The sequence below is a fragment of the Manis pentadactyla genome, chromosome 12, assembly GCF_030020395.1.
Source record: "Manis pentadactyla isolate mManPen7 chromosome 12, mManPen7.hap1, whole genome shotgun sequence".
NCBI classification, from domain to species: Eukaryota; Metazoa; Chordata; class Mammalia; order Pholidota; family Manidae; genus Manis; species Manis pentadactyla.
The window spans coordinates 37,266,023-37,812,260 of record NC_080030.1 but is presented as its reverse complement, the minus strand read 5'-3'; the positions used below and the strand labels follow the sequence as shown (position 1 = coordinate 37,812,260).

The window sequence follows — 546,238 nt, the reverse complement described above, 5'->3', positions numbered from 1 at the left end:
TCCACCCCTGGAGATGAGGAAGGAGCCGTATTTCCAGATGCTGTTGCCAATACATCAATGGGAAGAGAGTGAAGTTTCTAAAAGGAAATGAGAAGGGCCAGGGATTTTTGCTGCTGTTGTTGAGATCTTCTGCTTTCAGCAAGAATGCACCCCATCGCCCCTCCGGGAACCTGACCAGGTCCTATGCAGCGAGATGCCATCTTCTCCTTGGCTGAACACAAGGTCATCCTGAGTAATATATGTTTGTGTGGATCTTCGACTTATCTGTTTCTTCCTGCTCAGTAGGTCAGAGACGGTGAATGCATCAGGGCCTTGCTTTTAATTTTTTATCTTTGGACTGTGTGGTCACAGGACTGGGAGTTTGAAACCCCTGCAAGAGCCCAAGACCCACCTTAGAAACTGATTTTTCATCATTTTGATGTGAATGTTACTTTCTTGAGTTTTGGTGGCTGAAGCAAATGTGGTCACTGGGGGTGAGAAGATCAATGTTGGTTTCACCAGGAGCTTGACTTGTGGTCTTGGCCACATGGACCCTGTTTCCAATGAGGAGGGTCCTCTCTCCCCCTTCCTTTCCTATTTTCTTCCTGCTTTCTCTCTACCCCTTCTCCTTCCCTTCCCTCTTATCCTGTGTTTACTAAGGGCTTATTATGGGCTTACTCCTCAACCTGAAGACCTATGCGAGGGTGGATGCTCTTCCCTGGCTTGTGGAGACGTGTCTCTCTAAGGTCTCTCCTAACTGTGTCTTAAACCCAGCCCTCTACCCCTTGCTCCTTCGGCAGTAGCTGGAATATTGAGAAGTTAAAGCAAATGTATTCTGGTGAAGAATACAGATTCTACCTTCAACTCATTATTAGCAGACATATCAGAGATGTCAAATTTGGACAATTCCCATGGGAACATCTTTGTGAGAAATATTTGGAAAGACATAGGCAAAACTGGGACGTGAGTTAATTTGTTAGGCCAGAGCCCTGACGTGCAGGCTGAAGGGCTGTTACCTCTAGCTCTGGATAAGGCTGAACAATGCAGGGCCCCACCTCTGCATTCTTGGCAGCTCAGGTGGGGCCTCCACGTCACTCACTGTATTGCACCGAAGTCGCCCTCTTAAACAGGGAGTTGGTAGACTTGATAATGTGCTGTTTCCACAGATATTTTACTACAATGAGTTGTAATAAAAATGTATGATGAGAATCAGGGCTGGCTCATGAGCAAACTCAGAGCAAAAGCTTTCCTTAGTCACTATCTTTTGAAACAAGAGGTCTTATTGTAGCTTTGCATGAGATTTACTACACTTGAGTTTTCTTAATTTGTAACCTCAATCCCAACGGAAGGATCTCTAATAGCTGCAGCCACTGTGGACTGAAGGGAGACAGAAGATTACTTTTCTCATGAAAGGTAGCAAAATAAACATTTTTATAGTACTTTATCATGTTCAAGTGAGGTGTTTTTCCTTTCTGCCCCAAGTCACTGAATAATATGTCAAGTAGTTGGGTCTCTGTACTGGTGTTTCAGGATTGTTACAGTTGTGCTTTTGTGGGTATCGAGCAGGAAAGTGAGCCCAGGAAAGGTGGCAGTGCTGATGGTCCATGACTGGTAACCACCCGAGTTTTCCAGGTGAGGGCCTCTACCCTTTGGGCTTCACTCAGAGTAGGAGAGGCCATCAGCCCCTACAACAGGGACATTTGACAACAACCAGCAGCAGTGGAAAAAAATTAACACATTCCATTAACCTGGGTTGGCAGAGGAAAGGGACCGTGCAGAGTCGGGCCTACGTTGGAAGGCCTGTCAAAACCAAGCTTTCTTTCACACCCAGTTCTGTCAACTTGCTCTTTCCAGACAGCTGGCCTGTGCATCCTGGATGCCAGGGTCTGTGGCAGGAGCCTTGCATTCCAGGCAGCTGCCATATGTGGCCGGAGCAGTGCTGCCAAGCTGCAGGGCTGGGCCCCCACCCTAAGCTCGGGGCTCCAGGGGCAGCGTGAGGATGAGTTTTTGCAGCATTTCCAGTTGATGAGCAGGTAGTTGTGCAAACGTGCAGAGCCTCCTCAGTTTGCCTAGTTTAGCTTCTTAGGAAAGTCCATTAAGAGAGGCCTTTATAACAGGGACAGTTGTCATTAAGAACATTTATATGATCTCTTGCCTGTTTTTTGCTATTGTTTTGTTTATTTAGTAAGTGATCATGCCTCACCAAACGCTGAAGAGGCAAAGGGCTTTTGTAAAAAATAAAAATTAAGGACCCAAATCACTGCACTAATACTTGGACAGATAAGTTGACTTCTATGTGCTTCTCAACGGCTAATTTTTTCCAAAGCTGAGTTACCTGCCATCAGCCTCCTTCATTACTACAGATTAACGTCACTGCTTGCAAGAGGTGCTCACTTTCCTGCTTGGTACCCACAAAAGCGCAGCTGTAACAATCCTGAAACACCAGTACAGAGACCCAACTACCTGACATATTATTCAGTGACTTCGGGCAGAAAGGAAAAAGACCTCACTGGAACATGATAAAATAAAAATATGCATTTTACTACACATTTAACTATTGGAGAAATAATTATACATTTTACCTGGCTGATTTTTACTTGTACTTAATGATTTTACCTTTAAAGAAGATATATGAAAATGAGGTGAGAATATACAACATTCTCCATGAACCAAACCTAAGAGATTAAATTTTGCCCCAAGTGAAATAGCTAAATTCAGTGGATTTTAATTACTTTTGTCCCCATGGGCTTCTTTTCCCCTTAATTTCTTGTTTTCCCCTTAGGTTACAATGATTAATTTGCAAGTTGAGTCCCATACTATCCACGAAACTAAGCAGCATATATGACAGGCAGGGTAATCAGGTGCCACCTTCTGACTGAGTGGGCTAAGAAAGGGTTTTTCCAGCGTCAGCTTGTCGGCATGCTGGAATGAGGATCACCTGCAGTCACACCTCAGCTCTGCTGGGCCTCTGGCAGGGGCTCCCTCACTCTCTGTGAACCCGTGATTCTAATGGAATCATCAGAATCCATGTTTCTTGTAAAGGCAGGCTGCTAGGCATCTTGTGAGGCAGGACCCATGCACTTTTTTTCATTCCCAGGTTGTTCAGAAGTCATATTTTCTTGACTGAAAATAACAGCAGCTCATGAACACATTTTTACAAGGCAGCAATAACTTACCAGAATATATTTTTTTTCTTGAATGAATCCCAAGGCCTTGGAAATCACCCCTCCCAGCCCACCACATTTTCTTTATATTGCTTTCTCTAATAGCTCTTTTGGCACTGAAATTCTAAACCTAAAGCTTAACACTCAACCAGCATAAGCAACATTCTTAAGGAAAGCCGCCTTAATGTTGGCTTACACATGGAATGGAAATGGCTTGTGTTATCCATCCTTTAAAAAATTTCTAGTGCTCAGCCTCCATGAAATGGATTGCTTATGGGGAGATAATGTCTGTTCTATTCCTTTTTAAGTCTGTGAAAAATGTCATCCTGGTTAATAGGGTGATTAAAACTCTTTATGCTCCAGGAGATAAATGTGATTATGTTTGTCATACTCTACCCAAGATAAAGACAGCAAAGAAGGCGAACTTGAAATTCCATAACATTTTCTCTCTTCCATATCCAGGAACATTCAGAACTCAATACACAGATGGTACTTCACATAAAGAATAACATTATCTGTTAAACATTTTTCCTTCCCATTAACCAATTTAACAATATGCCTCTGGTATAAAAGGAATAGACAATTGACTAAATCTGATATCTGAGTTCTGACAGTAGAAAAACACCACTGTGGTCATACTGCTTGTCTCCCTTTCAACTTCCTTCTTTGTTGCTTCATTTTTGTTTTTAAAATGCAACTGGAGTCCATGCTTGATATCTGTTCGAGGGAACCTGGCCCCATCAACCTTCTCTCACCAGGTGATTCATGATCATTCTTATGGGAGAATCATGACATCCCTCAGGACAACAGATATATATGGAAAAAGTTCTGTAAACATTAGGCATGCCACACAAATGTGTATCCACACAATCATGCCTTCAGGCCTCCTGTGCACCAGGCCCTGTGTGAACAGAGTGCACACCCATTCCCTTGGACTCAGCCTAGTAACATGGACAACATCCTCCTCGGTTGGCTCCTGCCTCTCCTGACATCATTTCATTCAAAGGCTAGAAATCTTTGCTTAGCAGAGACTTACTTAAATGCGAAAGGCAGGTAAAGAGTTTTTGCTATACCATATACTCTGATAAATTCCACAATCCTTTCTTTTTTGTCTTGGATTTTTAACAGAATCCCAGATGTTGATTACACCTGTTTAATTAATTTAACAATACAGCAATTTTACAGGCTAACATGGTTTGGAGAAAAATGTTATATTAGGCACTTGACATTTCATTTAAAAATTTTCCTTAGAACTAAAAGGTTTCATTATAACAGGTAAGTTTCAAATATACTTTATTAAACTGGATTGCTGGAGACTGAGCAATTATAAAGAAATTGCACAACTGATACTCAACCAGAGGTTATTTTTGTGGACATATTAAGATATTTTTCTTTAATATCCAGTAAAAAAATTGCATGTAGACATTATTGTCTGTTTTCTCTAAGAGAACATGGAGGACAGGGAAAGGTGGGGTGCGTATTTAAGAATTTACCAGTAGTAGTTTCATCAGGGAGGCAGTACTATATACCTAATATTGAGACTCAATACTCAGATAGCTTTCCGGTTAAAAATATTTTTTAAGATAGATGATATTTGGGTTATTTTTACACTGACAACTGAAACAAAACTACAAATTCTGTCAATGTTTAGGGACTCAGAACCAACTTCTCAAAAAAAGTACATTTTATACTCATATTATTATTTCAGCATGATTGTACCTTTTCAAGTTATCATAATCTGTTGCTAGTTCCTGTCTACATATAGCAATTTACAGGGCCTTAAAGGGAGGTCATCAGGGAAATAACAAGCAGATGCAAATCAGACTGCATTCAGGACACAGAGCCACACCTACTACCTGACGTACAGGATTGACTCAATCACCTGTCATTTTGAATCTGCCTAATAGGAGCAAGTCTTCTAAGTTCTGACAATCACATACAAGTAATGCTGTTGAAACTAATTTCATCAGACATACTGAGGTGCTATGGCTATTAGGAATCCGTTTATAAAGACTTTCCATCATAAGTTATTATAAATTTTTTTCAGATTCAAAACTTGGTTTACTGTTATAGTCATAAACAGAAGTATTTCCCCCAGGATCTTGTCTACATAGAAAAATTATCCATATAGTTATCTTTAAATAGTCTTCCTAACTTTGAGGAAACTCTACCCTCCCCGTAAAGCACACACACATAAGCCCACATCAATTGAGGTGAAGCACAGTCTCCTATGAGGACACCCAGCAGCATCCATCCTGTGGTTCAGTCAACAATCTGCACAATCTGCTCCTGAGGAGAAATCAAGAGAGTCCCTCTGCCATTGTAGCATCTCATTTGGATTTCAATGCTTCCTCCCACTCAACAGCTGATTCAGAGTTCTTGGGAATTGCTGGAAATACTGACTGCATTTTACTTCGGAAGTCTTTCATCTGAACAAAGAAAAAAAAATCAGTCATCCAATGTTAAAAGGAGAGGAGAAGAGCCAAAGCAATCAGGGATGGACGCCACTGCTAACGGGACGATACTTCAGAGCTGGTGAGGACAGAACAAAGAAAGAGCAGGAAAAGGTAAAGACTGTGTTTAGCTACCTCAAAAGATTACATGCACCTCTTTTCTTCTCCCAAGTGTACATCTTTTGGGTCTTAAATAAAACACTCTGAGTCTGGAAGGCAACATGCTCTAAATTCTCAAACTTCAATCTTTATTCCTTACCAGAAGAACAGTATATTTGTTGGCTTTCATATATAAAGATACAGCTGAGAATGAAATTTTTGTCTCTCGGAGTGAATGAATATATTGAGACTATTCAAAGTTAGAATGTTGGAGCCAGAAGGAAGGAGTGGAGAGAAGAAACTCCTTCCCCACAGGAAAGAAGAGTGGAGAAAACAATAATGAGTCAATGAATGGCAGATAAACTAGAATGTTTTTCTGTGCCAGTGTTGAGAAATCAGTGCAGAGATTTTACCTGCCGAGGTAGATTTGGAATCTTAGGAGTCAGGGACTGGAGGATCTTAATACATAGTGTCAACCAGAAGCTTGGCCCCACCTAAGGTGTTGTACCACCCTATGGGAAGGGGACACTAATTTATGGGAATTAGGTAATCTTTACAGTAGACAGTACTGGCTACACACTCATTGGTTCATTCTTTTTAGTCTGTATGGTCCTGTTATGAGTTACTATTTCAGAAGCACTACAGCATCACAATTTTCTCATCAGCCATACACAAGTCATTTCTTATGAGTGGTTATTTTGAGAGTCAGCTAATACTATTTTATGTTGATGCTCATTTATTTCAATTTGAAGCTGAATCCTTACCTTGTTGCCAGATTTGGGGAGTGCATTTTGTTTGGGGCTTGTAAATTCTCAGACACTTACTCCAGTCATTGTGACACTGCTATTGGCAGGAGAGACTCTGGTTATCAGGTAGACCTCTGTTCAAATCCTAGCTCCACTCCTTGAGAAAGCTGCTTACCCTTTTCTAGGCAGTAGTTTCCATGTGTGTACAGTGGAAACAATTATCTGCTGACAGGGTTGTGAGGAGTGAGATGATGCCGATGAAGCACAGCACCTAACACTGGGTGCTCAATATGTATTAGCTACAGTCATTACAGCACCAAAATATGTGTTGTGTTCGAAGAACAAAGCTTGTATGAACATTATGGTATGTTTGTTAAAAGCATTACTTTATGATATATATCATTTTGGTTTAAATATTTTTGACACTGGAAGATACTAAGGTTACCCATTACATTAGTCTGTAGGAGTTCCACGTCAACCATCTCAACGTTTGGATCCCAACACCAATCTTGAAGACACACGTGCATGGCATATGTGTCTCTCCAACCCCCTCTTCCCTGTAGCTCTCTAGTTTGCACTGTGTTGAACCCTTCATTAGAGATTTTCAACTAGAGGCAGTACTGCATCCCTGGGGACCAGAAATGTAGTTCCAAATAGCAGGTTTCAAATAGCGTGTCATGACAACTTGGTTGTCACAATCACAGGGGACTACTATTTGCATTTGATGGGGGAGGGTGGGCACGGATTCTAAATGTCGAGAACAACCCACAATAATTTATTCAAAACATCTAGAATGACCCACATGATTTGTCCAAAATACCAACAGTGTCCCTGTTGAGGAGCCTTGCATAGACTTTCTCAGCTGATCAGGCCAGTTTGCAGTGTGCTCTCTGGTGCCTTCCCTTCACCTTTGTGAATGAACATGTAACAACTAAGCCTAATGCGTGTTTCACATGGGGAGTCAGAAATCCAGGACATGAAAAGAATCATTTATCATCCCACCTCCTCAGGATACGGAACGTGGTCTGTAGCTGAGAAGTGAGAGGGTGGGAGACACAGAGGAGCCTGGGAAGGACAGGAAAGGTGGCCGCTCTGCTTCAGCATGGGGGGGCTGTTCCCACTTCCTCCTCTTGGCCCGACTTTTTTCTTTCCTCTCATTTCCCAAGTATTGCATTCTTTACTTGTTCCTAGGGTCATAAGCAACTGAACCATTAGCAGGACTCATAGCTGAAATAGCCAACTAGGAAGAGGCAGGCTCCGGAGCGATGTGAAGGAAGGGAGGCAAGTGGGAGAAAGAACACTTTCACCTTCTTTAATTTTACAGCTGTGAAAATAGAAGAGTCTACAACAGTCTACGTTTAAGTTACAAAAAGGGCCTCAAATTGCTCTAAACAATAGTGTTCCATAGAAGGTTTTTAAGCTTGTACAATTTATATGGATAGTAAATGAAAACCTTCAGTTTTGTTTACTGTATCATTTGTGATATGTAATTCAGAGGTGTGGGTCTTACCAGTGATACCCCATCACAGGCCAACAGAACATCACCCTGCTTAAAAATTGAGTTGAGAACCTTTAAGCAAATTTGGTTATAAAATAAATATACTGAATTCCACAGTAACAATCATAGCTATTGCCCTAGAACCACGCCCCTACCCTTCTGTCCCAAGAGTGTGAAGATGAGGCATGTTGAACACTTCTGTCTCTATCCAGCAACTCAGTTTTACTCTGAAGCACTTTCCAAACTCTAGGGATCTCTTTCCTGCAGTCTCTGTCTTCTCTTTCCTCTGCCCAGGGAGAGGGCTCCCCTGGTTTTGGGTCACAGGGCCAAAGCAGGACCCTTGAGGTACCTACCCTTCTAAGCAGGACACCTGGGTACTGCACAACTCCAGGGGCTGCTCTCCACAGAGACAACACACAGATGGCACTCCCTAACAACGAGCCCACTGCTCCAAGAACCTCATCCTTAAGTCCCAATGTCTGTGTCTAACAGTGCCAGGCTGTAGTAGTATCAGAAAGTCCTACCATTTTAGGCAGCAGTTCTTAAACCAAGTGTCATGACAACTGGGAAATGTATTACAAGTACTTTTTCATTGATATGGACATTCTGAAGATTGGACGTGATTGACCTTTTAGCTATGAGAAGAGATACAAGATTATTTCTCTTATAACGTTACTCTCATTCACAATGCAACAGCTTTTTGAGGGGACATATAGCCAGTATGCCAGGAGTGAAACATGGATGCTGCTGCATGTTTACCTCAAATGTCTTAGCAGAGAAAAAAACAACAAGAAAACTTCTGGTCTAATATATGGTGTGCTGAATACTTACTTAAAAGGTCAGGATATCCCCCTCCCAATTTAATTAGAGAAAACCCTTAGAGCATCTATTCTAAAAAATAGGCAGTTATTGGAATTCAAATCCAAGTTTTAAAATATCTTTGCCTTTGACTAGCTCATTTAGCTTCAATTAACTCCCATAGGACTGCTGCCAACCTCAGAGCTAGAGCTAGAATGGTGAGAAAGCTCTCCGATATGTCAACAATTACAGCGCCAATGGAATTCTGAAGAACCTGGAAATTCAGCTTCCTCATAAAACAGAATGAGACTATAAATGTTGTCTGAACAGGAATAATAATGCCTGCCACTTGAGATCACCTATGTGCCAGGCACTGTACCAAGCACTAGGCTATTTATTTAGTCTTTGTAATTCTATGTGGCAGAAATGAGGACCACCATTTACATATGAGAAACCAGAGGTCAGAGAGATTAACCCATCCACGGTGACGTGGTCTGTAGTACAAATGCCTGACTGATGTGCCTTCCCCATAGCCACTCTGGTTCTGTGACCTACAAAGCATGGTACCTCTATAACATCTACTCATGCACCAGCTTTCACTAAAAATGACTTTAAAAGCACAAAATATATTCTTGCAATGGCAACCATTTTATTTAGAATGGTATGGCAGATTATTACCAATGTTCACTAATAGCCAGGACTCATCTACCTCTGGATACAGGTTGAGTTATACTTCTTCACCCTTGTGAAGTCAGGTAACCATGTGACTAGTTCTGGCTAATGAAATGTGAGCAAAAGCAATGTGCATCACTTTCAGGGTGAAGCATTTAACTGCAGGCTTCTTTCCTTTCTAAGGCAGTCACAGAAGCCGATGTTGCTACAATGGTACCTCAAGGTCAAAGCTACCTGAAGTATGAAGCCAGCTTCTGGAGGACAGCTTCCCTAGAGTAAAGTAAACCTATGGTGAATTTTACAAGAGAAATAAACCTTTGTTATTTTAAGCCACACATTTGGAGATTGGTTTTTCACTGGAGAATAACTCAGTCTATCCTGATAGAGATTGTGAAGAAAATTACAGGACATAAGGATGCTCTGATCCCCTTCAATATTATGTTAAATTTGGCTGAAACATAGCTGAATAAAAAGCCAAGGGTTGGACAAAGAGGAAGAACTCTGTGTAGTTAAGCTTAAAAAGCTCTTAGAACCACCTTTCTTCCCACTTTCAGCATATCAGTTAGTCCCAGTATATGACACTGCTCCCTGGGTAATCAGGACACTTCTAGATGTTTCCAATGAAATGGGATGGGAGCTCTGACCAGCATGGTTAAGGGTCATTTTCCGTGTGGATCACTGTCCTACATCAATTTGGTAAGATTCAATAAGCAGGACTGGCTTAAATTAGAGAGCAGATGCTGGTATTTTTCAATTTTGATTAGGCCTGTTGATATCCACATGGATCCTGAGATACATTTGAATGTATTATTTAATATTCAATTGCATTAGGAAGGCCAATATAAATAAAAATATCTCAGCTCATTTTCTAAGTTATTAGTAATATCATTTAGGTAAAAGTCAGTTATCTTCACTTTCTTCTAAACTCTCACTGTAACACATGCATAAACTCTAGAACCTGTAGTAAAGTTAATTTAGGTATAAAAAGTGATGTGTAACTTTTTAAGAAATACAATCCCTGAAGTAGTCATTAAAGTGGCCAATTTTTATTAACAGCAGGGCAGAATTCAAAAGCAAAAGCTTTCTGTTAACGTAAATGAAACAGCAACAGGGATGACCCCGGAACACCATAGGACGAGGGCCCACTATCTACTGCAAAGACAGCCCTGTAAGAACGACTTCGAGGACACTTCTTGATTTAATGCTAAAAGGTCAGGTTCTCAGACGCAGTCCTAAGATGATTTCAGTCAGGCTTTATTTTCAGTTACTGCAAAATTCTGGGATATTTCCTTTTTCTACCAAATAAATGACAGTAACTGCCACCTCTGTCAGTCTCTTTCTAAAAGCTTTATATTTTACTGTTTTAAACGCTTTATAACAGCTACCAACCGGATCACTATTATTTTCGTATTTCAACCTAATGATCCGGCTTCACTGCCCTGCATACAAGAGCACGTGTGCATATCCAAGTGTGAGCGCATGCACACACACCCAGGATCTACTTGTAGCTCCATTTTATAGGGCCCAGGGACATAGACAGCTGATGGCTCCATTGCATACAGAACTTCTGTGTGGGCAGTTATTTTTACATTGTAGGGGTTACAACTTTTGGAATAGTATATAATTAAACAGGCATTAAGGCAGCCAGAACAACAATTAACATGTACTGAATGAAAAATTTAATTTCTATGACAATAAATACCTACATTCTACATGCTTTTGGACTAAATGGCAACTACACACACACACACACACACACACACACACACACACATGTATCAAACACTGTGTGTGTGTGTGCTTGTATCAGGCAACTACTGGTACATAAGTGGTACAAAGACACTTTGATGCAGTCACTTAGGAATTGTTAAAAAAAAAAAAAAAATCATCCAGCATCTGGATGCTAAATTCAAGAGCTGGGGGCTAAATAAACAAGGTAGTTACTCTATCCTCTTCTGTTTCCAACTTTTAGGAACTCAAGTTTATTAAAGAATTTGACATACACAACCCCATAACTATAATCTCTTCTTCAATAATTTCAGAATGGTCGTTTTAAACAACTTTAAAGTTTGAGCTCCTTCTGAATTTCCCAAAGTGTTTCTGCACTCTTCTTCAGGCGAGCCTCTTCTTCAGGGGTCAGCTTCACTTTTATAAGGTCTGTAACACCGCTCTCTCCCAAGATACACGGCACACTGAGGAATACGTCTTCATTTATTCCGTAGAGACCCTTAATCATGGTGGAAACAGGATGCACTCTCCTAAGATTCTTTAAAATACTTTCTGTTAAATCAGCTACGGATAGCCCAATGGCCCAAGAAGTATAACCTTTCGCTTTAATAATCTCATAGGCGCTGACAATCACGTCTTTATGGACATTTCCCCACCGCTCGGGATCTTTATCAGTTCCTATATCTGGGTTCAGATCCTTCAGAGGGACACCAGCGATGTTCACTCCACTCCACACAGGAACACTTGAGTCTCCATGCTCTCCAAGGATCCACCCATGGCAGTTTTCAGAATGGATACCAAGCCTTTGCCCAATCAAGAAACGGAAGCGGGCAGTGTCCAGATTACAACCGCTTCCAATGACACGGTTCTTAGGAAATTCACTCAACTTCCAGGCTACGTAAGTTAAGATATCCACAGGATTGGAAACGACAATCAGTTTGCAGCGAGGACTGTACTGGATAATACTGGAAATCATTGATTTAAAGATGGTTACATTTCGCTGGACTAAATTAAGGCGCGTTTCTCCTTTCTCCTGGCGTGCGCCTGCTGTAATAATCACTACGGCGGAGTTGGCAGTGACGAGGTAGTCTTTGCCGGCGACAACATTTGGCATCCTGATGAAAGGACTGCCATGCTGCAGATCCATAGTCTCGCCCTTCAGTTTGCCTTCATCAACATCCACAAGGGCAAGCTCATCACTCAGGCCTTTTAACAGGACGCTGATGGCGCAGGCCATGCCAACCGACCCAGTGCCTATAATGGAGACCTTGTGGTGGTGAACGGCCTCCTCAGACGTGACGTTCTTCACGAGTTCGCACCTCACACTCACCATCGTGGCCACGGGGCTGCTGGGCTGGGCGCCCTCGGCAGAGGTGGCTGCCGGCTGCTGGGAACACGGTGCCCTCGCCACGCACAGGAAGTTCGCTCTTGCAGCACCCACGCTCCGGCTGGCCCGCAGGGATCCCACCGCCCAGCTCATGGCCACTCACTCAAGAGATGCAGGAAGAGAATGGAGGAAGCGGGCAGATGAGCTTTGAGGCGCGAAGAAACAGAGGGCAACCGCTGGGCGTCTCCTCAGTCTGCTACTGCGGCTGCGCATGGCCAGGACCTCGGGAGGCCCCCAAGGCCCACCAGGGCGGCTGCGCAGGGCAGGCCCCGCTCACATGGCCTCACCAGGGATTCCGCCAAGTACTCCTCACCCCTCCTCCGGGTGGGGTAGAAATGAATTATGGAGTTGAAGTTTACGTCTGATGAAATATATACCCTAATATACCAATAACTACAGAAGTCCAACTGAAAGTAGTGGCACTTTCTCCCCACTTGTAAACAGCACTGGACCATGTAATGATCCTCAAAGCTCTCCTCTCATTCTGAAAGCAATATGGTGACCCTAATGGGGCTCTTGGTACATACCCCTTTCACAGCAAAAGAAAAGATTTCAGTTTCAGAATGCTGAATCTTGACCAAATGAGTATTTTATATTCAGGACTTGAAAAGGTACTCTAATTTTTATTGACACTGAAATGCAGTCTACGAAGAGAGGAACAATAAGCAAAGGAGCTGGTAAAGGGTGGGAAAGTGTGGCAATTACTGAAGTTCCTGCAATGCGGTTTTAGTGTAACTTGGGACTTGCACAGGGACTCGACACCCTGTTTAGATGGTACAGTCACAAGCTCCATGACACAAAATGTAAGAGCAACACATACATCAGTCCTCTCCATGCTGGTGATCAGGTAACCATTTGTCAAATTGAAAACTGGAATTTTAAAAATGATTATTGGTGGATAATATCTTAAAGGGATCGTATTAAAAGATGAACTTTTGACAGCTATCACTTCTTTTGTCCAAGTCACAACTGAAAGTTTTAACCTAATCCCTGTCCCCACCTTCTTCCTATACTGATTCCTTTGACCAGTCATTTTCCAAGGTAAGTGTTCTTGAGGATGAAATTCAAGCACATAAACACTCTTAGACAGATAGCTTCTTTCTATAGTAATTTTCTTTCTAGAGTGTGAACCTCTTCAGAAATACAATCTCTATGACAGCTGCCTCTTCAGTTTTTCTCTTTAGTCACAAGTAAATCAATTTTGAGAAAAATAACCCTCTCCAAAATAAAAATGCCTAAAAAATACCTTTTTATTTATACTAAGTCTTCAGATAAGTAAAGAACTAAGAAAGACAAAGAGATGTCCATGAGCTCCAGACCTTTATTCAGGTCTATTCAAAGATGTGGAAAGCCCAATTGAACTGGACATCTCCCTAGAGACCTTCTATCTTAGGTGTCCATTAATCATTCTGAATGGAAAACCTAATACCAATTATCTATTCAAAATGCAATATAATATTATAGTTGATATCAGGATTATTCCATAACACTTTTGCTCACAACACTCAGAAAATGATGACCAGCAAATTTCTGGACCAGGAATGGTTGCAACTAAGTCATTCTATTCCTTCCATTTGGACTCTCACCTCCAGGTCCCTCTGCCCTTCTCCCATTTAGGAGTCCAGTTCAAATATTCTACCCTCTCCTAAGTCTTCTACAAGCAGAATTGACTTTTAAAAAACTCTGTGCTACTAGGGTACTGTGCACCTCTCTATTATAGGATTTATCACACACAAATATAATTTTTTATGAATTTGTTACTCCAAAGGGATCACTTTTTGTTTATCAGAATATTCCTAGATGCCCTCACAAAAAAAATATATATATATATATATATATATATATATATATAAACACACTTCCAATTGTAAAATAAATAAGTAACCGGGATGTAATATATAGCATAAGGAATATAATCAAAATATTGTAACAACTTGGTATGGTGATAGCTGGTACCTAGAATTATCATGTATATAAATGTTGAATCACTGTGTTGTACACCTGAAACTAATGTAATGTAATACTGTGTGTCAACTACCCTTCAATAAAAAAAATAAAAAATTTTTAAAAATTAAAAAAAAAAGAATATTCCTATCCTCTAGAACAGAGCTTGATACATAATATTTGTAAAAGAATGAGTAAATAACTATAGAATTCAGTTAAGCAAAGCTAAAGTGCTAGAACATTTCTTAGCAAGGTTGATGCACACATTTCAGAAAGCTATTGATAAGCTAAACGATTTCTCAAGTGTTTTCAAAGACAATACCTACCATTATCAAGTTAGATAAAAAAAAAATCTCTACAGTGCTACAAGGTACAATCATATTATAACAAATACGTAATGGCAGAGAAAATATTTTCATCCTTTAAAACAATTAAAAGTTTTTGTTCTTTAGAAAGCTTTTAAAAAATAAACCACATGAAACCCTTGGTTTGAAAAAAAGGTGCAATGAAAACAGTGTTCATTAATAACAGAAGCTACAAACTCACCAGTTTGCAAGTACAGCGTCATATAAACAATTATTTTAAAGTCTTCTCTGATTTAAAATCATAAAATGCAAATTGGAATTTTAAAACAAATTAGTGGGCTGTGATTCTATTGCTTACAGACACTAAAATCTACATAATTTTGAAATCTTTGTGGGGGTCTTTACAAATCCCAGCACCTGAATGTATTCCCTTTGTCAGCAATTCTGGTGATGCTGAGAGAAGGGCAAAGGCAGGGCCACAAGCTTTGTTGTGTAGAAAAAGGGTAAAAGGTCAATTCAAAAAGCAACACCGTGACAAACTTCCTATTTATGGCATTCAAATATTATATAAATTGGCAGGTTTTTATAGTAAGTTATCCAAATCTCACTTTTGGTCTTTAAAGACAACAGCTTACATATACTTTTTGAGGCACTACAAAAGAGCTGCATGTATTAATCATTCAAAAGGAAAAAAGAAATATTTTACTGAGGCACAAAACATGAAAAACAAAGAAATTAAAATTCCTAAGTATGTGTTTAACCATCCCAAATCATATCTAAAAATTCAGCAAGTTTAATTCTATGGCCATAGACTGTAACTGTGTAGGTGTTGTTCTATTAATTCAACCATTTACTCTCTCTGCTTGGATTAAGTAACAAATAATACTGTAGTCCCCAGAACTGCTTTATTCATCTAAAAAAAATGACATTAAGAATATGTTTGTGTATGGAAGTTACTTTTATAATCTCAAAACAGATTAATCCATGTTGTAAAGGTTAAAAACTGATTTGTCTTAAGACTCCATATAGGCAAAACAGCACAGGAGGAAAAGGAAGGAGTTTCCTGGGCAAGATTAGCAAGCACCAGGCTCAGAGGCTGAAGATCGCGGCCTCTCAGCATGGCTGGAACTCTGAGGGTGACAAAGGCCTATGCGAGAAACAGCTGGGCTCTCAAGTGTACCACCGCTGACATTCTGGACCAGATCATTCTTTGCAGGGGCCTGTGCTGTGCGCTGTGGGAGATTAAGCCGCACCCCCGCCTCTGTCCACTGGAGGCCAGTAGCACCTCTGCAGTTATGACAAGTGAACATGTCTCCAGACACTGCCAGAGAGCTTTCTTCTGGTGGAAGAGGAAATCAAACTGCCCCCATTGAGAACCAATGAGTTAAAGAATAAGTAGGGGACAGATCACAGAGGGACTCGAACCATTTCAAGGAACTTGTACTTTATTTTCACTGAAATGGCAGAAGCAGTGTGATCAGATTTCACCCAACAGGTGTTTACTAAATACCTCCTCTGTGCTAAGCCCTGTCACAGGTGCTGAGGATACAGCACAACAATGGACAAGACAAATGAGGTATCTTTACATTCTTTTTGTGAAGACAGATAAAACAAGAAAATGGTCAATACAATTTCATTTTGCAATAGTGCTGCAAAGAAAAGAAAGCAGGATTATGTCAGAGAGGACCTGGGTGGTGGGAGTAAAGACGCTACTGTATTTTAGACCAGGTGGTCTGGGGAAGTTTCTCTGAAGAGGTGAAGTGAATTTGGGTTGGAATTCTGGATGCCAACACAGAGCAACATGATGTCCTGGGGAAGGAGATTTCACCCACAAAGCTAGAAAGCCCTCAGCAGGAACAAGCCTGGTGTGTTGAAGGTACCAGGCCAGCGGGGCATGGTGGCACCAGGCAGGGTTAGATTAGGGTGGGGGGGTGACTACTGTGGTTCAAGATGAGGTCAGTGAGGTGGGCAGGGCTACATCCTGGGAGACTTTTTCAACTGGAGCCACTGAAGAGTTTTAAAAAAGGGAGCGATGTGATCTGACTTACATCTTAAAATATCTCCTCTGGCTGCCATGTGGAGAAAAAATTCTAGGGCAAGTAAAGGAGAGGCTGGGATTCTAGAAAGGAACTACTTCAGCCCGCTAGGCCAAAGATGAATGCCGGGCCAAGCCATGTCTGGCAGCAGAGCTAAGAAGCAGGACGTGCTCCTGGACTAGATGGAGGCAAGGAGGGGAAGTGAGAGGACCTAAGATGGTTCTGCTGGGTGCTGGCTTGAACAACGGGGGGCTGGGGTGGCACTGACCGAAATAGGAGAGGCTGAGGGAGGAGCAGGCTGGGAGCATGTGAGGAAGCCAGGAGTTCTGCAGGACGTGGGTCGCTGGTGTGCCTCTGAGACGTGCAAGTGAAGGTGCGCAACATGCAGCTGCGAGGCAAACATGAAGGTTAGGCTGGGGCTGGGTTTTTGGACACGACCGTATTGTAAATTGCTTTAAAATGCAGGGACTGGAATGAGAGCACCAAGGGACCTAGGACAGGTGGAGGACAAAGAGTCTGAGGTCACTGGACACTCAGAGTTCTGCCAAGGGAAAAGCTGGCCACAGAGATGGGCAAAATGGCCAGGGAGGTAGAAGGTGTCTCAGAAGCCACAAGGTGGTGTTTCATGGAGGGGAGATTGTTCAATTGTGTCAAATGTTGCTGAGAGGTCAAATAACAAGGATAAAGTCAAGACTTTGATCTGGCAACTAGAGGGCACTGACCACCAGACACCAGTTTCAGGGGGTGCGGGAAAGAAGCTAGATTGAGGAGAGAAAGGGGAGGAAGAGGAGACCATGACCACAGAAAACCCTTCCAGAAAACCTTTTCTGTAAAGGGAAACAAATGGGCTGGTGACTGGAGGAGGATGAGGACTATCAAGAGAGAGTTTTTAGAGGTGGGAAAAACTATAGCACGTCTTTACATGGTGCACCAGAGAGAAAAACTGACAATCAGCAAAGGCTGAGAATAATTACAGCAGCAAGGTCCTTGGGAAGACACCAGGGGTGGGACTGGATACCCAAGTGGCAGGCACAGGCCTCTGGAAGCAGCAGGGACATTTCACGTGATCATCTTGAGGCAGGAAGTTGCCCCCAACTACTGTGGCTGTGGGAGTGGGGGGCGGGAAGCAAGACTTGGTGACTGATTAGAAACAGGGATGAGAAAGAGTGTGGTCTTGAATAGAACCCAGCTTTTCTTTCTGGGCAGCTCTGAGGATGCTGCAGCCATCCACTGTGAGGGACCCAGGAGTAGGTAGTGGGTTGCACTAAATGACCGTTCAGGTGCGACATACAAGCATCAGTATCAAGTGGGCCCAGAAGCAAGGAGCTCCACAGTCTGGGCCGGAGATGCAGACCTGGCCGCCTTCTGCATATGGAAGAACACACGGGAGTGGATGGAACCCGTGAGGGAAAAAATACAGGGCAAAGGAAGGAGCCTAAGTCTAACTGTGTAAAATAAGGGCAGCAGCATTTCCGAAGTAAATGAGATAGTGGGAAGCCAAAAATAAGCCAGTTGAGGATTGAGAAAGATTACAAAGAGAACAGAGAACTATAAAAGCCCAGGATCTGTAAGCATAGAGGCAAATAGCTGATATATCTGAGTCATCAAGAAGAAGTGAAATTGTGTTCAGCATAATTTACATTGTGGAAAGATATATAGCATATTTAGGAAAAGTATTTCTTCTTATAATTGTTAGAAATATTCCAGTCATGAAAATTAATTTTGAGAGAACACTTCATTTTCTGATATACTGGTAAATGGGTAATAATATATGTATCAACATATACATATATTTTTTCATAGAGTTTTAGATATTTATAAATGACTAACCAATAATGGTACCTTTTAAAACAAAGCTTAAGGGCAGCAGACTCACAGACTCCAAGAAGGGACTAACAGTTATCAAAGGGGAGGGGTGAAGGGAGGTGTGTGGGGAGGGAGAAGGGGATTGAGGGGCATTATGATTGGCGCACATGGTGTGGGGTTGTCACGGGGAAGACAGTGTAGCACAGAGAAGTAGTGACTCTGTGGCATCTTACTATGCTGCAATGACTGCAGTGGGGTGTGGGGGGGACTTGATAATATGGGTGAATGTAGTAACCACAGTGTTGCTCATGTGAAATCTTCATAAGAATATATATCAGTGATACCTTAATAAAATAAAATTTAAAAAGAATCATTAAAGGTAAGACAGTAAATAACTAAAAAAAAAAAAACAAAACAAAACACAGAAAAACAAAAAACAAACCTGAATCATTTCCAGAAGGGGAAAGCATACACTAAAAGGTCTTCATGATGCTTTAGAGAGATCTGCTCATGTGAGTCCAATTTTCTATGCTCAGTATAGGAAATAAGGGGGAAGAAAAAGGAAACCCAGGTGAAATCAGGATGCCTTTGCCCCAGCGGATGCGGCTGAGAACATTCTTGAGGTGATTACACATGATCTGTGTCAGGCCTTGAAACAAGAGTGCTTTCATGGCAGAGCTTACCTTCCTGAGCAACTGCTACACATTCTGCCTTTATAAAATGCTTTGGGGCCATTTTGCTTATAAAAGGAAATCGGTGGGTTTTTTTTTATATCATTAATCTACAATTACATGAAGAACATTATGTAGAGTCCCCCCATCACCAAGTCCCCCCCACATACCCCATTACAGTCACTGTTCATCAGCATAGTAAGATGCTATAGAATCTATCACTTGTCTTGTGTTGTACAACCCTCCCTGTGCCCCCCACTACATTATGTCTGCTAATAGTCATGCCCCCTGCTTTTTTTCCCCCTTATCCCTTCCTTCCCACCCATCCTCCCCAGTCCCTTTTCCTTTGGTAACTGTTAGTCAATTCTTGGGCTCTGTGAGTCTGCTGCTGTCTTGTTCCTTCAGTTTTTTTCTTTGTTCTTATACTCCACAGATGAGTGAAATCATTTGATACTTGTCTTTTTCCACCTGGCTTATTTCACTGAGCAAAATACCCTCTAGCTCCATCCATGTTGTTGCAAATGGCAGGGTTTGTTTTCTTCTTATGGCTGAATAACATTCCATTGTGTATATGCACCACATCTTCTTTATCCATTCATCTACTGATGGACACTTAGGTTGCTTCCAATTCTTGGCTATTGTAAATAGTGCTGTGATAAACATAGGGGTGCATATGTCTTTTTCAAACTGGGTTGCTGCATTCTTAGGGTAAATTCCTAGGAGTGGAATTCCTGGGTCAAATGGTATTTCTATTTTGAGTTTTTTGAGGAACTTCCATACTGCTTTCCACAATGGTTGAACTAATTTACATTCCCACCAGCAGTGTAGGAGGGTTCCCCTATTGGTGGGTTTTTTTAAGAGGTATCTTGGTAATATGCCAAAAAAGCTGATCTTCCCCCACCTTGGCTTAAAAATAAAAGTCAATCGGTCATTATCCTCCATTTTAAACTGAGCAAGACCCTGTAATTCAGTCTTTCTGCCACCAAATTGCTCCTCCACGTTTCATCGGGTGCGTCTCACTACCGGGATGCCAAACCCACTAGGGCTGCAATGGAACGGGAAATAAGGTCTATAGAGATGTCCTTGTCACCTCAGACCTGAATTTAACCAATGCACAGTGCCACTTCCAATTAATTTAAAAAGGATTTCAGGAAATTATTTCTCAATGCCTAAGCTGTTGAAGGCCAGAGAATTTGACAGATAGAACTATCTCTGCAAGATCAAGAGACTCTCTGTTCCGGGTGTTCTAATAAGGTATTATCAGGAAGTGGAAGCAACGCTGGCTCTGCTGACAAATGGTAATCAGAATAAAAAACTGGAGCTTGCTTCTTGGGGGCTGAAGCTGGTACAGACGTTTGGAAGCAATGAAATTAGATTAGGCAAGGATGCAGAAGGGAAATGTTTTGGCTTCTTTACAGACTTCCTGCAGATCATGAAAAAGTGGCTATCATTCAACAATTTGCCAGGACTTAGATTTATTTTTAATCTTTGACCAAACCTATAAGAAATATACAGCAAAAAAATCTATTTTCTTCTTAGATATCTTAGAAATTAAAAACTTCTAAGCTTTTCCACAGTTTTATTTAAAGATGGGGTTCAAGCATTCACCTACAATGTTGCTTCATTTGAACAGTGAGAGAATTAATATACTTAATATGAGATACACCAGAATGTTGGTAAAAGTAAAACTAGCAAAAAGTCAAAGGAAAGAGATCTGACTATAATTTGCAAAAGTTCTTAAGGCTGGTCATAAGGTAATTAAGAAATGAGTCTACATATTAACATAAAAAGTATACCTAGCAGTAGCTACAAAAAAAGAGTTGAGAAAATTAATTTTATCACAGTGCATCCACTATTGCCCTAGAGAAAATGTATAATAGTACTTACTGAAAGGCTATGTCTTATATTAGGGAAATCAAATGCCAATTTTAGAGAAATATTTAAAATGTATGTTTTATTTACATGTTTTACCTTTTGTTTTTTTAAAGAAAAGGAGGCCTGGGCTCCTGAGAAAGAAGCAACCTACATAAGCAGATGAGGAGCCAAGCCTAGTGCTGGAGAGTTTGCAAGACTCCAATCGCAGATTATTTCCATAAATGCCTTTATGGCAGTAGGACTTAAGAGAGTTGCACAGGAAAAAAGAGATTATTTTCCATCTATCAGACTGGCAAAAATTTCAGAGTAATAGAAGCTACTAAGGGCAAGGGTGCTAGGAAACTTGCATATATTATTTATAACTTCTAAATTGTATGAACTTCCCCTTTAGCAACAGACTTTTAAATTACATTTTAAAAATACCTTTTGATTCAACAATAACATCTTCTGTCTTTAGGACAAGTTTCTTGACCAAGAAAAGCACAAAAAGATGTATGCCTACAGAGGTTCACTATGGTGTTTAATAGTGAAAAATTACAATCTAAATGCTATTGGCAGGAGACTGATTAAATAAATTACAATGCACAATAGAGTACCAAGTAGCCATTAAAAGTGATAGAGATTTATATACTCTGCTATGCAGTTTCTATGACTATTCAGTGAAATAAGGTTCCAGAGTAGTACAGTGAAACATTTATATACCATGACATGAATATCCTTATTCAAGAAGGTCTGAAAGGATGTTTCTATTGTAGTGATTACAACTCAGTGAGATTTCTGGTGATTTTGTTTCCTTTTCTGTACTTTTCTACATGATTCTTCTTAAAACAAATGAGTACATATTTTTATTTTAAAAAAGCTATCTTTGTTTAAAAAAATATAGGTCGTATATGTATTTTTCTTTAAAAATAAGCACCAATATATGTAAATAAAAACAAATACTTCTTACCCTATGGTAAAAAATAAACAAAGCAAAAAACTCCCTTCATTAGTAAATTTTGAAATTTAAATCTCTAGACAATTTAAAGTATTTCACAATTAACTAAGAACATTTTCATTCATGGTTGTATTACCATTGAGTTTTTAGCTCCTCTGAGAGCAACTATTGTAATTATCTGTAAATTCTAACCATACCAAATACCATGAATATATTGAATACAAGCCACAGTAAACGTTAGCAATCAGTGATTCTGACCAGTACTTTGAAACAACTTCACCTCAAACAAATACTGAACAGGGATGCACAGGCATAAGAAGCTATAAAGTGCCTAATCGTACCAATCAGGGGTTATTTACACATTTAACATTTTCCTTCTAAGGGAAGAGAAAAAGATAAGTTTCCCACCAGCAATGTAGGAGGGTTCCCTTATTGGTGGGGTTTTTAAGAGGTATCTTAAAAAAAAGGGAAGAGAAAAAGATAAGATCGTCTAACCATAAATATGCTCAACCTTTTCAGAAATTCTTTAAGTTTCAATACCTAGTACAAATAATAAAAGGAAAGAAAGTTAAGTCACATGTGTATGCTTGAGTAACACGTAAATAACTGCAGGTAGCATGGTTTTTTCTTTGGTAACTGGGGAACTACAATTGGTATCACTAGAGATCCTTATTTACTCACTGAAGAGCATTTAGTTCAACTAATTTCTGAACTTAAAATGTCTGCCCTAATAAAACAACCTAATCATACAGGCCCAATTCTGCACTCACCTGGCCTGAACGTGTCAGTCCCCCAGGATCATGGACACAGCTGCATTAGGGAACCATAAACCCAGTGTAAATGTTCAGTCTTTTCATAATTAAGTTACTGTGATAAAATTAATGTTGCCTCAGCCATAATCAGATGATAAAATACCATAATTCAGAGTAATTGATAAAGCCATCCTGAGCAATCGGATCTTGCTTGTTGGCCCATGGGCTGGTCAGCAGGGCAGAGCTGGTGAGACAGGCCAGGCTAAACCACTCCTGACTTCTTCCTGGGTCAGGGAGGGTCACAGCTTAAATCCTGGGTTCATCTGTTAAGGTCTGTTGACAAGATAGCTTCCACTAGCTCTCCTTTCCTGGAACTTCTGATTAAATGACATACCATTGTATAACATACAAATTTATATTTATATCTTATGTATTACACATGTTCTATGTGAATTGAAATTCCATAATAATTATGAGTAAACAAAGAATAAAACCAAAACATTTCTAAGAAACTGAAGAGCTTGGCTTTATGCATTTTCAACATGTTCTCCTTTAGGCCAGCAGATGTAGCTGTGATGAAAGTAGAGAATGTAAGCTGCTCTTAAGTCAGCCATTAGATGGCACCCTTTTTTTGAACAGGGTTTATACTGGAACATCAATACAATTCAACATAGCCACCAATAATTATTTGACACTAGAACTGATTTTGATTTACTTGCATTTATCTAGGATGATAATCTCAATTATTATTATTGAGTGCACAGACCTGGACTATTTCTGTTCAACATCTTCTGATTAAGACTGTTTTCCTTAGTCATAGAAAGATAAGTGCCACAAAGAAGCAATAAATAGTAATAAAAGTTCATCACTGATAAACCTCACAGTTATCATCCAAACTTTCTAAATGCAGGAACTTTTTATATGCAAAGCTGAAACAGGCCTCAGAGCAGGGCCATGTAATATGAATTTTCTTACGAAGTCTTAAAATCCCTAAGTCCTCCACAATAACAGTGTACTGGGGTGCCATGTCTTAGCACAGTTCGAGATTCAGGGTAGGCCCATAAGGAAAAACTCTGAAATGTCCTAAATTAAGTGACATAAGGGCTGGAGAATGATTCAGAAAGACAAGGGAAGGTCATCAGTCAATAACCTTGGACCAAAGCTAACCAGAAACTCCACGTTCCCAGACAAAGTCATTTCAACAATCATCTAGAAGATCCCCAGGACCATGGCATCCCCCAGTGATGACCAGTGTCGGACCGTCATCAACAGCCAATCCACAAACCTTCTCTAAGGACTAACCACCCATCCCAAGACTGTCCCTGCTTTGCACTAGTCCACCTTCCCTGTTTGTAGCCAATGTGAATTTTAAAAACTTTCTTTCCTTGAGACCCCTCAAAAATGCCTGTTCCATGAGCCTGGCAGACAAATTGTTTCTGTTAACTGGCCTTGCTGCTGCTGAAGCAGAAACTTCCTGTCCCAGGACTTAGTCCTTTATCTGGCTAATGTCAAGGAATCCTTGTATTGCAGAGATCTCTGTCTTTATAGTGTTTGATTTGTCACCCACAAATGTCTTTTGAATGAACAAATTAATAAACACTACTGCTTTTAAAAGATGGGTTCTTGAAAAATTATCAGTGGTTTCTGAGAATTCTCAGGCACGGAGATCACTTGATATGCCTAATGACCTGTTGGTAGGAAGAGAATGTATTTGCATTTTCTCTTTTTAGTTAAAAACTTGAAGGTAAAGTATAAAAGGATTCCAAGTGTTCTTATATTTAACAGTGCCAACAGAAAATAATATTTCTCCCCCAAATATTTTATTTAGACAATCATCCTCTTATCAGTGCCATAAAACAAAGTTCACATTCTAGAACCTAAAATAGATGGTCTAGTACATGAAGCCCAAGTTCTTTAAGTGTATAATTTAATTTAAATAACAATTTTGTTGGTCTATGCAAATTTGGGTTGATTCATTCTGACTCTTTTAAATCAAAGACGATTCATATTTTCAAATAACTTTAAAACTTCACTACTCACTTTATGACCTACATTACTAAACTCCAGAAATCCACGTATCATTTCTATGCAGTCAATGTAAAGTGTTAAAAGACCCTTATAGAACTAAAACCTTCTTTATAGAAACCAAAAGCTTAATGACTTTATATAACTAATGTATTTCATCTCCACCAAGCAGATTTCATTTACAGTTAGAAAGTTTTGTGACTCCTAGGTAGCTGTGCTTCATTTTTAGCATAAATTAATAAAAATAAAATCCAGCACTATTTTTAAAAGTAACATTATTGTTAAAGCAATACATACTTAAGAAACATACAGAAAAGTAGAATAAAAAATTCACCTACATACCCATTATTTCATTCACTTATTTCTACCAGACATATTTCTTTCTAGTTTTTTCTATTTTTTTTCCAAAAATTGTTTTATGAGGGAAGAATGGCCAATCCCATAAAAGACTATGTCAATCATGGTGTTGGGGGAAATGAGGTCCACCTTGAAGATACCCAGTAAAACCTCTCACTTACCAAGAACTGTGTGGACGGCATCATAATCAAAACCCAATTTACTATAACTCCTTCCCCTCAACCTGGCCCCTTCTACATACTCCATTATTTCCCATCTTAGCTAGGGGAGGTAACACTGGAAAAAATCTAGGTGCTAAAGACTATCAGACTTCGGTTCAAACCTTGACTCTTGTCGATTACAAGCTTTGCGATCTTGGGTGAGATCTGACTCTGACTCTCAATGTCCTCATTTATAAAATGGGGGATATTAAAATCGATTTCAGTTATTATGAAGATTAAATAATCTGCTATGTCTAAGATGTCTGGTACAACACCTGAAGTGGAAGAAGAGATTTTTTATTGGTCAAAAGCAAAATTGAGGTAACAACAGTCATCAAAACTCCTCAGGCGTGGGTTTCTAACTTTTCCAGGCAGTACCTACTTTACCATTATGGTGACTAGCCAGCAAAGCTACTTTAGAAATAAAGGTTAGTCAGACTAGGAGAAGAGCAACATCTATTTGTCTAACAGTTTATTTTGAGTGGAAGTAGAATAGTGCCTCTGTTTAGTTATGATTAAACCAAATGTGAAAAACTCAGTAATGTCTATAATACCCATTACTCCCTCCTCCCTTGCATCTATTCCCCCACCTTGCAATTCCCCCTGCCTACTGAAGCACTCCCGTTGGCATACAAACATGCCGTTAATTCTCCCAACTTAAAAAAAAAAAGAAAAACAGCAACAACTCTCTTGACCCCACTCCCCCTTCTAGCTATGAGTCCATTTCTTTCTTTACAGCAAAACTCCAGACACCTATACATACTGCCTTCACTCTCTGCTCCATTCTCTTTTGGATGGACTCACTCAGGCCTTACCCACCAATGATGGCCACACTGCTAACTCAGCTAACTATCAGTTCCCATCTCAGTGACTACCCCCAGCATACACTTCCTCAAAATGTTTTCTTCACCTGGCACCCAAATCACCATCTCCTGGTTCTCCTTACTTCTTCTGTACATAAGTGTCTTTTGCTACTTTCTCCTCACTCCCCAACCTCTAAACTTAGGTGGGGTCCAAGAGCTCCTTCCACAGACCTCTTTTCTTTCTATATTCACTGGCCCGGGGAGCTCTCTGGTCTTGTGGCTTTAAATACTATCTATATACTGATAGTCTCAAATGTAGACCTTGTACCTCTCCCCTGAATTCCAAACTTTGTGTCTAACAGGTTACTCACTCTCCACTTGGCTATCTAACAGATACCTCAAACTTACAAGTCCCAGACGGAGCTCCTGACATTATCTCCTGGGGCTCCTCTCACACTGATCCCCACCCTTTTTTCAGTTGCTCAGACCAAAAAGCCTTGGAGATCCTTGACTTCACTTTTCCAACTCTCACATCCAATCCATAACAAATCCTTGTTGACTCTACCTTCAGAATATATCCAGAACCTCTTTTCATCAATTCCATTGCTGCCTCCTATTCCAAACCACCATTAACTCTCACCTGCCTTGAACTGCCTGATCCACAGACCCTCTACCAGTAGGTTTAAAAAAAAAAGCTAATCAGTCCAAATATACAGGCATTTTTTTTTTAGCTTGGGGTATAAATTACACACACACACACACATACTTCAAGGATTTTTTCTAATAATGTGTAAATTATTAATAATTCAATTTTAAAATGTTTTAATATTTTATAAGGATATTTATATATATGGATGTCAAACAGCATAGAAAATGTTTCAAATTAACTAATTTTACTGAACAGGTAGCTAATGCCAATTTATATAGAACAAAAATATGCTATGCATTAGTCATTACTTAATTATATTAGATGTTTTGCCACTTTCAAATATTTAAATTATTTATATGATTTAGTAGTAATGAGAAATTACCTAGTTATTGGTAAAAATTTCATCACATTCTATGTCATCACTTCCCAAGACAGTGAACAAACTATCCAAATTTGAAAATAGAAGATTTAGCCATGAGAAGTAGAATGAACATTCCAGATACCAATTACAGGACTGTAGTTACTTACACTGTGAACTCCTAAAGCTTTCCAGACTGCAAAGCTGATCACACCAACCCCACACCATGCATAAAGTGAGCCCCAACCCAAGGCTCGCAAGGCAAGGGAAGACCCGCTCTCTGGTAAGGCAGCTGTGGCCAAAATTCCCTGCAATAAAGACAAAAATGTTCGGGTAAAAGTCGTTTCAGAAAATAAATATTTGGCAAGTGTTTGAAATTAATGACTCTCTGTGTAAGTACATAATACTGGGAAACCAGACCAACCAAGCTCAAATATCAAGTATGCTACTTAATAAACTACATGACTGAAGCTACAACTTCCCTGATGGACAGATACTGAGCCCGCAATGCACTGTGCCAGGAGCTGTCCTAGGTACTGGAGAGACAAAGGGAAACAGCAACTTCGTCCTGATTCACTTGGGGAGGGCGGGGTAGGGAGGATAGGGGTACAAAGACACATAAAAGTTAATTATGATCTAAATGTAAAGTGTAACTACAGAACTATACATACATGGCATTACGGGCCCAGAGAAGGACACCTAATCTAACATGCAGGAAGAGGAAACTTTAAGGAGGGGTCCCTGGAAGAGGTGTACTAAATCCAAATTTGAGAAAAGATGTCTGATATGTCAGTGTGAGTACTTCTAAATATATGTGCAAAATGCCCGGGACACAGAAATTCAGCTTATGGAGGCTATTAATGACAATTAGAAAATAAACAGTGTTTATGACTCTTCTGTGTTTCAAGTCATAATATTAAGGTAAAAATCTACAACTATAGTATGAACAACTCCCAGATTATCAGCACATGAATTTGACTAGAGAAGAATAAGAATGCAATGAATGGATGCTTCAAAAAGGAATAAGCATCACTGAAAGCAATGAGGCAGGGTGGTGGCAGGAGTAAGGTGGCCATTAAAAGACAAAGATTCTGGGAGGAACTGTGTGCTTGATTTCTAAGGTCTTTCCCAATTTTATGCTTGGGTAATGTAAAATGTAAATTGGCAGTGTGGTTTTTTTCTTTAATTTAACTCTGAACTAATGCAGAGAGAGATTAAGTAACTGGCTCAAGGTTTCACAGCTTGTAGAAGCTGAGAACGCAGTCTGGCTTTACACCAAGGGAATTTGCCATTCCAGTATTTACCATATCCAACCATAAATACAACACAATATGAAATACAAATGAAGTATCTTTTTAAACAGAAATTAAAATAAAAGCCATCATTACATGAGATAATACAAATATATACACTACTGGAAGCAGAGAGAGTGACAATACCTAAAGGCCTACTTGAATTTTAAATTACCAAATAACCAATTTGGGACACTCATTTAATTTTCACAGTTTGATCCCACTATGAAATGTAACTTACCTTTTTTGTTTTGTTTTGTTTTGTTTTAAGGTATCTATAGAATTTAGGAAATATAATAATTATTTTTCCCTGTCTGCTAAAATACACTACACATTGACAAAACAAAAATGCTCAGAAATTACAATAAAGAATTTAACTTTCTTAGAAGTTGAATCCTATTTTTTCTGATTGTAAATCACTGTGGAAATTTTGTTATGTAAGAAAAAGCAGAAGGATGAATGAAAAAAAATCTATGTTATTATCCAGCCAACCAGGGTAAACATTTTGCCATATTCTCCCTCTTGCGTTGTTTGTGGACATTTTAAAAACATTTAACACCATTAAAAACTTTATAGTCATTATCTTATAAAGTCAAGAACTCAAATATTTTTCATGGTTACACTGAACTAACATACCTTAGCTATTTGTTATTATGTATACTAATTTCAATAATTTTTATATTAGAAATTTCTTTGTGCCTAAATGTTTTCCTGCATTTCTGAATAACTCTTCAGGAAAAATTCCTCAAAGTGGAATTTTATAAGTTGATACATACTGCAAAGTGTTTGTTCAAAAGGCTGTCCCTAAGATACAGTGCGGTTTCACGAGGACCATTTCAAAAGTTTATGCCATGCCAAACGTTTGTCTTTTGAATTGTATAGGTGTGTTATCTACCCAAATTTTTATTTGCATGTTCTCTTTATGTATTAGTGTTCTTTACCTCTTGTACCAATCATACGTGCTGACGTGCTGTCATATTTCCTAAGTATGGGTTAATTCCTTTTATCTTGTTTTTGTTTGTTTTTGGTCATAAATGCATTCTAACACTTATAAGCTTACTAAAACACCCCCCATTCAAAAGTCAGTCATTTCTCTTTTCTTTTAGCTGCATTTTTGTTCTTAAATTGTTTGTTCTTTTTACCCCTAATTTCTTAGCTCATCTGGTATTTACAGTATTTTGATTCTGATGGAAGCTGATGACTAAAGGGAGATTACTTCAAAACTGCCTAGCAACTGCCCCAGCACCACTCTATTAAATTCCTCACCTCCCAATTTATTTGAGAAACTTACATATAGAGGTTCCTGTCTAAGCTATTTTTGCACTATTATCTATTTTTTATGCCAGAACCAGAGACTTAATTATAGTATCATAAAATCTTAATATCCAGAAAGTACATCATACTCATTACTTTTTACAAAATTTTCTTTGCTGTTTTTGCCTATTAACTCTTCCAGAAAAACCTTAGAACATTCTGTCACTTCTAATCACCATTCATTGGCATTTTCATTAAATGATATCATACTAATATACTAATCTGGTAAGAGATAGCACATTTATAACATCCTGTCTTCCATCTGGAAATACATTTCCACAATTCAAGTCTTTTTTTTTTAGAATAATTTTCTTCATATTGCTTAATCCATTTGATAAAGCTTTTTTAACTGCGTTTATTTGTGATTGTGAATGCTACTGATCACACAGCAATGCTTTATCTTATCCCTACACCTAGCACCATGCCTAGCCCTAGTAGATACTCAGTATTTGCTGAATTACATTTTAAAAAGATACACCTTAGACCTAATCAGATTTTCAAGAGATATTTTTAGCCATTTTCTATGATAAAGAAAATGTATCTTTTCATGTTGGTATAATTTCAGAATGGTTCCCTAGATACCACAGATCTCATGTAAATGCACTGACTTCCAATTGGCCTAAATTTTCATTCAGAAGCAGTACCATTAACCAAATATTACTAATCCACATCCAATTTAAGTACTTTGGCCTAAATTTTATTTTAGAAACATAAAAATTCCTTATTTCCCTAGGAGGGGCAGAGATTACATATGTATTATATATGTACACATATTTTTAAAAGCCAGCTGAGCCTGCACCTTCCTTTTTCTGTTTACTCAAAGAAGAACAAAGAAAAATGAATGTTCATTAGCATTTACTATTGCTTTTCAACTCCCAGTTTTCTACCACAAAACTCAAGTAAGACAATGTGAGTAAGACATAAAAGGAATGATGACCATTTCCTTGAAATAACAGCAGTGTAGGCAGTCCCCAACTAAAAGCTGATTATTTTAAAGTCCTGTTGGGTTGCAATCTGAATCTGTATTAAAATTAATACCCAGCTTTCCAGGATAGTGGATGGCAATCTATTTAAATAAAAATTTCCTAAAAATAGTATTTATATCCTAGAAGCAATGAAGATGGAGAGATTGCCATGGTGAATGAGTTGCTTAATTCATCTGTGCCTCAGTTCAGTGGGGAGAACAGTACAGTAAGAAAGCTGTGATTGGGGTTAAGTGAGCCCTAGCCCTTATAGCAGCAGCTAGTACATGATAAACACTCAAATGTTAGATATTATTACCATTATTAATGTTAGAGAAAACTGACAGGCAATGACTTTGAAGTACAATGCCTAAGTGTTATTCTTAAATTAGTGCTGGCTTGCTTGCTTAATGTGGATTCATGAACTGCTCTGGAACCTTTGGGCTCCTCTATAAACCACTTTACGTCTCAGAGTCTAGATCAGTGGTAAAGCCCTAACTCAAGTGTTTCTCCAAAGGGGAGGCAGAATTCTACACATTTAGAGTCCCAGAACAATGGCTCTCAAACTTTCTGGTCTCAGAATCCATTTATACTTGGATCCCAAAGATTTCCGATTATGTGGATTATATTTATCAATATTTAATGCATTAGAAATTTAAATTCTGAGTTGTACTTACTAACTCATTTTAAAATAATGAACTCATTAAAGATTAATATAAATCTATCTATTTTTATGAAAAATATCTTACAAAACAAAAATTGAGTGCAAAGAGGCACTGTTTTACAGTTTTATAAATCTTTTAAATGTCTGGCTTAATAAAAGACAGCTGGTTTTTCAGATATGCTTCTATATTCAATATGTTACACTGTATTTTTTGGTGCAATATGAATAAAATCCGGCCTCATACAGATATATGGTTGGAAAAGAGAAAGAGTATTTTTATAGCCTTCCTTCTTTGATACTATACCAAAACTTGACAAAATAGCTTCTTAAAGGTTAGCTGCAATATGGAACCTGAAGTCATATCAATGAATTTTTTATACTTGATATGTTAAAACCCACTAGTCTATTTTGCAGCTTGAATGGACCTTAACCACTGTATCACCATTCAGAAAACTGATTTACCATGTTATAAAGATCTTTGAAATATTGACACCATTATTAAATGTTAAATAATCACATCATTAATATTACCACCAATCTCACTGGAAAACCTTTAAGTACTGAGCAACTGTCAAACTCACCTGGCACACACAAGTTTTCTAAAATCTAATTTTCACTTGAAAGCTCAAAATTTATCATTAGCAACAAATACTGACAATTGTTTGCTTGAAGAGACAGCTCATTTTGTTCATTTTGAAGAAAATGTCTACCAAATACCCACTTTTGAATAACTAGTTTGTCAGTTGTTCTTCAAGTAAGAATGGTATTCCATGAAAAGCAGTGGCCAGTTCAGCATGCAACTCACACTTTTCCTGGAGAAAAGCATCTTACTTTGGTATAAAGCAGAAGTGCTTTATGCATACTTCCCACTTGTTCACACAGAACATTAAAGAGGTATAGTCAAGGGACAAGATTTAATAAAATTAATAATTTTACTGCCTGGATGAGGACATTCTTATGCAATGATGGCTTTTTTTTTTTTTTAACTACAGGTGCATGGTAATGGAGGACAAAATGACGGTCAGTTCAGTTTGGTGCCACAGTCTTGACTACACCATGGCATCAGCAAATTTACACCCCACTGCTTCTACACTACTGGCCCCAAATGTCTTAGTATTAGTATGAAAATAGTTTTGACTCTACAGATCCCCCAAAGAGTATAAAAGATCCCCAGAGGTCTGTGGTCCACAGTTTGAAAATTATCATGTTAGACCACAAAGGGCAAATGTGGTGCTCAAATCCCAGAACCATAAAATAGAATGCCAAGTTGTGAACATGTGTATGTGCTTTTTATTTCTGAAAGGGAATCCTTAGGTTTCATCAGATTCTCAAAAAGATCTGTGACCCAAAAGTTAACATGGTAAAATGGGCTTAGAAATGAACCCAAATTCCACCGTTAAAGCAGCACTACCAGTCAAATTTTACTGATTTCTGCCAAAACATTTATTTCTGCTCTGAAAATATTCTCTAATAAAGGGGTAAAGTAACCATGAAGTTCATGCCAGAAGTTTAGGAACCTCCATATAAGCCCTTGAGTATTCACAGAGGGATCTAAATGCACTTTAAATGTGGTCTCTTTTCATTACAGTATATATAAGGCTTAAGTACGATTACTAGATTATTAAATGTAAGTAGGAAGGGAATTTGGTTTATGACTGTTCACATAACACTGTTCTTCCAAAATAAACATCAAATTCTAATTATAGTTATTTGTGTAGTATTTATTATCTGTCTCTAGCTTCCTGAGAGGCAGATATGTTTAATTTTTCTATTTCTTGTACCTAACTAGCACACTGCCTGACATATAAAAGCTCTCAAGTTAACACTGGCTGAAGCAATGAAGCAATAAACCATATGGGGTGGGGAAGGCAGAGACAGGGTAATACATGAGAAAAGGTAATCTGCAACTAAATATAAAAAAAATATTTCATCAACTTGGGAAATGAGGTACACATGACCACAGCAGAATTATTGCTCAATCTTGCTCATGGAGTAAGGGTTTTCTGCCTTAAGTAGGTTATAATCATTCAACCAAAATTTACTGAGTAACTAATATGTGGTAGGCACTTTTCTAGGAAATGGGGCTACAGCAGTGCACAAGCATGTATGGATGGTCTCTGGGTTCAGGGAGCTGACCTGTTTTTCACTGGTCTAAGATGCACTTTATTTCAATATTTTAACATCTCTGAGATAGAAATGCCTCTTGCAATCAGTGTTCTGTAAAGTTTCACTGGCATCATTTTTTTAGTGGTACATAAAATACTAGGGCCTCTTACAATAACTAATAGTAAATTACCTAGATTTAGCTTTAAAGTCATGTTGTGAATACAAAACGTACTGGATGAGCTTTCAAAGTCTTGTTCTACTAAAATTTGAGAAAGCAGATAACGAAATGCTCCTTTTAAGTGAAAATAAAGACCACTGATTAATTTGTACACTTCTTCAATCTATGAAGTGTATGTATATAGGTTTGCTTCTTAGAACAGTATGAAAGGCCATCAACATTTTCTTTACTTTCCCTATGCAAAGCAGCTGCCATTTATTTGTAAACAGTAACAATGCTATGAATGGATTTCGGTGTCACATACCTTATTGAACCATTCAGGGCTTTTCTTTTTAGCCAATGATAACGTCGTAACAAATCCAGCTAGCATTCCTGCTGCAGCAACGCTACCAAGGAAAATTCCACCTGCAAAGAATTTCAGGGAAAGGGCGCGGAGGGTGGGGAGGGTAAAGGGGAAGTTAAAAGATGTTGTACACAAATAAGTTTCAGATACTATTTAAATTACATGTTAAATCATTTTTGGAATTCGAGAAACGATAGCTAAGCCGCTCTTGCCAATGATAGGCGACGGCGGCTGTGACACCTGCGTAACCTCACGACCTCTGGTTCCCGAGGTCATTCTGAGGTGGTTCCCAAGGGCAGAGAATGGGTAGAGGTTTCCTGCTCTTCCCCAAGACAGCGGCGGGAAGTTTCTCCCGGGGAGTTAGAAGAGGGAGGCGGTGGAGGTGGGCGGCGGCCCCGACCCAGGGGAGACTCGGCCCGCACACCCACTGCCCCAAGCCCGAGCCACAAACCCCCCGGGCCAAGCTCTCGGGCACCCCAGGCGCAGGTGTCCCACGGCGGGGTGTGGGGCAACGCCCGCTCCAGCGCAGGCCAGGGCCCCGGCCAGCTCGCCGCGCCGCACCACACCTTTCACCAGGAAAAGCCGGTCTTCAGCGGAGACCGGGGCCTCCAGCTGAGAGGAGGGATCCGCGCTCCCAGGGCCGGCTGCCTCCATGCTGGCACGCCTCCACCGCCGCTTCCGGCGCCGACTGGGCCCGGGTGGAAGCGAGGGCGGGGCGGGGAGGAAGGTTCCGCTGCCACCGGCCCTTGTGCGAGCTGAATACAGGTCCGGGGAAGGGCCGCAGCCCCAGCCCCTGCCTCCTCTCCCGCCCTCGGGCTGGTGGGAGGTGACGGCTGCACGCGTGTCCCCAGCTCAGCCCCGAGGCCGGTGTCCGCCCAGGCTGTCCTCCAGGGAGGATTGCTCGCCTACTCCAAGGTGATGACAGCCGCACTGTAGTGTCTGTTTGAAACAATGCTCAGCCTCGACTCTAGGAGGCAGTGCGGGGTCGCAGATTGCTCCAGCAGCCAGGTGCCAGACTGGTTCGAGACCCCGGACGCAGCGCGGGGTCGTGATCCTCCTTACACTATGTCCAGGGATTCGGCCGCGCTAACATTTCACGATTCTGAAAAGCAGGCTTCAGTCTTTTCTCTGTAGTTTACTGGAAACTGTTGAAACAGTCGTTACTTTAGGTGTAAGTGATAGGTTTTATACCTGGAAGAAAGTCTGCCTACCAGCTCTGCAGTGACGTGCCTCCTTCCTCACGGTTTGATTGATCAGCCAGTCGAGGGGAGTGGATGGCTATCAGGCTGAGTATTAGTACTATCAAGTGAATGATAACGCCAGGGGGAAGGGCTGAGGACCCACTGTATGGGTTTGCTAGCGCTGACCTACAAAGCTGCCCTAGAGCTGTTCCTGCTGGAAAGGCTGGCTCCAGCAGACAGGTCAGGCCTTCAATCTGGGGTTCTGATTTGCAAAGGTGATGGATTCTGTAAATGGTCATTGAATGAAAGAGGCTGGTAGTCACAGAAAACCTTTTCAGCCTTTCAAACACAACCAATGACAACCTCTTTGGAAATGAGGCAGTCTGTCATTTGTTCATTCTGAACACACACACAAAGCCATGAACTTCTTGAGGATGGGGATGGAAATCTTTATTCATGCTTATATCCCCCCCACTCTCAAGGTATTATGTGGTTGTGCATAATAAATACATCCTGGATGAATGAGTAAATGAATGTATCAGTTAAGTGCAATTAATAGCTCAAACCTAGGCTAGGTTCTAAATCACTTCTTAGCTATGAGAACTTGGTTGGGTTATTTAAGCTCTCTATGCCTCAGTTTCCTCATCTGTAAAATAAAGAAACTGCTAGTACCTACCTCTTTGCATTGCTGTGAAAATTAAATGAAGCAGTGTAAATAAAGAAATTAGTATAGTGTCCCTGTTAGCTCTAGTTATTGGTTATTGTCCCCTTCAATTCCAGTAGCTGTTTTGCAGCATTGCCCCTGGAGATTTTAAAAATTATAGATGCCCAGGCCTAGTGCTTAAGATTATGGCTGTGAAGGTCCAGGCAGGACAGTTTAAAAACTTGGGGGTTAGGCGGCTCCTGATGATCAGCCAGGTTGAGGACTACTCTTCAAATTTCTGTGTGCATAAAATCACACAGAATTTCTCTAAACTTTGGATTCCTTGGAAGTACAGTGCCAGAGTCTGAAAGGGCCCTTTAAACTGGTTAATCCTGTGCTAAGTTGTTGAAGGACTTCAGGACTTACCTTTTTCCTTCCCCTCTTGCTTAATGGTGACCCTAGAAGCTAACGCTTAGTGAGTGCTTTCTTTAGGTCTGGCATTGCACTAAGTGCTTCAAATATATTATCTCATTTAATCTGCTCCATAAATTGAGAGAGACTAACTAATTTGCTCAATCCACACAGCTGTTAAGTAGCAGAGCTAGCATTTAAAATCACCTGTGCTTTTAAAAGCAGCAAAAGCAAAAATAAAATAAAGGGGGCTGTAATGTATTAAAAAGCTTCTGCAAAGTCAAAGAAAGCACCACCAAAATGTAAAACAACCTACTGAATGGGGGAAAATATCTGCAAATCATGTATCTGATAAAGAGGCTAATATAAAAAACACATGAGGGACTCATACAACTCAATAGCAAAATAACAATCTGATTAAAAACTGGGCAGCAGATATGAATAGACATTTTTCCAGAGAAGACATACAGATGGCCAACAGATACATGAAAAGATCTTAACATCACTAATCATCATGGAAATACACATCAGAACAATGATACGTCACTTCACACCTGTTCAAAAGGATACCATCAAAAAAGATAAATGTTGCCAAGTGTTGGCAAGGATGTGGAGAAAAGGGAACCCTTATGTACTACTGGTGGGAATGTAAATTAGTGCAGCCACTGTGGAAAGCAGTATGGAGGTTCAACAAGTTAAAAATAGAACTACCATATGATCCAGCAACCCCACTTCTGGATATTTACTCAAAACAAAAACTAACTTGAAAAAATATATGCATTCATTCATTGCAGTATTATTTACTATAGCCAAGATAGAGAAACAACCTAATTGTCCATCAATGGATGAATGGATAAATAAATTGTGGTATATATATATTATATATTATCCATTAACATATAATATATATGTTATTCAGCCATAAAAAAGAATGAAAAAGATAAATGTTGTAGGATTTGTCTTATATGTGGAATCTAAAAAAACAAAACAAACAAAAAATGTGCTTGTGGATATGGAGAACAGATTGGTGGTTGCTGGAGGTGGGGGAATGGGAGAAATAGGTGAAGGGGGTCAAAGGTAAAAAGAAAAATAATAAAAGCATATCTGTTCAAGGTCTTATCTACTGGCCAGAAATCCTCAAGCTTGAACTTAATAACTGGAATCACCGGGAAGGGCCTTACCCCAGAGCTTTCTATTCAGCAGGGCTCAGGGTGGGGTTACAACTTGCACACCTAACACACTTCTAGTGGTGTGGATGATGCTGGTTCACTTGGAGAGCATCTTCTCTCTGCCTTCCCCTTACAGGTTAATCCTCCTAAACCCACACCACTCACTTTAATACTTGGAATTCTGTTCTCCCAAAACTGTTTAGAGAGGAAAAGTTCAGGCTCTTACTCTCTCCTTCTTGACTGTCCTAAAAAAGTACAGAAACTCTTTATTTTAAGGACAATATTACTAGTTATTGTGAGGAACTGAAGAGAGATAATACATCTAGATAACACATTAAATCTAGAGATGTTATGGTGTCTGGTACTCTGGGGCCTGTTTCCATTCTGAGAGTGACTACAAACCCAGCTGGACCCCTGTCTGCTTTTCTTTGAGAGGATGTGGCTCACAAAATCTCCTTCTTTCTAACTCCCCAAAGTAAAAGACAACTTCCCTTCTTCCTGCAAGTAAGCTCACTTTCCCAGTATACTGAGGGCAAGAGACAATGAAAGCCAGCCAGTGGGTGATCTTTGCCTTAGATGAGCAATGTGAATTTTGAAGTAGATTCACACCCTGGCGAGGAGGGGCTGAGGGCTCCCACCACCAGGCAAGCTGGTTTGGATGGGGGATTACAACTTCATTCTGCACTGGTCCCAGGTTCGTGCAACTTGCTCTGTCCCAGGTTCTGGAAAATGGTGATTCCAGGATCTGGGAAGCCTTCATGGAGCAAGGATGAGGAGTCACCAGCCATAACATTAGAACCACATTCCAGGCATCCCTAATTCGAACCCTTAAAGAAAACAAATTTTGAAGACATTGTTACTCAAGTTGTTATATTTCTACAGTGCACACATTCAGGCACTTCACAGACAATCTGATTAACTAGCCTTTTCTAGGAACCCTCAAATCCCATCTAGACTGGTTTCTATGTGAATGCATGATCCAAGCTCCAAACAGGTGCCTCGCAAACATTTGGAACACAATCTGCAAGATAGGGACTCTGGTTCTACAACAGCAAAACAGAACATCACCATGTGTGGAAACCAATGCTGAGAAAGTTGAGGAACTCTGGTGCTCCATGCAATGTCAGCAGGATTGTCATTTCAGTGGAAACGTAATTCTCTTTTAGGAAAATAGAATAGAAATGTCTTGCAAGCAAAGAGGCTGCTAGGAAAGCACGTTCATCTGAGACAGACTCTGTTGCTATTTTGGTGTTTGTTTCAGTCAGCCAAAGTCCATACCAGCAATGCATCTGACCACATTCTTATTTCAAACACTTCAGCCCTCGTAGATACCATTTCAAATTTTGACAGCTAGAAACCTGTTAGCATTACAGTTACCAGAATTTGGGTAGCTGTAGCTCTGGCTAGTTCCAAATACTGAATAGCTTTTTTTCCATGTGTTTTTAAAACACTTCTTGGGGGCTTTAATTTCTCCCTGTTTAAAGTCTGAAGCTGAATTCTTTTTAAAGTCTGGTAAGGATCACATATTGGTCATCCTTCTCACTGCTGCTTGATGTAAGATAGTTGTCAAAAATAGAGTGCAGAGATCTCTACAAGTTGTCTCATCAAATGTGAATACAGAAGAAAAGATCTGCTGGGCTTTACACTGAATAATTAACAGAGGTTACCTTGAGGGAAATGGGGAGATGAAGCTTTCTAATTCTATTTCTACTTTCTGTCTTAACAAGTAAACTTCTGACCAAAGTAAGATTTTTATGTATTTCTTTAATGTTTGAAAAAAAATTAAACAAGGAGATTGTATTACTTTTGTGTAAAAGAAGAAAAAAAAACAAAATAAATATATCATGGTGTTTAAATGGTGGATTTTTCTGTTTAAACAGAATATTGTGTAGGTTTCCAGAGTAACTTAGCCGACTCTCTATCAGGCTTTTCAGTGACAACACTTGGAAAAAGCAAACAAGAGTGAGAAGCATATTCATAAGGAGAGGCTCTGGAGTGGCTAAGAAACCATGCAAATTTGTGTCCCCCAGTTACTGTTATCAGAGCCTCTTGACTTCTTCCCAATGTCTGCTCTGGATTCCCAGACTTAAAACCACTTTGAAGTGCACTTCAATCAATACAGAGCAATGTAAGTGGTAGGTATGGTAATAATTCCTCTTCAGTGAGTTGAACCTAGACTTCCAAAGCCTGAATCTCATTACTCAGTTCCAGCGTCTCATTACTTATGTCTTAGAACTATATTCTATAACCCTCCCAGGCTGAACAATGTAAGTCTGTCTTCATCACAGTCAATGAATGTTGCCACTGTATGTTCCTTCCTTTCATTTTTTTCTTTATTGTAGAGAGTATCTTTCCCATCTCCCTCTACCAGTTGAATTGTTACTATTAATTATACCCCAGAAATCTTTTTGAAAGCTGTAATATTTAATAAGCCACAGGCATGTCCTTATAAAAGAATGATGCATCTAATTTCCTTTAACTGCATTATTCTGTCTTCTTGTGATGATTAAACAGGATCACATATGTTCAAGCATTTTGTAAATTGTCAAGTATTCTGGCAATAAAAAGCATTATTATCTTCAACCCCGTGTGTGTTGCATCATAAAAAAAAACCCTTCACATTGCCAACAGTAAATTTGTTTCCATCTATGCACTATCATTTTGCCCATTTTTCATCCACAGGCACATACGTTTCATTCACATTTACTAGTAAGATCTGTGATATCAACTGCTTGTATCATTAATGCTTACAATTTACTATCTTTATATCAATGAAAAACTTATTTTTATTCATTATCCTTTCCTATTCTGATCTATTAAATATTACAAACTACAACATGATTAAAAAACGGGTTGTATCACATGTATGATGTGAAACAGTGACAACATAAAGTAATGAAAGCTTTCCTGACCAAATCCTGTATTTGGACTGATTTTAGTTTCCATTCATTCAGCAAGTTTTAACTGAATACCTATTATGGCTTTAGGCAATGGGTTTACTTGGTGAAGTAAAGAGGCACAGCCCTTGGCTTGTTGGAGATTATAGTTCCATGACCCTTAATTTTCTAAGTGAGAATTTCATCAAGCATTCTTTTGCTACAAGTTTTATGGCTGATGATCTCTAACTGTATTTCTTCTACTTTCTACCTTAATAAGTAAAATATGAACTAAAGCACCATTTTTATTTCTTGTTTATGTAATTTTCAGTTCTTCCAGTCACCCCTCTGGATATCAACTATTACTGTACATGTGGCTATGGAGGAACTGGGAGATTGGTCTGCATCTGTGTTGAACCTGGACTATTGGGTCTCAGAATTCAGAAGTGGTCTGTGGGGAGGGGGCTAGTTCACATAAGTGGTCTTGGCAACTGAGGCCCCAGGGAGTGACAGAATCATGCAGGCTTGTCCTGGGGGACAAAGCACAAGCCTAAGTAGTCATGGCAAAAGAGACCTGCAGTCCAGGTATTCTAGCTGTGAGATGAAGTGGAAGGATTTCCAAATAATTAACATGGCATCTCGGAATCCAGGGCAGAGGAGAGAGTTCAGAATTTCAATCTGGAAGGCTAGCAGCACCAAGAGATTTGCCCACAGATAACAGCATCCTGACCCTGGGCAGATCTGAGGACTTAGAGATGGTAACTGGCAATTACAAGGCACAGACCCATTTAAAACAGCAAGGGTAATAAACAGAGACAATGGGCAGGTGCCCCGCTCTGATGGTTGGAGTAAGTGGGACTCTGGTGCTGGGTCAGTAAGGAGAGTTGAGAGTCCCACTGTCTATAAATAGGGTCTGATTCAGGTCAGAATGAAGGGCAGGTCTGCAGGTGGGAACTGGTTGAGCTCCAGAAGGGTAGAAGGCTGGAGGACAGGGAGAAGAGCAGACAGGGCCCCTGCCTTTAGTTGTGCCAATTTTTTATTTGCATGAGGGCCTCCATCTGGGAGGACAGGGGCTGGAATCCAGGCTGCATTCTGCTCAGCAAGCCTTGTGCCATGGTGCAGAAAAGGGGCACCTTTTCTGGTTCACAAAAAGGCACCACCTGGGCCAGTATTGGCTTTGGTAACATATTTGGAAATGTGATATTCAGAGGCTAGAAACTAAGTTAAAACATACTAACTGATGGGAGTTTAATCTCATACTTCAAGTGTATTAAGGCAGAAAAAAAAGGATCATGAACAGATTCCAAAGTATCCAGGCCGGAATCTCAGAAACAAGTGTGTGGTTAGATAAATGCTAACATGTATAGATTCAAAATGCCTTTAGAATTTAGAGGATAAGTCAAAAAATGTTGCTTCTGAAGAGTGCATGCTCAAACTACTTGAATTTACATTATTTGAAAAAAATATATACATGGCCTTTGGTCAATTTTTGTAATTCTGGCTCACCAACTATTGCTGTTTGCAAAAGAAATGTCAACAGTTACTTCTCACTGGAAGCACACAGTTGACCCTTGAACAGGGGCAAGGTGTGCCAACTCCTCATACAATAAAGAATCCATGTGCAATTTTGAGTCCCCTGAAACTTAATGAATAGCCTACTGTTGACTGTTTATGATAATATAAAGTCAATTAACACATATTTTGTATATTATATGTATTATATACTGTATTCCTACAATATAGTAAGCTGGAGAAAAGAAAATGTTTTTTCAAATTGACACAAATCTACAAAAAATTTTCCAACATATTTACATCAGAAACTTCATGTATAAGTGGACCTGCACAGTTCAAACCCGTGTTGTTCAAGGGTTGACTATATTTCCATTTTAGTAACACATTTTACTGAGATTTGACCCTTTTGATTTACTTTTGCATATAAAAGTAATAAACTCTTAGAATGTGACTACAATGTGTTAAAATATTTCATCAAGTAGTAAATTACATGACATTTACAGGTAGTATTTTATTTAGGTCAACTGAATAGGTCCCAATGTTCTTTTTAAAACATTCAAAGCATTTGATGGTTTCACTGCTGAGTGCACTATAAATAAATACAACCTCAAATTCCAGACAATGAAAATGTGCTGGCAGATACATCAAAGCTACTGCCATTGGCGATGCCTCTTTCAAGATAGAAAGAGCCTGGGCTAGTTGTTGAAAGCCAGGGTCTAGTTCCCATCCCTGCCAGGAATGGGGGATGACTGCCTCCACACCTCTTAATATGGGTGTCATTTTCCTCCTCTGTAAAATGAGGGAAGGATTGAAGAGATCAGACTCTTTAAAGTATGCTTCATGGCAAACCAATTCCAGAAGCTGTTAGGTATTACATAGGAGGAAGAAAATGTTTTGTGATCAAATGCGTTTGGCAAACAAATTATAACAGGCTTCTTTGCTTTAGGAACTCAAAGTTTTCAAGAGAGTGACACAGTGAACAGTGGTTCTGTAAATTATTTGACCACAGAACCTGTTTGGGACATCTTGTGTGCTTTAGACTATAGTTTGAGAAATATTGCACTAGTTGGCTATCAGGATTGTTTCTACTCCCCCAAACTCCATGATTCTAGTTAAGTTTGGAAAAATGAGAGGCCATTTCTAAGAGGACAGAGCATAATCTCTGTTCTTCCTCTTGCAGTTCAGGCCAGATGTAAAATTTAATGTCTCCATTCTGAAGTCAATCTGAACCCCAAGGGTGGTCAGAATAGTGAAGACCAGACTCCACTGAGGAGGCTAAGATTTAATTCTGCTTAAGCCAAAAATAATATCTCTTTCCCATGCCAAATTTAGAGCTATTTTTCACTTTCTACAAAAGAAGGAAGAGAGCTATTTGTTTGGGGGGAAAACCAAAATGGTTATGAGCAATCTACTTCATTCCATCAATTAGGAAGAAGAATGCAGTCCCCAAAGCACATTCTGAATTGGTATAGTTGAGAAACCAAAATAGACTGACTGACAGTAGAATTAAGTTTACTATTTCAAGCCCTGCTATATATTTATCCTTATTTGGTTGCTTTTCACAGAGTTGCATGGCTATGGAAATGGGAGTGAACTAGGGAGGCCATGTAGCAGATTATCTTGTAACAACAAAAAATTTCACTCAAACTCTCTGAATTACAGATTCAGCAACAGGTCCATCTTGACTCCTGATCATAGACCAACCCACTGGCTTAGGCACATCCTACCTCACCCATAATTTCTCTTAAAGGAACTCAGTGTGCTGTGGTTACGGGGCAGTATTTCCTGGAGGAAATCTGTGATGTGTTTGTATGCCAATCATTTCCTCAGCTTCTTAGAAAAGTGGCTATCGGCAGCTCTACTTGCAGAGATTTCAGTGTTTCATGTGCAGGGTAGGAGAGATTTGGCTTAAGGCACTTCCTCTAAAGGACCATTTAGTTGGCAGGGATGCTGAAACAGGGAAGGTAGGTGTGTGTCTGCCCATGAGAGTGTGTCTGCTCAGCTCCATCACTTCTAGGCATTTTGAGGAGCATCTTTAGAGAGCAAGGCAGGGGTAGGGACTGTGACCTGGATGGTGGGAAATCTTAACCATGGTACCTAAGAAAAACTAGTTGAGGACAAGTGCTTAGAATGTCCCTGGAAACATGAAAAAGTAGACTAGGTAGATTTTGTCTCTATACATAAGAACCTTTAAAAAATTTGATATGTCCCCTAATGTAATTAGGAACCTTGAATTATACTGTTTCCTATCACTGAGACTTTCTGAGCAGAAGTTGGATTGATTCTGATAGTGATGATGTAGAAGAAATTTCTGCCCTAGTGCAAGTTAGAGTTTCCAAGAAGACTTAAAGCAGAGCCCTGCCAACTCAGTTCTGCTGTCTCTGAAACTTGGTTTTTTTTTCAGTAGAGCAATAGCAGATTTATCTCTTGGGGAAGAATCACATTAATCAGGCTCATGAATCCAAATGCCAGTTTAATACTGTGTAATGAAAAATAGAGTAAGAACCATAACAGGAGGCCAGAGAATAATCGGAAAGCTGCATGTGACACCCCTCCTTCAGGCTCTGGCAGATTAACTAGACAAATAACAAGGAAGGAAAACTTTTAGAGTGAATTGAGGGTTCAGTAAGGTGATCAGCTACAAAATCAATCTTACACAGATATTTAGCTTTCCTATATATTAGCTATAACTGATTAAAAATACAAAACAGAGAAAAAAGGTCCTACTATGTGATGATCACAAAACTTTACTGACACCTGAAAGAGGGCTTGACACACCATACAATCGCTTCAGAAAGATTAATGGTACAAGTTGTCGATGCTTCTCAGCTTAAAAGTTTAATGCAATTCCTGTTGACCTCCAAATAGGATCTTTTTAAACACTTGATAGAATAATTCAAAATTCATCTGAATAATAAACATTCAAAAAGGTCAAGAAGTTTTTGAAAAAGCAATATCATGAGGGGGGACTTACCCTGTGATGTTAAAATGTATGATAAGTGACATTAACGTATCAGCCATAGGGTTTACGGGAATAGCTAACTAGATCCACGGAACAGAATAGTAAGGACCAACATGGACTTAGGTGTATCTCACAGCTTAGCAAAGAGTTAAGGTATTTCAAATTAGTGAAGACAGTCCAACAATGATTTGGGGACAATTGGTTAATCATCTGGAAATAAAGTTTGATTTCGACATCATGTTAAAATGAAATCATAAAAGCAATGAAAACACAAAGAGCTATCTACTGAAATACATCCTTGAGTTGGGGAAGAACTTTTTAAGCATGAAACCAAAAAAAATAAATACAGATTTCCCTCAACTTACAGTGGGGCTGTCTCCTGATATATCTACCAGAAGTTGAAAATATTATAAGTTGAAAATTCATTTAATACACCTAACCTACCCAACATCACAGTTTAACCTCACCTACCTTAAACATTGGGAATACTTACACTAGCCTACAGCTGGGCAAAATCATCTAACACAAAGCCTCTTGCCTAATAAAGTGCTGAGTATCTCATGTAATTTATCGAATACAGTGCTGAAAGTGGAAAACAGAATGGTTGTGTGCGTACAGGATGGTTCTAAGTGTATCATTTGTTTACCTTTGTGATTGCATAGCTGATTGGGAGCTCGCTGCTGCCACCACTCATCTCAAGAGAGGATCATACCACATATCACTAGCCCAGCAAAATATCAAAATTCAAAGTTTGAAGTACAGTTTGTACCTATGCACATTGCTTTGGCATTATCATAAAGTCACAAAATTGTAAGTCAAACCATGGTAAGGCAGGGACAGTCTGTATAGACTGATTTGACTATACAAATTTAAAACTGCTCTATGGCAGACAATATAAATTTGTTCACCTAATCCCATCTCTCCTTCACCCTCTTCTGCCCTTCACTTGCTGCTGGGAGAGGCCATGTGACCAGTTCAGCCAATGGCCATAAGCAAGAGTCAGAGGTGTTTTCTCTTTCTCCACCCTTTCTCCTTCTTCCTGGAACATAGATCTGATTGCTAGAGGTGCAGCAGCTATTTAGTGACCACAAGACGAGAAGCAGGAGGTGGCCAAGAGAGGGCAGGGAGTGAGACAAATTCATGCTAAAGTCAAAATCACTCCTAAATGAGTCTGAGCTTAAGGCAAAACACCACACTGCAATAAAAGATGAATAACAAGCTGCGAAAAATAGTTGCAATACATATCAAAAATTTAATATCCCTATTAATATAAAGATATTGGTAATCAATAAGAGATAGATGCCCCAATAAAAAATGGGCAAGGAATATGAATAGGGAGATAAACCAAAATTCAAATGTCTAATAAATTCATGAGAAAATGTTCCTTTTCACTAGAAATCAGAAAAATAAAATTAAATAATAACTTAATGAGTTTTCACCTACTAAAATTGGCAAACACTGGAACAATTATAATATTTTCTGGAAAGTGACCTGGGAAAATGTATCAAAAGTCTTGGGAGTCTGTGCAGAGAAATGGTTAATGAAGTACAAAGATTTGCTACAAGGATGTCTCCTGCAGTGCTGTTGGTAATGATAAAATGTTGGAAATGACAGAAATGGGCAATAATAGCTCTTTGGTTAAATAAATTATAGGATTGTCCACCTTAAAAGAATATGTATCCATTAATCTGTTGTAGTATAAGTTATATTTGTTGACATACAGAGATGTTCATTATTTACTATTAAATGAAGAGCAAGTTGAAAAACACCTCAGTAAGGATGAAACATTTCTATTTTTGTTAATATGTGTATTTGTGTATTTATGTGTATGAAAAATGGCATAGAAGAAATATATTAAGGCATTAATGTCATCCCTGGGCTTGGTCCATATTTTCTGATTATTTCTGTAATAAACCTGTATTGTCTTTGAAATAAAAAATCATCACTATAAAAATATTTCTTGGTGAGCACAGAATTGAAACGCAGGAAATTAGAAGAATGGGTTATTTAATGGTGTCTGGCTGAGCTCAGTTGCAGTGTTTGTCTCACTGTAATGACATTAGAACATTTTGAGTTATTCAAGCATGTTTCTCTGCAGGGTAATTCACTGAGCACAGTTGTCTGTTTCTCTGATTCTCTTTCTGCTGGCCTCTTCTGACTAACATATTTTTTGCTTTAGATAGTTTAATATACTCAGTTGAGCTAAAGCCAAGACTTACAGTCCTTTTGCTTTTAGTGACTTTACATTTCTCTGTTCTAATCCAGTACAAGTAATTTAAAGTTGAATTCTCTCAGAGTAATATTATTTCCCTGATTTCCAAGATATTTTGGGAGAGATGAAGGTATGCCTCTAAGTACTGGCTGAAGGGTAAGTGTTGGATTCCTACAGAAAGATAATTAGTACTGTGCCTTAGAGGGAGGGGGCAGTGAGAAGGCAAATGAGCAATAACAAAATAATCTTTTGATAGGTTGATTCTGTAAACTCCTGTGCTCACCTCTAACTTGACATTTTTCATGTTCTGAGTACATCAAGCCACGTACTGTACAAGCAAGGATTGTATTTCCCTTACTGTATCTCTCAGTCTCATTTCCAAGTAAAACCAAAAATGACTATTTCCCTTAAGGCAATATCATCATGACCTTGCAAAAGCTACATGTGCCAGTTGGCAATTCCTCAGAATTTCTTTCCTAATGATGGGAAATATTTTATTAAAGTAAGAGCATGACTGATAGAGAAGTACGTTGCATGAAAAAATATTGAAATTTATTATAATTATGATGAAGCAAATTAGCTGAAAGAGACCCTGTGAGAGCTCTTCAGAGCACAAAGTTAGGGAAGGTGAGGAATGGATCAGAGGGCACAGTGAAGAGTGACCAGCTCAATCCCTGAAGGAACGTTTGGTTCTTTGACAAGCGATAACACAGGGAGGACAAGTTTGGCAATGCTTAGCTATGCTTTCTCTAGGTTCATCTATGTATGCTTTCACAGATGTATTAATTTTTAATGGATACTAAAAAAAAATCAAGCCCAGTAAAGTCTCAGAGAAATGTGCTGTTATGAGCTGAATATTTGTGTCCCTCCAAAATTCATATGTTGAACCCCCTAGCCCCCAGTGTGAGTATTTGGAGGTGAGACCTTTGGGATGTAACTAGGTTTAGTTGAGGTCATGAGGGTGGGGCTGTCAGAATGACGTTAGGGTCCTTATTAAGAAGAAGAGACCAGAACTCCTTCTCTTTCTCTGCCATGTGAGGACGCAGTGAGATGGTGGCTGTCTGCAAGCTGGGAAGAGAGCTTTCTGCAGAACCTGACCATGCTAACCCTCTGATCCTGGGCTTCCAGCCTGCAGAACTGTGAGAAATAAGTTCCTGTTGTTTAAGCCACTCAGTCTGTGGCTTTCTATTATTGAAGCCTGAGGTGGCTAAGACACATACCTAAAAGTAAAAATGCATATATTGAAAACAGGTTATTATTTATCAAGCACAAGCTTGGTACCAATGCTTTACCTGAATGGGCTCATTTAATCCCCACACCCATCAGGTAGGTACTATCATTTCCATTTGATGTAGGAGGACACTGCTGTCCAAGGAAATGTTCATCTCTTGCTCCAGCTCACATAGCTCGTCAGGACTGAAGCTTTCTGTCTCTGCACAGCAGACTGCTGGTGCCCGTGGCAGGTGCTATGGTACCGTGCAAATGCCCAAGGTTTGAGGGCGTCAGCTGGGGGCCTCCCTCACAGAGGGCAGCGTGGGTCTGAGAGAGCCCCTGAAGGTCTGGTGGTTGGCTTGCTTATCTGGTTCCTCTCCCTGGATGACGGTAGGAACTTGGTGGATCTTGTTCATCACTACATCCTCACGTCCAGGCACACGGTGTGTGCTCAGTAACGTTTGTGAAGTGAATACATGACTGGAACCCTTTGGACTCAGTGTTTGTAACACACTTTCCTTCACTCAGTCACTTTATGTGCACCTGCATCAAGGAGAAGCCTGAGTGCTTTTAGATCAGTAGTTTGGAGGTGCATTTAAACTCAGAGAAAGGTTGCCGCTTCTTGTCTGGATCCCCAAGGTCAGCAGCTCGAGAAGGTTCGTTCTGCCAGGTGCTGTGAAGGAGCCCGTGGGGTGCAGCGGGCAGCGTCATGAGCATGGTGACAGATCCAGACAGTGGCACAGCTGCACAGCACATGTGCAGAGCCAATCAGATGTCACTTAGATGCTCTAAGAGTTGTGGCCTGGCCATCCAGGAAGATAAAAAGAATTCAAATTCCAGCAGGTCCTGAGGGGCGCAAGAAGGCTAACTAAAATCTGCATAGCAATGCAGGTTTCCATCAGGCCCCATCAGGCAGGCAGTAATGTTGAAAGAAGTTCTGGGAGATTAGGTCATGCTACCACTTGAACCCAGGATGCAAGGCCTTCAAGATTAACACTCTCCGAAGGTGAGGACTTGGAGTCCCCTGTTGTCTGACCACAGGGATGGCTCACGGGTCCACCAGGCTGCAAGCAGCATTGCCCGAGACAAAGGCAGGCTCCTTTTGGATCCAGCTGCCTGGCCAGTAGGTGAGTCCCACAACTTGCAAAAAAAAACACAGGTTTTTTTGGGGATGGTGAAATTGTTTCCAGAGGGGAAAACTGTATTTCCAGCCCTAGGAGAGTTTAGAATTAGGCTTGGGGCTGTTGAAGTAAATCAAATCATAATATTCATACTGTGTGTAGTTCAGGAATACCTTTGAAATGTTGAGGAAATCTCAGTGTACTTGAATTTCACTCTTTGTAATAACAGAACTGGCTATATTAAAACAAAGATAGGCTAGCCTTGTGATTCCAATTTAAAATGTTTAATTAAGTAATTGATTTTAGACTTGTGATTTAAATTAAGTACAAAAATTTGATTAACTCTACGAACAATATTGGAATGCTTAAGTGAACTTGAGAATCACAGTGTTTATAGGTTTAATTTATTAGATTTATTACAGTTGTTTAAGCACTTGGAAAGGCTTTGCTGCTTAGGATAGGCATTTGAAATAATGCAAAAGAAAATGGAATATATTAAATTTTTAACTTCACTTTAACATATTTGAGAGAATTTAATTAACCAAGATGTAAATGAGAGTGATTGTTTAAGGGACTGTAGTCTATTCAACTTGATATAACTGGTCATTAATGAAATAAAAAGTGAAATTACTTATTCTTGTTTTACTAGACGTACAAATAGACAAAGATTTAAATACGAGTAATTTAAACTTGGAGGCCTAAGAGAAACTTGGTTTGGAAATCTAGCATACTTTCTTCCTTTCCATTTGCCTAAACCTTTGCCCAAGATGGTCAGGGGACCCTGTGGTTTGTGAGATTAGTAGAGGGGCTGCCTACACAGTCTTGAGGACAAGCAGTGAGATGTGCTCCCACCTCTCCAGAAGGGATCAGAGACTTACACTGCTTACAGGGTCAAGAGGTGATCTGGCTTTGCCTCCAGGGCAGGTGTACCACAGGAAAATCACACACACTCTTCCTAAAAGAGAGGTCCTCAGAGACAGGGGCTGGCATTGGATGGGGCCAGACCACACTTGACAGAGCCCAGGACACCTCCCACCCCAAACTCCCCCACTTCATGCCTTTGCCCAGATCAGAACTCTGTCCTAGTGTAGCATTAGCCATTACTATTTCTCCAGTGTTCTACGGACACCATTACTACAGAGCTTTTTACTACAGAGCTTTGCCTCGAGTTCATGTGGTGGCTAGTCTAAAGGAATACTCATTCTTATTTTAAAGACAATGAGCATTACTCACATTTCAATATTACATAGATTTGGGGCCTGATGGAATATGACAGAAGGTACACTTATCTGGCTGGCAGGCATTAGAAATGGCATGTCTGTTACATTTTGAGCCAAGGAAGTAAGCATTCCCCAAAGAAAAGAGTCAGTCCTAGGAGAATGACACCAGGGCTGGAACTCAGTCATCCTGTCGTGTCTCCACCTACAATCACACCTAGAGACATAAATTACAAGCAGTATCTCTTAATAAAGACCCACCACAAGACAGAGAGGGACAAGCATGACATCAGTGTGGTAGGTGCCCAGTGAGAACCTGTTGACTTGCACCGACACACAAGCATTACATCTGGTGTCTCAGAGTCAGCTATGATGAAACAAGCATAATGCTCTCCATACTAGGATTTTAGTTAAGCTGAGCAAAGGTAAAAACCGCAGTTATGTGGATTCCGATTAAAGGGAACAGAGACGGAGTAAAAGAAGCTTTCCTCTACAGACAGTATAATTTATTCCAGACCAATTATGTAAACAAAATTGGAATGGTATAATTAATATGCATATGAACGCACTTTTCAAAACACATTTGTGTACTTTAGAAGTACCACCTTCATGTAATTGATATGGAATGTATCTGTAATTTTCAAAGGCAATCTAATGATTTCCAGTTGTTGGCTTAATTTCTTTAAAATGTACTTGACAATTAAAAAAAATAAAGCATCTATTAGTAAGACCACTTTTTTCCTAACTTAAGTTGATGTGTCTCCTACAACTCACAAGATTTTGATTAAGACAGAATGGAAGATCTGTTTCGGACAAGGGAAATACTATTAAAGACGCTGAAATATGTTTGCACCTCTTCTGGGAAAGTTCCCTATTTCCGCAGGTTAAGATAGAAGCATCTTTTCCACATTCCCAAAGTGCAGCGTGCACATCTTTAACACAGAGAATATTAGTCATTGGTCATATTTTGGGGCATGCCTGGTACGTTGGATAAAATGATGAACGTTATATATAAACAATCTTAGAGACTCTAGATGGTGACTACTTTCCTACAGAGAGGACTGAATTTTATTTTGGTGAGGTGATCACCTCGATACAATCAGGTATTGAATGATTGGAGCGGAATCTCAGGCTTTGGAAGGGCTCATCTATCTCTGAGTTATCCTGCCCTTACTCATAGGCTATGGTCCTGTATGAGTCCCAGTTGAAAATTTGAAGTGTATGCCAGGACTCCCCTTTTTTGGAGGGTCTTGAACTCCAAGTGTTGTCTTCGTAGCACCGTAGACCACTAAGATCCCTCGTGACCCTTTTAGTGTGAGAAGCTGTCCATGTGTGGCTGCTTGGTTTCTCCCTCTTGGACTGTGTCTGCTTAGTTTAGGAACAGGCCAATGTCTAGAAAGGAAATTGCACATGGAAGGTGGGGCTCACTTCTCTAGGATACTGGGTGCTCAAGTCCTTTCAGTAGCTCTGAATTCTACTTTTCATCTCCCTAACCCAGTGAGACTCCTGCAGCACTACATCATTTATGTCTGCCTGTCTGCCTGCCTCCGTGTGTGTGTGTGTGTCCCTCTCTCTTACCTCTATAGCTCAGCAAATTCTCTGGGGAAAGTAGCATTGATGACTATGTGGCTCACCTCAATGCATTTTCTTTCTGTCTAGGTTCTTGACCCTTTAAGTCCTGCTTTGGTTACTCTGCATTGTTTCGCAGCTGTTACATTTATATTATAAGATATAAATATACTTATAAAAACTTCTGGGAGATTTACTGTGATACAAGCTCTTTATTCATAGGTGCAAGTGTAAGTTTCCCATTCCTTAATGTTTAAAGAAGAATGATATGTTGTTCGAAATATGTGCTGTGCAAAGGGAAAGTTCTTTGTCTCCCATACAAGCATGGAAGGCTTCTTGTGAGGCTTATGTGTCTTCTGAGTCCCACAGCTTTATTTGACATTTGACCTCAAACAGATTTGGAGAGTTCTGACAATTCAGTCACAGCATCTGTAATTTTCCATTAGTCCCTGAGGGCCTGAAGTTCCTCAAACTGATGTCTGGGGAGCAGAATGGTTTTCTTTGGCTGCTTAGCAGCTGGGAGTGTGGCTATGGCAGCATTAGATGATTCTCCAAGTGTGGGCAGGGATTAACCTTGAAGAATCCACTGGGACAGAGTATGGGTTCATGTCATCCCAAGTTCAGCAAGGGAAACTGTCTTAAGTAAATAATTCCCTGTTAAGATACGGCATTGCCATATCTAGGGACACTGTTTCCATAGGAAACAATAATAAAAATAGCCTTGTATTTAAACTGAGAAGAAATGACATTTTAGGTATGCAGATTTTAAAATAATATGAACTAACAGAGGAGATATTTGAAGATTCAGCTATTTTTGGTTTTATAAGCATGTGTCTTTCCAATGGGTTTCAGCCTTGGGCAAGTTCACTATGGATTTAATAAGACCAAAGAAATGACAGTAGAATGTTCTTAGGGTGAACGGGTTATACCCAACTTTATTCCCACAGTGGCAGGTCAGTCACTAGAATTCCATCCACTCAGAGCGAGTCTGCATGCAGCAAGCCGGTCTCTGCCTCCTGGCCTCTCTACCCACACAGCCATCTCAGTCTCTGTCCTCGGTGCTGCCACCACTCCAGTCTTGTCTCTGATCTCCTGCAGTCTTAGCTGTGCGACAGTGTCACCCAGAGCACTGGGCGGAGCTCTTCATATAGAGTCAATAACAACGTATTGTCCACGTGTGTGTAGTGAGCTAGCCAACCAGGTCAGGCAAGAATCCTGGCCACAGGAATCTTCACTTTATCCACAGCATCCTTGCATCCTTTAGATGTCATTAGCTACAACTACAGAGAGGATCATACCTCCAGTGTTCATTGAATGAATTCTGGGGAGGTTGGAAGTAAGGATTGTGAGTGGGTAATGGTTCATCTCACTCTTAGGAACAATTGAGGTTGCAATTAATTTAGTATCTCATTTTATAGTCATGATTCTAGAGATGAGGTTTCTTTTTCCAGTTATATAATCTAAACTGTTCTTAAAACTAAGCTCCTCTTCTGAGGAGATGGAGAAGAGGTAGCTCCTCATGTGCTGCATGTGCTGGAAAGGGCTATGAAACATCTTCAGCCTTTTCTCCAGGTCAAAATGTGAAACTAGCATTGCAACAAAATGTTTTCATTTTCTGTGAATTGAGAGCTTTCTTACTTAATTTGTTGAGGTTTCTTTCAACTGAGAGTGTTTACCAACCATCATGAGCTTTTCTTCTCCTAAGAAATACTTTGTTTTCTTTAAGGGCAAATGACTCTTGCAACTTTTCAATGTCCTTGGCTTGTTTTCTATAGGTATCCAGAAATTACCCTCTGCTTACAGAACCTATCTACAAACATGTTCTCTCCCTTCCAATTACTAAATTACAATCTGATTGTGAGCAGTGTGAAAAGTGTTGTTAACATTTAAAAAACTGATTTATTTTAACAATTACTTGCTGCTTTCTGGTGTAGCAACTCAGCTAATTAGAGACTGAATTAGAGGAAGCATGCTCAGCTCTGGGAAAGAGGGCCAGAGAGAGAGAGAGAGTGCTGGAAGGATGTCCAGACAAATGCACATTCCCATCAGTGCTCAGCTCACAGATGTGAAACTGCCTTCTCAGTCCCTCTATCCTCCAGCTTTAAAGAGAGAGAGAATTTTAGAATTTACACAACACAACAATTAAAGGTGAATTTAAATAACATCTCCATTGTAGGACAGAGCTGCACCCAGGAGTGCTTTCAGGGTGAATTCTGGTCACCCCAGACAATGCCTCCCAGAAAAGCTGGTCCTCACAGCACTCAGAGACACCTAGAGTAGGGAAAATGGAAGTTACCATGGCCAGGACCTGCACCTGACCCTAATCTACTTGGCCATTGCTCCTGTGCAATGCTCACAGGTGCATGTTTGCACACTATGGCAGTGAGCCATAGTTGCCTGTGTTGCTATATAAGGAACTCCACCCAGTGCTCTTCAGGGGACTCCACAGAGGTGGAGAGGCCCAGAGGCAGAGATGGAGACAGACTGCTAGCTTGCCAGATGCAGACATGATTCTAGTGCTTGACCTGCCATCACGAGAATAAAGCTTGGTATAAACCCTTTTACTCTCAACGTTGCTGTTATTGGTGTAAGATAAATTCTAACCAAAATAAGCAGGCGACAAGAGGTAACAAAGGGCCAGGCAGTTTATTTGAACGCAATCCCCGGGTGATGTTCCTTGGTCTGAAACACAGGGCAGGCAGCAAGTTTTTAAAGAACGCAGGGGGAGGGAGAGCAAAGGTGTACAGTGACATTAGATTTGGCTCACCTAGGGTATGTGGGGGTCTCTCACTGGCCCTCACCCCTTCCCCTAGTGCCTCCAGCCTTACAATTAGGTCTCAGCGAATCCAGAGTGAACTTGCCCAGGGCTGAAATCCCCCTTGGGTGAGACACCTAGCCAAAGGAAAGTGGCTATTTTCCTTTACTGAAGGCACTTGTAACCATGTTATCCTTGCCACAGCTGTTTAGTGGTTAAAGCCTGCTTGGTATCTGAGCATCTGGGCATAACCAGCTCTGTCTGCTATTGCTAAGGAATTTTGGTGCACTGAAGGCAATAAAGTTGATGGAAATAAAAAGATGGGGATTCTCATGATGCCTTGCTATTTAGAGACAGCTTGAAAAGAGCTGGAAAGGAAAACAGAAAGAAAGGAAGGACAAAAGAAAAAAGAAAGAAAGAAATGAAGAAAGGATACAAAAAACAAGATGTTGTGATTTTTATGGTAAAAGGAATCTCCATTTATTAAAATTCTTTCTACCCTTCAAACTCAGAGTTTAAAACAACTTCCTTTCAGAAATCTGGTTTCCCAGCTGCGGAGTGAACACCCAGACCCTCTCCTAGAGCATCTGTATACTGCTCTTAGTCACTGTTGACTCGGTTCACGCCTAACTGTGGTGCCATTTCCTCAGTGGGAGAGAAAATGTGTAAAGTTTGTGTCCTCTGTAGTAGCCAGGAGATGACCTTAAATCAAGTAGTTTGTGTGATCTTAAGCAAATGACACAACTTTTCTAAACCTCAGTTTCCTTGTCTATAAAAAGGGGATAGTAATAGTGCCTACCTATAACTCTGGGGGGAAAATAAGTTCCCAGCCTGGGGCAAATTACCTTTGGAGTGGAAATCAGTCAAAGGGAGAAATAACATGGGAGAAACCGTTTATTGCTTACAAGCAGTCATCCACTTCTGCTCACCCATGTCTCTGGTGACCCAGCTACAAAAAGGGACCCCACCCAACCTCTTTGGTTCAGATGTGCCCCTGTTGCCCCCTGTAATCACCTATTGATATGGAGATGGACTACTCTCCACCCTTTGGAAACACGTATTGATACGGAGATGCACTAAAGCCAGTGAGAGATTCTGGAAATATTACAATTTTGACCCACACCACCTTACCGAGATTGTGTAAAAATCAAATAAAACAATTGAAGCGAAGTGTGCAGTATGCTGTTTGGCACATGATACTCAAATACCTATGTTGGTAAATGCATATGTTTAATCCCATAACTCTGATGACATGCCATCCCAGAGCTGTCTGGCTGAGATGGTTGCTGGCACACTTTCTAAACACATGCCCTCTCCTCTCTCCTGTTTATATTCATTTAGTTTTTGTTGTGCCTTCATCCCAAGGGAACCTGGGTTAGAGGTGGGGAATCTAGACAACAAAGCATGTTCCTTAGAAATGAGTTGATAAACGCTTGTGTGTCACATAATGGAACCTTTCTAATAACAAATTATGCTGGTTGTTACTTTGTTGTTCTAAAGGGGCTACTAAGTGATTTCACTGTCAAGGCCTTTGGTTTATAGAATATCTTTCCCATTAAGCAAAGACTACAGGCTAATTGCCAGATTACATTGGGATGGGTCCCAAAACATCTTTAGGTAGCGTGCAGAGTACAGCGGCTTGGCGCATGTTGCTCAGGTACTCTTTGCTGGTTTCCTAGGATACCTGGCTCCTCAACATCCCCAGGTTTGTATCCAAGTTATTTCTCGTACGATGGTGACAGTCTGCTTCTGCCCCTGAAGGTCTGAAATGCTCTTCACTATTCACGGCTCTTCTTCCTTCCTTCCTTCCTCACTGCCCACTCTTTCCCCAAACCCTTACCAACTGGCCTTGCTGTTCCTTCAAACTGCTCTCAGGGGACAGCCTGACCTCCTAGTTTCCAAATGCAACTTTCTCCTCCCAGACTCCATGTAGCTCTTCTGTGTAGTGATTAACACTGGCGAGCGCCCTGTTCCTTCTGCAACCTTACCCTCTGTTGGCTTCTTAGGAGCTACATGCTGGTTTTTCTCCTCTCTGCCTGACTCTTTTTTGTTGCCTTTCCTTACTCGCACCTTCTATCCCTTAATTATCAGCATTCCCCAAGGTTCTGCCCTGAGCTACATTCTTCTCTTGCTCTACATATTTATTCCCACTTGAATCCATCCAGCCACATGCTTATTAAAATAATAGACCAATGCAGAAAAACCTAATGGGGAAAGTAAAAAAAAAAAATCACACAGAATATCAGAGATAACATTTGTTATCTTTCTGCCTAACCTTATGCCATGTAGTTGCATGATTTTATAAAACTCAATCATCCTACACATGTGTTTGATAACCTGCTTTTTAAAAATCCATAGTGAAGTTTGAATATTGTAGGTTGACACAGGATATTTACAATCATTTTAAGTGTACCAAGGAGTTCATTTTCTAGGACTGCTATAACAAAGTACCACAGCTGGGTGGCTTAAACAATAAGAATTTATTTTCTCTCAAGTCTGGAGGCTAGAAGCCTGTGATCGAGGTGTCAGCAGGGTTGGTCTCCTTGGAGGCCTCTTTCCTCGGCTTGCCGATGGCTCCTCTTCCTTCCCAGGGAAAGTATGTCTGTGAAAATTGGTAGGGGCCCACTGTCTTGGTCTCCAAAAGCACTCACATTCTGAAGTTCTGGGAATTGGGACTTCAACCGATTAATTTTGGAAGGAGGAATACACTTCAGCCCACAACACATACCTTTAAAAGTAATTCTTCATTAATGCCATTTCCCCCCAAAATATTTAAACAATGGCATGATAGTTGCCTTTTGTCCTTGGCTTTGGAATTCTCTCTTCATCCCTTTGACTGAAGATGAGTAGAGTTTCAGTAAAGGTCCAAACCAAATGCCAGCTTCCCCATTAAACTAGCCCACAGTTGGTTATTACTTCCTTTTTTCACGGCCTATGCTCTGTTGTATGCACCATCTCCATGGAGATTATGTGCCCTTGGGAATGTCCTACTTTACCTTTTGGTCACTACACTTAATGTCAAAGCCTTGTTCTCATGCTTCTCTGGAAGCCTGCCTGGGCCATGCCTACGACACTGCAGATGGATAGATGAGGATTAAGGTCATCAACTTATTCAACTTTACCTTGGGTACCTGATGCTTTTAAGGTCCAAACCTTACATTTTTCAGATCATTTAGACCTTTTGTCTCCTTCTTTTCTTCTTAGTTCCTTCCTTCCATAGCCTTTTCTTCAGGCTGCAAGAGATTTTTTCAAAACTTGCCTCAAGCCCACTGAGCATCTATGTTGATCTAGTTAGATCCATTTCACTGTTAAGAAATCAAAGCTAGGATGGAGCCAAGATGGTGGTGTGAGTAGAGCAGTGGAAATCTCCTCCCAAAACCATATTTATTTATGAAAATATAACAAAGACAACTCTTCCTATAATAGAGACCAGAGGACACAGGAAAACATCCAGACCACATCCACACCTGTGAGAACCCAACGCCTCATGAAGGGAGTAAAATACAAGCCCCAGCCCGGCGGGACCCGAGCGCCCCTCCCCCCAGCTCCCGGCGGGAGAAGAATAGGCAGAGCGGGAGGGAGACGGAGCCCAGGACTGCTAAACACCAGCCCCAGCCATCCGGACAAGAGCGCAGACACAGTGCATGTGCAGGGTCCTGGATACTAGGGAAATAGGGCTGCAGGACCGGTGAGCAGGTGCCTGAGGCCGGCGCTGGAGAACAAAGAAAAGTGAGGGCTTTTTTTTTTTTTTTTTTTTCCTTTTCTTTGTTTTTTTTTTGGCAAGTGCTTTATGGAAGTCTTAAAGGGACAGGGACCCCAAAACCGGACGGAAGGGCCCTGAGACACTTAGTCCAGAGGCAGGGAAACTGGGGATCTCTGGGCACTCTAACCCCCTGGGCAGCAGGGAGCACGGAGGCCCCTCATGGAGATAAATAGCCTCCCGGCGGCTCCCCTGCCAACATGGCTCCACCATGTTGGAGCAGCGGCCCAAGACAGGCCACGCCCACAGCAACAGCGGAGATAAACTCCATAGCAGCCGGGCAGGATTCAGAAGCCCTGTCTGCGTGCAGCTGCGCAGCACAAGCCACTAGAGGTCGCTGTTCTCCCAGGAGAGGAGGGCCACAAACCAACAAAAAGGGAAGTTCTTCCAGTCGTCACTCATCCCAGCTCTGCAAACTATTTCTATCACCACGAAAAGGCAAAATTACAGGCAAACCAAGATCACAGAGACAACACCAGAGAAGGAGGCAGACCTAACCAGTCTTCCTGAAAAAGAATTCAAAATAAAAATCATAAACATGCTGACGGAGATGCAGAGAAATATGCAAGAGCTAAGGGATGACGTCTGGAGGGAGATCACAGATGCCAGAAAGGAGATTACAGAAGTGAAACACACTCTGGAAGGATTTATAATTAGAATGGATAAGATGCAAGAGGCCATTGAAGGAACAGAAACCAGAGAACAGGAACACATAGAAGCTGACATAGAGAGAGACAAAAGGATCTCCAGGAATGAAACAATATTAAGAGAACTGTGTGACCAATCCAAAAGGAACAATATCCGTATTATAGGGGTACCAGAAGAAGAAGAGAGAGGAAAAGGGATAGAAAGTGTCTTTGAAGAAATAATTGCTGAAAACTTCCCCAAACTGGGGGAGGAAATAATCGAACAGACCACAGAAATACACAGAACTCCCAACAGAAAGGATCCAAGGAGGACAACACCAAGACACATAATAATTAAAATGGCAAAGATCAAGGACAAGGAAAGAGTTTTAAAGGCAGCTAGAGAGAAAAAGGTCACCTATAAAGGAAAACCCATCAGGCTATCGTCAGACTTCTCGACAGAAACCTTACAGGACAGAAGAGAATGGCATGATATATTGAATGCAATGAAACAGAAGGGCCTTGAACCAAGGATACTGTATCCAGCACAATTATCATTTAAATATGATGGAGGGATTAAACAATTCCCAGACAAGCAAAAGTTGAGGGAATTTGCCTCCCACAAACCACCTCTACAGGGCATCTTACGGGGACTGCTCTAGATGGGAGCACTCCTAAAAAGAGAACAGAACAAAACACCCAACATATGAAGAATGGAGGAGGAGGAACAAGAAGGGAAAGAAGAAAAGAATCTCCAGACGGTGCATATAAGAGCTCAATAAGTGAGCTAAGTTAGGCAGTAAGATACTAAAGAGGCTAAACTTGAACCTTTGGTAACCACGAATTTAAAGCCTGCAATGGCAATAAGTACATATCTTTCAATAGTCACCCTAATGTAAATGGACTTAATGCACCAATCAAAAGACACAGAGTAATAGAATGGATAAAAAAGCAAGACCCATCTATATGCTGCTTACAAGAAACTCACCTCAAACCCAAAGACATGCACAGACTAAAAGTCAAGGGATGGAAAAACATATTTCAAGCAAACAACAGCGAGAAGAAAGCAGGGTTTGCAGTACTAATATGAGACAAAATAGACTTCAAACCGAAGAAAGTAACAAGAGATAAAGAAGGACACTACATAATGATAAAGGGCTCAGTCCAACAAGAGGATATAACCATTCTAAATATGTATGCACCCAACACAGGAGCACCAGCATATGTGAAACAAATACTAACAGAACTAAAGGGGGAAATAGACTGCAATGCATTCATTCTAGGAGACTTCAATACACCACTCACCCCAAAGGATAGGTCCACCGGGCAGAAAATAAGTAAGGACATGGAGGCATTGAACAACACAGTAGAACAGATGGAACTAATAGACATCTATAGAACTCTACATCCAAAAGCAACAGGATATACATTTTTCTCAAGGGAACATGGAACATTCTCCAGAATAGACCACATACTAGCCAAGAAAAAGAGCCTCAGTAAATTCCAATATATTGAAATTCTACCAACCAACTTTTCAGACCACAAAGGTATAAAACTAGAAATAAATTCTACGAAGAAAACAAAAAGGCTCACAAACACATGGAGGCTTAACAACATGCTCCTAAATAATCAATGGATCAACGAACAAATCAAAATAGAGATCAAAGAACATATAGAAACAAATGACAACAACAACACAAAGCCCCAACTTCTGTGGGACACAGTGAAAGCAGTCTTAAGAGGAAAGTATATAGCAATCCAGGCACACTTGAAGAAGGAAGAACAATCCCAAATGAATAGTCTAACATCACAATTACAGAAACAGGAAAAAGAAGAACAAATGAGGCCTAAAGTCAGCAGAAGGAGGGACATAATAAAGATCAGAGAAGAAATAAACAAAATTGAGAAGAATAAAACAATAGCAAAAATCAACGAAACCAAGAGCTGGTTGTTGAGAAAATAAACAAAATAGATAAACCTCTAGCCAAACTTATTAAGAGAAAAAGAGAATCAACACAAATCAACAGAATCAGAAATGAGAATGGAAAAATCACGACAGACCCACAGAAATACAAAGAATTATTAAAGACTACTATGAAAACCTATATGCCAACAAGCTGGAAAACCTAGAAGAAATGGACAACTTCTTAGAAAAATACAACCTTCCAAGACTGACCAAGGAAGAAACACAAAAGTTAAACAAACCAATTACGAGCAAAGAAATTGAAACGGAAATCAAAAAACTACCCAAGAACAAAACCCCTGGGCCGGACAGATTTACCTCGGAATTTTATCAGACATACAGAGAAGACATAATACCTATTCTCCTTAAAGTTTTCTAAAAAATAGAAGAGGAGGGAGTACTCCCAAACTCACTCTATGAAGCCAACATCACCCTAATACCAAAACCAGGCAAAGACCCCACCAAAAAAGAAAATTACATACCAATATCCCTGATGAATGTAGATGCAAATATACTCAATAAAATATTAGCAAACCGAATTCAAAAATATATCAAAAGGATCGTACACCATGACCAAGTGGGATTCATCCCAGAGATGCACGGATGGTACAACATTCGAAAATCCATCAACATCATCCACCACATCAACAAAAAGAAAGACAAAAACCACATGATCATCTCCATAGATGCTGAAAAAGCATTTGACAAAGTTCAACATCCATTCATGATAAAAACTCTCAGCAAAATGGGTATAGAGGGCAAGTACCTCAACATAATAAAGGCCATCTATGATAAACCCACAGCCAACATTATACTGAACAGCGAGAAGCTGAAAGCATTTCCTCTGAGATCGGGAACTAGACAGGGATGCCCACTCTCTCCACTGTTATTTAACATGGTACTGGAGGTCTAGCCATGGCAATCAGACAAAACAAAGAAATACAAGGAATCCAGATTGGTAAAGAAGAAGTTAAACTGTCACTATTTGCAGATAACATGATATTGTACATAAAAAACCCCAAAGACTCCACTCCAAAACTACTAGAACTGATATTGGAATACAGCAAAGTTGCAGGATACAAAATTAAAACACAGAAATCTGTGGCTTTCCTATACACTAACAATGAACCAACAGAAAGAGAAATCAGGAAAACAACTCCATTCACAATTACATCAAAAAGAATGAAATACCTAGGAATAAACCTAACCAAAGAAGTGAAAGGGCTATACCCTGAAAACTACCAGTCACTCTTAAGAGAAATTAAAGGGGACACTAACAAATGGAAACTCATCCCATGCTCGTGGCTAGGAAGAATTAATATCATCAAAATGGCCGTCCTGCCCAAAGCAATATACAGATTTGAGGCAATCCCTATCAAATTACCAGCAACATTCTTCAATGAACTGGAACAAATAGTTCAAAAATTCATATGGAAACACCAAAGACCCCGAATAGCCAAAGCAATCCTGAGAAAGAAGAATAAAGTAGGGGGGATCTCACTCCCCAACTTCAAGCTCTACTACAAAGCCATAGTAATCTAGATAATTTGGTACTGGCACAAAACAGAGCCACAGACCAGTGGAACAGATTAGAGACTCCAGACATTAACCCAAACATATATGGTCAATTAATATTTGATAAAGGAGCCATGGACATACAATGGCGAAATGACAGTCTCTTCAACGGATGGTGCTGGCAAAACTGGACAGCTACATGTAGGAGAATGAAACTGGACCATTGTCTAACTCCGTACACAAAAGTAAATTCAAAATGGATCAAAGACCTGAATGTAAGTCATGAAACCATAAAACTCTTAGAAAAAAACATAGGCAAAAACCTTTTAGACATAAGCATGAGTGACCTCTTCTTGAACATATCTCCCCGGGCAAGGAAAACAACAGCAAAAATGAGTAAGTGGGACTATATTAAGCTGAAAAGCTTCTGTACAGCAAAAGACACCATCAATAGAACAAAAATGTACCCTACAGTTTGGGAGAATATATTTGTAAATGACAGATCCGATAAAGGCTTGACGTCCAAAATATATAAAGAGCTCACCCACCTCAACAAACAATCCACTTAAAAAATGGGCAGAGGAACTGAACAGACAGTTCTCCAAAAAAGAAATACAGATGGCCAACAGACACATGAAAAGATGTTCCACATCGCTAATTATCAGAGAAATGCAAATTAAAACTACAATGAGATATCACCTCACACCAGTAAGGATGGCTGCCATCCAAAAGACAAACAACAACACATGTTGGCGAGGCTGTGGAGAAAGGGGAACCCTCCTACACTGCTGGTGGGAATGTAAGTTAGTTCAACCATTGTGGAAAGCAGTATGGAGGTTCCTCAAAATGCTCAAAATAAACTTACCATTTGACCCAGGAATTCCACTCCTAGGAATTTACCCTAAGAGTGCAGCACTCAAGTTAGAAAAAGACAGATGCACCCCTATGTTTATCACAGCACTATTTACAATAGCCAAGAACTGGAAGCAACCTAAGTGTCCATCAGTAGATGAATGGATAAAGAAGATGTGGTACATATACACAATGGAATATTACTCAGCCATAAGAAGAAAACAAATCCTACCATTTGCAACAACATGGATGGAGCTAGAGGGTATTATGTTCAGTGAAATAAGCCAAGCAGAGAAAGAGAAATACCAAATGATGTCACTCATATGTGGAGTATAAGGACAAAGATAAAACTGAAGGAACAAAACAGCAGCAGAATCACAGAACCCAACAATGGACTAACAGGTACCAAACGGAAAGGGACTGGGGAGGATGGGTGGGTAGGGAGGGATAAGGGGGTGGAGAAGAAAGGGGGTATGATGATTAGCATGCATAATGGGGGTTTGGGAGAAAGGGGAGGGCTGTACAACACAGAGAAGAGAAGTAGTGATTCTACAACATTTTGCTATGCTGATGGACAGTGACTGTAAAGGGGTTTGTGGTGGGGGACCTGGTATAGGGGAGAGCCTAGTAAACATAATATTCTTCATGTAATTGTAGATTAATGATAACAAAAAAAAAGAAAAGAAAAGGGGGATTACTCCCTGATAGGATAAAACTAACTGTAAATCAATGATTAATACATGCTTTAAATATCCTTTATTTTGATCATTTAAAGGGTGTCAGATGATCAGCTATGGAAATACATTTTTCTGATAATATTCCTTTCTCCTAAAAAAAAAAAAGCAGTTCCTGTGTGGTGATCTCCAATAAGTTCTTCACAATGGTATAAAGGGCATATCAAAGTGTGGACAAAGGGTTTGTTTGTGTTTATACAGAGGATCAAAGCCTAATTTGGCTACCCAGAAAATGAATTAAGATATGATATGAAGAAGAACTTCCAACATCAACATTCTCTAGAAGAGTCATTCCAGAAGATGATCATCAAAAAACTTCAACAAAGATCCTGGCGCTGTTGCAGTTGTAGCTGCATTCATCCCACCGGTTCCTGGACTTGCCATTGGAATGAAGAAGGAGATATCTAAGCTGGCCTGTGCATACAGTAAAACAACAAATTTGACTGGATCTATACTGTCAGAACTCAACCAAGAATTAGGAGAAGTGCAAGTTGCAGTGCTCCAAAAGCTTGAGACTACAGACTATCTACTGTTAAAAGAACATATGGGATGTGAACAGTTCCCAGGAATGTGTTGTTTTAATTTGTCTGATTTTTCTCAAACTATTCAAATTCAGTTAGACAATATCCATCATATCACTGATAAGTTTTCACAAATGCCTTTGGTGTAGGGTGCCTAACTGGTTTTTTTGGTTTCACTGGATATGGCTGGTAATTGTAGGTCTGCTTTGGTTATATAGCTGTATTCCTATTATGTTAATGTGTGCACGCAATTTAATTAGTAGTTTAAAACCTATACATGCTTATGTTACACTACAAGAAGATATGTCAAAGAAACGATCAATCTTCCCATGTTTTCTTCCGTCTGCTACTTCTATAGCTTCTCTTCTTCCTTCATAATTGCAACTCTTGAGTAGAATTGTGCCTCATAACGAAATTACCGAGTATCATAATTCTTCCAAGTGGTAAAGATACCTCAAGAAAAATGCTGGGCATAAAAGCCACAGGGCATAAATCTGCAAAGAGGTAAAAAGCTAACCTTTCCAAACAATATGGCTTCTCTCTCACTTACCAACTTTACATTTCCCTGTATGGCCCCGGAAGATGACTGGTTAGCCAGAGACGGGTAAGATTCCTCAAGGGAGGAACAACCTAAGACAGGCACAGTCGCAGGGGGCCATCTGGTGAGAAAATGGGGAGCAGCAGAGGTGAGGCTTAGAACCTTCCCCCTCATGTTCTGAGAGAAATCTTTGGCATACATGGATGTTTATTGCCCTCATCTAGCTCGGATTAACACATAGTCTACAGGCACACACCTGATCATCTACATTTGCTCTCTTACAACACTAAACTATGTTTTCTACCTTTATCTTGCATCTACCTACCACTTCAGCATTTTATTTAAAACAATAATAATAATAATAATAATAAAGGAGAAATGTGGGACTCACATATAAATCAAGTATAAAAATCAAATGAATATTCACATTCTACCTGATTGTTTATAGTTCATAATGCGTGATCAAAACCGAAAGTTTCTGTGATGACTGCCCTTGCACTGTTCACCATGTAAGAACTTATTCACTATGTAAGAACTTATTCACTATGTAAGAACTTGTTCATTATGCTTCAGAAGATTGGAGACTGTTGAGAATTAGGCTTGGGGTTGATTAATGATTGTGCATTGAGTCCCCTATACAGAATTTTATTGTTGTTAACAACCATTTGATCAATAAATATGAGAGATGCCCTCTCAAAAAAAAAAAATTAAATGTATGGTGTATAGGACATTCTTCAAAATAATCAGTAGAAGGTAAGGATGAAACGAGGCTGGGGCTCATTATACTTTGGTATACATTTTGAGTTTTCTATAATAAAAAGTTTTTTATCTTAAAAAAAAAAATGGCATCATGGTATTTAACCAGAACCACAAGCCCAAACCATCCCTTGGTGCAGTTACCTCTGCCCACAAAGTCTCTGAGGCTTGCACAGGGCCAGCCAGGGCTGTGAGTCCAGACTGTGGGGCAGGACATGTAGTGATTCAGGCTGAAAAGTGTGCTTTTGCCTTTTTGACCTCAAACAAAAACAGATCAGGCCTGTTCCATTTATATCTACCCTGAAGTCTAAATTTCATTTCAGTTGAGCATTTCTATGATAGAAAACAATGAAAATAAAAATAAAAATAAAAATATGCCTCTTAGTGACAAGGGAAAAGGAATGAGAGAGATAAAGTCATTGGTCCCAAAACTTGGAATGAAGCCAGCTCAGGCCCCTGTCCCAGGCCTGGTTCCTGAATCAGAGCATTTCTGGCTGTTCCTGTTCCTGTATCAGGGCAGATCCTTATCTGTTAGGACTGAGGTCCCATATGAAACCTGAAATTGGACTGGTCCAATTCTGGACACCTCCTTTTGAGGTGGGGTAACTTGGCCTTGGATCCCAACTCCTTCTAAGAGAATGACCGAAGAGACGATTACAAAAGGAGCAGAGGAAAGCCTTGCATGCCTTTCCTTGGAAGCCAACAAATATCTTCCTTGCTGGTTCATTATAAAGACTCAGTGCAATAATGCATGGAAAGCACAGATAACAATGCTGAAAATAGACACAGCTATAATAAATAAGCGAAGGCAGAAATAAAAAAAAAATAAAAAAATAAAAAAGAATCCAAAGCTAAGAAAGCAGAACTTTTTTTTTTAACCCACTTTCCCTTTTGCCAGAAGGACAGTAAATATTTATCAAGAAGAGCTGATTGAGATCAAGGACCATGGTAAGTTTACTGTGGTGATGGTTTTATAGGTAGACAGAGCCATCTTGGGGGCCTGACAATATTAATGTGTAATTTACCATTTACCCTATTTACATTTTCCTAGTAAATTAGACATGCCTTTTTTCTTTCCCAGATATTCCTTCTAACCTGTGTTTGATAGCTCCCATATTTTGCCTAAACCTCCATGTCCAGTCCTGCTAGTAAAGTGTTACTCTGCATTTCAGTATGTGGATGCTGACTTTTTTTTATCAATAGAGGGCAAAGTTAGAAAGAGACTCACTAATTACAGAATAGGAAATGTCAAAAGGGAAATCCTTTTACATTTGGTGGTTTCCAGAGGATAGATGTTTATCTACGAAAATATATTACTTGGAAATTCTTTACTTCACTTCTAAACAAATTGGGGTATGGAAGTGAAAAAATAATCCTCTTCTGCCAAAAAATATTAAGAAATATTGCAGGAACACAAAAAAGTTTAGATAAAAACATAATAACCATATAATAATCTCCCCTGTAGCAACTACACAGCTCAAGCTCCTGATCCTCTTTTCCTTCTTTCTTCCTTCCTACCCTTGTAAATGGAAAAATACCCTGAATTTTCTGTTTACTGTCCCTTTGGATTTTTTTAAATTTTAGAGTATATGTATATAACCATAAGCAATATATTTATTGTAATTCATATAAAAGATATCATATATAACCTTCAGGAAATTTCTCTTTTCATTCAACATCACATTTTTTTTTGAAATTTATATGTTTATTCTTAGACTTCTGACTATTCCATCTCACTCTGTATAATATTCTATTGTATGAATAGTCCACAGTTTATGCATCTAGTCTCTTACTAATGGACATACAGGTTGTTTCAAGTTTTAATTATTTTTACTATTAAAAAAACAATGCTTCAGTGACTGCTCTGTACCTGTCTTCTTAACAGCAATAAAGGCCAAGGTAGAGGCAGTATATGAGGGTTCTGTTGTTTCACCTCCTCACCAGCATTTGGTATTGTTTCAAGTGTGGTTTCTTATCATCATTAACATTTACTATTAATATTATGCTAGGCAATGGGGAGGGAAGGGGAGGACACTAATCTAAACCTAGATTGTTCTATTCATCTTTAAATAGAAGTATTAAGAGATTCAAGTATTTAATTATAGGTTTTCACAAGAAAAGGAACCTTGGCCAGGGATTTTATTTGAATGAGCATGGAATAAAAAAAATAAATTCATTTTCTGTATTAAAGGGTGCTCAACAAACTTTCTTCTCTTATTTATCCATGGAGGGATTGTAACCAAGTTGGGTGTGGTAGCAAAATGACAATTTGAGTAAGTCTGCACTGCCCCCTCTGCATTTCAATGTAACTACCAACTTCTATCCTTAAGCTGGAGATGGCAAACTGCTGACACACAGGGAATGAACTGTCCTGCAACTGTGCCAGTATCTGGAGAGGAAGCCAGCATAAGGCTCTTGTCTGGATGAGAGAGTCTGAAGACCAGAGCTGAAGAACTTTGGCCATATGCTGAATTGTGAATGCAAGGGCAAGACTCCACTGGGCCTGAAGGTCTTACAGCGCTGAGAGGCATAGTAATTCCAACCATCCAGAGTGGAAAGACCTCAATGAACATTCTTGGCACTCAATATGCCAAAAAGTCAACATTCTAAGGATAGGGTTACTCTAACCCTAGAATGAAGACTACTCTAGACCCACATTACAAAGCTTAAAAGCAAACATTGAGAGGCTCAATTTGCTCTGTCAATCAATTAATTGTCTGAAAGAAAAAAAAAATCTCAAGTAAAATAAAAAAAGCCATACTCTCAACAATGTTGCATTTACAATGTACAGCAACAATAAAATCTTACTAGACATTTGAAGAGGCAAGAAAAACATGACACATGAACAAGAAAAAAAAACAATGAATAAAAATCAACCATGAGATACTTCAGATGTTGGAATTAGCAAACAAGGACTTTAAAAGAGTATATTCAAGTATGTTAAAGAACTTACAGGAAAATATGATCATAATAAATCAACAGATGGACAAAGCTCAGTAAGAAAGGAAAACTAAAAAGAAACCAAATGGAAATTCAAGAACTGAAAAATAAAATATCTGAAACAAAAATTCATTGGCCAGGTTTAATGGCAAACTGGAGATGGCATAACAAAGGGTTGGTGATCTTGAAGACAAATCAACAGAAGTTATCTGATCTGAAGAACACACAGAAAGAAGCCTTAAAAAAAATACATAGAGCCTCATTAACTGTGGGGTAATATCAAACAGTTTAACATATGTAGAACTAGAATCTCAGAATGGGAGGAGAGAAAGAAAATGGGGTGGTATACATATGTTTGAAACAATAGTAACCAAAAATTTCCCTAATTTTATGAAGAATGTAAACTAATATATCTAAGGAGCTTTTAAACTTAAGCAATATAAATAAAAAGAAAACAATACCTGGGCATATCACAGACAAATTGAAAAACAAATACAGAGTCTTGAGAGTAGCACTTTTTATGATATATCACATATTGAGGAACAACAGCACAAATGACAGCTTTCTTCTCATCAGAAACAATGGATAACAGAGACAATGGAATAACATTAAAAATTCTGAGGATAAAACAGCTATTGATCCAGAATTAAATCCAATCAAAATATCTTAGAAAATCAAAGTAAACTAAGGTAATTTCAGGTAAAGGAAATCTTTCTTTAGGCTGAGAGAAATTGACAATAGGTGAAATTTGGATCAACAGAAAAAATAGAGGATCAGAAATATTAAGCATGTGGCTGAATATAAAAGGCTGTTTTTTTCTTTTTAATGTTCTGAAGTGACATATGATTATTAAAGCAAAAAGTTGATCTACGATATTTTTTGTCACTTGTAATACATGTAAGTTGCAATATATGACATCAATTGCACAAAACCAGAGGGAAATAGAACTATACTATTTAAAGATTTAAAACCATACTCTAATGAACTCTGTGACAAGTAAAGTATGAATATTTTAAGCCCTAGAGAAACCATTAAAAAAAAAAAAGAGGCAAAGAGGTTTAGCTGAAAAGCTGGTAGAGAGACTAAAATGGGATGTGAAAAACATTTTTTTGATAAAACCAAAAGGCAGGAAAGAAGTAACAAATAATCAAAATATCAGATCAGACAAATAGAAAACAAATGGTAGACTTAGATCCAATCACATCAATAATTACATCAAATGTAGATGTACTAAACACTCGCTTTAAAAACAGATTATCAGACTAGATAAAAAAGCAAGAACTAACTACATACTGTTTGAAATAACTATCCTTGTGTTGAGTATCAGAAAGGTAGAAAGTCAAATAATGGAAAAAGATACACCATTGCAAACAGTACACATAAGAAAGGTGGGCTGGCTAAAAATAGTAGACAAAATTCACTTCAACAAGAAGTGTAATCAGATAAATTAACATTTGTAACAATAAACTGATTAATTCATTGGGAATACATAATAATTAAACAATCATAAATGTGTATGCTCATAATGGCAGGACTTCAAAAACATGAAGCAAAAACTGATATGACAAAAGGGAAAATAGACAAATCCATATCATAGTTGGATATGTCAGTAACTGATAGAACATTTAGAGACGAAATTAGTAAGGATATAAAAGATTTGACAAAATTATCAACCACCTTGACTTAATTGATATTTAAAGGACACCATATCCAAGAATTGCGGAAACACATTCTTTGCCGGTGTGCCTGGAACCATGACAGACTGACCTTATGCTTGAAAATAAAACAAGTTGCAAAAAATTTAAAAGGATTAAAATCTTACATAGTATGTTCTCAGACCACACAATAATTTGATTAGAAATAAACAATTATAAATATGTAGCAATGAAACAATTTCTCAATAAGCCAGATTTCTCAACAAACTCACTTCTCAATAAAGCATGTATGAAAAAAGAAATCATAATGAAAATTAGAAAATACTTTCAACTTTGACAATGAAGATACAACATATTAAAAAAAGTGGGATACAGCTAAGATGGTCCTTAGATTTTCCTTAGAGGGAAATTTATAGTTTTAAACAATTATATTAGAAAAGAAAAAAATTAAAATCAATATAAGATTCCAATTTAGGAATCTAGAAAAAGATGAGCAAATCAGACTCAAAGTTAATTGAAAGAACATAATAATAAAGATAAGAGCAGATACAAATTAAAGAAAACCAACAGCTCAAGTTAATAAGGCAAAAAGTTGGTTTTCTGAAAAAATAAAATTGATAAACCCCTAGCAAGACTGAGAAAATTGCCAATATCTAAAGTAAATGATTTTATATATATTAAATGGTTGATAGAAGTATATTATGAACAGCTTTATGCCAATGTATTGAACAACTTAAATAACATAAAATAATTATTGAAAAAACTAATTTAACCAAAAGGACCCAAGACAGAATAGAGAATAAGAATAGTCCCATATCTTTTGAAGAAATTGAACTCATTATCATAAACTTTCTCTCAAATAGGAATCCAGGACCAAAGGAACTGACTGATGAATTCTATGAAACATTTAAGAAAGAAAGAATACTAACCCTAAAAAATCCTTTCAGGAAAAAAAAAGTGAACAATTCCCATCTTGTTTTATGAGGTCAGGAGAATCCTGAACCAAAACCTGACTAAGACATAACCCAAAAAAAAAAAAATCATTAACCAATTACTCTTATGAACATAGATACAGTTTTTTCCCCTACAAAATATTATTAATTTAAATACAGCAATATATGAAAAGGATAATACATTTTCAACAAGTGAGGATTATCTTAGAAATATAGATTTGTTTAGCATTCAATTATCAATGAACCATCATATCAGCAGAATAAAGGAGAAAACTAATCATCTCAATAGGTACAGAGAGAACATCTTGTAAAATTTAGCATCCATATATATAAATACCCTCAGCAAACTATAAGTAAAAGACCTCCTCAATTTGATAAAGGACATCTGTGAAAATCCTAAAGATAACATCATACTTAAAGATGAAATATTTGATGCCTTCCCCAAGGTTTGAACAATTCAAGGATGTCCACTCTTTTTTTTTAATTGTCTAAAATTAAAAAGGGCTGTAAATAATTACTTAACTCTAGTTTGCTGCTTTACTTTTCATGGTGGCATGGGTTAGCAATTCTGAAACCTTTTTTGTATTCTCAGCCTGAGGAAATGAATAAATATATTGAAGATAATGGGAGTAAGGAGCTAGAAATATGGAAAGTAAGAAGCATGCAATACAGCCTGTAGTTTTTTTTAATAGAAATTGCATGAATCAGTTTGAAAACATGGTTTTTCACATTTAGAAAAATAAATATATGTGTTTATGTTTTTATAGAGATAGAAATAGATAAAGATATACTAACATGTATATATTTTTCTCTCTAAAGGAACTAGGCCCCCTTGGAAAATGATATATTGCAGAACTGGGACAGGAAGAGCACAGGATGAACCTGGAACATTGGATTGAGTCAGTAGGAAAGCAAGGAATGTTTCAGTCACATCAAATTACACTGTTATACCTTGAAGGAGCTTTCACTCACCAAATCTGGAGCAATCTGAATATAAAAATAACTATCAATAATAACAGATTATAACCCATTGACTAATATAAGTATCTATGCGGCCATACTGGTATAAATAAACCAGTGAATAGGTACATAAATGGGGACAAAGGGAAAGTTCTTCCTAACCATAAAATATCAAGAAAGTGGGGAGAAGAAGAAAGGCAGGGAGGAAGGGAGAGAAAGAAAGGGAAGAAGGAAATAGGAAGGGGGATGATGAATGCAAACATTAGTGGGTAAGAGTTTGATGGACAACAAAATACTTATGTTCTTTCTTATTAATTAAAAAGAAAAATAATAACTTTATATTGGGAAAACCTAGTGGAACCATCCTACCCTAATGACTGAGATGAACATTACCCAGTACTGAGACAAACCAACACTGTTTGCCCTGATGCTGAAAAAGACAAGAGATCATTTCACTGACACTACTATCAAACACACATAACCTGATTTTTTTCAGCATATTTAATGAGCTAAATAGAAAGATTGAAAAATAATAACAGCTTATTAAAAAAAATTTTTTGACCTACATTGTTCCAGAAAAGATGTGAGATAAAGTGTAAGTTACTGTGTTACGTCTTGAAATAATTTTAAACCAAGAAATAAATCTGTACTAGAACAAATTAAAATGTCTCCTAAGATGAAATAATATTATAGGAACAATAGAAACTTGTAAAAATCAAAACTTCTAGAAAATATAGTTGCACTCTTTATTCTATTGAATCATCTATAATTAAGAATACCCCCGATATTTTTACAGCCAAAATAGGAATAATCTTCAGGTTTTACCAGTATATTGTTATGGAGATGTTTGTGGGAGATCAAGGACAGGCATTTTTTTCTGAATTAACAATCTGGCTAATGACCCCTGGAAGAGATCCAAGTGAGTAAGTAGACACTCTCCTAAATATTTCAACTTCCTTGTGAAAGAAAATGATATATGTAGTGAAAGTTGCTGAAAAAGGGGAAAATAATAAGAATATAATTAATACTTGCATATGAATGTAGTATTTACAAGGCAGCTTCACATAATTTTTGATCTTACAACCAACCTTTGATGTAGGTAGTTTTCAATTATTCATTCATTTCAATGAAGTTTTTATTTCCCAGAAATGCCAAGGATGCCAAGAAAAGTTTGTTCTTGGATTTGGTTTCCATGTATTCAGAAAATAAATAGAAGTCAAGCAAGTTGTTTCATTGACGAGCTTTAGTTTAGAAATAGCATTAGACATTTCTCAAAATCCACTCTTTACATAGGAGATAAGAAATTTCTGGAAGCCACTTTGCCTTCTTTTGGAATTCTTTCTAAGCAGCATTTTTAGTTGAGAGACGTGTTTGTTTCACTCGCATTCCTTTAAGAAGCAAAGGGGTGTTGAACGTCCGTGTGTAGGTGTTCTGAACACCAACCTGGGCTCTCGCCACTGGGAGCAAATTTACAGAACTCCGACCTTTACTCTCCTGGGCCCCCCTGCAGGCATTTCATTTTAGGAGTGGTAGAATTTTTTCCCATCGCCCACAGGAAGCTTCTCCTTTTACCATTGTGTTTACTGTTCAGTTGCATGTTTTATAATCAGCAAAATGTTTGGGAACCTTTGTCCTTATTTATAATTTTCACTTCTTTAAAACTGAGTGCGAACTTTCTTGCTTCTCAGTTAAAAAGTGTGTGTATTTTGGCTGTGAGTTTTTGCTTGGGCTTGAGGTACGTTCCAGCTTTCGCCAGCACCTGTAGCTGGAAGCAGTGTGGACATGCTTCTTTGAAATTGTGTGAGGAACCTTGGTCCAGAAGCAGCAGCAGGCCTGACGGAGACAAGTATCTTGTCATTCCAGTTACGTTACCTGTGTGCACCTTCCTGAAACCTGGTGAGAGCCCTACCCTGGGTTTGACTGTGAAGAAGTGCCAGACAAACCCAAATTGACTGACCTTGCACAAAATGAATGGCCTATACTCTTCTAAAATGTTAAGATCAAGAAACAAAAAGAAAGAAAGGGGTGGAGGTGTTCCATAGGGAAAGAGACTCAAGAGACTTAATGCCTAAGGGCCATGTATGATCCTGACCTGAATCCTGACCTGGGAAAATAACCCTAAAGGACATTATTAGGACAACTGATGAACTTGGAATATGGACTGTATGTACATGTGTGTATGTATTTGCCCAGAATTACATACTAGGTTGTTAACATTAGTTACTTGGGAAAGAGTTGGGGTTGGGGATGCAAAGGAATAATACTACACTTCAAAAAAAAAAAACATGTAAGATGAAAACAGCACACAATACAATTTCATTTTTGTTAAATGATAAAGAAATATGTGTATGTACATATTTTATGCATACAGTGACTTACATAAAGATGGTCAACAAAATGTTAATGGTTACTTAAGGTGATGGGAATTTGAGCAACAGTTGCATTTTCCATATTTATGTGCAGTAAATTTTTTCTTTTTTTGTAATATTTTCTTCTATGCACATGTATTATTTTTATAAAACTCTAAAAAGTAATTTTTCTGTGTTAAAGAGACAAGGAAAAGTCATTTGGAGAAAATTACAAGAAAAATTCAGATTAAATTTTTTTCTGCCTTATCCATTTTTTTCTTGTAGTGCTGAGTTTATTACTTTAAACATCTTACATGTTTTGACACAAGATGTTCCCAGATGTGCTGAGCACATGTAAAAATGGGAGCAAACTCTTCCAGTTGGGAGGAATTGGGGCATCTGCTTTTCTTTTGTATGCTATGGGAGCTTCCTGCCATCCTAGAGCTCTCTGAAGAAATCCCTTTCTGGAGATTTCAAAGTTCTCCCTCCAGGACCATGTCCCTTTGGCCTCTGCGTGCTTTGACCACACTGGGTGCACATTCATCCTGGCTGCAAAAGATATATACATCATATAATGTCCTGGGATCTGAATGTCTTTCCGTTTCACCATGGATAAGACCATACTTCCTCTTGGCTGCCTGTAGGCAGTCTTAGAATTACTGAGGTGGGTTTGTGGAATGCTTTGAACTGCTCAGATGAAAGGCATGAAGCTCTAATTTTGTTAACGTAACTCCTGTTGTCAGTGAACCAAATCAGATACTAACAAGGAAAGGCCCCTGGAATGAAAGATACCAACAATCAACTGGAGGGCCAGCATGGTGCTCTAAATGCTCAGGCTATGAGAGTGTTAGGAGGGTGATCAGATGTAAGGAAGATAGAGTTTATGCTCCCAGGAGGAGCTCTCGAATGATACCAGATGGGCTGGTGGCTAAAGTTTAGCATTTTCAGCCCTCAGGTGGCATACCTGTGAGGCAGGCCCTGCACCGCTTCCCAGTTAGCTGAGCTTCAGTTACCCACAGAGGTAACTTACTTCATAATGATGCTTTATAAGCTTCTCCCGTCCCCTATCGGACTTCCTCATATCCTTGAGGGTTTTCTGGAATCCCCTCCCAAGTAAACTATTTGCACTTGAAACCTTGTTGATTCTACTGCAACTAAAAACATCGTGAGTTTCCCCACCATTTCCTGAGATCCTAACCCCTTTTGTTCTGCCTTTCCAAACTGCCCAGTCCCAGAGTCCCACTTTGCTATAGTCTAAGTCTCAGAGGTTCTCTCTCCTCTGAGGTCAAGATACTCAGTTAGTCATACACAATATACTCTTTCCATTGGCTAGTGAACTGGAGTCAAAAAACTGGGATCAGACATAGATGTTGGCCATGAATCCTGACTCTAATACTCATTAGCAGCATCCTGCAAATCACGTGACTTCTCTGCTCTTCACTTCCCTCCTCTGAAATAAAGATAATGATCCTTCCCTTGTTGGTTTGTCCTCTGGATTTAATGAACTAAATGAATCAAGAACCAGGACATTGCCTAGTTCAAGAAGATACTCCAGAAAGGAGAATTATTTTTATAGTATTTTCTTTCATTATTTACTTTCTCATGAGTGTCATCTTTCCTGAACTAGATTGTAGTTTCTTTGCCATATTCAACTTCTTTATCACATTGCCTTCCACACAACCGGCACTAATTAATTATCATTGGTTTTCTAAAGCTTTAAATCAGAGGATGCACTCTTTCAATTCAATATTCATTTATAGATTCTTTGTTATTGTGAAGCATTCTCAAGGAATTTTTAGCAGGTGACTCCTTTTCTGGACCTCAATTTACTCATGTCCAAAACAAATGTTTTGGTCTCTAATTTTAGAGGCACTGAAGTCCTAGCTTTAAAGTTTGGAATCTATATATTAATTGACGGCAAAGTACTGCATGTTACTCTTCTTTCTGATCCCTCAACACTTAATACAATGATGGTCACAGATTAAATGACTTCCCAGTGCTTGTAAAGTCCAGATGCCTCACTGGTACTGTCACTTACAAGTGTTACCTCTTACCATGCACCTGTCCCTCATTCCATTCCAGCCACTCTGTCTTTTCTTTGTTCCCCTATAATTTTCTAGGCTTGGTCTGCCTTAAGGACTTCACACTTGCTGTTTTTCTCCTTTGGTTCTCTTCAAATGTCTTCTCCTTGGAGGCCTCTTTCCCCAACTCCCTGCCTACACACCACATCCCATTAGCCTGCTTTGTTTCTATGTTCTTGTAATCACTCTCTGGAATGGTCTTATCATTTAGTCACTTACGTGCTTTCATTGTTTGCATTTTATTTGCATTTGTTGTTTGTTCTTTCCACCTATCTCTCTAGTCCCCAGATATAAACATCTACCTCAATCCTTTTATATCCTTGCCAGAAAAATAGTACTTAAAAACAGAGCACAAACTAGTCACTAAATAAATAATCGGGAAATGAATGAATGAACTCCTTCACATCTTATAGTTTTTGGTGGTGAGCTAAAATCCATGGCTGTCATGCTAGGTTCTAGTGAACTTCTGTAGGTATGCACCCTAAATCAATTAATTGCCATAGGTTGAGTAAACATGGAGTGAATGAAATAAGGAATTCATAGGAAGACAACTGCAAACAATCACATCAGCTTACCTAGAAGCTTACTTGCAATGGAAAATTTAGATATAATTTAAAAAGAAGTAATTTATTTTTATTATGGAATATTTCACACATAAACATAAGCTTAGATATAGTAGGTAAGAACAGCCTAATGGGCCCTCTTGTACACTCTGTTGGACAGATTCTAGGGTGGCCCCCATCATCCTCAAATACATACCTTTGTATAATTCCCTTCCAGGTGTGTGTGAAACCTGTGATTTGTTTTCTAACCAGTAGAATATGGCACTTTGTTACTTTGTTATACAAAATTCCATGTTGGTAACAGTGAAAGGAAAGGAGCGACACACAGCAGCAATTCACCGGAGAATTCTGCTTTATTAGGGAAAGGTGCTGGGTTATATAGGAAGGGGCATGGGGTGATTGTGGTATCACTTCTACGGGGCTGGTGGCTATTGGCTAGGTGCTGGGATTAGGGGGGCGAGGGGTGATTGGGGTTCAGGTGGCGACGGCGGAAACTGAGGATCCGGAAGAGAAGCAGGAATTTCGCCATCTTATGGGAGGGGGCCCTTCATTCCCCCCTTTCTCCTCTATGGGGTTGTGGATGTTGCTTCCTCTCTGACTGCTTCCTGCTGAACGGGGGCGGAGAAGGGAGTGAGGGCTTGAGGACCGGGAGGAAAGGGTTGATAGGACTCCCCACAGTAAGGACGAGTAGATGTGGACTTCTTCAGGTTGGAAATCAATGAAGGTTCCCTGTAACCATAGGTTGAGGACTTGTTGATTCTAATGGTGCCAAGAGGATACGGGTGCCAGAAGCCAGGCGTCCGCGGCCATTGTTTCCAGGAACAGTTTCCAGCAGAGAGAGGGGTCCATCTCAGCGTGTGGTGAGGAGGTTATGTGAGGGTGAGGGATCTTCTGTGGTTAAAAGCTGGTAGTTCCTGAGTAAAAGCTGGTTGAAAGTTTGATTAGAGATTTTACCAACTTGGGATTTGATAAACTTTACAAGGCAAGAAGAGACAGGCGAGGAGAATGATTATTATAGGGCCTGCAATGGGCCAAAGCCAGGTAAGGAAGGGGTTTGTTAGTATTGAAGAGAATGGGTTGGAGGAGTAATACTGTGGGTACCGGGAGTTACCCATGTAGTGAATGGCGCAAGACCAGTAGGGACATCCCTGTAGGTGTCTGGCCATCGCCTGCAACAGGCTTGTTTTCGGTCATAGAGGAAGCAGAGGTAGGGAGAATAAAGGTAGCTGCTAGTGAGCACTTCGGTGGAGGGAGGAAAGTGGAGGTATAAAGGCTCAGAGCAGCCTTTCAGAGGGCAGTCTGATGTGGCAATGAGGGCAGTAATTTTTGTCTGATGCTGTGTGTAAGTCTGTCTGACTTTGAATCGCCATACAAAGGAGGCTGGGGTGGCGGGGAAGACAATAGGAATGAGGAAAAAAAGCGAGAGAGAGCGAGGGAGCAGTAAAGGAGGAAAAAGTCATGATTCGGGTATGGATGGCAAAGGGGGTGAACGGGATTTTGGAGGAAAGAGGACAGTAAGGTCAGGAGTCTGGAGGGAGGGAGAGTCTGTAAACTTTTGTAGGTTAAGAGATCCTTTAGGTGATGTGGGGACAGAATGGTAAGGGGTGCCCCGAATGTCAGTTTATGAGCTTCCTTCTGCAAGAGCTGTCCAGCGGCTAATGCCCGTAGGCAGGGGGCCCATCCCCGAACTGTGGGGTCTAATTGCTTGGAAAGATAAGCTACTGGGGCAAAGGATAGGCCATAATGTTGGCCTAGGACTCCTAGAGCTTGACTGGACCTCTCATGAATATATAATGAGAAGGGCTTTGACAAATCAGGAAGATGGAGAGCCGGGGCTTTCACAAGGGCTCCACGGAGCTTAATGAAGGAGTGTCGGGGTGAGGAGGATAATGGTTCTTCAGGGGGGCCCTTGCTGAGGTCGTATAGGGGTCTTGCCAACAGGGAGAAGTTAGGGATCCACGCTCTAAAATACCCAGCCATGCCTAGAAAGGAAAGGATTTCTGTCTTGGTTTTGGGAACGGGCAGGTCAGAGAGGAGCCATTTTCTGTCTAAGGTAATGGACTTTCTTTGTTGAGATAAAAGAAATCCGAGGTAAGTGACAGAAGGGGAAGAGATTTGAGCTTTGACAGGGGATACCCGGTAACCTCTGGAAGCTAGAAGGTTAAGTAGGGAGGCAGTGTCAAGTTGAGACTGTTCCCACGAGGGACTGCAAAGCAGAAGATCGTCCACGTATTGTAATAAGGTGGACTCGGAAGCTTTGTGGCAAAACTGTCCAAGTGAGTTGTTCAGAATGTCTTGTGTATGGGTCCGTCCAGGTGAAGGCGAAAAAATCTTAGGAGGAGGGGTCCAGAGGGATAGAAAAAAATGCGTCCTTGAGATCTAGGACTGAGAAGTGGGAGGCCGAGGCAGGGATCTGTGATAAAAGGGTGTATGGATTTGGGACTAAGGGATGGGTAGGGACGATGGCCATGTTGATGAGGCGAAGGTCTTGGATGAGGCGGAAAGATCCGTTGGTTTTTTTTAACAGCTAATATGGGGGTATCAAATGGGGAGTGAGTGGGTCTGAGGTAATTTTTGTTTAAAAGATCTTGAATGATGGTTGGAGGCCTATGAGGGCTGAAGTGGTTAGGGGGTATTGGGCCTGACAGATATACTGAGAGGAGTCATGTAATTTGATAGAGGCAGGAGGACATAGAGCCACGGAGGGGCTTGTAATATCCCAAACTTTGGGATTTACAGGGTGTATGAGGGCAGAACTGGAGCTTTCATTCGGTAGAGGGGGGTCGTTGGCTATGAGGGCCATTAGAAAGGGAGTACTGGGGGCTGTGGGAGTGGATACAGTTATGGAAACATGGAGAGAAAGGATGTCCCGTCCTAGTAAAGGGATGGGACACTGGGGCATAACCAGGAAGGAGTGGGAGAAAGGTATGGGATTGTCTTGGATTGTGCATAAAAGGGGGTGGGGGTTTAATGGGAAAATCTGTTTACCTCCTACCCCGACTATAGGAGTAATGGCAGGCGTGGTAGGGCCCCGGTATTCCCGCAAGACTGAGAAGGTGGCTCCTGTATCTAGGAGGAAGGAGATGGGGTGACCGTCTACTATTAAAGTAACCCTGGGCTCCTGTTTGGTGATGGAAATGGTCGGGCGAGAAGCCCCCGGGCCCCGTCAATCTTCTGCCAGCCCCACTACGGCGGGCTTAGGATGGGGGTTGTTGGTCCAGCCTCCCCTTCGGGTGGCTGGGCAATCAGACCCCCAGTGGCCCTTTTTGTGGCATCTGGGGCATGGGGTGGTAGGAGATCTGTTGGAGGGGCACGCCCTTGACCAATGTCCCTCTTTTTCACACTTGAAACAAGCTCCTGTGGGGGGCTTGTTTGTAGAAGGGCGCCCAGGTTGTGGTTTTATCAGCTGGGCCAACATTTGGAAATTGGCCTGAGCAGCCTTTTGTTTACGGCATTCTTTCTCCTCCTCCCGGTTATGGAAGACTTTAAAGGCCACTGTTAGGATCTCAGTCTGTGGGGTAGCGGGGCCCTGTTCTAACTTTTTGAGTTTAGCTTTAATGTCGGGGTAGCTTTGAGCTAGGAAGTATGTCATAAGGACATGTCTTCCGTCAGGCGTTTCTGGGTCCAGGCTGGTAACTGTAATAGGGCTTGAGTGAGTCTGTCTAAGAACTCGGAGGGAGTCTCCTCACTCCTTTGAATTATGTCTTGGAGCTTTTGAAAATTGACTACTTTACGAGTTGTGTTTTTCAGACCTGCTATTAAGCAGCAGGCGAAGATATCTCGAGAGTGGAGACCGACGGCGGTGTTATAATCTCAGTGTGGGTCTTGTTCGGAGACAGCGGTGGGGCCAGGGGGATAGGTGGGGTCAGTCCTGTGGGTTTCAGTGGCGTGCGTTTGGGTTTAGTCCCAAACTCGTCTACACTCTTCAGGAAGGAGGGTATTGGCCAGGAGCATGAAAATGTCATGATGTGTGAGGTTGTATGATTGGAGGGTCCATTGAAACTCCCTGATATATATCGTGGGATCAGTGGAAAAGGAACCTAGGCGTTTCTCAAGTTGCGCTAAATCTCCTAAGGAGAAAGGGATGTGAACGCGCACGATGCCTTCGGATCCTGCTACATCCCGGAGGGGGGGCGATAATTTTGGGAGGCCCTCTGGACCGAGTCTGAGGGGGACTGAAGGGTTCAGGCTCAGTCTGTGGGGGAGAAACAGGTGATGGGGGCAAAGACGGAGGAGGCTCCTGGGACTTAGAGGGGGGCTGAAAGGCTCAGGCTTGATCTGCAGGGGGGTGAGGTGGGGGAGGAGATGGTGGTGGAGGAAGGGGGAGGGGCTGTTGTAGGAGAGGAGGGGGAAGGGAGTGAACCGGAGGCTTCTGTGGGGGAGAGACGGCTTGCAGGCTAGGAGAACTTGGGGGGAGGCGGGGGGAGGGGGAGGCGGCGGCGGCGAGGGAGGCAGGAGGAGGAGGCGGAAAGCTTCGGTACAGGGAATCTCCTTCCAGTTTTTCAGGCGCTGGCAGTAGTTAAAGGATCACGAGTGATGTTAGGATCAAGAGCTCCCCCTGCGGGCCATTGGTTGTTATTGTCTAGGGGGTATGTCGGCCAATCTTGGGAGCAGTATTTGCGGAGAAGTTTTGGTTTTATATCAGGCGTCAGAGAGAGGGTGGCTAGATGCTTGAGCAGGCATTCAAGAGGTGAACTTTCAGGGAGGGATTAGGAGGCTCCCATGGCTAAAGGACAGAGAAGGAGACAAACAGGGGAAGACGAACGGAGACCCTCGGACTGGGAGCAGACGGCAAGGAGACAAAGGGCGTCCCCGATGATCCTTGGTGGTCTGCGGAAACTCGTATACGAGTCGGTTTCTTAGGAAGTGTGGGTCGTCTCCCAGACTTCTCTAAGAAGGCAGAGTGCCGGAGTCCGAGGTACCTAGTACTAGGAATTTTCGGCGGAAGGAATTTTCGGCGGAAGGAATTTTCGGCGGAAGGAACGGAAGGGGGGGGAGGGAGCGTTCTCATCCGCAAAGTAGTCACCTCGTTTATGGCTGTTGGAGGAGGGGCCTGAGGGTCCGCCCCAGCTGTGAAGGCCTAAGGTGGGAGAGTTCCCTCCTCGTCGGGGAAGAGCGGCCCACTCCGGGGGGAAAACTTACCCAAAGGCTAAGGAGGAGTGGTGAGTGTGAGGAGCCAGCGCTGGAAAAAGAGGACAAGGACAAGCTGCTGCTGGTGTCGGGGGGAAGACGGGGCCCAGTTGGAGTGTCCCGTCTCCCGGGTTTCGGCACCAATGAAAGGAAGGGAGCGACACACAGCAGCAATTCACCGGAGAATTCCGCTTTATTAGGGAAAGGTGCTGGGTTATATAGGAAGGGGCATGGGGTGATTGTGGTGTCACTTCTACGGGGCTGGTGGCTATTGGCTAGGTGCTGGGATTAGGGGGGCGAGGGGTGATTGGGGTTCAGGTGGTGCCGGCGGAAACTGAGGACCCGGAAGAGAAGCAGGAATTTCACCATCTTATGGGTGGGGGCCCTTCAAAGAGACCTGCTCTAGGGACTCTGCTGGCTTGAAGAAATAAGTGCCCATGATGGGAAAGGCCATGTGACAATGCCAATTGTCCATGTGACAATGTCCTCATAGACACTGCGGGCAATCTCCAGTTGACTGCCAGCAAAAAGCCAGGGTCTTTAGTCTTACAGCTGCAAGGAACCTAAGAGAACATGGAGACATTCTTTTCCAGTTGAGCCGTTGATGAGAACACAGACTAGGCAATACTTTGATGGCCAACCTAAGCAGTGGATCCCAGGTACCTGGACGCCTGACATACAAAAACTATGAGATAACAAATCTGTGTTGTTTTAAGATGCTAAATTTGTTATAATTTGCTGGATTAGATAAGTAATACAGATATATCACTTAATGTCAAAAGTTTCAACAGTTTGCCAGTATAGTTTCATTCATACCCTCATGTGTTTTGAGGATGGGCAGGAGGGAGTATTTTAAAACATTAAGTAATTTTAGTATGTATGTCTAACAGAGGAGGTTTTAAAAAAGTATAAGCATGATGCCAGAAAAATTAACAAGAATAGGAATGGGAGCCTTTAAAAAAAATCATCAAGTCAAGGGATCTAGTATACTAATTGGACACTTGCAATAAATTTAAAAACATTCCATTGATCCCATGAGCTAAAGGTTAAGAGCATATGAGAGCTTTCACTTGAAATGTGAGGCTTGCCAGTTTTCTCTTTAAAAATAATGCAGCTATAAAGTACTTAATTGTTCCTATAATGTGCCCCTCTGTATTTGATAGCTAAAAGCATTCAAACTCAATTCTAACTGTGTATTTAAGATCCTACTCATTTCCCTAACCTGCTTTGGAATGGACCCTTGTAAATTCCATTTTTGATAGATAACTCCTTATAATTTCATGTCATATTGTAACTGCCATCCCCACTTTTTCCTTACTATATACAGGAAATTCTTCTCTACTGGCCCCAGTTCTTTTTCTCTCTTGGATAGACCAGCCCCCATCACATTGAAATTGCTCTCTGAGGCAGCGCTTTGTAAGGAAGTTCTCAGGGGTCTGGGTTCAGTCCGTTTCTACCATCGTAGCACTTTGTGACCTCTGACAAGTAGTTAAGCGATCTCTAAGCTGGATACAATCGTGCCTCGCAGGGTTAGTAACCTCGTAGTGAGGATTAGATAAAAGAACGTGTGTAACGTGTAGCGTGCCCAGTGCAGGGAAGGGACAATCACTCCCCTCCATTCCCTTTGTTAGTTCCCATCTCCAACCACAGAGCCCCAGAACGCCTAGCACCGCGCCTCGCCCGCCTCGTCGCGAGGGATGCAGGGATTTGCAGTTTTTTGGTCCCCGAGTCGGGTTTCCGCTTGGAGCGGAAAGGCGAGAGGAAAAACTACACATCCCAGTGGGCAGTGAAAGGAAAGTGGGGCTCGGAAAACCGAGCGTCTCCACCAGCTGCCTTCGCTTTCCGCAGCCCACCAGCTGAGCCCACCGCGGGAGGGCGCGGCGCACACATGGCTCCACAGGGCTGTCGGGCGGGGCCGGGGCTGGCGGTCCTTGTGCTGCCGTTGGAGCTCGCAGGGGAGAGGAGAGAAATAAAGCGAGCAAATAGCGCTCGTCGCGAAGTGGGAAAGAAAGGGTCGGTCGGGGAGGCAGCAAGCCAAGCAGAGCCCGGCCGCCACAGGCATGTCCTCCGGGAGTAAGGAAGGGGACCCAGGCCTTTCCACTCTCCCCTCCTCCCCCCGCGGGGAGCCTGGAACCCGGCCGGGCCCGGAGATCTCCGCCTGCAGCTCCCGTCCCGGTGTCCGGCCCGCCTCGCGCCGTCCCTCCCCATCCTGGCGCCGCGGGAACAGTAGAGTCCCCGCAACTAAGCCGAGCCGGGGCCGGTCGCCTCTCCGCGCCGCTTCCTCAGGTCCCCGGGAGTCGCAAGAGTGGGCTTGCGTGTTGCTGCGTGAATGTGTGTGTGCCGAGGCGGCGGCCGCTGCCGGGGCTAAACCCAGAGAAGCCGGGAGGAGGGCAGGACGCCCGGGAGCGCTTGCCGACGGTCCTCGGGCGCTGCCAGATGAGCCCAGCGCCTCTGCGGGGGGCCTGGGGTCGGGCCCCGCGGGGCTGGGCCGGGCTTCGCCCGCGAGGGGGAGGAGCCGGGGGAGGAGCCAGCGGGCTGGCGAGGCGCGGGCCACCGCCCACCGGGCCGGGAGGAGGCGGGCCGCTCCGAGCGCGGCGCGCGCGCCGGGGCTGGGGCTTGCAAACAAGTGTCTGTGGCGCTCGCCCCGCGGCCCTGAGACGCGCTCCGCCGCCCACTGGCGGCCCTCCTTGGGGCGGGCCTGGCTCCTATGGGGCGGGAGGGGCGAGGAAGCCCCTGGCCGCGCAGCCCGCGAGCCGCCGCCGCGTCCCTCGGCCCGGGTGGCCCGGCAGCCGCGCGCGGGGGCCGCGGACTGGGCTCGGCTGCCAGGCGCGCTGGCGGGGTCGCCGTGCGAGCAGCGCCCGGGCTGTCGCCGAGCCCGCTCCTGACAGAATAACGTGCTTGGTTTCCCCACCCCTGGGAGGGGTTGCCGGTGTCGCGAGGTGCCTCCCAGTTTCCACCGCTCTCTCCTGGGGAGGATCCGCTGCCGGGAGGAAGGATTAGAATAAACCTGGCCGAGGCGCTCAAGTGGCTCCCGAGGAAGCCGGCACCGGGGCCGCTGCCTCGCGTCCCCTCGGGGCGCAGCGCTCGCGGGTCGGCGGGCCGGAGCCGAGGCGCGGCCGGCGGGTCGGGGGCGGCGGGACCGAGCGAGCCGCCGGGCGAGGGAGCGGGCGCGTGGCGAGCCCGGAGCGGGCCGTGCGGCCCCCTGCGCCCCGAGGGGCCCCGGCGCCCCGGCGCGCGGACTGGAAGCGACCGAGGACAGTCGCCGCGGGCGAGCCCCGTCCCTCCAGGAAGGGGATCCGGCTATGACAGCTGGGCTCCCCCGAGGGTTAACCTGGGTGTCCTCGCCGAAGTTGTCGCCGAGCCGGGAGCCCGCGTAGGGGCCGCAGCGCCGCGGCTCGGGGGGCTGCCGGGCGGCCGGCGGCGGTCGTGGCTCGGCGGGGCCCGCGCGGCCGGGGGGCTCCTGGGGGCGTGCGCCCCCCGCCGGCTGCCCTCGTGGATGCCTCCCGGCGGCGGCGGGCCCATGAAAGACTGCGAGTACAGTCAGATCAGCACCCACAGCTCCTCCCCCATGGAGTCGCCCCACAAGAAGAAGAAAATCGCGGCCCGGAGGAAATGGGAGGTTTTCCCGGGAAGAAACAAGTTCTTCTGCAACGGGAGGATCATGATGGCCCGGCAGACGGGCGTCTTCTACCTGACGCTCGTCCTCATCCTGGTCACTAGCGGACTCTTCTTCGCCTTCGAGTAAGTGGCGGCGAAAGCTTCGCGACGCCTGGGTCCCCTCGCCCTCCAGACCCCTGCCCCTCCTCTCTCTACTTTAGTTTTCTAGAAGCCTTATCTGCTGTACATTGTTATATAATGCAAACCCGCGCGCTCTCTTTTTATTTTAAAGGTCCATTTGCTTTTCGGTCCCCGGGGTTAATGCAGTCCTGGGCCGGGCTCTGGGAGTAGAGAGGGGCGAGGGGACACCTGTCAGGTGTGGAGGCCTCGTTGCTCCCAGGGTAAGGTGGCACCTCACAGGTGACCGGTTCCTGGCGCTCTCCCTACTGAGTTTGCAGACTAGTAAACCAGCCCAGATGTGGCTTTCTGTGGGAAGCGGGGGTGAGGCAGATTGTTCCGGCGGCGATAAGTAGAACCGACTTCCTTTCTTGCTTACAAGCTGTAGAGCATCTTGTTAATAAGCCCACTTCACTAAATCTTCTGTATACCATCGCCGAATAAGGAAGAATCTTGGTTATTTTAGGCCACCCCTTGTAGCCTGGGAGGATAATTTCATTTTTCATTCTCCTTAGATGTTCACTCTTGATCAACAATTTCTGATTTCCCACGAGGTTTTTAAACTCTTCACTTTGAAAAATGTTTCAATAAAATATGTTCCAAACAGACACATTCCCCTCCCCTCCCAATATCCGGGAACAGGTGGAAGGAGAGTTTAGGCCTGTTCAGGAAGAGCATGACGCTGCCCAGTAACTTCAGATTCCAGAAACAATACTTTGGAACTTTTGGGCTTTTATTTGGATAAAGTGTATGCAAGTCTTCGTCGTTTTCAGGAAAATCAGATTGGACAGAGGCAACTACCCTCCGGCCAACTAATGAAAGATCTTCTTATTTATTAATAGATTAGATAAAGTAGTTTAACTACATGCCAGAATCAATTTCAATTGCTCCTATTGGGTTCAACATTTGCAATGCAGTTTCCTATGTAATTCCTGGTATCTTAATGCTCAATAAAAGTTGTAGCTACTTTAAGTTCCCTACTCCCCAGTCCCCAATTTTTTAAAAAACCATTATATTTATTGAGGGCTCTTTGCATTTCCTATGCCCTAGTTATTATGGCATATGATACTCTTCCAGTCTCCATCTTCTTCTTTTGGATAGGCTTAATTAGAATCTTCTGTGTTTATTTACTTTTGACTCTGATAAATATTAATAGGCTATGATTTTGTGCCTGGCTTTTGATATTCCAAATGCTGTCTCAATCAGAAATGGATGACCACGTGACAGTGTTAACACTTCGCTTAAAGCTCTCCCACTCTGAGGGGAAGCATTTTGTATCTGAACATTGGGCTATGATGAACAATTTTAACAGGATTGAGTTAGAACAGGTGAGGAGAGAGATCTTGGAGGTAAGCTACTCACCTCCCCAGTCCACTTCTGACTATGTAAATTTTCTCTCCCTGAACCTTAACTTTTGTGCATGTTTGAGACTAGTTGGTGGAGTCTGTTGGGGCACCTGAGGATGGGATGGGAAGGATGCCTGGGCTTTTGGGGTGGCAGTAGAAGTGCTCTGTTCCTCCTGCTGTTGCTCCCCTTGTCCCGTTCCAGAGCCAGTCCCTGTCCTTGCAGACCTGGGAATCTGGGTAGTTTGCATCCTGAGTCATAATACAGGTGCTGGCATGATGCTGCTGGGGAGTTGAACAGAAATGCTGTCCTTCTAATGGTGGCTTTCCTTATAGGTGGTCCTTTAGATAGTATTCACTATGTTCCTAATGTTAAAAGAAGTTTTGAACAGTTCAATATTGGCATTTTTGCTCTTTTTAGCAATTTTAAGAGAAAATAGATTAATTTTGAGATTTTGTGACAGAGCTTTAGCCCCAAGTGTGTTTCATGTAGGATGATGAATATTTCGTTTTCTATATACACCCAAATTCCCACTGTATGGGCAGGGATCCCCTGCAGTTATTGCTTACCATCTTTTGTTTTCTTCATTCAAGCTTCTGAGACCACCATAAATTTGCTTTCATTTCTTGATCTCTGTGTGTGCTTCTTCCTAGAGTTCCCCAAAATCCTCACTAGAAGGTCGTTAGGGAACTTTCTCTGCATCAGTGTTGTGTTAGCTGATGGCTGTAGGAATAAACGTGCATTGGGATTTTATTAGCTACCGCTGGTAGCTTCATATTTAGATTAGGGTGTGTGTGTGTGTGTGTGTGTGTGTGGTCCTGGTCTCCATGAGTGTTGCTTCAATTAGGCAATTTGAAATTTCAAGAAAATAGGCCTATCCTAGCATAATGTCTCACCATGATCACAGGGCTGTTCAAACTATAGAATATTATAGTTTGGCTAAAAATATTTGTCACTGTGTTGCTTTTAAGTTTTTTATCACTGTTAATGACAGAGAAAAATTAAATGACTTTGGCCAAATTAATTTGATAGACCCAGAGAACCAATTAGTTACATGCATGGGAAATGAAATACCACCAGGCTAAAAAAAAAGAAGATAAGTGAACTTGGCAGTTTTGCCTGTCCCCTGCCTGCCTGCCTTCTGCCCTTCCTTTAGTTATTTACTGGGTACATACTACGGGATTGCCTATTTTGATTAATTCATGTCTAGGTAATTTTAATATTAGTCAAATTCATTTTCAAACATTAGAGTCCATGTTTCCCCATACAGTTACACAAAGGCAAATGCACAATTTAAAAAGACACATAACTTCTAAAGTTAGTTTTAGACCTTTTCCTTCAGCTTTTCCCACCTCATCTCTCATTCCTGATCTTGAACAAATGACAAGGAAGTTTGTACAAAAGAAATGGACTTACGGGATCGCAGCAACAGGTGTTGATACTGTCTTCAACCCTGGGGGAAAGGCAGGATAGCAGTTACTATTCCCACAATGAAGATGAAGTGACTGAGGCTTTGAAGAGGTTAAATGATCATCTAAGGTCATGCCCTGACTAGTGGCGGTGCTTCTGATTGCAAAGCCAGTGCCCTTTGCAACCACTGTGCTGCTCTTCCTTCCAAGTATGGATTAGTGGCTAAAGGCATGGATTTGGAAGGACAGATCCCAAGGTTCTTACCAGAAGTATGACCCTGGGCAAATTGTTTGACTTTTCTAAGCCTCAGTTTCCCAATCCGTTAAGTGGGATTAATAATATCTACCTTTAAATGTTGTGAAGATTAAATTAAAAAGTATACTTAGTTCAACATCTGATACATAGTAAGTGCTCAATAAACATTACATTATTATTAGAGCAAAATTTTAAAAGAAGCCTCCGAAGGACTGTGGTCACCCTTTTCTAAGAGACTTTGGAGTATGTAGATTAATAAACAAGTGTGACAGTGGTAGCCTATTAGGGCCGAAAAATGCAGAACTGTGTAGGCTCTGGTTAAAATGAAGACCTTTGTATGAGCCTGAGGAGAGGCTTCACACTTGCGCCTTCAAGTGGGAGTCCTGCAGAAACCTCTGGGCACTGCCCTTGTCCAGACCCCGGACAAGCCTATAACAAGTGGGGACTGGATTTCATTTCCATTTTTGGAGCTACCATCAGCAATGTAAAGACAGTAAAGAAAGCTACTAGCAGCAACCTGATGCAATTTTCTACTCCTTTTCAAGAAAGGTGGGGCTATTTTGGCTTCTTGGCATGTTTTATTCAACATATGGTGTACTGATGCACAGTGGCAGCATTTCATAACTGCTGAAGAGGGCCAAGGGGAAGCTGGTCGCAGTGCCTTGGAGACATCTCTCAGCTCCTTGCGGTTCCTGAGGGGCTGGCTCATCAGGGCTCCCCACGGTGTCCTCATTCTCACCCCCCAGGATTGCAATTTGAAAAGTTCAGGGAACATTACAATTTCTTTCTCTCTGAAGTGCACTCGCATAGAGCCTGCTTTTGTTTAGAATTGAAAATCTGAAAATAGAAAGTTTTTGGTCCTGAAATGTTGACATTTCACAGTCTCTTAATCACAGGGGCAGAAGGATGAATTAGAAGCCACATGAGGTTGGTGTTTTCAGGAGCATCCCGTGAGGGGAGGCACGGTCTGCTCAGACCTTGGATTTGACCGCCTCCAGTTCTGTGCTGACGCCGAGTGGGGAGATGTTGCTGAGACTGAAGTACTTGAGGCTGAGAGCATCTTAATGATGAGTTTTCTTTTCCTCCCCCTCCCTTTACTCTCTCCCTTCTTCCCTCCGTTTCTTCCTTTTCCTCCTTCTAATTTCTTTGGCTAATCCCCTCTGAAATAATTGATGAATAATTGGTAGTCAGTGGAACTAGTCATGTTTGCCTTGAAGATGTAACAAGGGACTGTCTCCTGTACAAAAGTGCTCTTTCCAATAGTAATTTCTCCCTTATACATTGGAAATACTTTGTTACCTAGTAGAAGATACTGCCCTTATGACATGTAAGGGCCCTGTATTTTCTCAACTGTCCTGTTCAGAACTGCTTCAAGTTCTCTACCATCTCAGAAAATACCTGGAAAGTGTCCCATCTTCTGGCCAGATGCTGGCCATGCTGTGGATGGTAGAACACCATGGGGTTGGTAGTAGATGACCATCAGGACTTTATATCCAGCATTCCCTCTTAGCATAGTAGATGCCATCAAGGATACTTCATAATAACCCACTATGGCGCTACAAGAATTTTAGATGGCTTCAAAACCTTATTAAGGACTCTTGGTATGAGTGTACTAACCCATTCTTTTGTGAGCATGATGAACAGGTGTTAGTTCCATGAGTCTAGGGACTCCATTTGTTTTGTTCACTGATGTATCCTCAGAACCTTGAATAGTACCCTGTACATAGCAGGCTCTCCCTAAATATTTATTGCTTAATGAAATAGTGGTAATAATGAAACATTCTGAAAAACGACATCCTTGTGCTTCAGGGTTTCATTTTGTAAAGTTGTGAACATTAATAAAATTTATAATAATGTCTCATAGGATATATTTGCCATAGAAATTTTAATTATTCAATGTAATTCTTCTGATTTCAGAATCAAGCATCATCCTTTTTCAAATGTGTTAATTGAAGCAGAGGAAACAAGATTTTCTTAGTTACTTAGAAGCCTAGTGATAGAACTGGCGAACCAAGAAGTCATTACAGTTTTTCGTTATTTTTAAACTAAATGCTTTTAAGTAAACAAGGTACTCTGTGATACATATGAATGTTACCCAACAACCACCAACTAAAATAATTTCACATTTCATAGGTTTTTGACTTTGGATGCTTGAATTTATATAATAAAACTCTCATACTATTGACTGCTTATGTTTTATTGTAATCTCTCTCAGCTAGTGGGAAATGATACCAAATTATGCAGAAAGGACTCCTGAAGGTTCCTATAATAGGATGATGATAGTTAATTATTTAATGGGCCATATCTACATAACCTGGAGATTTTCTTTTGCAGTACAATGTTACACATAATTTATTCATGGCAGAGTTATTGTGTCTTAGCATGAGAATTTAAATGTTTCAAGAAAGTGTGTTCAGTCTTTCGTGTTCTTTTGTAGCTGAGGCTGTTAGGAAAGGGAAGACAGTGGTGGTCAATAGATTCTTATGATTAATTATATCCAGGAATTTGAATCTGATGAAATGTCTGTTGATTCAGGTAAGGCTTGGGGATCATCTTAATGCTTTTGTTTAATTCTTCACTAAATATAAAACTTGGTCCCAATTCAAATTACTCCTCAACTCCAGAACCACACCAATACCAGGTCTTTTGAATCTACTCATATCCTCTGTTTCAGTTCTGTCCCATCTCTCTGCCCATCCCTGAGGTCACCACCACCTGTGCTTAGTCATTTTTAATGCCTTGACATTTTTTCCCCCAAGGTTTTTGAATGTATGCATTCCCAAACAATAGGTTGTTTAGTTTGTCTTCTTTTTCTATGTGAAAAAGAAAATTTTCTTATATATGTTTAAAAAAAGATACCTTCTACTGAAAACACCATCTCTCTCCCTTCCCTTCCCCCACTCTAAACCATTGAAGGGTAAGTTGCAGGCCTCGTGTCCATTTATGTCCAAATTTTTCAATGTGTAATTGTTAAGAAAAAGGACATTCTCTTATATAAAACACAGTAATATCAATTTCAGGAAATTTAACATGGTTATAACAATCCACATTCAAATTTTGCCATTTGTCCCAATATTGTTGGCTTTAAGTTTATCATCTTGGTATTCATTTTCTATTTATCTAAAATTGTTTCTCTTGTCTTCCTTGCATTCTTCTGGTGATTTGCATATTTTTAACATTCCATTTTATTTTCTTCAAAAAGAATTTAGGCTACATGTCATTTTTTTTTTTTGGTTGCTTAAGAGATTAGAACATGCATCTTTACCCTATTATAGTCTACCTCCAAATAGTGGTATTGTGTATATCACAAAGAATATAAAAATCCTAAAACTTTATAATTCTGCTTACTTCTTCCATACTTTGCCATATTATAAATAGTCATATGTTATATATTTTATTGTCATATATATTTGCTGTAAACCCAGTAATGGTAGTATTTTAAAGCAGTCATAGTTATTTAAAAGAAACACACACACACACACATATATGTACATAAAATGAAGATACTTTAAAACAAAACATATACACAAATATAAAATCTAAAACATATATACATTAATACATGTGTGAAATAGAGCTATTTGAAACAGAATTTTATTTATCTTTACATATTTACCATTTATGGTATTCTTCATTTTTTCCGTCTTGTCATTTCCCTTTGGCCTAAAGTTTTTCTTTTAGCATTTCTTGGTGCAGTCTGCTGGTGACAAGTTCTTTTAATTTTTGCTTTTTCTGAAAATGTTTATTGTCTTCATTTTTAAAGAATAAAGTATATTTTCACTGGATATAGAATTCTAGTTTTACAGTTTTTTTCTATCAGAACTTTGAAGATATTGGCGTGTTGTTTTCTGGCCTTTTTCTTTCTAATGAGACATTAGCTCTTTTTATCATTTTCCCTGTATAAAATAAGTGATTTTTTTTCAGCTGATTTTCTCTTGATCTTTTGTTTCTTATTTTCAACAGCTGAATGATGACAGGCCATCAAAAAACAGGTGTGGTTTTTATATTTACCCTGTTTGGGGTTTACTAAAGCTTCTTGGATCTGTGCATTGATGTCTTTCATCCGTTTTGGAATTTTTGATCCATTATTTCATCAAATCCAAATTTCTTCAGTTATTTCTTTTGTTCCCTTCCCTCTCTTTTCCTAGAACTCCATTTATTTATATATAATTACCATTTTATATAATCCCATACATACCGGATACTTTACTCCAGGATTTTATTTATTTATTTATCTATTTATTTACTTTTACTCTTTTTTTTTCTTCCCTGTGTTTTGGTTTGAATAATTCCTATTGGTCTGCCTTGAGGTTTACTGATCCTTTCCTCTGCTGTGTCTTATTTATGTCAAGCCATCTTTGATATCTTATATTTTATTTTGAGCATCTCTACATTTTAAAAAATAGTTTTTCATATAGTTAAAAAATTACTTCCATTATTCTGAACTTCTGTTCATGTTCCTATTTTCCACTGGACCCTTTATCACATTTTTTGTATTTATTTTAAAGTCCTTGCCTAATGATTCCAACATCTACATCATCTCTGGGTCTGCTTCTTTTGGCTATTCTTTTGACTATGGACTATATTTTTCTCTCTTCTTTGTGTACCTTATACTTTTTCACTGCATCCCAGATACTGTATGTAAAAGAATTGTAGAGGCTGCAGTAATTTAAAAGGGCGTGCCTTTTTTTGAGGCCACTAGTGTGTGGGCTGAGTCAATCTAATTTGTTATTGAAATGGGTGTAAGCTTTGGCAAAGCTTTAGTGAGATTTATTTCTTCACTGACTTCAAATGTTTTGAGGACAGAATCAGGACATTCCCTTTAGTAGGGGTTGGGGACTGAACCCTAGAAAAACTGGATGTTTTGTGGTTTATAGCCCAGCACCGTCTTACCCAACTATGGAAGATTTTTGTTTTTCAGTCAGATTGCCAGCAGTTTGGTTTACTGGGGAGGTCTCTTTACTTTAAGCCCTGCTCCCACTTCTTCTCAGCATGTCTCTCTCTCTGTCCCACTATTTCAACTTTTGGAGGGCTGCTACAGGGCCTTGGGTGAAGGCCTAAAGTGCCCAAGGGGGATTTTCTCAGTTTTTATGCCCTGAACCTACCTTACCGGTTGGGAACATCCCATAGGCATCAGAGCAGGAGTCTTGTCAGCTTTCCTGCCCACTCTCAGCCTTTGGTGTGCTCTTGCTGTGTTTTGGTGAAGATCTATGAGAAAGAGGTGGCTGGTGGTGCAGACTTACTCTGTGGCTGAAGCTCCTTGAGATTTTAATCCATATGATCGTTCTCCATATGTGGTCATTAAACCTAGTTAACCATTTACCTGGTTTCTCATTACTGCTGCTATGGTGGAGTCCTGTTTTCCTGATACTTTGCTAGGAATGAAAGCAGCTGTTGGCCTTTTCTTCTCCTGGGCTCAACACATTCAGGCTTCCTTGCATCCTCAGCTTCCTGATGCATTTAAAAAACTGTGCTTTTGTAGCTAATCTGGTTTGTTCCCATTGTCAGAGTGGGAGTGATTGCTCTTAGAATTTTCAGCTTGTGTTTTTTTTAACTTAATATTGTGTTTCTTAGATTCATTGATATTGCATATATATGTAATTATTTTTATTGCTCTGATATTTGATTTGTGTAAATATGCTCAATTTATTCCTCATAATGTCTAATCTTTCTTTCTTTGATTTTTCACTGATTCTTGTTATTTACTCTCATTTTATACAGTAGAATATGAAAGGTTGCCTCTTCATAGGTTTTGATTTCTTAAGTGTGTCCTGGCAGTGACTATGACATCCAGACCCGAAGGCTTAGCCTGGGTAGCTGACAGATTAACCTGGAATTCAATCAGTTATGCTTTTACATAATGGTACAATAGTTATCAAAATGATAAATCTCAACTATCAACTAATCCTTGAAGTTATGTACAATAAAGAGCAAGGTTTAAAGAATATATGTCTCTGTGATGAGTGAGGTATTTTATCACAAATCTTCATCTGCTATTTTAATTCCATGCTAGCTAGTGTTTCATTTATTTAAAAAAAAAGCTCTAAATTTTTATCCCCCCCCTTATACTAGTTTGGGTTTGGAGTCTCTTCTCTGATCTCATGCCAGGCTTAGATACAACCCCTCAGAGTCCTTGTAATTAAGATACTGTTAGCAACCTCTTCTCATGTAACTGTCTTTATTGGAAGTACTGATGTAAGTTCTGACTGAACGAGCCAGCCCTCAGCCCTTGCAGGCACTTCAGTCTCCCTGTGTTCTACGTAAAAGAGAAACTCTCTTCCTCAGCCATGAGCTGTCCCGGAGTATAGAGAAAGGCAACAACACTGTGTGTGTGCGTTTCCCTTTCCCCGACTCCATCCCTCCAATCTGTAGAAGCTGTCCCATCCTTAATTTAGGCCTATTTTTGTCTCTCCCTCCTTGGTCCTTCACAGCTGAACGCTGACATGCCAGCAGAGTAGACCTCCTGGGCCACCTCTAGAGATTTTTGAGGTAGACTTGCTTTCAACTGTAAGACCTTTTTGTTTTAGAACATTTCAAGCACATCTGGACAGAACACACCATTTAAAAATAGAAACTCAACAATTTCCATACATCTTCAAACTAGGTTTTAAAACTGCTGACCTTGAAGTCCATGGGAATGGGTCTTGCTGTTGAGAGCCATCAGAATGTGACAGGGCTGGGGAAGGTGGCTGATAGGGGAAGGTGTCGCCTCTCAGGTTGGATGTGCTTTGCCTTGACATAGTCTTAGCAGCAGAGCAATGGCTGTCTAACTTACTTGGGGAAGAATTTGAGTTCCATAAGTCGGCTGTCTTTTGTTGGTTTTCAGATGCTTCTTATGATACAGAAAAACAGCTCATTTTAACACAAAACACTGGGGTCTCTTAGAGGCATCAGTTCTACTTGCTGACATGAGAAATTTTTAGATCTCTTCATACAGAGTAGAAATAAAATGGGCCGCCACGATGTGTGTTCCTGGCTGCTTTGACAAAATGCAGTGTTCTTTTCTTCAGTTTTCTGTTTTCCCCTTTCTTGCAACAGTGTAAGAGATTGTGACTACTTTCTTCTCACTTGAAACTTTTTCTTCCTTTAGCTTTTAGGATGTTCTACTTATCTTTAGTTGTTTTTTTCTCCTGTATCCAGCTGTTCTTTCCTCTTTGCCCTTCATGAACTTTGTTCATTCCCCTTCTGCCTTTCTTACTTTCTCAAGCAAGTTTGAATTATCACGGTGATCACTCTTACCTTTTCCAGAGTGGCTGTCACCTCTCTCTCCCTCCTGCCTGCTTAGAGCGCCTGACTGTGGTCTTCATTTGCTCGAGCCTGTGGGCGTCTCTTACCCAGGTGTCCTCGGAAGCCCAGGAAGAAGTCACTGAAGCCTGCATTGCTAGGGCTCCAGCACTCTCAGCGAAAGGCAGCCCTCTCATAGTCCCCAGCTAGGCATCCTGGAAGCTCTGCTGTTTACCATTTCTTGAATACTTAGGTTATTGCACTCTACAGTCCTTTTCTTTAAAGTCTCTCTGGCTGTATTCTTCCTCTCTATTTCCATACTTAATGTGGCAGTTTTCAACCGTAGTCATAAAATCTTTAGCCCTCTTCCCATAAAAAGATGGAGTGTTACTCCTGTCTCCTTGACTACAGGCCAGCCTTAGTGACTCAGGCTGAAGTAGAACATGGCAGAAGTGACACTGTGATTTCAGAGGTTAAGGTAGGAAATGTGATAAAGCTCCCAATGGGTGCTCTCTAGCCCTCTCTTCTTTGGGGCATGCAGCTTTGGAGCCCTAAGCTGTCAGGTAAGAAGTTTAGCTACATAATATAGAGCCCCCACCTCCATACCCCACCATGATGCAAAGACCATGAAGCCCCTATAATATAGAGACCAAGCAGAGAGAGTCTAGACCACATAGAGATGCCCGTGGATCCCCAGCTGGTCCAGCCCCCAGCTGTTTGAGTCTTCCTGGCCCAAAGGCCAGACATGTGAATGAGGGAGGCATCATATGACTCCATGCCCCCACCTCCCTCAGGCTTTGAGCCACCTCAGTGGAAGCCAAGTGGAGTGGACATGAGGTGTTCTTGCCACATTTGGTCACATTGCAGATTCATGAACAAAATGACGTTATTTTTAAGTCACTGTATTTTGGGAAGGTTTATTAGATTGGAAAATTTAACTATCAGAAATTATCAACTGAAGTGTTGAGAGTAGTTTGGAGTATGCAGCAATTAATGTGTGACTAACAACACTGAAGTTGTAGTGCTGAAGTTTGAGAATTAAAAAAAAAAATTATGGTAGAGTCAAGGCTGGCTCTTCTCACCACTTCCACTCGTGTGTCCTTGGCTGGGAGAGAAGGGTTTGCAGTTGGATAATGCATCTTCAGTTATGCCGAATACCAGGTGTTCCTTGGGAGAACTCTCCTTCACAGGTCTTGGTGGGAAGGTGGTTTGAGCCAGTGGTCTAGGCCCTCCTGACCCCACGCCTGCACTACAGTCCCAGCTTCCTTTCTGCAGTGTTCTTCCATGCTGTGTTTATTATAGCGATACACTCACACACCCATTGTGTGGAAAAGTAAATGCACACAAAACTGTTAAAATCTGGTGTTCCAGCCCTTTGTGTTTTTTTCACAATTAAGAGTGATAGGTGAGAATCTCTGTTCTCTAAGATCTCTGTGTAGAGCAATCCTGTCTGTTGATTTTGGAGAGGGTTGAATGTGAAAACATGGCCCTGTAGGGACTCTGTTTGATGCTATTGTGTACTAGGATGACCACTCCTCCCTGGGTACTGAGAGGGCCAGGGGCCTGGCCCACCTGCCTGCCATGCTTTTGACCCACTGAAGCCTTTCCAATAATAGCCTGTGGTGGCCTCGTGCCTGCAGAGCCATGTTGCCCCAGAAGTGGGCAAATAGACAACTAATGACCCCTAGTGATCTGATCTTTCACATGGGCCTCAATTGATATAATCAACACAATTTGTTATTTTGAATGGTACTATTTTGGGGTCTTTTAATGCTTTGGATTTCCCATATATACATTCTTGATGGCAGATAAGGGCATTTTTTTAAACATATAAGCCAGAGTTGAGTTAAATTCTGCAGCTATATATAGCCTATTTGTCTTTCTAACCAGGGAGAATTCTTTACCCAGATTATCTCACACTTACTGATATAAATTTTCCTGCTTCTCTTTAAGATAGCAACCCATGCAAATTAAATTCCAGAGTGGTCCCAATGCACACATTCAAATGGTGCTTACTACTCTATTTAGGAGACATAGTGAGTTTGTGTTTACATTGCTAGTCCATTAGCTATAAGACTATTTCAAAAGATATGCTCTTGTCTCTTTAAGTAAAAAAAAAAATTAAGGTAGGAAGTATTTTTAAGCTGTATGCCTTTATTTAGCTAGAAACTATTAACGTTATTTTTTTAATTTAAAAGTTGAAGTGATAATAAAGGACTTTAAAATGGCAATAAAGATTCCCACTCATTTATTTTTTATTAAGGTATCATTGATATACAATCTTATGAAGGTTTCACATGAGCAACATTGTGGTTACTACATTCACCCATATTATCAAGTCCCCCCAACATACCCTATTGCAGTCACTGTCCATCAACGTAGTAAGAGGCTATAGTCACTACTTGTCTTCTGTGCTATACTGCCTTCCCTATGCCCCCCCTACATTATGTGTGCCTTAATCCCCTTCTCCCTCCCCATCCTTCTTTCCCTTTGTTAACCACTAGTCCCTTGGAGTCTGTGAGTCTGCTGATGTTTTGTTCCTTCAGTTTTTCTTTGTTGTTATACTCCACAAATGAGTAAAATCATTTGGTGCTTGTCTTTCTCTGCCTGGCTTATTTCACTGAGCTTAATACCCTCTAGCTCCATCCATGCTGTTGCAAATGGTAGGGTCTGTTTTCTTCTTATGACTGAATAATATTCCATTGTGTATATGTACCACATCTTCTTTATCCATTCATCTTTGATGGACACTTAGGTTGCTTCCATGTCTTGGCTATTGTAAATAGAGTTGCAATAAACATAGGGATGCATATGTCTTTTTGAATCTGTAATTTTTTTTCTTCAGGTAAATCCCTAGGAGTGGAATTCCTAGGTCAAATGGTATTTCTATTTTTGGTTTTTTGAGGAACCTGCATACTGCTTTCCACAGTGGTTGAATTAATTTACATTTCCACCAGCAGTGTAGGAGCATTCCCCTCTCTCTGCATCCTCGCCAATATTTGTTGTTCCCTGTCTTTTGGATCTTAGCCATCCTAACTGGTGTGAGGTGATACCTCATTTCAGTTTTAATTTGCATTTCCCTGATGATTAGCAATATGGAGCATCTTTTCATGTGCCTGTTCAGATCCTCTGCTCATTTTTTTAAAATTCTTTTTTATTTTGGTATCATTAATCTACAATTACATGAGGAACATTATGTTTAGTAGGCTTCCCCCTTCACCAAATCCCCTCCACAAACCCCATTACCCTCTGCCCATTTTTTGATTGGGTTATTTGCTTTTTGGGTGTTAAGGCATGGGAGTTCTTTATCTATTTTGGATGTTAACCCAATTCCCATTCATTATAACTGTAACAATAAATGAGTCCCACTGATTTATAACTGAACTCTTTGCATTACAATGAGGTAAGAAAAAATCGATCAGAAAAATGTCTCCTAGAACACAAGATTAATATTCTTTTCCACTCTAAAGAGGATGTGAAATTTGGTTCTTGAACGTCTTATGGGTTTGTTTCCTGAATGGGGGCCCAGATCCAGCCTAAAAGGGAAGAGTCAAAGTATGGAAATAACTGAAGAATTGTTTCCTTTCTCCTCATTCTTTCTTTTCCCTGTGTTAGACCCCTTCTGGGTCATCTGCAGAATTCTAAAGAATTCAGAATGAGATGAGATAGAACATCTCAGGGACTGTCACCTGGTTAACATCACAGGTAGGGTCCCCAGGGAAGCCGAGTCTGGAAAGAAGTTTGCCTGTAGAACATTTACCAGGGAGCACCCTCTGATAACACCTGTGGGGGAGTGAAGGGTGCATGCAGCCGGGGGCAGATGAGTCACTGTAGTGTCCTGGCCATGGCAGCAGCAGCGGCCTTCATTCCCCTGTAGGCACCAGCAATTGACTTGGGCTGCCCTAGGCCAGGGTGTGGCAGCTCTCTACAGCTGTATGCAGTTCCCTGAGAGGGACCTGGTTGAAAGCTGGCAGATGCCAACTACCCAGCAATTGGGGGAACGAATTCTTTAGGCCTGAAGGATAGGGTGGGAGCAGGAAGGCATTCCCTGTCTGGCTTACCATAGCGTCCACCAGAGTTAACAACGACTGAGTGTTACAGAAGGGTCAGCTGCCCAGTGGGAAGACCAAGGCTGTGTGGGCACAAACCGAGTGCGGGGGAAAGAGGGAAGCCAGCCTGCAGGCAACAGATGGGATCAGGGTGGCCCCAGCAGTTGTCTGGTACAGTTTGGAGACTGGGAGTGTGTCATAGAGGGCAGGGTCTCCGGCCCAGGACTGAGGTTCAGCAAGAAGCTTTGTTCACAAGGGGTTGGGTGGGGCCTGAGGCTACAGCTCCAGGGGTTGCAGAACAGGGCCTCAGGTGCAGGGAACTGGGCAAGATCAGGCTGGGGATGTGGCTGTAGGACCGGACAGTGTCAAGGCAGAGCAGCAGCTGCTTGGGAGAGTCCCTGATGGCTGGACTCTTGCTGCTCTGTCCCCTCTGGGTCTTAGGGCCTGCAGACCTGCCTTTGTGGGGGAAGAGGGATGATGAGGCTGGAAACCAGGCCGAACCTGATGGAACTGCATTTCTTCCTCAGTGCCTGATAGCCCTGTCTCCCTAAAGAAGATTTTCAAATACGTCATTTTTGTCCTACCCTCTCTCCACCTAAGACAGAATAATGGGAGTAATTAGTAGTGCTCTAGAAAAAAGCTTAAAGAAGTACTCTCTCTTTGAGTCAGGAAGACTGTGGAGATGTTTTATAGGAGCTCAGGAGATTGTATCAAATTGAACTATTTCTTTTTTTATTTTAGAGCAAAATTATTTGGTTAGAGGAAGGCCTTCTGTAGTCGTAATGACTCCTGTGCCGGTAAGGCTGCTCTGCGTCTGTGCTGACTAGCACAGGAGCACAGAAAGCTCTGATTACATGTCTGTGCAATAATCATAAAGTGCAGGTTTGGCAAATAGCTTGCTTATCATCACAATATCACTGTCAATTAGGTTAATTCAGTCTCCAAAGAAAAATGGGTTTACACGAAGCATCTGTTCCAATACATTGATCAAAATAATTAAGACATATGTGAACCTGTGTGATATTCTGGAGGGAACCTAACACGACTGTTTTCCACTTTGCTCAGGCCTTGCTTTCCTGATCACAGCAGCACTTAGACAAATAGCTGAAGTTACCCTCTAAACAGGGGACTCATTTCCATGCCTTCAGGCCACCTGTTTTTTTTCTAACACTTTTCCCACATCTTTCTTCATGAATTTTTTACTCTTATGTTTGCCAATATTTCTTGGTCTCTTTACTCAAGAAATATTTGTTGAATATATATTATATGCCAACCACAAGGTGCCATGTATTGGAGATACAATATATAAATATAAATATAAAGTATAAATATATATATATATGTTTTTATGACACCTCACTCCTACATAATTTGAGGTGCTGTGGGCTGTTTTCAGGGCCAAGGCTAGTATTTTCTGAGTCTCTGAATGAGCACTATGCCATGGGATAAAAAATAATGGTGTTGTGTGTGGGGGACTTGGTGAAGGGGGGAGCCTAGTAAACATAATGTCCTTCATGTAATTGTAGATGAATGATACCAAAATAAAGGAAGGAAGGAAGGAAGGAAAAAAAAATAATGGTGTTGCATCATCTGCCATATATAGTCATACATATGTGCCCTTTCTTCAGATAGGCTTAGGTCTCTTCTCATAATTCGTGCCTTTTTCCCTCTTAAGATTCTTGTTTCAAAGGCACAAAAGCAGTTGTTACTGTCACTCACATGAAGAAAACAGACCCTCAGAAGCTAATGGGTTTGTAGAGAAGAAAGATGTAGAACCAGAATCTCTTGTCTTCCATGCACTTTCCACTTCTGGGGCTGGGCTGGAGGACATCCAGACAAATTGCTCTCCCACGTGTACATTCCTTCGCATGTCACAGCTTTTTGGAGGCCATGCCTGATATTCCCTGGCCTCCAGGGACCCCTTTCCAGGGACAAGGCTGTCTGGATGGGCTTGATCGATGCTGCACACCGTGCCAATGGTAGGCAAAGCCCAGGGTGGGCCCCATGAATACTGGTCAGATTACTTTGAAAAGGTACAAGGATGATGACATTTGATGTGGGAAGAATTTTGTTCAGAATCAATTGTGTTGTTACCATCAAGGCTGGATTAAAGCCTTTCAAAAGCCATGAACGCTAAGATGTTTATGTGCCCAACCCCATGCCCCATTGCCAAATGTAATTTATATACTACAACAGAACAACTTTTCCCAATTGCAAAATTTTGAATAAGCTCACTGAAGCTGAATTATCTCATTTTTCATGCCCTTGCCCTGCTGATGTCCTAAAACATTGTATAGTTTGCCTTGAGTTAATTCGTGGAGGTCTCACTCTAGAGAGTTGGTGGGATAGAGCCCAAGTGCCATCCACAGCCCCGGGCCCTTGCCTGTGTTCACCCGGTGCCAGAAACCCTGCTGTCACCACTGTGCTCTGTACCTGGAAGATGGCACTGGGGATAAAGACTGCACAGCTTTCTATGCACCCAGCACCTACAGCAACATCTTTTTCAAATTTCAGAGAGTGACCTACACCAAAGAGTATATCACTGAGATCCAGAACATGCTCATATGGACATACACGCTGTCACACGTACACACAAATGACATGAAAACTTCACCACCAAGCATCAGTTCTCTAACCATATGCAGTGAATTCTATTGAATTTAACTCTCTTGTTTTATTCCAGAATTTCTCACTTAGAAAATACTTTTGACCCACTACATTGATTTCATGACCCACACCTATGAGCTGAGAAGCCCTGCACCATGGCCTAATACCACAGACCTGCTGTTGCTCACAGTGCCAGGTCCCTGCTCCTGCCTTCACCCCTGCTGTGTCAGCTATGCAGACTCCTTCCCCCACTTCCAAACATACTCCTATGAGATGCACACACCCCTGCCTTTCCTGGTCTTACCAAGCGCGTATGTTTGATGAAGCGGGTGGGGACCTGGCTGCGATCCCGCAGTACCCTCTCCCCGGGGCTCTGGTGCTCCTCGCTGTGTACCACAGCTCATGGGGCTTGCCTTTCTCATCAGCTGGCTGTGAGCTCACCGAGCTGTGGCCTGGCCTACTGCTCTTGGGCTCCTGTGTATCTGGTACTTGTGTGTGTGTCACACAGTAGGCACTTAATCAGTGCTTCTGGAACTGCATTAAAACCATGATACCCGTGAGGGGAAGGGCCAGCCAAAACCTGCTTTTCAAGCCATGTGTATTTAACTCCCAGGTTCCCATGTGCTCAGTGTTTGCATTAGCCTCCTTCATTATTTATCGGTCAGATGCTCAAGACTAAAGAGGCACTGAAATAACCATTATCAGTAGCCCAATGTTTAGACCTAGAGGTCAGAGACATTTGAAACATGGGTGTTTCAAATAATGGACTTAAAAAAATTTCTCTTAGAAGCACAAAAATATGTAAAAACAGTGCTTTTCAAAATAATGCTTTTTTTCATGATTAGTGTTGACTCTAGTCAATCTCTTGGCAAACAGTATTCTAGAATTTTGCTAGCTGTCTACAAGAATCCTTTTCTTTCACTTTTGGTGCTATAATGGTCAACTGGTAAAAATTCCCCCATTTTACAGATGAGGAAATGGAGGCCCAGGAAGCTAAGTGACTTATGCGAGGGGACACAGGGGCAGGAGAGCAAGGCAGGGTGCGGGTGCACACCTCCTGATGGCCCGTCAGGGCCCTCCCCACCGTGCATCCCTTCTTCATGTAAGGCAAGGCAAGGCGGGTAGCAAGAGGGAGTGTGATGTTGTCTGTTCTCTTAGCTGTCAACAAAACTTGTCTGCCATGTGACATTCTTTTGATAATTTCTTCTTTTAAGCTTATATTTCTTCCATGGGAAAAGTGACAAGTGGGCTGCTGTTTCATCCCTCATTTGAAGATACTAATATCCTCAGGCTGGTTATGAATATATACCTCTCTTACCTTCTGAACTGGACTTGTTGCATTATACAATAAAAAATTATGCTAATCTTCACCTGAGTTCACAGATTTGGCTCTATTTTAGAGCACCTGCTTTCATTAAAGATCTTAGCACATATGAGGACATGCAAATAGAATTCTTAATAAAGCACTCTTGGATGGGAAAGGAGTTTTTAACAAAATTTCTTTGTTTTGTCCCTTTTCAGCAAATACCATTTTGGTGTGTCACAGGATGTAATGAAAGTAAATAACCTACGTGATGAACCAAAGAATATACTTTGTGCAATTTATGGTCATTTAGTCAGGTTAAAATGGAATAATCATGGGTATTCCTTTATTTCTTTTTCTTCCATTTTTGACCTGCATCCAACCTCTGCACCCAGGAGAGGGAAAGACAGTGACTTCTTTCTTCCCTGCACCACGAACCCACAACTCCTTGGAGCAGAACTGCATTTTTATTCCCTTCCCTAGGGTTTATAAATGGTGTGGGGCTGACCTGTGAATTCTGCCTTCGTTTTCAGATTATTTCTATGGGAAAAAACGCATTTCCAGTTTCAAACAACCAACACATGAATTAAATTTGGGGCCACTGCTTCACTAAGAAAGAAAGCTCATTTCTTTGGAGCTGATTAGCTAAGCACAGCTCATTAGCTTAGCTTAGTTTAGCAAGTATGATCTCATTAGCTAATGTGACACCATAACATACACACTGTCAGCCACCAGAGTTGAGAATGAAAGGCGGCCAAGGAAGGCCCCGTGTCCATTACAGGGGGCAGAAATCTCCGACTTGGGCTCCTGCTGGACCAGCAAGAGCATGCACCTTCCTAGGTGCTGGGCACAGATAGCACAGAGCAGGCACATGAGCATGAGGACATTTCCCAGTGAGGCCTGTCTGTAAGTGCCAGATGCCTGCTAAGGACTCTCATGCCGTATCTCACTTAATCCTCATACAACCTGGATAGTAGGTACTGTTATCAGTCTCATTTTACAGATGAGAAAACAGATTAAGTCATAGGTCATTAGAGCCTGTTGTCCATAAAAATAGTATTTGCTGACAGTGGTGGATTTTCTGAAAGGATTTGCTGACAATGAGCATTTTCTTAAAAAGTTTATATCCTTTTATACTAATTAGTAGGGCCTGATTCAGTATTCCTTGCTTTGCTGAGACTCCCCAGTGCTAACAGAAGCCTTTGTGTACTTGTGAGTTGCTTTATGGATTGTCCCTCCTCATTTCCCTTAAAAGCAGCTCTCTGATCCTCATTTTTCTCCTCTAAAAATGGGGTAATAGTAGCTTCCAGCTGCTTTCATCTTTCCTTGTAGTGGTTTAAGGAAAAAATGTACCTGGAGCTCTTAGCACTGTGCTTGGCTCATAGACGCTAACTGGCAGTTGGACCCTTGTCCTTGGTTAGATAACTTGTTTTTAAATAAGCTCTTAATTTTAACATATTTCAGATTTACAGAAAAATTGTGATAATAGTGTTTGGTAACTTTTTCGTTTGCTTGTTCATATTTCAGCTCTTCCTCATGTGATCTTTAGCCATCAATAGATTTTCTCATCAGGAGTTAAGAGGTAATGAATGAATTCGTTATGCACTACTAACATTTTGGAAAAAAAGATATTCAATAAATTAGAAGCAATAGGTGAAAAAAATAATTCTCCTAAGTAATTCTTACATGCATGCCTTCTTTGTGGTGGAGTTCAGCCTTGGTGTGCAAGGGACAGTGAAGCTGAATCCCCTATTTTATTTATTTTCCAAGATTATTAAAATAATATATTCTAAGTAGCTCAGGAATATATTATTTTAGGGTCTGAATCCAGGAATGTGAAACAAGGAAAGAAATCCATCTGGGAAAATTTTTGCATCACCAAGGTTCAGTGCAAAACCTCCCCTGAGAAGACTCAAAAAATTTATTTTTCTTTATGTTCACTCCTCTTTTGGAGTATGGAAATTTGGTTGGTAAACCTCACCAATAGTCTGTATTATTGATGATGATTAAGAAAGTATGTTGTGTTAATAACAACAATGCATATTTGCATAAGGAACTGAATTTTGAGCAACAAATTACCCAACTACAAATGACTTTTTATTACAGCCTAGCAATGCTTTCATTTTACACATGAGGCTCTAGTTCAGTCCTTAGACATCATGATTGACCTTAAAATAAAGCACTGTACAGACAAAGAAATTTTGTCATGATTTTGTAATAATTCATCATTATAGCAAAGGGCGTACACTGCCACATGAAGATTAAGTCTTAAAGGGGATCTCAATTGAGACTTCTGGAATAATTAGCCCCTCCCCAACCCTGACCACCCCAATCTTCTCCTTTTTGTGTCCTGTTCTGATGGGATGATGCCACCCTTGTTGTCATTTGTTGAATTAAGCCTTATCCTTTGGAGGGCATGCTCTTTTAAATATTAATTCCCAATGAGAGAGGTAATACATTAAGTTTGTATTGTACCAGCTCCAGAGTGTGCGTTAGCTTATCATTTTCTCACCAGACCTGAGGCTTTAAACAAGAAGCTGCTTTTGGGAACATTGAGGGATGGTGTAGAGATTGGGATCCAGAAGGGATGGACACTGACAGGTCCTGATAGAAAGGAGATTGGTAGGATTCTAGAGTCAAAGAGACCCATGTGTCTGGTCATTCCTGACCCTGTGATGGGTCTGCAGGTATTTCTATAAATGGGGTCATGGTTATAATGTTGCATCTGTGATACTGACAAACGAGGTTGTTGAATTAATATACCTTTGGTTGAATGGGATTTCAGAAAAATTTTGCTGCAAGAGTTGGATGGAATTTGGCCTTGCTGGGATAGTAGAGGGCATATTTTCAGACTCCAAAGGAATAGCTATCTGAGCCAGGGGTTCCCCAGCAGAGCCCTGATTGCTCCATCACTAACTTATATGGCGTCTTTCTGTAAATTTGAGAAATTCATTCCTTCTTCAAGAGGGTTTATTTATGGCTATCAGAAAATTATAATTGTGTAAATATTTTTATGAAAACAAAGACATTTCTCTCTGCTGGAAAAGCATCCAAATAGATATAGTTCTATGATGTTAACAGTATAAATAGTGCCCCTTAATTGTAAAGTCCCTGGTCAGTACACTAATTGTGCAGCTGAACATGTAGTACTGCTTCATTTTTTTCTCTAGCTCCTCTCAACAGTTCTGCACCAATGCTGAGTCCCCACTGAACTTACTGCCTGACGGCAGAAGAGCCTGGCATCTGGAGGTCAGAAAGGGAGGCAGGAAGAGGAGATGGTCCTGCTTGTTGGATATCTGGGCATGAAGCATAATGTACACATTGGCTTTTTCTTTTAGCACAATTCTCAACCTTGGATTAAAAATACTATGAATATATATCCAGACTACATCAATGTAACAGGCACCATTATGGACCAGGAATTTTGATGTCTATCACCAGTCCATACAACAAATGGCCCTACAAGGTAGGCAGTCTTGGTGGCCCAGCATGGGTCAGGATCTAGCCTATAACTGCCCATCTAGTAAGTGGCAGAACTAGGATGTGGACTTAGACCGCAGGGCTACAGAGCTGCCCTCATTGTGGACCTCAGCCCCCAGCAGCTCCTCAAATCTGTGCAGCGCCACCTCTGGGCCTGGGGTGGGGCCATGTTTCCCCTTTCTTTTCCATATTGCTGGTGTATACAGGCAGCAGCCAGATGTGGTCTCTGAACAGAGAACCCTCTGCCTGTAGGCTCCATTGGGAAAAAGGTTCTTGTCCTTTTATATTATTCCTAGGTTTTGCTGGCCTGGACTCTCATTGTTAACTCAGAATTTACTGGGTGCAAGAAAACTTCCCAGAAATCCCCTAGGAGGAAAACTCTTAGTGTTCTTCCCATTATGAATTAAATTACCCAAATAATTGTTTTTGATTGCCCAAACCAAGTCAGTTTTCATCTGAGAAGACACAGTAACCATCTTAGCCCTAAAGTAAAAGCAAAAAAATGGCAGGTTTGAAAATTCCTGTTGGTTCTTTGGCCACATGACTGTGATGAATTGGTGTGCCTTTATGGAGAGGAAAGTGCTTATGTGTTCATTTTGATTACACTTTGATGGGACAGACACTTCTTATTTGCCTATCCTCATGGTCCATATTTATTTTGGGTTGATTAGGATGGCATGTGAACTGAGAACTAAATAAACTTTGATTGGTTGGGTCACCTGGCTAAATAAACTTGTCATTTACTTCTCAGAAATCAAATAATCAGGAAGCAGGTTGTTTTTATGCGAGTCCTCTATGCTCTTGTAAGTACTGCTGTGTTGCTAAGAAATTTGAAACTCTTTGCTTAAGAAATGATTAAGGCCAAATATAGAAATAGGCCCAAGAAGGAGTCAGATAAATTAACGATGATAGATCTTCAAGAAGTCATTCTGTTGGCAGGACATCATATGTGGGGTATATCTCTGTTGTATACATCAGTCTAGCTAGGATTTGGTTTTGCCGAAAATAATAGACAACTCCCAAATAATAGAGGTTTAATCAAGATGATGGTATCTTCCCCCACATAAGATGTCAGAGGTCAGCAGTGCAGGCTGGCATGGTGGTTCTGTCCCACAGGTCTTCAGAGACCCAGGCCCTCCCATATCCTTTCCCTGTTCCCTGGGATATGACCCTTGTTCTTGTCGTCAAGGTGGCAGCCAAAGCCCTGGTTATTGCATCTGAGTTCCAGGCACCAGGATGGAAAAGAGAAGGGGCAAAGAGGCCACGGTAGCTGCCTCCGTAAGAGCTGCCGTGTGGTGTCCCACTGCCCCCTATTTGCCAGGTCCAGGTCCTACCTTGCTACAAAGGCAACCGGGAAATGAGTCTGTGCATCTGCCCGCGTGGCTAAGCCTATCACTAGGAAGAAGAGCAGACAGATATTGAGGAACAACTAGCACTTTCTGCCTGTCTGTCCCGGGGAAGAGAGTGTGTTGAATCCGCATAAGGAGCGGGGGTGTCCCAATCTGAGGCTGCACTGGGTGGGACTCGGGGTGGGCCTCTGCGGCATTAATGTGACAGCCCATCAGGTATTTGGTTTTGGACGCTCTCTGTGGGTCTGCCTTTCCAGGCAGGGCAACAGCAGATTCCCCCACACCGTGGCTCTTCTGGGGAAACAGTGTTCTCCGAGGTGACCTTTTCTCTTCTGGCAATGTGTTGGATATGGAGCCTGCCTGCTCTGAGGTGCTGTGCAAATGTGTTCTTTGGTGGATGCTTCTTGGACCCCACCCACCAGTCAGGCACTGGAGTGTAGTGGGGACAGTCTGCCCGCGTGGGGCTAGCACTCTGGGGCGCTTCCTTGGCTCAGTGAGCTGTCAGGGTGAATGAACTGCCCTCAGCCTTTTCATTTCTTCCTTCCTGACCTTCCCGTTCTGCCTTCTGGTAGAGGTGAAGGTGTTCCAGAGGCTTCCCCTCCCTGAGGGCGCTATGCCGGGAGGAGAGGTCTGTCTTCCCCTCTGTGGCAGCTGCTCTAAGAGGCCCTCATGCCTGCTGAAAGCGGGCCTGACTTGTCAGCACTTCCCAAGCTGCACATCGCTGCTGGTGTCTGTTTGTGCCGGGAGCCCGCCCATACCTAGTGGCATTGGTTCTACATTTCCCTTTTGGGACCCTCATGTCCCAAAGGCCCGCCAAACTGCAGTCAGAAAATAAATGCGCTTACTTTGTCACTGCCATCCAGTGGAGGTGGGGACGCAGTGAGGACGGAATACACTGCTCTGGTGCTACCGGGGCACAGGGAACACCTGTCCAGGGAAACGGGCTCAATTTATTGTAGTGCACTTGATTTGAAAAAGTGATTTCCGAATGAAAAAGTAAGAATTTATGTATAAAAGCTTGCAGACCTTTGAATCAGAATAATTTTGAGAAAAAGGAAGCTCATCACAAACTCAGCTGTCAGGCTCCTTAAGAAGAGAAGGCTCTGAAGCCACAGCTAGTGTGACTTTATAAGGATGTAGTCATGTCAGGCTAATCTAGGTCTCTGGAAGCCCTTTTGGATGTGGCAGGTGAAGGAAGTGATGGACGTAATGTTACTTGTCTTAAGTGAGACACTAGATTCCATCTTTAATATCCCAGTCATCCATTAGCTGGGAGAAACAGCCCAGGCCAATGGCTCTACACTACAGTTGATAAGGATTCCCTGGGAAGCTTTTTAAAATGCCATCATTTGGGTCTCACTTTAGATCTAGTGAATCAGAGTCCTGGGGCTTAGTTTGGGACAAAGAGAATAGTAATAAAACCCAGGAGATGCTATTTATTAAAAGCTGTCAAAGAGCAAAAAAGCCAATGTCAAAAGGTTATGTACCGTATGATGCCATTTATGTAACATTCTTGAAATGATGACATTGTAGAGATGGGGAGCAGACAAGTGGGTGCCCAGGGTCAGGGACAGGGAGGGAAGGTGTGGCCATAAAAGGCATCATGAGGAGCTCCTTTGTGTCGCTGGGACAGTTCTTGATCTTGATTAATCTAAACATGGGATAAGATGTCATAAAACTCCAAAGATAAAATCAAGTAAATGAATGCATGCAAAAAAGTGGTGCAGTCTGAGTAAGGTCTGTGGTCTTGTTCTTTGCACTGTGTCAACCAACTTCCTTTAGTTACATAAGGTGTCACTATTGGGGTAAGTTGGGTGATGGGTGCTTTCTTACATAGAAAACAAGATCTGTGAAAAGAAAGTTAAGGTTTAGGAAAATAACGGCAAGGAGGGAAGAGAGAAGTGAAAAGATTGAATCTTCTCTGGACTGTTTTTATAACTTCTTGTGAGCCTGTAATTACTCCAAAGTAAAAAGGTACAAAGAACTTTCCAGGAGCCTCTTTTGTGCCACCACTGGCTTCGAGCACAGTCACTGGGTGTGTGTGTGCATTTGGTACCTATCAGTGGGACAGCGTGAGCCTGGGGAGGGGAGTAGGGAGATGGGGTTTGGATCTGCAGTTCCTTGAGCATTTTTTCAGGGACTGTGTAATGGACCACACTTAGTCATGGGAATTGCTGTGGTGGGAAGTGATCCTTGCCTTCAAAACTCAGGTGAAAGTGTTGCTACAATGGAAGTGAGGCTGGCAAGCTGGAGAATGAAGACACCAGAGTTCAGCCGGGGAGGGAAGAGAGCCCAGCAAGATCACACACAGGAATCAGAGCAAAATAACATGTCAACGTTAGGACATGAAGTTCTGGGAGTAAGTTTGAAGGACAGCACCAGTGAGCACAAGACTTGGAAAATAAGATATATAGAGAAGAAAAAGGTAACATATTTAACAGCTTCCAAATATGTGTGTTTTAGAGAGCCAGTGGGGCTAGCTGTTTGGGATCGCCAGCAAAGTGAGTGAAAGTTAGCTGGCATTTCTGAGTGACAGATTGAAATGAGACTCAGGAAGTATCTGGGGTGAGGGTGAAAGGGAATGAGAGAGAGCATCCCTGTCTGCAAAAGGGCGTACAATGCCAGGACTAGTGCCTGGTGCAGGAGGAGGCCTGCTTACTATTTTTAAAAGCAGTGTCCCCCCGGGGCCCTCCTGGGGTCATCTCCTGGTTCTCTCTGCCTGCCAGGTTAAGACTTCATTTTTATGGCATCAAACATCTGAAGGGCAACTTGCTAAAGTACAGAGGTGTTGTTCATGAGATGCCACCAAAGATTTCTCTGTAGAGAGAACTGATGACCAGTGAATGACTCTTCTCATCGCATCACCTGGCAACTTACAGGACTGTGGCTTCCCTGTTTCATCGGTACTCAGCGGTGTGATATTATAGCCTTAGGCAGTTTGCCTCAGGAAGGGGAATTTCTCATTTCATAGTTTAAAAATTACCTGAAATAGCAGACAATGTTCTTTCAGAATGATTTTTTTCCTTTTTTAGGTATCTGTCTTTTAGAGCATTTTTTTAAGTCAGAAGGCAGCCAAAAATTTCTCACATTCAGATACTTAGTGGGAAGAATGTGTGGGTGCTGGGAAGCTTGCTGCACTGCATTTTCTAAAATGTCATTTTCTGTCTAAAGCACATCTCTTGGAACCTCAAAACTCTTCTTTACCCACAAATTATTCTCTTCTTCAGCAGTTTCATGCCTGTACTCAGGGCTCCATCAGTGGTGGCTTCTCACAGGCACTCCACTTGCTATAGTTACAAGTTTGCTGTCTGTTAAGTGCCACTGTATGCCTTCCTCTTCAGAAACCCAAGCAAGTGATGGCAGTGTGGAATGGCACCACGAAGGTCACCCCCAGCACATTTCTTTCTGTACTTATTTACTATTCATAGAAGTTAATGCATCACTCACGTTGCAGTGCGAACACACAGACTGGGGTCCACTGTGACCTGTGACTCCCTGCCAGTCACTGGGAACCCGCCCTGACTCCATGCCTGCCTCAAGAATGTAGTTGGTGTTTCCCGTACACAAATGTGGCACTAAGTAAAAGGTGCAAAATCAACAAGAGATTTTGTATTCTAGGTTCCTTCATAAACAATACATTAATGGATTCACTCATTAATCCCACAATATGCATTTGGCATCACTGGACTCAGTGTTGGAAATCAACTGGCAACCAACACAGACAAGGTCTGGGCACTCACGGGCTGATAGCTTGAGGGTGGTGTCAGTCTGGGACCTTGGAGAAACAGATGAAAAGGGGTCAACTGTGCAAGGATTTTATTAGGGGAAATGCCCAAGCAGGGGAGAAAGTAGGGAGGAAGCCAGAAACTCAGGGAGAGTCTGCCCTCCAGTGAAGGTGAGAGGGAGGGAAGTTTGTGTAGAAGCATACAGAGCAGTTGAGGGAGGTTTGACAAAGCCCCTGGGGCGACTGGAGTCAGAGTCAGAGGATGGGGGCCCCAGGGCCCCAGGGTCCCAGAAGAGGGTCTGTTAGTATTCTCGCTGCATTCGGTCATTGACCAGGGTGGGCCCCTGGGAGCCGTGGCCTCCGGCATGCACACACCTAGGTGGGGCCCCAAGGGCAACGGCTAGGGCTGTCCTCGTCCATTACGTTCCCTGCGGTGTTGGGTGTGGGAGGCGCTTGCTCAAGGCTGTCACAGGTGTGGGGATGGGCAAAGATATTTACCAGAAAATCATATGAAAAGTGCAAAATTGGAGCTGTGATGAGCTCTAATAAAAGCCAAGTGCTGTGATAGGAGAGTGTAGTGGAGCTGTGGAATCTGCCTGAAGGGGCGGGCTGGGGTGGCTTCCCCTGGGGAGCTGAGTTCTGAAAGGTGAGGAGGAGTTAAAAAGGCGAAGTGGGGAGGAGGGGAGAGCTTTCCTTGGCGCTTTGGAGGAACTGAAAGAAGGTGGGCTTGCAGGCCTTTGGGATGAGCAGCAGGCACAAGGAATGATTACCAAAGTGCTCTGAAATGCTTGTTCTAGTTTAAGTGCAGGGAGCTGGAGGGGCAGGACTGGAGGTGGGGCGAGAATCAGGAGGCTGTTGAGGAAGACCAGGTGGTGCCCGGAGCAGGCGTGCCAGAGGAGCTGGAGAGGTGAGGATGGAGGTGAGCTGTGTTGGAAAACATAGCTTCCTGTGCTCAGATGGGGTGTGTGGATGGGGTGAAGGAGAGCAGGGGTCCCGGATGACTGCCGTGTCCCTGGGTTGCAGTGCTGAGTGGGTGGTGGTAGGAGAGGGAGGGAGAGGAAAGAGAGCGTGCGTTTGGACCCGCTGAGTTTGAGGTGCCTTGTCCAACCCTGTAAGTTGTCCGTGTGTTAGTCTGAGGGTAGTGACTGCATCTTGGGAGAAGTTTAAAACGAGGGAGCGGCCTGGGATGTGAAGAGGTGTCACAGTGAGACCAAGCCGAGGGGGAGGAGGAGAACTAGGAGGTCTGTCGGCAGGGACAAGGGAAGGGAATGTTTCAAGGCAGGGATGCCAACAGAATTGAATTGAATGCTGAAGAGGACTTCCAGGCTTGGTGACATGGAAGTCATCGGGTACCTTAACAAGGGCTGTTTTGGTGGAATGATGGTGGGGACACTGGATTGGAGTGGGCTGAGGAATGAGTGGGAGGCAGGAAGAAACCAACTCTGAAAGTCTGGCTATGAAGGGAAGAATAGAAATAGGTCAGCAGCTGGAACCGGGGTATGAGGCCAGGAGGCTTACAAAATAGTAGAGACAAGTAAATTCACAATGGTCCCGTTGATTCTAAGAGTAAGAGTTGGTTCATTTGCAGGGGTCCTGAGAGGGCAGGAGGGGTGGGATCCAAAGCCCAGGTGGGTGGCTTGGCCTTGGGAGGAGGGACACTTCTCCACGTGGCCTGCAGGAGACTCAGAGGAAGGCAGAGTCCAGACGCGGCCATCCAGAATGTAGCCAACAGTGGTCAGAAGGTTCACTTTAAAATTTCCATGACGTTCTCCTCTGTCCCCTCTGACACAGTACATTTACCTTGGATTTTGGCTTGGATAATGATAACAGTGCTTATGTTTAGAACCACAGGCCCCACTGCGTGTGAGGAAATCATCCTGTGTTCTTTCGGGGGACTTCCATAAATAAACAGTAATTCCTGAGGCATTTTACATTTGTTGATGATGCATTAGATAAAAGTAAACTCTGTAGCTGTACCTTTAAATACTAAATGTGAGCAGCATTTACCAAGGAAGGGGGAAGCAAGAAAAAGGAGAAAAAAAGGAAAGTGGTCAACCATTTCAGGTGCTTGACTAGAGCAGAGAGCAGGAACACTGAGTACGAGCACCCATCTCCCCCGTTACTGTTGTACCCACCAGGTGAGTAGAGCCCACGGGTGGGCGTCACTGTTTGATTTTAAGTGAACCTGGGGTCAAGGCTGAATTTCCCTCTCATCTGCTAGAAACTTCTATGGTAAATGAGTCCTCATGGCACACAGTGGTGGCCAGGAGCCATTGTCTGCCTTTGGCAAGGGCCTCCTTGGTAGAAGCTGAGCCAGTGCTCTTGTTTGCCTGGGCTGGCTCGATTGCATGAGGAAGAGTCACCACCTGGGCTAGAAGCTTCCAGCTGCCTTGATCAGCCCATTGATTTCTAAGAATGGAAGACCTGGGTTCATTGGCATGACAGAACTCTGAGCTGTGCTTGTTGGCCTTCTTTCAAAAGTACGGGAGAAGGTCTAGAGGTTATGTGATCTGGGACGGCAGGTACTGTGCATGGAATACTGAGTGTTTGGCTTGTTCCTCTCAGAATAAGATCTAAAGCAACTTCAGACACTCAGTTTTATGAAACCAGAATAGGTTCATGGAGAATGTTCTGGGTTCTAGTCCTAGCTCTGCTGCTGTCCAGCTGTGTGCCAGGGGCCAGCTCCCCTTCCCCCTCTGGGCTTTATTCTCTTCATCTGTAAAAATTACCGAGTGGCCTTTAAGCTTTCCTCTGGCCCTGATGATCTGAGAATCCATAAAATTGGGCTGGCTAAGAACCGTGATTATTAGAACAGTTCCTCATGGTGCCAGTTCTTCTCTGCTCACCTTTAAAATAAAACCAAAATGAATATTCCAGATTGGTTCATGCTCTGCTGAGGAGGGAGGGACTCTCATGGGTAGTGTGGGTACCGTAGTGTGAGATCACCTGGAGGACAGTGTGTGATGATGAGATGCCGACCATCTCCACGGTCTGTGGCTGCAGCCTGAGATTTCTGTTCAGGCTGAGTGACCCATGAGATGTATCTGTGCAGGATCCTTCTACCCATGCCCCTGATGGACACGTGGAGCCCTGTTCATAGTCTCTGTGATGTTAGAGGACACTCAGTATCCATACCATTCGGCTGAGTTCAAGTGACTACCTTAGGAAATTCTCTCACAGCTTCTTTCTATTTTTAATGTCCTATTACGGAAGACTCATTCCTAGACCCTATAAAGCCAGTGAAAGAAAAGCAAATCCTGCTCTGAGCCACATGCAAAGTGGGATGCATGGCCCAGAAAATGTGGGCCTCTTTGCAGGTTTGCGCTTTTTCACAAATCTCCTCTAACTGCCTGATTGAGTCCTGAATTCTTTCCATTATTTCTGTCTGTCAGAACCACAGCTTTTCTAGATGTTTTAATAATATAGGATTGGTTTCTCATATCTCTTAATACCTTTGGTTTGTTCTCCAGTTACAAAGACTCTTATGGGGATTCAGGGACATTGAATGGGCCAGACTTCATAGAGAGGATGATAGGAGAATGTCAGCAGAGAAGGTGGGGTGCCAGGTTGGCCCCACTTACTATCAAGGGAACTGTATCAATAATATTTTGGCCCCAGCTTTTCAATCAATGAATTAGTGCTTTTTTTTTTCAAGTTGCTTCTATGTTTTGGGCTGTGCTGAGCTCTAAATAGCTATTAAGTAATATTAGTGAGTGATATTGTCATAATTTATTGATACCGTCTTTTTGCCAGTTTATCAGAGGGCTTTGCAAGGGATGATATGAAAGTATTTTTAAAAATCACCATTCTCAGATGAATTGCCAGAAGCAGAAAGGACAGGGTAGTATTATCTGAAGAATGTGTAGACCCATCCGGCATGTTTATTGAATAAAGAGTGATAATTGGGTAATATTAGGTTTTCTCTTGTTGTTTTTTAGAAATGTGCTTCATGAGAGAAAAGCTTATTACAAAGAACTGTCAGTAATATGTCCATTTAAAAAAATCCTGAAATGTTCTAGAAGGATGGATTAAAAGTTGGTGGCAAAAACAACACCAGGGGAGGTATAATTTTCTAACCTGAAAAAATACCCAGGACAACACATTTGCTCAGTGCTTCTGATGACTGCCAGGCCGGGAAGTGGTCCTGATCCTCAGGGAGCTTGTGTCTGTGAGCTATGCTGTGGCTGTAGGGTCTGAAATTTCAGGCTTGCCAAAGGATGACACTGTGGTAAAAAAGAAGTGCGTTTTGCCCTTTCTTTGCACTGTTCCCCATTCCTCTTCCCCTCATTAACATTCAAAGCAGTCTTGTTTCCTTGGGAGAATTTTTTTTCCTTTGCATATGTTTAGGCACACATTTTCAATTTTTAAAACCTGTTTATCTGCTTGGATCACTCAAAAATATGCAAGGAGTCTGGTCAGGCCTTTGGACAGTGAACCTATATAAAGCTGTCAAGTAGGTCACACTTGCGTATCAGGTACATGCTGCCTGCCTTTCTCAGTCATGGAAATAATTGATCCAGAAGGACCCAAGAGAAGTTTTAAGAATTGTTCCTTCTATTTTCAAAGATCCTATAAGTTAAATAACTTCACATGGATGGGTGAGAGTGAGAGGACAGGGGAGAGTTTGGGGGGAAGGAGCTCTCAAATTAGCTTCTTTGAGGCCCGTGCATTAATTCCTTGAATAATGCTAGAACTCTGGTTGTTGCCCGCCAAGATTTTGACCACAAAACCAATGAAAGAAAAAGCAAATCCTGCTCTGAGCCACATGCAAAGTGGGATGCCTGGTCCAGAAAATGTGGGTCTCTTTGCAGTCAGTCGCCTTTCCCCTCTGCACAGCTCCCCAAAGCCCACAGAAGCCACGCTGCTTCAGAAGGCTTAGGCTAGAACCATACAAACAGATACACGTGCGAGAGGCAGTATGTTAGGCAGAATTTAGGACTGTCAGTATGGATGGGCAGTAACTCATTTGCTTACCATGTGGCCAGCACTGTTTGTTTAAGGAATCTTCAGACTGAACTTCATGTTTATGTGATGGTATTTCTGGCTGACATGAGGTAGTGGAGCCCAACTGTGTTAAAGAACAAGACTATACAGAATAACTTATTCATTGAGCTCTATTATCATCATCATCATTACCTTTACTGCTACCACTACCAACTGTTAACAATGAGTGATTACCTCCGTTTGGTAAATGAGGACGCCCCTACTCGTGGTCACAAAGGAGCTCATGCAAACTTACTTGGGCTTGTGCGGGGCTGAATCAGGATCCCATGGCAGATTTCTCTCTCCAAAATGTCAGACACTGGGCCAAGTTCCAGGGACACAACAGGGAGCAAAACAAGTCCTCTCCCCGACAGAGCAGTGTTGGGGTAGAGGAGGGAGATGGGGATGCAGACAAATGAATAATGCAGTGAGAGAGAGCTCAAACAGGGACAGGGGCAGGGGAGACGGCCCTGGAAAGGGGTGACATGGAGGGAAGGCAGGTCATCAAATTCTGGAAACTGGGGGTATGGAGTCAAAAGAGGCGAGAGAAATTCTCATGACCCAAGAGGCTAATGAGAAAGCCCTGGGCCCCAAAGTTCCCTACAAGGTGGAGACCACAGCGCCTGACAGCACAGCCTCTCTGGGGTGTCACTCCCCACCGGGACATGACAACTTTTTGGTAGTAAGTTGAACCACTGTTTGATTTTAATGACAATACTTGGACATAATTCCAAACTGGTATCAGTGATGAATGAATGTGGTTATTAATGCCTCAGATATAAGTTGGGTTCCAAAAGTAAATCTGGAAAATCAAATAAAACCTGAATTTTCTTCAAGTTATTCTTAAAGTATTAAGTTTCAGGGAGGTTAACTGTGGTGTGGATCATGGGAAAAGTTTTATTTGACTTTGGAGTACTTCTGTGTGCATTTGGACTATATCTTTTAAGTATTATGTTACTTAGGCTATATGAAATTTTTGTTTGAAGTTCCTGAATTCATCCTGACAATGGGTAGCTAGAAAGATTATAGTTTTACAGAGAAGAGAGCAAAAGGGCTAAAGAGCCAGCATTTTTCTGTGGCCAACCTGCAAATATGTATGTGAAATCTGATTTGGTTTAATTTCTAGGCAGTACTTTTTTATTTTATTATATTATTTTTTATTTTGGTATCATTAATCTATAATTACATGAAGAACATTATGTTTACTAGGCTCCCCCCTTCACCAAGTCCCCCCAACATACCCCTTCACAGTCACTGTCCATCAGCGTAGTAAGATGCTATAAAATCACTACTTGTCTTCACTGTGTTGCACAGCCCTCCCCGTGCCCCCCTCCCACACTATACATGCTAATTGTAATGCCCCCTTTCTTTTTCCCCACCCTTGTCCCTCCCTTCCCACCCATCCTCCCCAGTCCCTTTCCCTTTGGTAACTATTAGTCCATTCTTGGGTTCTGTGATTCTGCTGCTGTTTTGTTCCTTCAGTTTTCCTTTGTTCTTATACTCCACATATGAGTGAAATCATTTGGTACTTGTCTTTCTCTGCCTGGCTCATTTCACTGAGCATAATACCCTCTAGCTCCATCCATGTTGTTGCAAATGGTAGGATCTGTTTTTTTCTTATGGCTGAGTAATATTCCATGTGTATATGTACCACATCTTCTTTATCCATTCATCTACTGATGGACATTTAGGTTGCTTCCATATCTTGGTTATTGTAAATAGTGCAGCAATAAACATAGGGGTGCATCTTTCTCTTTCAAACTGGAGTGCTACATTCTTAGGGTAAATTCCTAGAAGTGGAATTCCTGGGTCAAATGGTATTTCTATTTTGAGCATTCTGAGGAACCTTCATACTGCTTTCCACAATGGTTGAACTAATTTACATTCCCACCAGCAGTGTAGGAGGGTTCCCCTTTCTCCACAACGTCGCCAACATTTGTTGTTGTCTGTCTTTTCAATGATGGCGATCCTTACTAGTATGAGGTGATATCTCATTGTGGTTTTAATTTGCATTTCTCTGATGATTAGCGATGTGGAGCATCTTTTCATGTGTCTGTTGGCAATCTGGATTTCTTCTTTAGAGAACTGTCTTATTTGCTTTTTGTTTGTTGAGGTGTGTGAGCTCTTTATATATTTTGGATGTCAATCCTTTATTGGATCTGTCATTTATGAATATATTCTCCCATACTGTAGGATACCTTTTTGTTCTATTGATGGTGTCCTTTGCTGTACAGAAGCTTTTTAGCTTGATATAGTCCCACTTGTTCATTTTTGCCTTTGTTTCCCTTGCCCGGGGAGATATGTTCATGAAGAAGTCACTCATGTTTATGTCCATGAGATTTTTGCCTATGTTTTTTTCTAAGAGTTTTATGGTTTCATGACTTACATTCAGGTCTTTGATCCATTTGGAGTTTACTTTTGTGTATGGGGTTAGACAGTGATCCAGTTTCATTCTCCTACATGTAGCTGTCCAGTTTTGTCAGCACCATCTGCTTAAGAGACTGTCATTTCCCCATTGTATGTCCATGGCTCCTTTATTGTATATTAATTCCTCTGCCCATTTTTTAAATTGGATTATTTGCTTTTTGTTTGTTAAGGTGTGTGAGCTCTTTATATATTTTGGATGTCAACCCTTTATCGGATCTGTCATTTATGAATATATTCTCCCATACTGTAAGATGACAGTACTTTTTTTATATGTATATTTCCCATTTAAATTTCTATGAATGGTCTGACTGAGCCTTTTGATCTTTTTGAAAATACTTTTTCATTTTGATTTAAGAAATTACAAGAGTTGTACACGCCATGTTAAAAAATTAAACAGTATAGAGGCTATTAAATGAAAATTAGTTCACCTCCCATTTACTGCTCTTCCCCCAATTGTAACCATTAGCAGTCTTATAGTGTCCTTCCAGAAACATCTATGTAAGTGTGTGTGTATATATGCACATGCATAAAGGCATATGTGTGTCTGTATATTATGGAAATGGGATCACACCATATATGTTGTCTGTACCTTGTTTTTATCCGCTAACCATATACCTTGGAAATCTTTCCATATTACCTTACATAGAGCTCCCCTCACCCTTTTTAGGGGAAACAAAACATTCTGTGGTATGGGTGGGCCATAATTTACTTTGCCAGGGTGGACTTTAAGGTTTCCAAGTTTTAACTATTATTAACTAGGCTGTGGTAACAGCAAACTGTTGGCATATAGATGTGACTTTATCTGTAGGACTGTATCAGATGACTTCAGCTGCAAGTTATGGGAAATGATGACTTGCATTGGCTTAATATGATAAAGACATTTATTATCTCCACAAGAAGCAGCCCAGGGCCAGGCAGGGTCCAGGATGTGTTGGTTCATCAGCTCAGTGATGTCTCAAGGATGCAGGCTCTGTCGTCTTCACTGTCCACGTGGACACAGGATGGCTGCACTGATTCCAGGGGGCACAACCTGGTATCATCTAGAGGAAACGTGAGACCACGGCTTCCAGCATGTCCTTGCCAGGAGTAAGGAAGCCTTTCCAGAAGATGCTCTAGCCTGTCCCATTACCCATTCTTAAACCACTCGTGGGCCAGGGCTGGAATGTGTGCTGAGAGGTCCACTTTCATACTTGCTAAAGGAATGAAGCCCTATGAGTGGAATTACTGGGTCAGCAGTTTTCAAGCTAAACTTTAAAGTTTACAGCATATTCCCAGATTGCATTATGATGATGTAGCACCAGCTTATATTTCTGTAGGCATGAATGGGGACCATGAGAGAGAAGCAGTTGTTCAAGAAGCGATTTTTAGAGCTGAGTATGTTGCACTTTGCTTCTTGTACTGTGTCTGTGAAATGAGGCATGTTTTTATTTAACTGTTTGTTTTCAGGTGTGTGTGTGCCCTTTAGCTAGAAAGGATGACCAAAGCAGTGGGGGAAAATGATAGGTTTGAAGATGTGGGACTGGAAATATGGGTGGACAAAACCTGTTTCTATTTGAGGGCAGAAAGAGGCCTTGTTATTAAATTGCTTCATGGCTTCATGTGCTTTTACTGCACAATGAGAAGTAGATAACCACGTCCTGCTCTCCTCCACTCCCCCCACCTCCCAGCAGAGAAACAGCTTAGTATTCCAGAAACATCTGAGTGAGCAAGTGTATGGACAGAACTTCTCCAGAGGTCTATTTCCAAATACCTCCCCGGGTGTGTGTTTCCTTGTTAGTCAGAACCCCACCCACGGGCCATGATAAGAGCTACCCAAATGAGTTGTGGTCCTGGGAGAACCTTCAGTGATCAGATGATTCCACTGGACTATTGATGAGTTTGCATAATTGAACTATAAAATGCTAGAAAGTCATATGTACTGTAGTCCTTGTGCCAAATTTAAAGTGTTCTCATGGGCTTGGAGGCCAGTTTGTGGAGCAGCAGTCTTGGAATAGGGCTGGAAATTCAAATATTTCTCTGCTGTAGAGTTGTTGGCTCCCCATGCAGGAAAAAAATAAGGTGCTTTAATTTTTTGGCTTCTTCGTTATGGGGTTGTCCCTCCAGTAACTTTGGCTGTGATGATAGTGTAATACATTTGCTATAACTGATCAACTGATTAACCTATATTGATACATTATTTTTACAAAGGTCCATAGTGTGTATCAGGGTTCACTCTGTGTTGTGTGGTTCTGTGGACTGTGACAAATGCATAATGTCAAGTACCAACCATTACAGTAGCCTTGTTATTGCTGCTGTCATTGCCCAGAATGGAAATTAAGAGGACTTTATACCAAGAACCTGGAGTCTAAAAGTTTCCTATAAACCAAGAAACAGGCAAACTGTCAGCTCAGGGAACTGAATTACTGGAATGTTATGTGCTTTGAGAGCCTTGATTAAAAGAATAATAATAACTAATATTTGGACTGTGTGTTTGACATAAATATCTCATCTGAAAATTCATTCATTCAGCATTTATTGAACCCCTTCTAGCTTTCAAGAGCCTAGGGACACCCCTGGGGGGCAGGTAGTTTATCCTCACTGGGAAGGTGAGGGAACTGATGGGAGCCAGGAGTAAGTTGCACCCTGCATCTGGTTCTCAGGACCGAGCCTGGTGGGCCACCAACAGCCATGCTGCAAGAGCATTTTCCAAGTCTCTGGGGCTCTCCCACAGATACGGTTCATTCAGCTTTCTTAATTAAAGGGATAGCAGTAGCACAGGAAGGTGGATTGAGATGCTAGCAAACTCTTCATGTTGTTAAGATAAATGACAGTCTAAGTGTCAGAGAAGCAATGCAAACTAGATTTTTCCTCTGCCAGATGTTTCCTCTGCCTGTCCAGTGAATGTTCCAGATACATATATTTTTAAACCCCATCTCTATTTCTGGATTCTGTACTCCATTCCACCCATCCCAGATTTAAGTGAATCCTACCCACCAGTTTACTCTGAGTGAGCTAAACTCAGCCTGTGGTGTGGTGTTATCCAGGGAGGCAATTAGCTCTGATTATATGGTGGGAAGATGATCCGTGGAAGGTTACTAGTCTTAATAAAACCCAAGTTAATTGAAAACTTTTCATGGCTCATTAATATTTGAACATACTCTGAGTTCCATTTTCTTGTAATATTTTAAAAATCGTATGTTTTTAAGTTTTTCTCCCCCCCACAATCAGGAAGGGCAGAGTGAGCCCTATTCATAATAACCAGGAGGAGGAAAAGATAGTGTGTGTAAGGCATTTGCAGAGACCTATGCTTTTTTGTATTTTTTTGTACTTTTTTATTTTGTATTTTCCACATTTCCTTGCAAAACAGAGTGGCACTTTCCACAATATGACTGCCAGGATGGACTTTTGTATGCGGGGGCACGGATCTGTGTAGTTATATTATAGGAAAAACAGCTTAAACATGTGCACTTGCTTCCCATCTTTTTAAAAGCAGTCAGTGCACTCTTTCTTAGGCATTCTACTTTTCAGTTGATAAGGAAATGTTTTCCAGGGCCAAACAACTAGACTGTGAGAATTTGTGTTTGTCGGGAGACACACACATACCTTCCCTCAAGGCAGCTGGTACTTGAGTGGGTAGGATTTATTGCCTTTGACATTCCTTGGCTTAATAAGGGCCCCAAAATGGCATTGACCTTGAATTCTAATGACTTTTCATGTGACTTTTAGGACTTTTTTAAATCTAAAAAATGGGTTAAATGAAGCCCACTGACAAACATGGTTTCTGATGCACTGAAGCTGATACTTAAGTTTCTTTATTTTTAATTAGGCTTTTTACTTTAAATGCAGGAGAACTTTTGAAATTCTATTTTCTCTTATGTAGAATTTCTGATAATTCATCTAGGGGCTGGGAAGACCCAGACTTTTCTTTTTTTCATAGACAGTGTAAATGAAATAGGATCAATATGACCCAGAATGACATGTATGAAATATTTAAAAGAGCAAACTACTTTTAAAACTCCTGAAGCTTGTTTGCCTTGTGAAATTGAAAATAATAAGCCTGATTGTATTTTTCTCCAGTTTTACTGGGAAATAATTGACATGTGATTGTATTTTTTTTAATGTCATAATTAAATCTTCCCTTTTATTTAATCAAAATTGTGAGGCTTTCCTAAGTATTGCAGGATTTCCTAGGTATGAATTTTTAAGCAAATATAACATCTAGGGCAGATTGGAATAGGGTATTCTAACCTCCAGATACTCAAAGTCTAAAGAAACTTTAAAACATTTACTTATATTTGAAGTTCTTTATCATTAAGCTAGAGGCAAAGTCTCTATTTTGTAAATCAAGAGAATGTGTCCCAATTTGCAGGTTAACCCCTGAGAAATATAGTAGAGTCAGTCTAAAAACTCTCGCTACTGGAAGTGCCATCTGTGAGCTTGTAGGATGGCATCACCCGGGGGTTTGTTAGCAATGCAGACTCTCAGGCCTCGCCCTCCATCTGCAGACTCAGAATCTGTTCTTAAGGCCCCCTAGGTTATTTGGTGCAGGGGACGTTACCGAGCCCCGGTTCAGGCACCTCCTTAGTGCTGTGTGTAGACCCTGCAGAGAGCCCTACCACACAGATATTTGAGGTAAGCTGCATCTAAACTGCTGCCACCCGAAGTGTTGGCATATTTCACCTGAGTTTTAACAGACACATGCCTTGTACGAAAAACACACACTTCTTTTTCATATCAAGCAACACATTCACTGAAATAATTTCTGTAGATGTTTGAGAGGCAACCTTGTGTGATATATTTAAACACACTTTGTTCTGTTTGAAAATGTGTTGGACAGAGCTCTGAGTGGGGTAAAAGGCAAATCTTAAAGGGGACTGCCAGGAGAGGGGGGATTCTGCTGAACAGTAAGGATTTATTTGTTTATTAAATAGGAAGGACAAAGATACTGTGGAGATGTAGTCCAGCCCCAGCCAAAGTAAATATTGAGTCTGATTAGCTCAAACTGAAACATAATCACCACCCTATTTCTTTCTAACACAATTTTGAATTACAAGAGTTAAAAAAAAAAAGCACAGAGAGGGAAAGAACAGGGGTCAGGCTTCCCAAGGCTGAAATAATCTGTCCAGCAAAGGTCTGTGCTGAACACCTAATTAACAGAGCCAGAAAGCAAAACTGCTGCTTCATTTTGCTGTGAACAGCTAGTTAGAAGGCCTTTCTGGAGGGCCTCGTTAAATCTGCTGCTGGGTTTGTGGCCCAGACACACTGCCCCAAGCAGTGATTTTAGTAAAGAGGGGAAACATTCACAGGAGATTTGGTTAATTATTAAATATACAAACCTGAAACCAGGAGTCATCATTGGATGACATCTCTTTCATCTCCAAGTCCAGTCAATCACCATGGCCTATGGCTTTCACCGGGTGTCTCGCGAATACACCCCTTTCTCTGCTCCAGCCCAGCTTTCTTCAGCTCTCACTTGGGACCACTGCAAAGTCCGGCTCCATGTCCCCACTCTCCAGCCTCCATCCACCTTCTCTCTTTAATGGAAAACCACAGGATAATTGGAGGGACAGTTTGATAAAAACTCTAAAATAAGATTGTTCTGAATTTTTTAAAAATCCCGTTATTTTTATTGGGATTGCATTATGTTTATAGATTAGAAGGCTGGTTGTGGTTCCTAGGTATCCAAAATACTGATGGTTATGTTGTTGAATTTTCCTGTCCATAGACTTTTTAAACCTTTTGGGTCCTCCAGGTTAATTTAAATTCTGTTTTATGGTTTTTGTCTAATTCTTTTACTTTTATTCTTGAGAATTTCTCTGTGTTGTTCCTATTGTTAATCAAGGTCTTCAAATACCTCTTCTTCTTTTTACTAAAGTATCATTAATATACAATCTTATGTTGGTTTCATATGTACATCACAAGGTTCAACAGTCCCCATGCTCAACTGATATTGTGACTGTGAACTATTGGGCTCCTTTATCCCCTCCCTCTCCCCCTTGGTAACCACTAGTCCCTTCTCAGTGTCTATGAGTCTACTGCTGTTTTGTTCCTTCTGTTTGGCTTTGTTTTTATACTACACAAACAAGTGAAATCATATGGTATTTTGTCTTTCTCCACCTGGCTTATTTCACTGAGCAAATACCTTCTAGATCCATCCATGTTGTTGCAAGTGACAGGATTTCTTTTCTTTTATGGATGAATAATATTCCATTTGTATATGTACCACATCTTTATCTATTCATTTATTAATGGACACTTACGTTGCTTCCATATCTTGGCAATTGCAAATAGTGCGGTAATAAACATAGGGGTGCATGTATCTTTTTGAATGAGGGATTTTGTTTTCTTTGGCTAACATCTTCTTAATGGTTATTGTTTGTATGCAAGCAAGCTATATTTCTACAGAGGAATTTTCTCCCACCATCTTACTGGATTTAAATTCTTTTATGGTTTGAATAGTTTCTTAGTGGATTCATTTGGGGTTTTTAGTTTTATGAGAATATCATATGCAAACAGTTATAATTTTTACCTTTTTTTCCTGATTTTTAAATCTCTAGTTTCTTTTTCTCACTCAACTATGTTGGACAGCTCCTCAAAGAACCACAGTAGTGGACATTTTGTCTTATTCCTGAGTAGTGAAATGCTACTATTGTTCCCATTCTAACTACTGAGTTTTAGATTGAGATATATTTTATCATGTTAGGGAAGTATCCATCATTACTTCATTAATGAAGCAGTTTTACATAGGGACCTTTTAAAAATTCAGATCTGATCTTGTCACTCCTCTGCTAACCATTGCTCTGAAGAGGGAGCTGTTCTCATATGCATCCTGAAGCCCTGGGTCATCTGGCCCCAGGTCCTCATCAGCCTCATCCAACCAGATGCTCCATTTTGAGCATCCCTGGCCCCAGAAACACTAGCTGCCTTCTAGAGCATGCCACACGCCTTCCAAACTTAGGACCCAGGACACCTGTTCTTCTGTCTGCAATGCTCATCACTCTGCCTCCTCCCCACCCCAAATCTATTTGCCTAAACACCTCCAACTGCCTTCCCAAGCTCATCTCAGCAGTCACTCACTCATGGGGGGTTCCCTGAGTCCCTGACCAGTATGGATCCTCACCTAGTGTCCTGCCTTCTTCTTAGAGAGCCAGGCAGAGTCAGGTCATGAGGTGCCATGGTAACCAGGGGTAGGAAGTCCAAAGGAGGCCATCAAGCTGGTTCATGTTCAAGTGGTGAGAGCCAGGCATCAGGTGATGCTCCTCAGAGTGGGAAGGAGGGAGAAGACATGCGAGACATCATGGAGGGGTAAAAGCCGTGTGGCTTGACCACTGAGTGGAGGTAGGGTGGATGGTAGACGAAGTCTAGGTTCCCCAAGGGCTCTTCTTGTGTGATTCAAGGGTGTCCTTGGCTCTTAGAATTCAAAAAATGGAGAATCCAAAAAAGGGAGCAGGTTTGAGGAAAGAAGGGGTGAATCTTGTTTCGGACATCCATTCAACAATCATTTGTGGAAAATGAAGAGGATGGGGACCTAGAAACTGTGTGAAGAGAGAGTTTGAAGAAGCAGGGAATGGATGCTAGAGTCAGATCCTGCCGAGGGGGTGAGTGAGAAAAGGGATGAAGTGGGTTACTGTGTTTGGTGATTTGGAGACCACTGGAACGCTTAGCGAGAGCATTGCCAGTGGAGATGGGAACATAACAATAGTGGGTTTAAGATTAAAAGCCGGGGGTTGAGGGGTAGGAAGTGGTAGCATCTGCTTCAGACTTTGTGTTCATAGAATGGGAAGGAGGAGAACATGGGGAAAGAGCTTTCTAGAGGGAAAGGTAGGAAAAAAATGGGCGAGAAAGGGAATGAATGAGAGCAAGGGCCCCAGGGAGGGAAGGAGGACACATGGACAGAATGTGGGAGAGCATCAGCTCTGGACCAGGAGGGCCAGCCTGACCCTGAGATGGGGACGGGAGAGAAGCGAGAGGTCGGGGAAGGGCAGTTGACGGTGTTCTCACCTAACAGCCTTGATTTTCTCCACGTTGTCAGAGGCTAGTGAGAAGAGATTTGAGGGCTGGGGGTTCAAGCTTTGCATGTCACCTGGTGAAGTGGAAGGGCACCTGTCTACAGAGGTGTGGCAGGATTCCTGGGCCCCTAGGATTGGAGACTGTCTATGTTTTGGGGACTCCTTGCTCTTTGATTTTCCCCAGCAGGGGATAGGAGCATGGAGTTGGTGTGTAGATGGGATGGTGGCTTGACTCATTCGGGGTGGAAGGGTTAGCAGAGAAAATGCAGGACTAGGAGGCTGAAAGCTAAAGACAGTGGTGTGAGAGAGACCAAAGTGACCACCATGGGGCCCAGGCTGGCAGAGGGAAGCAGGGAGAGCAAGGGTCCACGGGCACGGGATGCGTGCGCATGGAGCTGTGAGAGTGAGAGGGCTGCACGGGGTGCATTTCAGGGACAGCAGATGTGCCAGGGCTATTCATCCTGCAGGAGTAAGTCAGAAACATGATAGGAAATCGACCCATCTTCCGTTACAATGTGGAAACTTGTTTTTAATCAAGATCCTCATTATGACAGTATGGCCCCTAAGGACCATGCACGGTGGGCTCTAGGCTTCATCTTTTCTCAGTAATAGTATCATGGACGAATCTAATAGAACACTCCTGGGGGCACTGGGCTTAGAGGAGCACTGACCCCTTCCTGGAGCAGGGTGGGGCGGGCTCTGCCGGAAGGGTGCACTGCTTCCAACCTCAATATCTTCTGCCAGAAAAACTGTTGAGAAGACAAAGGCCTCTGCAAGGGCAATGTTCCGAGGTGGCCAGATGCTGAAACAGCCCCGGTGATGGTCGCTTTGGCCCCTTGTTGGGCAGCACCACCGCTGCTGGGAGGGGAAGGGGCTGCCTGCCTGCCACTGAAGACGTGGCCCACTGCCCCTACAGCCTTTGGCCTAGCCAGGTCTTCTGCTGTAGGCTGGATCTGCTAGAGAGCAAGAATTGGATTTGCAAAGCAAGGTTATGTTTTTCTAAGCTAGTCATCTGTGAATTGATATCAGTCTAAAATTAGTCAGTGAAAAGATAAGCTTTAATATATGTCATTAGGTGGAATGATAAGTAATTGAGGGTGAAATTTCCCATTAAAAAAAAAAATCTCTGCGCACATCAGGCAGTCTTACATAAAAAGAGTGCTGTGACGTTCTTAGCTGCTCATTGCAGCATGTGCTCTGAGGCCAGCGTCCAGGGGCGCCCGGGTGTACTTGGGGGGTGAGGAGTGGGGGCAGGCCCAGGCCTATTTAGCGGGTCACCTTCAGCACAGGCTTGCCAAGGACCAGGACAATGTTCGGCATATTCAGTGTGACCTTCCTATATGTGCTGCGAGCCCTGAAGTTCACTGTGGCAGTTTTAGTTATTTGGTGTTCCGTTCAGACGCTGTGCTATTTCGTCTCCTTACTTTGGGGTGCTCTGAACAGTCAGAGGTCTCGGCTCCCAGCCCTCGCATTCCAGGCATGGTTGCTACTCCCTCACTGTGAGCCTCTGCTATGATCTCACTCGAGTGACATTTACAGTCATATACCTGGTTGATAGGAATAGTGAATCATGGTTTTCCACATTTGGTACCCTTAATTCCTTCCCTTCAAGGGGTGATGAGATGGTGTGTGTGCTGTGCTTAGAGTGTGGTGGGGGAGGGGGAGTGAGTTATCATAGAAATGACTGGAATCCAAATGGGAGTCTGAGTCATTTCAGCCTACGTGGATGGTGGTGGGTAGGGGAGAGGAACGGTCTGGAGCTGACTAATGCCTCAAGGAAGTTTCTAAGGATTGTCCTCCTTGGATCTGTCTAAGGAGCATATTGGAACAGGTATTAAGACTTCTAGGTCACCATTTTCCCAACTGAGAGGTATAATCCATTAAGGGGTCATGAGATCAATCGAATAGTTGCTGGTTAGAATTAAGAGTAGAACAGAATAGAAAAGAATAGAAAATAGAGTAAAATACAGTAAAAAATAGAATAGAATAGGATAGAAAAGGAAAGAAGAAAAGAGAAAATAGAGTACATTTCCTTTGATGTGAGGGTAAGTATTGTTTCATAAAATTTGGTCTTGGTTGTGTGTGTGTTTAGACTGTGATGTAAAAGTGCATTTTATTGCTGTGGGTAATGGTCCCAAAAGTGTGAAAATCACTGCTCTAGATAGATGGTGAGTATTTAATCAGCTCTTTGGATAAAGATTGAGGATTATTTACTCATTCTTGTATCCCTTGCCTCCAGCAGTATCTAGCATAGATTGGGTGCTTGAGAGCTATGTGTGGAAGGAAGGAAGGAAGGAGGCTCTGATGTGGCAGGGCTGGAATAGGGCAGATCTGGGGACTGCACTTCATTCCTCAACATCATCCCAGGATCTCAGCAACCACCACTCTTCTCCTTCCTTTTCAAAACAACTTCCTGAGTTGATCTGGAATGTGACTCAGTGAAGACTCCCCTAAAGATGGATAGAAGCAGCTGGCTGCAACCCCAAAGCCAAGGATCAGAATAGCAGAGAATCATTAGGGGTAAGAGAGAATTCGAAAAGCTCTCACCCAGGGTCTGTGTATTCTCAGCTCAAGAGATCTTGGTAGGGTAACACAGCACATTACTTTCCTATTGCTGTTGCAACAAAGTACCACAAATTTAGTGGTTTAAAACAGCACAGATGTTTTAATGTCGTGCAGTTATAGAGTTCAGAAGTCCGAAACGGGTCTTACTGGGCTAGAACGGAGATGCAGGCAGTCTGCATTCCTCCAGGAACCTGAGGGAGGGTGTGTTGCCTTGCCCTGGCCAGTGTTCAGAGGGTGCCACGTCCTTGACCTCTGGCCCCATCCATCTCTTTTACAGCCAGAAACATCAGACTGAGATCTTCTCATGCTCCCTTCTGTCTGGTTCTCTCTTCCAATCTTCTCTCCTGTTTTAAGGACACTTGAGTTACCTTGGGCACACTGGGATAATCCAGAATTATGTCCCTATCTTCAGGTCCGATGATTAGCAACTCTGATTCCATCGTCACCCTTCATTCCTCATTGTCATGAAATCTAACGTGTTCACAGGTTCTGGGGATTTGGACGTGGACGTCTTCTGGGGGCCATTTGTGCCTCCCACGTAGGGTTCATTCTAAGATTGTCGGTCACTGGTGGCCCCTGCCAAGGCTTTTGCATTTGTGTGGAGTAGAGTTAGGCTGGGCATGTGTGCTGTGAGCATCTCATGGATGTGACAAATAGTTCCATTCATACAGAGGTGGATGGTTCTCCCTGGAGAGAGCCCCATCTGACAGCTGGTTGGTTGGGTCCACTGTGCAACCAGGTTGCGATGTGCTCTTGTGTGGTGCTGTTGCAGAGCTGTTGTGGTGCTCTGATCTACTTAATGAAGTTGTCTGTAAATAGCAGCTGTCTTCCTCCGGCTCACCTACTCCCATCTGCCAGGTTGTGGATGGAACACAGGGTGAAGGAGCGTGAGCTTGGGTGGTACTAGCTGAGCGCCTACATCAGGATCTGTGCAACATTATTTGAATTTAATCTTCAGAACAGCTCTCTGAGGCAGGTGCTGATACTACCCCTATTTAGAGATGAGGCAGCCAAGGCTCTGGGGTAATTACCCAGCAAATGACTCAGCTTGTCTGAGTGGCAGGGCTGGATTTCAGCCCAGAAGTTCCCTTCTCAGGAACCATACGGAGAGGGGAGATCAGTGCCAGGCTCCTGCACCAGACAGGACCTTTTCTTGTTGGGCCAGATGTAAGCTCAGATTTCCCACATCCATGGCAGGATTATGGTACCAGAATCTACACCCAATGTGAGGGAACACGTCAGCGATGGGAAAGATCCCAGGGGCAATTTTGCTGTTATCACGGGGCTGTAGCACCTCACACCTCACCTCCCAAGACACAATTCAGTTTTGGTGACTGAGGAAATTCAGTGGGGATTAGGGAGCAAGTTCCTACCTTATTGCTGGTGTGGGTCATGTTGAAATCTCCTAACTGTTGAGGATACCCAGGGTTACTTCAACTCTGTAGGAAATTTAGTCTGAACTGGCGGTCACAATAAACCAAACCAGGTACTCAACATTTTCACTTTGGCTTTTTAAAGAAATGTGCTTCAAGTTTTTTTCCCTTGTACTGTTGAAATGCTCAGCTGGTAACAATCTACTCATAGAAGGCTGTGGGAAGAAGGAGAGCTCACTTGTAGTTTCTTTGTATTTGTGGTGAAATTTGTGTAAGATGCTGTTTGAGGCTTCTTGTGTTATGTATATTTGGTTTTTAAGATTAATGGAAATCTTTTCAGGCAAACAAAAGAACTTCATCTTACTCATCTTTATATCTCCACAACTTGACAGAGTAGATGCTTGACAAATGTGTTGAGTGAATAATCACATTATTCATTACTTTATTAATAAAGTATCATTTGAGTAAGAGACTGTGTGGGACAAAAGGGAAGAGGCTGGAGCCCTTACTTCAAGGAGCTTCCTGTCTAGCAGCTGTATTTGCCCACTGCTTTTCTAAGGGTGTTAGTAGTTGCATAGAGGGTATAAAGTTTAGGAAGAGTTCATAAGTCAACTGAGATTTGCCTGAATCTCTGCTTTCCTGAGCAGTTAATTTTCTTGTCTGGTAGCCTTCCAATAGGAGGTGGTTTCTTAGATAATTTCCATCTAAATTTAATTTAAAATTTGACTTTCTGTGAGAAAGAATAAAAGGTGTTAAGACTGCATGGAGGCAGACCTGTTGTGTACTGAAAATCAAATTAGAGCTATTTCCACATGATTTTATGAATGGCAAAAAGGCTTTCATGCCACTTAAGCCACTGACATGAGCCAACTGCCTCAGCCTATGGTGACTAAAATGATATAGAAAAATGTGGTAGGAAAAGCAGCTTTTCCACCCTTCTTGAAGTTGCCATATACTCTTGACATTTAAGCATGTGCAATTTTTTAAGACCATTTTTGTGTTTTTGAATCCAGATGGCTGTTCCAAAAGGAGCACTGTCCCTGCTGATCAAGTGGGAAGTCAGGAAAAAAGTTTCCTTCTGCATTGAAATCCACTTTGGAGGGCAATTCTGCTGTTGTCACGGGGCTGTAGCACCTCACCTCCCAAGACACTGTCTGTCTGTTTCTAATGATGATTTTATATGACCTATAGTCACTTTTCTCTGAAAACCTTGTCATGTTCCTTAGCAGATGGCAAGTTTGCATTTGGGCATGAAATTTGGCACACTGCTGGCACGATCACTCTGTTTCTTGAGACTTATTTGGGTAATAGGAATTTATAATTGAATTAAGTTGGCCCTTATAACTAATTATTTTAATTTTACATGGGCACAGGTTTGCAAGCTAAACACCAAATACCACTGACTTCCCTGTTAATGAAGGGAGGATGGTTTTCTTTGAATAATTACAGGCCCTTCTTGGACCATGCTTTTTACTTACCTAAATGCAGAAATTCATAGATATTCTCTAAGGAAGGAAAATTGCAGAAGTACTGACTAAGGCCAAACCAGAGAGTCTGGGCTCTGAGAGGCTGTGGGGTGAGATTGATGTTGGGGAATGACTGTTTAACTGCAGACTCCTGGCCAATCCACTTGCCCTCCGTGGGACTGTTTCTCCTGGTTACAGTGCAGGGAGTGGGTCAGAGCTCCAGGGTCTCTAACAGCTCTAAAGGTTCTCTGACTGCATGGCTGTGTGACTTGGAAGGGCAGGTTTTGGTAACAGCAACACGACAGAGTGGCATGTGCAAATACGTGCACAGATGCACCCGCTCATAATTTAGAGCACAGCTGGTGGCCCTCAGTGACCTTGACAAGTGTCCTTTTCCAATGGAGACATTAACACACTGTGACACGACATGTGCTGTGAAAATGGAGGATGTTTGATGTCTTCCAGTTGGCTAGTTTACATCTTCCCAGAGGGAGCACTGGGCTTTGGGTAAAGGCAATAGCAGTGACTTGGAAAAACGAGACCCACTCTCCTCCACACATACACTTTGTTCCTGGTAATCATATCAGTATGTGACTTAGCCAAGTGTATGTGTAATAATATATAGCTGTGAGCCTGTGTGATACCAGAGACGATGCCTTGGGATGTGGTTTTTGACACTGCCAGGAGATACACTAAAGAATGTTAGAAAATTCCACCTCTGGGATTATACAACCTCCAACAACAAAAAGAAAACAGGAGAGGAAAGCAGTATCATTTCTAATACAGAATTAATTGCTGATAATTTTTAAATAAGAGAGGCTAGCTTACAAAATACCATTTATAAATTATATATTTGCATGCAATCGTTCCATTATATTTTGAGTTCAGGGTCATGGTGCTTTCTGATGTTCTGACTAGACTGAGGCCACAGGAGTGCAGAGCCAGGGCATGACCAGTCTCTCCTGTGGGGGCCCCCAGCCAGGTGAGAACCCCTAGGGAGCTGAGCCCTGCTTACACCTGCCCCCTTGTTTCATATTAGCCCAAACCATGGTTCCTCTTGCAAGACTACTAAGTGCCCTTAAACCTTGTATTTGGGTCACTGAAAACACACTTCTGTGAATCATTTAGGCCACAGTAATAGCTGCCATAGGGCTTCCTTTTCCTATCCTCTGGGTACTTTCCAAAGGGATCTTTCACCCGATTATATTTTGTGTATCAAATTTTTGTAAGTATGGTTTGGGCCACATGAAGATGCACACTCAACAAGCCTTATATTATAGGGAGGAGCCGGGTTTAAAAAAAGGGCAGCTCTGGTCCCCTTGGAGCCCAAAGAGCTATTTGCTTAATGAAACTGGGCCTGCTCCGTGGTGGAGAGCATCCTTGTATGACATGTTTCATAAAAGCCTGTCGGGCTGCCTGTAGTGTTGGGAGAGGGGACCTGCTCAGGTTTCCATTCCTGAATGGCCAGCAAAGCCTTTAGAGAAGGAGCTTCCTGGGCTTCTCCCTCAGCTTATTGGATTTGACTTTTAAACAAAGACATAATGCAAGATTTCACGCCATCCTGGAGCACAGAGGGTCTCCACCATTGTGCTTGTAGAAGTTTGTGTCCACACGGGAAGGAACTGCCACATCAGGGCCTTGGGGTGTCACACAGGTCTATCCCACTTAATCCTCATACTCATCTTAAGATCCGTCTGTATGACGTGGGGACACTGAGGCTTTCAGGCGAATTAATCTGGCAGCAGGCAGTGGATAGGCGTGGAGGCAGAGGCCCTGCAGGGGGTGGGAGCGTGCGTCAGTCCATACTGGGGTACCTCAGGGGAGCAGTCATGAGGACTCCAACTACCAGTTGTGGGAAGAATGTAGTGGTGGGTACAGGTGCCAGAGGCCTCATGGAGGCTGACTTTAGGACTTGGTGATCCACTAAAGGTGAGGGTGGATATTTGAATCTGAGTCACTAGGGGGGAGCAATGATGCTCTTCACAGATAGAGGGGAGCCAGGTGGGTTTGCTTTGGAAAGACGAGGAGTCAGCTTGGGTTGTGTTGTTTCCACAGTGCCTCAGGAATTTCCAGATGTAGAAGTTGCAGGAGTTAGGAGAGGCATTCTAGAACTCTGGTGAGAGGATGGGTAGGTGAGTCCCCAGGGAATTCAACTGCACAGGGCCATCTGAAGGGAGTGTGTGTGTGTGGAGGGGTGCTGTGGACAGGCCTAAGCCCCCTGGATGGGGCTGCAGTGGCAGGTGGCAGGGACAGGGGAGCAGAGGAGGTTTCATCTGCAGAGGGAGGTTGATAACGAGACTCAGTAGCCACTGAGAAAGGGCAGGGAGCTGTGGTTGTGTGTGTGACATGGTGATAACAGCCAGCCTTGCTTGCACGGTGCTGCTCTGTAACCACAGGTCTTCCTAATGTGGTTAGAACTGAAGCTTCCAAAAGCTTCCAGGCCTGAAAGAGGGCTGGTGGGCCTGGGTGCTGCATGCAGAGCCCCACCAAGTGCCTTCTGCTAAAGGGTCATTGTGTTCTAGTCACAGGAAGCTTTACACTGGACAGCAGCTTTTCATTCTCAGGAGTCACCTGTCACCTACGGAGACAATACGGAACAACAAATTAGGTTAATGGGTGTGTCCTTCCTTAAGGAGGCCATGTCCCCTCAAGAGGATACCTAGATTCTCTTTATAGTGGCATCAGACAAATGAGCCATGCACACTGAACTATGCTCATGGGTGTCCAGGCAGGCTTTCATTCCATTCTTGCCCCAACCTTGAATGGGTAGTCTTTGCAGTGAGATTTAGGTTCTCAATTATTTTAAAAGGAAGTGTGAGTCCTTTTCCCAGAAAAATGCCCACATGTGCCTATGTGCCACTCTTGGGTCATTCAGTTCATGGGTCTTGAGGACCCCAGGTTAGGTGCCCTTCCTCTGAAGGCTAAGCCTCAGCATTTTCCTGATACTGATAAAGGGCCTTTGTCGTCAGGGTGAAATACATTCAAATAGGTATTAGTGAAGCCTGCTAGCTCTTCTGGGCAGCTATGCTGATTGCTGTGGGATAAAAATCTGTATATTTAAAATTGGAAGAAATAGTCCTGTGAGTGCTTTGGTTCATTCTTTCCATATGAAATTGTGGGGTCATGATGGTCAGATTTTTGCACAAGACAGGAAAGCACAAGTTGGTTAAATTTATAGACCTTAGTGTTTCTGGGATGGGGAGTAAAACAAAAAATATATCCAGGTGGACTTTCTTTTTATTTTATAATTTATTCAATTTTCTAAATAGGGATTAAACTAATTAAAAATTATATGTACTGTCATGTAGTTTTTTTATTGGAGTAAATATATATATCATAAAATTGACCATTTTAACCATTTGTCAGTATAAAGTACAGTGAAATTAAGGCTCTCCTGTAGTTGTAATTAGTCTTATTGTGAAAATTTTCTGGATTTTCAAAAAGAAATGGGAAAGTAGAAAAGAGTATAAGAAAATATTTACCTGGAAAAAATACTCTTCTTGAACTGAATGTTAAGGTGTCACAAATTTGGGCTCTTGTAGGCAAGAGAAGGCAAGCATTTTAGGTAATTATGCCTATGGAACATTTTCATAGATTCTTGAAATAGGATTATTTTTAAAATGAAGTTATTATTCCCATTTTGCTGGAGGAATAAGGGAATCTCTAAGGTGGCCAAATTAAGAGAATTTTAGAGATTGTAGGATTAAAATCTGGACTTTGAGTTGCATTTGGAAATATGAAAATCAGCTAGACTCTTGAAAACAAATGTCAGGTGTCAACAAATCTGTAGTTTTCATCAACTGATGTTAACAGATTATCTTCACACCTATCTAACAGTACAGCACAAAGCTAAAATCCCATGTGGGTTTGCAAATGTGAGGATCTCCATAGTAACATCTATATTAACCTTTACCTTTTCACACTGTTAGTAAAAGATGCTTGTGCCTTTGCAAAAGGACTTTCTCAGGGAATAAAAAGTTATTTTTCCTTCTCTGTACCACAGGGTATTCCTTCCTCATCCTAGGCATTGGTTTTGAAATCCAAAAGTCTGGGTGTCATAGCAGCAGCAGCCAAAATATTAGGGTTGGTATCAGGAAGTTAGAATTCTATTTCTAATAGCCGTCTGAGCCAAAGCAATGGAATTTATGGATGCGTTTGGCTGTGGGGGATAGTAGGAAAAGCTTTGGACAAATATATTTTATAAGTAAAAAATTCAGGGTATTGTCCAGACTCTGGTGAGTTCCAAGAGCTGAATTCATCTAGAATTGAGAATCCATGCTGAGTTAGCCACTTCACTGCTTGAAGAATCATATTGCCAAACAAAGAGTCTTTATTGCAGTGAATGCGAGGATCACGAAGTGACTTGTCTTTAATACCCTGTCACTTAGGGTTGGCACAGTTCCCCAGCCAAAGAAACTATAATTTTCACCATCTAAGGTAGCCATTTGCATCTCTTATTTCCTGCTAAATATTTCCTTTCTTCATTCTCAAAATATCTTTGGGCCCTTAGAAAATGGCAACTACAATTGCAGAGAGTTAGAAATTATTTTTATTTTTAAGAATGTAGAAGATATGGGAAGTTTTCTAAAGAATCGAGGAGGACAGATATTAAGAACCCTCTTACTACAGAGAAAAGGAGGAAGTCCTGGACTCACCTCTTAACTTTATTTGGGAATGCGCCAAATTAGATACATCAGCCATCTGTATGCAGGCACTAAGAAATGCCCGGGTCCTGAGGCTTAACCACTGGGACCCAGGAAGAGTTGAAGGTGTCCACCTGAGCATTTCCGTAGGAGAGTCATGCAGTTTTCCCACTCAGAAAATGCTCCTCACTGGACTGAGGCTTCTGGAAGGAATGGGAAAGTGAAAACAGGGGCCTTTGCTAGTCCGGTTAAGGAGATGTTTTAGACGATAAAGGCATGTGGATAGAGGGGCCCTATGAGACTCCCTGTCACTCTGAGAGTTCTGTAATGTTGCCCCGTGGATTTACTGAGCATGTACACCCCCATACACTGCGTTTGAAAAAATCTGTTATTTCATTTCTTGAGGGGTCTTTGCTTATGCTTCAGATCTGCACGCAGGAAGGGCTACCAGAGCTGTAACCTGTATCAGAATAAGGGAGCCAGTGCCCTCACCATTTCCTCCCTATTTCCTTTCCAGTCCTGCTCCACAGGTGCTGGGGGGGTGAGGGTGGGCAGGTAAGAGTGTAGCCTCTAGAATTACCCTCTGAGGATTCACTGTGTGACCAGGGCAAGTTATCTGACTTCTATAAGCCTTAGTTTCCTTATCTGTGCAATGGGGGTGATAATGTTATTTACTTCCTAAAATGATCATTTCCTAAAATGATACTTATGTATTAAAAAAAGATAAAGCTTACATAAGATGTTAACCATGGTGGTGAGAGGACTGGGTGAAGGTTACAGGGACCTCTCTGTACTATTTTTGCAACTATTTGGCAACTATTTTTGAATCTGTAATTATTTCAAAATAAAACGTTAAGAGGAAAAAAACATGCAAAGAACTTAGCATCTTCTTGGCCTACACATGCTAAAAACTTTACTGAATATGGATGCACTCTGCTGTTTTATATGTACTAACTCATTTCATCCTCCCCTCTGAGGGAGGTCCTCGGGTTATCCCATTTTATAGATAGGAAATCCACGTCAATGAAAGAGTAAGTCATTCAGCCGCTGTCACCCCGTCTGTGGCAGAGCAGGTGGTCTGCCGCGGAGCCCCGCCTGAACTGCCAGCCATGTGCCTCTCCTAGTGAGCGCTCGGGGAGGTGGACTCTGATGAGAGAGGCCTCACTTGCTGGGACCACAGGTGCCTCTTTGATTTGTAATTCTTTTAGGGGAAGAGAGCCTTTCACATGTCCTAGAATGTGAATGTGCACTAACGGCTAGTGTTATTTAATACATTTTTAGTAACCTAGATGAGTAAAGGTGACACTGTTTATAACACACATAACACCAAATTTGGAATTGTTAATATCTTGAAAGATGGGAATAGAGTTCAAAGTGGCCTGAAAAACTGTGTATGAGAAGCTATCCATCAAAACAGCAGAGGCTTGTTGGAGATGGTGCAAACACAGCTCCTGCCTGGGGACAGACTGTCAGGGGCCTAGACAGAAGTGCTCTGAGATCTGGGCGCCTTTCTGGATGCCGAGTGAAGCAGTGTGGTGTTTCCTTGACACAAGCTTGCTTCAGGATATTAAAACAGCAGAGCCTGGCCAGATCAGGGAGTTGTCTTCCCTCTGGCCATGGCTCAGACCCTTATCAGAATGCTGTGTTCAGTTTTGATAGGCAGTTATAAAAGTAGCATGACATTGAGAAAAGAGCAAAGCGCCGGAGGCTGAAAGGCCAGGGGGTGACTGTGGATCTGCTCTCATTCTAGGTGTGTGACGTTGTCTTCTTTTTCAATTAATGGCTCAAGTCTTTCTTTAAAGAACATCTCGCTGGCAACACTACCTCCTGAGTTAGTCATCCTGAAGTTTATGCTGAGAAAGAAACTGCTTGTATCTAGAAGCTGTCATCAGGCAGCTGAATCTGTGAAGAACGGGGCTTTTCTTAAAGGGCCATCTCTAATAGCCCCTGAGGCATTCCTGGCTGCCTGTGGTCATGGTCAGGTCTGCCATTATTACTGTCCCTGCTTTATAATGAGGAAAGGGAGCCTCAGGTACACCGTGGGACTTTTTCCTGCTTCCCCATGTTGCCTTGCTGGTGACTGAACCCTGAAACACACTTATTCCCAACTCCAAAGAGCGGTGGCCTTTAGTGATTCATTCTGCTCCACTTTGTGTGCAGGTGACTCAACATTACTCTCTGCCCTCATCATCAGTGCTTCTGACGGGCTGCCCCACTCCCCCAGTCCACCTCCACCCTGTGCTCAACACAGCAACGAGAGAGATTTCTTAAAACAGAGGTCGGAGCACATAGCTTCTCGGCTCAAAACCATCAGAGCCCTTGCAGTGGTTGGGCAGGCTCTGTGTGAACTGCCCATCTGACCTGCCCATGCAGCCTGAGCTCCCTGCCCCCATTTGTATAGCCACCCTGCCTGCCTACCTGCTCTGCTAATACCTGGCCAGTGTCTCACGTGGTGTGGGCGCTTGCTATTCCCTTTGTTGGAAATTCTTTTCCCCCCTGATGTACGCGTGGCTTATGCCCTTTCTTCCCCCAGGTGCTAGTCAGATGTTGCCTTCTGTTGTGTCCACCCCTGCCCCCGCCCCCACCCCGGCCACTCTGCCTCAAGCAGAAATCCCTGTACACTTCATATCCTTCTTCCCTACTTTGTTTTTAATCCCTTCTCCTGATCACTGTCTGATAAGTTTTACTTTTTTATCTTGTTTATCACCTCTATCTTTCCATTAAAATGTATGCTTCTTGAGGGCAGAATTTTTAAATGTTTTATTCTCTACTGAATCTTCAGTATAACAAATGGGGCCTAGGTAGAGTAGGTGCTTAATAAATATTTGTGAGTGAATGAACAATTAGTACTATTGTTCACGATTTGTGTTAAGTCCTTGAAGGCAGCTATGTGGAGCATCAGTGATATGCGCCCACTTGTGTGTCTTTTGCAGAACTCCACACAGCACCTGGCACACAGTGTATCCTCAGTAAATATTTGGTACCTCACCCTGCAAATAGGATAGAGAAGCTCCTGTTGTGGAAACTGAACTGTTTTCAGGGAGGGAAGTAGGTCCTGTGACTTTTCTGGTTCTGGGGTCTTGGACCATTTCATTGCTAACCAGTGTTACACCTAATAGTTCCTTGGATTTCTGTTTCTGCCGCTTTTTTTGTGTTGATGATAGTTTGGTTTCTGCAAGTAAGTCATTAGGGGAAGTTGAAAAGAGGAGCCCAGCACACCTTTTAGGAGGGGGAGGTCAAGGCAAAGACAGAATATAGCTGTAGCATTTTGTCTGGAAGGATAGCATGTGGCTTGGATCTTTCTAGGCTTTGCAAATCCTGCCTTCTGTCCCAGCAGGTTTCTGATATTTGAGAAGAGAGCTCTTCAGCTGGAAGTTGTTTCTAGGCAGACACCAAATACTTTGTTCTTATTTCCAAATTTTTGTTAATTTGGTTATTTGTTCTCTGAAGCTGTAGCCTCCTCATCTCTTACTGCTTCTGCAAGTATTAGATTGGCAGATGTGTTGCGTGGGAGTAAGGAAGGAAAATTTCCTATGTTAATTTCTCTCTGACAAGCACATGTGCAAATCTAGACATAGCCTCTTGTACAAAAAAGTGAAGAATAAAACAAGAACAAAGAAAAAGTCCCCATTCTTCCGTGTGTATGTATTATTTCTATACAGAAAAAAATTTCTTGTTTTGTGGAAACCTGTAGTCAAAACATGTATAGACTTCATTTCCCTCTTCCTCATATGTAAGAGTTCATTTAGAAATAAGGTCGTATATCTCAACTACAGTTCTTTATTTATTAATGTAGACATTGGGAGAAGTAAAATTACTAAATGAGAAGTAAAATGAAATAGCTCTACTTGATGACCGTGAGTACAGAACTAATAATAGTCAATAATATATATTAAATTCTTATGTAATGCCAGGATCTGTGTCGGAAGTTTATGTGCTTTTCTTACTTATTCCTAATGACAAACCAGTGAGGTAGGTGCTCTTACAGATGCAGAAAGTGAGGCTTAAAGAGGTGTTTGCTCAAAGTCATGCAGCCACTAAGTGGTACAACTACATATGTAAAGCTGGCAGTCTGGTTTCAGAGGCTGTGTTGTTATTGTACTAAACTGTCTCTCCAGGAAGTAAAGACTTTTAGTGATGTAAAAGGTATTCTGTGTTCAGCACCTCCCCTCCTCCCTGGCCTGTTCTAGCACCCTGCACACCTAAATGCACATAGGAATAGTACCATTTGCTTTGCAAAAAATGAAAATAACCTTTAACTACAGTGAAATATACATAGCTTATGGCAAAATAACAGCCTAGCACAGTTCCTGGCATACAGTTGGTGCCTAGTAAATACATATGGAATGAATTTTTACATGAACAAAGTTTGATAATGGATGAATACCAGAATGTCTATATTAAACTAGAAAGGAAGTTTAGGTAATTCAGTTCTACTTAGCACAGATTGACCCAAACACTCCAGCAGTGCATCCATAGAAAGAATATTTTATATGCAAATGTGCCTCCATTATAGATAATTATTAGTCCAGATGACCGTCCAGTTTTCTGTGAGATTAAAAATAGCTCCAGTGTGTTGAGCATCACTGCTGGTCCCCTGAGCCCTTTCAGTGAGCCCAGCAGGACCACATCTCTGCGTGTGCAGGAGGCTGACAAGCAAACCCGCTGGTCATGTGACTCGGATGACTTAGGGCTAAGTATCAGTCAGCTTCACTACAGTAATGCATTGTTCCAGAAATAAACAAATGTTTATTTCTTGCTAATATAACCCAGCACTGCTCTTCAGGCTACAGGGCCCTGCCTGGTTTTTCTCATTCCAGGACAGCCTTTGCCCAGACATGCTATTCTATGGCAGATGGTGGAAGACACCATACTAAACCACAATGTTGAATTTAAAGCTTTTCTGATGGGGCAGTGTCACATTTGTTCACATTTTCTTGGCCAAAACAAGTCCCATCCCCAGTGTGGACATTGGGGTCAGAGGTATATTCTGGCTACCAGGACACATTGCAGGTTCTGTGCCAAAGGGCATGGGTGTGCCTGGGGATGGGGGTGGCCAGAGGTGTGAGTCTGCTGGCAGTTGGCACCTTGTCTTGGCCTGTGTCAGGGGGAAGTCTGCACTGATGTCACCACTGCGGTTTAGACATTTGATCTTAGTTTGTAAATACACTCTGTGCGACTAAGTCCGCAATTCCTTGCTCTCACTGCCAGTGCTTGAACTCTTTGGGAATGGCTTTAGGAACCATAGAAAACAGCAAAGTGGTTGATTCTCCAGTCTCTGTGCACGAGGCTCTGAGAACTGTCATGATGAGAAACATGACCATGACTTTGAGAGTACTTGGGACCCATGTTTTTGGATAAGTGTGTTCTCACACCAGGCTGAGGCAACATATGGCCCTGGACTGAGAGAGAGGCCAGAGCCTGGGTAAGGGGAGGCAGCAGTGGGTTGACCGGAATTTCAGTGGGTGCTTGCCTGGAGGGAGGTGGGTGTCTGCAGAGCAGAGCCCATAGCTGTGACTTAGGACCCCTGTGTCACAGTCAGGGTACTAGAGTTAATCAGGCCACAGGATTCCAGGGAGGGTGGGAAGTAAATCCCTGGAAACCGAAGCTCTGATATGGGTCTGGGATGCAAATTTCTTTGGGAATGAAGCCATAAGGCACATTTCTATTTAACCTCAGATAAATGTTTCAGAGATATCTGGAGCCAACTTCTTATTTTTAAAAATGTAAATGCCATTATTTATTCATTTATTCAATAGACACCACATTCACAATGTTCCAAATTCAAAAGGATGAAAGAATGTTCAGTGACAGTCTCCTCTGTCCTTGGCTCCCAGCTTCCTTCAGTTCCACACATGAGGCCTTTATTCATTTTTTTTCGTGTATCTGTCATTCCGGAGACCTTTCAGGCACACACATAAGACATATTCTTTGTTACTGGGAAAACTCCCTACAGAACACAAATTACATTAGAAGTTAATTGTGCCACAGATTTTCCTTTGAATCTTCAACAGGTGCTACATTTGAATCTGTTTCTCAGTACAAAGGTTTTATTACTCAATATATTATAGGGAAAGTATTTTGTGTCCACTATAAATGTCTTTGCTCCCAAGCTGAATAATGTAAGAAGTCAAAGTTTCTAAAGAGAGGTAGTACAGATCCAAGTACTGAGTATTTTAAGGTTTGCTTCACTCTTGCCTTATGATACAAACCTTTTTTCCTTGTGGTACCTCAGCTTTATTAGCTGTAAAATCCGTATAGTGCTGCTTATTCTCCAGCCTCAGAACAGGAGAAGCAGTGCTCTGTTAGAGGCATCTGTAATATTCAGAAAGTTATTTGAAAACTTCTGCATGCTACACTCATTACTGAGGTGGGAACGATGCCTGTTACTAAAACACAGGTTTGGTGGGAGACAGGTAGTGGATGAGTAATGGATTACAAGAGCCTTCTTTCCCCCAGCTTTGCTTAACCTCTCATAGGGTTTCTGAGCCCCTTTCTCTTAGTGCGCCTGTTTGTCCGCGGCAAAGTAAATATTATTTCCATTAACTAAAGAGAAAAAAATGTTTGCAGTACATCATTTCCCTGGCGTTTGGCCGAGGGCTCTCTCATCCTGATGTAGAAAGCATTCCCTGGAGGGCTGTGAACACTATGCTTTTGTTGCCCCTGCAGAAGCTCAAGTCCCCCGAGCCTGTAGACCTTCCAGGCTAGGCCTCCTGGGGAATAATTCAGAGCCCCTCTGGCTTTTACTGAGCAGGTGAACTCGTAGAAGCATCCTCTGCTTCTGGCAGTGCTCCTGGTGGGTATTTTTTTTTTTTTTTAAGTAACAGTTCTAAGGCTTTTTTCGAGGAAGATGTATCCACAACTTGGTCAAAGAACATCATTGGGCACAGAAAGTGAGGTAGTCATTTCCTCTGTTGCTAGTTTGGAGCCAGTTTAAGTAATTGTCCAAAGGTCACTTGGGTTAGGGTCTCACCGCCAGAGGGAAGGGGTTCTCTGTATCAGCGCCTGCACGGCCCTGCCCGCACACTCGCGCTGTCCACTCAGCTCCAGGCCCTTGGATCCCAACCTTGGAGCTCTTTGTGGGAGAGGAACCCGCACTGTAAAGAAACTAGAGGGTGGACTTTTAGTAAGACCAAAACCAGCAGTCAGGGACTCACCAGAGCTGTTCTTCACTGACCCAAATTATCTGCTCTCAGTGGTGGGAAACCCATCTGTGTAGAGAGGATTAACACACATCCAGCTTTAGCATGAAAGATTGAGAGACTTCTCGAGCCCAGCAAGGTAAGATGAATTATCTTCATGTCGATTCTCATGGCTCCTGTTGATCTAATAACATTCTGGCCAGAATGCTTGTGTTAGAATGCCAGTTCTGCCTCTTACTTGCTGTGTGACTTTGCACAGCACCTTGACCTCTCTGGCCTCAGTTTCCCTTGTCTGTAAAGTAGAGCTATCTGTCTTTTAGGGTTATGGTTGAGATTAAATGTCTTAACATAGACAAAGTTTTTAGAACAGTGCTTGGCATACTGTAAACACTCAAATCAATGAATGAATGCATCTTACTTTATTTTTCAGAGTCAGTTAACATTTGTAAATGTCTTCTGTGTGTCAAGCTTTGCACTTAGTCTTTATATAATATTTCACTTATTCCTCACAATGATGTTATGAACTTTGTATTTCATAAGTTAGGAAAATGTGGACTAGGAAGTTAAGTCAGGTAAGTGGGAGAATGGAAGTTTTAATTTAAGTCTGTCTAACTCTAAAGTCCATGCTTCTAAAATATTATTATGGATAGTCTACATCCACAATGAAACCCACCATTGGTGAGCATAACCTAGCTAATGGCAGAAATCCAGGGTACAATTTCAATATCCACCTTTTGTAGCCAATGGGACATTAGCTTGTGGGCACCAGGAAACAATGGAAGAGACTTGGAGATGGCTCTTATCTAAATTCAGGGAAGTCCGTAAACATTTTCCTGCCGCACTTGGTGAAGACATTCTGTGGGCAGCCTTCGGTAAAAAAGGCCTATACAGGCCATCGTGTCCTCACTGAGAGGCTGGGCAGAGGGCTCTTCCAGAGGGTGGGACCAAAGCAGGTGGAGGAGGGGCTGGTGGTCAGAGGAGGGTCTGGCGGAAGGTCAATATAAAGACTGGGGCAAAGTCCCAGAGAGAACGTGGGCCAGAAGTTGGGATCAAGGCAGAGGGAACAAGGACCCCAGGGGCAAGAGGCCATAGTGGGAGCTAGAGCTGAGGTCAGGAATTCTGAGCAGGTTGACATTGGTGGGAGCTGGGTCAGGGATAGGGGGACACTGCCAGTGACTCCCAACAAAGGGTTTTAGCACTGCACATGCTTACAGTTTATGTATATCTAAAACCATTGAAAGTAATAGTGCCAAATTATTGGAGATAAATTAATATGACCCAAAGGAATAGAGGGATCCTTAAAGTTAATTTCACCTCTGCCTTCTACCAGCTTCTTGCAGCCTTTTTTTTAAATTTTTTTTTATTAATAATTATTTTTTATTGAAGGGTAGTTGACGCACAGTATTACATTACATTAGTTTCAAGTGTACAACACAGTGGTAGAACATTTATATACATAATTCTAGGTTCCAGCTATCACCCTACCAAGCTGTTACAATATCTTGACTATATTCCTTATGCTATACATTACATCCCGGTTACTTATTTATTTTACCATTGGAAGTCTGTCCTTTTTTTATTTTTATTTTTATTTTTTGTGAGGGCATCTCTCATATTTATTGATCAAATGGTTGTTAACGACAATAAAATTCTGTATAGGGGAGTCAATGCTCAATGCACAATCATTAATCCACCCCAAGCCTAATTTTCGTCAGTCTCCAATCTTCTGAGGCATAACAAACAAGTTCTTACATGTAGAACAAATTCTTACATAATGAATAAGTTACATAGTGAACAGTACAAGGGCAGTCATCACAGAAACTTTCGGTTTTGCTCATGCATTATGAACTCTAAACAGTCAGTTCAAATATGAATACTCATTTGGTTTTTATACTTGATTTATATGTGGATACCACATTTCTCTCTTTATTATTATTATTTTTAATAAAATGCTGAAGTGGTAGGTAGATACAAGATAAAGGTAGAAAACATAGTTTAGTGTTGTAAGAGAGCAAATGTAGATGATCAGGTGTGTGCCTGTAGACTATGTGTTAATCCAAGCTAGACCAGGGCCATAAAACATCCACGAATGCAGAAGATTTCTCTCAGAACAGTGGGGGTGGGGTTCTAAGCCTCACCTCTGTTGATCCCCAATTTCTCACCTGATGGCCCCCCTGCAACTGTGCCTGTCTTAGGTTGTTCCTCCCTTGAGGAATCTTACCCGTCTCTGGCTAACCAGTCATCTTCCGGGGCCATACAGGGAAATGTAAAGTTGGTGAGTGAGAGAGAAGCCTTATTGTTTGAAATGGTTAGCTTTTTACTTCTTTGCATATTTATGCCCTGTGGCTTCTATGCCCAGCATTTGTCTTGAGGTATCTTTACCACTTGGAGGAGTTATGATACTCGGTAAATTTGATATGAGGCACGAATTCTATTTAAGGGTTGTAATTAGGAAGGAAGAAGAAAAGCTATAGAAGTAGCAGACGGAAGAAAACATGGGAAGATTGATTATTTCTTTGACATATCTTCTTGTAGAGTAACTTCAGCATATATAGGTTTTAAGCTACTACTTAAATTGCGCACACACATTAACATAATAGGAGTATAGTTACATAACCAAAGCATTTCTGTAATTACCAGCCATCTCCAGTGAAACCAAGGAAACCAGTTAGGCACCTTAGGCATTTGTGAAAACTTATCTATGATATGGTGGATATTGTCCAACTGAACTTGAACAGTCTGAGAGAAATCAGACAAATTAAAACAACCTATTCCTGGGGACTGTTCACATGCCATATGTTCTTTTAACAGTAAATAGTCTGTAGTTGTAAGAGTTTGGAGCGCTACAATTTGCACTTCTCCAAATTCTTGGTTGAGTTCCAACAGTATAGATCCAGTCAAATTTGTTGTTTTACTGTATGCACAGGCCAGCTTAGATATCTCCTTCCTCATTCCCATGGCAAGTCCAGGAACTGGTGGGATGAGTGCATCTACAGCTGTAGCAGTGCGTGGATCTTTGTTGGGGTTTTTTGATGATCATCTTCTGGCATGAGTCTTCCAGAGAGTGCAGATGTTGGAAGTTCTTTTTCATATCGTATCTTAGTTCATTTTCGGGGTAGCCCAATTAGGCTTTGATCCTCTGTATAAACACAAACAGACCCTTTGCCTACACTTTTATATGCCCTTTATACCCTTGTGTAGAACTCGTTGGAGGTTAACACACAGGAACTGCCCTTTTTTTTTTTTTTTGCTTTGTTTTTGGTATCACTAATCTACACTTACATGACGAATATTATGTTTACTAGGCTCTCCCCTATACCAGGTCTCCCCTATAAACCCCTTTACAGTCACTGTCCATCAGCATAGCAAAATGTTGTAGAATCACTACTTGCCTTCTCTGTGTTGTACAGCCCTCCCTTTTCTCCTACCCCCCCATGTATGTTAATCTTAATACCCCCCTACTTCTCTCCCCCTTATCCCTCCCTACCCACCCATCCTCCCCAGTCCCTTTCCCTTTGGTACCTGTTAGTCCATTCTTGAGTTCTGTGATTCTGCTGCTGTTTTGTTCCTTCAGTTTTTCCTTTGTTCTTATATTCCACAGATAAGTGAAATCATTTGGTATTTCTCTTTCTCCGCTTGGCTTGTTTCACTGAGCATAATACCCTCCAGCTCCATCCATGTTGCTGCAAATGATTGGATTTGCCCTTTTCTTATGGCTGAGTAGTATTCCATTGTGTATATGTACCACATCTTCTTTATCCATTCATCTATTGATGGACATTTAGGTTGCTTCCAATTCTTGGCTATTGTAAATAGTGCTGCAATAAACATAGGGGTGCATCTGTCTTTCTCAAACTTGATTGCTGCGTTCTTAGGGTAAATTCCTAGGAGTGGAATTCCTGGGTCAAATGGTAAGTCTGTTTTGAGCATTTTGATGTACCTCCATACTGCTTTCCACAATGGTTGAACTAGTTTACATTCCCACCAGCAGTGTAGGAGGGTTCCCCTTTCTCCACAGCCTCGCCAACATTTGTTGTTGTTTGTCTTTTGGATGGCAGCCATCCTTACTGGTGTGAGGTGATACCTCATTGTAGTTTTAATTTGCATTTCTCTGATAATTAGCGATGTGGAGCATCTTTTCATGTGTCTGTTGGCCATCTGTATTTCTTTTTTTGGAGAACTGTCTGTTCAGTTCCTCTGCCCATTTTTTAATTGGGTTATTTGTTTTTTGTTTGTTGAGGCGTGTGAGCTCCTTATATATTCTGGACGTCAAGCCTTTATCGGATGTGTCATTTTCAAATATATTCTCCCATACTGTAGGGATCCTTCTTGTTCTATTGATGGTGTCTTTTGCTGTACAGAAGCTTTTCAGCTTAATATAGTCCCACTTACTCATTTTTGCTGTTGTTTTCCTTGCCCGGGGAGATATGTTCAAGAAGAGGTCACTCATGTTTATGTCTAAGAGGTTTTCGCCTATGTTTTCTTCCAAGAGTTTAATGGTTTCATGGCTTACATTCAGGTCTTTGATCCATTTTGAGTTTACTTTTGTATATGGGGTTAGACAATGGTCCAGTTTCATTCTCCTACATGTAGCTGTCCAGTTTTGCCAGCACCACCTGTTGAAGAGACTGTCATTTCGCCATTGTATGTCCATGGCTCCTTTATCAAATATTAATTGACCATATATGTCTGGGTTAATGTCTGGATTGTCTAGTCTGTTCCATTGGTCTGTGGCTCTGTTCTTGTGCCAGTACCAAATTGTCTTGATTACTATGGCTTTATAGTAGAGCTTGAAGTTGGGGAGTGAGATCCCCCCTACTTTATTCTTCTTTCTCAGGATTGCTTTGCCTATTCGGGGTCTTTGGTGTTTCCATATGAATTTTTGAATTATTTGTTCCAGTTCATTGAAGAATGTTGCTGGTAGTTTCATAGGGATTGCATCAAATCTGTATATTGCTTTGGGCAGGATGGCCATTTTAACGATATTAATTCTTCCTAGCCACGAGCATGGGATGAGTTTCCATCTGTTAGTGTCCCCTTTAATTTCTCTTAAGAGTGACTTGTAGTTTTCAGAGTATAGGTCTTTCACTTCTTTGGTTAGGTTTATTCCTAGGTATTTTATTTTTTTTGATGCAATTGTGAATGGAGTTGTTTTCCTGATTTCTCTTTCTGTTGGTTCATTGTTAGTATATAGGAAAGCCACAGATTTCTGTGTGTTGATTTTGTATCCTGCAACTTTGCTGTATTCCGATATCAGTTCTAGTAGTTTTGGGGTGGAGTCTTTAGGGTTTTTTATGTACAGTATCATGTCATCTGCAAATAGTGACAGTTTAACTTCTTCTTTACCAATCTGGATTCCTTGTATTTCTTTATTTTGTCTGATTGCCGTGGCTAGGACCTCCAGTACTATGTTAAATAACAGTGGAGAGAGTGGGCATCCCTGTCTAGTTCCCGATCTCAGCGGAAATGCTTTCAGCTTCTCGCTGTTCAATATAATGTTGGCTGTGGGTTTATCATAGATGGCCTTTATTATGTTGAGGTACTTGCACTCTATTCCCATTTTGCTGAGAGTTTTTAAAATGAATGGATGTTGAACTTTGTCAAATGCTTTTTCAGCATCTATGGAGATGATCATGTGGTTTTTGTCTTTCTTTTTGTTGTTGTGGTGGATGATGTTGATGGACTTTCGAATGTTGTACCATCCTTGCATCCCTGGGATGAATCCCACTTGGTCATGGTGTATGATCCTTTTGATGTATTTTTGAATTCGGTTTGCTAATATTTTGTTGAGTATTTTTGCATCTACGTTCATCAGGGATATTGGTCTGTAGTTTTCTTTTTTGGTGGGGTCTTTGCCTGGTTTTGGTATCAGGGTGATGTTAGCTTCATAGAATGAGTTTGGGAGTATCCCCTCCTCCTCTATTTTTTGCAAAACTTTAAGGAGAATGGGTATTATGTCTTCCCTGTATGTCTGATAAAATTCCGAGGTAAATCCATCTGGCACGGGGGTTTTGTTCTTTGGTAGTTTTTTGATTACCACTTCAATTTCGTTGCTGGTAATTGGTCTGTTTAGATTTTCTGTTTCTTCCTGGGTCAATCTTGGAAGGTTATATTTTTCTAGGAAGTTGTCCATTTCTCCTAGGTTTCCCAGCTTGTTAGCATATAGGTTTTCATAGTATTCTCCAATAATTCTTTGCATTTCCGTGGGGTCCGTCGTGATTTTTCCTTTCTCGTTTCTGATACTGTTGATTTGTGTTGACTCTCTTTTCTTCTTAATAAGTCTGGCTAGAGGCTTATCTATTTTGTTTATTTTCTCGAAGAACCAGCTCTTGGTTTCATTGATTTTTGCTATTGTTTTATTCTTCTCAATTTTATTTATTTCTTCTCTGATCTTTATTATGTCCCTCCTTCTGCTGACCTTAGGCCTCATCTGTTCTTCTTTTTCCAATTTTGATAATTGTGACATTAGACCATTCATTTGGGATTGCTCTTCCTTTTTTAAATATGCTTGGATTGCTATATACTTTCCTCTTAAGACTGCTTTTGCTGTGTCCCACAGAAGTTGGGGCTTAGTGTTGTTGTTGTCATTTGTTTCCATATATTGCTGGATCTCCATTTTGATTTGGTCATTGATCCATTGATTATTTAGGAGCGTGTTGTTAAGCCTCCATGTGTTTGTGAGCCTCTTTGCTTTCTTTGTACAGTTTATTTCTAGTTTTATGCCTTTGTGGTCTGAAAAGTTGGTTGGTAGGATTTCAATCTTTTGGAATTTTCTGAGGCTCTTTTTGTGGCCTAGTATGTGGTCTATTCTGGAGAATGTTCCATGTGCACTTGAGAAGAATGTATATCCCCCTGCTTTTGGATGTAGAGTTCTATAGATGTCTATTAGGTCCATCTGCTCTACTGTGTTGTTCAGTGCTTCCGTGTCTTTACTTATTTTCTGCCCAGTGGATCTATCCTTTGGGGTGAGTGGTGTGTTGAAGTCTCCTAGAATGAATGCATTACAGTCTATATCCCCCTTTAGTTCTGTTAGTATTTGTTTCACATATGCTGGTGCTCCTGTGTTGGGTGCGTATATATTTAGAATGGTTATATCCTCTTGTTGGACTCAGCCCTTTATCATTATGTAGTGTCCTTCTTTATCTCTTGTTACTTTCTTTGTTTTGAAGTCTATTTTGTCTGATATTAGTACTGCAACCCCTGCTTTCTTCTCACTGTTGTTTGCTTGAAATATGTTTTTCCATCCCTTGACTTTTAGTCTATACATGTCTTTGGGTTTGAGGTGAGTTTCTTGTAAGCAGCATATAGATGGGTCTTGCTTTTTTATCCATTCTGTTACTCTGTGTCTTTTGATTGGTGCATTCAACCCATTAACATTTAGGGTGACTATTGAAAGATATGTACTTATTGCCATTGCAGGCTTTAAATTCGTGGTTACCAAAGGTTCAAGGTTAGCCTCTTTAGTATCTTACTGCCTAACTTAGCTCGCTTATTGAGCTGTTATATACACTATCTGGAGATTCTTTTCTTCTCTCCCTTCTTGTTCCTCCTCCTCGATTCTTCATATGTTGGGTGTTTTGTGCTGTGCTCTTTCTAGGAGTGCTCCCATCTAGAGCAGTCCCTGTAAGATGTTCTGTAGAGGTGGTTTGTGGAAAGCAAATTCCCTCAGCTTTTGTTTGTCTGGGAATTGTTTAATCCCACCGTCATATTTGAATGATAGTCGTGCTGGATACAGTATCCTTGGTTCAAGGCTCTTCTGTTTCATTGTATTAAATATATCATGCCATTCTCTTCTGGCCTGTAGGGTTTCTGTTGAGAAATCTGACGTTAGCCTGATGGGTTTCCCTTTATAGGTGACCTTTTTCTCTCTAGCTGCCTTTAACACTCTTTCCTTGTCCTTGATCTTTGCCATTTTAATTATTATGTGTCTTGGTGTTGCCCTTCTTGGATCCTTTCTGTTGGGGGTTCTGTGTATTTCCGTGGTCTGTTTGATTACTTCCTCCCCCAGTGTGGGGAAGTTTTCAGCAATTATTTCTTCTAAGATACTTTCCATCTCTTTTCCTCTCTCTTCTTCTGGGACCCCTATAATACGGATATTGTTCCTTTTGGATTGGTCACACAGTTCTCTTAATATTGTTTCATTCCTGGAGATCCTTTTGTCTCTCTCTATGTCAGCTTCTATGCGTTCCTGTTCTCTGATTTCAGTTCCTTCAATGGCCTCTTGCATTCTATCCATTCTGCTTATAAACCCTTCCAGAGTTTGTTTCATTTCTGCGATCTCCTTTCTGGCATCTGTGATCTCCCTCCGGACTTCATCCCATTTCTCTTGCGTATTTCTCTGCATCTCTGTCAGCATGTTTATGATTCTTATTTTGAATTCTTTTTCAGGGTGACTGGTTAGGTCTGTCTCCTTCTCTGGTGTTGTCTCTGTGAATTTTGCCTGTAGCTTTGCCTTTTCATGGTGATAGGAATAGTCTGAACTGGGACGAGTGACGGCTGGTAGGACTTCCTTTCTTGTTGGTTTGTGGCCCTCCTCTCCTGGGAGAACAGCGGCCTCTAGTGGCTTGTGCTGGGCAGCTGCGCGCAGACAGGGTTTCTGCTTCCTGCCCGGCTGCTATGGAGTTAATCTCCGCTGTTGCTGTGGGCGTGGCCTGGCTCGGGCAGCTACTCCAAAATGGTGGATTCGCGTTGGAGCAGGAGCGGCTGGGAGGCTATTTATCTCCGTAAGGGGCCTCCCTGCTCCCTGCAGCCCAGGGGTTAGGGTGCCCAGAGATCCCGGATTCCCTACCTCTGGATTAAATGACCCGCCCTGCCCCTTTAAGACTTCCAAAAAGCACCTGCCAAAACAAAACAACGCCCACCAAAAAAAAAAGAAAAAAAAAATTTTTTTAATTAAAAAAAAAAAAAAAAAAAGTGGTCATTCGTTTTTCTTTATTCTGCGGTGCCAGCCTCAGGCCTCTGCTCACCGGTCTTTCTGCCCTGTTTCCCTAGTATTGGGGTCCCTATCCCTTTAAGACTTCCAAAAAGTGCTCGCCAAAACAAAACAGCAAAAAAGCAAAAAAAAAAAATGGTCGCGCGCTTTTCTTATGCCCTCTGTCGCCCAGCCTCCAGTGCCTGCTCACTGTTCTTGCTGCCCTGTTTTCCTAGTATCGAGCGCCCTGCACTCTGGCCCGGATGGCTGGGGCTGGGTGTTCGGCAGTCCTGGGCTCCGTCTCCCTCCCGCTCTGCCTGCTCTTCTCCCGCTGGGAGCTGGGGGGGAGGGGCGCTCGGCTCCCGCGGGGCCGGGGCTTGTATCTTACCCCCTTCGCGAGGCGCTGGGTTCTCTCAGGTGCGGATGTGGTCTGGATATTGTCCTGTGTCCTCTGGTCTTTATTCTAGGAAGGGTTGTATTTGTTATATTTTCATAGATATATGTTGTTTTGGGAGGAGATTTCCGCTGCTCTACTCACGCCGCCATCTTCTGCCCCCAAGATCTTCTTGCATCCTTTTTGATGAGGTGACAGCCATCATAGTTTTTTAAAAATAAACAAAACCAAATTGAACTAGAAATAGATGAAACCTTGGTTCATATTTCTTGCCCCTGTCTTCTTCCTGTTATATCTCCATTTAATGCGATTGCCTGACCAACACAGTTTCTATTTTTAAAGCACCAGAGGATGCTTTCGGGCTTGGGTTAGAGGCCAGCACTGGTGTGTCCCGGGCACAGCACCTCACTTTGGCCCAGTGTGCCCTTACAGTGAATCACAAGCCTCCTGCCATCCTGGGATGGCGAACAGCCACACAGGTACAGGGCACCATGCGTGCGTGCAAATGGAGAGAAGTGTTTTTAAGCCTCACATTCTGTAGGAATTATTTGGGAAATCTATTAAAATAGAGTCTGGTCTGAAAGTGAAACGTCCCCTTCCACTTTTTTTTAATGCCAGGCCTTTCCTTAATGCTGTTTTTTTTTTTTTAAAACTATTCTTAGATGCAGAAAAATAAATGACTGAGGCAAGATGGTTTTAGTTTGGAAAAAGCCTGAGAGAGAGAGGAGGTTGGTGTGGGGTGGGAACTTAGGATGTAAAACTAAACACTTCCAGATTTCTAGAGTTTAATAGTTAAGACACTAAGACATCAAACTTAACACCCTTCTCCCAGCAGTGGCTCCAGTCTGAAGCCACTGCTGGGGCCAGTGCCTTTTTCCACCAGCTCAGACTGTGCACAGCCCCAAAGAGTTGAGTCTGTGTGTGGTATGGCATGCACTGGGGCGACTGCAGGTGTGAGGGATTAGCTGTTGTTTTAATTTGGTTGGACTTCTCTGTTTATAACCTCATTCCAAAAAGAATGTGAAGTGACCATACTTCCCTTTTATTTCCTGTAACCAAGTCTGTATTTGGTAAGATTTATTATGTTAGGGGCACTTGGTGTCTGTCTCAGTCCTTACAAGATCAGATATTTTATTGTCTAGATACCATCTCCAGAAACTCATCTTTCATTACCTAGTGCACACACCGTGTTCACATGCTGCTTTGCAGCTTTTCAGTTTGTCACCCTTGAGCCTCCCCAACAGAGCCAAGTCCTATCATTCCTAAAAGCCCCACTCAGTGCCTGGCTCATCCCAAATGTTTTTCTTGATCCATCAGTTGGTATATATACCTTCCTTTTCTAACTCTATGACATATTTTCTGTACCACATAGTGACATGCTTTACCAGAATTATGTACTGATGCATTTATGTATCTGTGTGTGTGTGTGTGTATGTATACAGACACACATAGATATATGCATTTATAAATATATGTTGTCTGAATATAATACTGCTTCATCTGCTGAGTATGGGCAAGAAAAGACACTATTCTAGGCTTTAGGAGACCTTTCTGTTGCTGTGTTCTTCCCACGGGTTTAGGAGTCCAAGTCCAAATGGATGCACCTCCTCCTTCTTGTAGGTGGTGCTTTGGGTACCCCAGGCCTAGAATTCCTTGTCCAAGTGAGCTTGAGCCCACTTAGTGAGGCCGTGCAGGCTCTTCCCCACGCTGCAAGGGGCTGTGCGTGGGCTGGAGTCGCTGTTGGGGGAGGGGCTGAGTGAGCAATGCTTGGGCTACAGTTTGGGCTGTCCTCAGGGAATGGAGCCCAGGGGAAGGGAGGTGAGGAGGGTCAGGGCTGGGGTTGTGTGGGGGTGCCTAGGAGTCTGAAAACCCTAAATTAGAACTTGGCCTTCCAGGTCCTTATGGAGAACATTTGTCAAGGAAGAAGGATAAACCCCTTTCATTTAAGTTTTTACCTTGATTTGCGACATTTACATATTTAGGTATCTGGTGATTGGGCCTCCTCTGTACTTTTATCCTACACACCACAAATGTTGGGGCTTTTCTCCCCAGTGAAACTGTGAGTTTTTGTCAGCAGCGTTTAAAAACTACTTTTGATTTACCTGTTCTCATGGTGCTTCCAGCTGCCTTTGAGTCACTGAAAGGATGCATTTGGGATTATTTCAGAGGGACACTTAGTTCTCCCATGAAGCTTATCCCCCACCAAATGAATATTTTTCCTCCCTAGAGTGTGTGTGTGGGGGAATAAAATTCACTGTATCTATTAAATGACTAAATTGAATATAGCCATCTCACAAATAATCATAAAAAATAACTTTGTTCAGTATTCAGTTCATTTCAACAAATGCTATATTTTTCTCTCAATTGCATTCACCTCTGCTTACATTTCTTGATCCTACTCTTCTTCCCTCTTATTACCATCTTCTGTTGTTAATTTCCCAGAAATCATTATTAAGGATGCTGAGCATGTAGCCACACATAGGTCCCTACTCATATTCTAGCTGTATGCTTGGAACAATGAGAGAAACTTAAAAAATGTTCAGATTTAATGGCTGCAACTACAAGTGCAATGGCAGACTTCATCTTTTACTTTCTTTTTTTTTTTTAATGATCCTTTATTGAAAATTTTTCCTTTATAGTATTTAAGTCGCTGGGCATTCTACTGCACCACTGTTGATCTCGTCATGAGGGTGACAGCCATCAACATTGCAGCCCACAGACTAGGCAGTCCCCAGAATCTCTTTGATGGTTCCAGAAAGTTCTCCAGCTAAAGATCAGTGCTGCATCTGTCAGGCAATGTTTACAATCTCATCAAAAGTGATATTTCTGTTGTGCTTAATATTTTTCTGCTTCTTTCTGTCTCTTGTCGGCTCCTTGAAGGCTTTGATGATCAGGGCAGGGGCAGAGGCGCCACCCCGATCTGGGCCTGTCTGTTCTGAATGATCAGCTTCACTGTGGTCCTTAGACCCTTCCAATCACTGGTTGCCATGGCAGTGTCATCACCAGCCTTTCTGGGAGACAGATCCAGGGGGCTGATCTTGGGGCAAGAGCAGACGTGGCATTGACTTCACCACTGGTGCACCCCAGGTATACAACTTTGATCTTGCTAGGGTGTCGAACTTAGGTGGCTGGTGTCGGATGAACCCAGATTCGGGACGACTGAAGAAAGTTGCACCTTGGCCTCCTCCGAGCCAAAAGCTGAAAAACAGACTTCAGTTCTTAAAGAGACTATTTTCCTATTATCTTAAATGAAGACCTTTTAACATTTAAAAATAATAAAAATGAAAGTGCTTTCATTTATAATTGCCCCCATTTATTTCTCAGAAAGGAGACACTATTATCCCCATTCTTTAAAAGAGAACATTTAGTCTCAGAAGTTTAGTGACTTGCCCAAGGTCACACAGCTATGATGCAGAAGGGTCAGGCCAAGAGTGAAAGCCATCTGATGTTGAGTACAGGCCTCTTTGTATATGCTTGACCCCTCCCAGGCACCCAGGACCACCATGTTATCATACACAGTCACAATTTTTGTCAGTCATGGAAAGATAAATTTCCTGTGGAATGAGGTCAGGTTTGTGATGCAATAGGGAGCTTCAAACCATGAAAGATTTTGGTTCTTCAAATACATTCGAAAGTTCACCACCAAACATTAGTTTACCTGAATGTTAGATTAAAAATGAATACAAGGAGTATATATTGCATATTTTATGAGTATTATTCAATTTCCTTTTAAGCCCACTGAAAAAAAATCAGATTTGTTCAGGTATAATTTACATAAAATTTACCTATTTTAAGTGTACAGTTGGATAAGGTGGACAAATATGTGTCATGCAAACATCTCCACAGTTATAGTAAAGAAATTCTACCACGTTCTATCACCTTTAGTGCCCCTTTGAAGTCAATACCCTTCTCCTGGGATCACAGATCTACTGTCATTACCATATTTTGCCTTATCTATAATGTCACATAAGTGGCATCATACCACAGGTAGTATTTTGTGTCTAGCTTCTTTGACTTCCCTTGAACCCATTTTTACTTTTAATTTTTTTTACTTTCACTCATTTAGTCCACAGGGCACATAGGCTTTACTCTTCAAGTGGAATCAGACATGCCATATTCCCTCTGACTTATTGTTGTTGGGAAAATTCAGTCAAAGAGGTAGGCCCCTCAGGCAAACAGCCACTTTGGATTTTTTTCCCCACCACACATTGATGGGCTCTAATGTCGGACAGATTTATGGTTTGAATCACAGCTCTTGCACTTTCTAACCATGTGATTTTGAGCAGGTTTAATTTCTCTGAGCCCTGGCGGTCTCCTCTCAGAAGTTGGGATAATAATAGTATATACCTCATAGGAGTGTGTTGAGGACTAAATGAGATTTTACATGTAAAGCATTTAGCAATATCTGGCATATCATTAGAATTAATAAGTGTTATGATTCTTTAGGTATGGCCATTGAGTCTGTTTTTTATCTAATCAGAGGCCTGGACTAGGGATTGATAAGGAAAGATTTAGGAAATTACCCATTTATGATATTTCTCAAGCCCAATCAATTTGCAGATTTTTCGAAAACAGATCATGAGCCTTATCTGATGGTGCTTTTAAGATACATGGTAACAACTCCAGTAAATATTTATAAATGTTGCCAAATAAGTGTATTTGAAGAGAAATAGTTCCCAGTCCATGAAATCTATCAAGTTAAGTAATAAAGAAAGAAGTAAATCACCAAATTTTTTCGTGAACTTCAGAAATTCCTGAACACTCAATGTTCTTCTCCTTTTATTTTTGTATAGAATATTTTCTTGGAAAAGGGTGTGAAACTAACCAGCCCTTGAGCAGATTAACCTTCTTACTTCAAAAGATAAGTAAACACCAAACCAGTTTCTAAAAAAGTCTATCTTTGCTGCAAATCTATGCCTTTTGACAATTGGATTTCAGCACCACTCACATCTGTGAACTGGATTCAGGTCAGCTAAGGCAGGTGTGCAAATAGCAATAAAGTAGAAGGCAGCGTAAATATTACCAAGCAGATTCTTAAGTCAAATTTCTACAAGGCACATATCCATGTTCAGCATTTTATTTCACCCTGATTTTAACTTCTTACAATATTATGCATCTCTACATGAAAAACATGTTAGTGTTTTTATGTAGTAGTTATTGTCCACCATGGGAGAGACTTTGATGTCACAAACATGGTCTCATGTTTGAGGTAGACAGTGTCCTTCTTTGAGGGTAGGATCTAACTCCTGTCAAGGTAAACTGTTGAGATGGATGAACAGAATGCCTACACCACCCTTTTGATTTCCAGTGAAATCAATTAGCCTTTGCTCTGCTCTTAACCTTCATCAGAACTTCCACACACTAATCCTTGGTGCATCGTCCTGCGATAAGTCTAGCACAAATCAGTATCAGAATAACAATTTTCGAGATATTTGGAGAAGTGGCAAATGGAAGAACAATGGTCTTGTCTATTTTCTATGTCATGTGTTTTTGTCTAGGACAGGGAAAGAAGTCTATACCTGCTCCTTAGCAATGAGAGCAGAGTCATTCTATGAGTTGGAATGTGTGCCTGGCACACAGTAGGCCCTCTCTTTAATAGGCATTAATTTAATGATTGTGTATTCACTCAATAAGCATTTAACAGAAATGAGTGTGTGAATGATGTAATTATCTACTGCTGGACCTCAGTAAAAAGAAGAGAGCACTTGGTTCAGATCAACCAAACTCATTCTTTAGGGAAGAAGCATTTCACAGAAGTTAAAAAACAAAAATCCCCATGCTCAGATTATTTTTTGGAAGCTTTGTTTCTCAAATAGTAATTATTGAAGAGGGCGTATACTTTTGATGGGAAGCAAAAAAACAAGACAAGGGAACAGAAAGTGCCGACGAGGTCCCCAGGGATGACGAGGTCCCGAGGGACAAGGTGCTGTAGAGGTGGCAGAGAATGCTGCCAACATTGGGTCCTGGGAGCTCTGATGAGTGGTCCAGAAACTGGGGCTGGCCCTGTGGTGCTGGCCCGACTTAACACAGTATTGATGCCTGGTCAGCGAGTTCTGAGGCTGAGCTCATTATGCCCCATTAGCCCCTCTCCACCCAAACCTAACCTTGGACTGGACAGATCCAGTCCCCGACTTTACCTTCTGTTTTCCAAACTGCCTACCACCTGTACTAATTTCTTAATGTGCTTAGTATTTTTCTGCAAACAGACTCCCTTGAAAGGACTCAAGTTTGTTCATGAAGCACTTACACCATCTGCTTTATGAGTCACCCTTTGGGAGACCCTGGTCTACCCATTTACAGCCTGAAATATACCACCTTTGCTTAAACTCCTCTGTCTCCAAGCAGTAACATCGCTGAAGTAGGATGTGTTTTTGGGTGGGGGGCTTGGGGGAAGAGTGTATGTGTAATATATGTTGTGGTATGGAAATTGCCTAACACAATTATGGATTATTTTCTTAAGATTCATGCTTATTTTAAAATATAGTACCCTCATGTACTGTCAATTCTATCATGTCAGCCTTTCCTTTTGATAGAGCTTTTGATACCTTAATTTTCTGGATTATCAAGGAAATTGGGGCTTAGATTTTATAACCTAAATTAAAAAGAAAGATGTTTGACAAATCTCATGAAGCTCACTAAAATACAGGAAGTGCTCCTTTTAATAAAGATATTACAGTTGGTCCTCTGGGAAGTAATAAACACGACAGTCTTGTTTTCCCACCCTCCCCCCACTACCTGTTACATTTAGTGTTTTTACAGAATAGAAATCTCGTGTCCTACAAAGCTGCCTTTACGAGCTGGATTTATTTAGGATAACAGTAGGTGTTATAGATCTTGGTATCTCCGGGTTCCAGGGGCATTTTCTTCAGATAGGCTTTCCAAAGGGATCTCTACTTTTCATCTGTGTTCTTTAGATTCAGAAGACATTCTGTCTGTGTGTTGATCTTTTATTTTTAAGCTTTATGAAATCTGAATGACAGGGTATCAATACATAGAAACCTTGACGATCCTAAGTTCACTCTTCTCAGACCCCACAGAATAAAGCTTTAAATTCTCATGAACTGTTGGCTTCTTCCAGTCTCTCATGCCACTCTACAGAGAAACTTGAACCATCAAAAGGCTTTAATTCTAAGGCACATTTTCACACAAACTTGAGAGTTTCGTATTTTATTATTTTGTTCTGTACTAAAAAGGATCCTCTAATAATTGGACTCCTGGGCTTAGATTGACTGGCTGTTCTAGATTCAACTTTATTCGTCGGTAGGTATTTATTGAACATCTGCTGTGTCCCAGACACAGTGTTAGGTGTAGAGATGCAGCATCCTTCTTTCATAGACTGGGTTTCTGACCAGCTGGTTCATCTGAACTTCTATTAGATTTCTTTCATTCCAAGGCCATTGTTTTTCTTTTGTTTTTACCATGGATGACTCCACACATATACTTATTTCCTGTGGCCAATGTATTCTTTTCAATTCTGGCTCTGCAAATAGCCCTGCTTATTGGTAGCTGTTGTTCCAAACTTTATGCTTATCTCAAGGGCTTTCAGTATGGGGTGCATAAACCTGGGTTGAGATTTGTTGTAAGCAATAGGAACATGTCATTTGCTTAGGCAAAACAGGCGTTTTTCTGTCTCTCACAAGCTAGGACTGATGTGGCAGTGCTATCCCTCAGAGTCCTTGAGGCCATAGACTCCTTTTTGTGGCTAGCTGCAGCTGTCCTACATTCCTAAGATTACTTCATAGCCCAAGATGGCTGCTTCCATGCCAGCCATCATATCTGCATTTCAGCCATCAAAAGATGAAGGGACAAAGAAACAAGGCTAAAAGATATGCAGCAGACATTCTTTAAGCACTGTCTACTTATTTTTTCCTGCCATGTGTTCAGTCTTTGCTACTTGTGAGTATACTTTCCTTCTAACATCAAAGAGTAATTCTCTGTCATCTCTCTGAATACTTTATGGCAATGCATCAAGCTCTTTAATTCCAGAAGATCCCTGGCTATGAAATGTGTTAACTATAAAAGAAAGAGGAAAAATGCAATATAATATTACTGATTTTTAAAATGTTTCTAGAATGTATCTATAAAATGAACTAACAAAATTAAATAGTGATTAATACTCCCATTTTCCTTCCAGCATATTAGAAAGCCTCTAAAAATGTTGATGGTTTTCCCCATATTAACAAGAGTTATTTGATGGCACCTTTTCTTTCTTTCTTTTTGTTATTAAAGTATCATTGATATACAATCTTTTGTTGGTTTCAGATGTACAACACCATGGTTCAACTTTTACCCGTACCATCAAGTGTTGGCACTTTTTCTTTTGTTAATGTTGTATTTGATTCTGACATCCTGTTTAAATGCTCTCTGAGCCACAGCATGAGCAGGATATTGATTTCAGTGGAACCAGAAAGCATCTTTTTGAGTGCCTTTGACAGCTCTGGGAATGATTATGTTGCTTGGGGCTGAAAACAGGCCTCAGTTTAGGTGTCACTCCTTCTACCAATCCTAGTTATGGCAAACTGAAGAGCTTAGTCCATGCCTGTTTCCTAGCTGCACATCTGTGGCCTAATGTTTCCTGGGAGGTACTGACAGGCCATGATAAAAGACAGTAAAAAGCTTTTAGAAGGGAGCTGAGCTAGGCATTTCCTATGGTATTGTTTTCTTCTAAAGTTCTCGAAGCATTTCCCAGTCTGGGTTGGCTGGATACAAAAGGACCACAGGGTTTCTGATGGCCACCGTAGGCAGACAGTCTTGATCTTCCCAAAGATGCACCATCCACATGGATAGCAGAAGCGTGCCATACATTCCTCAGAAAGGACATAGTGGTCATTCATTGTTGTCTTAGGGGAGAAGGACTCAGGAACAACAAAGGACAAAAGCCCAGGCAGAAAGCATGGGGTATGGAAGGTCTGTGTGGCATGGCATTGATGTTCCTGTTGTCCTCCAGCCCCAAATGCAGCAGGTAAATTACACATGAAATCCCCACCAGGATTTTTGTGGAGCCTGATTTTCCACAAAGGCCTTTGCTGAAATCTGGAGCCCTGGTCATGCTGGCTTTTGTTTGTTTGTGTTTTGTTTTCTAGCTCCCAGAGGTGCAGCAGTGTTCTGCTGGTTGGGGAGTGAGAGCTCGCCGCTGCTTCCTGGCTTGCACGCTGTTCCTTTCTGCAGGACTTGGGCCATGTAGGGACCATTGTAATTTTCTCCATGAGGAACAGAATATAATCTTTCTTAAAAGTCAGCTGGGGATACAAGAGGCTGTTGTTAGAAAGAAAATGACCGTGGAACACAGCGTTTTCCCTCAGATAAAGCAGTTAGTTTTAGATGGGGAATTAGAGAAACACGTTGGCCCATTGTGTGTCTGAGCAGTGCTCTCCCCGACACTTATCTCAGTGTCAAATGACATTCTTTGATAGCTGTTACATCCCTGTCACACCCCCTTAATCTGACTCTCTGGAGACAGAGCAGAATTAACTCCAGGCACCAGAAAAAGAACAGAGGAAATGGAAGTTTAGCTTTTTTGGCGATGGCGTGGTTTCATTAGAGTTCATCAGTGTTTGCAGATTGCTGCCTCTGTTGTGGAAACACATGCTCTCCTGCTTTAGGACGAGAGTGGCTGCTGGTGGGTGGTTTTCCTGATTCCTGCTTCCCTGGGAAGCTGCGCAGGCTTGTGACCCCAGATTCTCATTGGAGGTGCTGGGTTAGGGCTTAAGCAAAGACAGTTCTAAAAGTGTTCTGTCTTGTTAGCCTTTTGATTCTGTAATCAGTCTCTAGGGCCTAAAAATACTCTCTAGATATTTTCAGTTAATTTGCTTTAACGCAGGTGCATGTTTGTGGTTCAGACAGCCCTCTCCTTGCTCATCCTGTGAAATAGCAGTGGGGCAGGGGGTTGTCAGGGGCCAGGCTAGGAGCCCCTCCTCTCCCCTGCTGGGCCGGGTAACTGTGGAAGTCCCCTACCCCATGGAGACTGGTTTTGCCAAGTGGGAAAAACAGCAGCTTCCTGGCAGCACCCAGAGTAGTTAGGGGCATGCCTGCATAATGTGTCTGAGAACACTTCTAAAACTGTGAAGAATTCAATAAAGGCAGAGAGCATTGTCATCCCTCCCCTCAACAATTTGTACTTCTTACAAATACAGATGTGGGCAGAGAAAGGAATTCATCCGTGTCAGCCAACTCTTATAACCACTTTTTTTTTTAATTTGGGAAAAAAGAAGGAGGAGGGTTTAAGAAGAGTTTTACAATTATTTGGAGAGGTCATGTAGCCATTTTGGCTCTGCCCACCCCTACTTTAAATTACCGTGAAATAATGTTATTGATGCCAGAGTTCTTGTTTGCGGAGCCGAAGAATGAGCTTCACAAACAGTCAAGGCAGGAGAGCAAGGTACAGGCTTTTATTTAGAGATAAAGTGAAAGGACAGAGCTCCGGGCTCACGCCAGGAGGGGACAAGAGAGTCCATGGTTGGTGCGTTGTCTAGGGGGTTTTATAGGCAGTTGAGGATTTTTCAAGAACATGAAAAAACTTAGGGGCGGGGACTTGTTAAGTGGTTCCTGAATATTAAAAATTAACTTAACTGTAAGGAATTTCCTGCCTTGATTTCTCTCTGGGACACCGGTGCCAGGGTCCGAGAGCATATCAAAAGGCTGCCTGCCCAGCCCCCAAGGTGGGCTGAGGTATTGTCTACTTGCTAAAGAATCTTGCCTCTTGAACTTCCTGGGTGTTAAAATGCAATCTTATTTTCAAGATGGAATTCTTCCTGCCTTTTACCTGCGGTCTACAGCTGGGTCTGCATGCTAAGTTAGTTGCTCAGTTTGCAGAATTACCTCATCAGATCTGAAGGAGGAAAGACAAGCACATAGGCCTGGGCCTTTTAGTATGCTAAAGTGAATCTTACACATGGTTACAAATGATTAGCATAATAAAACATGTGCTACTCTTCTTTATCTGGGGAACATTAACTGATTTCACTGAAGAATGATTCTAGAGCTCAATGTTTAACATAGAGTTTTAGCAGGGGGGGTTTCCTTGCATGTAGTTACATTGCTCTGACTGCAAATATCCTGCCCTGCCCCCTCCGGAGGCTCTCACTCTACTCTGACTATTTCCACAGTCCCTGTCTCATTATCATTAGTAATTCTGTTATTACACATGTTGGTAGAAAGACTGAGTCATCACTGACACTTCATTGGTGCCCAAGCTGGCCACAGATCGGGACTCAGTGGTTGCGTTTCTGTCACCTCAGTGTTAGACCCCCGGGCTTCCCTTGTTTGGCCACAGTAAACATAAATGGAGTCCGGAGCCATTCTTGGAGCTCAGAGCAGGAACATTAGTCAGTGTCTTAAAATCTGTTTTGTGGATTGGGTTGGGCAAGGTCATTTGGAAATGATATTTTCTGTAATTGGAATAGGAAATTGGCAATTTGCTCTAAAGATTCTGGAGAACTGGCCTATATGCTTTAAAGTGGATAGTAAAGCCTGCACTGTTCTCCCTTTAGGCCATTGGCAGCAAATAAAATACATGGAAATCAAGCAAAGAATCACACTATGTACTGGAATCTTGACCCGTCATTTAAGTGCTATATATATCTGCTTTTTTTTTATAAGCCTAAACTTAGAGAAATGTGATTTTTCTATCAAGCAGATGATGTTCATGTCAAAGATGTTGCTGGAAGTGAATTGCCCTTGGCACTAGGGTCTCTTTGGGATCTGACTTGCAGATTCTGCATAGATTCTTGGTTTTAGTTGTTCTGAGGGGGGTCTCATCAATTGGTCTCTGTCTGGTGCCTCCCACTCCCTTCCAACCTAATGCAACGTTGAAAGAGGGTCCCCCAGCAATGGAACCTCAACTAGCGACCAGCCTGCTGAGATTTTTATAGCTGTGGGCCTGGGGTTATCTCTGTCTGGGTGACAAAGAGGAGCAAATTGGGACCAATTAAAACACAAGACCAAAGAAACAAAAGACAGTCATGAACACATCTGCTAAGACTGGTTTTGCAGCAAAGGTGTGTGAACTGCTGATGTCTGTCCCCCCAACCCCCACCCTGTATGCTTGGACCTGTTGTTCCTCTTCTGCAGTCAGTAATTCTGAAATTCAGGTTGATATTTATTTATGTTTAAGCCTAGAGGAATGTTTTTGTGGGGGGATAGAAGGGAGGATCATTCAGGTAATTTTATGTGATTGCTAACAAAAGTCTTTTCACTTCTTCATAGTTCCCATGGTGATTTTTTTCACCCAGCATACCATTGATCTTGTGACTTTTAATTAGACTCTAAGTAGTCCCTAGGAACAGAGTTTTGTGATTCTTTAGTTTCTTCTTGTATTTAATGTTTGTTGATTGTTAGTCAACATAAAATGGTAGAAAATCTATTCTGTTGATAATCTGCTTTAACATTGCTTGATACCATAATGGGAATATAAGGGTGTCATGAGAGCAAAATAAATTAGTAGTAAATGATCTTGCTTTTTTTCCTTTTGAAAATGTCAATTCAGTATTCCTTCGGGATTACCTCGTATAAAGTCCTGGTTTTTAGAATTCACAGAAGTGGATAGACTAGTTTGTAGGCCTTAGCCTGAGCCTGAGGGTAGCAGGTTTCATGCAAGGGGTCAAGAATTTAGTATTATCTGTAAACAATAAGTATATACCTTATGTATATCTGTGTGCTATTACACTTTTTCAGGTGCATGTAGATCCTGTGGTGATTAACCGAACAAATCCAATTTAAAAGCATTACTGAATTCATGAGAAGTCTTCTATAATTATGTATTTTTGCAATAACTGAAAGATCTAAAATACAACTTCTACCATATGGGGAGGCACATAATTTTTTTTAACTTTAAAAAATAGCTCCTATCCTTGAAATGGACAGAAACCACTATTCTGAACTATTTATCAGAGTAGTGTTGATCCATATGTAAACCCAGAGATACCTAGGACAAAGGTATTTCTCCAGAGGTGTCTATGAAAGAACTTTCTGGAAAGCAAATTGTCAATGTTTATTATAATGTAAAAAAATCTGTAGCTGTATCTCCTGCCTACTCTAAGTGACAGCAGTCCACATTACTGTTTGATGGTGGTACTAACCTTATAAACAGAATAAATTAATCTCTCCTGGCTTTTCTTTATACCCACTTACCTATCAGCCTTCATGATTTTCCCAAATGTTAGGAGGGAGATGGATTCCTTGTTTCTGATGGCTGGAAGTTTGGAAACTTTGTTGAAGGGTTGGTATGAGTTACAGAAGAACAAGACACCCTCTGTTCTGTGACAGTGAAGCTTGGCCAAGCTTTAACTATGGCTACGTGTCACTCAGTGAATAAATGCTGCCTATCAACTGTCATGGGAAGCCCTGGGGTTTCTGGGGGCACTTGGAGCAGAAGAACTGGAGAGAGCCTTGGAATCTCCAGAGTGAGTGAGCCTGGGAACCTGGCAGGGGGAGGCATCCTGTGCATCCTCAGCCCTGTGCAGGGGTGCCTATGAGATGGGCGCAGTCAGTGGACAGAGCCTGCACTTTGTTCCTCTGAGTTGATCTGTCCACACAGAGCTGTAGTGTCTTTTATAAGATGTCTCCCTGTGTCTACTTCTGCAAAGACCACTGTTAATATATAGCAGTTTTTCAATTCCTACACTGAGGAGTTTTGAAGAAGCTTGCTGCTTGAGGAATAAAAACACATACGCTGACTTAGAAAGGAATCATTAGATGTCATCTATTCCAATTTCTCACCGCCTGTGGGACTTCTGTAGAAAAGCTTCCTAGAAATCTGGAATCAAGAGTTCTGGATCAACTGAAATCAAGAGTGCCAGTTCTTATTCGTACACTTGAGTTACACCAAGGCAGAAAATAATATGACTAAGCCTGGTCCTGTGTGTAAACATTCTATTTGCTTAGGACTCGGGATGCCTTGGGAAAAATGAATGAGGAAGGGTTTCAAGGAGAGTGGCAGATGTGCACACTGGAGCAGAGCATTTGTCATGTGCCTTCTGGCCACAGCCTTTGGTCATGACCTTTCTCCCTGTTAGCAGAGGTTGGTGACAATAGGAGGTAGGTAAATAATTCCTGTATCTATTTTTTCTTGTTTGGATAATGAATAAAATGTGCATGAGCTCCAGAAGGCTCCTTTTCCTCACTGCTTGCCAGAGTGACTGGCTTGGTAAGAAACAAAACAAGGGCTGGCTAAGATGCTCATGCAATTTGTAGTGGAGGATCTGGTGTCCCAGCTGTGTACTTTTGCTTCTAGAGTTCGAAATGACACACATTCCAGGGGCCTGGGAAATTCCCAGGTGGCCACCACCATAAACACTATGTCATTGACCCTCATTAAACTGTGGCAAGGGTTCCAGGCTTCTAACCTTGGATGGTATAAGGGGGAAAGGAGTCTCTGTGGGGAAAGATGCCTTTAAAAGGCAATCCACTTGTGGGCAGAGTTTCTGGTGCCTCTGAATATATTTGATATAAATTTCACTTCCTCCTTATTGAATAATGGCTTTTACTAAAAATAGCTTTAAAAGGGACATCAGGATACAGCTGTAGCAAGACACAGGAATCAGGCTGGTCGCTGTGGATTCTGAAACTTTGCTTTCCTGAACTCATTGTGTGTGCAGTTTATTACCAGCCCAAGCCCCAAGGCTCATGTCATTCCCCAAGGCAAAGGCATGTGAGCTGGTAAAAAGCATGCTCCCTAGGCATGCCTCCTCATCCATAGTTATTTCTATAATGGCAGCTATATTTTAGGCGGGGGCCTTTGAATTAGAAGCCCCCAGCCCCACCTGTACAGATACATTCTCCTTTGGCCATGAAATACAAATGAGGGAGGGCATCTGTTGTAGTTTGGAAATGTGCATCCCAATGGCAGTGCTTATCTAAGGTCTAAGGGCAGGGCAGAGAAATGCTGACCACACTGGACACTTCCCCACTGTGAGAGATGGATGATGGGGCAGAGGCAGAAGAACAGGGAGGGATGGTGGTGGGCGGAACAAGCAGGTACTTGGCCAAACACCTAGTGACCTCTCTTCTACCCTGTAAAGAGGAGGCCAAGAAGTGCAGTTCTAGCACTTTCCAGCCAGCCACTGTGGACATTGCCACAGTTGGGGCTTTCAGAGTTAGCAATCTGTCACCCTTGGGAGTCACCCACTGGCACACCAACCCCCGCCAGATGTAGAGCAGCCTGGGTCTTGAGGTCCTCCTACGTGAAGAGTCTGCCACTCATCTAGGATAATTTTCAGGCTTTAGAAAAATTTTTGAAAAGCCCTGTTATGTCAGATCTGGCATGTGATGTGATTCCAAGGGAAGCTTTGGGGGTGGCATTGGGCAGCTTCATTTCCCTTTGTACAGCTCCCATGTTCATGGCAGCATGTTCACAGCTGCCAAGATGTGGAAACAACCTAAGAGTGCCTCGATGGATAAATGAGTTAAAAAAATGTGGTTTATACATACAAGGGACTATTATTCAGCCTTAAAAAAGAAGGAAATCCTGCCATTTACAACAACATGGATGAACCTGGAGGACATTGTGCTGGTGAAATAAGCCAGCCACAGAAGGACAATTACTGCATGATATGCTTCAATGAATAATCTAAAGAGTTAAACTTACAGAAGCAGAGAGTTGAATGGAGGTTTTCAGGGGCTGGGAGGAAAGGGAGATGGGGAGCTGCTGGTCAGTGGGCATAAAGTTTCATTAGTGCAAGATGAGTAAATTCTTGAGGTCTGTGCAGCCTAAGTTAACGATACTGTATTGGACACCTTGAAATTTGCTAAGAGGGTAGATCTCATGTTAAGTGTTCTTACCACAATTTAAAAAAATTAGAGCAAAACTTAAAAAATATATAAAACTCACTCTGGATCCATGATTTTAAATCTCTGAGCTGACTTAGTTTCTGCCTCTTCAGTTTCCTTTGTCATGAGTTTCATGGTTTTTCTAACACCATGTAAAGTTAGTTCTTCCTATTTATCTTAAATTTATCCCCTTCAGTCCAAAGTGGTCTCCTCTGCTCTGTGATTTCAGAGTTGCTGGGCATGCCCTGTTCACCTTTCTATGCTTTCCCTGACCCATTTTCTTTTTCTTTTTTGAGAGGGCATCTCTCATATTTATTGATCAAATGGATGTTAACAACAATAAAATTCTGTATAGGAGACTCAATGCACAATCATTAATCCACCCCAAGCCTAATTCTCAATAGTCTCCAATCTTCTGAAGCATAACAAACAAATTCTTACATGGTGAACAAGTTCTTACATAGTGAATAAGTTCTTACATGGTGAAGAGTGCAAGGGCAGTCATATCACAGAAACTTTTGGTTTTGATCACGCATCATGAACTATAAACAATCAAGTCAGATATGATTATTCGTTTGATTTTTATACTTGATTTATATGTGAATCCCACATTTCTCCCTTATTATTATTATTATTATTTTTTAATAAAATACTGAAGTGGTAGGTAGATGCAAGATAAAGGTAGAAAACATAATTTAGTGCTATAAGAGGGCAAATGTAGATGATCAGGTCTGTGCCTATAGACTAAGTATTAATCCAAGCTAGACAAGGGCAACAAAACATCCACGGATGCAGAAGATTTCTCTCAAAACGGGGGGTGATGTTCTAAGCCTCACCTCTGTTGATCCCCAATTTCTCACCTGATGACCCCCCTGCGACTGTGCCTGTCTTAGGTTGTTCCTCCCTTGAGGAATCTTACCCGTCTCTGGCTAACCAGTCATCTTCCATCCCTGACCCATTTTCTAGTGGCTTTCACCATAGGTTCCCACAGGTGATCTCTAATGTTATCTGTACAGTAGTGTATGGAGAATTTCAATCACAAAATTCCCTCAAAGCCATAAGCCTTTATTATATTCTGACTTAGAAGAAACAACTTATTTTTCTTTGTCTTTGCTATTGCTCTGTCTTCTACTACATCAGGGCAAAAAGCAGAGCGGCGTCTTGTTCTCAGAGGTTTTACTGGCAAGGTATAGATTTCCAGGACTTGCTTTTCTTTTTTTTTTATTAAGGTGTCATTGATATACAATCTTATGAAGGTTTCACAAAAGCAACATTGTGGTTTCAACATTCACCCGTATTATCAAGGCCCTCACCCCCACCTCATTGCAATCACTGGCCATCAGCATAGTAAGATACTGTAGAGTCATTACTTGTCTTCCCCATGTCCCAGGACTTCCTTATAAACATCTGGCTCTTTTAGGTTAGGGAAAGAAATTTCATATTCTCTGGCTTCTGAAGATCTCTTCTAGAACTTCATTGGAAGATTAAGCATTTCCTTGATTTGCTGTGCTTTATAAATGTCAGAAACAAAAATGATTGTGCTTACAACTCTCCTCCCTAGATGTCTGCCCTCTTCTCTCTAATCTGTCCCTAGATCGAGTGGGAGAAGAAAATGGGGCACCAACTTTGAAGTGTTGGCACAGTCCCCTCCAGCACTGCCCTGCTTGGCAGGGTCTCTTCCCTCCCCTTCATGTGAATTCTAGCTGGAGACCCACAGTGAACTTCAGGATCTGTGCTCTACAGCCTAGCTTTGCTTGCTGTTGTGTTAGAAAATGGTCTCATCTGATTACTAATGAAATTTCCTGAAAAGCCCATAAAGACAATTGATTCTGGGTAGCAGTGTCGAGATTCTTGCATCAGCTGAGTTCAAGTAGATAGGTGCACATTATGTGATAGAACGCTCATCAGATTAGTCATTAGATGTGCAGACGTGCACAAGAACATGTGAAAGGGCTGGAAACTAGATTCTTCTGTGGAAAACGCTTGGTTTGGAAAGTGGATACCTAAGAAAATAAGAAAAAATGTCACAGTCTGCTGTTTCTGCTGTCTCTTCAGTGTTAGACATATGGCATGACTAGGGGTGTTGAACTTAAGAATTGTTTCTTGAGCCTATAGTCTTGCTCTTACACATTTGTGTATTGATAGTAATGTTCTATTAAATGCACCCCTCCCCAGCACCTTACCAGAAAGAACAGTTATTTAGCTGAGAAGGAGAATCATCCCATATTCCAGTGATCCATCCAGCATCCTTCCAGGTGAAGATGGCATTTTGGACTGAAATGCTTTTACTTGTAAACTAATTCTTAAGCCAAGCAGATTTGATAGGGCTATGTCCCATTTGCCACCCCTGATAGCTTTTATTGATTAGATCTAAAAAATAACACTAACAATAAACCTTTTTAAATCATAGTAAGCAAAGATTTTTAAAAAGCAATACTAGCAATTCAGTCCATGCTTAACTATTTCATTGTTACAGCCAGAAATACATGGTAAAAAATCCTTCTTTAACCTGGGAGTTCTAGAGATTGATTAGCATTGTTCTCTGCTCTTGAGAAGACTGAGGCCTGGAATATTCAGTTTGTATGTGTATTTTAAATACATGTACTTTTGTAACTTTATTATTAATTTTATGCTGAGTAATTCCTTTCACTGTAGGACTTTAAAACAATTCATTTGTTTACCTTTTCTACTCTTGTGACTACATATAATTCATTCAGACCAGAAATTGTTAAATTGTTCTTCTGATAAGATACTTCACTTCTTGGTTTTGTGCATATTAGGCATCCAATGAATATTTGACTGATTTAATAATGACTTCTTCTATGCTTCAAATCACACCTGTAATTTATGGAGTAGAAGTTAGGGTAAATGTATGTGAAACTATCATTTGTCTAAATTCACTATTTTTTCCCTTTACTGTAAATGAAAAATACCCACATTCTGTTTTCCTGACTATTCCAATGATCTATTATTGTTCAGTAAACCACCCCAAAATTCAGTGTCTCAAGACCAATTTTGTCATATTATCTCATGGTTCTTTGGGTAGGATTGGCTTGGCTGGGCAGCTGTGGGTTAAGATCTATCATGCACTGTTGGTCTGACGTGTGGACTGGAAGCCCAGCAGTTTTTCACATGCACGTGCGTGTGTGGGAGTATGACCGGAAGAGTGGGGGGCTGACCCAGTTTCTCTGTCTTTCCATGTGGCTAGCTTTGGGTCTCTCCCAGTACCGTTACTGTGGGCAGTCAGACTCCAGGGGCAGCATTCCACGCATCCACGGCTGAAACTGCAAGACCTCTTATGAGCTGGCCTCGGAACTCCTATAGGAGCGCTTATGTCGCAGCTTTTTGACCAAGCAAGTCACTAAGACCAGCCCAGATTCAAGGGGAAGGCAATTCCATTTTGTCTCAGTTTCAAGAGCAGCCAAGAATTTGCCTCAAAAGACAAAGTACATTTTCAGAATGATTGTCTAAGTTTGAGGTGAAGCAGATGGAAGGAGGCCTTGCCCTTTCGTGATACCATTTTGCTAAAGTCATGGGAGGATTTTGCCCATTTTCCTGTTTTGTGGAGAGGATGAACCTTGGAGGAGACTTGAGTCATAGTAAAAACAATAGGTACCATTTACTGAGGACCTGCCATGTGCTGAGCACATTCTCACTCATTTAATTAACCCAGCATCCTATGAAGTAGATATTTTTATTTCCATTTAATAGATGAGAAATCCGAGGCTCGGATGAGTCTAAGGAGCCAAGGTCATTTGACCAGTGAGTGACAGAGCTTGTATCTGAGCCCTGGGCAAAGGCTCCAAAGTCAGGGCTCTGTTCTCCTGAGGTGGTATTTCTTGATGGGAAGAGGTCTTAATATGAATGACAGAACCACATCTGTCTGGGGCAGGATGGTCAAAGGCACAGTAGTTTGATAGGTGAGTCTGGCCACAGGGTCTAGCCCCTTGCAGTGGGACCAACGGCAGCTCCCACATACCCAGCACTCTCTCCTGTGGGGCTTGTGGGGCCTGTCCTCTCTCCACCCAGTCCTCAGGGCCCCTTCCTTTCCTTTGTCCTGCCCCCCAGTACAGCCCACCAAAGTGCTGCCCTCCCTACGGGCAGCTGGTGAACCCGTACCTGCAAGGCTGTGAATGACTGGGTTTTACACTGTGTCACTCAAAGGAATGTCCTTCCCAGTAGGCATTTCAAGACAGTGTTTTGGGGGTAGGTGTGGCCTAGATACACCTAAATCACCTTGTGAAGGAAGCTTCCTGTGGTGGGAGAAGCATCTTCACTGATGAAAATGTGTTACAAAGGTGTAGACATTCATTGACTCCAAGTATGTTCAAATAAGCAGGGATGAAAACAGATTGGAAGAGAAAATGCCAAGAAAGTTGCATTAGCATTATGGAATTATGAGTGTTCTTCAGTGTTATTTACATGGTTTTAAAAATTATTATTTTACAGAGAGAAAAACTAAAGAAAATATCCTAAATGCATTTTTTGATACACTGAAAAATTACTAAGAAAATTTGAAGTTAGATACATTAATACCATGGTAGACCTAGATAAAGATAGTACATACATTATCTCCAGTTCATAAACCCAGGGGAAGGAATTGGGCCAAGGATAAAGAAAATGTTTTTAGAAAGCAAAAATAATAGACAGTCATCTTTGGGCAGTAAAGTATATGTGCATACATATTATGATTCCTTCCAAGTGTGGGTAGGGCTGGTGAATTTTTGCAACCTGAAAAATTCTTTAGGAATAGAAAGCCCTTCAGCTCGTGCCTGGAGGAGGGCTGCTTTAGCAGTCAGTCACTGGCCTTCGGTGGTTCCTGGCAGGCTGCCCCATCAGCCTCCCCCAGTGGTCTTTTTCATTTCGCTAATTCTTGGGTCTCTTCCAGCACCAGGCACAGGGTAGCTCCATGGTCCTCAGACTCCCCCAGGACCTAATTTAAAGCTCAGGTTCATGTATCCCCACCCCCAGGAGTGTGATTCCAGAGCTCTGGAGTGGGGTCTAGGGATCTGCTGTATGCCCCCCTGAGGGCTTCCGACAAACGCATTGAGCTTAGTGCCCAGGAAGGCCTCAAGATGTGATCATCAGATGTACAACAAACAAGACATATGAGGAATTTAGCTTTAAATATGGTTGTTTGGTCTATAATTCTCGCCTTTTCCTGGTGATGTCTGTGTATTCTGGCCTTCTGGGGACCCCCCCTTTCCCAACCTGCTTTTCCTCGGGGCTCCATGAAGTGGAATTTACATTGCACAACTGGCTTCCACAGAGGGATTCCAGCATATGTTCAGAAGTGGGTTTGCGTTGGTTAATGCCATCTTATATGACAAGGAAGAGATTATCACAGGAGGAGCTCTCTAAAATCAAGAGTTTAAGGTCTTGAAATATCTCGGGAAAGTGGCTGCCTTTGTGTAGAAAACAGAACCTATTTTGCTGAGCACCGTGGTTGTAAAGCACCTGGGGAGAAAGATGGTCTTGGAAGATGGAGAAGAGGAATGAAACAAAATGATAACTGGTTCAGCCTTTGAGCCCCACTCCCTGCCCCCAGCCGGCACTGCCTTGTTTCATAGCCAGATACGGGAGAGCTGATCTTGAAGATGCTCAGAGGCCCCGTGTGTCTGCTCCTCATTCATAAAAAGGGCATCAGGGCAGAGCCTCCCTCATGGCTCATCCTCAGGGTCAATGAAATGCTGTAGGTGAGGCACTCAGACAGGGCTGCTGTTTGTCTGGTGGGAGAATGCAGGTGGCGGTCCTGCGGGTGGGGTCAGCCTCCTCCTGGGTGTAGGGAGAGCACGTCCGTCACCGCCTGCTGCTTCTGCCACCAGCAAGGGGACTTCGGGCAGGACACCCCTGTCTGTAGCTGGGTGGAGGGTGGGGGATGGGAGGAGGTGCAGGTTTCTCAGTGCTGTGGCAGAGCCATCTGATTACTGGTGGCCCCAGGGTGGCTGAGGGTCCAGCTTGGGGACGGAAGTGTGTGCCCTGAGGCTGCTGACCCCTCAGTGGGGAATCAGTATAGGTCTGGAAACCACCAGGCCCTCAACAGGGCATGTGAGCACCAACGTGGGGCCCTGGCAGGCCTTACAGAGATGTCAGTGGCCTGGAGGACTGCTTTGGGGAGTAGAAAATGTAATTTTAATGCCAGAAAGCACATTTACTATGGGAATTTTTAAAAAGTCAGTCTAGAGTTGATTTTCTTCTTTGGTCATTTTTGCTTCTTTGCTAGATGGTACTTTTCTATAAAAGGCCATTGGAAACGCTTTCTAGCAATAGCATATTTCACAAACTGACTGCAGAAAGTGATGAAGAGTCTAATTGGAGAGGTACTTACATGGTCCTTACTGGTGTAAACAAAGGGCGCCTCTGCTCTTAGGAACTTTTCACATTTTCCCAGCGTTTATTGAACCAAGTGCAGACAAGTGCCCAGTTTGTACCTGACAGGGTTGATTGGAGGTGCTGTGCTGGGACCATGTAACACGAGGTGTCAATTTTCTGAATGAGATTAATATTTTGTAGACACTATATTCTGAAAAGCAGAGATACTGAGATGGTTGGCGCTTTTTTGTTGTTGTTATCATTAATCTACAATTACATGAAGAACATTATGTTTACTAGGCTCTTCCCTACCCCAAGTTGGTTGGCACTTTTGAAAACCTATGGCTCATTTTAAGGACTGTATTCACTGTGGATTTAAATATATTTCCATTAACTCACAAATATAGAAATTACCCAAAACCATTTGTGTTTTTTTCCCCTTGGTCTAAATGGGGAGAAGTTTCTTATATTTTTTCAATACATTATTTTTCTGTTAAACTTATCCTTATCATAAAAGACTTACTTAGCTAAATGGTCCTTAGTAGGCTTACATTAGCAAAGATGGATTACAATAAAGATAAAACTCTAAATATTTGAAGTTTTCCTCTATTTCAGGCCTATATAGAACCATAGCATAGCTCTGCATCACATAAGGGTAATGTTTGCTTACATTTAGGAAGCTGTACACTGCCTTTTGCTTCTAAGATCTTTGTCATTTATTTATGCTGCTGGAATAAGAAAATAAGAAAAGCTTTTCCCACTCTTTTCATTAATATATTAGGGTTTTATCATATTGTCGTACAAAGGACGTTAACTTTCTTTTGACATATGCAAAATAATTAGCAGTTTCCTGTAGTGTTTTGATGTAGTGATTTTTATCCTAGTAGACTTTAATTAAATACCCTTTGCTGTTCAGTTAATGCATCTGCCTATTTAAATCAATTTGACGTTAACACAGAGCTACTAGTAATTCAGAGCGACATCCTGGATTAATAAGAAAGTCCTAATTTAGGGGCATATCATAGGAGAACTTTGTATTAAACATGTGCTCCATAGTTTGCAATATAGTAAAGTCTTCAGTAACCTCTACTTGGAAGCAATCATGATTAAGAAAAGTTGGACAAGCATAGAGTTTTGTATTATTATGTATTATTCAATGGCATATATGTAAGTTATGAAGCAAAGTAATAGAATGAACACTCATACATCCACCATTTAATCTGAGAACTAGAATCTAACCAAACTGCTGTGCATCTCTACCACACCCTCACAATCTCATACTGTTTCGTTTCTCCAGAGTTAACCACAATACTAACTTCATATTTTTTTAAAAAGAAGGCAATTGTAGATTCAGATTTGAGTATTCTATTTTCACATTTCACTCTCCTTACTTCCAAATCATTTTGCTGAAAGTGACTTTCCATGAAGTGGATGATACGTGCTTTGGTCAGACTGGTTTTTACTAGCCTTGTGCACATACAAGATGGCCAAAGAGTGGTACCTGGACTATTTCTAGAGAGATTCCAGGACGGACACGATTAGGCCAGGCTATATAGTGATGTTCCCATTTACTAACACTGTTGTTAGTAACTCTGAGTATCAGAACCACTAAAGTTTATCTTTGTATTGCTAATACTTAGAATAGTGTCTGGGACTTAGTAAATGCTCAGCAAGTGTCTATTATATTTAATAATTTAATAGATGCTCATAGAAAAAATTTAGGTGAAAGACCACTTCAATACCATTTCGTTTAAGACCAGCTGGAGTATGGGAAGTCAAATATAAATATATATTATTTTTAAACCATGTATTATGAAGGATGTAGCAAGTGAGTTAGATCCACGAGGCAGCCCAGTGGCACCAGGAGGTGGTCTTTGGGAGGCCTAATGGGTCTAATGCCAGCCAACTGCCTTGAGTTGGAAACCTCCCCTTCCATAGGCTGGTGGAACATGACCCCTCTATAATCCATCTGTCAGAAATACGGCATGGTGTTCTGGGGGTTAAGTCCTGGCTCAGCCACTAACCAAGCTGTGTGGTCTTGGGCAAGTTACTTAACCTCGCTGTGCCCATTTCTTCTTATGGTAAATGGGGATATAGTACCTACCTCCTAGGGGTGTTCTGAGGATTAAATGAGTACAGATATGTGAAGCTCTTAGAACTGTGATTGACACATCCTAAGTACAGTATAAAAATTCGCTATTACCTAAATATTTTTTTACTGTGATCTTATTTTTAGTGGGCTATCACCAGCCTTTGGGAAACTGGTTCCTCATTCACCCACCAGCAGGGGGATGGAGGGCTTCTTCCTCTTAGGTAGTCCCTGGTTGCCTCTCTCAGGGATCTGGGTTGCCCTCTGCTGGGACTCAGGGTTTGGAGTTTGCTTCCCTCTTCCCTTGCCGTTCCTGCGTTTCACTCAGGCTCTCCACAGAAGAATCTCTTAGAGTTTAGAAGGTCTTAGCCATTGCTTTTGCTGAAGGTTTTTGAGCTCACAAGAAGTTGGTTTTCTTTCTTGAAGGTATAAACAGAAGTGGCAAGGGAATGTTTACCTTTGAACCTGAGCATGTTGTTATGAGGGCAGATGTATCAAGGGGAGAATTCACTTGGCCCCAGATATGTTTTTGGTAGGGTTGCCCCGGGCATGCCTAACAGGGCGCTTCATTGCCAGCCCAGAGAAGAGCAGGAATCTCAGCAGTGGTGCCACGATGGAGTAATTTTCTGTGACATCAACAGGAATCTGATAAAGCAGAGCTTTCCACCTCCATGAGTCTAAATGGACAGGCCCTTATCAAGTTCCACTGTGCTCAGGGAAGGAGGAGGGAAAGGGAGAAGCAGTCAGTGTTCTTGAGGGGACAAGGGGGTTTGATGGCTGGCAGCTGTGGGAGGGCTGCCTGGACAGGGCAGCCTGGTGACGGGGCAGAAAGCACTGCACCACGGCAGTGGGAAGGCCACATGCCCTGCCCCACCGAGCTGAGGCTGCACTGCCTCCTAGAGCCCGGGGTGTAGACATCAGAGAGAGGACAGTTGGGGGAGTGGGGTGTCTGCAGCTCCTGGCTCCTACAATGTCACTTTGCGATCTGGAAGAAGCGTGTTGTAGCTCATGCTTCAGGAAGTGGGGGTCGGTCTGAGGATTCCTTCTCTGCCTCTGTCACAGGTTGCTGTTAAGAGCAAGTGAATTATTTAAAAAGGGATGGGATGCTGGTTCTGTGGAGACAGGAGAGGTCCTGGGGAAGGGTAGAATTTTTGTCACTGCCTCTCCATGCTTTCCAGGGGGCTGCACATGGTGGTGCTAGACAGCAGGCAGACTCCTGGTCGGGTTAGGACTGATTTGAAATTCCTGGCAGATAGTTGGTGACCTCACTTATGGCCGCGCCAGGCTGGCCGCTCGCACTGTTTCCTGAGGCTCACCACTGCTGTAATTGAATGCTCTTGCAGGGCCCTGGGAGGAAAAAGCTTTAAAGAAAGCCCCCTCTGGGGGTGCATGTGCTCTCTTGTGCACATCAGAGCTCCTCAGACTGTAACTAGCACCTGCTCCATACTTCTGACTCTGTTAGCAGCTCAGATGCAGATGTTGCGTGTTCAAACAGGCTTCCCCATCACTTTTAGGAGATAAAATAGATACTTTTCACATTACATGAAAAAAGGTGTGAATATTGCATTTTCTTTCTTCTTCAGGCTTGGAAATAAAAATTGTAGTTTAAAAAAAAATTTTGTTTTGCATTGTTTATCTTTCTAAGTTATTCTGTTGTAAGAGATAGAGAATCACAAAGTTGAAATAGGTTGATGAACAACCCTTACAGTGGATGTTCAACCTCGAGCATTATTGTCTATCTTAGCCTGATTTTCTGTTTAGCTTATTTATCTGTAGCTCTGAAAATCTGTGTGTACTTACATGTTTCAGAACTCCCACTAATTTTTTTCCTATAAAACATGGAAAGATAGTTGATACTTTTATTGTGTTTTCTCTAAATAATCTCTGAAAATGTAAGGCAATAATTTCTGTAGATAAGCAACTTATGTCTCTTAAGGTAGTTATTTTTATCTTATTTTTCTGTCCTTTTCTTTGAAAATCTACACAGAAGATGGGCAGTTAACTAGAGAGGGGAGTGGTTGTGAGTGAACTGATTCCACACATACCCGGTGTCATTGAGGGCAGGCCCCCACCTGCCTTCCTGGCCTCAGCTCCTGCTCCCCCCACAGACCACCTGCTGTTCTTGTCACTAAGTGTGGTCAACACTGACACCTTACCACCTTCGTTCATATTGTTCCTAGACTTGGAATCATTCACACACTACTTTCCTTCCTGTTCCTGCCAAAACCCGACCACTGGCCCCTGTGGGAATTTATCTGTAGTAATTATACCTAACACAAATTGTCACTTCCTCCAGGAAGCCCTCACTGCTCACTCCAACTGGGAGTGAGTGAACTTGACCCATTCTTGATACTCCTTTTTTTAGCACCATTCCTGACGTGTTGTTAGGACCTGATGATTGGAATTGTTATCAGTTGCTCTCAATCTCTCTCTCTCTCTCTCTTTCATTAGATTATAAGATCTAGAGGTACATGGCTTGGTCCTGAGAGAGATGTCCTTGATTCAAGAGTGGGACCAGGACTGGGCATACCCAGGGCCGGTGTCCAAACTAGGAGGTCCCAAGGGAGTTGCTGCTAGTTTATAATCTAAAGTATAAGTACCCGAGCCTGCAGCAATCCCAGAGCCAGGCATGCAGAGCCCAAAGTTGGTAGGGTGCAGGCCCAACCAGGCTGTGGCTGGCAGCCACATTCAGACAGATTGTGAGAAAGAAGCTGTGCCAGGGCTCTGGAGGATCTGGGGCATCCCCAGCAGGTGTCATGTCCATGGCTTTTTGCTTGGGATAACTCAAGAGTACTGTAGGTTCCCCTCCATACCGAACAATGTACCCCTGTGCCCTCTCTGCGGGCAACTCATGGCAGGACTGTCCCCTCCCTCCGCCTGAGTAAGAAGGAGCTGCCTTAACTGAGGCTTCAGCTTCTAGCTCTTTCCCGTCTTAGCAAGCTGGACTTTCAAGAGCCAAGTGTCCTATTTCTTCCCCTGACTCCATAGCCTCTAGCAATTCCCCATAACCATAGGGACTCAGTCAGGATGGGTCCAGGTGTTACATTTGTTCTGAGGTGCGTCTTAGCTTCTGGAAGGCGACTGCTCACCACCATGACACCTTCTGCTGCCGTTCCAGCTCTGAACCACCTGGTCGAGGCGGGAACAACTTCACTCCTTTGGCCTCTCTGCTGTTGGTTGAGCTATGCACTGGTTTTCATCTGTCATGAAGTCTAGCTGGGGTGCAGGTATAAGTAGAATAAGATACGGACCCTTGCATCCCCTGAACACAGTCCAGCAGGCTTAGCTGCTGTTGGGGGTCATCTCTGCTCCCTCTTGGGTGCCATCCTGAAGGGGGCCATGCAGACGATCCTCTCTGTGAGCCCGTGCTCTGAGGGCAGGAGGATGACCCTGGCAGGCTCTACAAGCCAAAGGGCAGAGTGAGTGCATGTGTTAGGGGTACTGCCCCTATGGATGGCCGCTGGGCCAGAGAGTCTCTGGAGCATTTCCTATTACCCCTGGAGCATTCTAGGGCTCCTAACAGGGGGCAGAGGAACCATATCTGCCCTGTGTTTTTGTATGAAATGAAACATGGTTAGCAGCAGTTCCTATGTACACACAGGGTAGGAGGCTGAGGGTGGCAATCAATTTTACTAAAAGTGTGACTCCTGGATGCAGTCCCAAAAGACTGAGAGCCTTTAATAGGCCAAAAACCGTGTGAGGTTCCAGAGTCCCTGCCATGTGGTGCCCCATTCTGGTCAGGGAGACGGCCACTGAATGGCTAAAGAAGAAAGGCTGTAAGTATAACTCGGGATAAGAGTCACTGAGAAACGCAACACAGAACTGTGAGAGAACATCCAGGGGCCTTGGGTTCCAGAGGCCCCGAAGCCCTCTGTAAAGAGGTGACGTATTTAAAGTGGGACGAAAAGAGAAGGACCTGAGTGTGGAGCTGGGGGGATGGTGTTGTGAGCAGAGGGGACTGCATGCCTCTAGGACGTGCAGAAGGGAAAGGGCAGAGGGCTGGGGTGGCCTTGTGGGGAGACAGCAGGGTAGGAATCAGAGGCCCAGCCAGGTAAGGTCTTGTGGGCTGTGGTGGGGAGTTTAGAGTTAATTTTAAGTAGAACAGAAAGCCATTCAATGGTTTTGAAAGAATCATTCTGGCTACTGTGTGGAGAACAAATTTCCAGGTGGGAGCCCAGGATATTTTCCACTTTCCTTTCCTGTTTCACCCCTGAGCCTGTTCTGCTTTGCTGACCTCTGAGGAGGGAGCCTCACTGGCCTGCGTGTCCTGTGGCCCCAGGTGGTTGGGCCAAGGGAAGCACCTCAGTAGTCTGCAGGTAGGGAGGGGAGCACTCAGGGGATCCATTCCTGTGTCCTCTCCCTACGGCAGCGCTTTGTTAAGAGCTGAACCTGGGCACACGGCCATAGCCCTGGTCCGGAGGCCTCCCCTCGCCTGAGCGCCTCTCACCTCCTGCCCTTCCAGCCCAGGGGTAATGACGGCTTCTTCCTCTTGCTAGCTGTGGGGCATGTCACCTCTAGTTGGTTTCCCTTAATTCTGACTGTATATCAGTTAAGAGCCCTTTATTTAACTCTCTCCAGTCATGCCTTTTTGATGGTCCGCCTTGTGATCCCGACCAACATCCAGGGCAAGAGGGGCGAAAGGAGATCAAGCAGGAGGTGGCTGCCACAGTCCAGGTGGAGCTCTTGGCAGCTTGGACCAGGGTAGCACTGGAGATGCAGGGAGAGAAGGTGGGTCTGGGATACACTTCAAAGGCTGGTTATGGCTTGCTGGGTAATGACGGTGGCCACCTGCACAAGTGGCTCTCTGTCCAGGACAGGCGGTGGGACTTGGAGACTTTTTTTGGTTCCCTGACCTTGAGTTCCAGCAGAGCCATCTCCTCTTCTCCCGCTGAATCATGACGTGTGTTACTCTGTTGTTCTGCTTCTCTGCCCTTGAGCTTGGTGCCACTGTTCCTTCAAGTATCATGTATTTCTTCTCGTCCTTGAGGCTGTTTGTTACATTGGTGTATCTCTTTCAACATGGTATTATTTTGATTGTGCTATTCAAGTTGCCTTTAATTTATCTCATGGTTTAGAAATAAGAGTGGTGGAAAGAGCCATGTCTGTAAGTTCTGCATAAGGTTTGTGCAGCTTGTCCGAGTTAGAAGCGGCCATAGCATGGTGTTCTCCTGCCTTTACAGTTTCCCCTTGCAGACACGGGTTATTCCCAGTAACTGTCATCATTATAGTTGAACTAGTCTAATGAACATTGCTCATTTATTGGAGCCCTGTAAGAGCAAGGATCTATCTGTCTTATTCATTGCTTCAATGCCAGCCCTTACAACTGTGCCTGACACATGATAGGGGCTCAGTAAGTATTAAAAGACTACGTGTAAAAATGTGTTGGCCACACAGCCTCCTAAGGAGGTTGACCTACTATTTTTCATAACGCTCACATCTGTTCCACAGACTCTGAGGAAGCTTTCTTCATACAGAGGGTGCTGCATAGGGAGGGCAGCATGAAGGGAGGCCATGGAAACTGTATTTAATAATGACTACTACTTTTCCTCTGCCCTAGAACCAGGGTCCGTGAATTAGACTTTAGTCTATGTGTGGACAGAGAAGATCTGGGTTCAGAGAATGGATCTCAATGAATTGATTAAGCAAGACAAGCTTTTTTTTCCATAACTTGATCAATTCTTGGCACATGACATTCCCATCAATGCTACTTTACATAGAGAACACCCTAGAAAAAGTGATCTCATGATAGTCTTCAAATTATGGGAGTTGGAGTTTTCTGGGAAACTTTTTTTTCTGGGAGTTTATATGTAAATATAAACTTGGCCTCTGATAGTAGCCAATTGGAAATGCTTGGTTCAAATGCCTAAAGTAGAGGGACAACACCTACAAGGGGGTAGAACATTCTAATGTCTGTATTTCATTTGCTCTTTCTCCCATAAAATAATCAGCCTTACACTCGAGCTAATCAACACCCTCTTCACAGCCCCACAGCACCGTGGCTTAATTGGCCTGAATTGTTGCTCTCACTGTGAACAGTTTGCTCTATTCTCAAGTCTGGATTTGATGACTCTAATTATCCTCAAAGTGCATCCAGGCAAGAAGAGACAGCGTGTGAGGGAAAGGCCTCAGCCAGGCTGCCATCAGCATGCTGATTGCATGTACAAGCAGATTCTTCTCTCTGGGCAGTGTTTCCCATGTGACTCTCTTGCAGGGCATTCCAAACTGTCCTGAAATGCAGTGTGTTGCACAGAAGCAAAGCCAACCCTGCCATCTCAGCCCTTCTTTAATCAGCTCATCTTTAGAAATACTGGTTTTCTACCTGCTCATGTTCTGTAGGGGTTTCTGTGGAAGCCTTGTTCTTTGCAGGAGGTTTTCCCTGACCAAACAGCAGTTTTGACATACAGTTTCTGACTGGGAGCCTTGGGCACTGCATTAATTGTTCATGAAGTTCATCTTCATAAGAGAACTGCCCTTAAAATTGGGTGAAATATGTTCTTCAATATTTTTTTAATCCAGCAATTTGCTTTCTTTTTTACAAAATGACAGTGGGATAATGTCAGAGTGCATGCAGGCTGACTGTAATAATAATAATGATTAGGGGCCTTGGCTGAAACATACAGTACAATCCTTTAAACCATCTCATGATCATTACCAGCTAATTCCTAGAAGCCTTTCTGCTGTAATGGTGATTATTATTGCTCCTGCTGAAATTACATGTAAGAGGAGCGGGTCAGGAAGTCAGAGTGTGGTGAAGCCCTCTGCACCCTGTTTTGTCAGACTTCTGCACCCTTCTACACCCCGTTTTACTCCGTGCTGTGTGTGTGCCCATTTGGTCCACAGAGCAGGCCAGGCTTTGTTATTTTGGAAGACTCTAAGATGCATGACTTAGTGCTCTCTTCAGTTACTTCTCCTTGTGATATTCTAAAACTTTCTGTGTAATGCAAAATACAAAGGCGTCCAAGGGCCTTTGGACACATCCACAGACATAATCGAACAAAACTAACCAGAAACGCTCCCTTTGAAAATTTCCCATAACATTATATAAAGATGGTGAAGCTGATAGAAGTGAGAGGATTTGGTTCATTTAAAAATAATGTAAATGTTGGAATCATAGACTCTCAGACCTAGAAATGGCCCAATACCCGGCAGATGATGGACGTCAGTAGTGCTGGGGTTTGGGGCTGGGGCTGACCGGTGACACCCTAAAGCATTGTAGCAGGACCTGTAATCTGCTTTCTGTGGGGGCTTCCCTTACTGCCAAACTCTCCCGGCCCCTCAGGGAGGTAGTTTTGTTTGTAGAAAGGTTTCCAGGAGGAAGTAGAGGAGCAAGAAAGTTTGGAATATAACTTCCCTTTTCCTGCTGGTAGCTTTCCTTTTATTTAAAATTTTCCTTTCTGAGCCTTTGCCAAAAAGTTATTTCTTTAGATAGTTCTCATTTGTTTATGTGGTTGGGTTTTTGTTTTTGTTTTTCTGCTTTTCTGGCCCTCCCTGGCCTGTCCTAGCCCAGAAAGCATGCTTTTCCCACATTGATTCTGTGTCTCTGGCGGTGACATGCAGCACGCCAGTGACTGAATCTTAACATGACTAAACCTTTTTACAAATTACAATTTAAAATCTACACCTGTTTCTGATTTTTTTTTTCTCATTTTAGCACTTAGTGACTGTATTTGTGTTCCAGACAGTGGTATTTATTCTTTGATGCTGTCATTTACAGGCCTTGGGTCTGTGTGACCAGCTTCTAGTGTGCTCTTGATGAACAAAACTCCCAGGGTAAGAGTCATCACATCATGACATACAATGGCAGCACTAAGCTTATACCCCTTCGCCAGGCCACACAGTGATGCTTAGGGCTACGTGACTACTCCATGTCCTGTTAAACTTGCCAGGCAAAGCAGCTTCTACCTGTATTATCTTGGGCAACTAACAAACTCTAATTGACAAATCTGCACATAAAATGCAGGCAGCGGACAAGTGAGTGTGTGTATCCCTTCCAGCTCTGCAATTCTGCAATTCTTATTCTTGCTCCTGTGTGTGTGTGTTTTTAATTCAACAAGTGAGATCTTGAGTCACTTGTATGATTTTCTATCCTCACTTCAACAAGCACATAGAGACTATCTACGGAGTGCTAGAAACTTCCAGAGGTGGAAAATACCGATTATGCTCTCAAGGAACACAGTCCAGTGTGGGAGATAGGAAGGAAACAAACCTTGGAGTGAAGTGGCTAGTCAGCCTGCAGACAGCAGCATGCGCCCGCCGCCCTGGGGGTTCACAGGGAGCTGGAGGGAAACCCTTCCTAGAGGAGGTCACACTGGAGGGACGTCTTGAAATAGAAATGTGATTTAGTGGGGTAGAGAAGTAGGGCAGGGGTGGAAAGGAGTGGGGAGGCTCATGGACGGGGTATATAGAGGGGCAAAAACCAGAGGAAGCGTGAGTGCTGGGGACCGTCCTTAATGGCAGTGGCTGCTGTTTACTGCATGCCTCCACCGAGTTAAATAGTTACTGTTAGCATCATTTTTCCGGTGAAGACATTGAGACTTAGAAAGTTAAGTAACTTCCTGAAGGACACATAAGTAGTGATTAAAAGAGCAAAATTTGAACTTGGGTTTTGTGAGACCAAACCGCAAACTCTTGCCTCCATACAAACTTCCCTCTGTCTCTGTCTTTCTATCTCTGTCTCTCTGTCTCTCTCTGATAGGGGATGCAGAAACACGCCTTTGCCCCCTGGCCTGGCTGCCTTGCTGGGGAGTGAGTTTCATTCTGGAGGTGGTGGTGTGGAGCTCAGAAGAATTTCAGGCAGGAGGGTGACATAATTAGGCAGAGAGGGTGACGAGAAAACGGCGACTGCTCCAGGCCAGCTGGTTCCTTCTGCTGGGGGGGACTCAGCTCCAGCGCAGCACTGGGGAGGGCATGAGTGGCCTTTGGGGTCCCTTCCACCTGGTATTCTGTCTCTTTTCCAACATTAGCTTTGCTTGTGACCTGAGACCTCAGTTTCTTTGCAAAACTGTGAGAATTAAAGAAAATCCCAAGTAAAGAAAAAAGTAATATCAACTTCTAGCTATGGATCCTTTACGACATGCCTTTGCTGAGCATTCCGCCACTAGATCCTCATAAGAACCCTGTGAGGTAGAAACAATTAGCATCCCCAAAGTGTAGATGCTGACTTGCCCCAGGCCACACAGGTTGTAAAAGGTCACCCAGGATTAAACCACAGATCAGAGCGTTGAACCTCTATGCTTACTGCCTTTTAGAAACACGGGGCCTGGTGCATGGTTGACAGCCAGAGCTTTTATCAATACGATTATCATTGTTTATTATTGTTAATTATTATTAACAAGGGTCTGAGAGCCAGGCAGGACCTGTAGGAAGATGGTGGAACCCAGCCTAACAGCTTCACCACTGCCAGCCGAGGTTTTTCCTCTTTCCCCGGGCCCTCTCCCACCCCAGGCACCAGAGCTGCTCTCTCCACCCGACCCCAGCTCTCAGGCTCTTTCAGACTTTTCCTCTGCCCGCCCTGGGTTAGGGCTGCATGCTGCAGGTCTGTCCCCTGTTTCCTGGTAGGAGTGGATTCCTCCCAGTTGCCATAGGCATGGATCTGGGGATCTGCATCATCCCATTCCAGGGGAAAGGCAGCCAGGCCCCACCCTGCACCTCCCCTCCCACCTTTTAGGGTTCCTCAACACCCAATTCTCTTTCCAGTCACACCTCGCTTGGCATTTGGCAGCTGACTTGCCTTTTATCTTCTGGGAAGAGGAGTGTGAAAGAAGGTTTGGTTTGGAGAAAAATGTTTGCTGACCTCTACTCCTCTGTGGTAGGATTTCAGGCCTGGGACTCTCCCACCATACAGCCCGTGGATCAGGTTCCTCCTGGACTTCAACTCAAGGATTTCAGGCATATGCTTTGGGGAGGGTCTTTGCATCTGAAACCCACTTCCCCTGGGGTGTTGGTTCTAGGAGAGGGTGTGGAACTTATGTGTTTAATAGGTGCTGTCATCATGTAGAGAAAGCCAGAAAGTTTAGCCCAAAACTCATGGTGTCTGTATAGCATCATCCCCTTTTTAGTATTTAAGAGCTTAGTTTTCCAATGCCAAGTGATTCTTTCATTACAGTGTGCAGCCTGGCTTTGCAGACAAGCACATTCTCCTTGGCCCCCATTCTCTCAAGGGTCCCGAGTCATTAACTGTCATTTCAGCATTCACTCCCAGGGTTACCTTCTCAGGTAGAACATGACCATCCACAAGGACCTGGTGAAATGTCTCTGGGGTTCTTTGAGTATGTGGACTGTGCTTTAAAAATAGCACTAACGTTTGCCTGTACAGGCTCGGCAGCCTCTCCCCTTTCCAGGAGTTGGCATTCTGAGCCTTGGTGTGGAGGCACCTTCATGTGGTTAGTGCATCAGCAGCAATCACACCACCTATTGAATTTCCACAGCCTGCGGACACGTGCTTCGTGAGCCTGAGAAGGAGCTGTTACTCATTTTTAATGGATTTACAAGATAACCTGACACTATGCTCCGTTTGTTTACTGTCGAAGTTTGTGGTGTTTTGTGTGAGTCAATGGGCTTGTTGTCAGCAGAACTCTGTCCTGAGTTGTAAAAATGCTTACAAACGGAGGCTGGACGCAGCCTGCCTCATCCGATTGGCGACTGTTTCTGAAAATTTAGACGGAATCTCAGATTGCTCATTTTCGTTGGATTCTTGCTCTCTCAAGGAAGAATATTTAGAGTGGAAATTTTTAGCGAATGAACCCATTGCTGGAGACTTTAACGTCAACCTGATACATGAAACAAACTCAGGTGTAACTGCTTTTTTTCTGTCAAAGTTGCTGCAGCATGAATTGAACTGCACCAAAGGAAATTCCCTGACAAGAAGTGTTGGTTTTTGAAATTTGCAAGAAAAAATGGACACTTTTTAAAATACCTTTTTTCTTTTTTTCCTTTTCAACTGTTTTCATTGAATGGTTCAAACAGATCATAACGTTTTTCTCAAGGCTTAGCCATTTAAAATTTTAAAATCATTTTCAGGGTAGAATGTGAATCGGGTTGAGGCATTCTAACATTGATGCTCTCTGGAATTTGAAATAGGAGATAGTGGTTGTTCTTCGGGAGGGGCAGAGTTTAGTCTGAACAGTGAAACCGGACCCAGATGCTGCCTGACTGAGCCAGACTCCACCGGGCGCGCTGTAGTAAGCCTCAAAAGGTTTGGGGTAGAGCAAGACCTTGCGTTTTTTAAGGCAATATGGGTTTCAAAGCATTGTCATGATTTTTCTTCAGTCTTTAGAACCTCCTTGTGAGGTCAACAAAGCAGGTGTTTTTCTTTGTTTCCATATGTGCTGAATCACGGGCTCACAGGCTAAATGGCTCGCTTAAGCCCCCAGGATTGGTGAGTCAAAACTTGGGCGTACTAGTCCTCTTTTCACATCCATTCAACAAATATTCATGGAGCATTTTACATGCTGGGAACTGACCTGTAAAGAATGTGGGCTTGTCTAAAATTGGGCCTGGTCGTCTAAATGCCCCATGAAGCTTGCCAGATCCGAGGCACTTCCTAGCACTTTCATTGTTTGGGCATCTTCATACACTCAGCAGGTATTTATTGATCTTAAGAGGGACAAGACACCCGTGATTCATCCCTCATGGGGCTCACAGTCTCATGAGAAATGGAGACCAAGAACAAGTGAGCCAACACAATGACCAATGATGAGGAAGGAAACCCACAGGGCACTGAGATATGGAGAGAATAACATTTGGGTGTGGGATGGGGAACTGCCCTCTGATAATCCATATTATCAGAGGAGGAGAAGGGGAGAAGGGGCTGGCCAAATTCATGGCTGAGATGGCCTGAGGTAGGAGCCGGCATAGCCGGGGCTGAGATCAAAGGCAGCAGGGCCTGGGGATGAGCTAGGAGGCTGGGCAGAAGCAGCACAGCCTGTAGAGCGGAGGACCAGATCTTCCTCCTGGTAGGATGGAAGTCACTGACAGATTTTTATGGGGACTGATGGGATCAGATGTGTTGGTTTGAAAGCTCACTGTGGCCACCCAGTGAGGAGTGGGTTGGATAGGCAGAGTGGTCCGGAGGCCAGTTAGGAACCCACTGCAGTAATGGAGAGGTGGTGCTCACCTGCCTGGGCACCAGCCGGGGAGATGACCAGGAGTGACAGGTCTGGGAGGTAGAGCCTTCCTACTGACGTTATGGGGGTGGGATGAGGGTGAAAGGGAGGGGTCAAGGGTGATGGCTGTGTTTCTGGAGGGAGAAATGGGGATGGTTATGCCATTTATTGAAACAGATCTTTGTTGGGGGGGAGGAAGCAGAGATAAAGATGTATGAGGGTCTCAAAAATTATTTTTGGTGTCTTTAAACAGATATAATCCTTGTTGATTTACAGTTTTCCCATTCTGTTTTTTTTTTTTAATTTTTCTGAGTAGTTTAACATATGGTTTTAGTTTCATTCTTTTTTTTTTTTTTTTACATGGTGAACAAATTCTTACATAGTAAGTTCTTACATGGTGAACAGTACAAGGGCAGTCATCACAGAAACTCTCAGTTTTGATCACACATTATGAACTATAAACAATTAGGTCAGATATGAATATTCATTTGATTTTTATGCTTGATTTATATGTGAATCCCACATTTCTCCCTTATTATTATTATTTTTAATAAAATGCTGAAGTGGTAGGTAGATGCAAGATAAAGGTAGAAAACATAGTTCAGTGTTGTAAGAAAGCAAATGTAGATGATCAGGTGTGTGCCTATAGGCTAAGTATTAATCCAAGCTAGACAAGGGCAACAAAACATCCAAGGATGCAGAAGATTTCTCTCAAAATGGGGGGTGAGGTTCTAAGCCTCACCTCTGTTGATCCCCAATTTCTCACCTGATGGCCCCCCTGTGACTGTGCCTGTCTTAGGTTGTTCCTCCTTTGAGGAATCTTACCCGTCTCTGGCTAACCAGTCATCTTCCGGGGCCATACAGGGAAATGTAAAGTTGGTAAGTGAGAGAGAAGCAATATTGTTTGAAAAGGTTAGCTTTTTACTTCTTTGCAGATTTATGCCCTGTGGGTTTTATGCCCAGCATTTGTCTTGAGGTATCTTTACCACTTGGAAGAATTATGATACTCGGTAAATTCGATATGAGGCACGAATTATATTTAAGGGTTGTAATTAGGAAGGAAGAAGAAAAGCTATAGAAGTAGCAGACAGAAGAAAACATGGGAAGATTGGTTATTTCTTTGACATATCTTCTTGTAGTGTAACGTAAGCATGTATAAGTTTTAAACTACTAATTAAATTGCGCACACACATTAACATAATAGGAATACAGTTACATAACAAAAGCAGACCTACAATTACCAGCCATCTCCAGTGAAACCAAGAAAACCAGTTAGGCACCCTAAGCATTTGTGAAAACTTATCTATGATATGATGGATATTGTCTAACTGAATTTGAATAGTTTGAAAAAAATCAGACAAATTAAAACAACACATTCCTGGGAACTGTTCACATCCCATATGTTCTTTTAACAGTAGATAGTCTATAGTCTCAAGCTTTTGGAGCACTGCAACTTGCACTTCTCCTAATTCTTGGTTGAGTTCCAACAGTATAGATTCAGTCAAATTTGTTATTATACTGTATGCACAGGCCAGCTTAGATATCTCCTTCTTCATTCCAATGGCAATTCCAGGAACCAGTGGGATGAATGCAGCTACAACTGCAACAGCGCCAGGATCTTTGTTGATGTTTTTTGATGATCATCTTCTAGAATGACTCTTCCAGAATATGTTGATGTTGGAACTTCTTCTTCATATCGTATCTTAGTTCGTTTTCTGGGTAGCCAAATTAGGCTTTGATCCTCTGTATAAACACAAACAGACCCTTTGCCCACACTTTGATATGCCCTTTATACCATTGTGAAGAAATTATTGGAGGTCACCACACAGGAACTGCTTTTTTTTTTTTTTTAAGAGAAAGGAATGTTATCAGAAAAATGCACTTCCATAGCTGATCATCTGACACACTTTAAATGAGCAAATTAAGGATATTTAAAGCATTCATTAATTGTTGATTTACAGTTAGCTTTATCCTATCAGGGAGTAATCCCCCTTTCTTTTTTTTTTTTTGTTATCATTAATCTACAATTACATGAACAATATTATGTTTACTAGGCTCTCCCCTATGCCAGGACCCCCTAAAAACCCCTTTACAGTCACTGTCCATCAGCATAGCAAAATGCTGTGGAATCACTACTTGTCTTCTCTGTGTTGTACAGCCCTACCCTTTCTCCCACCCCCTCCCTTTATGCATGCTAATCTTAATACCCCCCTTTGTCTCCCCCCCTTATCCCTCCCTACCCACCCATCCTCCCCAGTCCCTTTCCCTTTGGTACCTGTTAGTCCATTCTTGGGTTCTGTGATTCTGCTGCTGTTTTGTTCCTTCAGTTTTTCCTTTGTTCTTACACTCCACAGATGAGTGAAATCATTTGGTATTTCTCTTTCTCCGCTTGGCTTATTTCACTGAGCATAAAACCCTCTAGCTCCATCCATGTTGTTGCAAATGGTAGGATTTGTTTTCTTCTTATGGCTGAGTAATATTCCATTGTGTATATGTACCACATCTTTATCCAATCATCTACTGATGGACACTTAGGTTGCTTCCAGTTCTTGGCTATTGTAAATAGTGCTGCGATAAACACAGGGGTGCATCTGTCTTTTTCTAACTTGAGTGGTGCACTCTTAGGGTAAATTCCTAGGAGTGGAATTCCTGGGTCAAATGGTAAGTTTATTTTGAGCATTTTGAGGAACCTCCATACTGCTTTCCACAAAGGTTTAACTAACTTACATTCCCACCAGCAGTGTAGGAGGGTTCCCCTTTCTCCACAGCCTCGCCAACATGTGTTGTTGTTTGTCTTTTGGATGGCAGCCATCCTTACTGGTGTGAGGTGATATCTCATTGTAGTTTTAATTTGCATTTCTCTGATAATTAGCGATGTGGAACATCTTTTCATGTGTCTGTTGGCCATCTGTATTTCTTTTTTGGAGAACTGTCTGTTCAGTTCCTCTGCCCATTTTTTAAGTGGATTGTTTGTTTTTTGTTTGTTGAGGTGGGTGAGCTCTTTATATATTTTGGACGTCAAGCCTTTATCAGATCTGTCATTTTCAAATATATTCTCCCAAACTGTAGGGTACATTTTTGTTCTATTGATGGTGTCTTTTGCTGTACAGAAGCTTTTCAGCTTAATATAGTCCCACTTGTTCATTTTTGCTGTTGTTTTCCTTGCCCGGGGAGATATGTTCAAGAAGAGGTCACTCATGCTTATGTCTAAAAGGTTTTTGCCTATGTTTTTTTCTAAGAGTTTTATGGTTTCATGACTTACATTCAGGTCTTTGATCCATTTTGAATTTACTTTTGTGTGTGGGATTTGACAATCGTCCAGTTTCATTCTCCTACATGTAGCTGTCCAGTTTTGCCAGCACCATCTGTTGAAGAGACTGTCATTTCGCCATTGTATGTCCATGGCTCCTTTATCAAATATTAATTGACCATATATGTTTGGGTTAATGTCTGGAGTCTCTAATCTGTTCCACTGGTCTGTGGCTCTGTTTTGTGCCAGTACCAAATTATCTAGATTACTATGGCTTTGTAGCAGAGCTTGAAGTTGGGGAGTGAGATCCCCCCTACTTTATTCTTCTTTCTCAGAATTGCTTTGGCTATTCAGAGTCTTTGGTGTTTCCATATGAATTTTTGAATTATTTGTTCCAGTTCATTGAAGAATTTTGCTGGTAATTTGATAGGGATTGCATCAAATCTGTATATTGCTTTGGGCAGGATGGCCATTTTGACGATATTAATTCTTCCTAGCCACGAGCATGGGATGAGTTTCCATTTGTTAGTATCCCCTTTAATTTCTCTTAAGAGTGACTTGTAGTTTTCAGGGTATAGGTCTTTCACTTCTTTGGTTAGGTTTATTCCTAGGTATTTTATTCTTTTTGATGCAGTTGTGAATGGAATTGTTTTCCTGATTTCTCTTTCTATTGGTTCATTGTTAGTGTATAGGAAAGCTACAGATTTCTGTGTGTTAATTTTGTATCCTGCAACTTTGCTGTATTCCGATATCAGTTCTAGTAGTTTTGGAGTGGAGTCTTTAGGGTTTTTAATGTACAATATCATATCATCTGCAAATAGTGACAGTTTAGCTTCTTCTTTACCAATCTGGATTCCTTGTATTTCTTTGTTTTGTCTGATTGCCATGGCTAGGACCTCCAGTACTATGTTAAATAACAGTGGGGAGAGTGGGCATCCCTGTCTAGTTCCCGATCTCAGAGGAAAAGCTTTCAGCTTTTCGCTGTTCAGTATAATGTTGGCTGTGGGTTTATCATAGATGGCGTTTATTATGTTGAGGTACTTGCCCTCTATTCCCATTTTGCTGAGAGTTTTTATCATGAATGGATGTTGAATTTTGTCAAATGCTTTTTCAGCATCTATGGAGATGATCATGTGGTTTTTGTCTTTCTTTTTGTTGATGTGGTGGATGATGTTGATGGATTTTCAAATGTTGTACCATCCTTGCATCCCTGGGATGAGTCCCACTTGGTCGTGGTGTATGATCCTTTTGATATATTTTTGAATTCGGTTTGCTAATATTTTATTGAGTATTTTTGCATCTACATTCATCAGGGATATTGGTCTGTAATTTTCTTTTTTGGTGGGGTCTTTGCCTGGTTTTGGTATTAGGGTGATGTTGGCTTCATAGAATGAGTTTGGGAGTACTCCCTCCTCTTTTATTTTTTAGAAAACTTTAAGGAGAATAGGTATTATGTCTTCTCTGTATGTCTGATAAAATTCGAGGTAAATCCGTCTGGCCTGGGGTTTTTGTTCTTGGGTAGTTTTTTTATTACCATTTCAATTTCTTTGCTTGTAATTGGTTTGTTTAACTTTTGTGTTTCTTCCTTGGTCAGTCTTGGAAGGTTGTATTTTTCTAGGAAGTTGTCCATTTCTCCTAGGTTTTCCAGCTTGTTGGCATATAGGTTTTCATAGTAGTCTTTAATAATTCTTTGTATTTCTGTGGAGTTTGTCGTGATTTTTCCGTTCTCATTTCTGATTCTGTTGATTTGTGTTGATTCTCTTTTTCTCTTAATAAGTTTGGCTAGAGGCTTATCTATTTTGTTTATTTTCTCAAGAACCAGCTCTTGGTCTCATTGATTTTTGCTATTGTTTTATTCTTCTCAATTTTGTTTATTTCTTCTCTGATCTTTATTATGTCCCTCCTTCTGCTGACTTTAGGCCTCATTTGTTCTTCTTTTTCCAGTTTCTATAATTGTGATGTTAGACTATTCATTTGGGATTGTTCTTCCTTCTTCAAGTGTGCCTGGATCACTATATACTTTCCTCTTAAGACTGCTTTGGCTGCGTCCCACAGAAGTTGGGGCTTTGTGTTGTTGTTGTCATTTGTTTCCATATATTACTTGATCTCTATTTTAATTTGTTCGTTGATCCATTGATTATTTAGGAGCGTGTTGTTAAGCCTCCATGTGTTTGTGAGCCTTTTTGTTTTCTTTGTAGATTTTATTTCTAGTTTTATACCTTTGTGGTCTGAAAAGTTGGTTGGTAGAATTTCAATTTTTTGGAATTTACTGAGGCTCCTTTTGTGGGCTAGTATGTGGTCTATTCTGGAGAATGTTCCATGTTCCCTTGAGAAGAATGTATATCCTGTTGCTTTTGGATGTAGAGTTCTATAGATGTCTATTAGGTCCATCTGCTCTACTGTGTTGTTCAGTGCTTCCGTGTCCTTACTTATTTTCTGCCCGGTGGATCTATCCTTTGGGGTGAGTGGTGTGTTGAAGTCTCCTAGAATGAATGCATTGCAGTCTATTTCCCCCTTTAGTTCTGTTAGTATTTGTTTCACATATGCTGGTGCTCCTGTGTTGGGTGCATACATATTTAGAATGGTTATATCCTCTTGTTGGACTGAGCCCTTTATCATTATGTAGTGTCCTTCTTTATCTCTTGTTACTTTCTTTGTTTTGAAGTCTATTTTGTCTGATATTAGTACTGCAACCCCTGCTTTCTTCTCGCTGTTGTTTGCTTGAAATATGTTTTTCCATCCCTTGAGTTTTAGTCTGTACATGTCTTTGGGTTTGAGGTGAGTTTCTTGTAAGCAGCATATAGATGGGTCTTGCTTTTTTATCCATTCTATTACTCTGTGTCTTTTGATTGGTGCGTTAAGTCCATTTACATTTACATTTAGGGTGACTATTGAGAGATATGTACTTACTGCCATTGCAGGCTTTAAATTCGTGGTTACCAAAGGTTCAAGGTTAGCCTCCTTAGTATCTTACTGCCTAACTTAGCTTGCTTATTGAGGTGTTATATACACTGTCTGGAGATTCTTTTCTTCTCTCCCTTGTTATTCCTCCTCTTCCTTTCTTCATATGTTGGGTGTTTTGTGCTGTGCTCTTTCTAGGAGTGCTCCCAGCTAGAGCAGTCCCTGTAAGATGCCCTGTAGAGGTGGTTTGTGGGAAGCAAATTCCATCAGCTTTTGCTTGTCTGGGAATTGTGTAATCCCACCATCGTATTTAAATGATAGTCGTGCTGGATACAGTATCCTTGGTTCAAGGCCTTTCTGTTTCACTGTATTAAATATATCATGCCATTCTCTTCTGGCCTGTAGCGTTTCTGTCGAGAAGTCTGATGTTAACTTGATGGGTTTTCCTTTATAGGTGACCTTTTTCTCTCTAGCTGCCTTTAAAACTCTTTCCTTGTCCTTGATCTTTGCCATTTTAATTATTATGTGTCTTGGTGTTGTCCTTCTTGGATCCTTTCTGTTGGGGGTTCTGTGTATTTCCGTGGTCAGTTCGATTATTTCCTCCCCCAGTTCGGGGAAGTTTTCAGCAATTATTTCTTCCAAGATACTTTCCATCCCTTTTCCTCTCTCTTCTTCTTCTGGTACCCCTATAATACGGATATTGTTCCTTTTTGATTGGTCGCGCAGTTCTCTTAATATTGTTTCATTCCTGGAGATCCTTTTATCTCTCTATGTCAGCTTCTATGCGTTCCTGTTCTCTGGTTTCTGTTCCTTCAATGGCCTCTTGCATCTTATCCATTCTAATTATAAATCCTTCCAGAGTGTGTTTCACTTCTGTAATCTCCTTTCTGGCATCTGTGATCTCCCTCCGGACTTCATCCCATTGCTCTTGCATTTTTGTCTGCATCTCCATCAGCATGTTTATGATTTTTATTTTGAATTCTTTTTCAGGAAGACTGGTTAGGTCTGTCTCCTTCTCTGGTGTCGCCTCTGTGATGTTGTTTTGCCTGTAATTTTGCTTTTTCATGGTGATAGAAATAGTTTGCAGAGCTGGGCGAGTGACGGCTGGAAGAACTTCCCTTCTTGTTGGTTTGTGGCCCTCCTCTCCTGGGAGAACAGCGGCCTCTAGTGGCTTGTGCTGGGCAGCTGCACGCAGACAGGGCTTCTGCTTCCTGCCCGGCTGCTATGGAGTTAATCTCCGCTGTTGCTGTGGGCGTGGCCTGGCTCTGGTGGCTACTCCAAAATGGTGGAGTCGCGTTGGAGCAGGAGCTGCTGGGAGGCTATTTATCTCCGTGAGGGGCCTCCGTGCTCCCTGCTGCCCAGGAGGTTAGAGTGCGCAGAGATCCCCAGATTCCCTACCTCTGGACTATGTTCCGCTCTGCCACTTTAAGACTTCCAAAAAGCACTCGCCAAAACAAAACAACAACAACAAAAATTAAATAAATAATAAATAAATATATAAATAGAATAAACCGCCCACTTTTCTTTGTCCTCAGGCACCGGCCTCAGGCACCCGCTCACCGGTCTTGCTGCCCTGTTTCCCTAGTATTGGGGTCCCTGTCCCTTTAAGGCTTCCAAAAAGAACTCGCCAAAAAAAAAAAATGGCCACTCACGTTTCTTTGTTCTCCTTCACCAGCCTCAGGCACCCGCTCACAGGTCTGGCTGCCCTGTTACCCTAGTATCCAGGGCCCCCCGCACATGCACTGTGTCTGCACTCTGGTCCGGATGGCTGGGGCTGGGTGTTCGGCAGTCCTGGGCTCCGTCTCCCTCCCGCTCTGCCTGTTCTTCTCCCGCTGGGAGCTGGGGGGAGGGGCGCTCGGGTCCCGCAGGGCCGGGGCTTGTATCTTACCCCCTTCGCGAGGCGCTGGGTTCTCGCAGGTGCGGATGTGGTCTGGATATTGTCCTGTGTCCTCTGGTCTCTATTCTAGGAAGAGTTGTCTTTGTTATATTTTTATAGATATATGTGGTTTTGGGAGGATATTTCTGCTGCTCTACTCACGCCGCCATCTTGGCTCTGCCTCCTCTCCATTCTGTTTTAAATGCTTGAATCTGCATTAGGAAAATTACCTCTGTATTTTATCCACTTACTATTTGAAAAGTACTTAACCAAACATGTGTTCCACAGCTAGATGGCCAGCACTACCCAAAGCCCCAAGGTCTGGGCGATGAAGAAGGAATAGATGTGATTCTTGGCCTTAGGGAATTTTTAATCTAAATAAAAAGACAAGGTGTATCTCTCCGAAGTCATAAGAAATTACCACTTGTAGTTATCTAGAAAATTCTAAAGGCAGCATGTAATCAAATGCATAATGTAGCATGAATTATATATAAGATGTTGAGAGAACATGCATACGGCATGGTTTGGGGCCCATTCAGTAAGTCAAGAAGGGTCTCATGGAGCAGTTGAGTCATGAGCTAGACCTTGAGGGGAGAGTTGGCTATTGCCTTGTATGCAGGACAAGAAAGATAAGACACAGGTGAGGCCATGTATAAGGGAGGGAAAGTGCATGAATAAAGCCACAAAAGAAAGGAACACACAAAAGTGAGGGTATTATGATAAAATAATAGTAATAACTACCAGTTATTGAATGCCTATAAATACCAAGCACTTTGGTGGGAGCTTTACAAAAATTACTTTGTTTAAATCTTAAAGTAATACTACACATGTCCCTGTATTACATATAAGGACAACAAGGCTTAGAGAAATAAATTATCCAGGGTCATTCAACCAATGATTCATACACGGGTTCCAGCCTTACTCTTTCATGATTTCATTGCTTCCTGATGAGAAGGGTTGCTGGGGTGGACAGTGCAGGCGGAGGTGATTCTCAGTGCCCTTGCACAAGCAAGGGGCTGCTCTGTCCCCAGAGCTCCCTTAAGAGCTAGTTTGAGAAGATACAAGTTTGGAGTTGATTCAGTGAGCAATATGAAAACCACCAGTTTCTTAAGCAGAATAATAAGATAATGATCATGTGACAAATGATATCCACATAGATAAACTGGTAGAAATACAGGTGGGGTGATCACACAGGTGGATTCAAAGGTTTTGAACACAGCCAGCCTCATTCTTTAACGTCAAAACACTCTCAAAAAAGTTAAGAGCAAGACAAGGACGTTTCTGTGAGCACTGTCCCTTAAAATTCTTCTGGGAAAAATATCCAATTCAATTAGATAAAAAAATAAAATAAAGGATGTGACATAGTGGAAAGACAGAGGCAAAATTATCATTATTTGCAGAAGATGTAATTGCTTATCTTTTTTCAGGAAGAGAAAGATACCATCATTGCACAGATTATTATAATTTTTATTATGGAAGTTCTTTAAGGCACATCATCTCTGGAATCTCTTAGCAGATATCTGTCACATTGAGCAGAGAGAAAAAGAATCTTACTGAAACAGATCTCAGTACTTAATTCATCCTCCCTCTTGCCCTACTATTTCTTTTGCATATAAAAATTACAATAAAATTAAAATAAAAAATAGAAAATTCAGGTAAAGGTGGTAATGTATCCAAAGAGTAGTTCCAAAATATCTGTTAACTTCAACGTGGGACTTCATTAATAAATTAAAGCTACCCATTGCTTTTATCTGTGTTTACTTCACTTTGACTTCAGTGCTGTCATGCACAGATAGCTGAGCACATTTTGACCCCATATGCTTAATTAATTTGATTCATATGAGTTCTTAATAGCTCTGGTAAAGTGGAACTGTGTTTGACATTGTTTTTGTTTGTGGTTAGATGATGTATTCAGTTCTGAAAACTTGAAAAAAAATCAGGAAAGGCTGATAACCTGCCCAGTTTTAATCCCATTTGTCTTCCACAGCTCATAAAATTCTTGTAAACTTGCTAAACTTCCACTGGGGATCAGAGAAGACTTTTGGTGTGTGGGCACTGCTCTGCTGTCCTTTGCCTTAGTGAGCATTTGGTCTGAACTCATCAGTTCAGACCCACCTCACCAAGAGGGTTTAGTGACTGACATTCCCTGAGGATGTCTTTAAGGAAGGCTCACCAGGTGACAGTGGCATGAAGGCTGTGTGCCATGTCACATGATATATTGTTTTGCTTTTTGGATCATCCTAAGCATATAAGGGACCACCTGCTTATAATTATGGTATAATATAATATTTAAGAAATTTGTTTGAATTTTGTAGCTTAGGTCTACAGCTTTAGGAGACCAATAAATTCATTCATTCATTCATTCATTCAAGAAATATTTAGTGAGGATTGGGTAGTGTTCTAGGACACTGTTCCAGCAATGAACAAAAAAAATTCCCTGCCTTCTATCAGTGTATATTCTGGTAGGGGTAACAGACAATAAGCAAATCCACAAATACATGTGTAATGGAATATCACATGAAGATAAAGAAGGGTAAGGTGCTAGATTGTGACTTGGGGAGACTGGCTGAAACAGCTAGAAAGAGGGGACATTGAGCAGAAGTATAAAAGAAGTGAGGGATTGTGACATTTGAATATCTGAGGGAAGGGCATTGTAGGGAGAGGGAACAGCTGGTGCAAAGGCCCTGAAGCAGGATGAAATCGGCATATTTGAGGCATGGTAAGGTCCCTGCGACTGAAGTGCACCGACCAAGAGGGAAAGTGCTAGGAGATGAGGTCAGAGAGATAACTAGGGGCCAGATTAGACAGGGTCTTATAAGCCATGGCCAGGATATTAGCTTTTGTTCTTAGTATAATAGGAGGTCACTTTTAAATAATCACTCTAGCAGGTATATGGAGAGTAGAGTGTAGGGGAGAATGAGAGAAAATGGGGAAATGCAAAAGTTACTGTTTAGATTCCAGATGAGAGATTGTGGTGGATCTGGCTGAGGCCAGTGATGGAGGACCTAGGAAGCAATTGGAATAAGGAAGATAATCATGATGATGTAATTTGATGGATTTGGGGTGTGGTTCTCAGGGGAACAAATCTGCTCTCATTCTCCAGGTAGAGATGCCCTGGGCCACAGTCACTAACCCTCTACCCCCACCCATCACTCCAGAGTGAATGCCATCCATGGCAGCTGAGTCCATGGCCCCTTCACAAAGCTGAAGAATGATCAAAGCCTTGAATGGATTTCATAATTTCAAATAAAAGTTTAGATCTTAAATGTGATAAGTTTTTGGTGAAGGATATAGGTAAGATTTTGCTTGCTTTGCATCACCTTTTTTAAAACCTTTCCTTAGTAACCTTTCAAAACCACAGCAGTTGTTCCTTAGGAAAATTAAGTAAATGGCAATTTCCAGGAAGAAGACCCATTATTGTGGCTCATTACAAAGTTCATTATTTAGGGTATTGGAAAGATTGGGTTTAATTTACAGTTTCTTCCACAGGATAAAAATCCTAGACAGAATCAGGACAGTTAATGGCAAAAAGGAGGCAAATAACGAACATTCAGATTTTTTGCTCCACAGTTCTGGCATTTGAAATTTTAAATAATTTTCTTGTAGAAACAATACTCAGTGTTGGGTGGACGCATTTTGGATTTCCTGTTTCCTTGCTTTTTGTTCTGTTATTATTCCTTCCTTCCTCTAAGGCTGTTTATCACATTTTTCCCCTGCAAAAAAATAATTCAACATACTTTATATGGTTTCCAAATTTTTCTGAGACAACTGTGTATTGCTTTAGGGTACTTTGTAAAACAATTATGCAAAATTGCAATAGTGTGATTTTTTTGGTGTCAACAAGTTTGTGATCTTTTTCTGAATAAGCAGTCATCCCAGGAGTCTGCTCTACTCTAAATTAGCTTGTATCATTGAATATTTTCTTGTTCCTTAAGTTTACATTTATAGCCTGTGATTATGTATCTCATTGCACTGAAATTTAAACTTTCATGTTAAAACCGTGTCACCTCTTGTTTTTTAATTATGAACACACAGAGTTATTAAAGAGAGCATTTGTGTTCAGAGTGCTCCTGCATTTCTAAAGCTAATATTGTTTTATTTTGAAACGCAAAGACAAGACCAGCACCCAGGTGACTGGCTTCCTCGTGTGAAGATTTAGGGTTTTACTCGCTCATGGAACTGGTAGCTTTGCCTGTAGAAAGGGTCAGTGGTGGGCTTTATGATAACTCCAATTTGATAACAGGATTTTTGTTCTTCCACTGACACATTAGCTGCTCAGATTCTCCTTTATTGATAAGAATATAATTCAATGTTTTACTTCTCCCAAAGAAGAAAATTTTCCAGAATCTTTAGGGCCTAAGACTTTCTGGTCTGGGCTGCAAGGGAGTCTAAGGCTAAAGCTCAGCTTTGACCACCACTGGCCACCATGAACACTGAGCGTTCATTCACTTATTCAACATCATTTGTTAGCAATAGTGGCTGCCATTTATTAACCACTTAGTATGTATTGTTATAATCCGTCCAGCAGTTTTGCAACACTGTTCTTTTAACAAAGAAAGAAATTGAGATTCAGATACAGCTCTCCAGGGGGCCCACAAGAGTTACCAGCAGGAACCAATGTTCGTACAGGTGGAAAGGAGGCTGGCTGCCAGTTGGAAGACAGCGTAACACTTTCCATTAGGGTTGTACCCTCTAGAAGGCAAGACCAAGAAAGTAATTATATGAATCAGGAAGAAGACAACTCTATATATGCAAATGCACCATGCCTGAATATGAGCTGACTATTTCATATAGGAGAGAGAGGGGATAGGCTAGCAATCAGACTTTGGTGGCATTAGTCAGCTGGTTGAGGCAATACCTTGAGTGGAATTTAGTAATGACTTTTCTGAATGATTTAGGGGGTTCAGAGCCTGAGTTGGTAATAAATTTGTGCTCAGCAATCCCAGATTTCTGAATATTATCCCTGCTACCTGACCCCCACCTCTCATCACTCATCCATCCACTACCATGGTGACAGTAAGGGGATCTCAGTTTCATCCACAAGCTTCCACCTTTTGCTCTTGGCCCTACTCTCTGCAGGTGTCAGGAACAGGTCAATTTCTTTGTTACAAGAAAGCAATTCATGGCTCTTAGGTTTCCTTGTTTTGGTTTGTTTTTAAACCATATAACCTATATCAGGATGCCTTTGGTTGAAGTAACAGAAAGGCACGTCCAGATTGGCTTAAGCAACAAGGAAATTTATTGTGTTACATAAATTGGCAGCCAGAGATAGAGTGGGTCAGCAATGGTTCATCTGGCCATTCAGCAGTGTGATCAAGGTTGTTCCCATCTGTCTGCTCTGCCTTCTGCACACACAGCTTCATTCTATGACTGCTTCTCCTCCTGAGCATAGGATGACTGCTGCACATGGACCCACCTGCTTCCTCTTTCAAGATTAGTGTTGCATAGATCCTGGATTCCCATTGCTGCTTGTAAGAGTAAGGAAGGACTTTTCCAGAAGCCTCCAGTAGTCCTCTTTTTGTATCTACATTTCCATTCCTAAACCACTTACTGGCAAGAAAGGTGGGATTCCCTTAGATCATGCTTGCCTGCCTTTTGAGCTGAGCTCAGATCCCCAAGCCACCGACTGCCGCTTAGTGGGGCAAAGTTGAATGATTACAGAGTCAACAGCAATGCCCATTAGACAAGGATTCAGAGCTACTGGCGTTTCCTGATGTGTCTTATTTTTCATCTTCCTAAGTGGGCTGATGAATAGTAGTTTGATAGTCAGTGCTACAAAATGAATTTCCTAACATTATTAGGAGCTAGGTGGAAGACAACCTAAAATCATGACAACATACTCAGCCTCATTAGTAATTGGGGAAACGTAAATTAGGATCACAATGACATACTATTTTACTGTCACTAAATAGGCAAAAATTAAGAAGACTGACAATATGGAGTGTTGGCAATGATGCTTGTGAAGAAACAGGACCTCTCATATACTGCTGGTGGGTATGTAATTTGGTACCACCACTTATCTGGTGAAGCAGCACACGCATGTACACTTTGACTTAAGTCATTTCATAGGTATACATTCTAGAAAAAAGTTTGCAATTTTTCAAGAGACTTGTTTGAGAACGTTCATGATAATAGTGTTCATAATAGCAAAAAACTGGAAGCAGTCTAAATGTCCCAGAGCAGGAGAACTAGTAAGTGCTCTGGGGCATATTCACACCACGATGACCACAAAACAGTGAGAAGGAAGAAACCAGAGCCACACGCAACAATACAGATGTGTCTTAAAAACGTGATATCTAATAGAAGAAGTGAGTTGCCCAAAACTATACATAGTAAAAGGCCATGTTTAAAAACTCAACAGCAAGCACTTCTAAGGAACATATTGTTACTTATGTCCATAGGTGGTAAGACTATGTTTAAATGCAAGGGTGGTTATCTAGGGAAAGGTAATTTGGAAGGTGGGACCCAAGATACAGAGTTACTTCCAGTAGTAGTGGTGATAAGACCTGATCTTTAGTTGGATGATAGCACTGCCAGGGAGTGGGGTGGGGCCGGGGGGTGGGGTGGGGCGTTTGTTTTTTTTGTGGCTTTATAACCTTCCATCTATCCATCTACCTTGTGTACATCAAATTATCACATAATTTTTAAGTTTAGGCTTACTGAGCTCTTAAGCAAGTGTGATTGATTGCAGAGAGCAACAAAGTAACATGATTCGTCTGATGAATCAATTGATATTCCATGAGAGAACAAATCATCATGTGGTTGGGGGAACCAGTAATCTATTTAGTAATCTGGGCTGTAATCTATTTAGACCTCTAAAAAAATCTTTGATTAAAGGCTCTATCATAAATTATCGAAACCCTGACATCATTGTGGGTTGGGGAAATATTTACTCACAGAGATGGAGGCAGGAGTCAGTAGTAAAAAATAAGTAAATAAATGTTTTAAAAAGAGGTATACGCTTTTGTTTTCTGTAATGATCAGTCAATATTTGCCTTATGGCCCATTTGTAATGAATGATTTGGAAGAAGAATGCACAAGAGGAGAATCCCTCAGTCAGAGGGAAAGCGGATGGTAGCCAGGTGGTGAAGTGCTGAGCAAGTGAGGTTTAAGCTCAAGATCAGGGCCTATTTGACTCAGAAATTCAGCAGACAAGCTTCCGTGTAGACAGCACACCTGTTCAGTGATTTGCACTTCTTGTTAAATTCCCCTCTAGGATGGGTAAGATTCCTCAAGGGAGGAACAACCTAAGACAGGCACAGTCGCAGGGGGGCCATCAGGTGAGAAATTGGGGATCAACAGAGGTGAGGCTTAGAACCTCACCGCCCCCTGTTCTGAGAGAAATCTTCTGCATACGTGGATGTTTTATTGCCCTTGTCTAGCTTGGATTAACACTTAGTCTACAGGCACACACCTGATCATCTACATTTGCTCTCTTACAACACTAAACTATGTTTTCTACCTTTATCTTATATCTACCTACCACTTTAGCATTTTATTAAAAATAATAATAATAAAGAGAGAAATGTGGTAACCACATATAAATCAACTATAAAAATCAAATGAGTATTCATATTTGAACTGTTTATAGTTCATAATGCATGAGCAAAACCAAAAGCTTCTGTGATGACTGCCCTTGTACTGTTCACCATGTAACTTATTCACTATGTAAGAATTTGTTCTCCATGTAAGAACTTGTTCATTATGCTTCAGAAGATTGGAGACTGACGAAAATTAGGCTTGGGGTGGATTAATGATTGAGCATTGACCCCCCTATACAGAATTTTATTGTTGTTAACAACCATTTGATCAATAAATATGAGAGATGCCCTCACACACACACACACACACACAAAATATATATATATATATATATATATATATATATATATATATATATATATACACACACACTTCCAATTGTAAAATAAATAAGTGACCGGGATGTAATGTATAGCATAAGGAATATAGTCAAAATATTGTAACAACTTGGTATGGTGATAGCTGGTACCTAGAATTATCATGTGTATAAATGTTGAATCACTGTGTTGTACACCTGAAACTAATGTAATACTGTGTGTCAACTACCCTTCAATAAAAAATAATTATCTAAAAAAAAAAAAACCCAATCGTATCCATTTAAAAAAATCAACAAATGTCAAAGAATAAGTATTATCCATTTAAGTTAGACATAAAGAATAAGACAAAAAAAAAAAGATAAATGAAAATAAATAAATAAATAAATAAATAAATTCCCCTCTGGGCTTGATGCTTGGTGGGAAAACACTGTAGCTCCTGCGGTTAAGGGCTTTTGCTAACTTGCCTATAATAGAATCCCTTAATGTTTAAAGAACAAGTTTTATTTCTGGTGTTATTGTTATCACTTGATTCAGCACAATCTTTTAACCTCCCTGTGGAACTTTCATGTCTCACTCCAAATGTAAAGCCTGGGCTGAGCCTAGGTGTTCAAGTCACTGTCTAACCAGAGGGACTGCACTGGACAATTGTGATTTTGTTATTTCCCCACTGGTTAAATGTAATATGATACCTGAGGTCTCGTTCAGATCCAGCATTCTGTGACTCTGGGAATCTCTTTGTAAATAACCATGTGTCCTCCCCACCTGTTCCAGGGTGGGCCTGAGACCAGCATCACCTGCCCTCTTGTTTGCACTCTTATTGGTGTTTAGATAATGCACACCTTGGTAACTCCCTACAAAGTTTATTTCTCTGTTGTCTTAGTTATATTACAGGCACCTCCCCTTGAGTATATTAGAGAACCTAGAGGGTGTGTGAAAAGCCCATTAACTTTAATGAGCCTTCACATGCTTACCTGTACAAAACTTATCAATAGGTAAGTATTACAGGTTCCAGAGGAAGTGTTAGTGTGAGCTATTGTCTACAGCTAAAGGAAAACAACCCCTCCGGGTAATGGGTAGTAGAAACTACCGTGCTTACACAAAGCTTCCTAAACATCTGAGTCCTTAGGCCCAGGGTGAACAAGTCCATCAAAAAGGGACAGCTAGGGCCACAGAGGTCTGGTTTTCCCTGAGTTTTCTGCTCTTAAAAGGTCCTCATTCCTCAGTGAGTGTCCTCAGTCCTGCACACTTGGGGTACTAACATACACAGGGCACTTATCTGTTGTGTTAGTTTTCTGTTGCATTCTCTTTTCCCAACCCCAGGATAGGCCATGTGTTATTTGACTCCTTGACACTTGACAGTATGGCCACTGCCCTCTTCTAGAAATTTCTCCTCTTGGCTTTCTGCTGAGGCTGTTTTGAGTTCTCTCCCTATGTTCTGACTCTTCTATCTTATAGTCGCTTTTCTGATTTTTCTTTCTTGGCCTGCCTTCAGAAGTTTGCTGTTTCCAGGGTCCTGCCGCTGGCTTCTCTGCAGTCTGCAGGAGAAGCAAACGCAGATGCTTAGTGGGGGAGGAGGAGGGTCTCCAGGGATAATGGGCCATGCAGACTGCAGTGGGCAAGACACTGTGTGTCACCTGCCATGTGATGCAGTGCCCTGCTGGGCAGCTACATCCATCTGTGGGCCAGACACAGCCACGGCCCCAAGTTTGCAGCAACATCTGTCCTCCTTGGAAACCAGTGGCATTTCAGTGGCTTCAGCTTCCACACCTGGGCTGCTTGCTAAAATACCCATGTTGTTGACATTTCTTTTCAAACTTTCTCTTTTTGTAGTATATTACAAAAATAAGTGCTATAAATAAGGCATTTGTTCATTAAAATTTACAGTAAATTTACTTTGTTCAGTAAAATAAAATTTGTTCATTAAAAGTTTTTGGTTTAAAAATAAACTCCACCCCCTCCAGCCCATCTCCTCCTTAGTGCCAAGGCCTCTTACCTCTCTTGATGTTGTGTTGTCTAAATCTCCTGTAAGGTTCAGATTTTTGTGTGTGTGAGTTCCAGAGCCACAGTGTGGGGGCAAAAAGGCTGGATTACTTACCTCACATTTCCACCTGGATGGTGGTTCTGATTATTGCTGGGTACAGACAGAATTTAAAGGTGTGAAACAGGAAAAAGAACCATGCTGTGCCAGGTATTTACCTCAATTTAGTTGTTACCTAATGTCATTGATAGAATATAGCTGATCATTCTGCTTGGAATAGAATGGTGGTGTGGAATGAAACAATGGTGGCAAGAGAGTACACGAGAAGACAGTTTTTCTATAATATTTCCACTTGCAAGTATTGTAAATGCTTATCATGTTTAATTTCCATGTTTGTTTAATGCATGTCATGAGCATTGTTTTCATTTCTTTATGTACTGGGAATTTCTAAAGGACCCATGTGTTTGTGTTTAAGTGTAGCACCTACCACAATGTCATAAGCCAATGATATTTTAATAATGCTTATTCTGTTGATCATATGCATGTTAGCTGGTAGAAAGGGTGTTTATTATGCCTTCTAGCGGTTTTGATCTATAGAAACAGATGTATAGACATCTTGCTATAGATAGGGAAGCAATGAACCAGAATGTTTCAGAGAGTAATAATAACCTACATTGAGTAAAATAGGGACAGGCTCTATCGTAAGTGCATTATGTGTATTAAATAATACACATATAATAATATGCAGCTCCCTCCTGCAGTAGGCCTGCATTCATTTTAGAGTTGAGAAAACTCATGCAGAGGGAGATTAGGGATAACTTGCTGAAGGTCACATAGCAAGTAAGCATGGAGCTAGGATTGTAATACTGTCACCCTAACCCAAGGTCCATGCCTCCAGCTCCCTGGCCACCTCATGTGGGCTCCCTCCGGGCTGACTTGCCCACCCCAGAGCCCTCTCCTTAGCTCATGGCCACAGGAATGTCAGCAGCTCTGCTCCTGATTTGGTCATTTCCTCCCTTAGGATTTTTGTGATTCATCTTTCAAAGGTAGTACAGTATTTCTGCACTATATAGAACATAGTCTGTGCTTCATAACACATGAGTGCATGTGCATCTCACACACACACACACACACACACACACAGTATGGGCTTCTTTTGGGGAGGGGAACAATAATAAATTGCTTATTTGGAAGTGGGTAAACTTTGTTGGAACAGATAAAAATATATCTCTTTCAGTATCTGTATTTTCTAATTTCTACATTCATCAGAATCTAGGATTCAATACACTAAGTCTTCTTAAAATGTCCTGAGCGTCCTTATTGAGGATTTAACGTATTTTACTTTTTCAAGTTATATTTTTCTGAACCTCAGGAAAGCCTGTTTCTTTTTTTTTTTTTTGAGAGGGCATCTCTCATATTTATTGATCAAATGGTTGTTAACAGTTAACAACAATAAAATTCTGTACAGGGGACTCAATGCACAATCATTAACCCACCCCAAGCCTAATTCTCATCAGTCTCTGATCTTCTGAAACGCAACGAACAAGTTCTTACATGGTGAACAAATTCTTACATATTGAATAAGTTCTTACATGGTGAACAGTACAAGGGCAGTCATCACAGAAACTTTCAGTTTTGATCACGCATTATGAACTACAAACAATCAGGTCAGATATGAATATTCGTTTGGTTTTTATACTTGATTTATATGTGAATCCCACATTTCTCCCTTATTATTATTATTATTATTATTGTTATTTTTAATAAAATGCTGAAGTGGTAGGTAGATGCAAGATAAAGGTAGAAAACATAGTTTAGTGCTGTAAGAAAGCAAATTTAGATGATCAGGTGTGTGCCTATAGGCTAAGTATTAATCCAAGCTAGACAAGGGCAACAAAACATCCACGTATGCAGAAGATTTCTCTCAAAACAGGGGGGGTGAGGTTCTAAGCCTCACCTCTGTTGATCCCCAATTTCTCACCTGATGGCCCCCCTGCGACTGTGCCTGTCTTAGGTTGTTCCCTGTTTCTTTTTTATATAATTAATATCTTATTATTACCAATGACAGAAAGTTCAAAAAAACCTGGAAAAGAAACAAAATCCTAGTATTTAGGATGTGTGTAACTGTCCTATCAGTGCTCGGAAGTACTTTATACAGAACTTCACTAAACAATGTACCCACTTCTCAGTAAACATACAATTGGGGCTACTATTTTTAAGGAAATTCTTAGCTGAGGACACCCAGAGAAGTGGCCCAGTTTGTTTGGTACATCTTGCTGTTAAGCACAGATTGCTCTTAATAGCTTACTGTTCTCTGTAAGATGAAAACGAAATTGACTGTCAGCACTATTTTCCTTCTCTTAGTGTCATTAGTTTCCATAAATGTGCAGTAAAATCTCAGGAGTTGCCACTGATGTGCCTGTAGAAAAGATGTTCCACAGCTATGAATGTGGTAGTGGCCACTGAGACCTGCCAGTAAGGCCAGCATTGGTCCTTTAAAGAGTTGGGGTCAGATCTGATGGTACTTCAGCTATTTCTGAACATTTCACACCATCACTAAGCTCTTTTTGCTCCTGATTTCAGCCTGTGTCCCATTTAGGATTCTGTCAACAGAAACACAGACTCAGAGCTCTTTTTACCTTTTGCTATTTTTTGTTTACATTGTACTGGGCACCTCATGGAATGCCATATGTACATTTACCTTATCCAATCCTCATTATTATTATCATATTACAGCATTTGTATATTATGTACCATTTATCATTATTTATAATATTATTACATGGTTATTACTGCTTTTGTTTTACAAATTAAGAAACTGAGGTTCAGAGGGTTTAGGTAACTTGCCCAAGTCACACAGTTAGTATTGGAATCAGAGATCAGAATCTAGGCCTTTTCTGATATGAAGATGAGGCCCTTACCATGGCTCTGGAAAGGAGCTTAGAAACATTGATTTCCAGCCCCTCGTTTAACGGATGAGCACCGCAGCTCAGAGAAGTGAGTGGCATGCCCAGGGCCGCACCTCTGTGGGACGCCTTCACCGCCTCTTCCCGCTGGCCCCCGGGTGTCACAGTCCTCGCTTTCAGGTCTCAGGCCGCAGCAGCTGGTCACTTACCCATCTTGCTCAATGAGCCTGCTTCACCAGAATTGGCTCTGTCTGTAGAAATAAAATGATTTGAGTTTTCATTAGCAAGTGTGAAAAATGTAGATTCAGAGAATAAAAGAAACATATTGGAGGCAAGTGGTATGAATTCTGGGCACTCAGATTCCTTCTGGGAGGAGCAACCAGCCAGCCCAGGGCCAGCACTGACTCCCTCTGTCTGCCCTTGTCAGGCTTCAGTGTAGAACTGCTGCCCATGGGCGCCTGTTTCCTACGTGCCCTCTCCTCTGTAGGGATCTCTATTTCCGTGTTCAGAACACAGGTAGGATGTGAATTTTCCTCTTTCCACACTCATAGTCACCTTCAGTGGTGCCCAACATAGCTCTGCAAAGAGCAGACCCCGGTCACCCCTGGGGCTACCAGGCTTTGGGCTTCCTCTAAGGGCACAGGAATGGAAGACTGTGCTTTAGTGGACCATAGAGCAGAACATGCTCTGATGAGATTGTTGCTGTTGTTTAATATTCTGGTCTCCCCAAGAAGTCAAGCAGAAAGGGTCTCTGGGACCCCCAGCGTCTGTGAATACATTTTGGGTTTAGCTCCCTGCATCAAAGTGTGGTGTGGAAGCAGATAACTCTTCTGCCGAAAGATCAGGTTAGCAGTAGCCTCACACAAGGTCTCCATGCCCACATCATCCACCCCGTCTTGTGTGGAGGCATTTCATCTTCTCACAGTATCGCAAGAAGGGCGAGTGCAGTACAGTGATATATTTTGAGAGAGAAAGACCACATTCATGTACCTTTTATTACAACATACTGTTATAATCATTCTATTTTGTTGGCTGTTGTTAACCTCTTACTATACCTACTTTATGAATTAAACTTTATCACAAGGATGTATGTATTGGAAAAAGCAGTAAATGTAGGGGTCAGTACTATCTGGGGATTCAGGCATCCACTGCAGGTGTTGGAATGTACCCTCACTGATGAGGGGAGCCACTGTACTTTCGTTTCTGTGTTTATTAGTGGGCAGTGGGACAGAGAGGACTGAGTTACAACGTGTCACATCCCTCAAAGGAACCCTTAAGGCAAGAGACAGACCTGTGACTCTGGCTGTTTGAGCCCTGAAGCCTCTGGACCACAGGAAGGCTTCGTTGGCCTCTCCCTGCAGGCGGGGGGAGCAGCCACCTACGACACAGGCACAGAAAACACGTGCTGAGCAACCCGTCCCCGGAGCACGTGTCTGCATCTGGGGCTCAGGAGAGATGTGCGGGATGACGTCTCCACAGTCTGAGATCTGGTTCTTGGCAGGCCCAGGGACTCAGTTTTGTCCCAGTGTTTTCAGTACAGGCCTCACAGGTGTCTGCAGTCTTAAAAGGCTGCCAGTCTGTTTAGTGTGGCCATTCGATAGTCACCAGCATACTCCTCTCACCTCTGCAGTATGTCCTGGGCTCAGGAAATGGAGTCTGTGGTTGCAAGGCAGTTGGTGAGCGGGGGATGAGAATGAAGGGAGAGGTGACCTTAACTGAGATGTCATCTGGGAGTGGCGAGGCCTGAGGAATCACCCACCATCAAGTGTATCTCTAGTGACCAGAATACTTCTGCCTTCCTGATGGAGCTCCTCTCAGACTGACACTATGAACATCTCCCTCTCCAAACATTTCTCACTGCCTTTGGAGCAGAGCACAGTGCCGCTGACTCTGTTCTGGCTCCCAGGATCATCATCACAGTTAGGCCTTCTCCTCTGAGCTTATGCGAAAACATGCACAACGAACTGGGAACATCCCAAGTCTCTTCAGCTGCACATTTCACACAGTCTCTTGTGTTACTTCCAAAGTTGCCCCAGTACCAACTGCATATATATATATATATATGCTTTTTAAGTAAGCATTTTAACATTTTACTGAAATATAATATACATACAGAAAAGTGTACAAATGATGAGTATGGCTTGATAAATTTTCACAAGGTTATTGGCATCACAGAGCCCGTACTGAGAGCAAGAACTAGAACACTGAGCATCCCGTGAATCCCCTTCATGTCCCCCTTTAAGCCTCAAGAGAATCTGCCATCCTGCCCTCTAACACCAAGGTTCCATTTTGCCTGTTTTTGAGTTTTATGTGCATGAAACTTAATGTACTTTTTTTGCTCAGTATTGTACTTGTAAGATATGTCTGTGATGTGGCATGCAGCAAGCAGTACATTGTTATCATTGCTGTATAATATTCCATGATAATAATATATAGCTCACTCATACATTCTGCTGTTGACATTTGGTTGTTTTCAGTTTGGGCTTTTATAAATAGTGTTAACTATGAACAGCTCATATATGTCAACAGGGTGAATCAACTGTATTTAGAATCTAAGTTTGCTCTCTTAAGGTAATTTCATCCCAGAGTCCTGGGAGTGTCACTCCCTTGTGCAGCCTACAGCACCTGGAGGGCTCTTTCTGCCATACCATGCCACCTTTTGTGGACCTGGGCAATGTTCTGCCAGACTATAAATCCACATGCTAAGTAATCCCTAATTAGTTAGTTGAACAACTGTTTTGTTGAGGGAATGGAACCTAAAATGTTAGGCTGCCATGAAAGACAGAAATTAGAGTTGCTTATTTCACTTCTCCCGTTGCAGTACCCCATGATGCTACAGTGACTGCAAGAAAGACGCATTGGGGGAAAGAAGGTCAGGTCTGAGATGCAGTCAGAGGCTTAAAGGACTGGCAAATGGGGACCCTCTTTGGTCCTTCCTGGGGGTGTGTTAGTCACAAGACATAATGAAATGCATTAAGTTAGTAAACATCAAAGCCATTCCAGGTTAACTGCTGTCTTCCAGAAGAAACCTATTCCCATGGTACCCATCACATCTGTAGTACACGGATGTCACCGCCTGGCAGGGCTTGTGGGGAGGAGTGGCGACAGAGGGTTCCCCCTTTTTCCTCTCAGAAGGCTCCAGCAGTGTAGGGGGTGAGGGCTGAGTGTGCCGAGTGGAGGGTAACAGGGTGCAGTCCCGGGCACCTGGTGACAGCATTGAAGTGAACTTCACACTGGATCTTTGCTTCCTTGAGCACGACTTCACTGAATGCTTCCTCAGAAACTGTCTTCTCCACAAACACTTCTCCAAAAGTGGGGAACTGTTTTTCCTAGTGGGATTGGCAGCTTTCTAAATAGCATGATGGGGGAAGGGTGCACCCCAAAGAGCCATCTACCTTAAAGTATCTCTGAGCATTCAACTGTCAATGTCTGAAAACTTCTGTCAGCTGCATCCAAACCAGTGACTTCGGATCCTGAGCTGAGACATCACCAGCCAGAACAAAGGGTCAGCTGGCAGCTCTCTGCCCTGGACTGAGCCCTTCGTCCACATGGCTGCTTGTGATCTTAGTACTTACTGCACGTCAGAAACAGCGCCAGCATTTGCTCTTCCTTTTTTGTTTTTCAAAATGATTTTTTGCTAAGTGTTGCTATAGGCAATCCCTATGTTCTTCATCAAAGCCCCTTCATTAGCCGCAGCTTGAGATGGTAACTGAGGATGGGCCAGATGGCAAAGTCGTCATAGGATTGCCTACGTGTGCATGTGCCTGTGATCATGTGTGTCTGTGTACATGTTGTACGCATGTGTATGAAAGCATGAAGGTGGAGGAAATGTGTGTGTGTGCACTTTTGTACATGTGTGTGCACGCCAAGAGCTCATGGGTGTGGACACACAGTCTGGCAGGAAGAGGGGAGGGACGGTGACCCTGTTGGCTTCTTCACGCACAGCAGGCTGCTTGCAGCTTTGTTTATTTTCCCAGTGTTTGAGGTTCCCTTCTCTGTGTGGGAGGGCTGCTAGAACAAAGCCCACCCACCTGCTATTGCTTTTCTTTCCTTTTTTATCTCCATGGCAGCCCTGAGTCTAGTGTGCTTCTGTGTTAAAGAATTAGCTCCTGCTGGATCTTCCTTAAGCCAAGCTGATGGCTTTCCCCCTAGTTACATTTGGCATTCAAACAGTGGTGCCGAACAAAAGTCACCCAGGGCCTAGAAGGGCCGTGTGTGTGGCCGTCGGGCTCCTTGGGCAGCAGGAAGTGGTGGGCGTATGTCACAGACAACTCGAGACAACAGGCTGTCGCTGGGCTCAGTGCTTATAGAGTAAAGGCCTGCAAAGCCGCAGTGAGGAAGAGTTCACAGAGGACATAAAAGGAATTAGAATTATGCCAGTTGCTCGAGAACCCACCTCTGTGTGTGAGTGACAGCAGAGCGCCCTGGCCCGCCAGCTGGCACAGCTCTGCAGACCTGTTCGCAGGCTCTCCCACCGTCCCTGCCAACCCCAGGTCCACTCCTGAAACCTTTGCCCACTCTCAGTCTTGTCACACGTGTCTCCTAGAATTGTTAGGAACCACCTCAAAATTTATCTCCTGGAGCCTTGGATTTAAGCCAGAGAGGCCTTGAGTATGGACCCTCCTACCCCGTACTGGCCTTGGTGATGATTTGCACAGTGAATTCCAGGCACATGCCCTGTGGCCAGCGTGGCCTCACACTGTGCGACTTAGGGCCCTACCTTCACATGGGACCCACCAGAGGAGGAATGCGGCAAGCCCCCCAGCGCAGTGCTGGTGTGAGTTAGTGACGCCCTCGGCGTTGCTAACTGGGCCTGGAAGTTGCTCCTGGTACTCTGGTTAGGCCCCCAGCACCTGGCATCTCCTCTCGTCTCATCTCGACTACCATGTTCTGTTGGCCAACTCGTGATGAACTTGTGCTGGTCAGCAGGCCCTTTAGCCATCTTGCAGACATGGGCGGAGGTGGGGTTGTTTGGGGAGCCAAATTCAGCAAAGCAGCGACCAAGTTTCAATTCTATTTTTTATATTGCATTTTCCAATCTTGATATTAAAAATTATAATAATGTCTTTAATTCAAACTAGAAGCTAGGAGACAAACTTTGATGTTTTTATTCCTTTATTTATTTTTGCTTTGAAACAATCATAGGGAATACTTACCTGATTTTAATAAACGACAAGATAAGTAGGGCATTACACGGAAAAAAAGAGCTGCTTTCCTTATTTGAGTCCTGATTATCAGTAAGTGTATGCTGGGTGGCTTCTCTTCCTTGTCCACCTGGATGAGCTTGTGGGAAGGGAGGAACTAAGTGAGATACTTTTCTAAAAGGCACTGGCTTGGTTGTTCTAGAACACTGATTGCCCCCCATGGATTCTGGATGCCAGTTAAACTGGCCCACTGAAGGTTCAGGGCCATGCGTGTCCTGCATGAGAGGCAGTATGGGCTTTGCAGCCAGGGGCCTTGCGTTCTTGTCTTAGCTCTGGCCCCTGGGAGCTATGGCCTGGGCAAGTCCCTGCCCCTCCCAGCTACTCCTCTGTACAAGGAAAGGGTTCAGGCCGGCGCCCACAGAGTGCCCATGGGGGCCTGTCCTGGGGATGAAAAGCTAACCAGCCTGTCTCTGCCCCCAAGGAACTCACAGAGTCCTGATGAGAGAGAAGTGAGGTAGGCTAGAGTAACTTTGTCAAAAGTCAGAAAACCAAAGAAACTTAGGAGCGCAGGGAAGGTAGGTGCTGATGGTGAGATCCCTGCCTGGGCCGTTGGCCACAGCCGCACCTCACACCGCCCCTCCCCAGGGAGCAGTCCCGGAGCAGCCGGGATTCCTCCGCTGGTGACTGATCTGGTCCAGCCTCTCGGGCCGCAGTGAGCAACACTGGCTCTAGGAGCTCTAAGGCCACATAATGAAAGGAGAAGCAGTTGAAATGATTGCGTTAACCTAATTTACCTGAAAATTACTAGGGTACATTGAAAAATGCATTTAAGAAATGGCTCTCCCACCATTTTTTTTTTTGAGAGGACATCTCTCATATTTATTGATCAAATGGTTGTTAACAACAATAAAATTCTGTGTAGGGGATTCAATGCATCATTAATCAACCCCAAGCCTAATTCTCAACAGTCTCCAATATTCTGAAGCATAACGAACAAGTTCTTACATGGTGAACAAGTTCTTACATAGTAAGTTCTTACATGGTGAACAGTGCAAGGGCAGTCATCACAGAAACTTTCGGTTTTGATCACATTATGAACTATAAACAATCAGGTCAATTATGATTATTTGTTTGATTTTTATACTTGATTTATATGTGAATCCCACATTTCTCCCTTATTATTATTATTATTATTATTATTGTTTTTAATAAAATGCTGAAGTGGTAGGTAGATGCAAGATAAAGGTAGAAAACATAGTTTAGTGCTGTAAGAGGGCAAATGTAGATGATCAGGTGTGTGCCTATAGACTAAGTATTAATCCAAGCTAGACACGGGCAACAAAACATCCAAGGATGCAGAAGATTTCTCTCAAAACAGGGGGGGTGAGGTTCTAAGCCTCCCCTCTGTTGATCCCCAATTTCTCTCCTGATGGCCCCCCTGCGACTGTGCCTGTCTTAGGTTGTTCCTCCCTTGATCTCCCACCATTTTTTAAAGCTGGGCTGCACAAGGATACCCAACTCTGGTATGAGGTGGTTATGGATTTGCCCTTTCCACTTTCTGCTTAGGTGACCTTGACAAATTGCTGAGCAACTGTTTCATCATCCGTTTCCATAACTCTTCCTAGGATTGTTGTGGAAGTGAAATGCAGACTTCGTTTCAGGTCCCTGGACTTATTCATTCACTATGTCGGTTCTGGCCTTTATAAATACAAATATGATGTCAAAAGCCAAACAGATAAAAATGACTTTCACAACTAAAAGTGAGAAATTCTACCATCAGATAGTGTTTGGACTTAATATATAATCTCAAATTAAATTCAAATGTTAGTGAGAAACTGATCATCTGCATTTGCGAACAGGAATGGTCTTGACAACAAGCCCCTGGTTTTTGTACCAACTCTTTCCTTAAGTGTGGGGCATGTGATCTTGCTTATGGGCCCTGTTTTTTCTCCATTTTCTGTTCCTGTGATCTTAGAGAAATAACTAACATAGGAAATACAGTCTGGGAAAAAGGAAATTCAGTATAATTTTGGGGGGTATGGATTTGAAGGAAAGTATTTCTTTTCTGGTCTTCAAAAAGCTACCAAAACCATTTTTTACAAATATTTTATTATTTAAAAGGTAATGTGAAGGTAATTTTTATTATTTTTAGAAGTCTACTAACTAAACTGTTTTTTTCTTTTCTTCCCTTCTGTTTCTTTTTCTTCCCCCACCCTATCCTGCTTTCCTTCTTTCTAAACAGAAAAGGTTTAAGAAGGAAGAGGCCCTGAACTGTCAGGCTCTGGGCACTAGTTCTAGACTGCCTCCTATGAAGGCTGCATTGATCTCTACCCTCCCAGCAGCAGGAGAGAGGGCTATTCTCCCTCTCTCTCTCTCTGTCTCTCTGTCTCTGTCTGTCTCTCTCTGTCTCTCTTTCTCTCTGTCTGTCTGTCTGTCTGTCTCTCTCTCTCAGCCTTAGGAACATTTGTCAATGCAGCTCTAACTCTACTAGGGGTATTTTGAATTCGCCTTTCTTTGATTGCTAGGGAGGTTGATGGCCATTTTAATTTCTTCTTCTGTGTTAAGGTCCCTTACTGCCCTTTTGGGGGCTATCTGCTTCTCTCTATATTATGGTTCATGTAATGTGTGATGTGTAATCCAAAAATGCCTTTCTCAGTTCATCCCCATCAACAATGTATTAACGGAAAACCCCAGGGCTTTGGCCTGTGCTGTGCTCTTATCTTCAGCCTTCATTGCTACTGACATGTTTTTTCTTCTTGTGTCATCAGGAGGGCTCCAGCGGGAGGCTGGGAGCAGGGCTATCAGACATGTCCACTCAGCTGCTGTGCAAGACCCACCACAGAGACTTTTGGCTTGCTTTTTTTTTTTTTAATGCCACTTACACAATAATATCAAACCACAGGAACATAAAAGTTGGCATAGCCAGATTCCGGAAAGAATGTTCTTTAAACTCATTAAAAAACAAAGACTCACTGGTAAATGTTTCTCTTACTATTTTGTATAAAAGATGGACATATTTTCTTAGGAAATAAAAAGGGGAAATCTAGCTGTTTAGAGGTATCTAGCGTAGGATTAAAGAAATGCAGTGGATAAATAAATATAAGAGAATCTTTAGGGAATACCAGAATGTTTATTTGTGCTATCTTTATTAGCTTCATTTCTATTTATTTGCAGTTTTTAAATACGTAGCAGTTTTCCAGCTCCCTAGTTTAATTTTAAGGTCTTTTCTGTAGCATATGGTTGTACATAAACATATGCCTTCTCTTTCCATTTTAATTCCTTATGTACCTTTTTTTACATATTAAGAAGTCAGATTTTCTTGGTCATTGTTTCTGTAAAACTTTCACATCACCTTGAACATAATCATTTGGGCCCTGGGGAGGTAACCCAAGTTTCAATTAATCAGTGATAGAGCCCAGACTACTAATTTGTAAGTTTTTTTTACATCCACAAGGATCCCTCTATACCATTTAGCCAGTCAGAGGAGATCAAACATAGAAAGTACATTCAGGATTTATTCTATTCAGACTGTTCTATTCACTAGCAGAAGAAGAAATTTCCATTTTATTTGGCATATTAATTTCCAAATGGAGTTTGTCCCTGATAGAACTGTGTGTATTCGAGACCTATTGCTGAATAACAAATTGCCCCAGAATTTAATAGCTTAAAACAACAAACATTTATTTTCTCATAGTTTCTGGGTTAGAATTCCAGTGCAGCTTAGCAGTGTCCCCTGGAACAGGGTGTCCCACAGGGTTGCAGTCAAGTTGGAGGACGGGGCTACAGCCATCTCAAGGCTTGCCTGGGGAGGATCTGCTTCTAGGCTCACTCACGGGCCTGTCGGCCAGAAGCTACCCCGTGAGCCTGGCCACACGAGCCTCTCCAGGGGACAGTGCACAGCACGACCTGTCGGAGGGAAGCCTCTGAGAGAACCAGCAAGAGAGCAGGAGGAAGTGAACCGGAGGGAGGCCACAATCCGTGTAAACTCATCTTGGAAGTGCTAGCCTATTACTCTTGCAGTTTTCTAGAAGTCACTAGGGCAGGCCCCCAGTCAAACTGAGTGTGAATACCAGGGGGCAGGGATTCCTGGAGCAGTCCAGGCTGCCTGCCATACTGTGGCACTTTTTTCCCATGGTGTTTCAGAGATTTGGATTCTGAACATCAGAAGGCATAAGCGTACTGCCCTGTTGGAGTCCCCTGATGGCGCTTCCTGAAGCCAAGCCTGCAGGGCAGCTGCTGCCGTCCTGGGCCCCCTTTCCCGCCACACCCCTGTCTTTCCCAGAGCTCCCCGGAGGTGGCTCCCTCCTCCTCTCTGGGAGCGGGTGGGGCACTGAGGTGCCAATTGGCAGATTGGTATCTGCTAATCACTTTTCTGCTTAAATTCTTCTTGGAGCTTTGAAGCCAAACTTCCCCCTAGCCCCATGGGCTCTGACACAAATGCAGAAATCTCATAGGCTCTTACTTTAAACCACAAGGAAGTCAATGGGGCTAACCCAAAACAAGGAACACTGGGGAAGTGTGGAAAATTACCAGAAATCCACACAGTACAAAACAGGCTTTCCTAGGAGGAAGGGAACAACATTTAGGGGATGCCTAATATATACCCAGAACTTATCAGTTCTCAAACCAACACTACAGTGGGGTTGTCATTACCTATGATTTACATAATTCCAGTTTAAAACACAAGGTAACTAAGACTGCAGTAAGTAACTTTCTCCAACTTAGAGAGTAAATGCCCAGTTTAAAATCTGAAGCCACTTGCTCTGATTCCAATGACCAAGGCCTTCCCCCAATACCACTGAATTTTCATGTGGCCCTGGACCCACCCCGCAGTTCTAGCATGGAAGTGAGTTAGGAATTGACACTGTTAGTCTACTGGTCTTGCTAAGGCAGGGCTGGGGATAGGATGGTACCCCTCATTAGTCACTTCCAGAACCTTCTTCAACTCTTGCATTTGCCTTGGGCTATTTTTCTTCCCACAGAGGAGTTGTCTCAGCATTAGGAGACTTGCCCACCCTCAGGCTCATGGAAGGGGAAGAGGCTTCATTACCTGCCTCTACATTTGTGCCAGCTTCAAAGTGGCCCCTTTTCTTCCTGTCTACTTCAGACTGTGTGACCATCTTTGACTGAACCCATGCATATGCACCAAGGATTGGCTGAGGAGGCTGGTTTTGCTCATAAGACCTATGGGCAGAGCTGATAGCCAAATTATTTGACAACTGCTAGAGCAGAGACCTGGAGGCCTCCAGCCTGGGCAGACATTAGGCTTATTTGCTGGGTCATGGAGAGGCCCAAGGGGTATAGGGGGAGGGACTAGGCAGCTCACAGTGGTTAGGGGACATCTGAGACACCTGGGGCAGCATCTTTAGCAGCCAGCCCAGGAGTATACTTCTGTGTAGGTACATGGCTACATACCTCCCTTCATAAGAGCAGTAGTTGATAATTCTTTTGGGGTCACAAACAGCTTGGAGAATCTGTGCATCTTCTCCCCTCAGACTGTGAAGCTCATGACGTTCAGATTAAGACATGGCCTAAGGTAAGGCCCAGCATCGTCTCCCATTGCTGGGAGCCTGTGGAGACCTCAGCTGAGCCTCCCAACGGCTGTGCTACCTAACAGCAGGCTGGCTGCCTCAGTCCCCCCACCTCCTCGCAGACTGTGGCTCCCCCTGTCCGCTCTGAATGAGAGGCTGGGTCCTCAGCTCATTTGGAGAATAGCAGTTGATAGTCCTTGGCTCAGTCTACCCATTTTCCTAGGTTCTGACCCAGATGTCATATTCAAGAAGTCTTTGCAAAGTATGCTGTTACATTTAGACAACATTAAAACCCCACCATCTTGCATGGTACACATTCCACCAATGGAAGAAGAGGCAAAACCCAAACTGATGGAAACTTCCAGTTATAAAGTCTGCAAGTACTGTCCAGAAAAAGCATGACAGCTGTGAAGTTTTGCCACTGAGCACATAGGCACAGCTAGAGTATTCTAAAGCCTTTTTTTTTTTTTTGGTGGCATCTGTTTTTTGACATTAAGTCTCACAAGTGCTAAAGACATGAAGTGGTGTTCTTGAAGCAGTGGCATGGTAGTCCTCTCAGGCAGGTTTCTCTGGAACTGTAAAAGACCATCCTCAGAACCTGACAGGTCTCTGGGACTCCACTAATTCTACTGACTAAACCACCTGGACAACGTGTGGCACAAGCCCTAGATAAATGAGGGATTGATCCTTGCAAGGTGCTTTTCTTATCTTTTTCCTTCTCCATTGTTTCTTTCTCCAGCTTCCCAGTTCACCCTCCAGCTTTGCCACCTGCCTGGAAAAATTCAAGGGATGTGCGGTAGCCACTTAATTTAGAGTACCTTTCATGGCAGTAATATCTTCCAAAAATTCCAGCGGGATAGCCAAGCATGGTTTGCCCAAATCCCTGTTGATCTCTCATCAAATATGTTTTCCCAGATGTTGCTCCACCATATCCCTTAAGGTTGTTTCCTTGATTTTCTCCAGAATTAATGGGCATTATTTTGCCTTTTGACCTCTTCTTTTTTTTTTTTTTTTTTTTTTAGATAATTATTTTTTATTGAAGGGTAGCTGACACACAGTATTACATTACATTAGTTTCAGGTGTACAACACAGTGATTCAACATTTATATACATGATAATTCTAAGTACCAGCTATCACCATACCAAGTTGTTACAATATTTTGACTATATTCCTTATGCTATACATTACATCCCGGTTACTTATTTATTTTACATTTTTGACCTCTTCTTTTTAAAAATTAATTAATACTCATGTTTGCCACCAGGCAGTCTTCAGAAACCTGTTCTATTTAAAAATAACTGAAAAGATTTTTATCTCAGAAGTGTGTGGCTTAAAAGAAAACTCAAGTGAAGAGACAATAGGAAAGCTTAACCACAGAAGACTATACGTGCAAAGTGCAATTGTATGAATGGGGTGGCTGAGGCATTAATTAGGCAATAGCACATGGTATTTTTCAGTTTTTTTCCAATGAGTTCTAAGAGTTTCATACAAAATACAGGTATATCATTGTACTTAGTCCCATTTAGAAAAACAGACTTGTGGGTGTTTCCTGGCACCTTCTACCTGTGTTCATCTGAGGTTCATTGTCTCACCTGCTTGACAGGTGTAAATATCAGAGCAGTGTATTCAGTTCCACACTGACTTCTTACAAGTGGGGGGCATTAGACATTCTGCATCCCTCCCTCTTCTCACAGGAAGCAAGTTACTCCAAGGGCATAAACTGGAAATTTTAAGAAGCTTCTCTTTTTTTCACAAGTGTATTATTTTTAACATTATACCCATTAGAATCCTCCCCAATATTGGAGCAAAACTATCCAGCACTCTTTGTGTAATAAGGCTGTTTTTAAATAGCAGGAGCTGAAATAAATAAGTAAATAACAGGAGCAATCTTCCCCATTCGTTGTCAAAGCCTGGCTAACAGCGACTCATGATGCAAGTGCTTTTCTATGTAGAAACTGTGGAGTTGGTTATTTATCCATTGGAGTTGGGAAGCAGAGCACAAGAGAAATGTTCCTGATCTTGGAGCACTGGGGTGAGAGCCCCTCATCAGTCTTCACTAAAGCTCAGGCGATGTCCCGAGCAGTTTAACATCCTGTGTGTCCCTGGAGGGGCAGAAACCAAAATGGGGCCTGCTTCCCTTGCCCCGTGTCCTCCCGCAGTGGTGGCTGTGGCCCTCCAGCCCTCCCAGCTGCCCCACGCCTTGCCTTGGAAGGAGCAGCCATGTCCCACTGCTCTGCCCCACATTCTGGGCTCCAGCCCTTGCTCACAACAGGCAGGATCCTGTGCTTAGCTGGTTTTTTGGCAGGTCCACCAATCGTTTCCTGTCCTACCCATCTGCTGGAGATCCATCATTGAGAGGTGCCGTCAGCATGACCCCTGAGCCTGACTTCTCCACAAACATGGCGAGGCAGCTTTAAGCTAAATCAAGTTTCAGGTTTTTGGGGCGTTCTTAATTACATATAATAAGGGTAATTGAGATCCTTATAAAAGGTGAAGACAGTTGCCACTGTGTCTGTATTCTACCAAGGAAATACAGAGGGTGCAATTCACATCTGCAGACCTCAGGTGGTGGAATTGGGAGGTTGCGCCCTGGGCACGTGGGCTTTGAGGACAGCCACTCTGACTTGAATTGATTCTTGAACTTACTGGCTGTAAATTTACTAGTGTACCTGTTCGGGCTTAGTTTCCTCATCTGAACAATGGTCTCAATAAGACCAAGGTCATAGACTTTTGTAGAGAGTATATGAAATATGATATGTGAAACTGCTTTACATGTAGGTACCTGATCAAAAAAATGTAAATTTTCATCTTCTGCACTATCCCTGTCTAGCTGCCTGTTAACTTTAAAAACTGTGTGACCACACCTGTGTGTCCAGCAAGAGCGGACCTTCCCTTTGTATCAGTCTGTTCTGACCTTGCCCTCTAATAGTCTGGATGATTACATGGTAGGATCCCTCCCACCACTTGGGAAGAGAAATGCCTTTACAATTTTTTAGCACAAGGGCACATTAGAAAAGAGTAAAATAGTCCATACCATGGGCTGTGTTGCGGTGGGGAAAAAGGAGTAAGGTAATCTGTTAATGAACACCAAATGCTGCCCCTTTAGACCAGGAAAATATAAATCAGTGCCCCCCAACAGCAACCCAATAGCCACATACACATTTCTGAAGGTGCCCTTACCCAGTGGCTCCCAACAGCAACCCAGTAACCATATGCGCATCTCTGAAGGTGTCCTTACCCAGTGGCCCCCAACTTGGTGCCAGAGGGTTCGTGGACTTATTAATCTGCTCACCTTACTTTGCTCTTATTTCTCTCCTTTTGGGAAATGGAACATTTTTTAATTAAATTCACATATGGCCTTTTTCTTCTTGAGTCAAAAGCACCATATTTCCATTTTATATAAGTATCACATACTATTTTTCAAAGTATGTGTCTCTACTATTGAAAATGCCATCGTTTTGTGAGTTTATGAGTGAAATAACTTAGCCATCTACACTCACATGTACCTCTGTCTAAATGACTGGCTATTTCTAACCTGTATTTATCCTCTATTACCTACTTCTAAGAGGCTTATGATGATGGGTGTGTTAAAAATCAAATCTTCAATTCCTAGGGAATGCAATCTCAGGGAAACATTATAAAAGAAAATTTACTTGGTAATTCTTCTTCCTTTCAAAAGGAAGAAGGTGGCTGTTTGTCCCCCACGAATAGGGGGAAATTAACCAAGACACTTGGGTGAGGAGAGCTTCAGCAGAGTAGGAGGCTGCTGTTGGTGGAAATGGGGAATCCACTGAAATGTCTACTCATCTCCATACATGGTTTCTTTACTTGTTTCAACTGCATGACGATCTTTGCTGCAAAATGCCTTGCAGTTCACCAGGTAGACCAGATCTCTCAGGTCTGCTCTGATGACTATTCAATTCAATTCAGCAAGCATCTACAGAGTGTCTACTCTGCAGCAGGAAGTGTCTGGGCACTGGGGATACAGCAGCGACTAAACAGCCTGCAAAGACCCCTGACCACTGGGCTCGCCTTTGCCACAGAGTCCAGTCCAGGTGGGTCCAATAAGGCTCCACCTTATCGCTTGTCAGTCAGCCCCAGAAGGCTTGGACACAGTAAATACCGCCTAGGGGTCTGTACCATCGTGTCCTTGCCACATCCTTTCTCTTTGCTGGCCTAACTCCTGCTTAGATGTCTGTCCACCCTCCATCCATCCAGAAAGTCTCTGATTCCATCCCAGCTCACTGACTTGGTGCCCTGCAGTACTTCCTCAGTACTCTCTCTCTGTATTTCTGTCACCAAACTTGCTATTTTGTTTGTAGGTAACTAATTTGGAGTGTGTCTCTTCTACTAGAATACAAGCCACTTGAATGCAAGCATCTCGTCTCGCTCTGGTTTCCCTTGCATTTGCACTGGAGTGTGGGCATGAGTACATGCTCAGTGAATATGTGTGGAGCGACTGCATGAAGAAACAACAACTCCGTGCTGTTGGCTGGCCCCAGTGTCAGACTACTTACTCTCTATCTCTGCAGAACTTTCCTAACTCACACAAAGGCAAAAAGGCTTCGAGTTAGTGCTTCTTTGTAATACCCAAGATCACTTTTCCAGAGCAGTAACTTCTGGGCCTTGGCAGGAAAGGACTTGGCCCAGTGTGATGGTCACGGGCAGAGGCATGCCCGCTCCGTGGCAGCGGCTTTAGCCATGTATACAGCTGTGTGTCCACCTTAGCAAACCTGGGGGCCTGGCTAGGGCCCAAGGGGCAGAGCTGCCCAACACTGGGTCTTGGGAATAACAGCTAACAGGAGGGAGGAGGAAATAGGCACAGAAACAGCAAGTCCATGCTGATAGGACCAGCAGCACCACCCCTAGGGTGTCCCTGGGCCACAGTCCAGAAGAGAACCTGAAGTCCTGAATGCCTTAGGACTGGAGGAGAAGGCTAACCGATGTTCACTGTGCAGCCTAAAACCAGGCAGGGCGTTTTCATCACCCCGGGGTCTTCTTGAACATGTAATGAATCAAACTCATTTGTACTTCTTTAAAAATGTGTCTGTTGACTCACCCATTCTCCAGGGGCATTTATAACTGAGATGTCCAGCACTTGGGGCCAACTCCACGAACACTGCCAGTATTCGGAAGGGGCTTGTTTGTGTAGCATTTTATCCCTTCTCGTTCCTGAAGGTCTCCTTCCCCAACCTGCCTTACCTGGACCCACCCCCAGCCCAAAGCAAGGGAAAGGGACCCTGCAATGAATCTGAGACCCTGGGTCTCCAGCTGGGAAGTGAGAGGCCTGTGTCTGGGCACATGTGGCCCTGCACCTCAGATCTCCTTCCTACTGACTCCTTGGGGTTTGTTTGTTTTCCACTGCGCCGTAGTGACCCCAGTGTGTAGCTGTCTCTGACTTTGATATATAAATGTCCAGTTTAAGATGGCAACCCACAAGGAGGGCAGAAGGACTTCCTCCAGTTACCTTCCTGTAAAAAATTGTACAGACTGAAGTGGAGATAGAATACATGAGTTTTGTGTTCTTAGATATGTATTACTCTACACCTTGAAACATGCCATCCAGTTACAGTGGTTGGTATAAGGCAACCTACAGCAATGAAGGGCCTCAGCCCCTTGAGGTTTTGATTTAACCCGAATAGGCATTATTGTTGAGCATCTTTTGTATTGATAGTTGATTTTTAAAAAGCAGAAACAGATTTTAATATTTTGACAGTTTCCTGCTCCTTTTTATAATGAGTATTTATGTACTTTCTTAATCATGTATTTTGCACTGCCAAAATGAACCATTTAATTGAGGAAATGTGAAAACTACCAAAAAGCACATATGGAAAATCACCCTCATACCTTTCACCATGGATAATGAGTAATATTTAAGGACGTATTCTTCCAGTTATGAATATAAATGTACATTTGAAACAAAAGCAGGATCATCTTGAGTCTACTTTGTATCCTTTTTTATGGATATCTACTCAGTTCATTTACCAGTATGTGCTGGACTGAACTGTAGGCACTGCGGGTTACATCTGTGAACCAAGCAGACAAAATCCCTCAGTGCTTTGAGCGTTTCTTCTGGTGGGAGAACCAAGTAGTAAAGAAGTGAGTATGTCTAATATGCCAAGCGGGGGCAAGTGACACGAGGCAAAGGAAAGCCTGGAAGGGGGCCTGGAGTGTGGAACTGCTGTGCTCAGAGAAGGTTCTGCGGAGAAAGTGATGCCAAGCACTTTTTGTCCAACCTTTACGTGGAGGATGTGGAGGAACTTTGTGGCCTCGGTGGGTCTGTGTATTGGGCAGAGGGCATAGCAGAAGTCCTGAGAGGAGGCATGACTAGCAGCTTCCAAGAACTGCCAGGGGGTGTGAGGAGGGCATGGAGTGGAGTAGAAGGTGAGGCCGAAGGTCCCAGAGCCCAATCACGTGGTGGCCTCAAGAGGATGAGGTCTTCGGTTTTGAGCAGAGGAATGATGTGATGTGACAAGCTTTCACAGCACCACTCTTACTGATGGGATGGATCGTGGAGGGCAGGAGTCCAGAAGTGAATGTTTTTGACGGTGTCAGGATGGCACTGGGTAGAGAACCTCAGGCCATGCTGAGTCAAAATGCAATTCAGAAAAGTGTGAAGACGTTTTAGGTATCCTTTGCCCAACTTATTGCATTCACAGTTTTAAATATATATGCACAATAGTGATATGGTTTTAAAACTGGTGTCTGAGTAAGTCAAAAATAGCTCTTTCTGTAAGTGTAAAGTTTCTGAATAATTCAAGAATATTGTCTTCTTTGGCACATTTTTTCCTTAATGATATATCTTAAAATTTTGGTACCTGAGGGTTGATGAGATACAGAATTATGAATCAAGCTGAAGTCCTGTGGAGACTTTCCTGTAGAGAATTGCCAAAATGACAGTGAGCATGGACACCTTTTCAAGAATAAAACTGGATCAGAAGGAATACCACCTTAGAATTCTGTTTAGGGCCAGAGCAAATCCCAGTCTCTCCTCTGGCTGCTCTGTCCAAAGGCCCCCCCCAACCCCGGTGGAAACTCTCCACAGGGACCTCTCTTGCCTACCAACTTCTTATTGTCCAGGATGCACTGAAAGCAAAATGATGGAGACACTGTGGCCGATTGGCTCAGCGCCATACTCCATCTGAAGATGACACGCACCATCGCTTGAGTCAGGACTCCAGTGGAAAACCTGGGATGTATGGTCGCCATGCCTAAGTAGTTACGTTAGTCATTAAAGAGCCAGTTTTAGGGCGGAGAAACACTAGCTTTCTGTCCTGTGATTCACACATACTAGCCAGGAACCTGTAGCTTCCTGGAATTTTAAATCAAACTTGAAATAACATGGCAAAAACACAACAATTTTCCCTAATATGCCATTGTACATTCGCAAGGTAGATGGGTAAGTTGGGCTGTTTGCACACTGTGATTTAAAGCCTGGGTTTTAAGATGCTATCCCCAGGTTCTGTGTCTGTAAGTGGACCTATCTGGGTGGTCTGGGAGGCCCCAAGTTAAGAATAATGACACAGATTTTGTCACACGGGAACTGTAACAGGCTTCAGGCAAGACTGCTGTGGAGACAGCCCTGTTGTATCTCCAGCCAGCTGGGGAGGCCTGCAGAGAGGGCCAGCTTGCTCAGTGACCGTCCTCTTCTTGGTCAGCCAAGCTTCACCTCCTTGCCTTGACAAGCCTAAAAGCTCCAGTTCTCAGATAAGAAAATAGATGAAGACTAGTGTAAAATGAGCTCGTTCAGTCTTTGATGACACTGTGAGTCATCTTTACAGGCTACAAATTTATATGTGGAGTTCTGTTCTCATCATTCTTCCTCTCTGTATTTCAGCTTTTCCTTCTAGTTTTCCCTTGTTATGTTCCCCCTTTGGCCCCTGGTCCACTAATTTAAATTCCCTCCTTCTGTACCATATTGCTAGGTTCGTCATTATGTGCAATTAGCAAGAAAGGAGCTATTCAAGCCCAGGGTGCTTCCGCTGGGTGTTCTTTGAGAATTGCATCCTTTGAGTTTTATGAAATCACCTGTTTGTTTTTTCCCATTCTAGAATTGTGAATGCATGTTATTTCTGAATTCACTTTTTTCTCTGTTTGTCTCCAAGTAATGTGCTTATCTTTGCCCTCGAATGGTGCATTTATTTCAGAGTACGTAATTAAGGAACAAATCACAATATTAATGGTGTTTATGTCCCTGCCTATAGATGAAAAATACACTTATTTTACAGTAACTCATATGAAAAGGAAAAAGATCATTTTTATTTACAACCTTTAAAACCTCCATTCCTCACAATACTACTCTGTTATTATTTCAGACATATGAGTCATTGACTCAGATTATTTCATGATCACACGCCTAAACTATCATTTGAAATGTATTGAAATCAAGACTCTGGAATTTAAAATAATAGGTTAATGGTATGATTTCGTAAACATAGAACCCCCTTCATTAGGGTGCAGCATCGGTGAAGCAAGTCCACTTCTCCCTCCAGTATAAACTTTAATTGTGTACCTCATTTCCAGGTAAAAAGAATAGCTATTCTCATTTTTAGGCTTTCATATGTACAAGACAGAGCAAAAATATCAAATGCAGGCCATGTTGTAGTTAGAGGTCATGAGCTACAATTAACAGGATTTTTTGGGTATGTGTATCCATTTGCAGGCAAAAAATTAAAAGATGACTCAAACTGTTTTGCTGTGGGGAAAGATTCTCTGGTTTTAATGTCTCTGCTACATATTGTTAATATTGTTTTGTTTTGGGTTTGGTTTTCAGTAAAGCTAGTCTTCCCCTGAAGAATGTCCTGTGGAAAAATAGAGACCTAGCTATGCAATAATGAAATCCAGACATCCTATCTGGAATGCTTAAGAAATTAATTTAGTCCCAGATTTTCATCCAAGGAATCAGTTTTCTGTTAAATTCTAACCTACGAGCCAGTCTCTAAATATGAATGCAGAAATAATGATAATATTGATCTGTTTGTTGGTAAAATAATTTTGTCATAATTAATGACAAAACACACTAACCTGCGTAGTTTCAGATAATGTAGCACCCAGAAAGTAGTTCTGCCCTTCATGTACAGATATCAAAATACAAATAATTACTTTTCTTAATGATTTGAGAAGATTGCTGTTAGAACTGAAAAAATTCCTTCTGATCTTTTGGTAATGCTACATTTTCTAATTATTACCCGGAAGTAATTTCTGTACCTGTAATATACAGTGAGTTAACAGTTGATAGTAGGTATTTAATAAAACAGTATTTAAACCAGAGTCAAACAGTTCACCCTGATGTCTGTGATAGGAGGAGCACTGCAAAGGCTTTCCATCATACTAGCATTTGTTTTGTCTGGTGCAAAATTAGCTAATTTCTTTTGTGTTATGAAAATGCATGCTTTCAGAGTCTTATTTTTTTCCTCCTGTCACTTTCCCATTGAGCTTTATGAAGACTGAGATGCGTGTAGCCTGTTTTCCACATGGCCCTGGGTTATATGTAGGTCACAATTCTTCAGACAGAAAGTAGACTCCATTTGGTGTTTATATCTTTGGCAGCTGCATCATCGTGTTGTACCAAATCCAGGCCCTTGGGGGTAGGAGTCTTCCTCATCACAGATGGTGCTCAGATCCCATCCTCAACTGCTCAGAAATGGGAAGGCACCATTTTCAAGTTGTCTGAGCTCAGGCTCAGAATTTTTTTTGCTGCTTGCTGCATTCTAGCCATTAAGCCCTGCTGGTTAGTGTGCACTGGCTGGGATTGCCCATTAGTCTTGCCTCCTTCTGGAGGTCTGGCGTCACTGTCATGAGCAGGGTCTGCTTATTGCTTTGTCTTTACCAGGACTGCAGGTGCTCTCTGCTTCTTCTGAGGAGCATTTGGAAGGTGCCTGGGTAGCACTGATCTCACTGTTGGCTTGGAGCATGAATTCTGTTGCTCTTTATAAAGAGCATTGTCCAAGATTACAAAGAGTAACTCTATGTTGTTCTTTGTCACTCAGAGGCTAGCAGGATATAGGGACTATCACAGAGCACCTTGTACTGTACAATGTTGTACCAACATAAAGTACTTAATCTGCTAGAGCTCTAGCGCATGGAGGGGTTAGAGGTTCTAGTTAATACTTAGAGAATGCATGTGTATTGCACTCAACTCAGTGACTAAGGAGAATTCCCTCCCTCCCTCAGCCAGGGAAGCCTCCAGGGCAGGACAGGGCCTTAGCACCTGTTAGAAGAGAGTTACAGGACCTAGCAAGCTTAGCAGATAAGAGAAGCGGGTTCTAGACAAAAGGTAATGTGGTTGATGTTGAGCATATGGCTAATTTGGCTTTCCTACTCTTTTGTGTGTCACTTTAAAATTAAGTGACTAGGTCCCATTCAGTCATTCAATAAGCATTTATTAAACATCTATTATGTGTAAGGCATATGCTAGGTGCTGTGAAGGACACGAGATGAACAGAGCCTCTCTGGGACTTTCAATCCAGTAAGTACATAAGGCATGTCTGCATATGCTGAGCAGACATCACTGAGGCCCAGAGACAGAAGCCGTGGCTGCTGTATCAGCATGAGCCAAGAAAAGCTTCACAAGTCTTCGTAGAAACTTGAGAGTTGGGGAGGAACTGACAGGGGCCTTGGGGGCAATTCAGACACAAGGGTGGATACTGGGGAGGCCGAGAGGTCAGGGTGGCCATGCTTACACATGTGAGATGGACAGTGGGGTGGAGGTTGAGGAGAGGCCGGGGTCCAGGCACGGTGGGGTGTGGATGCCCATGAAGGAGGTTGGACCTGATTTGGCAGGAAAAGGGGAATTGCTGAGGCTCTGAGCAGAGACGTGTGCAATAGAGCTGGCAGGAGGGTCAGGGCAGGTAAAAGCTGGCTGGTGGTGGGCATAGGCTGAGACGGCTCTTGCAGCTGTCCCCCCGAGTCAAGCAGAGCCGGGACCCTAGTGCAGTCTCTGTGAGGTTCCTGAGGACGGGAAGGGGGGCAAAACAAGGTGGAAGGATGGGCGCCAGGGTAGGGGCATTGGCCCCTTTAAGACAAGGGAAAGAGAACAAGGCCTGCCCACAGGCAGAGTGCACAGGTTCCCAGTGGTTCTGAGAAGCGGACTTGAACATCTGGTAGACCCAGAGAGCACCAAGCCACCTCGTAGCAAAGCTGTTCAAGGCAGCACTTTCCAGCCGCTTCCCACCCGCGTCCTTTCGTCTCCAGAACCTGCACTTGGCCAGCTGGGGAAGAGGAGGAGGTTTACATCAAAATGAAGTTAGAAGTTTCACTACTAATTACTTAAGGGAGACTGTTTGCCGCTACAGTGACCGAAAGGCTTCCTCTCACCCTCCTCTCCTGTCCAGAAAAGTCCAGGGGTGCGCCTGAGCTTTCATCTAGGGGCAAGAGCAGATTTAAAAGGGATTCGGGAGAAGTTGTATTTCCGATTCACGCCTGATTCCTGCATGTTTGACAGCCAAGAACGCAGTTGGAAAAGCCGAGGCAGGGAGGAGGCACTCCCTTGTCAGCCAGCCTCTTCCTCTTCCTCCTTTCCTGGGCAGGTCTGAATGACTTAACTGACACTCAGTGCACATAACTTAGACCACAGTGCACAGGCAGTGCTGTTGGGACAAGAACCTGTTGAGGAGATAGCTCACTGACTGACTACATCTTGCTCAAAGGAGGAAACCTTTGGGACTTGAGCAGGCAAACGTTGAGGTCATCCAAGTTACACTTCAGACCCAAAAGGAAAAACAAATACACTGTAACCTAAGATCTACAGAGTCTCCTTCCCTGGAGGGTTCCAACAGCCCTGAAGTATTCTCCTTGGAGAAGCCAGCGGAGCTAAATAAATCTTAGGTGTTTAGAGCTAAGACTGCATCCTAGTGACCAGTCTGTCATATCATCCAGCAGGCCCCTGGGTGCTGCTGCTTAACAACTGTTCTGATTGTTTCTTATTCCAACTCATTAATAAGAAAGAAGAAAAACGTTGGCCTGTTGTCTTCTCTGCCATTATTCAAATAAGCATTCTTTTGTTGAATCTAAATTCTAGAAAATTCTCTTTGATATAGTTGATCATTTCCTAACCATTTTGTTAAGAAAAAAATCACCTAGAGTACATTATTTTAGACTAAGAAAAAAATTTTAGGGCTAATATATATACAAATTGAATTCTCTTAGTACCAGGGTCAATTTGATGCTTTCAGTATGGACTGTGTTTCTGATTGTGGTCCACTAGCATATTTTCAAGCTTAATACAATGTAAGGTTTCTTTTTAGATGGCAATAAGAATAACAAAGATACTCATATTTTATGACACAAATACTTTTTAATGATTGAGAGTTTGCATTTCTTGATATTAACTCTGGGTTGATAGCACAGTCAGCAATATAATCAGTAGACTTTCTGCAAATGATCTTTATCACCAGCTCTTCACAGATGCTCCCTGTCACAGTCCAGACGTGCCCCATTCAACGTAACGGACACACCCTGAAAAGGTGCCTATTTCTGCAGCTCACTGCGCTGCACTTTATCATAGCCCTGGAATACAGCCCCGTAGGAACATTCTGGGTTCTGAATTGGATGCAGTATTAAACACAATTTTGATTGTTACTTTATATTGACTCTCTAAAGGGAAGGTGGGCATTTCCTGTTTTTATTCTCTGCATGTCTCAAGTTGAAATGCAAGTTCTGTGCTAGACTCTAGGGCCCAGGCCCACATGAGAGGGAGGCACCTTAACCGACACCAGGTTGTAAAATCTCCTAATTGTTAGGACAAGTAGATCTGTATTGCAGGAAAACATTTCCTTTACAAATCCAGGAGCAACATTAAGTGCTATTTGCCAGTTTCTTAAATGTTTCTTAACTTGGAACTTTTCAGTACTTAAAATCATAAAATCAAATATTTTAGAAACACTGGGAACCCACTAAAGGGTTTTGGTTATGTTAGTATTTGCCCTAAAACCCTTGAGGAAAGCCATGATTCTTTTTTATCCAGAGCAAAATCAGTTGGATTAAGAAAGTTTCTTCCATAAACTAAGTGAGTACTTTCACTAAGAGAATTTCTTTAGGTTAGACACTCTTGTATTCCTTTTTTCCACAGCAAGTTCTTTGCATCTCCTTGCTCTCTTTGCCAAATGCACCTCCCCCTGAGAATCTCTGAGGATACTCAGAAAGGTTCCTAGTGTCCGGGAGTCTGGGTGGGATGATGCTGACGCGGGAATGACCGTTAGCAGGGTTTTCATGGTCCCCCGGAAACCCTGTGAAGAGAAGTCACAACTGGCAATCCGGCAGAGTGTGACCTGATACTGTTTTTTTTTTTTGTTTTGTTCTGTTTCTGTAGGGGAGCTGGTGGGGGAGAGCTGAAAGAGATATTAGAAATATATATTTTTGTCTCTCTTGATCAGGTGATTCTCTGGAGACCACAGTGCAGCTGCCTGGCAGGAAGTCCCCCCTAGTCATGTTTGGGGTCACTCCTCCACCTTCTTAAGTTGTCAGAAAGCCTCTGGGTTTCTCCAGAGCAGGGAATTCAGGAAAGCCTTTGGTCTTCGGGTCACAGCAGCTCCTCCACGCAGACCCGTCCAGGTCACTATGCTGTTTACTGTCCAGACTGTTTCCTCGAACATGCCTGTTGCTGGTCTCAGCAAAGGGGATCCTGGCGTGTGGTCCTCAGGGCCTGGACTCCTGCCAGCATGCCCTTGCCATCCCACCTGGGATCTCACTACCTCCCCTGCAAGCACCACACAGAAATGGAGAGCGGATCCCCAGCACTTCCAGGGCTGGGCCCCTGGCCATCTCCTCATCTTGAGCAAAGCTTTGCAGTCCCTTCTTCTCCAGCTCCCCTTCCTTGTCTCTTCTTGAGTGTCTGGAAGAGTATCACCTGATGGAGTAGACCCTGCAGGAGGTGCTTCCCCTCCAGGTGCTGTAATTCCATGATTCCGTGGTGTTCCGCTTGATGCCCCTGATGTGACTGAATGTGGTGATGACAGGCTGATCATCGTCCCTGCAGACCCCATCCTTCAGTGAGCTCCAGGCCTTGAGCTAGTTCTTGTCTGCCTCTCACCACCTCTGTGGAGTCCAGGGATAGTGGTTGGGCCAGTGTGTGGTTCTTCCAGCTGCCCTGGATCCGAGCACGGCTGGCATAGACTTCAGTCTGTCCCAAGGGCGCTGCTCCCTGACTCATCACAGGCCCTGCTGCATGTCAGCTCATAGGCCTGGAGGACAGAAAGGGGTTAATGGAATTGTGTTGAGCCCCTTTCCTCAACTGGTAGCTCAGATACCTTCTGGAAGAGTGTGAGATTATTATAGTCCAGCTGCCTAAATCCTTTTAATTATCTCAGAAACTGTCCTGCAAGTTAATTTCCATAGTTCATTAACCATTTTGGATAGACTCGCTCCAAAATATTGAAAAATGGGTTCTTGCCTCTTGAGCATCTCTGCGTTGTGTACCCTGAATTGTTCAACCCAGGGAGAAAAGGCTGGGTCTAGTGAAGGCAGTTCTAAGCTGGTGTCTTTTTATATTATGCAGTTCCAGGGTGGGTGGGAGGCTCAAATAGACTCGTGAGCTGTGTTTACAGTGCAAAGGGTTCCAGCCCTGTACATCTTATGTTAATCATGCAAGCAGGATTATTTTCATTCATCTACCAGTCTTTCCTGAGTAGCATGGTGGGAGCAAAGGCCCTGGTGTACTGTGGCTGGGTTCAGCTGTCCACACCACGGAACTGCAGACCTCTCCATTTGCTTGACATCGATGAATTTTTAATGGAAATCAATTTTGTTCTTCTAGAGAAGCCTTTGGCTTCTTGGAAGACATAGATCACTTGCTGTTGATTACTGACATTGTATTTCCTTTCTTTTTCCCTCCCCTCTGCCTTCCCAACCTGTTGGCAGCTGCCCGTATCTAGCAGTGAAAATCACCCCTGCCATCCCCGTGGTTGGTGGCATTCTCTTCTTCTTTGTGATGGGGACCCTGCTTCGCACCAGCTTCAGTGACCCCGGAGTCCTTCCGCGAGCCACGCCTGATGAAGCTGCCGACCTGGAAAGGCAAATAGGTAACCCTGGAGGTGTGCCCTCAGCCTCTGGCCACCTCCCACCTGTGCTCAGCCGCAGGGTCGGGGGACAAGCCCAGGTGCCTGTGCAGGAGGGGCAAGCAACCAGGGAGACACCCCCGGAGCCTTGATTCACCCCCGGCTAGCTGACCAGAGTAGGAGGTGGGTTGTAGAGTGGTCAGAGGTAAGGCCAGGGCGCCGGTGTGCTGGAGCAGGGCTGACTGCACCCTCAAGAGCTGTTCACCAATGTTGCTTTGAAGCACCCACGTCTGCTCTGGGAAGGAGCCCCCACATGAGCCACAGTGTGGGCGGTGGCTCTCTAGTGCCTTTGTATCTTTATAGCTTAATTCTAGTTTCCATGACATAACCCTGGAAAGGTTACATCTTAGACTGCTGCTGGCTCATTTATCCAACCAAGGATCTGGAATTTCCTTTATTAAGGCCTAACAAAGATATATATTCACAATATGTATTGAGATGAATGGCTTCACTTTTCCTTATAAATTGAAATCCTAGGATAAAAAGTTTACAGCAATCCAGTTTAAAGATGCTAAAACAACTCCTAGTCCCTCACCCAGCAAATTTTTTAGTACTTTGTTTTTAATTAAAAAGAGAGTTTCTTCTTACTCATATTAAAAGTTTGCATCTGTGAGTATGTAGCTCTGCTGTGGGGCCGTGATAATCTGACAGAAGTGGCAGGGGGACTGTGGTGACTCAGTGTGTACATACGATTTAGGCATGAAAACCCACTTGACAGAGAGAGCTCTTTCCCAGTGTCCCCGCTACCCCATGGGCTTCCTTCCCAGCCTCACTCAGCCAAAAGACTCCCTCATCCCACAGTGCAAAGAGATATCAGTGTGGGTTTTGCTGGGCAGCATCTGCTCTGGTCTGCCATCTCCAAGGGCCGAAGCACAGCTGTGTCCTTCTCTGAGTGTCGGCCCCATCCTTCATCCCTGTTGCCCAGGAGGGTAACAGTAAAGGAGTTGATGGAGGGAGTATACAGTTGTGTGCTGGGCTGCAGCCTCCTTGTGTTCTGAGTAGGGAAGAAGGGGAAGGCAGAATCAGCAGTGGAGAGACAATCTCTTAGCCACTGCTTCTTGGGACTTTCAGATAGGGCACTGAAGAGGCACAAAAACCTCAATCATAATATAAGTTGTCATGGGGATGGAAGTGCAGCCCGGAGAATATAGCCAGCGGTTCTATAACATCTTCCTATGTGGACAGATGGCAACAGCACTAGCTGGGGTGAGGGTTTAATGATGTCTCTAGCTGTTGAATCACTGTGTTTTAGACTTGAAACCAATATAAATCTGTACATCAACTATACTTCAATTAAAAAATACACTTAAAAAATTCTTAATTTAAAGGCTTATATTTATAGCATGTTAATCATTTATATGGGCCATCCATGGCTATCATTGAATTTGATCACATCCAAGCATATTTGTGAGGAGGACTTTATTATTATACCCATTTTACAAATTAGGAGATTAAGCCCCAAAGAGGTTAAATGGGAGAAAGTAGCAGAGCCAGGGCCTCGAACCCAGTCTCCAAGGTCTCGGCATTTTTTCTGGGTTGTCATGTCATAGGGAAAGAGGGAGACCAGGCCCAGTTTCCTTCCTATAGGCTCAGGTCCTGTGGAAACTGCATAGTCTGTGCACACATCACGTTAGTGTGCAGCTGCTCCGGCGTTGTGCAGGAGCCTGCTCCCAGCACCGGCTGTTAGGCATCTTCCTGCTGCATTCCTATTTTCTGTCCCATCTCCTGGTTAGTACAAGGAGCATCTACAGAGTCAGCAAGATTAGGAACCTGTTTTCTGCCTTTTGTACAAAGTGGATGATAAAGAGTATGTCTGGAGTTCTCTTTTATAAATGTGGATTCTAACAGGCACAGAGCCTCATTCATCCTCCATTGAGGAAGTCGAGTGATTCACAGAAGAGCATTTTCTTTTATTTGGCTTAAGATTGATAACCTCAGAGCAGTAATTTTCAACATAAATATATTTTTTTTAAATGTTCTGCTCCATACCCAGAGACAAGGATTCTGTGAGAGAACTAGATAGGGTAACACACAAAACCAGGTCTTAATTCCTGTGAAGGAGAAAAGCAGGGTTTCAGAGATAGGACTGGTGTGGCAGAAATCCTCTCCAAAAGGCAACAATAAAACTGGACAAAATAGAGATGATCATTTCATGGCTCTAGAACTCGGTTGTATTGAGAAGTGGTTATTCTTGAAAGTCTTGATTTTTGGGTGAGAACAGCGGGAGTCTGTAGCGTTCTCGCCTGGGGCTGTTCCAATTCCAAGATGAATTCTGAAGGTGAGGAAGTTATACCAGGACAGGATGAACCCTGAAAACCAGCAGCTTTCCTGTGGAGGGGCCGACTTGATTTGCAGTGGAGTATGGAAAAAAACAGTAACTGGAACTTCCGCCTTAAGAAACTAGAAAAAAAAGAGCAAACTGAACTCAAAGCAAAAGTAGTAAGGAAGTATTAAAGATGAGAGTGGATGTCAATGAAATAGATATAGAAAACAGCAAGAAAATCAGTGAGACCAAAAGTTAGTTCTTTGAGAAGTTCAACAAAAATTGACAACCTCTATCTCTACTACTTACCCACCCTCCTGCCCCTTCCAAAAAAGACAGAAAGAAGATACAAATTATCAAAATCAGGAATGAGAATAGGGACCATACCATTGACCCTACAGAAATTAAAAAGATTTTAGCCTTATGCTACAAATTAGAAAAGCTCAGATGAATTGAGAAATTCTTAAAAAGCCACAATTATGGGAAAATGACTAGAGATGAAATCTGAAGAAACCCATTACAAGTAAAGCAATTGGTTGTCCCCGTGTGGAAAGATGAATCTGAATTCCCACCTTACACCATACACATACTTGAATTCAAAATGGATCACAGACCTAAATATAAGAGCTAAAACTGTAAAACTTCTGGAGGAAACAGCAACCTTTATGACCTTGGGTTAGGCAAAGAATTCTTAGATTTGGCACCAAAAACATGATCTGTAAAATAAAAAGATGATGAATTAATTGAATTTCATCAAATTAAAAAACTTTTGTGCTTCAAAAGACACCATTAAGAAATGAAAAGACAAGACACGCACTGGAAGAAAATATTTGCAAATCATATATCTGATAAAGTATCTTATATCTAGAATATATAAAGATGTCTTACAATTCAATAATAAGACAAACAACCCCAATAAAACAATTACAGGGTTTGAAATTTTTCCAAAAAAAATATATGAATGTCCAATAAACACATGAAAAGATGCTGAACATCATTACTTATTGGGGAAACAGAAATCAAACCACAGTGAAATACCACTTCACACTCACTAGAATGGCTCTAATAAAAAAGATTGACACTAACAAATGTGCTGAAATGGAGAAATTGGAACCATAATACATTACAAGTAGGAATGTAAAATGGTGCAACCACTTTGGAAAACAGTTCCTCCAGTTCCTCAAGAAGTTAAACATAGAGTCCCCATATCACCCAGCAATTCTACTCCTATATATATGTATCCAGGAGAAATGAAAACACACATCCTTATATGTACATCATACCTTGTAGCCCCAAACTGGAAACAACCCCTGTGTCCCTCAGTGGGTGAATGATGAGCAGTATGTGGTATATCTGCACAATGGGATACTATTAAGGAGCAAAGTGTTGGCACACACTACGGCTTGGGTAAACCTTAAAAACATACGCCAAGTGAAGGAAGCCAGATCAGAAGAGTGCGTATTGTGTGATTCCATTTATATGATATGTCCAGAAAGGACAAACCTTTGGAGACAGAAGGCAGGCCATTGTTTGCCTGGCTGGAGATGGCAGTGAGGGCTGACGGCCCCAAACATGAGAGGACTGGTTGGATGAAAATGGGCTCAAACTGGATTGTGGCAATGGCTGCCCGATCTAATAAGTTTACCAATGTTACTAATATCATACACTTATGATGGGTATGTAAGTTATACTGTTGTGGTATGTAAGTTATACTACCTTAAGGCTGTCAAAACAAGAGAAAGGGAGAGAGGAGGAAGACGGAGCAGAAGGAAGAAGGACTTACTTCTAGTTGTGTGTCTTTGGACTGAACCTCATCCTGTTCTTATCTTTAAAATGGGAGTAACAACACTTCCTAGAGGCTTCTTGTTGGGATTAGCAGTGAATGGTAGTATTTTTTAAGAAAAATTCTCCTCTTTTCCTACCCAGCTCCCTCTTCATCTTCCACAGACATCAAGTCTTATAAAAAGCAGCCTGAACTGTGATAGGAATAAATGGAAGAGCTGCTACAATGTGGGTCTAATTCCTTATATGGAGTCCTCCCTGTATTGCTTGGCTGTGGACAATAAGATTCTGTTTCATTTATTTGTGCTATCTAACTCAAGTAGGAAAAATGAAAACTACATTTGGAAACTTTTTACTATTAGCTATTAATTCCAATTATGCACCGTATATCTACTTACAGAAGCCCATGATACCATTTGAAACCAGGTTATCTGAGTAATTGATTGAAGCTTTGCCAAGGGTCTGAACCAGCTTACCCTGTCTTCAAATTTCTGGAGAGGAGTAGATGGTGAGAAGGAGGTTCTGGGTCTTGGAGACTGTTACAAGTCTCTCAAAATGCCTTTTCACACTTTTTTTTTTTTTTTTAAGAATTGTCACAGTAACTTATGTTGCAACAAAAAGGCATTAAAGAATGGCAGCAAGGCCTGGGAGGTCTGGCTGGGGTCACTGGAGTTCTGCTTGGAAACTTCACAATTATAGAAAGTGGTTTTTTTTTAGTATTGCTTGGCGAGGGTGGAATCTGATCAAGGAAGCTGGGTGTCTTTAAAAAAAATTCACCAGTGCTGTGGTAGAATCTGAAGGATGGTTGCCTCCAGTCGGCCCCTTTACTGGCTTGCTTGGACGCCGCTCTGCTGGACAGCACATTCCATCTCCCTTCTCGGCTCCTTGCCTCTGTCCCTCCCTCTCTCCCTTCCTCCCCTTCCCCTCTCCCCTTCTCTCCCTTCCTGCCCCCCTTTTGGTCAAATTCTCATCATCCAGCAGTTTTTCTTGCAGTACACAGAACCAATCACCATTTCTAGACTGAAGTTGATCTTTCATTATTTCCTAACTTAGTCCTTGCCCTGGACATCTTCTAGGTGAGATGTCTAGAAAGCCTGGCCCTGCAGTTTCCTGATGCTGAGGGGACCCTGGCCACCCCAGTAGCACCTACACCACCCCAGAGAGTGCATTTCCTGGGAGCACGTCCACGGAACAGGATGTTTTCCTCCACCAATTTGACTTGCCAGTTATTTCCCCAAAGACATTTTGATCCTGTGTTTAAGAGTAGAAACATTTTAATTGGAATTTTAACAACATTGAGGGATTTTTGCTAAAGAAAATACTTTCTGAGGAATACGCTACTAAGCCAATTTAAGACTTTAATCAATTTTCTCTATTGCAAAGCTACACTATTTCCAACTTCTCCCCATTTCCATTTTTAGTTTACTAAAATTGTTTTAATTGAAGTAATTTCTTTTCTGCATAAAATTTATAATGAAGATTTTTTTTATTGATCAGGTCTTTTTATATCATGAAAGTTGCCATTATCAATTTTCTTAGAGAACTATTATTTTTACTAAGATAAGTTTTCCTGGTGATTTAATTTTTTACCATGTGGAATTTTTTAAGTCATTATTGATTTCTTTTTGTGTTGATTATTTCTGCTGGTAATAGTCCCATAAAATTGCTTTAATATTTGATGGTTTCATATATTTTTACCTCATGATTATTAGTCCATTGTCTGTAACTGGGGTGTGATTAAATCTTCCATACACTTTGCAGTCACTTTGTGTACAGTAGCTGTCCACACTGTTGACCATATCAAAAGAAAAGAAAAGGAGATAAATGGTTAGTTTGATTGGTTTTGCCAGTTCTTTTTTCAGAAGGTGACATTTTCCGACTGTTTACCCCAATTCTTTTTTTTTTTTAGATAATTATTTTTTATTGAGGGGTAGTTGACACACAGTATTACATTAGTTTCAGGTGTACAACACAGTGATTCAACATTTATATACATGATACATGATAATTCTAGGTACCAGCTATCACCATACCAAGTTGTTACAATATTTTGACTATATTTCTTATGCTATACATTACATCCCGGTTACTTATTTATTTTACCATTGGAAGTGTGTATTTTTTTTTTTTTTTTGTGAGGGCATCTCTCATATTTATTGATCAAATGGTTGTTAACAACAATAAAATTCTGTATAGGGGGGTCAATGCTCAATGCACAATCATTAATCCACCCCAAACCTAATTTTCGTCAGTCTCCAATCTTCTGAAGCATAACGAACAAGTTCTTACATGGAGAACAAATTCTTACATAGTGAATAAGTTACATGGTGAACAGTACAAGGGCAGTCATCACAGACACTTTCGGTTTTGCTCATGCATTATGAACTATAAACAGTCAGTTCAAATATGAATACTCATTTGATTTTTATACTTGATTTATATGTGGATACCACATTTCTCTCTTTATTATTATTATTTTTAATAAAATGCTGAAGTGGTAGGTAGATACAAGATAAAGGTAGAAAACATAGTTTAGTGTTGTAAGAGAGCAAATGTAGATGATCAGGTGTGTGCCTGTAGACCATGTGTTAATCCAAGCTAGACAAGGGCCATAAAACATCCACGTATGCAGAAGATTTCTCTCAGAACAGGGGGGGTGAGGTTCTAAGCCTCACCTCTGTTGATCCCCCTTTTTCTCACCTGATGGCCCCCCTGCGACTGTGTGTTTACCCCAATTCTTATTTGCACTTCCCTGCTCATGTCCAAAATTACCCCTGTCTATCCTTGCACAGTTTTTATTTGTAGTGGTCATTTCAGTGTCTCATGAACATTTTTTCTGCGAGGCCCAGAACCCTGCTCAGCATTGATTCACACCTGCCTGTGTGGGATTCCTTTCTGCCTTTATACCTCTTTCCCCTGCTACTTGCTTTCTGTCCTGTTCGTTCCAGAGCTATAATGCCACTTCATTAGCTTTCAGACTTTCCCTGAACCAGCTTAAGCATTTACCTGTGTTCACTGAAATAGAATAGTCTCTGCTTTTCCTGGGAAGCAACTGGTTTAGTGTCCATGATGAACGGGCAGACTGCTATTCAGAGCTGTTTTTCATTCAGTGCTTCTCATGTGGCAGGCGTCATGCTCAGCTCTCGCCATGCATGATCTCCTTTAATTCGCACAACATCCGCTCCATGATGTTTAGACACTGTTACTGTTCCTATTTTATTAGAAAGCTGGTGCTCAGAAAGGAAAATGATTTGCCAAGATGTGGGCCCATCTACCATCACAGTTTGTGCTATTAACCACTAGCTGGTATGCTTACCATCTTGTTGCCTTGGGGAACCAGGCCCTGGGCGAGGGATTTCTGGGCTCACTGGAGCAGGGAGCACTTCCTTCTGCCTGTAAGTGATATTCTCTCTTCCCCAGATTGTCAGCGTATCCAGCTTTTGTGTCCTGTGGGCTAACTCAGGACATCATATCCATGGCTCAGAAATAGAGAGCTGTGTCCGTCACGCCGAGGCCAGAGGGCCTGGGTCTGAAATCCTGGAACTAGGAGTGTGGAGCAGGATGAACTGCAGAGCAATTCCAGACAATCTGATGCCCCTTCGTGCTGCCTGACTATATAATGGCGTCTTGTACATTGGGGGTCTAAATTATCTGTGATGCCTGTGAAGGAGTTCATGGAAGTGGGAGGGGGGATGTCCCACCACACCTGAAGTACCTCTGGAAGAGACTAGCTTTGAAGAAAATGGCATCCTAGAGAAAATAAAAAGTAGATTCTTTGGGGGAAAATGCTAGAACCATCTAGTATGTACTAATGCCAGACAAGGGTAGGCAGTGAGTCTCCCACACAAACACAGGGTGGTGGCTCAGAATGTCAAAATTCTTGATTGTCTCTTTAAAAAAAATCCAAGTCTGGGAGAGCTGGAAACCAGATGTCAGAATTCAAAATTATGGTATTTGGGGAAATACCACAAGGTTTTGAAGGGTCTAGTTCTGAGGGAACGAAGGAGATCTTGTTTTACCAGAGGATTTGAAAGGAGGGGTGTTTTTTGTCCAGGATGTTCACTGAGGCCTGTATTATTTCTTCTTCCTATAGAATGTGCACATGGGGGCATGTACATGTGTGAGAACAGAGACCAGTTTCTGATGCAAATGCATTTACTTGTTAGGATGGTTAGGATGGTTAACAGCAGGGCATGCACCCTGCCAAGGGTCTAGTCGGTGGGCGCCCTTGGCAGAACTGTCCTCACAGCCCTCCAGATAGCTTTGTGGGTGGAAAATGTTATTATCCTCCTTTGTACAGGGAGAGAAATTGAGACAAGTGAGGCTATTTAGCCTGCTGAGGTTACACTTCCCATCTCCCAGTGCACTGAGCCCAGGAATCTGAAAGTGCTCATAGGCATTTTACGGACCTCTGTATCTCTCATCCTGGATCTACTGAGTGTCTTTCTTGATATAATGTCTTAATAAGTTGAAGGCTTGACTAACATATATGTACCACATACAGATTTGGAATCTTTTCTGTAGAATTGATGAACTCCTCCCTGAAGGCAATGGCATCATTTCCTTGCAGATGAGGGGAAATCTCTCTTCCTCTCTCACTGCACCAATGTCATGTTCTTTGAAGAATTCGTGTTAAATCAGCAAAATGATGGCATTGAGCAGTGTTGACATGCTTTGCTAAAAAAAAAATCAGTTCTCATAGCCAAGGCCATGGAAGGGGAGGGTGATGAAATAGGCAGGGTGAGGGCAAGTTCACTGCAAGAGGGCAGAGGAAGCCAGAAGCCTCAAGCAGGGAGAAAGGATCAAGTGGCAAGAAAGGGGTAGAGACCTTGGGACCGCATGAGTTGAGAGTATGGCCAAAGGAAGAACAAGGGTGGGGAGCATGTTAGTAGAAGCTAGAGGCCCACCTTGCCCAGCCAGGGGCAGTAAGCTGTGTGCCTCACCGAAGAGAGCTTCCTGAACCCACCTCCCTGACCCCAGGGAGGCTGGTTCTCTATGCACACTGTGGCATAGAGCATGCTAGCTGAAAGGGACCTCAGCAGTCGTGGAGCTCATCCTGGACATCCCCCAGCCACCACCCACAGTTTACAGGCAAGTAAACTGAGGCTCAGAGAGTGACAGTGACAAACCCACCCAGCTCACACAGAGCTAGTCAGTGACAGACCCGGGACTCCAGCTCCAATGTCGCAAGTCTGTGCCCTTTGACATTTTTGCTTCTGAAACTGAGCCGGAAAGCCTTGCTGCACCAAGTGAAGTCCATAGAAGAGCACCATCAACATCCTCTGGGAGCTTAGAAAATGGAGAAGCTCAGGGCCTGTCCACCTGTTGAGTCAGAATCTAAATTTTTAACAAGGCCCATCACAGGTGATTGCTGTGAAAGCTGTAGAAGCTCGGCCCTAGTGCCTTTGCACTGCTGGCTGAACCCATGACCTTCCTCTCCAATAGTATTTGCTTCTTCTCCTCTGAGTTCTTAGGACTGTCCCATTTTCAGGAGTGTGGCTAAGTACAAATTCATTTACATTGAACATTCAGTGGAATAACCTTCTTGCAGGGCCGTCAGCATCACCTTATGCCTTATCATTACTTGTTTATAATAACTATATTCATAAATAGTTGCTCTTTAGATAGTGCTTTACAGATTTCAAAGTCCATATACGTTTTTATTATCAGTAAAAGCATATGGTTTTGAGCACAGGCTCTATAGCTAAATTAACTGAGCCTGCATCCCAGCAATTCCACTTGCTGAGTGACCTTAAGAAGTGTTTTAACTTCTCTGGGCCTCAGTTTTAGTGCATCTAGAATAAACTCACTGAGTACAAAGATCCCTACCAGGGTGTCGTTCTATGACTCTAGGAATAAATCCTTCTTCCTCCTTTGCTTGACCATGAAGATTCAGGAACCTAAATACTTGAGAAGGTTAGTTAGCTTGTTCAACTCCTTAAACAAAAGGAATGACGCATTCTGTTAATCATTTCAGAATACAAAGCTACATACACACCCATGTAAATTCAACAAGTCAACTGTGGGTGCTGCAAAGTAAGTGAGATGTTTAAATGAGTCACTGGAATATCACCATCATTATTAGTGTAACTGTGTGCTTGGAAGATAAAGCAGGATGACGAATCAATAGCTGGTTTTTGAGTGAGGGAATCAGTCAGTCAGTCAGTAGGTCGTAGGGGGAAGTCAGAATAAGGCACTGCATCCCCAAGAATTGGCAAGGTGTTGGGCAAACAGGCTCTGAAACAGGTGAGGGCGCTGGGTGTGAGGAGGAAGGGAGGCAGAGACGGCTTTTCAGGAGAGAAACCCCGCTGGAGGTGGTTAATCCGGAGAGCAAGCAGGCTCTCTGCTCCTGGAAGGGGCAGGCATTTTCTTAACATAACTCGAGAGCAGCATGAAAGGCAGCTCCGGAATAAAAGGAAACCAATGGCTCAGTGAGGAGAGGAAAGGGCCCAGGGCGAGGAGGTGTGGCCGGGCTGGGCTGGGCGGAGACCTGCCTGCAGGTGCAGGACCGAAAGGATTTCCCGCCAGGCCCACGGGGCAGGACAGATGATGTAGAGAAAACCAGCGAAGAGCAAGAGGCGTTCCCTGAAGGTTTCTTGAAAAGAGCTGATTTTTAAAAAAAAACTCTAGGGAGCCACCCTGCACTCTGCTTCGGAATAAACAGCGGCGCATTTCATAGCTGGAGTCTAGACTAGGGATGCAGTTTAGCCGAGAACCACTTACCAAACAACCCACTCTTAGTGTCTGCTTATCCCTTACTGTCACAGATGCCCCGTGTCACTTATGTGCCCGCATCCTCTGTCAACATAGAGCTTGGTTGACATGTCATCTTTGGGGTCTGTGATCTCAGTGAGGCTATGCCCGAAAAATCACTCTGAAACTTTGCTACAGTCAGATGAACTCTCCACTTGTTTCCCAGTGACCTTCTCCCTCCTTAAAATGTAATGCTGTAGAGGAGTGATTTGTGGCCAGTGTCATGGGGGCTCTATCTCCCTTCCTGTCTGTGCCCTGGAAAACACAAGTCCAAGTCCTGGGACGTAGATCAAACTTATTTTGTGTTTCCTGTAGGTACGTTCTGAGGCTAAGAACCATTGCCTAAGAATATGAGTAGTTCCTGCTGTGTAGTCCAAAGTTTGAGGTGGGTACTAGGACCTACTTGCAGCCAGCACTCAGAGATGAGAAGGCAGGAGGTGATGGTGCTCCCTGGGGTGCCGAGGGTTTGTCCATGGGGGCTCCTCCTGCCGCATGTTTGACAAGGAAAAAAATTCGTCACATTTTTCATTTCTGAAACTTCCGAGGCTCCTGTGGGAAAAATTTGGCTTACATAGGTGAACAGAAGTGAAGACCATTTATTTGGAAACTGTAGATTAGCACTTCCTAGGAGGAAACAAATCCAAGTGGCTGAATGCCATATTACATACCATGCAAGTCTGGAGTGTGCATTCCAAAAAACTCTCTTTAGTTTCCTTTAAGGATGCAAATTTCAAGTCCAACGGTCCTTGAGTGAGTAAATGGGTGTGTCGCTCCTTACCCTCAATCAAAATCAATTGAAAAGAAATAGGCTAAAATCTGTGGTCCTCTCAAAACTGCAAGCAACACACTTGGAGCAATACCAGCGGCATATCCAATAGAAGTACTAGGCCAGCCATGTGTGTAATTACACATTTTATAGTAGTGACATTAAAAAGGTAAAAAGGAACAAGTGAGATGAACTTTAATAATATATTTTATTTTAAATATATCTAAAATATTATCATTTCAATGTGTAGTCAATATTAAAAAGTACTAATGAAATATTTTACATTCTTTTTTTTCCCCCCAAGTCTTTCCAGTGTGCATTTTGCACTGATAGCATGTTTCAGCTCGGACTGGCCGCATTATTCCAAGCGCTCAGTAGACGCATATGACTTATGGCTACCATATTGGACAGTCCAGATTTATAGGACATAGAACTGGACGTACATAGTTATTGCAGTCTCTCAGAGTTATTGGTATTGTTTGTCTTGGTTTGGATCATTTGAAAAAAAAGCTGGAGAGAATGGTTTTTAACTTCATGATTTTCTGTTTTTGTTTTTGAAGAATTTCATACATTCACTCACATCCATTGAGTAATGTATATTTATGGACTACTAGGCACTGTGATAGTGGAAAATCACACTCTTAACAGATTGCTCTGTTTGTCTCTATCAGCATAATGGTGAGGTTATAAACAGTGGAATCATCTGAAATGCCTAAACAGACTCGTTATTGTTCATTTGTATGGTGAAGTTCCATGTTATTCCATTAGGTCATAGTTCTTAAACTTGAATATGTGCCAGCATCACCTGAAAGGCCATTAAAACAGACTGCTGGGCCCACCTCCAGAGCTTCTTAGTCAGTAGGCCTGGGCTGGGGCCCCATAATTTGCATTCCTGACAAGTTCCCCCAGAGTTGGTGAGGATGCTGGTCTGGAAGCCATGCTTTGAGAACCATTGGATTAGAGAGAGTTTTCTCCCTTCAGATCCTTCACCTTTTAAGTATTGAGTATCTCTGGAGAAGTGAACAACCACAGGACTCATGTCTCAGAAGAATTAGTTGGAAATAGGTGGATTGCTTTGCTGTAGTCTATTTTCTAAGATACAAATGTGGTGACCCAAATGGGAAATTTAAGAACAATACCCTGGGACTGAGTGACCTGGTTGGGCCCCTCCAAGGGAAGCTTCCCACATTTATGCCCTGGGGACCAGCGTCACAGATGATGGCTGAGCTAACCCCTCTCTGCATGGATCCTCCGAAGGGCTAGCTGTCCTATAGCCCTTGCCGTGCACTTCCAGAGCTCACAAGTGGGCTGGAGTGAGGGGCACTGGGAAGAGTAACCTAGGGCTATCAGTGCCTCTGAGTTCTGTGTACTTGCAAAATGTTGCAGACTTTACTTCTGGAGATTAACAGGAGAAGTTTACTTTTTACCTCCTGTCAAAGGATTGCTCGTGCTTAAAGCCAGCTGGAGCTGTGGCCCACCCCAGACAAACATGAAACTGCCCTCCTCATGTGGGTTTTGTCAAGGGCTGCTCCATAGTCAAAACTCTAGCAGGGGGATGTGTGGGACAGATACTATTTGACAAGATGTGAATCTTCTGCCTTCGCCCAGTTCATGCATCCATGGGAGGGTGACAGCTGGGCCATTCCAGGTACCAGTGAGGCCAGAACTTCTGATTGGATCTTGGTAACACTACTTATGTCATAGGGTTGACTGGTATTTTGAAAGCACCGAGAGCAGAGGCCCACTCTGAATGGTGGCTCTGATCCTTAACTAGTTTGATTTTAGTTTATGTGCTTTCATCGTGGTTAAGACTCACCTTACTGAACTCGGAATGGCATCTGAGCCTCATCCACTGGGCCAACGCATACCCTTGCCATGTCAGAGAACTCGATAGAACTATTATTATAACTGCCACCTCACAAATGTATGCAGGTCTCCCTAACAGATTGACATTCTGGGCATTTCGAGCAGGTAAAGCAAGGGCATCTGGGATGGGCTGCCCCTGTGTCCTGCCTCATGCTGGTCACCACTGCAGAGAACGCTTCGTTCAGGGCAGCACTGGACTGCCTGGCTGCAGCCTCCTTTCCTCTGCCTTGATGCCCTGGGCGGAGTGGGGCAGAGGCTTGGTCTCTTGCTCTCTGGTAAACCCCCATCCAGTGGCTGCCACCAGGGGTGGCAAGGGGGACGGGTCTCTTCTCCCCCACTATTTAGTTAACATCTTTTCAGGAAAGATCTGTGAGTGGTGTTCTGTCCCCTGTACCTGCAACAGCTCAACAGCAATTACAGATGGTTGATGCTCCTTCCCCACCCGTTCTAGAGCAAAGCCACATTTTCTCTTGGAGTTAGATGGCCAGGTTTTGCTGTCACATATGACATTCATCCCATGAATAACAACAGAAAGGTCAAGTTCTTAGAAAAGAACACAGAAATGAGACCAGTTGAGACAAAATTGCCCACGTTGCCGTGTCTGATGTTGATGGAAAGCTGTCTGACTGCCCCCCACCCAGACCCTCCCCAAGTTGGGCTGTTTTACGCTTGGTGATGATAGACCTCTGCATTTTTCTCTCAGTGAGTGCAGAATGTTTCAAACATTTGTGTGGATATTTTTTATCTTGTGATGACATATCCCAGACATTTGATGAAAAATTTCCTGGCTGCATGTTTAGTGTGGAAATTAATCATTATTAATTAACCAATCTGTTTTAAGCATGACACTGTCTTAATACCATGGAAGAATCAAAAGAAACCTCGGCAGAGGCTAGCATACACCTGTGAAGCCACCGAAGGCTTTTTTTAACAACAGAAATGTATTTTTTCGTAGTTCTTGGGGGCCAGAGGTTCGAGAGGAGGGCGTCAGCCGGCTTGGTTCCGCGGGGCCGCCTCTCCTTGGCTTGCAGGCAGCCAGGAAGGCTTTTGTTGTGGTGGTTAAACTGGAACATCAGCAAAAAGCCCAGTGATGCCTGTGGCACAGGGTTTATAGTCTTGGCACCACTGATGGTTTGGGCTGTAGAATTCTTTGGGCAGGGTGCTGCTGGGTTTGCAGGATGTTTAGAATCATCCCTTCCCCCCATCCACCAGATGCCACTAGCACCCGTGCCCCCTGCCGTGACAATAAAATTGTCTCCCAACAGTGCCAGATGTCCCCTGGGGGGACAAAATCATCCAGGGAAGCACTGCCATAATGTAAGCTGAATTTGTGAGGACAGAGGGAACCATGAGCCGAGAAGAGAATCAAGAGAGATCAATCATAGGGTGTTGTCTGGAAAAAGCAAACCTGGGCTGGATTTCAAACGACAGGAGGGCAGGAATTGCCTGAGGAGATGGGGGGCAGGGGACAGAGACTGGGAGAAGAGAGGTGTTATTTCAGACATGAAGGACTGAAAAGGGAAGTAAAGGGACCCAACAAGCTACATTATTATGAAGTGCTGTATGTGTGGGGCCTCACTAGCTTCATGCACAGCGCGGCAAGTGAAGATTTCTAGTGGCGATTGGCTCTGCTGGGGAAGGAGAAGCTGGAGGCCGTGCAGCTACAGGGAGAGATAGGAGGCTCTGCTGGGACAGAGGCTCTGGGAAAGAGGAACCACGTGGCTATTTGAATTCACAGGGGTGCTGTCTGACAGGAGAGAAAAGAAACTGGGCTTTTGCCATGTCAGAGTTTTAGTGTCCAATAAGTCATCCAGTATATAAGCGGGCAGAAATTGAGCAGCCAGGGCTGGAGAGCCGATTTCATGTTTGATGGACGTGCATGGTTAGATGTGCACTGAGTACTGGGTTAGGTTGAAGAATGAAAAAAAAAGCAAAATGTATTCTAGAGACAGGGTTTTGATTGCTCGTATTTGAATTTAGCTCTAAAAATACTCTAGCACCAAGACACTTAAAGAGTTTGTGGTACATCTCTTGTGAGCTGGGCACTTCTCTGTCTGCAGACTTCCTAATTTCATTCCCACACTGCTGAGAAAAATACAAACAGTAGATGTTTCTGATGGCAAATAGCTCAGAAAAGGAGTGAAAGCTAGAACCGGTGTGGGGCTGTGCACATCTGGGCAGAGTCTCAGAAACAGCCTTTTCTGTCACCACCCTAAAGAACAAAATCAGTGTAGAGACTTCCAATGAATGTTTTTTACTATCTAAACCAGTACTGGATGGTAAAAATACACTGTGAGCTACAAATGCAAGCATATTATTTTAAATTTTCTGGTAGTCACTTTATAGTCATCTAATGAAACAGGTGAAATTAATTTTAATATGTTTTATTTAATTCAATTCTTCAAAGTATTGTTGTTTGAACATGTAATCAATATTTGGAGAGTATTGAGATATTTTGCATTTTCCTTTTTGTACTAAATCTTTCCAACCTGGTATGTGTGCTTTATACTTGCACCACATCTCAGTTCAGACTCGCCATATTTTAAGTGCTCAAGAGCCACAAGTGGCAGGTGCCACCACATGAGACAGCAGAGGTCTAAACATCCCAAAGGTAATGCTGCCATTCCAGGAAAAGGCTGGTGATCACTCTGTGCTTGGCGACACCCATGTCACTCTGGTTCCCATCTGACTGATCGGGTGTACAAAATGCAGGTATGTGGTTCATTTCATGCCTCGGCTAGTTTGCATTACCACAGGGAAACTGTTTAAGAGCCATCCATCACCTGGAGAGGCCCAGATGGACCATTTAGTGACAAGAGGGGCCCATCCAGAGGGCTGACATCCAGCTGTGATCAACTTCAGAGGGAAACAAAATCCATAACTCGGGTGCAGAAATAGCATCCAGGTTTGCGGGAAGGAGGAATTTCTAATATAAGAAAGGCAACAGCCCATCAATAAAGAGAGATTGGATTTAGCTGCAGCATTGAAAGACTCAGAATTGTGTTTTTGGTTTTATTTCCTCTGTCTCAGATCCTCATTTCAGGTCCTTCTGATTCCATTTTTCCACTTGACAGTGCACAAGGCGGTTCTAGGGAGTTATTACTAAAAGAAAAATTATTGACATGGAATTTTGCAAAAACTCACCAAGTGAACTTTTGGGGTATAAATATAACAGACTTCAAATAATGTGGAATGGAGATTTCTCTTCCCTGCTGGAAGCTCCTTTTCTTTCCTGGCTGAGCACAGAGACAGGGGAAACATCTGGAAATGTGGCCTGCAGGGACAGCTCCCAGCTCCCAGTGTCCAGGCTGGATTTCCCACCCGCTCAGCTCTGAGAGAAATTAAAGTGAGCCCTTCTGACTGTCTTGTACTTCAGAATCATTCACAGCTCAAAATACACAAACATGGTGATGATTGAGAGGTTTTCCAGGCTTCCCATGAAGCTCTCCTGAGATAAAAGCAGTTAATAACCACTCTTCTGTGATGATAAATGGTTGTAGGTTTCTTTCATCAATATTTTAATCACTATTTGCACATTTTGGCAATCATGGATGGCAATTACAGCAGCAGATTGCAGAGGTGATTCACTGGACACAGTTGGCCATCAGAGCAGTGCCATCTCTCTGTGACAAGTGGGTTTCAGTCCAGGCACCTGGATGCTGGCAGCTTTCTGAAGCCGGTGAGCTGATACCTGTCCAGTGAGTGTGTTACAGAAAACCGGGAAACCTGGACTGGATCGCTGACGGAAGAACCAAGCGGCACTCGGAGGTCTTGGAGAGTGGAGGTTTATTTTACACCGGCGGGCTCAGAGGAGAGTGATCTCCGAAGGTCTGAGCCCCGAATACAGCAGGGCCATGCCTTTTATACATTTACCACAGAGCTAAGGGGGAAGTCAGCACCCAGAAACTTTTGCAGCAGGGGCTATTAGGTCACTATAGGAATATTCAGGATGCTAGTTATATTTTAATCTATTTCTGTAAAGGTTACCCGGATACCGTATTATAAACTAATGGGCTTCCATGACTATGATTAACAATCTGTTCCATACCACTGAGTGGGGGGTGGGGGGAGCGGAATACATTGTTACATTGTTTTAATATCAAGCACCTAAGCACCTTATAATTCCTTTATATTCTTGAAGCCATAACAGAAACTTTGTCTCCTTGGCTTTCTTGGCTTCCTACCAAACCCAGAGAGGGGGAGGGATTTGAGAACTTGCTGAATATTTCCTCATCAAGTGCACTGAAAAACCCCACTCCATAATCAGCTTCTTGCCTCTTTCTGTAGGTAGGATTGGCCACAGAATTCAGAGCTGCTGTGGCAGCCTTTCCGGGCCTGCACTGGCGGAAGGGATCCGGCAGTCAGGACTGGCCCACCCCTTTTCCATCAGAGAGTGCTAACCCCCTCTGCCAGGCAGGGGTTCACCACCACCACCTCGGAAGAAGAGCACCATTCATGTTTCATGGACACTTTCTCACTTCTCAGCTAAATATTCAAATCATTTATTCCACTGTTTTGCCTTTCCTCATTTCCAGCTCCAGGTTGTCATGAATATTATGTTGTAGTATACCAGTTATAAATGTTTTGCCCAGAAAAGAGTTGAAGGAAAGCTGTCCAAGATTGGAATCTGCAGGAGCATTAGGAGCCATCTTTCCACTTTGTATCAAGTTTTAGAAACACATGTGAAAACCAGAATAATAAAATGAACACCAATAGGCACCCACTTTACAGAGCTTCAGGACAAAATTGAAATTTTACTTTAAAAATAATTATGAAGGTGTTCATTATAGAGTTTATAATCATGTCAGAAACTAGGAGCAATTTGAATGTACAACACGAGTGAAATGGCTAAATAAACTATTATATAGTTCTATGATAGCTATTTTAGAGGAAGTCACTAAAATACTGATTTCAAAAATATTTAATGACTTATGAGAGTGATCTTGGTCAATGTGAAATGAAAGTGAAATTACAAACAAAAGTGTATGTAAATTGCATTTTTAATATATGCATAAGTGTAGAAAACCGACTGGAAGGAAATACAGGTTTTTCTTCATAGTTGGACCTACAAGTGATTTTAATTTTTTTCTTTGGATGTTTCTGATACTCCAAATTCTCTGTGATGATCTTGTCTTACTTGTATGATCAGAAAAACAAACAAACAGTTAAAGTCATTACATAAGCTCTAGTAGATATCCTTACAGCAAACATTTTTTAAGCAATATCACTTACTAGTTGCCAGGTCTTGGCAGATTATCAGTCTTCTGATGGTGCTTTCGTTTCCTCATCTGGATAATGGGATCCAGTGGCCTTGCTGACTCACAGGGCATTATGGGGAACAGATGCATTAACCTGAAGAAACTGTGAAAACAGCCAACTGCTTATGCACGCATGATATATAGCACTGTGTTGGGTAATGTGTCGAATCACAAACCCACTAGAACATAAGGAATAAGAAACTTCTCCATGGTATGATGACATGTTTAGAATCAGAGCCCTTAGGAAACGAAAACAAAAATGGCCAGCCCTTAAATCCACAGAGCAGGAAGGCATTTGTGGGGGAGCCCAGGTCCTCAGAGCTTGGATGTTGTTGGCAGCCCAGTGCAAGGATTCTTCTTTATAGGAAGTCACTTCAGAGTTGTTGCTGAGAATGACTCTTGCAGCTATCCTGAGACTGATGACTTACTCTGCTTCACTCAGAACCATATGCCTGTGAGTGGGGGAAGCATGCTATGGGTGGAGGGGACGGGAGGGAGACAAAGTCCAGAGGGCTTTATTGCCTGAGTTTTCATTGAATACCTCCTGAGCAGCTGTCAAGTGCCAAGGGTCAGCCTAGGCCAGAGGTTCCCCTCACCAATGCAGATGACAATCCCCATGGGGGTTTTGTTTTTTTACATGCTTTTTTTTTTACTACATGGTATTACTTTTTGATAATCAAATGTATTTATAGACATCTTCTCCTGGAGATTCTGGTTCAGCAGCTGTGTTTCCTGGTAGGCACATGTGTGTCTTAAAGTCCCGAATGTGAGATCTACCATCCTATACTAGGATAAATATGGGGGATGCAGACAAAGCAGCTAGCCTTGGTTTATAATCTGAGGGACACACACCACACACGCACCTGGCAGGGAGTGAGTGCCCCTGATACATAGTTCTTGAACTGTTGAGATGAATATAAAAGTTAAACATAATGTGTAGAGGTTATTGGGAACTTACTTTTTTCTGTTAGCATCTAAGAGCTCTGTGGCTTATCGGGGAAACATGGGTGTTTATAAATTCTCAAACAAAAATCATTTTGGTTCCTTAGCTCAGAGAGCTTCTTGCAAGGAAAGGGGTCCAAAAGGCGTATGGGGTGTGAGCTCATGCAGCTGCACCCAGAGGCTGAACACCACAAGGAGAGCTGAGCCCATGATAATCGTGAAACCCATGGGTCTGGGTGGTGAGGGAAGGGAGCCAGGGTCAAGGACCATGAGGACCGTGAGAAGGGCTGACTCCTAACCACCAGCAAGAAGCCCTTGGAGGGAGGTGTGCTCTGGAGAGAAGTGGGGTGAGGGGTCCCACGAGGGGGTCTGTGGAAGCTGTGCCACTCGTAGTGGTGGGGAACAGGTAGTCCTTAAGCTGCTGTCACCCTGAGGTCTGCAGACCCCCTGGATGAATCACTTAAACTGCTCATTACAGTGCAAGTTCTCGGGCTGTGTCCAGAACCCACAGATAAAGTGTCTCTAGATGCAGAGACTGGGAATCTGTTTCTAGCACATTCCCCAAAGTGATCCTTTTACACAGTAATTCTTTAGATTCACTGCCGCAAAATGTCACCAGATGCATATGGAGCATTTTATACATGTCAGGTCCAGACAGCTTCATGGGGGTTTGACAGCCCCCTCAGAGAATGGAGGTCATGTCAGCTAGCCATCAGGGCGAGAACCCCTGTCCTTTGTCACCTCCCGCCTCCCCACAAGCACCTACACTGCCCATGGAAAAGACTTGGAAACCCCTCTGGAGCTCTTCGTTTCCTTCAGGAGGCTGCCCAGCTGGTAAAGGGCACAAACAGGACAGGTGGACATGGGACTCGGATGCGAGGATCCATGCTCTCAGGACTCGCCCGCTCTGCAAGGACCCACTGAGTGTCTCCCACAGCCAACTGCTGGGCTGCACCCCAGGACCTCTAGGGGGATAGGGAGGCAGAGTCCTTGTCCCTGCTACAAGTCTGGAGTCTGGGGGAAAGGCACTGAGCTGACCAGGACCTGGACAGAGGAGGCCCTGCCCCCAGGAACAGCATGGCAGCAGCTGGAAGTGCTTCCGGGGAAGGCCTGCCCCAGCTCCTCAGGGCTGGTCTGGGTGACAGGAAATCACTGGAAACCTGCTGTTCCCTGTATTGCCCTGCTCTACTGTGACTGTGTGTGACACCCGCCCCTCCACCCAACCCCCGGCAGAATTTCTTTTGTCTGAAGGGGAAGCAGGTGCTCTTGTCCTGTTACCAATACCTGGTTCTTGGAAGGTGCTTATTAGAAAGACAGACACTCCGACAAGGAGCTGTCAAGTCCAGACAGCTCTGTCTCAATGTTGTGTGTGTCTGGAACAAGTCTGGTCGCCTCACATGGCCCCTCCGTTTCACAAGCAGGCAGTTGCGAGCCTCTGAAGGCCAGACCACTGGGTTATTCCAGGTTGTGGAGCTGCATGGCCGCTCTAGGACTTCCCTAGAAGCCTGAGCAAATGTGAGCACCAGTACTCTGGTGGGCTAAGGGCCTTCAGGCGTTCAGTCACCCCTGAATAGGGCCCTTCGGAGCAGCTCTGCCAGGTGGGACCCATTAGTCTGCAGGCCAACCCCAAGGGCCGACAGTGGAAAGGCAAAGAGGAAAAGCTCTCCGTGCTTCACTCTGCGAGTGTCAGGGCCCTTGCAGAGAAGAAACAGGGCTGTGAACTCAAAAGACTTCCTCAGTCCTATTTCTTCCAAGTTAATTGTCAAAAGAATTGAGAAACTCCTACCCTGCTGACCAGATAATTAAAAAGAGAAATCAAACATCACATTCTTTACAGTTAAAACTGTTTTTCTGTGGTAATCTCAGCTGGCATCTACTGACTGCTGCCTGCTGGGAGTGGGGTGGGGGCTTCACTTGGTCCTCAGAGGCAAAAGGCATAAAGAAAAGAAAAAACCCACAATCACATTAAGAGGCATCATCAATATGCTATGTGGCTGGAGAGAGAATTGTAGGCAGTTAGGTATTTTATATTATGCATATATGTATTTTTTTAATATGTAGAAATTGGTGACCATTAAATGCTAATCTCTAGATTTAGTTGCTTTTAATGCAAGTCTGTCTTTTTAACGCAAGACTATGACTGAGTCATGTTGGAAGCATTGGAAAGAATACAAAGGGAAATGAAATTATTTTGTTTTTGTCAAAATCTAGACTAGACTATTATTTATCTGAATTCTTTCCACCCTTACACATTTTTATTCTACAGCACTTTACAGCACTCCTTTTTTAAGTACCAATGAGCACCAGTATGGTCAGACACAGTCATTACTGCCAATCTAACAAGTATGTTTAGATAAAACTCATTCTTGCCTTCCTGTGGCCTTGCCCTTTTATCAGACCTGGCGCCTGAGAACTCATAGGTTCGGGCCCATGAGGGCTGCTGCGGGCCCACCAGGGCAAGTGTCGGGCCCTGGGGGGTGAGAGGCTGAAGCTCTGTAAGTGAGCTCTTCCATACTGCTTTTTCTACTCCAGGAACACATCCTCAGCAAAGCAGTCCGAAGAAAATATTTGAAATCATTTCATTTTAAACCCTGTAAGTGGAAAGGTGTTGAATCAGGGTTATTGGCTTAGTGGTGGACTGGATTTAGGTTAACAAGCATTTACTAAGTACTTACCTACAGTGTGCCTTCCACCCATTTACCATCTGCTTGTGAGACTAAAGCAAAGATACAAGAAATGTGTTCATGGAGAACATAGGCGAGTTATTCCATGTTATTCAAACCTTGTCACATGCACATTGAAGGGCACAAAGCAAAGCAGAGTCAGAAAGTTGGGGAATGCGAGCCCTGTACACAATCCTACACCCCAAAACAGCTAACCTCGCTGGTCCTCTCTCCAGCCCCCTGTGCGCAGCTCGGAGTATCCCAGAGGATTAGGCCACTCAGGGGTGCAGAGTGTAGACAATGTAACTCAGCCTCCTGACTCCCAGGAAAATGGCTCCTTTTCCCACTGCTTTCACATGGTGCAAATTCTGGACAATATTTTGGCAGATGAAAGAATATCCAGTAGCATAAAAGGCACTTTTCCTAGAGAGAAATGTTATGCTGAGATAATCTGTATTAAGTGAGCTAATTTTGTAACTCGGCCCCACACAGCACTGTGTGGCTGTCACACAGCCAGGAGGAGGATTAAAATTCCAGGAGCTACAAGTGTCCCCTGATGAGTCAAATAAAGTCATAGAGTTTCAGGAATAAAAAAAGAGTTTAAAAAAATCTTACTCACAACGAGCCTTTAGGAGAGGTAGATGGGACACCTTTTGAAAATGATGGATGAAACCTTGGAATGTGTAATTATTTTTTGAAGCAGCAGAGATATTTCCATTAACTACTAAATTTACAAACTGTAGGGAGTCCACATTATCTCAGTCCCTTTTGCAAATGTTTCATGCCTCTTTCTAAGCTCTACTTTAAAAGTAACATCTCTTGTTCATTACAAAGTCCTATATATCGATTGTAGAAATGTTGAAAAGCATAAAAAAGAATTTAATTCTTTATTTTTTAATTTAATCCAACCAATCAGAGATAGCCATGGTTAACATTTTGATGGATCCTTCTGGTATTGTTTTTCTCTGCAAAATACATGTTTCTATTTTTTACACAAACATGGGCTCATATTGTACATTACTATTTTGAAAACAGATTTTTTTCCTTCTTAATGTACTATGAACCATTCTACTCCATCTTTAATGTCTATATGGTGGTCCATTGCATGACCATATAATTCATTTAACCAATTCCCTCTTGTTGACATTTAAATTTTTCTCAATTTTTAATAGTAAAAAACAGTGTTGCCATCAATATTTATGAAAATTTCTTCAGGTCACATGTCAAAAATACTCTTGCTGGGACAAAGGATATATACTTTAGTAACATTTTGAGATAATAGCCAACTTATTCCTCAGAAGGTTGTATTAATTTATATTCTCGCTGAAAGTTCACGGGCATGCCTTGTCTCCCTACTTTCACCAATACAAAATATTAGCATTTAAAATTGAACTTTAACTTCATGTGTTTGGAATTGGGAGCAGCAAATCACAAACTTGTTGATTGTATTTATTGACCATCTATCTTTCTTTGTGTGTGAGTTGCCTGTTTCTCTATTTTCCCCCTTTTCTTACTAAAATATTTGTCTTTTCCCTCATCATGTTCAAGATCACTTTAAAGATCGTACCCTTTGTTATGTATGTAGCAAATATGCTCCTACTTTACCATTTGCATTTTATGGAGTTTTTTAACATACAGGTTTTTAACTTTTGACATAGTCAGAACAATCCATGTTTTCTTTATGAATGTCACCTTGTCGTATGTTTAGAAAGGGCTTCCACTCCCCAGACCTCTAAGTTCATGTTGATTTTCCTAGTTCTTATGTTTTCATACTTCACATTGAAATCTTTTTCCCCCTAAATGATTGGCTGTGTATCCCAGTTCTGTTTATTGAATAATCTTTGCTTTCCCCACTAATTTGTAATGCTGAATCTTACAGAACTGTCGTCTATTTAAGAATGTTCTATTTTGTTTCAATGTTTCACTTTTTCCTGGGACAATCATTTCCCCTCATTACTTTACTTTTGCAAATATCCTTACTGTTTTTTCTTCCTGGTATAACTTAAAATCACTTTTTCCTGTTTGTCAGCATTTCCCCAAATTATGTTTGGCTTTTGATTAGCATTATGTTACATGTATAAAGTGATCTGGGAAGAATTGGTATATTTAAAAAAGAGAATCTTGCACTCTAGGCAATAGATTTGTCTCTCCATGTTTCTTCAAAACCTCTTAAAGTTTCTGAATTGTTTTATAGTTTTCTTCATACAAATCTACATGCCATTTTTTTTATTAGGTTCATTCCTAGAGTTTTGTGATTTTTTTTTCTTTTAAAAACAATCTGGTAAATTGCTTACCACTTCTGGTAAATGGGATTTTATCCCCTTCTACTTTCCAACTGGTTATTGCAAATATTATATATAAAAAAGTTTTATATAGATAGATAGAGGTTTATATGGTCATCTTTTGAAGACTCTTATTAATTTAAAAAACCAGTATTGATAAAAGGCAAAAGAGATAAGAATGTAGGATAATAGATGGGCATTTTTTCCCATTAAAATATAGCATATTTACAAAAAGCATGCACCAGTTCTTCACTGGCATCCCTCCCTCTCTTTTCTTCAGTGCTAAAGATAAAATCTTACAGCATTACTGTACAGAATGAGATATAACCTGGTCCCTGCATTCAGGTCTCTGCTAATGCCCTCATGTTAATGCTACTCGGACTTCAATAAGTGTACCAGATGCTTCTGGTGGTAAAGACGAAGCACAGCAGTGTGCGAACATGGTTTCCAGGGGCGCCAGTATTTGCCTTTGTGCTCACTTGTCATATAATATTGCAAACACTGACAGCCCAAATCGATCTCTATCACTGCATGATGTTTAGTAGTTTCTGGCAGTGCAGGAACTGTGCCCCATGGAATAGAAACACACACAAATACTCTAGCTTTGTCCTTCAATAGAAGAACTGATTTTCATTTCTGCAACACAGCAGCTTTGTGTATGTGTGCTCAGACAACTTGGACAAAATTTGAGGGAATTTAAAACTTCGCAAGGACAAAACCCCTTTTATTCTTCTACATTTAAGGGCAAGGCTTTGGCATCCATGTGGAAAAATAGTATGGCAAAAAATAAGGTAGTCATTAATTTTCACTTTATTATAACCAAGCTTTGGATTAATTCAGTTAATCTAGGAGGGTTATAGCTACTAAGCACTTTCTTTTTCATCTCCCTTTAATTGCAGTAATTAGTGATATATAATATATTATCACAGGATCTGGGCAGGCCCCCCAAAAAGGGTTTTGATAACGGTGATGAACATCAGCATATGACACTTCAAGGTCTTTCTGTGAATTAAAATGCCTCCGAACCACAGGCACCTGGAATACCATAGTTTATATGTGAAGAAACTGAGATCTGTTTTCTCCACAGATAAAAAATCACCCCCGGTTGAGATCACTGCCCTAAGTAAGTCTTGCTCATCAGCCAAGTTTAAGATCTATTATTAAATACGATTTGTTTGTACACTTAAATCATTAACAATTCATACTCTGGCTTTATCTGCCCTCCCTAGAATATAAGCCACAGAAGAACCACCGGGAGATGCACTGATTTATTTTTAAGAAATTGGTTCATGCAGTTGTGGAGGATGGCAAGTTTGGAATTTGTAAGGATAGACCCTCAGGCTGGAAACTCAGGCAAGAGTTGATGTTGCAGTCTTGAGTCCAGATTACACAGGGCAGCAGGCTGGAAACTTAGGCAGAATCTCTGTATTGCAGTCTTGAGGAGAATTTCTTCTACTTTGGGGAACCTTAGTCTTTGCTCTTAAACCCTTCAACTAATTGGGTGAAGCCCATCCACATTATGGAGAATAATGTTTTACTCAAAATCTATTGATTTAAATGTTAATCTCATCTAAAAATACCTTCTCAACAACAGCTATACTAAAGTTTGACCCAACAACTGGGCACATAGCTTAGCCAAGCTGAGATGTGAAAGTAACAATCAAGCTTCCCTTTGCTCTTAGGATGAAAGACAACATCCCAAATGTGAGTAAGGTTCTCTGTGACCTCACCCCTGCTTTCTTCCTCTCTGATCGTGTCCCACTCACTCTGTGTCCTGGTGACTCTAGCCTCCCTTCAGGTCTTGATCCCAATATACAAGTTGCTCCTGAGATGCCTTGCTTCTAACTCCCAGCATGTGGACATGCTCGTACACACACATGCACACAGGCATTCCCTAGGGAAGCCCTTCATCATCCTTCAGATCCTGGTTCAAATGCTCTTCCTTCTGGGGAGAGTCCCCACACCAGGCTGGCTTCCATGCTTCTCTGACTCAGAATAACACCATATGTGATGGTACTTTTAGTTGTGTGATTATTTAATTAGTATCTGTGTCCTCCACTAGACTATGAACTCCTTGAAGGCAGGGGCCAGGCCTGTGTTGCCCACCAGGGTACCTCCAACACCCATAGGTGTTAAGCAAGTGAGTGAGTGAGTGAGAGAGTGAGTGAACAGTTTAGGAAAGACTGGTCCCTGAATGTCCTGGCTTCCATTCATTGTAGGGGATGCCACTGTTCTGAATCCTTTTGGTAAGGGAAAAGAATTTAATCTATGTCTTTCATAAATCAGGATTTTTTTCCCTTTGCATTTCAAAAAATGCAGAGTTCAATTACTTTATATGGTGAAGTTCAACAACTTTAAATGTTCAGTTTTGTTCTTGAATTTAAGCCGGAATAAATAAGATGGCGGACAAATGGGTCTCTCAGGATGAAAGTGTTCTATTATTCCCTCAAGAAAAGAAGAAAGCTTATTTTTTGGAGAGTCACTTTGAAACAGGCATATAGTGACAAACAGCTTACTTAAGACCTCTAACAAGCCCAATAGTTTGCTGAGAGAAAAGCTTAGACAATAGGCAGTTTTGTGTCCTTAAACTCACACTGAGTTGCCCCCCTTCCTCTCTCCCCAGGTCCCCTAATTCTTTGCCCAAAGCCTGATTGTGAAGATATATGAGACAGAGATTCTGCTACATTTCTGCTTCTGTGCCAATAACTCCTAGTAGGTTGTGGGGAGGGGGAACTTTATGAAGGAAAAGACCATTTCAGGCATTTGAGTTGCCTTTCAAAATGTTTGTGTATAAAAATGTCCTTAAGAAATACTGACTCATATAAACTTGCTGAACTGTTTGAGGTTTCTTTCTCCCCAAATTCTAGGGCTGCTTAGCCATTAGCTATTCCAGACTTTGCTTATTCTTTTCCCACAGCTGCATTTAAGCCACAAAGAGCAGCCTGAAAAAGCAGAGGCACCACTGGTGCCAACAACAAAAACCCAAACCAAAAACACAGAGTAAAACACCACCTTCTGCGCCCTGTGATGCAGACCATGGGTGTTCGTCATCTCCAAGGATGAGAAACAGGTTTCATGATTGGCCATTGGTATCAGTCTGAATGTTGAGGAGAAAATACTTTCATCCTCAGATAGGTATTTGAAGCCTTGTGTTTCAAGGCTCCATTATTCACACCTGCCCTGGATGCAGGCGTGCCTGAAAGCCATTGGTATGGGCTGCCTGTTGAATTTTATTATGTGAAAGAAGCTGCAATTTTGGGGTGCCCTGAGGTAGACAGATGCCCATAGTGCCAAGTTCCCTGGTGGCATTGATTAGCCGTGTGAGATGTTCCCTTGACCAGCAGCAGTCTTGGACATGTTTAAGAAGAGCAACCACCTCAAGGACCTTGGGAGAGGCGTGCCCAGGGATGGAGGAGTCCTGGCTTGGGACCAAGGTCGGCAGGACTCTGACTGACAGGTGGGCAGTCCTGTGTATCTCAGCATCCTTCCAACCTACCTGCCAGGACAACTGGCCTTCCATTCAAGAGGCATTTCTTGAGGACCTGCTGTGTGCTGGACCCTCTGCCGGACAGTGGGAACATGAACATGGGTAAGGCGAGTTCCCTGCCCTTGAGCAGCACCTGGGAGGGAGACACATAAACAAACCCTTGTACTAGATGCACTAGTGGAGGGCCCAGGTCCTCCCTCTGGCCTGTGAACATCACTGGCAGAGAACAAGTCTGTTTAGTACCTGCAGCATCTCCAGTACACAGCACAGGGCTGGCACCTAACAGCACAACACAGATCTATTGACTGAATAAATAAATAAGTGAACTAAGCATGGCGAGAGTCCAAAGGAGGAAATAAGCAACTCTACTTACGAAGTGCTTCTTTAAGAGAAGTTTGAACTGGACCATAGAGGACGAGATTATCTACACAGACAGCATGAACGAGTGTCCTAAGCAGAGAAGACCTCATATGCACATTCCTGAAGTATGAACCAGCCTAGCCTGCTCAGGGAACACGGGAGGCCGCTGTGCTTTGAGCACAGGCTCTGAGTAAGATGGTGCTGCAAGAGGAGACTGAGACGGGCCAGGTGAAGGGAAGGCAGCCCTCGTGCACCTCACGAGAGGCTCAGAGGAATTTGTCAGGCTTGCACTTAGAAAGCTGTCTTTTCCACAGAGCAGACCAGAATGGGGTGGCCAGACTATAGCCAGGAGACTTACTGATCATCAGACAGCGCAGCCAACCCCTGGCCGGCCACTCCCCACAGAGCATGTGTGGTTGTTCGCTTACGGGTTCCCCATGGCCTCTGGCCCAGTATTTTGCTTTCAGTAAATGCATCGTAAATACTGGTTGACTTTTGGTGGTGATTGTTCTGTGGACCTTCAGTCACTTAATGATGTCCCAGCTGGGCCCTGAATCCAGGTCTTCTGATTCTTCAGTTTCTTTTACATAAAGAGCTCTCCAGATATTTCGTCACAGAGTTTGGGGGTTTCGTTCAATTCTTAAGTTTCAGTTTACCATGTCTGTTGAATTGTAGCTTGCAGTTCACTTTGTATCAAAGGTTTAATCTTTCAAAACATACTTTGGAGCTATAAGATCGCCGAATGGGTCTTAAAGAGTGCCAGCAGATCCTTACCTTTCCAGGCCACTGCCACTCAGAACTAGGCTTGTGTAGTAGTAGTTGTTCTAGGGTGGATAAGTTTGTCATCTCTGCTTTTTAAAATATATTCCTTGACATTTCAGTTTTTAAAGTTTTCTGTTAAAACCAATGAATATTATTGATTGGATTATTGCTATTTTTAAACCTATACCTGATGTTCTTGTTTTTCTACTGTTTGCAAAAGCTAAATTGATACTGTGGATTTCATAGCTGACATAAGGCTAGTAAGGCACCAAGTCATAATTAATTTAGACCTTGGTGGCACCCAGTTGGCACCAGTAGAGATCTGACATTATCTTTGATGTGTTCAAAGCCAGTTATTTTTGCCCTGATGCTTAGGGAAGTACACAGCCATGTTCTCTCTTTGTTTTCTCCTTATTACAAAATCTGTTGAGCTGTCCTCTTCTTTCCAATGTATATGCTTAGGGAACTTGGTGCCTCTCCAGATGCCTGCTGAATAGGGTGCCATTTGATAGGGCAGCCACCTGGGGTGCCAGGCAGTGGGGCACATGCCAAGAGAGGGTGTCCTGCTTGGCAAGGCCCCCCAGAGTCCTTGGGAAGGCCCACGGGTGTCTAATTATTCTAAGTAGAAGGGCGTCCTCACACAGAGGGAAAGTAGGGGGCTGCTCCTTCGTCTCTCCAGGTCCTGCCTCCACACTGCCTTCTCTCCTGCCATGTTCCTGAACGCTCTGTCCTCTCTCCCTCTACAATCTGCTTGTTGAACTTTAATTTTCCATGAATAGTAAATGGCTGGTAACCACTCAAAATGCTGCCCTACCACTGGGGTATTTCACAAATACCAAAGCCTCAGGCTAAAGGGCTAGGGGCAGATTGTCAGGACTCTGATAGCCTTTTAGAGGAGATTGGGGTAAAGCGAGAGGGCCTCCAAAATCAGCCAGGTGAGTTGTGGATTCTGTCTGTGTGTGAGGGCAGCCCTGGGGGCCAGAGGGTGCAGCTCGGCAGACACCACCAGCTGCTGCGAACCCAAGTTCTCGCCCTAAGAATGTGGTTGGGTGGCTGCGTGTGCTGTGCAATGAAGCTGTGCTCCCTCTGTGCGGCTCCTTACCACACGTGGGCATGTCCTTGGGTACACAGCAAAGAGGAACGTGAGAGTCGGGAGCACGGGCGGTGTGCGGATGGACGGGTGTTCACAGGCACCCTAGAGCAGGGTTCTCAGACTTTCAAGGGCACGAATCCCTGGGGGATCCCAGTAAATGCAGGTTCTGAGTGAGCGGTTTCTAGGGACTGGAACCAGCTTCTCTGAGAAGCTCTCAGTTGGCGTGGCTGGTGCACGGACCTCACCTGGAGTGACTGGGTCCTGCAGTGTGGTTCTCACCTTTGGCTGCAGATTCCTGTCCCTCAGGAGTTTTCAAAACCCTGATTCCTGACTCTACTCACCAATGAGATCAGAATCTCTGAGGGCAGGATGGAAATACCAGTCATTTGGAAAACTCTCTGCATAACTCCTGCCAGGCTGTCTGTGGAGGCGGCCTGAGTGGATGACAGTACTCATTCCTACCACCTTGGAAATGTGCATGTTATCTTGCGATTCTTGCAGTCTGATAGTGTGTCTTTTAAGTGTGTGTGAATTAAAATGAACAGCAGCCTTTAATGTTACCAGCTCTATTTTCAAAGAAAACCATGAAGTCTCCCAAGATTTCCTCCAGCGGCCAGGGTCTGCTCCGCCTGTGTGTATCGGCCCAGTCTTAGCTGAAGCCCGCACAGATACTCTTGCTAGCATCCACCACTGGTGGCCTGCAGTTCTTGGCTGCACAGCTAACTGCCCCAAATTCTTCCTGACGAGCCATCAAGGCTGTGAGCGGTCTAGAAAGAATAAAACTGGATGTTTTATCTTCCTGTAGAGCAGAGGTTCTTAACCCAGCCACACATTAGAATCACCCTGGGCCATTCTACTGTAATGGGTTTAGGGCAGGGGCCATGCATTAGGGACTTTTACAACCTCCCGGTGATTACTGTGTGAACTCAGGGATGAGAACCAGACTGTAAGGTAAAATGAAACTTAAAAATATATATATATTTTTATTTTCTTCTACATTTAATTGAAGTATGATTGACATAATCTTATATCATTTTTTTAACAATTTAAAAACTGCTTTTAAAAAATAATAGAAGATGCTGGTCAGACAATCAACAAAATATAGAAATAATTTTTTAAATACACATTATATGAATTTAAAAATCTGTATTTATTGTAAACTATGTATTTCCCCCATCCAATACCTGGTAATTTTGGAAGACCACTGGGCAAAGCAGGGAGATTCTTCAGCTGGATTTCAAGTGCACCACTGAAGAAGGGAAGTGCTCCTGATGCAAATTTCACCCACTGTATTCATTAAGGCAGCACTAGCTGCTGTAACAAATAAAACCTTGACCTTAGGCAATTTAACAGTCTAGGAATTTGGTGCCCATGTAACATGACTCGGTGAAGAGGTCAGAGACTGTCCTCTGAACAGTCATCCAAGGCCCCCAGCTTGTGGCTCCGAGGTGGCTGGGTGCTAGGAGGGAGACTGTGTGGGGCTCCGCAGGAGGTTCCCACCGCTGGGCAGGCCCACGTGTGCCCACAGCCCATCGGCCAGAGCTCAGTCACGGGGCTGCTCCCGCCTGTGATATAGTGTAGGTGGCCCCAAGCTCTGGCCGGGAGCCCCAGGGGGATGGGACAGGCCACCCTCCACCCTCAACACGTTTCAGTGTCTGGTGTAAGCTGCTTCCCACCTGGGTGTAAGTAGGTGCCCCGAGGCAGCATGGGGCGGGTGGCGGCCGCTGCTTCCAGAAATGTAGGCTCCAGGCTGCCTAGGAACAAGCCCCAGAGGACAAGGGATGATGTTAAGGGCATGTGCTCGTTTCCATGTTCTCTCCACAGATATCACCAACGGCAGCAGTTCAGGGGGGTACCGCCCGCCTCCCAGAACCAAAGAAGTCATCATCAATGGCCAGACTGTGAAACTTAAATACTGTTTCACCTGCAAGATTTTCCGGCCCCCTCGTGCCTCTCATTGCAGCCTTTGCGATAACTGCGTAGGTGAGTAGAAGCAGTTCCGTCTCTAATGCTTGTCCTAAACAGTCCGAAGCTGATGGGGTGGCTGATTTCCTTGAATAGAGTGTACTAAGGCGAATTAGCATGTGCCTCTTTAATCCTACAGAACTCAACAACTCAAAAATGGTTAGTATTTCAACGTTATTTGCCTCCCCCCACCAATCCCATTAACCAAGCCTAGTATTTCCAAATCTCTTTTTTATTTCTCTTTTTACATCCTGTAACACCCCCTCGACCAGCACAGTGCTCTGGGCTTTCTCCTCCCAGAGCACCTACACCAGAGTGGGGATTCTCTGTTCCCCGAGATCTGCCAGGTCAGCAGGCACTTGAAATAAAACCATCTTACTCCCAGGCCCCTCCATTGCCCAACAAGCTGGCACATGAATCCCTTGGTAGCTCACACCTGAAAGGACAGAGCACCTGGAACAAATCTGGTTTCCCTTAATAACACACTATCAATGGCTAAAACACTCTTTTTGAGTTTATTAGAAGTTGTCTCAATTCTTGAGGAAAACAAAATGTTATAATGTACTTCCTGCTGTGCAAAGCAGTTTTCATTTTATCGGTCTGAAATTTACTTTATCTGAGCTTTAATCTACAATTCGGTAGGCTTTAATCTACAATTTGGTAGAAAGTCCATGTTTTTCCCATCAGGCCTTCTCTTGATTTTATTAACTTAGATGAATTACTTTTAGCCTTTGCCCCCTCAGTGGAACAGCACAGAATTTCGCTCAGTCTTTCTAGTGTTGTAGGTAGCCTGTAGTTCAGAGCCGGAAACTGCCTGGGTGCAAATACTAGCTTCATGACTTAGACTAGCTGTGTAAACTCTCTCTGCCTCTGTTTTCTCATCACTACAATGGTGTCAATAACAGTACCTATCTCATGGACTCATTGAGAGATACAATTGAGTTAATACATGTAAGGCACTTAGAGTAGAGCTTGGCATATAGCAAACGCTCTGAAATTGTTAGTTGCTATTCTATTATTACTGCTGCTCCCTTCATATTTTTGATCAGCTTTCTCTAGATAGCTTTTTGATCTACTAGAGCCTTCTTCTGCAGGCGTGATGACCAAAATAACACCCGGTCCCCTATGTGGTAGCACACTAGGGTTTCTACAAAGATACAGGACAGCCTTTATTTAATCTCTGATACCCTCCCTGGTGACTTCAGCCTCAGTGGCCTTCCCATGCCCATCTTGAGGACACCTTGCAGCCAAGGCAGCACTGTTGCTTAAATGTCTTCAGGAGAACAAACTGGATCCTCAGGACTCTTTCTTGGGTTATAATTTTGATATTACACGATGGAACACTGTATGATGGAGTAGTTATAGAACTTATACCTTTTCACATAAATTCTTCTGTTATTTTGCATCCCTTTCTCTGGAGGTCTAATGACTTATTCCAATTGGCATTTAGGTAGGGAGTTGTTGTCTATAAACCTTAAGAGTTTACTGGGCACCTCCTCCTCTTTATCATTTATAAAAGTGTTTACCCTCACTGGATATCTGACTCTTTCTGTTTGTTCATTTGTATAAATTGGTCTCAGTTCCTCTGGGCTCTAGGCTTGAATCCTAATCATTTTTAAATTTCCTGCCCATCTTGTAGTGTTCTAAAATTCCCCTGGGATTACTGTACAACATTTCCCAAAAGTTCATATAATTCTCTCATGCATTCCTGCCATCACCCATAGGTGTATGTGTTCCTTTAAGAACCCTGATGAATTAGATGTAAAATCCCCTTACCAAAATTATTTATTAACTCTAGTTAATGGTGTACTTCTCCTAGTGTATAACTGTTTAAGATGGTATCCTTTCTTATGGAAACTACCTGCTGAAAAATTAAGATCCAACATTCTATGCCATCTAATAGCTCTACTGCAATCTTCTGAGAAATCCAAGTCACAATGGCAGCCCAGCCCTCCACAAATAAGCAGGGTGGGGCCCTATAATTGGCAGATACAGAGCAGCGAAGGCAAAGGAGAGGCAGGCGGAAAGTCTGGGGGTGGGGTGGGCTTAAAAGGAGGAAAACTGGACAAAGAGCACAGTGCCAACAGTTGCCTCCAAACATCATTTGATGGTCCTAGAGCTGGAGCTTGGCAGACCCTGATAGGAGCCCTGCTCTGGGAAGGACAGGTGAGATGAATAGCGTAGATCTGACTTCAAATAAAGCTGCTCACAGCACTCCTGGAACAACCACGCAGTGGTTCAAACCTACATAGTTTTGGTTTTCCAGTTCATTACACTATGTTTGGGCCTTTGCTATGACCCATTAGCAAACCAGTGGACTGGACCTTCTGCATTCAGGAAAGCAGAGTGGAAAGCAGATGTCTCCCCAACTGAGACGTGTAATTGAAGAGTTTGCTACTGTTTTAGATAGAAACTTTTTATGGGAAAGAAAAATACAATGATATGCTGCAAGCCAGGGTTACATGTGGCTTCCCTTCCCTTGTAGTGAATGGGTTTGGGCTTAGCATTCCTAGACACACAAATGTCACTTTGCACTGGGAGAAAAGAGGAAAAATGCAGCTTCCCAGGCAGTTCAGAAGAGTATTTTTCTTTGTTAAATAAGTTTGAAATGAAAATGAAGTTGTGTTGGCTCTCTATTGTTAGTTGAGAACTGAAAGAAAAGCTTCTTGGGGAGTAGACTCTGGTGCAAATACAGAATAGGTTAGCGGAGCCTAGTGGTTGGAACATGGCTCTAAGGACACATGGACTGAACCTCCAGACACCCTCTGAAGGGACTCAGTGTCCAGTAACATGTTTTCAGTAGGGCTCTACCGCACTCTTTAACAATCTATATGAACTCTGTGATTTGCCTGCCTCTTTTCTGCTGTGCTCTTTCTCTCCTGGCACTTGATTAAACACCCTCCCTCCTACCCTACAGTGTTTCTCTCCTGTTGGTCCAGCTGCTTCTTCTGTGATGTGGGTTTCTGTACATGGACTGCGGCTATCTTGTCTATTGTGTACACTCTGCTGCATGCATTCCAGCCCTGTAACTGTACACAGTTGTACTCAGTATTAAGAGGTTTGGAATATCCAAGACTTGGAGTTGTAGCTGCCTTCTGGTGTGGGGTTACATTCTGGAATTTCTTTTTAGCTATTTGGGTATAGTGAGCAGGCTATTAATTTCCCAGAGGAAAATGTATCATTTGAAGGGAATGGAGGAAGCTGACATTTGTAGCCATCCTCCCAGGAACCAAAACAAACAGGGTGTTATTGTGCCCCTCTAGTTTCCAGTATCTTTGCTTTGGGTTCACATTTAATGAGCACCTATGTGTCAGGCACTGTACTAGTAGCTACATGCATCAAATTAAAAAATGGTCCCCAAGGATCATTTTGGAATCCTCCCCAAACAGGAAGTTTGCTTGGATGGTGGATGGCCAATAAAATGAAAAGTTTTTTAAAAATCTAGTACAAAAAACCAAAACTGAACTTTGAAGCAGATAAATGAACACAGCACCCATCTCAAGGAGAGAGAATAGCAAAAGTAACTTGAGAAAAATGGGAAGAAAACAATTAATGACCTAGAAAACAAAAATGAATGTGATGCCAGATCTAAATCTTTTGAAAATGAACAGCAGAAAGATAAACCACTGGCTAGACTGAGAGAGAAAATAACGAGGTGGAAATTACAGGTTCAAACGAGACAAATATAGGTGAGTTTTTTTTTTTTTTTTTACTGGAAAAAGTTATTTTGTATATTGTATGACTCGGTGCCAATTGATTTAAAAATTTCAATGAAACATGGTTTTATGGGAAATGAGCCAAAAACTGAGTGGTAGACGACTAAGAATGAGAAACCAAAAACTTTATTGAGTAACAATTCCAGAAAGATGCTGGAGCCAACAGCTTGCTTCCTGGGCCCCGAGGAGCGTCTCGGAGCTCACGGTAAGTTGGACGCTTTTCATGTCATTTCACCAAGATAGCATAGCCTCCACCCCCAAATCTGACAAAAATAATAGGAAAAAGAAGTCTCACTTGTAAATATATCGAAAAGCCAGTATAACATAGCAAATTCTATCCAGCAGCATAAAAAGAGAACTTTTTATGTCATTATGTTGCATTCCTAGAATAAACCCCTCCGTATCCTAATGACTAAAACAGCATGCTGAATGGATACATTTATATGTTTTAATATGATGGTCACAAGAAAGGATAGCCATGTGACAGGGTAGAGGTGCTCACTAGCGCTATGATGGCCATGATATTAAAACATATAAATGTATCCAGTCAGCATGCTGTTTTAGTCATTAGGACATGGAGGGGTATATTCCAGGAATGCAATTTTTTCCAAATGTTAATCCATTAATGTATCAATAAATCAAAGGCCAAAAGTTATATGATAGTGCTAATGGATACTAAAAAGAGATTAAATAAAATTTGGCAGCCATTTCTGACTCCAAAATGCAGTAAACCAAGATTGGGAGGTGCAGGCAGAATTTTGGCCCCCATGATCTCCAGCCCATGTTATTTTCCCACAGATGTGTCACCTTACATGACAAGGAGACTTTGCAGGTGCCCTTAAGGTTACTAATCAACTGACTTCAAATTAGGGGATTAGCCCAGATTATCCAGGTGGGCCTAAACCTAAATAATCACAAGAGCCCTTAAGACCAACGAACAGATTACAAGCAGGAGGAGGATTCATCTTGTGTTGCTGGCTTGAGGATAGAGGGGGCCACGTGGAGAGGATGAAAAGGAAGTGAATCCTGCCAGCCGCACTGAGTGTGGAAGGAAGAGGACCCAAGTTCTCCATGCCCCTGACTTTACTTTGATCTTGGCCTGGTGAGGTCCTGAGCCAGGCTCCTGACCACTGAAATTCCAAGATAGTACATCTGTGTTGTTTAAAGCCACTACATGTCAAAGAGCTGCCTGCACTCCCGTGTCTCCTGCAGCAGCAGTCACAACAGCAGGGATGCAGAAACAACCCAAATGCCCCCCAACAGATAAATGGATAAAGATGTGTTTTATGTATGTATGTGTGTACGATGGAATATTATTCATCCATGTGGAAAAGGAAATCCTGCCATTTACAACAACACAGAAGGGCCTTGAGGACATACTAAGTGAGATAAGTCAGACAAAGACAAATACTGCATGATGTCCCTTATACATAGAGTCTAAAAAAGCCAAACTTGTCAAAACAGACAGTAAAATGGGGGCAGGAGGGTAAGAGAGATGTGGTTCAAGAGTACAAACTTGAACTACTAGTAAATTAAGTTTCTGAGATCTAATGCACAGTATAGTCAATATAGACAATATCGTATTATACTCACCAAATTTGCTAAGAGACTAGATTTTAATTCTAATCACAAGAAAGGATAACCACGTGCCAGGGTAGAGGTGCTCACTAGTGCTACAGTGGCAATCATATTAAAACATATAGATGTATCCAGTCAACATGCCCTGTACCTTACACTGATACAATGTTATATGTCAAATATATTTCAGTTAAAAGATTTTTGAGGTAATTTGTTTAAAGCCACTATATTTGCTATGCAGCAATAGAAAACTAATAAAGAATATTCCTTTAAGATATTTTAAAAACAAAAAATAAAGCTAACGTTTTCTTTACAGTGGAACATTTGAATTATTTACATTACACTTAGGAACAAGTTAGGATGTTCATTATCACTGCTAGTATTTAATTTAATTTTTTTTTTTGCTTTTCTAATGGAGTAAGACGAGGAAAATAAATACGAACATACATCAACAAGGAACAAAATTATCACTATTTTGGAAATGATAAGAAAACCAAAAATGACGGTACCAACAAACATTTGAACTGGTTTCTTAGCTTTAGTGGGTGTATTAGTTACCAAATAAATACATTAAAATAGATGAGCATATGTCATAGTAAAATAGATGAGCATAACAATAGATTTCAAGATACATACTCTCCACAAACTTATTTATATATTTAATGAATTTTGAGGCAGAGGACAAGATAAAATAATTGTCCAGGTCAATTAAAAGAATAAGCTAGCCATAATAAGCAGTAACATTTTGGGAAAAGATTGACCCAGGGAAACAGGCACTTAGATGTTATGAAGTCCAGAGTGTGTTACTAACCCACAGGTCAGTTTCAGAAAGTGACCCAAGGGCCCACACATATGTACATGTTTATGTACATAAACAAGTGTGTGAATGATTTCTTCACTATCCATTTCTGTATTTTCCAGATCTCCAAGGTGATCATTAAAATGCACAGTTCTTGTTCAAAAGGGTCCTACAGTGTGGTGGGAAAGGCAGAGGTAAATAAACATAGCACAGTGTGGTAAATGCTACGGGGAGGGGTCTTTGAGAGCCTGGGTTTCACAGTGTGTTGGTCATATAGCCTAATGATGAGTTACTGGAGGTGAGAAGAGCAGGAGGCCCAGCAGGTAGTCAGCCCAGCAGATAGAACAGCAGGACAGGGACTCAGGGAAGACCAAGCCATTCTGCAGAGGAGGGATGTTGGAAAGTGGTCAAAAAGACCAGTCTCCTGAGATTATCAGGAACTGTTGACTCTTTCTGACTCACACGGGGTCAGCCCCAAGCTTTCTGGAGGGGGCACCTGGGCTGTGTTCTGTGCCTGAGGGCTCCCAGCCCCTTCATGTTAACCAGCCAGCTAGTGTGTGTCTGGAGTTTGATCCTTTATTATTTTCTGGTTGAAGCAGCAGGTCCTGTAAGTAAACTTGAAAATATTTCAAACAATCTAATTAACACTTTTGGATCCAAGCCACCAACCACATTTCACCCTCTCCCATTCATTGACCTCTCTGGAAAGTTCCTACATGCCTCCGACCAGCTGATAATTATGTCCCCACCTCTGACTTGAAATGAATAAATGTAGTCATAAGATCTTTTAGCTGAAACGAGCTTGGAGGTTTTTCTTTTCACAGATAATCTATTGTGGGGTGTGCACCAAGGGTTGAATGTGACTTGCAAAATGACAGATTACTTGAGGGAATCATCATGACATAACTCACACTTTGCAAGATGGTATAAAGGTCCAGAATTCATTTCACAGCTGTGCAAAAAAGTGCTATTTGTTCATACAAAGTTTTATTCATCCATATAAGAAGCTCAGTGTCAATTTTACCCACCTCTAAGCCATGTAAATAAGACCTTGGGGGTATGTATTTTGTGCACTACCTTATTCCTGATTTTCTTATAAACAGCTAAAGTTCTTTTCAGAAAGGAATGGAGGTTTTAATGAAATCCCTCCTTATCAATGACTCAGTGTTACTACCTTAAGTGACAGATGACAGAATTCCAAGTAACCTTCCTGACTCATTTGACCATAAGATGACATTCTTTCCCAGAAGCCTTTTTGCTTCCTCTTGGGTCAAGTCAAAGCTACTCCTGGCCATCACTCAGCTGTTTCCCTTGCTCCTACCGGCTCTCCTTCCCTGCCCCTCATCGCGGTGCCCTTCTCCTGGGCCCCCGGCTGCCTCAGCTCTTCTTGGGGTCTTCGTGCTGGAGAGGGACCCACCTTTTGTTCCAGCCAGATAAGCCAGCACCTTCTCTAACAACCTCTTTCTCAATATATGTTCTCCTCACAATAAGATGCCCCATGTTCTACTATGAAGAGTTTCTTTCAAAAAACAGTTAAAATTGAGAAAGAAAAGTACTAGAGGTATTTTGAGGTGAAAAAAAAAAAGACAAAATTCTACAATCTTTCATCTTTCAGATGAATTTATATCCTAACATGTTTGGTATAGGAGTAAGTACCTGTAAGTAGATATAAATCTTAAAATGGAATACTTGAGCCTGGGAGGCTACCCGGTAGCAAACTTCCCAGGGGTCTACCCAGTCAAGGTTAAGAGCCATAGGAATACACGATTCCACCATTGGGGTCAGGCCAGCAGAGGCACTGGGAATTGCTCGCCTCTGGCAGAGGGCAGTGGCCTCTCATGGGAGGTGGCCACTTCCAGAAGAGCACTGATAATATTTGCAACCTTAAAAATTTTAATATGAATGAAAAGCTACCATCTTTTGAGACCGTTGGAAGCCATGCGCTGTAAGTGCAATTTTACAGATGAAAATTCATCAATAAGGCTGTTTTTCTCCTCTGACTCACCTTAGGGCCATCATCCTCCTGGGTGTCTGAGGTGGACATTGACACAGTTTGCCAACAGGGGTAGAAGTCCACAGAGCTGTATGGCCACACCCGGGCCCAGGGGTGGTTGTTGAGAGTCAAGGTGGGGAATCAGGCCATATCTGTAGAATGCTTTGTAAAGCAAGCTTTTACCACCAACCCAAAAGTATTTATTCATAATAATCAGTTGTTTATTTGAGTTGCCTAGAATTCAGATTGGCGTCCAGATTTGTTTGTTATGTGCAAGTAGAATGCAAAGAAATGTAAGCCAGGCTTCCTGCCCTCCAGAAGTTTCTACCTACTCATGAAAAGTTAACTAACACCAAAAAGAAACATTTGACAAGTTGTAGCCTTCAGGTATCTAGTCTGACGTTAGGATGCACATTTTAGGGGTAAAATGGGAGGAAAGTCTGGAAAAAACAGGCGGCAGCCACCTGGAGTCCCTTGGATCCCATTCAAGAAAGAGGGACAAGACTCAGCCACTAGGGCATATGCTTGAACAGGAAATTGCAATGGTCAAAACTGTCCCAAGGGGGCTTAATCTCACATGTAAGTGTACAGTGAATTGATGAGATGTATTTGTTAGCTATTATCCAGTGATGCCATATAACAAACACCCTCCAATCTCAATGGCTTCTAACAGCATCTCTTTTTCTCATGTGCCTGTGGTCATTGGGGGTGCCCTGGGGACTTGGCCCAGGTGGTTCCAGGCATAGTTTTAGGCTTCTCAAATTTGACTCTAGGCCCCAGGCTGAAGGGACTGCAGCTACGAGGGGCATGTTCTCCTCACAATGAGTCATGGGACCACATGACAGGGGGGCAAAACATGCAGTATCTCTTATGGCCTCTGCTTATGCATATCTGCTGAGCATCCATTGGCTTCATCAGGCACTTGACTGTGACTGTGACTGTGACTGGACCATGACTGACTGGTCAGTGAGTCGGGGAAGGATCCTCCCCCTCAAGAGGAGGAGCAGTGAATACTGACTGGAATTATCCAGTCTGTCATAGGCAGGCAAACTTGAAGACTGAAGACCAGTTACTATCTAAGAAGCGGTTTCATGTCTGATTCATCTTTTTAAAACCTATGGTGCCTTACAATACACTGGCCTCCAGCAACAGACTGGAGAGTTAGGCAAAGGATGAAACCTAACATACCAGCTGTGACTTTTCTTCTTCGAAGGTATTTGTGGGCGTATCAGCTGATCCAGCCACTCTCTGTTGGGTGTTCAGCAATGACTTCCACAAAATTCCACCTACTATTTGTAGGAGTTGGGCAGTACTAGTTATTAAATGCTGAAAACTTAGATTGTGAACAATAATCTGTGTGCTTTAGTTTTGAAAGCTTAATACAAGTTTGTACTTTTTTTTTAAAGACTGTGGAACTAACTTGGTGTATTGGAAAAGGTTAAGTTTTATTTTCAAAAGGTTGAAAAATATTTTAAAGAAAGAAGTAATTGAAATGGAAAGATTACATTGTGAAAAAGGAAAAAGAATCATTTATTTTAAAATCTAGAGGTGTACCTATGAACATGTAATATTTCTTGATTAAAGGTGTGAAATAGATGGAAAGAATTTAAAATAGCTTATCTAAAATAGCTTTTTGGTTTTTATGCTACCATCATATATTTATATGTGACTTTATACTTGAGGAGGTAGTTCTGTATATACATGTTATCTCACTTGCTGCTCAGAGCAGCCTGACCATCAGTCAGGGTGGAAAGTGTCACCCCCCCTTTGATACAGTCTCAGAATGGGGAGGAATTTGCCAACCACCAGACAGCAAGCCTGTAGCTGCTGGACATAGAAGGCAGCCTCCCAGCCTCTGTGAAAGTCCACCACAGACTTAAAGCCAAAAGAAACTCAGCTGGGCCTGAAAGTCAGCAGCAGGCAGACAAGTCAGACTTAACATACAGGAAGTAAGAACTTCTACCCCAGCCCAGCAGACACGCGTTGCTCATCCAGCAACCAGTGTCCCCTGTGCGTGGCCCAGGGTCAGGGTACAGCGTGCAGGGAGGGAGAAGTAAGATAGACCACACACGCTCACCAGCTTTTAACAGCTTCCCTACTCCAGGATGAGTAGAGAAGGTGTCTGTCATGATCTAGCTGGGCCCATGCAAAGTCATAAGCTCAACATGCTAGTTATTCCCCCAGAATTATCATGCAGTGAACAAGATAAAATGTATGTGTATTTACTATTTTAAAAAACCTCTCATATATGCATATGAAATGGAGGTCATACTGCTCTCCTGAAATTATTGCACTGGCAGAAGTTCCTTGTACCTTGGAGGGGACTTCTCAGGGTTCCCAGGAGTCCTTTAAGATCCAAAGGCAGAGTTCAGTGAGGTGAGCTGTGTACATGGATTAGAAGGTACTAGAAAGCTGAAAGAACACAGCAACTTGAATAGAAGTAGAGAGCCCCAAGTGTGAGAGGGAGGTCAGTGATATACCCCAATGGCCTGGACAGACCAAGTTCCCCAAAAGCCCCAGAGCGGGTGCTCAGTCGCCATGTGGACAGACAGACTGGAGACTGCGGTACTACTGCAGAAAAACGGCTTACTCCGCAGGCCTGGCCCCTTCCGAGGACAGCGCCTGACCGGGGACTGAGACCTTGCCCCTAGGGTTTGCATAGTGCAGGGATTCCTGACCTGGGCACCGTGGATGGAATCCAGGGGGTCCACAACCTTGGATGGGAAAAACAACTACATCTTTACTCTCACTGACCCCCAATGAAATTTAACATTTCCTTCAATTATGAATATCAGCAACGAGCCACGTTAGTCACCACTAGAAACCACAGACATTTTCATAGGACATGACAGTTACTGCACCTCCTATTACCATGGGCACATGTTACTACTTTAAAATTAAGGGAGTTGATAGACTGTAGCTCTTGTTATTTGGCATACTGATAAATAAGCATATTTCTACTATGTCTCAATTCTAAAAATTACTTTGAAAACACTATTATTGGTTTCTTTTGTCACTTCATGTGTTTCATATATTTAGAAAACATTCAAGGAAGGAAGCGGTCCATAGGCTTCATGAGACTGTTGGCAGCATTCATGGGACACAGAAAAGTTAAGAATCCCTGGTGATAGCACTTGTGTGTGTTTTTGTTTATTTATGGACAAAGACTTACAGACAAGTGCAGAAAAAAAAAATCCTCTTTTGCAACCCAAAACTCATTGTTCAGTATGAGTTTTGATACAGATAAGAAGGAACATGATACCTAATGAGGACTCAAGTAGTGATGGGGGGCTGCTATTGATAATTAAAAAGCATAGAATGTAAGGTAAATCTCAGCTATATCAGTTTAGTGTTCTAATGTTGACATGAAACAAAAATGGCTTCTCTTTTAGGCTCATAACTTGAGAATACAGTGTCTGGACTTAAAGGTATTTACATATCCCAATGATCTATAGTATTCTTAGGGTATGACAACTTAGGAATGAATATGATTCGAACTTAACTCAGGGTTCGAGGGTGTCTGAAATGGAGAATGAGGCAGACCCACCTCCTCTGACCCTAAATGTGGCCCCAAAGTAAACTACTTGAAGAAATGGAACTCAGATTACAGGCGGGGAGTTTTTGAAGTATGTCCATATTCATGGAGAGCAAAGAAGCTGAGCTAAAAGAGAATCGGACTATTTTTATTAAAGATCATGCCTCACTTTGGAGAAGCAAAGGCAATTGACAGTGGAAGGAACCACACCACACTAAGTTCTTAAAAAGTTTATTGACCTATGTTGCCTACGTTACATAATAAAAACAACCCTTTACAGTAAAAAAAAAGAAAGAAAGAATCCCTGGTGACATCTACCCCTATTAATCTTCTAAAATCTAAAATCTTTGCTATTAGAAAATAGACTCCTTAGATGGCAGGTAACATCTTCTCTACACCCCACCAGGCTTTGTTTGCTTTTTTCCCCCAAGTAATACACAGTAGCATTTCTTTTAAGAATGCCATTTTTTAAAGCTCTTTTTAAAAAAACAAACAAACTACCCTGGGCTCATTCTGCTTCCTTCCTGTCTTCCTCTTTCTCTCTCAACCCAAACACCGGTGTGTACAATACACACATGCACACAGTTTGCTGAGGTGGCCAGCAGGCTTGGGCCCCCACCACCCCACCTCTCCCTGGGAAGGCTGCTGTTGAGCCTGCCCCGGATTCTTGGTGGTTTTCTGGAAATGTTGTGTAACCCTTCATTACAAGGAGGGGAACAGAAAGCTCGGGCAGGATGCAGTGTGTGTAGCTGGCCCTGCCCAGCTTGGTTCTCCCTACTTCTCTGTGTTCAGGGGTTAAACATTGTTTAAAAGTTGTGGAGGATTCATTCCTTCCCCTCGTTCTTGACTCGATCCCTTTATGCCACTGAGAAATCCTGGGAGGGAAAGACCCCTGGTGTAGTTAAAGAAATTACAACCTTCCCACCAAAGATAATACAATATTGTCTTAAATTTGAAACAGAGATTGTTTCCAAGCCCCATGTGGGTTTTATGGTGGTTTGTATCACATACCTTTCCACTGAAAGTTGGCAAAAATAAGGTAGCATTACAGACTATATCCTTGACTCTTACAAGTTAAATTCACAACAGTATCGTAATAGAGTGGTAAGCCATCTATATCGCATGATAAAAGGAACCAGTTTTCTACCAAGTGGTTTGTGCCTGAAAAACCAGTGCTTATTAATGACTGATTTATGGGTTTGTTTTTCAATCCAATTAACTGAACAAAAAAAAAATGCATTTTTTCCATCTTTGATCATACTGAAGCTTTGCTGTGGGACAGGAAGTGTGTGTGCCTGAGATTATTATAATACTGTCCTCAGGGGAGCAGTAAGCATCTAAGCCAACCATCCTTTAGGGCTATAGACCTGCCATGTAAGCCCTTCGCCACCTGTTTAAGGAGTGTCTGCTGACTGTTGATTTTCAAGCCCCATGCTGGGTAGGCACTGGGAAGACAATGGCGAATGTGATTAACATGGTCCTGCCTGCAAAGAGCTTACAGGAACACAGCCACCTATACTACAGGGTGGTAAATGAACAGTGGGAAGCGCAGGTCATGTGGGGCACCAGGAGAGATTCCTAACCCAGAAGAAAGAGCAGCTGATGTTTGTCAGGCAAAGGCAGGTGGGCCAGTAGAAAGGCGGCATGCAGAGGCCCAGCCAGGAAGAGCCGGCTAAACCTGGGGGCCCAGAGGGAATGGCTGATGTGGAGACTCCAGGCAGAGAGCACTGAAACAGGACACCTTCCAAGCCATGCTAAGGAGTTTTGATCTTATTCAACGGATAAGGGACCGCAGAGTGAACTTCTCAGCTGTGTGTTTCAGGAAGTGCCTTCTGTCTACATTACCGATCCAGGCTGGACCAGGCGCCAGTCTCTCCTAGACTTTCTGGCTAAAAGTCATCAGCAGTTTCTTGGAGAGAAAAGAATGGGAACTCATATCCTAACGCTCTATTTTAGAACGTCTGCCTTTGACCTTGTAGGGGGTCCTCATAGTTCACTTCCCAGAGGGGGGTTCAAACATTCCCAAGAGTCCTTCACTGGCATCCTTGAGGCCCAAGGACTGACCCCAGTGCCGTTGCACATTGTTACCCACAGACAGCTGAACGATGGATCCTACTGGAGTCAAGAATCTGGACCTAGAGTGTGAGCAATCACGGAAACGCCCCCCACCATGAGGCTTTAGTGAGCCTTATTTTGCTCAACAGGTCACGCATTTCACAGTCATGTCAGTCACCACATGAGGTTCACAGCAGCCCCACAATTTGAGGCGGGGACGCAGGGAGGGCTCATGCATCCAGGTGAGAGAAGGCGGGAGAGGTTGGCCCACACTGGAGCCTGCCGGGGCCTCTCCTCAGGCTTGCCTCGCTCCTTGTGCTTGGAAGGACTGGAGTCCTGGTTTTGCTCGTGTGTGGACAGAGCTGTCCCTTCAGGACAGATCTTGTTAGCCAGACTCGCACAAGCCAGAATGTCCACGTGTTCATGTTCAGCAAATGACTATATGACTCACTGTGCCAGGGGCTGGAGTTCTCCCACCATGCCAAGTCAGCCCTTTCTCAGCATATGGTCAGGCTCCTTGCATAGCCGATTCATAATCAGAATGCCAGTTTATAAATGTACAATGAGAAATTTAGCCATTATAGGAAGCAGAACCCTGCATGGCCTGCCCTGTGGGGCTCTCTGGATGCATGGGTCAGACACTCTCATGTAAGACTAGAAACTATTTCTATGTGCACTTTAGAAAAATGCATGGGTAGAGGACTGTAATAACTTAAAATAATGCATTTAAAGCAGTATTTAAAACATGATTTCTTTTTCTTATTCTGTGCACTTAGTTAAAAACTTTTTGACAAAAGAAAGACTGTGTGTGTAACACAATATTTTGGAGGTGCATCCTCTGCCAACAGGAAAAGTCTCAACCACAGGATTTCTGGGGTCTCCAGGGCACGTTTCACCCTGTCCTGGATTAGTGCTGCGAAATTCAACCATGCTGAGAGTGCAGAGCGCACGAGGGCCTGCTTCTAAGGCAAGGGGAAATCGGACCCAAGACAGAGGATTTTATAAAACTCACCGTGGGTTTTATTTTTATCTGAACAAGAAGCGCTCACCTCATCTCTGCCTGTAACAGTCAAACCGCAACTCTGCTTCAAAAATACTTTTATTCTACACCCAGAAAAGCCACAAGCAATTACTTCATGAAAGTCTTTCCTTGTGTCTCACTCTCCCCACAGGTGTGCCTTTGGGGCTCTGCTCTGATTTGTGTGTGGCACCTGGCCTGGTGTCTGGGGAGTGAGTGTGCGCTCATCTGTGAATCTTGCTCCCTTTTGCTGTCCTGAGGTCTTTCTCTCCAGCTCTCGTCTCGAGTGCAGACCTCTCCACTGGGCTACAGCTTTCCAGACATCTCCCCTTAGGGGACTCAGAGACACCCCGGGCTGAATTCCCTATGGCCCCTACCTCGCTGAACGCCAGCGCCGTTCGTTGGTTGCACACAGCACGCACCTGAGAGCTGTATTTGACCCCTTTCTCTTCCTTCCTTTCCTACCCCATCATGGGGCCCTGAATGTTGCCGCACTGTGTGGGTCCTAGCTCCGCCCATTTCCGGCTGCCAGCGCCATCATCTCTCAGCCGACTGGGCAGGAGTCTCCCAGTGGGCACCCACTACCGCTCCTTGACAGTGCTTTCCAGAACCCCTAACCTGGCCTGTGACTCTGTGCCCTGACCCGCTCTCCAGCTCGGCTGGCCCCACGCTCCTCGCCGCCAGGGCTCCAGCTCACCGGCCTCCTCCCAGTTACAGGGACAAGGCGAGGTCCTCTCTGTCAACTCCCACGGCCTGTCAGGGAGGGCTCGGGGTGGGGTCCTCAGGGGGGCACCCCCCACGGTGGCTCTGCATGCTCTCCTTTCCAGGCGCTGCCCAGGCATCCTGATCCCTGTGGGCTTACCTGGGGGAGGAGCGCACAGCACGAGGGCAGCCTGTGCCCATTTCCCTTGCTGACATGCCCAGCAGCCGGCACCTTGCCTGACACGCAGTTAACATTTGCTGAGCCAGGGAGGAAAGGGAGGCATCAAGGGAGGGGGAGAGGGAAGGAGAAAAAGGGAAGTGACTATTCCTCTGGCTGTATCTACCTTCTTTCTCCATTTTACCTTTCCCTCTTAAAAAAAAAAAAAATGCATATTACTTTTTTGTCTCAAAAGACTAGGTTAGTGCTCAAAACTGGAACGAAAGAGTTTCCCTCCCACAACCTACACTAAACAAAACTCACAGCCCCACCAAATTTCAACCTGTACAAATGAAAATTTTCAGACTCCAAGAGAAACGATTTAACAATTTTTCATTTTAAATCTGATCAGGAACTAGAAACCGTGGTGTGGTTCTGGGAGGATGGAAAGGACATAATTGGAAATGGCTCATAATGCAGGGAGGTCTGTTATAATGTATATACATATTTAGTCACTCAACAAATACTTGAGGACCTATCATGTGCCGACTGCAAGTGTGAATAAGGCAGTAGCTTTCAAATTTTTTCTCCCCTGCAGCCCGCAGGAAGAAATGCATGTTACATTGGGAGTCAGCATATACAAATGCTCAGATAAAGTTACATGAAGCAGTAAGTACTTGACTACATGAGACACCTTGATAGTTTCTATTCTTTCTTCTTTTAATGCTGCTCATGCCCAACTAAATTTAATCTCACTGACCCATTACTCAATTACAGCCCTTGGTTTGGAAAACCGGGAGTAAACCATAGGCCAGGCCCCATAAGTAAAGCAGCTCCCGCTCCATCTGGGCAGATGCCGGGGGTGGATCGTGCTGGGAGCAGTGCTGGCCTCCAGTGGGGTGGGGTTTCAGGGTGTGCACCTTTAGGACACGAGGATGGCACAGTCAGCAGGCTGTTAGCAGAGGCACCTGCCTGCCTGCCTCCTTAGAACAACTCAGCTTGAAAGTTAGTTGTTGAAATTGGTTACTTCAGTTTCAGCAAAGTAAACCTATAGGTCAACAGTTCTTAACCTGGGGGGCTAAGAATAGGCTTCAGGAAGCTGTATGTGACTGCTGTGTGGGAGGGCCAGGGGGTGGGGGGGCATGGTTTTCATCAGATTTTCAAAGCATTGGGCAATGAAGAGTCAAGAACCTCTGTCCTAGTGGTGGGAACACTGAGTTTCTGGTATATGTTAGGAAAAGTAGATGGGAGGATGGGCAGGTTAGCATGCCTGCCTCCTCCTGTGTCCACCCGCCTTGACCTTCCCCCTCAGCCTCCCTGAGGCCTGCACACAGAGGGCGCACTCCCACCTGGCCTGCTGATCTAAGCTTCGCAGCTCTAGCAAGGATCTGCCAGGATGGGGTGTTTCCTTGCCCCAAGGCTCTCCGTGGGGGATGGCATGTTAGCTCTCTGTTAAATTTAACCACTAATTACAATTCCTCACTGTACTTTACTCTTAGAAACCCTTTGTAAATCCTTTCAGACAACCCTTGGAATCTCTAGCCATTGATCTGCCACAAATTAGGAAATAATATTCCCAGGCCATAAACCTATGGCAGTTAGCAGGGCAGGCTTCATGGGCACGCAGGACCCAAGGGTGGCTCACTGCTCTGCTATCACCGTCTTGAAGCTCTTAATAATTTTTTAATAAGATGCCCTATATTTTTATTTTGCAGTGGGCCCTACATATTGCATAGACCTTCCTAACCATTAGACAGAATCTTTGGCCTGCCCTTTGAATGCCTTTGTTTAGAAAAGTAATTAACAATCCACCGAGTAGAGCCCAGTGACTCAGTGAAGAGCTGTCATGCTTTATAGGGACAATAGCAACAAGCTAGAAAACAACGCACTGTATTTAGAGTCCAGGAAGCGTGCGCTGATTCCGATGGGGGCTAGTATTTATGTGGTGCTTTGTGGTCTGAGTGCTTTAGAGTCCCAGTGAGTTCCAGGCCGAACCTGGGTCCCTAAAGGGCCAGCTCTTATAAATTATGTACAGAGCTTCTACTGCTGAGGCCTGCCAATGCTCTTCCTAATTTTGTGTGGTATAGACACAACTGACTTCAGTTCTTGAAAAGCTTTATTTAGTTATGTGATCATAGTTTCTGAGTTGGAAAGAACTGTCTATAGTATATCCTACTGCTGAGGCCCAGATACCTGCCCAGAGGTTACATTGCTAAATAGGCATTGAGGTTTAGGATTTGGGGTCCTCTAAGAATCCAATGTCCTTTCCACAGGGCACCACCAAGCTGCTGTTCTACAAGAGTGGGATACCTCACGTACTAGGAGCTGTACTTGGCACTGCTTAGGATGGGTACAGTACTCCTTACAGGCTGGTTGGAAGTCTTTTTTTTTTTGGTGATTGTAAACAGTGGGGCCATTTTAGAAAATGGAACATAATGAGGAAACTCAATATGTACAGCAAATAGAGGCCTATATGCTTGAAGGGGAAAATGGTGGGCGATGGGGGGAAGGGCCTGGCAGCACAAGGGGCTCAGTTTGGAAGCACCAGCTCTGCCATCCCATCAAGAGAGTGAGGCCCCGGCAGCAGGAGCCACTCCAGGAAGACAGGCAAGGGCCTCACAGGATGTCATTTGCTTTGGGAAACCCCTCTAGCAACTCACGGAGGACAGACTGACAGAGAGGCCCAAGAAGATTTACAGCAGTTCACGAAAGACGTGATGGGGCTGGTGCGCCACAGTGGCCGGCAGACGGGAGCAGGAGAACAGGAAACAATCCTGTGGACCAGCTGGATGTGTGGATGAGAGGCTGTGAGGGATTCTCTACCCTGAGCAACGCAGTGCATGGTGGCTCCTTGCTGAGAAGAGGAGGGTGGGTGAGAGGAGCCCACAGGGGAGTGTGATGAATATAGCTCTGGACCTGCTGAACGTGAGGTGTCCATGGGGCAGTTCGGTAGAAATGTGTAGCAGGCAGTTGGAAAGATGGCATGAACTGTCCCAAGGAAAATCTATCAAGGAGAAACATACAGGCCCAGTGGTGGGGCAGGGGATCAGTGACATCCAAACACACTTAAAGGTAGTAGTGCCCCTGTGCCCAACGGGAATGACCAAGCTTGCAACCTCCCACCACCCCTGTACCCTCTCAACCTGAATGTTTGCAATAGATCCACCACCAAACATTGACCCAAAGGGCAAAGGGATTGTGGAACCTCAGGCATGTGCCCTCAAGTGCCAATCACATAGGCCACTGGATAAGCAGATATTCAAGGGGATGAATGTCAGTGCAGAGTGACAGCACGCTAGGAGAATTTTGGAAAATCCTACAGAGAACTGAATGCCAAGCACCCCTTCTGCCCTTCTGAGTCTGGGCTGCTTCTGTATCAAGAGTTGGGGCAGCCAGGACTTGTCCCAAGGGAGCTGGACTGAGCCACAAGAAATCTGTGACTCTGAGAGTGTTGGGCAGGAAGGGTTTTCTGGCCAATGGCCCCTTTTAGAAATGGGAAATGAGGACAATTATGAACATTAATATCAGCCTCATAAAACTGCCATCCAGGTGAATCTGCCAGAGCATATGCTGGAGAAGGATTTAAGGGGAACATTCTCCCCTCTTACTCTCCCGTCTCACGTCCATCCAGGTGCTCTTGTAACATACAGGAATTAGTGGTGGTCCTGAGACTCACAGTGTATGTATAACTGTATGATTGGATGAGGTATTATATGGGAAAGACCTTAAAATGTACAGAGTACAATAGATATTTATGTTCCTTTCCTCAAGCTGTCCTATATTTTAATAGTAGTCATCAATAAGTTAGCTCTACAGCTTCAACTTAAGAAAAATGACATGTCTCAGAAGTTTTGTGAAGAGGTCTCATTCTGGATAAAATTTTTAAGAGTTTATTACTTTGGGCACATCACAGTTTGCTTTTTAAGAGAACCCGTATCAATTCCATTGAGCCATTGTGCCCTGCTCATGGACACAGCTCTCTGGGCCTTAGATGACATAGATTCTTTGCTATGAGATCACAGAAGTGTGTTTACTTTGGAAAAGCATGCCCATTGGGAAAGTCATTTTCCAGCCTTGTATGTATACAGTCTGAAAGGTTTTGAAGAGCCTTAATATTGTTAGCTGTACATGTATAATTACATAATGTATAATTGTTAGCTGTACATGTGATAACTCAGTTCTGAAACCCTCATTTGGGGGATAAATTGACTGGCTACTAACTAGACAAGAAGGAACATGTGACGCAAGAGCGTGGCGGAAGTGGAAGTAGTAGTTCCATGGAGCGGCCCTGGGACTTGGGCAGTTCCACGTGGCTCTGAGCTTCACTTCCTCACCTGTGAATGGGATCTGTGCACCTCTCATAGGGTTGACATGGGGTAAGTGAATTAAATGTGATAAAGCTCTGAAAGCCAGAAAGGCCTACAAATGTTTAAGCCATTCTGATGAAAGGTGGTAAGGAGAGGTATTGTGAGGGGTGTTGATCACACAAGCTTGCTTTTCCGATTTGCAAATTGTTCTATTCTGTAGAGAATTACGAAAATTTCCCAGACATAGCTCTGGCCCTGCCAACTCTGTTTGACAGTATGCAGCCAATGCAGAGGGGCCTGGGTGGGTCCGGGAGTGGCCTGGCCCAGGAAGTAACTCGCTGAGCAGTCAGGCGTTTGCTTATATGGAGCTTATTTCAGTTTCACAACAGAGCAAGTTACAGCTGGGGAGTTACTGAGAACCACGAGACTGTTTTCCTGACGATATACAAATGTGAGCTTTTATTACATTACGTAATGATGCCAAGCCCTAATCCAGTAGCTAAATCCCAGGAAGCCCGCAGACCTCAGGGGGTGGGTGCTGGGAGCGGCTAGGGGAGAGACAGGAACGCCATTCTCCTGGCTACTTAGAATTTACTACTTTATATGAACCCCTCCTGGATGCAAAATTTGAACAATGTAGGACTTCCTTCTACATCTTAACAAGCCAATTCACTTTTTTAAAGTAGTCTCATTTCTGTTTCCTTTTTCACATCTTTCAAAAACTATTTTACTGCAAACTAAATATTTTCCTACCCTCTTCCCCACCGTCTTTAGCAAGTATTTTCTTAGCTTTTCTGTGAAGACTTTTCTTCTCTCTTCTCAAGGGTTTTATAGTCATCTATGTTTCTAATCAGTCGATCTGCCTCCTGGTGTAAGCTGCTTCCAAATGCGTGCATCTCCCGTGCCTGCTTGTGCCTCTAACTAGAAGCAGAACGTTTTCCCAACACTGGAAATGGGAGTTAAAAACCAAAGTTAAACAAGCCTAGAAAATTTGAGGAAATAGAAATGTATAAACTTGCCCATTTAGGGAGCTGAAGGCTTAGTGTCCTGCAGTCAAGCTCCCTCACTTGATGTCCAAAGACACTCAGTGCTGTGCTAGGTGGTGGTGAGGCCGGAGGCTGGGGGACAGGGAGGGGGCAGGAGACCCTGGGGCGAGGGAGTGCTTTGGATTCCACATCCCTGTCTAAGGTTATGTTAAATTGCAATGTAAAGGTTACAACAATTCTGTGTTCACTGGTTGTTTTATATAGAAAAGTTTCTGTTGTTTAACAAATGGAGCTAAAAGCTGCAAAACCTCGCTGTATAAGGCATTGGCAAGGGCTCAAGACCAGAGGAATCCATACAGGTACTGATAAGACAGTTGTTTTACATTTAATTTTGCAGATCAGAGGGGTCTTGGAGCTTATCTATCTAACCTTCCACACGTGAAGAACATGAGTCCCCATGTAGAAGTGATATATTAGTGCTTTAAGGCCTAATTAGCCAATACAGTTAGTTAATGTGATTCTTGATTTTTGTTTCTCCATAAAATTAAACAGAAAGAACTCATTTTCCAAAAAGGAGTGAAGGGGAACCCGTAACAAGCCTTCCCTGATACATCCCTTTGCCCCAGTAAATGTTTGTGAGCACCTTTGTCTAATATGTACATCTCCATAAGGAGTCTCTGCTTCTTCTGATTTTCATTTGGCAGAGATGAGGCCAATCAAAGAGTACTTTTTGACTGAGGGTTGTCACCCCCAGACCAAAAGAGGACCTAGGGGCTGCAGTCACAAGTGCCAGGCCTGGCGTGACAGCATTCCATTCCTGCTGACCTGCCTGGGGCTGCGGACACCCAGGTGGGCGGCTCCAGGAGGGAAGGGCCCGGTCCTCAGGCCTGCCTGGCTCAGTGACCAGCAGAGAACTAGCACACTGAGGCGGTAACACAGTAACACCTGGGTTCCAGTACCACCTCCTACGTACGCACTTTCCTCATCTGTAAAGTGGGCGAAGTAGCCTCACCTGTCCCCAGGTGGTCTGAGAATTAAATGATGCAGTTCACATGGCATACTTAGCACAGTGCCTGGCACAGAGCCGGGTGTCCCTGAAGGGTGGATGGAAGGGAGGGGAGAGGGAGGGAGAGCGAACGGGGTAGGCGACTTTCCAGAAATCTGATCAGTCGTTGAATACAGCAGCGGAGATCTTTCACTTGGACCTTACCAAAGGTTTAGGACCGTGTGAATCACTTGGTGTCTGGGAATTCTGTGAGAAGCAGAAGGACCAGGTGACAATGTGTACCACTGTACATCAACATTCATCCCTCTAAAAAATGAAGGATGCCTCGCAGGGCAAGATTTTTCTAATTTTGGAGGTAAAAAAAGTCCTAGGTTTAAAGAAAAAGCAATTTTCCATTATGTACCTTTAAAAACATTTAATTTAATGTAAGTGTAATTAACATTTAAATTAGAAGTTTTAAATTTCAATTGTATTCTTACATCTACTATTTCGCATTATTCTTAAAGCACTCTGGGACAGAAGCTGGGCTTATTAAATCCCTTTTGACCCAGCCAAGGCACAGCCGCCCAGAGCCCAGGACCACTGTATGGAAAATGCGGAATTTTCAGGGCCATAGGTACCTGGCTTGAAGATATGACTTTTAATTATCTCTGGATCCCACTCTTAAGGGCCTTTATTACAATATGAAATCTAGGAGATTTCTCTGGCAGCCTCAGATACAACTGCTGCAAATACTTTTCCCCGCTTATTGCATGGATTTTTCTGCTCCTGTGCAATGTTAATACTTCATTTCTCCTCACTTTTAAGGCCTCTTCTCCATATTGCATCTCTCCCCGAAGTTAAATCTTCCTTTAATCAGAGGAACAGTTCAGTTGCTCAGCTCAGCAGGGCGCCAGGTGGGCAGGGTGCCTCCCCTCCCAGGAGGTCCCTGAGCTGTGAAGGTGGGCAGAGCACCTGCCTCACCAGGCTACTGGCAGTGATGAGCGAAATGATGATGTACGGGGCACTCGGGAAATTTTAATTTTAATCATCATTAATATTATTATCTTCATTATTATTTAGAGTTTTGGGTTGACGAAATAGGACCGTAACTCCTTTTCCCAAACTGTGTTCTGGCTGTCCATTGTCAGGGACCTTCTTTCCCACTTAGGATCTGAGGGCAGGTGACGTTTTGAAGGTGACAAGTTCCCATGGTAGAGGCCACTTCTTCTGGCGGGACCCAAACTTCAGAATCAAGGGTGTGGCAATGACACCAAAGGGTTTTCTTAAAGAACCTCCCGTCACACACACCCTTGGTACATGGGACGCCCATTCAGTTTTTCCACGTGGAAACTAACCTCTAGTAATAGTTTTTTGAAACTTCTTAGATGTTGCGGTTGCCCTGCCAGCTATTGGGTCCCCCTTCCTCCCCCAGATGTTCCCCCTCCAGCCAATCACGGCTGCATCAGGTCCCTGGGAGCCATGTCACGTGTCAGCTGTGGCCACTCACTCTTGTCCCAGCTCAGCTTGTGCCCAGCGCCCGTCTGCCCTTCTTCCCTGGAAACCTGCCCTTTCAGAACGACCCAGGCAGCGCCTCAGCTTCCTCCCCTCTGACCACAACCAGAGTGTTCAGAGCCGTGGTGGGCCGGACGGCTTGTCCCATTTTTATCCTTGACCCATAAAGGGGCAGTGTTGTATGCTGCCAACATCGGTGAGAGAACGGACTGATTTAGACGCTAAATTAGGTTTTCCTCTGTGAGGGCTCCATTGCGTGCATCTGAGGAATATTTTCAGGTCTGAAAAGTGTCCTCACCAAGTAAGAAAAGGAACTCCTCGAAGCCATAGAGTGTATGTTGTTTTTCTTCTTAGTAGTTCTAGCACTTGAGACCGTACTGGAAAAATACTCGGTAAGTGGAAAATAATAAAGTCAGTGTGGCATTCGTGGTCAAGAGTCCTGGAGGCAGATCAAGATCAAGGTGCAGCCCCATCCCAGCCCTGCGGCTGGTTAACTGTGTGATGTCGGGCAACGTACTTGCTCGTGGCATGTCCTTTTGGTAGTATGAGGGTTTATGCAGTCATTTGACAAATTTTTATTAAAGATTTAGCATAGAGTTGGCAGACAGAAGCAAGTAGAACATAAGTAAGATGACTTGGGGTAAACATGGAGACAGCTGTGAGGTACTGAAGGCAGCGGGCAGTGTGTCACCAGTGTGTAGCTGGCGTCTGAACCTTGGCATGAAAAGAGAGTGCCCAGTGAGAGAGGGTCTGTGGAGAAGGGAAGAGGCTCTGGCTGAGGCCTGGGCGCAGCACACTGCAGAGAGGCCAGCTGAGGCAGGCGGTGAACCAAGGCACCGGCGAGGCTGCTATTAAAAAGGTGGCCCTGGATGCAGAGATGTCCACGGAGGCCTTTAGGCTCATTGGCTGTATTCGACAAACACAAAAGAGGACATGGAAAACATTAAATAAAAGAATCTCTCAGTGAGCCTACAATTTTAGTGGGATTTTTATCAGCCAAGAAAAAGTTTTCAATAAGACATTTCCAAATGGAAACTGCTTTCTGCACAGGACAGCCAGAGAGCCAGGCCTTCACCCCCATTGCTGAGCCATCGCTGGTCTCCCCAGAGGCCTCCCGAGCCCCGTAACCAAGGGCCACATGCACACCATCTACTGCAGTCACCTCTGGATGCTCTGCCTCCCACAGGAAAGCAGTCTCACAGTGTAGCCAGTATTATACTTTCTAGGTTAAAAATACAACTGCCGCTTGCCCCATAGGAATGCCCTGTGGTGGACTACAGAGACCTTACACCTTGCATGGGCTCTTCACTAGGCTAACTCGGCGTCCCAAGCCTTCTTTGCTGGTTGGCAACTCACTTCAGTGAAGGGACTCCATCCATCACATAGCTGGGGTTTGACCATCAGCTTTCACAGCTGGAATCAGAGGCTCCAGCCTAACGTGCTTCTGTGTCCCCACTGCTGATTCCCATTTTCTATGCTTACATAGAAGAAAAGTCTTCTCAGAATGACAGTCTCAAAGTCAGGAAAATCTGGCCGACTCGGATCTCTGTCTTTGTGCATGTCTGCGTAGACCTCTCACTGGACAGCCCATGTACACTGGTGTCTGGGGGAAGTGAAGTTGTTTTTCCACAGGAGTGAACTGGTCCAGCTGTGCAGGGTTGTCAGCACGCATTAGGACATAATGTGGAGCACTGATAGCAGTTACCTTCCTTTCAGTGTCATCTTATAGGCCATCAGGTTGTCACCTGCTCCAAAACTTCTCTTTGGGTCCTCAGCTCAGACTGGCTGTTTCCTGTTCATTTAACTTGCAGACAAAGATGGACTTTACCATCTCCAGGTGTCCTCATGCCCTTTCCAAGAAGCAAGCTTGCACTAGACATAAATATGAGATGAGTGCTTTAGGATAGGTGGCCAGAAAGAAATGACACACTGCCTTGCATAACTTTACAGTGCTGTGTTAACACAGTCACGCCTCATACAGCCTTCTCTGAAGGTCTGCAAAGCACACATAGGTATTTCAAATTCGGTAGAGGCTAAGCTGAGAAAAGGCCCCAGGCAAAAAACTAAGCCTCTGATGGGAGTGGGTGTGTTAGTTGGGCACTCTGAATCGAAGAGCAGGTGAATAGTGCAAGAAGAGAAGCCCTTTGCCATTACTTGCAGGGGCAAGATCAAACCATAAACAGATCCCCAAGATAAGAAGATGAGGATTTGTGCTCAGGGCACCACAGGGGATAGGAGAACGCCTGATCCCGGTGTGCTGTCATTCACAAGGTGCTAGAGGTGGCAGGGGCATTGAGGAAGATGGACCTCAAGTTCTAGTTCCACTGCTTTTGAGCTGAATGGCCCCATGCAAGCGGTCTCCTTTCTCCCTGAGCCTCAGTTTGCTCATCTGTAAAATAGGGCAACATCATCATTTTTCTCATAGGAAAATTTCAAGGCCAAATGTACTAATATGACCTGTGTTGACAAACTATAAAAACATCATGTACTTGTAAAAAAATACTTTCTCAGACATTATTTAGCACCACAAGAACTCTATAAAATATCCTTGTGTTGCAGGTAAGGAAGCTGAGAACTGTGGACTGAAAGACCTGGCGTATTACATTGAACTTGAAGATCATGGTTCACTTTAAAAAATGACAACTCTCCTACAACTATTGAAATAGCAGATGTATTTCTTAGGAACACAGTTGAAACTAGGAAGGGAGAACAAGGGATTATCCCTCTGTCCTGTCCCAGGCCCTTTGTGACTTGACCACTTACCGTGAGGTCATCACTCAATTCCACAAGCCTGTGAGAGGCAGAGCCCCCCACAGGCCCGCCCAGCACCCCACATCAGAAAGTGCAGCTACCACCTTAAGGGAAGAATGTCTGTCAACCAAAGAAATCACCTTTTCAAAAAAGGGAAATCTTTGCTGGTCTAATTGTAATGAGAATTTATATTCCCTTTTGCCATTTGAGAAGAACACAGATGCTTTATTTTTTCAAAACAATTTTAAAAATTCAGTTTAAAGAATAATTATATTCTTGAAATGTCTTCATGTTAAGCCTTTCCTTTCTGTGAGTGTTGAATTTGGAAATGTGTAGTCTAATATCATTTTGTTATATTATTGGAGTGTTGGGGTGGGGGGTGATGGGCTCCCTAGAGTAAAAAAACATCTTATTAATTGATTTCCCTATTTTTTTTCTGCCTCTCATTTCAGAACGGTTTGATCACCACTGTCCCTGGGTAGGCAACTGTGTGGGGAAAAGAAACTACAGATTTTTTTATATGTTTATTTTATCTCTGTCTTTTCTGACAGTCTTTATATTTGCATTCGTTATCACCCACGTCATTCTTCGTAAGTATGCTGGCGAAATCAGATTTCGTATGTAACCATTTGCCTGACTTTGGTTTTCTGATTTAATTTTGATTTAATATTTTGATCATTCCTGGCTCTTTCTTCTCTTTCCCCTCTCCCCCCTCCCTCCCTCCAGCCTGCCCCTTTCCTTTCCTGCCATGCTTCCAACCCCCCCACCCCCCACCCCCACCTTCTTTCCCCACTCCCCACCCATCCACAACAGCTGCCAGGACCACCCCAGACAAGGCTCTCTTACAACACTTGATACACTGGACCCTATTCCAGCCTCGGTGGTTTGCCTTTTATCTTTTGTCAAGGGATCTCCTGGAAGAACCATCCCTACATTGTGCACAAAGGATAATGTGCTACAGTGATAACCATCCAATGGCAGAACTTTTCACTTAAGCAGGAATGGTCACCTGTCCTAGAAGAAAATGTCTGGGAATAAAGATAGGGTTTTCTTACACACAAATCTGTATATGTTAGAGACATACGTTCAATAAGATGTGCAATTATCCGCTAGAATATTAGTAAATCCCTGGCTTATGAAGGAAGCCACTTTATTAAAAATGAGATTCAGATATAAATGATTTTAATATATATTTGCCTAAGCAACTGGCATTTTTCATTCCCAATTCTGAAGGTCGTAACTTTGAATTCCTTTCATCTCTTGGTCACTCACTTACCCACAATAGGCAGTGATGAGAAGGAAGTTAATTGGCTTTGAACTATAAATTTAAGCCTCTAAACTTCCATTATAGGGCCATTAGCAGATTTAAAGACCAGCAGTGCCTCTTGTCCACATTCCTGAAGTACAGCAACCCATTAGCAAGTACAGAGCCTCATTCTGGAATGTTTCTGGAAATATCTGAATACATGCCTCACTTTCTCCCCAGGAAGCAGTGCTAATACCACAAATGGAGTGCTGAAGCTCCTTTAGAAACGCACATTCTCCTCCCCTCTCTTTTGGTGAGGTTTGCACCCGGCCAGGCAAGTGGGTAGTATGGATAGTCTCACATTAGTTCCTTTTAAATATTGGTCAAATTGAGACATTAAATGGGCTATCCTATTTTCATAGGCATTTTAAATCCTAGTTCCCATTCTTTCTGGCTGAAATCCTTTCATCTGAATGTGACACACATTTGTAATGTGTTTGAGAGCCATGACTTGGAGTGACAGCAAGAAGAGGTTGGAGACCTTGCCACGCTGCCCGGGGGAGAGGCCAATGGTGGCACTGATGAAGCACCTTTTCTCTCTATTTTCAGAGTCAAAAAAAGGCAAAAATGTAGCCAAGGTCCTATCTGTGTCTTAATACACAAAGACGTAGAGAGAAGAAGCAATTCTTTTACACAATCCAAGAAGAAATAAGTACAGATATTCTGGCATACCTGTGACACCAAAAATAGTATTTAAATGTTGAGTTAACATTTAATTTATATATTATCAAGTTGCATATATGACATTGCCCCTGCATTCTGGATATCAAGGGCCAGTTTTCATTTGCTGAACTACGCACATAAACGCTGGGAACACACACACACACTCACATACGACACACACACACACACCGTGAAGCTGGCTGCCTACCACCAAAATGGTTGAGCTGTGATGTACATTTCATTTTCACCTCCTCTAAAGTCTTTCTCATCCTGGCATCAGCAAAATGGAGTTTGCTATAGTTAAACTTTTGTTTTGTTAATCCAGTCTTCTACCAAAGAAGTCTGGAGTTTATCAGCCTTGCAAGTTATCCAAATATTTTAGACAAAAGCAAATCAAGGTCTTTCTCCCCCGGCTCTGAACCCCCTGAGAGCTGCCTGAAACACCCCACCCCACTTGGTATGGCCCTTGATGCTTTGGGGTAGGGCAGAGGCTTTTCCGCAGTCCCCATGAATCCTTGAGATTCTGAAAGTGTTAGCAAAGGCAGACAAATGGCTGTCTGAGGGCCGCTGGGGAACGGCCACCTGAGTTCTCCCTGGGAGAAAGTGGGCTCTGAGGGGACAGCATGGAAGAGAAGCCTGTTACTGCAAAGATCCCTGGGAAGATGACATCTGGAATTCCTTCTAGAAGGACAGTTTGGAAAAGCCCATCGATCTGGGTGCAGCAGGGAAGCAGACCATTCTTTCAGGGTCCTCATCCTGCCACGGGGTGGTGTTTGCTGAGGTCTGCTGTGGTCCACTTGCTGGTTTAGACCTACTGGCCTCGTGAAGAAAGCCTCAAGCTTTCCTTATTAGTTCTCCACCAGTTGGCATCCTGGCACCTCAGTGGTGGCCGGGGGGCACAGAGGGAATGGAAACTCAAGGACAAATGTGGCACCAACCCACTCTCAGCCTTTCCGTAGCCGGGCACAGTTTCCTACTACACAAAGGGGCCTGGGGCCCTGCCTCGAGCTCCCACATTGCATCCACACCAGCATCACACACAGCAGAGGTGCACCAGCACCCGGCCTGGCCTCTCAGCTCTCCCTGTTCATCTCATCGCTACCCCAGGGCCAAATTATGTCCCCAGAACACATGGCTTTGTGCAGCACATGGGGAACGGACATGACCACCTCAAGATGGGGGCACCAAGAGCTTCTCACTGTGGGCATTTGTTTTCAGAAACCATAATGTCAATACATGAAATAAAAATTGCTTATCAGATGCATCTTTACTTAAGCCCCTAAAGAATTGTTTTCTTGCACAGACTGTTTGTATTAAAATGGCTTAAACCCAAAAGGAGTCAGTAATAAACTTCAGCTTTCTGAGTTTGTTTACTCTGGGTCCAGAGAAAGATGTCTTTTATACGTAGCATAGTTTATAGGACGTCCAGGGTCAAAAGTTAACAAACTTTAGGAAACAGTCTATCATAAAGAAGAGAAAAAAATAACATACAGTATTCTGTTTTCTTATTAAAATGGGGAAAACAAAGAAGTAATCAGAACTATAATTTATGGGAAAGTTTGCAGATCCATCTGCTTTTATGGAAAAATCCTGCAGATGTCGGGTGTTACTATGAATGTGCTATTTTCTTGTTTAACAACTTTAGTGGAATCTCTATCTCTGGTCATGACAGTGGGTGCTGTAACACATACAAAATCTAATTATTAAATTGATCTTTAGACACCTGTTATTTTTATGTAGATGTCAGAGCTTCCAGCATGAAGAATGTTTTTCTAGAGGTAAATGTTTGGTGCTAAACTTTGTCTTTTATTCCCACAGGTTCACAGCAAACAGGATTCCTAAATGCCCTGAAGGACAGTCCTGCAAGATATCCTTTCTGGTGGCCCTGCCTCTGTACAGCACTAACGTGTTAAGTATTGGACAGACCTTCTGCTCAGTTACCTGTTCTCTTACCTTGGCTTTTCTTCCCAGAAATCGTATTCTGTTTTGTTCTGTAAGGCATCCAAAGAGCATCCTAGTGTTCACTTGCCTGAGTAATAGCATCTGAAAACTTGAACCTTAAAGTGACTCCTTTATCCTTATTTAAATTGAAGTGCTCTTTAGAAAACCAAGTGTGAATTCTTGCCCAGCCCCAGAAACCCAAATTGATTTATGTTAAATCTGGTTCACTTGGGAAGAAGTAGGGCTTCGAGCACCAACTGACTTCATTTTGATCAGCAGGTGGTCCTAAGGGAGTGTTTACGGATGCCCCGGTGGGGCCCCCTCCTTGGTGCAGTCAGCACACCAGAATCCTCTGGCCCTCTATGGGTTCTGTTTGGGGGTACAGTTGGCATGCCTTCAGAACAGGTAACTGTATTATTGCCAGGACAGAACACCTTTTCACAGCCCTGAGTAGACTAAAAATGGTCAATCTCAAATACTGGATTAATCCCATCTTGTCAATCAGTATACATAGACTACTTGTACCATGTATTCTGAACTTCTTGAAAGAAAAATGTTCACCTGTTAAGTGCTTGAATGGGCTCCCATGCCCTCCCCTAGGTTTCCCTCTAATTGGTGCAGTCAGCCAGCTGGCCCCTCTGACCTGGTCCATTTGGGACCTTGCTCTCCTTTTCTTCAAATAACCAGATAGACCGAGCTTGAACTTCCATCACTCCTAGGAGTAATCTGTTTCTCACAGAGAATTCTTAAATAATGAAGAACTTTACTAAGCTGTACATATCAGGCACATCAGTTAGTTATTTAACTGGCCCATGTCCCTGGGAACTGGTGTGTATGTATGCATGCATGCATGCATGTGTGTGTGTGTGTGTGTGTGTGATGTGGTCATATATATTACATACATCTATATATTACATAACATGAAAGTGTCTCCTTTTTGGTGCCTCTGTGTTTCTGGGAAGCTCAGAATGCTGGTTGCCAGTACAGATTTTATAGTCAGCCAAGAAGGGGACAGAGACACATGGAAGACATACCCAGACTTGGCGAATACATTTCGCAGGTACATCCTGTCTTCTGTGAGTGATCTGGAAAGCTAGAGTTAGCCAGAAGGTGCCAGAAGGGAAGGTGGGCCTGGCAATGGAAGCCTCAGTCTCTGTGGCGGCTAAGAACAGGTCCCGCAGGCAATGTCAGCCTTTGCCTCTGCCCCCAACCCTGCCAGGGTGGCCATCACCACCGTCACTGTCTGCGCCCTCCTATTTTCATGGCACGTTGCTTCAGCATACCTTTCAGCCGAACCTTGCCTTTTCTTCTCTGAAGTAGAGGCTTGTCTAAGTCTTTCAGGAAATCAATTACATCACAAAAACATACTGGTGGTGGTAAGTTTTATAAATGCCCCTCAGAACCAGAACTGAGGTCTGGGCTGCCAGCTGGAATGCTCTCTGAAGCCTCAGGAGTGCGGCAGCCTCAGCCAGTGCCCCACCTCTGTTCCTGGCACCTGTGCCTTTCCTGAGACTGTGTGCCTGCACAGGATGCCCGAGCAGGGGCGCCTCTCAGCGGGGACGGGAGGCGAAAGGCTGGCCTGAGGCAGGGGGTTTCAGCTGCTCTGTCCCAGTGGCTGCAGGCTACCTCAGCTACTGCTGCTCCGTGTGGCTCTCCGGGGCTCTCCGTGGGCAAGACTCCCCCCAGTGCAGAGAGGAGCTGTGTGTGGCGGGGTTTGTCACGCCTCGTCTTCATGAGAGTTTTTTTGCTGCCACTACCTAGAGGCTGCTCATGATTTCCGCTACAGACAGCCCGCTCTGTGGGTCTGATCATATCATAATCCCAGGAGTCCAGCTTGCAAGTCCTGGACTGGGACAAAAGTGTTTTCTTTCCTGCTCCACCACGGTTGAGTATGAGGTCGGGGTTCATTTCTTTTAATCCTTCTGCATCTCAGTTTTTTGCCCTGCAACAGTCTACCATTCTGTACTTGACAATGGTCTACTGACAAAATCAATCATATGGCATGTAAGTGAGAACCCTCAGTGCCAAATACTGCTTCCGTGCCTGGCGGGAGTGACTTCAGAGGCCTCTTTTTGTGACAGTGTATGCAGTGGGCAGGCTCTGCCAGAACCTTCTTTTAGAGCACACGTGTCTGCTCATTCTCATGTTTGGCTGTGCTCACAGCCTGTATAATCAAGAGCATTGTGTTCTCCAGTAAGGGCAACAGACAAAGCTGCTCATGGAGAGAGTGACAGTGTATCTGAAGTGGCATGCTGACTGTGCTAGAGAAACTAGGGGAGGAAACACAGAAAGGTTCTTATTTGGTTCAGAATAAATATTAGCTTATTTTCCCTTAAAATATCATTCTCAGGGTCTCCCCATGGCCAGGTTTTTGAAAACTCATGGAAGTGTCAGCCTCTGCCTTTGCAAACAGCATGCCATACCGAGGTGCTGACATGTCCCCCTTGGCTGGTGTTACCCAGGCCTGTCTTCCACCTTCAGGAGCTTGACAGCCACTTGGCCCAGTTGGATGAGGTGGTGGGCACAGCCTGCTCTGACCGCTAGGCAAGCCCCTAAGAGCATCCAGACGTGGTGGCAGGACGTGCTGGCCCCTCCAGCCCAGGGCCCTTTGCAGCCCTGCTCCAGCCCGTGCCGGGTGCCTTTTGGAGACTTAGAGCAACATAAATGTATAATCACATGGTTCTGTGGGTTGGAAATCCAGGAGGCTCCGCTGGTTTCTGCTGCAGGGCCCACAGTGCTGAAATCAAGGTCTTACCGGAAGGCTCCAGAGAGAATCGTGTCCCTGGCTCGTGCAGGTGGTTGTCCAGGTTCACGGGTATAGGACCGAGGTCCCCTTTTCATTGCTCAGTTCCCTGACTCATGACTCCCTTCCTCTTCAAAGCCATCAGTAGTGAGTCTAGTCCCCTTCACACTTTGAATCTCCTCTGTCTCTCTAACCTCAGCCAGAAGGCTCTGCTTTTAAATTTTTGTTTTTATTTTTTTAATGTACATCTTGATGCATTTTGACATGTGTTTACTCTCATGTAACCATTGCCCAGATCACTATATCAAACATTCTCACTAATTTTTCTGCTTCATCTATGTCACCCGTCTCCCCACCCACCTTCCCCATGTCAACCACTGCTATGTTCTGTGTCTGTGAGTCCATTTCAGTTTGTTTGTTCATTTGTTTTGTTTTTAAGATTCCACATATAAATGAAATCATATGGGATTTGTCTTTCTCTGACTTACTTCACTTAGCAAAATATCCTCTGGGTCTATCCATGTTGTCTCAAATGGTTTCCTTTTCCATGGCTGAGTAGTACATTGCATATATATATTGTGCCATATTTTTTTATCCATTCATTGATGGACAGTTTGGTTGCTTCTGTATTTTGGCTGTTGTAAATAATGCTGTGATAAACTTAGGGGAGCATATATATCTTTTCCAATTAGTGATTTTGTTTTCTTCATGTAAATTCCCAGAAGTGGAATTGGATCATATGGTATTTCTAGTTCAGTTTTTTTAGAGACCTCCATACTGCTTTCCATAGTGGCCACCTCAGTTTGCAATCCCATCAGCAGTGTACAAGGATTCCCTTTTCTCCACATCCTCGCCAACACTTGTTATGTCTTGTCTTGTTGATAGTCGCCATTCTGACTGGTGTGAAGTGATATCTCATTGAGGTTTTAATTTACATTTCCCTGATGATTAGTGATGTTGAGCATCTCTTCATGTGCTGATGACCATCTCCATGTCTTCTTTGGAAAAATGCCTATTCATATCCTTTGCCCATATTTTAATTGGACTACTCAGTTTTTTGATGTTGAGTTGTATGAGTTCTTTATATATTTTGGATATTAGCCCCTTATCAGACATACCACTTGCAGATATCTTCTCCCATACAGTAGGTTGCTTTTTCACTTTATTGATGGTTTCCTTTGCTGTATGGGAGATTTTTTTTTTTTCCTTACCTAGGAAGACAGATCCCAAAAAAATTATGAATGCTGATGTTTAAGAGTGTACTGTCTATGTTTTCTTCTAGGAGTTTTATGGCTTTAGGTCTTATATTTAGGTCTTTAATCCATTTTTAATATTTTTGTATGTGGTATAAGACATGATCCAGATTTATTCTTTTGAAAATAGCTGTCCAGTTTTCTCAGCACCACTTATTGAAGAGACTGTCTTTTCCTATTGTATATTCTTGCCTCCTTTGTCTTATCTTAATTGACCATATAGGCCTGGGCTCTCTATTCTGGTCCATTGGTTTAAGTATCTGTTTTTGTGCAGGTACCATACTGCTTTGATTACAGTAGCTTTGTAGTATAGTTTGAAACTAGGTGTGTGGTAATATCAGCTTTGTTCTTCTTTCTCAGCATCGCTTTGGTTAGAAAGGCTCTGCTTAAGGAGTAGCCAGACCCCAAGAATTCAGGATAATCTTCCCATCTCAAGATCCGTGACCTTCGATCTACAAACTCCCTTTTGCCATATAGGTTATGAATTCACAGCTGCCAGGGATGTGGACATCTTTGGGGAGGCCATTGTCCTGTGGACCCCACAGGACTTCAGGGAGGAGCCATTCAAGTGGATTTGAGGAGATTTTCTCCAAACCCATCCATGAAGCTTGCTAGCAGTCCCAACTACTTCTAAGTATATTATACCCACCCTCCCTCGCCCTTTCTGCCCTTTCTGTTAATCTAGGATAGAGTGGACAAGAGGCAAGAACTGATGGGTTTGCAGATGTACACACACACACACACATATGTATGGATACACACACATGTGCATGTATCTCCTCCCTTGAGTTCAGGTTGAAAGTGGTCATTGAATGCCCCAGGAGGCCCCTGTTAAGCTAGCTGCCCCTTCCCAGTTTACAGAGCTGGTTATTATCACAGCTCTGTTGCTGCTGATTTGTGATCCTGATCCACTGTCGCTTCCATATCTTAGCTATTGTAAAAAGTGCTGCTATGAACATAGGGGTGCATATGTCTTTTTGAATCTGAGAAGTTGTATTCTTTGGGTATATTCCAAGAAGTGGAATTCTGGGGTCAAATGGTATTTCTATTTTTAGTTTCTGGAGGAACCTCCATATTGCTTTCCACAATGGTTGAACTAGCTTACATTCCCACCAGCAGTGTAGGAGGGTTCCCCTTTCTCCACATCCTCACCAACATTTGTTGTTTTTAGTCTTTTCTATGCTGGCCATCCTTACTGGTGTGAGGTGATATCTCATTGTGGTTTTAATTTGCATTTCCCTGATGATTAGTGATGTGGAGCATCTTTTCATGCATCTGTTGGCCATCTGAATTTCTTCTTTGGAGAACCATCTCTTCATATCCTCTGCCCATTTGTTAATCGGGTTATTTGCTTTTTGGGTGTTGAGGTGTGTGAGTTCTTTATATATTTTGGATGTTAACCCCTTGTCAGATATGTCATTTACAAATATATTCTCCCATACTGTAGGATGCCTTTTTGTTTTGTTGATGATGTCCTTTGCCGTACAAAAACTTTTTAGTTTGATGTAGTCCCATGAGTTCATTTTTGCTTTTGTTTTTCTTTCTCGAGGAGATGGGTTCAGGAAGAAATTGCTCATGCTTATATTCAGAGATGTTTGCCTATGTTGTCTTCTAAGAGTTTTATGATTTCATGACTTACGTTCAAGTCTTTAATCCATTTCGGGTTTACTTTTGTGTATGGGGTTAAACAATAATCCAGTTTCATTCTCTTGCATGTAGCTGTCCAGTTTTGCCAACACCAGCTGTTGAAGAGGCTGTCGTTTCCCCACTGTATGTCCATGGCTCCTTTATTATATATTAATTGACCATATATGGTTGGGTTTATATCTGGGCTCTCTAGTCTGTTCCATTGGTCTATGGGTCTGTTCTTATGCCAGTACCAACTTGTCTTGATTACTGTGACTTTGTAGTAGAACTTGAAGTTGGGCAGTGTAATTCCCCCTGCTTTATTCTTCCTTCTCAGGATTGCTTTGGCTATTCGAGGTCTTTTGTGGTTCCATATGAATTTTAGGATGATTTCCCTAGTTCGTTGAAGAATGCTGTTGGTATTTTTTTTTTTTTGAGAGGGCGTCTCTCATGTTTATTGATCAAATGGTTGTTAACAACAATAAAATTCTGTGTCTGTGTAGGGGACTCAATGCACAGTCATTAATCAACCCCAAGCCTATGTCTCAACAGTCTCCAATCTTCTGAAGCATAACAAACAAGTTCTTACATGGTGAACAGTGCAAGGGCAGTCATATCACAGAAACTTTCGGTTTTGATCACGCATCATGAACTATAAACAATCAAGTCAGATATGATTATTCGTTTGATTTTTATACTTGATTTATATGTGAATCCCACATTTCTCCCTTATTATTATTATTATTATTTTTTTAAATAAAATGCTGAAGTGGTAGGTAGATGCAAGATAAAGGTAGAAAACATAATTTAGTGCTGTAAGAGGGCAAATGTAGATGATCAGGTGTGTGCCTGTAGACTAAGTATTAATCCAAGCTAGACAAGGGCAACAAAACATCCACAGATGCAGAAGATTTCTCTCAAAACAGGGGGGGTGAGGTTCTAAGCCTCCCCTCTGTTGGTCCCCAATTTCTCTCCTGATGGCCCCCCTGCGACTGTTGCTGTTGGTATTTTGATAGGAATTACATTGAATCTATAGATTGCTTTAGGCAGGATGGCCATTTTGACAATATGAATTCTTCCTATCCATGAGCATGGGATGTGTTTCCATTTATTGGTATCTTCTTTAATTTCTCCATGAGTGTCTTGTAGTTTTCAGAGTATAGGTCTTACACTTCCTTGGTTAGGTTTATTCCTAGGTATTTTATTCTTTTTGATGCAATTGTGAATGGAATTCTTTTCCTGATTTCTCTCTCTGCTAGTTCTTTGTTAGTGTATAGGAGAGCCACAGATTTCTGTGTATTAATTTTGTATCCTGCAACTTCGCTGAATTTGGATATTAGATCTAGTAGTTTTGGAGTGGATTCTTTAGGGTTTTTTTATGTACAATATCATGTCATCCTGATCCACTGTCATGCTGGGCTTCTGCCTGATAAAAGATGACCTGAAACCGAAGCCACAGTGTCCCAGGGCAGCTGCCCCAACCAACATAAAGACTCTGATAAAACCACCCCTTTCTCTCCCAGAGAAAATGGAGAACAAAGAACAAGAATCAGGAGGAAGCTGAGCAAAGCTGTCCAGCAGCGAAGAGATGAGCAGTTGGGACAATGTCCCCAAACTGGATCTTCTTTATTCTTTTTGGGAGTAGTGGAGAATTTCAGGAACATCAGGCACACCCATGCATAAAACTGAGGTGCGGGGCTTTTTAATCACAAAGCACATAAATTTCTGTGTGCCACTAATGCTTCTCCCCAAACAATGTCATCTGATGGGGTATCTTCTGTTTGAAATACATGCCTTGGGGAAGAATCCCTCCAATTAGTCTATTAAGAAGTGTTGAGTTCTGATTTGTTACAAATTTGTATTCCAGAAGAAAAACTAGGCTTTAGGTTCTACTGTGTTGTGATTTATTTTTGAAAAAATATCAAGCTCTGGTTATTAGTGATAATATACATATGATAAGTAAGGCTGGGTCCCATCAAGATACCTGTTCAGAATTTTTGGCTCCTGCCTTTCCTCTGGACACCTGTGTGGCTTTGGAGGTGGCTTGGGGATGGCTGGCAGAAGCCTCTGAGGGGTGGCCTTCAGCTCACTGAGAAAGGCGTGCTAACCACTGGGGCGACCTAAGGATGGCACGGCCTGCGGAAGCTGCAGGATGGCAGGGACTGAGGTGTTGGAAGAGGACGGCTCCTGCGTGGGGGTGTGGTGGGAGATTCTAGCATCAGATCCATGTTAATCTCAATACCCCTAAGCTCCCCTCCATGGCTGAGGCCCTGAGAGTTTGGGAGTCACTGAGGCGGTCAATCGACAGTAGATGAGACTGATCGGTGACCTTTCACACTCATAAAGCTGTTCTCTGATCGATGGCAGTGCAGTCCACCGCTGTCCTCTCTGGACGTTCAGTCTGTGCAGAGCAAGAATATGAAAAGCACCAAGGTCCTAAAACAAGCAGGTTTCCCAGCTGAACTGCCTGAGCACAGGACTGGAGTCCAGTATATCCTCTGCAAGTGGCCCCTGAAGAGTGTTCTTGGGCAAGAAAATAACTTATATTTAAGATTTGTCAATGGCCTCCAATCTAATCTCCTGACCATGAAATGAAAGTATTTTGATGAGAAAGAAAGGCACAGGCAAAGGCTCTCACAGGGGATTTACTCAGTAAAATATCCAACTGAAAACATTGTCTTTGATGAAGAGAAAGATTAGAAACAAAGTGGCTAATTAACAACTGGCCCAGACACCTTAAGGGGACACAAGTAAGGGGAAGGTTGACAAACTAAGAGCTCCTCATCAGGCCCACATGAAACAGCAGGACGTTAGGAGAAAAGAGTCAACCAGCTCATTCAGTAGGTAAGCCAAGATGGGATGGTTTCTGGGTGCAGAGCACAGCAGACTGGGTGGAGAAGGTGGGGTGCCACTGATGGCTGTGCGTGGAGGGGGGTGGGGGGTTTCTGGGCTTGGTGGACTCAGCCAGACCCTCCCAGTCTTCACCCCAGCCCTCCCGTGGTGAAGAGCAGGAAGGACACTTCCCTGGCAAGAGCACTTCCGCCCCAGAGCCCCTGGCCTGTGCCCCCTCCTGTCCCCTGTGCACCTGCCACTACCTTCCCCTGACCCCCTGTGACCAGAAGCCATTCCTCCCTTCATGTCCACACATCAGAGGAGCGGAGCAGTGGGGCGCGGGCCTCTGGGGCCAGTGGGCAGCAGGGTGGCCGCCTGGAGCCCTGGATTTGTAGGAACCCCCCTGGCCTTCCCTAGGGAGGGAGACCAGAGGGGGGTCTCAGAAATGACGACACTGGGCCTTGAGTCCACACAGCCAGGCAGTTCCACAAGGGACGTCCACTCGGCATCTGCTTCTTTCGAAACCATTTCACTGAACACCCACCACTTGCAAAACCTGCTGTAGTTACAAAGTCAGGAATGATTGGCCTGCTCAGACTTTTGAAGCACGTTCGATCAAAGGCCAGTGCCCAGGGGCAGAGTGATCCATTCTTCTCCTGAATGAACATCTGTTGGTGCCAAGAGCTGGGCTATGACTGGTCTCATAAGTCTTAAATGCCATCAAATGTCACAGAGAACACTTGGGTGGGGGCGGAAGTTCCAGAAGGAAGCTGCACACGGGGCAGGGAACTCTAGAAAGGCTGTGGCAGGTGCTTGAGCATGGGGCTTGGAAAGATGATGAAGTGCTAGCAGGGGCCTTGGAGTGGAAGGGCCCCAGGCAAGGCCGGCAACCTGAGCCGGGCCTGGTGGGGGTCAAGGGGTGTGGGGGAGAGCAGGCTGCCTCCAGGGCCGGAGATAGGCTTGGATTCATTCATCCCCTCAGGTTCACAGGGAGCTGCCACCGGAGGCTATTGTTCATCAGGCCTCTGCCCTAATTGTGCATGGGAGCACACAGATGCACGTAAAGGCTCACACACACCGTGGGCAAAAGGTGGTCACTGTGACAGCTAAGCCCTAAAAGGCGTAGGGACAGGTGGTCAGGAGCCGTTGCTCCCAGGAAGGGGCTCCTGACAGCAGGAATACTGGTGAAGGAGTGGACGCCTTCCTCCCCTGGCTACTGGGAACCAGCTGAGATTTAGGGCTTCATCAGACCTGTTTTTTGTTGTTCAGTTTTTAAGAATACTCATCTTATATCAGGGAATGCAATCGAGTGAAGTAGTGAGATGTTTGCAGAGGTAAAGCCCCCACAATTGAAATCAGTGACAAGGGGACAGTTCACCTGGTAGCTAGGCAGTCATACCACTTGGCCTGGGGTGGAGGAGGGGCATGGAGAGGTCAGAGGTGACCCTGAGGTCTCATCCCTGGGAGGGGTTGGGGGAGAGGTGCAGTGGAAAAGGGGGGGAGCTGGTGCTGGTCTGGGGGAAATGAGTTCTGCTTGAGATACACTGATGGACAGAATCTAGAGATGACAGCCAGGCGCTCCGCAGCAGCCCCGAGGATCCTGTGTGGCGCCTTGCGTGAAATAAGGAAGGAGGAAAAGGATGGTGAGCTTGACAGAGATAGTGTCACGGCCTCATGGGAAATGTTACGGGTCACACAGTGTCCGGGAGCCACGTGGCTGTGCCTTGTCCTCGCAGCTTTGGAGGCTGTGGACAAGGAACTGAAGAAACAGCCCAGAGAGGGGAGGTCCAGCCCATCAGCAGTCATCTCAGTGTAATGGCATTAACTGCCAATTAAAAGGATTATAGTCCTTTTTAATCAAGACTTATTGTTCAGCACTCCCAAAATGAAGAGTTTCCAGTGGTTGGTAAATCAAATGGTAAATGATTATACTTGTGTGGAGGCCTTTGCCACAAGCCTTTGTGTATCCAATTTGCATTCATTTTGAGGCAAACTGTCTAAAAGGCACCAATGGGCTCATGGGCATCTTTCGGTTTTAATGGAATTTAGAGGAAGTCTTGGCATTGGCCCTGTGCCCTCAGAAAGAAGGAGCACCACATGACTGGGGGGAGAAATCACAAAGACAGCACAAGCCTTTGCCAGTCCTCGGCTTCCAGGGCCCGTCCACCGTGATACCTGCTGACCCTCAGAGGGACCCCAGAATAGAGTCGGGGCCAGCATCCTTAGGGCTTCTCGGCTGGCCCTGCATTAAGGGGTTAAACAGTCTCGATTTATGCTCATCAGTGTAGCCAGAACTAGAGCCCACTCTGGCCAACCACCAGCCTCTCTTTCCACCCAGGGAACTGAGATTCTCCCCCGCTTCCCCTAGCCAGTCTGATGAGGGAATTTGGTGAAGAATAAGCATCAGACGATGTCTCATAAGATCGCAGGAGGTTATCTGGTTTTTAGAATCACCCAAGGAATACAAGAACCTATTCTCATTGTAAAAATGTTCATAGTCAGAAATGTAAATGAAAAGGAAATGCTGCTCTTGGCACATGATCGTTCTGTGGGAATCCTTGTCTGTTCTTGTGGGTCTTTCCTGGTGATTTTCTGAGAGTTTGAATGCATATGTGTGCATACACCTGCCAGTGTACAGTTGGGGGCCTTCTTCTGCCTAAAAAGGATCATGTTCCTTGCATTGTTCTACAATTTGATTTTTAAATATTTTCTGGAGATGTTTCCACATCAACATGTAGATCTACCTCATTCTTTTTCTTCAACTGCTTTATAGAATTCCAGAGCACAGATGAACCATAGTGTGTTCTTCTATTGATGAATATTTAGATTTCTTAATATTTTACTGCTCAAAAAGTGAGGGAGTGAATTTTCTTGTATGTATCTCTTTGGGCACAAGTGTTAGTATTCCTGTAGGATTGATTGACAACTAGATATGGAATCACAGAGTTGAAAGTTAAGCATGATTTAAAGTTGACTGACAGACCAAATTGTCCCCTAAGAGATGGCAGCAATCCACCCTCCTGTTTACTCACACCTTTGCCCACACTCGGTGTTATCAATACTGTGATTTTTGCCAGTGTGATGGGGAGAAAAAATTCATTGTGTGAATTTCCATTTTCTGGATAATAACCAGACTTTTATAATAATACACACTTCTATGTTTGTTGGCCTTTTATTTTCCTTGCCATAATGTGCCCATTTATGCTCCTTGTCTATTTTTAATTGGGTTGTTTGTTCTTTGTTTATTAACATGGTCTTTCTGAGTTCTCAGTAATCTTTTATCTTTCACCAGTATTTTTCTCCAACTTGCCACTTACCTTTTAACTTTACTTTTTTTAATACAAATATGTTTAACTTACTAACAAACTCAATCTATAAATCTTACACTACTTGGTTCCTGGATTTTGTGCCTTATATCGTCACCCCAAAAGTGTATGAATATTTCCTTTACTTTCCTCTAATACCTTTATATTTTATTTCTTAAGTTTGGCACAGCAGTTTATCTGTATAATTTTGTGTGTGTGGTGTGAGCTACAGTTCTAACTTTACTTTTTCCAAATGATTAGTCAAGTGTCCCAGTAGCACTTAACTATTGCAGTCTAGCCATTCTCAAACTTTTTGGTCTCAGGACTCCTTTATACTCTGAAGAATTGTTGAGAACCCAGGGGGCTTCTGTTTATGTGGACTCTATCTGTTTCTACGCATTGTGTTTGAAATTAAAATTGAGAAGGTTTTGAAATGCAGGTGCTCATCCGATTCGTGTTGAGAGTGAGGACCTCACTCTCACATCTTGCAGCCTCTCAAAGAGGCCACCATACAATAGAATAAGGGCAGAACTGGGAAGCAATGTTTTGGTGTTGATAGGAAGATAGTTCTGACCGGGAGGATTCCCTGAAAGGATCTTGGGGGCTCTAAGGGTCCACAGGCCACACTCTGAGACCATCCAGTCTGTTCTCCCGCCACTAGTTGGCAGAGCCTTTATCCCATCAGGCCTCAGGTCTGTTTCAGATGCTGCTCTTATGTTTGTGACCTTGTTTTGTTTACTAGAGGAGTCTTCTCCTGCCCCACTCCCATGATGTTCTTTTTCAAAATTCTTACCTGTTCCTGCACCTCTTCTCTTCCTGATGAGTTTTAGAGTCCATTTGTCTCATTCCTTTTTAAAAATTCCGGTGGGAATTTTGATTGGAGCTGCAGTGACTTCATAGATTAATTTGGGACAGCTTTACACCTTTATTACCTGGTATAAAGGAATGTAAGGGAAAAGGGTTTGAGAGGCTGGCAGATCATGGTCAGATGATCCGGTTGGAAGGGTCTGAGTGACTTCATCTTCCATGTCTGTCATGTAGCAGTTCCCTCCCCCGACGCAGGGATGGCCACGCAGGTGGCAGAGGCTCAACCTGCATCTGGGGACCGTAGGGTCATCTAACTGATGAGGAAAATACGCTGACAAGTTCCTGAGCCTAAACATCTAAAGGCATGAAATGCTGATGTGACACTCAATCGAGAGAACAAAAGGAAATATCACTGATATCTGCTCTGCTATCAAAGCTCATCCTGTAAGTGAGCATTGACTATTATACTGTAATTTTTACAAAAAAAAGAAGAAATGGTTACCAACAACATCTATTTCTTTTATTGTAAACACCAGAACCCAAGACAGAGACCTAAAGCAGAATATATGTGGGAGAACTGGGGGCCCGCAGAGAACTGTCCCTCAACACCAGGCAACACTCAGGGCCTCCTAAGCCTGGGGCTTACAAAGGGAAGGGCCTGAGACAGAGCCTGGACTTTGCATTCCCTGGCCTTCTGGAATCTGGAGGATTTGGGTAGAGGAAACCCACATGAAATACAGATTTTTAAAAATAAACTATTATCTGGATTTGGCACTTGGCAAAAAATCCTGTTGCCAGCCTAATGTCTGGAATGTGGAAAGATGGGCAATGACATATTAACAGAGACAGCTCTTTACCCAGGGGAGGCTGGAGGGCTATGGGACTGATGAACAAGGTTGGATGTCACAGTCAGTCTCAGCCTTACTGCTGTGAGCTCTGAGGTCCCAGCGTATGTCCCTCATGTGACACTGCCATGCCTTGGGGACTTGAGGAGGGTTCTTTCTCTCCTAGATGTCTGGAGACCAAGTCCTAGGTCTGTATAATTCCTACCTGTATAATTAAGGAATTAAAATAAATCAGGACATCTTGGCATCCACGCATGTACATGGAAAGGCATCAGGGATTTTTTAGACCTGAAAGTGTAAGAAAAAATGTATTTGTGTGCATTTTTTCTGAGAAGAGAGTAGGAACCCAAAAAGGTTAAAAACTTTTGGTTCCACGATCTCTCACCTTTTGTGATCCTCCAGATAGTGAGGTGCCCTCCGCATTCTGCCCACACTCTTTCCATGTCCCTGCAAGGCCTGCTTTCCTTGCTTACCTTCCCCTGGGCAAACAAAGCCCACTCCTTTTGGGCGGGGATCTCATCCTTCACCACCCTCTCCTGTCCCAAGTGCAGGGCTGGGAGCGCAGAGCAGCCCTCTGGGATCACAAGGAAACCCCGGGCAGGGATGTCTGCCCCCAGAGCGTCTGGGAAGTTCCATAGCATCTAGTGAGGACCTTGATGTGCATCTTGGTCTAGGGGCTGCAGGGGGATTTAGAGCCACACCCTGGCCACAGGGGGCTCCCTGCCTTTTCAGAGGGTGGAGAGAGACAGACAGAGGCTGTCAGTGGAAACTGCTATAATTTGGAACCCATCTCAGATGCAGTAAACATCCAATTGCTTTTGAAATAGGCTCCTAGAGGAGTTGGCATATTTCCTCTCATTTCTCTTCTTAAAAATATCAGTAAATGGGTTTTGATACATTTCAGAGAAATTTATATTTCTTAATCTTATTATGGCATAGATATTCTCAACATCTAGCTATCAAGTCAGTAAGGGGGATGTGTTGTGCAGATATGTGTCCCTCAGTCTGAGAATGAGTTTGAAGGGAAAATGACTACTTCCACTGCCATCAGTTCCCAAATCCCTGAAACAAGGAGGGTCCCCTCCAGCCCCAGCAGAGGTTGCAGGCTGCCTAGAGCTACCTGTCTGCCCCTCAGCAAGAACTGAGGAAGGAACCAACTCACGCTTTTCTGATGTATTGGTGGAGCCACACTTCCAGGATTCAAACCTAGCTGTGCTATTTCTTAAGCAAATTACTAACTGCTTTCTGCCGTAGTTTCCCTGCTGGTTAAGTGGGAATTGCACTTCTCATGGGATTGGGCTGAGGATCGAGTTAATCCACATGAAGCCTTTGAAACAGTACCTGGCACACAGCCAGAGGCGCCAGCCATTGTTACGAATGGTAATGATGATTTCTTCAGATGTACTGTGGGAGCAGCAGCCGCTGTGAGGGGCAGAAAGGGAAGTGGACTGCATTTTGCATCCTACCTTAAATTCATGTTATTTTGACACAGCTGTGAGCTCGCAGTGAAACCATGTTCTGCTATTTTTAACCTGTTTCTGGAGTATATGAAATACTAATATACAAAAATGAACTTTTTTTGGTGTTACAAACCTTTAAAATTCCACATCCTCTGGTAACAATGCTTTCTTTTGGGGGTAATAGTTGTTAAGTGGCATTGCAAATGGAACAGCAGCCAGAAAATGGGCAGCAGCCCCTTAATGTGCTGTGATCTTCCTCTGCTTTTACATCTGCTAGTTTTACACCATTCACACATAGGATGGTATGTGTCTTTTGACCTCACCATCGTTCTACCTGGATTGTAAACTTTTGGTGACATGTATTTCTGAGATAGAAGCTCAACCCCACATGTATTATTCAGTAAATAAATCTTTTGTGTCTCTTCCTTATTCTTGGTTCCACCCTTGACCATTTCCTGTTTCTGTTTCTCGTGTCATCTCCTCTTTGGTCTTTTGATCTCGTCTTTTCCTTCCCGCCTGTGCAGATCCATTGCCAATGTCACCTCCCTCTCCACAACTAGTTTTCCTCTACTCAGTCTTCCCACTGCTTACCTCCTTATTTTCCCTGGTCTCCATTAACCTCTGCTTTCAGACCACTGTAGGCATGACTCGCTGTCTTGCCAGTGGGTTTCAGCCCCAGGCAAGTTCACTATGGATTCAATGAGACCAAAGAAATGACATGGGACATTCTTGGGGTGAAAGGTTTATACCCAACTTCATTCCCACAGTGGCAGGTCAATCACTAGAATCCCATCCACTCAGAGCGAGTCTGCACGTAGCAGGCCGGTCTCTGCCTCTGGGCCTCCCTGCCCACACAGCCGTCAGTCTCTGTCCTCGGTGCTGCCACCCCTCCAGTCTTGTCTCTGCTCTCCTGCAGCCCTGCAGCCTTGCCCCCGTGTCACCCAGAGCACTTTATATAGAGTCAATAACAACGTATTGCCCACACGTGTGTAGTGAGCTAGCCGACCAGGGCCAGGTGAGAATCCTGGCCACCGGAACGTTCACTTTCTCCACACTCACACATGGGTTGCCTCTCCAGTCTGTCCTCTCTTTGGTCGGGGTATGGTAGGACCAGGGCTATCTGTGAGCCCTGACCTGTGGGAGGGGGATTGAGAGGACCATCTTTGCTGCAGAGGCCACCGTCTGTGTGTCCTCATGTGCACTTGAGGCCTCCCCTCATAGCCACGGGCCCACCGGGGTAATGTGGGAGAAATGAAGGGGCTGTCCACACCAGAGGCAGCTTTTGTGCATCTCTTCCCCCACCGATCCTCCCTGCACATCCACACGAACCCACTTCTCCCAAACACCATCCTGATTTCCTGTTCTCAAGATTGAGCTGCTCCTCTCTTTGCTCAGCCCCATCCTCCCAGGGGAGTGGGCAGGGCCAGCTCGCAGCACCCTGTGCGGGTGATCTGTCAGACCCTGGCCCCTCTGGCTGTTTTCATTAGCTGGCTGGCAGAGGAACACTCTTCTCTTCAGATGTCCTTTTAATTTCAGAGTGGTGCTTTTCTAAAAGCTTGAGGTAGAAAAGTAAAGCATTTTTCTACATCTCCAAGAGCAGACTCAGTGCTTTATCCTGATGTTGAAAGTCAGCGGCATACACAACAAAACAGCACCCTGTTTTGGAATCTGCCCCGGGTGCTTAGACAATGGCATTTGTTAATAATGATGAGGCAGATCTTACACTGCACTGAATAATGCATCCACTTCTCTCGTCTAAAGGTGAATTACATCCAATCTGAAAAAAATCAATGGTGATGTATTACAGTATGATCTACGGCTTCCACCCCTGGAAGCCTTAGGAAAGTATGAGTATTTACTCTGTCTGGCCTGTAATTTATCGATGGTGTTTGCATGATGTATATTTAAACTTTCAGGCCTGTGATGAATGTCTTTTTTTCTGAGAAACATCTGTATCTTGTAAATAGAATTTTATAAACATTTGTGGGACAGAAAAATTCTCTAATCTTTTCAAATTGCCATGCTCTTGGTTGAGTTATCACATCTGTTGAATAATGCCACGCCTGTTCTCCTTTTGTTAGAGCACATCTTGTAGAATCCTAGACTTCCTGTCACTCAATGTTTGGTGAGCCTCCAGGTTTCCCTGTTGCTCACAAACAGCTGAGAACAGCCTTATATGTCGGGTTGGCTGAGGAGCTGGGAAAAGGTCCTCTAAGTAAAAATACCTCTCTCTCTAATGCCACTCCACAAAATGTCCCCACTGGCTCAGAAGCCCACCCCACAGGTCAGGGTGGGCAGCCACCAGTGGGTGAAAGGGCCATCCAGGGACAGAGAAAGCCATGGAAATAGATCCCACACCTGCAGCCACAGGTGCCCAGTCAGCCTAACACACAACTGTTGCTAATGTGACAATTTACTCACAGCCTTAACTTCCATCCAGGAGATAAATCTGTTGGGCCACAGTCCTCAGCATTCAGAAGCCAAAACTAGAGTCAGAGATTGAAGTGATATATGGTACCAGGTCCTTCCATCCAAGGCTTGGGTGCTGCCAACTCCGGCCCGCGTGCTACCTGGCTTCGCCATGTCGCTGCACAGTGAGCCACGGGGAAAAGGTGATGGCTGGTGGGCAGGGCGTCAGAGGAACTACATCCCAAGGGCAGACCCACGGAAAGGTAAACAAGCAACATTCAGGAAGCCCACTGGCTGTTGACTGAGCAGGAGTAGGTGCAGGGCACAGGGAAAGGGGTGAAGCGCCTGCTTTGAAGGCCTCCCCCTGGCTAGGGAGAGGCCTGGACAGCTGCCGGAGGCCGGAGGGAGAGCCTGTGGGTGTCACCTGTCCAAACCTCATTCCTTCCCAGCTCCTGGGGGACACCGAGCGGCTTCCTGCCCTCCCTGTTGGTCTCCTTGACTCCAGGTCACCGTGCTGGAGGCTGTGGTGTGCTTCTTCTCCGTCTGGTCTATTGTCGGGCTCTCAGGTTTCCACACGTACCTGATCAGCTCCAACCAGACAACAAATGAAGACGTAAGTGCCTGGTGGATGGGGCCAGGGGTGTGCCCGGGGGTTCAGCAGTGGAGGGGAAGAGGAGAGAAGGGTTTGGGGCCAGGCTCTTCCTCACACCCTGCTCCAGACGTGGGCCCTTGGGAGCAAAGAATGTGCTACGGAAGGATTTTGCTCCATCAGGGTCCATGTTTCTCCCGTGGGATTCTTGGAATTACCTCTTTTTCTGCCCATGTCAGTTAGATACTGAGATCCACCAAGTGACACCCAAGTCCAAGCCCTGAGGACAGTCTGTTCTCTTCCTTTTTGATAATTGTGTGAGCAACTTGTCCCACCTCCCTAGAGAGAGACCCTGGCAGGCAGACAGCCCAGAGCGAGTGCATGCGTTTGCTTTTCATAGTGAATGGCTTCATTTCATTTTTGGAGATCACCCTGACCCACACTTTAACTTTTTGTCCAGGATTATACTAGGTGGACAGGAGGTAGAAAAAGGGGAAATGTAATGTCAGAAAATGTTACTTCATAACATTTTTGCTCTGAATATTTAGCTTCTGACAGAAGACTATCCCAGTACATGAATTAAGTGTCTCAGAATCAGATTGCTTTAAAGGCTTGATGAAATTGGTGCCAGTGAGATCCATGAGTTAAGAGAATATTAATACAGTTATTTGTATTTGGTAATATGAATATTAGAATCTGCAAAATTATTTTGGCAACATTATAAGGCTGAATTCAGGCAGGCTAAAAATTGGCAATGAGGGGAGCCACATTAACTTTTGGCAACCATTCATTTAGTTACTACTTAGCACACTAAATGTGAGTATGAAAATAATTTCCCCTGGCTGTGTGAGCTGGCCTTTTAGTACCATATAATAGAAATGAGATTATTATCCCCAGAGAGTGTGACTTTCTCCCTAATATGCATGACTTGCTGTTTAGAGGATATTTCCAAGTTTGGGGCAGATCCTAGTTTTCTTTGAGGAAAGTATCTCAGCTTCTCCTGCTGATGAAATGGGCAAAGCTGATTCACATTCTTCATGGGCTTCTCGGGGCCCAGTTCCCCTACACTGTGGCGTTGGCCTGAAGGATGTTGTGTGAAGCGAGTATTCTTTTCTTTCAGATTAAAGGATCTTGGTCAAATAAAAGAGGTAAAGAAAATTACAATCCCTACAGCTACGGAAATATCTTTACAAATTGCTGTGTTGCCCTGTGTGGGCCCATCTCTCCAAGGTAAGATTCAGAAAGCGTCACGCTCTTTCACAGCTCTTGGGAAAGTAAACACCTTAGCTGTGTTAGCACAGGTAGAGGCCTCACAGCTGCTGGTAGATGCGGCCACACCCCCCAGGTGACCACCAGGTCAGTGCTCAGCTTCACCACAAAGGCGCGGTCCCAGTAAAACAGAGATCGGGCTCTGTTGTGCTACACTTGGCACTATTTTGGTTCTTCTACTGAATTTGTGCCAAATTTGGGGGGAATTCCCCTAAGGGTCAAAACAGGGAAACTGAGGCATGTGGCACCCTTAATTATTGAATGATGTTGAGTATCGGAGATGAGCAGACAGTGCAGGGAGAAGGCGGAGCTCTCACTTGCAGCAGGCAGGCCAGGCTGCGCCCTGGGAGCAGGGGTGGGAGCGGGGAGGGGGCGTGTGTCTTTGCTCCTCCCTCCTGTTACCTTCTTAGCCCTCTCCTCCCTCCGCCTTGTCTCACCCACCCACCCTGTGCCCTTAAGGGCCAGGGCTCTCCACCAGCCTCCCAGCCAGGCCTGTGCGATGAGCAATCTCCCTCGCCTCAGATGGGCTGAGAACCACCTATGTGCCTAGAATCGTATGCCTGAGTTGCCGCCAGCATATTCTTAAACAGTGTAATGATGTGCTCATGAGAGAGAAAGTGTGTGTCTACATGTGTCTTGTGAGAGCTATGGACTGTGATTGCAAAGAGTCACATTCCGCCCCCTGCATGGCGTCCCTGGAGGGATGGGCGGCAGCAGGGTGGGGATGGCCAGGTCCTCATACAGTGGGAGGGGGTTCCTCATGCAAGTCTGGCAGGAGGAATGGAAAATTGGAAAGACAGAAAATCCCAACGTGTGGTCAGGGTCAAGCTAGTGCTGTGGGCCAACCAATCGTAAGAATTCACCTGGCCATTATTGCTGAGCATGTGCTGTGTGGCCCTGATAGAGAGCGTGCAGTATAATGGGTGATACAGACCCTCTTGGCAAGTCTGTACAGTCAAGGAGGGTCTGTGATAGAGAATGGGGTACAGGTGCCTGGGGCACCTGGGAGGGCTTCCCAGTGGAGGGGCCTAGGTTGTGAACTGTTCTAAAGGATGAGTAGGAACTGTGGGAGTAGACAGAAGAACAGCATGTGCAAAGGCCCTGCAGTGAGGGGAGAGCATGACTGTCAGAGAGGAATAGAAGTTCATGCACCGGAGTGAGGGGGCTTGGAGGTGCAGGAGGTGAGATGGGGGGAGCATAGCCAGATCGGGAGGGGCTCCTAGGACACGGTGAGGGCTAGAAGGCTTGGTCGCATGTCCCAATCTTGGGTGTATGGTGGGTTCATTAAACAGAACGGGAATGTGTAGGAAGCAGGCCGAGAACACCTTTATTTTTCTCCCTGCTGTCCCTTCAGACTCTCCTGGTGGCCCAGTTCTTTTTCTGCTACTGGATGAGATCCCTGAAAGTCACATAGTTTCTCCTGTCACTTAAAGAAAAAAAGTCTCAGGGCACTTCCACGTCCTCAGGCACAGCGTCAGTTCAGTGACCCGGAGCTGTAAGGGTGTCGGGAGGAAACTCTAACACCCCTTCACCTCTGTCCCCCGGGGGGATTTCAGCGCGGCTTTTGTGGGGATACAGTTCAGGCCCCACGTCCTCACTGGCTCCCTCCTGAGGCACCACGTCTGGCCCCCCGCTGGCCGCCCCCAGGAGCTTTCAGACAGAGGATGGTCTGCAGCCCCTCGTTCTCATCATCTGCACATGCAGGGGTCGCCCTCCTCCAGGGCCGACCCCGCGCGCTGCTCCGTCGGCCTCGTGTGCCTCGTGAGGGGTGCGGCCCGGCCTTGCCTGGGGCCCAGGGCTCCTTGGGGCTCCTTGGTCGAGGGGGTTCTGGTTGCTCGCTGTTTCCTCTCAGCCTCTAGGGATCCGACTGAGCCTGAAGCAGAGGCAGTTCCATTTCGAGATCCCGTCACAAGTACTTTTTAAGGGCTTGTTACTCCATCTCTGGAAGGCGCGAAGTTGGCCGTCGCAGAGATGCCTCCTGTTGTCTGAAGGCCGAATTAACAAGTGGGGGTGTGCCGCCCTCAGGAGCGGGGAGCACGTGACCCGGGATCGCAGAAGCTGCCAGGAGGGCAGCCTGAGCCCCACAGGGCGAGAGGCCGTGCAGGGAGCACCCACTTTCCAGCCCAGCCTCCTGTTGCCCTCTGCCGTTCTGCCTTAAACCCAGGGTCACCCCTGAGCCTTCATCAGGGAGAGAAAAAGCAACTCTTTTGATGACAAAGTGAAGCTTCCCCGCCCCCCTTTTCCTGGCCTGCAGTGCCATAGAGTCTGGAAAAGGTGTCTCTGTGACATTCAGCAAACTTGTCCATAGGTGACAAAGGACCCATTTGTATTCATTCAATCAACGAGCATTGGCTCAGCACCCCGTGGGTATCAGTTGTGGGCACAGTGATCAGAAGGCCCAGTCCTTGCCCTCGCGGAGCTGGCACTCCATGACCGAGGCCAGTGTGGAAACAGACGGAGCCAGCAGGATGCGATACAGGTGCCCGGGGCAGTCCGCGGTGCAGCGGAGGTCCCGGCTCCTCTGGCACGGGCCAGGTGCTGGGGGCTGTGAAGAGGAAGGCTGCCTCGGGAGCCGGCAGACAGAGGATGGTCTGCAGTCACATGACGGCAGACGCAGAGCAACTGCCCCGCAAGGGGATCGCCTGCAGGGCTAAGAAAGCGGGACAGGGACAGGAGCAGAGGCTGGGAGCTTTGAACCTGGCCATGAAGAGGATAGTGGAGAGCAAGGAGAAGTGACTTTAGGCAAGAAAAAGCCAGAGCTTGAACAAAACAGAGATGGCAGAGCACAGAGTGCCTACCAGGCATGACTGGGCTTCTGTGTACATGCCGTGGATAGGCACGTAGCAGGTACCCACACCTGTGCTGAAGGAATGAGCCAAGGAAAAGCATGGGTGTGCGCTGAAGGCTGGGGAGGGAAGCTGGGGGTAAGTGTGTGAGGCCAGAAGGCCAAACCTGGAAGTCTGGACTCTGCTTGTAGGTGACGGAGCAACATCAGAGCCGTGCAGGGAGGCAGAGCCCTTGACAAGGACTAACGCTGGTGGTGGGGTGGGTCATGGGCGGGAGGGGAGAGGCTGGTGGCGGTGAGGCTGGTGGGTGAGCTGGGAGACATGGTGGTCTGCAGCAGGTGGTAGGGATGGCAGAGACTGCAGGCATTTTTAAGGGAGAAAGTGACAGACTGGCCATCAGTCTGCATGAAGGTGAGTAGAGGTGTATTCCAAGGGCCTGAGCTGGGGCCAGGTGCAGAGAGAGGGAGCCCCAAAATGGAAATTAAAATAGTGTTGATGGTGCCTGGCTTTTCATTCAGTCTTCCTCCTGTGTTGTTTTGTTTTCTCTTGTAGCCTAATCGACAGAAGAGGGTACATCCAGCCTGACACCCCACAGCCAGCTGCGCCCTCCAATGGGATGGCCGCGTATGGGGCCACACAGTCACAGAGTGACATGGTAGGAGCCGCCTGCAGCAGGGCCAGGCTCCTGCACAGGCTTCCCCTGGCTTCTCTGTCCGCTAACCCTGTAACACACAGCAGCCTCCCCGGGACACCCACTGACCCTGACCAAAGGGTTGGGCGAGGGAAAGGAAGTGGTAAATTAAGGCTACATCCAGCCAAAGTTCTGGTCACCGAGTGTTGGCTTGTTCGTGTGCAGGGGGATGTACACATACACACACAAAGTCGCTTCCGGAAATAGCTGTGGCACCCATGATGGAAATTCCCTTCCGCAGAGCCTGGGTGTTGTCTGAGGCCAGGATGCACTGGCCCACAGTTCCCATGTCCCATTCTGCCCTTCATCTCCATCTGTACTGGCTTCCACACCCCCTAACGTGGACAGCGCCGCCAGTTCTCCCGCTTTCAGCCAGAACCTGGGAGCAGGCATGCACAGCTCAGCGTGCGTAATCAAACGAGGTGTGCAGGAATCACCCCCCAGACCGAGTGAGGGCTGCTCCGGCTTGCTCACAGGCCGTGTCTGGGAGGGGCGGGCCAGCACACTGTTCACAGCCTGCAGGTGGGAGGCAGGCTGGGGTGGGAGTCTCCGTGGGTACCTGACATCACAGCCCGCCTGGGCTCTGACCACTGGTGCCTTAACATCCCTTCAGTGTCTGTCTGGCAATGGCTTCACTTTATTTGGACCAAATTTCCCTAAAGAATTGCCATGTTTCTGAAAGGGGCCCAGTCCAGGTCCCCCTGCCCCTCCCACCTCCAGCGCCGGTTTGCTTTTTGTAGATCTGAATAACCCACAACAGAGCTCCAGTGACAAACAGGTCACAGACCTACCTTTGGGGGTAGACGGGACAGGGTGGGGGATGACAGCCACCTGGGCACTTCGCTTCTGCGTTAAAAGAACTGCAAGGTGGGAGCCAGCATTAGGCTGAGGGCAGCAGCTGGACTCAGTGGCCCTGCGGCTGTGTTTATAACCGTGGACACTGGCTCCTGCCCCCTGGAAGCTTGCTGGGTTTATTTGTTGGTAGTGGCCGCGTCTAGTTTGCATTCTTTTGCTAATAAAATTCCTCCTTTAAAAAAAGTAAACGTATGTCATAGCCCCTGCCCCTCGGCTCCAAGTGATCTCAGGACATCTTGTTCTGTCCACACCCGCCCACACAATGACCCATAAGGGTCACTGCCCCTCTACCCATTGTTTTTCAGAGAGGACAGGGGAAGTAGGGAGACAGGCCCACAGGGAAGGCTGAAAGTACTGAGCACCAGCCGTGTTGGGATCCACTTGGTCATCAGAATCTCGTTCAATCTCAAACCGACAGGGGAAGTAGGCATGCTTGTCCTCCACTCTTAGCTTCTTTTGCCCAGAAAGGTGGATCATCTACCCGTGGGCACGCAGCCAATGATATGTCGCTCCAAACCCAGTCTAACACCTCCTCAGTGCCCATGTTCACTTCATACACTGCATCCTTCAAGTGCCAGGCACTGAAGGCAAGTGCCTCCACGCCGAAGCCTCTCTCAGCTGTGGGCAGGTGCACAAGAAATGCCCAGGATTCTGACCACACATCCACCAGTCATGTCTCTGGTTGCGTGTTTTCACACAATGTGTACACAACCTCTCATTCATTCAGCAACTGTGAATGAATGAATTCAGCAACTTCCCGCATCCCAACTGTGTCAAGGACTCAACTGGATGCTACACTGGCGGGGTTTGCTGCCCTCTAGAAGGTCAGCAGTCCAGGGACAGGACACACACATGTGTGAAGGAAGCATTACGGACCCTCACTAGGTTTTCACAGAAGTTCTTACAAAACTAACGAACTTACTTTCATTTTACCCCACAACTCCCATGGTACTGACCTCACCATACTCTACACATTCTGTGAATTTAGAAAATAAATAAAGTCTCTCTTCAAGGTATTGCCATCATGAAGCCACTTTAGGTCAAAATGGGATGGGGGCACAGTTCATTAATTCTGCAATTACTAGCACCTACTGTTTGCCCCTGTGGTAGCCAGAGAAGGAGGTTTAATGAGGGACACAGGCAGCTTGTTTCAGTCCATGTCATTAATCAGATACTCTGATTAACAACATATGCTGTTGTGCCCGCTGGAGTCCAGGCTAGACCTACACCAAACCCCAGTTAAGGGTGTGCCCTGGGGGCACTGGTGTGGCAGGAAGGGCTAGGTTGCAGTTGCCTGTCCCCATGGGAAGGCCACCTCCCCTAGGCACTGGTCCATGATGCCATATGGATCATTTAAAGAGGGCCCTTCAGAGGTTAGGGAGCAGTCACCGTTGCTAACCCCTTAGAGTTTAATTCACTGTACGGATTCCTGTTCAGGCGTCAGCTCATCTCTGGTTTGAACTCTAAGCATGAGGATTTTCAAGACCTAGAGCTCCTTGTCCTCCTGTTCTCCCTTCTACCTGGAGATGAGACGTGGGTGTGGGCAGCGAGGGAAGACAGTGCCTGCAGCAGCCACGTGTCCCTAAGTGCCAGACAGATCAGGGATTCAGGAAGAGCTCTGGCCCTGTAGCAGAGCCTCTTTCAGTCCTGACCCCAGGGGCCATGGTGTCCTGGATCCTGGTGGGGCTTGAGTGGGGACCTGCGACCCTGGGTGACTTACCAAGGCTGGCAGTGCACTCAGACCCTTTTCCCTCTCCATCCTCGCCTGCACAGGGTGGAAGACACACCACCTCACCCATCCGCACACACCAAGCAGGGGGAGCTTCACCCATTCCCTTGTCTGTGTGTGCACAGATCTTTTCCGAAGAGCTTCTAGAAAAGCCCGTGGGAGTACTTCAGCTGCCCCAACCCTAGTGACATCTGCACCCCCATACATTCAGATACATGACATTTTGCATACCAATTTCAGGAAAAGGGAAAGAACCCTGGATGGAAAGGGGGCAGGAGGTCCACCCCTGACTCCCCCAGTTATCTCCCTGGGCAAGTTTCTTTGCTGTGCAAATCAGTTTTCCTGCAAAATAGGAGATGTAGTTGGCATACCTGAAATTGGTATGCAAGTGGTACACCTCCCGCTGAAGCCCGGGAACTAGAAGGTGAAGCAGCCCTACCTCAGTCAGTACCATGGTCCACCTTCTCCCTATCAGAGAATGGATTCTAAAAATCTTACAAAGTTGGCTTGGTTCTGGATTTGGTAAATCACACAGCCTTGGAGACAGGTCCCTGGACCAGGATGGTCCAGCAGTGCTACAGGTGTGCAGAAGTGTCTCTTCCAATGGGGAGCACTTCATAGTCGGCCCCAGACTTTAAAAAGGATTTCCTTACCTCCTCTCAAAGAGGGCATGGGGATTAATTGTGCAAAGAGCCAGACTGCCACCACTTACTTAAATGAGTGACCTTGTCAAGCTGCTGAACCTCTCTCTGCCTCCGCGTTTTCATCCATAAAATGGGAACATTGATGTCCTTCCCTTGTAGGGTTCCCATGACGATTAAGTGAGGTAATGCATGTAAAATACTTAAAACCTTGCCTAGCACAAGATAAGTATCATATAAATATTCGCTACTCTTTTTACCATCACCTCCCTGATAGCCATGGTGGACAGAACAGCCAGGCGAGTGGATCCACTGTGAGCCCCTGGACAGCAGTGGACATGCCAGGTGGGAGCTCCAGCCCCAGCTCCCCAAGTCATCTCCCTGACTGTGAGCAAGACTCTCTGCCTCTGGGCTCCTCAGTTTCTCTCAGCTGAAAAATAGGAGCTGAGACTAATTTGTCTCTAAAGCCCCGTCCAGCTAGAAGCTGTTTGTGAGTCCCTGATCTTTGCAGCTCGACAGATAGATCCAAAGAGCAGAGAACACTTCTCAGTCCCCATAGGCAGGGGAGAGCAGAGCGCCGCCTCCTCCTAGAAGGGGCCGTGGCCTTGCTCCTGTGGCCCCTCCCACCCTCCCTGACCCACAGACCCCAGACCTGCTAGCCCGGCATGTGGTGCAATACTGGGGAAATGCTGCAGTCCGGACTTCATGCCAAGACTTCCACATCCCATTTGACTCATATTCCTTGCATTCCCGGCATAAACCCTGCTTGGTCATGGTATGTAATCCTTTTTCTATGTTGCTGGCTTCAGTTTGCTGGTATTTTGTTGAGGATTTTTACATCTACATGTATAAAAGATACTAATCTGTATAGTTTTTTTGTGATATCCTTGGTATTGGTATCAGGGTAATAATAGCCTCAAAGAATGAGTTGAGAAGCATTTCTTCCTCTTCTGTTTTATGGAAGCGTTTGTGAAGAATTGGGGGTTAATTCTATAAAAATTTGGTAGAATTCACTAGTGAAACAATTTAGCCCTGAGCTTTTCTTTGTGGGTTGTTTTGTGATAATGAATTCCCTCACTGCTTATTATGGGTCTAGTCAGATTTGCTATTTCTTCTCAAGTCAGTTTCAGTGGTATGTGTCTTTCCAGGAATTTTTCTGTCTCTCAAAGTTACCTCACTTGGTGCCATTGCTCCGTCCGTCTTATGTCTGTATTGTTTTATTATGGAGAAAAATAAAGGAGGAAAGGTTAAGCACTGAAAAGGTAAAAACAGAAAATGAGAGAAATTGGTAAAAGTGAAGGGAAAGGGAAGCAGCCAGCCCCAGGCCTTGGTGAGAGGGAAGAAAAGCAGAGTGAGCCCTGCAGGGGAACTGGTGTTTGTGTTTTCCTGACAGTGCGTGAAATGCATGTGACTCCCCTATGAGGGGGCTGGGAGACTCCGGCAGAGGGACCTCCAGCAAGGCTGGTGTCCTGCGCCTCGGCTCTGCTTTGAGGAGTGCTAGGATTAAGAAAGGTATATACCAAGCAGCTTCCAGGAATTGTCAAAATATGGAAAGGTGGGATGAAAAGTTTCAAGACTGACAGTGAAACTGATTTTTGGGGGCAAATTTTAATGTTCCATCCATTCGACTTGCTTAGCCTGCCCACGACAGACGCCCCAACCAAGGCCGTCACGGGGAGCCAGCCCATGAGGCTGGGCAGCGCCCTGCCGGAGGAACCCGGAGCCTTTCGGTTTTCTAGACTCTGATGCAACAGCAGACCCCCAGGGCACTTCCCTTCTGCTCTCTGGGAGACCTGCATCTTCACGAAGCAATTGGTCACAATTTGCCAAGCAATCCACCCTCTTCCTTTTCATTTATATATTTCATTTTGTGGCTATAATTAGAGCTCACAATCAATCAAAAGAAGTTTTGTGTTCCAAACCCCAGTTAGACAGATGTGAAAACTAATGCACAAATCCCTTAATGTTGAACGTGTGAGAATCACAAGGTGAATTTCAGGCAGTTGTAAAAAATGTAACCAGGTTTATTCTATACAGAATCATGTTGTGTCAAGCAGGTCTCTTCTGTGGTTTATCACTCTGCAGTCCACAGTGTTGCCAATACTGGTACTGTTATTGCAAGGGTCATCTCATTTAATTCCCACAACAACCTGCAGGGTGTCCCCCTTTTAGAGAGCATGAAACTGAGGCTTTAAAACAATGCCTGACTTGCTCAAAGTCACACAGCTGGTGATTCAGGCTGGGGGTGTCTTCCACCACACAATGTATTGCAATTTAAAAATCCCGCAAGGTAGTGTCAGCTGAACCTCTTTGGATCTGGCTCTTACGTGTGGCAGCTGAGCTTACTGCAGTCCGGTGGACCTTGGCCATGGAGGCACATTAGAGTCACACTACTGATCCCCTGAGCCCAATTAAGTCAGAATCCCTAGGTGGGGGCCCGGGCATTGGTATTGCTGTAAACCTGGAAGTGATTTTAATTGGTAGCCAACATTGAAAACTACCACCATAGCCTTCAGATTCTCTTGCACTCTCCCAAAGTTTGGGTTAAAAGGAATGTTTTTTGAGCCATATTTTGCTGTGGCACAAAGAAAGATTCTTTTATTTTGAAAACCCTTAGACTTATCTGGCTAAACTACCACACAATCTATTCAGACAAACAGGTACATGGAGATTGAAACAGAATGTGGTATCATATGCAAGGCTGGGGAGCTCTGGGAAGTCCAGGAAGGAATCCTTAGGTTTCAGGCAAAGCTTCCTAGAAGACAGGACATCTGAGCTAAATACTGAAAGAGAAGTTACAATGAATTAGCCACTCAAAGGTGGGACAGGTGTCCAAGCAGAGCACCTGCAGAAGCCAGGTGTACATAGGGAAGCTGTGTGCTTGTGCAGAACAGGAAGACTGTGTTACCAGGGTGTGTGCTGCAAAGCAGGCCTTGGAGGGGGCTAAGGTAAGAGAGGGAGCATGGGAAGGGCCTTGGGTGCCTCCTAACCAGCGTGGATTCTGTTCTGTAAATGGCACGGAGCCATTGCAGAGACTCAGTTCAGTGGGCAGTACCATCAGATTTTCATTTGGCGTGAACGGGGCTGGCAGTAGTGGAGGAGCCCAGGAGGCTGTGTGGGTGGGGGGATGCATGCTGGCATGGAGACAGGTAAGCAGAGGAAGGCCCTCACAGGAGGCCCAGTGACGAGGGGGCTGGCCAGGACGGCGGAGGTAGGTTCAGAGAAGAGGCAGCCTTCATCCGGGACTTGGAGATGGAGTCGGTATGGAGGTCTGGGTGAGGGGAGCCAAGGAAACCTCCTACCTTTAGCTTGGTGACAGGGTGATTATACAAGCCATCAATAGGAAAAACAAGAGGAGGGTCAATTAGGAGAAGCTGGCATTTGGGTGCCCATGGATACCTGGGGCTGGTGCGGAGGTGCCCGGCAGGTAGCTGGTGGGAAAGCTCAGAAGTTTTGTTTACCCATGCTTTTGAAAGAATGACCTGGATTGTAGCAATTCACTCTGAAATAGTAGAGATGTGAATCAATTGCATTTTTCTAGAAATATCAATCTGGCATTTAAAAAACTATGAGACTTGCCCATGCTCATCATCTGAGATTCTAATCCAGTTCCATCTCACATGCTGGCAGATTATTTTTTGAAATTAGCATTCTTTTCTTTTCCTAAATTCCTCTCCACCTACCCACTCAACTCTGTCCCCACCATGTCAGTCACGTTTCCCCGTTGAATTGGATACTAGTGAGATAATAGAACAGGGTGTTTCTGGAAGATAATGGAAGGAGAGGCATTGCAAATAGACAGATTTAAGTACTCAGTACTGTGGGGAAAGATAGAAGGGGAGGGACATGGGATCCGAGCCCCTGGGACCCCACTGGCCAGCTCTGACACTGGGGTTGGGTGGTCATGGGCAAGCCCCCTACTCCCAAGAGCCTTAAATTCCTAAACTGAAATGAAAAAGGCGGGGTGATGTTCTCCTCCCTGGAGTGTGGTTGGCCGACTGAGATCCCATCTGTTTCTTCCTCCGGCGCCAGTTTATAACAGGGCCTGGCACACAGTAGGTGCCTGTCCACCATTCAGCTGAACGTGTGTGCTGGTTTCCCCCCCAGGGGTGTGCTCATGGGGGGTTCTGAACAAATGTTAGTTTGCTCCTGTCTTTGTTCCTATGCTTCATTTCTTCCTTCCTCCAATTCTGTCACATCTGTAAAAGGCTCTGCTCTGAATGTAGAACTGGGAGCTACAGGGAAGGCGTTCTCTGTGCTGTGACAGGGCAACGGGGCTTCATGAAGTGGTGCTCTAGGGAGGGCCACGAGACCAGAGGTCCTGGTCATTTTACCTATTAGATACTGTGAACCAAGTGCCCCTGTGCTTTTCCAGGGACTAAGAACATTTCCAAGAATCAAAAAAAAAGAAATGATAAACTCTAAAACACGAAACTGCAAAATCAAAATTAATAAATATTTCATGTCTACGAGACACATGAATATGTCAACTTCATTGATCACTGAATGTAGCACTCATGAAAGTTTCATTATATTTTATAAATGATTTGTAGTTGGTTTTTTCTCACTTTGTAGGAATTCCCAAGCACGCATACGATTACATAGAAATCATTACTGATTGTAAGTGAGTTGCTAACAGATAAATGTAAAAGTTCACTGACCTGGAGCCCTGAGCTCCTTTTGACTCATGCTGACTTCGTTATTAGAGACAGGTTTCCACTCAGCCTAAGGCTGGGAGAAACCTGTTTGGTCCCACGGCTCCTACCCACCGCTGAGAATGCCCCCCATACATTAGGACTTACACAGGAGAGGCTGGAGAAAGCTCTCAGTGGGAAAAAGACAAGATGAGTTCTGTGAGACTGACATAGGGTGGGCCAAACCAGAAGGTATGCCCTTCTGGGAAGGAGGCTCTGCTCCATCCAAGAGGGAAATGCCCAACACCCAGAGCCCATGGCAGACCAGCGCCCTACCCCAGAGACGTCATGGGAGCAGGAGGGAGTTAGCATCCCCAGCCGTGTTGGACAGAGGAGGACAGCATCAGTGGGAGGGCTGAGCATTGACCTTTAGGGTCCCTTCCGGAGCAGATCGTGTTGGACAGACCTCTGCCATCCAGGGCCTCCATCCTATTCTGTCTTGTCAATGGGCCAGTGAATGTCACCCTGCCAGATAAGGTTGCATTCTCCTGTGCATTTATAGGCCATTCAAGCAGTAGAGAATGTGCCTTTTTATTATTTCCATTGTTCAGTACGGGCTTCCGTGGGGTAAGCAGCATGGTTACATGGGCACAGAGAGAGAAGACAGTCACATGCAGGCAGCATTGACACTAAACAGAACGTGAAGCTTGATGTGTCTCCAGCCCCCTCTCATCTTTCCAGTTGATTCATCACACTGGCTCAGCGTTTACCATATCCCATTCAGTTCCAGCTTGTAACTTATCAGGTGCTGTTCCAGGGCTTGGACATAGATAACTCATGCTGACTCTCACAACAACCCTGAGGCTAGTACTAATGTCATCCTCATTTTACAGATTCATAAAACTGAGGCTCAGAGAACTTCAGTAAATTTGCCTAGTGCAGACTTTGCAATTTGATGCTGTAATCCACGATCTTAACCGTACACTATACTAACCACAATAGACTGTGTGTAAGGTGATTTTCTCCCCCCATACTTTCAGCCTTCACAACCCATTTTCCTCACTTTCTGTCCCCTATCAAAATCTACTCTTAAGAAAAGGTCTGTTATCCATCGTTTATACTGTAAAGGAAATTTAAGCCAGATTTCTGGGGTATATAAATTTCAATTGTGAATGAAAGTATTTACCCCCTCTTAAAAGTATTTAGGGCTTTAATAATAATAATAGTAATTGAATGCTTTAATGCTGTCACTCAGCATTAAGCTGTATGTCCCCATTGTCTGGGGTATGGTAGTTGGTTTCAATAAATGTTGGCAAAATGAGAGAGAGAGAGAGAGAGAGAGAGAGAGCTTCTGTGTCAGGTTCTAGGCTAAGTGCTTTGCACATGTTATTGTCTCATTTAATGCTCCCAAAACCTCTGACGTGGGTGTCCTCATCACGCCTCTGAGGAGACTGAGGCTCAGGGGAGCTAAGTGTGTGACAGAGCTAACCAGTGGCTGAGCTGAGATCTTATCCTTGACAATCTGAGTCCAAGGGTAGGGCTCTTCTTAAACCCCACCCAGAGTCCCCAGGGCGGGAAGGTCCTGCCGAGCAGAGTGGCAGGGAGCTCCTCCAGGGCTGAGGAAGTCACACCGCCCAGGCCTTTCCTGCACAAGGAGGTATGGCTTTGCCACAGTCAGTCACAAAGCCAGGCTGTCGAACTAAATATGCAGTTTCTCCATAATGTAACTTACAACTTGACCAGGTACATGTCTGGAAGCATCTTCAAATGTCTGCACTGTTACAAATGCCCGTTTTAATCAATGACAGATGAAGTTAACTCTTTTTTTCTCTCCACTTGCTGCCGTAAGCCCAAACCATTTTGCAGCACTTCAGACTAGTCTAGTCCGAGTGCTAAAGGTTTGTTCAGAGGGAAACATATCAGTACCCAAGTGCATTATGGACCTCGTCCCAGGGTGATCTGCACTATTAAGCTGCTCAGAATTTGTTCTGTTTCTTTGATCTCAAAGGTATCATTTTTCATCAAATTGAGACATTTTTGGCCATTATGTCTTCAATTTTCTTTGCACTTCATCTCATTCTCTCTCTTCCTGGCCTCCAATCACTCATATGTTAGACCCTTTGATATTCACCCTGAGGACAGAACTTCTGTGTAGTTTTTTTTATTTCAAACTTTCTCAGTTCTTCAAATTGGATAATTTGTTGTGATCTGTTTGATGTTCACCAATTATTCTGCCATCTCCAACCTACTGTTAAGCTCATTCACAGAATTCTTCATTTTGGTTCCTATACCTTTTCGTTTTAGAACTTTCATTTGGTTCTTTTCATTTCTCTGCTGAGATTCCCTCTCCATTTACTTATTGAGACCATATTTTTCTATAATCATTTGACATAATTAGGCTTAAAGTCTTTATCTGCCAAGTATATCTGGGCTGTTTTGGATTTGCTGTCGACTTTTTTTCTTGACTGTGGATCACATTTTCCCGTTTATGTCTACTGATATTTTACTGAATACTGGACACTTTAGATAATATTATAGAGACTGGATTTTGTTACCTTCTTCTGAAGAGTATTGATTCTTATTGTAGCAGACAGTTTTTTTATTACTGGCTAATCATCTTGGACTTGTGTAGGTTTGTGTTATATTTTGTTGGTACAGATCTATGAAAAGTTCCAGATGTTTCTCAGGCCCCTCTAATTTGGAAGAATTCAACCTGCAAATTCTGTCTCCCTCAAAGATGTAGTCAGTGTTTGATGCAGGCTTTTCAAGGGCTTCTCCAGGGTTTCATTTTAGGGCATGAGTCTTACTTCTAAGGCACAGCCTTCCTCATGTTGCAGGTGGATCCCAGGGTTGTTAACGAGGCAGTGGAGGTGTTAAGGAGATCTGTGTCCCCGGCACTACTTTCCTCAAGTTCTAGGGTCTCTCAGCCCCATTGCAGCTGCTGTCCTGTCAGCTTTGTGGCGGGACTCATCTTGCATGTGCACGGCACAGCCTCTGGCCACAGACGTGTGAGCACCCCACTGGGACTTCCGCCCCCCCACCTCTGCACAGCATCCTCTTCTCCAGTGCCTGCCCTACAGATCCAGCCACTTCAGCTTCCCCACCCTCTGGTCTCTGCCTTCTCCATGCAGCCAAACAACTGTGCCTCTCAGATGCCAGCCTGTACCCTGGTTGGGAAATTTCCCCCAAGAAAAGTGCTGGTTGACTGTGGGGCTCACCTCATGAGTTTGCCTTCTCCCAGATTGCAGCCTTGCACAGTCCGCTGTGTGCTGTTAGAAACTGCTTGTCTCATACATTTAGCCAGTTTGATATACTCCCCTGCAGGCAGAGGGAGTATTAGCCCGGAATTGGTTATCCGTCATTCCTGGGGATAGAAGGCATGTGTCTGTGGTTAGAGGACACATCGCAGCCGCATTCCCATATGCCCCAGGCACACATTTTTATTATCCACTCTACCAACAATAAATACTGAACTAACCATGGGACATGAACACTCTTACCTAAAAGTATTTCCAGGGTTTACCTTGAAGAAGGAGCATTTGGAGACAGATCCAGCATGTTATGTTCACTTGGAGAGGAAGAAAAGGCTGCAGGGAAAGAAGTCCTGGGTATCTTCAGTCAAATGTTTGCCTGTTACTTTATTTTAGGACCAAAGTCCAGATCAGAAAGGTATTTCCTGAATAGGAAAAGTGATCCCAGGGAAATCTGTGGTCTTTTAGAAAATAGAAGTAAAGGCTTTAAGTGTTAGATAAACACACTGCTATTGCAGGACAGAAGAATTTGGTAAATATTAGCTGGCATCAGAGTACCTATGGAGGCCTTACTTATTATCTCAAAAATAGGAAAATTCACTGCAAACTTACTATCTCCCATAACTTGGGATGGGGATGGTTATTTAGTGCCTAGGTGATCTTCCCTCTACTACAAATTCCCAAAAAGAAAATATTAGAGAAGTAATGAAGTGGCATTTAGAGCATCCAGTGGTGCATGTAACCCCGGTACGGCCTCGGTCGTGTGAACACATGTGGAATTCTGAGGGGTCACCCTGGAACTCTGCACACATAACCCCAGAGCCAACCGAGGATCATATTTTCATTATTCCTATTTTTCTCAATTTTGTTTTAATTTTATTTCCTTAATAATTTAATTATTACCTAATATTGAAGTTCTTTCCATGACAATATGTGTATGCAACCGATTTTTAGTGTGTATAACTCATTTGACTAACAAATAATTTAAGTTCTGTATAGCATCAGGATTGTAGCTTATGTTAACATCTGGCCCTTGTAGCTACAAAGGTCCTTTGGGATCAAGTGCAAAACATGAAGATTGTAACATAGTATATCACTGTTGGAATTTTTTTTTAGAAAATAATTTGCTTCTTTATTTAACCAAATGTTTAAATCACCCTTACTCCAGTATCCGAATAAGACTAAATCTAGCAGTTGCCTGATTTATTAAACTAGTATTGCAGAACTCTCCATGCATAATCTGGACAATCAAATATAGTAGAAAAAAATAACTGAAGCAAACTTATATGACAATGTTAAGTAAAAAATAAATAGGAAGCTTTCCTCCTAACCTATATTTTAGGTGGATTTTCGATGTTTATGGTGTTTTTAAAACTGTGAATGAGCACACCTAAGGCCCTGAAACATGCTTCACAGCCATGCAGAGATAAATGCTGCCCGATGCTAATACTCTTGACAGAATTGGAGCAAAGGAAATAATTTCCCTCATTCTTAATCTGTATACAAGACCATCTAGAAAATTCCTAGCTTTGCTTTTAGCAGCATTTAATCTGCACGCTAGGTTTATTTCAGACAAGTCAGCTAGAGTAAAATAAAATGTATTCCAACATGAGCAATTTTACTTGAAAATCTGCAGAAACAAAAAGTAAATTATCTCTGTGGTGTTTTTAAATTGTAACATTAAGCGAAAATGTAACATCCGAACATCTGAAACCATAAACTTCTGTGCAAGCTAAATGCCAGTGCTTCCCCTGGGCAGTAAATCAGCCAGCCGTCACAGTGACTTACTGCAACCACAGCAAATGCCCTAGCACTCCAAACAGTATTAGTTTCATGCTGCCAACAGAAGGATCTTTTCGTGGACACTCTTACAAGCTATCAGATTTATCTTCTGTTAGTACTCAGTATTTGGATGCTTTTTTACCTTAAAAATTGCAAATTTCATATGGTTCAACCTACTATTTGGTAACTATGCACCTTTAAAGGGTTGTTTTGGAATGAAAACACGAGTCTCTCAATTTCCTGCCCATAGTCAATGGACTGTCACTGTCCAATATCCAGGTGGTTGGTTATTTTTCTCTTAAGGTTATATAACTGGTTAGATAAATTACTATAACTAACGGCTTCCTGATGTCAGTGCTGGAAGAGAAAACCTGCTACCAATGTGTAGAGAAGAAAAGGAAGCAGTGATGTCTCCCCCTACTGGTTGGAGAAAAGAATCCTCAAATGAAAAGCCCGGAACGCCCGCAGTGTCAGGAAAAAGGTCGAGCTGAGAGAAAGTAGATGGGTAAGAAGGAAGAGGAGAAAAGGAGAATAAGAAGTAAAAAAGAGGAGAGAGGAGAAAAAGAGAAGTGGAAGAAATCTCTGGAGGGGATTGAGAAGAGAATTATTGAGACCGGAGAGAGAAAATTACATAGAAATTAAGTAAAACTAAGTAACAAGAAATGGGCAAACAAGACTTAGAAGCAAAGGTAAAAAGGAGGAGGTTAAGAACATTATTTCATAGGTCATCTCTGCAGTAACCCTGTAAATACAGGCCGTTTTCTCCCTTGAAGTTCTCAAGTGAGAATTGCAACCGTGAAGGTTTATTAACTAACCATCCTCCTTGGAATTTTGGCAGTATGCAGAATGAGGAAAAGCACCGAGCGTGAAAAAACAGGTATCCCCTAACCGGTGAGCTTTTCCTAAGATGTTCAAAACATGCAAAGTTAATATTAAGAGAATTACAAATTCCACTGTGTAGTCATTGCACGATCCATGGCTGGAATCTAATAAAATCTGTAGTCTCCCATACCAACATCCTATTATAAGTCAATAGAAGGTTGATATGGACAACATCCTGTAGCAGAAAGCCTGGTCCTGGGGTACCCCCAAATGGGATCAGTCTAAAGGGAAATTTGAATGGAGCAAACTGTTTTCAAAGTCATGGATTACAGCAAGCTTTAGACACTTAGGTTCATGGTCCCGGGAATGGTCTCACTGAGATCACTGCCTGGGACAGAACCACAGAAGGAGACGCAGAGCAGAGAAGAGGCTAATGATTAATATGAAAGCAGTCCCTATAGCAAAGGAAATATCCACAACTATACTCAGAAAGACTGTCATCTTTCAAAATGTTTAAAGAGACCTATGGAGAAGAGGTCCTTGAAGTCAGATATCACAAGTCAGGGTTCAAATTAGTCATTTTGAAAAGATTTCTGAGTGACTTATATTTAGTTTTTTTTTTAATGGGTTAGGCTAAATATTTTCTTTCACATAAAGTTATTAAACTTTACCCCTGGGAAGGTGGGGAGCATTTTCAACAGGATCCTGGCCAGAGGGTCAGTATGAATTTGTTACAGTTGTTCTTAGCAAGTTGTCAGTTTGGCCAGGAGAAAGCGCCAAGAGGTGTGTGCAGGAGTGGACCCAGGTTTAGAGAGAACTGAGTCACATGATTTGGGGCCCTCTTTAAGACAAAATAGGCAAGGAATAAGGCCCTGGAGGGGCCTGTGCAAGCAAGGGGCCCTTGAACTTAAGCATCGTAGCTTCAAATTAAATCCACACGTCTAGGTGCACACTGTCCAGTTCAAGTCAGCAAGTGATATTCACAGTGCAAAGTTGCAGCAAGCCCGTGGAGCCCCCGGTGGGCAGGAGTTCTTCCAACAGGCAGCTGTTGGCAGCCGCTTTATCCCAGGAGGTTCTGGTGTGAGCCCATGAGCTCTACTGGAGAGGAGTGATCAGGGACCAGAAAAAGGGCAAGTGACCAGGAGAGATGGAGGGAGAAAGAGAGTGGGGAGCCCTCCCCACCTCATGCTTGTGCCACCTGACCTTGAAGATCCAGCTCTGACCTCTAACACATTTCTCTGTGAGTCTGTAGGAGTCAGTCAGAAATACCTGGGCTGATTCCTAAAATAGAATTTGCCAATTCGTTGTTAATAATGAAGGCCTTCTTCGGGTCAACAGAGACAAGCAAATCTGATTTGCGGTTCCAACTTTCCTGAGAGCTGAGGATGCTGTGCGGACAGAGATATTAGAAGGGCGGGGGCTCCAGAAGTGAGGCTGAGAACGAGATTCCATCCTCCAGAAGAGGTCTGCTCTCTGCAGGGGTGTCTCGGCCCCTGGGGTCTTTGGCTGTAGGAGTTACCAGAAGCAGAGGCAGTGCGGGGACTCCGCTGTCTCAGCCAGGAAGGATACTAAACGGTGATTTTCATAAAACATTCTTTGCAAAGCACAATATATCCAAAGCCCTGGGATTGTTTCCAGAAGGTGAATGTTTAATCAGGACAGTCGCTCGTCTCTGCCTCTGCCTTGTCAAGACTGAAGCCAAATGACAGGATGAGAGTGTGAGCAAAACCCGCACAGGCCAGGGTGTCTGCAGCCGCAGCCGTGGGCTCACCGTCTCGCAGCAGAAGGGTGGCTGCAGTGGCTGCAGTTCCAGACAAGGGCAAGGAAGCCACCCAGCCACCCACAAGGAAAGCACCGCTACAGCAAAAATGGTTTGAGGGAGGGCTGGGCAAGTGAACACACAAAGTGACTCCAGGCACCAACGGTTGGCCCCTTCCAGCACTTTGTCAGGGCAGTTTCCCCCCTCAGCAGCCCCCCATCACTCCTTTCCCACCCTTTCTCCAGCTTCTGGGGTTTCTAAGTTCCCTCAACTGGGATGAAGTAGAAAGTGAAGATCTCCCCTGAGATTTGCTTTCTAAAGCTCCATGGAGCACCAAGTCTTTGAACTTCTAAACGCTGTGAATTCCTTAGCAATGCAGCCCTTCCACCTCCTCCTCTAGATGCTGTCGGCCCGCCTCTTGTGATTTTAGAAAGAAACCCATCCGGTGGGAAGGAGCAAGCCCAGCCACAGGTGCAGGGTCTGCCGTACTGACGGTCTTGAGCAAGCCACCCACCCTTCTGAGACTCAGGGTCTTCATTTGTAAAGAGGGGAAAGGCATTTGTTCTAAGAACTTCTGAGAAACAGAGTAGATAAGAGCACGTAGAAGAAGAGGAAACGTCTTGTAAACTGTTGGCATTCTGTCACAGGCTTATAAACACCACAAAAGCTCAACTGATGGTTCTTGAAGCTGAAAACTTAGCAGTGGGGATTCTAGGCCTTTTAGGAATGGTCTGAGCAGAGCCTCAAGGGCTCCTGTCACCCCAGAATTTTTCTTTCTTTTTGTGGTAAAATATATATAACAAAATTTACCATTTTAACCATTTTTAATTGTACAGTTCAGTGCCCGAAGTACAGTCACACTGTTAGTTGAACATCAGACCACCACCTTCTCCAGAACCGTTTCATTTTGCAAAACTGAAACTCCGTGCCCATTAGACACTGACTCTCCTTCCCTCCTCCCATAGGCCTTGGCTGCCACCCTTCTACTTTCTGTGTCTGTGAGTGTGCCCACTCCAGGCACCTCAGATAGGTGGAATCACACAGTGTTTGTCCTTTGGTGATGGGCTTATTTCACTTGGTGTGACATCCTCAAGGTTCATACATGTTGTAGCAAGTATCAGAATTTCATTACTTTTTACAGCTCAGTTATATTCCATCGTCTCTGTATAGGTCTTATTTGTCCATTCATCCGTCAATGGACATTTGGCTATTGTGAATAATGCTGCTAGGGACATGTATGCCCAGATCTCTGTATTTTTGAAATAATATTGTAGAAGTGGTTTCTTACCAGCTGTTTACCAGAAGCCGCCACCTCAGACGGCCGCAGGTGGTGAAGCCCGTGACTCTGTCCACAAGGTTCTTTTTAAATGAGGTCCTGTCTGCAACCAGGGCCAGGAGCACTGTGGCCTGTGGCTGCATGTTACTCCCTGGGCACCTGTGGGTGATTATTAGGTGGAGTGGCTTACTCAGGTCTTGGTATTTACCATGTGCTGTGTGTCTCCAAATGAAACCAGCTACTGTGCACGCTCTCTGCCCCTGTCTATAGTGTTACTAATGGGTTTCTCTCTTTGTCACATCCCGCCCTCCCTCTGCCCCTGTGCCCCCTTCCCTCCCCACCCCCCTGCCCATCTCATCTCTGCCTTCTCTTTGCTGGCTCCCTCCTGCAACCCAGTGCGACCAAGACCAGTGCATTCAGAGCACCAAATTCGTTTTGCAGGCCGCGGCCACGCCCCTCCTGCAGAGCGAGCCCAGCCTCACCAGCGACGAGCTGCACCTGCCTGGAAAGCCGGGCCTGGGCACACCCTGCACCAGCCTGACACTTGGGCAGCCCACGCCGCCCTCCTCCATGCCCAACCTCAGCACGGAGGCCGTGCTCACAGACATACTGCCCCTGAAAGAGGAGCACATGGGCCACCAGTTCCTGACCCCGGAGGAGGCGCCCTCACCCCCCAGGATGCTGGCAGGCAGCCCCCTGGCCCACAGCCGCACCATGCACGTCCTGGGCCTGGCCAGCCAGGACTCTCTGCATGAAGACTCCGTGCGCGGCCTGGTGAAGCTCAGCTCTGTGTGACCTTGGGGCCCCACCAGGGGCTGCGGCCCGTGGGAGCGAGCAGAGAGGGTACGCCCCACAGCAGCTTTCCCAGGACCCTGTGCCATGGTGGCCAGGACAGCCCCAGGGCCTGGGGCACAAAGACCACTTGGAGAAGAAATGGATGCCCTTCTGATGACAGAGATGGGCAGGACCCAAAGGCTTACAGCTTGATTTTATTTAAATTTACATCTCCACCCTGACCGCTTTAATTACAATGAAAATAAAGAAGTAGCTATTTTCAGGCATTTGGAATATGAAGGGTGGGCTTGGGGAGGGACAAGCCTCGGAGGGGCGGCAGTGAGAGTCTGGCAGGAAAGGGCAGTGCCTGATGGGACTCTGCGTGGCGCTCTCGTGACAGACACCTGGAAGAGTTCTGACACTGTGGTCAGACTGAAATTATACTTAAGTGTTATGCAACTAATATTTGAAATAGACATGCCATTCCATTTGTTAATTAAAAAAGAAAAAAACCTAAAGGGAAACATCGACCAGATGTGGATTTGCATGCCACGCTGCCGTCTGTGTACAGTGGTGTTGGTATTCAGAAGCACGGGCTGCTCTGTCTGTTGTGAATTTTCAAGTGCTGTTTTATGGGAAGACAGAGCAGCAAACCACGACTAATGGACAAAGCCATCCCTCGCCAGCCTATTCAGCTTTGTTAGCTATGGGCAGGTGGCCCTGGGGCTGTAGAAGGCTGCAGGGGTCTTATCCTATGGAGTACCAGTTAACCTTCTGTTTAGTAGTTAGGCGAGTCCTGTGTTGTACCACACCCACCACAGTCTCCACCTCCTTGTGTGACCAAACTTCCTGTGGACAGCCAATAAAATGACATCCTCTGTTATTCTGGATCTGCGTACAGTTATCCTTGACAGCTTAAATGACATCAAAGTCATCTGGAGGGGCCTGCGGAGTTCCATTTCCTGGAAGTAACCCCAGCAACGAATGGGCCCCCAAGAGCCTAAACTCAGATCTTTGACTTATCTGGTGTTTATTGAATGATTTCTTAGGTAAGAGGGTAGCTCTCCATCAATTTTTTTTTCTTTTAATCACTTTTTGACACAGTCTTAGCGGAATTTGCTCTGCATTTGTAGATTAGGGCAGTTAATCTCCGACAGGGAGAGGGGAGGGGGTGCTCAGAAGAGGAGCTGCCATGGGGCTGTCTGCTCAGGTCCAGGCTATGTTACTACTGCGTCACCAGTGCTCCAAATGAGCAGCCTGAGGTCCTAGTGAAGCTCTCAGAAAATGAGGAGAAACCGGCTTACAGTTGGGCCAAGGTCACGTAGATCACCTCTCTTACCTAGACACTAGTCAGAAAGGAATTAAGCAAATCCATTTCGTTCATGTTTGTTTATCACCTAGGAGGGAGCTGGCTTTGTACTTAGGGAGTAAGTCACCTCGCAGGGACTCGGCAGGCTTCTGTCCTTGCTTCTTTCCAGACGAAATATCCAACAGCCAAAGCTACTCAAGTTCAAAGTCATGCTCTTGCTCCTCAAACCTTACGAAAGACAAGATGTGTTGATCAGTGACACAAGAAGCTGCAACCAGTTTGCATTTGTGGAAAAAGGCCGTTTCTTCTGAGAGTTGCCATTTTATATGGAAAGGGAGGGAGGAAAGAGAAAGAGAAGCACATTACATCATGGTGGCTTTGAACCATCTTTATTTTTCATATTGTGTATACAAATGGGAAAGGTAAATTGGGAAAGGTAAATTATCTGTAGCCTTTTTTTTATGTTCTGGATCTCCTAACTGCTTGTGCCCACTTGGAATTTATAACAAGGGGGTACAGAGCCCCTTGTACCACACACACTCACCATCAACACCACACAGGGTGTCTTGTTGCCTGCACTGCCTGTGAGTAAAAGGCAACAGCCCCACCATGTGCCTTCCATGTTCCCAAGCCCTCTCTGCTCTGTGCCTCCTCCCGTCTGCTCCCCAGGGACCCGGGACAGAGCTGGCCCTGTGAGAAGAGAAGGACAGTTCAGGTCTCACTAGTATCTGTGTGGCCCAGTCCGTTCCAGCTGCTTCTTCTGGAAGACAAAGATAACGGGCTTCGGGGTCTTTCCATATCTAATATTGTCTAATTCAGTGGTTGCTGATTGGCCGTAACCCACTCTTCTTTTTACCTTATGAAAAAGTCCAAGAAACAAGGATCATTATTCATTTATCTTTACATAGTGAATATTTACTTAATATCTCTTACCAATCCTCCACCCCACCCTCAATCCCTTTCCCTATATTCACTTGACATCATTAAGCAAAGGGGGGATTGGGGATTTTGGTGAAACAAATCAAGGCTGTTCAGAGTCCAAGAGGGAGATTAACTTGAATGGGTCAATTTGCTAAGACAATTAACTTCTTAAAACTCCACACCAGAGAGAGACTCACAGCCCTTTACTCTGTAGTCTGGAAAAACAGAGTCCGCGAATGGACCGCTGTGCACCCAGAGCTCCTGTCTTGCCATCGGTGGAGGGCTGGTTTCAGGACAGTAGCTTGCGTGGTGATGGGTCTGCATTTTCCATTAACTGATATATAAATATATATATATATTTAATGTTGAGTGGTTCCATCTAGCTGTGGCTGAGTAGACCTTGATCTTTCTAAATTCTGTCAGTGTGTTATGGATTGATTGCATGCTAGCTATAAAACATAATATAAATATTTTACCATGCTATTAAAGTTTGGACCATTATCAAATACACACATACACTCTCATTTTGTAGTTTAAAAATTCATCTACATTCATTCTCCTAGGAGTTATCTGGGAACTGCTGGCTTCCCAGGCACTTGAAGGCTGAATTTAGCCTGAATGCTCTGGTCCCAAGGAAGGATGCCAGATGGAGCGTCAGGGCAACCAGCAGCCTGCATCTGAAAGGCATAGTGACACGTCATTCTGTGCCTGGGGAGAACTGGCCTACCGTTTGTGCCGTGCCCACTTGAAAAATGCTCACTCCAGCTTTCAAATGCAACCATGTCAGTCTGTGGGAATGATGCCATAACCCCTCCTTGCCCCAGCAAAACACTGAATACCAGTTCTGGTCTGGAAGAGCACACAGGAGAATCTTCTCAGAGCTCTTCCCACCCCTGTGAGTGCAGGGTGCTTTCACTGCTGTGCTGAGGATCGCTGCTAGGGTTCAACCCCAGTGCAAACCCCGTTTTATGAACCATGTTCTTAGTGAGATCCGAGCAGTTCAGGCCCCCTTGTGGCTTTGAAAGCCTCTTAGCTCTTCATGCCTTAGGCCTGGGCCTTCTCATCTTATTTAACAGCAAGAAAAATGGATTTGCCAAAATTGGCACTAGTGTCTGCAGCCCTAGGGCTTGTGATGGCATCGCCAGGGAAATGTTGAAACTCTGGCCTTTCAGGACCACCGTTCAGGGCATGCAGAGTCCTCCGAAGGGCACATCCGATGGGCTCCTCTGCAGGTCTCAGAGCCTCCTTGTCCCCACTCCAGCAAACTCTATAACATGGCTGCGCCCTTCTGAGCTCAGCCCAAGAGCCACGCTCCTCACCAGGAACCCAGGGCTGCTCCACTAAGCTTATGGTTAGCTAGACGGTGTCAGGGATTTGCAGCAGTTGTTCAAGGAACATTTCCAAAGTTGGTTGTCTTTCATTCATCCACATGAATACACTGGTTAACCCATTCAGTTCTTGATCAGGTAAGAAGAGAATAAAGGGAACACATGTTAAATATACTTTTCTGATCAATGCCTTATAACTGTTTTGAAGCTGAGCCTGAATTAAATTGATGTTTACACTTTTTATTAAGCACCTGTGAGTTATAGGAGTCTAGCATATTCTTGTCCAAATGAGAGAGCCTTTCAAACGAATTCTTATTCCTGCTGGTTCCCTTCCCCCATCCCTGGAGGTCTGTGTATGGTATTTTGTGCTGTTTTCCATGTTACCTCATTTTAAAAACTGCCTCTCATTTGTTCCCTTGAAATGTGTATCTCTCTGTCTTATGAGAACAAGTTATCATTGAAATATTAAATAAGTTGAAGCATCATTTTCTTTCAAATAAATGTTAAGATATATTAACAGTTTTTGTAACCCAGTAAATCCTGCCTGCTTGCCCATTGTGTATGGCCTGATAATACAACCAAATGGATTTTCAAATAAGAATGGTTAGTACATTAACTAAAAATAATCAGGAAGTTGAAGATAGTTTTCAGAGCAATTGAATGCCCAGCAGCCACAAAACTAGATAAATGACCTCAACTAGAATTATTTTTTCAACCTCATAAACCCTAAGAATTGCATATGGAATGTATTGGAAAGCAGATGAGCATTGTGCTAATGCAAAGACTTTTCTTCTATCAATTGTTGACTTTTTAAAAGATTCTTGGCATTGCTGATGAAGATATGAACGAACAACTCTCTACTTGCCCTTGACATTTTAAGATGGATAGTTAAACTGAGAGGCCATATGCTGCATCTAAAGAGATATGTTCTCTGGGTTCTACATGAATGGCAATGGTTTTAGTCTGCAGTTTAAAAAAAAAAATGGTTGAAGCCTCACTAGCATTTGCCCAGGGCATTCTGGGTTGATATTTCACGATTGTCAAATATTTTGGCATGAAAGGTGAAAAAATATTTTTAAACACTTACTAGATTCAGAGCCCTAAATCTGAACAATGATGAACGCAACATAACACATAACGTTGCATGTTTTCAGAGATAGTTATGCTTACTTAAGTGCCTTTCATGTTTTATTCAATGTTTGTAGAATTGATCTTAAACCTGAAATGAATTAGGAAAATATTTTCCTCCTTCAATAACAACTGCTAATGGCATCAAATACAAACCTCAGTCTTTATAAGATAGATATTGTCAAGGTCAACAAGCTGTAGGGATGAGCAGGATCAACTCGCACAAAATGGATTTGCAGTATGTAGACATTCATACAGATAATGGAGTTTTCTGATCATAGAGATCCACATGTTTCCTTCAGCTGTGATTATAAACTTTTACAACTCACAAATGACTTTAGAGCAATGTAGAATTTAAACCCCTAGTGTACTTGTTCTGTGTTCCATCTTCTAACACACACACACACACATGGCCTCCAACTTCACCAGACAGGAATTGTGTTTGGCTGCTAGTAACAAAAGCCCCAAATAACAGAGGCTTAGGCAAAGAGATATCTTTCTGTCATTTAAAATAAGTCCAGAAGGGGACAATCCGGGGTCAGCGGTGGCTCCATAATGTCATTGATGTCCTGACCTCTTTCTGTTCTGCCATTCTCAGCACTGGCTTTCATCCTTGAGGTCATTTCATGGTCACAAGAGAGCTGCTGCAGGCCCAGCTATCAAAACCATATTCCAGGAAGGAAAAAAGGAAAAAGTGGGAGGAGCAAGATGGGCATACAACACTGGTTCCCTTTAAAGAGCTCTCCCAGAAACCTCACTGACTTCTTCATAGCCAAAGTTGACTCACATCATCACCTCTGGCTGCAAAAAATGCTGGGAAATGTCTTGTTTGGGGCACATTGTTGCCTCAAATAATATTAGGATTCTGTTAGAAGGGAGAAGGGGAAAATGAGTATTTGCTAGATAATCACAGTTGATAACCTTGCCTCCTCCTTTGAAATATGAGATCCTCTAGCTTGAGCTCTCTCATCCATGCTCCTCTCCACCAAAAAAGCTCTGTCTTCATCCACTTTTCTCTCCCTTTAGAGAGAGTTCCTGCTAGTAAAGTAGGCTTGACTTCATCTCTTCCATGACCTGTAATGTCCAGACCCTACTCTCTCTATATTCAGTTTCTCTCTTTCCATTAGTTGTTTTTTGTAGGCCACCAAACCTTTCTTCTATTAAAAACGAACAAACAAACAAAAACCTCTTCCTGTCGGTCATCCCCACCTTCCCTTTAAGGCACACTTTTGAGTCAGGCTCTCCAGGGTCTCCAATGGCCAGGTCCATGGCTTTGGTCTGTGTTCTCTCTGACATCTCAGAAGCATGTGACTGTGGAGACGCAGCAGCGGACGGGGCTGGAGGCAGAAGGCAAGCTGCCGCTGGGTGACCTCTAGGGCGCCTTCTCACCCAAACCTTGGGGACTTCACCACAGTGCTCCCCCACCTCGGCTCTGGGACACAGCTGCCTTTATTCTAGTTGGTGTTCTCCTTACATTCTGCTTCCTTCTCGCACCCCCTAAGTGAGGACACACCACACGGCCTGGTCCTCTGCCCTGTGTCCGTGCTCCCCTGGCTCCATGCCCTGCAGAGACCTAGCCATTCCCACGCCTTCTACTCTCACTCTGCTGCGGACTCTCTCTCTCCCACATCTTCTCCCTCCCTCCCGAGCGCCAGCCCCACACCTGAACCAGCTGCCTGGTGGGAGAAAGCGCTTCGGGGAGGAGTCTGGCTCCGGCTTGCCTGCAAGTAGCTCTGTAACCCTGGGCGCCGGGCAGAGCCTCGGAGCCCCACGTGCACGCCTGTGGACGAGCTGCTGCTGGGAGGCCGTGCCGTTGGCTCCGTGTCTCCTTAGACGTCCCGTCATCACCCCGAACCCAGAATGCTTGAAACCGAACTCACTCTCCTTTCTCCAGACCAGCCCTTCCTGTGGTTGCTGCTTCCCTTTTAGGTCCCAGCCTGAAAGCCCTGGAGGCCCCTGGCCCTCCCTTGCTCCCCATTTCCGGTCAAGTGTCACGCCCTCTCCACTCCTCCTTCCTTTACAATGGCCATCAAGTCTGTCCCTTCCTATTGCATTGCTGCCTTCACTGTCTACCCCAGGACGTTATGATGGCTGCCGAGAGGGCTCCTTCCAAATCTGCTATATGCCTGGCTACGCCATATGACCTGGACAACTGGATCTTTCCCAGCCAATGCTAGGCACGTGTCAGATCCCAGGTTTAAGGCTGTTGAAGGCCTTTCCTTCAGCACACGCCCAGACACCAAAGCCTCCGTGCTCTGGCTCCGACTGGTCTTTCCACCCTTCCGTCCCTTTGGCCCTGTGCATTCCCCTCTGCCACCTGGCCGCCGCCTCTTTTAGGAGGACCTGTGTGCTTCCCATCCACTTCCCTCGGCTCGGCTCTCCTTGACCCTCTCCTCCGAGTCCTTCCCAACTTTCACGACCTGCTCAAGAACCAACAACTCCATGAGATCTCTGATGGCCTGAGGTCTCCCTTCCTCTGAATTCCTAAAATATTTGGTCTGTCACACATTTTCTTACATTGAGATGTAATTCCCATACCATAAATTCCCCTTTCAAAATGTACAGTTCAGCAGTCTTTAGTATATTCACAAGGTTGTACCACCTTCACCATGATCTAATTCCCTGACATTTCCATCACACATTGGGTATACTTTCTAGACTACCTGTTATTCATATTTTCATGTGCATGTTTCTCTCTCCCCACGAAACATGGGGGCAAGCCAGGCAGGGTGCCTCACCTGCAGATGACACTCAAACGCTCAGGAAGGTGGGGGTGGAGGTGACACAGTGACAGTAGTTCAAGAAACAAAGACCCACACTCTCCAAGAGAACTCCATCCTGAGACTGGAAGGCCTCAAAGAAAAGCCGTTCTCCTTTTACTCCCTTGTGTGTGCATTGTGAGGAAATGAAGGTGAGATGCATGTGCAGTGAGAACTTGAACTAGGAGCAAGTCCCGCTCTCTGCTCACAAGAGGGTCTGGCTCACCTCTGCAAACCCACCTAAGGCTTCCCTTCACTTCTTATCACAAGGCATGATTCTAATTTGGGATAAAATTGGGGTCTTAAGTCAGGTATCTCATATAATTCTTACAGAGGAAAAAAATGTTACAGAACTTCTAAAATGTATAACTGTGGTCAATAATAAGATGACTTGAAAAATTCTTTTTAATAAGAATCTATTAACCAGTTCCATTAACAAGTGTTTGTTGGGAACATGGCAGTGTTAGTCACTGAATAATGTGCATAAGTTTCAACACCCTATATGCCCACATATTATAATTATTCTTCATTTCTGGATAACAGATCTTTGGTTAAAGCCATCCTTGAAATAAGACATAAAATAAATATTGATACGCAACTTCGCAAAAATCACGATTTTACTTTGAAACAGAAGCATGGGCAATCCACTGCGTGAATGGACAAACAGCATTATTTTCTCCATTTGGCAGAACAGGAAGCATCAAATGACTTGTTCAAGGTCACCACCAAATGAAAGTGCCAAGATATCATCTAAGACTCTAAGTGTAACCCACTAGACTGTGAACTGCAGAAGGGCTGACGCTGCCCCTCCCGCATTCAGTGCGCCAGCGCCTAGCACGGACCACGCTTGTCACGGGCTAGCACAGTGCGTGGGCACCCAGCAAGTCTGGGAAAGCTGGCTGTGCTTGGTGAGGCGGCACAGTGACTGAGCACTGGACGGCAGCCCCCTTTCATATCACAGACAAGGGTGATCTGTGATGAAGAACTGAGAATGAAATGACCCAGGTGAAAGGCCATCTACCATACACTCAAATATATAACAGACTAATTCATGTTAGTATATGCTATGTTTACATGGTAATATTTATTATTTATGCTTTTTACCAACAGATTTTTTATATTCCATAAACTGGCTTGCAACTTGGAATATACTTTCTCATGGAACCAAATCACAAGTGGTAGTTAGATCCCAGACCAGTCCACAGAATAATCAGTAATTTACCTGAAATAATGCTGACAGTCCTAGGATCTAGATACCCCTAAGCATTCCAGAACCCCAAGTTTCTCTAAGTCCTGAGCCTTGAGCTGGTCTGTGGCCCTTGGCCCCTAGAGAACGGACTCCCACCCTCTGCTCTTTCTACCTCACTGTCAAACAGAGAAGATGGAGCTGAAGAAACACGTGGAACTCTTCAGATTTCTTTAAAATCTCTACTAGCGACATCAAAGACACTGAAACAAATCCTTAAATATTCTATTTCCAGAGATTCAAAATAGTTAAATTCTCCTTTGCAATGCATTTAAGGTATCTCTTGGAAACAAGCTTTTCCTTTTTCTTTAGAACCTTCAGGAAGTTCAACTGAAATTATTTTCTGGCAGAAATTTTAGATGACTCCACAGCTAAATCCAACTTGACCAACCAGGGACAACTCGGATTGAAACTTTTTTTTTTTTTTTGCTAATATCCTGAATCAAAACATGCAGTGCACTTTGAAGCATGGCTAGCTAACACTGAATGCAATGGTGAAAAAATATGATTCTGTAAAGCTTTTTAAAAAGGTTTTCTTGACTTTATTGATTCTCTGGAAAGCTACAAAGCAGATGACAATGTGCAAAGATTCTTCTTAATGTCCCTTTGTGAGGAATCTGGTCAGCAAACATCCGTTGGTGGCATCTGTATTTTCTAGTCGAAATCTAGTCCATGTATAGAAATTTAATTCATTTCTTAGGTCAGTCTGGAAGCTGCACTAGGAAACACAATTTCTTGGGGTAATGAAAACCGATGGATTCAGAGGTCACTAAGGATTGTTCTGAACCCACTGTTCTCATGGAAATGCCAAATGGGGTTCTCCATGTCCCTAAGTGATAGCTGAGGCCAGAGGAAGGCCCTGTCAACTGATGCTCCATTATCTCACTGGAATTCCGGGGCCCCTTGCCTTACACAGCTGTCTTCCCGAGAGCTAAGTGGAAATTACCTTCCTTCCGAAAAACCTATTCCAAGAACATAATGGAAAGTAACTGAAAATGTGAATTTGAGGCTTTTATGAATCTCATAACTACCTTGAATTCACATCTCTACTGGTTCGGGACTCTCCACTTGCCCCCTCCTCTTCCCAGGGGCACCCCCCAACTTCTATCATAGCCCGGATATAAAGTAAGGACCTTGTCAAGCGAACCTGGCCACCTCTGGGCGGGCCCACATCCGTGTGACCAGCGGGCTTCTGTGTGCATTCAGGACCCCGTGCGTGAGCTTGCAGCAGCGTGGCTGATCTATTTTTAATTCTATATTATCAAAAGGAAGGGCTGGCATTTGCCTTGCAAACACCCCCTTATCAGTCCGCCCTCAGGTGCGATCTGGTGCTGAGGAGAATTCCTGAACCCTTCCTCAGCGCCTTCCCCTGCCAGGAAGGGGTGCTTTTTCTGAGAGAGGAGCACATCCTTTTTTTAAATATATATATATATTTCTATTTTTTAACTCATGGTAACCAGACAAACTACATTCAGTTCTCAGTGTTTTATAGAAAAGCCAGTGAGTATGCAGATAATCCACAGGAAGACAGCAGAAATTATTTGACCACAGACTCACTTCTGAGATGGTTGGCAGTGGTGGGCAAGGATGATAACGCCCTGGGGAGGAGCAGGGTAGCCGCCGAGCGGGAACTGTGCCCTCAATCATCCCAAGTCAAACCAGCTTTTCTGAGTGAGACTCAGGCCCTCACTGGGAGAGAACCGAGTGGGATAGTTCCTCCCAGTTCACACATGCTGTGGGGACAGGCAGTGAAGATCTCACTTGAACATCTCGAGTTTTTTCATTTTTATTCTAAGAAATCCAGGGGAAAAACGCCCCACCTGCCATAGTCAGAGGTCGTAATCGGTTATGAGCACAGTAGCAGCCACAGAGCTCACCCGGCCAGCCCTGGGGGAGTCACTGCCTATTTCCCAGCTCCCGCCCCAGCTTCAGACTCGAGGAAGACGCTTGTTCAAGGGCCCTCTGGTGGCAGGAAGTCACTTTAAAAGCCACCTAATGCAGTGCTTCCCACCTAAGGCCGCATGCCGTGAGCAGGTCATGACATCAGTTTTGTGGGTCCGCACTTACGTTCTTTTTACACGGAATGGAAGACACTAGAAGGATTAGGGGAGAGAGTGTTGCTTTGCCTGAAACAAGAAGCAGCGAGGTACTGGTTCGTGCTGTATTTTCTTACCTGGGCCCTATAATGGTTCCACAAACCCACCTGCCTCCCACCCTCAGGCAACAAGACCTCAAGTTCCCTGTTGCAGACCCTGAAGGCCTGTCTCATAGAGCAAATATGTTATCCAACAGCAAGAGGAGTCACAAAGCATTAACATTTTAGCACACATTTCTTCAAATATATTAACTGGCCAAGAGCAAGGAGCAGAGTATAGTAAGTTTTAGCAGGAAAATGAAGAGGAACTGTAAAGATAAAATTATTGCAGGTATAAAAGATTTCAGGAATGTGGGACTTTGAGAAGAAAAACATTGTGAAAATAAATTTGGAGCAAATGTAAATAAACAGAATGCTGATCCTCTTAAGTGCCTTGGTAGACCCGATTTGTTTGCTTTAAAAAAAAATACATGAAAATGTATTGGACATGCTGTGGCTTTCCTAACACTATCAAGTTTCACATACTTACAAATAAAAAAGATTAGGGGGAGTAAAAGGGATTGTTTAGATTTCTTTCCTCCCGATTTTCTAGAGCAAATGATAAATGCCTTAGTTAAAGAAACAAACTGCTGCTGAAAAATGTCAAGAGTTGTTACAGGCGTTGGCATTTTAAGATGCCATCTAGGAGGAAGAAGCAGAGGTGCCCAGTCCTGGGAGACCCTGAGCCTGGGCAGAGGGAGGTGGCCCTGCAGCCCACTGAGTCGGGGGTCAGTTCCCTTGATGCCACTTTTTGAGAGCCACATCTGCTTCTTATTGTTCCGATACATGCAGCCTGGTTGACTGTGAACCACTGGCTCAGCCACACTTAGTGGATGCGGCCTCTGAATTCCACAGGGTTCGCACTGGGAAGACCTGGGTGCCGTCTCCAGAGATCTGCTTGTGTGGCAAACTGCCTCTAGTTGGAGGGTCTTCCTCGGGAACTGAAAACTGCTGTGATGGTCACCAGGCAACAAGAAACCAGGGCCCTTCCAAATGTAAGGGTCAAGGAAGGCAGGAAAGCTTGGGGCGTTTCCAGAACTCCTTGTGACTCCAACGAAGTGGCTGCTCTAGGCCTGGTCCTATGTAACTACCTCCTGTTTCCCCTGCCCAGCCCTGACGGCAGCCAGCCAGAGATGCCTTGATGGTCATTTAAAACAGCAGGCCTCAAATTTTAGGGGTTCCGGTATCACCCAAAGGGTTGGTTAGAACGGATTGCTGGGCCCTCTCTCAGGGTTTCTGACTTGGTGGGTCTGCAGTGGGGCCTGAGAACTTGCATTTCTAGTAAGTTTCCAGTTGGTCTTGGGAGAGGGATGCCAGGAAGTCTGCCTGTGAAGAGTCCTTGGAGAGGGGTGAGCAAAGGGGATGGACCCCAAGGGCTCTGACACCACCCAGCCCCACGGGCACAGCTCCATCCTGGCGGAAGCTGATTTGCCAAGTGGTCTGATCGTGGGTCAGCTCAGCCCCGAGTCCTGGGGGAGCAGGGCTGACACTTAGGAATTACATATTTGTGCCTTGCTCTTTCTGGAAGGATATCCACCAGAATCCAAGATGATCCCTAGGGTGGACAGAGGTGCTTACCTCTCAGATCTTTGTGATGCCATCACCCTCAGCTCATTGAGTCCAGGACCCACCCAGAAGGCTTGGCACAGCCCAGAAGAAGTCATTTCTCTTCCTGATCGTCTATGCAGACTTCTGTAAGGCCAGAGCGGAGACAGTAACTTGAAAAGAGGTATTGAGTTAGGTTGATCTGGAAGGACACCAGCTGGCCAGTTCTTTCTCGCCACAAGGAGAGGAGTCGAGAATTCTGTCTGGACTGAGGGATGGGGATTTCAGAGCAGAGGAGGGCAACCATTGGTGGGGTCTCAGTAAGGGAGACCTGCCCCCTCCAAGGCTGCTGGGGAAACCTGAGGGCAGAAGGGACAGGGGCCTCACTTCTTGGGTCAAGTCTAAGGAGACAGCTCACCTCTGCGAGCCAGCGTAAGAGCACCTGGTGGAAATCGCAGCAGAGAGACTGAGGGAGCCCCATCCCCCTCATTCCAAGACCCCAGATGGGCATAAGGGAGCTGCTGGACAGGCCCCGTGCCCCGCACCTGGTGGAGCAAATCAGGAAAAGGGTCCTCAAGACCCACTACTACCACCTGTATGGGAAAGTCATAAAAGACTGTTTTTTTTGTAAGAGATGGCACTTTACTGCCATATGGCGCAAAACTTTACGGACAAACACAGGGATCTGTAATGTTTACCGTGCGGTCAGATGGGATTGCCATGAGCGATGCAGCCGGCTGCCACGAGCCACAGCCTCTCTGCAGTGGGCGCCGACCCCAAACACCCTTGGGGTGCGTCACATCTCCGCAGAGGCAGTGATCCAGGACCAGAGGCTTGTTCCCAAAGAACGCTGTGCAAGCGCCACACAGCAGAGAAGCCCCCAGGGTGAGGGTGACAGGGAATTCTAAGTTGGCCAAGGACATCCCTGACTTAGACTGAGTTTACACAGAAGTTCCTAGTCTAATTTTTTAGATATGGGGACTCAAAGTTGGAAATTAATTCATTTTCAAGAATTAGCTTTTTTACACCCCAGTTTTTGATGGCGACATTTGTACCTGCCACAGAGAGGTGCTCGGTCCCCGGCCGTGTGGATTCCTACCTCAACGGTATGTGGGCCACCACATGGGCCCCCTGCCTGTGGCCCCACCTCCAGTCTTGCTCCCGCTACACCGGCCTCTGCTCACATGCATGGCCCCCTCCTCCCCAGGCACCGTGTGCCTCACTCCTTCAGCTCGAAGCTCTAAAACACCCACCCCTCCATCAGCCTCCGGCCCCTTACTTTGCTTTTTAGATTTTTCATAGAGTTGTTGTTTCCTGATATTATATTACGTATGATCTTGAAATTGTTTATATCCTGTTTCCCCTAGCAGAACATAAATCCCATAATAAACAGGGACTCTGTACTGCTCACCACTCTATTCCCAGTTCCTGGAGCAATGCCTGGCATGTAGTGGTTGTTCAGTGTTGGTTGAATGGATGAGAGACCTTAACTTAGAGGAAACTCTGCGCTGCAGCAAACAGGTGCCCACCCCAAATGCCTGTCCTTCTGCAGCTGCCCTTCCTGTGCGTTCCTGGCCGCCTGGGCCCCAGCCTCAGAAGGCCTGTCAGTGGGTAATTTCCCCACTGACTTCAGGCAAGTTCAAGAAATACCAGCATCTTGTGTTTGTGGGAAAGATCTTACATTTTTCTCATTTATGGATCTTTAGCAGAGTCATCATAATTGCCTGGGCTTAATGGTGTGTGAATGCTGCCAGTCTGAGTTCCTTTAAAAAAGAAAAAGAAAAGCAGGAGCCAGTGGGGGACTAGAAAGAAATGACCAGCTCCCTTTCTGAGACAGGATGAGGCGCCTCCCAACAGGTGACCTTTGTGCAGACGTGGGATGCTGAGCGGATTCTGCAGTTATGGTCGGGGAGGGGTGTGAACTCCACCATCTGTCGGGGACTCAGGGGTGGTGGCAGCACGGTTTGCCCAGGCCCCTGCCCACCCCTCCCCACTCCTGCCGACTTCTGCCGCCTGTTGGCCATTTCACGACTCATTGGCCCTCCACCAGAGCGCGAGCGATGGAGACAGGAATCAATAACCTGAAACCAGCCTTTCAGAATTAGTGTGTCAGCAGCTCTGCTCCCAGCTCTGAGGAGTAAGGAGAAGAGGTCAAAATTGTCCCTAAAGAGAGAGTCAGACAATCCACCACTAGAACAGAGGCCTCCTCAGGCAGGGACTCGAGAGCCTCCTAGCATTTGCACAATGGACAGGGGCAGCTGGGTGCGTGGACGGCAGCCTTCGCCTCCTCACACCTCTGCTGCCCGCCCTCCCCCTGCCAGCACGGGGCCAGCGGTGCTCCCCAGCAGCAAACCAGCCATGCCCCTGCCCCTGTGAGTCCTGCTTTCCCATCCTCAGACCTGAAACGAAGGCCCTGAAAAGGTAACCTCTCACAGCAGGCCGCCCTGCCCCCTCCCCTTCTGAATTAGAGCCCTTTTGAGGCTTCCTCCCACGGAAGCCCAGCACTATCCTGAGGACCCCCTGTGCTAATTGTCATCCCCCACTAGGCTGTGAGCTCCTTGAAGGCAAGGAGAGCATCTTTTACCTGAGCAGCCCCTCTACCCAGAGCATAGCTTTCAAAAAAAATATTTGACAAGGAAATGAATGATGAATGTATGAGTTGGTTCCCTCACATGTCCCTTTCATTCAAGATGATCGAGCTGCATCCAAAGTCAGAACTTGAAATAGTGTCCAAAATGTAACTATGAAGAAACCCGGGCCACGACACACCTGTAGAAAGGCCCAGATGCAGACCCCTGACACCACCAAATGCTGGTGGGGATGCAGAGCACCAGGGATGCTCGTTCGTGGCTGGTGGGAACCAGCCTGGTGCAGCCACTTTGGAAGAGAGTTTGGTGGTTTCCTATACAACTAAGTACACTCTTACCACAGGTTCCACGTCACCCTCCTTGGTATGGAACCGAATGAACTAAAAACTTACGTCCACAGAAAAACTTGCACACAAGTCTGTATAACAGTTTTATATTTTAACTGCCAAAACTTGGAAGCAACCAAGATGTCCTTCAGGAGATGAATGGATAAGCGGTGGCACAGCCAGACATAAGGATATTACTTAGTGCTATGAAGAAATGAGCTGGGAAGCCGTGCGGAGGACATGGAGGACACTTAAATGCGTATCACTAAGTGGAAGAAGCCAATCTGAAAAGGCATGATTCCTGTATGATTCCAACTATATGACATTCCAGAAACAGTAAAACTATGGAGACGATAAAAGGATCAGCACTTGTTGGGGGAAGGGATGAATAGGTGGAGCATAGAGGAGTTTTAGGGCCATGAAAGCACTTGGTTGGATATTATTATGAGAGACATATCATTATGTATTTGTCTAAACCCACAGCATCTACAACGTCAAGACTGTAACATAAATCATGGGCTTCAGGTGACAATGACTGTCAGTGTAGGTTCATCAATCGTAACACATGTACCACACACACAGGGATTAATTGAGAAACCAACAGACTGCACTTGTCAAGTGTGTCTCCCATGAAAAGTCACAGCAGGTGCAAATGTCCCATCAGATGGCCCGGCCCTGCGTCTGGCCCTAAGCAGCACAAGAGGGCTCCCCCCACCACTAGTGCCCAGTTCCTGTCTGAAGGCAGGGGTGCTGGGATGGGATGTTTCAGTCCATTCTCATCTCCGGGCAGTGGGAATGCTCATGGTGTAAGCTGGAAGTTGGGAAAACCGGTTCCTGACTTCCTGGGTTGAGTCTATTTTGGACTCACTATCAGTAGCTTGGTTTCCTTTGCAGAGTAAAGCACTGTTTAGGTTTGCACACGTCCAACTGCCTGATTTTTAGGACTTCAGGGGTTGTTAAGAGGAAACGCATTTGAAAAAAGTAGGACTGACTCTGCTGCTGCAGGCAAAAGTAAGCCCCATGGCTTCCTGCCCTTCTTGTGTGATTGCCGCTGAAGATTGCAAGGAAGTAAGGCCTTCCTGCCCTGTGGCAATGTGCTCTTCCTTAGAGCAGTTTTTCTAGAACCTTTGTAGATACCCAAATGCATTCTCTTCTACAAATGATGGGATTCTCCTAAACCCTTCAACTTTCCATGGTACTGTGTGCTCTCCACTGGGTCCCACGAAAGATCCCCCTTCGGGTGCTGCTGCAGACGGAAAGGCCATGGCCCAGAGGAGGGCTCGAGCACTGGGGCCCTGCGAAAACCTCTGGCAAGCGGTCCTTGGCTTCGCTCTCTCTGCATCCCTCAGCTCTGCTTTCCTCCAGGTTGGCCGCACACTCAGAATCAGCCTCAGAATGACAGAACAGCTGCTCAGGCTCCTGGTTTGTGTCCTCTCTGGGGAGCAGTCCCAGTGGAGGGGAGGCCAAGTCCTGGGACACAATCTCCTGAGGCTGCTCAGGTCCATGCCCAGCCCTGAACCAATGACAGGAGCTCAGAGGAAACCAGGGGACAAGCCACCCAGACTGAAGCACCACCCTCCAGAGGACGGAGCGGCAGCCCCCTGGAGCCACGTGGCCTGGGAGCGGGCAGGGTGGTTCCCCAGAGGAAAACCAGAGTGAGCCGGCTGTAGGGTACTCAGAGCAGCAACGGCCCCCACCTTCCCCTTGCGTGAGCTGCCTGTGGGACACCAGCGACCGGTCTCCAGTGATGCCACAGCTCAGCCGATCTAACAGGGGCTGGCAGAGCCTCGGTCTGTGGCTGGACCAGAGAACAGAAGCCTGCAGATCAGTCCCTCCTCCCAGGCCTGTGTCATCACCGACGCCATCTCCCTCGCCTTTGGACAGCCCCTGAGGTCTTGCGACCATGGAGATAACTGCTCTGTCCGCTCTTCTTCACTCCCCTCACCAGGTAACCGGATACCACAGACTTGGCAGCTTGAGACAGCAAAAATGTATTCCCTAAGTTCTGGAGGCCAGAAGCCCAAAACCGAGGTGTCGGCAGGGCCTTGCTCCCTCAGGATGCTGAGTAGAGTCCTTGCCTGGCTCTTCCCAGCTCATGGCAGCCATCATCCCTGGCGCCCCTTGGCTTGGAGGTGGTCCCTCCAGTCCCGCCTCTGTGGTCACCTGACCTTCTCCTGGGGGCTGTAAATGCAACCCCTGTCCGTTCTGTGAGCCTTGGTTGTCAACATTCAATTAAATTAGTTACATGTGTCCCCCCAGGTGTTGGGCAGAGGCAGCGTCTCCTGGGAGCGGGCCTAAGCCGGTCCTGATCCGGCCAGGTCGGTCTGAGAGACGGCAGGCTTACCAGGGTAGGAGCAGAAGGCCTGGCTGAATACTGGCCCTGCCACTGTCCCGAGTGGCTCGAAACTGGCCACTGCCATCTCTGGGGTCTGCTTCATCATCTATAAAATGGTACCAAGGCCCATGGTTCCTGAGGGGGAGAGGGACACGTGGCTTAAAACGCTGTTCCCAGCCCCCTGCGTCTGCATGCTGGCTGCGCGCAGGCTGACTGACGAAGTTCGGCTTCCCTCCTCCCCATTTCCCAGGCCTGACTCCAAACAGCAGGAGCTGGAAGTGGCTGGCAGGCCAGAGCAGGCCCTGCACCTGGGCAGGTAGTCTGCCTGGTGAGAGAGGGGACAGCTTATGGCCTGGACGATCTCTCAGGGGCTCTGAGCTCTGCTGCTTCCTCGCTGTGCACTCCTCGGTTAACTCCTCTGTGTCTGCAGGCCTTGGTTTCCCTGCCTGTGAACGACCATACCATGTCCTTGTGTATCACTTCAAGGAGTAGAAACGGTCCGTACGGAGCACATGGCTGTTGGCTAGCTCTTAATAAGCAGTAACTCTTACTATCTCTGTCACTGTGACTTGACAATTCTTAGATATGTGGCCTGTCAGAGGCGAAGAGGCGGGTAAGCCCGGTCCCTGAGGATGTTCTAGTGTTCCCGGGTAAGAGGAGGACAAGGGCTGAGCGCTCCCAAGACTGGGGCCTCTCTGAGCTGGTACCTCCACCCACGTGACAATGGAGTCCTTCGCAACAGAGGGCCCCTTCCCCAAGTTCCTGGCCTCAGACGCAGGACAGGCCAACAAGGCAGACACGTTGACTGGGCAAGGTCTTCCCTGGTGCCGTTAGCACGGCTCCCTCCCTAAGGCGGGACTCCCAGCACCCTACCCTCCTTCCCTGGCTCCTCCGCTGGGGAGCAAACAGGCCAGAGGTGACCAGGGAGGGTGGAGATGCGGACCAGAGTGCCCCTCGTACACATCCCTTCCTGACCTCTGCCGGACTCCCCAGTGTTTCCTGAGCCCCTACAGATTTACAAGAACCTCTGAGGCCTTAGGGCTACGTCATCAGCTCCGGCAGGAGCCGCTCACACCATGGCATCCAGAAACGGGGCCATTCCTTGCTCATGGATGGAGGGGAAAGAAAGACACAGAAGTATGGGGAAACCTTGCTCAAAAACGGCTCACCCCAAACACTCCCCACTAGAGGAGCCTCTCCCTGGCAGTGCACCCTGCGTGGCTCAGCCTGGGTCAATGAGCCAATTGGCAGCAAGCAGCATGGGGTTACAGTGATTGGTTAGGCGTATTGGAACCTGTGCTGAGGCTGGATTCCGTCTAACAGGGAGGGAGCAGGGATGGCTGTCGAGCCAGCAACGGAGTATCCACGGACTTTCTACCAACCCTGAAAACTACCTTTTAGCTGAAGGGAGTCTCCTATTGAGCAGGAGCTTGTGGTGGTCAGGACAGACCCCTTGTGCAGGGAGAGTCTGTACCTAGGGGAATTGCAACCCCAGAGGGGATGCGGTGTCAGGACTGGGGAGTGCTCTGGCAGCAACTGGAACTAAACCCACTATCGTCACCCATGGCTGCTGTACTGCATGGAATCTGTGCTCTGCCGGGAGGGACAGGGCGTCAGCCGCACCCTGGACCCTGCCACCTCCTGTCAGCTCCCTCCATCCTCTAGTGTGCCCTCACCCCTGATTGCTTATGAAAGTTCAGCCCTGCAAGAGAAGTTCTGCCTGCCAGGAGATACATCAGATCATCCTCCATCTGGAATAGATGCCAGAGGAGAGAGGTGTCCCCTTGAGGGAGCCCTGACCAACCATCGTCCCAGATGACAACGGATGCCTGCTTCTTGCTTGAAGGGGCTCTGCTTTGCTCAGAAATGCAATACTTCATTGACCCGTGTTATCTTTGAAGTTACAATGACCTAACTAATTGGGAATGCACGATATCAGGAAACAATTTCATCAACTCCTCTCTCTGAAACAGTTTTCTGGGCCAACCACTACATGAAAAGCAGCTGATGGTTTATGTTGTAAGGAGAAAACAGGTTGCAATATGATGAGTTATAAGAAATGCATATTCGGTGATTCAGATGACCAAGTACATATTTCCCAGGGATATCCGGTCTCCATCCTAGTTCCTGAAAATATTTCAGAGGCTTAAAGGTGAAATAGGTGTCTGGTCATGTTGATGAGAGACTTTTGGACCCCACCCAACAGTGAGGGCTGGAGGTTGAGTCAGCCAATGGCCAATGAATTAGTTAATCATGACTGTGCAATGAAACCCTCACAGAAAGCCCTGAGAAGAGCGTCTCTCTCTCTTGCACCGCTTCTCTGTTGGAGAGGGCTTCTGTGCTTGGGGAACCAGGACGCATCCATGTGGCGCTGAACCAGGCCCCAAGCTCCACAAGGACAGAAGCTCCTTTATTTGGGACTCTGCCCTGTGTCTCTCTTTAACTGGCTGTTAACTTGAATCCTTCAGGGTATCCTTTATTAAACTGGTAATCTGTAAGTGTTTTCCAGAGTTCCATGAGCTGCTCTAGCACTTATTGAACCTAAGGAGGAGGTCATGGGAACCCCCAATCTATGCCAGTTGATCAGAAACATTGGTAACTGCCTGGGGCGTGCAACTGGCATCTGGAGTGGGCGGATGGAGGGCAGTCTTGGGGAACGGACAGCGCCCTTAACCTGGGGAATCTGGGGTTGTCTCCAGGAAGATAGCATCAGAATTGAGTTCTCGGACACCCTGCTGGTGTTTGAGAATTGCTTCTTGTTGTGCATAGGCCAAGACCCCCTTGCCAACACACACACACACACACACACACATTGGAATTGGGTCTGGGACCCTGAAAGGAGTTGTACTATTCATGTGTATAAATAAAAACACACAGACATTTTCTACTCCAAGGTAGCTGACAGCATCTCATAAATCCAGGCTCACATGATAGTCTGACCTTCAGGATGGAGACGAAAATTCACCGCTTATGTCTACATTGATGGCTTGTTGGTGACTATCGGAGTATTAGGGTGAGAAGAACTCTGAGGCTGCCCCAGAAAGAGTGTGTCATTCACAGTATCTGCCATGAGCACAGCATAGGCATGATGCCTGTGCCGTGAGCTTGATATGCCTAGTCTGACCTGCCACTCTACTGTGGGCCTCTACTGTATATTACAAGATAAAGAAAATGGGTGTTCTGTACCAGCTGGATAGAGGATTCCATAGAAACAAACCTTTGCCCAGACTGAAGGAACTATGGCAATCAGTAATGTTCTCTCCTGCTTAGGCTTTTCTCATGCCCAGTGTTTGAGTCAAAATGCTTTTATGAATTAAGCCTCTTTCTAAACCCAGTAGGTATAAAAAGCCAATTCTGTCTGTATCTGATTTTATAATGCTCTGTTTATAAAGATTATGAGATAAATGACCTATAAACAGAAAAAAAAAATCAAGGTAAATTCTAAAAAATAGGAGTCCTAGCCGGGTTTGGTCAGCTCTTTTGTATTCCTGCCATGTGACTCATCTGTGAGAACTCAAATTACTTTAAATTTATGAGGAACTTGATGGTGTGCAACCAAGGAATGAAGAGATCTGGCAACACAGCTTTGTTTTCCAGGGCTGAGTCTCCCAAACACTGAGTGAGAACGACCCTCATGACCGAACTGGCAGACGCTGGAATCTTGGGGCCTGGCCCGGGCCTTGCAGGGAAAATCCTGGGCTCTGAGCAGCAAGGCCGGGCCTCTGTCATTTCAGTCTGGAAAATGGTCCCACCCAGCCGAGGGAATAGCCAGGCAGCCCTGGAGGAGGAGCCTGGGATGCTGGGAGCGCCTCCCCTGTCCAAAACTTAACAGAAATCAGAGCTGGGGGACCCCCACCACCCCCCAGGAGTATCTCCTGGAATGACAGGAGGTCATGGTGTGTTTGGCTATTTAATGAAGCAGAGACATTCTGTCATGATTTTTGTCCCACTCAGATGGACCGGAGGGAAGGCCAGGGAAGAATAAGGTGGCAGCGGCTGCCTCTGTTCCATGGCAGACATGAGAAAGCAGTGGGTATGGAAGCAGGGGACCTAAATTTAAAATGAGCATCATGCTGGCTGCCATGTTTCTAGCAACTACTATAGGGCAAAAGCTTTCTTAAGTCCTTTGTAACCTTTTTTCACTTAGAATCACTATAGTCCTATATGGGTCTGTGGGATGGAGGAGAAAGCTGTGGCTCAAAGGCCACTGCTGTTTGCCTGAGGTCCCACAGCTGGAGTGGCAGAGCTGGGGTCGTGTCAAGGTAGCCATGTTCTCTCTGCTGCACACGGAGGCCAGCAAGCAGACAAGTGGTCAAGGCCTTGCAATGAAGGAGAAGGAAAGCTTCTGGCTTGGAGGATTTTACTTAAAAAATGTTTAGGCTTCTGTGCTTTGTTGGAGGGTTTTTTTTTTTTTGTCTTCCCTCCTGATTCATTACATTTAAATTCAATGCCCTAGAAGATATTGAATAGATGGGACAAAATCCATTAGGCTTGTTGATTTATAGCTTTTCAGCATTTAGAAGGAGCGACTTTCAATGTGAAATTGATTGCACACTGCAGCCCATTTTAGAAATTTGTCTCATTTTGCCAGTAAGTGATTTATGCCATGCTTCCATTATTGCCTCTTTTTGGAAGGAGCAAAAAATAACAACACAAAGCAAATTCAATGTCCAATATCTTTGTAAATCCTACTCAACACTCCTGTGGCCCCTCTCTGCATTTTATTGACTTAATAGTAATAGCTATGGCATCTGGTACTCAGTCAACCAGAGAGCTCTAGCTGGGGTCCATCCACAAATACATGCTTTCTGGAATGAATAAGAGGAGAGCTGTCAGGACTAAATGGGCTAGCAAAAGTTGCTCTTGGTAGTTCCTGCTCATTCGGTGAAAGCAGCTTGTGCTCTGCCCGGCAGGCCTTCCTTGGGTCCACACGCAGGCCCTGCTCTTCTCTCCTCCTCCATACCTCCCCCACTTCCCTGCCAGTTCTTGGGGATCACTCCATCCTTGCCTTGTCATTCCATTTACTGCCTCGCACTCCCAGACGGGGACCATCCAGAAGGCAGCAGGTTTGTAATGAACCTTGCCTCTCCAGTCCCTAACATAAATCCTTGCACACAGTAGGCGCTCCATAAATGTTTTGTTGAAACCCTTCACACACAAGGACCTGAGTTTGAGTGGGCCTGTTTAAGGATGGAGCTGTATGCCACAGCCTTAGAGACACCTCTTGAATTTGCCATGGGCCTCTTTGAACTCAAATTCTGTGTTCCTTTTTCTCTATGAATTCAAAAAAGACATCATAGTGTGAAAGATGCCAAAGGCTTTGCCAAAACAAAAAAACTCTATGTCTATGAGTTTATGTGTCTTCAATTAACAAATAAAAGCTATAGAGGTTTGTCATAACATACTAGATGTGTGTCGCTGTTTTACTCAACAAACTTAACTTAGTATTGAATGCTCAACAAATCTGAACTTGTTTTCTCACACATTTCCAGTCCTTCAGGTGGTCCTGGTCTGATTCCATATTTCTTTGATGACATAGGGTTAATACAAAAAAGTGGCAACTTTTGTCCAATCTATGTTATCCACTTAGGTCTTGTCTCTCCACCTCCTGACAGCAGTGAGGCCCGAGCTTCAGAGCGTGGGCATGAGGGGGGCAGTGTTGGCGCTCCCCACCCCCTCTGCCTTGGCCTCCTCCGAGGTGCTGAGAAGAGGAGGCCCGTGCCGTCAGAGCCCTGGCGCGGCTCTCGGTGCTGCCGGATAGCGGGCGCTTTCTCTGCGAGGCCCTGCGTGGGCCTCCTCACCCGCACCTTCTCTGGCTTGGCACACTGGGACCCCACTCCCAGTCCCTGCCCCCAGGGTGTTTCCCGCAGTCTTCCGCTTCTGAGGCAGTGGCAACGGGCTCCAGCATGGCTACCTCCCCGGTGTCCCTTGACCCACCAGAAATGCTCACCTCTTGGCAATGACTCTACCACTGACCACTCCTTGGGCCATTCGTTTCAAGTGGCCACCGTTGGAATGATGATAAAACAGGATTCTCTAGTGTGCCCCCAGAATCAAGAAAAAAACATCGCCTCACCCTTTTCCAAGCTCAGGGTAAAATTGTCTAAGTCTTTCATAAAAATTATGAGGTTAGCTATTATGGTAATGGAGGAAAGCCAGAAAGTCAGAAAATACAAAATAATGGTCGATCCTAAAGCACTGCTATTTTATTTTGGAGTTAAGCCAAGGACTCAGAAACGGAGGCAAACACTTTAGGTGCCGAGACAAACCTGACTCAGGTCTGTTTCCCTGGCCCAGCAGCCTTGGTGCCTCGTGGGACTGAATGAACACAGCCCAGCTTAGCAGGTGACTCCGTGAAGATCATGTGAAAGCAGAGTCACTGTTGGAGAAAAACATATATCATGTCAGGAGCTCAGTGGTGCCAGAACAATAGAAAAACAGAGAGGTGAATTTGAACTTCCAAAATAAATCTGAAGGAGTCAATACTTAAGTCTGCTGGATCTTGAGTATGTCTGGTCGACCTCAAAGATTTGCTAATGAGATGTAAGTCCTGGGGAATTTTGGTCTCCTTTGAAGGCAAAGAGCTCTCCCTCTCCAGAATGTCCCACATTGTGTACCTTTGTTGATTGCATCTGGAATCCACCCTCCCTTTTGCTTTCCTAAGGGAATTCACATTTTCATTCAGGTAGCCTCCCCTTCCTCTCACAGCCCATGGACTTGGAGAGAGGTGGACCCCCACGTCAGGAGGGCCCTGATTAATCTGAGCCAGAGAATGGGGTGTTCTGCCGGATGTCCTGCAGTGGTGGGTTCAGCCGTGGGGAATGGTATTCAGATAGTCACAGCGTGTGTTCAGCAGCGGCCTGTGACCCAGCCTGGGCTGTTGAGACACAAGCAGAGGCTTGCTGGAGAGCGCCCCCTCTCCCTCTGTTCAGGATGTGGGGTGGGTGCACTTTCAGGGGTGGCTGAGAGACAATGTGTCACCAGGAGAGAAGCCAGGCCGAGGATGATGGTGACCCTCCTGGAGGCCGAGTAGAGAAACAGGAGCGCCCAGAATCACGGAGCCACCGCGGAGCCAGGTAGCCAGGCAGCCCTGTGGCTGCCCTGCCTCTAGCCCCTCTAGGAAAGAGCCAGGCGTCGCCCTTACTGGCCAGCTGGTCCGTCTGGGAATCTGCACAGGCATTTAGAAACATTCTGATGAGAGTGCTCCTATAGTTCATTGTCCAAACCCAGACACCTCTGCAGGTGAAAAGGACACTGTTAGTAATTACATGAGGACCATAGACAGAAATGGACATGGGTCCAGACAAACCGGAGTGCAGGCTCACTCTGTTCTCAGTGGATAGAAATCGGGGCCTTACCCAAAGAGATCACCCCGGCTTGAAGAAAAAACAAATTCAGAATTATTTAAAGGAACAAAGTGACTGGATTCAGACCCTTCTCTATTTTCTCCAAACTGCCAAAGGGATCTTTTCAAAACCAGATCTGATCGTATCCTCCTGCTCACAACACCGCAGTGGTACCCACTTCCCCTGGGATGAAGCTGAAGGGCCTTGGGGTTCCTCTGTCCTCTCCAGCCTCCGCAGGGGCTTGGCCTGCAGTCTGCAAGGAGCACCCTTCTCTCTCACCTGCCAGCTCCCCACCGGCTCTGGTCCTCGCCCCTGGGGAAGCCTGCCCAGGGCCCCCCAGCCTCCGCCCTGGCTGGGGCTGTCAGGCTCCTTGGCCGGGGGCCCAGCAGACCCTGTTCATGCCCGTCCGCGTGAGCGCCCCGTTGGCTTTTCGGTGTGAAAACCAGGGGTGTGTCTGTTCTGGTTCTTCGTGGTGCGTGTCCCTTGCACAATGCCTGGCCACACAGAGATCCCCAAACACCTGTGTTAATGGAATGAACAAGTCCTGGGGATGAACGATTAAAGCGTGGCAGAGATCCTGGAAGACCCATCTTCAGAGTTCAAAGCACCCCATCCTGTCCAGTGGGACCTGTCCAAGTCCTCAAAAAGGACAAACCAGCTCCCCCTAATCATGCCTGTGAAGCCAGTGCCGGCGAGCACACAGTTGCAAATGGTCTCCAGCAAGGGGACAGGGTGCTGGCCAAAAGCCTTTATAACCATCAAATCTGGTACAGAAACCCAAGGCTCAAGAAATAAGGTGTTGTGATGTTTCCTTTCTAAACCTTAAGCTGCAAATGGGTAATTTTTTCCTATTCTGTCAGTTATCCAAAGGTCAAATCTGTTTTTCCAATAATTACCTCCTTTTGTTGGCTGGCCTAAGTGGAGGTAACAATCCTTCCTTTTGTTATCTCAGTGTGATAATGAGCTGCTGCCTAACCACAGTCCCTTTAGTGGCATTGGTACGAGTGCTCCAGACAAAGGGTGGACAAAGAGCCTCGGGGTCTCGCCTGAGTCTGTGGTCACACGCGATCTTAAGTCTGTATTCGGATAGTCACAAGGCTTCACGACCTCTGTACTTTGGTTGCAAATCTACTTTTCTCTCCATGTACTCTTACCTCCAGCAATTACTGGCAGCTTCTTCCACAGCCAGTTTTTGCTCTTATAAAGCAATTTCAGCAAAGCGTCTCTCTTGCCCTTTCATTACCTTGTGAGATTGTCGGGCTGAAGGAATAGAAGCCCAGAGAAGGCACAGGACTCCCGTCATCCTGCAAGTGCACACTGGCGCCACTCAAATTTCCTTCGTCTTTTTTTAAAGCTTTTATATCTTTCACAAGAATCACTGCAAAGACCTTGTTCATGGTACTACCCAAAGCCCCTCATATGAGAATTCACACACAAAAATCCCTCATAAAATCCAGTACCTGGAAAATATTAGTCTCTCTAGAAGGTTTTTTCTAATCAGGCAACATGAACTACACAATCTGTCACAACCAACTTTATGTCCTGAATTAGTAACTTCTCAAACGAGCTCTTAAATTCATCCACCTCACCATTAGCCCCTGGCTTCTGACTTCCTTCTTATCTCTATTTTCACTGCCTTAATAAATACAAGCTTTAATATTTTAAGCCACTCCCAAAACCATTTTTAAAGTAGATGGGGCATAAATGATAAAAATTCTTTCTCCTAATATTAAACATTTCCTTCATCTTACACTCTCTTAAATGAGTGGTTGAGAATCACATTTAAAAATAAATCCCTGACAGAGCTAAACTCTCTCTGCGAACTAGCAGCTTCAGGTTAGCTGTACAGCAGACCCGGTTTCCTGTACTCTTATCTCCTCACACTGGGTTTGCGTCTCCTGCGCCCCCGATATATCAGTCAGGCTCAGCCCTCCAGGCACCGAGAAAACCAGTCTCCTGGAGGCGGCCAAGAGCCTGGCAGGTCTTTCCTGTTTGAGTTTGAATGAATATTCTATAGGAAGCCTCTGAGCACCCTTCCATAACTGAGCTGAGATCTCAGAGGGAAGGGAGATGTGGCTTCCCAACTACCCAATTGCAAAGATATCTGTAGCCTTGCAGGGCTTCACACCATGTCAGGGACAGGTGCCCGTTTGACATTCACCTTCTGCCTGCTGGTTAGAGCCAGTAGTGAGGCCCTTTGGTATGCCGAACCTCCTCCACCTGGTCAGAGATGCCACACTCATTACAGCCCGTCAATTCTCAACGGTGTTGCTTTGAATTTTTAAAGCAGCAGTTGGATAAGTATGCCATGGGGCAGAAGAGGATGGCGCACACTCAGTAAAGGAGGAGGGAGCTTGTTATAATCAGAACTTCAAATTAACAGTACAGTCCTGTGACACGTAATCACTGTGCTTTTGGTCCTACTGGACTGTAAGCTTCACGAAGACGAGCCATCTTTTTATTGTCCATGGCAATGTGTGTGACACCTCACAAGCATGCTCAGTACGTGATTGCTCGGCAAGTGGTTGTGGTGATGAGTAGAAAGGGTCATTGGCTCTCATGTAGTAGTAGTAGTAGTAGCATTGCTTCTCCACAGTAAAACCAAGTTTTTAATTTGTGTTTTTCTTTTTCCACTTTTATATCTATAAATGGTACCGCCACTGACAGATTTCCTGGTACTGAATATAGGGCAGTTCTACAGTCATTGACCCCAGCACACCCACGTGTGCGTGCACACACACACACACACACACACTCAGCAACTCATAAGAGAGAAGCATCTTTGATACATTTCCCCTGTATGCAGGGTTCCAGTGCATCCCATATGCTCCCTTCTTTGTGGCCGGAGTGCACACTCCCCAAGTTTCACACCAACCCACCCCTTTGTTCAGCATAATCATTAGAAGCCCAGAAAATTTGGAATCAGATTGCCTGGGTTAAATCCTCTCTCCTTCACTTACTAGCTGGGTGATCTTGGGCAAGTTACTTGTTACTGTTTCCTGAGCTGTGAAGTGAGGATAATCAGTTTTTACTTGTGATAGGCTGCAAAAGTGGCCACAGAGTCTTCTTCCTGCGCCTCCTGCCTCGAGCAGTACCCTCCCACACTGACTCTGGGCTCGGCCACATACTTAACTTTGGACAATAGGATGATAGCAATAGGAAGCAAGCTCTTGAAAGGCACTTTCCCATTAGGACTTGCCCTCTTGCTGTTCTGTAACTCTGAGACCCAGGATAGTCTGCGAGAGGATCAAACTACACAAAGAGAAGCCCAATCATCCCGGCCACTCCACTGAGGCCCCCATAAACCAGCCCACCCCCAGACAGCCTGCCAACGGAGCACAGATGTGTAAGTGAGCCTCACCAAGATCAGCCCCGACCTCAGACCACACAAACTGCCCAGAGGAATCATGAGTTAAACAAATAGTTCTTGTTTTAAGACATTGAGTTTTGTGGCAGTGTTAGACTATGGCCTTGAAATTCCTTGATGCGCTTCCCGTTAGGGTTGGGATCTATATCCCTTGAATCTGAGTATGCTTTTGTCTGTTTCAACCAGTAGAGTACGTCAGAAGGATTACCATGTGGTTTCTGAGGCTAGGACGTAGGAAGCCTCGCAGCTTCTCCTTTATTCTCTTGGCATGCTTGCTGTCAGGACCCTTCCCCTAGGGGTGCCCCCTCTTGGAACCAAGGCATTGTCATCCCAGCTCAGTAAAGAAGTCTCTAGGTGATTCTAGCTCCCGGCCATTTGAGTTTTCCAAGCTGAGATCCCAGACGTCACAGAGCAGAGATAAGCCAGCCCTGTGTTCTGTCACAGTTTCCATCCCATTCTTGTGCATGTTCATATTTCCCTCTGGTATATTTTTCCTATCTGAAGGACTTCTTTTGACATAGTGCAGGTCTGCTGGTGATGAATTCTTTCAGTTTTTGTACCTTTGAAAAAGTATTTGTTTTGCTGTTATTTTTGTAAGATATTTTGCTGGGTACAGGATTCCCGGCTGACAGGCTTTTTTCTTCCAATAATTGAGGTGTTACCCCCGACTTCTCACTTGCATTGTTTCTGACAAGAACCCTGCTGTTATCTTTGTTTCTCTGTCCATAACATCATTTTCCCTCTGGTTGTTTTTAGGTTTCTTCTTTATCACTGGTTTTGAGCAATTTGATAATGATGTGTCTTACTGCTTTTTCTTCATGTTATTTGCACATGAGGTTTGTTGGACTTGAATCTTTGGATTGATGGTTTTCAACAAAGTTGGAAAATTTTCAACCACTATTTCTTAAAATATTTATTCTGTCCTTACCCTCCTTCTTCCACTTTGATAAGGTAATCCAGTTACTTTGAGATTAAGCTGATTGAAGTTGTCCCACAGCTCACTGGTGGCTTGTTAATTTTTAAGTTCTTTTTTTTTCTCTGTGCATTTTCTTTTGGGTACTTTTGGTTGCTGTCTTGAAGTTTACTAAGTTTTTTCTATAATATCTACTCTGGTATTAATCCCATCCAATGTATTTTCATATCAGACAGTGTAGCTTTCATCTCTAGAAGTTCAATTTGGGTCCTTGTATCTTCCATGTCTCTCCTTAAAGTTTTGAATATACGGAATACAGGTATTGTAGTTGTTCTAATATCCTGTCTACTAATTCTGACATCTCTATCAGTTCTAGATTGACTTTGATTAATTTAAATTTCTCATTATGAATAGTGTATTTGTGCTTCTTTGCACACCTGGTAATTTTTTATTGAATGCAAACATTATGAATTTTACCTTGTTAAATACTGGTTATTTGTGTATTCCTGTAACTATTATTCAAGTTATTCTTAAACAAATGATTTATGCAGCTCAATGCAGACTCACATAACCACTGCTCAGGTCAAAATACCAAACATTGTCACTTCACCTATTTCACACATCACCCCCTCCCCATATCACCTCACACGGAGCAGAGAGGCTAACATCAACAAGACAAGAAATAACAAGTGCTGGTGAGGATGTGGGGAAAAGGCATTCTCTTTAAAATGCTCTATTAGAAACCTGAGGTTAAATTCTTGAGTGTCATCAGTGTTCGCTGAGCCTTGAGCAATCTGCATTTGAAGTCAGAGCAGCTGTGCCAGCCACACTGTCAAGCTGAAGTAGAGCGTGGGTTCGAATCCCAGGGAGGAAGGTACTGTGCAAAGTCCTCCCTGCTTCACCTTCCTCATTTTATATTGGAGACTCTCTTAAAGCAGTAGCAGAAGAGTGTTGATATATGTACTGGCATTTAAAATATGACAAAGACAGAATTCCAACTAATGAAGCATCAAAGGTGCTAAGAAAATTGGTGTCAACTCAGACCAAAACAAGGTTGCATTCCTAAGTCACTTCTTACTTATATCAAAATAAATCCAAAATGAGAGCTTAAATGTTAAAAAGTAAACCATTAAAAGGATTAGGAGAAAATATAATAGACCCTTTTAATAAACCAAGAATGAGGAAGGTTTTTCTAAGCCGAATCTATCTACCCCATCCACTCAGGACAATATGCATAAGCCTCCAACACAGTAAGCTAAGTGAAAGAAGACAGTCATGGGAGCCCATCATGTCTGTCCATTTGTATGAAATGTCCAGAAGAGGCAAAGCTATAGGGACAGAAAGCAGACTCCTGGCAGCCAGCCCCGGAGTGGGGGCGGAAGTTGGGAGATGAGTGCTGGGAGGCGCACGTTTCTTTTCGGAGTAATGTAAATATTCTAAAATGGATGGTGAGGGATACACAACTCTGCAAATACACAAAAAGCATTTGAATTATACATTTATTTTATTTTATTTTTATTTTTGTTTTTTTTGAGAGGGCATCTCTCATATTTATTGGTCAAATGGTTGTTAACAACAATAAAATTCTGTATAGGGGACTCAATGCACAATCATTAATCAACCCAAGCCTAATTGAATTATACATTTTTAATGAGTCAACTTTATGATATGTGAATTATATCTCAATAAAACTTTAAAGAAAAACAATAGAGGGATATAAAATAAATTATCAGTAGTGGTCCCTCTGGGTAGAGAGCTAATGGGTGATTTCCGTTTTCCTTTTACTTATCAATATTTTCAAAGGTTTTCTCTAGTAAAGAGGCGTTACTGTAGAAAGGAAAGGAGGAGGTGGAAACTATGATCTGAGTTCGCTCCAGGCGCCACCTGCTCATTATGTTAAAGAGCGTGTTTCTGTAACCATGTAAGTCGTGTGGTTCTTACATGATATTAGATTGGTTTCCATGTTAAATTTATAGCATGTTTTAAAATGTTTGTTCAGAATGAGTAACCGCCTGTGGAAGTTTAAGTGTGATTCCTGGAGTGCTCCTAGGAGCTCAGCTCAGGGGCAGAACTAGGATGAGCCCCTGTTCAGGGCAAATCTCTTGGATTGTGGATTGTGTTTAATCCCTCTTCTGTGGTAAGCGTCTGCCAAATCTATTACCAAAATCTAGAGAGGATGTCCTTCCTCATGTACAGAGGTGCTCTTCCTGTGTCCTGGGTTTAACTGGGCACACCCCGCAGGAGCGCAAGTAGGTTTCCTCAGGGAAACCTAAGTCCTGTGGATGGCAGTCCAATCAGATGCACGCCTTTCCCCAAGTTGCTCACAGTCTGATGGAGAAGACTTAGAAATGCAGGGCAGTAAAGGGTAGGGAGGCAGGAACTCACTCTCCAGATGCCATGAGCACCACAGTGAATGTTTAAACTCCATCCTTTGTCAGCTGGACCATGGAGGGCCCTGCTGAAAGGTGTCCAGCAAAGAAGTCCTCTATGTACTTGAAAGGACCACCTTGGCTACTAGGTGGAGAGGTGTATTGGATCAGGGGGGAGCCTGGAGGCAGGAAGAGTGGGTGGCTACTTAGAAGTTCCAGCACGGAGGTCAGGTGCAGGTTGTGGGGCAAACACCATGCATACCACAGCTGAAAGCCTCTGGTGGGCCCCATCTGAGGCCCTTAGTTCAGAGAGGACAGGGCCTGTCTCCCAAGAGGTACTCAGGGTGCTGTTTCCAAAAGACAGGGCAATCATTGCTGCTTAGCCAAAAAAGCAGAGTGTTCACCCTACAGGGCATAAGGAACTGCTCTTCTGTTCTAAAGCAAACCTTTTAAAAAATAAAATCTTGCAGCCATCTGGTATTCCTGGGCCTCTCCTGATGGGGATGTCTCGGTCCTCACACCTCCACCCAGAGCTCTTGGAGGGTGTCATCCTCGGGGTTCCCCAGCCACCAGCTGTTCCAGGGTCTCCTGGGAGGGCTTAGAAATTCTGTTGGACAGGTAGGCGATGGCCTCTCTGTGCCTTGCCGTACAGCCCCAGCCCTGTGTGGTCACCTGTGGGGACTTAGAAAGTTTCCCGAGTCTCAGACAGTCCTTGGACACCCTCTGCGCACAGGTTGGTGGGCAATGTCTGCTCCCCGGCTCCTCAATTAACTTAGAAAAAAAACTTAGAGGCTCCAGTGGAGGGTCAAAACGCTCATCTACTATTTCAAGTAGAAAGAAATGGTTCCTTGGCCTTCAAGTTTATTACTAAAAGATACAGAGACTCAGGAGGGCCGAGTCACCATTCACGATTCCTTCAGGCCCACAGGAGCCCTTCCCGAGGTGCCTTAGAAAGCTTTGTGTTGGTAAGGTTTGTGGCAGGGGGCCCTTACTTCAGCTTGCAGGCCTGTGCATACGATTGCTAGGAACATGGGTTGGGCTTCTACATTTTTCCATAGGCTCAGGAAGGGACCAGGCACCCTCCCCAAGTCTATTGACCTTGTCTATTTTGAAATAGGACCTTGACTATTTCAGGAGTCACAACCTTCAAAGACATACCAGGTGGCACCTAGCCAGGGCCCAGAGATGTGTATCTACGTCTTTAGGGGAAGACTCCTAATCATCTTCATTACATTACACTGGACACCATTTGTGATTAGAGAAACTCTATTTATTGTTGTATAACAACAACTTCATTTATTATACATGATAAGAATGATAATATTAAAAATGATGGTGAATACCAATAGTGTTCCTGGTAATCATCATTATGACAGAAGTAGTAGAAATGTTAATAGTGATAGCTATATTAAACTAAGGAGAGGGAAAATAAATTTTAAAATGCTCAGCAGTAGTTCCCTCCGGGTGTCAAGATCCCTTGGGAAGTTATTTTCACATTTGTGCTCTTTAATGATTTCTTCATTCTCAGCATTGAGTATGTGTAATTGTACTAATTGGGGAGGAAATTGGTATTTTTTATATTTGCTATATTGTATTGCATTCAAAGAAAATAATCAGCATCTTTAAGAAGAATCTCTAACCTGGATTCAAGTTAAGAAACCACTGAAGTTCGGCTGAGGCCTGCCAGGCTATTGAGAGTCGTCACATCCAGGAAGCTCCTTGTGGTGGAGTCGGGAGGGACAGAGATTCCCAGGGTTCCTCTCCTGGCAAAGGACAGACAGTGCCTGACAAGGAAGCTGGCCTTTGAAGAGGGCCACCCTGCGGAAGTGAAAGCTAAAGCCAAGGGGAAAGAAGAAAGCTGGGGCTGAGGCTCTGCAGGTCGAAGTCGGAGACCCAGCCCATCGGCAGCAAGGCTTGGCCAGGGTCTGGCCACTCCCTGGGGCCTCTGGGGCCTGGAACTGCTCCCCAAAGCTGCCGAGCACTAAACCAGTCCTGGGCAGCCAAGGCCCCGCCTGACCCTCCAAAGAGTCCAAATGGAGGATGTTTATCCTCTCATGAGGGCTTCAGCATAAACTAACCTCAGGAGACACTAGAATTCCATTAAACAGGAGCAACACAGTTTAACCAGAAAGCCTACTGTTTTGAAATCTTCATTCCATTGATGTTAAAGTGTAAACATGGGATTGGAAATACCACATGGCTCAAGTTTAGTGGGTAAAAGTGAGTTCCTCTCTCGTGCAGAGGGCACCCCTAAATTGGCTTTCTGAATGAGCAGTGGCCCCTGTGCAATTCCAAGGGGCTCCATCCACATTGGCTTCACTGTGCTGGCGCCCCCTAGAGTTGTAACACGTGTCAACCCAGCCCCTTCCTGTGGAGCAGCACGGACAGCTCTTGATGAGGAAGGAATCTCAAAACCTCCTAGCAGACTCACATCTCATGGACCGGAATTGAGTTACCTGCTTATTGCTGAATCACTGGCAAGCAGAATGGAATTCCCAGTGTGAATTAGCTAATTAAATATCACACCCTGGGGCTGAGCGGGGCCCGGTGCCTTCCTGAAGCCCACAGCCACCCAGTACTGGCTGAGAAGCCAGTGAGTCCTGGACGGGTTCCCAGCAGCACCTGCACGCTTTGCTTTCAATCATCAGAGTCTCCAAAAAGGTGGGTGTCTAGAGTCAGGTCAAGCACCCCATATAACAGGGAGCAGGACTCCTAGAAGCTGTAAGCCCCCCACAATTAAAGAAGAAAAAACATAGCAATTGTCAGAGAAGACAGTTCACAACTGCCACCGATTTCCCACAAAGTTAGGGCCTCTTCCTGGGGCCCTCTTGCCCCTGTTCAATGCATTTGTCTCAGTTCTGCAAATGTCACAGGACACTTTGATGGCCTGGCAGACACGGCGACCTCTGCAGGAATGTGAAGACAATTTGGAAAGGGTGCCAGCTTTAGAATTAGAAGGACCTGAGTTTGAACCCTGGCTTTGCCATTTACTACCTGTGTGACCTGAGAAATGTTATCCAGCTTCTCTAAGCTTCAGTTGAGAAGTGGAGGTGATAATATCTTTTTCAACACATATCTTTGTGATGATTTTTTTCTAATCAGATAGTCTTGAGCACATAATAGGCACTCAGTCAATGACTCAAATTTTGGACATCTTAAACATCCCTTGAGATTCCATCCATGCAGATTCCTGGGCCTAACGCTCAGACATTCTGGGGAAAAGCATCTGAGCCCAGTAATCTGCATTCTCAACATCCACTCCCAGGTGACTCTGATGTAAATGAATTACTAGCAGCACAGGGAGAAACCCTGCAAAACATTAATGCTGCTGGTGATATTGCACTGTTGTCAGTGACATCCTGAGCATGACAAATACCTCCTGCAAGAAGAAAATTCATCTTAATTTTAATTATCTAGCTATCATGAGTTGCAGCCATTAAAGATAATTAAATCTGCAGTTTTTAAAGCATGTCATGGGCCCCTTGGTAAATGCTGAATAATTCCAGTGGCACTCTCTTTGCACAAATCAACGGAGCACACTGACCTTGACGGAAAAGGTCTTCCAGGGAAGGGCAGCAGCCACCTCTACCTTCAGCCAAAATAAGACTCTTACTAAAATTACCAAGTATCATATTTCCAACAGACATCCTTTCAACCTCTCACCCAGATAAGTGAAGAGTCCGGTCCCACCTGGCTCTACAATTCGGTCCGTTCAATTGACTTCCTGCCCCAGGAAAGGTGAAGGGCCCAGAGAGCAAATGTGGACTCTGTCTTCCCCTCCTCCCTCGCCCCACCCCAACCACTTTGGCTGTGCCGATGGTCCCAGGAGGACATCACATGCTCATTTCCTATTTCTCATCTCCCGGCCTCCAGCAATGATAGCACTGTTATCCTGAAGTCTGGCTTCTGCCTGTTATTGCAAAACTGGAAGAGGAAACATTTTGCAGAAGCTGTGACTTGGAATGAAAGGCGGGGAAGAGAACAGACATTCCATCCAGCATCTGGGAGTTGGGAGGGGAACGGAAGGACAGTGCAAAGGATGAGACTTGGTGGGGGGATGTGTGTGCTGGGAAGTAAACCCTAACAGATTAGGAGAGGTTTGAGAAGGCAAGGGCTGCAGACAAAGCTGTGTTTGTGTTATGAATGGCCCTGGGCGTATCCTGCCTGGCTAACAAAGATGTGGCAGCAGTCATTCATGAAGAAATGTGGTCTAGATGAGAGTGATCAGCTGTTCTTTTCTCAAGGGCAAACCAAGGGCAACATGAAATGAAATGAGGAGGGAGGAGCTCTGGTTCAAATTTGGTGGCCCCTTAGCAGACCTACTTGGAGTGCTGGTTAAAACACCCCTTCCCAGGCCCCACCCACTCCTCCAGCAATACGGATGGTCGCATAGATGTGGGACTCACTGGGTTAGTGGTTCCCAGAAGTCCCTGGCTGGTGGCCTTTTGTGGCAATGGCATTTTTTCTGTAGATTTTTCTGAGTAGTGAACGCATTTTTCCACAATTCATGCATCACATACGTAAAGCCCTTAATCCTCACAGCCACAGACATTTGAAGATCTCCCTGGGCCCCAGGACTCTTACTTTTGGGGCTCCTGCCTCACAGCAAGCATACTGAAATGTACCTACACCTCACTTTACCTAGGATTTTTCATACTACTTTGACATGTTTTGTTTTGCTTGAGTAATATGTAATTTTGGGTCAGCAGTCACTTCTTGGAGATCGTCTGGTACTGGGGAATTTTTACAAAATAAAAAAAATTGAATCCACAAGTACTTTTCTGATGTCAGTTTCCTAAGCACTAAATTTAACAACTAAAGGAGTGGATCTAATATTATATTTTTCAGACATTTACTTAAATTCTTATTAACTTTTACTTTGAAGCTTTGTTTTTATTTGTTTTTATTTATAAGTTGGATTTAGTTATCTGTCCCAGGTGCCCACCACTTTTCTGGGCCTGCACACACAGGTCTTTGGCACTGTGCTGTTAGACACTGTTAGTGTCTAATGGACCAAAACACCCTGCCAGCAAAAGCTCTGGGAGGTAATATTACTTTAGAGATGAGATTAAACCGCCAGCCACACAAAGTGACTTCTCTACAACCACACAGCTACTAGGAGGCAGGGCCAAGACAAAAAGCTGTCTTATGATTCCAAGTGCTGTACTCTTCCATGGGCAACAGAGAATGTACTAGATGGCTTCTGAGCATATTCACCGCTATTATTTCCTACATCATACAAGACTCATGGGAGTTGGTATCCAAGGCCTAAGGCCTGGGCAAATGGTAGGCTTGAAGATGGAGAAAAGCCAAAGATTCACTGGAAACGGTAACAGTCAAGCTCAGAGCTCACTGATCAAGTGGTTTTGCCCAATATCTATTGACTCATTAAATTTTCAAAGCACGTCATACATTGTTCACAGTAGGAATTGATCTCGCTGGATCCCCAGCTGAAGGTAGGCACACCTGAAAGTGTGTTAGCAATGGAAAAGTTACTATCTGAGACACCCAGATAGAACAAAGTAAAATAACAAACAAGGAGGAAACACAGCTTGAGAGAGATGTTGTGCCTCCCCTGGGTGGGGACGTGTGCGGCTGGTAGGACTGTGAACAGGGACAGAATGAGGGCATAAAGGAGGAGAATGTCCAGTTCTCCATGAGGGGGTCCAGGAGAGGTGCAGACCCTGCACTGGTGACAGCAGCCAGCCTGGATCAGCAAGACTTCTGGCTGCCTGAGCCGCCCGGGTCCCCTGAGCCGGCCCTGTAGAGATGTCCAGTAAATAGTGCGCTAGCAGTGCTGGGGTCTTCCCTGCAGGGCCACAGGCTCCATGCTTTCCTGGGTGGTGTCACAGAGAACACAGAGCATCTTAGTTTGTCTGCTTGGAATCTCTTTACCACATGGTACCTGTGAGCATCATTGGAGTAAGATACAAAGTCCCAGGCTGAGCGTCCCCCTCTTTGAACCAACTTCGACGATTCTCTCCAGGTTGGGCGAACCTGCACTGCCCCTGTGACCTTCCCGTGCGAAGCAGCGGAACCTCCCAAGGAAACCTGGAAAGAGAGCCTCATCCCCCGTTTGGGGGCATTTGCCTTAAGAGTTGCATCTATCAGGGACCCTGATAAGCACCAAACCTTCAACCTTTGACAAGTCTTGAGAGGGGTCCAGGTCTACCTGACTTGGGGAATGAGAATTTCACCTAAACCCTGGGAATCCCTGCTCAGACTTCTAACTTTCAAACCTTGATTTCAGAGGGAGACTGACAAATGGTAGGCCTGGGGTGGTCCTGTTCATGGTTGGGGAGGTGGCTGAAAGTGGAGAGGGTGACAGCACTGCCTGGGCACGGGGAAGAGGCAGGAGGAGGGGGCCGTCGCCACACAGATGGCAGGGAAGTCAGCGGGAATGGGGGGCGGGGCAGCCAGGGACAGTATGTGGAGGGAGAAGGAGAGGTCCAGTCCTGGGAATAGCAGCACTTCCGTAAGGGGGGGATTGAAGGAGGAGACTTCTCCTCAAAGGAGACTGAAGACAATCGCTCGGACAGTAGGGAGAGGACAGAATGTCTTTTAAAGTCAAAGAAGTTCGACTTTCAAGGAAGGTCTGCATCTATTCCTCAACATCTGTTCTTCTTCCTTCTTCAATTGCAGTTAAATTTTTAACAAGTCATGTCGCCACCCCAAATAAAGACTGCATTTCCAAGCTTCTATTGCAACAAAACGTTGCTTAATGATTGAGTTCTGGCCAGCAGGATACGTAAGCAATTTGGCGGCTCAGCAATTGGTATTCATCAAAGCCAAAAGCAAAAATCAATCCACTGATACCCTGTATATTTTTAATAGCACAAGGTTGGGAACAACCTTAAAAAGGTGGATCATTAGGCAACTGGAGAAACAAACTGTGGCGCATCCAAACACAGATATTCTTTATAGCAATTTTGTTTTAATGGAGCACACCCATAGGTGCTAATGTGGAAAGGTTGCCAAGTATTAATATTTAAATGAAAAAACAAGGGCCTGAAGAGAATGTGTAGTATGCTAACATCATATATAAATGTGAGTATATACATGTACTGCTCTGTTTGGATATGCATTAAAAATCTCAGAAAGGACTCACAATAAAGCATGGGGGTGGAGATACTTGGGGGTCGGGGGGAGTGGAAGGAGACTTCCCTCCTACTTCTGTGCACTTTTGAGCTGTTTGATTCCTACTATGGACATGAATTACCTGTTTTATTTTATAGCAGCTTTTTAAATACCATAAAACATGCCATTTAAAAATGTCCATAATTCAGGGGTCTTCAGTATATTCACAGAGTTTGTAGCCCTCACCACTAATTTCAGGGTATTTTCATCAGCCCAAACGGTAAGCCCACGCCCGTGGGCCAGCTTTCCCGCGGCTCCTCATCCTCAGGCCCTGACAACTAGGAATCCACTTTCTGTCTCTAAACGTGCCAGTTTTGAACATATCACATACGTGGAATCAGACGACATGTGACCTTTGTAGCTGGCTTCTTTCACTTGGCATAATGTTTTCAGGGTTCACCCACACTGTGGCCCAGATCGGTGCTTCCTCCCTTTTATGGCTGAATAGTACGCCAGGGTGTGGACAGGGTCCATCCGCCCCGCTCCTGCGGTTGTGAGTCTATAGGGCCAGTTCAAACTCCACTGAGCTCACTGTTCTCTCCAAGATTCAGGCGTGTTTCTTGTATAATTGTTCCTGACATTGTTGCAAGCCTAAGGTTAATTTCCAGAGCTCTGAAAAGTTCACTGTGACAATTTTTGACAGTGTTCTTGTTGCCTTTATGGAGATTGAATTTTTAGAGATCCTTACCCTGACACTTCAAAGTGCTTCTTGAAATTGCCTGTTTTATAATAAATAAACAAATTCCATAAATAAATATTTTCCTTTAAAGAGTGACTTGGAGGAGGGGTTCATGAAAATGTAATGAAGTATTGTATATAAAACAACTAACCTAATGCCTGCACTATGGTGAGTGCTCGATACTGAAAACAACAGCCCATCTGCTTATGTCCTCATGTCCTCCTGGCCGGCGTTGAGGGGACGAGTGGCACAGCGGGAACCAGAGCACCCCTCTCCTGGCCCCAGGCCCAATGCCTTCGGGCGCACAGCACCCTGCCTCTCCCACCTCACCACAAATGATCTCTATATTTAAGAAGCTCTTATAGCCTCTTAAGTGTATTGATGCAATCTCCATGTATAATCTTCAGTACAATTTTAAGATGTGACTCATAGAAAATCTAAGAAAATGTAATTCAGTGATCCCATGCAGATCAGTGGGGACAACACCAGCAGAAGGCTCATCTCTTCTCTCCTGCTTCCAGTAGTCACTGAAATGCCATGGACTCCCCAGGGGAACCACTCCTGACACCCCGATTTCTCACGTGGCCTTCCCATGCCACGGAAGATGCGTGACGCTTCTAGGACAGCATCTCCCCACCACATGGGACCAAGAAGGGCCTGGAAGACTGCCCACCTCAGCACCTCATTCCCTTGGATCCTCACAAGGGGCCCAGTGGGGTAGCAATGGCACTTTCCTGGCTCTATCTGGACTCAGCCTTTCTTTATAACTTCAGGGAGAACAAGGGCTTTTGCAAAGAACAAAGGCAGACTGGTAAATAGGAAGAGAACAAGTTCTGAGTCAAGCAGAGCTAAGTCCAAAGCCCCATTTCACACTTTTCTGGTATGTGATTTGGACACATTTCAAACCTCTCTGAGCCTCTGTGAAGTAGGGATAAAATTACCTTTTTTTGTTAAGTTATTATAGAAATTGTACATTACAGCTCTGGCCAGGTGCTGTGAAGGCTGCTGCCCTTGGGAAGAAGCCATTTAGGGTTAACTTCAAAGTCCAGGCCTGGATTTTTATATTTGGCTCAGGAACATTTCTGCCTCCTCTTCTCACTTAACCAGACCTAATAAACTCCTTCGCAGGCACAGAAGCCTTTCCCATATATTCAGTGACACTATCGTTTCTCTGACCGTGATCTGTTGGTCCAAGAAAAGAGGACTTGATCCTTTACAGCCCCTGACTCATTTTAACTCAGAGGAGTTGACCTGCAAAGTTTGGCATTTCCATTCTGCCTGGAGTGATTTTAGCCTAAAGTTTCACTTTCTGAGCTAAGGGACTGTGAATCATTGAAAGAGCATATGTTTTTCACCTTTTAATGAATCCAAGGACAATATGACAGACTTCCATGTAAGGGGAAAAGTGGAATGAACAAATACATCACAAAGCATGTCCTGTGGTTAGATGCTTATCCTGGGAGGGGAGTTAGGGGGACTTTTTGAATTTTGAAGTATTCTAACCTGACCAGCTCCTCAATTACTAATTACCTCAACCCCAAATTACTCTTTCTTCTTTCCCCTACAATGCTTTGCCAGTACTGAAGCAAATACATTTAGGAAAGATTGTCTTCAGCCTTGTTGCCTAAAAACAATGTTACATACATTGTTTTTCTTCCTTAAAATCCACTACCCCTGGGATTCTGCTTCCAAGAACAAAAAGGCAGATAAAGAATCCAAAACAGGAGTAGTTAAAAGTGCACCCAATATTGGAATGAACAAATGGCATCTCAGCAGATAGAATCCAGGGAACCCAATGTACTGTGAGTTACTTTTTAATTTATTATCAATTATCAATTAAACATAATTCCTCTGTGAAATCCTGAAACATGTGAGGAGTATTACACCTAAAAGTTGAAATATTCTAAGATAGAGCATGTATCTATTTATGGCACACATTCCTTCTCTTAAAAAAAGAAAAGCATTAAAAATGCAAATATACAAAACAGGTCATTTCTGGTAATTGAGTAGCCTACAGGATGCTGGCTTGTTGCCAGGTAGACCACCTAATATTGCCCTTAAATATTAAGTTTCAAGGGACCATGTTTCTGCCCAGGGGGGTAACCTGCTTTCAGGAAGCAACTCTTCCTGCCAAATGGATAACAACAAAACGCTCGCATCCTAGGCCAGGGGGAGGCTCAGGGGGAGGAGGCCGGCAGCAGAAAGAGAAGGAGGTGCTCCTCCAGCAGGATAGCCAGCAAGCGGCAGAAACTTCTGCAGAGCTTTTTGGACGGAACCAAAGACTCTTTGGTGACTAGTTTCGTAAAGACTGTTCTCTGAAAATGAGCTCTGAGGAAGTATATTCTCCAAAATGTAGAATAAAGACCAACCTACATGAAAGTAATGTTCTAGCACTGAACGGAAGATCATCAGAGGGAACTGGACCAAACACAGGCGTGTGTGCATGAACACAAATGCACATGCACACACCAGCCATTTTACTAAGCGAAAGCAAACAAAAAGAAGTCTGTTTCTTAGCCAAACATGACCAAATAATGCCTTATAGCCACAGCTCACATTTGTTAAGAAGCAGTCGGAGAATGGGACTTTGAAAGCATAGGGCAGAATTTCGTGGCCAGTGCACCTGACTCTGGGAGCAGCTGGACTTCCTGTTGCATCTTCATTCATATCAGCGTGCACTCAGAACAGCTTTTATTTTATTAAATAAATAGATACAACAGAAAAGTGTTTCTTTTATTAATTCTAGCAATAATTGTTTTAACTACTCATTGAAGGCAAATTTCAATACTGTCTCAGACTTAGGCTTATCTTCAAATGACAAGGCTGCTTTGCACTGTTTGTTATTAAGTGACACCTCATATGCATTTGCTTTCAATTGCTTGCTAACAGAGTTTGCTGAAATATAAAGTCTGATCATCTTGAACTTGAAAACGCAGTATTGAAATTATGAATCCCTAGGGTTAATGAAGTAAAACAAGAAAAATCAGGAACATTTATTGAGCCCCTATTACTAGGCACTGTGGTAGGTAATAAGTACATGTTACTGTCTAGAATCTTTACTAGACTCTTCAAGATGTTATTTCCTCCATTTTCCTATTACCAAACAGACTCTCAGGGAGGTTAAACCACTTGCCCACAGTCACACAGCTGGTAAGAGTGAGTTGGGATTTTAACCCAGACCACCTGAGTCTTGAAGTAGAACTCTTAATCATATAGAACCAAACCAAACTTTCACTCTTTATCTTGTTAAACCAAACTTATTTTATTTCAACAAAACATCATCCATCATATTAAATTAATGTTATTAGCCTGAATTTTATTTGTTTTGCCATTTTGTTTCTTATCTAATTTGTAAATTTATTCTGGTTTTATAATTATATTAGATCCACCAGTATAAGGACTGGTAGACCATATTAATTTAAGTTTGCCATCTGTACCTAATTTTAGTTTGTTTACACTTCAGTAGCATAAAAAGTGATTCAGGTTTACATCATATATCTGTAAGAAATTTTTCCTTTAAAAAGGGGTCCCTCCTTTACATATGTTTTACAAACACCAGTGTAAATTAAGAACAATGGCCACTTCCTTAGCAAAAGCTTGTCTTCTGTCCAGTGTAAATCTTGAGCATTAAAAACTATTTGACTGACACTGGTAATTCATCTGATCTCTCATTTTCGTTTTCACAGAGCCTTTTCTCTTGAGAGTTTAAGAAGCAGTATGGAAAATTTTCACCAAATTATGATGTTCCACTAAACTATCAACATTCCGAGAACCGGGAGGTGTTATTAAAATCACATTAACAATTGCCTGGCTTTCCATGGTATTTGTTCTCTCCATACTGCAAAATGCTTTTAGATACAGTATCGCTCTATCTTCTCATATCCTGAGGAAGTAGGTAGTGGAAAGCCTTGTGTCATGACGTCACAAACAAAGAATCTAAAATACAGAGGTTAAATAAAACTCACAAGAGAATTCACATCAAGCAATGATGTTTATATACTCAGTTACCTTTAGAGTATAATTAGATTTCACATCTCCTGGGGAACTCACATATTAATTTTAAGAAGCCGTCAGGTGAAGAGGTCTCTGCCTGTGTGGGCCCGCATTCCCATGATTAGTAGGATTTGGAGTTCAGAGTGATGGGCCAGGTAGTGGCCAGGGTCTGGTTTGACCCTTAGCTCTATCACTTACTAGCTTTGAGACCTTGGGAAAATCACTTAACTTTGTGGACCTTGCTTTTCTCATCTATCAAATGGGAATCATTATAGCCCCTACCTGATGGAGTCATTTTGATAATTAAATAAGACAGTATATGCAAAGGGTTTAGCACTGGCCTCACACAGAGCATATACGAGGACATGACAGTGGTTTCCGTCAGTAGTGACCACTGTGCTAATGTGTATTTCTGTTCCTCAAAGTGAGCGTCAGGCACAGAGACCCTTGAATCGTAGAAGAACTCCAGGCATGGGGAGCAGGAGAATCGCTGTAAGAGCAAGAGGCTACCGCAACTTGTGACCAGAGGCAATAGCTGATCATGGATCATTGTTCAGGAGGCTTTCAGACTGAGCTCAATGTGGTCTACACAAGTGGATTTACTCTCATATGACAAAAAATTACCCAGAGGGAAAGCTGTTTCAAAGGGGATCCATTCAGCAACTCAAAATCCTCAAGGATCCAAGTGATTACATACTCCTCAGTCTACCATGCTTGGCCCTCCAACTGGTTCCCTTCATCTTCCCAAGATGGTTGCCACATCCTGAGATTACAGACAGCTACAGTAAAGTCCAGCAGAGGACAATGGGCTATTTCTTCTCTGCCTATTTTTTTTTATATCATTAATCTATAATTACATGAGGAACATTATGTTTACTAGACTCCCCCGCCATCAGCAAGTCCCCCCCACATATCCATCAGCTTACTATCCATCAGCATAGTAAGATGCTATAGAGTCACTACTTGTCTTCTCTGTGTTGCACAGCCCTCTCCGTGCCCCCCGCCACATTATACATGCTAATCATAGTGCCCCCTTCCCCCCCACCCCTTATCCCTCCCTTCCCACCCATCCTCCCCAGTCCCTTTCCCTTTGGTAACTGTTAGTCCATTCTTGGGTTCTGTGATTCTGCTGCTGTTTTGCTCCTTCAGTTTTTTTCTTTGTTCTTATACTCCACAGGTGAGTGAAATCATTTGGTACTTGTCTTTCTCTGCCTGGCTTATTTCACTGAGCATAATACCCTCTAGTCTCTGCCTATTTTTGAGAAACAAGAAAACCTTTCCCAGAAACCTCCAGATTTCCCCCCAGGTCTCAAACACCAGCTCAGAGTTTGGCCAGAACTGGTCGTATAGTCACTGTAAACCAGTCGCTGGACCACCATAATTGTCCTAGAGTCATCAAGATTCTGCTTCTAGGGCTGGAAATGGGAAACCCAGAGAGGACAGAGACCTGGACAGAATTAGGTTCTGTTAGCAGAGAGGCAGCTGGAAGGGCTGTCACATAGGCTGCCACCATGTCTGCACATATCTGACACCTGCTATGATTTGAGACACCAAAGTGCCCTCCTGAAAATGGGTCTACACATACATAACATTGCATGAATGTGTGGGCATGCATGTGTGTTGCAAAAGTAGACATTAACACATCATGATTCTGCTCTATGCCTTTGGGTTTCTGTAGCAAATGTTCTGAATAAGCATGTCCCTCAGAACTGTGCATCCATCCAAGTCTCAAAGCACCAAATGCTATAGTCACAATAAGAATGGCAGAGAAAATGATCTGCAGCCATCCAAGAACGCAGACATACAGTGAGGGACATGTTTTAAGGCTCATCCCTTCATAGACTGGGACCCAAGGCCACCGAACAGAAAAGACTCAGAGACATAACTAGAGGATCTCTACCAATTCCCAACTGGACTCCCACAGGCCTCACTTTTACCCAACGTTTAACATCTCCACTGGTCTAGCTATTCTCCAGTTCCAACTTCTGGGAAACTATTCCAGGAGGCTCAGGTATTTTGGGCAAGAGCAATGATCTCAGAGAAAGGAAACTGCCCGAACCTGACACTTCTGAACCTCGGGGACCTGGCTGGTCTCACAAGGAAGACAGTTCCAGGAGAAAACGAAGTGTCCTGCATTTAGCAGCTGCCCCTCTGAAAGTAAGGTCAAAAGAAGCAGAAATGCCTCTGATCTGCCTTAAACCAAAGAACGGCTGGTCTGGCTATCAAAGTTTCCAGACAGAGTATCCAAAATGGTGGTTAACTCCCCAGTAGCCATTCCATGTCGCCAAACAGTTGTCCAAACTACTCATCGGAACTCATTTCCCCTGGCCAGGGGGTGACTTAGCAACAGACACGAAATAGTCAGGTGACCCAGCCCTGGCCACCAAAATGTAGGGGAGGCTAGGAAGGGTGCCTTCCCTCTTGAGAGAGAGTGTTTCACAACCTCCAGGGAGGAAGTCCATCTCTTTCTTTCCTGGTGGCCTCTCCTGGCACCATATTACGAAGTGTTAGTCACTATTCCCTTCCTGGTAGGAAAGAGAATGCATCTGGGAAAGAAAAACACCAGTTCACAGTTTGTGGACATTATTCTCTGAATGTGTGGGGCTGTAGAGACTACTGACAGACTGTTTGGTATAACTATGGAGTTTGTCTTTGATTCTCAAGGATTAAGGGAAGAAAAGGACCCTTTCCCACTCTCAGTTTAACTCACTCAACTAGATTATAATGTGACGACGGTATTGTGATTTAAACTTGAACATGAGTAAATTAAAAGCAGATGTCTGGAAGAAGTTGTTTTGCATGTTTAAAAAAAAACCCACCACTTCAGAATGATTCTGATTTTCCATTTCTATGAAGAAATTAAGCTGAATGCTTTTAATCCTAAAAGTGCTCATTCAGAATCCTGGGATCATGGTGGCAAGACAGAAGTTGAAAACCGCCCACAAGATGTCACCCTGGTAATCGCCTCTGTCTTCCTCAGGCTTTGATCTCCTGGATCCGACTGGGGAGGCAGGGGTAGAAAGCTCAGGTGCCACAGAAAGATAATGCTGGTGAGTCATCCTACAGGACTTTTTTCCCCTCTGAAACCAGACTTTGTTTAAAGCGTGACCTTTGAGATGAGACATGACATCAGCTAACTGCAAAGCCAATTGCCAAAAGCCACATCAGTGAGGATGTGATGACAGACAGTAAGTGTTGGTCTCCCAACAAAATGTCTATTATATTTCGACTCACTGGTGTGGACGAAAGGGTGTGATTAGAAAATATATGGGGCACTTCTTTATGAATTACAAAGCCCTCCATGAATACGATTCCTTACCGTCATTCATTGCCATCCATGTCTAAGCACAGCCATTCCTGCATCAATGTATGAACGGCATTCTTCCGATTTTTAGTCCTGGCTTACACTTTTCAAAGATTATCAAAGTCTTAAGCTCCTTGAGTGCGGACACCATACCTTGAGGATAAGAATCACTTCAGTTTCCAACATAGCCCTCACAGATAGGAGATACTGGAGCCAGCAGTAGATGTGCATTGAAAATGGGGCCTGATCCCTAGGGGGCAACATTGTCAAACACACTGGGAAGGTCTGGCAACAGCCAGCAGAGGGCGGTGGCAGGCGGACGCAGAGCTGCTCAGCAGAGAAGGAAGCGGTGCCACTGTGCAGATGAGCCAGGCTCCAAAGCCTAGTGCTTGGGAATAGCCAGACAATCTGGTTTAGGCGGCCGTCCCCTCGGAGTTTAGCTGCTACGATGTGCACGCTAGCTTGCCCCCCACATCCCTACGCTAAGTCTCAGGACAGCCATCCACTGTCACATCCAACCCCACACACATACCCACATCCCACTGCACCCCCCACCCCCAAGAGCTGGCCATTACAAATCTATCTATAGCATCAGGATTCTGCCACTTCTCTAGTAAAAATCAGGATGATAAAATATGAATAGACAAATGGAATCCAGAAGAGTGTACTGTGAAGCACAAATGGAGGGAAGTAAAGCACCTACAAATAGCTGATCATGGTAATAGTTACCATTTATTACCTATGTACCAGTGCAGGACAGATAAAAGACACACTCCCCTCCTGTAAGAGCTCATTTTTCAAAAAAGCTTGGGACTAATAAACAGATGACTACAGTATGATATGGCATGGCCATGACAGAAAAGAGTCACCAGGTACAGCCTGGGAGGGCCAGCAAATACTTCCAGGAGGAGGGGACAGGAGCAGCCCTGCTGATAGCTTTAATGCCACCGGTCGCTTACCCCCATGTGCCAGAAAAGTGTCATAATAATCTGCAATGACTAGATGTGAATGGTGCCCCTCCCTGGTTTGCACAGCCACATGGATGAACTTGCATCAGAACAAGTTTTGAAAGATAGCTAGGGGGAGCAGGTAACTGAAGGGGCTGGGGAGACAGATTGGGGTGGCCTGGGAGGGGAGGGATTCCAGGCAGAGGGAATGGCCTGAGAAAGGTCCCTGTGGCTGGAGCATAGGCCCCAAGAGGAATGGGGACACAAAGTCCCAGAGGTAGACAAGGGCCAGGTCACATAGAAGGCCTGTCATATCACGGCAAGGAGCACAGATTCTGTTCTGAAAGCTAAGAGGTGTTTGGGAGAATTTTCTAACAATGGCAATATCATAAATGTGGTTTCAGAACTATCATTGTGGCAGCATTATGGAGAACGGATAGAATACAGCGAGACTCTGGGTGGGAGGACCTGTGAGGGGCTTCCTGCGTGATCCAGGGAGACATCACAAAGACCTGCGACCAGACGATCATGTGGGGGTGGAAGCAGAGGAGGGATTCCAAACTCGTGTAGGAGGTGGAAGAGATCAGGTGTACCGACCAAATGATCGCGAGTCATGTGGGAGAGGCAGGAGTCTAGGATGACTCCCAGGTCCTGGCGCAGGTCACAGCGAGGATGGCGACATTTTCCTTTGGTGAGGCCTGGGACTGGCTCACCCAGTGCCGCATGATCAGCACCAGCCACAGGGACTAGCATATAGTAGGTGCTCAAGAGGTGTTTATGGAATGAACGTGAGCATGAATGCCTGAGTGAAGGATACAAATGAAGCGCTATTGGAGGGCTGGGCGTGGAATCATGGCACCTGTTGAGTTTGAAATGCTCATGAGATGAGGACACACTGCAGGCATCTGTACCTATGAGACGAACTCAGAGAGATCTGGGCAAAGCTATGGGTGGGTAGCACCCACATTGACACGGGGGGGCAAGGAGGCTGGCCAGCCAAAAGAAATCATAGTCAGATCCTGGGAAACCCCAACAGTTTCAGAGAAACATGAGCCCTCAGATGAGATTTTAAAATAATGGCAAAAAAGAAAGTTGTTAAAGAGTTTCAAGAAGGAAGGGGCATCCCAGGTCCCTGGAAGATCAAGTAGAATAGGGACTGGAAATTTTGCCTTCCATTTAGCGACTAGGAGAACAGAAGTCACATGACCCTGGCTAGCAGGAATGCTGAGACCCTCGCACTGCTGGCAGGGTAAGATGAAGTCGAGCTAAAGCCACAGGAGGATGGAGCCTGAGAAACACCAGGCAGGGACGTGGGGGAGCTGGCCTGGACAGGCGGAAGGGAGCCATTTGCTAAATTTTCAGAAATTTTGCAATCTGGTGTTAAACACAGCCATTATTAAAAACTGAATTATACAAACTTACAAAAGGAATATATTATACTAAAAACAAAAGTAATAAACACCTAAAACTCATCACTTCCTAATAATTTACATTTTTCTATTTTCTAGTTTGTAAAGGTTATTGACATCTATGCTATCTACACGGCAGAAACACTATATAACTGTGTGCTCCCGTCATGTCTTCCCGACTCTGCATTAGTGACGTCATGGTGTTAGCTTGGAGCAGGCCGTGGTGGTCATATGTACACCATGTAGCAAATGTTATAATTCAGAGCCCTTTTCCTCCAGAAAGCCGGTTGTTAGCATTTACCAGCACACCACTGAAACCAGGCCAAAGGGTGTCACCTTCCATGTTTCTCCCCGGGGGGTAACATTGATGTCAATCAGAAAGGTGAGGCTGGTATAGGAGAGGGTTGACAGAGGAGGGTTTAGACAAGGATAGTTCTTAGCTTCAGGGGATGCCAGTGCCACCATTCTAGAGAGTTCTCTCCAGGTTGATGCAGAGGCCAGCTAGCGAGGATGCAGAGGATTCAGAGACAGGGAGGAAGTAGGTGGCAGGGGACCAGAGTGCCATTTGCTTGACCTGACACTCCAGGCTACATTTCAGGGCCACTTGGATGGGGTGGGGGCAACAGCAGACTGTCCAGCCCCCACTCCCTAAGGGGGAGGGAGTTTTCAGTTCTCATTGCCTCGGGTCAGGCTGCCCTGAGCCGTAGGCAGTGGGGGGAACCAGGCTGGGGAAGTCAGAATCTGGCAACCAGGCAGTGGGAAGTGAGATTTATTTACTTAAAAAAAAATAAATAAAGACCAATAAAATAATTTTGAAAATTTCTGATCTTTGGGGTAACATGAATCACTGGCTACACTCAGTGGTGTAACTCGGGGAAGAGTCAGCCATAGAACCGAGGTGTGTTGTCTGTGGAGAATTAAAAAATAGCAAGAAAACCAACTAATTAGCCTGCTTTTATTATTGCCATATGTGACAGTTCTAAACAACAGCAGTGGTAAAACACGTCCCTTTTGAGGCAGACAGCTCCCAGGGCCACCCTTGCACACAGATGTGTATTTGTGCCAATGTTCTAGGTGATCAGTTGATTGTATTAGAACAGCTGACATGTTCTTCTGTTCCTATCTGTGGTGTTAGTTTCATAGAATCACTTATTTTTAGTGTTGTGACAACATGTATCAAGGGTCCATGATGCACTGGCTGTCAGGTTTGGAGGTAAAGAACATTCTTTAAGATGTAATGTGATCTTTAGCCAAAATTGTTAGAGAGCCTTATTTTGTGTGCTCAATAAAAGAAGCCAGAAGTTGACTATGAATCACCACTTCGCTGTTATTCTCGCACTGGACGCTGCAGAGAAGAAAGAGCTTTTAGGCATAAAAAGGGCTCTTTCAAAAAACAGAAGCCAGCAGGATGTGGGAGGGTTGACCAGGAAGCAAGCTCTGGTGCATCTCAACTTTATGACCTGAGAAGTATTGTCAACTGCTTGGAGCCTCAGTCACCCTGTTTGTAAAATGAGGCTAGCAAGACCTGATTGGCTACTTGCCGGGTTATTGTACGGGTCAGTGCAACAGGTATAGGAAGGGGCTGTACATATGACAAAGGGTGCTTCCCGGGATCCAAGAAGCAGGAATGTGCGGCCTGGAATGAGCGTATCTGAGAAAGTCAAATACAGCTTTAGACCTGGAACTCCAGTTTTCACTGAGGATGCAGTGTGCTTAGCAAAGTCTGGGGATCGAAGTGGGAGGTGGAACTTGGGCCCTGGGCGAGGAGGTCAGGGGCTGGGCCTGGGCTCTCCCTGAGTGGGGTTCACCCCGGGAAGCCAAGTGGCAAAGAAGATCCCACAGAGCCGTGATCGAGTGGCGGGCCTGAGCCTCACCAGCTCAGGTGGGGGGCTCTGTTCGCCCGGGATGGAAAAGCCCAGAAGCAGCCCTGACAGCATCCCCAGTACCACCTGCCAACTGGCAAATTTGATATGTCACCAGAAGCCTCTTCACTCTTCATTGGCTTTGCTGCATTTTTGAAAGGTGGATGTTTCTTCTGTAAAGGAGGGTAGTTTTGAACCCCTGTGAATCCTATGAACCCCACCACACCTCACAAATTAAAAGGGAAATAAAACAAACCAAGATGCCCTCTGGCCTCTTTGGGACTCGCTCTTCACAGACGGTCCTCTGCAGTGTGCGGTTCCTCTGCACTGCCTGAAAGCAGACGGGGAGCTGCTTGGTGGTGTGGCATGGTGGGAGGCTCCCATCCCCGTGGCCCTCCCAGGCAGGGTCCCCCTGCCCTCCTGGATACTGAGCGGGGGCTGGGGCCCCTCTGCCACAGGGCAGGGAGGGAGAAGGGCTGGGGAAGCTGCTCTGTGCTTCCAGGCCAGGCCCTCCCGGAATGAAAGGAGCTTCTCCACACAGACCTCCAGGCCTCCTCTGGAATTTAGGTAGCTAAAGGCAGAGACAGGTCACTGTGGAAAAGTACCTGCTACCCTGATAATAAACAGGGTGAGGCTGAGAGAACAGGACAGATCAGATTGGAGGAGACAAGCCATCAGGCTGGCCCTGAATTTCAGACGGCTGACTGCAGAGCGGGTCAGGCAGGGAGCCGCAGTCCCGTGACTTGCTCTTCCCGCCTGGAGAGAGGCCAGGTGTGCTTCCCTCCCAGGTGGAAGCCTTCTCCTCTGTGAGTCACCCCCTCTCTATGCACCTGCCTGCCTCCAGCAGCCCAACCTGCCGTGCCAGTTAACAGCTCATGTTTCCCATGGGCTTGACAATCTGTCTTACTGGCAATTCCTCAAAGCACTGAGGTGAGCTGGTAGGAAATTCTAACCTGGAAAACCTCGCAGGTTGGGAACCACGGGCAAGCACCCCCAGTTGGTTACTGGCCCATCTAGAATCAGCCTCTGTACATTCCTAGTGCGTTGCCCAAACTGACCAGCCATGCTGCTGCTTGTTCTCCAAATATAGTATCTGTGCAGTATGCCAGAGTCTTACCAGGCAGAATTTTTACAGCACAGGAAGAAAGCAAACCCGGTGTCAAGGTTCATTAACTTCACCTCAGTCCCTTCCTGAAAATTGACACACTGAGATGCCAGGCTGCCTTTTAAAGCTCCATGTGCATGTGATGCAAATTTATATTTGCTTGGTATATACATTTTTGTGTCTATTTTGAGCCAGTTGCTGCCCTGAATTAAGAATGTTTTAACTCTGATATTCTGGATCTAAAATAATCTTCTGTGGTATTTCCCATCCCTGGGCCCTCTCTGCATCTATTTCCAAACCATTTTTCTGCTCATGCTCATTGGCGTTCACCTTGGAACAGCTAAGAGACACAGAGAAACCCAACCTTCACATTTAACGGAGGCCATGCAGGCCTTTTCCATGGTAAAGCTGAGGGGAGTATAAATCTCAGAAGCAGCAACCAGCTAATAGTCCTTCTGTCCAAGCTGGCTGCCTCCCCCAGCCATGTCCAAAAGCCTTCGCTATAAATGTGCAGAGGAAGTAAACGTAACCACACTGGGGCTAAAAAAAAATTACACCAGTTTCTTTATGTGGCTTTTGTAAATCAGTATAATTACATCACATTTCCACCTCGAACATGTGATAATAAGGTCAGGATTACCCAGTAAAAGGCAGAAAAAAACCCCAATGTATCACCATGTGGCACCTTCCTACACAGGCTGTTTTTCCCTTGGAGCTGACAATGAATCATTTGTTGACATCACTGGAGCCATCACATGGTGACACAAAATGCGTGGAGTGACACCAAACTAAGCAGGAATGTTGCTGGGGTGGCCTGGCCCTAGAACTTCCTTGCAGAGGCCAAGTGTGACTGGCTGTTTCTCTGTACTGTATGGAATTAAATAACCATGTGTCAAGAGTTAGGGCCACTGCCTTGCAACCCTGAACTGTGAAATGTGCTGGCAGCACCTAATACCTCTTGCAAAACATAATTACACGTACCAGTGCTTGGAGAGTTTGCATGGAAATAATCCAAGTCGACTTAAAATAGTAACAAAGGCTGAGTGTAAACATGTGACAGAGATTCTCTGCAGAGGGACCAGGAATGAGAAGAGTGATAAGCCTTTTAGCATCAGATGGAGATTGCTCCATTCCGTGATGACAGTTACACTCAGAGATGGCTAACCCTCCCACTCCGATGGCCCTCTTCTCTGCAAAGTAGATCTGGAATTCTTAAGGCTATGTGTTTATGCACTGATATCCTCAGTCCCTTCACATTGCAGAGATGTACTGAGGCACCCAGCTACAGTGGCGGGGGCTTTGAGGTGTTTGTTTTTAAATATATTTATCATTTGAATGTAATTCAGTAATTTTCTGGAGTGAAAAGACCTGGTGTAGACTGGGCAGCATCCACCATCAAAAGCCCAAAATTTCATAACTGCTCATCTTCCAACCTGACTGTCTTGCAAAAAGATGGTAAGATTTATTCACAAGGAACTTCAGGAACAAGTAGGATATTAGCTGGGAAAATCCACCATGGCAGGCTCCTTTGTACCAAAAATCTTATAAAAGGGGCCCCTCAGCATAGCTGCAGGGGAGTTACATTAGCACATTTACCCACTAAATCATCATTACAAAAATTTAAAAATAAAAAGCAATTGATCACAACAATGAAGACAACATTTATAGTGCTTACCTATTTTCCAGATTTTAATGAAATAAATACTTGGTTAAGTGTTCACTAATCAGACACCGTTTAACTGCACCATGGTTTCATCTAGGTGATAGTATACTGCTCCATGCTGACTGACTTTGCATCTGACACCCAGACACATACAGGGTCGTACATCTAGCTTACGGAGATCCCCAGTTCTCTGGTAACCCTAGTCCCCATGTTCCAAAGGGTTGGATTGGTCCTGTTTGTCCTGTCACCTGCCTCCTGTCCACAGGAGTGAGTGCCAGAGGTGCCCACCCTGCCCAGGCTTAGCCACCCACTGGCCCTTCTCCTGGAAAATGAAATGGAACAAAGAAATATTTCTCATTAGCTGGACCTACAATGTGTAAACAGTAGCCAGTGACCGTGTTCCTTCCCTGGCACTGAGGTCAGGGGAGAGTGGTCTACAGAAATCAGAGAGAAAGCCCTGATTTCTCCCCAGGCTTCAGCTGGGTCCCCTTGCCAAGGCCCAGATGCAGCCTCATTCCGGGTTCTGTTTGAAAGATTTCAGGCTGAAATCTAAAAACTTATATATTTCCTTGTTTGTTTAACTGTGGGCAATTTCTGTCTCCTGCAACCGAGAGCTCTCTAACTAGTAAATTCTTATCTCAGAATCACCTGATGCTGTGGGGCTTTGGGCTCCAGGCTAATTTAACATTGAAAGCCTGGAGTTCTATATGCAAAGGTTTCTGGCCCTGTTAATTCTGAGGATATGAATTTAGCAAGTCCTTTAGTCTTAAAGCATTTTAGTTTCCTCAACTGTAAAATGAGAGACAGTAACTAAAAATGATCATGTGATAAAACTCCAAAAACTTCGCTTTGGGGTAAAATCCCAGCTCAGTCACCTCTGAGAGCCTCAGTGGCCCCACTGGGTTGTCTTAAAATAGAATCAGGAAAAAATATAGGTCACTGCACTTGGCATATGAGAAGTCCTACATAACAGGCACTTTTGTCACCACTATTACTGCTATTACTGCCAGTGTCCCTTCTCTTCCCCATGATTGTGGAAGTTCTTCCTAATCTATAAAGATCAATTCCCTAAATAAAGGGCACACTTAGAGAACCTTTCTTAACAAATCAGTTCTGACTGTTTCGTCTCCCTTACTCAGCTGGTGGTGTTTAACTCTCTGCGATACAACTTCCCAGCTCTGGGACTGGTTGTCTAGCCTGTAAGCATTCAGACAGCAGAAAATAGATTTTTTTTCCATCTTTGAAGAGACAGAGAGTCAGTCAGGTCATAAGGGAGGTGCTGCTGGCTCTGGAGACAGGCAGACCTGGATGTCTGTTCTCAGGCCACTCAACCTCTGAGTTTCTTCTCTGTAAAACCCGGATGAAGATGTCATGTACCTTATGGGATCCAGACTCATTGGCGTTTGTGGGTATATAGTGGTGCTCAACACTCATTCTTTTCATGATCCCCTCACTTAGAACTTGCCCTAACTTCTCTGCCTTCCACCTACGGTAGCAGAAAAAAGAAGTAATCATTCTGACAGCTATGTCATGTGTGTCTGTGTTAGTATGACCCCCCAACGTGTTTTTCTTCAATCAGCAATTTTCCTACTAGCTCATCATTTTAGGAAAAGATATAAATCAAACCTTCTTCCCTTAACATTTAGTACCTTATTTGGGTTTTTCAGGAACTGAAATTTGCATTCAGTGCAACTTAAAGGGAACAGTTTTGACAGTTCAAATGTATCAAAATCTTGGTGCATATCAGGATCCTGTTTTCTCTTTAATTACAAATTATTTTAAAACAAAAGTTAAAGCGTTCTTTAAGAAGGTAAAAAGCAAAGTAGCATGCTAAAGATAGAATTATGGTCTGGATTCCCAATTTCAGGCCAGAGTTGATTCTCAAAAAGTGCCCAGGAAATGCTGTTGCCCTGGGACCCCAGGTGGAGTTTTGGGGGAGATGCTGGGTCATGTGGTATCTGTCACATGGGTGGTTGTTGAGGCCAGGCCCCCGGGAGGCAGGTGCTCCCTCTGCTGTCTCACAGCCATCAGGTGACCACCCGTCCCCGTGAGCCCAAGACCATCTCAACTTTAAGTCCGAGTCCAGGTGACTCCACAGTCCCTGGCACACCGGGGTGGACGGTCACGCCCTCTGGTGCATCTTATGCCCTGACCCTCATGTTCATCAGACTCCTTAGCCTTTCTAGACATTCTGATCTCTACTTAGTCTACCCCATAAACTTAAGTTTTGTTTCTTTTCTTTTCTTGCCTATGTAACAAAGACAAATATAACAGAAGGAAAAAAGTGTTTGAAGACAGATAATCCAGTGAGGCTAGAAAGCATCGCTGTGTACAGACAAGTTTGTGGGGTGGAAGACAACTGCCCTCATTTGCTCAGAGCTCAGGACCTCAGATGCAGAAAACACATCCCTGGTGGTCAGCACACTCATGCTTCACTTTATGGCCCTGTTTGTTTCCTTACTTTCATATACATTTTTGTAAGAATATTAATTGGTTATGTTGACACCGTGCTTAACTTCCTCTTCACCCTTTCTTCTGTGTTATGTGGACAGGGGAGGAAAGATGTTTCCCCTTTCCAGCCAAGGAAATACATTTGCAAAGAAAATGAACCCTAATAGGAAATTCCTCTTGCCTGTCACTTTGTTTTAAAGCAAACTTTTCTGGGGAGGGGTGGTTCATCATAGCTATCAAAGTAATGCATGCATATTGTCACAAACTAGAGAAAATAGAGAAGGAATTTTTAGAATCACACCCAATCCCAGAATGGTAGCTTTTAAAACACACTGAACATCAACCCAAGCAGTGGACGTCATCAGTGAGCAATACTTGTTCAGATGGGCCTCACTGTCATTCAACAGGGCCTCCCACTGCTCAGAATGCTCTGCACATAACCGCCTCTGACATGGTGGCAGCCACAGCAAGTCCAGTTCCTTGTTACTAAATGACAGCAGGCCTCTTTCTCAGGGGTACTGAATTCATTACAGAGTCTTAAATCAATCAACCCATCCACCCACAAATACTTACAGGTGCACCCTGAGAACAGGCAGAGGGACCCCACCTTCATGGACAGAGAGAAAGGTGCAGGCAGCCTGTGAGGAGACTCTGGGGTGGGCATGTCCTGTTTGAGGGGCAGCACAGGAGAAGGGGGCTGACTAACACATCCAGGGCCTGGGAGAGCCAGGCAGGAGCCGAGGATGCCGGGGAAGGAAGCAGGACAGAAAGGCAAGATCTAGGGGGGTCAGTGTTCTGGTTTCTGGCCTTCCACCAAGAGCAGTGATCCCCTGGCTGGTCCCTGGGGTGGGTCGGGACCTATGCTGTGAGCAAGGTGGATACGGCAGAAAGGAACTGGAGGTGACAGACATCAGGAGAGGGACAGGGGGAAATGGGCAGGCTTACAAGGTATCTTGGTAACAGAATCAAATTTGATGAAATATGGTGGTAAGAGAGAGGGCCCAGAGGACAGGCGACAGAAGGAGAGGCCTGAAAGCTGTAAGGAAGACCAGCCCTCAGGGGCTGAGCCCACGTCATGGTTGGCTGGCCTTGGCCTGTGCAGTCACGCAAGCCTGTGCTCAGAAGGGCCCAGCGCTTGGTTTAATGCCCTACTGTCGCTGTCCTGAAATGCTTACTCATTTTTTAACAAGGGCCCCTGCGTTTTCGTTTTGCACTGTGAACACAGGCCTGCAACTATATAGCTGATCCTGCCCAGGGCTAAATGTCTTCTGCATGTTTATGCAGAATCTTTGCTTGGCTAATGGCACTTGGACTCCATCCAAGGCCTTGAGATTGTTGATTTATCCCACTGGGCGGGACACAGTGTAAAGAAGGCTCGCTGGACCCAGCTCAGCGCTGTTTGTGTCTGTGAGCTTATCAGGGATAGTCTGTGACTAAAGTCCGTGAGAGCTGGAAGAAGACAGAAGATGTAGTGTTTACTAGCTTGGGAGGCTGAGGGCATTTTAATAACATGAGCTTCAAGTCCGCTGCCTGAGTAAAACAGGAATTTCCCTCGTCCAAGCTGCATTTAGTTTAGTAATTCAAGCTAAAAAATTCCATCCGTTCAAGCCAAAGTTAAATGGGTATACTGTTTGGCAGAAAAAACTTCTCTTAAATGAGCGATTTATTATTTTATTTAGCTAAGAATTTCATAGGATGCCTGAATCTCATGCAACCCAAAAGTTACATTTGAAAGAAAATTATTACTGTAAAAGTTTAAAAGAAAATGTGTGAATATGCCTATGCCTGAACTTCAGGGGGAAGAAAGAGACAAATTTTTACTGAAGCTTCAGGTATACCACAATAAACTGATCATTCAAGGAACTATCCACAAATTTAGACACTAGAATTACTTGTAGGCTCCAGACCAAATAATAATCATTACTTGTAGTATTAAATGAGAAAATAAACTGTTAAGAATAACTGAGATGTAGATCACCATTCTTTCTTTAGGTGTCTTATATTCCCTTATAGCAGCAAATTGCTATAAAATACTAGAATTATAGGAAGAAAAGGAGAAATTTGACAAGCACTTCCAAATATTTACAAGGCTACATCTTTTGAAGTCAAGCTAGTAATTAAGTTAAAAGGAAGGGTTTTGACACCAGAAAGTTTTAGGTGCAAACATCGGCTCCGTCTTGGGCAGGTTGCTTGCTTAACTCACCTATGCCTTGGTTTCCCCATATGTAAATAGAGGTAATCCCTACCTTCTGTTTGTAATTCGTATGTTGTAATCAATCACTTGTGTCTTTTTTTTTTAAGGTATGATTGATATACACTCTTGTGAAGGTTTCACATGAAAAAACAATGTGGTTACTACATTTACCCATATTATCAAGTCCCCACCCATACCCCAATGCAGTCATTGTCCATCAGTGCAGCAAGTTGCCAGAGATCCACTATGTCCCTTCTCTGTGATACACGGTTCTCCCCGTGATCCCCCACACTATGTGTACTAAACATAATACCCCTCAGTCCCCTTCTCCCTCCCTCCCTACCCACCCTCCCACACCCCTCCCCTTTGGTAACCACTAGTTCATTCTTGGAGTCTCTGAGTCTGCTGCTATTTTGTTCCTTCAGTTTTGCTTCATTGTTATACTCCACAAATAAGGGAAATCATTTGGCATTTGTCTTTCTCCGCCTGGCTTATTTCACTGAGCATAATGTCCTCCAGCTCCATCCATGTTGTTGCAAATGGTAGGATTTGTTTCTTTCTTATGGCTGAATAGTATTCCGTTGTATATATGTACCACATCTTCTTTATCCATTCATCTACTGATGGACACTTAGGTTGCTTCCATATCTTGGCTATTGTAAAAAGTGCTGCGATAAACATAGGGGTGCATCTGTCTTTTTGAATCTGAGAAGTTGTATTCTTTGGGCATATTCCAAGGAGTGGGATTCTGGGGTCAAATGGTATTTCTATTTTTAGTTTTTGGAGGAACCTCCATATTGCTTTCCACAATGGTTGAACTAGCTTACATTCCCACCAGCAGTGTAGGAGGGTTCCCCTTTCTCTGCATCCTCGCCAACATTTGTTGTTGTTTGTCTTTTGGATGGTGGCCATCCTTACTGGTGTGAGGTGATATCTCATTGTGGTTTTAATTTGCATTTCCCTGATGATTAGTGATGTGGAGCATCTTCTCGTGTGTGTTGGCCATCTGAATTTCTTCTTTGGAGAACTGTCTCTTCATATTCTCTGCCCATTTGTTAATCGGGTTATTTGCTTTTTGGGTGTTGAGGTGTGTAAGTTCTTTATATATTTTGGATGTTAACTTGTGTCTTTTTTCAAGCCGTATTTTTTTAATAACTGCTAAAGGACAGTTAAATGCACAGTTATCTGTGTGAATCTTTATCAATTTCCCTCAAAAGAAGCTTCTGCTCCCTTGCTAAGTCACTCAAGTGACTCTGAGGGCCAGGGCTGGTAGTCACTGGGTTAGCCTGCTCTGCATATGACAAAAAGACGAAGGAATTGAAGTTCTACCTTCAGAAGAGAAGCAATAAAGAGAGCGCCTGAGGTGGGGAACACTGGGAGAGAGGGGTCAACAGGCTGTTATAACCTGAGGGGGCCACGTGGGACCCATATAGGATTAAGATGGCCCATGGGCTTTAAAGAATGGTGTTTCCCTGAGTTTATCCCACAGATAAAGTGATACCATTTGTAAGGTGTTCATACTCACTTCCTGGGGCTGCCACCACAAAGTACCACAAACTGGGGCTTTAAACAACAGAAATTTATCTTCCACAGTCGTGGAGGCCACAAGTCTGAAATCAAGGTGTCAACAGAGTTGGCCTTTCTGGAGGCTCTGGGGGAGATTCTGTCCCAGGCCTCCCCAGGTTATCAGTGTTGCACAGTCCTTGGCATTCCTTGGCCTATAGATACATGCCTACAACCTCTGCCTCTGTTGACACATGGCCTTCTCCCCCTGTGTATGTGTGCATCTGTCTTTCTGTCTTCACATGACATTCTCTTCTCTGTGTGTCCAGATTTCTCTCCTATAGGGACATCAGCCCACCCTACTCCTGTATGACCTCATCTTAACTAATTACATCTGCAAAGTCCCTATTTCCAAATTACATCTGTAAAGACCCTATTTCACAGGTATAGGGGTTAGGACTGGAATTTGACCTCTTAGGGAACATAGCCCACCAAAGGCCTGGACAAGGCACAGCTGGAGGTGACCAGCCAGGCAGCTCTGCTGTGCCCAGGCTTGTCTGGAGGCTCCAAGGGACAGCATACCAGCAACCCATTCTCCACACACCACTTAGGAAAGCTCTGGTACAAACCCTTCTCCCCACTGCTCCCCCATCTCAGGTAAAGTCTATGGGGAGTGCACACCTGGAACAAGCCCCCAGGCTGCGGGGCCTGACTGGAGGTGCAGTACCTTTACCTGCAAGTCCTCCCCTGAGGGCTGGGCCTGCCTGGGACTCACCTGTCTGTGCTGAGCAGCAGGTGCAGTGCAGAAGGACACCAAAGGCCGCGGAGCCTGACATCACCCATGTGGAAAATGAATTCTCCTTGTCTGACTCCAGACTCATGCGACCTTCGGAGGAGAGCTTGCCTTTTCAGATGGGAGGATGGGGGGATGGGTCAACAGGACCCCATGTTCAGCACATGGTTCCTACTTAAGTCAATAAAGCGGCTTCCTGGCTGAAAATTATCAGTGTGTGAGCCTGGTTCACAAGAAGTCTGTCCCTGAAGGAAGTGTGCTTGCTGTGTGTGTGTGTGTGTGTGTGTGTGTGTGTGTGTGTGGCCCTGAACACTGCTGGAGTTGTGAACTGGACCCTTCCTCTTGCATAACAGAAACCATCTCGTACTAGTACAAACAAAAACAAAAAAGGATTGTTAACTAATAATTGGGAAGCACACGGGTGACTGGATGCAGGAGCTCAAATGATCTCATTGGGCCTCTTAGTCCTTCACCCAATGTTCACCCTGGTGTCCCTCCACAATGGAGCAGAAAGACAAGAGGCTCTTGTCGCCAGAGCTGCTCACGTCTCCTCCAGACAATGACCTCAGAGGGGAAACCCGTTCTCTTTCCCCTGGTGGCGTGAAAACACCCTGAGGTAAAACTGATTGCCCTGGCTTGAGCCACGGGATTGCTCCGGTGGCCAGGAGAGGGGACACCCAGGGCAGCAGCCCACAGGCCCATAAGGCCGTGGTGAGGGGACCTTCCCAGCACATCCCACAAGAGGGGACTGTCATCACCAGAAGAAGGCACCAAAAAGACACAACGGACATTTACCTCAAGAGAGAGGAAATGAAGGCAGAAGGAGGCTAATGATTGGCAAGAAAGCAAAGGGTGAAGGGCCTGATGGAGCTCCCTGTGGGTTAGCGGGTCCGCCTATCCCGAGGGCCTCTTGGGGCCTCACCTGGTACCCATGGGCCGTGTTGCTAAGGGAGGCCTGGTCTCTGATGGATAAAAGAGATCAACGACATGGGGCTTGCTAGAGTCAGACTGGAATCTCAGGTATGATGTTTACCAGGATGTGCCTAAGACAAGTCCCTCATGTCTCTGAGGCACTGATTCTTCATCTGTGAGATGGAAATATAATTACCTCATGGAATGATAAGGAGAATTAACTGGATTAATTAAAGTTCCTACCACAGTGCCTCAGTGCAAGGTCTCCACAAAGAAGTGTCCTCCCCCACTGTGACACTGAAGCCTCCAAGTCCATGAGCCCCATGAGTAAGTCCATGAATAAGTTTTATTATATAATAATCTTTCCAAAGGTGACATAAAGCAGTGTGACCCACCTAGTAAATACTCCACAAAATATCAAAAGGAATACAAAATAAAGCCTCTTTAAAGAGTCATCCCTGTTAACGGAAGGCATACTGCTCTCTTAACCCAGTGTTCTGGTTTTGAGATGCTGCCTCTCTAACACTGGAATAGCGATACAGTAATGTCCTGGTCTAATGAAGCCGTCAGTTTCTAGAGTTCCATGGGCAGTGCCGGTCCCCGCGGTTTCTCTCTGCACTTCAGGAACCGTTTTACTTCAGGAATCATAGATAAAAATGGAGATTTGGAAACTCTCTAGTGAACTTCTTCTGCTAGTGTTGCTGCTGACAGGGTGAACCCAAAGGACTTCAACCCCCCTGAACAGGGTGGGCTCCCGGGGTGGCCCCTCCGGTGGTAGGACAAGCTGAAAGGGTACCCAGGGCCCAGCAGTCAGAGCCACTCACATTTCACCCGTGTCGGATGTGTGCTGAGCGCTGACCACAGGTAGGGGGCCAGTCCTCCCCCTTGTCAAGGAACCTATTATCTGGCTGGAGAGGAAAAAGAAATATACCCCTGTATTAGTTTCCTATTACTGTTGTAACAGATTATCCCAAACTGAGAATAAATTCTGAGGGATTTATTCTCTCAAAGTTCTGGCGGTCAGAGTCCAAAACCAAAATGTTATTAAGGCTGTGCTCCCTCTGAAGGCCTCGGGGTGGTTCCTGCCTTGCCTTATCCCAGCTTCTGTGCGTGCCATTCCTGGTGGTCCTTGGCTTGAAAATGCATCCGTCCAACCTCTGCCTCCACTGTCGCAGGACATGACATTCTGCCCGTGCATCTGTGTGTTTGTGTCCAAACGCTCATCTTCTTAAGGACGCCAGTTATTGGATTAGTGCCCACCCTCATCCAGTATGGCCTCATCTCAATTTGATTACTTCTGCAAAGACCCTGTTTCCAAATAAGGTCACATTTACCGCACCAAAGGTAAAACTTGAAGATATCTTTTTGAGGGACACAGTTTAACCCACAGCACTCCTTAGTGAATATTTCTTGCATTAATGAAAAGGAAACAAGAGAGTAAGAACTGGATGCCAAAGGAGTAAAATTTATTCTAAATCCAGAGAAGGGAGAGATTGATTACCTTGAGCTGACTGAGGGAGCAGGAAATCTTGAAGAATGGTTAGGAACTAAATAGAGATGAAAGTTAGGACATGTCATAATAAATATTATTTATTATGGTATTTAATATATATAACAAATTATATCTGTTTAATAAATATTTATATTGATTAATATTTAATGAATAATAGTAATAACTACCACTTACCAATCACTGTACTGGATACTTTAAATACATGACCTCTAATCCCCCGTTATCTGTAATCTATTAGACAGTGGTTCTCCAGATGTGTCTTTCCCAAAGATGCACATGTGCAGTGGTAAGGAGGGAATGGAACCCCAGTCCAACTGATACAAAAGCTATCTGGGTGCAAACCCAACCCACTGCATGGTATGGGTTCCTAGGAGGCCCCCAAGGGAGACACAGGTGTGGAGGTGGGAACTGTGGGTGTGTCATGGAGCAGGAACATCACCTGTCTGGCCTGAATGAGAGTTTCCTGCAGCAAGGGTAGGGGATGAGCTGGACAGGGCATCAGAGCTGGTAGGGGGGGGCTTCCATGTCACACCAGGAGTTGCCAGAAAAGGGAGACCCTCCATGTGACTAGCAGGGAGCCCTGTCTGCCACTGCCAGTCACGGGACAGAGGGTGAAAACATGTATAAAGAAAAAATATGTGTCACTCAAATTGCATACTGGGGACATTTTATGACAATTAAGGACAATTCCTTCAACCTTTCAATAAGAACAATGGAAAGAGTCAAAAGATGTGCTCTGGTCCCATCTCTGGCCCCATCTCTGGCCCCGTGTGACCTCAAGCAAGTCCCTTACCTTTGCTACAAATCAGTTTCCTTACCTATAAGCGGAAGCTAAGGACACCTGCCTGATGCTGGCAGCGTTATTCGGAGGCCTGCCAGGATAAGGCGCTGGGAGCTCTGTCACAGAGCGAGGAGCCTTAGCAAGACCCTCCTGGTGGCTGTGCGTGGATCTTGCCCTCAGATTGCTTTAGAGTTCATGAAAGAGACAAAGTGAATTTAAATGGTATTTGAAAAAAAATAGTTTAATTGAATTGGGTGTGCTGGGCTTTTCCTGTGTGTGAGTGGAAGGATCTTTGCAGGAAGGCCTGGGTTTGAATCTCACCTCCTGTCCTTAGCAGCAGCATGCATATCAGAGGTCTCTCAGACCCTCTGAATTGCCCTTTCTCACCAGTAAACTGGGGACAGTCAGTACATGTAGACTTGCTGTGAAGACCGGATTCAATCAAATATATTAATGCCCTGAGGTAGGAGATATTCAGACACAGTCAATTTTGTTTCTCTTATTCAGGAGCTGACAGAAAATTTACCTCTACTTGAGGAGAAACTAAGGCTAGGTGAGCTATTCCCTCCTCTGGGGGTAATAATCCATCTTCAAGAGTTCCCTTTCTATGTATTTTTTCTATTTCACTTACTGACAGTGGAGCTGGTCAGAATGTGGAGTTTTCAGGCATTTCAGAGCATCTTCTTTATTCTCCTAAGTGACTTGTATCTGGGCTTTCATGTTGCTGGGCAGCCCTGGGGTGAGCCTGCCTGCACACCTGCACTCCAGTCCACCCCTGGCCTGCTGGGCTGCTCCACAAGTCAGCCTCAACCTCTGTCCGTGTTTACTTCATTGCAAAATGAGAGCAGAAGAAATATTTACGGGATGTTGTGGCAACTAACAAACGAATAAGTATAGAGTACACTCACACATAAAGCTCCTGATAAAGCTAAATATTATTTTTATCGGAGCTCTCAAAAGGAAGATTTCTCTTTATGAGCATCCAGCTGGTGACTTTCTGGGTGGCTTGTGAACTTGGCCTCCTAGTCATGAACATGCCAACCACAGCCCCGTTTCTCTGCAAGGGTAGCCTTCCAGGGCCAGAATTCTGCCCTCTTTGGCAGCACTGAAAGGAGACAATGACGTTGCCAGTTACATTTGGATTTCAGATCAATGGTAAATAATTTTCAGTGTAAGCATGCTTCACATAATAATTGTAAGAGAAGCAAAACATGCTAAAAATTATTTGTTGTTTAATGTGAAATTCAAATTTAGCTGGAAATCCTGTTTTTATTTATTGCCTGTTTGTTTTGCTAACTCTGGCAATGCTGGGTCCACAGTGTTTCAGTAACACCATCTCAGGATCATGACCTTTAGACATATCAGTAATCAATTCATGCCTTCAGGAAAGCACATCTCTCTGTTGTTGGTGTTAACGCTAGCAAGCAGGGCTGCACCCTCACAGTACCGCTCTTCATTAAGGCAGAATTCTTTGAATGGAGCTGCTCACCTAGCTTTACCTTCCAGAGTGGGGCTCTAACAGTCAGGGGGCATCCTTCCTGTCTGTGTGTCTCCATACAACAATATAGAGAGTGTTTCTTTAGCTCTAGGCCTTTGTGAGGATTAGAAAATATTCAAGAAGGATTGGAACCCACATTCTATAAGAGACCATTTGGTTGATCACGACATTCATGTGCTTTAAGGTCAAAAAAACAGTCAACAGTGACCATTACCATTTGACATACAAGCCTCTATTCAGAAACCATTAAGGATACAGAGTGGGCTCTGCTGTGAGGTGCCAGCAACCCCTCAGCAACCCAGTTCAGATCAGCGTCTGCATGACCTCACGGTCTCAACTCTATTAGCATCTCCTTGTTGCATTAACGCCCAGGCGGCGAAGTCTCAGCTTAAGCTTGGGTGTCTTCCCCAAGTAATGAGCATTTGCTAGTTCATTTCAATGGAGGGCTTTTCTTTCTTATAAAATTCTCCAACAATGGTTGACTCGGGTCCTGGTAATATAAAAGTAGCTTGGTGAAACTAAACTCCAGAAATAATAAGGAAATGTTTTTGCTTAAATTTGATAGTGGACAGTGACTAGAAGCAGATAGAAACTGGAGTGGAGTTTACCCTTGAGAGAGGGTGACTGCTCTAGTGAGATCTGGAAGTTGGCAGCTTCTTTTCTTTTTCCTTGAGGAAACTTTCTTTCTGATCGCCCCCCACCCCTCCCCGCCGCTCCTTCTTGGCAGAAAACATCAGCCTCACTATACTATACATGACAGTAGCACAAAGTGCATGTGTGTGTGTGGGTGTGGGTGTGGGTGTGGGTGTGGGTGTGTGCACGCATGCCCAGCATATAGAATTGGACCGTGGAGGTCCCATGAGGCGTGTGAAACCATTCAGTCACCTGTGCTGACGACATAAACCGTAGTCACCAGACCAACAACTAAAAATCACAAAGAGCTAGAGCTAAAGAGACAATAGAGGATCGAGAAATATTAATGCAAAAGAAAGCAGGGAAAGAGAAATAAGGGAAAGAAAAACAGGTGGCACAACTGAAAAATAAATATTGAGATGGTAGACTCAAGCATATCAGACAAGCAAGATGTAATTACATGACAGCCTTCAAGAGAGGCACTTTAAACATAGGTGCACTAACAGGATGAAAGAAACAAATATAAAATAACTTACTATGGGAATAATAAGAACAAGAAAGGTGGGATAGTTTTACTAATTTTGGACAATATAGAGTCAAAATAGAGTTCAAGCAAAAAGTATTATTAAAGAGAAAGAAGGTCATTTCATAATTACAAAAGGATCATCATGTCAGGAAGACATAACACTATGCAGCACTGCAAACCACATACAGCAAAAAAAAAAAGACAGAAATTGAGGAGAAGCAGACTAATCTCCAATCATGGTTGGAGATGTTAACATCTTCCTCTGAGAAACTGATAGAACAATTAGACCAAAAAAATCATTAAGGATATAGAAGACTTGAATGACACTATCAACCACCTTGACTTATTAGACATTTAAAAAACACCTCACCAACAGCTGCAAATTACCATTCTCAGAAGTACACATAAAACACCAACTTAGACCACTTGCTGAGTCATAACATGTCTCAATAAATTTCAAAAGATTAAAATTTTGGAGTATGTTCTCTGTCCATACAGAGTTAAAAATCAATAACAATTTCTATAATTTTTGGAATAATATTTGACCTCAACTATTTGGAAATCAAACTATATAACTCCTGAGTCAAAGAAGAAATCACATAGTAAACTAGAAAATATTTCAAACTGAGTGATAATGAAAATATATCAAAATTTGGGGGCTGTAGCTAAAGCAGTAATTAGAGGAATATTTATAACTTTAAATGTTTACATTAGAAAACAGGCTTAAAGTAAATTATCCAGGTATCAAGTGTCCACCTTAAGAAGCTAGAGAAAGATGAGCAAGATAAATCCAAATAAGTGAAAAGAAAGAAAGAAAAATCTGAACAGAAATCAATAAAATTGAAAGTAAACAAAAAATAGGAAATTTAACAAAACTCAAGTTGATTCTTTGAAAAGGTTCATCAAATTGATAAAACTAACAAGACTGATCAAGAAAACGAGGGAAAAGATAATTATTGATATAAAAAATGAAAGAATGGGATATCACTTCACACCCTATAGTTGTGTACATTATGAACACACCCCAAAATGGGTATATTATGAACAGTTCTATGTGAGTAAATTTGACTTAGATGAAATGGACAAATGGACAGAGTCCTTGAAAAATGTGACTTACAAAAACTGATAAAGGATGAAATAGAGAGTATGAATAAACTATATATATCAGAGAAATTGAATTCACACTTAAAAACCTTCCCATGTGGTTTCTCTGGTGAATTCCATTAAACATTTAAGAAAGAAATATTATTTATCTTATACAAACTCTCAGAAAACAGAAAGAGAAAGCACATTCCCAATTCATTTAATGCAGCCAACATAACCCTGATACTAATACCTGTCAGAAAAATTACAAAAAATGAAAAGTATAGACCAATATATCTTATGAACAAATCCTTAATTAGATATTAGCAAATCAAATCTAACAATATATTTAAAAGATAATAGATAGTGACCAAGTAGGGTTTATTCCAGAATGGAAAAGTCAGTTTAACATTCAAAAATCAAAGAATGAAATCAACCATATTAATAAAAGAAAAGAAAAAAACTGTATTATCATTTCATGGATGTAGAGAAGGCATTCAACAAAAATCAACACCCATTCATGAATTTTAAAAAATTATCAGTAAACTAGAAATAGAAGGGTGTGTTCTTGAACTGACAGACATCTATGGAACACCTACAACTTACCCCATACTTAAAAAACTGAATACCTTCTCCCATAAGATCAGGAAAAAGGTAAAAATGCCCACTCTCACTCATCATTTCTGTTCAATACTGTACTGGAGTTCTGTGGAGGTCATGAGAATATACTTTGCAGACCTCCCACAATGTAATTGGCCAAAGACCTCAGCCACTGAGTTCTGAAATTGATCACAGTCACAGGCTGACTTGGGATAAATTTAGCAAAGGATGTGCAAAGACCTCTAAACGGTAAAGCACTGCTGAGAGATCTGTTAACTGTGGCTGTTGAGTCTACAACTCTTGTGTCCCTACCCTGAGCTCTGTGCCCTCCAACAAAGAGAGGGGCTAAAATAAAATAAACCCTACTTGGTTGAGTCTAAAAAATGACCCCTGCATTGCACTAACTTGTGGATACCCTCGTGATTTCCATGAAATGTATTCCATTAAATATCCTTTACCCTGCCCTTCAAGGTCAGAAGAAGCTTGGGGAATTATTATGCCATCACTCCTGCTCAAGATTGTGTAGGGTATATCCACATTAGTCACTAATACCATCATTATAAATTCTGAAAATAAGGGAAACATTTTATAAGTATTTAATTTATAAAAAGTTCAATTTTATTAATAGAATACTAATTATCATTTTACAAACTATACTTAAATCATAAATTCTATTGCATAATTGAATAATCCATTGTTTTAATAAGGTTTTCGTATCACCTTCAAATCCTAGCACAATGCTAGATATAAATGGTGGTCAGTGAGTCCTCATCAATTGGGACTGAGCCATTTGTCATAAATTATAAAGTTAAGAAACAGATAAACCAACTCTAATAACCACACTAATATTTATTGAATGCTTATTATGTTACAGACATATGCCCAGCACTTTATGTGAATTATCTGTCTTCACAGTAACTTTATGAATTTTATTATTCCTCCTACTCTACAGATGAAAAAATTGATGCTTAGTAAGGTTAAGGAATTTGTCCAAAGCCATATTGTTGATAACAATAGAGAGAAGTTACTAGAGATAACACAGAAGCTCTTAAATTGGGGGCCTAGGGACACCAGGAGGTTGTCAGTAAGATTCCAAAGGCCTTGGGAAACTGTTCAAGTATGTATATTAATTTTTAAAGCAGAAACATTTAGATGTTCTTTTGGAGGCTTATAATCCTTAAAAGATTGAAAGTCATTGCCTGGCCAAGTGATTAATGAATTATTGCCTGGCCAACACATCAACAGTGAACTCCCTGGATTGGCTCGTCTGAAAAGATTCCCATGTTTTGTTTTTCTCATTCAAAGGCCCTTATATGAAGTGCAGTGCCAACAATGATTAATTCCTTTTACAACAGGGAAAATGAGGATTCCAAGAAGATATTCTAGAGTTGCTTTTCCCAGGACTTCTAGGTAAGCATACTTTAGACCAAAACCACTAGACATCAGTTTGGTATGGAACCATCACCCTATAATGAAGGCTGAAATTACTCTTCAGCAAATTTTGCTATACAGTCAAAATTTTATAGTAAGGTTTATAAACACATAAAATATGATTTGTCTTCCTGGAAAAGCCCATTTTTCCATAAATTAAATTATATTTGAAATGCTTTGAGATGACCTGATACAGTAGATGGATATTATAGGATTATAATGAAAACCTTGGGTTCGAATCCTAGTTTGGCCACTTACTAGCTGTGAAACTGTGGGCTAGTTACTTAATTCTCTGGCCCTGTTCCCTCATCTTCAAAATGGTGATAAAAACACCTATCATATGAGATCGTTGTAAAGAATAAACAAATCATTGTATAAATGGCCTAATGCTATTCCTGATACAGAAGAGGCTCCCCCACCCTCATTTTTTTTTTCCTTAGCATTTAGGGAGTGCTACTGTCAACTACTTTCTAAATTAAAAAATTGCTCCTAGTTTATCTTGTGTATAAATTCACATTTTTCCAAGCTGAGTTTAGAGGCAGTATATTGTAGAACAGGAGTGGGCAAACCTTTTCTGTGAAGGAGCAGATAATAAATATTTTAGATCTTGGGGTCAACTGGTCTCTGTTGAAACTACTCACCTCTGCCCTTAGAGGGTGAAAGCAGCCAGAGCCAAACTGTAAATGAATAAGCCTGGCTGTGTTCCAACAAAACTTTTACAAAAAGAGGCATCAGGCTGGATTTATGCAGTTGTCATAGTTTTCCAACCTCTGTTGTAGAAGACAAGTCTGCATATGCTCCTGGGTTCAAGTTCTGACTCTGCCATTTACAAGCTGTGTGACTGAGCAAGTGACTCACCTCACTGTTTTCCCCTCATCTGTAAAATAGGATCATCGTACTTTTCACAAAGTTGTTGTATTACATGAGTTAATAAACCTAAAACTCTTAAAACGTTGCCTGAAACAGAGTAAGTGCTCCAACAGTGTTAAGTTATTATTTTAGCTTGGAGTGAGTTATAGCTCTTCTATCAGGATTGGTTCTGAGTAACAGGAAACTCAAAGTAACAAAGGCTTGAGTAAGAGAGACTATTTGGCCCTTGCCTGGGCTATGGTAGGATTGCCAGGGCGGGTCCACAGTCGGCAGGAACCCAGGCTCCTTCCGTCTGGTTGCTTCACCAGCCTCAGCACAGAGTGCCCACCGTGGGTCCCAGCTGATGCTTGAGCTGTAGCCATCGTGCCCACATTCCGCATTGCCAGTGGCAGAAGGAGGCGGGCAGGGAGAAAGGGCATGCCTCTCCCTGCAGAGCTACTGCCCACCCCTGCCGCTGCCTCCCACTGACCAGAGCTTAGCCGCGTGGCCACAGCGCGCTGTCGGGGGTTGTCATTATTCTGGGTTTCCCCTGGCAGTTCTGTCCCTGAGGAGGAAAAGCAGGTCTGGGGGGAAACCCCCTGTCTCTGACACCACTCTGCCTTCCACACCTGCTCTATTAAATCCAAAGCGCTTAACAAGCCTACTAATAACAAGTGAAAGGTGGCTGATGGCGGAGAGGAAAGTCAGTCAGGTGGCTTCTTGAATTGTGTTCTTTGTGCTCAGCTTGCCTGTGAGGTTGAGGGGAGGGTGGGCACACAGGAGTCAAGGCCAAAGGCCCTTCTTCTCTGTCACCATGTACAAAGGCGCGCAAGACGTTGGCATTTCCGCCTCCCTGTTCTCTCTTCTGGCCCTAAGCTGAGCAGCAGTAGGTACGTGGGAGGGAGTGGGCGCCGGGAGGATTCAGCAGGGAGATCCCCGGTGGCAGAGGAGCAGCTTGGCACTGCCTCTGAGCTTGGCCTGGCTTAGACGGTCTGACCAGGGTCTGTCTCTCAACCACGCTCTCCTCCAGCCGGTTGTGCCCTTTGTCCCAGATGACCCTGTGGCCCCTTCCCCCTGTTTATCCCCCGCTGCAGGGCAGGGTGGGAAGTCAGATGCTGCCTTTCTAGCTCTCCCCTCCCTGGACAGCAGAAGCCGAGTTCTTTGCTTCTCAAGGAGGTACAGCTTTCAACCCTATTGGTTTCTAGCTCCCATCCCTTTTGGAAATCATTGTTGATCCTTTCAGGAAACCATAGGATGAGAATAAATTTCATCTGAGTCATTTGATGCATATTAAGTCTGTGATTGTGAGTGTCTGAGTAAGATCGTTTCAGCTGTTTCATTTCATTTTGTTTATAAACAGACTGTTAGAGAATTTTTAAATGAGCATCTAGCAGACTCCTGCAGTTCTAGCTTACAATGCTGAATTTCTCTGACATCATCTGTAAGTCTTCACCCCATCAAAGGGCAAATGCAGGTTAATTTAATTCAGGGAGTCTTAATTACTGATGATAATCTTCTATTACTATTATCTGTTCCATTCAGAAGAAATTTCAGTAGTCTTAGTACATACAATGGAAATTACTTTTCCTTATAGTAAAGCAAAGAATGAATTTACTCTGTGTCTTTGAATGTCAAGGGGACTGTCATCAGTCTCCTGTCCCAACTGACTGAGCACACCTGTAACAACCATAAGCCATAGAATCCAGGTCTGGTCCCTGGTGGGTTTTTCAGTGACTAGTTCTTCAATGAACAAATGAGAAACATGATTATGCTAACTAATGTTTTTGAAAAGCTGCGCCCATCTTACTCAACAAGTAACTGCTCCAGCACTTGGCAGTGTGACACCTTTCTTCTTGTCACTAAGTGCAGGTGTTACATCAGTAATGTGACAAGCAGCAGGTCAGTCCACAACAGCGCCAATCGCCCACTTCAGGGAAATACTTGGTGTCCAGCAGGACAAGCCCGAGCTGCTGGAGTAATGATGGTTTTTCCCTTAACCAGTTTCTTAGCTGAGAGTCAGCACCCAGTAACATCACCAAGTGATTGATTGCTAAAATTTCTGGTCAGTATAAGAGATACTTATTGGTATGGCTGTGAAGGAGTCATTTACCAAGAGGTGTGGAAAAAAATAATAATCCAGCAGAAATTAGACCTCTTTGAAAACACCTGAACTCTAGAACATGTCACTGGGGTTATCTGGAAACACAAAAGTAGCAAAATGCCTTCATGGTGTTATAAACTCTTCAATGTCCTTACTTCTTAAAAGAGCATTTATCATTTAAATTACTGAATGTGTAGTATGTTTGTTTGGACTTCAACCTTGCCAGAAAGGATACTCTGAACTTTTAAACTTCCAGCTATTGTTCCTATCTCCACCCAGTGCTAGCCTGATGACACTAGAATCACTTTTGATAAATATCAAACAGGAGTCACTTTATCAGCCTCATCATATAAAATAAAGTCTTCATTTCTCAACCCCAAGGATCTTGGCTTTGGAAATGTTAATGCTGTGCTAAGGTATTCCCCATCCCCCACAGTTTTCTTCATTCCTTACTTGTTTTGTGCATGTGCCTGTCTCCCTCCACCTCCACACAGATCACCAATTCCTTAGCAGGCAGGACCTTTGTCTGGTTTATCCTTGTGCCCACCTTGCTGCCTTGGCAACCCCAGCACCTAGGCCAATTCTTCATCTAAGAAGCAAATCTGCAATAAATGCTTATTAAATAAAATAGGAGATGTGGCCACCAAGTAGTAGTACTTACCTTCCTGTATGGCTTGTTAACCAATTCTGAAAGTATTGAAAAAATGTTTTGAAGGGTGGCAGCATCAGGGAAATTAGTTCATGGCTCCAGAGGGCTGCTTTGAAGAACAAAGCTCATATGGAAACCGAAGACTTGGTGTATTTGTTGGGGAGACAAAAAGATTTCATTGTCTTTTAGTCACAATCACATTACAAAATTCTAGAATGTTCCAGGTATATCTTGATATCTTGTCTGTCAACTAGGCCAACTTTTCTCATGAGGAAATCAAGACTCAGGCAACTTATAGGATTTACTTAAATCATTAGTTCATTGTAAAGTTCTAACTTCCTAAATTTCAACTGGTGTTTTTTTTCTACTACTATATCACATTTGCTTTGGAGGCTGCCAAAAACAAATAAATATATAATATGTTTTTATCCTTGATTTTTCAATTAGGAAACTTCTTTGAAGAACATATAAGAAGTGTCTTAATTCTGAGAGAAGGTCATTACACTTAAAGGTTTATAATAAAAGAATTTCTTATTCTGACCCGGAGGAACTTTGCAAACATGAAAAACATAAAACTTGAGTCATTGTATTCAAAGAATTTTCGCTCTTACTCTCTAGCATCCTAGTAGCTAGATATTTTCAATTATCTACTTTAGAAAAATACCATTTGTTTAATATATACATATTATAGTTACGAGATGTATTTTAAAAAATTAGATTTCCCTAGACACAAGGTAAGAATATTGTCTTGCTCAAACTTCCCTCCACCAAAAAAAGAAAAGAAAAGATTTGGAAAAGTTTATTTTTTAAAAGTAGAAGGAAAGTGAAAGGAAATACATCAAAATGAATTTTAAAATAAATTGATTAACAGAGCCAAGAAACTCAACAACCCAGTGCAATGTATGACCTACATTAGATCCCAACTCAAACTAAACATAAAAATGAAATATAAAAATACATCTTTGAGATAACTTGAATTTGGATTGGGACTCAAATATTGTGAAGGAATGTATTGTTAATTCTGTTAGGTATGATGACGGTGCTATGGTTATGTAAGAAAATCTTATTTTTTAGACATGTTCATGAAATATTTAAGGGTGAGGTGTTGGAAGATAAAGAAATTCCATTGTTTTTTGAGTCTGAAATAGCCTTAAAATACTTCAGCAAAGGGGAAAAATAAAGCAAGCATGTGTGACAAAATGTTAACAATTGTAAAACTGAAATGGCAGTTTTAAGAGACTTCATTATATTATTCTCTACTTTTATACATAAGAGTGTTATAATAAGTTTCCATATGAATAACATTAAAAAGCACATTGGGTAAAGGAAATCATCTTTGCAATTTAACCTTAAATACCAATTCAGTGCTAAAATGACTTTTGGTATTAGTATAACAGTAAAAATATCTTTGACGGGGCAGCACTAGCTAGCCGGTTGCTGGACGGAATTGTACTCACCTTCCTGTAAGTGAAAAAGATGTCAGAACTTTAAAAGAAACAACTCCATGAACAAAATCAGTATTCATTTTAAAGAGGTGTGACTTGAAGATTGACATTGTAGGAATAAAAGAAATTAGAATCTGAAGTCACTCTCGGGAATGATTTCCAGAAGACTACAAAGCAAGTAGCTCTATTAGTGTGCCTTGAATTCTAGGAATTTGGGACTTTTTAAAAATTGATGTTATTGGACTTCTCAGCACTGATTTTTAAATGAATATCCTCACACTGTTTCTACTATAAATCTCACAACTGGAATTTGCTCACACTGACAACTCTGTTGTGTTTGGACTATTATGGAATATATCTCTTTTTCTATTTAAATAGTATCTCTGAAAGTAGAAAAGAGAGATATGCACCAGGATAGGCAAGGATATATGTAGAAGTACAATCTCAGTGGCTTCAAAGGTTCATTTCTCACAAAACATCTCCTGTGGGTCAGCAAGGCAGAGGAGAGAAATGGGGGAGTAGGTTGGGTGGGGAGCCAGGCTGCCAGAGCCTTCCCTACCTTATAGCCACACCATCTGGAACTTGCCTCCACTCACAAGAGTGACAGGTGCTTTTCCCCAGTCACTTCTGCTGAGCTTTTGACCAGAATTGGCTGTGAGATTCCACCTAACTACAAACGGGCAGGGAAATGTGGCCTTCTACATATCAGTGAAAAAAAAGAGACTGTTTTGGTGAGTACTATTTCTGCCTCATCACCATGACATGCTTTCTGGTTATACAGTTCTTTCATCCACACAGGTAAAACTGTTACTTGAGTACCTCCTATACGCAGGCGCAGAGACTTAATGAAATGGCTCCATTCCTAAAGGAGCTCTATTATCCTGAGAAGACTGTAAACTCTGCTTTTTTATTGCTCACCAGAATATCAAATATAAACTCAAAGCGCAGAGATATGCTGATATATAGATGACACATATCTAGGAGGTGCTATATATTAGAAATACTTAAATTTTTAAAAATTAATATCTAGGATGATCTTTAGAATGTGATGTGTTAGGTTCTTGTGCTAACAGTACCACCCACCATGAAACCTCTCTAAGCTTCAGTTGCTACCTTTGTAAAATGAATAAAAGAATTATACTATGCACTTCAGAGAATGGTTGCAAGGGTTAATTGAAAGGGTGTGTAAGTGTATACATTATCTATACAGGTGCTCTGTAATTTTTAATTAGAGTTAAATAAAATAACACAAAAAATGGAAATGAAATTGTTAGGAAGCTTCTTGTCTGCCTGCCTACCTGCCATCCTTCCTGAATGGTTTTGTTCAAAACCAGCTAAGTGAGGAGCAGGCAAGACCACCGTTCACGCTGGAATCCTGGGACAGGATGTCAGAGCCCCAGGGAGGCCTAGGAAGGCGTTTGGGAGGGGGAGGCAGTAGGCCGATTACTCACAGAGGGCACTGAGGCAGTAAGTAGACATGTTGAGGAGCCAGTTTTCTCACTGACAGAGAAGGAAGTGACCAATAGAAGATGAATAAATTAAAATGAACCTTGTGGTGTTAGACCTGAAGTTGGAAGACTTGGTATGATGTCATGGTTTGTGATATACAAAGATGAAGAAATAAATATAAATGTAAATGTCTGTTACATAGTGAGTGTGGTGTGTGTGTAGGTAGATGATAGATAGATAGATGATAGTCACTTTTATTGTCACTGTTACTGGAATTTAGCAGGTGAGTACTAGAGAGTCTGGACTTCCTGCAATGTATGGGCAGTACCATGAGATGAAGAACTGCCCCATGTTTTAAGTGTCCTTTTGGCCTTACAGCCAAATAAAAGTATTAAATTAGCAGCAAGGCATGAATACAAAGATCTAGTTTAATTTCATTGGAAGGATTCTTTTAAAATATTTCATATGTTTATCATCATATATTGAACTTGTCAATGATAAGAACTACATTGTGAAATTGTGTATAGAAATTATTAATCTTTAGTTGCCCATTATTATTTTTTTTTTGAGAGAGCATCTCTCATATTTATTGATCAAATGGCTGTCAACAACAATAAAATTCTGTATAGGGGACTCAATGCACAATCATTAATCAACCCCAAGCCTAATTCTCAACAGTCTCCCATCTTCTGAAGCATAATGAACAAGTTCTTACATAGTGAATAAGTTCTTACATGGTGAACAGTGCAGGGCAGCCATATCACAGAAACTTTCGGTTTTGATCACGCATCATGAACTATAAACAATCAAGTCAGATATGATTACTCGTTTCATTTTTATACTTGATTTATATGTGAATCCCACATTTCTCCCTTATTATTATTATTTTTTTAATAAAATGCTGAAGTGGTAGGTAGATGCAAGATAAAGGTAGAAAACATACTTTAGTGCTGTAAGAGGGCAAATGTAGGTGATCAGGTCTGTGCCTATAGACTAAGTATTAACCCAAGCTAGATAAGTAGTTGCCCATTATTTTTTGGTCTTCCTCTGACACTGTCCCCAGAGGTCTGTCTACCCAGAGCCGTTCTGCCTGACCTACTTTTTCTCTGTCCAGTCCGTTCTCTCTGCCCCATCACTACTGAAGCCCCCTACCTCCAGATTTTCATTACTACAAAATAAATTTAAGGAAATCAATCTAGGAAATATGTTTTGGCAATTCACTACTCCATGTCAAAAGGCAGGAAATTATTTAACTGTGCACTTCCAGATGAACTGAGAGTTCACCTGGGGGGTATCATATTTCTATAGTCTATAATTTTTGGCACATATCAAACTTTAAATAATGCTTTGTCCTCTTCCTTGTATCACATATAAATAGTTTTGGCCTATTATTTATCCCATTGCTTACTCATACCTTTATTCTTTCATTTTCTTTACTTTTCTACAGAGAGGCTTCTGATCTTCTTACTTCTTGTGAATACAACACATATTATAAGTAGGTGCAAATAACCATTTCATTATGTCTTCTAATGTACCTGTGCCCTGGCATTTACATTTTATTTCATAAATTACTTGCCTTTTATTCCTCCTTAATTTTATAATTAGGACATTATATTTGTTTTTAAATTATGTGTGTAGGTAGTTTCACATATATTTTTATATATGTGTATATGTATATATATATATATATATATATACATATACATTTTATTTCTTGATGTTAAATGAGGCATTACAAAGTATTTGAGGTGGCAAGGAGGTTGGTCTTAGGTCTGATAAAGATGAGAACCTGTGCTCTACCATAAATAACTTGTCCCATCAAAGGTGGCTTACACAGTTTGAGACACATTGTGAAGGTGGGAAGCAGGATGATGGGGACACTTTAGAAACCCAGGGAACAGCTGGGAGAATTGAAGATGTCAAGTCCAACACAGCTACAACATTCGGTCCTCAGATACCTCAAAGACAGACTAAGGCTTAGATGGGTTCAGGGTAGCCCCAGGGGACAGAAACCTGGCCAGTGGAAACCTATCAGACAGATTTGGGCCCAATATAGGAAGTGAATTGCTTAGTTAAGGCTGCCCCAAGTGTGATCATCTTACCTCCAAGTGTGATCATTTTACCTCCTCCTCCCAGCTGCCACTGAAGATGTTCAAACAGATGCTGGATGCCACAGAGGGGGTGGCCCCTGAGAAGTCGTCTTAATCTAGACCCACCTGAGGATGGTACAAGTCAGGGATACAGTTTTGGAACCAGGCTGCTGGGGTCCAAATTCTGGGTCTGCAACCTCCAAATAGGATGGCAGTGGGACAGTTCCATTCCCATGTCTCAGTTTCTGCATGCATATAATGGCGATGATAAAAAGTACCTTCCTCCGAGGGGCCTTGTGGCATAGACTAGTACTCAGTCTATTAATTTCTATTAGTCTTTATGAATCACTGCAGAGAGAAACAGAAATAAGAAATGGAGAGTCCTAAGAACTTTCCACTTCCCTATTGAGACCCAGTTACCTTTTTACTCTTGGGTTCCATGAAACTTCCCTGTATTCGTGTAGGATAGTTCCTTTTTTGTTTATGCTCAATCAAATTAGTTTCAGTTATCTACAATCAAAGGAGCTTGACTAATACAGATGAACAAAGTCTAAGGATCTAAAATAGCCCCTGAAAATAAGACTCAGAAATTAAGAAGAGCTAATTAACACGGCCCTAGCATTAGGGGGGTAACATAGCATTGGACCCCAGTGCTAGCTTCTCACTAGAGTAGCGATGAATGTACACAACACGGTGTGAACATGTAGCACCACTGGACATTAGAGAGTGAAGAAAACCACGGGCCAGAATGTGGTGGAATTTCCACTAACTTCAGAGTGAATGAGGTTGGGTTGAAAATTATCCATTTATCAGCCCTCCTGTCCCCTAAGCCAGCATGGCAATGGATGGCTGGAAAGAAGGTAGGGAGGTTCTGACTCACCTCCATCAGGAGTTCCTATTAATAGCTTGAGAACACTTCTCTGAGCAAGCCGACTTGTTATTCATGTGTGAAAGTAGCAAAGATGGTCTCAAATAGTGAAGGGCTCAAAAAATACACCATTTTATACCTTCCTGAAGACATTGTTCACAGAATAGGAACACCATGTAATAAGTATTGAAACTAATAAGTATTGATCCTAATGATTTTGGGGATATGGTTTCAAAATTGACTAAGTAAAAAGCAATTCTTAAAAACAGTATTTACATGACCAAATAGTTAACATATGTTATACCACAAAACCTGAGAGGGTGTGGGGAAAGGAGAGCCATACCTAGGGGCAAATGATGTTCTTAATTTTAACAGCTAGAGAAGTTGATTTTAGCTATGTGGCTTTTAAACCTAAAAATAACCTCAAACACACTTAAACAGGGTGTCTATTTCCAAATCACTTTAGGAGACTGAAGCAAATAAATACAGCATAGGTACCTGATGACCACATATGCAAAGAAATAAGAAGGAAGCATAATGAACAGAAAGCCTACACCAAGAGGAATGAAATAGAAGGAAAATTATCAGTAGTTATTGACATGTCAAAAGACTATACTAGAATGCTAAATGAATAAACAGGATAAACAGCATACACATATGAATGCAACTGTGTAAAACATATAGAAGAATCTGGAAAGAATGTGGGAAAACATTTAAATTAGTTGGATTAGGGTATATGTGAATTTATTCTGTTTTTTTTTTTTTTTGTCCTTCTTTGGTGTTTGCGATTTGTCAACAATGAACATATATTTTTTGATGAGGCAAGGCTCATAATTGTAAGCAACAGAAACTGACTCTGGCTATCTTCAGTTTGCAGGGCTGGTGGGTGGGCTGAAGACCCCAGGAAGAGCTGACGTTGCAGCTTGTAGAATTCCTTTGGCTTTGGGGAGACATAAGTCTTTTCCCTATGGTGTGAAGCCCACTCACATTGTGGAGGTGCATGTGCTTTACTAAAAGTCGACTGATTTCTATGTTAATCTCATCTAAAAATACCTTCACAGCAACACTAGACTAGTGTTTGACCAAATATTTGGCTACTATGGCTTAGCCAAGTGGACACGTGAGATGAACTATCACAGCATCCAATTGGTTGAACCCGGGTTGTCTGACAGAGTCTTGGAAGCCCACCCTCCCTCCTATAGTGAGAAGCAGTGCTCTCAGCCTCACTGTTACCACCCACGGGTTGGGGGGGTGCCCAGAAACAGGAAGGGGAGCTAGGTGGAGCTAGCTAGGAGCCAGGCACAGCCTTACAAAAAGACAAATATTGGGCACAGTTTGCTCCTAAGTAACAACAAAAATCTTTTTTCTTATAAAGAGGTTGCAAGTTCTCAGGAAGCTTTAGAGACCATGAGTCATGTTAGTATGGTTTGGTGACTTCATTCGATAACCTGGCAGCTCCTGCCCCCCCAGCACTTTCTACTTCCTGCCGCTTCTGTGCTGGGTGGCTGCATCGCAGTCCACGCAGTCACCCGCACCAGAGCCCTGGCCTTCACTGTGGCCCTCCCTCTGGCTCCCTCCCGACATCCAAGCAGTCACCGAGTCCTGTCATCTCAAATGGCCATCCTCTCTGCCCCAGAAGCCACCATCCTGACCCAGGTTTTCATCGCCTCTCACCTGGGCTGTGACCTGAACCTCCCAGTTGATCTTGTCTCCCATGTTGTCTTCTCCACCATCTCTAACCATCCTCAACATCCTTCGGGGTTGACTTTGTAAAAAACTACACATACCCTGATGTTCTGAGTCTTGCCAGTCTACCTGCCTTCAGGTGGGTCCCCAGAGTGTGGAAACAGGGAGCCCCTGCTCCAATTTGCCAAATGCATGGGACTCTTGACACAATTTTCTCAGTTTATGATAGAGGTGCTGGGGTGCATTGTATCCCACCAAAATGAGGACAGAATACATGATGCCAAAACAAAGTTGGAAACTACAGAATTTTAAAGTAGTCTACTTTTCCCAACTGAGGAGTAAAATAGAGCTTAGGTTTACTCCGTTTTGCTCAAAGCTTTTCTGGATAAAATATTCATTCAATTTACAGCCCCTGTTGTTTACCTTATCATCTATATATGTTTATGGTACCCTACCTAGCCTGTCCTTTTATGTATTCATTAGCAATTTAGTCATTCAGCAAAAATGAAGTTATTTGGCTTCATTGTCTACCTTCTGCCAGGTGGCGTGCCAGGCACCAAATATACACAAAAGTGTAAGGAAAGGCCCATCTATTATGGTTTAGCACATATATTAGTTCTTCCTGGCCCCAGGCCTGGTACTGGTGTAATACCAATAACAGACACACATCTTACCATAGTCTCTGAGTTGAAAGTTGTTATTTGAACATTTTACTGGAGCTCCATATGCAAAAAATTTAATAAGGTATGTTTATCTCTTTCATCAGACTGTTAAGAAGGATAAACAGCCAAAACAATGTGGGCCTAGAATTGAGCTGTTGTATAATTTACTCACCATTTTTAACAGAAAAAATAAGAGGCATCTCTTTCTCTTGGCTTCTTTTTCGAGTCAGTGTGGTAAACACATTATTGAGGCTTTTTCCTGTCTCTGTATTTCCATTTCTCCATTTCTGCATATGCCATAGGTTACTGAGTCACTTATCTTCAACAGATGTAACAGTTACTCAAACTCTCCAAAATATTTGATAATTGTGGAGAGAAGCACTTTTGTGAAACATTATTCCATGGGTATAATTTTGGCTAAGCAACTTCTGGTGGGAAAAATAAATAGAACATACTAATGGTTCTCTCAAAATACCCACCAGTCCCATGTATTAAAATATAAAGCAAATAGAACATTCATTTGTACCCCATGCTCTACTAAATAATCTTAAAATCAGTGAAAAATGGCAGCTGGTAGCAATCAAACCAACATTTTGTTTTGAAGCAGTCAGAAGTGGATAATTTCAATGAGTCGCCAAACATTTATAATCTTTCTGAAATTTAAACTCAGGTTGTCATGGCAACAGAACATGTGGATGATCCGAAAACTGGGACAACTACATTTTTGGACCCAACATCCCTCATATGTCAGTCCAAACAAAATATCCTTTTTGGCTTCTGCACTGGTGAAGCCTAGTACAATGTTTACAAAAATGTTATTAATAATCACCAACAATGAAAATATCTACCGGGGATTAAACCTGCTTCCCCAAGCAAGTTTCACTGGTTGTTCCAACTACCATCCACTGCCTCCTGCTAGACCCTCCACAGTGGTCACACCACCCTACTCCCCAGTCCTTTACTAAACCATGTACATTCCTGCTACTTTCCTTTCTTGGCCTATCCTATGCCTATCCACCCTAAAAGAAGGCTCTTCCCTCTTCTCACCATCTAAATAATTCCTCTCCATCCTTCAAAGATGGAAACAGTTGTCACCTCCTCCTGGAAGCCTCCCTTAACATGCAAGTTCACAGTCTTCCATTCTCAATTAAAGGAAGGACTTTCTCTTCACTACCTCATCATCTTTAAATCTTGGCTATCACAATAGCATTTTAACAGATCACTTTCTTTTAAAGTTCATTCTTAGATTATCAGCATTATCATTGTAAAATAAATTTGATCATGTCCCTCTCCTGCTAAAATCTTCACTTGTAAATTTTAGAATGATGAAAGATCTAAAATTCAGATGCCAGAAACAGTGTAATGATCTAATGCAAACCCCACTCTTACCTTACCACATTTCCACAAACACATAAAATATTGGATTAAAAAAATAACAAAAATTACTTAAAATGCATAGCTGAGCTCAAAAGTTCCAGATGTCAAAGTGAATAGTAAATAGAACTTGAGGCCTCAGATGTGGGGTGGCAGCAGGAAATAGATCTGAATATGGGCCCCAAAGACTAGGTGTGGGATTTTTAACAATCAAGCAAGGGCAAGAGTGGTTATCTGGGGCCTAGCTGAGGAATAAACTGAAACTGAGACCCTTAAATAAACTAAGACCCTGGATGAGCTGTCCTTTCATTAAAACAGGGCCTAAAACATTCTCCTTACTTTCCCAAGAAAGCAACAATAAAGCCTACTCTGCCCAGCATCCTGGGAGGAAAACCTCCCATGAAATAATGAAGTTTCAAACCTGCATTATTTATGGGTGTGGAGTTGAAAAGTACAATTATGTGGGAATTTCCAAGGTAAACTTTTAGTATGAAAATTACTCTCAGGCTGGTGAAATCTCTAGCTGTCTAGAAAGAGAAAATATGAACTACTCTCCAGAGATGATTTCTTAGTTGAAAATACAAGTGAATTTCTCAGGAAAAAAAGAAAAAAAACTAAAGAAATGAGCTCACAAACAAAAATTATAAACCACAGGAGGAAACACTGCAACAAACAGAAAGATTAGGAAGAACCTGACATCATAATAGAACTGGAAAGAGATGATAAAATAAGAGTGTTTAAAATTGTATTTTACAAGGAGTAAAAATCATCATAAAGAAATAAGATTGTGTAACAGGACAAGATGCAAATAGTTCATCTAGAAATGAAAACAAAACAGTTTTTGAACTTTAAAATTCAGTGGGAAGGTTTACAAAAGATTGGACAGAGCTGAAGAAAGACTTGAATTTTCAAGAAACATCCCAGACTGCAACATAAAGAAAGGAAAAAGTGAAAAGGCGGTTAAGACCCATGGAAGATAAACCAAAAGGATCTAATAGACATCTGCATCAAGCTAGCTTTTGTTGCCTAATAAACTTCCCTGAGCCATTTATTGATTTATTGCCTCTTAATTCCAAATACACCCTTTTTGACAGTTCTGTCAAATGGATATAGGCCCTTGAAATATTTTTCCATTGCCCGATGGCCTGATTAAGTTAAGTTCTGTCAGTAGAGTGCAGCTGGGGAGCAATGCAAAAGGGAAAAGTTTTTCTTTCTGCTTCTGGTGCGCTCACAGTGTGTATGGCTTCCCAGCACTGAGCTGCGGAAGTGTAGGCAGGTTGCCCAGCACTGGGTTCCTGCAAAAAGATTGACTAAGTGTTGGTGAGCGTGCAGAGCCACTAGAATTCTCATACATTTCTGCTGGGAATTGGGGATGGAAAATGACACAGCCATTTTGGAAAACAGTATGTCGGTTTCTTATAAAGCTAAACATACACTTATATGTGATCATTCAGTTCCATTCCTAGGTATATGCCCGAAAGAAATGAAAGCACAAGTCCGCAAAACATCTTGTATGTAACGTCCATAGCAACACTCTTCATAATAAACCCCAAACTGGAAACAGCCCAAATACTGCTTACAGTGTTGTAATCATTTGTTTATGATTCCTTTCCTCACTGGTTTGTGAATTCTTAAGAGCAGACACCCCTAGTGGTGATCTTCCTCTATATTTCCCCAGCTGGACACACAAAAGAGATTCCATAAATATTTACTGAATTGTGATTGATGTGACTCTCTCTCTGACAAAGCCCACTTAAACTCCCGTGGCTGCCGCCCCACTGCTGCTCCTGCCGCCGCAGCCCCTGCCAAGGTTGAAGCCAAGGAGGAGTCAGAGGGGTCGGATGAGGACATGGGATTTGGTCTCTGACTAATCACCAAGAAGTAACTAACTCAGCCAGCTTTATTTGTGAAACAAGGAAATAAAGGCTTACTTCTCTTAAAAGAAAAAAAAGTATGGTACCACTTTTTCCTTTCTAAGTAATCACCCTTTGCTGTTTTTTGTGTTTCCTTGCTCCTTATTTATGAAATAAGAGAATCACCTTTCTTAAAGTGTTAAAGATGCAACTAAAACCAACAACTTCCCATAACACAGTTATGAAAAAGAAAAGCACAGTTTCCTTGAATTGCAACTTGTGAAAAGCCTCAGCCTGAAGAGTGATTAATAATACCAGTTTGCATTTGTATCTTCTCCAGAGATGGTTCTCCTGCGTTCCTTAAACGTCCATGGGCTCAGAGTCACTAGCTCAGCCTATGCTGGAGCCACAGTTAGAGGGCCATCCCACCCTGCCAGCCAGAAATTTATAGTACTATATTACAGTATAAAGTAACATGCATTTAATTTCTTCATGAACAGAAAGCACGATTGGAATAATCAGAGACTCACTGTGACTAATGCAACAGCAGATGATAAGGGATGTAAAGAAAATGCACCAGGATAAGATAGGGAATAACAGTGGGCTACCTCTAAACATGGAAGTTAGAGACATGGGGTCAGTCTGGTCAGTCAGCCACAAATGTTGTGACTCCCCAGGGCACCCATTTTTTTAAAGGTAGGAATCAAAGGTGATCCTAAGATTTCATATCTGGGGGACAGCATGGATGGCAATGCATTAACCAAGATGTATCTTATTAACTATTCTGTCCCCAGTTATTAGTACAGAATTGTGTTGGTTACTTTTTCCTACATAACACATTACCCCACTACTTGGCAGCTTAAAACAACAAGCATTAATTTGGGGCACAACTTAGCTGGGTGTCACTGGCTGAGAGTCTGTCATGATATTGCTGTCAGGCTGTCAGCCACGCGGACATCTCAAAGCTCAATCATGCAACTGCTGCCAGAACTCAGACCTCGGCAGCATCCAAGCTTATTCGTGTTTTAGCAGGCAGATCCCAGCTCCCTGCCATGTGGAACTCTCCAATTTCCCAATGACATGGCAGCTGGAGTGTGAGATAGAGAAAGAAAGAGCCGTAAAGCTTCCAAGATGGAAATCACAGTGTTTTAATAACTTAACCTTCCTTTAGTCAAATATGTTAATACCTCTCATCTAATCGTTGCTGAAATTTGCATGCCAAGGAACCATTTTCTCTCTTTCAGGTGTCTCTGGATATTTCTGATCTTATCAATGTTGTCTTGATCTTTAAGATTCTATGGCCATATTATTTCTCTTAGTCCCAAGTTCCTAGGGAAGAGAAGGGGTGGGACATTTCAGTATAGTGCAGCCCTAACTACTGCATGAATGAGTACCTTTACCTACCGAGGGCCTTCTCGTCCCCCTCCTCCCCTCCGCGCAGTTGGCTCCAGTGCTCCACACACACACCACTGCCCCACTCAGCTTCCAGAAACATTACCTACTTTAAGATACTTTCTAATGGTTTCCCATGGCCTCCCAAAGTCGTAATTTGCCCTCTTCCTATCTTTCTAGCTGTTTCCCACATGCCAACTTCTGCCCCCATCAACCTCACCCCAGACATCAGGACTATACGGCTGAATGGGTTCATTGCTTGATCCTTTCTCACACCATTCCTTCTACCTTAAAAAAAAAGGAATTTCATCCTTCTTAGGATAAAAGGTGGAAATAGCTCAAATTCCACCTTCTTTTGAAGTTCCCTGATTATACCAATCATAGGTGACAATTATCAGATGTGAAAAAACATAGTAATTGTCAGGGCAGACCTCATGGGTGTATGGCCTGCACAGCTGCACAGGCCTTGATGGGCCCAACCTGGGTTTAATGCTCTGCCACTGCTGTCTTGGAATTCTTCCTTTTCAATAAAAGAACATCCAAAATATTTGTTAAAAATTCTAAAGAATACATCATATAGTCATTAAAAAGAGAATATTTTGTGCATTTACATTTCACATAATTACTGGCAAATATGAGATTACTTCAACCATTTTACTCTTTCCCCATGCTTTGACCTAACTAGTTAAATGTTCCTTTAATCTATTTACTTGATTTACTTTAAACTAAGTATTTTATTATTCCACTGATCCCTCTATAACTTGTTACAATCATATACAAATCTCTGCATAGTTACACTAACGATTAAATCATGAATACTAAGCTAACACCTTAAAACACTTCTGATTCTGTTGTTATCCTTACTGACTTTGGTATTCCTCTTCTCATGCATTTTAAATAAAAGAATGTAAGATAAGGATTGATTTCATTCTTTTGAAATTCTTAATAATTTTTGAACAAGGGTTCCCACATTTCCATTTTCCTCTGTGACCACAAATTCAGTAGCTGGGCATGGTCACCACGCCCACTGAGGAAGGCACTTGGATCCCGATTTGGGGTGACCTAGGTCTGTTTAGAGGATAGGTATCCAATTTCTAGCAAAGTTAGTAACCGCATTACAAAATTACTTACTTCACTTTGTTTCAGTCAGACCGGTTTTATGCAAGGGACCAAAAGTTCCTTAACCCTCCCAAAAAGCAATTATATTTTCAAAGAACATGCTGAATTAGCCTCTAATTGTCACATTCCAGTGGGAGACATGTCACGCAGGGGACTACTGTATGCTGGCACTGGGGTCAGTGGCGGGGTGGGGAGAGTTGGGGTCAGGGTGGCATGGTTTTGCTGACTCCCCTCAGTTGTTCTGCTTCGCACAGCTTTTCCACTCTCTGTACTTCTGAAACCACAGGTTCTCCAAAACACAGGTGTTTCTCCAACAGGCTCTGATGTCAATAGCATGAGGGCTTTTTTTTCCCCAGGAAGAGCAGAGGACATTTGTTCAATAAGAGTGAATAGCCAGTCAGGATTGCCTTTGGCCTCTGAGTGTGGTGGCAGGATGGATAGCTTATTTTCCTTGTGATATTTCAAATTCTAGGGGAACACAAAATGGATTTTTCGTGACTTTGAGCTTATCTGCCATAGTTCTTTGCACATTGTAGGCTCTCAGATATTTTATGAATGAAACAAAAAACAGCTAATAGACAAAAACTAGCCATAATAAGAGCCATGGCTTCTTGGATGCCTAGTGTGTGCCAAGCACTGCGCCTGGCCTTTTGTACACATCACTCCAGCCAATGAACAAGTGCCACCTGAAAGCCATACCTTTGCTTCACAAATATTGACACAGACAGGTAACTAGTAGATGGTGACTGTTTATAGGAACCACATGTGTTTCTGATTGGTTATTTATGTACTATTTCTTAAAATTAAGTTTGGAATTCCTCTATTTCTAGGAAGTATAACATTAAACTTGTTCCCTATTTTGAAACAAATGCAGAGCTGGTGTTTTGAAGAATCGTTATTTCTATACATTTTTTTTACCTAAAAGAATATTTTGCATTTTAACATTTCCTGACTCAATTAAAGCTTTGATAACCTTAAGAAACAGAAAAATTGCCAAAGTGCATGTGAAAATTCTGAGAAACTAGTGATGCTAGACACATTAGCGAATAGATTAAATATATCAAGTGACTGAAAGAATACACAGTGAGGATGAAGGAAGAGAATATGGGGGAAAGGGAAGAATACCAGGGAAGTAATGCCGTGAGGGCGGGCACACACTAGTGCTGGACGTGAATAACAAGACACTGTAATCCTACGGGACTGCATATTGGGAAATTTGCTATAGATCTGAGAATTGCCATAAGAAGCTGGCACCCTGAATGAGGCCCGCCAGGTCCATACTTCCTGACAATTAGGGTCTGTTAGAGCAGCACGCTACTCCAGTTAAAGGCAGTATTGCAGTACCCTCTAAACAAGCCTCTGGGCAGTATCCTTTCACATTAGAAAGTTGAGGATCAAGATTAAATAACCTGCTCAGATTCACACAGATGATAAGCAGCAGGAAGGAGTTTCAAGCTGAGGACTGTCCAGCTCCAGGGCCCCCTGCTTACTACCATTCAGCACCTAGCAGCGATGGCCTTTCTGATCAAAGGCCTGGGGAAGAACAGGACTCCCAGGGACAGAGGCTGTAATTCGCAGCACCCACCTCTAAATCCCAGCAGTAGATGCAAACGTCCAGCACCTGTGTTTAGCAAGCACTGTTATCAGAATTGCCTCCCATGAATAACGAAAAGTGTGCATTTGTGTGTGCTGGCATATCAGGTGAGACTTTTAGCTTTAAAAGGAACTCCCCATAGCCTGTGGCTTCAGCAATGACACACAAGCTACCAGAATGTTCTTTGCTACCCAACTGTTCCTACTGTCACTGTGATTCACTTCTCCGTGCCCAACCACTGTCTGTACATGTGCTTCTGAGGTCTCATACCAGAGTCTGTCCATTGTCAGAGAATCAAAGCAATGTCCTAGGTTAAAGTGTTAAGGGACATCGGATCCTAGAGGTTGAGAGTTCATTTGGGAAGCCAAACAGTTAGCCAATTACCATTACTGCCCTGTTCTCAATATCCCATCCCAGTCTTCCTTCTGGGAGTCAAGGCTGACCAAACTGAGCAAGCAGACAGTACGAAACCAAGAGCAAACAATCCTTGTTACAGCCTAACCCTGCCAACCTGTGTCACCTCTGCCATCTGTGCAGTCTCACCAACCTCCAGCCTCTTCCCACAATTACCTACTGTCCCTGCCTGCCTGCTCCAATCCTAGCAATCGGATTCCCACTGAATCTCAAGTTCTGGACACTATGTCCCATTATTCCACCTGGATTATAACTGCAGACATAGCCCCCTTTAGGGAAAGCCTCTCCGATTTCTCATTAACAAACCAAAGAGAATCCTGAGTCCCTCGGTTATGACCCAGAGTGTAGGAATTAGACTGGGTTCTTAGAGCTTAAAGAAAAGGGGTGTTTGCAAACCAAGGTAAAGCAAACTAAATAGGCGCAGGACTCTTTGTTCCCCCTCAAGGTCATAGATAAATTCTTGACTCATGCATCCTTGAGATGTTTGCAGGAACTTAGACCCCACCAGATGAGCGACCTGCTGACCCCAAGCATGTAGACCCCAGGTTGGGTGGAGCCAGAAGACTGATGACAGATTCCTGAGATAGTCCCCTGTCAGCTCACCATTGACCAGTCAGAAGAATGGGCACTAGCTGATCACATACCCTCCAACCCTTTCTCATAATTTTGCCTTTAAAGACCCTTGCTTGTAAGCCAACGGGGAGTTGGGGCACCTTAAGCATTAGCCCCTGTTCACCTTGCCTGGTGCCCTGAGTAAAGACCCAGTTTCTTTCACTTCATCCCAGAGCCAGTGTCTGGCTTGCTGAGCAGTGGGCGAGCAGATCCAGGATCGGTTTGTTTGGTCGGTAACAGATTGTGTCTCCAAGACAGCAGAGACAGAGAAGTGATTTAATGAAAATAGAAATAAAACTAAAACCAACCAATTAGCCAACCAACCCAAACAAACAAGTCTTTCACCTTTACACATACCGTTGGGCGGTTCAACACCACGGGAAAGCCTTATATAACATAACTGCTCCCACTTCTCTTCATCCCTGTCCCCTGCTTGAGTTTCCATCAGAGCATTTACTGAAGCACCTAACATGCTACATATGTAACTGCAGTTTATGGTCTTCCCCACCCTCCACAGACTGTAAACTCTAAGGGAGCAAGGACTTCTATCTCCAATACCTGTGACAGTGCCTATACAAGGTGAGGACTTCATACATTTATGGTGATGGGAAAAGCACCTATTCCTGCTGTTTCTTTTCAGGACACCCCTGTGGTTCACGTTAACCTCACTTATCTCATAAAGTGAGCAGAGAAGCTATACCCACATGCCAGACCCTGGCTGACCCTGAGGGTCTACTGTTCCCCACCCTTGCCGTCCTCCAGCATGTGTAGATGAGCATCACACATTTTTGCTCATCACACATTATTTTTCATAGTTTCATATTCCCACCATAGTTTCACATTAGTTGACCTAACACTTAGTTGGGCTCAGAGCTAATGGAACATAAGGACAATCCAATTTTGACTAGAGAAAGAAACAAGAATTATAAATTTTACTTACTGAGTGCTTGTTATGTACAAAACATAATGCTAAGTTCTTGGAGCTTTAACCCACACAACAAAACCCATGTGATACATACTAGGATTACCCCATTTTGCTTTCAGGAAACTGAGGATGAAGAAGTTAAGTAATGCACCTGGGGTTACATGGTTTGTAACAGAATCCAGATCTGTCAACAGGCAAGTCTGTGCTCCTAAGGGAGAAAGGAGGACAAACAAGAAGGGAAAAAGGCATAGGGACTGTATTTCTGTTTTGCTTAACCATCATAGTTGTAGCTAAGAAATGTCAAGTTTTTAAAAGGTGAATTTCAAAGCATATTTCAATGTAAAAAAATCAGTTTGGGGCTACACTGATTTTCTCAGAGTTTCTGAGTTACACAAAGAAGTCATTAATTTCTGCAGTTAAAACAAAAGTGCTTTAACTTCATAAGTGTATAGTCATAACACATCACTGTTACTGAACAAACCCAGGGCAATAGTTAATGGCCGTTTTTTTCCTACGGCCACCAGCTGTGTCACTAGCACAGGCTTCATAGGAATCCTTACCACTCCATCTCCCTGGCACGGTAAAAAGAGTGCCAAGCCTAAACAGAGCAGCATTGTTGATCTGGCTACAGATCTTCTTTCTTTTGAAGGCGCATTCTAGTTATAACCAAAAGTGGCCTGGACATGCAAATCAGACTCCTTGACTATTCAAATATGTTCTTACCAATGGGAGAAATGGAGGGTCAGGCTGAAGAGGGAGTAACTCAGCTTGGCATGTGCCAGGCTCAATTCCTGGGGCTCTTGCTTGTGAGGGCAGCCCCTGTAGGGTACTACCTCTGAGGGAGCCTGGCAAAGGAACAGGTGGATGGGAAGGAAGAAAGGAATGTGAGTAGGCGATCAAATGGAAGCAGAAGATGAAAACACCTACTTCCCAGCTTCATCCAGGGCTCTTCACCATTATCCTGAGTGAAGTCAATTTTCTAGTTGGAGAGAAGCCGCTGTTCCACTGGGCAGCTGAACTTTGTGAGATGACATAAGAGGATGCCATGCTTCTCCTGTGCTCCTGGTGTGGGTGGGGGGCTCCTGGCATAGTTCGGAAGAGGAGTCTTTGCCCATATTTTGCAATGACTGTCTCCACAAAACTTCCTTTGAACCTCTCACCTAAAATATTTATAGTTGGAAAATGCCATGTTTTAGAGACCTGTGATAAGAGAAGTGGGCATTTGTTCCTCCCTGCTTTGGCTTAATTTGTGGCCATGGTTAAATTATTTAACTATCGTGGTCTCCTTTCTGCAGCTATAAATGAGGGGATTGGCATTTTATAGTCCCATGTGCTTGGTAATTACATCCAAGACAAACAAACGACCACCAATAACTAGAGAGTACATAAGAGACGTGTGCTTCAGCGATGTCACACTAATGAAATCTGGAACGTAATTAAAATCTTAGGGCATTTTAATAATGAATTGAGCACTACATCTCCAGTAAATACTGCTAAATCTAGCAGTTTTATTTTCATATACACCAGTCAAAATCAACATTACTTCAAAATATGTCAGGGAGGAATAACACTTCTGAGGAGTATTTTTTCAAAAACAGCATATTATTGAGTAACAAAACCTGCAGAAAACTTAGGTTGTGCAATGTTTCACATTATCTTAGGTAATGATAGAGACGGTGGCTTGCAAATGTGTTCCACAGAATCCTATGGGCTGCTTGAAAGCAGATTCAGGTAACTGTTATATTGCTTAATTTGTGATTTGCAACTCCACTCGTTATTCGTTTATTCATTCATTTCACAAAATATTAGTGGGGATTTATGTGGAGCTAGATGTGGTGCTTAGTGTCAGGGGTGGGATGTGGGCATAGAGCCTCCTCTCCTTAACTTACAGTCTGATGGGGAGGAGCAAACAGTCAGTCCAATGAATCACACTGAGACACATTTCCGAAGGCAAGGAAACCAGGACCATGAGACCTTACATCACCAGAACTTGACTTAGACTGGGGGCAGGGGAGAGTTCCCTGACGAATCTGTATCTGCCATGGCAGTTCAGGGGAGCTCTGGAGGGTGAGTGGGAGGTTAGCGGGTGTGTGTCTGTGGGGCAGGCAGTGGACGGCCAGTTGGTGGCTGAGATTTCAAAAAAAAGAATTACATAAGCAGTGTACTCTGGGAGTTCCAGTGGGAAATGAAAATGTGAGGCCCCTTGTTCAAAACTATGTAAAGATGGTGCGAGCAGAGCATTAAAGCACTAAGTATGGGGCCCTACTGCACAGGTCACACACCCAAGAAGACGGTCCTAGTCCTTTCTACAGTCCTTTCCTAGGACTGTGATGCGGAGAAATCAGGAGTAAGTAGGAGGCCCGTGTAGTCGAAGCAGAGCTCCTGGAGGGTATGAGATGGAGCTGGAGATCAGGTTCACCGGAGGGATTATATCAGGGACTGCACTTCTGGGCTCCACAGAAACAATGCCGTGGTGTTTATACTATCTCAGTAATATAGGTACTGATTTCACCTTTATTTAACTATGTTGAATATATGCGTGTGTATGTATAATCATGAGTTTCATGTCTACAGTTATTTCTAAAAATGAAAACGGGATGACCCAAACTGTTCAAGTAGGGAAAGCTTGTACTCTCTCTGGTCACGCCTTCTTGGTGCCAGGTACCCACGATGATTGGTTGCCAAGAACTTGTCAGATGAGCATGTGGAGAGGGCGCAGGTCACAGGAGTGACCCTGACTTTGTACCTTCCTACCAAATGTGCATTACTGAACTGCTACAGGGAGCTGCACACAGCTTTCCAATTTAAAAGAATATGGAAAACTTATGACCTACAGTACTACCAAGTTCAGATCCTGGCTGTCCCACATACTAGTGTGTGCTCTTAGTTATTTAGTTGTTTGTTAAAGTGTAAACTCATTTTAAAAATAAAGTAATACATACACATATTCAAAAATTCTGACAATAGCATCTGGTGATCTTTTCAGGAATTTTCTATGCATTTACAATGTATTTTCGTATTTTTTTTAACACGAATAGATTACAGTACACATAATGTTCTTTTTGCCTTTTAATACCTCAATACCATTTTCTTATGGGCTTCCCAGTATTTCATTTGTATAGACGCACCATATTTATTGAAACAGTCCTATTTACATATAGGTGGCTTTCTGTTTTGGGGTTACTACAGAACAATGTTTTACTGAACATTTTTGCTCACTTAACAGCTGGATGAATTCCTAGAAGTAGAGCTACTAGGTCAAGTTTATGGTCATTTCCAATTTTGATAAATGTTTCCAAGTCAGCCACATTAAATGAGCCCTGATTTCTTCATTTCTGTAAATAGGGAACAATTAAAATTTCTAAGGTTTCTTACAAGGATTCAATGAGTTAAAGGCACATAAAAGCCTACTATATAGCAAATAGGTTGTCAATGAATGTTACTCTCAAACTTTCCCTTTACTTAAAAAGAGAACTATTTATATTATGATGACTATAGCTTTTACTATAGCTAAGCAAACACAAAAATTCACAGAAAACTCTGTAGCACCATACCCACTTTAAACCCTTGTTGAATGTAACTAGTGAAATCTCTCGAGGTCAAATAGAGTATTTTGAAATGACACAAATTTGACATGAACTCTAACTCTCGCTTTCCTAGCCTAAAGTTGATTTGATTTGGTAGTTGCCTGTTTTTAACATATATATCCCTGATAATGAAAACAAAATGTACTAGACTAGCATACCTATTAAGGTACATCTCTCAGTTATGTCTTTTGTACTTCAGTGAAAATCTTGCTTCCCAATTGAGTCATTTATTGATAAAACCCACATATTTAACTCTGAAGAAAAACATTTTGACAGGAATAAACAAAAACAAGAAAGGAAACTTTTCGACCTCTCGTTTCCACTTCAGGAAACCTGTTGTGCCTCCCTCAAATCCCTGGGGCCCTGAAGCATTTTTAAATTCATCGAGAATCCAGAAAGAGGTTAATGGGACATGTCATTACAAAGTACCCCAGCATCGAGCCCAGAAGCCGCCGCCGGGATCTCGGCCTGCGGTAAACTCCAGGCTCTGGAGGCAGGACCTCTTTGGAGGGCCCGTCGGACCAGGAAGCCATTGCTGCGCCCGGCCCTGCTGTGTATTTAGCACTTATTTCCTCGCCCGGAGCCCGACCGGCCCAACAGCAATCCCGCGCCCGGGCGACGGTGCCCGTGGGTGGCTCGCGCTCTGCCGCGGGGACGTGTGGCAGTTGGCGCTCCCTGGCGTTTCACGCACGCGGAACCCGAGCCGCCGTGCGCGGCCGTGCGGAGCACTGGGACTGGGCCGCCCCGGCGGGGCGCGCCCCCAGAGCGGAGCCTCACTCCCCTCCAACTTTCCCGCGGGCAGCCGCGCGGGACGCGGGCCGTGACCCGACCGCCGACCCGGCCCCGAGCGCTGGAACAAAGGGCGCCCGGCGGCGGCGCCGCGGGCCGGGGCGGAGGCTCCGGGCGGGGGCGGAAAGTGGGAGAGGAGGCCGGGCCCGCCGCGGGCACCGGGCGCGCTTCCGCCGGCCGCGCCGCGCGCGCCGCGGTAAATGGGAGGCTCGGCCGGCAGGGGCGGGGGCCGCGCAGCCGGAGAGTTTCAGGAACTGGCGGAGCGGGCGGCGGCCGGAGTCGCCGAGCGCCCAGCGGCGGGGCCTGAGCGCCGACACTCGGGGCCGAGGCGGAGCCGCCGCCGCCGCACCGGGGCCCAGCTGTAGCTTCCGCCGGCCTCGCCCTCGCCCGGCCGCCTCGGGCCGACAGCCGCGACGCGGGAGAGCAGCCGGCCGTCCCGGGCCGGGGGGAGCCGCCCGCCATGGCCACCAAGGTGAGGGGCGCGCGGCGCAGGCCCAGCCGGCCGCTGGGCGCCGCGCTGGAGCCCCAGGGGCGCCGTCTCGCCCTCGGCGGGCCCGGCCCGCGGCCCACCCAACCCCCGGCGGGCACGGGTCACGCGGGGCGACGGCGCTCGGGGACTCGGCTCGAGGCGCGGGAACCCGGGCGCGGGGGCGCCGTCTGCGAAGTTGGCGCCGGCGTGTGGGCTGCGGCCGGGCCGGAGGGAGGGGAAGATCCCACAGCCCCCGGCTCGCCCGCCGGAGCCGCCGCGACCGCCGATGCCCGGCTTCTGCCCCCAGCCGCGTCCGCGCCCCGCCGCCCTGCGCGGTCACTGCGGAGAGGCGCGTCCCCTCCCTCCCCCAGGGTGGGACCCCGGCGCCGCGGGCCGGGTTTGGGGGGTCCGAGCCCCGCCGCCCGGGTGTTTTGAGTGCAGGCCGGGAGCGAGTGCTCCCAGGCACGGAGAACGCATCGAACGCGCCGCTCTTCCAACTGCCTTCATTATTCTTGTTCCCCATCCCTCCCCTTTTGTTTTGCTACCTTTTCAGTTTGAATGGTATTTCCAGCATGAATAAGACAGAAAGAGGGAAATGACTGTGCTCTCAATAACGTGTTTGCTTGAAAAAAGGCCCAGGTCCGCATTACGTGGTGGAACTTTGACTCGCGCTTGGTAATTGGCCGGGAGTGGCGGTTTGCTTATTTTAAGGTATTGTTCGTGGAATTAGCGGTCACCCTTTGCTACCTGAGTCTGCAGGAGCCACCCTACCCCGCTTCCTTTCCTGGGGCGTTTTATTTAGTTTGACTTGGAACCGTACCTGGGGAAGCCACGCTCACCGAATGAGGGCTGGGGGTAGCAGACCCTCCAGGGAGCTAGTGATGTGGTTTGAGGAGCGGATTGATTTTGCAAATAGTTTTTGTAACGTCACCCATATCAACATCAGCACCCTCTTCCACATTGATGTTTGAAATCTCTACGCTTCTTTCGGGTTGGTGAAAACCTGAAGTTTTTGTTGTTGGGTTTTTTTATTTTGGTGGAGAGATAACTGAGGAAAGTGATTAAAAGAAATTTGAATACCTTTGAAAGATAAGATAGCCCGTTATCATTTCAGCCTTAAATTTTGTGCATTGAATCTGTCTAGGTGCAGTGTTTGTTTTTAAAAAATGGAGATTCTCCTTCAGGGAACCTGTTGCCTCCTGTTATTGAAGTAATTGCCTTCTTGTTAGTATATTACTGATCGTACTCGTCCTTGGTTTTATTAGATGTTGATAGAACTTGCTACCCTTTTAACATGTAATTTTGCGTTGATCTTTTTAAAACAAAACGTAAACCAAGGATTTCTAAGGATTTTTGATTTTGAGGTTTGCCAAACGTTCCAGAAATTACCAATTACACGTCCAATTTTGTACTCATCTTGCAACCTTAAAAGCTCTTTGTGGTAGATACCTACCTGTTCAGTGGTGGTCAATGTTGTGGTATTTGCACTCTGATCTACTGATGCATGTTACATGTACCGGTCCTTCAAGTGAGACCCAGATTAGCTACTAGTGCAGGTATACGTAAGAACGACTGTATTTGATAGTTAAACCTGAACTTAGTTTTTCTGTAAGATTGAAAAGGATAGTGGTTCTTGTACTAAACTGTGACTGCATGTGTCCACACTAAACACAAGCCTTAAAAGCATGTGTAACCGCGTCCTACTTTATCTGCACTGCTCTGAAGGCACATTCCAGGAATTCTGAGTCTTCTTTTCTTTAACCTTTCTAATCACTGTTGCACATGGTACTCATTTCCATGTTTGCATGATGACAAACCACTTGCATGTTAAATACAAGGGAGTAAAGAAGCACTTATTAAAAGAGAACCCTTCTCAGTTTTCTGGTTTTCCTTCTTCCTAGAGATTCTTGGGTCAAACCAAAGTCTTATATAATCACTTTTAGGAGTAATCATTACAATATTCTGGGAGTCCCGGAAGCCCTTTTTTTTTCCTTCTAGCTCCAGTATCTAAAGTAATGCGTTTATGGTAGTGCGGGTCTGGTTTGATTAAGTGGGTGTGGAATGTTGAAAATACTAGTAGGATTTGAGTGAGTTGCTCAGGACTGTTCCATGATATACATTAGTAAGGACAGTTTAGAAAACATACTTTGTAGTTTTCTGAGCAAACACCTCTTTACTTGAAGAATAGAAATATCTAAAGAGCCTTATTAAGGATTAAAGTTGGTTTTGATAGTTTTTTTTAAAACAGTATGGAAAATGTTAACTATTGAATTTTGTATAATGATAGTGATTTTTAAAGTGTCCTAATACATAGAGTATCTTAATGAATAGAATAAACAGTATTTGTATAGTGAAGGAAAAATTCAGTGACAGTAGAAAGGTCAGTGTTTCAGCTCAAAGCGTCACTTCCTCTGGAAAGCGTTTCGTGATCTCCCCAACCCCTGCTACAGGGTCACATTATATGTCCCGACTGCCAATTTATGTGTGTGTCTGTGCTATATAGGGTGCTGTCAGCCCCAGGAGGCTGGGACTGTGCGTTTGCTCACCCTTGTATCCTCTGTGACCTCACCGACCAGGCTCTAAAAAATTGTTATTACACGAATGAATGTTGAATTTTCTTGCCTTCGTTCCTCCCTCTTCAGTTTGAAAGAGCCAAGAGATATTCCAGTGAGATAAGTGACTATTAAAACTCTGTATCTTCAACTGTAAGCTTTTGTTTTATTGTGCATTTTAGTAAACTTTTTTTTTAAGTATAGGGCACCATGGAAAACACTCAATCTTTATGGGACGTTTTCCTTCTGCCTAAAATGAATTCTTTGGCATTTCCATTAGGGAAGAACTGTTGTTCATAAATCTCTTATGTGTGAAAATGTATTTCGTTATATTTTTGAAAGGTAATTTTCTAGGTTCAGAATTCTAGGTTGCCGTTGTTTTCTTTAGGCATATATGAAGGTGGTACTTCTCTTTTCTACTGACTTTCAGTTACTGCTGAGGAGTTAGCTGTCTAAAGTTGTTTTATGGATGGTCTGGCTCTTCTGCCCTTTTTAAAGACCTTCTTTGTGTCTTTAGTATTTGTATATACTAAATATCTTTAGTCTTCAGCATTTATATGTATAGCAGTTTCACCTTAGTGTGCTGAGGTAAGGATTTTATTTATATAGCTTGATATTTCCTAGGTGTCTTGGGTTTGAGAGTGGGTATTCCAGTAGTTCTAGAATAGTACAGTGCTCTAGAGCTTTCTGTGCTGAAAATGCCCCACATCTGTGTGGTCCCACGTTGTAGCTGCCTGCCACATGTGGGTCATGATGCTTGAAATGTAGTATGACTGAGGACCTGTGTTTTTCACTTTAATATAAACAGCCGCATGTGACTAAATGGCTACCATTGTGGGGAGTGCTGTGTAGAAAACTCCCAGTGATTATTATTTCATGAATATTACCTCTTCCCCGTTCTCTCTGGAACTCTTAATTAGCATGAAGAGGTCCAACAGACACCTACCTTCCTAACTCTTGACCTGTCACGTTGGTGCTACATTCTGGATAATTTCTTTGGCTCTTAACTTCAGTTCACTGTAGTTGGGCCTAATCTGCTCTTTCATCCATCCATTTAATTTTCATTTATATCCTAATTTTAGAAATTGTATTTGGGTCTGTTTCAGATCTGCGTGGTCATTCTTTACAGTCTCTTTCTTCACTCATATTTTTAGCTTGTAAGCATATTTACATTTATAGTTTGTGTCTCTTAACTAAAATCTGGAGTCTTAATTCAGCCATCTGTTTCTACTTAGCCTTATCCAGGGTGCCTTGTTTTTTTGTGTGTTTGTGCTTTCCTTTTTATTTTTCTGTGAGTTGCTCATTTTCCTTGGAACTTCATCTGAGGGGGTTTTGATATCTAGACTGAAGTTACAGTGTTTCAGACAATTTGTCTTTGCTTTTATATATTCTTGTGGTCACCTCAACTTTAATTCCTGGCTTAATGTTTTCCCAGCCATACAGGGTAGCAGAAATAAATGGACCTCGGACTTCAGGAGAAATTTCCCTTATTTCCCTACTCTGGGTCAGTAAGACAAGTTCCTTGCTGTCCCCTTTTGCACAACAGGTTTTTTTCTTTTGCCCTCATTTTTTTTTTTTAAGTTTTGAGTTATTTATTACAGCATTTACTTATAATTTTTGCCATAGGTTTTAACAACTGCCTTTTCATAGCATGTAAACATTTTCTATTTTTTTAAGGTACCACTGACATACAATCTTTCTAAGGTTTCACATGAAAAACATTGTGGTTACTACAGTCACCCATATTATCAAGCCCCCCCATACCCCATTGAAGTCCATCAGTGTAGCAAGATGCCACAGTCACTACTTGTCTTCTCTGTGCTACACTGTCTTCCCCATGATCCCCCCCACACCATGTGTACTAATCATAATCCCCTTCAATCCCCTTCTCCCTCCCTCTCCACCCACCCTTCCCCACCCCTTCCCCTTTGGTAACCCTAGTCCATTTCTTGGAGTCTGTGAGTCTGCTGCTGTTTTGTTCCTTCAGTTTTGCTTCGTTGTTATACTCCCCAAATGAGTGAAATGATTTGTACTTGTCTTTCTCCACCTGGCTTATTTCACTGAGCATAATATCCTCTAGCTCCATCCATGTTGTTGCAAATGGTAGGATTTGTTTTATTCTTATGGCTGAATAGTATTCCATTGTGTATATGTACCACATCTCCTTTATCCATTCATCTACTGATGGACACTTAGGTTGCCTCCATATCTTATCTTTTGCCCTCATATTTTAGAATTTTTGGGGTCCCAGCTCCTAGCTTCATATAGGAATCTTCCTCTCTTACCTCCTGCCCTCTCCAGGACAATGTTCAGAGCACAGACACAAACTCAGGGCCCCCAGGGTTTGGAGGAGACTCTTAAGGCAAATCCTGTCGCAGCACTTTTTCCTCCCAGGGTTTCTGCCCTGACTTCCTCTGTGACCTCTTCAGAGCCTTTCCTTTTGTTCTGACTCAGCAGTATGTTTTAAAGGGTGCTTATTTGTGTTAGCATGTAATATTTTAATGTTTTATTCAGTACCTCTGTTTCAGTCTGGTGGTAGTTAGGGTATCAGCCTCCCAAGTGTGCTGGAACAAAATCCAAATCAGAGCATCTCTATAACACTGGAGAATGAGAAATGGATGGTGGGCACATGCAGTGTTAATCTGTTCTTTGGAGGGAAAAGGTGAAAAATCAGTTATTAAGCATTTTAAGTCAAAGCAATCTGAATTCCAGACTGTGAGCATGTTTCACTTTCCAACTGGTATTTCTTCCCCCACTCCTTTTGGATTATCAAAAACATGTGATTTCGTCCTTATTCATTTTTAAGTGTTGTAAGTACAGGACTTGATGTTATTCAGTATGACTCAATTCTTCTGAGCTATTTTTGATATCTGAAAATGGAGTCTCATTATTACCTGCAGAGGCAGAATTCAGAAGTCACATGTTTGTGGCTGTTTATGAAATCAAAGAGATATATCATTTTAGGGCAGGTTACCAAGGGTGAAAAATGCAGCTTTATTTGGGGCGTTGTCACTCATCATCATTCACTGACTCCCTTAGAACTCCAAACGAGCACAGCGCAGGGTTCCCTGCTCTGTTCGGTGGAAAGGCCTTGTCCTTACCCTCAAAGAGCACGTTACTAAAGCTATAGGGTCCTAGAGCACAAGCTTTTTGAGGGACACAGTTGGGAGCAATGGAGCTTCTCAACCAGCAAGGCTTTCAAAGGACCTGAGTCTTGAAATGTCTGTTTTTTTCTTTAATTCGTTGAGTATATTTTAACCCCTATTCTATCACATCAGTCACTTAAACAATACATACACGGTACATCTTGAGAGCCTGCAAGTCCAAACTTTGTCTTGTAGGATCCCAGAAATTCAGTTCTGCAGATACTTCAATAGCTCCTATGTGCTTCTCTTACACTGGATGTAAGTCTGATGGAATTTGAATCCTTGCTTAAGAGAGTTGACATTCAAAAATTACGGAGCTGTTTAAAATGTGCTAGTTTAAATGTATTTTCTAATGCAAATTCATAGAAGAGAGCTTGAACATAAAGTGTGTTGGTAAGAACTGTCTCTCTCAGGGTGGCTGCACTTAGGACCTTCTCTTTCGTCTTTCAGAGTATTTTTTATTCCCAAGATTTTGAGTATTAAATATTCATTGCTTTTGTGTAAGAAAGAAAACAAGTTCATATTTTAAGATTCAAAACAATTGTCGTTACCCAGGCCTTAAGCAGATTCTTAAACTTACCTACCTTCTGTTAATTTGTTTTCAATTATATGAAGATGAAAAAAATGTTTTAAATTAATACTTAACAAATAGTTCAGTGGCACTTAGAAAAGTACATTCAGGATTGAAAATAGAACCTAAACATGTATTTTACTTCCTCAAGCACCATATTTTCTCCTTTCAATGGAGAAGTGCTTTTTAACTTTTAAGAATAATTTAAAACTTACTGAAAAACCAGCACTGAATCTGAAGGTCTTACAAATTGCTGCTTTATAAGTGCATTTGTCATTTTACCTCTCTTTGCCCTTTCCCTAGTAGCTTAGAGGAAGCATGGCCGCTAACCCTGTGTGGGTAGTAGTTTTCATGTCTGTACATTCCCCACCTTCATACAGTTTTAGAGTCAAGAGCTGACTTTAACATTTTACAGCCTTTTTGTTGATGTGTCAGACTGACTTTGTCTTGTGATTGCTATTACCAGTGAGCAAAGCATATTCAAAATCCTTATAACGATGAAACTCCAGAGAACTTGGAAAGCTGATAGCCTGCAGACTTCTGAGATGTGTAGTTACGTTAGATTGATCTGCTTAATCATTCAAAGCCAAGATGAAATACATGGAGATTGTTTTTTTCAATTCTGATACTTAAAGCTACTTCTGTTCTGGTCTTTACATACTGTGTTTGTCTCACACGTACACAGCAATAGTTCAACTCCTTTCAGATTCCCGGACCGATTCCAGTGCATGTGTGCTCGTGGGGAGGGGGCCTTCCCACACACAGCACCAAGCAATCCTCCCAACACCAGCAGGATGTCCGAGAACTCAGCTGAATTCTGATGCTATCTGCCTGGAGACAGCACTAGATCCCTCAGGTAAAGGGTGCCATCCTACAAGACTGCCCTCCACCCCGCACTCCAGGTGCTGGTTACAAGCCCCAGGCAGTAACTGGTGCTTTTGACCTACCAGCAGCAGTTTGGAGGTTCCCACGACCTCCCCCTTAGGTTTGATTAATTTGTTAGAATGTCTCACAGAACTCAGGAAAACACTTAGGTTTACTAGTTTAATAAAGGATACTGTAAAGGATACAAGTTAACAGCCAGATAAAGAGATACATGGGGCAGGGTCCCAAATAAAGGGCTTCTTTCTTCGTGGAGCTTGGGGCCTGGCTCGTCGGCACATGGACACGTTCTAGTTCCCCAAGCGTGGAAGTTCTTGCTGACAGAGAAGCTGGACACAAGAGAGGGACGCTGTTCTCAGGAGCTTTTGTGACGTCTTCATTGCATAGTCAGGGTTGACTAAATCGGGGGCTGATTCAACCTCCAGTCCATGCCCGTGGGTGGGGTCCTAAAGTCTCTCATTAACATGACAAAGACACCCATTTCACCTTTAAGGCTCCAAATTGTTTTCAGAAACTGTGGGTGAGGAACAAATACACCTGGGAAATACATAATCGGTCATCTAAATGACCAGATATGTATTTCTTATAACTCATTATACTGCAACTACTATAAAACCTATAATATTTAAAAACGAATTCCCCTTTTTGATAAGTAAAAGTATCTCACGCTCTTTCTGTAGTTTGTATTGTGCCAGTGATAGGTGGTTGTTCTCTAAAATGCAAGTATTAAATGTTTTTCCTCAAACGCCGTTCTTCTCTGACTCATTTGGAATCTGGTTTAAAGATTATGGCAGTGGCTCTAAACTTCCATTTAAGAGAAAAATTGGACTCTTACTAAAGTGTATCACTGTTTTATAAGTTCAGATCATGTTTCCTGAGTTGTAGGCATTAGTGGTAAGAGTTATGGTACTCTCACTGGGTCCATTCCCCAGGCGGGGAGTTGCTGTGTTCCACTCCAAAATTTCTTCAGGAGGTGGGGCCTAAAACATGCATTTCCACCAGTTCCCCAGCGATGCTGTTGCTCCTGGTTTGGGGACCACACTTTGAGAATCACTGTTGCAGAAGATGGAAAAAGAAAGAATCTGGGTTCTGCACTTGCTTCACCACTAGAATCTGTGGCCTGTAACTGGGAGGGCCACACCAGCAGGCTGTGTGCAGTGACTACTCTTTCTTGCGTAAAGGATCCTTCTATCTAATTGGGTTCAAGTGATATTTGAAAATCAAATGATTTGGTAAAGTATTCTCAAATAGAAGCTGTTTAGTTTCTCTTCAACTTGTGCTTTTCAGTTAACTTTTTGGTGTTACATTGACTGATCATTTGTACTGGTGCAAAATGGCTTAAGGGCTTTTAAGATCTCTGATTATTATGGTTGTGAAGTGACTGGCTGGCTATTACTTTTCCTGTTGCTTTTTTAGTTAGCCAGAAAACATGCCATACAATTTTGTATATCATTATAACTCACAATAATCAGTCCAGATTTGTTTGCTTTTTACAGTTTGTTCCTAAAGTGTTTTATAATAATAGTTTTTATATCACTAGGAGGGAATTGTATAAAAGAACCCCATTTTTAAATTATTTTATAGTTAAGATAATCTATGATATCTGTATAAATCCAGTTTTTTAAAAAACCTCATTTATGTGATGTGTTCCTATACTTAATTTTGAATTTCACCAGATTCAACTTTAACTGCCTCAAATAAGTAAAAGACAAATGTTTGTTAAAGCTAGAGAAAAGAATCAGGATAGTCCCTAAACTAGAAAAACCTACCTTTGAATAATTAAGTTGATTGGTTTAGGACTCATATGCAGGAAGGCAAGGGGGCTAAGCTTTAGAAAACAGCTTTGTGATGGAGAGGCTGTCTGTGTTGATGTAACTTGCCTGTGCACTATTTGTAAGACTTAACATATGTCTAAATAAGAACAGTGCAAAAAAATTATTCTGAAATCCTTGTTGGCATTCAGTCTTTCCATTGGACCATCAACAGCATATACTGCTGTTAGGGAATTTACAAATATTGTAAGTGAACAGTGATGCACATTTTCCTCGTCTCAAAGAATTTATAGCTTCTTGGGGAAAAGAGACACTTTAATCTCTTTAATTAAGTGGTATAGTTGCTGTAGTTAGTGTGTATGTGGAGTATATGCAATGTACAGTGATGGCACAGTATTTGGAGTCAGAATCTATTTTCCTGCATCACTGTCATAGGAAACTTAAGAGTAGAAATGAATTTATGTCAGTAAAGAGGCCACAGTTTGAAAATTGTATGTGAAAATGAAAGCTAGCTTATTACTCTGACATACATTAGTTGTAACGTAGAAGAGGATCATTTCTCATACTTGAGAGTAGGGAGTAGCGTTAAATAAATGAGGACCCATTTTGTTTGAGGTCTCAGTGAAAGAGGTCTTCATTATAGTGCCTGCCCTTGTAGGATAGGAAGTACATATCACAGAAGGCATACATTCCCAGCCTCCCTAGTTGTGATACAAATTTTATCTGGGGCCAGTCACACTGAGCCACTAATTTAAAGACCCAGTGCATACCTCCTGCCATGCAGATGGTCTGTTTGTGGCATGGCTCATTCTGAATCCTAAATCTCTGTGGCTATAGACATAGTGTCTTGGAATGGTTAAAATGGATCTGCTCCTTTTGATTCAGGTTAGGGGTTTAGTTACAATGTTTGGAACGTTTTATATGCCTGCTTTGCAATACCCATAGTTTATTCTAGATTCCCAGATGGTGAGCTTCCATGAGATCTTTAAATCTAAATGAGCAAACATTATTACAGACTGTGTATCTTCTTCATATTTGCAATACTGTTTTAAAAATATGTTATTAATCTGGATACATTGAAAAATGCTAAGGACTTCATGGTACCTTTTTGGCATTAAATATTTCTCAATGAATTGTACTTTTATGTAATTACTGTTGTTTGTGGGACAACATATGTAATGAATGAATTTTGAGGTTGTTGGCATTTCTCTATGATTCAAGGTAGCTGTTACGAGAGAGTCCATGTCCTTTATTAGTGTTTGCTTTCCTTTAAATTTTATATGTAGACCAGATAAATTTTGTTGTGTCTTCTATTAGAGATGCAATGAATGAATAAAATCAGCCTTATGAAGTGTCTGTATTTCAATGCAGTAGTGGTGATACGGTGAAGAGATAGGGAGTCTGGGTTCAAATCCCAATCAAATCTGACTACATTACTTTGGAAAGTTACTTCATGCTTCAGTTTTCTCATCTGTAAAATACAAATAATATGAACTCAAGTGTGAATTCCATTGTACAATCTAGGTCGGGGGGGCGGGCGATTAACTTTATTATTCCATAATAATTTACAACAGATCGCATCCCCATCCTGCTTGGGAAGCGGACCTCTATTAGTTCACAGGCTGCCTCCCCTTGTCCAGGCTTAAGTATAATTTAAGGGGGGCTGGTTATATAATGCCGTGGCTGTGGGCCCCCACCTTGCCCTCCAATTGTCTCTCCAGGCTGCTTGCTCTTCAGTCTGCACCCCTTGTTGTAGTTCTCGCCACTGCAGTCTGGCTGTGCCTTGGGGAAAGGAAACCATTTTGCTGTTGCTGTGCTCCGGTGGGACACAGGTCTGCACAGCTCAGAGGCTTTCTGTCCCCATGCAGCAAAGAGCTCCATCTGTGGCCTCACTGGGGCTCAGGCCCCAGGGTGAGGGGTTCTGTCCAGGTCTCCCACGTCTCTGGACTCTGCTGTGTGCTCCCCATGGCCTTTCCCCAGCCTGTCAGCTTGTCTGGGCTTTGGGAGTAGAGGCAGGGGTGGGATGAACAGAGGCCTGGCTCTGTCTCTCCTCTGCAGTGTTTCTCACAGATGTTTTCCATCTAGGCCTTAAGTTCTCGCTATTCTTGGGGCCTTTGGAACCCACAGCCAGGAAGGCTTTGTTGTGTCATGCTGTGTCACATCCCTCCCCTAATGCCCGGGTGCAGTGGGCACTGCTCGATGGGGTTGGGAAGGTGGGAGAAAAGCTAAGGAAAAGAAGACCCTAAAGATGAAAAAATAGCATTTCAAAAATAGTACCTCTACCAGACTACCCCAAGAATTAAGTACAAATTTATGTAAAGGATTTAGGAAGTGTCTGGCTTATAGCCAAGGGATAGTTATGATTAGGTGGTGGTATTCAGATTATTATAAAAAGAAACTATAAATTAGGATTTCCTAGACCCTGAGATCTAGGGTCTCCTTAACTGTATTCAGAGAGCTGAAACAAGGTTTTCTAATTTCTCACCCCATTTGCCCCTCTCTCTCCAAGATCACTGCCCTGTGCTGCCTGCTGCCCATGGCCTGAAAACTGCACTTGTTTTGTTCAGTGTTTGAGTTGGTTTAAGTGGGAGGGAAATCTAGTACCTGGTATTCCAAATTTTCTGAAGTTGAAGTTTGTCCATTTATTGAAATTTCTGTCTATTTTCTGAAGTATGTTTTGTTAAATTGGCCTTTCCCCAGGACCAGTTACCCTCAGGGGGAAAAAAATGGCTCAGTATCTCCTCCCTTCTCACTGCTCACCCTTTCCTCTCTCTTGTGTAGCAGTTTTGGAGTGATGTCTGCTTGCCTGCTTTTTCCACACACATCCAGAGTCAGATCACCCAGGTGTTCAGAGATCCTGAACTTTGGTCCCCTTAGGCATTTACTTGATGCAGTCACCTAGCCAGCTGGCAGAGGGAGTCAGTCCCAGTGGAAAGTCTGCACCCATTTCTTGCTCCCTGGCCCATAGCCTAATGTAAGCTAGAGGCCCGGGAGCAGTATTGCCAGCTGTCCTACTTTCCTCTTTTTCATTCTTTTACTTTTAAGTTTTCTGTCTCTTTATAACTTAGAGTGCATTTCTCATACATAGCATGCAATCAGGGTCTTGCTTTTTTATCAAGTCAACAATCTCTGCCATTTCATTGGAGTGTTTAGACTCTTCATATTTAATATAATTATTGATTAGATTTGGTTCAGGTGTACCATATTGTTACTTATTTTTTATTTTCCCCATCTGTCCTTTGTTTCATTTTTTCTTTTCCTGTCTTTTAGATTAATAGTAGTCATTTTTGTCTTTACCATTGGCTCATTAGCCATTTATACATAAGTGCTTCTTTGTTTCTTTCTGCCTGATTGCTTGCAGGTTCACAGCATACATCTGTATCGTAACACAGTCTAACCTCACAGTATCATTTCACATATAAGAACTCTGTAATGGTACTCTTCCCTATCTCCCTCCTGTCCTTTGTACTGTTTTTCTTGTGCATTTTATTTCTCAGTGTTATAAAGCCCATAGTATGCTGTTTAGTCAGTTATCTTTTAGGAAAATTAAACAATGAGAATTTTTTATGTGGTCCACATATTTATCATTTCGGATATTCTTTCATTTATGTAGATTCAGGTTTCCTCCAGTTAAGGAGCTTCCTTTAATGTTTCTAGTAGTGTCAATTTGTTGGTGACAAATTCACCTTTTGTTTATCTGAAAATGTTTTCATTTCACCATTATTTTTAAAGGATATTTTTGCTGTGTATAGAATTCTAGGATGATTCTTTTTGTTATTTTTCAGCACTTAAAAGATAGATTTTGACTTGTATTGTTTCTGAAGAGAAGTCTTAAGTCATTCATTGTTCCTTTGTATGTAATGTATCTCTTTTTTTTTTTCCTTGTTTGCTTTTAAGATTTTTCTCTTTATTGCTGATGTTGGGCGGTTTGATTATGTTGTCTCTTTGTATGGCGCGTGCGCGCGCGGTGTGTGTGTGTGTGTGTGTGTGTGTGTGGTGAGATTCATGCAGCTTCTTCAACCTGTGGTGCATAATTTTCATCAAATTGGAAATTTTTTGCGTTCTTCAAACTTAATTTTTTTTCTGTTCTGCCTCCCCATCCTTCTGGGATTCCAGTTACCTGTGTGGTAGGCAGCTTTATAGTCTCACTTTGCCCATTTTTTTCAGCCTCTTTTCTTTCTGCTAATAGTTTCTCTTGCTATTTCTCAAAGTTCACTGATCGTTTCTTCTGGAGTGACTAATCACCTGTTAAGCTCACCTACTAGTTTTTTTAATTTCAGAAATTATATTTTAAAACTCTAGCCATTCCCTTTGGTTTTTTTTGTACAACCCCATTCCATTTTTCTCCTTGTCATGATCATACATTCCTTTAAGTCCTTAAACATATTTATAATAGCTGTTTTAAAGTTTCTTGTCAATTTTATGTGTGTCATTTCTTGATTTGTTTCTGTGGTCTGACGTTTTTGCCCTGGGTTGTATTTTTCTGTTTCTTGGCATTTCTGTTGATTTTTTATTGGATACTAAATATTTTGTTGGCATGTTAAGGGTCTGGATTTTGTTGTCTCTAAACAGTGTTAAAGTGTGTTTTGGTAGGCAATTAAGTTACTTGTGAATTAGATTCTTTCAAGGCTAATTTCTAAGTTTTGTTAGGGTGGGTCTAGAGTAGCCTTACACTAAGGTGCACTAGCCTTACCCCCAGCCCTGTCAGGTCTTTACCCTGAATGCTTTGGGTGTGTTCAGTGAAGTTTCTCCTCTCCCCCTAGTCAGAACTCTAATGTCTCCCAGCTCTGCCTGACCTCTGAGAATTTTTCCAGCCAAACAGCTTCCCTGTAGGTGTTGTTTGCTTGGCCTCAAAGAGTTTTACCCTATTGTGTGCAGTTCGTGTTCATCAGTAACTCAAGGAGACCTCTGTGTACAGTTTCTAAAGTTTTTTTTCTCTGAGTAGTCCTTTCTGGTAGTCTGTCCTCAGTTTCCAGTTATCTGAGCCCCTTGGAAGTCTGGTTTCTGTCTCTTTAATTTAGAAGGACGTGGGCTTTCTGCTTGGGGCTCTCTGCTAGGATTCCTTTCCCAGCATTTCGGTCAGAAAGTACCTCCAGGCAGAAAGCTGGAGCCATCATAGGGCTCATTCGTTTCCCTTCTCTCAAAGTTCACTCCCCTGGCTGCCCTGTTGCCCAACTGCTGGAACTGGAACTGTTTCATGTATTTGCCCAGTTTTCTGGCTGCACATGATAGGCGGGCAAGTCTAATACCAGTTACTCCATTGTGGCTTTTCTGATACTTGATTTTGATAAATGTAGCTATTTTAACTACTGGATTTTGATGTATAAATTATTTATTTAATGTACTAGTTTTTCTCTTCTCTTCTTATTTTATTTGGTCTGCACTGTAGCCTCTTTAGTTCCACCTTATAAGGCCTCAGTTGATTTAGGTTATACTAGGAAATGGTACTAAAGTTCTAGGGCACAAGTTTATTTTTACCATTTTGCATGTACTCAGTGTTTTGGTTTATCCAGAGTTCTCCAAATAACAGTGAAGACTGCAGCCATATCTTGGATCCCCTTTCCTGTATGTTTCCGCAGCGCGCAAGTGAGCCCTCTGAGAATCTTTGCATTGTTTGAGAAATAGGGATTTTAAGGAAATTGCAGTCCCTCGGAGGAACTTAAGGCACTGACTATAATAGGGTATTTTGATAGATCCCTTGTGAGGACTACTTCTCTTAACTGTAGTGAGATAATGTATTTTTTTCCAAAATGGAATTGTTGGAGTACTCAGTACAAAGTAATCAGTATTGGGAAGGGCTATCATTAGCTAAAATGGGACTTTATTTTATGAGACAGTTTAATACGAAGAAAGTTTCCAACCTGATTGGGAAAATAAATATTTCAAGGTACTTTGTGCCATTCCTGAAACTATGCTAAGTTTCTATTAGAGCTGGGTGACAATATTGAAAGATTTAAACGTGGTCCTTGGCTGTTGATGTTTGTTTGTGGCCTTGAAGTGCTAAAAATAGTGTTGTCGTGCTGTATTTCTGAAGTCGTGGCATGTTTCAGGTGCCCTTTTTTAAATGAGCAGAGTACATTTGGGATAAGTTCATTTGTAATTTCTCCCCCAAAAATCTCCTTCCTTGAGATTTTGAATGAAACTGTAATATATTTATAGTCAGACATCTTTATGGTGTTATACCTTTGTTCTCAGAAACATGGTGTGATTTACTGGTGACTTTCTTCATTAAGGTTCTTAAGACTTTTGGTTATCTCTCCTGCTTTATATTTTGTTTTTTGTTGCTATTGGGAATATCCTTCTAATTACACTTTTTTACCTAGTTATTATTTACAGAGAAACATGATTTTTATTTAAAATTGTTTATCTTAAAATTGGTCTTCTTGAAAACTAATCCTACCATTTGCAACAACATGGATGGAGCTAGAAGGTATTACTCTCAGTGAAATAAGCCAGGTGGAGAAAGACAAGTACCAAATAATTTCACTCATTTGTGGAGTGTAAGAACAAAGCGAAAACTGAAGGAACGAAACAGCAGCAGACTCAAAGACTCCAAGAAGGGACTAGCGGTTACTAAAGGGGAGGGTGGTGGGGGAGGGAGGGAAAAGGGTTAAAAGGGCTATGATTAGCACACATAATGTAGGGGGGTCACAGGGAAGGCGGTATAGCATGGAGAAGACAAGTAGTGACTCTGTAGCACCTTACTACTGTGATGGACAGTGACTGCAGTGGGGGTGGGGGGAGACGGTATAGGTGAATGTTGTAACCACAATGTTGCTCATGTGAAACCTTCATAAGTTTGTATATCAATGATACCTTAATAAAGAAAATTGGTCTTCTTATTAAATTTTCATTATTTTAATGTATTTTTTTTAAATGGTGAGGGTTGAAGGATTCCCTGTGGATGGACCATCATCAACATTGCTGGATCATCCCTACCTACATACACAGTGGGGAGAGGGTTTGTGTGTTTTGGGGCAGGGAGGTAGTTGACCCCCGTCAGGTGGGTCTGGTTCTCAAATAATCTGGTGAAGTAATAGATTCCAGAACCACCTTTTTTTTGGAATAAGTAACCCAGTGCTGAACTCTGCCTTGAACCCCAAAGCTAGTTCCAGAACTCTTGGTGGACTGGAAAGAGGTCATAGTTATGCAGCAATTTGTAGCACATGAAAAACGTAGATATAATGTTCAGAAAACCCAAAGGGCATGATAGCTAACATTTATGAGGCACTCTGTGCCAGTCACTATTCTAAGTGCTTTAGATTTATGACTTCATTTATCATGTGTGTCATGAGGCACATGCTGGTATCCTTATCTTATTCTTTAGGAATTTGAGACTTAAAGGAATTCAGCCAAATTTACAAAGTTGGTGAAATGGTGGAGTAGGGAGTTGAATCCAAGTAGTCTGTCTCCAGAGTCAGTCCGTAATCACTGAAGTTGCCAATAATTACATTTCCTCCTGCTTTTGTGGGGAAATGAAAAACATTGTCAATACACAATGCTGGGAGTGGGGGAGGGGTGCACAGACCCTGTTGGGACACCATTGCTGGGAGTGTGTACGTTTTCTACCAGTTGTCTCGGGTTTGGGATTTGGGATACTGTTTGCTTTTAAACTTTTCTGTATCTTTTTTTTTTTTCCTATAACGTACATGTCTTCTTACAATCAGGAAAAACAGTAAAGCTATTTTAATTTGGGGTGGGGGTGAGATTACGTTCTTAACAGTGAAGTAAGTTTCTATGTGCTTTGCCCTGAAAGTTGAATAGTGTATTAGTAACCTTGCAACTGTGATAAAGAACTAAGTAGATACGCTAATGTGACCAGTCCTGAGATTAAATAAAACATGAAATGTAGAAGAGTGTGTGTACTATGGTTCTAACTTGTTCTCTGAGTGTGTGAGGTCACGTGTGTCAAATGCGTAACATTTTGAAGGGTACTTGCAAATCTGTTAGCACTTGTGCCCTTTGGCAAAAGAAGAGGAACATTTTAACTTTTCCTTTTTTACCTTCATTTTATTGCTTTTGTTATTGTAAAAGTGTATTTATATATTTATCTACTGTGAAAATAACAATACTCAAAATGAGAACTCCAGGAATAGCCTTTTAATACAGATTGTTTGCCAACCATTTTTGCAGCATTTTGTGCTTTGTTATATAATCAGGGAAGTATTCTCTATAGATTGTGGTATTTTCCACAGGATTTTGAGCTTCCTAGGTAGGTACAAGACTGTTTTCAACTTTTAATTCTTTTGATTAGGCAGTAGGTTCATGTTAACTAGAGAAGAGAGCTGCTGTCCCCTCCCTCAGCAGCTGTCTTCTCTCCCTAGAGGCAGTGTTACCAATTTCTTTTATATCCTTACACAGATATTCTATGCATATACAAGCAAACGCATTTTCCCTTTTATTACACAAATGGCATACCTTGGTTTGTTTTTTATTTGATGCACATTTGTTAGAATTCTACATCCCCAAAATAAGCAAACCCTCCCTTTCTGCTGGAGCAGGGTGTTCTGTTTTATGGAAGTACCCTTCTTTACTTACCAACCAGCTATGACTGGTCCTTTGGTATTGTAAACAGTGCTACAGTGGATAACCTTTTATGAATGTTATTTTGCAAATATGTGAGCATTTCTAAGGATAAAACACTAGAAGTGGAATTTCTGGGTGAAAGAATGTTATTTTTGTAATTACCAAATTGCCTCTCACTTCCCTCAGCATGGTGGGAGATGTTTCCCTAGATGGATGATCCTTACCAGCATAATGTCTTGTTATCAGAGTTTTTTTTTTTTCCATTCTGATAGTTGAAAAGTAGTATTTGTTTTAGTTTTATAAGTGAGATTATACATTTTTAAGAGACATTTTTGCTTCTTTTTTTCCTTGTTGATTTGTGGGTACCCTTTATAGAGTAAGAGAACCAGCCTTTAGTCTGTGGTATGAATTGCAAGTATTTTTCCCAACTTGTTATTTATTTCTTATCTTGTTTATATTGGTTTTTGGTAGACAAGACAGGTATGTTTTATTTGGGGTGAAGAGAAATTTCTCCCTGTGGGGTAAATGAAAGTTTGCACCCAGAATTTCCCACCCTATTTGGGTATTAATAGGCTGTGGCAGGGCCACAGTCGGGGCAAGGAGTGGAAAGAAAACAGCCATTCTTTGCTCCTTTCCATTCCTGGTATGTAACTGGTCTCGTGCCAGCCAGTCACCCAGGACGCACCATGGAGTTCCTCCCGGAGGGAGCAGGCAGGGGAAACGAGCGCCCACATGCATCCGCAGGGGATGGATGGAGAGAGGGCTGGCTAGTGAACCCCAGCGAGCTGTGAGCAATAAAAACCCTTTCTCCCAACCTGCCGTTCCCCTTGTCCTCCTTCAGTTTCATCACATTCATAGAGAACTTGCCCAGGGTGGGGAACCCCCATACTTCTGGAGCTACATTCCCCCTCTCTCTTTTAAGGACTTTAAGATTTTGTTTCGTATTTGAAACTTCAAGGTTATCTTTTTTTAATCCTCAGATTTCCTTCGGTGCTTTTTATAGTTTCCTTAGAAACTTTATTATGGGGAATGTCAAACATATTTAGAAGTAAGATAGTACAATGAAACCTACATACCCATTACCAACTTCAGCAACTACTAACTTATTTATCTTGACCACATCAGCTTCCCTTGCTCTTGAATTGTTTTTGAAGAAATGTCAGGTAATTTATTACTTCATTTGTAAATATCTAAGTGTATATATCTCTAAAGATGGGGAGTCCTTTAAGAATATAACCACAATACCATTTTCATGCCTAAAAATTGAATATTTTTAAATACCACACAACCCTTAAATGTTCAAATTCCCAATTGTCTCAAATACCATGATTGGTTTTGTATTTTGTTGGACTCAGGATCTAAATAAAGTCTATATAGTTCCGTCAAGGTCCATCTTCTAAGTCTCTTAATTTATAGGTTCCCCTGTCCCCCCCTCTGCCTTTCCATCCCCACCCTGTGTGTTTTTGTCTTTGGGATTTATTTGTTAGAGAAAATGGGTTCTGTAATTTCTTACATCTGGACATTGTTACTGCATCCTTGTTGCATCATTTATTATGTTCCTTTTGATTTCCTATAAATTATACTAGGATCTATAGGGTCAATCAGATTCAGATTCTTTTTTCTTTTCAAGTATATTTCATAACTGGTATTGTAGTCTATCAGAAGGCAAATAAATAATTTACTATTGTCTTTAGGATGCACTGTGCTTAGATGCATTAAATTATTAGGGATTGAAAATGATGTTCTATTCTCTTACTCCCTTTTCATTTATTTCATTTCTTAGCTGTCCTCAGGGTTCATCCAAGTTTTCGCATATTGCAGAATTTCCTTTTTAAAGGCTGAATAATACTCCATTGCATGGATAAAGCATATTTTCTTTATCCATTCATCTGTCAAAGGGCGTTTTGATTGTGAATAATGCTGCAGTGAACATGCGAGTACTAATATTGCTTCAAGGTCCTGATTTCATTTCTTTTGGATAAATACCCAGAAGTAGGATTGCTGGATCACATGGTAGTTCTATTTTTAATATTTTGAGAAATTGCCATCCTGTTTTCCATAGTGGCTGCACCAGTGTACATTAGCTGGAATATTTTTGTAAAGAGAAACTTTTTATGTACTACTTGGTTAGTGGTGCACTTGGAGAGGCCGGATAAATGTCTGATTTTTTTTCACTTTTATTTACCAAATTATTTAATTTTCAAAATTAATTGGTTTCCTAGTGTCCTTTAATGATAACCAATTAGTTCTATCATTTTGAATGCATGGATTTAAACAGATTTGATGTTTCAGTCTATTGCAGTTTTTATCCTTAATGATGCTCATATTGTCCCTTATTTGGAGAGCAAGCTCCTTTGTAAGTTGGAGCCTGTGTTCTTTTGATACAACCTAGTAGATTTTGCTAGTGTCTTTGAAATCTGGTAGGAAAAGATGTTCCAGGCCTAGCTTTTATATTCTGTGTAGATCTGTTCTTTTTTCCCCTGAAACCTGAAATCAGCCATTTCTCTAAGTAAACCTTACTACTTTTAATGAAAAATGCTCTGTGGAGATTCCAATCTGGGCATTAGATGTGTGGTTTCTTTTGTTTGTTTGTTTATTTAATGTAAAACTTTGATCTATCTTGGAATTTAGTTTGGTGTAAGGCATGAGAGAAGGATTCACTTTTGTTTTTTTCCCAGAGAGCTCCTCATTTATTTTAAAACAGTATGCTGCTTTTCTCAGACTACTATATTTCTGTGTATTTGAGACTACTTGTGGACTTTCTGCTTGTTTTTTTTTGTTTTTTGTTTTTGGTGAAAAAAATGAATTTGGCTATTCACATGTGAAAGGAAAGGAGCAACACACAGCAGCAATTCACCGGAGAATTCCGCTTTATTAGGGAAAGGTGCTGGGTTATATAGGAAGGGGCATGGGGTGATTGTGGTGTCACTTCTACGGGGCTGGTGGCTATTGGCTAGGTGCTGGGATTAGGGGGGCGAGGGGTGATTGGGGTTCAGGTGGCACCGGCAGGAACCGAGGACCTGGAAGAGAAGCAGGAATTTCGCCATCTTATGGGTGGGGGTCCTTCAACATGTATTTAAAGGACTAAGTGAATTTTAGGATCAGTTTGTCTTGTTTCAGAAAAAAATTTTTTTTTCATATTTTTATTAGAATCAATGAAGGGGGAGTTGCTTTCTTGAGGATATTGTGGCTTCCCATCTGAAATCATGGGGAGGTTCTTTGTATGAATTAGTTTTTGTTGCATAACTAAATACCTCCAAATTTAGTGACTTAAAAACAACAAATGCATATTATTTCTGATAGTTCCGTGGGTTGGCTGTGGGTGGTTCTTGTGGTCTGGAAAGCCCATCTGATACTGAATGGCCCTGGGTAGCCTCGCTTGCATGTTAGGGTCTCCCTTGTGCAGCGAGGATGGCTGTGGTAGGGCAGTGGTCTCTCATCTGCAGAGGCTAACCTAGCTCAGATACAAACCTGGTAGCAAGAGAGGGCAAGCCCCAGTGTGCAAGTGCCTTCATGCCTTTGCATGATATGATATAAACCACATTTACTCTAATTCTATTGGCCAAGGCAAGCATATGGACACATCCAGAGTCAAGAGGTGGAAGAATAGCCTCTACTTATTAATGTAAGGGGTGGCGAGGTCACATTGCAAAGGGGTGTTCATGTAGGGGTGGAAAGATTTAATGCAGCCATTTTTGCAAACAGGTTCCATACTCTCCAGTTTTTCCAGTTTTCTGTGTCTTTTAGGAATGTTTTAAAGCTTTTTCCAGACAGGTCTTACACATTTCTTTAGTACATTCCTAGATATTTTATCTTTTGCCTCTACTGTAAATGGTCTCTCTCCTCACCCCATTTTAATTTAGAATTCTTGGGCAGATGATATGTGTATAGAGTTAAAATGAAAACAATATACTGATAAATCTCACTTCTACTCCTTCTCCTAACCACTCATTTTCCTCTCCCATCTCTGTAGTTAACCAGGTAAAAAATAGTTTGCTCATCTGCTGCTGCTTTATGGAAGCATTGGCAAATATAAATATTCTTCTACCTGAAAAAGGTTCTTACTATCTGCCTTACTCTGCGGCTTGCTTTCCTCACATGACATACTCGTTTCATACCAGTGCATAGAGATTGTTTTCATTCTTTTATTGCTACGTATACTCCTTGTGATGATATATATACCATTGTTTATTTAAACAATTCTCTGTTCTCTATTAGTAAACCCTAGGGTTGTCCACCATCTTTTTATATTGCAAATAGTGCTGCAGTAATCATGTACACATGTGCACAGGTACATTTTTCTAAAATGGGATTTCTGGGTCAAGGGGTAAATGTCTTTAAAACTACATTGAGTTAGCATTTCTCATCAGACTGGCAAAAATCCAGAAGTTGGGTAATTTATTCTGTTTGGGAAGCTGCAGAGAACCATTACTTGTGTATGTATTGCTGGTAGAGGTTTAAGTGCCTTTATTAAGTCCCTAATAGAAGGAAACCTGGCAACATCTACTAAATTAATCCAACTTTATTTATGTGTGAAATTGAGCATTTTTTCCACATGTTTAAGGGTCATTTATATTGTTCTGTGAACTGTTTCTGGACTCATTTTTAGGGGGTTCCTGGTCTTTTCAGTGCTAGAAGCTCTTTATATATTAGAAAGATTAATGTTTTGTGATATAAATTGTAGAGATTCTTCCTTTGTAACTAAAGTTTTATATAATAGTGATATTTTCATAATAACTTTGTTATGAAAGTTATTTGTTATTCATAATAACCAATAACCATCTTATTGATGTCAGCAAATCATGGTCTGTGGATAAAATCTGACCAGCCACATGTTTTTTGTAAATAAATTTTTACTGGAATACAGCCACACACATTTGTTTACATATTGTCTATGGTGGGTTTTGCACTATAGCAGTAGTAACTGTATGGCCTGCAAACCTTTTTATTTTTTATCATAGTTGATATATAATATTATATTCATTTCAGGTGTGAAACATAGTGATTCAATAGTTTTATACATTACAGAATGTTCACCACAATAAGATAGTTACCATCTGTCACCACGCAAAGTTATTACAATATTATCAGCTATATTCCCTATGCTGTACTGGCCTACAAACCTTAAAGTGTGTACTATCTGGCCCTTTAGACCCCAATTTAAAGTGACCACATCGAAGTGTTTAGTATGATGCAGCCATTTTTGACTTGGCCTTAAAAAAAATCTACTTAAACTTTAGTGTGTGTGTGTGTGTGTGTGTGTGTGTAAGATGAAGCAATGGGCAAACAGGCAGTCATGTGTCAGTGTCAGAAATGTCTGTCTGGAACATGGCAAACATGTGTGATGTGGCCAGTTTGATGATACCACATCAAATAATTGTTAAAATGCCTTTGTCTGATTGTTATTATATATACTACATAAAGAAACTTTGATCTGAGTAAGTCTGGATAGAAAGACTTAAAATCTCTAGCAGTTTTGTAACAAAAATGCCTTAGTTCGGAGATTTCCTTGGTCGCAGTACTTTGCAGAACTGTTCTGCATGAGTGAAATGGAGGGAAGAGTAAGGTGGCGGGGGATGGTGCCACTTGATGTATTTATTATAGGTATTCAGAAACTTCCCCCCCCTTGGGATTGTATAATTGCCCTTTGTTACACTCAGATTTAAGGTCATTCTAAATATTTCTTGGGAATTTTTAGTCCTACACTCAGTGAATTTCTGTTTACATTTCTATTTGTCTTGGAAATTTCCCAAAGTGTTTGCTTAATTGACCACCAGTTAAAAAATTCCTCTAAGACAAGTAGTGACTGTAGCATCTTACTACGCTGATGGTCAGTGACTGCAATGAGGTGTGGGGGGAGACTTAATAATATGGGTGAATGTTGTAACCAGTGTTGCTCATGTGAAACCTTCATAAGATTGTATATCAATGATACCTTAATTTTAAAAAATTTCCTCTAAGTGCATCATATTTCAGGATAGCAGATAAAAACCTCTTTTAGGAAAAACCCATTTTCAAAGAATGTATTGATAACTGGTAGTTTTTTTCTTGAAGATTTGCATAAGAAAAATTTTCAGCCATTCTCAATGGGTGATACCAATTCTTTGTAGACATTTCTTTTATTGGTAAAAGATCTTTTACTAGAACAACTGTTAAAATAAATCTTTGTAATAATTCTGTAACATCTTCCTACGTTGACAGATAGTAACTGCACTAGTCAGGGTGAGGATATAATAATGTTGAACCACTTTGTTGTATACTTGAAACCAATATAAGATTATCTATCAATGATACTTAAATTAAAAAAATGAAAAAAAAACCTTAACATAACTCTTTCATCCTGACTGTATGATTAAACACATTGCTTGTGAACATTTAACGAAATAGACTAACTTTATTTCCTTCTTTGAAACTCTTAAGAGCAATATAACCAAAGCATGATTATTTGTCCACGTCTTCTTGGAAAGTTTCTTACTTGTGTAGCTGTCTTGAACCTTGGCCCTGCCACATTTTAACAATTTTACTAATAACATAGGGGAAACTGTGGAAAGGGTGCTGATCAGAGTCTCTGTTGACTCTCACCAGGAAGGGATAAGGGATAATTGGATGGCTTTAGAATTCAGAAAACTATTGGTTTGGAACCAATAGGTTTAGCCTATTGGTTGGAGCAATGGGCTAAATCTAACAAGATGAAATTTTGCAGGGATAATTTAAGATTCTATACTTGATTCAAAATAACAACAGAACAAGCCCAGGCCAGGATTTAACAAAGTCTGTTGAAGTCACAGATTGATATAAACTGAAAAGCATTTAAGCCTTAACCACTCAGGTAAGGACAAATAACATCTCCATATATTCATGGTGTAATAATGCTCTCAGGGTCTGTTAGAGTAACTTCTTTTTCTTCTGATGATTCTTCATATTAGGTAAAGGCGAGATATAGGAAGGCATTAAGTATATAAGATTTTATAAAAAGTCAAATGAGTATGCTTAAGTAAAGCAAGCTTGCTATTTGAAAAAGTAAACTAGCTGTGTAGAAATATCACCTACATGCAAAACTTCAGTTCTTAAGGGTGTCAAATTAATAAGGGTCCTCTTTCCCTTGAATTTCTGAAGGTTAATGTATTTTACTTTTTGATTGAATGTCTCTGTTTTAAAAATAGGAGAGCTGCATTGCCAAAGATCTACTTTTCCCCAAGATTTGGTTGTAATTTATGTGAAACCAAAAAAACAGATGCTTAAGAATGGGAGCCTGTCTTTCTGCACTCTCACCTCAACATGAACTCTTTTGCTGCCAGTTTTGTTTTGTTTTTTTTCTATTTTTAAACTTTTAATTCTCTGTTGTTCATTTTAAGTTCTAATATTTTGGTTTTATTTTCTCTTGCAAAATAGGAAATACAGCAGTGTACTTCTTATAGCCAGTGTTTTTCTTTATTTAGAATGTTTTCTTAATAATTTGGTTTGGGATTATTGATTTGTGTCAGCTTGGACTCTCTTGGTTGCAAATGACAGAATCTGTGCTGGCATTAGCTTTGGCACAGAAGGAGATGGCATTGGCCCCTGTGCCTGAAGAGTCCCCGTGCGGAGAAAGGGCTTCAGGCTGGTCCTTCAGGTGATCTCATCAGGATGCCTTTCTCTTTGCCATTCCACTCTGCTTTCATTCCACTTCATTTTTCAGCCAGACTTTCTCCATACCAAAGCTAGTTAGGCATTCGCAACATTTTTAGATGAAATGACCCACTCTCCCCAACATCTATATCAATTTGGGGAAAGAGTTCTGATTATCCCTATTTGGTATATGCTCACCAATCACTTGGATCAGGCAGGAACAGTTTCCAGAAGGTAGGGGTGTGGGACATACAAAACAACAGATGTTTACAACGTGTCAAAAAGATTGTGTGTGTATATATGGCTTTCTCTTCTCCCCAGAAAAGTATGTGTTAAGGATGATGGGTTATGCTCATACAGACAAGTGTTTGGTGGCACATTTAGTATTCCAGTGCCAGCAGCATTGAGTTTGAGAGCTTTCGATCCATTCACATTTATTTTACTGTATCTAGATAGTGGGACGTATGTATAAGATTGCTGTCTACTAGCCATTCCCCTCATCTGTAATCTTTTTTTTTGCTATTGAAGAGATGAGTTGTGGGTTGATGATGTGTATTCAGTATGTAGTATGGAGTTATCTATTGCCCAGGAACTGTGTGGAAATTTAGCTTTTGAAAATACATGAGTCATTTCTTAAAGTGTAGCTAACATTGGAAAAAGCAGTGATGAAAAATGGACCTTTTCTTTCAAAGGTCAAGGTCAGCATCTGTATCTGGATAGGTGAGTGATGGAGAAGAGGAAAAGGCCAGTGCTGAGGGGAGAACTTGGCAAAACAGGTGGAAGCCAATCGCAGGCCTATGAGGAAAGTAGGTAATAGACAGTGGCAAGAGGTTTTCAGCGCTAAAGTTTTCCAGTCTTACCTAAGCTTTATAAGAATAAAAAATGGCTCCTCTAGGCCGAATCAAAAAATTTTTTTTCTGTTCATAGCATGACATGTTACGCTTATTTGGGGATGTGCTTTTAAAATCTTTTTGCTCTCCAAAATTATTCTCAGTTCTAATTTTTAAAAGCATATCTAGCTTCAAAAGGTCATAAGTCAATGTTTAACCAAACATAAAATGTTTATATATATTTTTTTCCATGCGTAGATGGTCAGTAATATTTAAGTGTGTAAGGGAATTTCCCTTTTCATTTTTGACTTGTTTCACATTCTGTTTCACCAAGTTATAAGTTGAGTAAACAAGAGGCTTTGGTATTCTATATTTGGGATTAGATTTTGTATTTGGGGTTAGCTGGATTTAAAAACATTGTTAACCAGGAATCTTGAGGAGCAATATCAAATGGCAGCTTCCTCGTCTGGCTCTTGTATGGACACCAAGTCCCTCTCCACGAAGCTCAGTGTCCTGTGGGGTGGGTGCTGGCTGGGGGACCCTTCCCACCCTCCTCATGCATTTATTTCATATCTGCCCATATTGTTCAAGGGATTGAGGTTGGTGTAATAGGTTTTTAAAAAAATACTCCACAACATGACAAACAGAATTCTATCTACTTTTGCAGCTATATGAGAAAAATGCTTCAGCACCTTGCATTGTCCTTTGTAATGACCTAAGGAAAACCCTAATATCTACAGAAGTCTCCCTCTCCTCTGTCTTCTCTCCACCCTCTTCCCCACCTGTCAGTGTACAGAAGAAAGGATCTGATGTGATTTCTTGACTGGCGTACTATTCTCTTCCATTTGTTTCTTTCTAACATTTTATTATGAAAAATTTCAAACATGTAGAAAAGTTTAAATCATTTCCATTGAACACCATAAACCCCATCTACATAGTACCAGGTTTTACTGTACTGCTTTGTTACATGTTCCTCTTGCCGTATTATCTTATCATTTTTAACGTATTTCAGAATTTGTGGCTTTTCCCCCCTAATCTTTTAGCACTAAGTGTGAATGCTTAGTCCTTATTATAAGAATTTCAGACATTAGTAAGCAGATGTGGAGAGGGTGCCCTGGTGAGCACAGGGGCCCAGCATGGTTTTTTTTTGTCTTATGGTAGGTATTAAGTAAGTATTTGTTAAATGAATGAAATTCCATTAGTTCCATTTTACTAGCCCTGTAGGTGTATCTTAGGACAATTACTTTAAAAACAAACCATGTGTTCCCTAGGTACATGTGAACCCCAGTTTATAAGATGGACCTCCCTCTATAAGACAGTCCATGAAGTACAACTATTTAAAATTTGAAAATGGACTTTAAAAATACATGTTTATTATGTATTATAAAAGTACATATAAAATAGATAATTTTTACAACAGTGGTTCTCCCTCTTGGAATATGTGTGTGGCACTGTTCCAAGGAATCCACATTTCTGGGTTAATACCTCAAGGATCCTTTTGAGGAAGAGACTGAAATCAACCAGAGCGGCTTCCCATTAGTCTGTTTTCTATGAAATTAAGATTTCATTGTAGGAAAAAGTTTGAAAATCACAGCTGTGCAGGTTACCTGAGCAGTACACAGCCTTATGTAAGTCACTGTAGAGTGGAAAGTAGTGGAAGAGTGTAAATATGTCTTGGCACCCAAATCTTAAATTTCTGAGTTCAGTTGGCTAGAGGTACTGTATTATCAGAATTCATCCCAGTGGCTCTAGGTAAAGAATAATTATCATTATAAGGGATTAATCTAAAGATGTCTGAATCTTTTTTGTTATGTCTATCCGTATAGCTCAGTCCCTGAGAGTGAGTGGTCCCAGAAGAGCGATGTCTATATTTTCACTTCTTACCTCCTAAAAGGAAGGGCATGTGTTTTTTTGCTCTTGATGAAATGGGTGTATTTTGAGTACTTTCGGGGGCTGAGCTCTAAATGTGGTGTAGGCAGCTACCAGAAACCTTCCCTGTTCCCATCACAGAATGGTCTCCACTGTCGGTGTCATTCTTCCTCACAAGAGGGCTGATAAATCATTTTGGTATTTGTCTTCCTTTCTTCCAAAACAGCCACTGTCATGAAGTGCTTGTTCATGCCAGCACATTTCCAAAGTGAACTGTAAGGTTGTTCATTTTTTTACTGTTACATTTACATTTGTGACTTCCTCTTTTCCTGTCTATTCTCAATAGGCTCGGGTTATGTATGATTTTGCTGCTGAACCTGGAAATAATGAGCTGACAGTTAATGAAGGAGAAATCATCACAATTACAAACCTGGTAAGGGAACTATTTCATTTAAATCTGATTGTCCCCAAGGACTTATTTTAAGACTTTATTTTTTAATGACTTGATCATTCAAACCCACGTGAATTTTTTTCCCTGTTGCTTATGAAGTATTGATGGTGAAGAAAGAATCCATTTTCTAAACACTGAGAAAAGTTAAGTCCCCAAAAGATAGTTGGATGTGTGGAAAAGAGATCATCCCAGCCAGATCAAAGTTGTAGAGATTAGGAAGTATTCAGTGTTTCTTAAAACATCTCAGCTACCATGTTGACAGCCTCTGACCGTGGTGTTTGACTAAGTGCTGTGCGTATATTCTTGGATGTATTTTCCCTATGAACTCTATGAGATAAAGACTTTGAGTCAGTCTATTTTACAAATGAGGGTCACAAGACTTAGAGGTTAAGTAACTTGCCCAAGATTGTCCTTCTGATAAGTATCAGAACAAGGATTTAAAGCCACATCTGTTTGGCCTCTAAGCCTCTGCTGTTTCTTCTCGGCTGGGAAATTCTGCATGTAAGCAGGGGTCCCAGGAGTACAGGATATGTATATGCCAGTAGGAGACAGGGTAAGAAAACTGGCTGTTAGAGATAGATAGTCAGGACCAGTGAGTCCGGCTGTGGTCTTTGGACTTTATTTGGCAAGTAGTGGATCCATTTAAGGGTTTTGCTTTTTTATTGTTCATATTATTGTAGGGAGGTGACATGATGAGACCTGCATTTCAAGTAAATTAATCTTGCACAGGTGTATTGAATAAATTGGTGTGGCTGGGGTCTAGGGACATGACTGTAGCAGCAATAGTAGTTAAAAGATGGATGCAAGAGGCTTTGGAGAGACAGACCCAGGGGACTTGGTGCCTGATTAGATACTGTTAGTGAGAAAAGAGTCATGGATTCCAGAGGTTTGGGGCCTTTGCACATGAAAGAATGGTGGATTTACTAAAGTATGTTAAGTCAGGAAGAAGAGCTTCTTGGGAAAGAGTAAATGAGTTTACTTTCAGATGAGTTTGAAGAACAGTTAGGAATCAGCCCTGCCCTATAGCTTTGCACAGTCTAAAATGGGAGTGCAGAGCTAGAGATAGTTCGGCTTCCTGGGCCCCTTTGTGAGTGAGCATGTGAAGAGAGGTGCCAGGGAGGCCAAGGAGACTTGGGAAAGGAAGGAGGAGATGCACACGTGTCCCACCAGGTGGGAGGGAGGGAGGACTGTGGCGGCCCAAAGGTCGAGGAAGGGGAGAGGGGTGACAGAGAGGATGGTGGTTTCTTAGTATTGATAGTATTTTTAAAACCTATTTTGAAGTCTTAGATACAAACAAGAATTACTGGGAAGTAAACGTACATGTAGTTTTAGATAATATGCTTGGTATAAATAAGTAAATACATTCTATTTTTAATTATAGGAGAGGTTAAAGATTATTTTCTTTTTTTTTAAATGAAGTATTCATTGCTGTTACTGTTGTGGTAAAAAAAATAGACAAACTTGTGGCATAATGTGTTGTCTAGACTCGGGTAATTATTAATGAATTAGGGTATGATTTACAAACTTAAGACAACTGTTACTATTTTAAGGGAGAAAAGTAGGACTTTCTTGAGGTAATAGATTGAAAAATGGAAATCCTGGTATGGAGTAGTTTATTATTTTGTTTATTAATATTGCTTGTCAAGAAGAGCAAAGGAACCGTAGATGAGTTAACTTTTCCTAAACCACAGGCCAGTCCAAAGCTTAGTGGCTTTGTTGCTCAAGGTTCTGCTGACCTGGGCTTGCTGGTGTGTCTGCATTCACCTGGTGCTCAGCTGGGGACTGAGTCGTCTACTAGGGCCTCACTCACATGTCTGGCAGTTCTCTGCTGGAGGTTGGTTGGCTTTAAGATGGTCTCTGTTGTCATCTAGCAACCCAAATGTATTTGGAAAAATAGCAAGTTGAAGTGTGCAGAGCCTCCTGAGGCCAGGCTCTGAATTACCCCAATATTATTTCCATGTCATTCTGTTGGCTGAAGAGGTCGTATAGGACAACACAGATTCTAGATGTGGGCGGAGGGAAGGTGCATCCTCTTTCTTTGTAAACACAGTTTCAAACCATTTTAATTGTCTACCACAAGCCAGTACATAGAAAGGAATTACAAAGTGACGGCATTCTATTAATAGGCTGTTTTTTAATCTTTGATCACATATTGTTGAAGTTTGATTTTTCTTGTTTTTTACATTGTAATTTTATAAAAAGAAGGCTTAAAAATTTTTTATTTTCAACAATGTTAGCTTTGTAGGAAGAAAGAACTTAATGCCAATTACTTTTTCATGTATAACAATTCCCAAAACAAAATTCCTTCAGGAAATTCCAACTACACTTTTTTTTCTTTTTTCTTTAAACTTTCTTAGGATGTTGGTGGAGGATGGCTGGAAGGCAGAAACAGCAAAGGAGAACGAGGGCTTGTTCCCACAGACTATGTTGAAGTAAGAACTTAACTGGCATTTATTAATTAAATCTGGCCTTTGTCAAGCATCTTTTTATGAATTATCAACTTAAAGGACAGACCAGAAGAGAGCAACTTTTTTTTATTTAAAAATTTTCCATTGTAAATGTAATTCATGCTAATTATATAAAATGTGGAAAATATATTGAAATAGAACTAAGGAAAAATATTACCTATAGACCCAAGCTCTGCTCCAAAGAGTGACTCCAAATATTTAATTTCCTTTCAAGGATAGCCTCTTAATTATCCTGAATAAAAGTTCCAATTTTTCCTTTGGTTATAATGTATAGTTTGCTGCTTACTGTGTTGTAGAATTGGTTCACAAAGCTTAAATACTAGGTTTTTAAAAATAGCTTTCTTAGGCTAATTTAGGACATGTCTCAGTTCCTTCTCCCATCTCCACAGACAGAAGGGTCTTAAATGAGCTGCTGTGAGCTGCTGCCGGGATATATATCAAGTTCTATATGAGAGGTGGCAAGGGAGGTGTCCCAGCCCGGTCCCAGGGCTCCCTGCTAGGACACGCCCACCGAGCAGCTGACCAGCCCTCTCATGAATCAACCCCCTGGCACCCCCTGCTGGTTGTCTAGAGGTCACTCAAAACTGCATCCTGGCTATGCGGTGAGCTTGCCGCTCATCTCAGGTGCCAGAAAGAAACTCCGGTTGCCTGGCGCCCCCTGCGTGAACTGCAGTGGGCCCAAAAGTAAAGGAGCCTTTGGTTTCACCTCAGAACAGAAGGATGCCCTTCTGGGAAGATGGCTCCCTGGGCGACGCCTGGGAATGCGGGAGTGGGAAGGCTATCTGTTGTTCCTCATTGAGAGTCAGGGTGGGGAATTTTGAACCCTGAGGAGGATCTGACGAAGTCTGTGGGCTTTCCTCTCAGAACTGTGTGCACATACGTGTACCCCGGCGTTTTCCATACAGCTCCAGAGGGCTCACAGGCCCTGATCTCAGTCCCTGTGTAGTGGTTTACATGGTGTTTCACCTCTGCACATGCATTCAGGATCCTAATAACTGACAAGAATGAGAAAAATCTGAGGATTTAAGTTGCTACTGGCATTAATTACCATTTTCGAGAATTCTGCATACTTATAGAAAGGAATAGTTCATACAGGTGTTTTTGGGCTTGTTTCCCTTTTAATAATTATAAGCCCCATTTCCATAATAGATGACAATTCTTGCTTACCTTTAGGGACTCTAACTCTGAAATAACTCCAATCTATGAAAATAATTGTGTTCTTTTTAATATTCAGATTTTGCCCAACGATGGAAAAGATCAATTTTCTTGTGGAAATTCAGTGGCTGACCAAGCCTTCCTTGATTCCCTCTCAGCAAGTACGGCTCAAGTCAATTCTTCAGCTGCCAACAGTAGTACCCAGGTAAGCCTTACGTCATCCTGCTGGAGGCGGCTGGTTTTACTGAGAGCAAAGTGCATTTGTGAAAGGGGTGATGCCTCACAGCTGTTGCCATTGCCTGAAAGCATAAACAAAGTAGCTGTTAGATGTCTGTGTGGCATTTCTGCTGGGTATTAACAAAGAAATGGCCTGTTAAAGCCTGCTGAAGACTGTTTTTAAAATTGATTTTATGAGAGAAGCCTGGGTGTTCATTGAGAATTGCTTTTAAAGTCTGGCGTGATTTGACCACAGACCCTACAAATTGCAAACATCCTCTCTAGTGAGGGTGTGGAAAGACATGGAGGGTCTTACGCTGGGGTGGTTGGGGCAGAGCTCTGGCTGGAACAGGAAAGGATTTCTCAGACTTCAGCAGGTCACTTACAACTCTCAGCTAGAGCCCCTCATCTTGGAGATGCAGTGCATGTAAAGGGGCTCCAAAGGCAGTACTCAGCCCTTGGTACCATTGTATTATTGCTTCTAGAAAACTTAGAATAATGGGATGATTTGAGAAAAACACACTAAAATTTAATTTTAATGAAAATTTGACCAGTTGAGATGACTGCCTAGGTCAGTTATTGCTAAATAGTTATCCAGAATAAGTGTCAACAAGAAAATTGAAAAGATGGATATCTAAATGTCATTACCTCCTACATCTTTAGAAATGACTAGGCTTTAAGGGATGCTATTTCTTGATATTTTTTTAACTATGTAAGAGGTTTTAAATTATGGGAAGCCTAGTAATCATATCACTTACCATTATTTGCTTATAGAATGTTTATGTCTTAACCACTAAGAGTTTATCAAAGTACAGTTATCATACATTAACTGCAAAATTATTAGTTTTTTGAGGACATCTTGAATTATAAATTAGTCTAGTCCAGATATTTAAAATTCAGAGCAAGGTGATACCATAGTTGAGCATTTTTCCATATTTTGTTACTCTGTAATGCTTGAGAACAATGGCCAGTTAAAGATTACTCACGATGAAAGGTAAAAAAATAGAGTTAAACTATGCTTGAAGTTTTACACAGGGATTCTCAGCATGCATACTTGTAAACATTTGGGGCCTGATACCTCCCCACTGTGATGGTCATCTGCATCCCTGGCCTCTGTCTCTAGATGCCACTAGTGCCCCCCACTTAGTTGTAACAACCAAAATGATCTCCAGGTGTTGCCAGATGTCCCCTGGGGGCAAAGTCAACGCAGCTGATTCACTAAGTTCTACAGAAACATGAATGAAATAAGTTTTCTTTAAATAGAAGACAACATTTTAATAAAACAGAACTATAATGAGATGATGATGGAATAAATGGAGAAAAACAAAAGATGGAAATACTCATCTTATTTTAACTCAAGAACCTACTTCAACCATTATGTCAGGATAGGCTGAAGCACTTCAGCAGATGAACACAAATTTAAAATCAGGCTCAAGTCTTGTTCTGTTATGAAGTAGATCCTCAGTATTTAAATGTAGTAAGATAAACTGATTAGCATAAACCTAAATATATTTCCTCCAGGTTACTTAGGAGAAAATATAACCAAAAACACAACTTTTTAAAGTTGGATTTTACTAATCCAATCTAATATTAAATCTCATCAGATCCTTTGAAAGCAAACGGTGAACTAAAACTAGAAGTAACAAATACAGAAAGCATACCATAATGAATTGATTTGAGCATTTGAATTTAATTTAAATCAAGTAAAAATATTTTTAACAGCTGTCTGTGCTCTCAAGTATGTGGAATATGAGAACAATTTAAGCAGGCCAAAACTGTGGTATGTATTATAAATACCATGAAAGGTGTTGTGAATAAGGAAACCAGACAACCATTGGTAATTGGTAGCTGCTAAAATTTTGCTCTCATGTTTGCCCATTCTTTCATTTTCTGAGTGTCAAAAAGAAAATGTTTTTGTTTCAGGAGTATACCTTTTGGGATTTTCAAGTTTCTCTGGTATTGTGTTCTCTCCCAGAGGGTAATTTAACTGAAGGGCAGGGGTGTCTGAGGAGCCAGGCCTCTCCGTTGCCTATCAGGCCATACAGGTCTCACCCCCTTGTCCAGCTCAGCACACGGCCAGCTTCCCACCCGGGCTCTGTTCACTCTTCTCGGGACCAGGTCTTCTGAATTAGGCTCTCTGCCAGCACGGGCAGATTAAAGCCCCGCATTCAGCTATTGGTTATCCTACTTCCTGACTGTTGTATCTCTCTTTCGAATCCCATCTTTTAAAAAAAGAACTCTCTAAAAGATTATGTCCATCTGTAGTTCTCCCTGAATAACTTACTATGAGCCTATTTTTTTTTAAATTTATCTGAGCCTTCCTTGACTTTGTATTTTTTAGTATGTACTACATTTCAGTAATCAGTTTGTAAATTTATAACTGAATGTGTAAAATAGCAGTTAGTGTTCTTTTCTTTAAACTCCTGATTTCAGGTTGCTTGGGGTCTGGTTGTAGCTCCTTACTGAGTAATCACGGAGGGAAATGAAGAGACTAGTGCAGAGGCAGATGACATCGATAAATTCATCACAGCAACACATTGTGGCCTTTTCTTCCTTTATTAGTATATGATTCCAGACCCTTTATCTATAAACCAGTCCAGTCACTTGGCTCTGGTATAGACTAGAATTGTAAATGTCAAAAGACTATAATGCATTATTCTTTAAATATGTTGGAACAGTTAGTTTAATTTGGGAAATGATAAAGCTGTTTACTTTTTTTAAGTACCTGGAAAGAACATAGACTACGGTTTTTTCCATAACCTTGAATATGTGGAAGGCATGTCACAACGTCTAGCAGTGTTAAGGAAATATTTGATACATTTATGTCAGAAAGTAGTACTAAACTAGGAAATATGTTTCTACCATGCCACAGGCACGGGCTAATTCTGTTAAAATACAAAGAACTCTCGCAAATCTATAGGAAAAAGATGAACAACTCAGGAGAAAAAAATGAACAAAGATGATGAACAAATTTTTCATTGGAAAAGAAGTATACATAGCAAATAAACATAGGAAAATACTCATTTTTAGATTCTGCTATCAAGTTAGCAGAGAATTAAAATGTCTTAATACCTAGTGTGAGGAAAGGCATGTGCAAATAGACTGATGCGAAGCCGGCAAAGGAGTAAATGAGTAAAGCTTCTTGGAGGGCAGCTTGATAATATATACTGGTATTTAAAATCCATATGCACTCTGATCCAGCAATTCTGAGTTTGTCTTGCATACCTGCTGCCACAGCAGCTGTCTGGGCAAGGGACCTAGCAGCAGGAGACTAGGGCATCCATGTGTGTCAGGAGGGACTGGCCAGGCAGACAGCGGGACCGCCACACAGTGGGAAGCAGTGCTGCTTATAGAGGAATGAGGGCAGATGTACAGATGTGGATGTGTGAGCTCTACCTAAAGGCATATCAATATGGGTGGTGGTATCCTTCCTGTGTTTAAATATACATACACCACAGATGCAGATTGCATAGAAAATTTATTGGAGGGTAACCAAGAAATTAATCAAATTCTCATACAGTTATTTTATTGTATGTTGGAAGGGGATGGCTATTACAATACCTTTAGGAAAGAATAGGTTTTAGTGGCTAATATTAGGTATTCATGTGGTATTTTATAGGGTCAAGAGCATTTCATATTAGTGGCTGTGCCACAGGATGAATTGACCAGCTGATGGAAATGCGTCTCAGAAGTCATTAAAAGACATGCTAATAGGTGTCCTGGTCTTGTTTTTACCCAGTTATTTGTGGTTGAATTATATCATTGTCTTGATTTTAAAAAAGGTTCTCAGTATAGATCTTCAAAAACAAACCCTTAGATGACTACCTCTTTGTCATATTTACTATAGAGAAATTAATGGGAAGTTTGTACTTTTTATAGAAGAACAGTGGGTATTAAACATTAATAGTTTTACAAGCTTAGATATTTTATCTGAAGGTTTAAGAGATTTTTCTGTCTTTAAACACTGGGAAGGTATATATACTTAGGATAAACTGCTTTTCATTTTATTAAAATTCTTGTTGCTTTTTATCACACTGTATCCCAGTTCCGCTTGAATGTCTGTTTTTCTGTTTCACAGTTGTCCATTTGCCCCGGGCCCCAGGCCCCAGGCAGGTTGGTGTAGCGGGAAGCATAGCAGCTTCGGAGTTAGGGAGTCTGCTCATCAGGCTCCGGTACAGGAAGCAGTGGTTTGGCTATAGCAGCTGCTTCCTGAGTTGCTGGAGGGCCAGACCACTTGTGTAACATGGTGTCAGACACCTGGAGGACATTTAATCAATATTTTCCTTCTTTTCTCACCTCTTTCCTTTGCAAGGGATATTCTCAATCCACTTAGCCATTTGTGTTCCAAGCTTTCACCCTTTTCTACCCTCTAACCATACAGATGATTGCCTCGTAAATGTCTCTCCAGTCTTGAATTTTCTCTTCAGTTTTCTGTTTCTCATTGAGCAGCTCTGCCCATCTCCTCTGCATCTCAAACAGTATGATCGGGATCACTCCTTTCTCCACAGAACTAGCTTGCTTCCCTTCCTGACTTTCCCATTTCTTTTTCTCTGACTTGTCACTTATTTTGGTGCCCTCTTTTCATTCCATTTTAAAACCCTACCTGAATGCCATTGTGAACCACAGTTACTGATGGGAATGTTCTGCATCCTTTAGATGTGTAAGGGCAGGAAAACCTCAGACCTTGCTTGGGTTTTAACCCCAGATCTCATACTTTCTGTGTGACTCAAGGTAAGCTGCTTAGCTCTTTGTGTCTCATTTTGCTCATCTGTAAAACCTCATGGAATTGTTGAAAGAGTGAATGGAAAAATTGTTAAGCGTTTAGGAAAGTACTTGGTACTTAGTAGAGGGTCAATAATTGTTCATTAGTTATCTTCTGCATAGCTGCCTCTAAAATAAAACATTTAAGTATTTCAGTTCTTTGTTGAAGGAACTGTAGGGGCTTCCCCACTGCCTCCTGAAGCAAGTAACCAATACTACATGTGAAGACAAAGTGCTATGGAGGAGGTTACTGCTATCCATCCATCAGGCAGAATGACTGAGAGACCCTGAGCAGTGCATGGCTGGAGGCTGTGTAAGAAATTCACCTGAATTGGAGGCACAACTAGATACTTTTCCAGCATCCACTGTGTTTCTGTGACTTCTCAGCGTGGTCCTATCCTTACTTAGCAGTGGGCTCCAGCCAAACTGGCTCTCCTCCAGACAGGCCCTGTGCTCTCCCACCTTTTCCATGTATCTTTGGCTGCTCTTCTAGGTATGACAGAATGACTCCTTCATCTTTCAGAAGTCTGCCCACCCCTCAGATTCAGCTCAATGTCATGTCCTTTAAGAAGCCTTTTTTGGTTTGTCCTTGTCCCCTTTCCTTCCTCTCGGTTCTCTGAGTACCATTTGTGAGTCTTTACACAGTGTATTGCTTATTTGTAAACTTGGAAGCTTGGTGACAAGCAGAGATTTTGTCTTCTGTCTTCTGTTCCCATAACCTATGGGAGACTTTGTACCAAAATAGAGTGCTATTGTGGTTGGAATAATTTTTTGTTCACCTTAAATACATCAGAAGGTATTTTACAAAGGGAAATGTGAGATTTACAGATTTCAACCTGGACCCCTGTCTGAAGGAGGTTTGTGTTCTCAGCATTGGCTGTAGCACTAGGAGCTCCCACAGAGGCCATCATCCCACCGTCTGCTGGGCTAGCCAATCAGATATAGTTAAAGCCTCTTACGGAAAAATCCTATGAGATTGTTAATTATCCTTTAGCTGTTTAGATATTAAACAAATGCTCAAAGTTAAGTTATTTAGGAGTATAACATCTTTTTATTCAGAGATTTTCTGTGTAATGATACTTGTTATGAAGGAATTTTTATTGGTTAAGGGATAAGAAGCAATAGTAATTTTATGTTGCAATTGCATTTTGCTTTTCATTTTTCAAAAAATATCCATTTTTAGACTACTTTAAGGCCATTTTATAGTCCATTTAAAAATAAATCAGCACAGGAAGCCATCACAACGGTATTAAGTTTGCTTATTAATATCTCTGATAAGGTCATTATTGCCATAGATTGTTAACTGCTTATTGAGATTTTCTCTTTATAAAACCCTCACTGAAAAGGTGCTCTCTATCTTCCCACCCCCACAGGAATCCTTTTTACTTGGTTACAGGCTTTGGAAGTTTGTATACCTCTGTTTAGTGGATTTGTTGATATTTTTCTTCAGAAAGCTGCATTGGGCTGGCAAAACTAACCTTTTGTGCTTTGTTGATCACAGATCCTTGCCTTATATAAGACAGTTTTGCACATCCAAGGAATCTTTCAGAAATACATATGGTGAAATTTACTGTTCCAGGTGGCTTATTGTTTGTTTTTGTCTAACAGGAAATAAATGACAAAAGCAGAAGGTTTTGTTTTGTTTTTTTGTTTTTTTGTTTTTACCTTAAAACTGCTATGATGAAAGGCCAGTCAGCATTGTTATGCACACAACCCATCATCAGAAGAATGTCCGGAGAAGCTCATTTTGCATAGAGCTTTATTAGATCGATCTGGAAGCAAATTATCTGGCTACTTGTAACATCATCCTGTTTGGTACATAAAGCTACCTATTTTAAGACTGTGCTGACAAAATAAGTACTCCCTCTAAGCTAATACAAGTATTATCGATTTTTTAAGGCAAATTTTATTCTTTAAGTATTTTTTATTTAAAAAATAAATACCTGGAATTGACATCTGTGGGTTTAGAATGTGAATTAAAGGATTTGTTAAGCTATTTAAACTTTCTGGGGGTAATTTCCAGTCAGTAAGTATTGACATTACTGGCCACAGTGGATTTAATCAGTTCCAATATCTAGCCTCATTTTAAAACAATGTGCAAGTGTTGTACTTCTGTTAGTGGTTTTCTGAAGTCAGTAGAGGTTCTTCTGTAGAATTAGATGACGTCCTTCGAGCAAAAGATATATAAAGAACAAAATGGGGAATTTTATAAATTTGTCTGTATTTTCAGCTGAAATGGTTACACTTTTTACATAAGTGGTCATTTTGAGAAAGAGAGTTAAGTCTCTGTAGAAACTGATTGAAATGTTTTTGGGTATAGGAGTCAACATGATTTGCTTCCAGCTCCCACTTTGTAACACAATTGGCACGCAGTTCTATTAAATGTTTGATAAATGAGAAATGTCAGTAAAGAGTTTGGTACCTTAGTCATGCAAATGAGTGAAGAAAAAAAAAACCATTGTCTCCATAATCTCAGCCTTGATAAAAGAAGTAACTTTCCATTTTTGTTCCATAGCCCTAGACAAAGTCTTGACCTGGAAGTTTCTATTAAAAAATTCCTTCCTTCTTACCTTCCAAGCAGGAGACCATTTATTAGGGTATAGTGATCTGATAGGCCGAATAACATACAAATAGGCACGTAGACATGTGCCTGATGCACACAGCAAGAATGTCCTTGTGTGGCCATAAGGTGAGCCCTCAAATGCTTGGGCCTCCCCACAAAATAATAACATAAAAGGTAGTGGGCCCATGATTAGGGACTCCTCTTACCTGGTAGCCTCATCAGACTGAATGATCCACATTGACCTGTGCTGAACTCTGGGCGTCCTCTGTAAGGGGCCAGGCGGGCAGCCAGAGCTGCGACCACTCATCAGTTTCTTTTGAGCCTTCATATATCCTTTGTATTCTCGTTTGCCGGTGTGGCAATCTTAATGGATTATAAGTTATCTTTTTCATTAATTCTCAGACTTAGATCACCCTTGAGGTCTGACCTAGATCAGGTGGTTACAGAGCGAAATCCTGGTGTCAGCTGCCCATCTCTCCAGCCTCTCCCAGCGTTGTTCCTCTCCTGGAGTGTGCAGTGAAAGTTGTTCTTGGACCATGTCTTCTCTGCTTGCTGGGAAACTGGTGAATTTAGTCAGATCTCACTTTTGTTACCCAAACAAGCCCTTGCTCAGGCTTAGGAGTTTGATTCTTACTGGTCCAGGTCCCCCTATGATGTCACATAAGGAGCAAAATAGCAACAAAATGGCAAAATATGACATAATCAGACCCTATCCTTTTTTTTTGGTCAGCAATTGCAGAGTACTGTTTTTATTTTCTTTAAAAAGAGGTTTTTAAAATAACTTTTTAATGTTACAGAAACAGTATATATGTACTGTAGAATATTAGAAAATTCAGACTAGCAAATAGAAAAGCATCAGATTTCCCTCCATCCACTATTTACACCTTGGTACGTATCTTCCTTTCTCTGTTTGAACATGGGTTTACACGCATATACCCATATGAGATATACACAGTAGTACATACTGTTTTGTAACCTTTTCACAGTTGATGATCCTTTCCTATTCAGTAAATTTTTAGCTTGCAAATACCCAGACCAATTTAAATTTTCCCAGCTGACCCAAAAATGTCCTTTACAACCTGGTTGTGACCTAGGGCCCATCTTGGACCAACCATTACATCTGTCCCTCTAAATCTCCTTTTTTCCAGCACAGTCCCTACTGTTTTTATTGTGACTTAGCCAGTTGTCCTGTAGAATTCCTATCTTCTGGGTATGTCTGGTTGTTCCTTTTGGTATTAAGTTGTTCCTCTGTCCTCTGTATTTATTGTAAATTGTACCTAAAGTTGTACCTAAAGGCTTGAATGATTCAAATGAACATTTTGGGCAAGAATATATCATAGATGATATTGAATATTTGTGCTTCATCACATCAGAAGACAGTATCTGTCCAACCCCTGTTATTGATCAGAAATACCCTGGGTCAGGTTGATAACAGTCTTCTGCATCCATTGCCTACTTACGGTTTCTCTTTATGGCCAGGAAGTAATCTGCCTGGTATTAATTTAGTGCTGTTAACCATTCACCTAGTGGTTTGCCACCAATTGATCATCTTGCCTGAATCAATAACGTTATTCCTTCCACATTGACTGAGCTCTCTTCTGTAAAGTAGAACTTTTCTTCATCAGCTGGAGCTAATTAACTACCCTGAGAAACAGTTTCTGTTGTAATTCAGTAAATATGTCCTTTCTCTTTTATTGCCAGTTTTCAAGTAAGTTGTTTAAATAGCTGTCTCAAATAATGACAAATGAGTTTTCCTGTCTTTCTTTTTTTAGTTTTATTATGGACTCATTGATTTACAACGATTCAATGTGTTTCAGTCCACCAGAATGTTTTTTTTTCTTTATGATTTAAGTCGTCACCCCTTGGAAGCCCATTCAAACTGTTTCCTCTATCTCATCAATATTTGAAAGCTTTCTTGCTCTTAAATATTGCCAATTCAATCATCTATGTCATTACTGGGTCAGCTTTGATTAATTTTTCTCATTAGGGGTCATATTTTCCTGCCTTTTTTCATGACTAATGACTTTTTTTTCTATTGGATGCCAGACATTGTGTTTTTACTTTGTTATATGCTAGATATTTTTGTATTCCCATAAATATTTTTGAGTCTTATTTGGGCATGCAATTAAGTTACTTAGAGACAGTTTAATCCTTTCAGGTTTTATTTTTAAGCTCTTTAAAGGACCAGAGTGCTTAGTCTGGGGACATTTTTGCCTGTCTTTTGAGGCAAATCCCCATTTAGTACTGTACTTGGTGCCCTCTGAATCCTGAGGTTTTCCTTTCTGACTGGTGAGAACCCCCCTGTGAGGGGGATTGCTGCCTACCCCTTTCACTGGTATTTCCTCACAGGCATACGCTGCTCTGCACTCAGCCTCAGGCTTGGGTCCCCTTGTGCGGCTGCACAGAGAGGCCTCTCCTCCCGGTACTGTGACCCAGACTCCTAGCTCTGTCCCCCAGTTCACAGAGACTAGTGGTCTTTGTGTGGGTTCCCCATCCCAGATCCGTGGCCTGGAAAGTCTCTCCAGGTAAGGATCTGGTCCTTTATTACCTGGTATCTAATGATTTGAAAACAGTTTCATAAATTTTGTCTTTTATTTTTTTAAGTTTTGAGTGGCAGCATAAACTGGATCCCAGTTACTCCATCTTGATTGTCTACTTTGTGTATTAATTGATTTTCAAAGCCAAGTTTATCTATAGCTATAAAATGGAAATAATACCACCACTTCACTAGAGTTTATACCTGGAAAGGGCATTCTCGTAATACTATGTAAACATTAGTAGTAATGACTTCCCTACCAGACAGTTGTGGGACTGGGATTTGAAGCCCGGAAATTGGGCCCCAAAGTTGTCCTCTTCAGAGTGATGCCAGCTTGGCTGTTGATCAGCTTTCATGGAGTGTATCAGTTATGTTCTCACAGCCGTGCTGCGTCTGAGGCTGGTCAGCCTCAGGAGCGCACCCCAAAAGACCTTTGCTCCTGAGTTCATGGCCTAGCCAGGTGGTCTCAGCTGAGCTTGAGATTCATTGCTGCTCCATGGTTCCTTTGCGTCAGGGGGGTGGCTTAGCTCAGCTCCTATGTCTAGTGGCTTTGAAAGCACTTGCTTCATCATCTTAACATTTTTAAAAGCTTGGCTGTGTTTTTCCTCTGAAGTTTCTTTCATTGGCTGCATGACTTGCATGATATTTGTTCTGTTCCTTATGTGCTGCTTATAATTCTTTTAGTGTTTCAGTGACACTGTATTGTAACATGGTGGTTGAGGATAGCCCCCTACTACACAAGTGGGGCTTTGCTTTTTGCATGTAATATTTCTGAGTGAGTGGCATGCTATAATTTTCTGTGAACTTAGCCCTGCCAAGAATTTTCTATTTTTAGTTGAAAGCTTTGGTATGCTCTCTTTTTTCCCCTTCCATTCACTGAGCACCTTTTTTATTTTAAGGTGGATATTTTGGCTCAGATTGGTTGTGTTGAAAGTCTCAGCCAGTCACCACCTTCTTCATCTTCTCCTTCTCCTTCTTCTTCCATAAATAAGGTAAAATTCAAACTTGAATGCAAGAGAAAATAAACATATAAAATCCCTAGAAGTAATCCTTTTCTCCCAAGTGAGGTGACTGTTTCAGGTAAAGCTCTTCTTGGGATGTGGTAACAGAATGTTGAATGTATAGAAGTTGGAAGGGCAATTGGGATTTATACCTTGGAGACCTTTTAGCTGTGACTTGATGGATGGATTTTTTCCATGGGCAGTGAGGTCTAATGAAGGGTTTTTAGTCACGTAGTTGACAGAGTTAGGATTAGTTTGGTACCGTAAAAGGAGGAAAAGGAAGAGAATGATGACTTTCTCAGTAGAAAGGAAGAGGAGGGAAAACTGGAAGGAAGTACAGAAGAGCACTCAGAGCTCGAGGCGCCAGCAGAGGAGCACAGCGGGTCACTGTGTGGCCAGAGGCCCACAGGGAGGGGCAAGAGGGGCCCTTGGGTTTGAAACTAGGAGGTCAGAGGCTGAAGGATCGTTCAGCCGGATCACTGAGCCCAGCCAGCCACAGTGGGTCAGGCTTTGAAGAAAGCACGTTTGAGCATTTAGCACACAGAAAATGTTTGTGCCCAGAGCTCCGAGAATTAAGAATTGCTGTTGGACTTTATGGTGAAACATTTGTCTTCCTCCTTTTTTTTTTATGTCTGAAAGAAACAGATCTTTGGCTAGAAGATGTCTTAAGTGCCTGTTATCCTTTTTAAAAGTTTCTCTGTTAATGAGATCTGGCATTGAAACCATTTGGAAATATAACTGTCTGATATTTTCCTCCAAAGCATAAACTAATAGGTGTACTACTCAGGTGGGTTTTAACTCAGAAATGCCAGTCTTCATTCTTTTCTTTATATTCTAGATGAACCCCCATATAGTAAGATATCCTCTACTGTGTGCTCAGTATTGTGTTCAGCACTTTGAATGCATTATGCCATTTAATCCTTACAAAACCCCTATGAGGAAGTTAATTTTATTATACCCATTTTATAAATGTGGAACCTAAGATGTAGAAAATTGCCCAAGTTTATACAGCTAGTAAGTGGTAAAGCTGGGAATCAAACCTAGACAGACACACTTGGAGCCTAAGTCCTTAACTGCTGCACCCACATGAAATTGCCTTATGTCAAATTTCTCGTTTCGTTAAAGGGATTCAAAATTCTCCCCATACACCAGTGTTCTTATCTTTGCCCCCTTTTACCCAGAGCGTATGTTTGTAAGATAACATAGCTTTCCTGTGGTTCTCAGGAATACCCATTGCTCTCCACCCCATCATGGCCATTCTGACTCCATCCATACGTAGTCTTTTCTCTGTAGTCAGTTAAAGGCAGTCTACTTTTCTTAAGAAACTTAACCTTATGCTATAAATACTTTCAGTGGATACATTTAAATGTCTCATGATATAAAGCCAATGTAAATATATTTCTCTATTTGTCTTATGAGGATAGGATAGCTTTTAAATTTAGAGTTCTAAATCAGCAAATGTGTTGAATACATTGCTCCTGGCCTTAAGGAACATTTAATTTAGTTGGAGTGGAGGTTAGAAGGAGAGTCAGGCATAATCAGACAATTCTAGTACAGGGAAGATTAATATGCATGTATAATACACATCCAAATAAACATGCTTTGGGGGTGTTTAATTTAACAAATAATCTACTAAGCATGTGTCACATGCCAGGTCCCATGTTCATCGGCCACAGGAAGTCACTGGTGATCCTGATGGACACAGTGGATCTCTTGCCTGCATCCTAATGGAGTTCAAAAGGCAAAATGATTATATACACAGATTTTTTTGTTAGCTTTTCCAATATTTTATTAAAGCTTCAAGTTTAGAAAAGTCAAATGAATTTCATAGTGAATAATCATATGCCTGCCTTCTAGATTTTGCCACTAACATTTTATTGTTCTTTATCACACATCTCTCAGTCCCTCTATCCATCTGTGCTTGTCTGTATCTTCTAACCTTTCTATAGTGTGCTGATAATGGCTTTTATAACTTGGAAGGTATTGTTATTTTAAGAGTCTGTTAATGTCATGTGCTGGAAATCACTGATTCTGGGATTGGCCCCAGCAGGTTATTTTCCTAGAAAAGACTCAATTCAGTATACATAAGGAAATCTGATTCCCCTCTTTGTGAAAGAACGATAATTAGATCAAATTAAGGTTTAATGTCTGAGAGTAATGTGTGCTTCCTACAAATGATCAAGAACATCATATTTAACCACTTCAAATAAAAACAAACAAAAAATCCAGTTGAGTCCTTGCTAACTTCATATAAGGCATTTTGAGACTCCTTTGGGGGATAGTTTTTTGGAATAAGACAGGCCTTATGCCCATGACTTACTAGTAGGGATGACCAGCTGATATGTGGATAACCTTAACAGAAGACTAACTTTGGGAGAAGGATATGACTGAATGCCAGCAAACAGACCCTGAGGTCAGAGCCCTTAGTTGGGTAGGACTGACTTTTAAATGTAGAGTACTTTGTCCTTTCCTTTGACAAGGTTTGGGAAGTGAGGAAGAATGCTGAGTGCAGATGGAGAGGATAGCATGGGCGAAGGCAGGGTGAAGGAAAATTTGGGAAACTGCAGACTAAAGCATAGAGACTGTGGGTGAGGAATGAGAATGGGGGATGTGAGGGGAGGAGGTCAGATCTTGATTAGCTGGCCGAGGAGTTGGGTCTGCTCCACGGGCGGTGAGGTCTAGTAGATGGGCTCTGAATTACATGTGGCTCACAGACGCAGGAGGTGGTCGGTTCCATAGAGGGAGAATGAAGGGGAAGTAGAAAGGAGGAAGGAGAGAAAGCTAGAAGAAAGTAGAAAAGAGGCGCCTCAGAGCTCAAAACCTTAGGGAAGGAGCAGAATGGATTATTGTGTGACCAAAGGCCAGTAGTTAAGAGACAGGAGGGTCACTGGGGTTGAAAGTATGGGAAGGGTGGGTTTAGAGAGACAGAACATGGCAGACCATGTGAGCTTGTTAGGAGTTACTGATGTTAGTGGGGAGCCCTGGAGGTCAGTAAAAGGTTATCTGAGAGAGTAAAAGACCAATCAATGATAGAAGCTGGAGAGATTTCCAGTGGGTCAGGGTTTGAAAGATTTTTTAGCACGGATCAGGTTGAAACAGAGTGTTTGGGGGGTTGGGGGGGACAAACAGGAAGCAGTCAATGTTTAGATTTGCCTACAAGGATTTCATGACCTAGGTAGAGGGCTAAGATTATATATGTAACCAAATAATATAGCAATTAATACAAGCAAATTATAAACCTGGTAGTTTTGCAAAGAGCTATCTGTTACATGTTTCTATCCTAGTAAGTTTTAATATTTTTAGGACACTTGCTGTGAATAGTTCACATCCTATTTTTTCCTCAGTATTGATGAAAATATTTCTCTGACTGTTTGCTAACACTCCCAGTCTTACTGGCCAGTCAGTGCTGAACTTGCACACTTGCAGGTGTTCTAGTTCATAACCCTCTGTTCCTTTTCAGTTGGCCTTATAGCTTCTGTCCGTCTTTCTGAATTTGAGTCAGGCTGCCTGCATTAGAATTCTCGACTGAGGTTACCCAGCTAGAAAGAGATGGAGCCTGAATTCCAGCCCAGGAACCTGCTCCCAGATGGTGCCGCCCTGGGCCTGGTGTCCCCACATCTTCCGGGAGCTCAGAGGCGGGCCCAGGCCTCTGCAGGGCCTGCTCAGTCAGCAGTTCATGGCAACACTAAACAAATGAATGGCTGCACTTGTGTCATCTTACCATACTAAGTTTCTGTACTTCTTGAAGTTTTTATTCTAAAAGCAAAACTTCATAGTTTAGAGTTTAGGGGGCTCAAAGTATATATTGCTGAGTAAAACTCTCTTCTTTAAAGAAAACTGTGGAAGGAAGGGATTCTCTTAAATGAAATGTGATTGGGCCCCCAGCATGACCACCTTCGTTTCCAGTGCCCACTTGAGTGGCTTGAGAACATCCCCTTATAAGCTGTACATTTGAGAGGTTAACAGTACTATAGATGAAATGTCTTTCTGCTGTTAATAAAATCATTAGTAACATCATTTTTTTCCTGGAAGGCATCAGAGATACTAGAATGAAATCATATTTAAACACGTAAAACATCTGTTTTTGGTGCATCTGGTACGTGGCAGGTAGTTGTCCACCCCATCTGTTCATTAGTGAAAAGTAAAACAGACTAACCACTATAGCATCCTAAACTTTTAGAGAGGTGTATTCATTTGGGCAATTATCTTTAAAGCTCTCTGTCTCATTTTTTCTCTTTCCAGCCCCCCACCGCCTTTTTTTTTTTTTTTTACTAACACAAATTTTTGTTTGTGTCTGAGAAGGAAGATTCAAGTCAAGGGGAAAATTCGCTATTCTTGGGTAAACAGATTCAAGATGGAAATGTTTTTAAAAGGCACTATTTGTTTTTATCCCTAAATTTATCTGTAAACTTAAGATGATTCAAGTGAAAATCAACACATTTTTTGAACTTCACATTCTAATACTAAAGTTCAGATTGTCTGAACTTTATATATAGTCTCAAAATATTAAGCTGCTGTTAAAGTTCATGTGTAAAAATAAACATAAAAGATGTTACACCACAACAAAGCAAAACTGAAGGAACAAAACAGCAGAGACTCACAGACTCCAAGAAGGGACTAGCAGTTACCAAAGGGAGGAGGGGTGTGGGAGGGCAGGTGGGGAGGGAGAGGGGGATTGAGGGGAATTATGATTGGTACACATGGTGTGGGGGGGGTCACGGGGAAGACAGTGTAGCACAGAGAAGACAAGTAGTGACTCTGACATCTTACTACATGATGGACAGTGACTGCAGTGGGATATGGGGGGTACTTGATACTATGGGTGAGTGTAGTAACCGCAATGTTTTTCATGTGAATCCTTCATAAGAGTGTATATCAATGATAACTTAATAAAAAATTAAGATGTTATGCCAAAGTACTAATGTATTCTATCTAGTAGGCTCCAGAGTAGCTTAGTACTAGTACACATAGATTACTAAGATACAATAGAGTCTAGAAATAGGCCCAAGTCGAGTATATGGTAAAGGTGACATTTCATATCAGTGAGGGAAAGATGATTCACTAAATGGTATTAGGACAACAGACTGACTGCAAGAAAAAATTAAGGCAGGTTCCTTTATTATTTCTCATACTGAAGTAAATTCCAGACAGATTGAAGATTTAAAATTTAAAAATCAAGGCGACAACCCAGAAAACGTGGCTGCCTCAGGAGTGGATGGGGTGGATGTAAGAGGTAGATTCCAAGGTCTCCGTGCAATACTCCTTGAAAGTGGGGGCCATGTGTTGCCTGCTCCAAAGTGTTATTTAAGATATTAATAATTAAACTAAAATTACTCAAAGGAATAATGAGAGAAATATTTTAAAAATAATTTTGGTGTATGATTAGCCCCCTTTTATGCAAGACAAAACCACTTGGCATGTCAGTAGGAATGTAACTGTACAATCTCTTCGGAAGGCAGTTTGACAAAGTTTATCAACTCTAAATGCACACTGTCATTAGCTCAGCAGTTCTTATAAGGAATTTCACATAGATATGTTCAAAATGTGGGGGAAAATGTACAGGATTGTGCATTACAACACTTTTACAGTAGCAAAATACTGAAAACAAGATAAGTGAGCATTAACATATGCCAGTTAAATTATGGGAAATAAATACAACAGAACTCTGTGGAGCCATGTAGGACAATGATGTCATCATAGGTGCTGATATGCCTTGGAGAATGTTTCAGGCTAATAAGTGGGGTGAGGGGGAAGGCAGGGCAGAAAGTATAATTTGGACTCACAAAAACAAAAAGGATTTCTGTGCATGGGAAGTTTGAGTAAGTATATACATGGAATTTGTCATTCATAGTGGCCTTTGAAAGAATGACTGGCATCTTAAGATGGTGGGCATCTTTTTAGGTTGCATATGCTTTTATTCTGTTTTTTTAGTGGGAATGTATTGCTTTTTCAAATAAAAATAACCTAGTTAAAAATATAATTGGTTGCTCTAAAGCAGTTTAATAAAACATCCCCATTATCATCATGTATAATCTCAACAGTGTTAAATAGAAAAAAAGACCAATTGCAAGAGATAGATACAGAATAATGTTTAACTCAGTTCTAAAAATGTAAAACAGTTATTTATGAATGTGTACATCTGGAATGGAAGTATAAAAACACAGGCAGGAATGAATGAATACAGGTTCAGGAAGTGATTCCTTGGGGAAGGAAGGAGAGAGGAGGGAGTGAGGCAGCCCGTGTGACAGTTGCATTGGTACCAGCTGTAAACTTCCTAAGCAAATATGGCAAAATGTTGACATGTGCTTTTGGTGCTTTGCTACATGTTTAAACAAATTTTATTTAAATTGAAATTTTTTAACTTTCTATCAATTTTTTACACCCTATAATATCCAACTGTTACGTGATTCCTCCAGAATTGAGTAATGCTTTCTAGAAGTCACAAATATTCTTTCTCCTTTTTCACACCTTAACAATAGGTCAGCAGTGGAAACGACCCCTGGTCAGCCTGGAGTGCTTCCAAATCTGGAAACTGGGACAGCACAGATGGCTGGGGAGCCAAGCCAGAGGGAGCTGCAGCCCAAAGAAACACTTCCAATAACTGGGACACTGCCTTTGGGCATCCACAGGCCTACCAAGGACCAGGTGAGGAAGGGGGGCTCTGCTGGTGATCAGCCCATCCTTGAAGTGATAGACTATCTGACCTAAAAATAAATTTTAATCCAAGGAACTGCTCTCAGGTGCTCTTAGTCACTAAAAGCAAACGTATTTTTCTGGATTTCTCAGTTACCTATCCAAAGAGTCACAAATGCAAACACCTGCAGGGGCCAAGTTCGTAAAGGGCAGAGCAGCCTGGCTACAGAAGACAGACAGAGGCAGCCTGGCTCCCACCAGCCACTGATGTCACTGCAGAAGAATTGAGTGAACGTTCCTGGACCTGCATAGTTCCAGAGGGACTGGAAATCTCAATTTTTATGTCATCTTTCCACTTTAAAATCTTAGCAGCTAACATACATTTGCTTTTAAATCTTGGGCCAAAAAAAATGTGTTATGAATCAAATATAGTGCATCACCTGCCAGTTTATGATCTAACATAACTATTTTATCTTTTCCTTAACTACCTGTTTGACTCCCCAGCTATTCATGGAAATACTGAGGCAGAAGAGGAATTTAAACAAGGGAAAACAATTCAGAAATTAAGGAAGGGTATTTATGTCTGTTCTGAAATGAAATAAAAAGATGAGATATGCCCATAATTTTCCTATAATCCCTTTATGAGCACATTGTGGTAAGAGTTGAATGTGCTAAATGGCCAGGAACTCTCACACAGGAACCATAGAGGCACAGGTACAGGGTGATCGGCAGGACCAGGCATCAGGGGCCAGGTAGAAACGCTGACACCGGACTGTGCCCTTACTCCCAGGGTAACTTGGCATGGCCAGTGGCCTCAGGGAACCTGGCACAGATCCTTCTAATACTTTCTATTCTGTTCTTTTTCCTTTTGGCATTTGTCCCTCTGCTTCTCGTGGTGGCAGTCTTAGAGCAGAGGTCCTGCTGAATAGGAGAGAAGGCCCAGAACGGAAGGAAGGGAGGAAAGCTGACAGCACCTTATCTGACTCAGAGATCACTGTCGGAATATTAGGCTGTGGCTGCTGGTCAGTTACCTTGTCCCTCATTTTCCCTCTGTGCTTCCTCCTCCCTACCTGCTCTTCACCTCTCCCCACCTCCTCCTTGCAGCTGCGTTATTATTACTGTGAGTCAGCTCCTGTCCAAGGGTCTGCATCTCTTTCATGTTCCCCAATCTTCCGGACTTAAAGGGCATTTAATCTCTTATTTGCAAGTTTATAAAGTTAGATTTGTCAGTGCAGAGGCCTCTGGAAGGCCTCCCTGTGTACACGGAGCAGTTTTATGGTCCGCGTGTACCTGAAGGTCCTGGGACTGACAGCACTCTAAGCTGGTTCTAACTTGTCTTTGCCACTAAAAGGCAGAGTCTACAGTTCATGCCTTCAAACTGTCCAACTGCAGAGCCTGTGCTCCTCACATCTACATTATAATCCGACACTGCAGCCTTCTTCTCCCCCTTTTTTCAGGTGGCTAACCTAGTTGGCTATAATCAGAAAATTCAGTCATTCCATTTTTATTTTGTTTTTCTTTACTGACAACCTTCTGTGCCCACCTCTAGCAACCGGAGATGATGACGACTGGGATGAAGACTGGGATGATCCCAAGTCGTCTTCTCCCTACTTCAAGGATTCAGAGTCAGCCGACGCGGGAGGTGCTCAGCGGGGCAACAGCAGAGCCAGTGCCTCGTCCATGAAGCTGCCACTTAACAAGTAGGTTTGAAGGGCGTTGGGGAAAGTGAACTTTGTGTGGAAGTAGATGTGAGATACAAAGAGGTGTTTTCTCTTTTCAGTGATCTACACAGTTTTGGGTATGGTTTGGTCATTTTTATTTGGGTCTTAGCTTGGAAGCTTTTTTTTTTTTTTTAATTTTAAAGTGAAAATATCTGTTCTATTTAATGGTCTACCTGATACTACTCTTACCTTTATCAACTCCATGACATATTAAGGTTTTATTGCTGATGTCACCAGAAAGCTAAAGATAATACTATTAATAGTAACTCACTTTTAAATGTTTTATTATTTGTCAGTTGCTCACCATGTGCCAGCCATTTTGCAAAGCAGATTGCATGCCTTCTCCTGTGACCCTCCTATCCCTTTGTATGTATTAGATAAAACTTAATCTCTGTTTTACTATGGGAGAAACTGAAGCCCAGAGAGGTTGAGGGACTGCCCAAATCACACAGGTGGTTAGTGATCTAGTCAGGATTCCATCCACTCCCTCAAGTCTCCTGAGCACATGCTCTCAACTAGTATGCCTGATGTGTTTAAGACTTGGTTTTTACTTAGATTTCTCTAGATTGAAAAATAAGATTTGAACAGCACTTGTAGGTACTCTGCTTAACAAGAAAGCATATGGGAAAGGTGAATATGGCCTCAGCATTGTAGGATTCCTTGGCATAGGGGGTTAGATGAGTGCGTGGTTTACACCATTGTAGTTTGAAGGAAATTCAACTTACAGACCTCCTTAAGAATCTTCAGATACTCTTCTTATAGCAGTTATATTTAAGAAAGTTTTTCTAAAATTACTAATATTTTTTTCTATGTTCCAAGTCCATGATTCAAAGCTGATACCAAGGAATGTTAATCCATGACTAGAAAAAATTATTAACTTAATATTTGACATATGTCTAGATACCAAGATCTGGAGGTCTAGGTCTCCATATATATATAATATACACTTATATAACATATATCTAACATGTATCTAACATATGTATAATCTACATATATATAAGTTTAATGTGTCTTCTCAGTATATTAAGTAGCATTAAATTAATTTTTGATTAAATGAGTTATCTTTTTAGCTCCACGCTTTTCCTTCCTCTCTGTCTGGTTACTTCCAGTAGGTATTTTCATGCTGAATTGCATGCATAATAAAATTCATCATCACTATTGACTGTATCCTGTTTCTTATAGTCAAATCTGAAGTTCTCACTAAGGTTTGTAGTGATGTACATTACTCTCACTTGTTTAAACCTAAGTACAAAGTATATTTAAAATCCATTTTAGAATCTGTCAGCCCCATTGTGAAAATGAGAAAGCAAAGACTCTGAGACACAAATAACTGGCCAGATTCTCCTAGCCAGGAGGTGAGATTCTGGCTCGTGCTCGGGCTTCTGACTCTACTTTCCCTTGCCCTCCACTGCTCTGCACTCACTTTCTCCTTTGCTGTGTAATCTTGGGGAAGTTGTCTGAACCTCGGTTTCCTCATCTCTAAAGTGAAGGGGTTGACTTTACTTAAGAATTCTCTCTGCTCTAAAATTGCAGGCTAGGTTGAAACCAAATCAGAAGCGTCCTAATTTGCACCTGTACCTGAGAGGCTGTCTCTCTGTGGTGCTGGAAGCCATTTAAATCCAATGTATTTTTATTCAACTAATGTATAAATGACTCACTTTATACCAGTTATAAAAATTCTTTAAAATATTAACTCTTTTAAGCAGTTAATCTATTTTATATGATAGCTGTATTCCAGTCATGCAATGTAAAAAGAGATCAGAAATCTAAGTATCCTTGAGCATTATAAGAATCCATCTTGATAATACTTCAAGGAATTAATAAATTGCATTGCCATTCAGTAAGTATTAAATGATTGCATAGTTGGCCCTAGAGTTGTGCTGTGGTCCATAAGAATACCAAAAGAAGTGTGAAATGTGAGCTCTGCAACTCAGAAGATTAAAATCTAGTCAAGGAACTATCACTATGTGTTATCCCCAAATTTTTCTGTCAGTGTTTTGTAGCAAAAGTGTAGGTTCTTTAATAAAAGTGTTCCAGGTGGCCCATTAATTCATTGAGCATTTAGTATATTCCCATGACTCCTCTAGGTCCTTGAAATCAGAATACTTTCTTGAGACTTCCAATCTGCTGTAAAATGTGCAAATGAATAATGACAACGCAGCGTGATAAATTGTATTACAAAAGTATGCTCAGAATGTGAAGAAGTACAGAGGAAACTCCACCTGAGGCTGTAGGGAATATTTTGTAAGAGATGATGGCATAATTAGAAATAATTTTAATTTGAGTACCTACTAGGCTCTACATATAAATCTTCTCATTTAATTCCCTTATCACCTTAAAAGGCAGGTTATATTGGTCCCATTTTTCACATAAGAAGACTGAAGCTGTAAAGGCCACACAGCTATTAAGTATCACAATTGGAATTCAAACCAAAGGCCATCCACCTCCTAGACTCCTCTTTGCTCTGTCTTGTGCGAGCTGTTTTAAAGAATGTCTACGGAAAAGAGTGGAGGGAAGTCAGATGAGAATGATGGAAAAGATATAGGCCCCTGAGGGCATCACATTGGCATTTAACTTACTATGTGAATGAAATTAGGCGTCATGTAGCTGGCTTTTTGTAGAAATACAATTTCTTTTCCTATCTTAGGTATTTCGATTTCCAAGATTTTTGTGGGGTTTTTTCCTATTTATTTTTTTAAAATCCTAAGACCCAAATTCCAGTTTTTCTTCAATTTTAGAACCTAACTTTGGAATTAGATTTGATTTCTAGAAAGAGCCAAGTTTATTTATTACCTTTGGGGTTTCTTCTTTTCTGAGGAGACTGGTTTTCTTCCATGTCTCATAAACTGAAGGCTGTTCCAAAAGAAAATGCACAAGTACTAATGAGCAGTGGCAGTTTCTTTGGGATAATTGTGGCCCTAGGAGGACCACCATATAAAAATGCCAGCATGTGACCATTGCCCCTGTGTTCAGCTCAAGTTGGTGTGCTCAGTTCTTCCTCCGCCTGTGGCCGGGGGACATTTTTGTGGTCTGCCCTTCCCTCTTCATGGGGTGACAAAATGTTTCAGATCCAGTTAAGCAAACAGAAGGCCCATAAATATCATACCTTCAGGAGTCAGACCTCTCTTACCAGATAAAACTTAATTAAATGACTAATTGGCCATCAAACAATCTGATTGCATTGGGTTTCATTTACCACAGTTTCCTACTTCTAGTACAGAAAGACAGAGTAAGGTTAACTGTTGTATTGAGTAAATGTGGATGAAATTTGTAGAATTCTTATAAGGGAACTCAAGATCATTTATTCCTCATGATTAGATTTCCTGGATTTGCAAAACCTGGAATGGAGCAGTATTTGTTGGCCAAGCAACTAGCAAAACCCAAAGAGAAAATTCCTATCATTGTAAGTTTCTTTTTTTGTTTGCTTTGTTTCTAATTAAGCTCTTTTATAAAACCTTAAAGCCAAGAGGGTTATTAATCATTTGGAAAGTATCTTTAAACTCATTTAATATTCTGAATAACTGACAATATGTGCTAGTATTTTAAGTGCATTAAAGTTAATTAGCATAAATTAATGCCTGTCAGCATAGTGTTGAGCCTTTATTTTTACTTTTCAGACTATTAGTAATTGAACTGACAACACCCATAGGAAAAATTCTTTTAGTAATTTTTCTTCTAAACTGTCTTACAGTATCTTTCACGTGTTTTTCTACCAGCCCTATATATTTAGCTAATAAACTCAATTTAAATATTTAGGTTTCTACCCTGGAAAAGTACATGCATGTTATCAGGATAAGATGCTTTTTCCACTATGTTGGTAAATAAGTAATCTTTCTTCCAGGAAACCAGGTGTCAGGTCACTATAGCTAGCAAATAAAAGCTGGGAGTTAATGACACCATTAACGTATCTGTCTTAGAATAACTTGATTATTACATAACACAACACATGTTCTGTTTCACCCACATGTTGATTGCTGATAGATTTTCTACGTATTCCCTAGCTGCATGTTCCCAGATGAAGTTCTGGAAAAGAGAAATGACCTTCTGAGCCTATTGACTTAACCCCGTAACTAACTACAGGATAGGGGCAGAGGGAAAGGTGGAGCTTGAGTGTAATCACCATGGACTCAAATAAGGATGAGGAAATCTTGTCTTACTCTATAGTCTCTGAGTCCTTGGAAACTTGATAAAATTGTAACAATATTGAATTTTTAAAAATTACTTGTTACTACATCTTTGAAAACTTGAAATCCTGGAAACCTCCCGAGAGAAGGGCTGTGACCAAGAGCCTTCTTTATCCTTCCTCCCTCAAAGCAAATTTGGGCTATCTTCTGAATGGTTAAGTTGAAGATCATTGTAATTTTAAAAAAATTTTCTTCAGACTTTTTTTGTAAATGTGGAATATGTATTACTGTTCTTTCATTTAATTTAAAACTCCACAGAATTAAGAGCTCCTGGCCCTGCCCCTCAGATTCTCCAAAGGGATTTTGTCACAAGTAGGATAGTGTTGGACTAGTGCTAAAGGACCCCAGCATTTGAGCTGTCCCACAGGTTTTGAGAACTGGGCCCACATACCCTGTAGGCAGGCCTTCCTGCAGCTTTGGAGAAAAACGCAGCTCAGGAAAACCAAGAGAAAACAGAGACCTGGTTCTTTGTTCAAAGGTACAGTAACCCAACCCGCTAATGAAATGTGACCTGTGGACATTGGGCACTAGTTGATCAGTCGCTTCTCTTGGTCACAGTCTCTGAGGGAAGCTCCCAGAGGCCTGCCCCTCTTAAACGTTTTTCTCTGCTGCTTTAACAGTTTTCTGAATCTAGGCTCCCTCTTGGGGAGTCATAACAGGTTGTAGCCAGAGATCTTCTCTTTACTCGGTTAGTGAAATTCTCTGGGCCCCAGTTGTCTTCCTGACCTGATAACCTCTGAACTTTTATACCCCATCCCACTTTTTCTTCCTTCCACTTATAAAGAGTTAGGACTGGATATCAGATAACAAGAGTAAGTGTTGAGGAAGTTTGATGGCAATTGGACATGATTGAAATACCAAGTGTGTAATTTTATACTTCATAAAACTTTCAGTCTGTGATAGATTGGAAATTTTTTAATTAGCCTTTTATCACATATAACTAAGACAGCTGACTAGAGAGTGAGAAATAGCGTTCCCTCTAACTGTTCCTATGGAGAGGGAGCAGGCATCTCTGCTTCTGGCCCGAGGTGCCCACGTGGGAAGCCAGAAGGGTTAGTCCCTGCAGGTGTGTGCTTTACATATCACCTTAACAGGAAGAGAGAGTGTTTGTGTAACTTCTCAAAGAGCGAGAATGACCCTCCAGAGCACTTTAGTCCTAAGAGTCATTTGGACTTAAATCGATTATATTTACTATTTTTCCATGTGACAAAATTAACTCTGCCTGGAATATTGTGTAGGTTGGAGATTATGGCCCAATGTGGGTTTATCCTACCTCTACATTTGACTGCGTGGTAGCAGATCCCAGGAAAGGCTCCAAAATGTACGGTCTGAAGAGCTACATTGAGTATCAGTTAACGCCTACTGTAAGTATCCAGGTTATCTCAGCAGGACTCATACTTGCATTACTGGTTACAATTTGCTCTTTTCTCCATTTCTGTGGTTGACATTAGTAACTGTTTCTTCTCTCTCCCTTATTTTGTAGAACACTAACCGATCTGTAAACCACAGGTATAAGCACTTTGACTGGTTATATGAGCGGCTCCTGGTTAAATTTGGGTCAGCCATTCCAATTCCTTCTCTTCCAGATAAGCAAGTCACAGGTGAGTGTGTGACACTGAACTCAGGGTGACAAGTAAAGGGACTCCAGATAGGGCATCCTAATGTAACCCAATAATAATGTTTTCCATCCTCTAGAGGAGAAAAATGTAGGAGTTTAGAAACGGTGGCTAAAGACAGCTGTATACATTGTACGTATATTTGGAAGTTAACTAAACATCCAGTAAGAATGTTTCATAAAATTTTCTATCAGAGTTCTTACTACACATATATTATATTCTAGCAAAGTGACTTTATTGCTACAACCTTTCCTATAAAAGAATATGTGAATTTTTAAAGTGTGAAAAAAAACACGTGAGAAAATAGAAATGACCCAAATAGCCTAAAGTGGAAAAAATATATGACTCCAATGATGTAAACACGTTGTGCATTCCAACTGTGTCATTTTTGTGAGAAGTGTATAAACACCAGCTATAGAAGCCCCAGAACATTGCAGCATTAATGTAGGAGGTAGTCAGGTTTTCTACTCAGTTACTTTGGTGACTATTGATACTAAGGTTTTATTTATTATTATCACTCTGTCCCTTTTCTTATTTAAAGTGTCATGTTTTCTCACTGCCCAAAAACTCTTCTGGTGAATGGCCCACAGTGCTGCCAGACCCCTTGGAAATATGCAGAATATTTGTTTGTTTTGAGTACTGTCAGTTGATTTTTTAAAAAATCTCCAACCTAATGTAGAACCTGGGATATTAGTACTTAGAACTCTGTTGTCTTGGAATAAAAGTTTTTGGAGAAGCTGAGCTTTACTAGAGATGAGAAGAATTTTAGTATGTTGCTAGAAAAATTTCAGATAAACCAGCAAGTATGGAAAGAAAAAGATGAAAGTTGAGAGTAAGGCTGAAAGGTCAGAGCTAGAAAAACTTCTGGAAGTGAAAGGGACTTCAGAAAGCTAACCTGTACCCAGTGAGAAGCAACGTGCAGTCCGGGATGGAAGGGTCCTTGAGCCAGAGGTCAGGGAGACCAGGGTTTAGTCCCACTCAGCAAGGGTTGAGAGTAGTACTGAGAATCCTAATGAGCCAGATGGCAAAGCCAGCTTGAGACGTGTCCAGCGTAGCAGTGAGCACTGTTGTTGTGGTCCAGGTGCCACATGTGCTTCCTCAACTCAGGGATATCAGACTGGCTCTGCTCACCTTTGCTAAAAATTAGGCTTTGAATATGATTCCAAAGTATGCTGTGTTATGAGATGTAGGTCAATGAATCTTTAGCTAGAATTAGTAACCTTAGGATAAGAGTTTTTTCCTTAAAACTTTACTTGTGCATTGTTTTATGCTTATGTTTCTCTGAAATTTTTTGAGGAGATGGAAACTTCTATTTTTAAAGAAGTTGTTTTGATTTTTACTTTTTTTCTTGAAAGCTTTTCTTTCTTAACTGTCATAACAGAATGGAAAGATGGGGCTGCATCGCCGGGTAGATGAACACATCCCGGCCCGCTGTGGGCTGACTCCTGCGCAGCCCGTCCGAGCGGGACCAGTTGAGTGGCAGCTGTGTCAGGGTGGCCAAGTTGGCACAAACTGCTGTGCCCTTCCCCCAAAGGCTGCTTACCCCATTCAGTGCCCAGTTCACATGCTCACTATCCCTCCTTTTTGTCATCCTTACCATTTTAAATTGCAGCTTTCTTTGTAAAAATTTAGCTTTTTCCATGAAAACTTGAGTTCTGCCTTTCTCTCTATTTTCAAATTTCAGTTTTGTTTCCTGCATTTTTTATTTTCGTTTATCAACTTGATTAGCACCATATTTGCTCCACAAAACTTAGATAAACGCATTAGTGAACTGTCTTAGTGTTGTGGAGATTTCTCCTGTCTTTTAGGTTTTAATACATTGTTTATTCTAAATCAGGTAACTTGGTGCCATTTTACAGCATCATAGAGTCATGGTTCTCCCATACTAAGGTTTGTTTTTTAAAAAAAGTTCAGGCCTGAAGCCAGAGCGATGCCATAGAAAAAAGCAAGAAAGCAATACTCCCTCAGTGTGAAGAAAGCCAGGCTCTGATTCACTGACTGGGACATGTGCCGAGGAAACTGAAAGGCACAGAAGCCACTTTATTTCCCCCTTGTCCTGTTTGCCTCCTGCATGTGACACCCACAAGATCAATATTATATCAGCTCCTCTCCTCAAATCCTGGAAAAAAGCAAAAGGGATGCCAAGTGGATGATGTCATGACATTTCTGTGGACTTAATCCCTGAAAAACTTAAACAGCTAACATTTTCTTATTTGTTTATAGATTTTGTTATTTGTGAAATAATATTGAATGAATCCAGTTTTATCCCTGAGTTTCAAACTGGTATACTCAAAAACTTAGTGAAAACCTAAGTAACTTTCATTGAAAATGGGGAAATGGAGTCCTCCCCTGACCCCTATCCCGTTTTTCCAGCTCTCTGGAACCTGGTATGAAAAGCTTGGCAAGCCCAAAATAACACCTGAAGTCGCAGTTTGGAAATAAACCAGCTATGTCAGAAAAATCTTCAGAAGGAATAAGAATCATTAATCAACTAGTTAATTAATTTCAACCAACATTATAAATTCTTGGTGTAACTCACTTTTCCTAAAGTATAACCCAGGTTCAGGCTGACTTCCTAGGTCTTTTCTGTCCAGGAAGTGGGACATGTTCTTTCCAAGGAATGAGACTTTGCTTCTGCATAGGTTAAGCTTATGTTGTACACTGGTCCTTGAACATCACCGGTGGGGCACAGTTGAAAATCTGCACATAACTTTTGACTCCCCAAAACTTTACCTACTAATAGCCTACTGTTGACCAGAGGCCTTACTGGTAACGTAAACCCTTGATTAACACATATTTCACATGTTATTTAATATGCCATATTCTTACAATGAAGTCAGCTAGAGAAAAGAAAATGTTTGTTCAAGTTGTTGCAAATCTCCAAAAAGTCTTAATATTGACTGAAAAAAATCTGCATATAAGCAGACCCATAGAGTTCAAACCCATGTTGTTCAAGAGTCATATGTAGCTAATATCTACCCCTCGTAAGTGCAAAATTTCAAGTGTTTCCACATACAGGAGATGTCTAGACCCATCATGCTATTCAAGAGCCACTTTTTAGGTAATGAGTTTTTGATATATGTGTCCATAATATTCTTATTAAAAGAAACGTGTGCTTATTTGTACTCTTATTTTCCAAAGGAAACTCCAGGTTGCATTTCTTTAATATTTATTTTTAAACTAACATAGGCATACCTCAGAGATACTGTGCATTTGGTTCCAGACCCTTGTAGTAAAGCAAATATCACAGAAAAGCAAATCAAATGCATTTTTTTGTTTCCCAGTGCATACAGAAGAAATATTCACACTGTATTGTAGTCTGCTGTGTGCAATAGCATTATGTCTAAACAAACAATGTACATGCCTTAATTAAAAGCTGTTGATAAAGAAATGCTAACCGTCATCTGAGCTTTTAGGGAGTGGTAATCTTTTTTGCAGGTGGAGGGTCTTCCCTCCATGCTGATGGCTGCTGAATGATGGGGTGGTGGTTGCTGAAGGTTGGCAATTCCTCAGAATAACCAAGTTTGCTTCATTGATTGACTCTTCTCACAGATGTTTTCCCCATAGCATGTGATGCTGTTTGATAGCATTTTACCTATAATAGAACTTCTTTCAAAATTGCAGTCAATCTTCAAACCCTGCCTCTGCTTTATAAACAAAGTTTATGTAGTATTCTAAATCCTTTGTTATCATACAGCATCTTCACTAGGAGTAGATTCCATCACAAGAAACCACTTTCTTTGCTCATCTGTAAGAAGCAGCCCCTTGTCCATTCTAGTTTTATCATGAGATTGCAGCAATTCAGTCTTATCCTCAGGCTCCACTTCTGATTCTAGTTCTCTTGCTATTTCTACCACATCAGCAGCTACTTACTCCATTGAAATCTTGAACTCCTCAAAGTCACCCGTGAGGGCTAGAATCCACTTCTTCCAAACTCCTGTTGATGTTGCTATTTCTACCCCTTTCTGTGAATCACAAATGTTCTTAATGGCATCTAGATGGTGAATCCTTTCCAGGTTTTCAATTTACTTTGCCCAGATCCATCAGATGAGTCAACTATCTATGGCAGCTATAGTCTTAAGAAATGTATTTCTAAATAAGACTTGGAAGTTGAACTGACTCCTTGATCCATACACTGTAGAATGGATGTTGTGTTATCAGGTGCGGGAACAACAAAAATCTCATTGTCCATCTCCATCAGAGCTCTTGGGTGACCAGACCCAGGTGCACTGTTGGTGACCTGTAATATTTTAAAAGGAATTTTTTTTTTTAGCAGTACATCTCCATAGTGGGCTTAAAATATTCAGTCAACCTGTGTTGTAAACAGTTGTGCTGTCATCCAGACTTCGTTCAATTTATAGAACACAGGCAGAATAGATTTAGCATAATTCTTAAGGGCCCTAGGATTTACAGAGTGGTCAGTGAGCATTGGCTTCATTTTAACGTCACTAGCTACATTAGCCCCCAGCAAGAGAAGCAGCCGGTCCCTTGTAGCTTCCAGGATGTACATTGACTTCTCTCTAGCTATGAAAAAAAGTCCTAGGTGGCGTCATCTTGCAGTAGAAAGCTGTTCATCTCCATTGCAGAGCTGTTGAGTATAGCCACCTTCAATAATGATCTTAGCTGGATCTTCTGGATAACTTGCTGCAGCTTCTGGACCAGCACTTGATGCTTCCCCTGCACTTGGATGTTGCAGAGACAGCCTGTGCTAGCTTCAGACTTTCATTCTGCAGCTTCCTCACCTCTCTCAGCCTTCTTAGAATTGAAGTGTTAGGGCCTTGGCTTAAGGGAATGTGGCTGGTTTGATCTTCTATCCAGACCACTAAAGCTTTCTCCACATCAGCAATAAGGCTGTTTTGCTTTCATATCATTTGTGTTTTCATTGGAATAACACTTAATTTCCTTCAAGAATTTTTCCTTTGCATATGCAACTTGGCTAACTGTTTAGCACAAGAGGCCTAGCTTTTGACCTGTCTCAGCTTTCAGTATGCCTTTCTTACTAAGCTTAATCATTTCTAGCTTTTGGTTTAAAGTGAAAGGTGAGTGACACTTTCACTTGACCACTCAGAGGTCATGTAGGTTAATTGGCTTGATTTCAGTATTGCTATGACTCAGAGAATATGGAGGCCCCAGGAGAAGGAGGCACGGGAACAACCAGTTGGTGGAGCAGTCAGAACACACACATTTATTGATTAAGTGTGCTGTCTTATATGGACATGGTTTGGGGTGCCCCAAAACAATTATAATAGTACCATGAAAGATCACTGATCACAGTCCACCACAGCAAGTAATAATGAAAAAGGTTGAATTATGTGACACAGAGATACAAAAGTAATCAAATGCTGTCTGAGAAATGGTGCTGTTAGACTTGCAGGACTCAATGTTGACACAGACCTTCAGTTTGTAAAAAATACAACATCTGTGAAGCACAATAAATTGAAGTGCAATAAAATGAGGTATGCCTGTATATAGTAAATTCACTGCTTTTGGTGTACAGTTCTAAGAATGTTGACAACTCTGTGGCAATCTTGTAACCACCAGTACATCCAAGATACAGAAAATTCATCACACCCCAAATATTCCTCGTGCTGCCCTTTTGTATTCAACCTCTCTTCCTGGTCCTAACTCATGGTAGGGCTCATCTGCTCTTTGTATAATTTTGCCTTGTTAGGATATCAGTATAAATGGAAGCATATAGTGTATAGTGTTTTGTCTGACTTCTTTCACTTAGCATCATGCATTTGAGATTCACTCATCTGTTGTGTGTATCAACAATTTCTTTTTACTGCCAAAGAGTATTTCACTGTACTGGATGGATATACCAAAGTTTGTTTTCCTATCCATTCATTCATTGAAAGACATTTGGGTTTCTGGTTTTTGACATTCATAAATAAAGCTGCTATAAACATTTACATACAAGTTTTTGTATGAACATAAATTTTCATTTCCCTTGGGTAGTTAGTAATGGAATAACTGGGTCAATTGAAGGTGTAGGTGTATGGTTAATGTTTTAAGAAATTGCCAGATTGTTTTCCTAAGTGAACCTTTTGGAGTCCCCACCAGCAGTGGATAAAAGTGTCAGGCTCCACATCCTCACTGGAACTTTCGGTGGTGTCCATTTTTCTTTGTTATAAAAAGTCTGATAGGTGTGTAGTAGTATCTCATCATGGTTTTAATTTGCATTTTCCTAATGACTAGTGTTGTTGAGCATCTTTTCATATGCTTATTTCCTGTCTATATATTTTGTTTGGCAAAGTGTGTGTTCAAACCATTTGCCCATTTTTATTAGGTTGTTTTCTTATTGTTGAATTTTGAGAAATCTTTATGTATTCTGGAAATACTCCTTGTCAAATAATGTGATTTGCAAATAGTTTGTCCCAGTTGCAGCTTGTTTTTCTCATACAGTGCCTTTTTTTTTTTTTTTTTTTTTTGTATTCAGCACAGTCATGTTGTATGAATCAATGGTTCATAGGACATTTAATACACTAGGGTTTTTTGTTTTTTTTTTTCAGAGGGCATCTCTCATATTTATTGATAAAATGGTTGTTAACAATAGAATTCTGTATAGGGGACTCAATGCACAATCATTAATCAACCCCAAGCCTAATTCTCAACAGTCTCCAATCTTCTGAAGCATAACGAACAAGTTCTTACATGGTGAACAAATTCTTACATAGTGAATAAGTTCTTACATGGTGAACAGTGCAAGGGCAGTCATCACAGAAACTTTCGGTTTTGATCACGCATTATGAATTATAAACAATCAGGTCAAATGTGAATATTCGTTTGATTTTTATACTTGATTTATATGTGAATCCCACATTTCTCCCTTATTATTATTATTATTATTATTATTATTATTATTATTATTAATAAAATGCTGAAGTGGTAGGTAGATGCAAGATAAAGGTAGAAAACATAGTTTAGTGCTGTAAGAGGGGAAATGTAGATGATCAGGTGTGTACCTCTAGACTAAGTATTAATCCAAGCTAGACAAGGGCAACAAAACATCCACGGATGCAGAAGATTTCTCTCAAAACGGGGGGTGAGGTTCTAAGCCTCCCCTCTGTTGGTCCCCAATTTCTCACCTGATGGCCCCCCTGCAACTGTGCCTGTCTTAGGTTGTTCCTCCCTTGAGGAATCTTACCCGTCTCTGGCTAACCAGTCATCTTCCGGGGCCACACAGGGAAATGTAAAGTTGGTAAGTGAGAGAGAAGCCTCATTTTTGAAAAGGTTAGCTTTTTACTTCTTTGCATATTTATGCCCTGTGGCTTCTATGCCCAGCATTTGTCTTGAGGTATCTTTACCACTTGGAAGAATTATGATACTCGGTAAATTCAATATGAGGCACGAATTCTATTTAAGGGTTGTAATTAGGAAGGAAGAAGAAAAGCTATAGAAGTAGCAGACGGAAGAAAACATGGGAAGATTAGTTATTTCTTTGACATATCTTCTTGTAGAGTAACTTAAGCATGTATAGGTTTTAAACTACTAATTAAATTGCACACACACATTAGCATAATAGGAATACAGTTACATAACAAAAGCAGACCTACAATTACCAGCCATCTCCAGTGAAACCAAGAAAACCAGTTAGGCACCCTAAGCATTTGTGAAAACTTATCTATGATATGATGGATATTGTCTAACTGAATTTGAATAGTTTGAGAAAAATCAGACAAATTAAAACAACACATTCCTGGGAACTGTTCACATCCCATATGTTCTTTTAACAGTAGATAGTCTGTAGTCTCAAGATTTTGGAGCACTGCAACTTGCACTTCTCCTAATTCTTGGTTGAGTTCCAACAGTATAGATCCAGTCAAATTTGTTATTATACTGTATGCACAGGCCAGCTTAGATATCTTCTTCATTCCAATGGCAAGTCCAGGAACCAGTGGGATGAATGCAGCTACAACTGCAACAGCGCCAGGATCTTTGTTGAAGTTTTTTGATGATCATCTTCTGGAATGACTCTTCCAGAGAATGTTGATGTTGGAAGTTCTTCTTCATATCGTATCTTAATTCTTTTTCTGGGTAGCCAAATTAGGCTTTGATCCTCTGTATAAACACAAACAAACACTTTGACCACACTTTGATATGCCCTTTATACCATTGTGAAGAACTTATTGGAGATCACCACACAGGAACTGTTTTTTTTTTTTAAGAGAAAGGAATATTATCAGAAAAATGTATTTCCATAGCTGATCATCTGACAACCTTTAAATGATAAAAATTAAGGATATTTAAAGCATGCATTAATCGTTGATTTACAGTTAGTTTTTATACAGTGCCTTTTGCATAGCAAAACTTTTCATTTTAATGAAGCTCAGTATATCAATTGTTACTTTTATGGATTGTGCTTTAAGTATCATGACTAAGACCTCATTGCCTAACCTAAGTTCATACTGATATTTTCTTCTAAAAGTTTTGTAGTTTTAATTTTACATTTAGGTCTACAATGCATTCTGAGTTAACATTTGTGTAAGATATAAGATATGGTAAAGTAGAGGTTTATCTTACACATTTGGATATTTAGTGGTTATAACATTGTCTCTTGAAAAGAGTATGCTTACTCTGTTGAATTTCCTTTCCACCTTTCCCAAAGAAACAATTTAACATATTTGTGTGCATTTTTTCCCTGAACTCTGTTGAGTTCTGTTGATTTATGTGTCCCATCTTTTTGCCAATACCACATTGTGTTCATTAGTGTAGCTTTATGGTGAGTCTTTAAACCAAGTAACATAAATCCTCCAACCTGGTTCTTTTTCAAAATTGTTTTTGGATATTCTTCTTTTGCCTTCCCATGTAATTTGAGTCAGTTTGTAGGTATCTATAATCATCATGGGATTTTTAATGGAATTGCATGGATTCTCTAAGTCAATTTTGGGAGAATTGAAATCTTACTATGTAGTCTTCCAATCCAAGAACATAGATATATCCTATTTGATTTTTATTAGTGTTTTGTAGTTTTCAGCATACAGATTCTGTACATATTTTGTTAGATTTATATGTAAGAATTTCATGGGGTAGGTTCAATTGTAAATGGTACTATTGTTTTTTAATTTTTCTTTTCCAGTTTGTTACATCTAAAGATATAATTGATTTTTTTGTGGGTGTCTTGCCTTTTATCTGTGACCTTGCTAAACTCACTAATTTCAGGGGCTCTTTTGTGGATTCTTTGGGAATTTTTTTAATGTAGACAACCATTTCATCTTGAAATAAAGACACTTTTATTTCATTCTTTCCTGTCTGTGTGCCATCCATTTCTGTGTTTGCCTTATTGACTGTCTCCTCCAGTAAGATGTCGAACAGAATGGTGAGAGCAGACATTTGTGCTCTGTTTTCAATCTTAGGCTGAAAGCATTGTCTTTCACCATTAAATATGGTATTAGCTGCAGGTGCCCTTTTATCAAGTTAGGAAACTTCCCTTTTATTCCTAGTTTGCTGAAAGTTTTCTTCATGAATGTATGCTGAATTTTGTCAAATTTTTTTATGCTTCTATCAAGGTGATCATACAGGTTTTCTTAATATGGTGAACCAGCCTTGCCTTCCTGCGGTAAACCTCACTTGATCATGATGTATTATTCTTTTTGTGTATTACTGGACTCAGTTTGCTAATACTCAGCTAAGAATTTTTGTGTCTGTTCACCGTGGTTGCTGGTCTGTACTTACCTTGTAATATCTTTATCTGATTTTGGTGTCAGGGCAATGCTGGCTTCATAAACTGAGTTCAGAAGTATTCCCTCCTTTTCTATATTCTAAGAGATTGTGGAGAATTGACATTATTTCTTCCATAAATGTTGGATGGAATTCACCACTGAAATCATCTGAACCTGCAGGTTTCTTGGTGGGGAGGATGAATTTCCTAAATAGATGCAGGCTTTTCTAGCTCTCCATGAGCTTTGGTAGTTTGGGACTTTCTAGGAATTGATCTGTTTCATCTAAGCTGATGGGTGTGGATTTATAGCCATTCATACCATTCCTTTATACTCCTGATATATATGGTAATACCCACTCTTTCATTCCTGATTTTGATAATTTGTGTCTCCTCTGTATTTACTTGGTTTTATTAATTTTCTCTTGTTTTCCTCTTTTCTATTTCTTCCTATTTTCCACCTTTGTATTATTTCTTGCCATTTTCTCACTTTGGATTTAATTTGCTCTTTTTCTAGTTTAACATGGAAACTTAATTTTGCTTTAAGATCTTTCCTTTCTATTACAAGCTTTAAATGCTACAAAATTTCTTCTAAATACTTCTTTAGCTATTCCTTATAAATTTTGCTACTTTGTTTTTTCATGTCCATTCAGTTCAAAATATTCTTTTAATTTCTCTTATAAATTGTTTGACCTATGGATTATTTAGAAATATGTTTAATTTTAAAATATTTGGACATCTCTCTCATTTTTTTGTTGTTTGATCTCCAGTTTTAGTCAGATGCATAAAAAAGCAAACATGCTTTGTATGATTTTAATCCTTTTAAATGTATTAAGACTTGTTTTAGGGCCTTGCATGTAGGGGCTGTCCTAGAGAGTGGTCTATGTGTGCTTGAAAGAATATGGATTCTACTGCATCCTCTGTATGGTGTCATTTAGGGTGAGCTGGCTGTTAGTGTTGTTCGGGTTTCTCCGTCCTTGTCAGTTTTCTTTCTAGTTCTGTGAATCACTAAGAATGGGGTCCTTGGGATCTAGCGCTAGTGCTGGACCGTTTCACCTCTCAGTGCTATCACTTTTTGCTTCCTGTATTTTGATGCTCTCTTGTTAGGTATAGTTTATAAATTGTTATATCTTCCTGATCTAATGACCCTTTTACTGATAAGAAATGTACCCCCTTGTCTAATAAGGTTTCTTGTTTCAAAGTCTATTTTGTCTGGTAGTAATATAGCTACTCCGGCTCTTTTATGGTTACCATTTGTATGGCATATCATTTCTAGTCCTTTTACTTTTGGTCATTGGTGTTTTTGAATCTAAGGTGTATTGCTTATTGGCAACATCGTTGGATTTTGATTGATGTTTTTAGATCAATCATATTTACTATATTTGTTGACCCAGTTAGATTTATAGTTGCCATTTTGGTATTGTTTTCTGTGTGTTCTCTGTTTGTTCCTCTATTCCTCCTTTCCTGACTGTTTTCTGTGTTAAATGTTTTCTAGTGTGCCATTTTAGTTCTTCTCATTTTTAAAGCCAAATTTTAAAAGTTCTTTTCTTGGTGGTTGCGTCAGTGGATACAATATCCATCTTTTTGTAATGTCACAATGCCCTTCAGATTAATAATAACATAAATCCAGTAAAATTAATAGAAACTTTTCCCTCTCTTTTTATGCTCCTATTATTATATATGTTATATCTGTTTGTTATAAATCTAAAACTAGTGTGATAATTTTTGCTTTCTACAATCTATGTCCTTTAAAGAAGAGAAGAAATTAGAAAAAAATGTATCTAGAGAGTCTTTTATTTTAACCCACATAGTTCTGGTGCTCTTCATTTCTCCTTATGGTTTTGGATAATTCCCTTTTAGCCTGAGTTAATGTCCTCTTATCCTGAAGGAATACTGAATGTCTCTTATAATGCAGGACTGCTATCAATTAGTTCTCTCATCTTTATCTGGGAATGTCTTTATTTCGCCTTTGCTTTGAAGGATAGATTTACTAGTTGTAGAACTGATGGCTGATAGTTTTCCTGTCAGCCTGATGAATGCCTTTCCATTGCCTTCCAACCTCCCTTGTATCAGATGACAAATTTCTGTGGATCACCCACAAACGCACATACGTGTGCACCCCACTGCACGTGATGTATCGTTTCTCACTTGCTGCTTTCAAGCGGTCTGGTTCTTCTGTGTCTCTGTGTGGGTCTCTGCCCCACATAGTTATCCTACTGGTTGTTGCTGAGCTTCTGGGGAGTGTGGTTAAAGTTTTCCATCAAATTAGGAAAACTTTCCCCTATTATTTCTTCAAATAATTTTTCTTCTCCCTTCTCATTTGAGTACTCCTTTTCCAGGTATTTTGGTGTGCTCAGTGTGTTCTGAAGCTCTGCTCATTTACTTGTTTTCCCCTCTTCTTCAGCTTAAAGAGCTTCTGTTGGTCCAGCTTCAGCAGCACAGATTCCTTCTTCTCTGTCCGGAATCTGCTGTTGAACCCTGATGGTGAATTTTTAATTTCAGTTACTGTATTTTCAACTCCAAATATTTCCATTAGATATCTTTTTTATAATTTCTGTCTCCTTGAAAATCTCTGTTGATTACTTATATTTTTCTTTAGTTTTTTAAACATAGCTTCCTTTCGTTCTTTGAACATATTATAAAGCCGCTTTGCCTGCTGGCTTGTTTTTGTCTCCTGAATTCAGCATCTGCAGACACCTAGACCGTTTCTGTGGACTGCTTTCTTTCTCAGTGTGGGTCACATCTTGCTGTTTCTTTGCATACATCTTAATTTTTTTGTTGAAAACTGGATGTTTTAGGGAATATATCTTAGCAACTCTGGATTCTGATTTTTCCTCTCTGAAGGTCATTTTTGTTTTTACTCTGTTTGATAAATAACTTGCCTAGGCTAAGTCTCTGAAATCTGTGTCTCCTGCACCTCAGTTATTTATGTCTTTTCCTTTTAACTTTGCCTTTGTAGGGTTTACCCTGTGTTTGTGTAGGTTGGTAGTGAGCCTCCCTCAAGCCAGTAAGGCTTGTGTCCTCTGCCGATGGATCTTTGTGTGGGTAGGGAAGCACATCAAAGCTCGGGTCATTTCCAAGTTAGCCACACTGGCATTTACTTTCTCATGGGCCCTTTTGTATCTCCTTCACACATGTATGCAGCTTCAGAGTTGAGTATGGCTGGCTTGGACCCCATCCAGTCTGCACCATTTCTGCATACAGCCTCAGCTTGGAATATGCTTTGCTTGACCATGTAGCCTTGGCTAGTGGAGTCGTTGGCCTTCCCTGGGATTGCCACCACCACCATTGAGCATGGGCATCTCCTACCACTCCAGATCAGATAAGCCTCTACCTCACCAGGGAACCTGCAGCCACCAGTCTTCATAGGCTGCTCAGCCCTGGCAGAACCTCTGTGTCAACCACACAGAGGTGGGAGGTGCAGAGACAGCAGGGGGAGACAGGAGCAGTCCAGGCCAGAATCCCACAGTGTTCCACTGTTTTTACCTGAAGGTCAGCAAGTTTGCAAACATAAACACTTCCTAGATGGCTGTTTGCCTTTGGTTGATTTCCAAAGCACTTAGTTTTTAGGTGGGTTCTGGCCAGCTTTAGAGTTGCTTTTTGGGGAATGGGAATATCTGAGTGCCTTACTTGACTTAACTGGAATTTCCATCTCCAGAACCCTTTTAACTATTAGTAATTTTGTTTGGTAGGCTTATAAAAGTTCTGTGTTCATTTGATGTTTGGTATATCAGGCTTGTTAGGCTGATTTTCAGCTTTTAAAACAGAAATGTCACTCATTTAAGCTGTTTTAGGATGGTCATAGGTTCTAGGATAGCAGCTTTCTTTCATAAATACATTTATGGAGAAACTGCTTTTTCCATTTTCAGTTTAAGTAATTTAAGAATGGAGGAGAAAAAGCTACAATCCTGATGAGTTACTTCTCCTAAATACTAAGATTTGCTTTTAAATTTGTTGAGTACTTAGGGATCCTTGAAGAAAGTAGCACTTTGTGGGTGTGATTATTCTTGTTACAATTAAAAGTTTTGTTAATTTTTAAATTGGGATTTCATTCATATGAACTAAAAAATCTGTTGTATTTTTGGTATTGGTCTCTGAGCATTCACTATGTTGCTTTTTAGGTTAGTGAACAATTACTATCATTTATCTTTCACTAAATAACTTTCTACTAAGTAGCCAGTAGCTATATAAACAGCTTTTCAGTTGTAGTAACAATAATTCACTTTAGACAAAGTTGTACATCATTCTGCATGTGTCTCTGACAGGTCGCTTTGAAGAAGAATTTATCAAAATGCGCATGGAGAGACTTCAGGCGTGGATGACCAGGATGTGTCGTCACCCAGTAATCTCAGAAAGTGAGGTTTTCCAGCAGTTTCTAAATTTCCGAGATGAAAAGGTGGGACATTTTATTATGATAGTCTTAGAGGATATAGAGAATTGTCACGTTCACACCGATTTTATGGCTGAAGAGTTAAAATTACAATTAGCTAGTTATTTCTCATTTCCTTCAAAGATAATGAGGGGACAGAAACCTAAACCCCAACCATAGGAAATTAGTTCTGCTTTGTGAAAGAGCCATTTGCCAGAATGGCTTCCTATACACTGGGAGCAGACTGGTCCAGAGTGCACAGGAGGTGAGGATATGAGAGCGTGAGGTGCTTTTTCCTAGATGCTTTTAAAAATAGGATAGACCCCCAAACTCTGCAAGGGTATTATCAGCATGCAGTGAGGGTAATAGAGTGAATGATTTCCAATATCCGTTTTGACCTTACAGTATTTTAATGTTGTGAAAGGAAAAGTAAATTCAGTATTAAACCATCCTTCTCAAAGTCAAGTTTTTTTTCCAGAATTGTAGTTGTGAGTCCAAAGTCAATGTTGGTATCTCTCTCTCTGGCGCTCTCACTCTCTCGCCCTTACTACCCCCAGGGGTATTGGCTGCTTAACATCTCATTGTCTGCTTTGGGAATAGTTTTCTCTCAATAAGCCTTTACTGTACTCTGTTGTATCTTTTTATTCTCTAAAGATATTTTTCTCTCACCTTAGAAAAGAGTCTAAAGGATAAATGTGTAAGTCAACTCAGATGCCAACAGCAGATATGAAATATCCTGGAAAAAATTATTTTTATTTTATTACTTGAAATTATTTTTGTGTTTAATCAAATAATAGAATATTGCACACCTTGCTGGAACTTTCAGAGATTTGTTTGCTAAACTTCTTTGTAGTACTTTTCCCTTGTTAAAGTGATCACATTTACAATAACAGGTATAAATATTAGGCCTCTGTGTGTTTCTAGACATTACACGCACTTAACATATACTATTTGGGCCTTATTTTTAGTTACTGTTTATTTCTAGGATAGACAGGCTCATTTGAATGTGTTGCATGTAACCAGGTCGGGAATTAGAGAACACTGGGATACTTCAGCATATGTGTGTGTGTGTGTGTGTGTGTGTGTGTGTGTGTGTGTGTGTGTGTGTGTGTGAATAAATCATACATCTAGACTTGCAGGATGCTCTAGAAGCGTTAGCTTTTCGGTGAGATATCATGTTCAGTCACAGTAGGTCTTACAGCTATACAGGGTAGAACTCAGTTCTGTGGGTGAAGTCTCTAAATCAGTTCTGTTACAGCATGAATGTAGCTCTTAAGCATAAGTTAAACAAACGCCAGGCACAAAAGTATATATAGTATGGGGTTCTTTGCTAGTTCAGAAAACCAGCAAACCCTTAGTTTAGGGACTCATGCTTAGTTGATAAAACTCCGAAGAAAAGTGAGGAAATAACCATAAAATAGGATGATGGGTACCTTTGTCGGGGAGGGAAGGGGTAGCAATTGGGATGGGACACGAGGGGCTTCTGGAATGCTAGCTCTTTTCTCTTTCTTAGCCTTGGTGGTAGTTACACAGAAATTGACTGTGAGAATTCATTGCACTGTGTATTTTTGGTTTGGGTGCTTTTCTATGTGTATTTGTAGCTTGCAGTAATGTTTTTTTAAAAATAGTTCATAATACTGGTTCTGATCTTGTATTGTAGACCAACTCTAATCCTCTTTAGAAACAGTTAACCTAAACCTCTGAAGCACTTTGTCAGAATCCATAGGGTGTGTTAGGTTGGTATTTGTGGGAAGGAAAAGTGATGGGATCGCCTCTCCCTGCCCAGCCTGGGTGCACAGGGCCATTCTGTGCAGGGCCTGTTCAGGTACTGAGAGTGCAGCTGAGACACACAGGGGCTCAGCCAGTGGTGCAAGGGAGATTGTGTGCAAGCCACTCCTTCAAAGTTAGAAAGGTAAAGGTGGTCAGTGAGCCAGTTCGATTAGCGATTGCAAAAGACCAGTTTGACTCTGTTCTCCACTGTAATATAATGTTCCTATTTGCAGGAATGGAAAACTGGGAAGAGGAAGGCTGAGAAAGATGAGCTGGTGGGAGTTATGATATTTTCCACCATGGAACCAGAGGCACCTGACTTGGACTTACTAGAAATGTAAGAGATGTTGCCAGACTGTCCTTCACCAGCCGTGCCCACCTCCTTGCTTACAGGCCAGTGTCAGCACAACTGGACTTTGGATTGTCAAAGTAGAGAGCCTGAGGGATTGGGGTCTGCAGTCAGAAGGCAAGGACACTGTCGTGTGTGGGAGAGCACTCACTTGCTAGCCATAACATTGGAGTAAAGTCTGCTTCCTTTTTGTCCTAAAGTCAGTGATTTCATAGTTAACACAGTGGTTAGTTATTTCCAATAAAGAATAAGACAAAGGGGCCCAGAGCCAGCCAACATGCACACCGTATTCCACAAAGCCCCACTCTCTTTGAACATTACCTTGAAAGAAGCAATCTCTACCTGCTTTTTCTGTGTTTTTTAAATCTGTTGTTTTTAATTATGTGATCTTAATGTAGGCTTGATTGAAAATCTGGATAGTTCCTTTTCTGTATAAAGACTAACAAGAAATTTGGGGGGTTTGTTTTTAATCCTAAGCTCTTTTCTTGTCATAAAATCATTGCTTACATGTTACCAAAAGCATACATAAGAAAAAAACGCACATTCTTCCAACTACCTGGAGAGAAAAATCAGTGTTAATATGTTGGCCTAGGTCTGTGGTCTTCCAGATCCTCCCCTGTGCATGTGTCTCTACAGGAAAAATGGTTTGTTTAAACAAATACACTGTGCATTCTCTTTTATAATCTGCTTTTTTATATCCTTAAAGAACTGATATGTTCAGGATCATTTAGATGGCTGTGCATCCAGGTTACTTTCTGTGATTCATATAATTGCTGGTTAGAATGAATGAACAACTACCGTTAGCAACCTGTATTATTGTCTCTCAGATTCACCGATACTCCAGTGATCGAATTTCACTAAATAAGATACTCAAGAAATGATTATTTTATTTACTTTAGAATAATTTTAGTTATAATTCAAAAGGAATTGAGGGGGGAAGGAAGCAAAGCTAAAATATAAATGGCAGCAAGAAAGACCAATAGATTTTAATGTAGGAGTACACATGATCACTGACAATTTCATGTGTTGTGGTATATGATCTATGCCCTGTGATGATGTCATTTGAGCCAAGTAAACAAAAAATAAAAATTATTGTCAGTATTTATGAACAAACTACATTATTGTTCATGTGCTTTGGGACATTGTACTTTAAACGGTCTTTGAAATCATTATATAAATTATTAAAATTACAAATATTAAACAAAAAGTTATAATTATATATATATGTGTCATATTTTTAAGTAGTTCTTTAAAAACCTGAATCAAGTCTGTTTTTAAGACTAATGTAGTTAAAGGGCAGTTGTTAAAATGCAAGAAAGCAAGTACCCTGGTCACGTTTGGCGCAGATCTGCCCTGAGTGCAGTGATTTTTCTCCTCTTACACCTCACACTGTTTGGACGTTTGGCGCAAAGTCAAGGACCTGTCTTCTTGTGTTTTTGCTCCCCCAGAGAGCAGAAATGTGATGCTGTTGGTAAATTCACCAAAGCCATGGACGACGGCGTGAAGGAGCTGCTGACTGTGGGGCAGGAGCACTGGAAACGGTGCACAGGGCGTAAGTGCCAACCCTGCGCCACCCCTGGTCCCAGAAGTGGCGGTGCAGGCTCAGTCCTGTGACCAGTCTCACCCTGGGCAGCTGTACCACCTCGCACACATGTAGTGAACTGAGGCCAAGTAGTGTCACACCCCAGTGCCTTGGTGAGCCTGGCTTCTCAGCAGAAACTGACGCTGAGAACTCTCCTATAGAACACCATGTTCACTTAACTATTTCCAGTTTTGGATTCCTAATTATGGAAAATCAATCTTTTCCACATACTTAGTGCTGTTACTTTTAATCTCGATGTTATTTTTTAATCTTCATCATCTTGGTAAGATGTTATATATTTGAGTGAATCCTAATTTTTAGGAAAAGCCAGTAGAGGTGGTAGCAGAAAACTAGCATGGCTCAGTCTCGGAGCGCACGTGAGGGGAAAGGTCAGTGTGGCTTCCTGCCCACTGGTCCCACCTTGGGGGATGTGCCCCCACTGCCCGCTGTTTGCCTGTAGACTTTTTCTGCTGAACCATGTTTTCCTGTATTCCCAGAGCCATGCAGCCCTGACATCAGGTAGCCGGGGTGGACACACAGTCGAGCTTCCACTGTGGGGACCGTGCCACAGCAAGCTGCCGTGTGACTATCAGAGGCTCGGAGGCTGGACCCCACTGCCCTAGCACTCACACAGATATGCCTCCTGCCTTAGAATATCAGCCTTTTTCTCTCCTTTGCATCTGCCCTGCCCTGACTGCCAGCACAGCCCCAAGTCCCAAAGAGAAAACTGAAACAAATCTGCTTCAGGCCTTTGGCCACAGGAAAACCAAAAGCAAAAAGGAGAGAGATGCTTCTCTAAAACAGTCATTTAATTTTAAAATTTTAGCTCTTATGAGGCCGTAATAACAAATCACTTAAGTCTATTCTTTGAAAGCTGTTTCCTTTTTTTTTATTTTTGTAAGAAATATTTTAAGTGAGTGCAGATCTTAAAATCACATTTTTTAAAGGTATCACAAAAATCTGGGATTATGATTTCTTTTAAAGAATTAAATCCCTTGTGTCTGGCATCTAGTCAGCTCTGTGTTATATAACTCATAAGGCCAAATTTATGGAACAGAGAATATTTGCTTCAGGCTGCTCTGTTTTGGGGAGGTGGGGGAGCTTGAAGTGCTTTGTTAGGATTTGATCCAAGCATATCTCATCCTTTTCTCTCAAAACAGAGTTATTTAAAATTAAAAAAAAAAAAGAGTTGTTTAAAATTCCTAATCTGCAAAGTGAGAAATCTAGCACGTCCTTGGTGTGGTGAAGTACATGGCCCAAGTAGAGAGGCAAAAAACTTGAGTTACAAAAGGGTAAACAATTTATAAAAACTGACAAAGCTAGGCTAGTATAGTTTGATTTTGCGTTTCCTGGTCAGCTTATAGGCCATACTTCACATTTCTCTGGACTAGATTTTTTTAAACATTTGAATTATTTTTCTTCTTTAGTACTACTCTAAGCTTTCAAATGCAAATAATGGTTTATTTTGAAAGGCAAAAGATGGGCTAAGGGGGCTGTATAGAAATGCAAAGAAAATACCCTAAGACACAGTCTCCTCTCTAGGAAGTTCTCCAAAGTGACCCTCGAATCCTGAGATCTCTGCTCTAGAAGGATCCATAGAGACTCTCCTGTAGTTAATCTTACATACAGATGAGAAAACTAAAACCCCTCCTCCCTGGTCCTATTGCCATATTTTTCCCCTTACCTTGTTGCTTTCAGTTTTGTTTTGCAAAAAGTCCATGCAAACATACATAGCAGTGTACTTGTAATCACAAGTGCCACATCCTCTGTTCACTAGCCATGTGGCCCTGGGCAGGTCAGTTTCCTTACCTGCCATACTTTCCTAACCCCCAACCTGGAGGTGGTATAACTGCATCAGAATGGTGTCCCCGAAAGGGCTCTGTCAGCTAGACATGTCTCCTAGGTGAGCTGCCACTCACCATGACTGTGTTCAGTGAATGACAGCGTGGGCAATGGTGGGAGCGAATAGTAGCAGTGAATCCACCATTAAGCGAACAATCAATTAAAAAACTGAAAACAATTTGTTGGGAAAAAATCAGTCATTAATTTTAAAAACCAGTCATTTTGTCAAAGAATATAGAGTATTTTGAATCACTTCACATTTTTTTATTGTAAAAAATAGAAAACAATTGAAATCCCATTGTTAGATGGAATGTTAGAAAATAGTTGAATCCCATTTGTTTGCTCAGAGGACCAGTTAACAATTTATTCCTTTTTCTCTTTCAGCATTACCCAAGGAATATCAGAAGATAGGAAAGGCCTTGCAGAGTTTAGCAACAGTGTTTAGTTCCAGTGGCTATCAAGGTACGTCTTTGTTTATTCTTTGGGCCTTCAGTGTCTTACCCAGACCAACAACTCTTTGCAGGCTTTTGCAGATAAATAATAATTCTGCAGTTCAGAACCTTTTTCTTGATGCTTAAATTGGTGAGGCCACTCCACTAAGGACTTTTGCAACCTCCCCTTACTACTTTTGAGAGAAGTGGCGGGGTTGGTATAATTTGTGTTTTCTTGCCAGCCTCTTTCCTTTTCTTTGTGCTCACATTCAGCTCTCGGGTTTTGGTGAAACAGGCAGCTCTGATATGTAACATCGCCCATGCTTCCAGTTTCCCTGCTGAACTTTGAGTTGAACTTAAAGTTTTCCCTGTTGTGAAGGCCATACCTTAATCGAAGTCATTTGGAGGAATAAATTTTGACTAAGTAACAAATTCATACTACCTTGTGTCTCTGCATAACTCATAATTGGTTTCACCTTACTCATATTGTATATGTTAACTGTCATATTTCAAGTTCATTGTACTTTTTACATTGATAGTACTTGTGAGAACAAGTTAGCTGTTTTCCTTTGTAGTTTGGTGTGTGTTTGCTCTGTTCACTGGAAAGGCCTAGAAACAGTTACCAGTCCAGTAGCAAGAAGCACCCCTAGCACCACTGGCATGGTGATTTCTAAACACCGCGCTCCACAGAGATAAACCTGCGCTCCCAGCGGAACTCAGGTGCTGGTTAGAAGAGTGTTCCACTGGCCAGTGAAGAGAAAATCGGAGCATTAGTGAAAACAGTAATTGCTGTGGAATAAGCATATCAGATATGCTTAAATCCAGACTTAAAATCATACTTTAAAAAAAATTTCATCTCAGTCACCTTTGGAGGATGGCAGAGGATCAACTCATTGTTCCAAACACTGTTGTAAAGAGAAGGAAGGATTTAACCTGCCTTTCCTATTCCTGTACCCCCAAGAAACCAGAAAATTGATAAAGGAAAGTTTCTCTTTATTTCAGCTACTAAAGAAGGAGTGACAAAAGTGAAATAGTGCCATTTTGCAAACCTGTATGCAGTAAATGATCTAGACAGCACAGGGACCAGAGAGTGTTACCACATCAGCAAAACCCGGCTGCATGCACCAAGGCAAATGACCTAGTTTCTTCAACAACCCTCCCCCACCCCCAACAAAAAGAAATTTACTAGGGAGAAAAAGGGATGGAGGAGAAGGAACCTTATGTATTCAAGAAGCACATCAGCTCTGCCATGTGACCTTCTTTGCTTCCTGATTCAAGCAGCCAGTTTGATGTAGACAATGAGTGGATAGTTTATATCAGGAATGATCGTCTCTTCTTAGGGGTCATATTGGTATTGTAATTATTTAAAGACTCCTTATCTTTTAGGTAAAATTTAAGATGAAATGTTATATGGCCAACAAAAGGGGGAGGTAAGGCAAGGGCGGTAAAGGTGAAAAAGGTGGCCGTGAGCTGTTCGTTGGGAAGCCAGGGGGATGGGGAGGTGGGGGCTTCTTATACTATTCTGTAGTTTTGCCACTTGAGATTCCTATAATAAAATTGTTCATGAAATAAAAGTTAATATAACCACTGGCATAACTAATGATTTTCAGGTGAGACAGATCTCAATGATGCAATAACAGAAGCAGGAAAGACTTATGAAGAAATTGCCAGTCTTGTGGCGGAACAGGTATTAACACAACCACACAATTACAGTTAGGATTTTTGTGCTAAGCCATATATTTAATTTAAAACCTATTTTAACAGACTTCCCAAATGCATATCCTCTTTTCTATCCCTATGTATCTTTGTTAATCATATTTAGTAATAGTGTTTTTTGGGTTAAGCTAAAGTGATGGATAAATTTGTGATCAAGAAATCTAAGTGATTTCTTCCAGTGTGGAAGGCTGGGGCCCATCTTTAGCTGTCAGGGAACAGGAACATACAGGAAGAGCACCTCTCAGGGTCCCCCTTTGAACTCTTAGCCTCTCTGAGCCTAGGTTTCCCAGCAGAACTTGAGCCTCCCAGTTCAAGTGGGCTGATGGCAGCGTGGAGCCTCCCTCAGGACCTCAGGGCTCAACAGCTGACAAAGGGAAGGACCTCCTCCAGTCCCCGGCAGGGAACAGGTCTTTGTTTTAGCCTTATGGCTATTATTGGAGTCTTTAGTAACCCAATTTCAGTTCTTTTTACAGATACAAAGTTCCCTTAAGGGGAATAACCATCTAAGTTGTTGAAATCCCAAAATTTTAAAAAATTTTTAAATGACTTGAAATATGTTTTTATATACACACTTGCACACACATTCATGTAGTCATTAAATACTCTCCTGATAATTCTAAAAAAGATGAATTTTTAGAACTTTGTGTTATATAGCTATAAAAAATTATAATTAATAAAAACTGAAAATTGTAAAGCCACTTAAAATGATTACCAAATTTTTAATAATATTTTTACATTCTCTACTAAAGTTTAGACCTTGAATTATAACATCTTATTTGCTTATATGTAAAACATACAGTATTGACTAGGTTGGGGTTTTTTCTCAGTTTTACTTTGTGGGCCATCTCAATAGCTAATTTTACAAACCAACTAAAAATTATCTAGTGTGTTATCAGTTTCTTTATAGTCTGTGATTAGGAGTATAATAGTCCTGGGGGTTATTTTCTTGTGGGAAAACTAGGCTAAATGTTTCACATTCAATAACTTAATATAGTGCCTGGGGGATTTGGCTAATAAAATCTTCAGATATAAGAGTTTTCTCTTCCTTGATTGTCTGAATTCCTCTGCCAGTATTAACTGGCCTGTGTCTTATTACAGCCAAAGAAAGATCTTCATTTCCTGATGGAATGTAATCACGAATATAAAGGTTTCCTTGGCTGCTTCCCTGATATTATTGGCGCCCACAAGGTAACTTAATCATAGAAGCGTACAGAAGACGACACAGGTGAATCAGGCTGATGCACCTGCCCCCTGCCTGGGCTTCACCTGTGGGCACACTCCTGAGCCAGGGGAAGCCTCCTGAGATAATTGCAACTGCTCGGGATGTTCAAACAGCAAGGCCCCATAGCACGTTTAGATATATGGGTAGTTGTTTTGCTTCTTTTATTCTATAAAAAGATTATTTGAAGAAAACTAGAAAATGAAAAATATCCACATATTTAGGTCAGATTATCAAACAAAATCATCATGGGGTTTGAAATTCAAAACAATGTTATGAATAATACTTTCCCTTATCAGTGAGATCCCTGTAAGCTGCTTGGGCAAGCACTCAAAGATGCTTCCCTGCCAAGGTGACGTGACGTGTTCTGTCCCTGAGCCTGACAAAGGGTTCCCTAACTAAAGTCAGAATGCTCAACATTGATTCTGTGTTTATATTAATAAAAAGGAAACTATATAATTCCCATCATAAAGGTGTTTTTAGACTAAATAGAAAATTAGCTTGGTGTATCCTCACATCTTGATTCTGGTTAATTTTTCTCTGTTTCAAAAATTGTACATTACCTCAGAATTGTGGGTATTTTATCCCCTGTAGTGCTCTAGGGTATTGTGATGTACTTGAATTTTTTAGGAAAAGCTCTATAAAAGGGTGTCTGTGATCCTAACAATCCTCGCATGTGGCCACTTAACATTCAGCTTTAGAATTAAAGTATCATGAAGGGGTAGTATAGGTAAATAAGCTTTGTGCAACTTCGACAACCTCATATAAAACTCAGAATATACATATATCAAATTGTGTTGTACACCATAAACTACTACAGCGTTAATTGTCAGTTATAACTCAGTAGAACTGGGGAGGGGGACAACTAAAATAAAATAAATGAAGTGAAAATAAAAAATTCATTTGAAAATCTTGAAACAGCGTGTAGGAATTTACAGCAGCATTTAGAGCTCTTGGCATGGAGTCTGATTTATGCATGACTATAGAGCTTTCTTTCCAGAGAGCTCTACTGAGCAATGCAGCACTACTGGAGTGAAACATGTTTGGCAGCTTTTACTACTTTCATCTGAGCATTAATATAAAATTGATTCAGTGCTTCTTTAAATCACCACCCTTAAACACCAGCTTATAGCATACTCTGTGAGAGTGCCCACGTGCATAGGCTAGATGTCCCTGATCAAGAGACTTTCTAAACCCAGTAACACCGTTTCTGATTGTGTACTCTTACTGTGACAGTGACTTATCAGTATTACAGAAATAGAGTGCTACTTTGTTCTCTATCTTGCTGTAGCATAAAACTAGATTTCAGCTTAGTTACATTATTTAAGAATAGCAAACTTTTTGCTTCCACGTGATTTAAGGGAAGTTACATTTAGTTGCTTTCCTGTGTTCTTATTTTTTGGGGATATTTTCCTATTCAGTTACAGAGTATGTTAGCATTGTTTTATTTTAAACTAATGACTAATCCTTTTAGCCCTATTTTATTAACATCATTGCATTTTATATTTCACAGGGAGCAATAGAGAAAGTGAAAGAAAGTGATAAACTGGTTGCAACTAGTAAAATCACTCCGCAGGACAAACAGAACATGGTGAAACGAGTCGGCACAATGTCTTACGCACTGCAAGGTAAGACAGAAGGTCTACGCAGAGCTAATCGAGATGTTTTTCCCAGCAAGGTAGCTGATTTCAGATATCTTCATAAGCGTCTTGTTTGCAGGATCCCAGTGTTAATGAAAGTCTGTAAAATTTATTGACTGTTAGACACATTTACTGACATAACTGTGAAGGGCAACTGGATTAAATGTGCATTTCCCTTTTTTTTCCCAGAGACACTGAAGGTTTTTTTATAACCCTTAATTTTAATATCAGCAATGATCTTAACACTGAGAGTCCAAAGCTCAGCTTTAGCAGTATGTGGCTTCCGTGCCCCAGACGACAGCCGGAGAAGGGAGCTGGGGTGCTGTGTTTTTTGGCATGATTTGACCATTAGTAAAAGAAAATAATAATGAATCTTTATATAGTGGAGTTTTTTCTAGCAGACAGGAGCAGCGAATGGATTTTCCTGTGTTGCCGAACAGATAGGACGTGCATGGGCAAAGGAGAGGGGAGGGATGCTCTGATAGGAATCAAAGCCTATGACATAACTGGCCATCAGGAATAGAACATGCTTACAGGTTGTTGGGAAATTAATTTTGGTGATTGTGGAGGGCCCGGAAAGCCAGGCAGAGGGGTCTAGACTAGATGTGGGCATTAAGAAGCCAGTGAAAGGTTTTTGGCAGGGGGGAGGGAGCAGTGCTCAGGGGAGAAGGTTTGATGGTAAGGTGGGGCAGACATCAGTCAGGCAGCCCAGCCAGGAGACTGCTGCTTCTGGGTCTGAGATTCGGAGGGCAGAGAAGGTGCATGCTGGGGAGAGAATGAAGCGTATTTTTAGGCTTTTCTAGGGAATGACCTTCAGGACACAGGAATTAATGGGAGACCAGACTAAGGCAGTCAGGGAACAGAAGTGAGAAACCAAATTGAAGATTTTAGTTTTGAAGGGTTTGAAATGGGGGGGTTTGGTTTAGAACTTGTGTTTGAGGTTATCCAAATAGATAAATGAGAAGCTTCAGGTGACTTAATATAAAACTCAAAGCAATTAGCTTTCTTTTGGAGTTTCATGCCAGCAGTTGGCTTTCTCGGCTCAGACCATAAGGGAAAAAGCAAGTGGAAAGGTGAGGAGCACAGACAAGGAAGAAGACCTCTCTGGCCTGGTGACAGGGTGGGGGTGGCACCAAAAGACAGATTTTGATAAGGGAGTCATCCGCTGAATTGATAAGATGCAGAGTGGGCATCTGATCCGTCTCCCGGTAAGAGGCTGAGTTCTGACGGCCCTAGTGGGCCCTGGTGGCTTGGCTCCGCTGCTGAGCAGGGGCTTCCACGCATCTCAGCCCACAGCCCAGCCCTTCAGAGGCACCCCGTGGAGCCTGCCTAGGCGGTCTCACTGCAAGAGGGCACGCAGCAGGGCCTGTTGGCTGGCTGGGCCCGCCATAAACACACTTGAAGTTTCAGACTGGAGTCATCTGCAGATATGACCAAGTCAGTTTCCTGCTCCATCAGTTTTGTTAGAATGGTAGTCCACGTTTGGGTGATTATCTGTATTGGGTTTTATAGTATTTAACATGCAAACCAACAAAGATCATCCGCTTCCTGGAAAGTGTTGTTCAGATTGTTTTTCTAGCCTCTTTATATTTGTCAAGAACTAGCACTACCCTGAACCCAAGCAGATTAAATGGGTTGATGATGAATGGTGACTAAGCAGGGAAACCAGCTGTTGTGTGAAGTCTTGGGGGACTGGCTGACGTCTTGGTTTTTGTCGTAGCCGAGATGAATCACTTCCACAGTAACCGGATCTATGACTACAACAGCATCATCCGCCTGTACCTGGAGCAGCAAGTGCAGTTCTATGAGACCGTAAGTCGCCTGCCCGCCGGGCCGCCTGTGCGCACTCTCGGGAAGGGCGTTCGTGGTCGCTCCCTTGACCGCACTGAGTTCATCCGTTGGTGTTTTTTTTTTTTTTTTATAATAATTATTTTTTATTGAAGGGTAGTTGACACACAGTATTACATTACATGAGTTTCAAGTGTATAACACAGTGGTAGAACATTTATATACATAATTCTAGGTTCCAGCTATCACCCTACCAGGCTGTTACAATATCTTGACTATATTCCTTATGCTATACATTACATCCCGGTTACTAATTTATTTTACCATTGGAAGTCTGTCCTTTTTTTTTTTTTTTGTGAGGGCATCTCTCATATTTATTGATCAAATGGTTGTTAACGACAATACAATTCTGTATAGGGGAGTCAATGCTCAATGCACAATCATTATTCCACCCCAAGCCTAATTTTTGTCAGTCTCCAATCTTCTGAGGCATAACAAACAAGTTTTTACATGCAGAACAAATTCTTACATAATGAATAAGTTACATAGTGAACAGTACAAGGGCAGTCATCACAGAAACTTTCGGTTTTGCTCATGCATTATGAACTATAAACAGTCAGTTCAAATATGAATACTCATTTGGTTTTTATACTTGATTTATATGTGGATACCACATTTCTCTCTTTATTATTATTATTTTTAATAAAATGCTGAAGTGGTAGGTAGATACAAGATAAAGGTAGAAAACATAGTTTAGTGTTGTAAGAGAGCACATGTAGATGATCAGGTGTGTGCCTGTAGACTATGTGTTAATCCAAGCTAGACAAGGGCAATAAAACATCCACGTATGCAGAAGATTTCTCTCAGAACGGGGGGGTGAGGTTCTAAGCCTCACCTCTGTTGATCCCCAATTTCTCACCTGATGGCCCCCCTGCGACTGTGCCTGTCTTAGGTTGTTCCTCCCTTGAGGAATCTTACCCGTCTCTGGCTAACCAGTCATCTTCCGGGGCCATACAGGGAAATGTGAAGTTGGTGAGTGAGAGAGAAGCCTTATTGTTTGAAAAAGTTAGCTTTTTACTTCTTTGCATATTTATGCCCTGTGGCTTCTGTGCCCAGCATTTGTCTTGAGGTATCTTTACCACTTGGAAGAATTATGATACTCGGTAAATTTGATATGAGGCACGAATTCTATTTAAGGGTTGTAATTAGGAAGGAAGAAGAAAAGCTATAGAAGTAGCAGGCGGAAGAAAACATGGGAGGATTGATTATTTCTTTGATATATCTTCTTGTAGAGTAACTTCAGCATGTATAGGTTTTAAGCTACTACTTAAATTGCACACACACATTAACATAATAGGAGTATAGTTACATAACCAAAGCATATCTGTAATTACCAGCCATCTGCAGTGAAACCAAGAAAACCAGTTAGGCACCTTAGGCATTTGTGAAAACTTATCTATGATATGGTGGATATTGTCCAACTGAACTTGAACAGTCTGAGAGAAATCAGACAAATTAAAACAACCCATTCCTGGGGACTGTTCACATGCCATATGTTCTTTTAACAATAAATAGTTTGTAGTTGTAAGACTTTGGAGCGCTACAATTTGCACTTCTCCAAATTCTTGGTTGAGTTCCAACAGTATAGATCCAGTCCAATTTTGTTGTTTTACTGTATGCACAGGTCAGCTTAGATATCTCCTTCCTCATTCCCATGGCAGGTCCAGGAACTGGTGGGATGAGTGCATCTACAGCTGTAGCAGTGCGTGGATCTTTGTTGGGGTTTTTTGATGATCATCTTCTGGCATGAGTCTTCCAGAGGGTGCAGATGTTGGAAGTTCTTTTTCATATCGTATCTTAGTTCATTTTCGGGGTAGCCCTATAAGGCTTTGATCCTCTGTATAAACACAAACAGACCCTTTGCCTACACTTTTATATGCCCTTTATACCCTTGTGTAGAACTCGTTGGAGGTTACCACACAGGAACTGCTTTTTTTTTTTTTTTTTTGCTATCACTAATCTACACTTACATGACGAATATTATGTTTACTAGGCTCTCCCCTATACCAGGTCTCCCCTATAAACCCCTTTACAGTCACTGTCCATCAGCATAGCAATATGTTGTAGAATCACTACTTGCCTTCTCTGTGTTGTACAGCCCTCCCTTTTCTCCTACCCCCCCATGCATGTTAATCTTAATACCCCCCTACTTCTCCCCCCCTTATCCCTCCCTACCCACCCATCCTCCCCAGTCCCTTTCCCTTTGGTACCTGTTAGTCCATTCTTGAGTTCTGTGATTCTGCTGCTGTTTTGTTCCTTCAGTTTTTCCTTTGTTCTTATATTCCACAGATAAGTGAAATCATTTGGTATTTCTCTTTCTCCGCTTGGCTTGTTTCACTGAGCATAATACCCTCCAGCTCCATCCATGTTGCTGCAAATGATTGGATTTGCCCTTTTCTTATAGCTGAGTAGTATTCCATTGTGTATATGTACCACATCTTCTTTATCCATTCATCTATTGATGGACATTTAGGTTGCTTCCAATTCTTGGCTATTGTAAATAGTGCTGCAATAAACATAGGGGTGCATCTGTCTTTCTCAAACTTGATTGCTGCATTCTTAGGGTAAATTCCTAGGAGTGGAATTCCTGGGTCAAATGCTAAGTCTGTTTTGAGCATTTTGATGTACCTCCATACTGCTTTCCACAATGGTTGAACTAACTTACATTCCCACCAGCAGTGTAGGAGGGTTCCCCTTTCTCCACAGCCTCGCCAACATTTGTTGTTGTTTGTCTTTTGGATGGCAGCCATCCTTACTGGTGTGAGGTGATACCTCATTGTAGTTTTAATTTGCATTTCTCTGATAATTAGCGATGTGGAGCATCTTTTCATGTGTCTGTTGGCCATCTGTATTTCTTTTTTGGAGAACTGTCTGTTCAGTTCCTCTGCCCATTTTTTAATTGGGTTATTTGTTTTTTGTTTGTTGAGGCGTGAGAGCTCCTTATATATTCTGGACGTCAGGCCTTTATCGGATGTGTCATTTTCAAATATATTCTCCCATACTGTAGGGATCCTTCTTGTTCTATTGATGGTGTCTTTTGCTGTACAGAAGCTTTTCAGCTTAATATAGTCCCACTTACTCATTTTTGCTGTTGTTTTCCTTGCCCGAGGAGATATGTTCAAGAAGAGGTCACTCATGTTTATGTCTAAGAGGTTTTCGCCTATGTTTTCTTCCAGGAGTTTAATGGTTTCATGGCTTACATTCAGGTCTTTGATCCATTTTGAGTTTACTTTTGTATATGGGGTTAGACAATGGTCCAGTTTCATTCTCCTACATGTAGCTGTCCAGTTTTGCCAGCACCACCTGTTGAAGAGACTGTCATTTCGCCATTGTATGTCCATGGCTCCTTTATCAAATATTAATTGACCATATATGTCTGGGTTAATGTCTGGATTGTCTAGTCTGTTCCATTGGTCTGTGGCTCTGCTCTTGTGCCAGTACCAAATTGTCTTGATTACTATGGCTTTATAGTAGAGCTTGAAGTTGGGGAGTGAGATCCCCCCGACTTTATTCTTCTTTCTCAGGATTGCTTTGGCTATTCGGGGTCTTTGGTGTTTCCATATGAATTTTTGAATTATTTGTTCCAGTTCATTGAAGAATGTTGCTGGTAGTTTCATAGGGATTGCATCAAATCTGTATATTGCTTTGGGCAGGATGGCCATTTTAACGATATTAATTCTTCCTAGCCACGAGCATGGGATGAGTTTCCATCTGTTAGTGTCCCCTTTAATTTCTCTTAAGAGTGACTTGTAGTTTTCAGAGTATAAGTCTTTCACTTCTTTGGTTAGGTTTATTCCTAGGTATTTTATTTTTTTTGATGCAATTGTGAATGGAGTTGTTTTCCTGATTTCTCTCTCTGTTGGTTCATTGTTAGTATACAGGAAAGCCACAGATTTCTGTGTGTTGATTTTGTATCCTGCAACTTTGCTGTATTCCGATATCAGTTCTAGTAGTTTTGGGGTGGAGTCTTTAGGGTTTTTTATGTACAGTATCATGTCATCTGCAAATAGTGACAGTTTAACTTCTTCTTTACCAATCTGGATTCCTTGTATTTCTTTATTTTGTCTGATTGCCGTGGCTAGGACCTCCAGTACTATGTTAAATAACAGTGGAGAGAGTGGGCATCCCTGTCTAGTTCCCGATCTCAGAGGAAATGCTTTCAGCTTCTCGCTGTTCAATATAATGTTGGCTGTGGGTTTATCATATATGGCCTTTATTATGTTGAGGTACTTGCCCTCTATTCCCATTTTGCTGAGAGTTTTTAACATGAATGGATGTTGAACTTTGTCAAATGCTTTTTCAGCATCTATGGAGATGATCATGTGGTTTTTGTCTTTCTTTTTGTTGATGTGGTGGATGATGTTGATGGACTTTCGAATGTTGTACCATCCTTGCATCCCTGGAATGAATCCCACTTGGTCATGGTGTATGATCCTTTTGATGTATTTTTGAATTCGGTTTGCTAATATTTTGTTGAGTATTTTTGCATCTACGTTCATCAGGGATATTGGTCTGTAGTTTTCTTTTTTGGTGGGGTCTTTGCCTGGTTTTGGTATTAGGGTGATGTTAGCTTCATAGAATGAGTTTGGGAGTATCCCCTCCTCCTCTATTTTTTGGAAAACTTTAAGGAGAATGGGTATTATGTCTTCCCTGTATGTCTGATAAAATTCCGAGGTAAATCCATCTGGCCCGGGGGTTTTGTTCTTTGGTAGTTTTTTGATTACCTCTTCAATTTCGTTGCTGGTAATTGGTCTGTTTAGATTTTCTGTTTCTTCCTGGGTCAATCTTGGAAGGTTATATTTTTCTAGGAAGTTGTCCATTTCTCCTAGGTTTTCCAGCTTGTTAGCATATAGGTTTTCATAGTATTCTCCAATAATTCTTTGCATTTCCGTGGGGTCCGTCGTGATTTTTCCTTTCTCGTTTCTGATACTGTTGATTTGTGTTGACTCTCTTTTCTTCTTAATAAGTCTGGCTAGAGGCTTATCTATTTTGTTTATTTTCTCGAAGAACCAGCTCTTGGTTTCATTGATTTTTGCTATTGTTTTATTCTTCTCAATTTTATTTATTTCTTCTCTGATCTTTATTATGTCCCTCCTTCTGCTGACCTTAGGCCTCATCTGTTCTTCTTTTTCCAATTTCGATAATTGTGACATTAGACCATTCATTTGGGATTGCTCTTCCTTTTTTAAATATGCTTGGATTGCTATATACTTTCCTCTTAAGACTGCTTTTGCTGTGTCCCACAGAAGTTGGGGCTTAGTGTTGTTGTTGTCATTTGTTTCCATATATTGCTGGATCTCCATTTTGATTTGGTCATTGATCCATTGATTATTTAGGAGCGTGTTGTTAAGCCTCCATGTGTTCGTGAGCCTCTTTGCTTTCTTTGTACAGTTTATTTCTAGTTTTATGCCTTTGTGGTCTGAAAAGTTGGTTGGTAGGATTTCAATCTTTTGGAATTTTCTGAGGCTCTTTTTGTGGCCTAGTATGTGGTCTATTCTGGAGAATGTTCCATGTGCACTTGAGAAGAATGTATATCCCGCTGCTTTTGGATGTAGAGTTCTATAGATGTCTATTAGGTCCATCTGCTCTACTGTGTTGTTCAGTGCTTCCGTGTCCTTACTTATTTTCTGCCCAGTGGATCTATCCTTTGGGGTGAGTGGTGTGTTGAAGTCTCCTAGAATGAATGCATTGCAGTCTATATCCCCCTTTAGTTCTGTTAGTATTTGTTTCACATATGCTGGTGCTCCTGTGTTGGGTGCATATATATTTAGAATGGTTATATCCTCTTGTTTGACTGAGCCCTTTATCATTATGTAGTGTCCTTCTTTATCTCTTGTTACTTTCTTTGTTTTGAAGTCTATTTTGTCTGATATTAGTACTGCAACCCCTGCTTTCTTCTCACTGTTGTTTGCTTGAAATATGTTTTTCCATCCCTTGACTTTTAGTCTGTACATGTCTTTGGGTTTGAGGTGAGTTTCTTGTAAGCAGCATATAGATGGGTCTTGCTTTTTTATCCATTCTATTACTCTGTGTCTTTTGATTGGTGCATTCAACCCATTAACATTTAGGGTGACTATTGAAAGATATGTACTTATTGCCATTGCAGGCTTTAAATTCGTGGTTACCAAAGGTTCAAGGTTAGCCTCTTTACTATCTTACTGCCTAACTTAGCTCGCTTATTGAGCTGTTATATACACTGTCTGGAGATTCTTTTCTTCTCTCCCTTCTTGTTCCTCCTCCTCGATTCTTCATATGTTGGGTGTTTTGTGCTGTGCTCTTCCTAGGAGTGCTCCCATCTAGAGCAGTCCCTGTAAGATGTTCTGTAGAGGTGGTTTGTGGAAAGCAAATTCCCTCAGCTTTTGTTTGTCTGGGAATTGTTTAATCCCACCGTCATATTTGAATGATAGTCGTGCTGGATACAGTATCCTTGGTTCAAGGCCCTTCTGTTTCATTGTATTAAATATATCATGCCATTCTCTTCTGGCCTGTAGGGTTTCTGTTGAGAAATCTGACGTTAGCCTGATGGGTTTCCCTTTATAGGTGACCTTTTTCTCTCTAGCTGCCTTTAACACTCTTTCCTTGTCCTTGATCTTTGCCATTTTAATTATTATGTGTCTTGGTGTTGCCCTTCTTGGATCCTTTCTGTTGGGGGTTCTGTGTATTTCCGTGGTCTGTTTGATTACTTCCTCCCCCAGTGTGGGGAAGTTTTCAGCAATTATTTCTTCTAAGATACTTTCCATCTCTTTGCCTCTCTCCTCTTCTTCTGGGACCCCTATAATACGGATATTGCTCCTTTTAGATTGGTCACACAGTTCTCTTAATATTGTTTCATTCCTGGAGATCCTTTTGTCTCTCTCTATGTCAGCTTCCATGCGTTCCTGTTCTCTGATTTCAATTCCATCAATGGCCTCTTGCATTCTATCCATTCTGCTTATAAACCCTTCCAGAGTTTGTTTCATTTCTGCGATCTCCTTTCTGGCATCTGTGATCTCTTTCCGGACTTCATCCCATTTTTCTTGCGTATTTCTCTGCATCTCTGTCAGCATGTTTATGATTCTTATTTTGAATTCTTTGTCAGGAAGACTGGTTAGGTCTGTCTCCTTCTCTGGTGTTGTCTCTGTGATCTTTGTCTGCCTGTAGCTTTGCCTTTTCATGGTGATAGGAATAGTCTGCAGAACTGGGACGAGTGACGGCTGGAAGGACTTCCTTTCTTGTTGGTTTGTGGCCCTCCTCTCCTGGGAGAACAGCGGCCTCTAGTGGCTTGTGCTGCGCAGCTGCGCGCAGACAGGGCTTCTGCTTCCTGCCCGGCTGCTATGGAGTTAATCTCCGCTGTTGCTGTGGGCGTGGCCTGGCTCGGGCAGCTACTCCAAAATGGTGGAGTCGCGTTGGAGCAGGAGCTGCTGGGAGGCTATTTATCTCCGTAAGGGGCCTCCCTGCTCCCTGCAGCCCAGGGGTTAGGGTGCCCAGAGATCCCGGATTCCCTACCTCTGGATTAAGTGGCCCGCCCTGCCCCTTTAAGACTTCCAAAAGGCACCCGCCAAAACAAAACAACGACCACAAAAAAAAACAAAAAAACAAAAACAAAAATTAAATTAAATTAAAAAAAAAAAAGGTGGTCGTTCGTTTTTCTTTATTCTCCGGTGCCAGCCTCAGGCCTCTGCTCACCGGTCTTTCTGCCCTGTTTCCCTAATATTGGGGTCCCTGTCCCTTTAAGACTTCCAAAAAGCGCTCGCCAAAACAAAGCAGCAAAAAAGCAAAAAAAAAAAAAAAATGGTCGCGCGCTTTTGTTATGTCCTCTGTCGCCCAGCCTCCAGTGCCTGCTCACTGTTCTTGCTGTCCTGTTTTCCCAGTATCGAGGGCCCTGCACTCTGGCCCGGATGGCTGTGGCTGGGTGTTCGGCAGCCCTGGGCTCCGTCTCCCTCCCGCTCTGCCTGCTCTTCTCCCGCCGGGAGCTGGGGGGAGGGGCGCTCGGCTCCCGCGGGGCCGGGGCTTGTATCTTACCCCCTTCGCGAGGCGCTGGGTTCTCTCAGGTGTGGATGTGGTCTGGATATTGTCCTGTGTCCTCTGGTCTTTATTCTAGGAAGGGTTGTCTTTGTTATATTTTCATAGATATATGTTGTTTTGGGAGGAGATTTCCGCTGCTCTACTCACGCCGCCATCTTCCGCCCCCTTGTCCCGTTGGTGTTTTTTTTAATCCTCAGTGCTAAGTCAAAGGAGGCTAAATATTGAGCAGGGGTCTTTTAATCTCTTTTAATTATATCTGCCTTTTCCTTTTTTAATAACACTGGGTTTAAAAAGGATTTCTTTTGAAGAAGAAGGGGTATTGGAAGCTAGCTGTGAGTCCCCAAGAAGTGCTTAGTGGGGCTGCGTCCCCTTCCCCACGTGCGCGCTCTGCTGAATGAGAGGAGGCCCCTACCGCCCGCAGGCTCTCAGCTTCTCAGCTGGCTCCTGGCAGCGGCAGGAGGCACCCCAGGCAGTCTTTGTGATTGAGGTTTCATGGTGTCCCAAAGGAACTGCAAAGAGAAAACAAGAGAGAGAAACATTAAATGTTTTCATTCAGAAACAATAGTAAAAGCATAAGCTTTTGTACTTTGCCTAGTAATTTTGTTTCCCCAGAGTGTGCAGAAAACAAAGATCTAGCCTGAAGTGGAAACCCAGAAATCTGAAGACAAGTTCTGTCACATCATAATTGGCCATGTGCTGGCTGCCAAGTTTCTAAGTTTTCTACCATTTCCATGGTTTCATCTCATGTTTGCTCAGGAATAATGGTGGGCATGCCCCAAACTCACAGGCACGCATGTGTCATCTTTGGCCTAGACACCACCAAAATGTTCATCTCCACGGAGGATTCTTGGAAGGAGCTCTGATTGGTGTGCTTAGTGCAGTGCACAGACGGGATTCCCCGCAGTCTCCCGCCTTCCCGGCTGGGTCCCGCGCTGACTGCGCGCTCCACCCCGGCCCGAGCCCTTGTCCCTGAGCCTCTTATGATGTGTTAGAATCACAGGCTACGTTTGTTCTGTGTGAGAAAATAATTGAAAGGCAGCTTGGGAGTTCTGATGATGTTGATTGATTCATTAAATAATTTTCAAGCCCACGTGAGGTTTAATTATCAAAGACATTGTAATTCAATAAAGAAGCTCACATTTAATCACTGTCTTTGCTAAATCTAACATAGTTTATGAGAAACTAACCCTTAGATATTAAAATTTGCCTCTTTGCTCATGAAGCAAACATTTATTGAGTAGCTATTGTATACTGAGCACTTTTCCAGATGCTTAGGCTCCCAGGACGATTAAGCCTCTGTGTCCTTTGGGAGCGTGTGGTCTCCCAGGGGGAAGCACAGGGATGTGGTCATGACCGCTGGCAGCCTTAGCTTCATGATGAAGGTGCAGACTGTCTACACTGCAGCGGGCGTGGTCGGGGAGGCCGGCTAGCCGAGTCTCACGAGTCCGCAGGTGTCCAGGAAGGCAGGGAACCTAGGCAAGCATGACAGCCGGGTCCACCCCACTCGCTGGAGGAAAAGTGGGGAGTCTGGAAGAGCTGCGGCGCAGAGAGGCGGGGGCGCGCGCCGGAGAGGCACGGGGCTTCCTGCAGGCCTGGGCCCCCCCTTCGGGAGCGCCACCAGGGCTTGAGGGCTCCTCGGGCAGTGTGGAAGCTGGGTCGGTGCCGGAAGAAACTGGAGGCATAGACCAAGGTTAAAGACTGACATTTTTATGTTTAACTCAAAGGGATGGAAATAATAGTATGCTATGAAGTCTTAGTGGGATTGCTATCTCAAAATTGCTTGTTTGTTTATTTATTTCACCAGATTGCAGAAAAGCTGAGGCAGGCCCTCAGCCGCTTCCCGGTTATGTAGAATAAAATGGACACCAAGAAACGCCGAAGTGCTTCTTTCTGACTTGGGGCAGTGCAGTCTAATTCTACACCCCTATCATCGAGAGCAAAAAAGAAAGAAAACCAAAAAGAAATAGAGTTGCAAAAAACTGCATTTACTTTCCTAACCTGGCTAAAGTCATCTGTTACTTCAGGAGAGTCCCCTTTTGGTCATCTCCACGTCCACTGCTTAAACCAATGGGAATTGTCTCTGTTTTTGGAAAGTACTTTACAATTAGCAGAATTTTGAATGGAAAATTAGGGGTTTCTCCCACTGATATTTTACATAAAATTGTAATTTATAAGTCACCCACAATCTTGCAGTTCTTACCCAGTGTCAGATAATTACTAATTGCTTTCTTAGAAATATGAAATATGCCAGAATAAAAAATACATATATGTTTGTATATTTTTATAACTCTTTTCAGTCCTTTGGAATCCTATATATTTAGAAAATCTACATGCCTTTCACTGACATATTTATGACTCAAGTGCTTACGTTTCAGGAGAGAGGAGGCCAAGCGGAGCCCCCAGGGCCTCAGGCACCCTCACATGCCTGTCAGCGGGCTTCCTGTGGCCCCCGAGGGCGCAGCCTGGCAGAACCCTACAGCCAGACTCGCCTGCGCAGCTCCCGTCAGCAGCGTACCTTCCATGAGGAGGGCCTGCTCTCCCGGCATTCTTTGCCAAGCCTGCCTGCAGCTGCGCTTTATGCTAAACGGCATGTGGTGGAAGTGCTGACCGCTTGCAGGGCGGGCTCCTGGGCTCTCGGCAGGGCAGGCACGCTCCTGTGGACCCTCCCCATCTCCAGGGTCTTGTCTTCAGCTGTTGAGTCAGACAGGAGAAATGCCGTGAGAGAATGAGCGCCACTTGACTTGGATTGTACACAAGTGGGCCAGTTGGTATCATCTGAAAAGATAAAAACACAGTTTAGTAAACCTTTCCCATCCCCACCAAATGGAAAATCCAGGGACTGATAAGGGTGGCAGCCTGAATAACATGCAGTAATGCTCAGAGCTTTTATGTTTAAGAAAAAGTACTGAGTGATGTCCTTCTGTTCTGTGTCCTGAACTGCAGACAGAATTATTCAGATCACTAGTACTTGATTGAGTTAATGGCATAAAGCAAAACATATCTTTGTAGACTGTCAGCTTTTAATCTGAACGCTCACAGACACTGTCTTACTCCTGCAGACGAGTTTGTCCAACTGCCACAGTTGCCTTACATTATCTCTCCTGCTTTCATTTTTCTGACCTAATAATTATATTATAGAAAACGGAAGGTTTGGGCCGGCATAAATAAAGTGAAACCAAAAATAAGTAGAAGAGGAAATCATGTGAACCTGAATATGAGAACTGCTTGGTCTTTAATATCACGGGTTTTTGTTAATGTTTTATAAGTAATTTTCCCTACTTGATTTTTCTTTTATAAAATCTCGTAGAACAGTGTTTATGATACAGCCCTTTAATATATGTACAAATTGTAAAGACTATGTATAAATGTTTTACACAAATGTTAAAAGCATGTAGAAGCCAACATATAAATAAATTGTTAAAAACTGTACAGTAAATTCTCAAAGCACTTTTTCAAAACACTTTTTGGTGTTTTTGTGTGATTTTTCTTTTTTCTTTTTTTTTTTTGTAATTGCTTCTCATTGCTAGCTGCTGAAAATCATCCAGGTAATGAATTTTTCTCTAAAACTTACTTCTCCTGACATGAACTAATAATTCTAATTGTAAAGACAGTTATCAATCCTAGAAGCATGTCGTATGCCCTGAATAGCTGTAAGAAACGCTGATGCTCATGCCCTCTGTGTTGGGGCTGTAGAGAAGCAACCTAAAAGGTGTGTATATATATTCCTTAAGTGAAGTTCACTGTGCTTGACATCCCGTAACTTAATTCTGTGGTGTAAAAATCTAATGTTAAACAGTAAGAATAAGAGAGAAAGGAAAGCTGTTTGCTTTACACAAACACACAGGTGTACATAACAAAATCCGGAGGAATACTCGTGACAGTTAAAGTCCTCATTTCTGTAACTTGTCCTGTGGCCATAACTATTTCTACCTACTTTATTGCACTGCCCAGTCCACGTTCCCTTTGCCCTCAGCAAGCAGCTCAGTTGGCTGTGGTTCTTTGCCCGCTGGGAGGAGTTCCATTGGCCGCGTCCTTCAGGGGCACCCCAGGGAGGGGCTGTGTGTGCAGCTGTCCCTTGGGAGGTACCTGTGCCTCCTCAGGACCATCTGTAAACCGGGCCGCATCTCCTCTCCTGTCGGCTGATGGTGGGAACGCCCCGTGGGGCTCTGGCTGCAGGAGGCGCCGAAGCAGGAGTGGGGACCCTGGGCACCTGGGCCACTGCTTCATGAATTACTCGGGCCTTCAGGCCTGCCCGGGTCAGGACCCATGCACCACTCCCACCTGATGATGGCTGCTGCCACGCACACCCAGCTTCATGGCGTAGTGGGTCAGGTAACACCCAGTCCGTGATGGGCAGCCCATGTCACGTGGTCACTTGGGGACCCCTGGGTAAGCTGTCAGTCTACTAACCCAGCAGCAGGCCATGAGCTGTTGCTCAAAAGGAGAGTAGTTTTCAGTGGAGGATGGAGGGCTTTGCTCCAAAGTCCCAAGGGCCTGCCCTGGTATTTACGTCTAGGGCCCCGCTGAAGGCTCTGCACGGCATCCCTAGCTGCCCCCGACGCCTCAAGGGCTGCTGGATCTGCCACATCACCCGGCCCAGCAGCTGGGCTGCATGCACAGCAGCTTCGATCTGCTGCAGCGCCTTCTCTTTCCCCACATCAAATATCTGGACATCCTGTGGCTTAGTGAAGTTGATAGAGAAAAGCCATCACACCCAGTGTCCACCTCGCATGTATTCTGATTTGACTAGTCTGAGAAAGGGCCCAGGAATAAGAAAAGGAATCTAAGCAAAGATATCAAAACAATGGAGGCTGACTGTGAGCTAGGAAAAAGCCAAGGGAATGTGGGAGAAAGTGGAAAGTCTGTCACTGGATGCTGATACCAAGCAGACTGTCCAAGTGGCAGCATTTAAATGACGGTGTATATTTCATTCTCTGTGGATTTAACACATAGTGCTTATATGTTGCTATTTTGATTTTTTAATTATTTGTATCAACCTTTAGATATCACAGATGAACTGTAATTATAGAATGTTGACAATGTAACAATAGGTAAGGAGAGGAGAGGTAAAGGCACAGTGGAAGAAAAGTCAGTCCGCTTGAGCAAAGGACACTGGAGCCGTCTGGGGTGTGGATGGGGAGTTCGAAGACCTCTCAGCAACTTTCAGAAATGCACAGAACTGTTACTGCAGTCACCGTGATGTACAGCCAAGTTTGAATGCTTTTGGCAATTCAAAGGGCAGCAGCAAGTGTGTGCAAAGACCATTAAACCTCTGGGGAGAAGATTGTTTAGCTTTGGAGTCAACAGTAAGTTCAAAGGTTTTTAGGTGGGAATTCATGTCCATATCTTAAGCAAAAAAAAAAGTCATTGTAAAGTTCCATTCAGCAATCAGTCCGTAGGATTTGCAGAACTCTGTGGAGAGAAACAGGTAATGTGTGACCCCGTGTCCAGGAACCTGGGCTATACAAAATCAACTGCTTCTAAGTTTTGAGTAATAATTGTTTCAAGGGTTGAGGGCTTCCCACCCACCAGGCTCAGCTCCAGGAACTGCCCTGCACAGGGGGTGCCTGGAGCCGAGCAGGGGAAGTCCACTGGGGTGGAGTTGGTGGTTGAGTCACAAATTCTGGAGAAAAGCCACTGACTTAACTGAAAATGTTGGTTTGCCAGCAAGCCAGAGTCATGCGCGTCTCTGTGTGTAAAATGTTGTCACAGCATCTGGTGTTGAATATGGACACAGTGGCCACCCACAGGCAAAGGGGAGCACACGGCCCCGTCTGTTGTCCTAACAGCAGTGGCTCTCAGCCAGGGGGGCCTCCAGGAGATGCTGGGCAATGTCCGGAGACACTGAAGAGGTTATGTCATCTGGTGGATAGGAGAGATGCCACTGAGCACAGTCCAGTGTACAGAACAGCCCCCACAATAACAGATGATCCACCCGTAATGTCAACAGTACCAAAGCTGAGAAACCCCACTTCAGAGCAAACAATTACTGTTTGCCTGGGACTCAGTTGGTGATTTCAGATACATACAGAAGGTGCTCAATAAATGCATGTGGACAAGGATAAAAAGCTATTACCAATAAAATCTAAAAGAAGAGCCCAGGGTAGTGCTGGAATAGAGGGCCACAGGGGAAGATCTAAAGCTGCAGGTGCAGGTCATGGCCCAGGAGGCGGGACATGGACTGGGTTCCTCTAGTGGTTCTCTGAGGACATGATTATGTGAACTTTATTATAAAGCTATATTTTTATGAATGTTTTAAACAATGAGCTTGTATAATAATTTTTTTAAATTGTCTTATCTGTTAGAACAATTTAGTTTCCCAACTAACACTCATTAGTACCGATGTACTGACTCCCTCCACACATACCAGATTTCAGGTCAACCCTGTGACTCAGGAGTCAAGTTTGAGGACCCCCCTTCCAGGAGGAAACCCTGGTGATAAGAAAGCATCTGAATTGGGAGCTGGAGCCCTGGGACCTGATTCCCAGTCTGATGCCAACGTCTGTCACCTTGAACAAGTCCTGTAAGCTCTCCAGACCTCAGTCGCCCACTCTGTGGAGTCCCAGCATGGGAACAGATGCACCCCAAGGCCCTTCCCAGCCCTGAAACCCCCCTTAGTCCCTTACAGAAGGGCAGGGTGGGGACTCAGGCCCACGGCCTCCTGGCTTCAGCTGGGGGTAGCACCTCTCTGGTACAGCCAAGCTGGGGCTGCCTCCCAAGGGACCCCTATGGGACACAGTCCCAGTGAGTTTAAGGGCAGGATGTGTCCCAAGCTTGCTGCTTTCATCACTCATCCACCCTGCCAATTCAATAGCAGAACCCAGGCACTGGGGTGCACCAGGCGCATCTCACCTGGCAGGAGAGAAAGGTGAGCTTCAGAGTAGATGTGAGCCAGGTGAATGTCAGGATGCCCTTTTAATCCCACAAACCTTCCTGACCTCAAAGCGGGCATCAAGCATGAACCGGCTCCCACAGCAGTGAGTGGGCTGAGGTGCGGGTGTAACTCCTCTGCAAGAGTTGCTCACTGTTCTCAGAGGGAAGTCAAAGCCCAGGAGTGGCACCCTCGGCTCCAGGCCTCCCCAGCCCCTAGAGGTTCACCAGCAAGTATTACTCATTTTTTTGCCTTGAGAAACTGATCCCCCACAAAATATGAGGGACTTCTGTGATGTTTCTCCTTCTCAAAGTAGGTGTCAGCTGGACAGCACCAAGGCTCTAGAACCCACTGCTAGTGCCTGCAGCCTCTCAGAGAATCGAAATTGGCCGAGACTTGGAGAGCTTATTATATGAACATTAAATCCAACATCATGACGTGATGTTCTTTGGCAGGAAAACCAACCTGAAGCATGCAACAGACCTCGAGTGAAGACCTGCCCTTGTTAAGATTGCTCCCTGGAGCTGGAGGCAGCCCTCAGATAGATGCCAGCCATGCCTGCTCCCCACTTCTCACTCCTGATTGGTCCAATGTAGGTGATGTTTAAATTGATTCTGCTCTCTGATTGGCACTGTATATTTTTGGCCATCAGATAACAATGGTCTTCTATTTTGCTTCCTAGCCATCAGATGAAATAATGCTCATGTGAAGATGGGAAAGGGTGATTAATAGTGGAAGGGTGAGGAGAGAGTGTGCCTGGGACCCTGTAGAGTACCAGCTGTGTCCAGGTCTTCTCCATCACCTTCCCACACAGATCAGGAAACAATCTCAGGCTAAATTCAATTCATTCCTTCATTTAGTCAATGTCGGCTATTACACTTAGTGATTCACCTGGACTTCGAGGAGATGCCATGTCTTAGCCACAGAGGACCACTGTCAGCAGAAGGCACAACATGCAGGGAAGCCACCAGGCAGGAGGCACAAGCTGGATACAGGACCTGATGGGCCGTGTGGCAGGAGCAAGGGCGTGCGGCCTGGGCTTCTGACTGGCAAGCCTGGCCTTCCTCCTGGAGGAGCCAGAGCTGTGGCTGGATCTGCATTTCTAATGGGAGACAAGCTTGAGTCCCTAGTATGGGGGTTCCTGTCTGAGGGCCCGGCCACACGCTCTCATACTAGCTGGTGACTCTGGCCTGTCTCCAGGCCTGTGTGTTCTGGGGCTTCTTTGGCCTGTTGATTTCTCAGGGTTGTATCATTATCCTCCCAGATTTTCCCCACATGGAGGCATATGGTAGCCAGCCTGTCTTGTCTTTCTGGGGAGCTCCCTGCAGATCTCCACAACACAAAAACTGTCCCCCACCCACCTTAGCTCTTCTCTCCTGTACCCTGCCTCCAAGTCCTACCCACCTTCTTCCTCATCCTGTGCTGGAACTGGAGGCTGCATTCAGGCATTAGCCTGGCCCCCTCCTGCGCTCGCCTTGTTTGATTCTCTTCTCTTCATGATCGGCGGGTCCTGCACCTCCTGTTGTCTAATGTCTGAAACCAGTTTTCCTACACTCGATCCATTGTTCACTTTAAGGAAAGCTAAACTGGCCTCTATTATGCCATCATGGCTAGCAGTGGAAAACCTATCATTTATTTTTAAGATGTAAGGTGGGGTAGTTTTCCCATTCACAGAGAAGATCTTCACACACACATTCCTCAAAACTCATTTTAGTTTTCAAGCACATACCAGTCATCCCTGCAGTAGACAACTGCCATCATCATTCAGTCCTCACCTGCTCTGGGCCCTCCGGGGAACCGTGCCTCCCAAGCACCCTAAAATAAGGCATCACTATGTGACTTGCACTGGTCAAATAAATGTAGTTGGGAGAAATGGTGCCCTTCCAGGTGGAAGCACATCAAGGCTGGCATTGATCTCTCCAGCTCTTCAGTTCCACAGTGACAATGGGCATAAGTGTTGACATCAGGGGCCAGAGGGTCTCAGCAGCCTAGAACACTGGGCCGCGCGGAGTGGGGTGATGGCCTAGAGAGCCACTGGCCCTCACGGCAGAATTCCCAGAGTAAGAAATCCCCTGTCCTGCGGAGCCACTGAGCCCGGGAGTTGTTTTTTGTGCAGCCACCCACACATAGCCTATCCTGACCGTATACGCCCCTTTACTAAGCCGGAGTAAGTCACCCTGACCCTAAACAGGTGTCAAAAAATATGTTGGCTCAGTGAATATTTGAAAATGCACCATTTGGAAAACTATTGACTCACCATAAAATCAAGAGCAGGAAGAAGCAAAACACAGCAAAATTTTACAAAAGCAAACAACCCATTTTTGTGAGATGGAGTTCTTGTGTTGATATGTTTAACCCACCCCCGGATGCATCAGCCCGTTGTGGGCTTACTCTTCCCTTGCCGCTCATCTGAACAGGGTGGAAAGGAACGGCGTAAATGGTTCATATGCATCTATGAGGAGAAGAACTGGCCCCTGAGGAATGAAAATTTTGCTTTGAGTCCCCTTCAGTTCTTGATCCTCTTCTTTTACATTATGTTAGCCTGGCATTTTCTACTGTGTTGGAAATTTCTTTGTAGTTAAGATTTATTTCCCAAATGCCTTTACAGAGAGTTTTGTTAGCAGCTTCTTCTCCCTTGCTTCTGCAGTAGGAATTCTCAGGCTGTGGCCCATATAATTAATACAGGGGGTGTGCATCAGTGAAGCGCATGTGGTTGTTGGCAAATTATTCATGTGCATATTTTACACTTTTATCAGATTCTCATGGATTCTTACGCCTTGAAGACAATTTCCTCACCTAGCCACACACTTTCATCTCTAATTTCATCAATTACATCCTGGTTTCTTTCTTGCAACTGCTTCCTCCTATCTTCCCTTTTTCTTATAACACAGGAAACTGCAGGAATGTCATGAAGAAAGAGCAATGGACAATCTCCCCAGTGGGTGGGCAGGAGTTTCACTTACCCTCGAATTTTCCAGCCAATTACCCAGGTCAGCCATCTGAGCGCAACAGTATTTTAATCTGAGCCATCATTGTGGAAAGCACCTGGCACTCTTCATGCTCAGAAGAACGTGGTAAGTGATGGCAGAGGAAAGATCTCTGTTTGGCCAAAGGAGGGGAGAGATGACAAGTAGCTGAGCCTCAGGAAGAATGGAGTGAAAGTCCTTCTGAAGAGGTGTGTTTCCATTCAGAGCTGGCTGCCCTGTGCGGCTGCGTGGAGTGAGATGTTTGTGTGAAGAGTTTTGGAAAGAACAGGGAAAATTAAGCAAAGAGAAGGAAAAGAGAGGGTAAAGTTGCATATAAATACTACTCCCTGATGACTCTTGGCACTAAGAGGCGGAGAAAGCTTATTTAACTAATTATGAGCAAACCTTCCAGATATAAAGAGAGTGAAAAATAATCTGGCTGTCTAAGCAATATTATTGCCTAAATATGTGCCAGCTGCCAGTGGTCTGCTGGGCACTGGAAGGCAGAAAGCAAGTCTGCAAACAGCTCCCATGGCTGTGACCCTCTGCTCGCCCCACGAGGCTTGGACAGGGTGAAGCATGGAGTCATCGCAGATGTTTAATGAATAAAAGAGCTCAAAAACACAAACTATGGGGCATTTTTATAATACAAAAGCCATGTCTTCATTAAGAAACAGAGCGCCTCTCTTAACAAAGGGCTCTTTAGGAAGGCATAGAAGCACGGATCCATGAGGTGGCCTGAGTCAGGTGGCCTGGGGTAACTGCCTTTCTGTTGCGCTCACAGAAGTGTGACAGACCTGTTTTTAGTTACCCTTCTTACATGGATTCCTGTTCCCTTACATGCTTAAAACTGTCACATAGCTTGATCAGCATAAATGTTGTAATATTCTTTCAGTTGCTATCAGCTTCTTATTTCACTCTACCATTTTTTCCACACTCCTTGTAGAAATATGTCCATCGGCAGAGTGACGGTTGGTCTCCTGTTTCTAGAGCAATTTTGAAAGAGCCAATGATCCATGCGTTCGTCAGCAAATGGGAAAACCACTTTAGCCTGCTGAATTTGTCAGCAACACAGTGGAAAAATGAGTTCTTTCAAATAGATAAAAGATGAAATCAGGGAGGCGGTGTAGCCAGGAAAAAACAGGTTGGTATCTCACAGCGGGTGCTAATCAGGGTTTCAGGGCTCTCGTGAGCAAATCAGAAATCACTCCTGTCCTTTCCGCTTCACCATGATTGCCTTTGGAGGAAGTAAATGACATATGGAAAAAATTAAAATAATTTGTAACTGTTTCTAAGGCAACGTTAAGCTTTATGCTAAAATAACAAGACTGCTTATCAAATGCTGACTGTGCTAGACATGGCGGACCCAAACCCATTCATTCCCAGCCCCTTTGCTCTTGTCCTTCTTGACTGAAGAGATTGGAAAAGTCTCCATTGTAGCTGATGGGGCATGTGACACTGTTCAGGCCATGAGTCTTAAGTGGAATTTTGTTGGGGGCTTTTGGAGAAACTTTTGCCTTTTTCTTATATAAGCCACAGACACGGATGACCTGGATTCCTCTCTTCTTTCTACCTTGAATATCAGGGTCATGCCTGGAGCTGAAGCAGCCGTTTTGTGATCATGAGACAACAAACAATCCAACATGCTAACAATGATGGAACAGAAATAGGTTGCCTGGGTCTTTGACAACATTGCTGAACTCTGGCAAGAGATGACCTACCTCGAGGCTTCTTATTTAAGACTTTTACAGTAGAGTTTTCTGTTACTGCCCACTAAAGCATTCCAAAGTACCCCGATACATGTAGTTATAATATGTTATTACTGGAAAATATGTTATTCAGTATATAATATGTTATTACTGAAAGATAGACTAAAATAATTTTATTACAAAGCTAATTACCATGCAGTAATCCACAATTCCACTCTACTTTTCAAAACTAACTTCATGATAAAACAAAATTTAAGAATTTTTTTCCATGTGATACTTTTCAAACATACAGAATGTAGAAAGCATAGTTTATTTAGATGTATATTTCACTTATAAAATTTGTATTTTAAATTTATATTTTATTTTTAAATTCCATTAAAATTTTATATTTTGAAAGTTTTCAAACAAACAGAAAAATGGAAACATAAAGGAAGTTTCTCCTTTCTCAGGTACCCACAGGAGGGGTCCTAACGCAGGCTCTGTCTGCATCCCTCAGGGATGGAGAGCTCACTGCTACACAGGGAGTCTTTATTTTTAACCGCAGCACACCTCTAATTACTGGAAAAGTCTTCTGGGTGTTGGACTGAAACCTGCCCCTTGGAACTCGGCTCTCTGGACTGAGAGGACACAGGCCTTGTCGGAGAGCACGTCTCGGCGCTTTCTCTCTCCGTGGACCTTGTAACCCACTGAGGAAGGGCCTTTCAGAGAAGGTTAAGGAGAGAAGAGAAACAGGCTGTCCCGGTCAGGAGGCCTGGGCCCCGTCATGAGCAGGGAAGGTCAGGGGAGGCGCTCCCACACCTACCCCCTTCCTCCTGCCCAGGCATCTGTTCGCCAGGCTCCTGTGCTGGCGCTTGGCCCTGGGAAGAGCCGCTTCAGCTGACAATGACGGAATGGCCAGCCTCCAGTCTGAGCAATCATCCTCCCCCGGCAGCTTCTCCCAGGGCGTGGAGTTGAACTTGAGCAGTATGGAGCCATGGACAAGCAGATCCTAGCTGCTCCTGGCTATTCTGTGCGATAGTCCACCCCCCCCACCCCCACACCACCCCAGCACCTGGGACAGGGGTGCTTTGGGTGTTTCTCCAGCTGTGATACTGGGTCGGGGCTGAGGTGGCAGCCGGTATGGCCGAGTGCAGAGCTCAGCCTTGCTCACAGACGTGAATGAAGCACCCTGGTGCCCAGAGCCCACAGGCGCCCACACACACCAGGCCCTGCACCATCCCATCTAACGTCAGGTGTTGTTGATAGTCAGCAGCAGGCCAGGAGGGAAGGAGGGTGCCCAGGACCTGGGTGCAGAGAGGGCCACATGAGAAGGGCTGTGGGATGGAGGGAGGGTGGGGGACAATGGAGCACTTCTGTGCCCCACTGGGAGAGAGGGATGGATGGGGGACGCAGGACCACCTGAGTCACTGGGCCTCTGGAGCTTGCTGAGCACACCCCATCTGCATGGCAGCCAGCTGCCAGGCACACTCTGACGGGGAGGTCCCTTGGTGTCTGGGCCAGCCAGAGTGCATCCTCGGGGAGGTCACGGTCTTGAGGGTTCTGCAGCTTGAGGTATGTTGTGAGAAAACCTAAATAGGCCTAAACTTCAACTAAAGAGCAGTTCCCTTGGCCCGAGGCGGTAAGTCCATTTTTTTGTGTGTTAGTGTGTAGATAGCTATAGATAGATCAGGGCCTCATAGTCCTTTTTTACAAAAGTAATAACTTAATAAAATGAACTTCCAAACAACCCTCCTATTAAGGCGGCCCAGTACCCGTCCCACGAAGTAAAGCCCAGCAGAGCCAGACAAGCTTCCCCAGGGAGCTTAGCCTCGTGACTCTGACCTCGTCTGCCCGAGAGGTGGATGGTGGCCAGGACATCCCCTGCTTTCCTCACGTCTGGTAAATGTCAGCTCACCCAGGTGGCCCTGTTTCCCTGGACCGCCGGCCGCCTACCATAGCCAGTGCAGACCTTCTTCCCCGTCTTCTCCAGCAGCTGTAGCTACTTGGTTTTTCTCTCGTATTATCAGTGCTTGTGCATCAGTGTTTCAACTCTGGACTCTGCGCGTGAAACACAGGCATGTGTCATCTGAGCTGCCCTCTGCCCAGCGTCTACCTAAGGAGCTTGATTTCCCCCCAGCTCCCCGCAGATGTTCTCCTGTTCTTCCTTCCTTCACTCAACAAGGACTCGAATGCCAGGCACTGGGCGTCCGGCAGTAACTGAGCAGGCATGCGCCTGGCTTTGTGGAGCTGGCAGGACCATGTAGAGGTGGCTGCAATGTATGGAGTGGCCACTCGGGTTCAAACATGTTTCCATGCCCTTTGCCTGCAAACATGAGGAACCTGGGGCACCAAGAAGCTGAATAAATTGCTCAAGGTCACCTGGCGTGAGAAGGGCAGGTCCAGGATTCCAACTGGAGCCACCAGCCCTTGCATTTAACCCCCATGGGACTGTGTCTGAGTGAAGGTGGCCGAGTGAAGCACAGCTGTATGAAGGATGCAGAGGGAGCTGCCACCAAGGGCAAGCCCAGGGGAACGCGGGGGAAAGTGTGCTGAGACCCCCTCGGGGATCCCACGTAGACCGAAGGAAGAAAGCTGATGAGGACCCAGCCAGGGGGTGATGGTTCACACTGGCGCTGGTGCTGGGACTTGGCCTTGGCACGGGACCAGGTGAGGGCAGTACGCCTGGAATTCAGGGGATGTGGGAGGGCAGCATCAGTAGGAGCAGGGATGGCATCCAAATGCCATCAGAAGCTCTGATGAGAGGTGACATGACACGTGTGGCAAGGAGAGGAAGCAGAGGCCAGTCGCTGCTGGAGTCCAGTGATAGGATGGCCACCGTAGTCAAGAGGAGAGGTGGGCCCAGGTGAGGTTTACTGAGTCGCATATCAACTGATAGTCAGCCCTGGATGGACACTCCCAGCTTGCTTCCACTGTCCCTAAGCCGGGCTGGGAAAGCCCTACCCTTCTTCAGACTGGCTTCATTTCAAGTTCATAGCCTCTGAGAAGGGCCACATAAGAAGGGCTGCTGGGTGGAGGGAGGGTGGGGGACAGTGGAGCACTTCTGTGCCCCACTGGGAGAGAGGGACAGATGGGGGACGCAGGATCGGGAGGTTAGGGAAGGAGCAAAGCCCCTGGCCAGGGAAGATGGACAGGTCAGAGCACTCCGGAGGGGACAGGGCCTGGTCCTCCCCGTCACAGCTGGGAGAAGATGGAGGAGATGAGGTCCTTTTCTTGTGGCCCTACTTTCTCCGGGAAGCCTGAGGCCAGGTGAGCTGCTGAGAGGAAATGGGTGGAGAGGAAGGGATGTGTGAAGAGGGGAGAAGAAGGTGGAAATCATTGTCTCAGAGAAAATGAGCTTAACTATCAAACTGTCCTGGGTTGGCAGTTAAATTCTCAAATCATGAGGGTAAAATTCATAGGCACCCGACTGTGGTCTTGAGAGTCCTTTTTCTACCAAAAAGAAACATGGGTTCTTGGGGAAATGATTGATTCTAGGTCTTAGATGCAGAAAATGTACAAAATGAGCCTGATATTGTCATTCCAGGAGGAAAGGAGCCAATCAAAGACCCCTGGGGTCATGTCAAGAGGACCCTGAGAAGCCGACTCAAGGGCTGGCCAGAGAGCATCGGTAAGGATAAACGGTAAGGGCCAGAACACACCAGGAACCCCCAAACTCAAATACGCGCTCAGAGTGAAAGTGGGGGAAAAGCCCGACACTCACTGGCCACCATTGGAGTATGTTTGTGGACAAATTCAACTCATTATTTTGAACACTAGTCAATAAAGGAAAAGAATCCTATTCTACTTGCTTTGTTTGTTTGTGGTATTATTGGACAAACAAATAGTAGATAGGAATTTTCTGTTTATATAAAAATTTTAGCTGAAATGAGGAAAGAATGATGGGCTAGAATGTAATTGTGTTGCAAGGATTGCAGCACTGATGATCAATGGCGGCTTGTCCCAAAGGGGAGCAACCAGACATCTGCTTCCTGACGGGAAGAACACACTCCCAACCGAAAGACAGCATCTGCTGGAGCCTCTACGTCTAGCCAGCCAGCAAGCTACAGATGCCACAGAAGGTGAAGGCAAAGGGCCACCGAGCGGCAGCACAGGGACACGCTCAGCAAAATCCAGTCTGTGGACGACTGCTGGGCATGCCATCTAGGTTTTTTCAACAAATAAACTGCAAGGGACAAAGAATACACAGGAGGGAAACCTACATAGTAAAAGGGGTTTAAGAGACATCAGTCACATTGTGTAAGCATTATCTGTGTGATGTACACGAACCGTGGGAGGTGACCTATGACATTTGTGAGACAATTGGAAACATGAATGCTGAATATCTGCTAATATTAAATAATTATTGTTCTGCAAAAATGGCACCACTCTGCAACGCTATGCAGTTTCTGCAGGGACATTAAGGATTCCGAGTAAAAGGGAGATAAAGGCCAACAAACAAATTCCTGGGAAGCTGCCCCATCTGGGTGAGTGAATGAACCAGTTGATTAATGAGTTGAAAATACTGTTTTTTTACCATATATATTCACAGTTTTGTTAATATCTAATGAAATATTGTATTTTGAAATGCTTTGACATTTTATTTAGAAATTAGGGCTGGATATCTTTGAAAACCAGCCAATCAGTACTTATAGGGACTCAAAGAATATAGATTTTTCACCAATGGACTGATTTGCTTTGTCAGAATATTCATGGTGACCCTGTTTCTCTGAACCCCAAAGAGGGGCATGTGGTTTGACAAAAGAATATTTTCTAATTTGTGAATGTATCCAGATGAGAATCCTTATTAAGGTAAAAAATCTAAGTCATAATTAGCTGTACATTTAATGAATCCCTTTTAAGGAAAGTACAAAGGTAGTAAAATTGAAACAAACCCAGAAAATCATATGTATCATCACCTTAATTAGGCTGCCCCTGAGTCAGAGCTTTATTAGAGAATCGTGTCCAGGTGTCACATTTGCACAAGTGGGGAAACTGGAGAACTATCCAAGAAAACTGCAAGTGTAATCAGAGCAGGGGCGAACAGGAGGCACAGGTGTGCTCCCGAGAGCCTGCAGGGTTTCATTTGCAGTACTTTGTATGCTGTCCTCTCTGTGGTAGGGACTTGTTTTATGTGCTATTATATTCCCAGCATCTAGAAAAATGCCTGGCATATAGTGGGTGCTTAGTAAATATTTGCTTAATGAACCCATCAGTGAGGGTAAGAACCACCACCATGCTAAAAACACCATGAATTCTGCAAGACGAGAGGGTACTGTTGCAGGACAGGCACTGTGGAGGCCCACCGTGTACCTGGCATGTTCTAGACACTGGGAATATGCCGAGGACAGAGCAGCCAGGACGAAACGAGCCCTGCCAAGCGGGCTGATATTACAGTGGGAGATGGGTGGCAGACAGGACAAATAAGGAAACTGTTTATTACTGTAGACAGTGGTAAGTACTAAGGAGAAAATTTAAGCAGGAACGTTACAGAGTGTATGAATCTGGTACCAAGACAAGGTACTGCAGACGGAGAGCGTCTAACAACAGAAATTTATTTCTCACAGTTCTGGAGTCTAGAATCTGAGATCAAGGTGTCAGATGGTCGTTTCCTCTTTGGCCTGCCTCCGTGGCTGGTAGACGACGGCCGGCTGTCTTCTCCCTGGGTCCTGATGTGGTCTTCCCTCCGTGCGTGTCTGTGCTCTGGTCTCTTCTCACGAGGACAGTCATACTGGATTGGGGCCCAGCGTGACCCCGCATTTTAACTTACTCACCCCTTCAAAGGCCCTGTCTCCGCAGTCCTGTGCTGAGGAGCTGAGGGTTAGGGCTTCAACACAGGAATGTGGGGGAACACAGCTTGGCCCGTGCAGGGGGCTAGGTAGGTGGAGGAAACGAGGAGGCTCGGGAAGGCCTCACTGAGAAGTCAGGTTTTGCACAGACCTGAAAGTGTGGAGACACAGCCACAGGGATCTGTGGGGGAGCAGCATTCCAAGTTCAAGGCCAGAGCGGGGTGCCTGGAGCATGGGAGGAAGCGCAGGGACAGCAACGTGCAAGAAGTGAACAGCAGAGCACAGCCCCCGATGGTGGTGTGAGAGGCGGGGCCAGGGTGCACAGGGCCCGAGGTCACATGGAGGCCGGCTCCCGCTGAGTGTGGCTGCCGCAGGGCCTGGGGAGGAGGGTGACTAGCTCCAGGCTCACCAATCGGTTCAGGTAGGACAGCGGCATGCGTGCCACAGAGGGGAGGGGTCTTCCTCCCAGGCTGGGAGGCTGCCCTGGCCCAAGGGAGCCCTGCCCTCTTCTGAGGCAAGGACGGGCCAGCGCCTGCAGGGTCTCGGGGGTCCTTGCCCTGGGTCTATGTCACAGGGAAACGAACCTAAATCAATGGGGCAGCGCACAATGGTCAGACCCTCGATATATTTTTAAGGTAGAGCCAACAGGATTGAGACATTCTCTTTCTTTTGCAAAGAAGAGCCAGACACGATCAGGTTGGCTTTTGCCATAGATAATTCCATTATCTTCTCAGGTCCAAGGGATTCTGAATACGCCTTCTAGGTAGCCCACACCACGGCCAATGTTCTGGGCCTTTCCCACTCTCCTCAGCTCCCATGCTGTCCCTGCCCCTTTGCTTCCTCTGCTGTGTCCACTCCTGCCCTCCCTCCAAAGAACTGAAGGGCTGATCCTCCCACCTGCATTGGGGGCCTTCCTTTCTCCTCTGTAGGGATGGGACATCCCTTTCCATGCATTGTCTTTAACTCGCCTTCTAGGATTCTTTGCTACCCACCCTCCAGCACATGCAGGCCTGGTCACCCTACTAAGGGGTCACTTAAGGGTCACTCTGTCCTCATGTGGAAGTAACATTTCCATTTTACAGAGAAAGAAACTATTTGGACAGCATATGAGCATCATCCTGGGATATCTTCAGCATAATTGAATTTGTTGAGCAGGGGGCCAGAAGGCTCAAGAATGATTGGCATCTCTGCCACTCACTCACATTTACTTTATTATCCCAATCATCACCTGGAAGGTTGTCCATAGAGGGTAGACCTTCTGGTCATTCCTGAATGTCTGTGAGGGCACTGCAGTGTCCTGCTTGGCACTGGGGGCTCTACTGCTTCTGGAACATGCCCAAGAGACAAATGGCTTGACCAACAGTCTTCTCAGTGTGAACAGAATGGTGTGGGGACCCTGATGGAGGTCTCTGGGGCCATCCAGACATACCCAATATAGGACAAGGAAGTGAAACCTGCAAACCCACCCAAAGG

At 43.0% G+C, this 546,238-nt stretch overlaps 4 protein-coding genes, 1 non-coding gene and 1 pseudogene across 6 annotated transcripts; 3 read left to right on the top strand and 3 right to left on the bottom strand.

The window, feature by feature from the left end:
- Positions 1-4,157: 4,157 nt before the first annotated feature.
- Positions 4,158-34,884, bottom strand: TMEM242 (transmembrane protein 242). The gene is made up of 4 exons (XM_036886746.2): positions 34,668-34,884; positions 34,063-34,163; positions 27,413-27,550; positions 4,158-5,572 (listed from the first exon to the last, which is right to left on the bottom strand). The coding sequence occupies exons 1-4, from the start codon at positions 34,753-34,755 to the stop codon at positions 5,474-5,476; spliced, it is 426 nt and encodes a 141-aa protein (XP_036742641.2). The 5' UTR covers positions 34,756-34,884; the 3' UTR covers positions 4,158-5,473.
- LOC118913052 (L-lactate dehydrogenase A-like 6A) lies at positions 11,177-14,317 on the bottom strand. The gene has a single exon (XM_036886745.2). The coding sequence runs from the start codon at positions 12,615-12,617 to the stop codon at positions 11,472-11,474; it is 1,146 nt and encodes a 381-aa protein (XP_036742640.2). The 5' UTR covers positions 12,618-14,317; the 3' UTR covers positions 11,177-11,471.
- Positions 34,885-85,731: 50,847 nt separating the features above from the next.
- ZDHHC14 (zinc finger DHHC-type palmitoyltransferase 14) lies at positions 85,732-344,479 on the top strand. 2 transcript variants are annotated; one of them, XM_036886708.2, is made up of 9 exons: positions 85,732-86,577; positions 237,821-237,981; positions 270,119-270,277; positions 296,809-296,946; positions 300,144-300,192; positions 318,057-318,159; positions 319,256-319,365; positions 322,743-322,845; positions 340,072-344,479. In XM_036886708.2, exons 1-9 carry the CDS (start codon positions 86,333-86,335, stop codon positions 340,423-340,425), a joined length of 1,422 nt encoding a protein of 473 aa, XP_036742603.1. In that variant the 5' UTR covers positions 85,732-86,332; the 3' UTR covers positions 340,426-344,479. The 2 variants fall into 2 exon arrangements, with proteins under 2 accessions (XP_036742603.1, XP_036742602.1); XM_036886707.2 differs by having other exon boundaries at positions 340,027-344,479.
- LOC118913070 (60S ribosomal protein L12-like) lies at positions 157,842-209,195 on the bottom strand (annotated as a pseudogene).
- Positions 281,475-281,603, top strand: LOC118913107 (small nucleolar RNA SNORA40). The gene has a single exon (XR_005025086.1). It is a non-coding gene; the product is annotated as a small nucleolar RNA SNORA40 (small nucleolar RNA).
- A 90,805-nt stretch (positions 344,480-435,284) lies between the features above and the next one.
- On the top strand, positions 435,285-530,914 carry SNX9 (sorting nexin 9). The gene is made up of 18 exons (XM_036886726.2): positions 435,285-435,965; positions 464,065-464,151; positions 466,527-466,601; positions 467,872-467,997; positions 485,349-485,514; positions 487,052-487,202; positions 490,545-490,629; positions 492,649-492,774; positions 492,894-493,011; positions 506,950-507,080; positions 509,057-509,160; positions 510,621-510,724; positions 512,981-513,058; positions 514,638-514,714; positions 515,842-515,931; positions 517,476-517,590; positions 519,323-519,414; positions 529,259-530,914. The coding sequence occupies exons 1-18, from the start codon at positions 435,954-435,956 to the stop codon at positions 529,304-529,306; spliced, it is 1,785 nt and encodes a 594-aa protein (XP_036742621.2). The 5' UTR covers positions 435,285-435,953; the 3' UTR covers positions 529,307-530,914.
- The last annotated feature ends 15,324 nt before the right edge of the window (positions 530,915-546,238 follow it).

Excerpts from the sequence above, each read along its gene's own strand:
- LOC118913052 (XM_036886745.2), bottom strand. The coding sequence starts at position 12,617 with ATGAGCTGGGCGGTGGGATCCCTGCGGGCCAGCCGGAGCGTGGGTGCT.
- TMEM242 (XM_036886746.2), bottom strand. The coding sequence starts at position 34,755 with ATGGAGGCAGCCGGCCCTGGGAGCGCGGATCCCTCCTCTCAGCTGGAG. Across the intron at positions 34,164-34,667 it reads CCGGCTTTTCCTGGTGAAAG|GTGGAATTTTCCTTGGTAGC; the intron begins GTGTGGTGCGGC and ends AATTCTTTGCAG. Across the intron at positions 27,551-34,062 it reads GCCCTGAATGGTTCAATAAG|GGAATTTTGGCCACAGCTGC; the intron begins GTATGTGACACC and ends TCTTTATTGCAG.
- ZDHHC14 (XM_036886707.2), top strand. The coding sequence starts at position 86,333 with ATGCCTCCCGGCGGCGGCGGGCCCATGAAAGACTGCGAGTACAGTCAG. Across the intron at positions 270,278-296,808 it reads CCTTTGCGATAACTGCGTAG|AACGGTTTGATCACCACTGT; the intron begins GTGAGTAGAAGC and ends CTCTCATTTCAG. Across the intron at positions 319,366-322,742 it reads TGTGGGCCCATCTCTCCAAG|CCTAATCGACAGAAGAGGGT; the intron begins GTAAGATTCAGA and ends TTTCTCTTGTAG.
- SNX9 (XM_036886726.2), top strand. Across the intron at positions 492,775-492,893 it reads AGTATCAGTTAACGCCTACT|AACACTAACCGATCTGTAAA; the intron begins GTAAGTATCCAG and ends CTTATTTTGTAG. Across the intron at positions 519,415-529,258 it reads AAGTGCAGTTCTATGAGACC|ATTGCAGAAAAGCTGAGGCA; the intron begins GTAAGTCGCCTG and ends TTATTTCACCAG.